Source organism: Manis javanica, chromosome 4, assembly GCF_040802235.1.
Source record: "Manis javanica isolate MJ-LG chromosome 4, MJ_LKY, whole genome shotgun sequence".
NCBI lineage: Eukaryota > Metazoa > Chordata > Mammalia > Pholidota > Manidae > Manis > Manis javanica.
Window position 1 is genome coordinate 133,698,229 of NC_133159.1, and position 543,715 is coordinate 134,241,943.

Consider the following 543,715-nt stretch of genomic DNA (forward strand, 5'->3'; position numbering starts at 1 on the left):
ATGTTATCTTTTAAGAGTTTTATGGTTTCATGACTTACATTCAGGTCTTTGATCCATTTGGAGTTTCCTTTGTGTATGGAGTTATACAATAACCCAGTTTCATTCCCTTACATGTAGCTGTCCAGTGTTGCCAACACCATTTGTTGAAGAGGCTGTCATTTCCCCATTGCATATCCATGGCTCCTTTATTGTATATTAATTGGCCATATGTGTTCAGGTTTATATCAGGGCTCCCATTTCTGTTCCATTGATCTATGGGTCTATTCTTGTGCCAGTACCAAATTGTTTTGATAACTGTGGCTTTGTAGTAGAGCTTGAAGTTGGGGAGCATAATCCCCCCTGCTTTATTCTTCCTTCTCAGGATTGCTTTGGCTATTTGGGGTCTTTTGTGGTTCCATATAAATTTTAGAACTATTTGTTCTAGTTCATTGAAGAATGCTGTTGGAAATTTGATAGGAATTGCATGGAATCTGTAGATTGCTTTAGACAGGATGGCCATTCTGATTATATTAATTCTTCCTATCCATGAGCATGGGATGTACTTCCATTTATTGGTGTCTTCTTTAATTTCTCTCATCAGTGTCCTGTAGTTTTTAGGATATAGGTCTTTCACCTCCTTGGTTAGGTTTATTCCTAGGTATTTTGTTTTTTTGGTGCAATTGTAAATGGAATTGTTTTCCTGATTTCTTTCTTCTAGTTCATTGTTAATATATAAGAATGCCACAGATTTCTGTGTATTGATTTTGTATCCTGAAAATTTGCTGAATTCAGCTATTAGTTCTAGTAGTTTTGGGTTGGATTCTTTAGAGTTTTTTACATATATCATGTCATCTGCAAACAGTGACAGTTTAACTTTTTACTTACCAATCAGGATGCCTTTTATTTCTTTGTGTTGTCTGATTGATATGGCTAAGACCTCCAGTAATAAGTTGAATAAAAGTGAGGAGCATGGGAATCCTTGTTTTGTTCCTGATCTTAGAGGAAAAGCTTTCAGCTTTTCACTGTTAAGTATGATGTTGGCTGTGGGTTTGTCATATATGGTCTTTATTATTTGAGGTACTTGCCCTCTATAACCATTTTGTTGAGAGTTTTTATCATGAATGGATGTTGAATTTTGTCCAATGCTTTTTCTATGGAGATGATCATGTGATTTTTGTTCTTCTTTTTATAGATGTGGTATATGATGTTGATGGATTTTCGAATATTGTACGTTCTTGCATCCCTGGAATAAATCCTACTTTATCATGGATGATCTTTTTTATGTATTTTTGAATTTGGTTTGCTAATATTTTGTTGAGTGTTTTTGCATCTATGTTCATCAGGGATATTTGTCTGCAATTTTCTTTTTTTGTGGTGTCTTTGCCTGGTTTTGGTATTAGAGTGATGGTGGCCTCATAGAATGCATTTGGAAGTATTCCCTCCTCTTCTACTTTTTGTAAAACTTTAAGGAGGATAGGTATTAGGTCTTCTCTAAATGTGTGAAAAAATTCAGGGGGGAAGTCCAGATATTAACACAAGCATACATGGTAAATTAATATATGATAAAGAGCCATGGATCTACAGTGGGGAAATGACAGCCTCTTCAACAACTGCTGTTGGCAAAACTGGACAGCTACATGTAAGCGAATGAAACTGGACTACTGTCTAACTCTATACACAAGAGAGTAAACGCGAAATGGATCAGACCTGAATGTAAGTCATGAAACCATAAAACTCTAAAGAGGAAAATATAGGCAAAACTCTCTTGAATAAACATGAACAACTTCTTCATGAACATATCTCCATGGGCAAGGAAAACAAAAGCAAAAATGAACAGGTGGGACTATATCAAACTAAAAAGCTTCTGTACAGCAAAGGACACCATCAGTAGAACAAAAAGACATCTTACAGTATGGGAGAATATATTCATAAATGACATATCCGATAAGGGGTTGACATCCAAAATATATGAAGAGCTCACACACCTCAACAAAAAGCAAATAATCCAATTAAAAAATGGGCAGAGGAGCTGAACAGACACTTCTCCAAAGAAGAAATTCAGATGGCCAACAGGCATATGGAAAGATACTTCACATCACTAATCATCAGAGAAATGCAAATTAAAACCACAATGAGATATCACCTCACACAGGTTTGGTTGGTCAACATCCAAAAGACAAACAACAGCAAATGTTGGCGAGGATGTGGAGAAAGGGAGACCCTCCTACACTGCTGTTGGGAATGTAAATTAGTTCAATCATTGTGGAAAGCAGTATGGAGGTTCCTCAAAATACTAAAAATAGAAATACCATTTGATTCAGGAATTCCACTCCTAGGAATTTACCCTAAGAATGCAGGAACCCAGTTTGAAAAAGACATATGCACTCCTATGTTTATCGCAGCACTATTTACAATAGCCAAGAAATGGAAGCAACCTAACTGTCCATCAGTAGATAAATGGATAAAGAAGAGGTGGTACATATACACAATGGAATATTATTTATCCATAAGAAGAAAAGAAATCCTACCATTTGCAACAACATGGATGGAGTTAGAGGCTATTATGTTCAGTGAAATAAGCCAGGCAGAGAAAGACAAGTATCAAATGATTTCACTCATCTATGGAGTATAAGAACAAAGCAAAAACTGAAGGAATAAAACAGCAGCAGAATCACAGAACCCCAGAATGGACTAACAGTTACCAAAGGGAAAGGGACTGGGAAGGATGGGTGGGAAGGGTGGGATAAGTGGAAAAAGGGGCATTACGATTAGCACACATAATGTGGGGGGGGACAACAGGGAGGCAGTAATGATTCTATAGCATCTTACTATGCTGATGGACAGTGACTCTAATGGGATATGTGGTGGGAACTTGATAATGGGGGTAATCTAGTAACCACAGTGTTGCTCATGTAGTTGTACATAAATGATACCAAAAAAAAAAAAATTCAGTGGTGAAGCTATCTGGTCCAGGGATTTCATTCTTAGGTATTTTTTTTGATTACCAGTTCAGTTTCATTGCTGGTAATTGGTCTGTTCAGATTTTGTTTCTTCCTAGGTCAGCCTTGGAAGGTTGTATTTTTCTAGAAAGTTGTCTGTTTCTTCTAGGTCATCTAATTTGTTAGCATATAGTTTTTCATACTAGTCTCTAATAATTCTTTGTATTTCTGTGGTGTCCATAGTGACTTTTCCTTTCTCATTTCTGATTCTGTTTATGTATGTACACTCTTCTTTTCTTGGTAGTTTGGGTAAGGGTTTATCTATTCTGTTAATTTTCTAGAAGAACCAACTCCTGGTTTTATTGATTCTTTCTATTGTTTTATTCTTCTCAATTTTATTTATTTCTGCTCTAATCTTTATTATGATCTTCCTCCTACTGATTTTGGGCCTCATTTGTTCTTTTTCTAGTTTCATTAATTGTGAGTTTGGGACTCTTCATTTGAGAATGTTTTTCTTTCTTGAGGTAAGCCTGTATTGCTATGTACTTTCCTTTTAGAACTGCCTTCACTGTGTCCCACAGATTTTGGGGTGTTGAGTTGTTGTTTTCATTTGTCTCCCTATATTGCTTCATTTTGGTTTTTATTTGGTCATTGACCCATTGATTATTTAGGAGCATGTTGTTATGCCTCTGTGTGTTTGTGGGCCTTTTTGTTTTCTTTGCATAATTAATTTCTAGTTTCATGCCTTTGTGGTTTGAGAAGCTGCTTGGTACAATTTCAATCCTTCTGAATGTACCGAGGCTCTTTTTGTGGCCTAGTATGTGATCTATCCTGTAAAATATTCCATGTGCACTTGAGAAGAATGTGTATCCTGCTGCTTCTGGGTGGAGTGTATTGTAGATGTCTGTTAGGTCCATCTGTTCTAATGTGTTGTTCCATGCCTCTGTCTGCTTTTCTGTCTGGTTGATCTGTCATTTGAAGTGAGTGGTGTGTTGAAGTTTCCTAAAATGAGTGCATTGCATTCTATTTTCCGCTTTAATTCTGTTAGTATTTGTTTCACATTTGTAGGTGCTCCTATGTTGGGTGCATAGATATTTATAATGGTTATATCCTCTTCTTGGACTGACTGACCCCTTTATCATTATGTAATGTCCTTCTTTGTCTCTCGTTACTTTTTGTTTTGAAGTCTATTTTGTGTAATACAAGTACTGCAACTCCTGCTTTTTTCTCCCTATTATTTGCATGAAACATCTTTTTCCATCCCTTCACTTTTAGTTTGTATATGTTTTTGGGTTTGAAGTGAGTCTATTGTACACAGCATATAGATGCGTCTTCTTTTTTTATACATTCTGTAACTCTATATCTTTTGATTGGTGCATTCAGTCCATTTATTTTTATAGTGATTATCGACAGACATGTACTTATTGTCAGTGCAGGCTTTAGATTCATGGTTACCAAAGGTTCAAGGCAGCTTCTTTGCTATCTAACAGTCTAACTTAACTTGCTTATTATGCTATTTCAAATAGAATCTAAAGGATCTTTTTTTATTTCCTCCCTTCTTTTTCTTCCTCCACCACTCTTTATATATTAGGTGTCATATTCTGTACTATTTGTTTATTCCTTGACTGACTTTGTGGGTATTTAATTTTGTGTTTACTTAGTAATTAGTCTCCTTCCTTTACTGTGGTTTTATTTTCTCTGGTGACATCTATTTAGTCTTAGGAACACTTCTATCTATAGCAGTCCCTCCACAATACACTGTTGAGATGGTTTGTGGGGGTAAATTCTCTCAGCTTTTGCTTATCTGGAAATTGTTTAATCCCTTCTTCAAATTTAAATGATAATCTTTCTGAGTAGAGTATTCTTGGTTCGAGGCTCTTGTTTCATTACATTAAATATCTCATGCCACTCCTTTCTGGCCTGTAAGGTTTCTGCTCAGAAGTCTGATGGCAGCCAAATGGAATTTCCTTTGTATGTCATCTTTTTCTCTCTCTGGATGCTTTTAGTACCATGTCCTTGTCCTTGATCTTTGCGATTTTAAGTATTATATGTCTTGGTGTTGTCTTCCTTGGGTCCCTTATTTTGGGAGATGGATCGTTTGGATTTTAATACATATATTGCCAAATGATCCTTCAAAAAAGGTATTTTTACTCACTTTGGTAAATTGCAATTGGTCACAGATTCTTTGCTGTTTCTCCCATCCAGAAATGAAGGCTATTTTTCTACTCCTTGCATTTGGGTAGACCAAGGCCTTGAGAGCTATTTGTAGATTACTTTTTCTTTCTCTTGGGATATTGCTGCCATGTGAAAAAAACCCAGTCTATCTTACTGGAGGGTGAGAAACTATGTGAAGGAGAGACAGAACTATTTCAGTTTATGTTCCCTAGACTAGGGATTGGCAAACTTCCCTGTAAAGAGCTAAAGAGTAAATACTTTTCAGCTTTGTGGGGTATATGGTCTCTTTTGCAACTACTGAACTCTGCTGTTGTATAGAAAGCAGCCATAAAAAATATGTAAATAAATAGGTATGACCAGAATTAGCCTACCAGCAGTAGTTTTCTAACCCATACTCTAATCACCCTGCCAACTACCAGCCATGTGAGTAAGGTCACCTTACACAATTCAAGACCCAGGTAACTCCAGCAAACTTAAGGGGTCAGCTGAACCAGCCCAGATAGACCAGAACACCTGCCCAGCTGATGTACTGCATTTTGAGGGATAATTATAATATGTGTCATAGTAATAATTATAATTATAGTAAATAATGTTTTAGGGTGGTTATGCAGCAAAAGCTAACACAGTTAAGCTTTGCCATCATCAGATGCTATCAATGTTTTATTTTTATTAATCTGACATGTTTAAAATGGCATATTTAAATTATTTTACTATGTCTTTCCATGATTACTAAGGCATATGAGCATTTTTTCATATATGTTCATTCATCAACTGTATATGCTCTTTTATGAGCTTCCTCTTTATATCCATTGCTTATTTTAATATTCAATTCTCATTGTTTATAAATATCTTATTAATCCTGTTATATTGAAAATATTTTCTCCATGTTTGTCTATTATAGTATCTTTTATTAAATTTTTAAAATTTTTATATAATCAAATTTAGCAATCATTCCTTTATGGATTTTTTTGTCTTTAGATGTCCCTTCCTACTCTAAATTTATCACAACATTCTTCTAATACTTCTATAGCTGATTTTGGTTATAATTGTTTTGTTTATTATCCACATATTCATTTATACTGTAATTTTAATTTTTTCCACTTAGAAAACATTCTTATTAGCTATCCTTGAACATTTTGATTTTCACATAAATTTCAAAATCAAATGTGGTTTTGCATAAAAACTTCTTGGTATTTTAATTGTTATTTCTATTTGTGTCCTATTTTAGAGTACCCTCAAATTTTCTGGTCTCTCAATGGCACTATTTCTGGGTTTCTAGTCCTAGATGAATTTATTATCTGCTGTTTTATGGGAACAGGAGAGAGGGTAGTCAGATGTACATTTATATACAGTTCTTCCATGAGTTATATTAAGTTTCTGAAATTTACTTTTCAAGTTTTTGAAAGAATTCAGCATTGCTTATAAAGAAAAATACGGTGTGTTAAGTGTAAAACATTGCTTGAATAGCTCTCTCAGTTGTGTAAATGTAGGCTGAGGAACAACCATTATTCTGAAACTAGGGAATAGCTTTTGTGATTTCATTAAGGTAGCCATTAGATCTCTGACATAACTTGGTCCCTAAGCAGGTGATAGATAAATTTACATAAGAAATCCAGGCTCCTCTGGGCTAGAAGGAATCGATACTTAATCATTGCTCCCTGAGACATTGTTAGAGGAACCTGTGGATGTTGACTGGCTGGCCCTGGCCAAAGCTCAGTGGCAGGGATGAGTAAAAGGTCTTTGAAATGATTAACTTCAGTAAAGTGGGAGTCTAGGCTGATGTCCTAAAGGGTTGATTTCAGCCCAGGTGGCGTCTGATGCTCTGAAAGCAGTTCTGGTATCAGTTACACAATATGTCAGAACTAGCAGATGAGAGGGAAAGCTAAAGGTCATCCAGACTGTACACGTCAGAGTTTGGTACCCCCCACTCTGCCTGGCCCCTGACTCTGGGAGCATGGGATGGAGGCTCATTCAATTACTCATTGAATGTGCAGAATCAGTTTCCTACGTCAAAAAGGCAGGAAGAAACAAAGGATGTAATTGACTAATTGGACTCCTAGACCATTTTTGTTGAGGCACAAAAGTTGGTCAGTCTTCTATGAAATTAAATTCTTAGGGATTTGAGGGCAAATCAGAAAGAAAACCCTAAGAGACAGATATTATATCTTATTAATCTATTTTGTAGAGTCTCTAGACAGTTTTCATTTTATGTGAAAAAAAAGTATTATCATTGTATTTATCAATTTTAGGAGCAGACCAACCTATGTCCACCTATAGCAAAATTAATTTAAAAAATTGTGGCATATCCATACAATGGAATACTATGCACTGGTCACAAAAGATACTATAGAACTATATTAACTGAAGTAGGAGAACCTCCAAGACTTAAATGTATGTGTGTGTGGGAAATATATATACACAGTATATAACACTATTTCTATAAAAATTATTTCATTTTATAGCTTTATGAATATTTAGGTCTAGAAGTAAGGTTACCAAAATTTGATGGTGATTGGCTCTAGGCAGTGAAATTTTAGATAATTTTTGCTTTATCATACTTTCCTGTATTATTTTTTTAAAACAAATTTTCTATAATGAATGTGTTTTATCTTTATGAAATAATTTTTAAAAGAGGGAAACTAAACAGAAAATTTATAATAGTAGAAAATAATAGCTTACAATGTGCCAGAAACTGCATTATGCATTGTCTGATTTAATTCTCACAACAACCCTATGTGATTAACTAATTCAGTTTTGCAATATTGCGCAAACCCAGGCTTGAATAATAGTCCACAGTCACAAAGTTAGTAAGTGGTGGGAGCAGGATTAAAGCACAAATTCCCTTGCTGTGGAGGTAGGGTCTTTTTTGCTTCTACCCACAGGAGAGTTAGACCTCTGTAGCTAACAGAGAAATTCACCAGCATCTTAAACACAATCTACTTTCAACCTTACCAGTCTTATCTCCAAGGCCATTTTCTCTTTGACCTTTCCAGAAGCAAGCACTAAATACTGTAAAAATAACTAGCACCAAAGTCACTACCTGCTAAAGACAGAAAACCTTCTGTGGTATTCTCTATATTAGACCCAGTGAACCATTGCTTCCAGTACTGGAGGATACTCTGGCATAGTTTCCTGCTTTTAAATCTTGGCTGGCCCTTTGAACAAACAGAGTATCATGAAAGCACCAGTTCTTGGTCTATGCCTTAAGGCTTAGAATTGTCCGCTTTTGTCCTTTTGGGAGTTCTGAGCCAACGTGTAAGTAGTATGGCTACTCTGCTGGAGAGATCATGTGGAAAGGTCACATGGAGAAAGAGGACAGGCCGAGAGGCCCAGTTATTCCAGCTGAACAAGAAGCCACCAGCTGATGCTACAACCAACAGCAAGGACAGCCGAAGAAATGGTCTGGCTTATTACAGCCCAGATTGCAGAACAGTAAGAAAAGAAAATGGTTCTTGTTTCAAGTTATACATTTTAGGGTGGTTTGTTACACAATAGGTAATGAAAATACTTCCTCATCTTTCCTTGGGTGATAGCTGGTACACTGGGTTCCGCTTAAAGCTGAAGTCTCCATTCCTTACTCCAATAGTATGCCAGAAGCTTTCACATTAATTACTAGACCTAGGCAAACTTTAATTGAAAGAGATACTAGATGGGGGTACAGAGGCTCACTTTAGCCCTAGTTTTGTTACCAGTTGCACGCCTTTTGAAAGTGATTTACCTTTTTCTCAGCTGTAAAATGGGGAGGCTGATGCCCACTCTACTTACCAGAGGATGAAAATTACTATAACAGAGTTGAAAAAAAATACGAACTGCACGTAATAGAGCTTCTAGCTCAAAAGGATGATGAGAAAATAAAAGAACTAGGACATGCTATCATCTGGGTGTAGGATCTTGAAGAAACGACTTAATATTTGTGATGCCCAGTTCTTCCTCTGTAAATTGGGCTACTCTTTCTCACCTCACAGGTTTATCGGTGACGACGAAATCATAAATCACAGGAGTCCTGTTCCACTATAAATGCTAATTGCCAACCGTCAAAAACAGAAGCCCCCTCCCTCCGCCACCCCCATATTCCCAGCCCAAAACCCCAAAGAGAATCATTTAGTACGCCTGTAGCGGGGACATACATAAAAAAAATTACATTAAAAGAACACAAGTTCCTAGCAGATTCTAACGCGGGGGCCTCCCTGCCCGAAAACAGTACCGCTGGCTTCCATACCCACTCCCTCTGTCAGACGAAACCGCCAAGTTCAGGTCTCGCGAGAGTTTCTTCTTTCTTCGGAATCCGCTACAGGTCGCGCGAGACTGACTCGTTCAATCACAAGGCTGGATGGCTGCCCAAGATGGCGGCGCGCTGGGAGCGTATCATCTGCGTTTCTAGGAGCTTCGCGCTGCGGGTGGCTTAAGATTTTGGGGCTTTAGAGCCCCATTGTAGCTCGGTCATCTGGCGGGAAGTTTGACCTCGGAGGTGCGTCACTTAATATCTCTTACGCGGGTTGCGAGGTCATTTAAGTCAGGTTTCTCCGAGGTGCTTTAATTCTCGGGTTCTGTGCCGGTGAGGTGCTGATTTAGGGGCCTGGGGAGAGAGACCCGACGGGGTGGGTGGGTGGCGTATGTGTGTATGTGTACTGGAGCTGTGGTGGGGTCGGTGGGAGGAGCTGGCGAATAGAATGGGGACTAGGATTGAAGTTGGAAGACACTCTGGCTCTGAGGAGGTTTTGAGAGATGCGAAATTGAGGCGGGAAGACAAACTGAGTGGGTTAGATGAGGTTGTGGAAGGAGTGGAAGAGATGGAGAACTAGCAGTGGCGAAATTGGAGGAAAGAATTCAGATTTATGAGGGAAGACGACAGGAGAAAACGGAGATTGGAGTGGTAGGAATCTGTGCAGAAGGAATTCGAAGTTCTGAAAGCAGAATTTAGACTATTTAGTGTTAAGATAAAGGGCAGTTGAGGTCAGGAGAAACCAAGGAAACAGCACAGAGGTGGGAAATATCAAAGAAAGTCGAAGACTCAGCCTTAAGGATCTACTGCTTTGGTTTTCTGGACAGACTAGGGTAACCCGGAAGAAAAAGCTCCAGCCCCAGGGCTGCTCTGTTTTGAGTCAAGATGAGGACTGTTTCCCGAGAATGAGAGTTCTGTGTTTCAGTGGCTTGGGCAGTGAAACGACTTGCATTTTGTTTTTAATCAATAAATATTTATTCAGTGGCTACTCTCCTGGGCCCTGTACTTAGGTGTTGGGATATCGCGTGAGCAAGAAATATTTCGCCTCAGGAGCTTACTGGCAGGGCAGATTAAAAAAAATAAGTAACATACATGGAATGTCAGATGAGAAAGTTATGTGTAGAAGAAAGACTAAAGCTATTAAAGGAGATGAGAGTGTTCACTTACTGAACATTTAAGTGGAGGTACTCATGGAAGGCATCAAGGAGAAGGTGACATTTGGTCAAAAATTTGAACAAGGACAGGGTACCATGTATGTTTGTAGTTCTGGGGAAAGAGCAGTCCATGCATACCAAACAGCAAGTACAAAAGCCCAGGGGCAGTAGTGTACCAAACTTGATAGAGAAACAGGAAGCCAATTTGGCTAGAACAGAATGAGCCAGGAAGAAAAAAGTAGATTAAAGAGAAGCAGGGAGTGACAATGCTGATGCCAGGTAAGAGCTGACCCTCAGTTAAATTTTGAGGAATGAAATAGATTTAGCTAAGAGCACCATTTCCTGTATTAGAGCTTGGTTTCCTAAGAAATGGCTGTATTGACTCATTCTGCATCTGTTTCTGTCCAGAGAGGTTGATTAATGTAGGAAATGAATCTGCCATATCTGTAATTTAATGAGTTCCGTTATGTTCAGAGTGTTATGTGTGCATACTGATGTCAGCTATGTAGTCTGAACCTTAATGTGTTGCAGAGCCCTAACATACCAGTGTGTCTTGAAGTTACTGTTAGAGTGCCTTTCTTTTTTTGTTGCTTGCTGGAATCACAAGATAGGCAAGCATTTTCCTTTTCAACTTTTTCTGGGGGATTGGTTCCTGTCCTAGTTTTATGCTCCCCTCTTTCCTGATAGTCTGTAACAGGTATGTTAATGTTAGGAAATTAAAACTTGTATGTGGCGAGTTTCTGTGATAATGTGAGGAGCAAAAGGTGATAACTTAATGTGCTGAAAAACTTCCAAGTTATTGTTAATTCTCCCAAATCTGAATTATTCATTTATTCAACAAATATTGTATGCCAGTTGTTAGGGGGTGTAGTGAAGAATAAGATGGACGTGGTTGCAGTGCAGACAGAGAGAGAGAGAGAAATGTAAATTAAAGTGCTCTGAGGGAAAAGCACAGAGTACTTTGAAAGCATGTAGAGTGGGTATGTGATTGGATGTGTGATGTCAGAGAAAGCCTGCCTGAGAAAATGATGCTCAGGGTGTGATTTGAAGGACAAGTGGGCCTTCAGAGGTGAAGGGATGATGGGAGGGTGAGGAGAATCTTTTAGGCAGTAAGAATAATAGATGGTGGGGCAGATCATGATGTAGCAGAGGAAGTGAAAGAAGATGAGTAGGTCTCAAGCATAGTGCAAGAAGAGGAAAGTGGCAATGAATGAGATTGGAGGGATAAGCAAGGCCTAAGTTATGTATTCCTTGTTAATGATTGTGGATTTATTAGTCTAATAGCTTTAGGAAACCACTGAAGGGATTTCACGAGGAATGCTCAGATTTGCAGGGGGTAGGGAAGACGTGTCTTCCAAGTGAAAAGTGAATTGCAGGGGCAAGAGTGGATATAGAGAGATCAGTTAGAGGCTGTTACAGTAATCCCAAAGAGATACGATAATGATCTGGGCTAAAGATGTGGAGTTGTGACAGGTGAAAATTAGGTAGGGTCAAGAAATAGTTAGGAGATAGAGAATATTCAGGACATGGTGTGTTTGGAATGGAGAACACAGGGTGTAGAAGGTGCTGAAGATTTCTGGTTTGTGTGCCACAAGAAAGATAGTGGTGTTATTCAGCAACTTAGGGAAGATTAAAAGAAGACCATTTTGGGATGGGTCGAAATAATTTAATTTTCGACATGTCATGCATGAAGTACTTTTGAGTCATTCAAGTGAGAAGTCAGGTAGGGAGTTGGATGTATGATTTGGAGAGGTCTAGGGTGAAGATGACAATTCTTTGTGGAAAATGGTTGTTAAATTTCCGGTGTAGAAAGCTGTCAGAAAACCTGAAACAGAGTGTTGACAGATTCATTATTATGTCAAATTACATCTCTAACAAAGCCTGCAAAGGAAAGGTGCTTGTTGTCAGGAGACTTTATGATAGTCTTAACTTGGGAGATGAGGGAAAGAAGACCTTCCTGAATGAAGAAGAGGTGCTTGAACTGTGATAGAGAGAATGAGTAGGAATTCTTTAGATGAAGAGAGAGGGAAGAACGTTATAGACAAAGGGGTAAGGTGTGTAAAAACCCTACTGCAAGAGTACAAGGACAGGCAGAAGAGCAAGTGGGGTATGATATAAGCTGATGGTGAAAAAACAGGTATGGCTCCGCCCTGTTGGGCCTACATGTATGCTGAAGGGACAGTTTCTGTTTTTATCCTAAGAGTGAGGTTTTTGAACAAGTAGGCCTAGGAGTAGAACTTATGAAATTTATGTTTAGAAATTATCATTGCAAGGTGGGAAAAGGAATTGAAAGAATAAGGTGGATTCAGGGAGACCAATTAAGAGGCTCTTGTAGCAGTCTATGTAAGTTGTACTGGGCTGATAATAGTAGAGATAGGGAAGAATAGGTGGATATGAGAGGTATTTTTAGCAGGTAGAATCCACATGACTGGATTTCTTGAGATATAAAAGGGATAGAGGATTATCAGGTGACCCCTAGGATTCTGGCTTACATAATACAGTTAAGATGAATGTCCCTATTTAAAAAAGGGGAAAATACAGAATGATATCAAGAAGAGAGTAAAAATCGTTTACCACCCAAAGATATACACTAAAATATTTTACAACTACTTAATTTTCTAAACCACTACAATGCCTTTTTGTCCAGTTTTTGTTTTTGTTATAACTGTGTTAACTTTTTTCCTCTCTGTAGTCTGGAAGAAGACAATATTTGTTTTCATTTGGTTTTAGCTGCCTAGGAGTGATAAGATTGAAGTTTATAAAAGAAATGGGAACAGAAATAATTTTTTGAAACTTCATTGACTTTATCATGCTCTACCAATTACACAAGATCACTGTAAAAATCAACCTCTGACTATAATCATGTTGGCTATGGATTATACTGCTTTCTGCCACTTCAATCCTTTTGAAGGAATAGTTTTCAGTTTCCCTCCCTTGGTTTAAAACAAAAATTCATCATACGTTGTGTATGTTTTTAAACTGTGATAAAATATACAAAACATAAAATTTACCATTGTAACCATTATTTTATTTTATTTTTATTTTCTATACAATTTTTTTTTATTAAGGTATTATTGATAAACACTCTTAAGAAGGTTTCACATGAAAAACAACATGGTTCCATTGTAACCATTTTTAAGTGTACCATTCCCGGGCATTAAATATATTCACAGTGTTGTGCAACCATCACCACTATCTATTTTGGAAATTTTTAATTATCCTAAACAGAAACTATGTTCTCATTAAATAATTCACTATTCCTCCCTCCCTCCATCCCAGGGAGCCTCTGTTCTCTCTGTGTGATTTGTCTATTCTTGGTATCTCATATAAGCGGGACAGTACAATATTTGCCCATTTCTATGTGGCTTATTTCCTGTATCACAATATTTTTAAGATTCTTCCATGTTGTGGCATGTATCAGAATTCCCATTCTTCTTAAGGACTTAATAATATTTTGTATGTATATACTACATCATCTTATTTGTTTATCTGATTATGGACATTTGGTGATTTCTACTTTTTTTTTTTGGCTGTTGTGAATAATGCTTCTGTGAGCATTGGTGTGCAAGTATGTGTTTGAATAATCCCCGCGCTCAATTCTTGTGGGTATATACCTAGGAGTGGAATTGCTGGAACATGTGGTAATTCTATGTTTAACTTTTCAAAGAATTGACAAACTTTCCCACAGTAGTTGTACTGTTTCACATTCCCACCTGCAATGCATGAGTGCTTCAGTTTCCTTACAGCCTCACTGACAGTGTTTATCTTCGTTTTTAATTTTAGCTATCCTAGTGAGTATGAAGTGATATCTTATTGTGGTTTTGTTTTGCATTACCCTAATGACCAATGACGTTGAGCATCTTTTCATGTGCTTATTTGTTGGGGACGTTTTAAAAATATAGCTTCTACTTTCTCACTTCTTTGGCAAAGATGTATCATCTGTAACTCTTGACTTGGCGGCCACAGTTTTTCCCCATTAATGTGTTTTTAAGTAAATATGCTAATTTTTTTCTTTGTTTCTTTTTAAAGATGGCTCTGAGTAAATCAATGCATGCAAGAAATAGATACAAGGACAAACCTCCTGACTTTGCATATCTGGCATCCAAATATCCAGATTTTAAGCAGCATGTTCAGATAAATCTGAATGGAAGAGTGAGGTAGGTAACAGATGAAGAATTCTTGATACTATATTATTCTAGTGTAATATGAATAGACATAATGTAGTAGAAAGTGTACTGGACTGATAGTAGACCTAAATACTAATCCTAACTTTTCATCTGACCTTGGGCAAATGACTTAACTTCTCCAGGTTTCAGCTTTTTAATCTATAAAAGGAGAGGATTGGACCAGATACTTTTAAATTTATTTCTGATTTTTAAAAAACTGCTGATGTCCAAATTGTTTGCTTACCCAACAGAGCTCAGAGTAATTGCAGAAACCTCAGGACTGTGCTTTAAAACTTGGTGCTGCTGAGGGTCTAAAGTCCTTATTTTAAGTGTGTGTTTATATTGACATGAGGTAGAAAAGTAATAATCAGGACATCAGACTAACTACACAGATACTATTTAGGGTGTCACTAAATTTAATTTAAAAATTTGTTTAAAAAAAATTAGAATAATAGTGTGAGAGCTTCAGGAAATGGCAAAAACTGTGATAATGGTGTGGGAATAACTTGTGTGTGTGTTATACCCTTAAGATGGAAATCTTTAACTGTATTCCTAAACTCTGTGAAAATTACAGAGGAGACTGAAAATTCCAAACCTGTCTAGGGAAAGTTGTGATTCAACAATGGGAAGGAGGAGCAGGGTGTATGGAGAAGAGAGAAAATAAAGATAATAGGATCAAAGGGCTTGAGGCATTTTGCTAACCTTTTCCTTCTTCCTAGCAGTCTCTTTTTGGCTTTAGAAATGGGAGTCCCAGGGCAGGATTTAACCTGAGGTCCAAAATACTCTAGAAATAATATAAAAGTCTTTTAAAAACACATTTATATTCACTTTTCTGGGAGATTATCCTTAGATTTCATCAGATTCATCATCTCTGGTCACCCCCTCTCCCTCACCTGTACTGAATACACGGAAGTTAAGATTAAATGTCTTTTTTGTTTATTCCTCTCAGTAAAAAGGTGAGCACAGCCCCTCATATGAATACTTGTACTATACCATGTTGTTATATTAAGCACATTAGAAAACATTCTTCAAAACAAATTAAATATATATTTAAATAAGAGTTCTAGTATTTCCTTTGTATACTCTAAATATTTTGACCCCTTATCTTGGTGATCATTCCTAAGAGATTGATATATCATCCCATCACTACCCATAAGAGATCAAATTCGTTTTTCTCTTTGTTTAGATCATCCCTACCATTGTTCTTAAATCTTTATTTCATAGTTATATATGTGGGTATTTGTTTATCCAAATCACTTTAGGGCAGATACTGTTTTGTTCTTAATTGTTTCTTCTCTGTACCTATTATTGTACATAATTATTTAACACATATCTATTGATTAACCGTTTTGTGCTAAGTCCTAGGAAAGCCATAATAAACAAGAAAGACATAGTAACTGCCATATTTGGAATTTCATGCACTAATGGAGGAAGTGGAAAAATAAACAAGCAGTTAACCTGTCAGTGTGACAGGATCAGTGGGGTGAATAATGGAATCACTTAGAAGGGGGAGCCAATCCTGACTTTGTGGTTTAGAGAATAATTGAAACAGAAATGGTGTCTTGGTTGTGTTCTGAAGAATGAGTGGGTGTTAGCCAGGTAGAAAGAAGAACATTACAGGCAGAGGGAGCGGCATATGCAAAGAGCACTGAGTAGTAAGGGAGCTGGAAAAGTTGAGTGTGCCTAGGATGTGGTGGACAAATGATGGGAGATGAGGCTGGGGAGGATTGTGCTTGCAGTACTTTATAAAACTCACTTAGGAATTTGGAATTTATTTTAAGGACATGGTGTGGAAGGTTCTTGTGTCTTCAAGTTACCCTCATCCTTGTCTACTACATTTTAAAACGGGAATACATGTTCACAATTATGTTTACACAGATGTATTCTAGTAGCCTGTGGAGGATGGATTGCAGAAGAAATTAAGACTGAAGGTATAGGGAGGTATGTAGGAAGTAGGTAGGAAGTTAGTATCTGCATTAGACATATAGGTGGCCTAAGTAGGTAGAGGCAGGAAGGATAAAGATCACTGCATGAATGTGAGAGAAATTCATAAATAGAATTAGCAGGACAAGGTGACAAAATGTATGAGCCAAGTATGGTGCTTGGGATTCTAACTTAGCAAGAGGAAAAGTGGTAGTGGTATTTGCTGAGGTAGGTAACAAGCAGGGATGAGTTGGTTTGTGGGGAGATGATATTTTCAGTTTTGGGCATGTGAGAAGGCTATGGGATAGTCAGGTAGGATATTTTGTAGGCAATTGAAATGAGTGTCTAAAAAGAGGAATAAAGCAGTGATGTGTGGGGATGGTGTCAGTGAAGGTCCTGGGTCTTTCAACTGAATCCTGAAGGATGAATAGAGAAGGGGAAAGAATTCCGGGTGTAGAGAAACAAAATTTTGTGAAAGGCCTGATGGTAAGTGGAGAACTGCATGTAGAGGGGGCTGAAGTGGATATAGGATAGCAGGTTAGAGAATAACAGAAGACAAGACTGAAAGGAAATCAGAACACATCACAAGAGCCTTTCATAGCACGCAAATTAGAATGAACTTGATTGTTCAGACATTGAGAAGCCACAGGAAGTTTTAAGATGGTTAAAAAAATTTTTTTTTGTATCATTAATCTACAATTACATGAGAAATATTATGTTTACTAGACTCCCCCCATCACCAAGTCCCCTTCACATACCCCATTACAGTCACTGCCCATCATGGTGGTTAGAATTTTGTAGATGGTTTAAGATTTCTATTTTTGAAATTCCTTAGCAGACCAAACAGATCTGTTCTTACAGTGTATCTGAATGGACTAAAGGTGTCTGGCAAGTAATACACATTCAGTAAATGTTTGTTGAACCATGTGAGAATTCCTCTATAAAATCTAAGTATGTGCTGCTAAGTAAGTAAATGGCATACCTAACACAGAGTTACAGATAAATGAAAAACAGATGGGCAAAAATCCATTAGGCATATGAGAAGTCCCTCCAAATAAGAATAAGTATAAAATAATCAAATTGGAAAAAAAGGCCTAGTATATATTGACAAAAGTAGTAATTTTCAGTGAAGATTTAAAAAATGAAGACTTTTCAGCATTTTGAAAAATATAACATAGAAAAGTCTCTTTAAAAGTGTTTGATATAATTTGAGACACTTTCCCTTGTATTTCTAATCAAGTAGATTAGTGGCCTTTGGGACGTCCAGAGGATTCATGAATGCCTCATAGATAATTAGATAAAAATATTTGTTGTATGTATCCTTTTTCTTGAGGAGATAGGATTCAAAGCTCTAACCTGTAATTTAGAATTTCACTTTTAAAAGAGTCACTGACCCAAAAAAGGTCAAGTAGTGTTGATAGAGGGTCTAAATAATATAATCAATGAGTTTGATTTAATGATGTGTTTTGAACTTTTTAATCTACAAATATGAATGCACATTCTTTTCAAATAATTTGTCCAGGCTTATACCTCTAAGAAATTACTAAGCTGGAATTCTCTCTAGCTCAGAGTCTATTGCTTTCCTTATTTAAGATTATAAATATTAGAAAGAAAAAGAATATTACATTTTATATGGTTTGATTATGATCTACCTGAAAAAAAATTGAGAATCACTTAAAAAATATTCAAACAAGAGGTTGCTGAATAAAATATACACATAAAATACTTTTTAAGTATAAAACATAAAAATAAATAGAAGAACAGAGAAGACAAGTAATGGCTCTATAGCATCTTACTATGCTATTGGACAGTGACTATAATGGGTATGTGGTGGGGACTTGATAATGAGGGGAATCTAGTAACCACAATGTTGCTCATGTGATTGTATATTAATGATACCATAGTAACAAACAAACAAATAAATAATACATACATACAAACATACAATTAAATTTTTAAAAAAAGAACTAAATAAAATTGATAGTTTTCCAAATACTAGTTGGAAAATTGCAAGAAAAGACCCCATCCAAAATAGCAAAGTGTAAGAGGCAGAAACTTGGCAAGAAATATGTAAGATCTATGAGGGTTAAAAAACAGCATTTCCTTCAGGGGCCTAGAAGACATGAATAAATAAATTTAGGGACATACTGTATTTCTGAGTGGGGAGACTCAATGTATTTTATGCTTGATTCTTCCCCTAATCAAAATCCCTGTAAGATTTTTGAGAGAAAAAATGGCATGTTGCCAAAGTTCAAAAACAAGATGCTCAAAGAGAGAGAGGGGGAAAAAAGATGGCAGAGTAGGAAGACAAAATGAAAATCCCTCCCCGCCACACACACACCAAGGAAACAACTACAGCAAATAAAACAAACCCTGAAAGTGACCTGAAGACCACAGAACAGCCCACCAACACCTGGTAAAGAAGAGAAGACTACACAGAGAAAGATAAAAGTGGTAGAGCCATCATCAGTTGGAACCCAAGCCCTTTCCCCATTCCAGCCCACAAGTGGGAGGAAGAGGAACAGAGAGGGGAGGGGATGAGCACTCAGGAACTCTGCACACCTGGTCCTGGAGATCTGTTCTGGGAACATGAGTCCACATTGCATTGGGCTTTGGTGATTAGCAGGGCTGGACACCACAAAGAGTTGGAGCACTCTGGGAGACTGAGATCCTGCTGCTGATAGAAGACAGGCATGCTCAGGTGGCCCCTCTGGGACTCAACACAGAGGTGGTAGTTTGAAAGCAGCAGGAAGGGTACCAGAGGGGTGAGGATTGGACAGAGCTTTCTCCACAGGAGAGGGCAGGTGAATGACACTTCCCTAGCCCTCCCTTAGCCCAACTGGTTGGGTGCTTGCGGGAGCCCCGCATACTCCATCCCCCTCGCTGGTGGCTGAGTTCCAAGATGCTTCTCTGCTCACTCCCTGGCCACCCACCTGGCAGTGCTTAGCCCAGCAGTGGTCAGACTTTGCTGCCTGGCAGGTCGAGGGAGACTTTCCCAACATTTTTGGCTCTTTCCCAGCCCAATTGGGGAGGTACCTGTGGGAGTTAGCTCCTAGCACTCCTTCTCTTTGCTGGTGGCCCAGCCCAGTGCCATGTACCTGCCTTGCCTGCCCCATTAGCCTAGCAGCACTGCCATTGCTGCAGAGCAGGCAGAGGGCAGCCCTGCCCACAACACACATGCACATACCTGTGCACCTTTGATCGGCTCACAAAGGCCTGGCTGCCTCAAGCTGCCACCCGCAGCTGACTGAGATAAGCAGACAGGTATAAAGGCAGCTAGGAGAGCCCCTAACAAAAGGAACCCCAGGAAGACAACACCAAAATATACAATAACTAAAATGACAAAGATGGCCCCACCCATAACCCGCCAACAGGAACTAGGGCTCCACCACAAAGGAGAACCAGGCACTGGTGAATAAAAAGTCTTGAGCTTCTGGGCCTCACAGGATGCCTTCTTCATAAAGTTATTACTCTCTAGACCAGGAAGCATAGCAGATCCATATAATATAAAGGAAGAAAAACAGAAACACTGACAACATGAGGGGTTAGGGAAATACGTCCCAAACAAAAGTACAGGATAAGACACCAGAAAGAGGGCTAAATGAAATAGATTTCCAGTATTCATTAGATAAATATTTCAAAGTAACAGTCATAAATGTGCTGATTTGTGGAAAAATATTGACAATCTCAAGAAGGATTTCAAAGAGATAGGGGAATTGAAAAAGCCACTCCGAGCTCAGAATACAGTAGTTGAAGAATACAGTAACAAATGAAAAATACAGTAGAGGGAATGAATAATAGATTGTTGCATGTAGAAGAGACAATCAATGAAGTAGAAATTAGAGAACAAGAAAGCAGCGGAGTTGAGGAACAGAGAAAAAAGAATCTCTAGAAATGAGAGGCTACTAAGAGACCTGTGTGACATCTCTAAATGAAACTATTCACATAATAGGGGTACTAGAAGGAGAAGCAAGAGATAAAAGAGTAGAAAGTCTCTTTGAAGAAATATTTGCTGAAAACTTCCCCTTTCTGGAGAAGGAAGTAGACACCCAGGTCCTTGAAGCAAAGAGAGCCCCTAACAAAAGGAACCCAAGGAAGACAACACCAAAATATACAATAACTAAAATGACAAAGATTAAGAATAAAGAGAGGGTATTGAAAGCAGCCAGAGAGAAAAAGATTACTTATAAGGGAAAACCCATCAGGATGTCAGCAGATTTCTTAACAGAAACTTTACAGGCCAGAAGGGAGTAGTAGCATGAAATATTTAATGTATTGAAACAGAAGGACCTTCAACCAAGAATCCTCCACCCAGTTATCATTCAGAATTGAAGGAGAGATTAAACATTTCCCAGATAAACAAATGCTGAAGGAATTCACCACCTTTAAACTGGCATTACAGGATATGATAAAGCAACTTATGTAGGTGGAAATGCTCTTAAGCCTAAATAATTTTCACCAGTGAAAATAAACCCACAGCAAATGTAGCAGACCAATACTTACCAAGCAAGTGTGAAATTAAAATAAAACAGAACAAATAGTAAAGTCAACTATATACAAAATCAGTCAAAGGATACACAAAAACATGCAGATTATAACATTAATACATAAAGTGTGGAGGAGGAAGAAGGATAAAAAAAGTACATTCAGATTGTGTTTGAAATAGTGCAGTCCTTAACTTAATATATACTGTCGTATATTTAGGAAGCTATCCATGAAACTTACGGTAACCACAAACCTAAAGCCTGTAATAGATACAAAAACAAAAACCAGAAATCTAACCACAACACCAAAGAAAACCATCAAATAACAAGAGACAGGTATTAGAGGAAGAAAGGAACAGAGAGGAACTACAGAAACAGCCAGAGTAAGTACATAACTATCAATAATTACCTTAAATGTAAATGGGCTGAATGCACCAATCAAAAGACATAGGGTGGCAAAATGGTTAAAGAAACAAGACCCATCTCTGTGCTCCCTACAAGAGACTCATTTAAGCCATAAAGACATATCTAGACTGAAAATGAAGGGATGGAAAAAGAAATTCATGTAAATAAAAGGGAGAAAAAATCAGGAGTAGCAGTACTTATATCAGACAAAATAGACTTCAAAACAATGAAAAGTAATGACAGACAGAGCATTACATAATGATAAAGGGATCAGTCCAATAAGAGGATAAAACCATTCTAATGTCTATGTACCCAACATATGAGTACCTAAATATGTAATACAAATACTAACTGAACAAAAGGGGGAGGTAGACTGTAATTCATTCATATTAGGGACCTTTAACATGCCATTTACATCAATGAACAGATCAACCAGACAGAAAATAAATAAGGAAACAGAGGAACTGAACAAGACATTAGATTAGATGGACTTACCAGATATCTACACAAGCAGCAGGATACACATTTTTCTCAAGTATACATAGAACGTTCTCTAGAATAGATTATATATAAGGCCACAGAAAACCTTAATAAATTTAAAGATTGTGATTATATCAGGCAACTTATCAGACCACAATGGTATGAAACTAGAAATAAATTACACAAAGAAAACAAAAAAGCCTATAAATACATGGTGGCTAAACAACATGCTTCTAAATAATGGATCAGTGAACAAATCAAAATAGAAGTCAACCAGTATGTGAAGACAAACGAAAACAAAAATACAACAGTCTAAAATTTGTGGGATGCCACAAAAGCATTTCTCAGAGTGAAGTACATAGCAATACAGGTCTACCACAAGAAACGAGAACAATTTCAAATAAATAGTCTAAGGTCACAATTAAAGAAACTAGGAAAAGAACAAATGAAACCCAAAGTTATAGTAGGAGGGACATAATAAAGATCAGAACAGAAATAAATAGAGAAGAATAAAACTATAAAAAAAATCAGTGAAACCAAGAGCTGGTTCTTCGAGAAGATAAAATAGGCAAACCCTAGCCAGAATTATGAAGAAGAAAAGAGGTCACAAAATCAGAAATGAATAAGAAATAGTCACAACAGATACCATAGAAATACAATAATCTATTAGAGAATTCTATGAAAAATTACATGGCAATAAATTTGACAACCTAGAAAAAGCGGACAAATCCCTGGAAAAGTACAACCTTCCAAGATTGACCCAGGAAGAAACAAAATCTGAACAGACCAGTTATCAGGAACAAAATTGAATTGGAAATCAAAAAAACTCCCAACAAACAAAAGTTCAGGACCAGATGGCTTCAAGCCAAATCCTACCAAACATTTGAAGAGGAGCTAATACCCAGCCTTCTTAAAGTATTCCAAAAAGTAGAAGAGGAAGGAATACTTCCAGACTCATTCTGTGGGCCAGCAATACTCTGATACCAAAACCAGACAAAAACACTACAAAAATAGAAAATTATAGATCAATGTCTCTGAGGAACATAGATGCAAAAATCTTCAACAAAATATCAGCAAACCAAATTCAGAAATACATGAAAAGGATCATCCATCACAACCAAGTGACATTCATTCCAAGGATATAAGGATGGTACAATATTCATAAGTCAATCAGTGTCATATACCACATTAACAAAAAGAAAGATAAAAACCACATGATCACCTCAATAGATGTTGAAAAAACACTTGACAAAATTCAATATCCATTCATGATAAAAAACTCTCAAAATGGGTGTAGCGGGTATGTACCTCACCATGATAAAGGCCATATATGACAAACCCACAGCTAACATCTCAATGGCAAAAATGTTAAACGCTTTCCCTCTAAGATAAGGATGTCCACTCTCACCACTTTTATTCAACATAGTACTGGAGGTTCTAGCCACAGCAGTCAGATGATATGAGACATAAAAGGCATCCAAATGGTAAGGAAGAAGTAAAACTCACTGTTTGCAGATGACATGATCCTATATATAGAAAACCCTAAAAAATCCACCAAAAAGTTACTAAAACTAGTAACCAGATTCAGCAAAGTTTCAGGATACAAAATTAATACTCAGAAATCTGTTGCGTTTCCTATATACTAACAATGAAGTAGCAGAGAGAGAGAAATCAGGACAACTCCATTTACATTTGCATCAAAAGGGATAAATATAACCAAGGAATAAAATACGGGCTGAAAGAACTGTACTCTGAAAACTGTAAGAGACTTATGAGAGAAATTAAGGAAGACATGAATAAATGGAAATTATCCCATGCTCATGGACAAGAATAATAAACATTGCCAAAATGGCCATCCTGCCCAAAGCAATTTACAGACTCAAAGCAATTCCTATAAAGATACCATGGCATTTTTCAATGAACTAGAGCAAATACTCCTAAAATTCATATGGAACCACAAAGACCCTGAATAGCCAAAGCAGTCTGACTGGGCTATACTACAAAGCTACAGAAATCAAAACAGTATGGTACTGGCACCAGAACGGACCCATGGATCAATGGAACAGACTAGAGAGCCCAGTTATAAACCCATGCATATATGGTCAATATATGATAAAGCAGCTATGAATATACAATGGGGAGAAGACAGTTTCTTCAATAATAGGTGTTAGGAAAACCGGGCAGGTATGTGGAAGAGAATGAACTGGATTACTGTCTAATTCCAGACACAAAAGTAAACTTGAAATTAATTAAAGACCTAAATCTAAGACTTGAAACCATGAAACTCTTAGAAGAAAACATAGGCAATAATCTCTCTTGAACATAAGCATGGGCAATTTTTTTCTAGACACATCTCCTCAGGCAAGGGAAACAAAATATACAATAACTAAAATGACAAAGAAAAACAAATAACCCAATTAAAAAATGGGCAGAGGACCTGCACAGACATTTTTCCAAAGAAGACATACAGATGGCAAAAACCCACTCCACAAATGCATATCAAAACCACAATGATACTACCTCACACCAGTTAAAATAGCCACTATTCAAAAGTCAAGAAATAACGAGTGTTGGTGAGGATATGGAGAAAAGGGAATCCTCCTACACTGTTGGTGGGAATGTCAATTGGTGCACCCACTGTGAAAAGCAGTATGGAGGTTCCTCAACAAACTAAAACTAGAAATACCATTCAAAACAGCAATTCCACTTCTGGAAATTTCCCTGAAGAAAACAAAATCCGTGAACCAAAAAGATATATGCACCCCTGTGTTTATTGCCACATTACTTAAAGTAGCTAAGATATGGAAGGAACCTAAGGGCCCATCAGTAGATGAATGGATAAAGAGGTAATACATCTATACAATGGAATATTACTCAGCCATAAAAAAGAAAAATCCTGCCATTTGTGACAGCATAGATCATTCTAGAAGGTATTATGCTAAGTGAACTAAGCCAGGTGGAGAAAGACAGATACTGTATAATTTCACTTATTTATGAAATCTAAAAACAAAGCAAAACAAAATGAAGAAAATGATAGTAGATTCGTAGACACTGAGAAGTGATTGGTGATTACCATGGAGGAGGGTTTGGCAGGGGTAGGTGGGGAGGGTAACAGGGCTAAGGAGGCACCAAAATTCACAATCATAATATAGGTTGGTCTTGGGGATGGTAGTACAGCATGGAGAATGTAGCCAGTGATTCTGTAACATCTTCCTATGTTGACACATAGAAACTGCATTAGTGGGGGTGAGGATTTAATGCTATTGGTAACTGGTGAACCACTCTGTTGTATACTTGAAACTAATATAAAATTGAATATCGAACTGTACTTCAACTAAAGAATAAGAGTTATAAAAATGCTGAAGGCAAATGTTACAAAAGAGTAATGGGTGGTGGAAAGGTGTATGGGTGGAAACTTTTCCAGATAGATATTTGAATACGTTGTGAAGTTAAAATGATTAAAATATTAGTGTGGTATTGGAGCAAGAATGGGCCATCACTTGTCTGGCACAGAGTGACATTCGGAAACACACCTAAGCCTAAAGAGCAGAACCATTGCATATGCACATTAAGTAGTGGGATAATTCCTGTCTGTTCTACTCAGTAGTGTACCTTCCAGAGCAAGTACATAGTGACAGGGTGAAACTTCCTTTCTTTATCAGTCTAAGCTTATTTGTGCCTTTCATGATTTGAAGATCTCACAGTGTTATGAATGATCTGGGATAATTGCAGTGTAATTTTGACTGTACTGAATATTCATTTTACATATGTACATAGAACCTGACTCCTAAGTAAGATATCACAACACTGTGTAAATACTTCAGTGTATTGTAAGGAGCATTTCAGGTCACTGGGGAAAGGCAGACAGTAATGGAATTTTTTTTTCAGTAATGGATTTTTTTTTCTTTTGGTATCATTAATCTACAATTACATGAGCAATGTTAACGTTTACTAGACTCCCCCCCATCATCAAGTCCCCCCACATACCCCATTACATTCAGTGCCCATCAGCGTAGTAAGACGCCATAGAATCACTACTTGTCTTCTCTGGGTTGTACAGCCTTCGCCGTGCCACACCCCTACATTATGTCTGCTAATCATAATGCCCCTTTTTTCCCCTTGTAGCTCCTTTCCCACCCGTTCTCCACAATCCCTTTCCCTTTGGTAACTGTTAGTCCATTCTGGGGTTCTGTGAGTCTACTGCTGTTTTGTTCCTTCAGTTTTTTCTTTGTTCTTATACTCCACAGATGAGTGAAATCGTTTGATACTTGTCTTTTTCTGCCTGACGTATTTCACTGAGCATAAAAGCCTCTAACTCCATCCATGTTGTTGCAAATGGTAGGATTTGCTTTCTTCTTATGGCTGAATAATATTCCATTGTGTATATATACCACATTTTCTTTATCCATTCATCTACTGATGGACCCTTAGGTTGCTTCCATTTCTTGGCTATTGTAAATACTGCTGCAATAAACATAGGGGTGCATATGTCTTTTTCAAACTGGGTTCCTGCATTCTTAGGGTAAATTCCTAGAAGTGCAATTTTCCTGGGTCAAATGGTATTTCTATTTTGAGTTTTTTGAGGAACCTCCATACTGCTTTCCACAATGGTTGAACTAATTTACATTCCCACCAGCAGTGTAGGAGGGTTCCCCTTTCTCCACAACCTCTCCAACATTTGCTGTTGTTGGTCTTTTGGATGGTGGCCATCCTTACTGGTGTGAGGTAATATCTCATTGTGGTTTTAATTTACATTCCACTGATGATTAGCTATGTGGAGCATCTTTTCATGTGGCTGTTGGCCATCTGAATTTCTTTGAAGAAGTGTTTGTTCAGATCCTGTGCCTATTTTTTAATTGGATTATTTGCTTTTTGTTTGTTGACATGTATGAGCTCTTTATATATTTTGGATGTCAACCCTTTATCGGATCTGTCATTTATGAATATATTCTCCCATAATGTAGGATGCCTTTTTGTTCTGTTGATGGTGTCCTTTGCTGTACAGAAGCTTTTCAGCTTGATATAGTCCCACTTGTTCATTTTTTATTTTGTTTCCCTTGCCCGGGGAGATATGTTCATGAAGAAGTTGCTGATGTTTATGTCCAAAACATTTTTGCCTATGTTTTTTTCTAAGAGTTTTATGGTTTCATAACTTACATTCAGGTCTTTGATCCATTTTGAATTTACTTTTATGTATGGAGTTAGACAATGATCCAGTTTCATTCTCTTACATGTGGCTGTCCAGTTTTGCTAACACCAGCTGTTGAAGAGACTGTCATTTCCCCATTGTATATCCATATCTCCTTTATCGTATATTTCTTGACCGTGTATAGTTTGGGTTAATATCTGGACTCTCTATTCTGTTCCACTGGTTTGTGGGTCTGTTCTTGTGCCAGTACCAAATTGTCTTGATTACTGTGGCTTTGTAGTAGAGCTTGAAGTTGGGAAGCAAGATCCCCCCTGCTTTATTCTTCCTTCTCAGGATTGCTTTGGCTATTCAGGGTCTTTGGTGTTTCCATTTGAATTTTTGAACTATTTGTTTTAGTTCGTTGAAGAATATTATTGGTAATTTGATAGGGATTGCATCGAATCTGTATATTGCTTTGGGCAGGATGGCCATTTTGACGCTATTAATTCTTCCCAACCAGGAGAATGGGATGAGTTTCCATTTGTTAGTGTCCTCTTTAACTTCTCTTAAGAGTGTCTTGTAGTTTTCAGGGTATAGGTCTTTCACTTCCTTGCTTAGGTTTATTCCTAGGTATTTTATTCTTTTGGATACAGTTGTGAATGAAATTGTTCTCCTGATTTCTCTTTCTGCTAGTTTATTGTTAGTGTATAGGAAAGCCACAGATTTCTTTGTGTTAATTTTGTGTCCTGCAACTTTGCTGAATTCAGATACTAGTTCTGGTAGTTTTTGAGTGGAGTCTTTAGGGTTTTTTATGTACAATATCATGTCATCTGCAAACATGGACAGTTTGACTTTGTCCTTACCAGTCTGGATTCCTTGTATTTCTTTGTGTTGTCTGATTGCCGTGGCTACAACCTCCAGTACTATGTTGAATAACAGTGGGGAGAGTGGGCATCCTTGTCTTGTTTCCAATCTTAGGTGAAAAGCTTTCAGCTTCTCACTGTTAAGTGTGATGTTGGCTGTGGGTTTGTCATATATGGCCTTTATTATGTTGAGGTACTTGCCATCTATACCCATTTTGTTGAGAGTTTTTATCATGAATGGATGTTGAATTTTGTTGAATGCTTTTTCAGCATGGATGGAGATGATCATGTGCTTTTTGTCTTTGTTTTTGTTGATGTGGTGGATGATGTTGATGGATTTTTGAATGTTGTACCATCCTTGCATCCCTGAGATGAATCCCACTTGATCATGGTGTATGATCATCTTAATATATTTTTTGAATTTGGTTTGCTAATATTTTGTTGAGTATTTTTGCATCTCTGTTCATCAGGAATATTGGTCTGTAATTTTCTTTTTTGGTAGGGTCTTTGCGTGGTTTTGGTATTAGAGTCATGCTGCCTCCATGGAATGAGTTTGGAAGTAATCCCTCCTCTTCTGTTTTTTGGAACACTTTAAGGAGAATGGGTATTATGTCTTCTCTATATGTCTGATAAAATTCAACAGTGACTCCATCTGGTCCGGAGATTTTGTTATTGGGTAGTTTTTAATTACTGCTTCAATTTTGTTGCTGGTAATTGGTCTGTTTAGATTTTCTGTTTCTTCCTTTGTCAGTCTTGGAAGGTCGTACTTTTCTAGGAAGTTGTCAATTTCTTTTATGTTTTGCAGCTTTTTAGCATATAGATTTTCATAGTATTCTCTAATAATTATTTGTTTTTCTGTGGAGTCCGTCATTATTTTTCCATTCTCATTTTTTATTCTGTTGATGTTTGTAGATTCTCTTTTTCTCTTAATAAGTCTGACTATTTTGTTTAATTTCTCAGAGAAACAGCTCTTGGTTTCATTGGTTTTTTTCTATTGTTTTATTCTTCTCAATTTTATTTATTTCTGCTCAGATCTTTATTATGTCCCTCGTACTGCTGACATTGGGCCTCATTTGTTCTTCTTTTTTCAGTTTCAATAATTGTAAATTTAGACTATTCATTTGGGATTGTTCTTCCTTCTTTAAATAGGCTTGGGTGCCTATATACTTTCCTCTTAGAACTGCCTTCGTTGCATCCCACAGAAGTTGGGGCTTTGTGCTGTTGTTGTCATTATTCTCCATATATTGCTTGATCTCGTTTTTACTTTGGTCGTTGGTCCATTGATTATATAGGAGCATGTTGTTAAGCCTCCATGTGTTTGTGGGCCTTTTTGTTTTCTTTTTACAATTTATTTCTAGTTTTATGCCTTTGTGATCTGAGAAGTTGGTTGGTAGAATTTCAGTCTTTTTAAATTTACTGAGGCTCTTTTTGTGGCCTAGTATGTGGTCTATTCTGGAAAATGTTCCATGTGCACTTGAGAAGAATGTGTATCCTGCTCCTTTTGGGTGTAGAGTTCTGTGGATGTCTGTTAGTTCCATCTGTTCTAGTGTGTTGTTCAGTGCATCTGTGTCCTTATTTTCTGTCTGGTGGATCTGTCCTTTGGAGTGAATAGTGTGTTGAAGTCTTCTAGAATGAATGCATTGCCTTCTATTTCCTCCTTTAATTCTGTTAGTATTTGTTTCACATATGCTGGTGCTCCTGTATTGGGTGTATATATATTTATAATGGTTATATCCTCTTGTTGGACTGACCCCTTTTATCATTATGTAATGTCCTTCTTTATCTCTTGTTACGTTCTTTGTTTTGAAGTGTATTTTGTGTGATACAAGTACTGCAACACCTGCTTTTTTCTACCTGCTGTTTGCATGAAATATCTTTTTCTATCCCTTGACTTTTAGTTTGTGTATGTCTTTGGGTTTGAGGTGAGTCTCTTGTAAGGAGCATATAGATGGGTCTTGTGTTTTTATCCATTCTTTTGATTGGTGCATTCAGTCCATTTACATTTAGGGTGATTATTGAAAGATACGTACTTACTGCCATTGCAGGCTTTATATTTGTGGTTACCAAAGGTTCAAGGGTCGCTTCTTTACTATCTAACCATCTAACTTAACTTGCTTATTGAGCTATTATAAACAGAGTGTGGTGAGTCTTTATTTCTCTCCCTTCTTATTGTTCCTCCTCCATTCTTTATATGTTAGGTGTTTTACTCTGTACTCTTTTGTGTTTCCTTTGACTGCTTTTGTGGATAGTTGATTTTATTTTTTACCTTTAGTTAGTATTTGGTTGGTGTGCTTTCTTTGGTGGTGTTTTTATTTTCTCTGGTGACATCTGTTTACCCTGAGGAGTGCTTCCTTCTAGAGCATTCCCTTTAAAATATCCTTTAGAGAGGGCATAGAAGCCACAGGGCATAAATCTGCAAAGTAAAAAGCTAACCTTTTCAAAGAATATTGCTTCTCTCTCACTTACCAACTTTACATTTCCCTGTATGGCCCCGGAAGATGACTGGTTAGCCAGAGACGGGTAAGATTCCTCAAGGGAGGAACAACCTAAGGCAGGCACAGTCGCAGGGGGGCCATCAGGAGAGAAATTGTGGATCAACAGACGGGAGGCTTAGAACCTCACCACCCCCTGTTTTGAGATAAATCTTCTGCATCTGTGGATGTTTTGTTGCCCTTGTCTAGCTTGGATTAATACTTAGTTTATAGGCACAGACCTGATCATCTACATTTGCCCTCTTACAGCACTAAATTATGTTTTCTACCTTTATCTTCCATCTACCTACCGCTTCAGCATTTTATTAAAAAAATAATAATAATAAGGGACAAATATGGGATTCACATATAAATCAAGTATAAAAATCAAACAAATAATCATATCTGACTTGATTGTTTATAGTTCATGATGCATGATCAAAACCGAAAGTTTCTGTGATATGACTGCCCTTGCACTGTTCACCATGTAAGAACTTATTCACTATTTAAGAATTTGTTCACCATGTAAGAACTTGTTCATTATGCTTCAGAAGATTGGAGACTGTTGAGAAATAGGCTTGGGGTTGATTAATGACTGTGCATTGAGTCCCCTATACAGAATTTTATTGTTGTTAACAACCATTTGATCAATAAATATGAGAGATGCCCTCTCAAAAAAAAAATATCCTGTAGAGTTGGTTTGTGGGAGGCAAATTCTCTCAACTTTTTCTCATCTGGGAATTGTTTAATCCCTCCTTCAAATTTAAATGATAATCGTACTGGATACAGTATTCTTGGTTCAAGGCCCTTCTGTTTCATTGCATTAAGTATATCATGCCATTCTCTTCTGGCCTGTAAGATTTCTTTTGAGAAGTCTGATCATATTCTGATGTGTTTTCCTTTGTAGGTGATCTCTTTTCACTTTCTGGCTGCCTTTAATACTCTGTCCTTGTCTTTGATATTTGCCATTTTTATTATATGTCTTGTTGTTGTCCTCCTTCTGTTCCTTGTGTTGGGAGATCTGTAGGCTTCCATTGTCTGAGAGACTATTTCCTCTCCCAATTTGGGGAAGTTTTCAGCAATTCTTTCTTCAAAGACACTTTCTATCCCTTTTTCTCTCTCTTCTTCTTCTGGTACCCCCATAATGTGAATATTGATCTATTTGGATCAGTCACACAGTTCTCTTAATATTCTTTAATTCCTGGAGATCCTTTTATCTCTCTCTGCCTCAGGTTCTGTGTATTCCTGTTCTCTGATTTCTATTCCATTAACAGTCTCTTGCACCTCATCCAGTCTGCTCTTAAGTCCTTCCAGAGATTGTTTCATTTCTGTTATCTCCATCCGGACTTCATCCCTTAGCTCTTACATATTTCTCTGCAGGTCCATCAGTGTGCTTATGACTTTTATTTTAAATTCTTTTTCAGGAAGAATGGTTATATCTATTTCACCAGGCCTTCTCTCTGGGGTTGTCTGAGTGATTTTTGACTGGACCATATTCTTCTGCCTTTCCATGGCAATAGAAGTGTTCTTAGGCATGTGACGTGTGTATCAACTGGGAGAGCAAAGTCTTTTCATACTTGCTGTGTACCTTGGCTTTCTGCGCTGCCTGTGTCGGTTACAGGGAGCAGTGTCTGGGATAATCTCCTGAGCTGCCATGGGCTGTGCAGCCCTTGGGATGGCCTAGAGCCCTGCAGGGGGTGGCAGATGCGTAGGGTGTGTTCTCCTGTGCGAACGGTGCCCCTTCATGACTTCCAGACCTTGCTCTGGCTTCCTCTGTGCTAGGCAGCTATGTCCCAGTGGCAGCCTCTGGATGTGTCACGGTTAGCTGCACGCTGGGAGGAGACTCTGGTTGCTATAGGTGGGGCTGCTCTCTGGCTTCTCCGCCACTGTGGTAGGTCAGCCAGTTTCCTTACAGTGCTGTCCAGGGGGAATGAATGGCAGGCTGCTTATCACCGTGGGTGGCTTCAGGACTGGGTCACGCCCAGGGGTTTGGGGCACCTGAAGTTCCTTAGGATTCCCAGCCTGCTGGGCTGAGTATGCCGGGACGATTTTGTCCAGCTGTTAAGCCCTTGTCCAGTTAAGACTTTTAAAAAAGCACCTGTTTTTCTTTTATCCCAGGGGAGCCAGCTGTGGGGACTTGCTCTCAGTCTCTGTCTTCGATTTTGCTTTTCCCTTTCTCTAATATCCAGTGCACCATGCAATGTGTGTCTGTGCTCCCAGTGTCGATAACTAGGGCTGGTTAGTTACTGTCCTGTGCTCCCACTCCCTCCCCACTTTGATTCTTTTTCTCCCACCAGTGAGCTTGGGTAGGGGGAGTGCTCGGGTCCCGCTGGGTAACGGCTTTGTATCTTAGCCTCTTTGTGAGATGCTGAGTTCTCTCAGATGTAGATGTAGCCTGGCTGTTGTACTGTATCTTTAGTCTCTCTTTTAGGCATAGTTGTATTTGTTGTATTTTCAAAAATATATATGGTTTTGGGAGGAGATTTCCGCCGCCCTTCTCATGCCGCCATCTTGAGCCTCCCCCAGTAATGGGTTTATAATAGTGGTTGTTGGGACAGCCTTGGTGAGGATGCATTAGATTCCCTTTCCTATCTGTTATACATACTAAATTCCTGATGGTTTAATGATTTCAATATATACATGTATTTTAACTATTGGAAAAAGAATGGTGAATGCATAATTTTGGATATAGGAATGTCTTTCTAAGCATACTTCAGGGGTAGAATTCATATAAGAAAAAATAGATGGATTCAAATACACAAGAAGTAAAAACTTGGATATCAGGAATTACTGAAAGTAAAAAGTGATGAAACTAGTATTTGCAGCATATGGCAAAGAATTAGTTTCTTTGATGTGAAGAACTCAAAAGATCATAAGATAAAGGGGAAAACCTTAATAGATAAAGTTCAGGATAAAAATGGGCAATTCACAAAAGAGAAAGACAGATTAGCAGAAAAAATGTTACAGTATCCATCAATGCCAAAAATGTAGTCAAGTGGCTTTGTGATAAAATGCTGGTAGAATTTGCAGCCTTGAAAGTTCTGGGAAACATACTTAAATAGTATATATTCAAGGATATTTATCCCAAAGCTGTTTATAACAACAAAAGTTGGAAATAATCTAAATATCTAGTATGTAGGTTCTTAAAATGCATTTCCATGGAATACCATGTAACCTATAGAATGAATGTTACAGATTATAAAACAGGATACTTTTGTTTCAAATTAAAACCCAAAATACCTGCTGATACATCTGCATAGAAAGAGACTTTGTGTTGTGATGTTAAAAATGGTTGTTTTTATAATAGGCAAAAATGATTGTAAAATTTTTTGCAGGGAAGAACAAATTTGTCTACGAAGGAATGGGAAGAGGGTGAGACAGGCTGAGGAGAATCTCCTCTTTTTCTTTAAAAATTGTTGCAATATGAGCTATTTTATAGTTGGTAATATTGCATATTTAGAAGGTATCTATAATAGATGGGAGAGAGAGGAGATGTATTTGTTTTTAGTGTAAGTGGCCTAACTGCTCCTAGACATCATCTCCCTTTCTGCTTACTTAGGTAAGAGTTGTTGATGATTGTCTGCATTGATAGAATGATTTTTATTTTTATATTGGCCTTTTATTTAACTCCATGAGATGAAAAAGAATGACCAAAATATAAACCAGCTAATGAATGAAAAAGAATATCAGACAAAATGTTAGGCCTGAGAGGGATTAAAGTTTCATTTGTTCAGCTCTTATGTGTTCTCTTAAGGAAAGCAGGTGTGTGGTATGGAAAGTGGGGGCATTTCTGAGTCAGTTATCATAAGGACCAGTTTTGGGTACCTTTTGCCAGCTGTGAGATGGTAGATAATATTCTTAGCTTTACTGAAACAATTTCCTCATCTATAAAAGAGGGATAAAAGGATGTACTTAGGGTGTTTGTCATAAAGGTTAGCAGTAATGTATATGAAGTGACTGGTACTTTGTAGACACTAACTGATTGGTATTCATTTTGTTATGCCTGGTATAATTGATGAGGTGACAAGGAATGCTAGTATGGTGTCTCTCTCTTTTCTCTGCACCCATCACTGCTTTGTTATAATCATATCTGACCATTAAAATTAGATTTTAGTTTGTGCTTTTTCACAATAACCAGCCTCATAGGGGTAACCTGCAATTTACTTGTGCCTTGTCAGTTGGATTTGAATAGTTTGATGGTTAACTGATTTGTTTTTAAACCAAAGTCCCAGCATTGAAGAGCTTTGTCATACTTTGTGACTATATCATTTTTAGCCCCTCAGGGAAGATTTAATGAATAGAAACCAATGTTGGAATAAGGTTGGGAGACTTCAGCCTTTGTTGTTACATGAGGTTCAGCCTCTACAGTGTTAGAATGATTGTTATTTCAACCATGGGTCACTGAATATGTCCTTCCAAACTCCCATGTACTGTGGTAATACTGTATTCATTAGTATCAGAGGAGGAGCATTCTGGGCAAATCTGACATGAACCTGTTGACAATAGGCTTTTTTGTGAAGTTGGTAGTGTTGAGCAGAAACTAATGGAATAAATTGCTAATTTCCACATGAGAGCTAATTTTAGTGCCTGTGCCTCTCTGTGATCTCAGAAATGAGAATGAAAAAAAATCATGTCTGTGTTCAGGAATTTTTCAATGTCCCAGGGTGATTAAAGTGACCTAGATACTTAGTGAAGTCAGATGACTAGACTGTCCTACAAAAGGATTTCCAACCCTCAGATCAGTGTCTATATTTTCTTAGAAGTAAGAAAATGAACACTTATTTTGCTAACAAAAGCTAAGCATCAGCCCTTTGATTTTTCATCTTTCTTCAATTAGACTAGCCTTTACTTGATGTCTTGTACTTTTGGTGATTATGATGCAGTTCCTTATTAATAATTTGTATGTCCTAATCTATCAAAGTGTATACACACACACACACATATAGTTGAATAATTAGATTTTATATAAACAACTCTGAAGGCACTAAGAAAACATTAATTATGTTGCTGTTTCTCTTGCTCCAAATGTTTCCTGAAGCTGTGTAATTAATGCTCAAGCTTCAGTACTATCTTTTGGTGTTTGCTGTCAACATGGGAAATATCCTGGTTTAGTTTCCAATAGAATTGACCCTCTTTCATGGAAAACAAGTATTCTGGAACCAAGAACTTGTGTCCCTTTTTTGGAAAAAGAATTTAAAGAACATTATTATACAGACATTATAGAGCCCTTAATGGGAAAATTACAGAAATATATCTTTCCTAACGTCGCATATATAAAAGAAAAATGTCACAATCCTTCCATCCCAAAAGATCAAATTACTTTGTGTTCTTTCTAAGCTCTTTTCCTTATGCATATATAGTAATTTTTGTGATTGTAATTTTGATATAATATAGTAATAGTGCTTTTTTTTACCCCTACTTAACATAGTAAGCATTTTCTCTATAGTTACAAGGCACTGTTATGAAGATGATATTGTGTACGATGTGCTCAGAAAATTAAAAACATCAGAAGAATGGAAGTCTGCACCCCTACTCATTCACTCATCCATTCCCCTATCCAGAGGTGAATTTTACCCTTCCAGGCATTTTTCTTATGAATAACACATACAGGATCATTTTGGTTTTATTTTTATAAGAATGTGATCATAATGTATATACATGCTTCTTGCTCAAACTTGTGTTTTTGTTGTTTTCCTTTTTAAAAAATATATATATATCAAGGAACCCTCCTCATACAAGAATATCTGGGTCAATGACAAGTAATGACTATAGCATCTTACTACACTGAGAGTGACTGCATTGGGGGGACTTAATATGGGTGAATGTTGAAACCACAGTGTTGTTTCATGTGAAACCTTCATAAGACTGTGTATCAGTGGTACCTTAATTAAAAAAAAAGTATATGTGGATCTGTTCAGTTTTATTCCTTTTAATGACTACAGAGTATTCTCATGTATTGATTTATTATAGTTTACTAACTCCCTATTGATTACTTTCAGGTTGTTCCTAAATTTTCTGTAATTCAAAACTTAAATTTAAGTTTTTCTTACTGTTGAATTTTTCTTAAGTTTCACTGAAGTTAGGGTAAGTCATTTGAAATTATAATACTTTTAACTGCACTTGGAAAGGGTAAAGAGGTGTTTCGATGATGAAGTTTTTCTTTCCTGTCATTTGCTCTTTAGCTAGCAGAGGGATCTGCATTGAAGATATCAAATTGATTGATTAAGATAGTTTTCTTACTATCTAGCAAGTAGGATTTTGAATTCTTTGGCTACTTTAGGATCATTATCTATAATGGTCATTTCTACTGTTCCAGAATTTTTGTTTTTTGTATAATATTACTATTTAATTGCTTGTTTGACCCATGGGGGTCTTACAGTTAAAAAATTTAAGAAATTTTTTCAACTCAATCATGGATAGGTTTGAGTTGGTGAAAAACACAACAGAAGACCATGGGTTTGGCTTTTGGTGCTTTTCAACAACCAGTTCTTCTCACTGTTAGTACTACTATTACTATCTTCTAATTAAATTAAACACTCATGTATTTTGGATCTCATACCCACCTTCTCATCTCAGGAACCGTACATAGTCCAGTATTCCTTCTCTTAAATATTTAATCTCTCTGTCAACTAACGTAAGCCCTTTGACTTTTTTTAAAAATGGAGATATAATTCATATACCATAAGATAACCACTTTAAAGTGTTCAATTCAGTTGTTCACAGGTTGTGCAACTGTCACCTCTGTCTAATTCCAGAACATTTTCATCACCCCGAAAGAGAACCGTGTACCCTTTCAGCAGTCGCTCCTCCCTCTTTCTTCATACCTTGGCAATCACTAATCTGCTGTCTCTACATATTTGCATGTTTTGGACATTTCATATAAAGGGAATCATGATGTATGGCCTTTCTGACTTTCCATGGACATATTTTTTAATTTTTTTATTAAGGTATCATTGCTGTACACTCTTATGAAGCTTTCACGTGAAAAAAATTATGGTTACTACATTCACCCATATTATCAAGTCCCCCCCACACCCCACTGCATTATTTTTTTGGTGCAATTGTAAATTGAATTGTTTTCCTGATTTCTCTTTTTCTAGTTCATCATTAATGTAAAGGAATGCCACAGATTTCTGTGTATTAATTTTGTATCCTGCCACTTTGTTGAATTCAGTTATTAGTTCTCATAGTTTTGGGGCGATTCAGGGTTTTTTATGTACAACATCATGTCATCTGCAAACAGTGACAGTTTGACTTCTTCTTTACCAGTCTGGATGTCTTTTATTTCTTTGTGTTGTCTGATTGCTGTGGCTAGGACCTACAGTACTATGTCGAATAAAAATGGGGAGAGTGGGCATCCTTGTCTTGTTCCTGATCTTGGAGGAAAACCTTTCAGCTTTTCACTGTTAAGTATGCTGTTGGCTGTGGATTTGTCATATACGGCCTTTATTATGTTGAGGTACCTGCCCTCTATACCCATTTTTTTGAGAGTTTTTATCATGAATGGATGTTGAATTTTGTCCAGTGCTTTTTCTATGGAGATGATCATGTATTTCTGTCCTTCATTTTGTTGATGTGGTATATGATGTTGATGGATTTTCAAATATTGTACATCCTTGCATCCCTGGAATAAATCCTACTTGATTATCATGGATGATCTTTTTGATGTATTTTCTAATTCGGTTTGCTAATATTTTGTTGAGTGTTTTTGCATCTATGTTCATCAGGGATATTGGTCTGTAATTTTTTGTGTTGGTGTCTTTGCCTGGTTTTGGTATTAGAGTGATGGTGGCCTCATAGAATGAGTTTGGACGTATTCCCTTCTCTTCTACTTTTTGGAAAACTTTAAGGAGGATGGGTATTAGGTCTTATCTAAATGTGTGATAAAATTCAGCGGTGAAGTCATCTGGTTCAGGGATTTCATTTTTAGGTAGTTTTTTGATTACCAGTTGAATTTCATTGCTGGTAATTGGTCTGTTCAGATTTTCTGTTTCTTCCTGGGCCAACCTTTGAAGGCTGTATTTTTCTAGAAAGTTGTCCGTTTCTTCTAGGTCATCTAATTTGTTAGCATATAGTTTTTCATAGTACTCTCTAATAATTGTTTGTATTTCTGTGGTGTCCATAGTGATTTTTCCTTTCTCATTTCTGATTCTGTTTTTGTATGTACACTCTTTTTTTCCTTGGTAGTTTGGGTAAGGGTTTATCTATTCTGTTAATTTTCTTGAAGAACCAGCTCCTGGTTTTATTGATTCTTTCTATTGTTTTATTCTTCTCAATTTTATTTATTTCTGCTCTAATCTTTACTACAATCCTCCTACTGATTTTGGGCCTCATTTGTTCTTCTTTTTCTAGTTTCATTAATTGTGAGTTTGGGACTCTTCATTTGAGATTGTTTTTCTTTCTTGAGGTAAGCCTGTATTGCTATGTACTTTCCTCTTAGAACTGCCTTCACTGTGTCCCACAGATTTTGGGGTGTTGAGCTGTTGTTTTCATTTGTCTCCATATATTGCTTCATTTTGGTTTTTATTTGGTCATTGACCCATTGATTATTTAGGAGCATGTTGTTAAGCCTCTGTGTGTTTGTGGGCCTTTTTGTTTTCTTTGCATAATTAATTTCCAGTTTCATGCCTTTGTGGTTTGAGAAGCTGCTTGGTACAATTTCAATCCTTCTGAATTTACTGAGGCTCTTTTTGTGGCCTAGTATGTGATCTATCCTGTAAAATATTCCATGTGCACTTGAGAAGAATGTGTATCCTGCTGCTTCTGGGTGGAGTGTATGGTAGATGTCTGTTAGGTCCATCTGTTCTAATGTGTTGTTCAGTGCCTCTGTGTCCTTACTTATTTTCTGTCTGATTGATCTGTCGTTTGGAGTGAGTGGTGTGTTGAAGTCTCCTAAAATGAATGCATTGCATTCTGTTTCCCCCTTTAATTCTGTTAGTATTTGTTTCACATATGTAGGTGTTCCTATGTTGGATGCATAGATATTTATAATAGTTATATCCTCTTGTTGGAGTGACCCTTTTATCATTATGTAATGTCCTTCTTTATCTCTTGTTACTTTCTTTGTTTTGAAGTCTATTTTGTGTGATACAAGTACTGCAACTCCTGCTTTTCTCTCCCTATTATTTGTTCAAAATATCTTTTTTCCATACCTACACTTTTAATCTGTGTATGTTTTTGGGTTTGAAGTGAGTCTCTTGTAGGCTGCATACAGATGGGTCTTGTTTTTTTATCCATTCAGTAGTTCTATGTCTTTTGATTGGTGCATTCAGACCATTTACATTTAGCGTGATTATCAATAGATATGTACTTATTGCTATTGCAGGTTTTAGATTCATGGCTACCAAAGGTTCAAGGATAACTTCTTTACTATCTAACAGTCTAACTTAACTCACTCAGTACACTATGTCACACACAATCTGAAGGTTCTTTTTTTTCCCTCTCTTTCTTTTTCTTCCTCCTCCATTCTTTATATATTAGGAGTCATATTCTATACTCTGTATATCCCTTGACTGACTTTGTGGGTAGTTGATTTAATTTTGCATTTGCTTAGTAATTAATTGGTCTACTTCTTTTACTGTGGTTTTATTTTCTCTTGTGACATCTGTTTAGCCTCAGGAACACTTCCATCTATAGCAGTCCCTCCAAAATACACTGTAGAGATGGTTTGTGGGAGGTAAATTCTCTCAACTTTTGCTTATCTGGGAATTGTTTAATGCTTCCTTCAAATTTAAATGATAATATTGCCAGATAGAGTATTCTTGGTTTGAGGCCCTTCTGTTTCATTGCATTGAATATATCATGCCACTCCCTTCTGGCCTGTGAGGTTTCTGCTGAGAAGTCCGATGATAGCCTGATGGGTTTTCCTTTATATGTGATTTTTTTTTGGTCTCTGGCTGCTTTTAATATTCTGTCCTTGTCCTTTATCTTTGCCATTTTAATTATTATATGTCTTGGTGTTGTCTTCCTTTGGGTCTCTTGTGTTGGGAGATCTTTGCACCTCCATGGCCTGAGAGACTATCTCCTTCCCCAGATTGGGGAAGTTTTCAGCAATACCTCCTCAAAGACACTTTCTATCCATTTTTCTCTGCCTTCTTTTTCTGGCACCCCTATAATGCAAATGTTGTTCCATTTGGATTGGTCACACAGTTCTCTCAGTATTCTTTCATCCTAGAGATCTTTTTTCTCTGTGTTTCTCAGCTTCTTTGTATTCCTGTTCTCTAGTTTCTGTTTCATTTACCAACTCCTCTACTTCATCTAATCTGCTTTTATATCCCTCCATTGTATATTTCATTTTGGATACTGTATTTTTCAAAGTTTCCGTCTCTTTCTTGAACTCCTCCCTGAGGTCTTAAACATTTTTCTGTAGCTCAATGAGCATGTTTATAATTTTTATTTTGAAATGTGTTTCAGTTTCACTTGGCCCTCTTTCTGGTGTTTGTGGGATTTTGGTTTGAACCAGGTTGCTTTGACGTTTCATATTTGTGGTTGGCACCCTCTAGTGCCCAGAAGCTCTACTCTCTGGAGCTGCTCAGCCCCTAGAGCAATGGCGCAGGTCGCAGGTGAGCGGTGCTGGTGCCTGCCAGGAAGGAAGAGCTGTTTCCTGCTTCCCTGCTGCAGTGTCTGCCTCCACTGCCAGGGACAGTGGGCTGAGTGCACAGGGAGGAGCCTCTGTGCTTTGCACTTACAGGTGCTGTATGTGGGGCCGCCCTCTGGCTGGCCTGGCGCAGTGGCGGGAGCAACATGTTTGCGAGCCAGTGCTGGCTGGGAGGAAGGCGCTGCAGGCTGTGTATCACTGTGGGGGGCCTTGGAGATCAGCCAGGGGGATGGAGCACCTGAAGCTCCTGAAAGTTTCTAACCTGCTGGGCTGAGTGTGCCAGGACAATTTTGTCCACCTGCCATCCTGAGCAGCAAGCTCTGCAACCCTTGCCCCTTTAGCAGCCCTCTCACTGTTGGGAGTTCTCTTAGAGTGCCTGCCTTTGTTTTGTCCCAGAGCAGCCGGTTATGGGTGTCTATTCTCCGCAGGTGGCTGGAATCTCAGTCTCTCCTGGTGTTCCACCTGTCTTAGCTTTTCAACCCCACTAATCTCCAAAGCACCATGTAATATAGGTTCTTGCTCCCAGAGTACATCTCCAGGGCTGGGTGTTCAGCTGTCCTACGCTTCTAGCCCATCCCTGCTCCATTTTTCTTCCTCTTGCCAGTGAACTGGGGTGGGAGAAGGGCTTGGGAACCACTGGATCACGGTTTTGGTAATTTACCCTTTTCCGTGAGGTCTCCTCATTTCCCCAGATGTAGGCAGTCTGTCACAGTGTTCTTTGCTGTTGTTCTTTCAGGAGTAGTTGTATTTGCTATGTTTTCATAATATATGTGGTTTTGGGAGGATGTTTCTGTCTCACCTCTCACGCCACCATCTTTAAGCCAATCTCCATTGAATTTTAAGTGTTTGTCTTCAAAGTTTTTAAAAATCCTCTCCATCAACCCTACCACCTACACTACCCCATCTCAGTTTTCCCTTGCACAGCCCAACTTCTTGAAGAATTGTCTGTTTTTACTGTCTCCATTTTTTCACAAAATGCTTAACCTTTAGCTCATTCCAGGGTATTTTCTAATTCTACCACTATAAAAGGAGCTCTTGAAAAGGTCTCCAGTGATCTCATATCACTAAATACAATTTCAGTTTTCAGTTGACTTCTGAGAAACAGGTTACTCTGCTGACACAGTTCTCCTTCATGGACACCCTGTCCCTTGGCTCCCTTGGCACCACATCACACTCTTCTGGTTTTCTTTCTTCCACCCTTTTTGTCTCATGGGGTAGCTTCCTGTCTAATGATTATATCTACAACATTTAAAGGATTCTTCAAGGCTTAATGCTAAGCTCCCTTTTCTTCTGATTTCGTATTTTCTCCTTAAGTAATCTCATCTGTGCCAAGGTCTCATTTGTTTGCAGATCACTTAAACATTTATTTCTCCAGAATAATTTTCTGGGCTCTATTCCTAGAGATCTCTGCTTACTCAATAGCTCCACTTGGATGTCTCAAATACAGTTCAAATTTATGTTTCTCCTTGAAAATAGCTCTGCTAGAGTTCCCAGTTTCAGCAAATGACACTGTCCTATCAAACAAGGCAGAACCCTAGGAGATGCCTGTGAACTTCCCTCACCTCACATAACAATGCATCACCAAATCTTGTAAATTTTCTCTCCTAAATATCCCTTAATGCCTTTCACTTGTCCCTGTCTATGCCACTGCCACCTTTATCCAGTTTTGTAACTCAGATACAGCAATTGCTTTCTAATTGGCATCTCTGATTATGCTCTGATCTTTCTTTATTCTGTACCAGACCTAAATCCTTAACATAGATTATAATTACTGTGGTGTGATTACTAATAGCTTTTCCTTCCACTTTCAGTAGTCCTGGATTAGATGATAAAAATCATATAATTGCCCAAATTATAAGGCCTTACACAGTCTGGCCTCTATCTTTAGACTCATCTTGAACTGTGCATGCTTACCTGCCCTCTGCATTTTAGATACAGTGGCCATCCCTCAGTACCTGGAATGCCCCATCAGTTCTCATCTGCCTGCTGTTTTTTATCTTCTCTTCTCTTTACCTGAGACCCTGGAGGGTCTTTTGTACCTGCTGTTCTCTATACTTAGGTCCCTAAAATGCCATGTTCCCTCCCCTTCTTTTCCTTTGTTAATTTTATTCTGCTCTCAGTTCTTACCTCAGTTACCTCCTGAGGAAAGCCTGCTCTGGGGCTTTTTTGTAAGGCAGTTCCACTTATGTAGGTTTCACTGGACCTTGTGTTTATATTTTACAGCATTCATTACAGGTACTTGGGTGATTCTTGGATTAATACTTACCTTCTACCAAACTGCCGGCTTCGTGAATGGGAAGGTTATGTTTGTATTTGCTTACTGCAACAACTCCAGCATTTTGCACAATGTTTTGCACATAACTTACATAGCAAATAGTTGTTGGATGAACACAGAAATGAATGCCAGCTATCCCAACTTAAAAATCCTAGCCTATTCCATATAACTCACTTGAGCAAAGGAGTACTCAAAGAAAATGAAACATTTTTGTACTTCATTTTTAAAAGCATGGAGTAGCCAAGGACCCCAACCTCATTTATAATTTCACTATTTATAATGTAAGATATAAGAGATTAACTCTGGGACTATACTAAAAACTATTGAATTGTATACTTACAGATGAATTTTGTGGTATATTATACTTCAGTAGAGCTGCTAAGAAATACATTGATGTCTGTAATATTTGTTATGTTTAAGCATCTTATCCTATTTTCATTATTAAACATTTTATATTGCTTTCTTTCCACTTTTAGGTATTATTTTCAAAGAATGTTCGTGTCAAATGATGTTAATTATGATAATTATTACTACTTAGAAATAGTTACTGTGTTCTAGGCATTATGCTAAATACTTATCTCACAGCAGCATTATGATATAGCTATTATTATCTTCATTTAAAAGCTGAGGAAACAGTCTCATAGAGGTTAAATAACTTGTCTGAAGTTACATAAATAAGGAGACAATCAGGCAGGAATTGGAAAGAGAGCGTCTTCTTGTACTCTGTGTTTCATATATGAAAAAGCAATGTTTTTGGTGGAGATTTATACTGCCTTTCATATTCTGAGACTGTGTTAAACTTCCATGTGTGTATACCACTGCTCTGATTGCTCTACAGTTATTTATGTGTGATCTCCTAGGAAATTCAGTGGATGTTTGGATTTGCTTGGCTGCTATTGAGCATGTACAGCACAGTGAATCATACTAACCAGTTTTTCTTTTTCTCCACCCTTCAGTCTTAATTTTAAAGACCCTGAAGCAGTCAGAGCTCTGACTTGTACTCTCCTAAGGGAAGATTTTGGACTTTCTATTGATATTCCATTAGAGAGACTAATTCCCACAGTTCCCTTAAGACTCAACTATATTCATTGGGTTGAAGATCTGATTGGTCATCAGGACTCTGACAAAAGTACTCTCCGAAGAGGAATTGACATAGGTATACGGTTTTTAATTTTTTTATGGCTAAATGTAAGTTTCATAAATTTTCCAAGGTCAGATTCTTTGTAAACTTCTCTTCTGGATATTTGTTGTATGAAAAAAGGTGGCTACAAATATTACTATTCTTAATTGCTACACTGGGCTTTTCTGCCATTGATTTCTCTTGAGAACGGATTGTCAGCACCAGACCTGGACCAGGGAGGAAGAGAGGTGCAGAATGAAATTGAGGCTCTTGTTTTCTTAGCTTTTCAGATTACCATCTTGGTGTTTGTGTCTGTTGAGCCTTATTTTAAATCTGAACTATTTGGTGTTAGTGTAGTAGTTCCCATAATGGGACTTTATGGTGATGGCCATTTAATAAAAGAGCATGTGATCCTGAATACTGGCAGAAAAGTTTTAGATGATTATTTGTAGGGGGTATTTAATCCAAAATTAAAGGGAGGAAAAAGTTCATTTAAAGTAAGATGTTCTCTTATCTGTAAACTTTTACAATGGAGAAGACTAGCCAGTTTGATTCATATGGGAGAGTAACTTGAGATACAGAAGGAAATGAAGCCAGACTGTATTTTGGGATTATAAATGTACTGTATGTTTATCATACCCAATGTTTTGTTTTGTTTTTATTTTGGTATCATTAATATACAGTTACATGAACAACACTATAGTTACTAGATTCCCCCCATTATCAAGTCCCCACCACATACCCCATTATAATCACTGTCCATTAATGTAGTAAGATATATCATAGCCATTGTTTTGATTTGCTAGATAAAAAAATTTTTTTAATCCTTTGGCCTTTACTAGTCTTTTAGGGGGAAAAAATGACTTAAAAGTTTGGTGGCTGTATTGCTAAATATAATAGGAAACAGTTTCTAGATAGTAGTAAATGTTTTACCTTAACACTTGCCTGCATATTCAGCAGGTATTTTCAGTCCTCATCATATATGACTTTTCAGCAGTGTTTACTGACCCCTCCTTTTTCCTTTATGCACTCTTCTCCATTAGTGTCTAAGACACCAGACTCCTCTGGTTATTCTCTTTCATTTCTAGTCACTCTTCTCCCCTTTTCAGGCTTACTTTTCTGTATCTGGACATTAAATGTTCAGAATCCTTAAAAGTCAGTCTTTAACCCTTTTCTTATTCAGCATCCTACCTCTAGGCAATTTCATGCACATCTATGACTTCATTTTCCACCTTGTAAATAACCTACAACTTTATATATTCCTTTTCTTGAGTCCTAGTCACATAGTGAGAAACTAGATTAATTCAAAAACCTCTCAGACATTGCTACATCTATGACCAGACTCATTTTTTTTCTTCCTAAAATTAGTCCTCTTCCTTTGTTCCTTATTTCAGTGAATCCACAATAATCCATCCTCCTGTCATCCCTGATATTTACTGTTCCCATTTTCACTGAAAATGTCTGTCATGTTTTCTGTTGATGTTCTTTCTTAGATACTTCTTAAATCATCTACTCCTCTCCATCTCCACTGCCACCATCTTAGTCCAAGTCACATCATCTCTCTTGGTCTACAGAATAGCTTCTTAACTATGTTCTCATCCACTCTGTTACCTCCCCGTTCCATTCTCCAGAAAGTATGTATAAGATCATATCTTTACGAGAATAAAGAGCCCAGATATAGACTCACACATATATAGCTAATTAATCTACAATAAAGGAGCCATGGATATACAATGGGGAAATGACAGCCTCTTCAACAACTGGTGTTGGCAAAACTGGACAGCTACATGTAAGAGAATGCAATTGGATTACTGTCTAACTCCATACACAAAAGTTAAACTCAAAATGGATCAAAGACCTGAATGTAAGTGATGAGACCATACAACTTAGAAGAAAACACAGGCAAAAATCTCTTGAATATGAGCATGAGTAACTTTTTCCTGAATACATCTCCTTGGGCAAGAGAAACAAAATAAAAAATGAACAGAATAAAAAAGTGGGACTATATCAAACTAAAAAGCTTCTTACAGCAAAGGACACTATCAGCAGCACAAAAAGTCATCCTACAGTATGGGAGAAAATATTCATAAATAACTTATCTGATAAGGGGTTAACATCCAAAATATATAAAGAACTCACACACCTTAACACACACAAAAACAAATAACCTGATTTAAAAAATGGGCAGAGGAGCTGAACAGACACTTCTCCAAAGAAGAAAGTCAGATGGCTAACAGGCACATGAAAAGATGCTCCATGTCACTAATCATCAGGAAAATGCAAATTAAAACCACAATGAGATACCACCTCACACCAGTTAGGATGACCAACATCCAAAAGAGAAGAAACAACAAATGCTGGCGAGGATGGGGAGAAAGAGGAACCCTCCTACACTGCTGGTGGGAATGTAAATTAGTTCAACCATTTTGGAAAGCAATATGGAGGTTCCTCAAAATACTAAAAATAGAAATACCACTTGACTCAGTAATTCCACTCCTCAGGAATTTACCCGAAGAAAACAAGATCCCAGATTCAAAAAGATGTATTCACCCCTATGTTTATCACAGCACTGTTTACTTCAATAGCCAATATGTGGAAGCAACCTAAGTGTCCACCAGTAGATGAATGGATAAAGAAGAGGTGGTACATATACACAATGGAGTATTATTTGACCATAAAAAGAAAAGTACTAGTTGCAACTACATGGATGGAACTAGAGGGTAGTATGCTCAGTGAAATAAGGCAGGTGAAGGAAGACAAGTACCAAAAAATTTCACTCATTTGTGAAGTATAACAACAAAGCAAAACTGAAGGAACAAAACAGCAAAAGACTCACAAACTCCAAGAAGGGACTAGTAGTTACCAAAGAGAAGAGGTTGGGGAAGGTGGGTGGGGAGGGAGGGAGAAGGGGATTAAGGCACACTAGTAATTTGCGATCACAATATAGGTAGGTCACAGGGAAGGCAGTACAGCACAGAGAAGACAAGTAAAGACTCAATAGCATCTTACTGTGCTGATAGACAGTGACTGCAGTGGGGTTGGGGGGCACTTGATAATATGGGTGAATGTTGAAACCACCATGTTGCTCATGTGAAACCTTCATAAGATTGTAGATGAGTGATACCTTAATTTAAAAAAAATGAAATCTCATCTTTACCACTTCAGTGACTTTCTGTTGCCTCTGTGGTAAACACCTAGAAATTTGATTTGCCCTATTAGAATTTCCATTATCTGATCCCTGCCCTCTTTTCTAGGCCGCTCTAACTAAGCCTAATCTGTTCTTTTGCTTGTTTTCTGTATTTGTCTTTAGTTCTTCTAATAAGAAATCATGATTCCAGGCCTTTGTATATGTTGTTCCCTCTGCCTGGACCTTCCCCACCTTCTCCTTGTTAACTCTTATTTATACTGTTGTTGTCAACTCAAGCCTTATTTTCTCTAGAAAGCCTTCTCTTACCTTCCAGCATAAGACAAGTTCCTTGATGATTTTAGAAAACCATGTTTCTTTTCATGGTATTTTTTTAGTTTTTAACCACACACTTACCTGGTTGATGTCTTTCTCTGCCGTGAGTTTGCAAAGTGCAGAGCTAGTTATTTGTTTGCTTACTCAATATTCCCAGGCCTAGCAAACTTTCTGGCACATACAAGGTATGTATGTGGACACCTTGTATGTCCAGTAAATGGTTTGAATGTTGATAAATAAGTACATCATTCTTTCGACATTCAAAATTCTCAACACACCATATGAGATGAGCTAAGCACTATGTCAAAGTGATGGCATTTAACAAACTTCTGCTCTTTTAAGTTCATGGCAGAAGGTTGGCTGATGGATTATAGAAAGCTTTAAAAGCTTGAGAGACTATTTGGTGCTAATTTATTTTAATTATTCCCCAAACTGTCTGAAATAACACTTGGGGAGATAGGAGGTTAATGGATTTTAGCTCTTCACAAGGGGCACTCTTGCTGAAATCACATTTATTCTAATTAGGGTTTTATATAAATTCTTCCCCCAGACTCCATCATCAGTTTGCTCTAATTCTATGATTATACACTCTCCATTTTTATTTATCACTGCAAGATTATTACCTACTTAAAAATGTCATTCAGCTTTCTGAGGGTATTAGGATGTTAGAATTCAAGTCTTTTGGTCTTCAGAACTGAGAAACTTGATGTGTTTGGCAGAAGACAGGTCTTTTATCTGCACGTATTAGCCTAAAGGTACCTCATATTTGGGCATTTGAAGGAAAGTGTACCTTTTTCTCTTTTCTCTTTGCTTTTAAGAGAAATTGCAGTATAAAGAGAAAGGCAGTTGTGTGAGAATCAAGGGCCTGGATCAGGTCTAAATTTTTTTTTTTCCTACAGAATTGAAAGTAGTTCTTAAAATTCCTTATTTTGAATGACTGACTTCTCAGAATGGCTAGCATGGGCTAAATGTGGATTCTGAGAGGGGCTTGAGTTCCCTCTACCACCCCTTTCCTCACCACCTCACATATCCCCAAGGAAGTTGTTTGCCCAGTAGTATCAGGGCCAGGATGCTATTAGGTAAACATGATGGGATGAGTAGCAGTCACCACATCTGCCAGAACTTAAATGTTCTGGCTGTCAGTTGTGTCTTTTACTAGCCTCTTCAGAATAGTCAATGAGGAAGCTCTAAGATGAGCCTGGGTTTCCTCTGGGTTAGGAGTATTTCCAGCCCTCACCTCTTCCTGACAAATCCTTAGAAGTCTAGACAGGCCCCAAAATGTGGCAGGGAAATCAGACCTGGAGTGGCTGACTGCTGTAGGCCTGTGGGAGAAACACCAGCTTTTTCTCTTGAATATTTTCTTCAATTTATTGGCCAAGGATTTTATTGGCCAACATTAGTCAGTGGTTGTAAGAGCAGTATTTGTGGTTAGTATCTAGTTCGGTATGGTTGGGGGTCTACGTATAAGTAGAGAACCAAACCCTAGTTCTCAAAGAGTGTTTTGCTTGGAGCCTCTAAGTATCTCCCTTGAAACTGCGGTGGGGCAAGCGAGTTGATTGATGTTTTTGAATCTGGATCAAATATCTTCCATGTCTCCACATCTAAGAAATGAATTCTCTCTTGAGTTTTCAGTTTACTTTTTTAGTTTACAGGTATGTGGGGAATTGGATGGTTTAATGTCATAAAAATTTTATATCCTGTGTATTTTTTTTTCTGCTTTTGGAGAATGGGATGTACATTGGTTTAAGGTATTACTATGGTGTTTTCAGAAATAGCCTTAATTTTTTAAAGAAAATTGAGTTTTGTGTGAAATTTAAATGAAGGCTTTTTATAAATAAATTGGTTTCGCAGTTTCTGGCTGATCAGTCTTGTATTCCTTGATCACCAGCCCATTATGCACACTTCATTTTGTATAGAACATACAGAATAAGAGGATAGCAAGATTTCTATCTTTTAGGAAACTTGAATCTAGTTATGAGGTAAGATTAACATATGAAACAACTAGAGAACCCAGAAGCCACAGTACCAGCTTATGGTTTAAACTGTTAAGGCTAGAAGAATTGTGAGAGAAGATGGTTTTGCTTATTATCCTTCCCTCTCCCTCAGGTGTGCACAATGTATTTTGAATTTTCATTTTACTAGGTACTGGGGCATCCTGCATCTATCCTTTACTTGGAACAACTTTAAATGGCTGGTATTTCCTTGCAACAGAAGTAGATGATATGTGTTTCAACTATGCAAAGAAAAATGTGGAGCAGAATAATTTATCTGATCTTATAAAAGGTTAGTTCTGCAGAATAAATATCCCTTTCATGCTTTTTTATTAACCTATCTTTCTAATTTAACACATCTCATTTTATCTTTTGCTTGAATATACAAAATTTGGTAATTTTAAAGAATTATGGCACATTGTAAATTGGGTTTGCTATTTCAGAATTAACTCAGGAGGAAATAGAGTAAATACAGCTGATCTTGATAATTCATGTATTCTGTATTTGTCAGCTTGACTACTTGCTATAATTTACCCCCTGGACTCTTGTAGTCATTTACAGACATGTACAAATATTTGAGTGGCAGAAAATTTGAGTCACCCAGCATGTGTGTTCCCACCTGAAGTTGAACAAGGCAATGCTCTACCTTCTTGTTCCAGCTCTCATACTGTAAACAAGTGTCCTTTTGTGGTCTATTTAGCGCCACATGTTTTTTGTTTGTTTTGCATTTTTATGCATTTTCTTGGTGATTTTGCTGTTTAAAATGACCCTTAAACTTAGTAGTTAAGTGCTGTCTAGTGTTCCTAGGTATGAGACTGTGATGTGCCTTACAGGGAAAACATGGTTAGATAACCTTCATTCAGATATGAGCTACAGTGCTGTTGCCCATGAGTTCAGTGTTAATGAATTAGCAGCGCATATTAAATAAGGTATCTTTATACAGAAACATACATAAAACAAGATTATATATTAATTGATTGATGGAAATGTGGTGATCAGAGGCACAGTTATCTAACCCTGTTTCTCCTAGGAGCCAGGGTTCAGTGCTCATTAATTCAGTGTTCGTGGTGACTTTATAGAACATAACTACCATGAATAATGAGAATCAACTGTGTGTGAAGTAACCTAGTCACGAAGATTATAAAAGGAAGAAAATCCTACTTATAGTTTAGCTGGGTGATTCTGATTTATCATCTTTTATGAGGTTGTAGCCATGTGAAGGATTGATTGGGGATAGAGATTTGCTTCTTTCCAAGATGGCTCACTTTTATGACTGTTGGCAGGAAGTCTTAGTTAATTGCCATGTGATCTCTCTTCAGGACTACCTAAGCATCCGTACAGCATGTCATCTGGCTTTTCCTAGAGCAAGTAATTCAAGAGATAGGACAAAGGGAGAGCCATACTATTTTTTATGACCTAGCCTCAGAGGTGACACCCTGTCACTTGCATCATATTTTATTCAATAAATGAGAGTCACTCAAGGAGAGGGAGATTAAACTCCACTACTTGAAGAGACTAGTGTCAAAGAGTTTGTAGGCATGTTTGAAAATTACCGCAGCATTAATAGTAGTTAACAGCTCCTGTTTTTCCTCCTAGTGGTAAAAGTACCACAGAAGACACTCCTGATGGATGCTCTTAAAGAAGAATCTGAGATAATCTATGACTTTTGCATGTGCAACCCTCCTTTTTTTGCCAATCAGTTGGAAGCCAAGGTAAAATATCTACTGCTTTTAAGTAATTAAACACTTAAATAAGTTTTCCTTATTTACAAAGATAAAAGAACAACTTTTTTTTTTGAAGCTGTATGAGTTAGGATACTCTGGTATCAGGCATCTGAAAATCCAATTCAGACTGACTGAACAACAAAGGAATTTATTGGCTGACATATCTGAGAAATCTTGCAGCAGTGTGGACTTCAGAAACAATTTGAACAAGGAGTTCATAGTAATATAAAGGCTCTATGTTTTTCCAAATTTCTCTTGGCTCTGTCCTGGCCCTTGGTTGTTTTTTGTCTTTTGTTTTTAAGGTATTATTGATATACACTCTTATGAATGTTTCACATGAAAAACAATGTGGTTACTACATTCACCCATATTATCAAGTCCCCACCCATACCCCATTGCAGTCACTGCCCATCAGTTTAGTAAGATGACACAGATTCACTATTTGCCTTCTCTGTGCTACACTGTCTTCCCCGTGACCCCCCCACACACCATGTGTACTAAACATAATACCCCTCAATACCCTTTTCCCTCCCTCCCCACCCACCCTCCCACACCCCTCCCTTTTTGTAACCACTAGTCCCTTCTTGGAGTCTGAGTCTGCTGCTGTTTTGTTCCATCAGTTTTGCTTCATTGTTATACTCCCTTGGTTCTTTTTTCTCAGGTTAGTTTACTTGTGGAAGAGTAATATTTGGGGTGAGGAGAGAGCTCTTTTCTTCCCCAAACCATTAAACATTTGGGTTTCTTCTGATTGGACTAACTTAGGTCACAGTCCACTCCTGCCATGGGTTTATTGGCTTAGGGAGGGAGGTTACTGTTTTTATAGCCATCTATCATTTAATAGTAATAAATTCCAGTTTAGTCTTTTCAACTTCAAATGAACAGTGTATTTCCTTATGAATATGGAAAGAAATACATTGGAGAAAAACAACTAACATATTTAAAAACTCAGCTATAATATATTATTGATTTAACTTGAGTTTTCTTTCATCCAGTAATACCTTATTAATAGTGAGTATTAATCAGAAGGAAATGAGGGGAATATATGTATATTTAAAATTTCGAGAGAATAATTCAGATATTATTTTTAGTATATTCATGGAGTTGGGCAGCCATCCCACAACCGATTTCAGAACATTTTCATCACTCCCCAACCCCAAAGACAAAACTCTGTACCCACTAGCAGTTACTCCTGGTTTTCCACAGCCTCCTTTGTCCTAGACACCACCAATCTACTTTCTGTTTTAATGAATTTGCCTATTTTAGACTTTTCTTATAAATAGAATTATATAGTATGTGGTCTTTTGTAACTTTCTTCACAAAGCATATATTTTTAAGGTCCATCCATATTGTAGCATGTATCAGTACTTCATTTATTTTTATTGCTGAATAGTATTTCATTGTATGGAAATAACACATTTTACTTATCCATTCATCACTTGATAGACGTTTGGGTTGTTTCTCCTTTTTGTTTATTTTACAAATAATGCTGCTGAGAGCGTTTGTGTACAAGTGTGTAGACATACATCTTCATTTCTCTTGGGTGTATACCTAAGAGAATTACTGGTCATAAAGAAACTCTATGTTTAATTGTTTGAGGAACTGCCAGACTGTTTTCCAAAGAGCTACACCATACACCATTTTCATTCCACCAACAGCAGTGCATGAGGATTCCGATTGCTCCACATCTTGTTAACACTTGTTATCTGTCTCCTTGAGTATAGCTACCTTAGTGAGTGTGAAGTGGTATCTCATTGTAGTTTTGATGTGCATTTTCCTGATAGCTAATGATGTTGAACATCTTTTCATGTGCTAATTGGCGATTTGTATATCTTCTTTAGAGAAATGCCTATTCAGACCCTTTGCCCATTTAAAAATCGGTTTATTTTTCTTTTTATTAGATACATTATTTGCAAACATTTCCTCCCAATCTGTGGGTTGCCTTTTCACTTTCTTGATGGGATCTTCAAAAGTTCAACAGTTCTTAATTTTGAAGAAGTCCAGTTTATTTTTTATTCTGTTGTTTATACTTTTGATGTCATATCTAAGAAACCATTGCTTAATCCAAGGTCTAAGAGTTTTAGTTTTAGCTTTTATATTCAGGTCTTGATCCATTTGAATTAATTCTTTAATATGGTATGAGGCAGGAATGTATTAACATTTAATTTTTTTTTAAACCCATAAAAGTACTGGAAGAAAGCACAAGGAAATATTTATATATTCTTTGGGTGGAATATTTTCTGTGCACAATACCAAGAGAGAAAACAAAGAAAAAGTGGCAGATTAGGCTACATAAAAGGGTAAAATTTTATTCAACCTTTGTGGAAAGCAGTATGAAGGTTCCTCAAAAAACTCAAAATAGAAATACCATTTGACCCAGGAATTCCACTCCTAGGAATTTACCCTAAGAATGCAGGAGCCCAGTTTGAAAGACAGATGCACCCCTATGTTTATCGCAGCGCTATTTACAATAGCCAAGAAATGGAAGCAACCTAAGTGTCCAGTAGATGAATGAATAAAGAAGATGTGGTACATATACACAATGGAATATTATTCAGCCATAAGAAGAAAAGAAATCCTACCATTTGCAACAACATGGATGGAGTTAGAGGCTATTATGCTAAATGAAATAAGCCAGGTGGAAAAAGACAAGTATCAAATGATTTCACTCATCTGGGAGTATAAGAACAAAGAAAAAACTGAAGGAACAAAACAGCAGCAGACTCACAGAACCCCAGAATGGACTAACAGTTACCAAAGGGAAAGGGACTGGGGATGATGGGTGGGAAGGAAGGGACAAGGGGGAAAAAGGGGCATTACAATTGGCAGACATAATGTAGGGGTGTGGCATGGGGAGGTCTGTACAACACAGAGAAGACAAGTAGTGATTCTATAGCATCTTACTACACTGATGGACACTGACTATAATGGGGTATGTGGTGGGGACTTGATGATGGGAGGAGTTTGGGAACCATAATGTTGCTCATGTAATTGTAGATTAATGATACCAAATATAAAGGGGGGTAAAATTTTTTTATGTTTAGTTACGAAGACCCTGGGAAGAAATATTTGCTTGAATGGAGTTGTTTAAAGTGTAAATGAGCAACATAATGTTGCTCATGTAATTGTAGATTAATGATACCAAATATAAAGGGGGGTAAAATTTTTTTATGTTTAGTTACGAAGACCCTGGGAAGAAATATTTGCTTGAATGGAGTTGTTTAAATTGTAATATTTTAAAGACTGTATGATTTTTAAATCCTAAATTCAGCATGATATTTGGACACTAAAATTACATCTAAGCATTTTTGCTTAGAAATAGATTACAGCCAAATACTTGGTAAGAATTTTTCACTGAGGTGTTCTGTTGTTGTTCAGGGAGTAAACTCTCGAAATGCTCGAAGACCTCCACCTAGTTCTGTAAATACAGGAGGTATCACAGAAATCATGGCAGAAGGAGGTGAATTAGAGTTTGTTAAAAGGATCATCCATGACAGTTTACAACTTAAAAAAAGACTAAGGTAAGTTGATTATTATAACAAGGTTATATATACTCCCCTGTGTAGTTTCAAAAGAAACCATGTCACTAACAGGAAATGGAACAACTAGTTGCCTGAAGAATAAACAAACAAAAATCAGAAAGGTAGATCATACAATCTGCAAAAACCCTGTTTCTGAGAATCCTCTCATGCCTTTTAACTGATTTGTATTTCTCGTAATCATCTATACTACATGGAGAGAAAGGAGGAAAGTACCATATGATTTTATTGCTCCTATTAATATGGTAGTGTGATGGAACAAAACTGATTCAAATATGGCTTTTGATTAGAAAACAGATGGTTCGGATCTGTCTCATGAACCAGAATAAATTTGTCATCTACTCCTTGAAGCAGTTTATGTTCTTGGAGTCAGTCTCCCAAACAATGACAGCTGTGAGGACATTGAGCTGTCGAGAACTTCATGAAGGGAAACAGATCGCTAACCAGTTTCCAAGGAGAGTTAAGGTTCTTCCTTTTTAAAGCTAATTATTTTGGACAACACACCTGTCATTAACACAGCATAAGGTGCTCAAAAATTGCTATTTGTCCTGCCTGACTTGTCACCCTGCCAAGTATTGTTGAAATTATGGAACCAGGGCTTTTAACTCTAGGTGTTAGCTTCAGGACATAGAAAAGATTTTTTAAATTGTGGTCAAATACACATAATATAAAATTTGCTGTCTTAATCATTTTAAATTGTACAGTTTAGTATTGTTAAATACCTTCATTTTGTTGTGCAGCTCATCTCCAGAACTCTATCTTCTTACAAAACTAAGACTATACTCATTAAACAGCAACTCCCCATTCCCCATGTACCCACAGACTCTGGCAGCCACCATTCTACTTTCTGTCCCTATGAATTTGACTATTCCAGATACCTTATGTAAGTGGAATCATACACTATTTGTCCTTTTGTGACTGGCTTCCTTCACTTAGCATTATATCCTCAATGTTCATCCCTGTGCAAGAATTTCTGTCCTTTTTAAGGCTGTGTATTATTAATATTCCATTGTATTTACATACAACATTTTGTTTATTCATTCATCTCTTAATGGTTACGTGGGATGTTTCTACCATTTGGCTATTGTGAATAATGCTATGGACATGGGTGTGCAGGTATCTCTTAAAACCCTGCTTTCAGTTCTTTTTGGTATATACTCAGAAGTAGGATTGCTGGGTAGGGAAGACTTTTTTTCTTTTTCTTTTGAATTTATAGGTGTTTAAAGCTGCTTACTTTATTAAAAGGCCAATTCCAAAATCAACAAATATCCTGGTTTGTTGTGAGTTTGTATGTTTTTTTTGGCTTTCAGAAAATAGTTTATAGTCTATTAGTAAACTTACCTCTTGAAATAATATCACAGTGCATTTTTTTAATTTTGGTATCATTAATATACAATTACATGAGCAACATTGTGCTTACTAGATTCCCCCCATTATCAAGTCCTCACCACATACCCCATTACAGTCACTGTCCATCAGCATAGTAATATGCTATAGAATCTTTACTTGTCTTCTCTGTGCTATACTGCTTTTTTTGTGCCCCCTCCTCCACATTATGTGTGCTAATGCTAATGCCCCTTCTTCCCCTTCTCCCTCCCTTCCCACCGACCCACCCCTAGTCCCTTTCCCTTTGGCAACTATTAGTCCATTCTTGGGTTTGTGAGTCTGCTGCTGTTTTGTTCCTTCACTTTTTGTTTTGTTCTTAGGCTCCACAGATGAGTGAAATTATTTGGTACTTCTCTTTCTCCACCTGGCTTATTTCACTGAGCATAATACCCTCTAGCTCCATCCATGTTGCAAATGGTAGGGTTTGTTTTCTTCTTATGGCTGAGTAATACTGTATTGTGTATATGTACCACATCTCCTTTATCCATTCATCTACTGCTGGACACTTAGGTTGCTTCCATTTCTTGGCTATTGTAAATAGTGCTGCGATAAACACAGGGGTGCATCTCTCTTTTTCAAACTGGGCTGCTGCATTCTTAGGGTAAATTCCTAGAAATGGGATTCCTGGTTCAAATGTTATTTCTATTTTGAGTTTTTTGAGGAACCTCCATACTGCTTTCCACAATGGTTGAACTAATTTACATTCCCATGAGCAGTGTAGGAGGGTTCCCCTTTCTCCACATCCTCACCAGCATTTGTTGTTCCTATTCTTTTCTATGTTGGGCATCCTAACTGGCGTGAGGTGGTGTCTCATTCTGGTTTTAATTTGCATTTCCCTGATAATTAGCAGTGTGGAGCATCCTTTTATGTGCCTGTTGGCCATCTGAATTTATCCTTTGGAGAACTGTCTGTTTATATCCTCTGTCCATTTTTTTTTTTGAGAGGGCATCTCTCATATTTATCTATCAAATGGTTGTTAACAACAATAAAATTCTGTAGAGGGGAGTCAATGCTCAATGTTCATTAATCCACCCCAAGACTAATTCTCATCAGTCTCCAATCTTCTGAAGCATAACGAACAAGTTCTTACATGGTGAACAAATTCTTACATAGTGAATGAGTTCTTACATGGTGAACAGTACAAGGGCAGTCATCATAGAAACTTTCAGTTTTGATCACACATTATGAACTATAAACAATCAGGTCAAATATGAATATTCGTTTGATTTTTATACTTGATTTATATGTGAATCCCACATTTCTCCCTTTATTATTATTATTATTATTATTTTTTAATAAAATGCTGAAGTGGTAGGTAGATGCAAGATAAAGGTAGAAAACATAGTTTAGTGTTGTAAGAGAGCAAATGTAGATGATCAGGTGTGTGCCTGTAGACTATGTGTTAATCCAAGCTAGACAAGGGCAATAAAACAACCACGAATGCAGAAGATTTCTCTCAAAACAGGGGGGTGAGGTTCTAAGACTCACCTCTGTTGATCCACAATTTCTCACTTGATGGTCCCCCTGCGACTGTGCCTGTCTTAGGTTGTTCCTCCCTTGAGGAATCTTACCCGTCTCTGGCTAAGCAGTCATCTTCTGGGGCCATACAGGGAAAGGTGAAGTTGGTAAGTGAGAGAGAGGCAATATTGTTTGAAAAGGTTAGCTTTTTACTTCTTTGCAAATTTATGCCCTGTGGCTTTTATGCCCAGTATTTGTCTTGAGGTATCTTTACCACTTGGAAGAATTATGATACTCAGTAAATTCGATATGAGGCACGAATTCTATTTAAGGGTTGTAATTAGGAAGGAAGAAGAAAAGCTATAGGAGTAGCAGACGGAAGATAACATAGGAAGATTGATTATTTCTTTGACATATCTTCTTGTAGAGTAACTTAAGTATGTATAGGTTTTAAACTACTAATTAAATTGTGTACACACATTAACATAATAGGAATACAGTTACATAACCAAACCAGACCTATAATTACCAGCCATCTCCAGTGAAACCAAGAAAACCAGTTAGACACCCTGGCATTTGTGAAAACATCTATGATAGGGTGGATATTGTCCAACTGAACTTGAACAGTCTGAGAGAAATCAGACAAGTTAAAACAACCCATTCCTGGGGACTGTTCTCATCCCATATGTTCTTTTAACAGTAGATAGTCTGTAGTCGTAAGATTTTGGAGCGCTACAACTTGCACTTCTCCTAATTCTTGGTTGAGTTCCAACAGTATAGATCCAGTCAAATTTGCTGTTTTACTGTATGCACAGGCCAGCTTAGATATCTCCTTCTTCATTCCCATGGTAAATCCAGGAACCGGTGGGATGAATGCAGCTACAACTGCAGCATCGCCTGGATATTTGTTGAGGTTTTTTTGATGATCATCTTCTGGTATGACTCTTCCAGAGAGTGCTGATGTTGGAAGTTCTTCTTCATATCGTATCTTAGTTCATTTTCTGGGTAGCCAAATTAGGCTTTGATCCTCTGTATAAACACAAACCAGACCCTTTGCCCACACTTTGATATGCCCTTTATACCATTGTGTAGAACTCATTGGAGGTCACCACACAGGAACTGCTTTTTTTTTTTAAGAGAAAGGAATATTATCAGAAAAATGTACCTCCATAGCTGATCATCTGACACCCTTTAAGTGATCAAAATTAAGGATATTTAAAGCATGCATTAATCGTTGATTTACAGTTAGTTTTATCCTATCAGGGAGTAATCCCCCTTTTCTTTCTTTTTTTTTTTTATCATTAATCTACACTTACATGAAGAATATACTAGGCTCTCCCCTATACCAGGTCCCCCCTATAAACCACTTTACAGTCACTGTCCATCAGCATAGCAAAATCTTGTAGAATCACTACTTGTCTTCTCTGTGTTGTACAGCCCTCCCCTTTCTCCCTCCCCCCTGTGCATGTTAATCTTATTACCCGCCTTCTTCTTCCACCCCCCTTATCCCTCCCTACCCACCCATCCTCCCCAGTCCCTTTCCCTTTGGTACCTGTTAGTCCATTCTTGGGTTCTGTGATTCCTCTGCTGTTTTCTTCCTTCAGTTTTCCTTTGTTCTTATACTCCACAGATGAGTGAAATCATTTGGTATTTCTCTTTCTCCGCTTGGCTTATTTCACTGAGCATAATACCCTCCAGCTCCATCCATGTTGCTGCAAATGGTAGGATTTGCCCTCTTCTTATGGCTGAGTAGTATTCCATTGTGTATATGTACCACATCTTCTTTATCCATTCATCTACCGATGGACATTTAGGTTGCTTCCAATTCTTGGCTATTGTAAATAGTGCTGCGATAAACATGGGGGTGCATCTGTCTTTCTCAAACTTGATTGCTGTGTTCTTAGGGTAAATTCCTAGGAGTGGAATTCCTGGGTCAAATGGTAAGTCTGTTTTGAGCATTTTGATGAACCTCCATACTGCTTTTCACAATGGTTGAACTAATTTACATTCCCACCAGCAGTGTAGGAGGGTTCCCCTTTCTCCACAGCCTCGCCAACATTTGTTGTTGTTTGTCTTCTGGATGGTGGCCATCCTTACTGGTGTGAGGTGATACCTCATTGTAGTTTTAATTTGCATTTCTCTGATAATTAGTGATGTGGAGCATCTTTTCATGTGTCTGTTGGCCATCTGTATTTCTTTTTTGGAGAACTGTCTGTTCAGTTCCTCTGCCCATTTTTTAATTGGATTATTTGTTTTTTGTTTGTTGAGGCATGTGAGCTCTTTATATATTTTGAATGTCAAGCCTTTATCGGATCTGTCATTGACAAATACATTCTCCCATACTGTAGGGTTCCTTTTTGTTCTATTGATGGTGTCTTTTGCTGTACAGAAGCTTTTCAGCTTAATATAGTCCCACTTGTTCATTTTTGCTGTTGTTTTCCTTGCCCAGGGAGATATGTTCAAGAAGAGGTCACTCATGTTTATGTCTAAGAGGTTTTTGCCTATGTTTTTTTCCACGAGTTTAATGGTTTCATGACTTACATTCAGGTCTTTAATCCATTTTGAATTTACTTTTGTGTATGGGGTTAGACAATGGTCCAGTTTCATTCTCCTACATGTAGCTGTCCAGTTTTGCCAGCACCATCTGTTGAAGAGACTGTCATTTCACCATTGTATGTCCATGGCTCGTTTATCAAATATTAATTGACCATATATGTTTGGGTTAATGTCTGGAGTCTCTAGTCTGTTCCACCGGTCTGTGGCTCTGTTCTTGTGCCAGTACCAAATTGTCTTGATTACTATGGCTTTATAGTAGAGCTTGAATTTGGGGAGTGAGATCCCCCCTACTTTATTCTTCTCTCTCAGGATTGCTTTGGCTATTTGGGGTCTTTGGTGTTTCCATATGAATTTTTGAATTATTTGTTCCAGTTCGTTGAAGAATGTTGCTGGTAATTTGATAGGGATTGCATCAAATCTGTATATTGCTTCGGGCAGGATGGCCATTTTGACGATAGTGATTCTTCCTAGACACGAGCATGGGATGAGTTTCCATTTGTTAGTGTCCCCTTTAATTCCTCTTAAGAGTGACTTGTAGTTTTCAGAGTATAGGTCATTCACTTCTTTGATTAGATTTATTCCTAGGTATTTTTTTTTTCTTGATGCTATTGTGAATGGAATTGTTTTCCTGATTTCTCTTTCTATTGGTTCATTGTTAGTGTATAGGAAAGCAACAGATTTCTGTGTGTTAATTTTGTATCCTGCAAATTTGCTGTATTCCAATATCAGTTCTAGTACTTTTGGAGTGGAGTCTTTTGGGTTTTTTATGTACAGTATCATATCATCTGCAAATAGTGACAGTTTAACTTCTTCTTTACCAATCTGGATTCCTTGTATTTCTTTTTTTTGTCTGATTGCCATGGGTAGGACCTCCAGTACTATGTTAAATAACAATGGGGAGAGTGGGCATCCCTATCTAGTTCCCGATCTCAGAGGAAAAGTTTTCAGCTTCTTGATGTTCAGTATAATGTTGGCTGTGGGTTTATCATATATGGCCTTTATTATGTTGAGGTACTTGCCCTCTATTCCCATTTTGCCGAGAGTTTTTTATCATGAATGGATGTTGAATTTTGTCAAATGCTTTTTCAGCATCTATGGAGATGATCATGTGGTTTTTGTCTTTTTGTTGATGTGGTGGATTATGTTGATGGATTTTGGAATGTTGTACCATCCTCGCATTCCTGGGATGAATCCCACTTGGTCATGGTGTATGATCCTTTTGATATACTGTTGAATTCTGTTTGCTAATATTTTATTGAGTATTTTTGCATCTACATTCATCAGGGATATTGGTTTGTAATTTTCTTTTTTCGTGGGTTCTTTGCCTGGTTTTGGTATTAGGGTGATGTTGGCTTCATAGAATGAGTTTGGGAGTATTCCCTCCTCTTCTACTTTTTGGAAAACTTTAAGGAGAATGGGTATTATGTCTTCTCTGTGTGTCTGATAAAATTCCGAGGTAAATCCGTCCGGCCCAGGGGTTTTGTTCTTGGGTAGTTTTTTGATTACCCATTCAATTTTGGTGGTAATTTGTTTGTTTAGATTTTTTTTTTCTTCCTTGGTCAATCTTGGAAGGTTGTGTTTTTCTAGGAAGTTGTCCATTTCTTCTAGGTTATGCAGCTTTTTAGCATATAGATTCTCATAGTATTCTCTAATTAGTTTTTGTATTTCTGTGGGATCATCGTGATTTTTCCTTTCTCATTTCTGATTCTGTTGATGTGTGTAGTAGATTCTCTTTTTCTCTTAATAAGTCTGGCCAGGGGTTTATCTATTTTGTTAATTTTCTCAAAGAAACAGCTCTTGGTTTCATTGTTTTTTTTCTATTGTTTTATTCTTCTCAACTTTATTTATTTATGCTCAGATCTTTATTATCTCTTTCCTTCTGCTGACTTTGGGCCTCATTTGTTCATCTTTTTTCCAGTTTCAGTAATTGTGACTTTAAACTACTCATTTGGGACTGTTCTTCCTTCTTTAAATAGGCCTGGATTCCTATATGCTTTTCCTCTTAGAACTGCCTTTGCTGCATCCCACAGAAGTTGGGGCTTTGTGCTTTTGTCATTTTTCTCCATATATTGCTTGATCTCTGTTTTACTTTGGTCATTGATACAGTGATTATTTAGGAGCATGTTGTTAGCTTCCATGTGTTTGTGGGCCTTTTTGTTTTCTTTGTACAATTTATTTCTAGTTTTATGCCTTTGTGATCTGAGAAGTTGGTTGGTAGAATTTCAATCATTTTGAATTTACTGAGGCTCTTTTTGTGGCCTAGTATGTGGACTATTCTGGAAAGTGTTCCATGTGCACTTGAGAAGAATGTGTATCCTGCTGCTTTTGGGTGTAGAGTTCTGTGGATGTCTGTTAGTTCCATCTGTTCTAGTGTGTTGTTCAGTGCATGTGTGTCCTTACTTATTTTCTATCTGGTGGATCTGTCCTTTGGAGTGAGTGGTGTGTTGAAGTCTCCTGAATGAATGCAGTGCCTTCTATTTCCTCCTTTAATTCTGTTAGTATTTGTTTCACATATGTCGGTGCTCCGGTATTGGGTGCATATATATTTATAGTGGTTATATCCTCTTGTTTGACTGCCCCCTTTATCATTATGTAATGTCCTTCTTTATCTCTTGTTACTTTCTTTGTTTTGAAGTCTATTTTGTGTGATACAAGTACTGCAACACCTGCTTTTTTCTACCTATTGTTTGCATGAAATATCTTTTTCCATCCCTTGACTTCTAATTTGTGTATGTCTTTGGGTTTGAGGTGAGTCTTTTGTAAGGAGCATATAGATGGGTCTTGCATTTTTATCCATTTGTTTGATTGGTGTATTCAGTCCATTTACATTTAGGGTGATTATTAAAAGATATGTACTTATTGCTATTGCAGGGTTTAGATTCGTGGTTACCAAAGGTTCAAGGGTTGCTTCTTTATTATCTATCCATCTAACTTAATTTGCTTATTAAGCTATTATAAACGGGGTGTGATGAGTATTTCTCTCCCTTCTTATTGTTCCTCCTCCATTCTTTATATGTTAGTCGTTTTATTCTGTACTCTTTTGTGTTTCCTTTGACTGCTTTTGTGAATAGTTGATTTTATTTTTTGCCTTTAGTTAGTATTTGGTTGGTCTGCTTTCTTTGCTGTGATTTTATTTTCTCTGGTGACATCTGTTTAGCCTTAGAAGTGCTTCCATCTAGAGCTTTCCATTTAAAGTATCCTGTAGAAGTGGTTTGTGGGAGGCAAATTCCCTCAACTTTTGCTTGTGTGGGAATTATTTAATCCCTCCTTCAAATTTAAATGATAATCGTGTTGGATACAGTATTCTTGGTTCAAGGCCCTTCTGTTTCATTGCATTTTATATATCATGTCATTCTCTTCTGGCCTGTAAGGTTTCTGTTGAGAAGTCTGATGATAGCCTGATGGGTTTTCCTTTGTAGGTGATCTTTTTTCTCTCTCTGGCTGCCTTTAATTCTCTGTCCTTATCTTTGATCTTTGCCATTTTAATTATTGTATGTCTTGTTGTTGTCCTCCTTCGGTCCCTTGTGTTGGGAGATCTGTTGGCTTCCATTGTCTGAGAGTATTTCCTCTCCCAATTTAGGGAAGTTTTCAGCAATTATTTCTTCAAAGACACTTTCTCTTTTTCTCTCTCTTCTTCTTCTGGTACCTCTATAATGCAAATATTGTTCCTTTTGGATTGGTCACACTGTCCTTTTAATATTCCTTCATTCCTGGATTCCTTTTGCCTCTCTCTGCCTCAGCTTCTCTGTATCCTGTTCTCTGATTTCTATTCTATTAACAGTCTCTTGCACCTCATCTAGTCTGCTCTTAAGTCCTTCCAGATATTGTTTCATTTCTGTAATCTCCCTCCTAACTTCATCCCTTAGCTCTTGCATATTTTTCTGCAGGTCCATCAGCATGGTTATGACCTTTATTTTGAATTCTTTTTCGGGAAATTGGTTATGTCTATCTCCCCAGGTCCTCTCTCTGGGGTTGTCTGGGTGATTCTAGACTGCACCAGATTCTTCTGCCTTTTCATGGCAATAGACTTGATTGTAGGCAGGAGGCGCATGTATCAGCTGGGAGAACAAAGCCCCTTCCTGCTTGCTGGCCACCTTGCCCTTCTCTGCTGCCTGTGTCAGCTAACCGCACACTGGGATCAGTCTCTGTGTTAATTTCCTGAGCTGCAGTGGGTGGGGCAGACCTCGGGGTTGCCCAGAGGCCTGCAGGGAGTGACAGGCATGCCGGGTATGTTCTCCTGTGAGAGCAGCGGCCCTTCACGCCTTGCCCCGGCTTCCCGTGCCTGTGCTGGGCAGCTGCACGCCGGAGGCAGCCTCTGGATCCAGCCTGGGTAGCTGCAGGCTGGGAGGGGACTCTGGGCAGTTGCTGTGGGCGGGGCCAGTCTTTGGCTACTCAGCTTCTGTGGTCGGGCATCACCGGCCGGGGGAATGAATGTCAGGCTGCTTATCAGCTGTGAGGGGCTTCAACGCTGCACTGCCACCCAGGGGGTTAGGGCGCCTGAAGTTCTTCAGTATTCCCAGCCTGCTGGGCTGAGTGTGCCGGGACAATTCCATTGAGCTGTTAAGCCCCTGTCCCTTTAAGACTTTCAAAAAGCACCCTCTTTTCTTTTGTCCCAGGGGAGCCAGCTGTGGGGTCCATTTCTCTCATATCCAGCACACCGTGCAATGTGTGTCTGCGCTCCCTGTGCAGATTACTAGGGCTGGCTATTAGCAGTCCTGGGATTCCACTTCCTCCCCACTCTGACTCCTTTCCTGTCAGCTGTGAGTTGGGGTGGGGGGAATGCTCACATCCCGCCGGGTCGCGGCTTTGTATCTTACCCCCCTCGTGAAATTCTGAGTTCTCGCAGATGTAGATGTAGTGTGGCTGTTGTACTGTATCTTCTGGTCTCTCTGTTAGGCATAGTTGTATTTGTTGTATTTTCAAAAATATATATGGTTTTGGGAGGAGATTGCTGCGCCCTACTCACGCCATCTTGGCTACTGGCTAATTCCTTATTATTGGATGTTATATGTCGTTTTTTTCAGTGTAACAAAGAACATACCATTTCTCGTTTGTTACTGAACTGCAAGAGATAAATCTATTTAGACTATTATTATGGATGGCCGTCTTTCACCTCTGGTTTCATTCTTTGATTGGAACCCAAACTAGGGTTGCAAATCAATAATAGTATTTTTTGGCTATAATTGCAGAAAAAGTACCCCTTGCTACAGTATATGAACTCAGTACACAGATATAGAAGGTAGAGATTTATTGGGGGACCAATAGTGTACCAGCTTGTTCTGTAGGCAGAGCAGCATTTTTTAATTAAATCCTGAAGGAGCATTTCTCAGCTGTGAACTCCACAGGAGGCAGATGCTGATTTTTTTTATTTTTTCTTCCTACTCGGGTAGGAAGAAGAAAATATGAGCAGTCTGAAAGGTACAGAGCTACTTTATTTACTTTTTAAAATGAATTAGTAGCCTGTATGCTTTTCAGTTCAGGTATGCATAGTTTAATTCCCTTAAGGACTGATGTGGTAGAGCCTCCTTGGTTGGTGACTGCTCTGAGGTCTTAGGTCTCATGCCATGACAAACTAGTGTCATCTTGTATGGCATTTCCACCTATAATAGGTAGTCAGTGGTTGGTTCTGCTTTAGGTCGTCAAAGAGAAGAGTTGTTGCAATCAACAAACATGTATTTTTAGCACATTAGGCAGTATGAAAAGGAATACCCAGGAATAAAAAGCCTTGGTCCCATTGCCTTGGAGAAGCTTTTTGCAGTGTTAGTTCAATATGCTAAAATGTGTTTGAATAAGTGTGAACTACTTATTAATAAGAACATAGGATACAGGTTTATTTTTAACGATATAGATTTGGAATTTATGGCAGTTTACATGGCAGATTTTGAGATCAGGTGGACCTTATGGCTGCTCTGGTGCATATCTAGGGGCATTTACTCTAGTAGTTTATTACAGGCAGCAAAGTGTCAAGTGCTACTACTTAGAGAAGTTTTTAGACTGTGCTCATAGCAGTACACCCCAAGCATCTGCTTTTATCTGTTTTTCTTTATTACATGTCAGGTTTGGTTTTTTTTTTTTTAGTTTCTAAATAGCCAGTCCCCACTAAAAAGACATAGGGTTAGTGGAGAAATGGGTGATTCTGGTACTGGGTAAGGATAAGTTAGGAAGAGCCTGGAATGTCTTAAAATACCAAAAAGTAAGGAAGTGCTCAAAAGTGCTCAAAAATGACATGCCAAAGGGACAAAGAAACTAGCTTAAGCGAAATCTGGGACAGTATGAGTTTCAGAGTAAATAATGTCAATAATATACTTTAACCCACTAAATAAAATAAGCAAATGAAATATGTAGGGGGGATAGAGGGAAAATTCTTCATTATAGTTGAATGCCAACTTGTGAATGCAGGAGGAATAATGAAGTTAGAAAATTCACTCTTTTGCAGTCATAATAGCAGTAATTGGTTCATGGATGAGTCAACAATGGAGCATTTGAAGAGGAACAGGATAGTAACATTTTCAGAGTATCTTCCCAAACATTACTTACAAGAGAAATAGGGTAACTTTACAGTAGAGAAACAAGGGGATACCACTGTGACCAGGTAATTATCTCCTAATATGATGCACCTAGAAGGACACAATAGCACCTCTGTGCTCTTCATGACCAAAATGTATAACCTGCTTCTAAGTATGAGGAAGCTCAGACAAACCAACATGAAGAACTTTGTAAAACTTCCTCAGAAATATTAAGGTCATGAAAGTAAAAAAAAGAGACTGAAAAACTGTTCCAGATTCAAAGAGACTAAAGACACTTGATATGTAAATGAAATGTGTGATCTTAGATTAGATCTTGCATCAGGGGAGAAAATAACTGTGAGGACATTATTGGGATAATAGGTGAAATTTGAATGTGTATTACAGATAATAGTATTCTAAGAGTGTTAATTCTCAATTTAGTGTTTTGTGGTTATGAAGAGAGTGTTTTTGTTTTTAAAATGTACATGTCAAAATATTTAGGGTAAAGGGGCATGATGATGTCTGTGGCTAACTCAAATGGTTTAGAAAAAGCATACATGGCAAACAAGTGGCGGAGAATGTTAACTGGTGAATCTGGGCAAAGAGTATACTGGAATCATTTGTACTAATCTTGCAACTCTTCTGTACATTTGAAGTTATTTCAAAATAATTTTTCTTGAAACCTTTTGTCCTAGAGAAATTACTAAATGCTATAATGAGTAGAGTGCTACTTTTCATCATTAAAATAGTATAATGGGTTTAAAGTCCCTTGGGGAACTAGATCTTCCTTTTGTTCTTTTTTTTTTCTATTTGCATTTTGATTAGTTGTCACAAGATGCCTGATGAGATTACCTAGGATGTAATGGGTATGCATTTTTGTGTGTGTGTGTGAGAGGGCATCTCTCATATTTATTGATCAAATGGTTGTTAACAGTTAACAACAATAAAATTCTGTACAGGGGACTGAATGCACAATCATTAATCCACCCCAAGCCTAATTCTCATCAGTCTCCGATCTTCTGAAGCACAATGAACAAGTTCTTACATGGTGAACAAATTCTTACATAGTGAATAAGTTCTTACATGGTGAACAGTACAAGGGCAGTCATCACAGAAACTTTTGGTTTTGATCACGCATTATGAACTATAAACAATCAGGTCAGATATGAATATTCGTTTGATTTTTATACTTGATTTATATGTGAATCCCACATTTCTCCCTTATTATTATTATTTTTAATAAAATGTTGAAGTGGTAGGTAGATGCAAGATAAAGGTAGAAAACATAGTTTAGTGCTGTAAGAAAGCAAATGTAGATGATCAGGTGTGTGCCTGTAGGCTATGTGTTAATCCAAGCTAGACAAGGGCAACAAAACATCCATGGATGCAGAGGATTTCTCTCAAAACGGGGGTGGGGTGAGGTTCTAAGCCTCACCTCTGTTGATCCCCAATTTCTCACCTGATGGCCCCTCTGCGACTGTGCCTGTCTTAGGTTGTTCCTCCCTTGAGGAATCTTTGGGTATGCATTTTTTAAAGCTGAAGTTAACACAAAATTTTTGGTTCCCACTCCTAGTTCTGCTTTTTTTGTAAGAAATATAACTTGCCGAAAACAATCAACAACAATAGTAGATGAGATTAAAATAACAGTCAAACGGTGAGATTAAATCTTAAAAGCATGATACAATATTTAGTTTACAGCAAGGGTTAAAAAAAATACAAACTCTCCCAAGCCTATACTAAGGGCTAGTATACAAGCTTTGCTTATCTAAATATTTGCTTTCCTTCATCTCCTGAGGAACTTCATAGTTTATTTCTTTTGTGTCTGTACTGGGTCATTTCCTGGCTTCTGGTGACTCTGATATAATCTGTTCAGGAATACTAATTTTAAAGGAAAGGTGTTAATTGACCTATTTTTATACTGTTAACGTTGTGAGCACTAATTGCTCTTCACTTCTTTTCCTTCATATTGTTCCTAACATATCAGAGGCTTTTAATTCCTGATTAATGACTTCTCCATTTATACAATGTCTTCTTAAAGGAAGCATATTATTTGTCTTCCAAAAATCCTAAAACCACCAAATAAAACTGATTATGCCCTAAATAAATTTACCCAAGTTTATTTAATGTAGTTCAGGTAAAACAGTTATTTCTTTGTATTTTCAAAGGGAAGGATGACCTAGAAAACAGGCAGTTTCCTGTTGTTGAACCCACAAATGAAAGCAAAATACTGGTTCATATACATTATTTCTAAAGCAGTATGGTATTTGTCATACTTTCATAATTAATAAGATTTTCATTTGTATTAATGTATTAGGTTGAGCCCTATGAAATAGCTAATCTTCAACAGTTTCAACCCTATAAAAACTGCAATTTTATATAATTTTAACGTAGTGAGTGATATTAGAGGCAGTTAAATTCACTTGGAATTTTAGTCACTTAAATATTCACCTTCAGAAGAGGAGCCTAGTAAACATAATGTTCTTCATGTAATTGTAGATTAATGATACCAAAAAAAAATTCACCTTCATAGTAGCATATTGAATGCATATCACCTTAATTTGAAATTTCTCTTTAAATATGCGGTTAGATAAATTTCAAATGACATAGGAGTAATTATGCTGCTTGGTGGAAGAATGTTACAGAATATGTATGGCCAACGTAACTAAGCTATGTTAAAAAACAAGAAAAATATGCAAAGCAGTGCTGTACTGTTACTATTCTTTATGTGTACTTGAAGGTATAAGATCACATTTAGAAGGTTTTATATTTAAACCAGTTTTATTGAAATTTAACTTCAATACAGTAGAATTCTCCAATTTCAACTCTGCAGTTTGATGAGTTTTGATAAATGTGTACATTACCACCACCACCGCAATCAAGATATAGACGGTTCCATTGCTGTAAAAAATTCCCTAGTGCCGCCTTGCAGTCTGTGCCCACCCTTTCCCAGCCTCTAGTGACCGCCAAGAGTTGTCACACAATATTTTTGCCTGTTCTGTTTCATATAAATGGAATCATACAGAATGTAGTTTGTGTCTGGCTTTTTAAAATGTTTTATTAAAGTATTGTTAATAGGTAATCTTAACGTTGCTTTCAAATGTATATCACAGTGGTTCAACAGTCCCCATGATCAACTTATATTGTGCTTGTGAATTATTGTATCCTTTTATCTCCCTCCTCTTCCTCTCCCCCACCCATTCCCCTTGGTAACGACAAACTTCTCAGTGCCTATGAGTCTACAGATGTTTTGTTCCTTCTGTTTTGCTTGTTTTTATATTCCACAAATAAGTGAAATCATACAGTATTTGTCTTTCTCCTCCTGGCTTATTTCACTGAGCTTAATAACATCTAGATCCATCCAAGTTGTTGCAAATGGCAGGATTTCTTTATATGGCTGACTAATATTCCATTGTTTATATATGTACCACATCTTTTTATTTAGTTAAGTATCATTGATATACAATCTTGTTAAACTTTTTAAAATTAAGGTATCATTGATATATAATCTTATGAAAGTTTTGCATGAGCAACATTGTGGTTTTAACATTCACTCATATTATCAAGTCCTCACTGACCCCATTGCAATCACTTGTCTATCAGTGTAGTAAGATGCTATCGAGTCATTGCTTGTCTTCTGTGTTGTACTGCCTTCCCCGTGACCTACCTATATTGTGATTGCAAATTATAGTGTCCCTTAATTCCCTTCTCCATCCCTCCCCATCCACCCTCCCAAACCCCTTACCTTTGATAACCCGCTAATCCCTTCTCAGAGTCTGTTAGTCTGCTGCTGTTTTTTTTCTTCAGTTTTGCTTTGTTTATATATTCCACAAATGAGTGAAGTCATTTGTGTACCACACCTTCTTTATCTATTCATCTATTGATGGATACTTAGGTTGCTTGTATATCTTGGCTGTTGCAAACAGTGGAGCGATAAGCGGGTACATACGTTTTTTTGAATCGGGATCTTGTTTTCTTCAGGTAAATTCCTAGGTGTGGAATTACTAGGTCAAATGGCATTTCTGTTTTTAATTTTTTGAGGAACCTCCATATTGCTTTCCACAGTGGTTGAACTAATTTACATTCCCACCAACAGTGTAGGAGGGTTCTCATTTCCCCACATCTTCACCTGCATTTGTTGTTTCATGTCTTTTGGATAGTGGTCATTCTAACTGGTGTGAGGTGATACCTCATTGTGGTTTTAATTTGCATTTCCCTGATGATTAGTGATGTGAACCATTTGTATTTCTTTTTTGGAGAAGTGTCTGTTGAAGTCCTCCATCCATTTTTTGATTGGGTTGTTTTTTGGGTGTGAGGCATATGAGTTCTTTATATATTTTGGATGTTAACCCTCTTTAGCCCCTTATCAGATGAGTCATTTATGAATATATTCTCCCATACTGTAGGATGTCTTTTTTGTTCTACTTATGGAGTCCTTTGCTGTACAGAAGCTTTTTAGTTTGATATAGTCCCACTTGTTCATTTTTGCTTTTGTTTCCCTTGCCTGGGGAGATATGTTCATGAAGAAGTTGCTCATGTTTATGTCCAAGAGATTTTTTCCTATGTTTTTTTCTTAGAGTTTCATGGTTTCATAACTTACATTCAGGTCTTTGATCCATTTTGAATTTACTTTTGTGTATGGGGTTAGACAATATCCAGTTTCATTCTCTTACATGTAGCTGTCCAGTTTTGCCAACACCAGCTGTTGAAAAGGCTTTCATTTCCCCATTGTATACCATAGCTCCTTTATCATATATTAGTTGACTGTATATGTTTCGGTTAATATTTGGACTCTATTCTGTTCCACTGGTCTGTGAGTCTGTTCTTGTGCGAGTACCAAATTGTCTTGATTACCGTGGCTTTGTAGTAGAGCTTAAAGTTGGGAAGCGAGATCCCCCCTGCTTTATTCTTCCTTCTCAGTATTGCTTTGGCTATTCTGGGTCTTTTGTGGTTCCATATGAATTTTAGAATTATTTGTTCCAGTTCGTTGAAGAATGCTGTTGGTATTTTGATAGGGATTGCATTGAATCTGTAGATTGCTTTAGGTAGGATGGCCTTTTTTTTTTTTTTTTTTTTTTAGGATGGCCATTTTGACAATATTAATTCTTCCTAGCCAAGTGCATGGGATGAGTTTCCATTTGTTAGTGTCCTCTTTAATTTCTCTTAGGAGTGTCTTGTAGTTTTCAGGGTATAGGTCTTTCACTTCCTTGGTTAGGTTTTGTTCCTAGGTATTTTATTCTTTTTGATGCAATTGTAAATGGAATTGTTTTCCTGATTTCTCTTTTTGCTAGTTCATTGTTAGTGTATAGGAAAGCAACAGATTTCTGTGTATTAATTTTCTATCGTGCAACTTTGCTGAATTCAAATATTAGTTCTAGTAGTTTTGGAGTGGTCTTTAGGGTTTTTTATGTACAATATCATGTCATCTGCAAATAGTGACAGTTTAACTTCTTCTTTACCAATCTGGATGCCTTGTATTTCTTTGTTTTGTCTGATTGCCTTGGCTAGGACCTCGAGTACTGTATTGAATAACTAGAGGCTTATTGATTTTATCAATCTGTTCAAAGAACGAACTTTTTGGAATTTTCCTCCCATACTCACTGTGAGAATCCGGTCAAGCTCTTGATGGTAAAATTCACAAAAGAGGACCCTGATGACTGAGTCCTCCTTGCATTTTTGTCTCTCAGGCTTGTCAATGCTGAGTCTCCAGCAATTTGTCCGTTACAGTTGAGGTTTCCATACCTCAGCACTGGTTCCCATGGAGGACTTTGCTTGTGGTTTTCTGATCTGGTAAGTTATGATTCTTTGTATTCAACTGTTGGTCTCTTCAATTTTAAAAGCAGTGGTTTGCCCTGTGAGTTGCTTCTGTGATGGATCTAAGAAGAGTTGTTAATTTTTCTGTTCAGCTTTTTTACTCACTGTTAGCACAGAGTAGCAACTTGTAGCTTACTACATGTTGGAATAGAAACCAGAAGTTTCCCTTTATCTCTTTTTATCTGTTTATTAATCTGGGAATTATATATGCTGAATACAAGTCCATCCTTTGATGTGTTTTGCAAGTATTTCCTCCTAGTCTGCTTTGCCTGTTTATTTTTATAACAGTGTCTTTTGAAGAGCAAACCTTTGGTACCATTGTTTAAAAATTAACTGATGATATAAGCCTATTTCTGGACTGTATTCTATTCTTTTGATCTGTATGTCTTTATTTATGTCATTACCATACTGTCTTGGTTATTGTAGCTTTATAATAAGTCTTGAGTTTAGTAAGCTCCAATTTGGGGATTCTTTTTCAAAACAGTTTTAGCTATTTGAGATCTTTTGCATTTCCATATAAATTTTAGAATCAATTTATTAGTTTCTGTGAAAAAGCCTACTAAGATTTTGGTTTGGGATTGTGTTCTGTCTATATATGTCTTTCCAGTGGGTTTCAGCCCCAGGCAAGTTCACTATGGAGTTAGTGTGACCAAAGAAATGACAGTAGAACATTGGGGTGAAAGGGTTATATGCCACTTTATTTCTACGGTGGCAGGTCAATCACTAAAATCCCGTTCACTCAGAGCGAGTCTGCATGCAGCAAGCCAGTCTCTGCCTCTGGGCCTCTTGGCCCACACAGCTGCCCTCTGGACCTCTGTCCTTGGCGCTGCCACCACTCCAGCCTCTGCTCTGCTCTCCTGCACCCTTGCAGCCCTGCCACCGTGTCACCCAGAGCACTGGTTAGAGCTCTTTTTATAGAGTCATTGACGATGTATTGCCCACACCTGTGTAGTGAACTAGCCAGCCAGGGCCAGATGAGAAGCCTGGCCACAGGAACTTTCATTTTATCCACAATATATCAAATTGGAGAGAATTGATACCTTAATAATGTTGAATCTTCCATTCCAATGTGATGTATCTATTTATTTAGATCTTAAAATTCTTGTACAGTGTTTCATGGTTTTCTTATACATACTAACTTTATTCCAAAGTATTTTGTGTATTTTGACACTATTGTAAGTTGTATTTTTTAAATTTTAATTTCTTAGTTGTACATTGTTACTATAAGGAAATACTGTTGATTTTATGTTGAGCTCTTGTCCTGCAACATTGTTCAATTCATTTAATTCTAACAGCTTTTTCTGAGATGACATAGAACTTTCTACATTGATGATCATATCTTCTGTGAATATAATTTTATTTCTTTTTGATCTTTGTCTTGCCAATGGGTTTCAGCCCTGGGTAAGTTCACTATGAACTCAGTGAGACTGAGGGATGACAATGGATGTTCTTGGGGTTAAAAGGGCTTATTACCCTTGTTCTCCCAGTGACAGGTCCAGCACTGGAATTACGTCTGCATCCAACAGTCTGCAGGTCTGTAATCCTCCTTTGTTTCTGCCTCAGCCCAGAGTACTGGGCAGAGCTCTTTATATAGTGACTCAGTCAATAATAGCTTATTGCCTGTCGGTGTGGAAGCAGTAGCCTAGCAGCAGGCCAGTTACATCATCAAGTAGTTTAGGTTCAGTTGAAGATACTGACATTAGGAACTTTAATTTTCCCCACATTCTGTATGCACTTATTTTTTTTCTCACCTTACTATATTAAATAGACTCTTCAGTACAATTTTGAAAAGAAGTGGAGAGTGGACATCCCTGCTTCATTTACCACTGTCAGGGGAATCTCTTTGTATTTTCAACATTTTAAATAAGGTTTAAATATTTTAAGAACTGTTTCTCTTACTGTTTTCTAGTTCTGATTATTTTACTTCGAGAACATATTTTGTATGATTTTAATCCTTTAATGTCTTTTAAGGCTTATTTTACAGCCCAAAAAGAATATGGTGTGTCTGGGTGAATGTGCCATATGTGTCTGGGGGGCGGGGTGGAGTGTTTTCTTCTGTTTTTTTGGTTAGAATGCTGCCTGAAGAACTTTCTTTAGCATTCCTTTTAGTACAGCTCAGCTGGTGATGAAATATTTTAATTTATATTTGAAAATGTATTTTGCCTTCATTTTTAAAAAGAATTCCAGGGTGAGAGCTTTTTCTTTCCATACTTTAAAAATATCCTGTTTTCTTCTGGCTTGCTTTATTTCTGATGAGAGGTCTGGTATTATTTATCCTTGTTTTTTGAACAAAGAGTATCTCTACCCCTGTCCTACTTTTAAGGTTTCTCTTTATCTCTAATTTTCAGTATTTAATTGTGAGGTGCCTTGCTTGGTTTTACGTTTCCTCTGTGTGGAGTTTATTGAAATTCTTTATATTTTTTACCAATTTTGGAAAAACTTTGTACTTTTATTCAAATGTTTTTGTCTTCCTTTCTTGCCAGTGGGTTTCAGCCCTGGGCAAGTTCACTATGGATTCAATGTGACCAAAGAAATTGACAGCAAAACGTTCTTTGGGGTGAGAGGGTTTATTACCTGGCTTGTTCTCCCGGCGGTAGGTTGAGCACTAGCATCTCTGCCTCTGCCCAGAGCACTGGGCCAAGCTCTCTATAGAGTGCAATAATAGCTTATTGCCTAAAGGTGTGGAAGCAGTAGCCTAGCAACAGGCCAGTGACATCATCAGGTTGTTTTAAGTTCAGTGAGGATCCTGGCCATAGGAACCCCAACTTCCCCACACTCCACCCCTCCAGGATTCTCACCTTACAATCTACATGCTTTCAATCTTCCATAATGGTCCCTGTGCGAGAAAGCTGGAGCACTGTAACTAGATTCCACAATAGCAACAGAAGGTAACAACAACTTAGAGATAATAAAAATTAAGATGCAGGAAGATTTTGATATAGATAACAAAAATTATAATAATCCTCAAGCCAACCTCCTAATAACAAAAAATTTATAATAATTCTCAAGCCAGAGGAAGTTCCCAATCCTCAAAGACTTTAGGGGCGATAAGACCCATATTTTAATGACACCAACATAGGCAAATCTTGTCCATCAGATAGGATGTGTGCAAGAGAATGGTCCTGTGATAGGACTGTAGCAGGAAGGGGGTCCCTTCCAGGTCTAGTATACCATACTTTTACTCTTTTCCCTATGGGGGTTACTGAAAGGTATATATATAGTGCTACTGGAGGTACATGCACTGGCCATAATGATAAAACAAAACTCCCTGGTAAGATGCTCCTACCTTCTGGCCATTCAGGATATACTACTGTGACCTTTGGTAGTCACTCTGCTGTTATTCTAGGAATACACAGGAGGCCAGCTTTCAGGCCTTGTTCCCACGGTGCCGAGAGCCAGCCATCATTGGTCCATGTGTCAAAAGGTCCAAGGCCACGTCCACTCAGTGGAGTCTCTGGGGTTCAGTGCAGTTGGTGCTGGCAGCAAGATGTTATTCTGGTGGCCAAACCTTGGCTTCAGTGATTCTTCCTTGGTTTGTACTTGCAGTTTTACAGGGGAGGCAGCCATATGTGTTAACATGTCTGCGGGACTCAGGGCTCCCTTTCAGGGTCTCTCATTCAAACACTGTAGCACAGTCCATAAGCGGACTGACTATTCCTGCAGACTATTGGTATCTGACTTTAGTCCGGATTTTAATAAGCCATTGTGCCTCTTTGTCATGCCTGTTGCGGTAGGATTGTATGGCACATGAAACTTCCATTTGATTCCCAGCTGTCGCACCCATTCTTACAGTGTATGTCCAGTAAAATGGGTGCCCTGATCACTCTCAATACCTGTGGTCAGCCATAGGCAGCAAAGAGATGCTCCAGGCCTCTTTTAGTTGTCTGCTGGTCTGCACAACGGGTAGGAAAAGCAACCAGAAGTCCAGTAGCTGTGTCCACACAAGTCGTCACATACCAATATCCTTCTGACACAGGTAGAGGCCCAATATAGTCTATCTGCCACCTGATGAAGGCTTTAGGCCCCTTAGCTATTGTCCCATGTTGCTGTGGACCTCGGTGTAAGTCCCTTTTGAAACACAGGACACATTCCTGCCAGGCTCTACTAACTTCTACAAAGGTCAAAGGTAAGCCCCACCAATGGGCTACAACCCACATTGTCTTGTGCCCCACATGCAACAAACACTGATGTAACCATTGGGCCAATTTATCTGCTTCATCATTTCCTGGGGATGCCAGTAGCAAATGACCTGTCACATGGTATACTATAATTATTTTAGTCTGACCACAGGCCCATAAGTCTTGTCACAATTTGACAGACATACCAGGTCCCTGAACCTTGGTACTGTTCACAGCCCAGCCTTTCTTCTGTAGATGTTGCAGCAGTCTAGGTGCTGCACCTTCTAGATCTGAAAGAGAATCGGACGTGAGCATGACATCGTCCGTATAATGGTGTAGCCTCACCATTGGTAGTTTCTCCCATGTAGCCAAGTCCTGGGCTGCAAGTCCATGACAGATGATGGGGCTGTGGAGGTATCCCTATGGAAGGATGGTGAAAGTCCATTGCCATCCTTCCCATGTGAAGGCAAACTGTTCCTGACTTTCCTGCTCAATGTCAGTGGGAAAGAAGGCATTAGCAAGATCTACCACATAATGGTATGTTCCTAGTTCATGACTGAGGGTATCCATCAGGCCTGCAATAGAGGGGACAGCAGCATCCATAGGGGGTATGACTTTGTTCAGTTCTCTGTAATCCAAAGTCATACGCCAGGAGCCATCTGGCTTTTTTACTGGCCACACTGGGGAATTGAAAGGACTATGGGTGGGCTTTATAATACCCACTTTTCCAGGTCCTGGAGAGTTTCTCCAATCTCTTTATGCCCTCCAAGCAGTTTGTATTGTTTGGTATTAGTCACCCGCCGAGGCACAGGCAAAGCTATGGACTGGTGCCTAGCATGTCCCCTCAAAACTTCAGAACTGCCTTCACCACATGTACTCTCAGTCTGAACTGACCTGCAGTGGTCTGCAACCACAGACCCTGCAGGATATCAATCCCCAAAGTATACTCAGGAATAGGAGATATATACACAGTATACTCTTTTGGGGGTAGACGCCCTATTCCCAAAGGGATTTGGGCTTTTTTCACTCTGATAGCCTTACCCCTGTATCAATCTATGATAGTAGGGGTCCCAGGGAACTGCTCAAGGTTACCATGAATCAGTGAACATTCAGCCTCTCTGTCCACCAGAGGCAGGATACATTGTATGTTCACTGGGGACCAGTGGATAGCTATTTCAACATGTGGCCTCCAGTACCCCCCCTGGTCCCTCAGGGCAGATACCTTGACCTTCCTCTCAATCATACCGTGTTCCCCAATCACCTTCCTGTGTGGGCTCAAGTGATGTTGGCTCACTCTCCAGCAGGAAGTCTTGCAAACACACAGGCCAGACTCGTGGCTCGGTCTCTGACCTCTGCTTCGTTGGTCTTAATGGCTAGAACTGCTGCTCTGGTTTCAGCTGTTGCCATAGCTCTAATAAGATCCTATTTGACTTCCCGTCTAATTTCCCTCCATCTGCTCCTGCCCGTATTAAATCAACCCACATCATGGGGCCCTGTAAATTCTGCTTGTGAGTAACAGGTCTTATTTCTTTCCAGATTCTCATTGCTTCAGCCTCTCCTAAATCTGCTGCTGTACGTGTCACCTCACTTATGGGATGCCCAAAGTGAGGGGAAAGAATGGCCACCAGAGACCCAAAGAGGGATGTAGGAGCCATGTGAAGTACAGTATTTCTCATCCCAGTAGTGAAAATCTCTTCAACTGGGCCATAATTCTCTGGACTACAGATGGCATTTCTTATGCCTAGCTCTTGTAGCACCTGTTGGAGCTCAGCATATGCCTGCCATCTAACAGGAGAGGATGGTAGATCACCCGGATTGGGCCACACAGCACAAAGTGCAGCCATCAGCCAATTGAGGAGGGAGTGACTCCCTGGGGTCTGATGTGCATTTTGTAATCGTTTCCTCAAGGCGGGCTGCACTGTCAGGGAAGACAGCTTTCCCATCTCTGATCCCAACAGAACAATTCCATCCACCCCTAAGTCCCACAGACGCAGGAGCCAAGCTAATACTGACTCCTAGTGCTTCTGCCTAAACCAAGAGCCCAAATCCTCCAGCTCAGCCTGAGTATAGGGGTGGAGCATAGAGTGCTCCACGCCTTGGGGAGAAGGCTGCTCCTCTCCTTGGGGAAGTTTCAGCTGCTGGGTCTTTATAATTTCTTTATAACCACTGGGCATGCCTTCATCCTTCCCCAGCTCCTCCATTTCTGGGGGCTGATGGCACCTCTCTTCCCCCTCCCCTGAGTGCCTCCTCTGCTACAACCTTTACCTTTTCTACAGTGCCTCGGAGCAATGCTACCTTACTCTTCAGAAGCTCTCTTACCTTCACCTCAGTGCTTCGCAGCTGACGTTCTTGGGCCATCTCCACCTGTGCTTCCCTCAGGAGTTCTTTTTTCTTGATGGCCTCTTCCTCCTTAAGAACACCTGGCAGCGCTGCCGTCTCATCCAGTATGGAATTGTTTACCTCTCCGATGGCACCTTGCTCTTGCATCAAGGCCATTTCCTTCTTCAGGGAATCCACAGAAGTTTGCAGCTTGCATTCTTGTGCTGCCATTTCTTGGGTCTCCTTTGTAGACCTTTTTAAGACTGTGAGAAGCAGCCAACCCACAGTCCCCGCTGCCTCATGGGCACTCTGCTGCTCAAAGGATCCGCTTACTATATCAAGAGCCACCCCTACTGCTTCAAATGTCACCTCCACTTGCCTCCAGTCCTGGGGTGGGGCCCAGTCCTCTAGGAGGCAAGCCACCTCAGACCACATACCCATTTGGGGGACAATCCACTGTCTCCCCATTCACAAGGGCAGCCCGCTGAAGCACCCCTCCCATAAGGGCAGCCTGTCTTTTTCCTTGGTCAACAGTGAACCCTGCCAACTTTCGCCAATTGTCTTGCCAATGGGTTTCAGCCCCGGGCAAGTTCGCTGTGGATTCAATGTGACCAGAGAAATTGACAGCAAAACGTTCTTTGGGGTAAAAGGTTTTATTACCCGGTTTCTTCTCCCAGCAGTAGGTTGAGCACTAGCGTCTCTACCTCCACCCAGAGCACTGGGTTGAGCTCTCTATATAGTGGAATAATAGCTTATTGCCTAAAGGTGTGGAAGCAGTAGCCTAGCAACAGGCCAGTTACATCTTCAGGTGGTTTAAGTTCAGTGGGTGTCCTGGCCATAGGAACCCCAACTTCCCCACACTTCCCTTCTCCCTTTTTCTGAAACCCTTGCTGTGTGTACTGTTATAGTGTCCCATAGGTTACTGTGTATTTTTTTCAGTCTTTGTCTTTTCCCTTTGTGCTTTATTTTGGATAGTTTCCATTGCTTTGTCTCCAAGTTTAAAAGATCTTTTCTTTTGCAGAGTCTAATATGCTGTTAACCCTACCCAGTGCTTTTTCCATTTTAGATATTGTAATTTTCATCTCTAGAAATTTCATTTGGTTAGTTTTTATGTCTTCCTTTTGCTCCTTACCATGTCCATGTTTATTATGGAGCATGTTTCTGATAGCTGTTTTAATATCTTCATCTGCTAATTCCCATCATCTCCCTTATTTCTTGGTCTGTTCCAGATGACTGATTTTTTTTTTTTTATCCTGGTTGTGAGTCATTCTCCTGCTGCTTTTAATGTCTGGCAATTTTTGATTGGAGGCTAGACATTGCACATCTTAATTTTGTGGTGCTGTGTTTTATGTTCCTTTAAAGAATGTTGGACTTTGTTCTGATACTTATTTAAGTTATTTGATCATTTTGAGTCTTGCTTTTAATAAGCTTCATTAGGGTAGATATAAAACAGCCTCTAGCCCCATTATGAAGTATTATTCTTTCCAGGATTTTACTGGTTCCCCTTTTAATTAATAAAGTCTTACTCTTCTGGCTAGTAGAACTGCAAACTAGTCCCAGCTCTGTCTGGACTCCAGGAATTGTTCAGCTTACTGCTTTCTGGGAGTTCTTTGCCTACCCTCACAGTGTTACATCCAACACATGCAGATCATTATTCTGCAAATTATTCCAGCGGAACTCCTCTGCAGATGCCCAGAGTTCTCTGTATATACAGCTCCTTTCTTGTGTTTTGCTCTTCAAAACTTTACTGCTTCAGCCTCTGAACTCTAATCTCTATCTCATCAATTCAGCAAGATTATTGGGCTCTGTTTGAGTTTCCTTTCCCTGCATTGCAGCTTGGAAATTTCCTTAAGGCAGTAAGCTCTGGCAGTTACAGGGCCCACCTTGCTTCTCTCTCTGAGATCATAGGTCTTCACTGCAGCTGTGTAATGTCTGAAAAAAAATGGTTTCATATGTTTTGTCCAGTTTCCTAGTTGATTACGGTGGAAGGGCAATTTCCATACTGGTTAGTCCTTCATAGGCTGAAGCAGAAGTTGTATATAAATTTATGCTTAGAAACTTTTTAGAATAATTGGAAGAAATAAATTCTATCCTTTTACTGTTTAACCAGTTAATTCTGTTTCTCCATACTCCCTGTTCTGAATTTGTATTTACTGTAGAAGAAACTGATTTCATGTTCTGTTGAAATTCTAATGTAAATATACATCCTTAAATTAGTTGCAGATAAGGGTATCTCAAAATGCAGGTTCATGCTAGATTTTACCATTTCTTTTAACAAGGGGTGTTTATGTATTTCTTAAATTGAGATCAGAAATACAACACTGTTTCTGTATACATATTTTGACTGTTATTAACAAATTTCTGACCTAGAGGTGAATGGCCTTCATTCTGAGCATCACAGGTGAAGACCTCTTTTTCTCTTCCCAAATACGTATAGCCCTGAATCATTGGAGAGACTAAGTGGGTTTTGTTTTTTTAAGTTGTTTTGGGCTTGTTTTCTTTCCCTAGATTTGTTCTTTGTCTAAATGCATTATATACAATTTTGTTATTATCACTTGTAACTTTATTTGTTTGCTACTGTTCTCACCTTGTTTTCTTCAGTAATGCTTAATTTACAAATGTAACCACATAAACAAGTGTTTTACTTGTTTGATAATTTTTTTTTTGTAGGTGGTATAGCTGTATGCTGGGAAAGAAATGCAGCCTGGCTCCTCTGAAGGAAGAACTTCGCGTACAAGGGGTAAGGCTCATTACTATTCTGGGTGTCTACTTTTGGTGGTGCTTGGATTATAGAATTTTTCTTGATATTTAAAAAGTCAAAATGGTGGGTGATGGGGGTTGTTTTTTCTTGTTTATTTTATAATTTTAGAGTTAAAAGGGACTTCTTATAAATTATTTAAGGCCGCCTTTGACAATTACAGTAGATTAAAGTTGGGGAAAATGGGGTGAGTTTTAATGTCACAGAGAAACCAGAAATAAAAAAACCTGGTGTCTACCTACTACTGACCCCACATCGGACTCCTTTATAATTGCAGAAACTAAAGGCTACATATATTTTAAGGGGCTTGTTCTGGGTCATATGTCTGGTTATCAAAGAACAACTAGAACCAGAACAGTCCTCAGCCCAGTGTGCTTCCCACTATAGTACAGTCCATACAGGTTCACCCCCTCGCTTCTGTTTTGAAATGCAGATGGCAAATAAATACCACCCCTGACCTCTCTCCCAGTTTATGGTGTTTTGGCCTGAGTAAGTATGAGCAGGATGACTTTTCAGAGAAAGGGGTCAGATATGAGGTTAGTGGTAGGAACAAGTTTATTTCTGGTTTCTCTCTGACAATCTGGTCATCCTATTCTCCCTACCATACCTGTTCTTTATTTAAATTATAACTGCTCAAAGTTCCATTTTCTTTCCTAAAATCTAATAGACAAAAGGGAGACTACATAGCTATGTCTAGGTTTTAGTGGTCCTCTCTTAAAAAAGAAAACAAAACACCATTTGAATTATTTTATCAATGATTCTCTGAAGAGCTGTGTTTTGGGTGTTTCATATATTTGGATCTCCAAGCCAGAACTGTAAATTGTTTTATTGTAGGAAAAAAATACAACTTTGTTGAGAGGTAATTTATTCATTGATCATTAGGCAGCTATGCATGACTGGTTTTAGACGATAGTAGTTTGTTAACTGGTAAAAAGGAAGACCAACACATAATTTAACATGAAGCAGCCACCAGAAACATACTGGTAGAATGACTTCAATTTGATGAGATGCTGTGTTTGTTGGTTTCAGGTTCCTAAAGTCACCTACACTGAATTCTGTCAAGGTCGGACAATGAGATGGGCTTTAGCTTGGAGTTTTTATGATGATGTAACAGTACCAGTAAGTAGAGACCTTGCTTCAGCTTTTCCAAATGCCAGAACATGATGGGTTTAGTATGTCATAAAAGAGTTAAATCTCAATGCTGTTCTGTTCCCTTGAAGTTCACCCCAAATGCTCAAGTCAGAATGGAAAGTGGTTGTAAATAAGACACAGTCCTGGACTGCTGACTGTGGTGACTGTGGAGCCTTTCTCTGTAGGTGCAACACAGTGATTATTGCTCAACAAACAAATGAATTGGAAATGCATTAAAAATTAATTCAGCCAGTGTAACCTGTAGGAACATCTTGTGGCCATGATTATTCTGTTGGACATTCTTTAAGAATTGGAATTGAAGTCTGTTTATTTTCCTTTAACACTGCTGCTTTCCTAGAGTAGCAGTCTCCCAGGGTTTCTGGTGAACAGAGACGTTCCCATTTTCGGTTGCAGGCTTTTGATGTGTTAACACTTAGGGATCATTCTAATGAATGGTTCTATCTTGGCTTTAAGATTACCGCTAGAATATTGATGAGTTTTGAAGCTAGGTGATAGGTCATTATCCTATGCTCTCTACTTGGCATATGCTTGAGCTTGAGCATTTTCAGAATAGAAAGTTTTAATAAATGATTTGTTCCAGAAATTTCTGTCTCCTTTGCTGTTATATATATGTAAACGAAAAATGCTTCCCAACTGGCTAGACTGAATAATTGTTCTGGGCTGTACTAAAAGGTGGTACTAGAATAGCTTCTGTTTGTTCTCATGGTTCCCTCACAAGAGTGATTGACTTGTGTTGCCTGGAGCCTCCTGCCTTATGTTTATGCACACATTGCTCAGCCTGTGCTCCTTCTTCCTTCTTCCCATAGTACTTATGGAGGCCTAGTACCTGGTCCTTCAGGTCTTTGTTCATATGATAGGCTTGTTTGGTGTGCTCCTTTCCCAAGGTCTTCACTGCTGTTAGTCTCTAAAGTCATCTTAAATGCTGCTGTGTCTATAAGCCTCTCTCACTTGTCTCAGAACAGAGTAGAGACATGTGCAAGGAGATAGTTTGCAGATGTTTCTGAATATGAGCCCAGAGTTAAACTGATCCTGTTCTTCCTGTACTCTTCAACTGACTGTGCTACTTGAAATAAGTATCCCAGTCAAGTTTGAATGCTGTGTCCTGTGGAAGCCTACATTCACCTCTACACCTCATGCAATAGGGTAATCTAGAGGTTAGTGTTTGAAATAGTCACTGGTTAAATACTCACTCTGCTTTTTGGAACTCCCTGAAGGATTATCCTTCCTGTTACTTTCTGTCAAATAGCAAGGCTTTCACACCAGATGGTTAAAGTCATTAGTAATGCCCTGGGTTATCCCTGTGCAGTCAGTGCCAGCTGTGGGAGAGTGGTACTGCACTGGTTCCAAATGCTTTCTGTTTAACCTGCTTCCCACATTTGTTGGCACCACAGGTGGGAAGAGCTGATAACGTGCTCTGGCACCTCCAGGCCATCTCAGAGACCAGAGTTGCCCTTGCCCTCTTGGATTGGTAGCTGTTTGAGATCAGAATATCAAGGGGCACTATGTTTCTGTGTTAGCAAAATCAGCTTATTTTGAAAAGGAAACTCCTAAGCCTTCCTCCATCCCTCTTCCCTGTTCATAGTTTCAGCCGTCAAAGAATGCCTCTTGCTAAGGGCTTCACGTTTCCCCATGCCAGAGTACTCACCCCTTCCATCAGTGCCCCCAACCCAAAGTTGTTAATAATGCATTCCCCAGTGTTGCATTAGGTGCACTTAAAACTGCTACAGGGGAAATGGCAATTTCTGATTTGTGGTAACCCAGCAACAGTTTCTTAGCACTGGTGCCCTTGTTCAGCAACTGCTTTCCCAGGGGTAGTCCCAGGGCACTCATGAGGTTCTCAGTGGGCTGTCCTCTTAGTTCTCTTTCCTACCTGGGCCTCTCCGTACCCCTCACTTTTTGAAATGCTCACCTGGATTTTCCTCTTTTGCTCCTGTTAGGGGGTGGGGAGGGAGGAGAATTCTGCTTTGGATGAGGAGAGGAAGCCAAGGACTAGAACTAGTTAAGCAGAAATATTGACCTACTTCCTCACCCGACCCCCACTCCTGTCTTTTTATGGCAAATGTGCAAGTTACTATAGCAACTGTTTTCACTTATCTCAGGCCTACTGACTTGTTTCTGTTGATGCCGAAAGCTGAAAATTTCTAATTTGCTGCTAATGCAAGTGCCTGCACTAAGCCCATTGCTCTTGTCTTGATTTATTGTAGCACCAAAAAGACGAGTCCTAGTGTTGATAGAATGTTTGTACAATCATTTCTGATGATGAATGTAAGGAAGCATATTGTAAGGACTGTTCTTTACAGAATTTTAACAAGCCTCTTAGAATGCCTCCTTGTCCCAGCTTCTCTTCTGATTGCTCAAGGTGTCATTTTAGCTTTGCTTTCAGAAGTTTGACACTTGTTAAGAGAATAAGGAGAAATAATGTGACTCTAATGAGTTGTGCACTCTTGGTGTGAGCATTGCCCAGGAACTCTGGTTTTAAAATATTATCCCCCAGCATTCAAGACACTTTTTTGAAGCCTGGGGATTTTTCTGGTCAGGGAGTAATAACTCGAGGGCTTTTGGAGAGGAGATGGAGGGCAGGAATCAAATTCATTCGGTCATCTTGTTAGTGTCAGAGCTGGGGTCTCTGACAGCGCTCTGCTTACTTACATAGGTTTCATACTAGTACCAGATAGATGCAGGGTTCCATGTGGGTGCCCCGGAGGATGGCAGTTAGAGGCAGACATCAGGTTTGTGCTTCAGGCATCACTCTCATTTCAACCACAGCTGATCTGCTTTTATTAATATTATGTATTGATTTTATTTGTTTAAAAGATTCTGCTGTTAAGAAATGTTTTGAAAAGCAGTAGGATGCCAGGCTATATACATCAGGCTATAAATCAGATGTGATGGTTAAGGAGCTGAGCTTTTGAGCAAAGCCAAAGCTAAAGACTCTCTTCTTAGTTGTCTTATTAAGTAGGATCTTCATTGTGATAATACTAAAGAAAGGAGACATAATTTTCTATCCCTTATGATGATCAATTTTACAAGGGAGAAAAACAGATGAAGCATTGGTACATAATGGTATGTGACTAAGTGCCGAAGTGAATGGTAGGGGTTCAGAATGGTCAGGAGTGAGGGAGTTCAGACAAGCTGTTCAGGCTGGGCATTTCACAAAATGACTTGTGAAAATAGCTGTTTTTTTCTTTTTTCATTTGTCTCTGGGATGGGGCCTATCTTATGACGAATTTTAAAGTTACTTGGAATGTTTCCTCTTTGTAGGTTTATGCCACCAAGTCTATACACAGATCCATTTGTTTATTTTCATATTTTTAGGGATTGCCTTTTTTGTGTTAATTTTGTTTTGTAATTGTAAAAGATACATGGTTTCAAACTCAAATCTAAAAAACAAAAACAGAAGTCTAGCTTTTTTCTCTTATCTTTCACCCTAGCCCCTCTTCTCCATGTTAAACAATTTTATAAGTTATCCTTCGTTTTTTTTTTTAATGTAAGGAAATACACATAGAGTCATAGCCACCCCTTCTTAGATAGAATTCTACACATTCTCCTCAGTGTTGCTTTTTTACTTTTTACATATGTCCTGGGGATGATTTTAGGATATTTTAAACAGTGATCTGTCAGATTAAGAATAGAAATGCCTACTGGGCTATTAATAAGGAAGCTACACTCTTAGATAACAAAATATTCAGTCCACTTCATGGCAGCAGAGCTGATCTAAGTTTGAATGAGGCATAGTCAGTGAGGTGATCTGGCTGTCCTTCCCAGCATACCTCCTGTCTATATTCCAGCCAGGTGTCAGCATTGGCCCCTTGGCTCTGTTTCCCCAAATAATGGTAGCCTGTGCTGAGTTAACAGCTCATAGGCATTCTGCTTGTTCCTGGAGGATCTAGGGCAGTAGCCATTCAGCATGTGGAGGAGCAGTGAAGACCCCACTCCAGTGGCCAAGGGCAGTCCCCTCAAATCAATTCCAGAGGCTGCTTTGTCAACATAAGGAAGCTATGGCTTCGTGCTCAGTAGATCTCTAGTGAGTGATGGACTCCCTTCTTTTTCCTGTAGATGCTAGGGAGAACTTGATTTCATGCTTCTCATAGCCTCATTGGGAGTTTTTGCATTTGCTGTAGTTGACAGCAAAGCTCTGGCAGCATAGCAGATGCTATACAGACTTATGTCAAGTTACATCTCATTTGAAAGTCTCTTGAGTGGTTGCACCACAGATCTGGAAATTAAAGTAAGAGTGAGGATTTAAGAAATTTACAGGCAGCCCTATTAGGAAGGTATTTTAAAATTAAGAACTGTTTTTGTCTAGTTCATGGTTGCAGTCTATTGTGTTTTTAACAATGCAACAAAATTACACTTGAAGCTCCTCTCCCTATTGATTATTATTCAGTGAATCCTTGCAATTCAGAGAATACAAAAGCAGTATCCTCTATGAGATTTACCAGTCTCCACTAAACTTCTTTCACACTGTAATTTCAGTTTGGTAATAGAGTAGTGCATTTTCTTATCTGGAATCAGTTGTAAATACATCTTCTGATTTCTTAAACTGAATTAACCATTGTAAATAACTGATTTTTTTTTACACTTTAAATTACTGAATTATTTATATCAGCTTGCCTGCTCAACTAGATTATGACAGTTTGAGTGTAGCACTCTTCATTTAAAATATTTGTGGTTTGTGATTACAAGCATTAGCTTCTATTTACTAGTGTTGTGTCAGAGTATAAAATTACCTACTACCAGGGACCTGTGGAGTTGAATTTAACTGTTTATGTCTCAAAACCTGTTCCTGTATTTTACCCTGGGCTTGCCTATGAAGAATTGCCAGTACAAAAGAGGTGGGGAGAGGAATGATAGCTATAAGCCAGGCTTAAGTTAATCTTTGCTCATTTAAGAAATTTTGCTTGAGAATTTCTACAGTATAAGTTATCTTTCTCTTGAGTGCCTAGTTTCTGTAATAGAGTAAAACTAAAACAATCCTGGGACTATATATGTGTGTATTAAAATAATTCATTGGGAATATTCAGAAATATCAGATTCGTCAATTGACTATTGTATATGGAAAACAGGGGCCAACAGTGCGAGATAAAGGAGCCACATTTGAGATGGAGAAGTTTTCATTTTCATCCTGGGATAACAGGGTAATAAATTGTCTATTTTGTTGTTTCTGACTCCCTCAGAAATTGGAAAATGGATCCTTGATAGAGAGCTCTTATTGGTTTTGTGAGGATGCCTTTCTTTCCTTTAAGTTGTAGAAATAGTGAGTCCATTTTAGCTTTAGGAAAGAGTACCATAGGCCAGACCTAGCATAACATATGAGAAACGCAGCAGTAAAAACTTCACTTGCTTGTTGCAGTTTGTGAGCACAAATGATTACCATCTCTGTTGGAAGAGATATGAGGTGTATCCTTTTGGCTCTGTTGGCAGATGACAGCTGGGTGGGCTGTCAGGGATGGCCTTGTTATAGATCTTTCCCTGGAAGCAGCCTTGGATGTTGGAAAATGGCACAGGGAATCTGATTCTTGCCCCCTATCCTCCTGCACATGCCCTTTCTTCCACCAGCTTAATAATCATGGAATCACCTTAGTGCAAAGTGCTAGGTTCTTAGTAAACTGTAGAAATTACGTTTCTTATGCTGGGTGATTGAGTAATAACAAAACTACTCTCTTAATACCAGTATGAATTTGCCTCATCTTGTCTGAAACATTAATTGAACAAGTTCAAATTCATACAGGGCTTAGAGTCCATTGTTCATTTCTCAAGAGCAGGTTCTTACTCATACACACACCCTTTTGCTTTTGGTCCTTTCCTCTAAGCTTGTTTTCTAGTATTCTTTAATTTCCATTTTTTATTAGTTAATATCTGATATAGAAAAAAATGTAGATTCTTTCTTTAGAAATACTGTCTAAAAGTTTCGTAGCATAGAATAAACTGGCTATTTTGTCATGTCTATATGGGGCATAGGGTTGCTGGTTAGTTTTTATAAGGCCTCACCCAGAATTGGCCCTTACTGTGTGTGTATATGCATGTGCCCTGTCATTGTTTCCAGGTAGAATTATAGTTAATGGCAACGTAGTTATCAGAAACTTTTTTTTTAAATAGGAAAAGAGCTTCAGGAAAAGAGCTTCAAAACTAGGTGGGGTTTTTTTTTCAGCCTTTTTCCTTTATTATCTTTACCTCATTTTGAACCTAACCTTGGAATTATTTTAATTGCTTCAAGTTTTGATAAATTGTGTCACAAGACCAAGTCTGCCTCCCAAAACAACGTGTCCATAATATATCTATCTGGTCTTACCTAAGAGTCATTAAAAAAAAAGGTTTGAAGAAATACATTTTAAATATAGTGTCCTTTGGTTTTTTAAATGGAACTTGAGTCCCTCTAGTGGGTTGAGTATAATTCACTTTCCAATTGAAATAGGAAGAAAAAAGACAATCTTCCATTGTGCGGAAGCAGCTTTCAGCTCCACTGTTCTCATCAGTACTGTTATCTCCTCTTCCCCAGATGAACAGCCAGCAGTGCTTGGCTAGCTGTGGGCTTGGCCCCACCATTAGTGAAGACTCAGCAGTCCTATTCTGCCCATGTGGCTCCTGGTCATTCCTAGTGTGTGATCCCACAAGCTGTGGTTAACTAGCTGCTTGCTTTCAAGTCTCAGCAAGTAGAAACCCAGACTACAAGTTGGTGATTTTAAGCCATGCAGTACACAGTGCACCCAGGATCCTTGAGTTGCCATGAAATAAATACTTGTACCGGCTTATTTTGGGCACAGCAGGTAGAATGAGAACATTTAATAAGTTGAGGTGCTATATACTGATAGCCAGAACACAGGCAGTGTGGTATGGAGAAAGAACCTGGGTTTTGGTTCAAATCCCAACTTTGCAGTTACTAGCTGTGTGACTAAAGCTGGTTCCATAGCCTCTCTGTATCTTATCTAGCCCTTTGTAAAATGGGGGGATGGTAAACCTATTTTGCAAGGTTGTTTTAACTGTTAAAAATAAACATGCAAAGGCCTTTGTGTTTTTAGTGCTCTGCAGTTGTTAGCAGAAGTCAGAAATTTCCCTAGCTGAGTTCACTATAATGCAGGGGATTTAATTATTTGATAACTTTCCCTTCTTCTCCCATGCCTTATTTTTCTTTTAGTCACCACCAAGCAAGCGAAGAAAATTAGAGAAGCCACGGAAACCCATTACATTTGTAGTTTTGGAGTCTGTGATAAAAGAATTGTCCCTTAAAGCGTCATCTTTGGGCTCTGAGACAGTGGAAGGCATAGTAGTTGTGACAACGTGGATTGAAAAAATTCTCACCGATCTGAAGGTACCTGATAAAAGCACATTAAAGAAGTACTTATAACAATCATTTTTTTCTTTTCTTCTTGTATTTTTTTTAAGGAATTTTGAGAGGAGAAAAGTGACTTCCTGTAAAATTCTGTTTTTCCTCCAAATAGGTTCAGCATAAACGAGTACCATGTGGAAAGGAGGAAATTAGCCTTTTCCTAACAGCCATAGAAAACTCCTGGATTCATTTAAGGAGAAAAAAAAGAGAACGAGTGAGACAACTGAGAGAGGTTCCCCGAGCTCCTGAGGATGTCATCCAGGCCTTGGAAGAGAAAAAGTTCACCCCCAAAGAGTCTGGTGGTGACCAAGATTTGGCCCAGGGCCCCCAGGAGAGTGGCTTGTGTGGGCCTGCTCTACCGGAAAGCAAGTCTACCACTGCTGAGGGCCACTGCCCAAACCAGGATTCACTTTCCCGGCAAGAGGAACCCATGGAGGAGGAAGGGAGTGAGGAAAAGGGAGGGATGAAGGTTTTGGAAAGTTGTAAAGGCTCAAGCAATGGGGCCCAGAACCAAGAGGCTTCTGATCAGTTCAGCAGCCCAGTGTCTGAAAAAGGGAACCATCTCCAAGGAGTGGCTGGACATTACCTATTCAAGTGTTTGGTAAATGTAAAGAAGGAGGTAGATGACACCTTAGTTGAAATGCATTGGGTTGAGGGCCAGAACAGGGATTTAATGAACCAGCTTTGTACCTATATACGTAACCAAATTTTTAGGCTTGTTGCTAGTTAACCCCAAACTTGATGCAGTTGGGAACATCTCTCTAAATTAGCTTGCTTTGGAGTAGCCTGTGGGTGGCAAGAGGAATTCCACTATTGGCCCATGGGTAACATACCAAATCATCTTCAAAAAAAAAGAAAAGGAAACAAATTAATCCAGTTTTAAATCCTCCCCCCCCACCCCACCCCTTTTTTAAACTTCACAAGGCATTAGTATGGTAGTTCAAGATAATGAATTGTGGTTATCAGCATCAATACGGAGCCATCAGTAGACTCATGAGGGATTTAAACATGACTTAGGCTGATCACCTTAGCTTTAGGCCAGTTCCCTGAGGCCAAAGGGTTATTTTTGTCTAGTTGGGTCAGAACTGCACAGAGTATCATGCTCTCTGTCACCCTGAGTTGCTCTTGAGGAGGGATGGCTCTCCTTTCCTCCGAATGGAGGCAGTGCCCCTGTGTCCTCCTCTAAAGTCACCTTCAAGACTGAAGACATTCTCGTGGGAATGTATGATTTATTACTGCTGCATCAACCCTGAAAAAGGCACTGGCCTAATAGTAGGTGGCAGGAGAGTCAGGGAGAGAGAGCTTAGTAGTGCCCATAAGACAGGCTGATGTGGGGAATGCCTGGAAACATCACATCCTGACTCATGTCTGTTTCGATGTTGCTTATTTCAGAAACAGAATTAGGTAAGCAAAACTCCCAGATGTGACCAAGGCACTGCAGAATGAAGCCATATCCCTACCTCCAACCTGTTTTTTAGCAGTTTTACTGGTATTTGCTTTTTGTTTCAACATTTGAAGTGGAGCTTTGGTTTGTTTTTAATATAGGAATATTCAGAATTAAAAAGTGTCAGTCCTGTTTGAATCCTGGGATTGGGGGAAATATTTTCTTGACTTTGAGTGGGTAAATGATCGGAATAAGAAACAAAGCAAGGAAGTTAATGTAGGTTGCTTAAGAAAGTGTCATCTGTTGACAGATAAGTTGTGGCTGATCAGATAGTGCTTTTTGTGGGTTCCCTTGTAACTCCCTCTGTGCTCACCTGGTTGCACTGGAGAATTCTTGAGTCTGGGCTAACCATGTTCTTAAAACATGTTTCTAATTGGAATGTCAGGGCTCTGCAGAAATGTGTCTCTCTGGAAAAGGAGTCTCTTCTTTTGTTCTTTTGGTTTCTCAGTTACCCTCTGCTTGACTTTCACAGCCTAATTTTACCCCAGCAACATAAGGTTCTGTTTACACTGAGATTTTTGAGGATGGTTTCAGAGCTGCTTGCCATCTTCAAAGAAGACTGGGACTGGGTAGTTAAGCCACTCTTCTGAAAGGTGGCTGCTGGTTAGGGCAGAAAACTGATGGCTTTAGCATATCTTGGCAGTACCTAGACCAGGCCCTCAGCATAGGAAATGAAAATAGGACCCTATTACACGCAGAGCTGCGGAAGAGAAAATATTAACCAGTGTTAACTTGCCCCATCCATAGAGGCTCTAGAGAATGCATAAACTCCCTGGGTTATTTCCAGAAGCTCTGTAAACATACCGTATTGTGTCTTTTGTCTTTGCTTTTGTTTTTTCTGGACAGAAGGGTCCATGACTTAGGAAAGAGGGGTCAGTGACCTGCAGAGGATCAGGAATTGCTCTTCTAGCCCAGCCTCTCATTTGACAGAATGAGGAAACCAATGCCCAGAGTTACAGAGAGCCGAGATCCAGTCCAGGGCCTTGGGTTCCCCCAGCCCACGGTTCCTGTCCTGTGCCCACCCACACTGTCCTGCTGTACTTATTTCTGATGACATTTGAATCATATGCTAGACCCAAACCTAGTTTCTGTCTTGATAGAATTTTAGGATAATTGAGTTAAATGGCAACTATTCATTTGATGAGTGGTCACTAAGTATATATTATTTTCTTGTTTGTTTGATCATTGAAGAATAGACATTATGCATTAAAGATTTGGAATAAATGAAAGTAGAAAAGAGCCACAAAGTCACCGCCAGTGTCAGTCTTCTTAAACACATCCACTTGTCGGTGTTCCATGTTTCCTTCTAGCCGCTTTCTGTCAGTCAGGTGGGCGAGTGTGGGTTCGACTTGGATTGTTCTCATGCTGGATATTCAGTTTCATGTTGTGCTACATCTTAACATCTTGTATTTTGCCGTGTTACACAGTAGTACTTAAACTCCTTGTCTGTGCACAGTGTATTTCAGGCACAGTATTAGCCTTTGTTTAAGTTCTAGTACTTAGAGATCCCCAGAGAATACTCTGTAACTGGAGGCACAAAAGATGTGTCTTGTGGCTGTGTGTGTTTCGGTGCCCCACCTTTAAATTAAGGCCTGGTGTCCTGGAGAGGTTGTAGGTGTTAAGCTGATGCTCTTAGAATTTAAAAGCTGTTTGATGAGGGAAGCTTCTGCTGCTAGAGTTGCGAGTGCCTGCTTTGCACTTGGATGCCTGCCTTTTCTTCTCCAAGAATAGTTTATTTCTATCTAGTGAGAGAACATTGAGAACATTTTTAAAAGACATCTAAAAATTATTTTAGTTATATCATACTTTATATTTGTGTGATGTGTGCTAATATATACCTGTGATATGGGGAAAAAGGGATTTTTTTCTTTAAAGAAATAGGTTCCTGACCCATGAATCATATGTTGAGTGCTACTGGCCTTAGGTGTCTAAAGGTCAGGTTCATGTTACTGGATTGATACAGAATTAAATCTTTGTGTTATTATCTTTAATTCTATTCTAGTCCCTGGCATTGGCTTCTGATTGCTTGATAAAGTGGGAACAGAAGCTGAACTTGTTTCCTAAAAGCCACTAAAGCTGCTTTTGTTCTCTGGAATCTGCTTTTCTTCCAGCAGTTGAGTTCCTTCACCCCACATCCTTGCCCAGCTATTCACACACCAAAGCAGTGCTGTGAGTCCCAGCAGGGTGGGCACCTCTTTTGTGGAGTTGCAGCTAATCATAAGGGTTCAAATTGATGACTTAAATTTTTAGTTTATGTTCTTTGAGGCACGAAACCTCTCTCCTCTTAATGGAAATGATGTCAGCACACCAACTTCTAAGCTCTGACAAGTAATAGCACTGCAGAATGTGGGAAAGATGCAAAATCCTGTAGAAAATCTTAAGGGAGGAAGTCCCTCAATCTTACTTAAACCACAGCACTTTTCTCTCACGCCACACGGGGGCATCATTGGCCCTTTCATCAAGCTCTGTAACTTCACTGTGGGAGCAGATAAAATTCTGTCCTTGGTATTTTCTTGAAATATCCAGTTGCTACCCAGATATTTTTATGTAAACAAGTAGATTTTCATATAAATATAAAAAAGAAAAGTAGAAAGGGGGGAACCACCCCCCCCCCTTTTTTTTTTATCTGGGCAAATCTTTCAACCCTTTAATGGGTATTATGGTCCCAGTTGACTGTTTTTTCTTTTCTTTTCATCTACTCAGTCCTCCTACTATAGAAGATATCTGGGTTGGGTCAACTTTTTATTGGTATCTAGTTAATGGAGGTATTAGACGGGATGTTAGTGATCTTAAACAGTAACTTTCAGATGTCTTCTGTTCCCAGAAGTCTAGAGAGCTCGAAGAAAGAAATTGTTTTCATTGTTCTTTTAATTCTTATTTTGGTTTATCTGGCCAGCTGACTAACTTGCATGAAATATGTTGTTTATGTCAAAAGTTGGTACAGTTGGTTCTGTGTTACATCTATTATGTGGGTTAGCTGAGCCTTGTTTCCCATAAAGGGTGTTTCTGTATTGAACATGTATATTTCTAACCCTGGAATCTGTGTGGGTTCAAGGAGAAGTTCCACCTTCCCTTGTTTTTATGACACCCAGTCAGATGTAACGGGGCCAACCCAAAAGATCTACACATTAGGAAGAAGAAGGTCCATTTTGGAAAACTAAGGAACCCACTGGGAGAAGGGAAGTCTCAGAGGTGCAGCATTTTTACAGCCATCTAGGAGGTGCCCCTATGAGAGGGATGGGACCACATCATTTTTAGGGAAGTTGGTGCTCAGGAGATTTGGTTTGCTGAATAAGCACTACTAACCCCAGGAAACCCCAGAAGAGGCTTATAGTGGGAGTGAATTGATTTCTGCCTCTGGGAGCAGGGCATTGATAGTCTTGAATGCTTCTGAGTCCAAACCTCCTGGTGCCAGTGCCAGCACAGTAGTAGAAAGCCCTGCATGGGCTCATGCCACTAGCAACAGGGCCTCACACTCATACCAGAGGGCTCCCACTCTGCTCCATAAAGAAATTCAGATCCTCTTCTGTGACTCACCAAATGACTAAAACAGCAGTTTATTTTTTTAATTGCTGGTTGGAACAACTAATACTCCCTTTTAGAACAACTAATGCTGCCTTTTGGAGGCTGTGCTTTTACTCCAGGGGACTATGTTGTGACTGAGTGAAGGCCTTACACCTCTGAATGCCCTTTGAGGTGTAGCCCATCTGCCTCTCGCAGCCCAAGCGGGCACATCGGGGACTCCAGGTGCTCCCCAGGGAAGTGGAGGATTATGGGTGCTTGTTATGAGCTGGAACACAGAGATGAGATGTGTGCCAGAAAATGCAGGTGGACTTGGTGGAATTGGCTTGTCTGTGATGCCCCCAAGAGGGCAAAGGATGCTTTTTGACCACCCTGTGGGGGAAGGAGAACCAGAAAAGAACATAGATTTTGCAGTTCATCAGACCTGGGTTTACATTCCAGTTCTATTTACAGGGTAAGTCAGTTTCACTAAGCCTTGGCTTCCTCATACAAAAGATGCAGATGTCTTCACAGAGTTGTAGCAGCAGTTAAGCGAGGAGAGTGCAGAAACACCCAAAAGAGTTTAGAATCAAAGAGGAGGCCTCTCAGCTTGCTCATCTTGTCTTGAGTTTTCAATTTCTGGTCAGAAAATCTTCTGCCAGGAGATTCAAGTAAAAAAGTTAACGATCTCAAGTGTATGCTGGCAGGTGTAGAGTGCCATTACTGACCAAAAACAAAACCAGGCTTCCATGTCCTGGAGGGAGAACAGGGAACCAGTATTGATTGGTCATCTTCTACATGGTTTGCCTCATTTAGTAACTCTGCAAAGGGGTGTGGTTTCCCTGTGTGAGAGCTGAAAGAAATGGAAGTTTGGAGAGACCTCAAGTGACTTGGTCTAAGGTTATTCACAGAGCAAAGTCAGAAATGGGATTTGATCTTGAGTCCAGAGATCCAAGATGGGTATCTTGTACCAAATCTCAAAATTCCTAGCAAGAGCTACCCTTAGGCACACATGGACTTGCAGACTCATTTGACTTAGCTCTGGAGAAAGGAGACTCCAATTACATGACACAGGGAAGAGTGTCTCTTAACCAACTCACAGTTAAGCACTTTAGGGTAATGTTATTTTCCAGCCTATGATCAATGAGCAAGATTTAATAAGTGAAATTGCTTATAATTAGTTCTTAATGTATGTTACCAAATCTTAACAGAATTTTGTATTTGGCAGTAATGCAGATAATTAAGTAGTGAAACCACATAAATGAATAGTGCAAGCACATGCTGGATCAGAATCAATGTAAAATAACTGATGATTAGGTAATGATTCTTTGACAATACATATTGTATAATAATGCAAGATGGGGTTTATTTTTTTTACATTTTAGTAGACAGCTTCAAATATTTCACTTACAGAACACACAACAGGTGCTTTTGATGTTGATGGAAAAGGTAGCAGTTGTCCGAAAGGCAGCAAGTCGTGGCTCCCAGGTAGGGTGAGGGAACTCCTGTACATCAGAGGGAACAAAAAGCGCCCTGCCGTCTGGCGGAACCGTTCAGGGAGTGTGGCTCCGAGAGGCCAGAAGCTCGAGCCAGGAAATTCCCAGCTGGGGGACTTGGTTGGCTTCAGCAGCCCCCCAGGAAAATGGCAGCTTGTGTTACCACTGTCCAAAAAGAGAAGGCTATGCAGACAACAGTGCTGACTGACCCCTGCTGGGACAGAGGGTCAGGTGGGGTCCTGTGCCCATAGATTGGCTATTCCAGAGGCTTGATCTTGATGTCTTTTGCTGGGAAAGGGGATTCCCAGGCTGGTCTGACGGAGGCTCCTTAATTGAGATATGTTTGTGCCAAGATTCTTGCCTTCAGGGCCACATATGGACCAAACTCTGGCCTGTATTTCAGTGAACCTTAGATGAGTGCTAATAAGGGCTTTTTCATTCACAAAGAGAAGTATTTCCTCATCTTCTGCAGCAGGGGCCAGCCAAGAAGGAATAGAACTTGTGCTCTGGCTGAAAGGAAGTAGCTTTTATTCCGTTACTGTTGGTTATCGCCATGCAGAGTACCGATGAGTACCCAGTGATGTAGGATCTTCTGATTTTTTGAGGGAAACCAAAAATCCAGATTTATAAGACATTTACTTAATTGTAAATCCTGACAACTAATTATATGTTTTATAAAAACTCTGAGGCTATCAGTTTATGACCTCTTCTACCATCAGGTGGGAGAACTGTCTAAATATTTGCCATCTCCATTTTCCTAACTTCGGCTACTGAAGTCTGGTTGCTGCCTGCCTTCCTCTTTTAGAGTTTCTTACCTCTTAAAGGAGAATCCCAAAGATTGTGTCCATGGGCCTTTTCTGCTCTTTGCTCCCACTTCTGGCTGACCACCTACTCCAGTGACTTCAACTGTTGCTCACCCCCCTTTCCTCATGCCCAAATCTAGACCTTTCCTGAACTTTGAACATCATATACCTAACCACCTGTATTGGACATCCTCCCTGCCAACTGTGGCTGTGTAAAATTCAACTTATTTTTTATACCTGTTTCTCTCCTATATTCTTTTTTTTTTTTAAGAGTTCAGGAATTTATTATCCATAATATATAGGGTAAACTAATATAGTTATCTGTGTATTTTAATGGACTTTTTTGTTTCTTTTTTTATTTTTTATTAAGGTATCATTGATATACACTCTTATGAAGGTTTTACAAGAAAAACAATGGTTATTACATTCACCCTTATTATCAAGTCCCCCCGCCCCATACCCCATTGCAGTCACTGTCCATCCATGTAGTAAGATGCCAGAGTCCCTATTTGTCTTCTCTGAGCAACACTGTCTTCCCCGCGACCCCACACACACCATGTGCACCAGTCATGACACCCCACAATCCCCTTCTTCCACCCCTCCCCTTTGGTAACCACTAGTCCCTTCTTGGAGTCTGTAAGTCTGTTGCTATTTTGTTCCTTCAGTTTTGCTTCATTGTTATACTCCACAAATGAGGGAAATCATTTGGTATTTGTCTTTCTCTGCCTGACTTATTTCACTGAGCATAATGTCCTCCAGCTCCATCCATGTTACAAATGTTAGGATTTGTTTCTTTCTTATGGCTGAATAGTATTCCATTGTGTATATGTGCCACCTCTTCTTTATCCATTCATCTACTGATGGACACTTTGATTGCTTCCATATCTTGGCTATTGTAAATATGCTGCAATAAACAGGGGTGCATATGTCTTTTTGAATTCTGATAAGTTGTTTTCTTTGGGTACATTCCTAGGAGTGGAGTTCCCGCGTCAAATAGTATTTCTATTTTTAGTTTTTTGAGGAACCTCCATATTGCTTTCCACACTGGTTGAACTAGCTTACATTCCCACCAGCAGTGTACTAGGATTCCCCTTTCTCTGCATCCTTGCCAGCATTTGTTGTTCCTATTCTTTTCTATGTTGGCCATCCTAACGGGCGTGAGGTGATATCTCATTGTGGTTTTAATTTGCATTTCCCTGATAATGAGCGATGTGGAGCATCTTTTCAGGTGCCTGTTGGCCATCTTCTCCTATATTCTTGATCACCACCTACCCAGCCGTCCTGATTAGAAATCTCTGCTCCTCTCTCTTCTTCACCATCAGGCACTAAAATCTTTCACCTGGAAATATCTCCCAAATCCAGTCCAACTCTCCAAGCTTAGTGCCACTGTCTTAGTGCTGTTCCTCACCTCTCACCTTGACCATTTCTAGAGAGCGTCAGAGCTGAGCAGAAGAAATATTTTAGATAGGTTGGGAGATGGGGGTGGGGTATGAAGAAACCTGCTTTGGGTGACAAAACAACTTTCAGAAGTACTAAGATGGAAAGTAGACCCATAGTAACAGGTTAATTCGTTGAGATAGAAGTCTGAGGCCCTTCCTGATAAGGCACAGGAAAACTGCTCCCCTCTTTCACTGCTTCATTTTACAGAAGTAATGAACTTTCATTATAAGAAATTTAGAAAATGATGAATAAAAATTTACAATTCTACTCAAATGGAGTTATTTTACATTTCGTTAATCTTAGTATTTTTATATGCATATATATTTTTAAACAGTAAATGTGGGGTCATTGTTTATTTCAGTTTTATAACCTTTCATTTAGCAATATATTGTGATAACCCTTTTCTGATTATAAAACTAATCTGTGTGTCAAAATGTATAACAATAAAAATTACTAATAACACACTGCCCAAAGACAACCACTGTTAATATTTTGGTTTATTAACAACTCTGTGTTCTTCAGCATGCCATATTGTGAATGTGACTTCACTACACTAATTGTTCGTGTTAGAAATTTAGGTTTTCTTGTTTTCACTATTATAAAAAATGCTTTAGTGAATATCTTTGTATGAAAATCTTTGTGTTTTCTTACTGCTTTAGGATAAGTTTATATATGAATTACTGAAGCAGAGGATATGACTCTTAATGACTCTTCATGTATACAGTTGACCCTTGAACAGTGTGGGGTTATTGTGCCGGCCCCCTAATAGGCTGTTAACCAGAAGCCTTACTGGTAAACATTTGGTTAACATATATTCTATATGTTATATGTGTTAAATACTGTATTCTAACAGTAAATTAGCTGGAAAAAATAAAATGTTTTTTCAGACTGTTTGGCAAATCTCAAATTTTCCAATTCAGTTACTGAAAAACTAAGTGGATCTGCACAGTTCAAAGCCATGTTGTTCAGGGTCACCTCTGTTGCCAAACTGCTCATTAAAAAGGTTGTGCTAGTTTACATTTCCATGAGTACCATTTTTAACACACCTTTGATAGCACTACAAAGCTAATTTTTAAAAATCCTTTATCAATTGATAAGAATATTCTCATTGTCTTAATTTTTTTTTGGTATTGGCAGTGTCAGACATTTTCATGTATTATACATACTTATGATATGTATTTCATACATTGTTTTATAAAATTTAAATTGTGTTCTATGTTCATTTTTCTCTCCAAGTGTTCTTTTTGTTACTGAACTGCAAGGGCACATCTTGCCAGTGTTTTCTTCGATTTTGTCATTTTCCTTTTATTTATGGTGATTTTGTTTTGTACAGTCAGGAGCTTTTAGAGGGTTTCTGTAATCAAATCTGTCATGCTGTCTTTATATTTTGTTTGCCTTTAAGGGTAGAAACCTTCACCACCCTTAGCACAGAAAGATGTTTGCCTGTATTTTATTATTATTCTTTTTGGCATTATTTTTTTGTATTTACTGCTTGAATTTATGTTGGTATATGGTATGAGGTCTAAGGACCTGTTTAACAAATGGTTCAGAGGTGTCACACTAACTCTTTAGAGAGATGACTGGTCATTCTAGTACTGCCATCTGAGGTGTTTGTGATGGGAACAGGGACTCAAGCAGGCTGTGGGTTGGGGTATGTACTGTCTCAGGCCCCAGTCTGGAAATAGGCTGGTTGGAACATGGCTCCTAGAGTGTCCCCAGCACTGCCCAGGATAAACTCTCCCAGTGGGCCCTGGGGCCTTGCTAAGAAATCCAGTTACGAGATTGAAGCTGAGCCCTTGGGAGTCCCAGTTCAGCCAGTGACAGGCCACTGCACCTCCAAGCCTTACACATTCTTCTGAGGGCATCATTTATTAGCACAGGTACCTTATTTCTTATGTTTTAAGACAATCCCACAGCCACCCTTTTACGTGTGAGCTTGGGTTGCTGGGATCATAGAACTTCATCCTTTCCCCAGGGCTCTGGTTACATTCCAGCCCCTCTGCCCTGCGAGGGACCTTCCCTATCACAGCAGTCCTCTACCCCCACAGGATCCAGCTGCCCCTTGCCTCACATTGCAAGACTCCGCCTCTCTCTATTCCTAATTCCCCTGACCTGAATTAACTTGCTTCTGTAAAGCTACCTCATTTTTTCTTCAAAAGAATAAAATCATCCTTTCCCTTGTGCCTTCCACTTTGATCAGCTTCCCCCTACCTAAGTCATCCATAGACCCCATCTCTAGCTGCACAGCTTGGCTAGGCTCTTTGATTTCTCAGAAAAACTCAGCAAGTGACTCCTCCCTTTTTGCTTCTGAACTGCCTTTCTTTCCTTATTACTCAGTGTCCACACCCAGGGTGGTTGCTGGATAAAAATCTGCCCCTTTCCCCAGTCACCTGTTCAGGCTGGACATAAGCGCCAGTGAGGAATGGCTGTCTAACTGAGACCCAGTTAGCAGCTCTTAATTTCTGAGTGGCCTGAGGCACTGTGGTGTACCCTGCGGTCGCCTAAGCCCTAGGATCCTCAGTCTGATTCTCCCTCCTTGTCTTCTCACATAGCTGCTAAGCTTGTTTACTGGATACCACTATGCAGAGTTAATTATTCCTTTAGCCAGGAGGGGAGAAGTTATCCATTGCTGTGAGGTTCCCAAGGACACTGAACCCACTTCTTATGCACTGGAAGGAGAACCAGGCCACTTCTCATCCCAGCTGACACTAAAGCAGCTTTGTGGCCTTGGATAAGATTCCTCTTGGGAGGTTGAAAACTCTTCCAGCTATGACATCATGTGAGGCAGTGAAGAGGGGAAAGTACTTAGCTGGAAAGGTGGAACTTGATTGTACCTGTTCTGTAGATTCAGGAGAGGTACTTTGACAACTCACTGGGAGTGGAGGAAGGTAGGTGAGGACTTTGGTAGAAACTTCCAGCTCTGCGGAGCCCATCTCACTGATGATTGAATGAGTACCCTAGGGGATACATCTCTAGGTAATTTAAAATCCGTCTCATCATGGGCTTGGCAGGAGTTGAGTTCAGATGACTAACCCAGCTTTAAAATCCACTTTCTTCTTACCCCTTAGAAAAGTATGATTATCTGGGATAATCTAAATAGAGCAAGCTAACCTTTTCCAGGCATTACTATGGAGTTGAGTCTGCTTTGTGACCTTTTACTCTACTTTGGCTTTCCAAAGGTCACCTGGCCTTATCTACAGGGATACCTAGTCCAGTGCCTGGCACATAATAGGCACACAGTAAATATTTGTTAAATGAATGTCACCTGATAGGTTCCTGGGTGTCCTAGTCTGTCCCTCTTGATCTCATAGCTGACTTTATGCTTTTGGTCGTGTTTTAATTATGATAGATTGAAAGCTCCCTAAAACCAACTGCAAAATTTGATAAGTCAGTCCTAAAGGCTTAGAACATCATCTGCTGTGATTAGTGTGAATACCTGTACTTTGGGCTTCACACCCCCTCTGCCTTCTCATTATTTATGTTTTGTAGGGATCAGGGAACTAATCTTCATAGCTCTTAGAGTTGTATATATATGTATAATACTTTGTTGGGATGAGTGGTGGAGGGGATGGAAGACAGCATCATTAAAGGACTGTCTATTTAAAAACTGCATATTTTAAATATGCTCAGCATATTTAAAAACTGAGGGATTTGAACTGACATTGGGGTGCACAAGACTGGAGGAGGAAGGCAGAAAACAAATCCTCTCCTGAGAAAGTAAGTACACAATGATGCATGGCCCAGGTTTCCTCTGCCACCTTGGAGCCATAAAGAAGTTGTAGAAACAACTTTCTGAAGGTGATTGGGCTTTGGATCGTTCCCCAGATGTACTAATCATTCTGCTGAGACATCAAAAAGACTGCTCTTACCTTTCCCTTGAATGACGACAATTGCCAGCCTCTACCTCAGTTCCACCTGCTTGGAACAGGAAGCTGGGGGTAAAATGTTGACAGCGGCCCTCTTATTCATTCCCCTCTCCTCTTATTGCCCACCTCACCCCATAGATATTTCTCACCCCACTTTCCATTCCGCACCTGGGAAACCTTGGTTGATGAGAAATTCTGTTTGGCCACTTTCAGGTTCCTGTAGTTAACAACAGGCCCAGAAAAAGCCTTTCTAAACCCTTGCTTTTGCCTAACATCTCCTGGCAGCTGACCCCACATGACCCAAATGAACAGATTACAATGTGAAGCCAGTGAGGCTATTTGTTTTAAATAGCAAGCATCTCCACTATGCACTGGAGCAGATGGGGTACTGGGGGCAAGGGAGAGACTGGCATCTCAATCTTTGTCACCCCACTATTATCTCCTGCTTTCCCACCCCTGCTAGGAAAAGGTGTCTTCAGAATACTACTTTTCAGAGGGGTAACTTGTTAATGTGGTACAGCTGGTCCCTGATACAAAGAATCAGGGAAATTGGACTTAAGCCTCTAGAAGAGACTATAGGGCTGTATGAATGCTGTGACCACTTGAAGGCAGAAGGGTAAGTAAGGCTGGATGTAGTTTTCTGAGCATCCTGAGCCACTGGGCAGAATGATGTAGTGCTGACCTCAAACAAAATGACAACATTATTTCAGGTCACTACTATATATATATATATAATGTCTAGCACCCCTGCCCCACATCTATACATAGCCTTTAAATTTCCCACTTCTTTGGTTGTGCAGTGGGTAGGCCCAAGGACACTAGTAGTAGGTGGCAGACCTTAAAAGTAGCAATGTCAAAACCAGCACAGATCTAGCCCTCCCAGGAAAAGGACACTCATCCCATGGAGAACTGGGCTGTTGTGCTCTACTCCCCTGTTGCTTTCCAGCTGTAACATAAACAAAGCCAGTGGTGGTAGCTGGGCGTTTGTGTGAGTAATGGTCTCTCCATGCTCAGCTGCAGGTGCCTGGGCATTAAATGTGCAAAGATCAGAGCCCTCTGTAGACTCGTGCTGGCAAACAACCCCCTTCCTCCTGTTGTTCACTAGGTGTTTGATTTCCAAGATATGTGCAGATTTTACTTAGGATGCATTAAGCCCTCAAAGGAAAGGAGCAAAGCCAGCAAGCATGCATTTGTACCAGCTTTCTGAGTCTAGCTCCCCTCTAGCTAGTTGCCAAAATAGGAACCTACCCTTCTGAGAGTGCAGTGGGGTTGGGGTGGGATGGAATGGGAGATGGGATGGCAGGGCACACCTTGACACTCAACCATCTTCATAAAGGTTTGATTTCTGGCTTTGTATGATGGATTCTGACTCCCAACTAGCACTGTCCCACTCGTTTGAACTGGTTACCAAAGGGATCTGGGGCCAGTATCAAAGGGCCTGAGGCCTGCTGGCATTGGGGCAGCAGAGCTGCACATGCTCCAGGGTGTACCAAATGTGCCTTCAAGCCTGTGTCTGTCACTACCACCTGTACGAGTGGGGTTTGTGCAGCCTCCACCAAAGCGGAACAGCATGGCTTCAGGTGAAAATTTTGGTGGCCCCAATCACTGTGAAATGGTGAGCCTCCTTCCCATGGTAATACTCCATGACATTTTTCTAACTGGGGCCCTGTCCCAGAACTCTTTTCAAAAGGATCGTCCGTGGGGTCAAGGTTAAATGCCCTTTGTACTCCGTAAGGCGCAATTGACTACTGAGTGACCTTAGACAAGCCCTTTCCTTCTCTGGGCCTTAGCTTATCTGTTAAATGAGGATTGAGGCAAGCTGACTTCAAAGGTCTAACTTCCTGATTGTACCCCAGGTGCCCCCAAACAAGCGACGGAAAGGGCGCCACCCGGGAGTCTCTGCCAGTCATAGGAACCCGGTTGAGGCCGAGGGGAGCGGCCCCGCCGCTGCGCCCTGCCGGCGGCCTCAGACGCCTAGCCGCTCCGCGGGCCGGGCTTCCGCCCTCCACGTTGTTGTTCCCGATTTGGGCCACGCCCCCTAGGTCAGGGCTGTGGATGCCTCGCCTTAGCCCCCGCCCCGGCCCCAGAGCATAGGGTGGCCTCTGGGGTGGCACAGTTGGAGTCTCCACCCACATCAGACACGCGTGGACAGAGCTTAGGGGAAGGAAAGGGAGAGACTCGGTTTTAAAGGGAGGGTGGTGAAAAGGTAGAGCAGGGCATAACCGCAGAATTTCCCTCTCGGCATCCTACCCTCCGTTCTCACAGTGGCCCCTTCGCACCCGCGAATGTGACACTGGTGGACACTGGCCCTTTAAACAGAAGGCTGGCGGCGCGGGGTGTCCATGTGGAGCTGCTCCATGCCGTGTTGTCCTGCCCGCCCATTGGCCCGTGGCCCGGTGACGTCGCCTAATAGGATGCGAACGCACTGCGGGGGGAGGAACGGAGACAAAATGCGGAATCGGATCGCCACTCCACTTCCTCTGCCGTAACTCTGGCAGCTTTCTGGCGTCAGCTCCGCCCAGAGGCGGATCCCGGGGGAATTGCGAGAGCCGGGTGGTTGCAGAAATTAGGTCACGTGCGGGTAGGGAGCGGAGACCCAGGGTCATGCCAGTATTTTCCATCCTAAGGTTTCCCTGACCTGGAATATCCTTATTTGAGCTGACTTTCTCTTGAATTACCCATCCACCCTTCCCTCCAGCTGGTCAGATTTCGTTGTGAATGACCCCAGCATGCAGCCCTTGCTCAACTCTTGGCTCGCAATCGGGGCGGGGCGAGGCGGGAAAGCGGAAATGCAGGGCGCGAAGCGGTCTAGAGTTTCTCCCACCCCCGTCTTAGCCACGTGTGCTCGCGCCGTCTATAGTGGGTGGGGCCAACCCTCAGGACCCCGCCCCTCTCTTCGTGAGAAGCCGCGGCCCTGCGGGCGGGGGCTCCGGTCCGGGCTTTGGCTGCGGCCCCCGTGTAGTAGCGGGGGCGGCGGCCGGGGGCAGCGCGGCTCCTTCCCTTGTTGTGTGTGTCGGTGCCTCCTCGCCATCTTGTTGCAAAGCCTTTTCTTGTCGGCGGGACTCCCGGGGGCCGCGGGGAGGGAGGCATCAGAAGGAGGAAGAGAGGGAGGGGAAGGAGGGAGGCAGTGCCACCTTTTTTTTTTGCATCAATTTCTTTTTAATTTGCAAATAATATTTTGCAAATATTTTGGGAAACATTGATTTTTCTGCCGGCGCTCCCCCGTTCTTCTTTGCGGAGTGCGCCGCGCCGCCCAGCCCTGTCGCCCCCCCGGAGGTGATCCCTCCCTCCTGCCTGCCCGCCAGCCTGACCTGTGCCGGGCTCGCGGGCCGCAGTCTCGGCCCCGGCGCGCCCCCGGCAGCTCTCGGCGCAATGAGCATAGAGACGCTCCTGGAGGCGGCCCGCTTCCTGGAATGGCAAGCGCAGCAACAACAGAGAGCACGTGGTGAGCGGCCGGGCTGGGCCCCCGGGGCGCGGGACAGGGGGGCGAGCGACCCCGGTCCCCGCGCCGCGCGGAACCGCAGGCAGTACCCCTCTGGGTAGCCCCTGAAGCCTGGCAGCGCAGGGCTCCGCGCCAGAGCCGCCGCCCGGGGAGGAGTGTTGTTGGGCAGTGTAATTAATTAATGAATTCATTAATATGCAGCGAGGGACCCGGCTCCCGTGGGCGCACAGAAGCTGCCACCCCTTGTGCACCTTTTGTGGGGGCTCCTTTCTCGTGGGCCAGCGGCACCCTCGGTAGCACTAAAGGTGTGAGCTGCGGGTGGGGGTGGCAGACCCGCGTTTGCGTGCTTGTGTGCACGGGGTTGTGTGATGTGAGCCTCGGGGAGAGCGGATGGATAGACGGATGGATGAACGCTCGTGTACACGGGCGAGTGTATAGTGCACACGAGTGGGCGTGTGTGTAACGGAGTGGGGGGTAGAATTACTCTACGCCGAGCAGCTCCCCGGCTTCCCTGGCCCTATGGGGAGGGTGCGGGGGGCGCTCCCGGCCGATCTACGCGCTGCTTGGGGCGGAGGCGGCCTTTGCAGAATGAAATGACATCGCGTGTCTTATGATCCTGGGCAGCCCCGCCTGACCCCGCCTCCCAGAGCTGGGCTGGGTCGCGCGTCAGGGGTTTGGGAGAGAGTCGGGCAGACTAGGTGTCGAAGAATTGCCGGCAGGTCGCTAGGGGCAGCTCCCAGGCCCTTGCTGCGCCCCACTTTAGCCGGTTTGGAATGTGGCGTGTCTGCGCGTTCCAAACCCGCTCTTGGCTGGAATGTTGCGTGTGCCTGCGTTCCAAGCCAGTTGGTTACACCAGATGGTGACGTGGACGGGCCCCGCCCCCGACCACGTGCACGGGGGACACTCCCGCTGGGGACGACGGGGCCGAGCCCCTCCTCGCTGCCTCGCGCTCGGCCGGGGGCGGGGCCTGGGCGGGGCTGGCGAGGGGCCTTTTGCCGGGTTGGGCCTTGGCTGTGGGCCGCTGGGCATCTCCCAGTAAGAGCCTTTGCCCTGCGGAGGAGGAGCCGAGTTCACCTGTAGGTTCTCGCCCTAACCTACTGTTTTAGATCCTAGGGCGAAGGAAACCCCCCGAATTGCAGGGCAGCCGGATATTTGGAGTTCGCATATTCCCACTGACGTTTCGGGAAATATTCTCACCAGGACCTCCTTCCTGGCAACACCCCTGGCGCATTGTGTAATGCATCAGGCTGAGAAGACGCAAACTTTGGCGCTCCCTCGACAGGGGCAGAGACGAAGATTTCAGATGCTTTCTATCCCTGTGCACTCTGGGTTGTCCCCAGCTTCAGGGTACTGCAGAAATAGGGGCTTGGGTAAAGACCTGTTTTCCGGACCGCTGCGAGGGCCTCAGTTCTGGATCGGTGTGTGTGCAGTATACGGGGACCCCTGTCCCCTCCAGCTTCCCGCACCCCAAACCCTCAGCCGAATTGGTTGAGGTGGAGAATGCTTCGCCCTCCTTTCCTTTCTCTCTGCCTATTGTTGCTTCAGTGATGAGTCATGCAGGAGGTAGTAGTGTGTGTTGTGTGCGCGCGCGCCTGCAGCGTGTGCCGCGGCGGCAGGCGGGGGGAACGGCAGAGGGCCAGGGGCGGGGGAGCGGCGTGTCCGCGAACCTACTCGGGTCGACCGGCCTCTCAAGGTCAAGAGTCACTCTTAGATGCTTGGGTTTTGCGGAACTGATGGGCTGAGACATCAGCCCACGTACTCCTCCCTCTTGTCTTAAGGGTCCAGCGCAGGGTCAGGCCATGGATAAAGCTGGTGGTGACCAAGAATGTCCTGCGTGCGAGCCCAGCGGCAGGTTGCGGGTAGGGAGACATGCACAAATTTGGAGAGACTGAATCACCTGCCCCTGTCATCAATACAGTGCAGTTCAGGAGTACCAATTGTGTCCCTACTGTGTACCATCCACTGTGCTAGAGGTGTACAGGATTGACCTTGCTGTTGCCCCAAGAGAACATTCACTTCACGTTTACTTCGCCTGCAGGCTGGTTGGCAGTATAGGGAAGGGGAGAAGACCCCCACTGTAATCTCTCACATCTCCCAATAATAAGTAAGTCCAGGCTGACAGTAAGAAGTATGGGGATGCAGAGAGTGACACTGAAGGAACCTTGAAGTGATTCTCTCCAAAGAAGTTGCAGAGTCCCTGCCTTATCCCCAGGTAGTGAAACCAGGGAGCAGAGTCAGGCCTAGTTTAGCTGCCCAGTCATAGCTTCTCGTTGGTAGAGCAAGGATCATAGGGGATGGATGAATGGATGCTAGAAAGCCAGCTCCATTCCAGAAACTCACATACAGATGGCTAGACCCAGCTGCAGCAGTTTAATCTCTAGAATTCATTTTCTTCCTTGAGGTTCTGTTTCCTTACTTGGGGTGGGAAGAAGAGCAGAAAAGAAGGTGACCAGAACTGCTTTCCTGGGGTAGGTATCTGATGAGCAGTTCTGAACAGGGATCCTCCAGTCCATGCCGCCATTCAACCTCAAGGAGCAGCTTCCTGACCTAGACCAGTCAGCACATTCATATGAACCTGAGGATGTGTATGCGCAGGCGTCTGTGTGAGAGGGAAGAGGAGAAAGGGCAAGGCCTGGTAGTCAGCAGGAGGGCCTGTTCGTTTCCAGCATTCATGGAGATGGCTGGAATGGGACCCTCTCCTACCTAATCAGGAGCACCCTGGGCCTGGCTTACATGCTGTGCTCCCTGATAGCATGAAGAAGGGAAGAATTCTCTGGAACGATCGGGGCCGCCTAGTATAGACTCCTCAAACCCCACTGTCTGCTGAGCCCCTGGGTCACAGTGGCTTGGGATAGATGAAGACAGCACCGTGCCCACTCTCTCCACTGTGGTCCCTGGGTCACTCCAGAGGAGTCATGCTAAACTGTTTGGGGGCATTTTCAGGACAGAGCCCAGGGAAAGTGCCAGAGTGTGTGTATGTGTGCACGGTAGTGAGAGAGGGAGTTGTACCCATGGGTGCAGCAGAGCAGTATTTTTTTAGTTTGAACCCATATTGCTCCTGAGGTAGGTCCCTGAATGGCTGCCAGTGCCTGCCCTCCACACACACAGTTTCTGCGTCTCCGGTGCATAGGGAGAGGATCACTGCTGTGTGTGGAAGAGGCAGGAATTTTTGGTGCACTGGCCTTGGGCACCTGCTCTCTTTCACCACCAGGCAAGCTTTTTCCTGCTGATCCAGGTGTGATAGAGCTTGGCTGTTCACCTGGGTCCTTCCTAGCACCTTGTGGGGCATACCTGCCTGGCTCTGGAACTGAGAGGGTAGGTGAGAACGAGGAAGTTTCTATCTCCTGGGTGATCTTTTAGAGTTGCTTTAATATATGGGAAATATGAAGTTTGCTTTCACTCTGGGTTCCCAGGGCACCTGTCCTTGGGGCTCTGTCTGTTCCCCTGCATATGGAAAAATGGAACCTTTGTCCCAAAGCCAGTGAAAGTTTGGGTCCTGGCTCAAAGGAATCAAAGTGAGCTTGTGTTGGCCCTGAGCTCCAGGACATTGTCTTGGGGATGGGGTGGAGGGAGGGTCAGATTGGGGATGTCCCAGGGTGGGCCAGAAGGTTCCTGGCTGGAACTCTACCAGCTTTTTTGGCAGTGTGGTCTCCGGGAAGCCCGAGCGCAGAGAGATGGTTTTCTCAGGGTTGTAACATAAGCCAGTGCTGGCTGGAAAGACCTGGGAGAGCAAGGCCTCCCCATTGGAGCGCGCTGGCACTAGTCTGGCAGCTCCCCTTCCTGAAGGGCAGGGGAGATACGGAAGAGGCCCAGGCTGCTGGGAAACCACCGAGTCTCCGGAACACTTCCCCTCTACTTCCTCCTTCGCCTCTTCTCCTCTGTGGGAGGGAGGGGCTGAGAGCTGGCCTGTCTCACACTCAAGCTGTTGATTGGTTTTTTTTGGGTCCCTGAGCCCGAAAGACACGTGAGGGCTGATACCCTCCTCTGCAGGGGGTACTTAGTCAACCTTGTCCCCCCCAGCCCCACCCCTTTGTGGGGTGGGGAGTTTGGGGTGTGTCTGCTGGGCCACTGCCGTCATCTTGGTTAGTCAGTTGTGTGGCGAATCAGAATCCAGGGCAAGAGGGAGGGCTGGTGGACCAGCCTACTCCCTGGCCTGGGGGCTGCAGCTGCTCCCCAGGGCCCTGGCCCACCCAGCCCTGGAGCTAGGGAACCAGACTGGTGGGGCCTGGGAGGAGGGGACAGGGTAAAGATGGAGAGGGGCCTCTGGACCAGGAGGAGCCCACTTTCCTTCTGTTCTCAGCCATCTCCAGAACAGACCTCACCTTACGCTGAAGAGCGCAAGGTTGCTTGAGCTTGCTGCCTGTTCCAACCCTGTGAAAAAGCCTGGCTTTCCTTTCTACCTGCCTCTTACTACTTTCTAGTTTGTGCTGCTGCTGCTGCTGAGAGAAGGACCTAGTGTGTTTTGTATGGTCCCTTGGGAAGCCAGAGGCATTGGTACCTAACTTGGGAGCTCTGGGCCTGCTTCATGTGTGAACTGAAGGTGATGTTTCTGTCCTGCCCGTGGCATGGGGCTCTTGTGAGGATTCAGGTGTGTGTGTATGTAGACACCTAGCTTGTGTTGGCACAGCAAGTATGGGCATCCTCCAGAGTCAGGAGACCTGGGTGGACCTAGCCCATTTTACCTGTGACTTGCTGTGTGACCCTTCACAAATCACTTTGTCTCTCTGAGCTGAATTAGATCATCTGTGAGATGAAGGTCCTGCCTGACCTCTAGAAGGTACTTGGTAAATACTGTTGTTGAGGGTTTTCCCCAGAAGCTACATTCTGTGCGCCCCACTCCATTCTCCTGTGGTGGCCTGTGAAGTCTTTTGTGGACTGGCCCCTGCCCACCTTATCTATCACCCCACACCTCTCAGTCTTCCTGAGCCTCCCTGCTATCACCTGTGTAACCCTTTAACCTTCAGAATCCTGACAGCTCCTGCTCTGCCTTGCCACAGGCCCTGTTCTCCCCAAGCCTGGGTTGTTATCCTGTTACTTGTCTCTCCCCTCACCTCCCAGGGCAGAAGCTCCCCAAAGGGAGGGACCAAGTCTATTCTGTTTGTTCACAGCTGTGCCCCCAGCTGTTAGCCCAGCGCCTAGCTGGATGTGGATGGGTATTTGTGGTGTCTCAGACTGAGCAGGGGTGTCACTGAGCACTGACTGGGACAGGGTCAGAGGATGGGTTACAGCTAGGGGACAGGTAAAGCTGGGGCCCAGGACGGTTGGTCCTGCTGAGACACCCCTTGTGTTCTCTCTGCATAGAGGAGCAGGAGCGGCTTCACTTGGAGCGGGAACGGGAGCAGGAGCAGAAGAAGGCCAGCAGCCTAGCCAGACTGGCCCATGCCCTGCCTGTGGAGGAACCCTGCATGGAGGCACCACCTCTGCCTCTGTCCCCACCGGCACCCCCGCCGGCACCCCCACCACCACTTGCCACCCACACCCCACTTACCGTCATTCCTATTCCAGTAATGACCAATTCCCCTCAGCCTCTGCCCCCGCCACTGGCCCCCACACCCCAGCCTCTGCCCCTGGCACCTCGCCAGCCCACCCTGGTTAGCACTCCTGGACTTGGCATTAAGGAGTCTGCCCCCTTGCCTACCAGACCACAGGTGCCCACCCCTGCTCCCCTACTGCCAGACTCCAAGACCGCTATTCCACCCACTGGCAGCCCCAAGCCTCTGCAGCCCCTCCCCACGCCCATCCTGACCATAGCACCACACCCTGGAGTCCAGCCCCAGTTGGCCCCCCAGCAGCCACCCCCACCCACTCTTGGGACCCTGAAGTTGGCACCAGCTGAAGAAATCAAATCCAGCGAACAGAAGAAGAGGCCTGGGGGGTGAGTGAGGTGTGGGCAGTCCAGGCTGGTCGGGATGGAGAGAACTGCCCACTCCCGGGCTGTGTGTGCAAGAGAAAGTACCCTCCCGAGCTAGCCCTGCAGAGCCATGTCCTACCTCCCCAATCTAGAAGTGCCCTCATATATTTGGATGCATTATCTCTGTGCCCATGCCCATCCCTACTGTGGGAGGGGGAATGGCCACTGGCTTCTGTTGTTGCTAGGCTTCTGTGTACCCTGACCCGCTCCAAGATTGGGCCGATGGCATTTGCAAGCCTTTAGACAGAGTATTGGATTATGGGCCTCCTGGGTGAGGGCTGGGGTCAACTGGCTGTTTCTCTATCTTCTCACAGGTAGCAGCATGGTGGAGGGTGTTTAATGGGGTTTTTGAGCATACTGTGCCCTCCAGGGGGTGTACGCCTATGGCACAGGGTGAACCTCTCCCATTGCTGCTTTTGTAGAGAGAGAATGTCGGCGGTAGGAAGCCTGTGGCCATTTGTGAGTAGAGGCAGGGAGCCGGAAGGCCGCCTAATTGGGCCCTCCTCCCTGAGCCTCCTGTCTGTCTGGGTTTCAGGATCGGAACCAGAGAAGTCCACAACAAATTGGAGAAGAACAGGTGTGTGAGCGTGCGTGTGTGACTTTGGGCCCACCCCGCCTGCTACCGGGACTGCTCACCCTTGGTCCCCAAGCTCTCCTGGGTTCTTCCCTCCCAGCCCTGGCCCCTGGCGCTGGCTGACCACTGCTGCTCCCTTTCCCCAGGAGGGCCCATCTGAAGGAATGCTTTGAGACCCTGAAACGCAACATCCCTAATGTGGACGACAAGAAGACATCAAATCTGAGCGTGCTGCGGACGGCGCTGCGGTATATCCAGGTATGGGGTAGGGAAGCACGCCGAAAGGGGGGCGGGCAGCCGCCGCCGCAGCAGCGAGAGCTCCCCTCCTCCCCCCTCCCCCCTCCTCCCCCCTCCTCCCCTCCTCCCCTCCTCCCCTCGCCGCGGCCCCGCCCCGAGCTCTCTCCCTCGCCGGCTCCCCCGCCCTCCTCCACGCGGGCGCTGAGCACATGGCCCGGCTGACGTCAGCGGGGCTCCCCGCCCGGGAGGGGACCGGAGGACTGGCGCGCTTGCGCGAGGCAGGGCGACGACGAAGCTCCCTCCCCCCCGCCCCGTCGGGTCCACCCGTGGGCAAGGCCCCCGCTACTCAGTGTCAAACCCGGTGCCCGGTCTTGCTTTAGCGCCTGACTCTCTGTTAGTGTCCGTGGATGAGAAGGGCGCAGAGCGGCGACCTCTCCGCGCCTCCACCCTGCCTGCCCGCGGTGCCTGGGTGGGAATAGGATTGGGCCCGAGTCTGTTGCTCGTCGGAGGGGGGGAATGTCCCTCGGGCTTTGCTCCTAGCACACGGCGGCGCGCCGGTGGAACCCCCCACTTTTACCCCAGAAGGATTAAGATCTTTCCAGTGATCCCATTGAGGTGCCATGACCCGAGTCAGGGGGTGAAACCTGGGGTTGGAGAAATGCCGCGGTCTCACCGGGTGACAGCCCCGGGGTCACCGAACCTTTCAAAATTACGCTCTCCTGTCTGGGTTTGAAAAAAAAAAGAAAACCTTTTCCAGGAGCCCTCCTGGCCGTGCGTCCCTCCCTGGGAGCTTTGGCTCCCCTCTGCGGTACGGGAAGGGGGGCAACCGCCTGATAAGACAGTTGCCATGACGGCCCGAGTTTCGGTTTCCTTGGCAACCGGCCGAAGGTTCCGCGTGCCGGGAAGGAGGCTGTGGGGGTGGGGCGGACGGCCTCGGTCGGCTGCAGCGGAGACAGAATCGGAACGGAGACTTTGGGGAGTAGGAGGGACTTAGGGCTCCCTGTCCGCGCGGGCTGGGGGCGGGGGACCCTGAGGTCTCCCTGTCGGTGCGCTTGGGAGACCTGGGGGCTGGACGGCCTCACGAGGTGATAGCAAAGAGGGTCCGCCAAGGCGAGGAGCCAGCGGTGGGGCGCCGTCCCTCCCCCGGCCCCAACTGCGGGTCACAGCCCTAAGGTAACTAGAGCCTGACTCGAGGGGCGGAGGCGCTGTTTCGCGGCGGCTTCCACCCGGCTGCTCCCTTCTCGCCTCCCTTGAGTCCGCGCCCTTCCGCCCTCCCTCCGGACCAGAGGGAGGAGCTGGCGCGCGTCCAGGCGGCTTCCTGGCACCCGGGAGGGGTGGGGCCGGGCTCACGGATTGGCCAGGCCGGGCAGGGCGGGGCTCCTGCGCGCGCGGATTGAGGGTGCGTCTGGCGAGGAGTGACGCAGCAAAGCCGGGGCCGCGTGGGTGCGCGCGTGCTCTGGGAGGGGCGGGGCCTCAGCCGTAAGGGGCGGAGGGTTTCAGAGAATCTCAGGGAGCTTTATTTCTGGGATGTTTTTTGCAAATACTTGGGCTTGAGTGTAAGTTACTGGTCCTTTAGTTATACTCAGACACGGCCTGGGAGCAAGTCCCTAACCAAATGCTGTGACATTTTGTGTGATAATCACTTTTCTCTTCTGTATTGTGGTAACACCAGACAGGGAAAAATAGTAGTATCTTTGTCATAGAGATGTTAGAATTGGGCCTCTACAAATACTACCTTAACAATTATGTAGTAGTAGTAAGGACAGAATGTAAAGTTCCCCTTAGCAGATATATACTTAGGGTGGGGAGCCTTGTTCTCATGAGGTGTGGATTTGAAAATAAATCAGAAATAGACACTCAGTAGGGCGAGCCGACTGAGCGCGTGGGTTTGGTGGACCTGGGTTGTCCTGGGGCTAGCAGTGGAAGCAGAAATAGAAGAAAACTTTTAAGACTGTCTATAAATCCTCAACTTCACTCATTTATTCATTCAGGTGCTTTTGGACAGCCCTGTGTCTGATTCTGAGAAAGCTGGAGCAAGGAGAAAAGCGGGGTCTCTGTCCTTAGGTTTTGTCTTAAGAGTAGCTTATAAACAAAACAGGACTATGCCATGAGGATGTAGTAGGGACAGGGATCACAGGATCAATTCTGGGGAGTTGGGGAAGTTGTTGCTGAGGAAGAGGCCTTTGAGCTGAGACCTAAAAGTCTCAGGGTAACCTAGGAAAGAGGTGGGCAGAGAGCCCAGCACAGGGCAGAGTTTTTCGGGAGGGAACAGGATGCATTTTTGGAAGTTGAATATGGCTGGGTCACCATGCAGAGATGGGGCAGGCAGGACACTAGATGGGAGTTGAAAGGAAGTAGTTGAGAGACCACATAGGATGTGCTCTGGCTTTAGTGTGCTGAGGTGGGAAGCTGTGGGAGGCTATAGCCCCCAACATGATCCAGACTGGCTTGGAGGTGGCAAAGAATTTGAAAAAAGCTGCAATGAAATGGACAGAAACAGAATGAGGAGTAGGCTGTTGCCAAACCACGCATCCAGACAATCTTAGAAAGGAAATGAGTTTAGGGATAGAAAAAAATATTTCATACAATAGGGAGAAAAAAGCAGGTGTTGCAGTACTTGTATCAGACAAAATAGACTTCAAAACAAAGAATGTCGCAAGAGACAAAGAAGGACATTACATATGATAAAGGGGTCAGTCCAACAAGAGGACACAACCATTGTAAATATCTATGCACCCAACACAGGAGCACCTACATATGTGAAACAAACACTAACAGAATTAAAGGAGGAAATAGATGCAATGCATATTTTAGGAGAATTCAACACACCACTCACTCCAAAGGACAGATCAACCAGACAGAAAATAAGGACATAGAGGCACTGAACAACACATTAGAACAGATGGACCTACCAGACATCTACAGAACTATACACCCAAAAGCAGCAGGCTACACATTCTTCTCAAGTGCACATGGACCATTTTCCAGAATAGACCACATACTAGGCCACAGAAACCTCAGTGAATTCAAAAAGATTGAAAGGAAATGGGTTTAAAATGAAGCAGTGTGGACTAAAGCTAGACCCTGGGATAACTCTCCAGGGGCCTCTGGTCCTGTAGAGAACTGTGCTAGTGAGAAGAGGAGGTTTTGGCAACTAACATTATCTTCTCTCTGAGCCAGAAAGCTACCCACCCTGTCAGCACCCAGGTTTGAGTGAGGGCTGACACACCACACACCCCATCATTGGTGTAGCCTCTCATCTGATGTCATGTCCTGCATTGGCCTCTCAGGGTAGAGCCAGCTGAGAAGCCAGCCAGGTGTGTGTATGTATATGTTAAGGGGAGGGATCTTTATGGCAGAAATGTGAGGAGAAGCCGGTTAATCCCAAAGCCAGGATAATAGAGGTGGCTGTGTGTGGCCTGGCACTGGTGTAACAGAAGGGTAGAACTCGCAGGTTTCAGGCCAATATAGAGCTCAGCTGTATCTGGGTTATGTGTCATGGGCACTAACAGTTTGAGGTGCCCCAGGGAAATGGAATCGGGAAACTCAGGCCTAATGGGTACTGTGACTCTCTGGGGATGAGAGACAGGATAGAGGTAGGAACTAACATGCTTACGTCCTCACGATCCTGGGGCTACTGGCTCCCTGGCCTCTGGCAGGGTCAGAGGATAAAAGCTAACTATAGAAGAGCCCTTGCCCTCACTTACAGGGTTGGACTGGGATGGCGTGTGCTGAAGTGGAAGGGCAAACCGTGAAACACACAGGGAGTTGAATGAACCAGTTTCTGATTAAGTACTTCCTAGCAGTCTTGTTAAATGCTCAAGTGTGTGGAGGGCAGGAGGGGGTACTGGTGAGGGCGTGGGGTGGGGAAGGAAGTGGAGGAGGTAGGGACTCAGGTATGGTCTTGGAGCACGAGCAGATAAGACCTTGGGGATAGGATCCGCGAGTGTCTGGGAAGAGTGTTCAGAGAGTAAAACTAAGACAAGCTGTATGGTTTGGTGTGTGAAGGGCCAGTGAGCCCTCTACCTGGCTGGGACTGGCAAACTTTGTGTGCTAAGAACTCAGGAGCAGGTCAGGTGAGGGACTCAGGATGCAGCAGGCCAGGGTTGTCCATGTTGCCTGGTAGATCCAGTAGTCAAGACACAGTAGGTCCAAGGGGAAGCTGGCAGCAGGGAGGCCTGCAAGACTTGGATGAGTTGGTCTAATAAAGTGTCAGAATCAGGAAGTCATGGGGAATGAGAGAGACCTGGTATGGAAAGGAGTGAGAAGTATGACCCAAGCTGGTCTTGTGGATACTGAAGACCCTGCTGACGGGAGCAGTAGACAGGCTGGGAGGCTCGGTCCCCAGCACCTAGCTGGGGGGTCAGCCCAAGGGGCGCCAGGCTGCCTGTGGGCCTGGAGTTGAGGGGGAGGGTGTTGTGTGGTGGATAAGGGAGCTCCCACCTACTGTTCTTAGTGACATGGGTGGCGTCAGCTTCCTGGGGACCTGGATGAGGGATGGAGTCGCCTCCCAGGGGTGCTTTGAGTCAGTGCTGTTAAGTATGCCAAGAGCCATTTCTTACTGATCTCTGCAACTCCAGGACAGATGTGAAGGGTCAGGGCATGTTCTGGGGCCTGGGGGTTGTTCAGCAGCTTGGGGAGTTTGAAGGGCTGTGGTAAAAATAGGGCACTGTCAAGAGATAGCACAGGCAGGCACTGTGGGGACTAGCCCAGGAGGTCGGAGCAGAGGTGCCAAGCCAGCAGCTGCGGGGGACAAGGTGGAGGCAGGTCAAGAAGAAATACGGGGGATGTGGTGGGGGTCACAAAGTCCAGCAGTCACCCTCCAAGGACACTGACGTTCAGGAGACCAGTGCATGATGTGGTGGGGAGAAGAAAAGGGACCATTCGGGGTTCTGTAGGGAATGGGTTCCAGGAGGGTGGCTTGTGGCACCAGTGGCTGGTGTAGGATGGTGGTGGCAGAGGCCTGAGCACACCTGAGTCTGTTACCCTTTCTGTCCTTCCTACAGAAGTGGAGGGAGAGGCTGCCAGGAGGGTGTATGGGGCAAGAGTGAGGTAAAGCCCCTCAGGACAGGGTTGATGTGGGGATAGGACTGACCCTGGCCCCAGGCTCCAGGGTCTGTACTTCCTTTCAGTGGTGCCTGCTGGAGAGCCTGCAGTCCCCTGGACGCTAGGCCTCACAGGGTAGAGCCACAGCCAGGAGGCTGGTGTGATCTTTCCCAGCCCCTGTCAGCCTGGGCACCTGCTCCTGCAGATCGCCCACCCTGGTGGCACGGTGGTGGCTATGGGGAGATGTCTGTGGTACAGTGGGCCTCTTGGTTGCTGCTCAGAGTATCCTGCTGCCCCTTGCCCTGTTCTCCAGTCCCTGAAGAGGAAGGAGAAAGAATATGAGCATGAGATGGAGCGGCTGGCACGGGAGAAGATTGCCACGCAGCAGCGGCTGGCAGAGCTCAAGCACGAGCTGAGCCAGTGGATGGATGTGCTGGAGATCGACCGCATGCTCCGGCAGACAGGCCAGCCTGAGGACGACCAGGCCTCCACCTCTACTGCCTCCGGTGAGCTCCACTTGCCACCTGTTCAGTGTTACCTCTGCCCCTCAAATGCCAGCCTCTGTCCTTTTCTTTGCCTGCTAGAAAAGATGCCCCATCCCTTATTCCCCAGACCCCCGGGGCATCTACTCCTCCAGCTTCTTATTTCCCAAGCCCTTCTGACCTGTCCTTGTCCCTGTGGCCCCCCACAGAGGGTGAGGACAACATAGACGAGGATATGGAGGAGGACCAGGCTGGTCTGGGCCCACCTAAACTGAGCCATCGCCCCCACCCGGAGCTGCCGAAGCCACCACCCAGCACTGCCCCTGCACCTCTGCCTGCCCACCCACGCCCCCCTTCCCAGCCTGTGACCCTGTCTCCTGCCCACCTGCCCGGGCAGCAGCCACCACCACATCAGAAGACACCGCTGCCGGCACCTCCTCCCCCACCAGCTGCCCCTGCCCAAACGCTGGTTCCCGCTCAAGCCCATTTGGTGGCCACGGCTGGCGGAGGCTCCACGGTCATCGCCCACACAGCCACCACCCATGCCTCAGTCATCCAGACTGTGAACCACGTTCTACAGGGGCCGGGTGGCAAGCACATTGCCCACATTGCCCCCTCAGCCCCCAGCCCTGCTGTGCAGCTGGCACCTGCTACACCCCCCATTGGCCACATCACAGTGCACCCTGCCACCCTCAACCATGTGGCCCATCTCGGCTCCCAGCTGCCCCTGTACCCACAGCCTGTGGCAGTGAGCCAGCCTGTGGCAGTGAGCCACATTGCCCACACCCTCTCGCACCAGCAAGTGAATGGCACAGCTGGGCTGGGGCCCCCAGCCACAGTCATGGCAAAGCCAGCCGTAGGGGCTCAGGTGGTGCATCACCCCCAGCTGGTGGGCCAGACAGTGCTGAACCCTGTGACCATGGTCACCATGCCCTCCTTCCCTGTCAGCACACTCAAGCTGGCTTGAGCATGTGGTCACTCAGAGGCCCCCCAGTGGGGGCAGGGAGGGGGACCTAGCCCCGACTCTCCCACCCACCAGCTCCACACATTCCAGCCAGGCCCAGGCCTACCCCACCCATACACACCCCCAGGCCTCCTAGCGGAAGGGGGTGCAGAGACTCTGAGCCAGGGGAGGGAGAGGCCAGCCCTGGGAGCTGGGCAGAGGGCCGAGGGTCACCCCACTGCACTAGGACTTGATAAAGTGATGAATGACACCCTGGTGAATGTGCCACCCATCCTGGTGTCAGCTCCAGTGCTGTTCCTGCCTCCCCACCCGTCCCCTGAAACCAGTGCGATGTGGACGTTGTGTTCTCTGCCTCCCCCACCCTGTCTCCTGCTGCTGCTATTGCTCTGCCTGGCGAGGTGAATGCGTGTCCCGGCCCTCCTGTCCCAAGCTCCAGCCTTCTCTTCCCAGGCCTTTGGAGGGGAAAGGGGGTAAGCAGAACTGAAGCAACTTGGCCCAGAAAACTGGGGACTATGGGAGGCCCTGCCCTGAGTACAGGTGACAGGTCTTGGGAAGCAGCTGGTCTGGAATTCCACCCAGATCGGTGGGCACCCCAGCCCGGGACTCTCCAACCCAGTGGCAGTCACTGTGATTTGTTAAACAGAAGCTAGTGAAAACGATTCTCCCACCAACCAACCAAACCCAAGCTGTTGCCAAGTTCCTTGAGCTCCCCCAATCCTTGCCATTGGCCCTGGGAGGGAAGGCGGATGGTTGGGTGAGGAAGGAAGGGCTTGGCTACCTTCCCCACCATTGGTCCCAGGGGAGCTCCTCTGGACCCCGGTTCCTACCCCGGGCGTAGCTGTTGGCTCCCAGGAGGAAGGTGCTGCCTGGCCTTGGCTGCCCTGGCTCCCTGGGCTCTGCTCAGCGCTGTGCACTTCCCTGAGGGCTGGGTGGGCCTGGGTGCTTCCTGTAGCCTGCGAGACATGGACCTGCCTCTGGTCTGGGTTCCAGAGCCTGAAGCTACACAGAAGGTTAAAATCCGGGGGCTCCCCGAATCCCTTCCTAAACGCCCTGGGGACCTACAGGGAAGGGAGCAGGCCCAGACTCGAGGACAGCTGCTGCTTCTACCCCAACTTCTCGTCTCTGGTCTCTTCCCAACCTCTCTTTCCGCTAAACATCCCCTTCTCCAGGGGCTCTTCTGAGTGGACCCTCCCTCGTGGGGGCTGCTGTGTGCCACCACCTTCCTGAGGAAAGGTCCTTGGTTGGGCTAAGGGCAGGGCCGAGCTGGGGTGGGGTGGCGTGAGGGGGCCTGGGTTTAGGGGATGCTCGTTTCCCTGTCTCTGCCTTGGCAGACTGCTTTGGCTTCTCTTTTTATGTGGGTATTTATTACAAGTGGCCTTGTGTCCAATACTCAGTTACACACACGTGCACACTCGACTCCCCACCTGGACACACACCAATGGCCTTTCAGTGTGGGGCAGGAAGCGAGTGTCTCTAGGTGTGAAGCTTGCATTGGCAGGCAGGTCAGGGCAGTGCCCTTTGGGACACTGAGGAGGCCAGCAACAGTCTTGAATGAATTTAGACACCTAAGAACCTTTCAGTTCCTTCCTGGTCTAGGAGACCAAAGGCCTATTGCCTCCTTAGAGGCCTCTAGGAGTAAGCCCCATACCCACCTCAACACAGTGCCCCCACTTAACAAGCTTGCTGCCTTCCTGCTCCTGTAGCCACCTGCTACCCATGTTCTGGGGTCAGCGGGCAGGATTGCTCTCCCCTGTGTGATCACAATGGAAAGAGCAGAGGAACAGGGGCAGGTTTGGTGCCCAGGGAAGTCGGTGAAGCACGGTGGACCTGCCCCTCCTCTCGGCTCTGTTCACCTCCTGCATTCTGAGGCCGGTTCAGAGTTAAAACTCATGCCAGCCAGCTGTCCCTTGGCCTGCAGATACCTCACCTGCCCCCAGCAGTGGGGCCCCTGAATCTAGTGCCGAATGACTATGTCCAGATTGGTGACGGTGGGTGGTGTTGCTGTTTGTGTCGTTAGTGAAGCTGTGATGCTGTGTGCCCTCGGGCAGCCACCGCCCAGCCCTTCCTGGGCACACCCCTCTGAGTTGTCAGGACCACATCTGTCCTCATCCTGTGGGACCTCCTGCCCCTCCCCTCCCTAGCCCTTCCAGCCTAGAGGACATGCATGTGCACGCATGCGTGCACACACACACACACACACACACACACACACACACACACACACACACACACATCTTACCTCTCATGCGTGTTTTACTTATTGATGTTCAGAGTGGCTCACTGGCTGGGAGTCTTTACCTCGGGGAGAGGGAAGGTTGGTTCCTTGGGAGGCCAAAGAAGGGCAGGGAGTGCCTGGTGGGGAGTCAGGGGTCACCATAACCTCTGCTCTCCAGGAATAGTTCTCCATCCCAGGTTCTCACCCCCGTCCCCCAAAGAGGTGACCCTTGTTTACAGTGAGAACTCGGTCACTGTGTCTCCGTTTCCTGAAATATAAACTGTAGCGACCCCAGACTGTAGAAATTTTTATGTGTTTGGATACATCTGCTGTGTGGGAAAAAAATACAAAAACCCTAATTTTGTACATATTGTATTTTTACTATTGAACTGTATTCTAGTGGCTGTTCATGCTCCAAGACTTTAGGTATTGAGACATGAATACTATCCATGTAATAAGCACTTGCCTGGAATAAAATATAAAACTGAAATAAACCTGCACTGAAACCTGAGCTGGAGCCACCAGCCTGCACCATCTGGGTCATTTTGTTGCAACAAGAGGCAGAGACCTTCAGGAAAGGCCTCCAGCTAGAAGCATCAGGGCCCTTACCCTGTTGATGTTTGGGGGATGCTATTTCTCACACCACTTGCATGCATGTCAGTTTTAGAAAAAGATTTGGGACCCTCCAGTTCTTACCCTAAAGCTCAATCCTCAGCAGGCTCTGAGAACTGCAGTTCTGGTCATCCTTATACTTTTGCAATACTTTATACTTCCTCAAACCATTTTCACAAACATTATCTTGTTTCATCTCTTAACAGCATGGTGAAGTAAATAAGCCAAGAACCAGCCCCATCTGGCAGATTAGAAACAGGTCTGAGGTGGCTGAGAGACTTATAAGGCCATGCATCTTAGTCTGGGACCTTGTGGAGCTGCAGTCAGGTCTCAACTCGTGTGGGGTTCCCCCAAGCATGTGACGCCCTGCCCCTGAGGCCTGGCGTAGCACTGGGGATCCTGAACTCAAGGAAGTCCCAGTGGGAAATGGTGAAGGGGAGTAGCCCCAGGATCCGCGCACAGAAGGGTCAGAGGCTTCCTGAGGGGATGCACTTGTGGGGTTAGAACAGGTCATCTGAGTAGTCTGTAAGGCCGGCCCCTCAGGAAAAGGAACAAGAAGAGGAAGTAGTTGGTCAGGCGTCAAAAGAACCGTGTTCTAACCTGGGCCTGGAGGACCTTTGTCCCTATGACATCTTCGCTCCCCAGTTTGGGGGACAGTAGCCCTTTGGCAGGCTGTCTCAAGTGGGGAGGTGAGGAAGACTGAGGCCAAGGAGCAGTAAGCCGGGACTGGCTGTAGACCAGCACCTACCTCATCTCACTCCCATCTCACCTACCCCACTCCAGCCCCAGGGCACTGACTTAAATTCTCTTCTCAGGGTGGATCTGGGGATATGGGGGTTATCCTTAGGGAAGAGAGTGGTGGCTGTGAGGGTCTTGGGGTCCCATTCCCAAGAATTACCAGCCTCAACAAAGGCCGGCCCCTTTCTCTTGTGAGGTGCTGGCTCCCTCTGCTGGTAACTCCAGTAAGCTGGGCCGCTCCACCCCAGGGACAGCCAACGGTTAGGATTAGTATTTCCTAAATACCCATTCAGTGTCAGTCAGACACTGCCCAGCCCTGAGGACAGAGAGGAAGACTGCCCCTGGAAGTGATGACCCGGAATCCTGAGGGCTACCACTGTATCTTAAGGGGTAAGCAGAAACTCCCCTCCTGCACTCCAAGGACAGCCCCCCACTGAGAGAGGGACTTACGGTCAGAGAACTGGAAAACAAAAACGCCCAAACTGAAATCCAGGTGCTTCCACTTAAACTAGCCCTGCTCTGTAAGAGAGACAACTTACTTCCAGGGTTGGAGGAATCTGAGGTAGTGTTTATAGTGTCCTGCAGCTGTCCTGCTCTTATCTATACACACATTGCCCTTGGCAGGTTCATCACTTCAGCTGTGGGATTCTTGCTGGTCCTGGAAGCCCAGCCAGGGGCCTCCAGCACCTCTGCGTGGCGTAGGGAAGGGGTAGGAGCGTGTGAAGGGACCAGGCCACTCCCAGGTAGTTTATTGGGAGCCTTTGGTGAACACCTTTCAGGTGGAGTCACAGCAGGGGAAATTCTGATTTTTCCAGGCAACAGGATGAGCTGGGGGTGGGGGAGGTGTTCCCTGGAGGGGCTTATAAGGTACCCCAGCCTGAAGCATCCCGTGTCAACTAGCTTCCTTTCGTCACAGCTCAAGTGAGTTAACAGACCCTAATGCCCAGAAAGCCAGTGTTCTCTAGATCAGACCACAAGCTGGTGACTAGAGCTACTAGGATCCATGTATGATTGAAACAGGGTCCTCTGAGGCAGGGGAAGGCAGGTACTTTTCCATGTTGGGCTGCCTCAGTTGGGCTTTTCCATGCCTTGGCAGGTTTGCCCCCTCCTGACACTCCCCCCATGCTCCAGCCTAAAGCAGGCATCTCTAAGACTGCTTAGTGGGCAGGATCCTAGGCCAGAGGGCCAGGGTCCTTCCCCACTGGCTGCAGAGAAAGGCAGGGTTCCTGCAGATTCCCAGTCAAGCACCAGCTCATCACTGCAGCCAGTCAGGAGGGCAGGCAGGCTGGGGAAGGGATGGGACAGGGACCTGTGCTCATCCAGAGGTTGAACAGGCCGTTGCCTCTTACACAAGATCACTGGCTCTGAGGCAAGGTCCTCCCAAGGGCTTTCTCTGAGTATTTGGGATCTGTCTATCACCCCTGCCCCTGACCAGCCCATAGCCAACACTCCTCTCTCCGAGACACTTTAGTTCTCTCTTTTTGCCACCCTTGCCTTGTGGGACTAGTCCACTTTATCATTCAGTTGTGCAGCTTACAGAATTCCCCAACACACAAAGTCACTCACTGTCCAGTGCCAGGCCACAGGCAGCCCCCAGAGCCTTAAGCATTGCCAAATGCTGTGTTTATTGGTCTGTTACACTGAAAATTATAGTTTCTGAGCCAAAAAACATACACACTGTGCTTCTCACAAAACCACTGAGTCACTAAGGCAGGCACACAATGGCCACCGTGCTTGGTGGAGGCCAAGGACTCACAGATGATTGGGGCGGGCTGGCCCACAAGAGGCCATGTGTTGCCCAGGGTAGGGGTGGTCTGGGGAGACTGCTGGATGCAGAGGGGCTGCTGGGGCCTTTTACATGTTTCTCAAATGCAGGTTTCCAGACCTTAGCGACTGCTGGGCAGGCCCCAGCCCCTGTGGCAGTACAAGGCCTAGCTTGCATGTGTTCAGTGGTGGAAGGGAAATAGGAATGACAGAGCAAGCAATGTGCCTAGGCCTGGTGTCAAGAACTGGGCCCTTTCTAGCACCCCAGTGAGCAAGGCTCCTCCAAGGGGGGTTCTGGGTCTCTAGGCCCCTCAGCATGCTGGGAAGCATGTGGTAGGCAAAGCTGGCCCCGCTTCTCATCAGGGACAAACGGGAGACCCATGCACTGTCCTCACCCCAGCCTCAGGGACTCAGGAGATGCCTGGGATAGGTGGTGGGCTGCCCCACAGCTCTGGGGCCCGTTCCTGAGGGGGGCTGTGACAGGACTGCCTCCCTAAAAAATCAGCATGGGACTGATTCTCCCATGAAGAACAAATGCTCCCACCACATTCTAGACCACCCAGTTGGCAAAGCGCCATTTATACAGTTTTCAGGGCTGCATTTAATGCATAAAGCAAGAGCAGGATGGTGAGAGAGACTGTGCAGATGCATGTGGGTGTGCTGTATAGGCTGGGGCAGGGCACAGGGTCACCTCAGGTGGCCAAGGCGGTAGCAGTGTTCCTACCCAGTGAGCTGCTCCTGCCCAGGGCCCACATCTTACGACTGCCTCACAGTCTCAGTGGAGGGCCTGGAAGGCAGCCCGGGCCTCCTGCACCCAGGACACACACCCAATCCAGCAGCTGTTCTGGCTGCTCCAGCTGAGGCTGGGTATACCAGCAAAAGGACTCACAGAAGAGGGACAGCACAGAATCTCCTTGCCCGCATGACCCTCGCCAGGGCTGTAGTCGCCTGGGCCCCAGACTGACCCGGGAGAGGCCAAAGGGAGCAGGCCAGGCTGAGGCTGCAGGTGGCAGTGGGATTATTCCTAAGTGTTAGAGAGGGGAGCACAACAGGTGTCCCCCAAGGCAGCTGCTCCCTGAGGCCTGAGGGCATCCTGGTCCCTGACCTGCCCTGTGGGGCCATCACTGCCCGGAGTCAGATCCCAGGCTCACAAGCACTTCGTCGACAACACAGTGGGGCAGGCAGGGCCACTGGGGCCAGGGCAGTCTTGGCTGAACTGCCTCTGCACTTCTCCCTGCGGTGGCCCCACTGGGCTCTGGCCGGCTGCTGCCTCTGGCCACAGCCCTCACTTGTTCTCTATGAGCATCTGCACCTTGTGGACGAGGTCCCGGGCAATCCGCAGGATATCCTGGGCGTCATGATGCTCAGCCCGTTCTGGGAGAAGCATAGATAACTGTGGGGATGCTGGAATGGGTTAGTAGTCTGTGAGGAGCCCTGTGGCTGCCCACCCTGCTCTGTCTCTGCCTGCTGGACTCCTGACATCTGCTGATGGGGAGTATTTCTGAGAGCCCCTCTATCCCTGACCCAGCCAGGAGTGGGGACCCCCATGCCCCTGCTGGGGGCAGCCAGGATGGCTGGACCAGCTCCTACCATTGAAGAACTTGATAATATCGGTGAAGTCCATGTTGTTGTCACGGATAATCTCACGGTAGGCCTCCACCAGAGCCAGGGCAATGAACAGGACAAAGTGCTCCGATGAGATGTGCCGGGCCGCCCAGATCACCTCCCACACAGCAAACACATCCTCATAGAGTAGCTCTGGGGACGGGAGAGGGCTAAGGCTAAGCCTGGCTGCCCAGGGGGCTCTAGATGGAGCCACATTCAGACACAGAGCTCCAGGGGCCAGAGCCCTGGCATTCTCCCCATACACAGAGCATGGTCCAAGAGGGGACTTCCATGCCCCAGGCCAAGACCCTGTCCTTCTCCTTAGTAATTCCTGCACACTGGGCTCTGACAGACACCACATCCACACTGTCACCTAGAACAGCTCTACTTTTATAGGCCTTGGGGCCTGGGAAGATTTGGTTTGAAAGCAGTGATTTTCAACCCTGGTGGCACTTTGGAATCACCAAGGAGCTCTGGCAACTGTGGATGCCTAAGCAGCCACACTTAGTAAGTTGGAGGTTCAGTGGGGCCCAGGGCACTGGTGCATCTAAAAAGCTCCCCAGTGGTTTCAGAGTGCAGGTAGGGTTGAGAACCACTGGCTTTGGGCAAGAGGGATCTCCTACTGCCTGGACCTCTGCCCTCTCATCCAACCCACCTCTTACCTCTCTTAAAATCCAGCAGGAACCAGCGGTAACAGAAATAGAAGTGGGTGTAGTCTCCATTCTGATGCATCAGTTCAAACAGCTCTGAGTCCAGGATCTTGTGTGTGGAGAAAGGGAGACAGACTGAGTGGATGCTACCTCTCTGGGCCTCCCCCACCTTCTGCAGGGTCTCGCACAGTGCCTGGTAGCTGCACTCACGCCCCCTCCAGTCTCCGTGGGTGGACGCTGCACTCTGCTGCCCTACCCGTCTCCCTGGGAGAAACTCTTTTTGGATTTAATATTGTTTTCTGAGTGTTTGATTTCATCATCAACCACACTGCTCGCCAGGACTTCCTGGCCTCCCCGCGGATGGACAAGCCCAGCAGCCACAGTCACTTGCCTGGGGGCAGCTGCAGACCTCACCTGAATGAGGGAGCGCATGTTGGCGAAGTGGATGTCCATAGCGCCCCCATTGGGGAAATTCTGGCTCATCCTCTTCATGAGGAGGCTGAAACAGCTGTAGGCCAGCTGATCTGAGGGGAGAGGGAGTGAGGCTGGCAGGCAGGAGACCCCTGCCTGCTTCACTTCACCGGGGGTGTCCTGGGGCCCAGAGAACAGGGCTGACACAGTACTGCCCTTCCAGACCGAGAGGTCTTTTCCCTTTTCTAGTTTATATCAGCTCAATCCTAATACCATTTTGGGAACACCTTCTGCCCCCATTGCCAGTAGTAGCCCTCACCATTGTCGAGGATGACCAGAAGAGGTGCCAGCAGGTCACACATGCCCTGCACATAACCAATGTCCAGGTGTTCCCACACGTAGCTGAAATGCCAGGGACAGAACCACTGAGTATGCACCATCTGCCCCTCCCCCTGGGGAGACGGCCCCTGAGAGCACCCTGTCCCCAAGCCGTCAACCTTTCTGTGACCTAAAGCACTGGGAGTACGATGGTGAACTTCCCACAAGCCCTCTCCTCAAGGCACTTGGGGCTCAGGGAAGAGACGAACAGGCCGTCACTGCTTGGTATGTGGGGGTGGGGAAGTCAGCTAAGGTTTCCTGAAGAGGTGTGGCTGGAGCTGAGCTCTAAAAGACCTCTAAGAAAAGGAGGGTGGGGTGGGGGTGTGGCAGGTAAAGGGTACAGACAGAGGGAGCCCGGAGTGATGCAGTGCTGGGGAGAGGAGCAGGGGGGCTGCCTAGCCCCCATGGAGCAGGGCCCCTGCTTCCACCCTGAACCCTGCCCCTCACTGGCACCTGCACATGATGTCTCTGAGCCTCTCGAGGTTGGGGGACGTGAAGTACCAGTAATTACGGTCACATCGCTGCACATCTTTGTCTATACGGTGTAGATTTAAGGCCACAGTGTCCAGTAATTCTATCTGAAAGAGTGGAGGCCCTGCAGGCATGAGTGGGGGCCCTGCAGGCATGAGTGGGGGCCGAGGTGATGCCTACATAAAGGAACACAGCAAAGGCAGGAACCAAGGGACTGAGAGGACAGAGTCCTCTGGGGATGCTGTGAGATGAGCTCAGTGCCCCCTCCAGGACAGTCAGGGCACCCCCACCTGCCACCCACCAGCCCATCCCCAAGCACCAGGATGCTAGGAGGACCTCTGGGGCCAGCTGATAACAGTGCCCAGGGAACATCCACATACAGTATAGGCAGCTGCAAGCTCCTCTCTGGCTTCCAGCTCGCTGGCCTGTGAGGCCTTCTCCTGGCTGGGATCTTGGGGCTCAGAGAAAGTGTGGGGCACAGGGACTGGCCTGTCGGAGTCTTCCTCCCCACCGCCGTCTTCCTCCTCGAAGCCCAAGCTCTGTCCCTCATCTATGCTTGACTGGATGCCCGAGGCCACAGAGTAATTGCGAGAGGAAGGCAGTCCTGAGTCTGGAGAGTCAAACTCTACTGACTGCTGCTGCTCCACTATGGTGGTGTCCGCAGGCCCTGCTCCCAGTTCCTGCTCAGCCTCTGGCCTGGCATCCTCAGGGCCCGGGAGCCTTGGGGGCTCTAGGTCATCCACAGAGACAAATACCTGGTGGCGGGGAAGAGACGGCAGGGCTCACACCTGTGCTCACACCTTCCCTCTGCTTGTCATCTCCCTGGGTTAAACGAGAGGGCTGGAGAACTTTCTCCACTCCCTCTGCTGCCGCCCCAGGGCCTCTGAGTGGGTGCCAAGTCTCCCCTTCAGATAATCAGGCTCGGGGCAAACATGAAGATACTGTCTTTAGCCCTGTCGGGCCTCCACTCCTCAGACCTCTTCCTGGAGCCTGAGAAAAAGTGGGAAGCCCTCCAGGACTACCTGTGGCTGCTACAGGAAAGCAGGGGAACCAGAGGCCTAGACACTTGATAGCCAGTGTGAGCTAAGTGTAATTCTACAAATACGTGAAGTCAGGAGGCTGCCTCTGGTCAGGAGAGCTTTGTTAGTGTCTGGGGCAGCCTGCCTGGGGGACAGCAAGCTGGAGGTGTTAGGAAAACAAGTTCTTCATATTCAGTACTGACTGTTCAGCAGAACAAGGCAGGAAACTTCTCTAGCAAGTGCCTAATCACTTAGATTAGCTTCAGACAAGCTGAGGAGCGGTAAGAAGCAAAAGGAGGTTAAGAATGTGTCATACTGATTGGAAACAGTCCTTCACTCACCGTGGACAAACTAGATGGAAAGCTAGAGACATATACAGACTCTTTTCTTTTCCTTTGCCTAGTAGACTGTACGGAAAGGGATCCTAAGAGTAGTTTTCACTTTGGGCAGAGTGCATACATGCTGCTGGGTTGGTGGCAGGTAAGGCCCTGATCCTAAGGCAATCCAAAGCCGCAGAATAGTGCCAGCAAGGAAGGCTACTGCTGCCAGCGGGCCAGGCAGCTGGGACACTGGCACAGACTCAGGATTTTACAAACCCAAAGCCAGACAGAAAGAGAGTATGTTCACAACTAGGGGACTGAGAACAAAGCACATGGAAAGAAAACTGTGGCTTGGTAGTTTTAATTCTTTATGTCTTGCTCCAGCTTGAGTTTTCTGTTAATGTCAGTAAGGATTTAGTAAAGTGATAAAAATATATATTATCTAGAGAAAATTTTAAAGAAAAAACGTAAGTTAGGAAGAAAAGCATCCTTAAAACTGAAACTTCTTCTCAGTTCTGGTTAGGCCCAGCAGCCATGGCTTGGGACTTGCTGTTCAACCAAAGGAGGGATGATGTCAGAACTGTGTGGGCCCTGAGCTGGCTTTGCCTAGTCAGTTCTATGAAGGGATGGGCACACCATGGTGGGAGGGGAGGGCTTGCCAGCAGACGCCACTAAGTGCTCCCCTGGGCTCTGACCAGTAGCTCCCGGGGAAGCCCCCACAATCAGAGGCCAGCAGAGCTGAGAGGGGCACTGAGTCCCAGAGATGGGAAGAGAATTTACTCATCTTGTCAGTAGTGGACCAGGGACTAAAACCCAGGGCTGCCTACGTCTAGCCTCGAGGTCTCTCTACAAGGAAGGTGGGCTTTCCTAAATGTTGATAAATCCATCTTCCCCTGCTAGTCCATGAAAACAAAACACAGTGTGCACTATCTCATTTTATTCCTGTAACACCCAGAGAAGTGGGCAGCAGGGGGACGTTATCCCATTTTTCAGTGGAAGGAAATGAGACACAGACATACTGAGCCATTCTCCCAGGGCTCCACTGACAGTTTGTCCTAGAGGTTGGGCTGGGGCTCAGGACTCCTGTGCATTAATGGTGGTGGCCCCTGTCACCCGGCCCCCCAGGTCCCATCTGGCTCACATCGTTGCTGATGGTGGAATCTCGGTGGAGGAGGCGCTGCACGTGGCTGTCGATGCTGCTGCCGGAGGAGAACTTGGCAAGCGTGGCTGGGTGAGCGTCCCGCTCCCGCTGCCTCACCACCTCCTCGCAGGCCTTCCACTCTGCCAACACCTGCTGGAACCTCGCTGCCACTGCGGAGTCCACCTGTACTCAGACCACACCGTGACCATGGAGGGTGCACCAGGCCCTCTGCAGCTGTCCTGCTGGGACAGCTGGACACTAGGGTCAGGCCAAGGGGTGAGGACCGTGGGGCTGCTCTGTTAACATCCTCCTTCTGGGGTCTCTTGCCCAGCTCCTTATCACCCTGTCCCTGTGGGAACAGGCTCCCCCTTACCTGCTCCATCTCCTTCTTGCTCATGCCAAACTTGTAGTGGCCAAGCAGAAAGGGCCAGACATCCTTACGAATCTCATGCTCCACACCTCCATAGTAAACTTGCCTCAGCAGCTCCAGCTCCTTGTAGTTCTGAGAAACCCAAGGAGTAAAGGTCACTGCAGCCCAGCTGGGTGACCCCGGCCCGTGGACAGCTGGGGCTGGGGACCATGACTCAGTAACTCAGCCGCAGCCCAGGCAAACCCTGCTTTGGGGCCGTCACATCCTCCCCGCCCCAGATGGGAGCTGGATGAGGTCTCCTTCAACCCCGCTCCCTCCACGGTAGACAACAGAGCCCAGAGAGATTCAGAGATTTGTCCTAGGTTTCAGAGTAACGTGGAAGCAGAATGAGATCGGTCTAGTCTCCTTTCCGTGGAAACCCAGACCCAGCTGTGTGAGATTCTACCATGACCCGGGGTACTCCAAGGCCCTCCGTCTCGGCCTGTCAACCCCAACCCCACTCCACTTTACCTGCAGGCCACTTTGGTCTGAAAACTGCTCCCAGAGAAGGCTGGGCTGCACCCACTGCTGCTTTCCCAGCCCCTGACCCAGGCCTCCGGCCCTGGCACCAGCCTGTGCACCTTTTCATCCTTCTGGTACTTGCTCCACACGTCCTTGTTGAGGCCCCTTGAGGCCCCCGGGGGCCGGGCAGGTGGAATGATGTTGTGATGTACCAGTGCTGACAGGTGGGTCCGCACCGTGGATAGGTGGCGGCAGTAGGCCAGCCCTGAGGGGCGGGGGAGCAGCACGCATGCCTGTGGTGCCTTGTGCTGCCCAGCCCAGTCCAGCCCCGACCTCTCCTCACCCCATACTCACAGCCGTAGAAGGCCCGGGACACGATCTGCCTCTTCATGCTCTCACACAGTAGCCTGAGGGGCAACCTATGGAAACAGCCTGGCTCAGAGGGGAGGGGGCTATGGCCCCTCTGGTGGGAGAAGGTTGAGAAAGGAGGATATTCTGGTTTGGGGGGCAGGTCAAGATTGGTGCAGGGACCAGGAACTGCAGCCCGACTCCATGTCAGCAGGCTCCCTGTTCCTGTCAGCTCCCCTGGACAGAGCTGCAGGAGACCCAGCCTGGCCCCTAGTCACCCAGGGGGCCTCAGGTGGCTAACTGCATGTCATATTAGTGGATCTTAGTTTCCTCATGTGAAATGGACAGAACCATCTCAGGGTCATCAAGAGGAACAGATAAAATTGAAGTTAAAGGTAAAAGACAGCAGCCGGCAAAAGCATCAAGTACTGGCACACAGCAGATGCTTAGCTATCTGTTGCATGCCCTCAGATGTACAACCTGACGGCAGGGTCTATGTCCAAATTCAGAAGGGGAGCTTACAAGTATGAGCACCTACTATGTGCCATGTACAGCTCTGGGCACTCACATGGGTTATATGCCTGATTTGGTCCTCACAAGGACCTTACGAAGAAGGTGGTATTATCTCCATATTACAGTTGAGGAAACTAAGGCTCAGAAACAGAGGCTCATAGATTCGGCAACTTGCCAAAGTTACATGGGTAACACAAGTGACATTTGAACCCATATCTGTCCAACTCAGGGCCACCGTGCCAAACAAGTGACACAGCCCCTAGGACAGACTTGACAACACAAACATGGATGGACATGCCCACAGGGAGCTGGAGTTCCAGGTCCTGCCCACTCACCGGTCAGGGACACAGTTGCAATGGCAGGGGGTTGTATATGGGGAGCTGTTGGTAGAACAGGAAAGGCAGAAGGATCCCTGGCTGCACACAGGTTCCAGGTGCCAGGCTGGCAGGCTGGACCCAAAGCCCTGCATCTCAATCACGTCACCAGCATCTGAGGGCAGGAAGGGGGCCATGGTCAAGGCCTGGCAGCTCTCTTCCCCCAAGCACCCCACAGCATGCCCACCTCTGCCCAGAGCTGCAGGATGAAGTCATCCGTTGGTGGAAAACCACAGGGGTGGTGCCTGCCTCGTTCAGAGCTGAGATGGAAATGGTGGACAGAAAGGTGCCTGACACTTCCCAGCCTCCACCTAGTCTTCTGCATGTGATAAAAAATGCTTTGTGTCATGAATGGTTGTGTCTGTTCTCTCCATCTTGCCATCAGCAATGGAATAAACACTTGTTTTTCTAGATGAAAGAAGAAAAAGAAGGAACAACAAAAACCTGAGTTCTCTGAAGTGCCTCCAGCTAGCTTGGCCTTGGAGGATTCACCCTGATCCTCTTGGGCGAACTCAGACATGCAGGAAGGTGCCTGGAACACTGAAAACTTTGAACCTTCCCATACCTGGAGTCTCCACTGACTGAAGCCCCTGATGATCCCTGAGCCACTGGCTGTGGCCCATAGACCCTGCCCCTCTGAGGGCTCCAGGCCTGGTGGCCAGAGGCTGAGGAGGAGCAGGGCTGCCCATTCATGTGGGTCCATCTTGAGTTCTCCATTTCCACCTAGCCTGACTGCACTCAACACAGTGGCATCCTACAAACACACTGGTGAGCTGAGCAAGGACACAATGCCTGGGGCTGCCAGGCCACTGTGGGGCTGGGGGTGATGGTTGGGCATACAGTTCTACCACCCAGAAGAATATGTCAGGCGTAGCCTCAGAATATGGCTCTTTGGACGTGTCTACACCACCAGCAGACGAAGCCTTCTTACCAGCCCAGCTGGTCTGAATCAGAACCCAAGACCCTTGAGAGCTTCTAGGGCCCAAGTAGGGCAGGCCACTGCTCATGGAGGCCTCTGGCAGGTCCAGTGAGCCACAAAGACAAAACAGAGTGAGGGCAGGAAGTAAAAGGACTGGGAGATGATGCCAGGAGGGAGGGAGAAAGCAGGGAAGAGCGAAGACGAATAAGGAAAGAGAGAGCTGTGTGTGTGAGACAAAGACTTCTTTCCAGCAGTATTTTTTCCTGCAAATCAAGGCCTGGGCCCTAGCCTGCCATGAGTTTAGAGCAGACACACGCCTAGTTTTTGTGAGAGCCAGACTGCAGCCTGGGCGTGCCTTGCTGGGGAGGGCTGAGCTGAGCCCCCTTAGTCCCCACAGGGGCTACCCTGTCTTGACCCTGGGACTTCTCCCAGACCCACTGCTGGGAATTCTGTAGATATCTGGCCCTTCAGCTCCACTAAGAGGCAAATTAAGGGACCATACTTGGTGTGGAGGGGCTGTGGCCCTGGAAGTGAGGAGTTGCAAGCCATGCCTGAGACTAGGGGCAAGGGGGTGGGGTGGGGTGGGGAGAGGGAAGGGACAGATGCAGGTGGGGTGGGGCAGGAGCCCAGCTCATGGCCCTGCAGCAGGCAGAAGAGAGGCAAGTGGTGGGAGGAGCCAGGGCAGGAGCAAGCCCAGGCAGGCAGGTAGCAGGTGGCAGACGGGCAGGTAGGGGGCAACAGGTGCAGAGGGCAGAGGGTGGGCACACAGGGAAACAAGCTCATTCCCAGAAAGCAGGGCCCAACCAAGGCAAGTCTCCTGGGTCAATGCTCTTCACCTTAATTCTCCAGGAAGGAGCTGAACCAGCCAGTACTGAACACTGCATCTCTGAATTAACCCAGTGCAGATAGCTGGAGCTCTGGAGTGACTGGGTGAGGGGCAGCAGGCTGGACGGGGGGTGCTTCTGGGCCAGCTTTGACTCTGACTCTCTCCTCTGAGCATGAGGAAAGTCTGAAGCAAAACAATCAGGGTGGTTGAACCCCACAGCCCCTAAGACTCCGAGTGAAAGGTGCCTGGCCTGGAGCAGAATTAGAGTGAACAGCATCTCTGTCTGCTCTGTGGGGAGGCAGCAGGAAAAGGAGGGGGGAGGATGGGAGAGGGAGAGGAGAGTCTGGGCACCCGCCACTTGATTCACATGCACAAGTCAAGCATGTTCCAGGCCTGAAAAGCAACGCTAGCAGGACGGACTCAACAGTGTTGTCATTACGGACTAGAGTAGAGGTAGGTGCTCCCACACCGTCCCCACAGCCACCTGCTGATTCTGCTCACTCCTCCCCTTTCCCAAGCACGCTGGGTTGCTGTGGCCTCTGCGCTCCCCAAGAGGATGCCCAGATCAGCCCTTAGGCCTCTGGGCCCCTAGGCCCCTTGGGCCTGGAGGTTTTTCTCTGACCCTGGAGGCCTCAGCCCTGAGACTAGTCAGGGATGGGCTTCCCATCACCAAGTCTGCCAAGACTAGGAATCTGCTGGGATGCCCCAGCCTCCAGCCTACCAGTTTGTGGGGTAAGAAAGGGCTCTCTGGCCCTCCTGACTCAGCCATCCCATACCGCTCAAAGGCACTTAACCTGCAAATGAGCATCAGCCCTGGGACCAGGTTTGCAAGGAACCAGATGTTAGGCCACGAGCAGGCTATAAACATCAGAAGTGAGGTTCCCCCATGTTTCCATGGGGCTGTCCTACTGTGAGGGCTGGGAGGGAGGGTCGGCATGAGGACGGGCATGTGGCGGGTAAGGGGTCAGCTAGCGGGGCTGTGCTGAGGCTGTACTTGGTGTGTTCTAGGCCATGGACTTGATTGTCCAGGGATGTGCAGATTCATTACTGGCTTGGTGGCTGGGCTAAAGAACTGGGCTCTTTGGCTGGGCTCTGCGGAGACGTAAGGAAAGTGTCACATCATCTTAGACACTCTCTGCAGGGGCAAGGGAAGAGAAGAAGACATTAACTCTGTGGCGTGGGAATGGATGGGGATGAAGAGGGCTGGTTTCAGCCCCTTCATAGCCAATCTCCCCTTGGATGCCCTGGTCTAGCCCTCACAGGGCCCCTGGCTGATCACTCTCTAAGAAAAGAGCGGGATCCCTCTCCACCAACCTAGCTCTGTGAGAAGAAAGTTGGGTGATGAACAGAACAAGTGCTGAGGGCCTACTGGCACTGTGCTGTGTGGTTTACAATGAAGGGAATTCTGCAACTGTGGACTCAGGTCTGTGAGGGCAGGAATGCACCTGTCTCATCCCCAGCACAGACACTTCTAGATTTCATGCTCAAGTGCCCAGCAATTCCCACTGGAGCCCACAAGCCATCTGGGTAAACTCAGCCCTGGGTGTCTTTCCACTGGTGGCCCCAACCCCTCGCCAGACCCAGGACTAGTATGCAGAGCTGTCCAGCCACTGTCCCTGCCCAGGAGGGGCCTGTTACCTCTGTCCCATTTCTATTAAGTCAGGACTCAGAGGCTAGTCTTCCCAACCAGCAGGAGAGAGAGAAAGAGACAGTCTCGGATTTGCCAGCATGACCCCCAAGAGTGGGAACAGGGCTCAGAGAGCCATTCAGGGTTCCCAAGAGGCAACCAGATAATCAGACCTTCTTATTTGTGGATCTTCCCTCTTGGGTCGGGGGGAAGCCCTCTCCTTACAGAATCAGTGGGGAGCTCAGAGTCACCTGCTGCTCTTTGCACTATCTCCTCTTCCTGCCAGCACCTCCTTCCACCCTCTTTCATCTGCCTCCTGATGGAAGAAATCACCCTGGGTGCAAGTCCCATAATGCCAACACTGCCAATTGAACCCCTGCGGTGCGTGGCAGGTAGGCCCAGGGGGTGGGGCGGGAGGTGGGGAGGGTCAAGGGGAGGAGGAGGGATAAAAACCTTTCATCGGGTTGGGAGCTGTGAGGTTCCGCGAGCAGATCATTGAGAGCATCGCGTGTAGTCTATCCTCCTCTTCCTCCTCATCGTCCACCGAGGCCGCGCGGCTGGCCGCCAGGTGGTGGTAGTTAATAGTGACTGCTCAAAGAGAATAGAGAGGCAGAGGCGTGAGGCCCGGCTGGAAGCCCCTCCTGACGGGGAGTGGAACGGATTCTGGGTCACCTTGAACCTGCAGGGCATGGAAAAGGGAAGGGGGGACAGAGAGCTCTCTTGATGATTTTTGAGGAGGGTATGGAAGAAACAGGGATGGCAGCAGCTGCAGAGCTCCACCCGGGAGGAGCCCCTCTCCAGGAAGAACAGAAGAGAGGATGGTAGGGGAGCAAGGATGGTGAAAGACAGGGACCAGTCAGGACAAGACAGTGGCTCAGGAGCTCCCAGGCCTCGCCAAGGTGGGCATGACTGTTGGCAGATGGGTCCTGCTCATCGTCAGCTCACATCCTGGTCAGCTGGACCAACCCTGAAGAGGACCCCAAATCCCCCTCTTCAGACTGTAAATCCAACCTTCTCCTCCAAGGTATTCCCAGAACTGTGCTCAAGGACCCCCAATCACCCCCCTGAGCTTCAGCTTCTTAGTACCCTGGCTCGCCCTTCAGGGAAGTGGCCCTTGAAATGAAATGACCAGAACTGGGAAATGCCGAGGCTTAAAAAGGTAAGTGGGGACTAAACAGTCCAAGTCAAGCAACAGGCCGAGATTAAATGCCAGACTGCAAACATGTTCTGGCACAAGGTGTGTCTCGTGAAGCATATATGGGGCGGTGGCAGGAGGGGCAGTATGGACCCTCACGTCTGTGCCCTCCATAGCTGCTGGGGCTACTTGTACAGTGGCTATGTGTTTGCAGTCTGAGTAAGCTCTGAGTAATCTGTCTGTCTGCTAATACAGAGATAACTTGTTGACAACATACTGGCCCAAGTCAGGAAATTTAGGGAGCAGGTAGTCTGGCTGGCAATAAATGCTCTGAGCTGAACTTATCCCCAAGATCAGTGAATTTGGCCTAGAGAAACCTACGGGGAGCAGCTGCCCTGAACAGACAAGGAAATCTGGTGTTGACAGACAGGCCTTTTGGGCCCAGAAGTGTGTGTCCAGGTTGGGCAGGATCTACAAGGGTCACGCCACCTTTTAAGCCCCAGTCCCCAAGGTCTCCAGGCAGCTCCAACTCTCACCCTCTTTGGAGGCACCCTGTACTCCAGCTAAAGCCCCTCTCCTCAGTAGCTGGGTTCTGGCTCTAGCAGAGTCAGTGAACAATTTGCACCATCCAAAAAGGAGTGCTGATCCTATACCCAGGCTGCTTTGGGGAGGTCAGGCGGCAGGCCAAAGAGAAATGGAGAGCTCTCCACCTTCTATTTCTAGTCTCACCACATTTTATTTTCCTGGGTAGGGCATGAAAAGATGATTAAGAGAATAAGGTACAGTGATGCCTGGATTGGCTGAGCAAGAGTCTTGGGGTGATGAGGTGGGGGAAGACAGCTGGGTAGAAGAGGCAAGTTCTCCAAGGGATGATTTGTGGGAAAAAGGTCCAGGAGAGGCTAAGTACTGACCCACTCGACTCTACCTGGCCTGGCCAGTGGCCCCTGCCTGCTGCCTCTCCTGGGTGATGCTGTGCTCCCCCACCACCCCGAGTATCTTTCTCTCCTCCATGGATGAACATCTGGACACTCACTGTGCTCATGTCTGTGGCCGGGGTAAATGATTCGGAACACATAGTCTGCAGCCCGCCCTGTGCCCATCTCTTCCACATCCATGGAGCGCATGCTGGTGCGTTTCCGTAGCTTTGGGAACACCTTGCCCTGTGGAGGAAGTGGGTGGTCAGCCTGTCCAGGGCACAGTCTGATCCAGGGTCCACCCAAGGCTGCTCCTAAGAATGCATGTGGGGAAAGGAAGGCAGGTGGGCAGAGAATCCACCACACACATCCCTTCACCCAGAGCCTCCCAGGCCCTGAGGTACCTTCCCCTGTTGGGCCCAGAGTGGGGGCTCCAGCTGTCCTTGAGGTAGAAGCCCATTCTCCAGGCAGGACAGAAAAGACAGCAGGTGTCCTCCCTGTGGGAAGTGCAGTGGTGGCTTCTGGATGCCATCCTGGCTCACAAGCACGAGTGTGCCTCCGCTCTCTGCAGGGTGAACGTGGGCAAGTGAGGCAGGCCTGAGACCCCTGGGCTACCAACTCCAGCCCACATGGACAGGACCCCTGCTGGGTAGGACAGTGGGGCTGGAGCACCGGGATGGCAGAAGGAGAAGACATCCGACGGACCATGCGTGGCACATGCCGGTGGAAGACAGTCTCTCTCCCCTGACCCGTGCTGAGGACAAGGGAGGCTCACTTTGCTGGTGGCAGTGGATGCAGACGATCTGACTGAAGGGCACCACCAGGGCATAGTCCCAGTAAACGCTGGAAAAGAACCAGATTGGTGTCACAGTGTCCCAAGCCCTGCCATCCTACCTTCCGCATCTCCTGGCCTCAGTACCCATGGAAATGCCCTTAAGACAGGATGACTTTAGCCGAGAAGTGACCTCAGCCAGCCATCTCCCTCTGGGCCCCATGCTGTCCTCATGACACCAAGCCTGGCAATCTCAGCTGCCTAGAGCTTGGCTCGGTCAAATTTCTTCATGCCCAGGCCTGGCTTGATCTTAGAGAGCTTGGGACTCTTTCCAGGCAGCCTCTCTTTGTAATTCTTGGCATCGGGATAAGGAGTGAGGCTGCCTCCTGGAGCAGACTGGGTCTTTCCATCCCCCTGCCTGCAAGGCAAACCCCCACTCCCTTCCCTGGCTCCTGGGAGCAAGTCCCAAAGCCCCCACCTCTTTTCCAGCTCAGAGTCCCCCAGAGTTCCATTCATGAGCTGGTTGGGAGTCCACTTCAGAGTCAGACTCTCTGCAGACTGGTGCAGGGAGAGGTAGCCAGGGACAGCCTCCATGTCCTCCTTCTGCAGGGAGGAGACACACCAGAGGATAGAGACAGTAAGGGGCCAGCTGAAAGGCTCCCAGGGACAGCCTGTGGAAGACGAGCTCCGGGTGGAAGCAGCAGTGGCCATGCTAAGACAGTCACAGTGTTCTTGAATGGGGGCTGGGTGGAAGCAGGGGAAAACACAAGCCACACGCAGATGTGGGCATCTCCTCTCCCTGGTTGGCCTGGTGCCACTGGCTCTGTCCTGTCAGCCTGAGGGATGCCAGGTATGTCCTGGGCCAGCCATATCCAAGCTGAGCAGTCACCCTGCCTGCTGGCTGCCATTCCTACCCCTGGACAGCCTGGTTCTCAGTTAGCCAGAGCAGATGTCATTCCTGGCTCCCGCCAGCTCAAGGCTGGGCAAGAGGCGTATGAAGCAGAAAAGCATGAGGGAGGGGCCCTTCTGCCTTCTCTCTGGTCAAGCCCTTGAAGAAAAGGATGAATGTGGCTGGAAGGTTCCAGTCCTGGGACCTCTGGAAGGATTGGAAGGGTGGCATTGGTCTTTCCTACCGGCTGCACCAGCACATTGTTCTTGCCATAGAGCAGCCGCGTCTTCGAGTTCTGGTGCAGGGACTCCACATACTCACGGGCACAGGCGGCTAGCCTGTCCTCTGATGCACTTCCGCTCGAGTGCCGCTTTCGAATCTGCACAGAAAGTCAACACTCAGCCCCCAGACCCAGGAAATCAGCTCCAGGGGCTGAGAACTTTAGGCTTCCACGTAGACCTCCTCTAGCTGACCCTGAGGGTCCATCCTGCCCCTAGTTTGCTCTAAGCTATCCTCTGCTCTCCAGCCATGGGACAGCTGTGTTTCTGGTGTTTATGTGCCAGTGTGAGGAACAGGCTCTCCTGGGACATCTCCAAGGCCCAGCCTCTGTCTGCAAGGAGAATGGAGGTCAGCTGCCCTCCCTCTAGGCCCATGTGCATAGCCTGGGTGAGCACAGGGGTTGGGGAGATGGACACCTACACCTAGAGCTGGGCGTTTTGCAGGGGAGTCCGGGCGATTAGGGGGACCCCGGATACGGTGCCTCTGGACCAGCTCATCAGCAGAGGGGTCAGTCCAGTAGTGATCGGCTGTCTTGAGCTTGGTGTACTCCAAGGCACAGGGTCCCACTGTGGAAACAGGGACAGCCAGCTCAGATGGTGTCCCTCAGCACCTGTCCCTCAGTGCCGCTGGCCCAGCCTAGGCCTCTTTGCTTTTAGGCTCACCTAAAAGAGAGGCCAAGATGGGGCCAAACACACGGTCTGCCAGTAACGCCTCTTTCTCGTAGTATTTGCTGCCAGGGAAAGAGACAAGGGGCTCATTCCAGGATAGTTAAACTCACCAAGTAGGGATGTCCTCACAAAGGTCAAATTCATATCAGTCACCAAGAAGAAATGGGTCCACAAGGACTGAGCTTTGTGGGGTGTCTGGTGTGGTCTATGCTTTCAGGGTGCAGCACGGGGAGATGCAGCATGCCAATAGGTTGTTACGGACAGTCAAGCATGCTGAGAGGCAGGGCTGAAGGACTGTTCAGGAGGTGGGCCCCAAGGAGGGGCTGCCTGAGGGATGGGGCAGTCACCTGCAATTCTCCACCAGGTACTGCACGATCCTGTCCAGCACTTTCTCAATCAGTGCTGTGCGTACCCATATGTGTTTCAAGGCCTGCAGGCTGAGGGCTGGGGCCTTCCCGCTGGCAGAGCCCTGTCTCCACAGGGCCTCTTGGTTGCCCGCTGAGGGTTTTCTGTAAAGAGGGGGTGGGCTTCAGTTGTGCAATGGCCTGGGTGTAAGCCCCAGACTGGTGGCACCGGGAGTGGAGTTTGGTGCCACAAGAGAGAACCCAGAAGACTGACCGGGATGGGAGTTGGGGGTGGGGGATGGGGCCTTGTGCTCAAAAGCAGCCAACCTCCGCCTTTAGGCTGGTCCCTCACCCAAGAGGCCCTGCCATAAATGAGGAAGTGCAAATAGCAGAAGGCAGTGGTGGGAGGTTTGGCCCAGGGCTCACCTGCCCTCTACTTGCTGCTGCAGCTCCTGTACCTTGTGGCAAATCTCCCCAGCCACTGGGCAAGTCTTTCCCACCTTGGTGAAGAGGGCTGCCATCTTGTCACTGCGCAGAAAACCGGCGGCACGGCGTCTCAGCTGATGTAGGAGGCAAGCCTCCACTGCACCTGGGCCACAAAGGGAACTAGCACCTGAGCCTGGGCAAGAGGGAGAAAGGGACAAACCCTCCTCTTCCTCCTACCTTTGGAGAGCAAAGGAGCCAGGCGGGCCCTGACTCATGCTGGCACTAGGGGGATGGGTTTCAGTCTCAGGCTGGCCAGGCAGACATACCCGGCCTCCTTCCAAAACTCCTCTTCCTGTCTCTCTGCCCCTGCCCAGGTGACCTGCATGGGTGGACGTTCGCCCTGTATGCAGCATTACTCCTAGGGCTGTGGGGACCAAAGCTGCCAGTTAAGTGGCTTCACCCATGAGGGCAAGCTCAGACAGCACCTACAGGATGGGGACACAGGGAGCAGCAGCCCAGCAGCCCTCCTGGAAAGCATGGACGATGTGGTTGCTAAGGAACAGAGCTCTGGAGAAGCTGAAATATTGATGAAGCTGCTACAGAGATCAGACCTGACAGTGGTTGCTGAATTATTGATGAGCCCTGTAGTTTGAGAGAGAGATATTTCTATTTCCTATGCTGGGAGGGCTTCCCTTAACTCATTCATGTTTTTAGGGGCTAGGCTGGCTATTCTCTCTGTCTGGATCCTGCAGGAAGGAAAGAAGGGCTTGGTGGGGGAGGATGGGGAGTTGCTCTTGGCATGTATAGACTCTAAAAAATTAGTGTATATGTGTGGGGAGGATGGGCTTGGCCATTACTGAGATGAAGCTGATGGTTTTACAAGTGGGGAAGGAAAGGACGAATAAGGGGTTGGGATTGGATCTTAGTCACATAGTGGCAGAGCCAGGGACTAGGACCCAGGGCTGCAAACCTGGCCCAGGCCTTTTCACTTCCTCCAGGTGTACTGGGGGTGGAGCTCACGGGTGGGGGGAAGCATGTCCCTCACTTCACAGGTGCTCTGTTCACACAGATTGAAAACAGTGCTGGTCTGGAGGCAGGAGTCAGAACAGACTCTGAAGCTTGGTGTGGCCATTTGCTCTCTCTGAGAGACTTGGGTAAGTGACTTAATGCTCTGAGACTCAGTTTTATCATCTGTGAAATGGAGAATATTTTTTAAGACGGGTGTGAAATGTTACAAGAGATGAAGTATGCTCCTAAAACCCCTCATGGAAGGTCTGGTACTCAGGACACACTTGATGCATGTCAGTTCCTGACTCCTCACCCATTTTTTGTTGAGATCCTGTTCTACAGCTAAACTGTAAGGACTAGGTATTTGCACGACCTCTCCCTGCCAGGGACAGGAGAGGACACATTGGAGAGAGGATCACTCCTGGGTGGAGCTGGCTGTTTTCTTCGAAACAGGGGACTCCAGGCCCTATCAAGTTCACTGTGACTGGTGTCATTACAGACCTGGACGAAGGAAGCAATCACTGAAAACACTCTCACCTGCTTTTTGCCTTCATTTTTAGTAACTGACAGGCAGTCACTGCTGTCCTATAAAAGTTTTGTTTGGCCCTCTCCCGTACTGAAGTCAAGAAGTTGGAGAGAGTCACTGGGGGGGCCAACCTGAGTTGGGGGGCCACTGAGCCAGCTCTGTGAAAGCACCCCAGGGGACTGGAAACAAAGGACCCCTCCCTTTCCTGGGAGCTTCCTGCTGGGGCTCTGCCTTGCCCCTGCTCAGACCTCAGGAGGACTTTATTTTACAAGGTGCAGCCTTCCTTCATGGTGTGTTCATGGATCTGCAAGTGTGTGTGTATGCAGACAGATATATCTGCATGTTTCAGGTGCGTACGGGGCCCTTGGGAGAATTTCTGCTTAAGTGTTCACACATTCCCCTCCATAGCTGTCTCCTTGGTCCTCGGAGGTCCCATGTGGCCCTGGGGTTGCTGAAGTTGCAAGTGCACACCTGTAGGAAGGTGGTGACCATTCCCTGGGGTGGTACTCCCTACTCAGAGCAAGAAAGAAGCAGTACCGAACAGGGCCAGAGTGGCAGCAGGTGGCACCAGTCCTGCAGGGAATCATGTGCCTTGGTGATGTGACTAATTGCTGGCATAATGAGTCATTAGCCTTCCCACCTTCCCCAGATGATTATAAACGCAGCCAGGCTGGGAAGCCTGGGAATGGCAGGCAGTGGCACTCCCATCCTGCTCACCCCAGAGAACCTTGATGTCTGTGCTCAGAGGCCTCAGTCAACCTCCCAGGCAGCCTCTGAGCACAGGCATCGGGGTTCTCTGGGGTGAGCAGAGGCACTCCTCAGCAATTACTACAAGTAGAGAATACTGAGAGCAGCCCACTGTCACACCCAGTACCCCTGCTCACCCCATGGTCCCTACGTTCCTTTTGTAAACCCAGGCAAGGTGCCAGGCAGTGTTCGGGGAAGGAGAAATCCTTCTCAACTCTCCACTTTCCAAGCAAAGTAAACAACTCCATGCCAGGTATTCTTAACACCATTTCCATGGGCAACTTGGCCAGTGATTGTTGAAACCACATTTGTCTTTTCCCATTCCCACAGAGCTGTCCCCGACAGAGAATTAGCACCTGCAATGAAAATGTTGTAGTATGAAGCATATAGGCAAAATAGTAATCATAATAAATAAGTGATAACAATTGGGAACTACTATCCTAAGAGGGTTTGTGGCTGAGCTTTTCAGACCTTCCAAAGACCCCCTAAAACTGCATACAAATTGTTGGTGTGCTCCAGCAAGCTTAGGTGAGTTCGTTCTTTCTGGATAAAGGGTCCATGGCTTTTAGCTTGTGAAAGAGGTACCTGACCCCAGAAAGTTTTAGAATCCCTGCTCTAAAACTTTTAGATTGAGCAGAACCACAGATATTTCTACTGATTGAAACTCAGAGATGAAAATATAAAGACTCCCCCCCATAATACAGTGAACACCAAACTCAAAACTGTAGGTATAAAGCCACCAGCAACAATGTCCTACTCTCCTGCTGTCCTTGCTCTCCAAGAGGGCCTCTCACAGATCATCAAGCACCCTTCCCCAGGGAGAAGTCCACAGAGGCCCGTGCCTCTCTTCTGACTGAAGGCCAGAGCACCAAGCAGGAGATCTTTAGTGCCTTATTCTTTCTGCCCTGGACCACCACCATGACCCTTCCCCAGGGAAGAGGGCTGTGGCAGGAGATGCCCAACACGGCTAATGCACCAAGTCAGCAGAACCTAGCCCCCTTTCAACTGAGTTGTCTGGGCCCTGGACCCCCAGCATGAAGGCTTTAGGACCCCCTGTCCCAGTGGGTCCCAGCACCACCTATAGCCACTTAGGATGCACCAGAAGATGGGTGAGGCAGCCCTGGCATCATTTGGCTCATTTCATTTGGGAAGAATGCATACTGATAAAAATCAACAGTGTTTCTGGTCAGTGGTTGGGCAGAAAGGTTTGGGTGCATGAATTGAAACACAGAAACAGACACATCTCAGCAAGCATTATCTTCTCCCTCCTTACCTTGGTCTTTCGGTGCCTGCTGGAGTTACAGTACCAGATGAACCCTGGGTACTCTCTACTCTGACATCCCGTCCCACTGACAGGAAAGCTCAGGGAACTGCAGCTCTGCGTGGGCAGGACTGGAACTAATCTGAATTCTAACACCTTGCTGTGGACACCTCTCCTCCCCCAAAAGGCCTGGCACCATCTTCTGAGGGAAAAGCTGGGAACTACAGGGCCAGATTAGCCCTGGGATGCTCCTTCACCTGCCTCTGTTATGCCTCCACCACCATAAAAACTATTAAGTTATGGGGCTTAAGAAATGCTAAATGGGCTGGAGAAAGCAAATGCTAATGGAATGGGAGTCTATAAGGTCTCTTCCCACAAACCCCTTATGTACTGATTTAACCATTCCAAAGAGTCCAATTTGGAATGGAAGGAGACACAGTAGAGATGGAGGGGATTTGGGAAATTACTGAATCTTCTCGAACCTTGCTGTAGGGAGGGCTCATTGGTATCACCCTTCTGGAGGCAATGTGGCCTATTGGTCAGCCCTGCAAGAAACCTCTGACCCTATAACCCCTCTTCTTAGAATCTAGCCTACAGATAAAGCTGCAAGGTTATTTAGTTGTAACAGCAAAAGATTGGAAACCATCCTCAGGTCCATCAAGAGGAGACAGGTTAAGTAAATATGTCATATTTTACTTTATTATTTTATTATATTTTATTATTTTATTTTATTTATTATTATTTTTAAATTTTTATTAAGGTACGATTGATATACACTCTTATGAAGGTTTCACATGAAAAAACAATGTGGTTACTACATTTACGACCCATATTCTCAAGTCCCCACCCATACCCCAATGCAGTCACTGTCCATCAGTGCAGCAAAATGCCACAGATCCACTATGTGCCTTCTCTGTGCTGCACTGTTCTCCCTGTGATCCCCTACGCCATGTGTACTAAACATAATACCCATCAGTCCCCTTCTCCCTCCCTCCCCATCCGCCCTCCCTCACCCCTCCCCTTAGGTAACCACTAGTCCCTTCTTGGAGTCTCTGAGTCTGCTGCCATTTTGTTCCTTCAGTTTTGCTTCATTGTTATACTCCACAACTGAGGGAAATCATTTGGCACTTGTCTTTCTCCTCCTGGCTTATTTCACTGAGCATAATACCCTCCAACTCCAGGGTAGGATTTCTTTCTTTCTTATGGCTGAATAGTATTCCATTGTGTATATGTACCACATCTTCTTTATCCATTCATCTACTGATGGACACTTAGGTTGCTTCCATATCTTGGCTATTGTAAAAAGTGCTGCGATAAATATAGGGGTGCATGTGTCTTTTTGAATCTGAGAAGTTGTATTCTTTGGGTAAATTCCAAGGAGTGGGATTCCCGGGTCAAATGGTATTTCTATTTTTAGTTTTTTAAGGAACCTCCATATTGCTTTGCACAATGGTTGAACTAGCTCACATTCCCACCAGCAGTGTAGAAGGGTTCCCCAAAATATGTCATTCTTACAGCTCAATATTGTACAACCCTGAAAAAGAATGAGGATGTTCTCTGGGAACTAATAATGGAAAGGTCTCCAAATGCAAGATGCTGAGCAGGATGATTGCATAATACCTTTTGATTACAAAAAAGGTGAGGTAAGAAAATAACAAAATTTTAAAAAATTAGGATAAATTCTGTAAGGATGCACAAGAAACAAAAGTGGTGGTGGTTACCTGTGCAGGAATTGGCAAGAGGAGGGGAAGTGGGTAAATGAGGTGAGGAAAGGAGCAAGACTTTTCACTACATATCCCTTGTACAGTTTTGATTTTTGAACCAGGCAATATAATACCAATTCAAAATAATAATAATTAAGCAGATGCCTATCCAACCCAGATACCACTATTCCATTATGAGATGATACTAGAGATTCTCTCCAACTTGGAGGTGAATCCAAACTCACAAAACCCAGGAAGGCTGGGTCTGAATGAAAATGCGCTCTGGTTAACACAGAAATGCTTGTTCTGAGAGGAAGCAGCCATTGTAAGGCCCTAGGTGGAAGTGTCCTCAAAACCTTCTCCTGCTGGTGAAGGAGGTAGTACCCACTCCTTCACCAACTTCCTCAGCAAATAGGGGCTCAAATTGGTTCTCCAGCCTCACAGGAACATCTGGGCTCTGCTTAGAGTAGCCACAGATGATCTGAGCTGGGCAGAGGCCAGAGAAATAATTCAGAAGGCTGGGACAAGTCTCAGGAACCCACCGAGTGGACCAAAGCAGCAGTGGTTGAGAAGGACCCTCAATCAGCCCAGGGGCCTCTAAAACAACCCTGGCTCTCACATGCATATCTATGTTTAAAGCTATGTTCAGTAGCCAAGAGACCTAGACAAGCCCAGCCTGGGAATAGGGAGACCCGCCAAATGGCCTTCACAGAACTAGGCCAATTGGTTGAGGTACAGGGACATAGCAGCCAAGAGTTAGCACAGCCTGACATAAAGGCTGGGCCCAAGGCTCTGAGCCAGGAGGCGCTGGTAATAGGAGGAGAAGCAATTGTGACAAGTGTCCCCTGCTCCCCCACCTCCAACAGCTGCCATCTGTTCAACGAGGGAGTTCACTTGTAGTTGCCATAGAGAACCCGAGTGAGGAAAGCACTGGGTGGGGCAGCCAGACACAGGTGGCCGGTTTTAATCCTGGAGTTTTTAAGGACACTACTCAGAGCAGAATTTTTAAAAGCTGAATGCTTGGGGTGGTGGAAATGAGACTGCCAGGAGAGAAGCAGCCTCCCTGGAGGTAAAGGAACAGGTGGGATGGGCGGCCTCCTTTTAAGCAGGGACTTCCTCCAACAGGCAATGAGGGAGCCAGTGTTTCATCCTTAGTGGAGGAAGCGTGAGGAGCAAAGTGGAGAGGCCAGGCATCATCCACCTCACCTCTCTCCGCCCCACTTCCCTGGCGGTTATTTCCATCCAGGGCCTTACAATGGCCGCTTCTCCCAGAATAAGCATTTCTGTGATAACAGGGGCCCATTTTCTCTCAGCCTGCACTGGTGATGCTGGCTATCTGCTTCAGCTTTTGGAGGGGAGACATGCAGCCCTAAGAAAGCAACTCTCTCATCCAGGCTTTCACTGGGAGAAAGCACTACTGGCTATCCCAGAACTGAGCAGGTGAGGGAAATGGGACTCATACCACACACGCCTATCTTCCTTGCCCTACTGGGGCTCCAAGGCAGAATCTGCATGTGCAGCACTCACAACGGCTTCCCAGGGAACCAGGCCAGTGAGGGCTTCACCCACTGTGGCAGGGGACCCACTGTCTCCCAGAGGATCTCTGGACACCATGAATCTACTATTTAGTGACCCAAGCTATGTCTCCACAGGGCCAACTCCTCCTCAATGCCCCACACACCTCCAGGTTCCACTCCTAGGTGGGCCTCATGGGTAGACCCATCTCCAGGTCGCACAGGCTTTGGAGCAAGATAGATGCGGGTTCAAACCCTGGCTCCTTTCCTTACTAGCTATTTGTGCAAACCACTAAATCTCTCTGAGGTTCAGTTGCAGTTAGGGAGAACAACTGATCTCACCTCAATGGGTGCTGAGTGAGTAAAAGCAACAGTGTATGCAGAGGGGCAAAAGGCACTTCAAAAAACACACTGAAGGTGATCATGAACACTCATGCCTTTCCTTCCTACTTCATGCCTCTCCCCTGCCTTCTGACCTGTACCTACAGATGGTCTGTCTGTGCTCCTCTCTAAGGCCACCCCTCCACCTGCACACTGGATTCCAGCCCCTCGCACCTCTCAAGGACATCACTCTTAACAAATATCCCTTCTCTTTCCTGTATCTTTAATGTTTCACTATTAGATGCTTTCCATTTTTACATAAAATTCTGTAATTTCTCCAACTTAAATACCACCACCACCACCACCACCTCCTCCTTTTCCCTTGGCCCTACATCCTCATTTGGATATTGAACCATTTAGTTGCTCCCCTTACTGTGAAATTTCTAAAGAGAGTCTTCTATACTTCCTATCTCTATCTCTTCCTCCACCCGTCCTCTCCATTTCCTCCTTTTTAAAAAAAATTTCATTGTGGAAAGTTCCAAACATGTAGAAAAGAGGATGATATACAAACCTCCATGTACCCACCACCCAACTTAAGCAATGATCAAGTCATGATCCATCTTGTTTCAGCTATACTAAGCCACTTACAACCACGTTTTTGCTTATCCCCAGATTATTTTGAAGCATATTTCTGACATCATATATTTTTATCTATAAATATTTCAGTATGTATTTCTAAAAAAATACAGTACCTTTATTGTACCCCTAAAATTAATAAAATTTCTTTGTATTAAATGTGCTGACTGAGTTCCTGGAGTTCAAATTTCTGATTGTCCTAATGCTTCAAACTCCCAGAAACATGGATTTCCAAATGGCGTCCAGTTCCAGGAGGCATTTGACGGGGAAAGCTGTAAGATTAACTTTCAAGAACAAAGCTGACTGGTGGTGGTGATGACAGCAACAGTTACGGAACACCACCTGCATAACTGGCCCCACGCTGTGTGCTCTACCTGCACCACTTCTTTAATCCTCACATCAACCTTCTGGGGTAGGTTCAGAGTTAATGAGTAACTGGCCACATTTAGTGACTGGGCCAGGATGTGGACCCATGTCTGTCAACCCAAAAGTCTCAGCTACAGAACACCACCATATGCCCTGAGCCATGCCCCACAGCAGGGCAAGGGGAGCCAGTTCCCCAAAGCGCCTTCCTTCCTATTCTATCATTTCCGGATATAAGGCAGAAGCCAGATATCCAGAGAATATGCTGTTCATTCAGTGTGGGTGGGAAGAAGAGAGAAGGAATCCCTTTCACTGAAAAGAGACAGACTAAAAATTGCCTGGAGTCTGAATTGGAGAATATGCTCAAATATCTCTGGCTGCAATATCCCAGGTGGGATGCAATCCTTCCATAGCACCTGCTTCCCTCCTAGCTTATTAGCATCTCCTTGCCGTTTCCCGGAGGAGTTCACGGGAGCGGACCTTCCAGGCTAATGAAAGCTGCTTAGCAACAGGGAGCGGGTTAATAAAGCCCTGACGTTGTTCCCAGCTCCACAGACTCCACCCCTGTCTCCCATTGCAGCTCATCCTCAGCCTGAAGCAACCTTCAGGATGATAGATGTGTGCAGGGAGGGCCCGGAACCTAGTGACTGAGGGTTAGGGCTGGCCCAATCTGGCCTGAGCCCCGCCCCCAGTGCCTCCAGGGGAGAGGAGACATTTAAGAGACTGAGAACCTGCTGAGCCAGGCCAGGAAACTCTCCCTGGGCCACGTAAACCACTATACCTACCAAAGGTTGAAATCCAACCTCAGCGTCCATTAAGAATAGAGCAAACAAATACTGTAGAGGCAGACACTCCCAGACCTGAGCCAGAGGGCAGAGTAGGTCCAGGGGAAGGGTGGTTTCTCCAGTGCTCAAGGTTGATGTCTAAGTTACCTCCGACCCTTTCATGGAAAGAGAGCAAATGTGCCCTCTGTAAGCATATATATTATCATTACATTTGCAGATTTCAAAGGTGCAACTTGGGATAATTTGCTGTTTAACCCTGACCTGGAGTTGCCCACAAGCAAAAGTCAAAAGCACCTTGTCCTCCAAGGGACAGGAAATGATGGCAGGAAATGATCAGCCTACACCTGAAGAATCAAGAAGCACAGGGACAACAAGCTGCATAATTTGATTAAACTTTAAGTCTATATTAAAAGTTTTAAAGACCATATTATGGAACAAAATGCAAATCTGACATGGCTTTTTAAGATAAAGAGGAGATATCAGAGAACCCTCTCCCACAGTGGGGTTTGCTCCAGGCTTCAGGCTGACAGAGGGGGCCATCACACAGGTCTTGATCCTCTGGCCTGCGGGTTCGGAGGCGGCTGCCCAGAGCAGCACTGCAGCTGCGTGCTGTGGTTGAAAACAGCACATAGAGAACCCCTCCCTGCCAGCAGTGTTTGCCAGCAAAGCTTCCTCACAAGGCTTCTACCTGGACAGACAGGTTTAGGAACCACTGCAAACATACAACAAGAACACATTTCTCACCAGTCCTGGAAGTCTTACTCCTCCCCATGGATAAGAGGAATGGGGGAATGGTGCAACTTTTCTGGGTTTGCCCCAGGTCTTGACTTGGAGATTCTTAACTCTCCAGGAAGGACCTGTTCGTTTCAAATGTCTCTGTTCTAAAGAAGCTACAAGAAGCTCATCTTGGCCAGGCCCTGCTGCCCTCAGTTGCTCCACAACCCTCCCCTGCCAAGAACAGAGGGGTCAGAGCAGAGCAGAAGGGCTGAGGGCCCCAGTGCTCCCCAAAGCTCTTGGGAATGTGGTCATTCTTCAGTTAGTCCCATCTCCAGAGCCTGTACTCAGCTCCTGATCTTTCAGTACCTTCTCTGTGCTCCCATTTCCCCCAAAACAAAGCTGAATTCTGGACGTGGCTAGGAAAACACCAAGACCCAGTACAAGAATGCATCTTCTTAGACTAAAAATGCATTTCTGAGCATTTTTTCTGGGGGTGAAGGAAACTGGCATATCAGAATCTCCAAAAAAGCCAGAGAGGGTGAGTTTTTCATCAATACATGTCTGTTTTTCCTTCTGCCTCCTCCCAAGATTCCCTGATTATGATTCTACTGAGTGATGCATGTAAATGCTTGCAGGCAGGAAAAAAGGTTCATAATCACCATTTTAATCCAATCTTTTTTTGAGTTCAAATTAGGATTCACCTTACGACTGAATACCACTGTGGACAAAGTGTAAGGATTCCATTTCCCATGGATCTGAGATGCCCTAACTCAGCTCAGCTTTCTACTGCTGGCAGCCCCTGCCACTGACATTCCCTTCAGTGACTGCGGGAGCTCAAGGCAGAGGCAGAAGACTGGCAGAGGCCTACAGATGCCTTTTGTTTGGTCCACGCCATTTTTTTAAAATGGGTATCAGTTATTGGCACTTAAAAATTGGAAAATTTCATACAAAAACCCAGACCTCTGGCTTCTCTTAAAATAAAACAAAGGCCATGGCAAGCCTGGGCTGGCATTCCTACAGGAGCTGAGTGGTGGCCACCCCAGTCAAATAGGACAAGTATTAACTGACTCACCCCAGTCCCCACCACTGCTTCCTGTTCACACCCAGACAGCTTCCCACAGGGACCTGTCCTATCTGGCCCTGTAGGCATTTAACTTTGTCCTCATGGACCTAAGGCACTCCCAAGATCCAACAACAAGGTCTACGTTAACCTTAGAATCCTGAGGACTTGGGTCTGTGTCACAGACCCTTGTTCTATTTTAGCAACTGAAACTGGCTGAAAGTAAAATAATCATTCTTTTTGAGGGTGACCCCTCTGCATGGTGGAGAGAGCCTGGGCTTCCAGGCAGCTGACATAAGCAAAAGCCCCACTGCTTCCTGGCAGTCCCTGGACTGATCAGAGGAGAACTGACAGTTTCTTCTCACCCAAACTGGCCCAAGTGTGGGATGCCCACAGCTTTTCTCCCTGCTTCTCTTCCCCACTTCCCTCATGACACCCACGTGTGGCACCCCTGCACAAGCTATTTGTGCCATTCTATTCTGTGTTTGCCATGTATTTTGGATGAAGCCTAGCACCAAGCATAGCCCTTCTGATGACAATGAGAGACAAGAGGCTGATATCAGGGGAATACAGTACAGGTGGAAAGGAGAAGAGTTCTAGTACTCTTCAAAGCCACTTACTACAAGACTAGCATGCTTTTTCCCTAGCATAGGTTCTGCCTGAGAAAAGATCAGATTGTTCCTTATAGACCTGGAAATCATTATATCATCTCAAAGAACTGGGAAGACTTACCCAAAAGGGAGATGGTGGGAATTCTATTCCTGCAAACCTAGCTTCAGCCTCAAAATCGATAGCAAAAGGAAAGACAGACATTTCCTGAGCTCTTAAAATGTTAGGAGCATTCACACACATCATCTCAATCCCCACAAAAATTGCTTGAGGTGGGAATAACCATCCTGTTCTTAAAGGAGCAAACTGAGGGTAAGAGAAGTTTAGAAACTTGTCCAAGAGATCCAAAAAGTACGCAGAGCACCAGGATTCACCTGAATCCTCAGCCTGTCTCTCAGGCCCTAATCACAGGCCGCCTGTCCCCAACCGCCCTCTATCATCTCTCTGTTTTATTTTTCTTCGTAGCTGTTCTTGTACCTGTTATTACAGGACATATTTATGTGTGCATTTGTTTTCTGTGTCCCCACTGCTGTGACTACTGTTTCCCTACCTGGAGAAACAGTACCCAGCACCTGGTGGACCCTTACTTAGTATTTGTTGCTGGGCCCTTGGGAAGGGCAGCTCTATCTGCCTCACCATGCTGCTGTCAAAAAGCACCCCTTCCCTACCTGCTCCTTTCATTCTTCCCCCTCAGAGGTATACAACCTCCCTGCCACAAATCCCAAACACCAGTCTCAGAGGCCAAGGAAAACAACATAAAGATGGAAACAAGTCTTTGTCCCTTCAAAAAGGGAGTTGAAAGGAAGTTCAAATTCCTGGATATCCAAGAAAATTATGCTGTGTGTAGAGATAGGCTTGTTCCCACAAAGGAGAGGAAGTGATGGTTTATCACAGATTTTCCCCTTTCGAAGGCAGGAGGGTTTGGCTATGCCTCCTATCCTACACTCATGTTGTTGTGCATCCAATCAAGTGCTTGGTAAGTTGGGGGTGCTGGAGCAACACAGGTGGGATTCATTAGAAAGTAGCTGTGGCACAGAAAGCACCTCAAATGTACAAGCCCTTCCCCAAAGTTAAAATAAGGATAAACCAGAGCAGAGGTTCTCTAAGCCAAATTACCTAGGGCAGAGGTTCTCAAGTGTGGTTCCTGAGTAGTAGCAGCATTATCATTTGTGAACTTGTCAGAAATGCAAATTCTCATCTCATCTCAGACCTAATAGAATAAAAAATTCCAGGGCTGTTCTAAGGAGCCCTTCAATTGACTCTGATGCACTCTAAAATTTGAAGACTACTGACCAGGGGAACTAAACATACATAAATTCTTAGGTCCTGGAGATCCTGGGTCTCTCAGGTGGGGGCCCAAGGAGATTTCAAAGACTTCTGAGTTGATTTTATTTTGTAGCCAGATTTGAGAACTACTCAACCTGAGAACTCATCTTTCCCTGGCCCTAAGACAGTGTCCTCAGTTCTAAACCCACTTCCCACTAACCCCCAGGCACTCACTCACCACACAGAGCAATGATGTGGCTGCTATCTTCATGCACAAATTTCCTGGTGACAGCCTCCTCCATGATTTGCTTTACCTGTGGATAAATGGGTAGCATCATTATTTATTTACTTTTCTGATCAAAGGCCTGTGGACAAGTAAATAGCTTGGCTCTGCTCTCCTGGACTGGGTTCAGACACATGCAGAGTGAATGACAGTGAACGGAAGGGTAGGGAAGCAAAGTGTCTTCAGCACAGACAAGTATCTTGGAAAGGCCACCAGGAAGGGATGCCATAGACCCACCAACCGACAACCCAGGAGGAAGCGCCCTGCCCTGGAGAACAGGGACAGGATGCTGTTTGTTTATCTGTCCTTAGCTGGAGAAGGGCTTCTGGGAAGACACACTGTCCTCTGGGGACAAACTTTCAGGGTTCAGCTGTAGGCAAATGACCTGCCCTTCCTTTTCTTCTTCTTGAAGGTTGGGGGTAGGTTCATCCAGGCCTCAGGGAAACTCTCCACATGCTTGCAAGCCCAGCTTTCTTTCTGTCTAGGTAAAATCCTAATGTTTTGGGTTCCTACTTGGATGTGAAAGTTACCAAATACCTTGTAAGGTAAGCAGTCACATCTCTGTTTCTTTAAGAAAGTATTTTAAAACAAAACTTTTCTTACTGATATACAGCAAACATATAGAAAGGGGTGTATATCATAATTATACAGCTCAATGAATTTCTACAAACTGAACACACCTTTGAGACAAGCATCCAGATAAGGAAACAAAATATGTGACAAGTACCCTAAAGCACCCCTCACTCTGTCATGTTTCCTTCCAGTCACTATTTAGACTATCAGCTATCCTGACTTCTAACATCGTAAGGGTAGTCTTACAGGTTTTTGTATTTTTATAGATGGGATCACTCAGTGTGTGGTGTTTTGTGACTTTCTTTTCCTCCCAGTGTGATTGTGAGATTTGCTCATGTTGTGTGTAATTGTGGACTGTTCATTCTCCATTGTGTGAACATACTGCAACTTGCTGGGATTTGGGTTGTTTAAAATTTGGGGCTGTTAAAAATAGTGCTGCTATGAACATTCTAAACGTGGCTTTTGGTGAACAGAGGTGTTCATTTCTTTGGATTATATTTCTACACAAAGAATTTCTAATGGATATACTCTGCTTTGCTATATTTCACCAAATTGTTCTCCGAAGTATAACAATTTATACTCCCATCAACAGTGTATGAAGTTCTACTTGCTCTGAACACTTAAGCCAAACACTTTTGATGTCTTGAGGGGAACTGCCAAGAAATTAGAGGGATGGATTACATCAACTACAGCATAAAGTCTTACAGATAAAGTAAACTCTGGACACAGCATGCTTTTGCCATTCTTTGGGCAGGACATGCAGTGTCCTATGTTGTTCTTGTTCCCATGGCCCTCTCCTAGAACTGCACAGTTTGGCGGGTGGTAAAGCTTCTGAAGTCTGCAGAGGAGTGAGGAAGGACCTGGAGACTCCTGCTTGCTGGAAACTGCTCATGGTTAGTGGTTAGGTAAAGGGGAATTGGATCAACATCGCACTCTCAACTGTTAAAAGCTTCCTAGATTACTTCCCAAGGGATGTTTGCATTAAACAGAGCATATATAACTTTACAACTCAAAGCATCTTAAACAGGCTGGGGGGAGATTTTGAAGTTAGGAGGACCTACAGATGCTTCTAGAATTATACTAGAGGTCCTTTGTGAAAGGCCAAAGTTGCCTACAATTATCCTCACCATTTCTACTTGTAGGAGAGGAAAGCGTATGCTTCTCTCTAAATCAACCGCTTAAGAGGAGAGGGAACTAAGATTTCAGAGCAGGTCAACCTTTGTCAGGTAATATACATAGCTATGGCATATTGTGGACATTTCTCATAATTGTTTAGGAAGCATTTTTTTAGTACTACAGACAACCTTCTAATTACCGAAAAAAAAATCACTGTCTTCTCAAAAATCTTTCCTATTATGACCACCCCCAAATTTGGATCACACCAACAATCCTAGCACATCTGTCCATAGGTTGGGTATGGCTACATTTTTGCTCTTGTTTATACTGTTAATATAAGTTTCTGTCACTAGACTGCTTGTTTATAGAGGATAATCACTGAGATTTGAGATTTCTTAGGTTTAAAGCCTTATTTGATAGATTCCTGGCCTAAAAAACTCTTTCATGGCCACTTCATAGGAAAGGCATGATGAAGCCTCTCACACATAACTGGGAAGGTGATGATGTTAATCACATCTTTGCCAACCAGGGGGAAGGGAACAAATTAGGGCACAGTAGCCAGGCCAGTTAATGCAGATGAACCATCTAAGCCTTCCAGGATTTTATGAGAACCCAGAATCTTCTCAATTCCTGAAATTCTAGAAAGGGACAAAGAACCAATATGGTCAACTTTTATATATGACCTATTGAATAGATTTAGAAATTGAGACTCAGAGAGATTAAGTTACTCAAGGTCACACGGAGCTAAATCCAGACTTCCAAAGTTTATGCATTCCCGCTGGACCTTGAAGTCTCCAGGATCTGTAGATTTATTTATCAAATAGTCTTTGAGTGTCCACTGTGTGCCAAGCACTGGATGCAGAATAGTGGACAAAACAGACCAGCTTCCTGCCCTCATGGAGTTTACACATCTGGCAGAGGCCAGCCACAAAGATAGGTGGGAGTTCATGACTCCAGAGGCCTAATCCATTCTAATGCACTCTGCAGTTTGAGCTGTCCAGCTCTCACATGGGAGTGAGTCATTCATATGGGCACCCCCCACCTCCAATAATAAAATGGAAATGGGCTTTAGGGCAAGATCAAGGTAAAGGACTCAGTAGAGAGGACTCTTTTTTCTTTCTGACATTGGGGTGGGGGGGACTCCACAAATGGGAAAAAAAAAATCTGAGTCTTAAAGTCACTTTCAGAAACAACCTTAGTTTCGGTAGGGAGGTGGGCGTGGAGTGAAAAGCAATGAGGTGTGCTGCGAACCCTCCCGCAGCCACGACTTATTTCCCAGAGGAATACCGGAGTGGCTGTAGCGGAAACCGGAGCTAACCCCCAAATCGCCCTTTTAGCACCGTAGGAGGTACGCGCGGAGCCCCTCCCCTCCCCAGGAGGCGCGGGCAATCTATGGGCAACTCCAGTTCTCCAGAAAATCGCTGCCACCCCTCCCCCGACCTCCGTGTTCCAGGGCTACTTGCTGCCGTCACTGGGCGGGGAGCTGCGGGATCGCAGAGCAAACAAGCGCCCAAGATCCGGCCCGGCCCCTCGGCCCGAGGGGTGCTGCTCATGATCCGGGAGAGGGGCGGGAGGCGCAGCCAGTTCAGGACCCTGCCTCCGCCGGGCCCAGGCCCTCTACCAGCGAGCGCCCGCGCGGAGAATGGGTGCGGACTTTTCCGCCCCCTGGGCCGCACGGGCAGGGACGCGAGCCCCCAGGGGGTCCTTGCCCGACTTTACCTCCTTTTTCACGTTCCACAGCAGTTTCTCTTTGACTGCGTCCTCCGCGCTGCCCATGGTGCGGCGGCAGGATAGGAGACGGTGCCCAGCAGCCCCCGAAGCCCCCCGCGCGCCCTCGCCTCCTCGGTGCCTCCCGGATCAGCGCCCCACGCGCAAGGCGGAGCCCCCGGCTGCCGCGCTCCCCGCCTGCAGCCGCCGCCGCAACCACTGCCCGGTGCTCGGCTCCGCAGCCATCTTCCGAGCCCCGCACAGACGTCAGGCGGCTGGCCCGGCCCCTTCCCACAGCTGGGTGCGTGGGGGAGTGCGCTCAGCAACGGGGGGGTCGGGGCGGGGAGGAGGCTGCGCGTGCCTGGGGGCGGCTGGCCGGGGCGCACGCCACGCCGACCGCTGTCATGGCAGCACGCATGCTCCCGACCCGAGGGCGCGAACCGGCGTTGTGAGAACTCGCTGCCTGTCCAGCACAGGCGGAGCCTGAAGGCGGGGTGCACCGGGTACCCCGCGACTGAGGGGAAAGTCGGTCGCTCCAGAGCTGGCCTCAACCCAACTAGACGCCCCCTAATTTCTACTCGCTCGTTTTGCCGATGGGAAGGATAGGGATTCCCTGTGTTTAGAGGCTGGCCGCAGGGAAGCCAGCGTTAATCCCTGGTTGAGAGAAAGGCCAGAGCTCCGTGGTTTCTCTAAAACTCCCTGCTAGGCGGTCGCCCTCAGTTGCAAAGCTTGTAGATAAAGGAGTGGGAGTGTAGCCGCCTCGAGCCTAAAGAGGCTCGGCTGGCCTGGGGGCGTGTGTCAAGGCCAGACCTCCCCTTCCCGCAGGGGTCGCCACCTCCCGTCCGTTCTTTCTAGCTAAGTGGGAAGTAGGGGTACGGGTTGGAATAACGGGAACCAACGGGAATTCCTACGGAGCCGGTGAGGCTGAGAGAAGCGCCTTCCACGCGGTTTAGCCTAGAGAGAAAAGGTCGCTCAAAGTGATAAATAACACCTGCTGCTGCAAACTGAACAGCGGCATACACAAGTCTAGGTGAGAGGGGATTGCTTGTATCTTCCCCAGGAAAGGAAAACCTTCCATTCAGCATCTTCCTAAGTTATGCAACTTAACAGCGCAAAAAATGAAAATACAGGAAAGCAGAACAGCTCTCCGGGACTGAGAGCCCAGACTTCGAGTCTACATAGGGCGCCTTAAGGTCCCCAACCGCAGACCGCTGCGTGGGAAAAGTTTGAAACGATGTTTCGCAGAGACGCGGGCACCACACTGCCGCAGACTGGTGGGAAGGACCCTCGCGATATACGCGAGGAACACCGCCCCGCCCCGGGGAGGGCACGCCCGCCCCCAAGGAGAGGACCGGAAGCGCCCAGCCAGCCCGGAAGTGGTGTTGACTGGTACACGTGAGCTGCGGCATGGCGGCCCACCGGTCTGGCCCGCTCAAGCAGAAGAATAAAGCTCACAAAGGCGGGCGGCATCGGGGTCGGGGATCCGCGCAGCGGGACGGCCAGAGTGAGAATATAGGGTTGGAGAAAGAAGGGCTATTTAGTTAGTATTAACGGCTGTTCTCCAGGCCCAGACTGAGCTATCTCCGGCCTAGAACCCCCGCAAAGGCTCGAAGGTGGGTGGAAAGGGGACCCTTTTCTTGACTATCTGGTGCCCTGCGCAAGAGCCCTTTCTGATCTTCCTCCAGGCCGCCTAGCATTGAAGACCCTAAGCAAGAAGGTGAGAAAAGAACTCAGTCGAGTGGACCAGAGGCATCGCTCCAGCCAGCTCCGAAAGCAGAAGAAGGAGGCGGTGAGAGAAGCGGGGATTGGGGGATGGTGTGTCTTCACAACCGTCTAGACCGGTAATATCTCGAACTAGAAAATGTGACATTGGGAAGGGGTCGGGGATGGAGAATAAATCCTAGAGCACATTGGCAGTCGTGCAGGTCTAGACTAGTGCCAGAGTGTATCTGTGCTTTGGTCCGAGCTCATGCTCACCCCCTGGCATACATAACGCCTTTTAAAAGGGAAATGCTGGTTGGAATTGGGGAGGCATCTATACTTTAGAAATGCAATACTAGAACGAAGTACTGAAATAGATGTTCTCTGATCCTTTCTATCCTGAGGTTCTGGCAGAGAAGAGACAGCTAGGCAGCAAGGATGGCCCTCCTCACCAGGTATTGGTGGTGCCCCTGCACAGCAGTATTTCCCTGCCAGAGGCCTTTCAGCTGCTTCAAGATAAGGACATCGGAACAGTACACTTGAAGAAATGGGGAAGCCCACATACCTTTATGCTATTATGCCCCCACTTGAAACATCGGTGGTGTTTCACATCTGCAAAGCCAGGTTAGATTATACAAGAAAATAATTCTATCACTATGTTTTGAGTAGTAGTAATTTTTCATAGTATAATGTGCTCGTGCCATCCATCTCTTCTACTGTCTTTGTTTTCTATCTCCAGGGGATCTGCACATCGTGTTAGACATGGCTAAAGTGGCTGATACCATCCTTTTCCTCCTTGATCCACTGGAAGGCTGGGACAGCACTGGGGATTACTGCCTTTCCTGCCTCTTTGCTCAGGGTCTTCCCACCTACAGTGAGTGAGTTGGGAATATTGGAAGCTGAGGAAGAAAGTGAATTAATGTTTATTATGCATTTATAATTTGTCAGGCACTATTTGATACAGGAATACAACTGGTAAGTTATAGCCAGCTAATGGTGGGTTGTACACGTGTGGCCTAAATTTTCTCTGTTACCAGGGTGCCTTTTTAATTCTGCGCTGCCCTTTGCTCAGCAGAAGAAGAATATGAAATTTGGTTTTACTGTAATCTCTGGGCCCACAACTGAACTGTTAGCTTGTTTGTGAACCGCAGGGGGGATTTTTATGTAGTAAAGCAACAGGTCACAAAGCCCTTTTCTTTGCTCACAGCGCTAGCTGTCCAGGGGGTTTCTGGCCTCCCACCGAAGAAACAAGTAGATGCCAGAAAGAAGCTTAGTAAAGCAGTGGAGAAGCGCTTTCCCAATGATAAACTCCTCCTGTTAGATACTCAGCAGGAGGCAGGGATGCTGCTCAGGCAGTTGGCTAACCAAAAGCAACGGCATCTTGCCTTTCGAGATCGGCGGACCTATCTGTTTGCTCATGCTGCTGACTTTGTGCCTAATGAAGAGAGTAACTTGGTGGGCACCTTGAAAATCTCTGGCTATCTTCGTGGGCAGACTCTGAATGTAAACAGCTTGCTGCATATCATTGGACATGGTGATTTCCAGATGAAACAGATAGATGCTCCTGTGGACCCTTTCCCTTTAAATTCTAGTGTGATCAAATCCCAAAAGGACCCAGGCATGGCAATGGAGGTAAGATTGATATTCTTAAAAGATTGTATTGTAGAGTCATGTGTAAGCTGGCCTAGGATGGGAATTAACTTCAGAAAAGGTAGTCTGTATGCTTAGACTACTAGTCCCTGGAGGTGACTGCTAGTTCAAAGTAAGGGAATGGTCAACTACAAATTTGTTAATACATCACATGTTCATCCAGTACTTTGTAGGTGCCTTTCACACCAATTGGCTCTGGGTTTATAGAAGACACAGATTTGGTCTCTTAACTTGGACAACTTTAGTAGGTTTTAAAAAAAATAAAAGTAGACACTGAAATAAAGATCGACAAAGTGGTTGAGTTATAGACCTGCTGTGGAAGTTGAAAAGTAGTAAGCTTCACACAAGAGTTCAGACTTGAGCCAGGTATTGAGAACGATGAAGGGTGATTTATGAGTTGAAGAGAGATGAAACTATCCCGGAAGACAAGACAGCATGAACCCAGGCACAGTGATGGATCAGAGGGTTTCTTTGAACTCTGAAGAAATCAGCTTGATGGGAATAATATGTAATAAATAGGTAGGAGTGGGACTAGATTATGAAAGACCAAGAACCAAGCAGAAGTATAGACTTAAAATTCTAGGAAATAGAATCATTGGAAAAACTTGACAAGTTTTGACTTTGTTTCATTCTATTTCCTTCTATTTAAGGACTATGTTATTTCTGGATTTTTCTGGTTATTATGTTATATTTAGGTTTTTAGATAATGTTTGACCATCAACTGTTTTGATTTTTAGACTGGTGCTATGGATGCTGTTGCTGAAATGGAGGAAGACCTTAAGGTCTTAGTGAAGGCAGACCCTGATAGACAAGAATCTTTGCAAAGAGAGGTTATCCCAGATCCAATGGAGGGGGAGCAAACCTGGCCCACTGAAGAAGAGCTTAGTGAGGCAAATGGTAGGTATTGGTAAACTTGTTTGTAATTCATCCAGCCAGGAATTGTGGATTTTGTCTAGCTCCTCGCAGAGAGGACCCTATACAGTAGAGTGGGATAAGAATGTCTGGAGGTCTGTTCTCCCTCTTACCTACAAAAGCTGTATGTTTGTATTAAGCCAATATTGGACACAGTTTTGCTCCGTTTTTCAAAATTACTTGTGTGACTATTTTCTCATGAACAGATAAATAACTTTTGGTTCATTGCAAGGTGTATCTAGCTGTGTAAGTATCACTAGTTCTGAGGCAGCTGAATTAAATTTGGATGTAATGTATTCTACCCAGTGTCTGCTGAAGTTTTCAGTGTTGATAGCAGTATCTAATGGCTAACTGAGAATACCCAGAGTAATAGAGAAAAGGAAGTATATCATTTACTGAATGTGTTTGGGCTCTTACAGACTTCTTGAAGGACAGTTCCAAGGTGGTAAAGAAGGTTCCCAAAGGAACATCCAGTTACCAAGCTGAATGGATTTTGGATGAAGATGACCAAAGTGGTGGGAAAGGAGATGAAAATGATGATACAGAATATGAGGATTTTATGGAAGAGGAATCTCAGGTAAGGAAATGGGCCCTTAGGCCTGTTCTGTGTATAGCCCCAAATATAAGGCAGAGTACAATCCTGACCTTAGAGATGGGTGTGGTCAGTTTCTTTAGGAATGATTTATAGTTGCCAGGAATGAGACTTTGTTTTATAACTTAGTCTCTATTAGAATTGTGATACTGGTTTGAACTAGGTATCTAGTAAAACTATTCTTAGCTTAATGGTCTTTAGGGTAAGGACAGGTGTGGGTTTCTTCTAAAATGGTAATCCTTTATTCTACAGGATGAGGGTAGTGAAGAGGAAGAGGAGGAATGTGAAAGTATGACTGTAGGAGAATCTGTGCCTGACGATCTGTATGATGAGAAAGTGGGTGAAGAGGCTGAGGAGGAAATGTTGGAGAAATATAAACGAGAAAGACTGGAAGAGATGTTTCCAGATGAAGTAGATACCCCCCGTGACGTGGCTGCTAGAATTCGGTTAGTCAACAAGTCTAAAATCATTAGTGTATTTTTATTTAAAACGTAAGTGGTTTGGAACTATGACAGTGTGATGCAGAAGAAGAAATCTCTCCTCCTGAAGAGGTAACATTTATATAGATAGGAAGATAAGATCACATATAGGGAACAGAAATATACAATCAAATGCTAGATTGTGTTGTACAGACTAAAAATGCTACAGTACTTTAATTAGGGAGAAATACTAAGTTAATCAGCAAATCCTTCCTTTAGGAGCTAATAAGCAACTAAAGTATATAATATTTGGAGATTTGGGGGAGTTTGGGTAGAGCAGTCAGAGTGAAAGGCTGAAGATGTAAATGATGATGTCTACTCTGGAGCTGAGTCAGAATAAAACCAGAGTTTATGTTGGGTATGAAAGAGGTAAGACTTTTATCTAAGACCTTGTTTGTCAAGTTAAAGAACCATTCCCTGATAGGCACGAAGGAGCCACTGTAAATAATTTGTCCTTTGCACTGAGAAGCTGGGCTTTGGTTCTGAAATATTTGTTGTATGCTATTTGGAGTGTGGTCCTGACTTAGGCTGTTAGGTTATTTTAAGAGATAGTGGTAAGAGTTCTTTTAAGCTAGAACCTTGGTCATTTTAGAAGTTATTTGAGTGAAAGAGTAAATAGCACCATATAAATTTGACTTAATTTCCTTAAAATCTTTTGTGTTCTAGATTTCAGAAATACCGAGGCCTCAAGAGCTTCCGCACATCTCCATGGGATCCTAAGGAAAACCTTCCTCGAGATTATGCTCGGATTTTTCAGTTTCAGAACTTTACTAACACTAGGAAACGCATCTTTAAAGAGGTTGAAGAAGAAGTTGAAGGAGCTGAGGTATCTGCCTTCCTTTGTACACCCTATGATTTGCTTTTGCTTGCCCCCTCTACTACTCCTCTTGGCATTGTTTTGTGCTGCCCATACCTGAATTAGAGGAGCACTGAATCATTGATAAGACTGATATTGGGAACAGAGATATCAAAGATGTTAACTGAAAGAGTTTAAAATGGGTAGAAGAGGCATCTGTGAATAATAACTTTGAAGGTTGAGGGTGGGCTTTCAGGTGCTCTGAGAGACTTCTAACATATTTAGGGAAATGTTTCATCATTTTTGAGACCTTAAGGGTAATTGCGTGATTGTTTTCTGGTTTCTTCTGGCAGGTTGGCTGGTATGTCACACTTCATGTCTCTGAGGTCCCTGTCTCAGTGGTTGAGTTCTTCAGGCAAGGAGCACCCTTGATTGCATTTTCTTTACTACCTCATGAACAGAAGGTAGGTTAAGTGTCTTGTGGGAAATAGGGAGTTAAGAAACTTGACAGCCAGTTTTGCCTGACTGAAAATTTTATGTGACTGACATTTTGTTCTTTGGGGTGTGAAAAATCTGCTTTTTAGGATTGATTAGGGATCAGAGAGGATGATAGAGAAGTCAATGATGGTTTTACCCAGTATGTCTGAACCTGTCTGAAGCATCTCTGATGAAATGTCTGTGCATTCTGAGACTTCTCTGAGATTAGCTGTTTGTCAGATCAGATTATAACCACGGGTTAGCAGCCTTAAGAATATAAATGTATGCCAAGGCATAGATCTCTCTCTCTTGGTGACCGGCAGTCCTGTAGGTTGGGGTGTATGTGAGAGCTCTGGCCTTTTGATCAGTGTAGGAGCTGAGGAAAGAAGTGTCTTGAATGAGTACGATTTTGAGATGTGTGGTGAGTGAGTGACTTCAGGGCCTTCGTTTTGTGGTAGAAGTTGAACTGTCTTTATGTTAGACACAGGAAGGTCAGCTGGTGTAGAAGACTACATGAAAACTCTGAAAAACCAGCCTAAGTTTGGCTTGAATGCCAGTTGTTGGCAAAGGTAAAAGATGAATCTGTGTCTCAACATCTGTACTCCATAAATTAGTATTAGAGTGAATCTGAATCTGCTAGTTTGGTTTGCCTTCTTTCAGGTTACGCTGTTCTATTCCTAGGTAGGAAGTTTTGTTTTTCTTACTTGGTCCCCAGATGTCAGTACTGAATATGGTGGTGAGCCGGCACATTGGCAACACTGAACCTGTCGAAGCTAAAGGAGAGCTGATCTTTCACTGTGGGTTCAGGCGCTTTCGAGCCTCACCTTTATTCTCTCAGCACACTGTGGGTAAGCCGTGGGGAAGTTTCTGCGTTCTTGTCCATATTAGTGTGTTTTGGGGGACTGTGGCTTTTGGTGGGGTGCAGAATATACTATTTCAAACTCTGGCTCTGTGGGCTAGACGTATTTTCAGTAGTCTGGTTTAGGAGCCAGTGATGTTTTTATTAAAAATGTCTGAACCTGTCTGAAGCATCCCAGTGATGCAACCTCTGGGTGGTGCTGAGGCTCCTCTGACATGAGTATTTGTTCCAGAGAAGGTTTTGAATAGAAGAAGTTGGTGCCTTAATCAAAACTGTGTGTCAAAGTATGGAACCCCTTGGCATCTGATGTGCCAGTGGCAGTGTGGGTGAAGGCTGGGGTAGCCCACAGTTGGGTAGAACAGAGGGGTGTGGCTTCTCAGATGTTGAGATTGGATGAGGGTTTAGAGAATGGTGACCAGGAATACTACTTCTATGGCAGAAATTATTGTACTCCTACACATTAGGACTGGGAAAATGTTTTGCACTAGCTTGGGGGCTCCTGAACATCAGCTACACACACTGAGCTCTCAGCAATGGTCAGAGGAAGATGATAAAGGCAATATTAATGGGTGTTCTGGATAATTTATATTCTCACTAGCCATGTAGAAAACTGGGAGGGCTTCATTGAAGGTAGAAATAGAAGTTCCATATAGTTCTCAAGGTCAAGAGGTCAGCGAAGTATGGCCCATGGGCCAGTCTGTCCCACTACTTGTTTTTGTTAAAGTTTTGTTGAAATACAGTCATGCTTTTTAAAAATGTATGGTGTGTGACTATCTTTGTGCTACAGTGAAAGAGTACTTGGAACAGAGACTGTATGGCCGGCCACAAAGCCTAAAATATTTACTTACTCTGTAGCCCTCTATAGAAAATGTTTGCCAATTCTTGCTCAAGACTAAGATCTGTTGATTTAGTGGAGGTATTTTCTATATAGTTCTGATTCTCAAATGAGGTAGGGGTAATGGGTATCAGAATCACCTGGAGAACTTTTTCAAACCCCAAATATAGTCAAAGTTCCAAGATTCTGCCTCCAGTTGAAAAATCACTGTGATAGAATTGGGTTTTATTTTTTAGTTGTCTTGAGACAGGAAAATGTTTTGAGATTTACTGAAGTAAAGAAACAGAAGTTGCCTTAAGTTTAAGAGTTATAGTGGGACAGCTTTTGACAGGCCTCTGAATTACTTACGGTTTCTCAAAATTTTCTTGGTTTTTATTTTTTAACTCTTATGGCAGCGGATAAACATAAATTTCAGAGATTCCTGACTGCTGATGTGGCCCTGGTGGTGACAGTATATGCCCCAATCACTTTTCCTCCTGCATCCGTGCTGCTTTTCAAACAGAATAGCAATGGTAAGTTGAGTTCAGAGGTGAACAGGCCTGTAGGTCTATAATAGGCTTAGCACTTTACTGTTTTTAGATTTGGGGCTAGTTGGTATGAAGAATGTAATGATGGTTTTCAAAATATCCCAAACTCAGCCTCACAGCGGGTCTAAGGCAGGGTTTTGCCTTGCTTGCAAACCTTAGCTAATTGGTAGAAACTGCTCTGAGTGCTGTACTTAGGATAGGTTCTGGGGACAGGCTCAGCAGGGCTGTCATTTAGTGAGCTTTTCCATGGACCCAGGAGGGCAGCATAGTATGTTCCTACTTAAAGGTTTCTCTTAGAAGTTCTTATGTAGGTCTTCAAATGGACTGGAGGAATAAATGAAGGCTTTGACTTGTAGACTTCTGCTCTGCTTTTGCCCTGTAGGAATGCACAGCCTCATTGCCACAGGCCATCTTCAGTCAGTGGATCCAAACAGAATGGTTATCAAGAGAGTGGTTCTAAGTGGTCATCCTTTCAAAATTTTTACTAAGATGGCAGTAGTGCGTTACATGTTCTTCAATAGAGGTAGGTATGAAAAATTGGATCTGATTGCCTTTGTGGGATAAAGATTGGGTCTACATTTTGTGGGTAAATGTTTTATCTTGGTTTAATGTGTTTCATTCTAGAGGATGTGTTATGGTTTAAACCGGTAGAACTGAGAACAAAGTGGGGCCGCAGGGGACACATCAAGGAGCCTTTGGGTAAGAGAATGTGAGATTTGGGACCTTGTCTAGATTTCCTTGGTGCTACAAAATGACTGTTGGGTTAGAAGACTGCTGCTTTAAAATTCTCTATTTTAATTTGGCCAACTTGTGTTTCCTTTGTTAGGTACTCATGGCCACATGAAGTGCAGTTTTGACGGGAAGCTAAAATCTCAGGACACAGTACTGATGAACCTCTATAAACGAGTTTTCCCCAAATGGACTTATGATCCATATGTACCTGAACCAGTTCCTTGGGTGAAAAGTGAAATTTCTTCAACAGTGTCAGAAATGGAAATGGAATAGTGGATTCAATGGGATTCTGTCTTAGGCTGCTAGTTAGCCCTCTAGGGATGAGAGCCTACAGGTTGTGTTTGGGCGAAGTTTTTATTTTCTACTTTAGCCTAGAGTTCTGCTGCAAGAGTGGCCTTGACAAGGTGTCTCAATTATGCATGGATGTTCTTCTATTCCTATTTAATCCAAAAAACTATTAAATCTTACTGAAATATCCACTCTGTTAGGATTTTGACAGCTGTTTAAGAGGGTTAGATGGGAGTTGACAGTGACTAGGAGACAAAATTTCCAAGTGTCTGCAGACACTGAATCCTATCACTCCTTTTGCATAAATTAAACAGAAACAGCTTCATAAGGAGTTGGCCTTTCAGCTTGCTTCACCCAAGTTAAGGAGGTTAAGTCTACATTTCCACCACTGAGCACTATACAAATGTTCTTTACTTCTGAGCAAACTGTTTGAAACTGCTGAGACAGCACAGCAGCCACTCCAACACCAGCTGTCGGTTCAATAAGCAGTTTCATCCTCTCCCACACCAGCTGGGTTGCACACTGTGTATGGAAGAGGGTAAGAATTAGTGTAATGGGGAAGGGGAAGGAGCCCACCTGGTTGGCTTTTATAGTTAAAAGCCAGATGAAGACATATGCCCAATCTGGATTTTCTTACTACTGTGTGTATGTGCCTACCAATGAAGAGCAGGGTATTTTTTTCTTTAATATTAACTCTGTTTCTATGTTGAGAGGGTGTGTTAATGTATCTAAGGGCATCCTTGTTACAAATGAAGTCACCTAGTGAAATTCCCAGTGGGTGAGTTGCTACTTAAAACAGGAAATATTTTTTTTGCCTAAGAAATTGCTCTGTTCTTTTGTTACTTCCTTTGCTGTTGGAGCCTCACCTTAATTTCATCCTCTGTGACAGTGAAGACTTCATCCACGAGGTCCCTTATAATAGGCCAGGTATTTAAGCCAATGCTGGATTTGACACCATCTGCTATGGTTTCTGGAGGATAGGGATTAGGGGTCAATTCCCCTTTCAGTTTGGACTGGTAGCAGTCATCTGCATTCAAGGGTTCAGCAGCATACACCTTCACACTAGGTCTCAGAGCCTGGGAAGAGGAATATTAGATATCTTACAACTAGCCACAGCACATTTTGCCTGTTTGCCTGCAGTTAAATAGAAAGTACAGGTAACATATTTCTGCCCAAGTAAGAGTTCCCTTTGACAGATGTAATGAAAATACGACTTTTAAGCACTTTAAATTGTATGCCTCGTACAGATCTTCAGTTGCTTAGATAACATCTGGTTCTACTGGCAACTTGGGGAAAAGAGTAGCCCCTGGCTTGGATAGTAGGTTAGTGAGATGGAATTCAGTGAAAAGACTATGAGGATGCCACTCCTTGCAACTGTCTTTGTGCTGTAAAGTCATGGATTTAAAAAAGACTAGTACTCATTTGTGGAGAATAACAGTGAAGCAAAACTGAAGGAACAAAATAGCAGACTCAGACTCCAAGAAGGGACTAGTGGTTACCAAAGGGGAGGGGTGGAGGAGGGTGGGAGGGGAGGGAGGGAGAAGGGGATTGTGGGGTATCATGATTGGTGCACATGATGTGTGTGGGGTCACCGGGAAGACAGTGTAGCTCAGAGAAGACAAGTAGGGACTCTGTGACATCTTACTACACTGATGGATAGTGACTGCAATGGGGGTATTGGGGGGGACTCGGTAATAAGGGTGAATATAAAAACCACATTGTTCTGTGAAACCTTCATAAGTGTATATCAATGATACCTTAATAAAATTAGAAAACATGATGGGAATGAACTGAGCATTTTGGGGGGTAATGTTGAATCAGTATCTGCAGTGTACCGTGATGTAAAATAAAATCCTCTAGGCCTGAAATGGGGGAGTCCTCCAGAAGCTGTTTTCTCACCTTAACTGTAATTGCTATTCCAGCAACCATTCCTCCTCCTCCGACAGGTACCACCAGTGCATCTACCAAGGGAACCTTTAGTGAAAAGAATATGAAGTATAAATAAGCCTTTTAATAACCAGTTTTATATATATACATAAAATAATTGGTTCTACAACCATACATTAGCATTACCAGGAGCTAAACAAGAGCTAAGGAGGCTTTTACCTGGTTCAGCACTTCCATGGCAATTGTCCCTTGCCCAGCTATCACTGCAGGTTCCTGGTTGGGGTGTACCAGGATGCCTTTGGTTTCTTCCATAATTCTTTTTGTAACATTTTCTCTGGACTGAAAGAGTATATTCATTTAGCAATAATTAATATGACAGAGTTCCCAACAAGTTAGATTCAGTCATTTAACACTTTATTAGTTACCTACTTTCTTCAGACCTTGGGCACTAGTGGTGATACAATCGTGAAGAAAACAGCCCTTGTACTCAGCAGAGTTATGTTCTAATACGTGGAGGGGGTGGGGTATAAGTAAGTAACTGGTATGTTTAAGGGCTATGGAGGAAAACTAATGTTATAAAGATGCTCAGAAAGGGTCTCTGGTAAAGTGACATTTTACTAGGTTTGAACAAGTCCTGTGCATCTCCAGAATATTCTATGAAGAGAGTAACAGCAAGTACAAGGACCACAAAGTAGGCATAATTGACCTTTGTGAGAAATGCTAAGTTCCTGCAGTTGGCATGGAAGGGTTGGGGGAGAGTATTAGTGGGAGATGATCTCAGAAAGATGGGAATGGGCCAGTTCATTTGGTGTTAGGTGATTGCAAGAACTTAGATTTTCACTGTGTATGAGATTGGAAACTTAAAGGATGTTGAGTGATGAGACAAGTTCTAAGTGGATAGCTCTGGTTGCTCTTCTGAAAACAGACATGGGGCAAAGGTTGAGACAAAGACACCAGTAAGGCTACTGAATCTAGGAACTGATGGTTCGAATCGGTGGTGATGGTAAAGGCTACTGGAAGTAATTGGATTTTCAAAATGTTTTGAAAGTAGAACTAAGATTTGGATGTGGAGTATGAAAGAATTGTCAAAGATGATTCCCAACTTATTTTTGAGCAACTAGAATGGTGAAAGTTGTCGTCTGCTGAGATGGGAAGACTGGAAGAGGTACAGTATTGGGGAATAAGATCAGGAGTTTGGTTTTAGACAGGAAGTTAGAAATGCCATCTCCATATGAATATCAGGTGGCTGTTGGGTATACAAGTTGGAAGGGAAAAGGTCGGGGCTGGAGTATAGGTGATATTTTAAACAGATCATTTGAGTGAGTGAAGATAGAGAAAAGGTTGGGAATGTTAATGTTAGAGATGAAGAGGAAACACGACTGAGAAGGAGCAGTCACTATGGAAGAGAAATTTGATTTTGACAGTGAAAGCTGTTACGTGATACTGAATATCGCTCTCTTCCTTACCTCATCACTCTGTTCACTATATACTACAGAGGCTCCGTAGGCTTGTATTGCCAATTTTTTACAGCTGGGAGCTGTTTGGGGCACCACAATATAAGCAGGAATCCCTGGGAGGGAGAAACATGTTTACTTAGTACAAATCAGGGAAGTTTAGGATAGAAACTTCAGTTTGCTTGTAAAAAGATAAGGACTCAGAAATTTACTTCCCAAGGCTACTACCAATCTTACTGAAAGAAAGGATCATTTAACACTCTGATCCTTCCCCATATCCCGAAAAAATAATCAAGTACCTTCTAATTGGGCAGCATAAGCAAGAGCCTGGCCATGGTTTCCACTGCTGTGAGTAACAAAAGCTTTGGGCTTCTCTTCTGAAGTGGGAGTAATCAAGCCTCTAATTGCATTAAGGGCACCACGAATCTGGAAAAGAGGAACAGTAAATTCATGTATTTGATTAAAAAGTTGCTTTTCAAAAAACTAAAGGAGCTTTTCTAGATTTTTCTCTTCCTAAGACAGCACATACAGTCTATCACTAAATCTTACCAGTTCTGCTTCCTAAATAGCTCATGCATCTTTGCCACTATGTTGGTGAGGCCACATTTTTCAACCTGTGTGTTACCAAACCTCAATTGATCCTGCCTCAAGGATCATCCTCATCCAATATTTCCATTAGATTATGAAACCAGGTTTTTTTGTATCTTTTAGAAACCAGTATTTTTCATTCCCTGTTTTTGTAAGAAAATTCCTTACAAGTTGGGAGCCTTTTGAAAATATATCCACTACTTCAATCACTGCTGTAGCCATCCTAAATTGCTTCTAGTTTCCCTACTAGGTTAGGTCGCACCCTGAACTCTGAGCATACTCATGTCTGTACCTGTAGTTCTTCCCTTCCCAACTTCCTCATCTGACTAAAAGTATTCATTCCATAAAACTTGGATCAAGCATCACATGGTTCAACTTCCCTGATTTCCCAGGCAAAATCAAGCACTTCATTCTCTGTTCTTCCACGGTAATTTGTATCACTCTTAATAGATATAACCTATTGTTGTATTTTCATCAACCTATTTGTTGACCAGGCTGTCTTTTGTAAGTGTGGATATAGGGTAAGGCCTATTGCATATGTGCCTGGTATGGTTAGCAAAAATAGTGCTTGACATGCTGAATAAAGAATGAACCATGGCAAATCAAAGGATAAAAGAACAGAAAGTGTTTTGTTTAAAATCTCTCAGTTAATGGCCAGAGGAAATTAGACCCTTGAAGTCCTAAAACTACCACTTAACAGGTACTAATATCTATCACAGTGCTAAGTGCAGCTTTTAGATTTTTACCTGTAAAGGACCTTAAAGTTCAACTAATGGTCAGAAATCTCTGGTAATGAATCAATACACAGACGTCTTCGCATAGGAAAGGCACTGACATGTTTTGTAAAAAAAGATCTTACATGAGGGTTTAGCTAGGTTTAGATCTTTCACATTCATAAGGTATCAGTGAGTAGCATATTGACAAAGTGAATGATTAAACTTGACTATATATAGGATGTTCACACTTTCCATGACAGGTTGATGGCTATTGTCTCGGTTTTATCACAGAGTTCCCCCTTTCATTATCAAGCATGTGTCTGGACAGTTAATTATATGATCACGTAATTAAAAGGAATTTTGAGATTGTGTAAAAGTGGCTCATCACACCATGATGCTAAGTAGCCAGGACTTGATCAAATGAAAATTTCTACAACCTTTAAGCCATAAAAATAGGATCAAATAAGTGTGTATGTGAAAAGGGCTTGAAAAGATAACATGATACAATATCAAAAGGAATTGTTACCTTGAAAGATCCAGTTTTCTGGAAGAGTTCACATTTGAAGAAAAGATTACGACCTGTTACTTTATTCAAAATGGAGCTGCTTAGCACTGGTGTGAGATGGATAAAATCTCGAATGTTGATATGAGCTTTTTCAACATCAGCAAAGGAAATGCAGTACTGAGGACACATGGTTCTGAAACCCAGGAATAAGAAAGGGGTTAAAGCAAAGCCTGAGACAACGTGCTTAATGAAAAGATACTGAAAATGCCTATTGCAGACCCATAAAATGTACACCAAGACTGAACCATAATGTGAGCTATGGACCGTGGGTCTATCAATGTGTTGTAACAAACATACTACTTTGGTGGGGAGTGTTGATAATGGGGAGTCTATGCATGTGTGGGGTCAGGGGGCATATGGGAAATCTATCTTCACATTAATTTTGCTGTGAATCTTAAAGTGCTCTAAAAAAATAAAATCTAAAAAAAGAAAAATGCATACTAGGAAGAGATCTACGGCCTGTGGTAATACAGGAACTGTCTCTACTATGGGGCTCCAGAAACTCTGTATAGAAGGGAAGTTGTCTTGAAGCTGAGTTTCTTAGTAAATACAAGGCTTTTTTCCTGGTGAAGCTTTACTGGAAGTAACTGGTGGTGATTATGGAAGGCTTAAAGCCCACCCTTTCACCGATACCATCCATCTCTTGGCACTGTCACTGGCCTCTTAGCTTTTTACCATTGTGAAACTTAAACGAATTGGGTTCAAAATCTGTAAATTTTTATTTTAAAAAAATCACTTAAAAAATTTAACTAGGGAACAAATCCACAATCCTATCATCTTAATAGATTCATTTTCTATGTTTCCTTTGGTTTTCTAAATATGCATTTATTATATGAGTTAAAAATGAAAGGTAATATTTTGTTTATTCCAATTCCATTTGGTTGTTTCTTCAAAGTTTTCATAATTAAAATTTTCAAAATCACATTATGCTTATTTTTTGTAGCATTTAAACATGAAGTTTCTCTAGTTTTCCTTATTAACAAAAGCAAAGCATGTTCAATAAAAAAAAATAATTTAGTCTGCTTGCTCTCCAAAGACAAGCTCTACCTAAGCTCTGGTGTTTATCTTTTCAAGCTCACATATATATATGCAGACAGAACTTTTTCGACAAGTTGGTAACTTGCTTTTTTTCAGGCAATATTATGACTATCTATGAATCTTTGCTTATCGGTAGATGTATTTATGCAACTTTTAAAATGGCTTAATGATACTTTTTTACAAAAATATCAGTTCTACATAGTTCTATTGAACATGTAGATTTGTTTTCTTGGAGGGGGAGGGCCATAAAATAATGTAATGAACAGCCTTCTTGCAAGATCTTTGTAAATCTCCATACATGTGGGCAGACTCCGAATGTCATTTTGCATCAAAAGATATGACCCTTCTAAGACATCTGATACCCACTACCAAAATGATTCCTACAAATTGAATAGCAGTTTCTAAGGAATGCCCATTTCCTTCACCCTTGCTGTATCATTTTTCTGACAATTTAATGGAAATGTCTGGTATTTTGAATTCACATCTCTTTAATTACTAGTGATTAAACATTTTTTTCTGTATTGGTCACTTTTTTGTGAATTCTTAACATGCCATCTACTAAGTCATTTTTTTCCTCTGAAATGCCACATTTAGAAAAAAATGTTTGCTAATGCTTGGGGCTTTTCTGGCCTTCATATTTTGTTTGATAGATCAGACTGCCAATTCCTTTTCCACTTCTTCATATATTAATATATTCTTCCCTGATTACTCTTTCATTGGCTTTTCTCATACATCAGTTCTCCCAAATGAATGTTAGAAATCCTTTATCAAGGTTGCCAGATATTCCACTGTAAAATGTAGAAATGAACTGGGGGCATAATTAACACTTACAAATACTGAGTAGCCCCACCCATCAACATGGGTGTCTTTCAATTTAGTAAAGTCTTTTTAAGTTTCTCAGTAAAGTTTTCAGAGTTTGTATTCTGTATAGACCTGATTAAATTCATACCTAAGTGCAATATATCTTTTGATGTATTTTTTTAAAGATTTTTAAATTGCTTACTGATATGAAAGCTAGTAATTTTTGTGTATCATGTTTATATTTTACTGTATTATCTTGTTAGATCTAATTTTATAGTTCATTCTCCAAATAATAATGTTATCTGCCAATACTTCACCTTATAAATGTATTTCTGGTAACTTTTGCAGTGACTTCAGTTATTGGTTTATGTGAATTTGCCACCTCCTCCTGAATTAATTTCATTAATTTATATTTTTTGGCAAAATCATCTAATTTAAAATTGAAATTTATTAGTATAAAGCTGTACATATTAATATTTCTAAGTATTCTTCATATGTGGTTTTCATTTAATCAACAAATATTGAGCCCTTTCTATGTGTCAGATGCTATACAGTCTGGAGACAGACTTGTCCCTGCTCTCATAAAGCTTATAATCTAGTGGAGAGATATGTAATAAATCATCCAAAAATAAGTACTTACAAATATTGACAGATACTAGAAAATTGTGTTATGATACAATACTAAATGGGAGGCCTTATTTAGATCAGGAAAGGAGGTTAAGAAAGGCCTATGGAAAAGTGAAATTTAAGTTATGACCCATAATATGAATGGGCAGAGTAGAGGGGAAAATGTTTCAAGTAGAGGGAATAATATGTATGAAAGCTTTAAGGAGGAAAAGAGTTTGGCATATTCCAGGAACTAAAAGGCAGCTAATGTGTTTGAAAATAGTGATCAAAGGGAAGTGGGATGAGATAAGTTTGGCATGGTGTAGATCATAAGGAACCATGACTCATCGATTTTTTTCTTAAGAGCAACTGAATGCCACGGGAGAATGTTAGAATTAATATTTTCAGAAAATTACTCTGGCTACACTGTGGTTAATGAAAAGGATGAGGAAAGAGGTAAGAGTGGACAGGGAATCCTGTTAAGAAGTATTACAGTTGTCCACATGAAAGACAACAGGGGCTTGGATGGTGAAAGTGGGGGTAGAAAAAACAATCATTCAAGATATATTTTGGAAAAACCTGATTAAAAAATTGGCAGAGGGCCTGAATAGACATTTCTCCAAAGAAGATACACAAATGGCCAACAGGCACATGAAAAGATGTTCAACATCACTATCATTAGGGAAATGCAAATCAAAACCAAGATAACACCTTACAACTGCTAGGATGGCTACTATTAAAAAAAACAAGAAAAAGAAAATAAGTTTCGGCAGGTATGTGGAAAACTGGAGCCCTTGTGCACTGTTGATGGAAATGTAAAATGGTGCACTGCTACAGAAACAGTATAGTAGTTCCTCAAAATACTGACAGTAGAATTGCTATATGATGCAGCAACTCCACTTATGGCATATACCCAAAGAATTCAAAGATGTATTTGTACACCTATATTAATAGCAGCATTATTCATAACAGCCAAAAGGTGGAAGCAACCCAAGTTGCTATCGGCAGATGAATAAACAAAATGTAGTATATACATACAATGGCATATTACCCAGCCTTGAAGAGGAAAATTCTGACACATGCTAACATGGATGAATCTTGGGGATATTGCCCAGTGAAACAAGCCAAGTCACAAAAAGTCAACAAAAAATGTAGGTACCATTTGTGAGGTACCTAGTCAGATTCATAGACAAAATAGAATGGTAGTTGCCAGAGGGTGGAGTGAGAGGGAATGGCAGTTGTTTCATGGATATAGTTTCAGTTGTGTAAGATGAATAAAGTTCTGGAGATTGGTTGTACAGCGTGAATGTACTTGACACCACTGAACTGTACACTAAAGATGATTACAATGGTATGTTTCATGTGAAATATATTTTACCACAATTAAAAAAAAAACCACACACACAAAGAGATGCATTTTGGAAACTGTAATTAGGCCTCTTGGTTGCAAGTGATAGAATCCCAGTTCTACAGAACTGGCTTAGGCTCAAGATAGAGGTGATGAGATTTACTAGTTAATGGAATCCCAGCAAGAGCTGAACCATGGGAAGGGCAGGAATATGGAGCTTCAGGTACACTTGGAACCAAGGACTTGAGGTTTTCTGGGACTTTCTCATTGTTTCTCACCTCTGCTGCTTTCTGCACGTTGGCTTCATTCTTTTTCATTTCACACCAGCTGGTTCCACGTGGCAGGACACATGGCTGCTGACAACTCCTGTGTTTTACATTTTGTGGCTTCCACAGTGGAGAGGGATTTTCTTTCATTTTCAATTCAAAAAATTCTGAGTAAGGATTCTGTCTGGCCCATCTTGGCCCAGGACCAGTGGCCAAGGGTGTGAGGTCACTTAAGACAGTACTATACAATAGTCAGAAGTACTTACAGAAACATGGAAAAGAAACAGAATGAGTCTATAACACAGTATCAATTATGTACATTTAAAACACATACAAAAACAATACTATATATTATTCAAAGATACACATATATCTTAGGACATACATCAAACACATTAGAGTGACTACCTAAGAGAGGAGGGAAGGAAACTGAGTGGGAATTGGGATGAAGGGAAAAAAGATAAAATGTGAAAAGCCTTGTTGATAATGTGAACCAAATAACATGATTGCTTCAATCTCTGTACCTGAGGGGAAAATGGGAGCAAATGAAATGAATGAAAGAGGAAATGAAAGAAAAAAAGGAAAGAGAAAGAAAAGTACTGAGAGGGGCAGTTTTCAAGAGAAAAGGAAAGGGAGATTATTGAGATGATGAGTTCCAGATGCCCATTAGAGATAGAATTAGATTGATATTGGATTCAGTATCCAATGATACTGGACTCATGTGGGGATTTAATGTGTGGAGTGAGGCAGATAGAGGTCTCAGGGATAATTCCTGGATTTTGACTTACATGGTGGTATAATTTATTGAGATATAACAAGCAAAGAAACAAGTAAAATATTTTAGGGAAAATCAGAGATATGATGAGCTAAGTTTGAATTACTTATGAGATATACAAGAGGATATCCTTTGTTTTTTCCCCATTATTTTTTGCCAGAAATGTTTCTATTTTAATGTCTATTTTATTTCTGAAAAATGAGTTCATTTATCAAGTGCTGTTCTTTTTCCCTTAATTTCTGATTTTTTTTCCATTTTCCTTTTTTCTACTCTTTTGAATGCTTATCTTAATTTTCATTCTTTTAAAATTAATAAAAGCACTTACGGTTACAAATTTTCCTGAGTACTGCTTAATGATATTCCATAGGTCTTATTATCCAATATTTGCATTAATCTAAATTTCTAAAGAATCCATAATCTTAGTTTTACTTTTTGACCTTGAGTTATTTAAAATTGTTCTAAAAAAAATTTCCAGTTAGAATTTTTCAACTTGTGGTTATTCATTTCTAGTTTTCCCAGTTTGTGCTCAGCAAACATGACTTGTACAATTTTTGTTTTTTTTTAGAAATTGAATTCCTCCTCCCTCATTACCCAAATTTGCTTTGTTGTTTATTGGGTTATCTACATAATATGTGACCAAATCCCTACTCTAAGAATTTAAAACATTATAGAAAATATATAGTCCTTTCACTCTCTACCATTAAATCTACTCTCTTCCACAGAGATAACCACTTTAAAAAGTTTGGTTTGTATTCTTCCACAACTTTTTTGATGTATTTATATAGATAAATTTACATACCTAATAAGTGGTTTTGCTACACCCAGAACCATACTTTATATATTGTTCTGCAACTGGCTTGTTAAAAAAAATTAACAATACATCTTGAAGACTATTCCATATCAATACATATTTTAATTTTTTAAATTCAAAGCTTTCATAATGTATAAATACATTTTTTTCATTTTCCACCTGGTATTTAATGAACCCTTTAAATGTGAGGGTTGAATTTGTTTTAAATTCAAAATTTTCCATCAACTTAGTAAATTTTCCTCTATTTCTTTGTTGCTCCTCCTATCAGTTCTGTTATCATTTTCTGGAACTTGTATTTGATTATCAATTTTCTAGATCCATTCTCTATGTCTTCTATCCTTACCTCTCATAGTTTTTATTATTACATTTTCCCTCTGAGCTCTGGTAAATTTTCTTGTGCTGGTTTAATTTTGGCATCTCATCTGCAAGTTCACAGACACTGCATTAATTTGAAAATCGTGTTTTTCCTAATAAAGTTTTGTTCAAATTATTTTTCTGTCTTTTGAAAAGAGGTTGATGCAATGTCCTCTCCAATTTCAATGTGAAAACGAATTAGTTTTTAACATTTCTTCCTATTTCATATCTGTTTTCAAGATTGTCATTTGCTCTGACATTACTTCCTTTCTGTGGAACCACTGAATCTTTTCACATACCTATTGACTTTCTCCATCTGCTTAACCTTCTGGAGGCAAAGTGCCTGTCACATAATAGGAACTGATTAAGTTCTGTCATGTTGTTCATGTCTTTTAGGCTCAGTCTGAAATAATTGGTAACTATTCTTTGATGGTGTAGAGGTCCAATAGACTACGTGGGGTTGGGAAGGAGCAACAGGTGGAGGGAAACAGCCTTTTCTGTTTCATCACAGTTCTAACAGGGAATCATGAACAAGAAATTAAAGTGTCAGTCTTCTGATCCAGTTACATTTAAAGATGGGGAAAAAAAAAGAAAAACCAACCTGAGACCTAGGGAAGTCAAATATTTTTTCCAAGAATCCACAGTGATAGACATTCCCAAATCAATTTCTAATATCTCCTGATCTATTTCCATACAACCCCTTCTCTCAGCAAGAGCCAAACATACTGTTTTTTTTTTTTTTCTTCCAAGGCCAGGATACTTGGGGATATAGTTTGCCATAAAGAAAAAGACTTCTGGTATTTATCAAGTGTGTCACCCTGGGCAATTTGCTACGGTTCTCTGGGATTCCGTTTCCTCATCTTAAAAAAAAGGAAAAGAAAAAAGAAAAATGGGGATAGTAACAACAAAATCTTTAACGTCCCAAAGTAAAAGCCTGAGGCACTAGTCCGGGTCTTGAGATCCCGGCCTACGATGACCGGAGGAGGCCGACTTGTGGGTGCCTACGTCAACCCAAGCCCCAGACAAGCAGCGGTGTCCTCGATGGTCACCACAGAAGCAGCAATAGCCACGGCCGCGAACGCCCGCCTGGCCTGGCTTCGCCTAGCCAGGCCTCACCTCACCTCACCTCACCGCTCCGCGCCTCCAACTCCAGCCTCTGCTCACCTTCCCCGAACACGCCTCTGCGCACGCGCGGCGCACGCCTTCCCAGCCAGGCTCGAGCTGGGGCTCTTCGCTTCGGGAGCGGCCAAAGTGCGTTCAGCGCTTTTCCTCCCAGTGCGGCCACCGTCGTTTGGGGTAGGCGGGCGGAGGGGGAGAGGCGGGGAAAGGGTGGGAGGTGGGTGAGCGCGCGCACCGCCCGTCCGTCGTGGTTTCCTGGCTGCGCGCGGCGGTGGCGGCGTAGCTGCAGCTGTAGTAGCAGCCGCGAAGATGGCGGATGGGTTGGAGCGTGTCCGGATCTCCGCGTCGGAGCTGCGAGGGATCCTGGCCACTCTGGCTCCGCAGGCCGGGAGCAGAGGTGAGTCGCGCCGCCCAGCTCCTGGGCTGGGCCTGCCCGCCCCGCCTCCCTCTCCTCCTCTGCCTCCTCCCGCTCAGTGCGCGGCGCTCCGGAGCCCCCGCCCCTTCCCCCAACAGTGGGGGCGGGGGCCGCGGGCTGTACCCTCGTCGCCCTACCGGCCCGAGGGTCGGCCTCAGCCCGCTCTTCCTCTTTCTGGGGAGCGCATCCCGAGTTCCTACCTCCGCCCCCTTCCTCAACCCCGAAGGTGGTGTCCCCCCTTCCCCCCGCTCTCAGACCAGCCCGTGGACTCCTAGCCATTGAGAGACGCGGAAAGGAGTGGGCGCTGGGGTCTGGTGGGGGCCCCCGGACAGTGTCGTTCCCAGAGGAATCTTCCCGTAAGCCTGCCCCTCATTTCTTCAGCTTTAGAGAGAAGGAACTGGGGAAACTGAGGAGAAAGGTTTAACAGCTTGGGACTTCCTTGCTGAACTTTTCCCCCAAGGCAGGCTTCTGAAGGCTGTGCCACCGGCGGGATCCAGGACCTCGGAGAACTGACTCTGCTCTGGTTTGGCCTTGGCTGTGTGTAGGAGCTGTTTTTATCAGCGAGAACCTTCCTCTGAAAAGTTAAAAGTCTCCAGCCACACCAGGAAAGCTCCAAGGAAGAGTCTAGAGCCTCACCTTTTCTTTGTTAGACAGTGGAGTTGTGTAGAATGGTAGCTATGTTCCTGCAGGCTTGAGGCCAAAGTCTGTGAAATTGGTTTTCGTCGGTCAACTGAATTGGGTTATTCAGGTTTTTTCTCCCTCTGCTCTGGAAAGTAGTGGTCTCCTCCCTCCTCCCTCCTCCCTCCCCTTCACCTAAATTACAAAGGCTGCTGAGGGTGGGCTTTTCTGGAGTCAAACTGCTTTCCCTTTGTTCATACTTGATGAAGCAGTCTTTTAAGCTTCTGAAAATACTGAAGTAGTGTTTAAAATTCAGGGTTTTTTTTTTTCTGTTTTGATGCACTCGTGTGTAAATGCTGGAGCATATGACCCTGTTAGGGGTTTGTTTGCATTGGTGTTTATAGAATAGTACTAGGATTTTAGTTAACATTCTATGTTTTTTTAAAAAATTTTATTGAAGTATAATTGATGTAGCATTCTGTTGAGTACTCTGTAATCTCACTAATTTCTGTTACTTTCCCACTGAAAAGTTTAGTGGCTATCTGTATTAGCCTCTCCCCTTTAATAGAAGGTAAAATACAAAAGACAGATACTTGCTTATCTGTCATTTTGTAAGTTCCTGGAGCCTGGAAAGTGGTTTCTGAAGCCCTGTATCTTATTCTTGACTGCCCCTGTCCTTGGTACGTTGAGAGCATGTCACAGTACTTTGATCATCCTCCAGGGAAAGCTCCCTTATGGAACTTTTCCTTCTCATATTCCATCATCATAGTAGCAGTTAGTCCCAGTATTCTAATGATGATAGTCTGAGCAGTATTTCCTTGGAATGGCTCTGCTGGCTGCTGTTAGAGACTTGGTGAGCATCAGTGGAGTTGAATATAAAGGAGACTAGTTCCTGTTTGCTGCAGCAGGAGGTATGTGATTGGGTAATTAGTATCCTAAAGAAGAGGATTGTCCTGGCCAAGTTCAGAGACTAGAGTTGCAAATTTTTTCTTCAGAGATGTTCAGAATTATGGATTCTTATGCATATCCCTCTCACCCAAGGACTTAGCCACACTGGAAAAATATTACAGGCTGAAGAAGAAAGGACTAAGATGGCTCCAAAGGCTGTATAGCAAAGAACAGTCTAATGTTGACATGGTCAGGTATTTTTTATTTTAACAGTGATGAAGTGTTTGGGGTTTTGGGGATCTGAATATGACTTGGGTAACACAAGAGAGTATGTTTTTTCTCCATTTCCCAAACTTGGGTGTAGGTAGTCCCAATACAGTTACATTCTTAGCCTTGCTGGTTGCTGAACAAATATTACAAACAGAATTTCTGCTTCTGTAGAAATTTCCTTCCTTGTCCACCAATGTTAACATTTTAATGTATAATTCTTGTTTGACTTTTCTGTTACTTATAACTAGAATGACATTTTTTTTTCCTTCCTTCATCCTTTGTCCTTTTCTTCTATCCTTTCCTCCCCAACACACTCTCCAACATCGCAGAAAACATGAAGGAGCCTAGGCAGCGCAAGGATAACAGGCGCCCCGATCTGGAAATCTATAAGCCCGGTCTTTCTCGACTAAGGAACAAATCTAAAATCAAGGAACCCTCTGGGAGTGACGAATTTAAGGATGATATTATTAATGACAGAGATTCTTCTGCTGTTGGAAATGGTACACAACTCATTAAAGATGTGTGCAAGGAAGTGGACAACCAACAGCAAAATGGTCCTGTAGACTCAGAAAATATTCTGGCACAGGAATCCTTTCCTAGGACTGCTGGACAAGAGGATCGAAGTCTAAGAATTATCAAGAGAACAAAGAAACCTGACATGCAGATCTATCAGCCTGGAAGGCGCTTGCAGACTGTTACCAAAGAATCAACTAGCCGGGTGGATGAAGAAGAAATGCTCAACCAGGTGGAACAACTGAGAGTAGAGGAAAATGAGAATAGGGGAAATGTGAAAGAGGAGGTTGTGAATAAAATGGCCAAAGATGAGGTAGAAAAGAGCCTAAATGGTGACAGAGTAAGGGCTGTAAAGGGAGAAAAAGGAAAGAGGAACGAAAAAGGGGAGGGGATGAAGAAAGTGAGTGAAGACCTGGCACAGGGGAAGCTGGGTTCTGCAAAGCGCTACTCCCGCTCAGACAAACGAAGGAACCGCTATCGCACTTGCAGTACCAGCTCAGCTGGTAGCAACAACAGTGCCGAGGGGGCTGGCCTGACTGATAATGGGTGTCGTCGCCGACGACAGGATCGGACCAAGGAGAGGCCGCGACTGAAGAAGCAAGTTTCTATGTCCTCAACGGACTCCTTAGATGAGGACAGAATCGATGAACCTGATGGGTCCAGGAGGAGCTCAGAAAGGAAGAAACATTTAGAAAGAAGCTCATCTGGCCGTGGGGAGGGACAGCAGAAAAGCAATGGTAAAGAAAATCGAGGCACCCTTCATGTCACTTTCGATGCAGAAACCATGAACAAAGTTTCCCCTATGGTGAGGTCAGCAGAGGAGGATGGGGATAGGATAAAGCCTGACAAAGGCTTGAGCAGTCAGGGCAAAGGTTCTGAGAAGCAGGAGTCCAAAAACCTGAAACAGGAACTTCGGGGTCAGGGCCGTGGCATACTGATTCTCCCTGCCCATACCACCCTATCTGTCAATTCTGGCTCTTCAGAGTGTACACCCTTGGGACCTCGGCTTTTATTTGGATCTGGTAGTAAGGGATCTCGGAGTTGGGGCCGAGGAGGTACCACTCGCCGGTTGTGGGACCCAAACAATCCTGATCAGAAACCGGCTCTAAAGAGCCAGACACCCCAGCTACATTTCTTGGACACTGATGATGAAGTCAGTCCTACATCTTGGGGTGAGTCACGTCAGGCCCAACCATCTTACTATAAGTTTCAAAACTCTGACAACCCTTATTATTACCCCCGGGCACCAGGCCCCGCCTCCCAGTATCCTTATACAGGCTATAGCCCCCTGCAGTATCCAGTGGGCCCTACGAATGGTGTGTACCCTGGCCCTTACTACCCAGGCTACCCAACTCCATCAGGACAGTATATTTGTAGCCCTATCCCTGCCAGCACTGTGAGCCCTGAGGAGATGGAGCAGCACATGAGAAACATGCAGCAACAGGAGCTACACAGGCTTCTCCGGGTGGCTGACAACCAGGAACTACAGCTCAGCAACCTGCTTTCCAGGGACCGCATCAGTCCGGAGGGCCTGGAGAAGATGGCTCAGCTCAGGTATGGTGTGTTTATCCTGGTCAGAAGGAAATGGGGATAAGCTGGAGGCGTATAGACTCTCATGGCTGAGGAAGGTAGAAACCATTTAGGCAAGCTACTTTATCTCCTTTTCACATAAATTTTAGCAAGGAAGGGGAAGTTGGAAAAAGGAATAATAGAGAAAATTTTGTTTTGATCCTAAAAATGATTATCCTTCCTACATTTTCTTTAAAAAAAATTATCTTTAAGAGAGCTTGGAATCTGGAAATGGAAAAGGAAAGACTTTCCAGAATGGTAGTAAATGAACAGCATATAACTTGTGAAGATCTTATTTCAGCTGTTAAATTTAGGTGGAGGCATATGGAGAAAAACTACTTTCCTAGACATAACTCTTTAGAATGACATTCTGCTATGCAGAATGGAAACTAGAGTCAGTGTTGTACCTGGTGGCATTTTGGGTTTCCTGCCAAGGAAGGTGTTTAATTTGCAGGAAGCTTGAATCTTGTGTCTAGCCTTTCCTATGATGTATTTGGAGCTAGAAGTTGCATGTATTTTATTCCAGAGCTGAACTTCTGCAACTGTATGAGCGCTGTATTCTATTAGATATTGAGTTCTCTGATAATCAGAGTGTGGATCAGATCCTGTGGAAGAATGCTTTCTATCAGGTTATTGAGAAGTTCAGGCAGCTTCTCAAGGATCCGAATGTTGAGAACCCAGAACAGATTCGGAACAGACTTTTGGAGCTCCTAGATGAGGTAAAGTATCATCTTTTTGTCCTCAGGATAAAGGCTTTGGCATCCTGTAGTTTCAGTGGGTTTTTACCACATAACTACTATGTTGTAAATGAGAACATGGACAAAAAACTGTATGTTCTTTTCATGGGTTTAGGCCTCCTGTGCTCCTCTTGCTTCCTTGGGACCATAATTTACTGGCAATTAGATTTAGTTCTGAATTTGGAAGCTTGCTGAATGTCTTGGAGGGGAGGGTTGGTTGGGAGGAAGAGAGAGAGTGCGTGTATGTTCATATCTTTAAAACCATGGAAAGGCTTATGCTATGAATTCATCTTCTGCTTAATTGGTGGCTGACAAATGCTGTATATGCATCTCTTTATATTGGGCAGTCGAGCATTCGCAGAACTGTGAAAAGGTCACTTGTCCCAGTTTCTGGCAGGTAGATTGGATCAGAACAGGCTGATCAGCTGTTTCTTATTTTTTGTCTTTAGGGTAGTGACTTCTTTGATAGTTTGCTTCAGAAGCTGGAGGTTACTTACAAGTTCAAACTGGAGGACTACATGGACGGTCTTGCCATTCGCAGCAAACCATTACGCAAGACAGTAAGCCAGCTTTTTTATCCTAAATTTATTCATTTGGTAAGCATTTGTCTAGTGTTAGTTATGTGTTGGGCACTGTGCTGGGTGTTGAGGATACAAGAGTAGGAACAGACCAATTAAAACACTATAATTATAACGTCCTAAGAACCATGGTAGTTGTATATATAAAATGTTGAAGGGTCATAGAAGGAAGTGGCTCTAATTTAGGCTGGTGGGGTCAAGGAAGGCTTCTCAGAGACTGTCAGGTTGTCTTGAAACATGACTAAAAGTGGGAGGGGAAATTTTGATATAGGGCCTAGAGAAAGAGAACAAGGCCTTGTTGGAAAAGTTTAAGAAGTTCAGTACACTGGTGTCTGTAATGTGGAGTTGGGCATTTGTAGGAGGTAGAGCTGATAAAGTATGAAGGGAAAGATCATAAATTTCTGCATGCTATGCTGAAGAGTTTGAACTTTATTCTGAAAGCAGTGAGGAGCTGTTAGTTGATTTTCAGTAAATGGGTAGCATAGATTTGTTCTTCGAATTAGTCACTCTGGAAAATGGATGAGTTTGGGCAAGAATGGAGGTAGGAGAATCAGGTTGTAGGCCTGAACTGAAGTAGAGTTACTGGAGGTGGAAAATAGGAGACAGATTGGAAAGATAAAAGGGAAATAGAATTGAATTGCTGGTTGATTTGATGTGAATAATCAGTTTGGAAGCATGAGAAGTTGAGATCATCACCTAGTTTGTAGCCTAGGAAGAACTACTGGGGAGGAAGAGGTTTGTTCAGTTTTGGATATGCTTAGGTGAAGGCACTTGAAAATTAACAAGTGAATATTCTGGTCTGTCTGAAAGTCAGGAGAAAGAGCTGGGCTTATAATAGAGATTCAGGAATCGTCAATTATTAGGTGATACTTGAAGCAGAAGTTGAGATACTGGGGTACTGGCAGGCTGACCAGAGGAGGCTGGGGATCAAATTTCAAGGTTGTGGTGGGTAAAATTGTCAAGTGCTATAGAGCCATCAAATGTTAAGGTTATTAAATGTACTCATTGGATTGGATGACCTTCTCACAAGTTATTTTTGGCTAGAGAGGATGGAAGCCAGATTATAGTGAATGAGAAGTGGAGCAGTAGATAATGGGAGAGTAATATAGATCATTCTTTTAAGAATTTTGCCCCTGAAAAGGCAAGGAGGGAAGATAGCATTAAAAAAAAACATAGTGTCAAGAGAAGTTAGTTTGTTTTTAAGCTTGGAGAGACTTGAGCATTATATGTTCAGAGGAAAGAACCAAGGGAAAGGAAAAGGTTAAAGATTCATTGGAGAAAGCAATGTCGTTTATGGAGCAGAAACTTCCTTTTGCCTTTCTACTCCTTTTGATGAATGCCCAAGCTCTATTACTAATCAGTAGGTATTATTTATTGAGTCCCTCCTACATGCCAGGTGCCATTATAGGCTCACGTAATTCATTGTGGCAAAAGAAAGCCATTCATCCCAGCTCTCACTAACTCCAAAGCTCTCAGAGTCGAGTTCAGAGGTAAGTGCAGATTTTGGGTTAGTAATTACAGATGCAGTGACTTCTACAGTGGGTGTTATGGGGTTATATGGAAGACTAAGTCACAGTTAAGCTGGGGCTGAAGACCTGAGACACTAGCCAAGTGAAAGTGTACATGAAGATGCGGAAACTATGATGCTCTAGGAGAGGGAACAGTATATGTGAAGGTTCTGGAGTGGGAAAAGGCATGGTGTGTTAGGGAACAGAAAAGTCTGGTCTGCCTGAGGCACAGAGAGAAGGGGGCAGTGGTGCTTAAGAGGTGAGCAGAGGCTTGACCATCTAGGACTTCATTTTAAGGATAGTGGAGAGCCTTGGGCAGAACTTGGGTTTTTTCTTCCCCTTACAGGGATGCCAAAGTGCTGTAGTATGAAACAACCAGTTTTCTTTGTGTTTTATCAGGTGATACCAAGGGTTCTTGGTGTTCATTCATAGAATGTGTGGAATAGTTCAGATTCTGAAGGTATACAACATGTAGTCATACATAATTTTGTTGAGGCACACATTTGAATTATGTTTGGAGGCTGATATACATGCAGTAGCTAGTTACTTAGCTAGTGAATGAGTCTTCCTGAGAGCTCAGTATTCCCTGGCACATTGTAGGTGTTTGGTACAAGGTAACTGTTGTTGTTTTAGAGAATTGTTATTGTTTTGCAAAGGGAATGTAATGCAGAAACACAACGCAGTGATTTAAGTTTAAGGAGAGAAAGACTATAATGATGGCAAAAGTAAACGATTACCTTAATATTTATATATCACTTCATAATTTGTTAAGTATTTTTATACTTTATACCTCCAGTTACCCTATGCAATAGGTATTTTTACATTCATATGAAGAAACTGAGTCCTGAAGAGTCCCAGTTTGGGATCACACAACTCTGAAATGGGGAGTCAGGTCTCCTGACTCTTAGTTTCATATTTTCTTCTATTTGCCTGGGATTCACAGTAAGAATGACCCCCCTCCCTTCTGCCATTTTTCCTCAGTAAATTGTGTATCACATTATTGCGAGTTTTTGCTAGTCAGGGTTAGACTCAAAACTTTTAATTTTGTTGAAAACTACTAATGCTTTGTTAATGTTGCTCCCTTATTTTGACCCCATCCCTGTCCTTTGGGGTTTAAGTTAAATATTCTTGGGTATGCTACTAACTGATCTTTCTCTTAAAGGTAAAATATGCTTTGATCAGTGCCCAGCGATGTATGATTTGCCAAGGAGATATTGCTAGGTATCGGGAGCAAGCCAATGACACAACAAACTACGGCAAAGCTCGCAGGTACTTTGGCCTCTCGTTCATTGCTTCTCTTCTCTGTGTGGCTTCAAGCTAAGCTCTGTAAAGAGCAGTGAGCCACTTGTGCTGCCTGCCATCTAGATGTCCTACAGGTATCCCATGTTGGTCTCTGTAGTTAGGCTTTACCACTCCACGATTGCACCTAACACTCCAGCTTTTCTCTTAGGTAGTAGAGCTACCAGGTGATGAAATGGGAAAGAGTTGATATGGAGCTAGTGTTTTGTTCGTTGGTTTGTTTGTTTGTTTACTGTTTTTCTATTCCAGTTGGTACCTGAAGGCCCAGCACATTGCTCCCAAGAATGGGCGCCCCTACAACCAGCTGGCTTTATTGGCAGTATATACGGTAAGAAATCTTGTGGACAGGGGAAGTTTTATAGGCAGTGTCTTAGAAATACAGATTTTGATAGCATCAGCTCCTGGAATTAGATTTCATCTGAACACTAACTCAAAGAATATTGTTTCCTGCCTTCCAACCTCAGACTCCTTTTGTTATTGTTACTTTCACAGGTAAATTGTTAGGGATCCCTCATTTCAGGGATCTGTAGTTCATCCACTCCCACCCACTGCTCTTAAATTCCTAGGGGAATGCTCATGTTCCAGCCAAATACCACTCTGTGTTTGACCAAGGCTTCTGCTCTCAGTCTTATCTTACTTTCCTTCCCTGTCCTATTCAACTGGGTTACTCATTTCTAGAAGGAAAATGAGGCTTCTTTACCTCTTTCCTTTAAAGTCTTCAACTAGCCCTCAGTAGCCATACCCTTGCCTCCTTTCCCCACATCATCCCCTTACTCCTCTTAGCTTTTCATCTAGGAGCCCTCCTAGCAGAAGCACAGTAAGTGTAGGATTGTACCTGTCTAGATCTTACTGAACTCCTCTCAATGTGGCTGTAACAGAGCCTTGAGAGCTGACAGAGCCCCTTATGAGGAAACTGCATTGAAGGGGAAAGGGTGGGAACCAATGGTAGTTATCAAAGATTTAAGTATAAGAAGCAGCTAACATGCTCATTAGCAGGGAGTTTTCTTAATGTTATAAAATTCATTGCCCAAATGAACAGTGTTTGAATTAATATTTTTATTCCCCTTTGTTCCACAAGAGATTCAAGGAAATTCCTGATATTTAATTATGGATTAAAATTGTTGAATAAATGTAGTTTACTTAGTGTAAACTAAGTAATCTTTTGCTCTTTCTGTGATATGTGCTTGAGATTTTTTTTTACCCCTCTCTCAGGCTTTATTTTTTTCTCTCCTTTTTCTTTATTCATTTTCTCCTCTTCCTTCTTTCTAATTTCTTGTCTCCTTTTCTAGTTTTTCTTCTTCATAACTATTGAATGAGGTATGCTTCTTGTTAATTAGAAAATATATTTTCTTTAAATTTTTTTTCCCTCAGTGGCTTTAAAAAAAAAAGGGATAAAATTCACATAACATAAAATTAACCATTTTGTACAATTCGGTATCATTTAGTATATTAGCAGTGTTGTGCAACCATCAACTTTGTCTAGTCCAAGACATTTTCATCACCCCAGAGGGAGACCCCATGTCCATTACTCCCCATACCTCCTTCCTCCCATCCCCAGGCAACCACTAATATGCTTTCTATTGCTGCATTCACCTGTTCTGGATTTTTTCTGTAAATGGAACCATACAGTATGTGACCTTTTCTGTCTGGCTTCTTTCATTTAGCATGAAGTTGTTGAGGTTCATCCATGTTGTAGCATCTATCAGTACTTCATTTTTATGTCTGAATAATATTCAATTGTACAGATGTATCATTTATTCATTCCTCAGCCGATGGATATATCAGTTATTTCCACCTTTTAGCTATTGTGAATATGGGAAGTACAAGTATTTGTTTGAATATCTGTTTTCACATATTTTTGAGTCTATACCCAGGAGTGGAATTGCTGGGTCATATGGTAATTCTGTATTTAATTTTTTGAGGAACCACCAAACAGTTTTGCACAGTGGCTACACCATTTTCATTCCCATTAGCAATGTATGAGGGTTCCAGTCTCCACAGTTTTACCAACATTTGTTACTTTTCATTTTTTAAAATTCTGATCAAACTAGTGGGTATTAAGTGATACCTCATTTTGGATTTTTTTTTTATGCCATATAGAGACAGTTTTTTTCTTTAACATTTTTTCTTTTTACTACTTTGGTCAGTTTTAGGTTTGCAGAAAAGTTGAGCAGAAGGTACAGAGTTCCCATATATTCCCTCAACTCTCCATCTCCTGTCAATTTTCCCTGTTATTAACATACTCCATTAATGTAGTACGTATGTTATGATTGATGAGCCAGTATTGATACATCACTATTAACTAAAGGCCATAGCTTACATTAGGGTTCACTTTTTTTGTATATTCTATGGGATTTGAACAAATATATATATAATGTATGATAATATACATTAATATATAATAATATAATATGTAATAATGTAAATACAATAATGAAATCTAGTATAATGTATCCACCATTAAAGTGTCATACCGATTTTTTTTAACACCCTAAAAATACCATGTGCTTCACTCTCCACTCTACTCTCGCCCCTGAATCTCTAGCAATCCATTTTTAATATATCTGTAATTTTGCCTTTTCCAGAATGTCATATAGTTGGAAACCATAGAGTATGTAGGCTTTTCAGATTGTCTTCGTTCATTTAGCAATATGTATTTTGGATTATGTTTTGTGGCGTAATAGCTCTTTTCTTTTTTATTATTTTTCTTTTTTTATTTTGGGATCATCAATGTACAATTACATAAGCAACATTATGGTTACTAGACTCCCCTTATTATCATGTCCCGACCACAGACCCCATTACGTCACTGTCCATCAGCGTAGTAAGATGCTACAGAATCACTACTTGTCTTCTCTGTGCTACACTGCCCTCCCTATGCCCCTCACCCCACATTATGTGTGCTAATCGTAATGCCCCCTTTTCCCCCTTCTCCCTCCCATTCCCACCCATCCTCCACAGTCCCTTTCCCTTTTGTAACTGTTAGTCCATTCTTGGGTTCTATGAGTCTGCTGCTGTTTTGTTCCTTCAGTTTTTGCTTTGTTCTTATACTCCACAGATAAGTGAAATCATACTTGTCTTTCTCCACCTGGCTTACTTCACTGAGCATAATAACCTCTAGCTCCATCCATGTTATTGCAAATACTATGATTTGTTTTCTTCTTATAGCTGAATGATATTCCATTGTGTGATGTACCACATCTTCTTTATCCATTCATCTACTGATGGACACTAAGGTTGCTTCCATGTCTTGGCTATTGTAAATAGTGCTGCGATAAACATAAGGGTGCATGTGTCTTTTTCAAATTGGGCTCCTGCATTCTTAGGGTAAATTCCTAGGAGTGGATTTCCTGGGTCAAATGGCATTTCTATTTTGAGTTTTTTGAGGAACTTCCATACTGCTTTCCACAATGGTTGACGTAATTTTTTTTTTTTGGTATCATTAATCTACAATTACATGAAGAACATTATGTTTACTAGGCTCCCCCCTTCACCAAGTCCAGCCCACATACCCCTTCACAGTCACTGTCCATCAGCATAGTAAGATGCTGTAAAATCACTACTTGTCTTCTCTGTGTTGTAGAGCCTGCCGCGTACCCCCTCCACATTATACATGCTAATTGTAACGCCCCCTTTCTTTTTCCCCCCCTTATTGCTCCCTGCCCACCCATCCTCCCCAGTCCCTTTCCCTTTGGTAACTGTTAGTCCATTCATGAGTTCTGTGATTCTACTGCTGTTTTGTTCCTTCAGTTTTTCTTTGCTCTTATACTCCACATATGAGTGAAATCATTTGGTATTTGTCTTTCTCCGCCTGGCTTATTTCACTGAGCATAATACCCTCTAGCTCCATCCATTTTGTTGCAAATGGTAGGATTTGTTTTCTTCTTATGGCTGAATAATATTCCATTGTGTATGTGTACCACATCTTCTTTATCCATTCATCTACTGATGGACATTTAGGTTGCTTCCATTTCTTGGCTATTGTAAATAGTGCTGCGATAAACATAGGGGTGCATCTGTCTTTTTCAAACTGGGCTTCTGCATTCTTAGGGTAAATTCCTAGAGGTGGAATTCCTGGGTCAAATGGTATTTCTATTTTAAGCATTTTGAGGAACCTCCATACTGCTTTCCACAATGGTTGAACTAATTTGCATTCCCTCCAGCAGTGTAGGAGGGTTTCCCTTTCTCCACATCTTCACCAACATTTTTTTTGTTTGTCTTTTGGATGGTGGCGATCCTTACTGGTGTGAGGTGATATCTCATTGTGGTTTTAATTTGTATTTCTCTGATGATTAGCAATGTGGAGCATCTTTTCATGTGCCTGTTGGCCATCTGAATTTCTTCTTTGGAGAAGTGTCTGTTCAGCTCCTCTGCCAATTTTTTAATAGGATTATTTGCTTTTTGTGTGTTGAGGTGCATGAGCTCTTTATATATTTTGGATGTCAGTCCTTTATCGGATATGTCATTTATGAAATATATTCTCCCATACTGTAGGATGCCTTTTTGTTCTACTGATGGTGTCCTTTGCTGTACAGAAGCTTTTTAGTTTGATATAGTCCAACTTGTTCATTTTTGCTTTTGTTTCCCTTGTCCGGGGAGATATGTTCATGAAGAAGTTGCTTGTGTTTATGCCCAAGAGACTTTTGCCTTTACATATATATTTATTATTTTTATTTTGTTATCATTAATCTACAATTACATGAAGAAAATTATGTTTACTAGGCTCCCCCCTTTACCAAGTCCCTCCCCCACACCCCATTACAGTCACTGTCCATCAGCGTAGTAAGATGCTATAGAATCACTACTTGTCTTCTCTGTGTTGCACAGCCCTCCCCATTCCCCCCCAACATTATACATGCTAATCGTAATGCCCCCTTTCTTTTTCTCTGCCCTTATCCCTCCCTTCAAACCCATCCTCCCTAGTCCCTTTCCCTTTGGTAACTGTTAGTCCATTCTTGTGTTCTGTGAGTCTTCTGCTGTTTTGCTCCTTCAGTTTTTCTTTGTTCTTATACTCCACAGATGAGTGAAATAATTGGTACTTGTCTTTCTCCGCCTGGCTTATTTCACTGAGCATAATACCCTCTAGCTGCATCCATGTTGTTGCAAATGGTAGGATTTGTTTTCTTCTTATGGCTGAATAATATTCCATTGTGTACATGTACCACCTCTTCTTTATCCATTCATCTACTGATGGACACTTAGGTTGCTTCCATTTCTTGTTTTGCCTATATTTTTTCTAAGAGTTTTATGCTTTCATGACTTACATTCAGGTCTTTGATCCATTCTGAGTTTACTTTTGTTTATGGGGTTAGACAGTAATCCAGTTTTGTTCTCTTACATGTAGCTGTCCAGTTTTGCCAACACCAGCTGTTGACGAGGCTGTCATTTTCCCAGTGTATATCCATGGCTCCTCTATCATATATTAATTGACCATGTACCATTGGGTTAATATCTGGAGTTTCTATTCTGTTCCACTGGTCTAGGGGTCAGTTCTTGTGCCAGTACCAAATTGTCTTGATTACTGTGGCTTTGTAGTAGAGCTTGAAGTTGGGAAACAAGATCCCCCCTTTTATTCTTCCTTCTCAGGATTGCTATGGCTATTTGAGGTCTTTTGTGCTTCCATATGAATTTTAGAACTATTTGTTCCAGTTCATTGAAGAATGCTGTTGGTATTTTGATGGGGATTGCATTGAATCTGTAGATTGCTTTAGGCAGGATGGCCATTTTGACAATGTTAATTCTTCCTAGCCAAGAGCATGGAATGAGTTTCCATTTGTTAGTGTCCTCTTTAATTTCTCTTAATAGTGTCTTGTAGTTTTCAGGTTATAGGTCTTTCACTTTCTTGGTTAGGTTTATTCCTAGGTATTTTTTCTTTTTGATGCAATTGTGAATAGAGTTGTTTTCCTGATTTCTCTCTCTGCTAGTTCATTGTTAGTGTATAGGAATGCCACAGATTCCTGTGTATTAATTTTGTATCCTGCACCTTTGGTGAATTCAGATATTAGGTCTAGTAGTTTTGGAGTAGATTCTTTAGGGTTTTTTATGTACAATATCATGTCATCTGCAAACTGAGACAGTTTAACTTTTTCCTTGCCAATCTGGATGCCTTGTATTTCTTTGTGTTGTCTGATTGCCTTGGCTAGGACCTCCAGTACTGTATTGAATAAAAGTGGGGAGAGTGGGCATCCTTTTCTTGTTCCCGATCTTAAAGGAAAAGCTTTCAGCTTCTCGCTGTTAAGTATGATGTTGGCTGTTGGTTTGTCATATATGACCTTTATTATGTTGAGGTACTTGCCCTCCATACCCATTTTGTTGAGTTTTTATCATGAATGGATGTTGAATTTTGTCTAATGCTTTTTCAGCATTTATGGAGATTATCATATGGTTTTTGTCCTTCTTTTTGTTGATGTGGTGGATTATGTTAATGGATTTTCAAATGTTGTACCATCCTTGTATCCTTGGAATAAATCCTTGATCATGATGGAATGTCTTTTTGATGTATTTTTGAATTCTGTTTGCTAATATTTTGTTAAGTATTTTTGCATGTGTGTTCATCGGGGATATTGGTGTGTAATTTTCTTTTTTTGTGGTGTCTTTTCCTGGTTTTGGTATAAGATTGATGCTGGCCTCATGGAATGAGTTTGAAAGTATTCCCTCCTCTTCTACTCTTTGGAAAACTTTAAGGAGGATGGGTATTAGGTCCTCCTAAATGTTTGATAAAATTCAGCAGTGAAGCCATGTGGTCCAGGGATTTTGGTCTTAGCAGTTTTTTTGATTACCAGTTCAATTTCGTTGCTGGTAATTGGTCTGTTCAGATTTTCTGTTTCTTCCTTGGTCAGCCTTGTAAGGTTGTATTTTTCTGAAAAGTTGTCCATTCTTCTAGGTTATCCAGTTTGTTAGCATATGATTTTTCACAATAGTCTCTAATAATCCTTTGTATTTCTGTGGTGTCCATAGTGATTTTTCCTTGCTCATGTCTGATTCTGTTTATGTGTGTAGACTCTCTTTTTTCTTGATAAGTCTGACTAGGGGTTTATCTATTTTGTTTATTTTCTTGAAGAACTAGCTCTTGCTTTCATTGATTCTATTGTTTTATTCTTCTCGATTTTATTTATTTCTGTTTTAATCTTTATTATGTCCCTCCTTCTACTGACTTTGGGCCTCATTTGTTATTCTTTTTCTAGTTTCATTAGTTGTGAGTTTAGACTACTTATATAGGATTGTTCTTCTTTCCTGTGGTAGCCCTGTATTGCAATATACTTTCCTCTTAGCACAGCCTTGGCTTTGTACCACAGTTTTGCAGTGTTGAATTATTGTTGTCATTTGTCTCCATATATTGCTTGATCTCTGTTTCTATTTGGTCATTGACCCATTGGTTATTTAGGAGCATGTTGTGAAGCCTCCATGTGTTTGTGGGATTTTTCATTTTCTTTGTATAATTTATTTCTTATTTCATACCTTTGTGGTTTGAGAATGTAGTTGGTAGAATTTCAATCTTTTTTAATTTACTTAGGCTCTTTTTGTGGCCTAATATATGGTCTATTCTTGAAAATGTTCCACATGCACTTAAGAAGAATGTGTACTCTGCTGCTTTTGGGTGTAGAGTTCTATAGATATGTGTTAGGTCTAATGTGTTGTTCAGTGCCTCTGTGTCCTTACTTATTTTCTGTCCGGTTGATCTGTCCTTCAGAGTGAGTGGAGTGTTGAAGTGTCCTAGAATGAATGCATTGCATTCTATTTCTCCCTTTAATTCTGTTAATATTTGTTTCACATATGTAGGTGCCCCTGTGTTGGGCACAGATATTTATAATGGTTATGTCTTCTTGTTGGATTGACCCCTTTATCATTATGTAATGTCCTTCTTTGTCTCTTGTGACTTTCTTTGTTTTGAAGTCTATTTTGTCTGATACAAGTACTGCAACTCCTGCTTTTTTCTCTCTGTTAGTTGCATGAAAAATCTTTTTTCCATCCCTTCACTTTTAGTCTGTATATGTCTTTGGGTTTAAAGTGAGTTTCTTGTGGACAGCATTATTTATCCATTCAGTGACTCTTTGTCTTTTGATTGGTGCATTCAGTCCATTTACATTTAGGGTGATTATCGATGTACTTATTGCCATGCAGGCTTTAGACTCATGGTTACCAAAGTTTGAAGGTTAACTTTGTTACTATCTAAGAGTCTAACTTAACTCACTTAATATGCTATTACAAACACAATCTAAAGTTTCTTTTCTTTTTCTCCTCCTCTTTCTTCCTCCTCCATTCTTTATATATTAGGTATCATATTCTGTATTCTTTGTCTATTCCTTGATTGACTTTGGAAATAATTAATTTAATTTTCCATTTGCTTAATAATTAGCTGTTCTATTTTCTTTACTGTGGTTTTATTACCTCTGATGACAGCTATTAAACCTTAGGAACACCTCCATCTAATGCAGTCCCTCCAAAATAGACTGTTGACATGGTTTGTGGGAGGTAAATTCTCTCAGCTTTTGCTTATTTGGAAATTGTTTAATCCCTCCTTCAAATTTAAATGATAATCTTGTCGGATAAAGTATTCTTGGTTTGAGGCCCTTCTTCATTGCATCAAATACATCATGCCACTCCCTTCTGGCCTGTAAGGTTTCTGTTGAGAAGTCTGATGATAGCCTGATGGGCTTTCTTTTGTATGTGATCTTATTTCTCTCTCTGGCTGCTTTTAGTAATCTGTCCTTATCCTTAATCTTTGCCATTTTAATTATTATATGTCTTGGTGTTTTTTATTCCTTGGGTCCCTTGTGTTGGGAGATCTTTGTACCTCCATGGCTTGAAAAACTGTCTCCTTCCCCAGATTGGGAAAGTTTTCAGCAGTTACCTCCTTAAAGACAATTTCTATCCCTTTTTCTCTCTCCCCTTCTTCTGTTACCCCTATAATATGAATATTGTTCCATTTGGTTTGGTCACACTGTTCTCACACTGTTCTTTCATTTTTAGAGATCCTTTTTTCTCTCTGTGCCTCAGCGTCTTTGTATTCCTCTTCTCTATTTTCTATTGCATTTATCTTCTCCTCCACCATAACTAATCTGCTTTTAATACCCTCCATGTGCTCTTCAATGATTGGGTCTCCAAACCGGAATCCATTCCTGAGTTCCTGAATATTTTTCCGTACCTCCATGAGCATGTTAATGATGTTTATTTTGAACTCCCTTTCAGGAAGATTCATGAGGGTTGTGTCATCTTTCTCAGGAGTTATATTAATTTTACTCTGAACCAGGTTCCTTTGGCATTTCATATTTGTATATGGCACCCTCTACTGTCCAGAAGCTCTACTCTCTGGAGCTGCTCAGCCGCTGAAGCATTGTTGGGTGTCTCAGGGGAGTGGTATTGGTGTCTTGGGGGAGGAAAGAGCTGTTTCCTGCTTCCCAGCTGCTATGCCTGTCTCCACTGCCTGAACCAGAGGGCCGAGCACACAGGTACAAGCCTCTAATCTTTGTGTTTGTAGTTGCTGTAGACAGGTCTTCCCCCTGGCTTGCCTAATGCCAGGGTAGGGTTTGCCGATTTGTGAGGCAGGTGGGGCTGGCCGGGAGAAAGGCGCATTAGGCTGTGCATCATGGGGGGTGTCCTTGGAGCTGTGTAGCCAGCCAGGGAGCTGCAGCACCTGAAAACTGTGAAAGCTCCCAAACTGCTGGGCAGAGTGCTCCTGGACAATTTTGTCTACCTGTCCTTTCTCCTGAGCAGTAAGCTCTGTGCAGTCCTCACCCCTTTAGCAGCCCTCTTGCTAAAGGCTTCCTTGTTAGGAAGTGTCTCAGACTGCCCACCTTTCTTTTGTCCCAGAGCATCTGGATATGGATCCCTGCTTTCCACAAGTGGCTGGAATTTCAGTCTCTCCAGGAATTCTGCCTGTCTTAGCTTTCCAATCCCCTAATCATGAGAATATCATGAAAGCACCATGAAATGTAGGTTTGTGCTCCCAGAGCAGATCTCCGGAGTTAGGTGTTCAGCAGTCCCAGGCCTCCATTCCCTCCCACCTCCGTTTCTCTTCCTCCTGCCGTTGATCAGGTGGGGGAAGGGCTTGGGTCCCGCTGGGCCGGCCACAGCTTTGGTATGTTTCGCTGTTCTGTGAAGTCTGCTGTTTTCTCCAGGTATATGCAGTCTGGCGCAGTCCTCTTTCCTGTTGCTCTTTCAGGATTAGTTGTATTAATTATATTTTTGTATTATATGCAGTTTCAGGAGGAAGCCTCTGTCTCACCTGTCGCGCCTGCATCTTTAATCCTCTTCAGCAATTATTTCTTCAAAGACATTTTCTGTCCCTTTTTCTCTCTCTTCTTCTTCTGGTACCCCATAATGTGAATATTGTTCCGTTTGGATTGGTTACACAGTTCTCTAATATTCTTTCATTTCTGAAGGTACTTTTATCTCTCTCTGCCTCAGCTTCTCTGTATTCCTGTTCTCTGATTTCTAGTCCATTAACAGTCTGTTCCACCTCATCCAGTCTGCTCTTAAATCCTTCTATTGTTTGTTTCATTTCTGTTATCTCCCTCTGAAATTCATCCCTTAGCTGTTGCATATTTCTCTGTATATCCATCAGCATGCTTATGACTTATTTTGAATTCTTTTTCAGGAAGATTGGTGATTTCAGTCTCTCCAGGCCCTCTCTCCGGTGTTTGAGGGATTTTTGTACTGAACAAGGTTCTTTTGCCTTTTCATGGTGATGGAAGTGATGGCTGGCAGGTGGCATGTGTGTCAGCTGGGAGAATAAGGTCCCTTTCTGCTTGTTAGTCTCCTTGGCTGTCTCTGCTGCTTGTGCTGGTTAGCCCCACACAGGGAGCAGCCTCTGGGTTAATCCCCGAGCTGCCTTGGGTGGGGTGGCCCTCGGGGTAGCCTAGGGCACTGGCGGTGGTTGCAGGCGATTAGCATGTGTTCACGATGAGAACAGTGCTCCTACATGCTTTCTGGACTCCACGCTGGCTTCCTCTGCCTGTGCCGGTCTGCCATGCACTGGGGGCAGCCTCTGGGTTAATCCCCTGAGCTGCCGTGGGCGGGGTGGTCCTCAGGATGGCCTAGGGCATTGGTGGGAATTGTAGGCAAGCAGTGCGTGTTCACTGCGAGAATAAAGCCCCTTTGTGCCTCCCAGGCTCTGCCCCAATCTCTGCTGTCTGTGTTGGTCGACTGCAGGGAGGGGGCAGCCTCTGGTCTGGTCCGGTTAGCTGTGCGCTGGGAGAGTCCTCTGTGTGGTCTCTGTGGCCGGGGCTGCTCCCCAGTTGCTCCGCAGCAATGGTGGATCAGCTGGTTCATTTCCAGTGCCGGCAGCAGGGAATGAATGGCAGCCTGCTTATTGCTGTGAGGGGCTGTGGTGCTGTGTTGCCACCCAGAGGGTTACGGCGCCTGAAGTTCTGGTTATTTGGCAGTCCTGTGCTTCCACTCCCTCCCCACTCTGATTCTTTTCCTCCTGCCGGTGAGCTGGGGTGGGGGGAGTGCTCAGGTCCCGCTGCATAACGGCTTTGTATCTTACCCTTTTTGTGAGATGTTGAGTTCTCACAGATGTAGATGTAGCCTGGTTGGTGTACTGTGTCTTCTGGTCAGTCTTTTAGGAATAGTTGGATTCGCTGTATTTTCAAAGTATATATGGTTTTGGGAGGAGATTTCCGCCACCTTACTTGCGCTGCCATCTTGAGAATCTCCCCAGCTCTTTTCTTTTTATTGTGTAATATTTAATTGTATAGATGTACCACAGTTTATCCATTCCCTTATTGAAAGGCATATTGTTTTTTTCCAAGTTTTGTCAACTATGAGTAAAAGTGCTGTAACCATCTGTGTGCAGTTTTTTGTGTGGACAAAAGTTTTCAGCTCATTTGTATAAATGCCAAGGAATGTGATTGCTGAATAGTAGCTTAAGAGTATATGTAGTTTTGGAGGAAACTAGCAAACTCTTACCCAAAGCAGCTGCACCATTTTGCATTCCCATCAGCAGCTCCTCTTCCATGTTAGCATTTGGTATTGCCAGTGTTCTGGATTTTGTTTATCCTAATAGGTGTGTAGTGGTATCTCATTTTAATTTGTAATTCCTAATGACATGATGTGGAGCATCTTTTCATATGCTTATTTGCCTTCTCTGTGTCTTCTTCAGTGAGATGTCTTTAGATCTTACATCCATTTTTAAGTTGGGTTGTTTGTTTTCTTATTTTGGATTCATTGTATATTTTGGATACCAGTCTTTTATCAGATATATGTTTTGCATATATTTTCTATCAGTTTGTGGCTTTTTTTTTTCATTTTCTTTGCAGTGTCTTTCACAGAGCAGAAGTTTTTAATTTTAAAGAAATCCAATGTATCAGCTTTTTCTTATATGGATTTTATTGTTGGTGTTGTGTCTAAAAACTTATCACCAAACCCAAGGTTACCTAGATCTTCTCCTATATTATCTTCTAGGATTTGTATAGTTTTGTATTTACATTTAGGTCTATCATCTATTTTGAGTTAATTTTTGTAAGAGGTCTGTGTATAGTGTCATTGTTTTGCATATGGATGTCCAGTTCTAGCACCATTTGTTGAAAAGACTGTCCTTTATCCATAATTGCCTTTGCTCCTTTGTTCAAGGCCAGAGGATGTTTTGTGTGGTTCTATTTCTGGGCTCTATTCTGTTCCATTGATCTGTTCTTTGTCTGTTCTTTGTCTGTTCTTTGGGCGCTACCACACTATATTGATTACTGTAGTCTTGAAGTTGGGTAGTGTCAGTCTTTTGACCTTGTTCTTCTTCAATATTGCATAAACTATTCTGGATCTTTTGCCTTCCCATATAAACTTTAGAATCTGTTGATGTCTACAAAGTGTAAAGTAATATTTTCTTGTGGTTTTAATTTTCCTTTCCCTAATGACTAATGATATTGAACATCTTTTCATGTGCTTATTGGCCATTTGGAGAAATGTCTATTCAAGTCCTTTGCCCATTAAAAAAATATTTAAGAATCAAAAATATTTTTCATTGTAAAATACACATAAAATGAAATTTACCATCTTACTTGTTGTTAAGTGTATTTCAACAGTGTTAAGTACCTTCACACTGTTGCATAAGCAATCTCTGGAACTCTCTTTATCTTGTAAAACTGAAATTCTGTAGCTGTTAAAAAACTGGCTATTCTCCCCTCCTTCCAGCCACTGGCAACCACCCTTGTACTTTCAGTCTGTGAATCTGCCTACTCTAGCTGTCTTACATAAGTGGAATCATACACTATTTGTCTCCTTGTGCCTGGCTTATTTCATTTAGTATTATATCCTCAAGGTATCCATATTACAGCTGTGTCAGAATTTCTTCCTTCTTAAGGCTGAAAAATACTAATGTATACACCATGTTTTTTAAATCCATTCCTCTCTTGATAGACGTTTCCACCTATTGGCATTGTGCTGTGAACGTGAATGTACAAATATCTTTTCAAGACCTGTTTTCAGTTCTTTTAGATATATACCCAGAAGTGGAATTGTTGGATCATATGGTAATTCTGTTTTCAGTTTTTTGAGGAACCACTCTACTGCAACTGTACCATTTTACATTCCCACCAATACTGCATAATTTCTCCACATCCTTGCCAACACTTGTGATTTTCTGGGGTGGTTTTTTTTTTGTATAGTAGCTAACCTAATTGGTGTGAAGTGTTAGGGCATTGTGGTTTTGACTTGCATTTCTCTAATGAGTAGTAATCTTTTCATGTGCTTGTTGGCTATCTGTATATCTTTGGAGAAGTGTCTATTCAAGTCCTTTGCATATTTTTTAATTGGGTTGTTTTTTGTTGATTGTAGGAGTTGTTTATATGTTCTAATCCTTATCAGATACATGATTTACAAATATTTTCTCCCATTCTGTGGTTTTCACCCTCTTGGTAGTGTTCTTTGATGCACGAAAATTTTTAATTTTATTAAAGTCCAATCTATCTGTCTTTTTCTTTGTTGCTTGTTTTTTGGTGTCAGCTATGAAACTGTTACAAAATTCAAAGTTAAGACTTTTTTCCTCCTAGATATCTGTAAGAGTTTTTGTAGTTTTTCAGTCTTCCATTTAGTCCTTTGATCCATTTCTGGTTAATTTTTGTATATTGTGTGAAGTAAGGTCCATTATCATTCTTTTCCATGCAGATATCTAGGTCTTCCAGCACCATTTGTTGGAGACTGTTCTTTCTCCATTGAATAGACGGTTCTTTCCATCCTTGTGAAAACTCAGTTGATGTATACATAGGTTTATTTCTGTCCTCTTAGTTCTCTCCCATTGAGCCATATGTTTACCATTATGCCAGTACCACACTGTTTTAATTACTGTAGCTTTGCAGTAAGCTTTGAAATCAGGATAGGTGACTCTTCCAACTTTGTTCATCTTTTTACAGATTGTTTTGGCTATTTGGTATTCTTTACAATTCCATATGGATTTTGGGATTGGCTTTTTCATTTCTGCAGAAATAGTCATTGGGATTTTGAAGATAGCCTTGACTGTGTAGATTCCTTTAGGGAGTGTATACATCTTTACACTATTAAGTCTTTCTGTTCTACAAACACAGGATGTTTTCTATTTATTTAGGTCTTTAATTTCTTTCAAAAGCATTTTGTAGTTCTTAGTGTATAAATTTTATACTTCCTCAGTTAAATTTATTCCTAAATATGTTATTCTTCTTGATGCTATTATAAAGAGTTTTTTTAAAATTTATCTTTCAGATTGTTCATTACTAATTATATAGAGATATAACTGATTTTTGAGTATTGATCTTGTGTGTCATAACTTTACTGAGTTCCCTCAGTGGCTTTTTTCCGTCTAATTGAATTGGTATCTTTTTCTTTCATGGACCTCTGATTTAAAGCAGTACTCCTTTCAAGTTCTTTTCCTCTGTCTCTTTTTCTGCCTCCCTCTTATCTTTTTTGTCTTCGAACATCACCTTTTCCATGTCCTCCAATCATTCAGTGACTATGAGGTATTTACTGAGAACATGCTTGTGTATAGCTTTGCTGGGTGCTGTGAGTGATAAATATGTGATATGGTTTCTGCCCAGAAAAAAAAACTATTGAAAAAACAAATGAGATATATAGACAATGGTATAAATTAGACTTGGTGCAATACAATGCAACTGATGGTTAGATGCACCATTATTTTCTGTACCACTAAAAGAAAAATGTAAATTATTATAAATAAGACATACTGGTAGACATTGATTATAAGTTGTATCTCAATTTCAGAGATGTTAAAATATGAAAAAAATAATTGTAGGCTCAATCAAATACAGTCTAAAATCAAGTGAGTGATATAGGCAGAGATTAGTATGAATTGAAATAATATTAAAAATAGCCCCATTTGACTGTAACAGTATGCCAGATAGTCTGTTAAAGTGTATGCATTATATAAATTAAAAAAATTTTTTTTTATTAAGGTATGATTGATATACACTCTTATGAAGGTTTCACATGAAAAAACAATGTGGTTACTGCATTTACCCATATTATCAAGTCCCCACCCATCCCCAATGCAGTCACTGTCCATCAGTGTAGCAAGTTGCCAGAGATCCACTATGTCCCTTCTCTGTGATATACTGTTCTACCCGTGATTCCCCCATACCATGTGTACTAAACATAATACTCCTCAGTCCCCTTCTCCCACCCTCCCCACTTGCCCTCCCACACCCCTCCCCTTTGGTAACCACTAGTTCATTCTTGGAGTCTCTGAGTCTGCTGTCATTTTGTTCCTTCAATTCTGATTCATTGTTGTACTCCACAAATGAAGGAAATCATTTGGTATTTGTCTTTCTCCACCTGGCTTGTTTCACTGAGCATAATATCTTCCAGCTCCATCCATGTTGTTGCAAATGGTAGGATTTGTTTCTTTCTTATGGCTGAATAGTATTCCATTGTATATATGTACCACATCTTCTTTATCCATTCATCTACAGATGGATACTTAGGTTGCTTCCATATCTTGGCTATTGTAAAAAGTGTTGTGATGAACATAGGGGTGCATATGTCTTTTTGAATCTGAGGAGTTGTATTCTTTGAGTATATTCCAAGAAGTGGGATTCCAGGGTCAAATGGTATTTCTATTTTTAGTTTTTTAAGGAACCTCCATATTGCTTTCCACAATGGTTGAACTAGCTTACATTCCCACCAGCAGTGTAGGAGGGTTCCTTTTTCTCCGCATCCTCACCAACATTTGTTGTTCTTAGTCTTTTCTGTGCTGGCCATCCTTACTGGTGTGAGGTGATATCTCATTGTGGTTTCAATTTGCATTTCCCTGATGATTAGTGATGTGGAGCATCTTTTCATGTGTCTGTTGGCTATCTGAATTTCTTCTGTGGAGAACCGTCTCTTCATATCCTCTGCCCATTTGTTAATCAGGTTATTTGCTTTTTGGGCGTTGAGGTATGTAAGTTCTTTATATATTTTGGATGTTAACCCCTTGTCGGATATGTCATTTACAAATATATTCTCCCATACTGTAGGATGCCTTTTTGTTTTGTTGATCATGTCCTTTGCATTATATGAATTTTAATCTTTTCAGGACCCATATATATGAAAACAACCTCCATTTTGTGAATAAGGAAACCTTTTGAGGTTGACTTCCTTAGGTTTATACTTTTACTAATAAATGACAGGACCAGATTTAGACTCAGGTAATTGACTTTAGAACATGCAGATTTATGCAAGTTTTGAGGAATTGAATACATACTGGAGGGACAGAGAGAGAGAAGTTGGTGTTCCAGATACATTTGAGACAGTTAGAAAAAAAGGTAAAAATATTACGAAGTTGAAGAGCCAGAAAGGATTTTTGGAATTATTTCCCACTTATTTCAGTGTTTTTGTTTTTTCCTTCTTTCTGACTCCCCTTTACTTCTTTTCCCTGTTAATTGGTTGTGAGGTGGACTTGCAGTATGTATTTGCTGAATTCACTGGAAAATAGTTCATATTTCTTTTTCCTAGCAGAGTCAGTACGGTGTAGTGAAAACATGAACGTAGGAGCCAGACAGACTTAGGTTCAAATATTGGCTTATCTAGAATTTGACTTTGAAACTTTGTTGGACAAGTTATATAATAACGTTACTGATCTCCCATTTTCTCATCTTTAAAAGAGGAATGACACCACCCACGGGGCAGTGTCCTTAGGTTTAGAGACAGTATCTATGAAGTGCTGGTCACTTGCCTCCCATTTATGCTTAATGATGTTACCATTGTTATTTATAATTTTTAAAAATAATAATTTGAAGGTGAGTTTTTTTCTTTCTCTAAAAATAAAATATAACTGGTTTCTATGTTTTCATGAGACTATTCTCTTCTCCCATTAAGAGTACTTGGCTTTTAAAATACTTCTGCATATAAGAGAAGTTACTGTGCAAGAAAAGATCTCGTATGTAATTGGTATGGCTTCTTCTGTGGGTACTTTCTGATTTCCTTATTGGAATTCCTTATAACATGGGAACACATGTGGGAGAGATAGTAGGGTTTCCTGGGTCAGCTGACTGAGGCTAGAGTCAGGAAGGGAAATGGTTGACTCAGTATCTCTGGCCTCTTTCCACAGAGGAGGAAGCTTGATGCTGTGTATTACTATATGCGCAGTTTAGCTGCCAGCAACCCTATCCTGACTGCCAAGGAGAGTCTCATGAGCTTATTCGAAGAGACCAAACGAAAGGTGAGTGGGGATACAGGCAGAATCATTTCTTCAAGGGAATGACTAAAATGTCCTCAAGGGGTTCCTTCAGGTTGTGTTGATGGGGAGTTGATCAGCCCCTATGCACAACCAAACTCATCTGTAGGCAAGCTTTCCAGGGCCCTCTGGTGTGCATGTTCCACTGCATCTAGTTTGCAGAATTAATAACTTTTATGAGACAAAACAGATGATACTCTTTGGAATACATACTTTGGAATTATGACAATGTCTTCATTTTTTATAGTCATTGGGCAACAAACTCAGATGAGGTGAGTGCTTCTTTTTATTAGCTGAATCCCAGGAGAGTCTGACTTGTGTGTGTATGTGTTTTGTTCAGGCAGAACAGATGGAAAGGAAGCAACATGAGGAATTGGAGCTGAGCCCTGACCAGTGGCGGAAAGGAAAGAAGTCTACTTTCCATCATGTTGGAGATGACACCACTCGCCTGGAGATCTGGATCCATCCGTCCCATCCCCGGTCCTCCCAGGGCACTGAGTCTGGGAAGGATTCTGAGCAGGAGAATGGTCTGGGCAACCTGAGCCCCAGTGATGTAAGTTCCTGAGGGTGTTGAGCAAGACTAACCAAGTAAGCATGGGTGTCCCCAGTGCATGCAACTAGGAGGCACTGTGCAGACATTTCCCGTTAATCACAGGGAAGGCAAATCACTTCAGGCTTGCTGATATCCTTGTCCATCTCCTCCACCTACACTTCCTTCATCTTTCTTATGTGCTACCCTCTCTCACCACTATGTGGCACTGAAGATTTACTCAGTTTAAGGCAAAAATTTTTTGCTGCTTTGGGTTTGGAGTTAAATATGATGCTTTTAGGATTCTGGTGGGATTTTGTGAAGCGAGGGAGAGAGCACAGTACTTAGAAAACTGCAAAGGGTTGATTCACTGTGCCTTCAGAGTAAAATTCATAGTGGAGTGGATAGTGGGTTGAGCCTGGACCACATCTTGACAGGTCATGCAATAACCTTTATCCTGAAGGTGGTAAGGAGCTATTGAATGCTTATAGTAGGGAAATGCATGTCAGGTATGCATTTTAGAAATATAACTTTGGTGGCTTTGTGAGAAATTTGAAACTAGAAATAAGAAGAGTAGGAGGGCCTACAGTAATTCAAGTGAGATGTCAGAAGGACCTGAATTGGGAAATGGCTTTGGAGATGGGGAGAAGTGAGTGGATATGAGGTATGTTTATGAGGTAGAATCCAAAGGACTTGATTGAACAGGGGGAGCTGAGAGAGAAGAGAGGGACTGAAAAGCAGCACCTACCTAGGTGTTTCTGCCTTGGAAACTGGGTGGATGATGGTCCATTACTTGAGATAGGAAATAAAGGTGGAGTTGGTGTTAGGAGACAGAAGGTGCATTTGTTTTTGGACATGTTGGAATTTCCATAGGTTATTGAAGTGGAGATACTTAGAGGTAGACAGATAACTGAAGCTGAGGAGAGTTGTCTAAGCCAGAGGTGAAGGTATTTGAAGATATATATGCTTTTATAGATGGTAATGAAGTCATGAGAATTGATTTAGTTACTGGAGGAAAAATCACAGAATAATACGTAGGTTAAAGATCTAAGAAAGAAAGGAGGTAGACGGCAGTATGGTAAGGGAGTAGGATCTGGAGCACAAGTGACAGGATTAGCCTGAAAGAGGGTAAGAGCTGCCTCTTTCTTATGCTGGAAGGAAAGGAAGAATGTAACTGGGGATGGGATGCTGATAGGTTTGTTGATGGTTTAGGAGGAAGATGAGGGAGGGCCTTTTGATGTTTTCTCTCTTAAGAAGTTGGAGGCATGGTTGTCTGTTAAGAAGCTGAGTCAGAGGTGGTAAGATAGGAGAATTTGTCCTTTGGGATTTAATTAAAATTTTCCATTTATCCTCCTGTATCCTTCTTAGTCTTCAGCTGTTTTCTGTATGACTTGGAATCATTGCTTATAAATGAAACTACCAATTTCCTATGTGCCATGGTGTACATGGGGTCACAGTATGTCAGGGTGCTTCAGAGGAGTTGCTGCTGTGGTAGAATCCCTCATGGCTGCCCTCTTCTAGTTTAGATATTACAGCCCTGAAGTGGAAGCCCATTTGAATAAGAGATAAATTGTTCTATTATATTAGCTCCACTGTCTGACTATCTTTAAAATGAAAGCAATGACAATTTGAGAATGCATTTTATGGCATTCTTCAACCTTGGCCTCAAAGTTGGGGAGTATCCCTTATAAAAGTTATTACTGATCTTCTGTAGAGCTCACTCTTCTATGAGATTTTTTTTTAAGTAATATGTTTATAAACTTGTATTTTTATTATGTGTATCTCAAAGGCATTTTCAGCATGTAGGCTGTCTCTGGATCCATTAAATTTTATTTTTAATCATACAAATAATATATGTGTATGGTTTTTGTAAAAATTTCAAATAATTACACATGTATGTAGAGTAAAATGTGGTAATTTGTTTTCAAAACTGTTTGTGAAGTTGTTAATATATATTCAGCTTATACATCATTCTTGGGTAATTACTTTCCTTAATATTTATATCTGTGAGTTGGGCTTTTGTTTACTACCAGCACTTGAGGAAGTCGTCTGCTGTATGATAGCTTTTCATTATTTGGGTCAGGAAAACACACTGCCTGTTTTACCTGCTTTCTCAAACCCAAGTCAGCTTCCCATTCTTTTCTTTCGTACAGCAGACCCCAAGAACTCAGTTTGCTTCCTCTATTCCTTGGAACACACAGATGATAAGTAGGATTTATTCACAAATGCAATTAGGCATTAGGGATACAGAGAATAAAACAACTAAAAGTGGTCTTTAACCTCAGGGAGCACTCAGTCGTGGGGAAGATAAAAACAAATACATAGTTATAATGTAGTGTGCCAAGTACAGTGGTAAGGGTAAGCATGAGTGGCTGTGGTAGCACGTGCTTAGAGCATCTAATATGGGCATGGTTAGGGAAGGCTAGGATGAGGAGGCATTTTGCAGCTGAGGATGATGTAAGGGTATTTGCACTCTGAGGCATGAAAGCTTGAGTGGGCCTGCAGGTTTAGGGCACTTCAGGTGGTTCAGTTGCTGGAGGTAGTTCAGATGGCTAGGATGTGAGAAGTACTCTTGGCTAGAGACTTGAGTCAACCTTTACTTACCCTTTCCTTTCCTTTACCCTCACATCTAGGCAATACCAAGAGCTGCTGAATCCACCACCTGAGCATAATTTGAATCCATTTACTTTTCTCTATTTCCACTACCACCACCCTAGTGTAATCTATCATCAGTTCAGTAATCTACAGACAATTGAAAGAAGTTCCTAATGGTCTTTCCACATTTATTCCTCATCCTCCTTAGGCCTTTCTTTTTAGGTAGTAACCAAATGAGCTTTCAGATACACATGTCTGATCATGTTGCTTCCCTACTTGAAAGTCTTCAGTTGTTTTTCTTTGCTCTTAGAATCATGTCCAAAATCCCTAATGCAGTCTGCTGGGCCCCATGTGATTTGGCCCCTGCTCTTTCTGCCCTTACACCTCTCTTCCCCCCTTTGTTGGTGTTCTCCAGCCATACTGGCTTCTTCCTTGAGGGGCCAGCGCTCTTTTCTGGCCTTTGGCTATTGCACATTCTGTCTTTGCCCACAATGCGTGTCTCTCTTTACCAGCCCCTTTCTTACTTATCCTTAAATTATCAGCCTAAATATCACTTCCCTTTTTCAGGGAAGTTTTTCCTGACCCCTTAGCCTGGCTATTTGCCTTTTGCAATATCACATTTCTAATGCAGTAATTTTAGGTGCAGTTTTGTGGTTGGTTAAGGTCCTGTCTTGCCAGATTGAAGGCTGTGTGAGAATGGGGTGTATCTAGTTGCTCACTGCTTTATCCCTCCTGCCTGCATGTAGAACATTCTAAGTAAATCTTGAGTATATAAATGAGGGAATTAACAGTGAAGGATGAGGCTGGAGAAGATAGGAGGAGCCAGACCTTTCATAAATATGAACAAATTTGGGTATCAAGTATTAAGGATTTTAAGCAGGGGGATAACATAATCAGATTATATAATCACTCTTTTCATACTTCTTGTATTGAAACAGATCTGTCTTTTAAAGGAAAATTTTAAAATTGCAGAGTAATACCAGTTCATTGTATTTAAATAAAAAATGTACATGCAATTTAAAGTGAGAGTTACTTGCACTCTTGCCTTCAGAGACATCACTATTAACAATTTGATGGAGGTCTTTTAGACCTTTTTCTAAACATTCATACATATATACACATACCTGTAGACATGAAAAAAATTTTTTTAACAAAAATGGGATTACACTATGCAGGATTTTCCCCATTATCTGAAAATAGAGTGTTCCTGTGAAACCTTTTGTAAGCCAAATTGATGTAAAGAGAAGAAGCAATTATCATTCATTTATATGGAAAAATTCTTTAGCATTCCCAGGCCCCAAAAATGATCTCTCTCAGGCTTTTCAGATACTTCAGGACCTCATCTTGCTAATGGACACACAAAATCGAGATAAAGGACAGATACTCACAGACCCAGCTCAGAGTTATAGTGGCCTGATACAGAGATGCTGAATGTGGTTCCCAGGGAAGGAACTTGGCCTGGCCACTCTCACTGCTTGGGGTGTGCAGTTTCTCTCTCTGCAAAACAAATGCCAATCACTGTATCTGTTTTTCACTTTGGGTTTCTTTCAGTTAGCAAAAACGGTACTAGTGTAGGTTTTTTGTAAAAGTAAAGTGGCCTACTGCTAATTTTTGTAAAGTAGGGGTACCTGTATATAATAATCTGCAGCTTTTTAAAATTATCAATTGGACATAAATATTTCTGCTATAAACAAACACATACATCTCTAAAAATCACTGTGCTATGCAAATGTGCACAATAAGAACCACAGAGTTTATGGGGAAAGTGGGGTTAGGGAAACAAAATCCAAAAACTTCCTTGGTGACATATTAAAAAATAAGATATGAACCTAACAAAACAGTTGTACAATTTTATATGTGTTCATTGGTTAAAAAATATGTAAATACTAATTTGAAAAAAGATACAAGGTTTGCCTGTAGAAATGGGCTTCACAAGGATTTCAGCTTTTGAGTTTCTGTGACATGGCGGAAGGAGGGTTATCTGAAATTGGACAGGCAGGTGTAACACCAGATGTAGATAGGCGTGGCTTATAACATGAATTCATATGGTGAACTGTTGTAGTTGGTAGGTGTTTGGGATAGGAGAGGTGTGTTTTATATTCCTGTGCAGGTTGGTTCAGCTGGGTGCAGTACTCTGTGTTCACCTGGTATTTTTTGTGAACAGAATCATACATAATGAGACAAACTTTGTGTATGTTCAAATTGCTCCCTATTATACTGATCATGATAGAACAAATTCACATTTTCCAAACGAGTTATAGCAGTACTGACTGATTTTCCACTTGTCTAAGAATATCTTTTCTTAGTATGTTCTTATGGCCACGTAATATTTCATTATAAAGATCTATGTCAGTTATTTAACCTATCTGTGGAATTTAATTATTTGCTGTGCATTGCGTTTTCATCTTAGGTGTCCTTTTGGATGATTAGCTTTAATAGAAATTGCTCCTTTGATGACAACTCAAGAGTTTCTAGCACACTGTTGACATTCGGATCCATGAATAAGAAACAGAAAGTTTGGCTTCAGGTGGTTGTTAGTAATGATAGTAAAGTCCCAACTAGTTTGTTCTCTTTCTCTGAAGCGTGGACTTAGGGTCTCTCTTTGTATGGCTGCAGGAGGTTAGCTTGTGGGTTGTTGGTTTTTAGCCTTGAGATGTGGTTTGGGTTGAACATGCGGCCTGGGAAGGGACGGCGAACCTCAACTGTAAGTGGCATCCTCTTAAACTAATTGAGACTCACATTTAGACCTTCCCCCTGCCACCTAGGCCACTCACATTCACTGTCATCGGAGTTCCAGGCACTCTCTAGTGGATGTGCCTTCTGCTGTGCCTCAGCTCCTTTTGGAAATCAGAAAAGGGTTTTGCTTAGCAAATGAGTTATGGCTGATAGTTGAATTAATTAAGGATATTAAATTACTGTATCAGATATAATTTTCACACTGAAAGCTACGGTCTCTGATGGAACTGGTGAGGTTTTTTCTCAGACCTGATTTCTCATAAGTATCTCGAATAGAATGTAACACATGTCTATCTACTGGAGAAAAATGAACAAATGAGAATGGGAGCCCTTGATACAGATGTTTGTCTCTCAAGTTTCAGGGAGTTCTCCTGCTTTGGTATGACTTGGCTTACTGTTCCTAGCATTTTCCCCTGCCAACACTGATTATTGTATTACAACATTCTTGGTACTGTGTTTAGAAAATATGTCTTTAGACAAGTGATATGTCATTGTATATTTGGCCAGCTTCTTAGCAAACCTTCTTTCTTTGGCCCTTCTGAATGCATTTTGTGGTTCAGATTGGACTGTACCTCTGGGTCTCCTAATTCCTATTATTTAGCTTTTTCTTTAATTGACTCTCATCTTATTTCCCCCACCAAATGCTATTGTTTGCCACTCTCTTTCCTTTTTGCTCTTCCTCCTTTTGTCACATTCCATTATTTATTTCATTTCTTTGCATAGTATGTTTTTTTTTAATTCTGATATCATTAATCCACAGTTACATAAGCAACATTATCATTAGTAGACTCCCCACATCATCAAGTCCCCCCCCACATACCCCATTACAGTCACTCTCCATCAGTGTAGTAAGATGCTATAGAATCACTACTTGTCTTCTCTATGCTATACTGCCTTCCCTGTGCCTCCCACTTTATTATGTCTGCTAATTATAATGCCCCCTTTTCCCCCTTCTCCCTCCCTTCCCACACAGCCTTCCCAGTCCCTTTCCCATTGGTAACTGTTAGTCCATTCTTGGGTTCTGTGAGTCTGCTGCTGTTTTGTTCCTTCAAGTTTTGCTTTGTTCGTATACTCCACATATGAGTGAAATCATTTGGTACTTGTCTTTTTCCACCTAGCTTATTTCACTGAGCATAATACCCTCCAACTCCATCCACATTGTTGCAAATGGTAGGATTTGTTTTCTTCTTATGGCTGAATAATACTCCATTGTGTATATGTACCACATCTTCTTTATCCATTCAACTATTGATGGACACTTGGGTTGCTTCCTTATCTTGGCTGTTGTAAATAGTGCTGTGAAAAACATAGTGGTGCGTATATCTTTTTCAAAGTGGGCTGCTGCATTCTTAGGGTAAATTCCTAGGAGTGGAATTCCTGGGTCAAATGGTATTTCTATTCTGAGTTTTTTGAGGAACTTCCATACTGCTTTCCACAATGTTTAAACTAGTTTACATTCCCACTAGCAGTGTAGTAGAGTTACCCTCTTTCTCCACAATGTCGCCAACATTTGTTGTTGTTTGTCTTTTGGATGGTAACCAACCTTACTGGTGTGAGGTGATATCTCATTGTGGCTTTAATTTGCATTTCTCTGATGATCAGCGATGTGGAGCGTCTTTTCATGTGCCTGTTGGCTATCTGAATTTCTTCTTGGAGAAGTGTCTGTTAGATCCTCTGCTCTTCTTTTTTTTTTTTTTTTTTGCTATCATTAATCTACAATTACATGAGCAACAGACTCCCCCCGTCATCAAGTCCCCCCGACATAACCCATTACAGTCACTGTCCATCAGCACAGTAAGATGCTATAGAATCACTACTTGTCTTCACTGTGTTGTACAGCCCTCCCTGTGCACTCACCCTACATTATGTCTGCTTAGTAATGCCCATTTTTTCCCCTTATCCCTCCCTTCCCCCCCATCCTCCCCAGTCCCTTTCCCTTTGGTAACTGTTAGTCCATTCTTGGGTTCTGTGAGTCCACTGCTGTTTTGATCCTTCAGTTTTTTTTTCTTTATTCTTATACTCCACAGATGAGTGAAATCATTTGGTACTTGTCTTTCTCCACCTGGCTTATTTCACTGAGCATAATACCCTCTAGCTCCATCCATGTTGTTGCAAATGGTAGGATTTGTTTTCTTCTTATGGCTGAATAATCTTCCATTGTGTATATGTACCACTTCTTCTTTATCCATTCATCTACTGATGGACACTTAGGTTGCTTCCATTTCTTGGCTATTGTAAATAGTGCTGCGATAAACTTAGGGGTGCATTTGTCTTTTTCAAACTGGGCTGCTGCATTCTTAGGGTAAATTCCTAGAAGTGGAATTCCTGGGTCAAATGGTATTTCTATTTTGAGCTTTTCGAGGAACCTCCATACTGCTTTCCACATTGGTTGAACTAATTTACATTCACACCAGTAGTGTAGGAGGGTTCCTGTTTCTCCGCAACCTCGCCAACATTTTTCGTTGTTTGTCTTTTGGATGGTGACGATCCTTACTGGTGTGAGGTGATATCTCATTGTGGTTTTAATTTGCATTTCTCTGATGACTAGTGATGTGGAGCATCTTTTCATGTGTCTGTTGGCCATTTGAATTTCATTGGAGAACTGTCTGTTCAGCTCCTCTGCCCATTTTTTAATTGGATTATTTGCTTTTTCTTTGTTGAGGTGTGTGAGCTCTTTATATATTTTGGACGTCAACCCTTCATCGGATCTGTCATTTATGAATATATCCTCCCATACTTTTTGTTCTACTGATGGTGTCCTTTGCTGTACAGAAGCTTTTCAGCTTGATATAGTCCCACTTGTTCATTTTTGCTTTTGTTTCCCTTGCCTGGGGAGATATGTTCATGAAGAAGTCACTCATGTTTATGTCCAAGAGATTTTTGTCTATGTTTTTGTCTAGGAGTTTTATGGTTTCATTACTTACATTCAGGTCTTTGATCCATTTCAAGTTTACTTTTGTGTATGGGGTTAGACAGTAATCCAGTTTCATTCTCTTTACATGTAGCTGTCCAGTTTTGCCAGCGCCATCTGTTGAAGAGACTGTCATTTCCCCATTGTATGTCCATGGCTCTTTTATCGTATATTAATTGACTGTATATGTTTGGGTTAATGTCTGGAGTCTCTATTCTGTTCCACTGGTCTGTGGGTCTGTTCTTATGCCAGTACCAAATTGTCTTGATTACTGTGGCTTTGTAGTAGAGCTTGAAGTTGGGGAGTGAGATTCCCCCACACTTTATTCTTCCTTCTCAGGATTGCTTTGGCTATTCGGGGTCTTTGGTGTTTCCATATGTATTTTTGAACTATTTGTTCCAGGTCGCTGAAGAATGCTGTTGATAATTTGATGGGGATTGCATCAAATCTGTATATTGCTTTGGGCAGGATGGCCATTTTGACGATATTAATTCTTCCTAGCCAAGAGCATGGGATGAGTTTCCATCTGTTAGTGTCCTCTTTAATTTCTCTTAAGAGTGTCTTATAGTTTTCAGGGTATAGGTCTTTCACTTCCTTGGTTATGTTTATGCCTAGGAATTTTATTGTTTTGAATGCAATTGTGAATGGAATTATTTTCCTGGTTTCTCTTTATATTAGTTCATTGTTAGTGTATAGGAAAGCCACAGATTTCTGTGTGTTAATTTTGTATCCTGCAACTTTGTGAGTTCCAATATTAGTTCTAGTAGTTTTGGAGTGGAGTCTTTAGGGTTTTTATGTACAATATCATGTCATCTGCAAATAGGGACAGTTTAACTTCTTCTTTACCAATCTAGATTCCTTGTATTTCTTTGTTTTGTCTAATTGCCGTGGCTAGGACCTCCAGTACTATGTTGAATAACAGTGGGGAGAGTGGGCATCCCTGTCTTGTACCTGATCTCAGAGGAAAAGCTTTCAGCTTCTCGCTGTTCAGTATGATGTTGGCTGTGGGTTTATCATATCTGGCCTTTATTTTGTTGAGGTACTTGCCCTCTATGCCCATTTTGTTGAGAATTTTTATCATGAATGGATGTTGAATTTTGTTGAATGCTTTTTCAGCATCTATGGAGATGATCATGTGGTTTTTGTCCTTTTTATTTATGTGGTGGATGGTGTTGATGGATTTTGGAATGTTATACCATCCTTGCATCCCTGGGATGAATCCCACTTGATCATGGTGTATGATCCTTTTGATGTATTTTTGCATTTGGTTTGCTAATATTTTGTTGAGTATTTTTGCATGTATGTTCATTAGGAATATTGGTGTGTAATTTGCTTTTTTTGTGGTGTCTTTGCTGGTTTTGGTATTAGAGTGATGCTGGCTTCATAGAATGAGTTCAGAAGTATTCCCTCCTCTTCTATTTTTTGGAAAACTTTAAGGAGAATGAGTATTATGTCTTTTCTATATGTCTGATAAAATTCAGTGGTGAATCCATCTGGCCTGGAATTTTTGTTCTTCGGTAGTTTTTGATTACTGATTCAATTTCGTTGTTGTTAATTGGTCTGTTTAGATTTTGTTTCTTCCTTGGTTAGTCTTAGTCTTGGATGATTGTGTTTTTCTAGGAAGTTGTCCATTTCTTCTAGGTTTCCCAACTTGTTAGTATATAGATTTTCATACTATTCTCTAATAATTCTTTGTATTTCTGTAGGGTCCTTCGTGATTTTTCGTTTCTCATTTCTGATTCTGTTTATGTGTGTGGATTCTCTTTTTCTCTTAATAAGTCTGGCTAGGGGCTTATCTATTTTGTTTATTTTTTCAAAGAAAAAGCTCTTGGTTATGTTGATTTTTTCTATTGTTTTATTCGTCTCAATTTTATTTATTTCTTCTCTGATCTTTATTATGTCCCTCCTTCTGCTGACTTTGGGCCTCATTTGTTCTTCTTTTTCCAGTTTCAATAATTGTGACTTTACACTATTCATTTTGGATTGTTCTTCCTTCTTTAAATAGGACTGGATTGCTATATACTCTCCTCTTAGATCTGCCTTCTCTGCAGATCTCCACAGAAGTTGGGGCTTTGTACTGTTGTTGTCATTTGTCGGAATGTATTGCTTGATCCCTCTTTTAATTTGGTCATTGATCCATTGATTCTTTAGGAGCATGTTGTTAAGCCTCCATGTGTTTGTCAGCCTTTTTGTCTTCTTTGTACAATTTATTTCTAGTTTTATGCCTTTGTGGTCTGAGAAGTTGGTTGGTAAAATTTCAATCTTTCTGAATTTACTGATACTCTGTTTGTGGCCTAGTATGTGGTCTATTCTGGAAAATGTTTCATGTGCACTTGAGAAGAATGTGTATCCTGCTGCTTTTGGGTGCAGAATTCTGTAGATTCTGTTAGGTCCATCTGTTCTAGTGTGTTATTCAGTGCATCTGTGTCCTTACTTATTTTCTGTCTGGTGGATCTGTCCTTTGGAGTGAGTGGTGTGCTGAAGTCTCCTAGAATGAATGCATTGCATTCTATTTCCTCCTTTAATTCTGTTAGTATTTGTTTCACATATGTTGGTGCTCCTGTGTTGGGTGCATACGTATTTATGGTGGTTATATCCTCTTGTTGGACTGCCCCCTTTCTCATTATGTAATGTTCTTCTTTATCTCTTGTTACTTTCTTTGTTTTGAAGTCTATTTTGTGTGATACAAGTACTGCAACACCTGCTTTCTTCTCCCTATTGTTTGCATGAAATATCTTTTTCTGTCCCTTCACTTTTAGTCTGTGTATGTCTTTGGGTTTGAGGTGTGTCTCTTGTAAGCAGCATATAGATGGGTCTTGCTTTTTTATCCATTCCATTACTCTGTGTCTTTTGATTGGTGCATTCTGTCCATTTACATTAGGGTGATTATTGATAGATACGTACTTATTGCCATTGCAGTGTTTGGATTTGTGGTTACCAAAGGTTCAAGGGTAGCTTCTTTACTATCTCACCATCTAACTTAACTCTCTTATGCTATAATAAACACAGTCTGATGATTCTTTATTTCTCATGCTTTTTATTCTTCCTCCTCCATTCATTATGTTAGGTGTTGTATTCTGTACTCTTGTGTTTCCTTTGACTGCTTTTTTGAATAGTTGATTTTATTTGTTGTCTTTAGTTAATATTTGGTTGTCTACTTTCTTTGCTGTGATTTTATTCTCTCTGGTGACATCTATTGAGCCTTAGGAGTGCTTCCATCTAGAGCAGGCCCTTGAAATACCCTATTGAGGTGATTTGTGGGAGGCAAATTCCCTCAACTTTTGCTTGTCTGGAAATTGTTTATCCTTCCTTCAAGTTTAAATGATAATTGTGCTGCATACCATATTCTTGGTTCAAGGCCATTCTGTTTCATTGCATTAAATATATCATGCCATTGTTTTCTGGCTTGTAAGGTTTCTGTTGAGAAGTGTGATGATAGTCTGATGGGTTTTCCTTTGTAGGTGATCTCTTTTCCCTCTCTGGCTGCCTTTAATATCTGTGCTTGTCTTTGATCTTTGCCATTTTAATTTTTATGTCTTGGTGTTGTTCTCCTTGGGTCCCTTGTGTTGGGAGTTCTGTGGGCTTCCATGGTCTGAGAGGCTATTTCCTTTCCCAGCTTGGGAAAGTTTTCAGCAATTATTTCTTCAAAGACATTTTCTATCCCTTTTTCTCTCTTCTTCTTCTTCTGGTACCCCTATATGTGAATATTGTTCCATTTCGATTGGTCACACAGTTCTCTTAATATTCTTTCATTCCTAGAAGTTTTTCTCTGCTTCAGCTTCTCTGTATTCCTATTCTCTGATTTCTATTCCATTAACAGTCTCTTGCATCTCTTGATTGTGTCATTTCTGTTATCTCCCTCTGGACTTCATCTCTTAGTTCTTGCATATTTCTCTGCAGGTCTGTCAGCATGGTTATGACTTTTATTTTGAATTCTTTTTCAGTAAGATTGGTTATATGTATCTCACCAGCCCCTCTCTCTCTAGTTGTCTGAGTGGTTTTTGACTGGACCAGTTTCTTCTGCCTTTTCATGGCAATAGAAGTGGTCGCAGGCAGGTGGCATGTGTGTCATCTGGGAGAACAAAGTCCCTTCCTGCTTTCTGGTTGCCTTGCCCTTCTCTGCTGCCTGTGTCAATTACCGACACACAGGGAGCAGTCTCTGGGTTAATCTCCTGAGCTGCCGTTTGCGGGATGGCCCTCGGGATAGCCTGGAGCCCTGTGGGGCATCTCAGACGCACTAGGTGTGTTCCGCGACAACTGTGCCCCTTTGTGCCTTCCGGACCTTGCTTCAGCTTCTTCTTCCTATGCTGATTACCCGCACACCGGGAGCAGTCTCTGGGATTATCTCTTGAGCTACCATGAGCGGTGTGGCCTTCAGTATAGCCTATCACACTGTGGGGGGTGGCAGATGAGCCATGTTTGTTCTCCTGCGAGAACGACGCCCCTTCCTGCCTTCCGGACCTTTCTACAGCTTCCGCTGCCTGTGCTGGTTACCCACACACCAGGAGCAGTCTCTGGAATAATCTCCTGGGCTGCCATGGGCTGGGCGGCCCTTGGGATAGTCTGGGGCCCTGTAGGGGGATGGTGGTGGTGAACACGCTGAGTGTGTTTTTCTGTGAGCACGGTGCCCCTTCATGCCTTCTGGACCTTGCTCCAGTCTCCTCTGTCTCTACTGGGATGTTATGCCCTGGTGGCAGCCTCTAGGTCATTCCTGGTTAGCTGCGCACTGGAAAAAGATTCTGTGTGGTTGCTGTGGGTGGGGCCACAGCTGTGGTGAGTCCACCGGTTTTCTTGTAGCGCCGCCCAGGGGAAATGAATGGCAGGCTGCTTTTCGCTGTGAGTAGCTTCAGGGCTGCGTTACCCCATAGGGGTTGGGGTGCCTCAAGTTCCTTAAGATTCTCAGCCTCCATGACGATTTTGTCCAGCTGTTAAGCCCTTGTCCCTTTAAGACTTTTAAAAAGTGTCCGCTTTTCTTTTGTCCCCGGGGAGCCGTCTGTGGGGACCTGCTCGCAGTCTCCATCTCAGATTTTACTTTTGTCTTTCTCTAATATCCAGTACACCATGCAGTGTGTGTCTGTGCTCCCAGTGCAGATTACTTGGGCTTGTTGTTTAGTAGTCCTGTGCATCCACTCCCTCCCCACTCTGATTCTTTTTCTCCCACTGGTGATCTGGGGTAGGGGGAGTGCTTGGGTCCTGCTGGGTCACGACTTTGTATCTTACCCTTTTTGTGAGATGCTGAGTTCTCTCAGATGTAGATGTAGCCTGTCTGTTGTACTGTATCTTCTGGTCTCTCTTTTAGGAATAGTTGTATTTGTTGTATTTTCAAAAATATATATGGTTTTGGGAGGAGATTTCTACCACCCTACTCATGCCGCCATCTTGAGCCCCTCTCCTGCATAGTGTCTTATTTTCATGACTTGTTCAGGTCCAGAATTTTATCCACTTTCTTCTCAATTTTTGGAGTGAAAGGCTGTGTTTTGGGACAAGTGCTTACCCAGACTAAAATTTAGTTTACCTGTCCAGTTGTACCAGCTTTGTGCTCAGATTATAAAGATGAATATGACATTGTTATTTCCTCAAAGAGCTTAGAGTGTAGTCCATGGGTCAGCAAGTTTTTCTGTAAAAGGCTAGATATTAAATATTTTAGGCTTTGCAGACCATACGGTCTCTGTTAAAAGTACTCAACTCTGCTGTTTTGGCACTGAAGTAGGCATAGACAATATTTAAATGAGTGAGCATGACTGTGTTCCAGTAAAACTTTATTTATGCAGACAGACAGTAGACTACATTTGGCCCATGGGCCTAGCTTGCCAACCTCTGGGTCTAGTGGAAGGAATGGCTACATAAACAGAATGTTTCAGTATATGGTTGATTATTATTATGTGCAGTAGTTAACGTTCTGTAAAGTCACTGCAGACCCTGAATTAATGAATACTGAACCATTGCTCCTAAGGGAAATACAGGGTTGGATTTTTGTGAGCCAGATGAAATTTTGAGAATTTCATCAACTGATGAACATGTAACCTTGTTTTATGTGTGATTCTGCTTAAACACACCTCGTTAAATATATTTTGTTGATTCATTAACATTGAACTCATGGCTAATAACACTACAACTCGTGCCTGAATAAAACTTACCTAACAGACATGTTTTCTCTGTGAGGCACATCACAGTCTCCTTGTGCTTTGGGACAGTAGACAGCACTTCAGTGCTGTGCTTGGGGGCCATTTTGAACAGTACAAAAATGTAAAAAATGTGGCACTAAATAGACTGCAAACAGAGCACTTGTTTACAGTATGAGAGCTGGAGCAATAAGGCAGAGAGTCACCTTGTTCGACTGAAGCTGGGAACGTAGGTAATGGTCATCTTGAATTTTTTGACACTTCATACTTGTCCACAAATACTGAAAGTACCAAGAATATTGATTTTGGTGTTACTAAGTTTTAGTGAATTCACAAATATGAAATCCACGGTATTTTTGTTGCAGTCACAGATACGAAACCACAAGTAATGAGGACCAACTGTATTGTGCTAAGTGTCGTGAGGGAAGTATGCCTTGGGTTTTGTGGAAGCACAGAGAAGGGTACCTGGTCTGGTTGTGGTGGAGGCAGGCCTTGGTTGTGGTGAGGGAAAGGAGAGCAAATTTGGAAGGCTTCTTGGAGAAGTTAATGTTCCAGACAGAAGAGGTATGAGTCAGCAGAGGATCTGCAATGGTATCTAAATCTGTGGTAATTTGGGGGATAGTGTGAGAGACTGTGCCTTGTGCAGGAACTGTGTTCTTGTTTGGTGCTGTGGTGTGTGTGGGTGGTGGTCAATGGACTGGTCCCATGTAATATGCTTCTGGATTCTGGAAGTAATGATATGTTTTTTAATTTCTCATTGTTTACTTGTCATGTCTGCATTGTTAATTCAACAAAAACAGTATTATTCCATTCATTAACTTTGGTCAGGTAGAAGTTGACCAAATTTTCTGTTCCATAGTCTGCTGATTAACATTTGAGGGCTACTTTTTTGGGCAGTGATTTAGGCAATCTGAACTCAAACATGAGGAAGATACTAGTGTCCCTTTGTGTCTTGATCATTGAAGGAAATTTCCAATGGCTTTGATTAAATAAGGCTAAGCTTTTTTCTTTTCATTGTATTTTTATTGCTTTTAAAAATTTACAAATCCAACACATGCTTATTGTAAAAATTTGAAAATGCAGATAAACGAAATGTTTTTACCACCTAGAGTTAACCAGTATTAATATCTTAAGGTATGTGCTTCCTGCGTGTTGATGTAGGGCACAGTATTTAGGTTGGAAATGTCTGATGCCCAGTAACCTGGGAAATCAGGAGAGAAAAATCCATGCCTAATTGTTTACCCAGAATTTGATTGGGAAGGTGGGATTATAATTTATTAGATTAGCACAGATATCTACGTCTTGCTATTTGTATCAAAGTAGTACAGTTCGAGTGATACCACAGTGTCCTTCCTCTTGTGCATAAAGAGGAACTTCTCAAGCTACATGAATAAGGAAGAGTGAGTTCAAGGTTGTCAATCTAATAGGAATGATTATTGTTTTGAAAGACTGTCTGAAAGGGCCCATTTCATGAGGAAATATCTTGAACTAGTGGTGATGAATTGCGATGTGAAGGATTAATTTGAGGCCCCCTGGACATAAAAAGTTTGTAACTTTGTAAAACTGGGTTCTAGTTGGGGAAGTTTCTAGGCAGTAATGTTGGCATTGGCTTCTAGGTCATTGGGAAATGAGATTGAAAGATCTAGTAAAGGAGTGTTGCCTTTTAAAATATTTTAAAGAAATATTTTTGAATAGGTAATATATTAGGTATATATATGTATATGATTATCTTCCTTTTCTTACATTATTATTGGCACATCATACACACTATTATTCACTTTGCTTTTTTTTTCCTCATGTTTTTATTGGACTTGGGAAATCTTTCTTGGAGTCAGTGCTTTTAAGTCCACCATTGATCTCTGGAGGCTGGCAGCTTGATAGCTTTCATGAATTTTGTCTAGCATCTTGTATGTCAAAGCTTTGGAAAGTCCTATGTTCAAGTCCTAATTTTACAAGTTATCAGCTATGATACTTTGGGCGTGAGCTTCAAAGTCTTTATCCTGGCTGAGCTTCAGGATAAAGCTCATTACAGATGAGGAAAATACATGGTGATAAGTAGACTAAATGAGATAATGCATGTAAAGAACAATGAGTGGCATATTGTAACTTCTCATATATTGGTGGTGGTAGTTGTTATTATGTATGTATATTTTTGTTATACTGATCTTTTAAGCAATTATCTTTATTTTTGCATTTTTCACCATCTGTAACCAAAGTGAACAGTGAGGCTTGATAATTCACAAAGTGGCAGCCTGCTCTCTAAATGTATACCTGTTCTGTTTGACCTGAAGAGTTTTAATAATGAAAATTTTCAAATACACACAGGGGAAAATAATATAACGAACCCCCTATACTTGGCACCCATATTCAGCAGTTATCAAGATTTGTCCACATTTGTTTCAGCTTACCTTCTTACCTTCTTGCTCCCCCTTGAAGTATTTTATTACAAACCCTGGATATCACATCACTGCATCCCTACATATTTCACTTCCACACACACCTTTTAAAAAATAATGGACATTTTCTTACCACAATACCATTGCCATGCCTACCCATGGTGTAATTCAGTATCTTGATCCATAATTTCATTTCCCAGATTATCTAACAAGTGTCTCCTTAGAGTTGGCTTGTTCAAATCAAAATCTACATGGTATGTTTGGTTGCTTTGTCTCCTAAGTCTCTTAAGAGAATCTGAAGGTATCTTTTGTGTTTCCTAATGGAATTTGTACCTCTTGGAGTTGAGGCCTGCATACGTATATCTGGGACAGCTTCTCTGCTCAGCATCCTGTTGCAGCCAGGCTACATGAAAAGTGAGAAGTTAAATTGCCTAGGTGTGTGAACTGAAAAGCTTTAGGCTCCGTTCTAGTAAAGTGTGAATGCCATCCCCCAAACCAGTTGGTTAGAAATAAGCCTTTCTTGTGTCACGTAGTTTTCCCTATCCCCAGGCTTCTTAGTAGTTAACCTGAAATCTTTGGCAGAGTGAAAACCTTGTTTTGCTAAGTCTGTAAATTATAAAATTCCCATAGTTTCTACCTGAAACTTTGCATGTTGCCACTGCCTGAATCTGTTCTGTCCATGTTTCCATAGTTATTTTCTCCTTAGAGGCACTATTGTAAGTTCAGAATGATGGTTTTCTTTCTGATTCTGGCTCTAGGAGGCTGCGTAGTGTTGTGAGTATATTTTTTTCTTGCATTTAATCAAGAGTCCAGCAAGGTAAACATTGGCCAAAAAAGAAGCATGGCTTTGCTGTAGGAAACCCAGGTCAGGTGGCCTGTAGCACAGAGCTTTTACATGCTCAACTTGTTACATTTGTTTGAAGGCTTTTTTTTAAGTGTGTTGTGCAGGTGGCATTTTCTTCAGACCCATCATGTGTCTGGTTTTTCAGTGCCTCTTGCTGCACAGTCAGTGCATCTGTGCTGCCGCCACCACCACCACTGAGCTGACAGGAAAGCTGTGATGTGTGTTGGTGGTACCTATCTAATACTTCCACCTTCCCCTCCCTGCCCACCTCTGCCCCAGGAACATGACTGTAGGTCAGAGCATGGCTCTGGAAGGCTGGCTTCCTTAGGCAAGATGACTTGCCTTGTAGTGGAGTGAGTTTCAATTCCTAGACTTGTATCATGCTTGACAAGCCCACAACTAGTGCCATTATGGAGCTCAAAAAAGTGTTTGGACTGATTTTCTCTGCATAGTGTAAGCATTGATTTAACATACAATGAGACAAGAGTTGAGTCTTTATGCTAGTAAGTAAATGTTTTATCTGTAGTAACTCAACTATTTCATTGCACCATAATCATACCATAATAGTAGAGAAGTAGGCTTAGTTATTTGGTTTCGTGAATAGGAAGGTTCCATATTTGTAAGGTGGGTACCATGTCATTGTTTAGAGTTGTTGGGATGATATTAACTTCATATTATTTATATAGCCCTTGACTTTTGTAAAGTAGTTAGCAATATACCTCCTATCATAGTTTTCACCCTGGAAACTATTTGGAAGTATTCAGTTCCGTGACCTGAGATTTGGCAACATGTGGTGAAAGGAATTCATAAAAGCTTCTTTCTATAGGAAGAGGCCACAGGTTGGCTGTCTTTTTCTTAAGCTGTAAGAAACAGCTTGGTGAGATTATTCCCAAAGGTTGTCAGAACCAGGACTGAGTTTTTCAGATACTGATAATGTCAAGTGTGCTATGAGAAACAGCTCCTAACAGGCGAGGCTGGGGCTGCTTGCCAGGGTCACTGCTGGACTCCCAGGCTGATGTCTGTCTTTGTCTCTTTGTGGTTGGCAGTGAGTGGAAGTTTCTCAAAGTGCATTGGCCCTACCTACAAACCCTTAGCACCCCATATGACCTCGGTCACCAAACCACTTCAGGGCTTTATTTTTATCCTAGCCGTTTCGTTTCAAGATGTGAGGTTGGTTTCTTTCCTCTAACAGAGCAAAGTTCTCTGGGGGAAGAAACAGAGTGCCAGGGTGCAGTTGAGGCTGGTTAAACACCAAAACCACACTCTTCATCTTTCTGGGCTTGAGACGTGACATAAGCCATGCTGCAAACACCAGCTTCCATACTGTAAAGAAACCTTGTCAGATGCTCACTTCATTTATTTTTGTGTCTGTTTTGTTTGTATTTTTAGACAAGTAAAATGTGGAGGAAGAAGAAGTGTATCTCTCCATTCTGCATTAGACAGAAACCTAAGAATGGACGCTTTATAAAAGTCCATTATGTCCCAGCTTTAGGCTTTTCTTCTTCCCCAAGGGTGTTGATGAGAACTCTCACAACTCACCAGGTCTCAGGAAACCGGATTACCAACATATCCTGTTCGCGTGCATGTGTGTATTCTGTTACCCACAGGCCACTTTCCACCCCACGTGACCTTTAGTTACCATCCGGAAAGTCAGGACCCAGATACCAGTCAGAATTTCCAGGCTTTGGTTTGGTTTAGACATTTTAGAAAATGTTAACAGTAGTAATTTTAAAGAGACTTTTGAATGGCACACATAGTAAATAGGAAGTAATATATCCTGAAGACAGGGGGAAAGGCAGGGCCTGTGCTCTTTCCAGTAATGTATTTGAAAATGACCATTCAGAAGAAAACTTGCAACTGAAATGCACAGGGAATAAGTAGAGGAGATGAGAGAATTATTTAATTGATTAGAAGCCACATAGATGCCCCAATTCTTAGGTTTTAAAGCTAAATTCTAAAGCTCTTATTTCATTCTTTAAAATTGTAGTATGTGTTATTGAAGTTTTTTATTATGCACTCCATCACATTTTATTTTAATCAGCATCTTTCAGTGTAAACAGACTGTAGTGAGTCAAGTAATGCTCTAGAACAGGGGCAGATAAAAGACTGTCAGGGGCCTGGAAGCTGAGAATGGTTTATTACATCCCTACATAAGGAGCTGTTCAAAAAGAAGAACATGTGACAGAGATGTGTTGTCCACAAGGCCTAAACTATTTACTGTCCAACCTTTTACAGAAAAAGTTTGGCTACCACTGATCTGGAATCTGCCCTCCAGATTGTTGCTTGGCCAACACATCTACCTGCAGAGCCCAGCCTCAGCAATTCCTGGGCTTCTGCCCCTGTGCTCCGGGGCCTAGAGGACATTGGATTCCCAGGTTGTGTCCATCAGGAACTCTGAGTTCACAGCCAGCCTTAATGGCACTAACTGTGTCCAGGCTGCAGTGTATTCTGCTTTGAAAGCATATGGGGGGAGGCTTCCTATAAAACCAAGATCCAGCTCTTTGTGCTTCGTGGGAAGGGTGAACGCAGTTAATGCAGAGCCCCTTCATTGAGGACATTAAATTTTAATGAGGGTGCTACTACCTTTTGAGGGGACAGTTCTTCATTTTGTGGGCCTGTCACTGCAAGATGTTTAGTGTTCCTGGCGTGCTCACTAGGTGCCAATAGCAGCCCCCACCAGGAATGGTAGGTACTGTTCTGGGTGAGAACGACCAATATAGGAACTTGATGAGATTATAAAAAAACGCCTTTTAAGGTTTCTTCCTTCATTTTCTCTCAGTCAGAAAAACACACTTAGGATTTGGCTCTTCACGGCATAGTGCCAACCATAGTGAGAGACTGTTCAAGGATCCAGTGGAATAGGGAGCGTTTCAGTAGGGTAGAATAGAAAGGTTCTAAGGAAACCATTTACTGAGTGTGTTTGTTGCTTGTTCACCCTTCAAGAATTGTTGAGATTGATGTATGATTTATGAAAGGTCTGTTTTGATGTTGCCCATGCTCTGAAAAGCATGTTCCTCTCTATGTGAGAGGAAGAGTGGTCATCTTTGGCCTTAATGCCCAGATGATTTTGAGATCTCTGGGAATCTGAACGGTATACTTGAGAGACTTGTTCAAAGCCAACGTAAAGATGTAGTTTTGGCATCTCGTGAATAATCTGATATCCAGACTTAAGCCAGAACTCTGGGGTTAGAGAATTTTCCAGCCTGGGAGAGTTGACTGAGAAAAGTCCTCCTTTGGCTCCTTACCAAGTTAGACAAGGGAGCAATCAGCTGCTGAGTTCCAGCCAGCTGGAATGTATGTGCGGGTGTACTGTGAATCATCCCCGAGGATCCAGCTCCTAGTCTGTGAAGAGCCTTCCAAGTAAGAATGAGACCCTTACACTGGATCCTTGTCAATGTTTAGGATCCAAGCTGCTTAGGAAGGAGTGGAGTAGTGAGGTGGTGTTACTGTGGGAACAACTCACATTATATAGTAATAGACTGCCTTTTGTGTCGGGTACGAGACTGCACCGACCTTTACGTTTTCCCCATGTTGCCTTTCTCACCAATTTCCTATGTTGGATTTTATTTCTGACCATACTCTTGTAGAGAGATATCTGTAGTTTTGTCATTCTGCAATCCCTCTCTACTCTTAAAGTTTCCAGAATTTCATCTGTCTACTCTATTTTCATTGTGTTGGATGTGGTGTTTGGGCTAAGATAGAGAATATGAGATAGCTGTTGTCTGGTTATCTTCCCTCAATCGGCAGACTGTTTGTTTGGCTCCAGGGGGAACCTCTGGGTTTTCCCCCTCCTGGAAGCCTTTCACTTTCCTCATAAATATTTAATACTGAAGTTTTTACTCAGTGTTATTTTCCCAAGTATTATATAGACTTATAGACCAGAAGGAATTTAAAATACTTTCGAGACTTTTTTTGGTTGCTTGAGTCCCTATAAAATATATTCACCATACATTTTTAAGCACTTCGGTTTGTCTTCCACAAAAATTTTTGATCCAAAAATTTATTGTATATCTACTATGGGAATCACTAGGCATCTGTCCTGTTGTTGTTCTTTTTGTGTCATTCATGCCTAGAATAATCAACTGTGTACCTCGGTAACATGTTGGTCCTTAGTAGTACTGCTTTGACTGAATTGTACTTTGGTGTAAGGTCATCAGCCTATAAGGACAGGTAATAATAAAGAAGCCTAGGGTATCGTTGCTGTGGGCATATGGTGTCTTCTTTGTGGACACCTATCAGAGAAATTTCTACATTTAGTACCAGAGATAGTAGTGCTCTGTGGGGTTTTTATTTTTAACTCCATGCACATTTACGAATTTGTTATTTAGAATAATTCTCTATTTTAATTGATTCAGAGATTAGAGCTGAACTTGTACCTTCCTTTCATAAGTGTGAAGGACTTCTGGCATGCATTTTGTGTTGTGTCCTTACTACTAGTGACCTCTAACGTTTTTCTTGTTTTTTATTTTTATTTATTTATTTGTTTAAAGTATCATTGATACACAGTCTTATAAAGGTTAATTAATTTTATCTGGCAGTTTATATACCTTTGCCCACTGCCTTAAATAACTGGCTCCACAGTTTTACATGGGCATTGTTCTCTTTTTTCTTGCTTATTCAGTTGAAAAACATCTTTCAGGCCAGTTGATCATCTCTGAGGGGATCAGGATTTTCCCTGTCTGCATTCAAGTCATGAGTACCTTTATACGTTAATCATTGCTATAGGCATTGCACATAGAAAGGTACATGACATAGATCCTTCCCTCTAAGGTATAGTCCAGTAGGAAAAAATGAACATGTAAATAAATACTTGAAATAAAGTATGGCAAGTGTAATAATAGGAATATGTACACTGTGCAGACATAATGCTGAGGAGAAAGAGTTTAATTCATGATGATCAGCAAAAGCTACCTTAAAAGGTGATGTTTTTAATTTTGAAGAATGAAAGAAGTTCTTTAGATATATGTGGGTAGCAAACTTTTCTGGCAGAAGGAACAACATGAATAAAAATATGGGGTAGTTAGAAACTGCAGTGGTTGCTTCTGAGATTTCTAGCCAAGAGTCTATCATTAGAATATCTTAGGCCATGGTACAGACATCCACATTGATGCTGTCTAATCAGTTAGCTGGAACTGAAGATTCATTGCAAAGTAGATACTTCTGGGCTTTTGATTTCTCCCAAGGTTAGAAGTGAATCCTTCAGATAGTTCTTCTCTGCTTTATTTTATGCATTAGCAAATGTTGAGTCATCCTAAAGTCATGCCTTCCATCATTCTGGGAAGTTTTCTGAGCCAAGCTTAGCTTGGCTTAGGAGTAAGTTATGCTTTGTGTTGTAACCATTGGCAATAAAATTCAATTCTTGCTCTTCACATGCACAGTAGGACTGCAACTACTGAGGCATATGGGAAAGGGAGTTTGGATAATACACACATTTGCATTTTTCTGGGGTGTTTCTTGGTAAGGATACTAAAATAGATATTGGGTAGATATTACCCTATCTAATAAGATTTTGAGCTGATTTATTCTGTGAATCTCTTTGAGAAGTTAGATCCTAATTTGTAAAGCAAGCTGTGCGTAAGTCAGTTTGCATTCTCTCTGAGGAATTTGTTTGGCAGATTTTCCTTCAGACTTCTGGACATATCTGTAAAATAGTGTGGCTTTTTAAAATACTTCCAAGAAACATACATCGAAAGGTTGAGTTAAGACACTAAGATGCCCTTGGTGCCCCTGAGCAGCTGTCCCGTGTGGCTAATGCAGACTAGGATTCAGATCCTCTGGATTACATTCCTAAATCTCTTTTCATTTTCATGAACACATTTCCTAATCTTCCTTGTCTCTACATCTGTAAAATAGGGATATGGTCTACAGCATCAACAGATATGACATTTAACACAAGTATAGCTTTCCACACCTAGGTGGAGCCCCAAATTTTTAGCAGTGTCACAAATTTCTACCACCTCAGAGGTAGAATCTTGGTGGGGGTTAGGACATGCAGGGTAAAGGGCACTGGCTATAGAATAAAGGGGTTTTTTTTTTGAACAGCAGAAGAGGTTGTGGTAATTAAAAAAAAACCTTTTATTATAATATAACATACATACAGAAAAGTGCACATGTCAAAGCCACACAGGTTGGTAAATTGTCACATACTAAGCATACTTGTTTAACCAGCAGAGTAGTTGGTTTTGGACTTAGGTCACTTTCAGGGTTTTTTCTTCCCTTTTATCTCTAATCTAAACTTAATATTGTCCTATACATTTAGTAGTAACAGTGACAGGGAAGTGCAGTCCCTGTAAATAAGTTAGGAAGAAAGTAATGCTCATGATTTCCCTGCTTTCTGGTATGCCTAAGATTGATTTTCATTGTTGAGTGAGAATAAGGAGAACAAAGAGGAGAATTGGATCAAAGGTAAGAGGTTTCAAGGTGTTTGCTATGTCTTTTGAACTAGATATCTTGGGTCTGGGAACCAGCACAGAAAAGATATGACTGACCAAAAACTACCTGGAAGCACGCTTTGCCTCCAGTCACAGTGAAACTGAGTCTCTCACCAAAAGTGCTGTGGTTTTCCGCCTAAATGTAAAGCTTTTTGGCTTTTAGGGGAGAAGTGACAACATGGCCTGCCTGCCTCTAGAGATGCTTTGGTCCAGTTGGGATATGGGATTCCAGAAGTTCGGCATTGCCGTGCATAGTCTTGTCTTTGGTGTCCAGGTAAATGCCAGGCTGTACCACATCATGTCGTCTGTGTGTAACCCAATGTCATTCTGTTTTCTTCTTTCTGCTGCTAGCTGCCAATGAGGTAGAGGTGCCTCTGTTGATAAAGAACAGATATAGAAGTTCACATCCAAACGTGAATAACCATTTTTAACTTGAAACACTTTTCCTAGGAGTTGATGCACCAGAAGCCTTGCCTTATTTGGTGACTTGCTTAAATCTGAAGCTCGCGTGAGGTTGCCAGAGCTCCTTGTTGCTGGTTATTTGCTTTTTGGTGCCCACAGAAGAGTGGTTTCTGAAACCTTCTTTGTGACCACATCTTTGTTAAACTGATCTTCATTCTTCTTAGGGTTCTTAGATTAGTTCTTGCTCCTCCCTTTCCTAAGATTGAGGGGTTTTCCTATATTGTGGTAGGTGGGTAGGCAGTAGGGTCTGTTTTTAGATATTTTTTCTGGACTATGCACAGTTCCTTGATGATAGTATATGAGTGCACATATATTCTTTGACTCGTGAAGAACTGTTTCCTCATTAATCAGGTAGATTGTGGATTTATCTAGAACAATGTGAAGATTTTTATTTTTTTAGTTTTTTTACTACTGTTTTACTGTTGTGGAAAACAAGCTTGTATTCATTTTTTTCTGTCTTCTGGCTGGCATTATTCTTGGGTGCCACTGTTAAATGCTTCCACTGACTTGGCATATGATCTGATCTGGACTTGAAGTATCTACTTCCCTTAATCTGCAAGAGTTCTCAGTTGGTTTGACCTAGTGGTCTCTCAGTGAATGATGGTTGGAACCACCGGTGGGTTTTTGCTTGGGTTGCTTTACCTTTTGGCCTTTATAAATATACTCAGTGTCTAACTTGGTTCTGCCAAGAAGGTTGCCTTTTTTAAAGGTACAAGATTAGGAGCTCAAACTCTGGAGCCAGATTGCCTGCATTGACCTTGGGCAAGTCATGTAACCTCTCTGGGCTCAGTGTCCTTATCTGTAACTTAGAAATACTGGTGTTACCCCAAGGGATTATTGTAAGTTTAAATCAGTGAATAGACATAAGATGCTTAGAATAGTGCCTTATACATAGAAGATGCTGTAGAAGTTTTGACTATGATTATTAAGGTGGTTGAGAATGAGATACTTGTTCAGCTGGAAAAACTTGAGCTCATAATCTCTGAATTGTGTCTGAGTAGCTTGGGGTACTTTTTATTTTTTATTTTTATTTTTTTTAGGGTCTTTTTTTTTTGGTATCATTAATGTACAATGACATGAGCAACATTATCGTTACTAGACTCCTCCCATCACCAACTCCCCCCAACAAACCCCATTAGTCACTGTCCATCAGTGTAGTAAGATGCTCTAGAATCACTGCTTGTCTTCTCTGTGCTAAACTGCCTTCTCCGTGCTGCCCCACTCCTACATTATGTGTGCTAATCATAATGCCCCTTTTTCCCCCTTATCCCTCCCTTCCCACACACCCTCCCCAGTCCCTTTCCCTTTGGTAACTTAGTCCTTTCTTGGGTTCTGTGAGTCTGCTGCTGTTTTGTTCCTTCAATTTTTTTCTTTGTTCGTATACTCCACATATGAGTGAAATCATTTGATACTTGTCTTTCTCTGCCCGACTTATTTCACTGAGCATAAAACCCTCTAGCTCCATCCAGGTTGTTGCAAATGTAGGATTTGTTTTCTTCTTATGGCTGAATAATATTCCATTGTGTATATGTACCACGTCTTCTTTATCTATTCATCTACTGATGGACACTTAGGTTGCTTCCATTTCTTGGCTATTGTAAGTAGTACTGCGATAAACATAGGGGTGCATATGTCTTTTTCAAACTGGGCTGCTGCATTCTTAGGGTAAATTCCTAGGAGTGGAATTCCTGGGTCAAATGGTATTTCTATTTTGAGTTTTTTGAGGAACCTCCATACTGCCTTCCACAATGGTTGAACTAATTTACATTCCCACCAGCAGTGTAGGAGGGTTCCCCTTTCTCCACATCCTTGCCAGCATTTGTTGTTGTTTGTCTTTTGGATGTTGGCCATCCTAACTGGTGTGAAATGATACCTCAATGTGGTTTTAATTTGCATTTCTCTGATAACTAGCGATGTGGAGCATCTTTTCATGTGCCTGTTGGCTATCTGAATTTCTTCTTTGGAGAAGTGTCTGTTCAGATCCTCTGCCCGCTTGGGGTCCTTTTGACTCCTAAAGCACAGAGCCAGTTCTATAAATTCAACCTGTCCTTAGTTGGGGGCTGCCCCTGAACTTCTGAAAGGTGCAGTTAAAGTCAAGTGTTAATGGCCATGCTTCCCACACAGTGTGGATTATAAGCAGGGCTGAAGAGGAGAATACTGAATAGGTTCTTCCAGCCCTTTGCTCTCATTAGCTGAGTCTTATTTGTGTTTCAGAGTGTGTCTTTTGCTCCTACCATATGGCAAGCCAGAAATTGTTAAAGTATGGGTCTTGTACTCTTTTGGGGCCAACTCTCTCATATCCATCCATTTTTTCATCCACACATCCATCACCATGGATGATTCCTATGTCCTGGAATATAGGAATGAATCATTTAATAAAATGTCTGGAGTTGTTTTGACTAATATGATGGCCACTGGTTCTATGTGGATATTAAAATTAATAAAAAATTTAAATTTAGTTCCTCTATCATTCTAGCCACCTTTAAAATACTCATTACCTACTTGTGGCTAGTGGCTACTCTATTAGTCAGTGAATATAAGGAACATTTCCATAGGCAAGTTCTATGGACAGAGCTGGTCTATAGACAGACATGTATGTATGTAAATAAAATGTACTATGATACCCAGTATCACAGAGATACATGAAATATTCTCTGAGCCTGGAAGATAAGATGTCAGGCTCAGCCTGAAGGTAGAGGGTTTAGGAAATTTTAAGTAAGGAAAAATAGGACTTAACAAGATATGGAAAGGAGTGCATGAGAAGGCATTAGATAGAGATTGGGCATAGCAGTGTAAAGAACATGGTGAATTTAAGGCACCATGAATAATTCTTTGTTGCTGAAGGGTTGGCTGTATCAGCAAGAGTGGAAGCAAGAGGATTAGCCAAAGATCAGACTGGAAAGGCAATTTATTCACCAAGTATTTATTGATTAGTGTCGATAAGCCCATGGTGATAAGCAAAATACACAAGCAGAAAAAGTCCCTGCTCTGTGTGTAAAAATTGATGGTAAGTGCTGTGAAAATAGGACAAACTAGAGCAGTGGTTCTCAAACTTCGTTGCATAGCACAATCACCTGGGGAGCTTTTAAAAATTCTGTTGCCCAGGTCTCACCCCAAATCAGCTAAATCAGGATAACTGGGGATGGAAGCCAGGCATATGTTTCATTTACTTGGAGTCTTTTTAAAGACTCACACCTGGTTCTGGGCCAATGCTGGACTCTATAATTTGAGTTACTTAGAACTAGAACCACTGGGAGTTAGAATAGGATCATGACTGAGTGTGGAATGATCATTTCTCTTATTTATCATTCCTCTGTTCTCTGTCTCCATTGCCACTGGATGATTACAACAGCTTCTTAACTGGTCTCCTGATCGCCATACATTTGACCCTGTCTTTCCCCTCCCCTGCCCTGAAAAGAAAAACAACCGAAAACTAAAACTTCTAGACAGTAGTCAGGATGTCCTTTTAAAAATGGAGGTTTGCTCATGTCACTTCCCTGTTCAGAACCCTTCAAAAGCTTTGATTAAGACCAAACTCTTTATCAACTTGGCCCAGCCTGTATCTCCAGCCTCCCTTTTGCAGAATTGCTCACCTGGGCATGCCAATCTATAATGTATCACTCTTTGTGAACATTGCACATGCTGTTCCCTTTGCGTATGGCACATAAGCATGATTTCCTACCCTCTCCAAAACCACCTGATTTTTACTCAACTTTCAGGTTTAGCTCAAGGGTCTTTTCCTCTGAGATCTCTGATGTTGCTGCTGTGGAAGTACAGAGCATCCTCTTCTCTTCACTTTGTGCAGTGCAGACACAGGGTATCCCAGCTCCTCTACTTTTTGGGTGGGTGGGTATGAGAGTTCCCAGGCACTGAGAGAGATGAGTCAAAAAGAAGAGTCATTCAGAAAGTAAGCCAGTCAGAGCAACAGTGTTGCCCTTTGGCTGAACTTTCTTTCTTTCTGTGTATACCTTGAGATGCTAAGCTGGCAGCACTTTCAGGCTGATTGCTATAGATTGTCAGATCACAGCACAGAGGTTTATATACTTTAATCTGGCACTTCACCTAGATTAGGGATGTTTGGGGAATTGAAGGAGCTCTTTGCCCTAAGTGACATCTTTATTTTCACTTGGGTGGGTATGTTCTACTTCTACCTGGTCACTTAGTGGCCTTGAAGGTAGACACGTGAAGAATGCCATTTATATTTCTCTGTAGCCTTTGGGGGTGTTTTAGTTCAAAAGCTTTGAGAACAGCAGTCACTTGGCATTTCTTTTGCTGTCATAGAATAGGATGGTGCTTGCTCAGAAGCTGGCAAAAAAAAGTTAGATTTAGTTAAAATTGTATGTTTGTGGGCTTTTAGAATTGGAAGGAATACTGTAGATTGGTGATTTTCCTAAAGTGGCTGGAGATAGGTAGGTAGGTATCAGAATATCCTGGGAGGTGGTGTTTTTTTAAACCATGCTTCTCTTCACCTCACAGCCCATGAGAATCACTGCTGTTTTCAGCAGATGTGTGCAGTAGCCCTCAAATATTGTGCAGATAGAAAAATGTTTTGAGACCCTGGTGTTATAGGTTATCTAGTCCAGGGATCCCCAAACTTTTTCTGTAAAGGGCCAGATAGTAAATATTTTACACTTTTGGGCTATATGCCCCCTGCTGTAGCTGTTCAGGTCTGCCTTTGCAGGGGGAAAGCTTTTACAGATAACATGTAAACAAACAAGTGTGGCAGTATGTTTCAATAGAACTTTATTTATGGACATTAAAGCATAAATTTCATGTAACTTTCATGTGTCATGAAATAATTCTTTTGATTTTTTTCTCAAACATTAAAAAACATAAAAAACATTATTAGCTCATGGATCATACAAAGAACAGGTTTCAGGCTGGATTGACCCTTGGGCTGTAGTTTGTCAACCCCATAATCTTGCACAGCAGTTCCCAAATCTGGCTGTCTTTCACAATTACCTGGAGACCTTCGGAAAATCCCAATGAATAGTACCCTCCACCCCCTCTCTGGGAATTCGGATTCTGTATGACTGGGAATCTGTATTTCTTTTTTTTTACAAAAGCTCATCTTGTGATGCATGCACAGTCAGGGTTATGGAATTAGTAGTACTGATCTCACTCAACCTTCTCATTTTATAGTTGAAGAAGCAGCCTTAGAAAGTTGGTGTGACTTGCTGAGAGTTGTATAGCAAATAAAAGGGCACAACCATAGCAAATAAAAGGGCACAACTGATATTTGAACCCAGGTCTTCAAATGTAAGATCAGCAGTCTTTGTTCATACCATTCTGTACTACCTCCCCCCACTAAACAAACAAGCTGTAAATACAGAATAGTCACAGATTTATGGGTCCTTCTTTTCTTTATACCTAGTGCCAGTTTCCCTCCTGAGAGCCAGCTGGGTACTCTAAGCTCAGCTGTCCCTGTGCTTGCTGGCTGGGTTTTCTGGGGCTGACTGCTGATTTGACATTTAGTCCAATTTCCCTCTGGTCTGCTGGCTTTAAATAGGAAAGATAATGAAGTAATAGCAAGTAAATTGCTTTAATGTAAGACTTTGTTGAGGCAGCACTAAGCTGCAGTGTGAGGGTGAGAGCCGTTTCAAGGGGTGCATTACTTGGAAGAGATGGTTTTAAGACGCACATTTTATACTTGAATTCACATGGCTCAGATCCAGCCATCCAAGTAGGACATCTCTACATGGAACTTGTGCTTAATTAGAGCTAATTGAGCTGTCATCTTGCCCAGTCTAGGGGTGGAGAAACTAAAGGTGAGGAGTAATCACCATCTACCTCAGCCTTGGCTCTTTGGGCCAAGTAAGGGGTTTGAGGATTGATTCTGATTTGCTCTGTCTTCCTGCAGGCATTTGAGTCATGCTGCTAGGCTTTCCTGTACTTCTTTATCCGTATCCTGGAAAGAGGACTACTGAAAGTCCTCATGAACTGTTTTTATCTCTACTAAATGATGATTGCATTACTGACTTACTGATGGGTTTTCACATTTTGTGTGCCAGGCCCCTTCCTCACTTTCTTTGTCATCTCCTTAGTCTCATCTCTCACAGAGACTTTCCCTGGGCTGAGGGAGAGTGACAGTAAGAGAAACAGTGCCTCTTGGCACTTTTGGAGTCAGCAGGCCTTATCTTGGGTTTTGGAGCATAAATGGAGAGTTGGTAAGTTAGTATTTTATTTGTTCATCTTTTGTTCTTGGACTACAAGTTCCTTGGAATTGGGGACCCTGTCTTGCTGGTTTGCTGTTGATTTTGCCTGGCATAGAAGTCCAGCAATGAAGGTGGACAGCATTACTCTGTGCTTACATTCTCCTCTACCCTGAGGAGACAACCCCTGTCTGCTTTGTTGAGACAATAAATGGGCTTTGATTGCATGCTCTAAAAGTCCTGGACTTTCCCTAACAGTTACCATTGAAATTGATCTCCACCAATATTGTCTCATATCTAAAAGGATAGAGCCCTCTTTTTAGAACACAGCAAAGGTTTTTTTTTTAATATGAAGTATATAAAAGTGGAGACATTCCAAATGAATAAATTAGGGAATAATTTATGCTCCCCAAAACACTTAAAAATGTACATTGGATTCCTCTTAATACAGAGTACTCAAACTATCCTTAAAATGATTCACTTCTCAGAAACTCAGTTTTCCACATAACTATATAGAAGCAGGAGCAACTATTTGGAATTAGAATTGGCATATTTAAGAATCCTCTCCTCTCGTTATATTGCTGCCTCTGAACAACTTTCTCTCTCCTTACTCCTCAGTTAACAAAGCATGTAAGCAATTTTGAGTGATAATAACCATAGCTTGCATAAAACATTTACTTCTCAAAATGCTTTCATTTGTATTATTTCATTTTATCCTTTTCAAACTTGAGTTAAGTGATGTCAGTGGTGGAAATTCCATTTTATAGTTAAGGAACAACCCAAACCTCTTTACTCATAATCCATTGTTAAAGGCAAGGCAGACTTCATTGTGAGTGTTTGGAGACCTACCACCCAACTACTGCCGTTAGTGTCTTTTTGGATCATTGCTTTTGATGGTATAAAACACCTATGAGTCCATAGTGAATTGGTTTTGTACTTCAGATAAAAAGCCAGGAGCTCTTTAATAATTCTAACACTGTCTTTCAGGGCTACACCCAGGAAGCATTTTTAGTTTCTGGTGAACAGTGTGTAAATGTGTGAGGAAGATCTGGAGGTAGATAGTCTCACCATTTGAGAAGTAACGTTTCTTTCTATACCTGAGTGAGGCCATGTGTGTTACTGTTAAGAATCAAAAAGTGAAGTGGAAGCCAGTCCATAGTGATGTGTTGGAAAGAGAGTAAGCTCAGACTAAGACTTTCTTTACTGTGGTCTTGCTATCAGTTACATTTTTCAAAAGTTCAGCCTCTGTGCTACTGGCTTCGTATGGCTACATGCACTGTGGCTTAGTCCCATTTTGATCAACATGTAACAAATCTGCTTTCTCAGTATGGCCTGCCTTACCTCTCTAGAATGCATCTACTTTTTTAGCTCCTTTCCTACTTGAAGTGTTGGTGACAATAAAGAGAGACTATGTTTAGGGTGATATAATTTCAAACTAAAAGTAAAGCAGTATTTCTCATCAACCAAGGTCAAAAAAGTTCCCTAAGATTCCCTTCCCCCTCAGTAATTGAAAATGATGATGCATTGCAATCCACTTTCTACTAGGTGCAGTTAAAATACTGTAATTGGCAAGTGTCAATTCAGGTAGTTAAGTGAGCTTTATCTACTATCCTAAGGGAAGGATCTTTGGGAACTGTAGACAGAACCACAATATTAACCTCTGGGTGTTCTCATTTTACTTCAGGAGGCATTGTAGGTCACATGGTATGAGTTTCCTACCTGAGTAAGAAAACTTAAAAGTAAAACTGAGCTGCTTTTTAGTTGCTCTTTGTCCCTCACCAGCCTTTCATGAATAAGCTTCCTGAAACAGATGCAGTATAAGGGAAGGAGAACTATTTTGGAATCAGAAGACCTAGGTTCAAGTTCTAATTCTAACTCTACTATGGTTTAAGTTGCTTAAATTTCTGAGCTGCCTTGGGGCTTGGGGGTTGGTAATCGGCTTGAATGGGATGGGTTAGTATTATTTGATATCATATCTGTATGTTAGCATACCAAAGTATCTTGTGTGTATAAATAAAATTAGCTATAAAGGAGTCTTGGTTATGGGGAGTTAACTAGTTTATAATTGACAGCTGTGGAAAAAGGGATAATTGAGTTAAAATAGGAATAGAGACAGAATATATATATATATATTTTTTATTTTGAAATAATTTCATATCTGTACAAAAGTTGTGAGAATAATACAAATAACCCCCAATGCCCTTGGCCTGGATTCTCCAGTTAACATTTCATCATATGTTGCTCACTCTTCAGGAGAGAATGCTGACAATTGAGTGTTTACAACATGTCAGGCATGGTTTTACTTGCTGTAATCTCATGCACCAACCCATTAACATATAGATACTGTTATCTCCATTGTGTGGAGAAGGAAAAACTTAGGGAGGTTAGATCAGTTGTCTGAGATCCCGCAACAGGTAAATGGCAGATGTTTGACAGGGAAGCCCATGTTTTTCACTATCTTCCTCTACTTGTAGATCTGGAGACTTGCCTTCTAGCCCAGGTTTTACTGCCAACAGTGGTATAAACCATTGACAATTTGTCTTGCGGCAGTTCTTCATCTTTCCCTTTTGTTCATGGAACCCAAGTGAACTTGGCCCTGACTCACTTCACAGTAGAGACAGGTTACCTTCAATGAAGTATCGTGAGCTTTTTAACTATATAAGTCAATGTTAGATCTAGTACAGCTGATTAAATATTCGTTTGAGCAAAAATAAAGACTGAAGCTTGTATGAAATTTGCTTTTGGAATCACTGATGAGATGGGAATGCACTCCTTTGCCCATACCTAGCTTCCATGTAAAATAGGTGGAACTGCCATAAATTGACTGGTATTCTGTTTTGCAGGGAGATAAACCAGAAGAGTTTTCCCTCTTGGGCAAAGTATCCAGGGCTGCTGGACTATTCCTTGCCCTAACCACCCCCTTGAGGTCAAGAATCATGACCCCTCTCCCTGTCTCACTACAGGGCCCTGGGCATATTGCTTCTAGGAGACCAGGGAAGATAATAAGGTTTGGTCTTTGGGTTATCTCCACTTTTTTTGGAGTTTTTTTAGCTGACCTTGTTTTTCTCAGAGGAATCTCTCCTTTCAGTTTTGACAGAAGTAGATTTTCTAGAACCTTGAACTGAGATTGTAAATTTGGTAGTTCATGGGCCAGATGTGACTGGCAAATGGTGTGTTTTGGCTTACATAATGTTTAAATTTTTTTTCATTAGTAGCTGACATCTAAAGCCAGAGAATTTCATACAAAAACTTAGCTTTCAGCTTTTCTTTTAAAGAGAAAGAAAGAAATGATAATACTAGACCCACAAAGAGCTGAACTGAGAGGAACAGCCATAGATTGGTACTCTTCCCACCAGCCTATTTCATACCTGGCCCACGTAACACTTGAATTTCCAGCTCCAGACTTAGAACTTGAACTTTAGTTTTAAAAGCTGGAGAAGTACAATTGGATGAGCTAGTTAGTGGGTAGGTTACGTTACCTTGGTTACCAAAGAAGAGTCCTTTCTTGGGTGGGTAAAATATAGTTTATAAATAAGATTAGGGACTTATTCAAAATCAGTATTATCCCTATCCTTGTTAGTATTTATTTCCATCATTATGGGGCAACAGTGGCTTTTAGATCTCTAGAGAGGTGAAGAAGGCATCTTCCTTTCTACCCAGCTTCGTTCCGATTCAACGCTTCATTCCCTGCACACAGGCACCATTTCCAGCAGAGGGTGCTGTCTGCTCACTGAGCCTGCTGTCACTTTGGCTCAGCGGAGCCACAGCTGTTGGGCATGTGCCCTGGGTCTGTGTGAGATTGGGCATGTTCATTCTGTTCCTATCCCTAGTGCCCAACCCTTAGACCCTGGCCAGGTTATTGTGTCACTAGGGACTCTGTTCAGTAACAGGAAACTGGGGAAAGTTTAATTGTTTTCTCCTCTCTCTTTTTCCCATGCAGCTGAACAAAAGGTTCATCCTCAGTTTTCTCCATGCCCATGGGAAGCTGTTTACCCGGATTGGGTAAGTGTGCAGGATGTTTATTTTATTTTCCTACATTACAAGTCATTTTGGAATTTAATATTGTTAGCAACTAGACTGTGTTTGTAACTGAGGGCACAGGGTGTGAATTCTTAGAGGCCTCCACCTTCTCTTCCCTTCACTCACTATCCTACTGTGCTCATGAAGTTTGGGAAATATTACTCTATCCCTTTGTCTCTTCTGTCCCTACCTTCACTATAATCCCCTTTTAAACACAGTCTTTTCCCAACCCCCACCCCTTAATCTCTCTGGTTTTCTCTTTCCTCTGCCTTCCGTCTCAGCCCCTAGTGAGCTCCTCAAGGAAGTCATGTTCAGTCCCTGGTACAGCTGCCAGGGGTCCTCCTTGAAGAGAATACTATCCACTGATGTTCCCTTGAAGAGAAGAGTAACACTTTTTCTCCAACAATTCTCTTCCTTCTGAACTATGACCCCTTACTTCTGTGTTCAGGTTCCTGTGCCTTATTGCTGATCTCAGTAAATGCTAAGACCTTTCTATGGTTTCATCATCCACCATGGATTTACATATAAATCTCAAGGAAGGTGGTTTGTGCAAAACCCTGTTACTTCACCCATTAAATCCCTGAAAAGAGATCAAGTTTTGAGTATTTCTTTGGTGGATCAGTTTTTCATCACTGTGTAAAACTAGTGATTTTAAAGCCTGACTAATTCCTGTACCCCAGAGCAGATGTGTTATGATTGCCTCTTTCGTCTAAGAGAGGAATAGGTGGCAGTGTTCTCAGACAGGTCTTCTACTACATTTTAATATTTGAAAGAGTTAAAGCTTTTATTGTGAGCTACCCTTTGAGGTGATTTGTTTTGGCTTAGAGATCTCCCAGTTGTCAGTGTTCCTCTTCACTTTATCATAATCTTGTAGGTTTATCTGTAATTCTCCAGAAGCTTTCTTTAGTGGGAGAAGGCTTCGTTCTGCTTGAAGAAACACTGTAACATGGATGGCTTAGTAGAAAGTGTGCTTATTTTCTATTCATTTTTCATCTACCTGGACAAGAGTAACAGTGATGTGGTCACAAGTATAGTCTTGATTTTGAAATGACTTGGGGAAACTTGGGAGTAGTGCCAATAGTTACATCTATATTAGTAGAAATAAGTGTAAAATAATTCATTTAGGAAAAGTAAACTAGATGCATCAGCAGCTCTGCTCTCACCTCCTGGCCTGCTCCTATATAAGCTGTAGTTTGGCAGGAGTTCTTGCCTAACATTGTTGTATCCTTAATGCCTGGGCAAATGGTAAGTGTTCAGTGAATTTTTGTTGTATGAATGAGTGAGTTATTACAAGAAATGGATAGATAGTGAGAGACTGGAGAGAATGATCTTAGTATTCTAGTAGGTTTTGTGCACTCAGGCCAGTCACTAGTCAGTAATGTAAAGTTGCAGTTACAAGGTTGGCAAGGTGATACTAATACCATTTCATAAAATAACACATCATAGCCGGAAATACCATTTCCTACACATAAAATAGGTACTAGGGTTCCATCCCTCTTTATTACCTTTTGTAGTTCTCATTTTGAAAATCTTTCTTTCCCTTACTTCCTTTCTACTCATTTTTTCCTTGTTCTATGTTTATTCTTTAAATTTTAATGTATCATGTTGCTGTTAAGTCAGGATTTCTCAACCTCTGTACTATTGATATGTTGAGCCTTATAGTTTCTTGTTGTAGGGGGACTGTCCTGTGCATTGTAGGAGGCTTAACAGCATACCATGCTTCTACCCACTACATGCCAGTAGCATCCCTTCCCTTCCCCACCAGTCACGACAATTAAAAAAGTCTCTAGACATTGTGAAATGTTCCCTGGGGAGCAGAATTGCTCTTGGTTGAGAACCACTGCTCTAGGTATTTCTTAGCTCTGTTAGAGACTTTTGGGACTAAAGAAATTATAAATTTTGGTCCAGAATGTAGGGATGTTTAGGATGTATTTTTGTCCAGTTAATATTAGTTAGAAGCTTTTTTTTCCCTTTTTCTCCCTTTTAAAACTCTCATATTTAGATACATTTTGGAGAAGCTTGGGAATAAACTGTAATAATGATTAAATAGCTAGAAAATGTTTCCTGAGAGAAAAAATAAATCTTAAAGGAAAATTAAGGTGAAAAAGGTTTATTTAGAGACAGCTGTGGAGTACCCTGTGTTTAAATATAAATGAGTCATAACCAGATAGTTTTGATTTCTATGGTAGGACAGCAAGAGAAGATAGTCTTATGTTGCAGCTGGAGATATGTGGGTTAGGTGTAAGAAAATTTCACAGAGGGAAAGATGTTTGGGAATTTTCTTCTCTGGAAGCCTTTAAAAAAGAATAGATTATGTCATTTGTCAGACATGGTTTGCTGTGGTTGAGATTATTTTTCAGGATCTCTTCCATTCTTGAAGATAACATACTTTGTTGGCAAAAAGGCCAGTCCAGTTTCACCTTCGTAAAAAATGAGTTATAGTAGTGTTCACATGAGGAAATGTATGTAAATTCGAGGCATTCCAGCCCCTTGATGGGTATTCCTCTTGTGCTCTCCTGGAGGCATATGAGAGTTGAGCCCCATATTTATTCTGGAAGGCAGAAATAGCAATAAGTTTTCTGTTGGAAACAAAAAAGTATAGACGTCTGAAAGACTAGAAAAGCAGTGAGCCGAAGCCACACACAACAACATGGACTGTTGCCTAATTACCAAGAAGATGTGAAATGTGGGAGGTGTTGAAAATGAATCAAGAGTGAGGAGGTTGTGATGGGGAGCAGCTGAAGGTACATCCACTGTCCTCCCTGCCTTGTGAGAAAACCCCACTCTTGCTCTCCCAGTCTTTGTCTTCTCTGTGCCCACTGTTCCAAATTGCATCAGTATATGCTTGAATACCTACTGTGTGCACAAGTTACCTTACTCTCAGTAGCCAGTGACAAAGAGGTTTGAAGTTTTAGATGGAGTCAGGTGCTAAAAGGGGTTTGTTTTTCACCACTGACTAATTAGAAGACCTCAAGAGTGAACAAGCCAGAGCCTCTGGTGGGCTTCGGTTTTCTTATCAGCAGTTTAAATAGATGATCTCTAAGGTCCATTCCAGTCCGTATGTTTTCTAGCACTCTGATTTTCCTCTCATTTCTATCTTGTCACACAACCTAATCTGTTTTGTTTTTGTTTTTGCTTTCTACTGGCTTGCTCCTATCTTATAGTTTAGATTTGAAAAGTAAGAAGTTAAGAAAACTTAGGAAGCCTGATTCTTTCCTATAGAGAATGTTGTCTAGCCTAGCTGTGTTCCTCAGCATCTGAGAGATTGGGTCCTGCCCTGTTAGTCACTGTCTGAGTCACTCCTGGGTTTAGGTCCCAGTGTTGTCTGAAAGATTGGTTTCTTGAAACTGCCATTCAAATGAGACAGGGTATCTCTAGAGATCACTTCAGAAAGCAGTCACTTAGTTGGCGAAACATATCCTGAAAATGATTGTCTTTTCTGCAGTTTTAAAGGATAGGGAAAGAATCCTTTTGGGCTCAGTAAGAGGAATCAGTCAGGGCTGCCGTATGGCTCCTGACAGATAATCGCTTCCCTGAAGAGAGGTAGATCAGACCTGCATTTGAACCACTGAGAGAGGCGGGGAAGCAGCCAGCGTGTAGATTTTTGATTTGTCATAAATAGGATAATTTTGCTTCCCATTATTGCCACTTTAGTATTTACTTGCTTGCCTAGTCATGTAATACGCACAGCTTCAAGGTCTCTTGGAATTCAAGGATTGATATATTTATTTTGGACTTTGAATTGTTGAAAGTATGTTTTGTGTTGTCTTGATTTATTTTTAAAATTATGAATGATTTATAAACAAAAGCCAGAAGTATTATAGGAGAAATTTTTACTGTGTACAGTGCTTATTGTAAAATATTTAGAAAATCCAGCAGAAAGAAGAAAAAATTACCCATATTTGCACTATCCAGAGAGTATTGTCTACTGTTAATACTTATTGTGTATTTTATCTTTTTTTCTGTATATCACACACACACTTATTTTTTGCACATATGTATAAAGAGATAATATTAAACTACTTTAAAACTGTTTTCACTTAATATATTCTGAACTTCCCCCTCATGATGAAAAAAAGTCTCATATAACTTTCAAAAAATAGAATTTGGTTGTCCACATGTGCTGTCTTGATCATCTGCTCCTGCTGAGTATCTTAGCTGCCCCATTTTCTGCTGTCGTGAACGACCTTCTCTTATGCTTCTCCTCCTCCTCCTCCTCTGCTACTGCTGCAGCTGCTGCTTGGCTAAAACTTTTATAATTGTTATATAAGCAATTTACAAATCTTACTATAAAAACAAAATTACAGCTAAGGCTAAAATTTCTTTCAACTCTTCCTCAACCCCTGGGCTCTCCAAAGAGATAACAGTAGACATCAGGATATGTATTCTTCCAGAACCTTTTTACTGCATTACCATACTTACATATGTGTCCATAAAAACAATGATTTTATATTGTGGGCTTTTTACAAACATAAAGTTTATACTGTCATTATTTTAATTTTAGTATATTTTTTGTTCTATAATATGGGGTGGAACAGAGAGAAGGACATAAAATTATTTTATAGGTAATTTGAGGCCAAAATCATACAGCATTTTAGTCATAAAATTGGGAACCAGAAACCCCATTATTAAACTCTGAGGAAGAATCTTTTATCTATGCATCCCTCAATTATTGCCTGACAAAGCTGATTTTGTCTGAGTAGATCATCTTCCCTCATATTTCAGAATAGAAATTACTTGAGCATATATTTATGCATTTAACTCTTTTATGTTTTAATCATGTTGAACCCATTGAAAGGTAAAGGGAGAATTTTTTGACAAACATAAAAATAAGATGTGGACATTTATTTGGCTTGGTGCTTGTTTGAGACTTCAGTCTGACTTAGGGAGTGTTAATGGATCTGTTTCAATTCCCATCCCAGGGAACAGGCTTCCGCAGACACAGTTTCGAAGCAAGACTGTCCCACGTGACATTTCTGTCATGTCGTTCTGTACTGGCTCTCTACCACCTTTCAACACGGAGACACATGGCTCTGAAACTTGCCCATTGTAGCTGCTTTTCAAGCAGAGTGAACTCTGCTATTCTTGTAATGAGAAGTGCTAGCCCCCTCCCCACCTCCGACCAGAAAGAGTGCTGCACAGTGTCAGGATTTAAAATGAAATCTTTGTTATAATCCATGGGGAAAAATGGATCCAGTCCAGCACCAAACATATTCTCTGCCATTCTAAGCCTACCAAGAGTTTTAATAGTTCTGAAACTCTTCAGAGGGGGTTAAAAAAAGGAGAGGGTTGTATTTTTTTGGGGGGCATGGAGGGGGCTTTAAATGGCATGTGCAGGAAAAAAGCAAGTGCATGGCATGTTTTATGCCAATGAAAATGAGGACAGTCAGCAGAAAAGGAAACTGGAATATAAACTATAATTGACCCATAGCTGTGGCATGACTTCTGGGTACTAGAAGGTCAGTGATAGGACTTGACATCCTAGGACAAGGAATGAAGGTTGACAAAATGCCAGAAAGCTCTGTAGTTTTCTAATTGGGGGAGAGTACTACTACTCAGCATGAAAAGGCCAAGGTTCAGGTGAAACTAGAAGCACCTTTCTGTAGGATTTGAAACTGTTCTAAATCTTTTGCTAAGGATTCCATTCCCTGTGCTTTCCAGAAGCTATTTATTAATGAAACCTAGAACTATTCCTCACCCCACCCCACAGTGTACCAAAAGGCAGTTTGTTTGTTTGGGGGTAGGGTGGAGTTGAAGATGGATAAAAGATACTTTGCTGACCACGAATTGTTCAGCATTGTCCTAAGGCCCATGTGCCTGGTTTCTTTCTCTAGCACCAAGTTTGAATTTGCTTTTTATTTCTGAGGACTTCAGCTGTGGTTTCTTCCTGTTTCCAGGGGAGCTCCAGGCGTGCATCACTGTTTGGGATCCAGTGGCCACATTTGGCAAGCAATGGTTTGAATGACCTCTCTTTAGGAGCCCTAGGTCACTGGCTGGATTTCTGCCTCCCTACATGACAGGCTCTTCCTGTATTGGGAGTGGCAGTTGGCCAGGGCATTATATTTCCACTGGCCTGAAAACATACAGACCCTGATGAGCAGAGGCTTATGAAAGGGAGGAGGACAGCAACACAGGAAAAGCTGAAACAGCTCATTGGGGCCCTAGGTTTAGGGATTCTTCAAGGGGAAATCGGGGATCTTTAGGTGGAGTAATTGGTGTGATTTGTGCCCAAGAAGACAGCAGCAGAACTGTGCCTGGTTTCCTGAAGTAAAGCCTTGAGTAAAGAATCTTTAGATTTATGAACCTCTTTTTATCAATACAGTTTACATACCAGAGAGTTTGGGGTATATGTAGGTCTTAGAGCTTAAAGGAAATTTGTTCACAATTTAGAAAAACTGATTGTTTCAGAGAGAAACTTTGATTTTAGCTTGAATCCAGTTATTGCCAGGGGTTAGGAAATAACATACCAAAGCATAATTCATAGTGATTATCCAAAAATTGAGTTGTTTCCATCTCCAAACCCTGAATACTTCTTTCTGTTAAGTTTGTTCACAACCTTAGGATACCAGGAAGATTTGTGAACATAGCAAAGTTCTAGGCTTTAATTATCTACTTTCAGAGAGAGAGAAAGTTTGTGTGTATGTATGTACACAGGTATCAGGTTCTCTTGGGACTGTGCCTCACTGATCGGCTGGCTGTATTTTTAGGATGGAGACATTCCCTGCAGTGGCTGAGAAGGTCCTCAGGGAGTTCCAGGTGTTGCTGCAGCACAGTCCCTCTCCTGTTGGAAGTACACGTATGCTGCAACTTATGACCATCAACATGTTTGCTGTACACAACTCCCAGCTGAAAGGTAAGGAATGTCCAGTTTCTTTATCTAGACAGATAACCATTAATCTCGCTTCTTTGCTATGCTACCATACCACTACACGCCCCCCAACACACATACCCTCCCCTACCACTGCCTCTCAGATCTTTAATTTACTCTCTGAAATCTGTATGACTCTCTAGTACTTGGGTGGGTTGGAATGAGGGAATCATGAGTATAGAGCTTTATTTGCAAGCCGAGAGATGGTGTCGCACATCTGGCCGTGCTAAAGGCAGCAGCAAGTCCTCTTGGAGGCTGCAGACCTAGAGCCCCTCCCAGGGGAGAGGCATTGCTGAAATGTTTCACTGCAGAGACCATACGCTTGGCAGGGATTGGGAAGAGCTGTTTCTGGACTCATGTACCCTGTTTGTTCAATATGGAAAAGTCTAGTTCCCTATGGGATATCCCTTGTGGGAGCCTGCCAGTGAGTAAGAACAGAGAATTGATGAGCGTTGTTGACTCAAAGCTGGAAGCACAAAAATCACCAGGCCCAGAATTTGGCTAATGTACTGGTATGCCTTCTGAAATGCTTTCTGAACAGTGGGTGTTTTTGATGTGGAAGGTAGGGGAAAGGGGCTGATTGGCAAGATTTTTTAATGTTCTGAAGACCAGGCCACAGTCAAAGAATGTTACCAGGATCCTTTCCCTTCCCTCCATCCCATTTCGGTAAGGATGATGTGATTTGACTTGATGATAATATGTAGTATGGGGGTAATATAATTTTGTGTGTGTGTTTGCAAGGAGGACTTGGTCCATACCAAAGAATTGTTTCAGAGCACTTACAGAGTGTTTGGTCTCAGCGCTTGGAAGGTAATTGTCTGAAATACCAGGAAGTGGGAACTGCTCCATGGAGATGCTGTTGTAAAATAAACCTGGCCTTTTTGGACAGAGTATCGCTACTTCTCTTACTGTATCTTTTCTTAGGCTTTCTCTCTGAAGTGATTTAGTTCCCTTCCCATTTGTATTTGGAGGTTATGCTCCTGCTTGCTGGTAGGGTGGGGAGTTTCTCCTCTGATGAGTGCGTATGCCACTCTTTGCCCTGAAACTTGACTCCTCCTGGGACTCTGCAAGGTTCTCTGCTAGTCTGCCTGGATTTTCAGTCACATCTGAATCCTAGAAGATTTTCTCCTCACATGCTGCTTACTACAGTATTGAGAATTCTAGCAAAAGGTGAGATGCAGAGGCTTAGGTGCTATTTTGAACTTGGCTAATTATTCTTGAGGACAGCTCTGAGGAAGCATGCAATCCTGAGGGGCAATGGTGGTTTTCAGGAAGGAGGAAATAAAGTTTATAAAGAGCTGTGGAGGTGAGGCTGTGAAGTCCAAGGGGAGGGAAATTGGTTCCTTCATCATTGCTCTGCTCATTCTGTTATCAAGTGGGTAACAGGAAATGGAGCCTCCTGGAGTGCCCTCTTATTCATTTTCTTGCCTCCTCCTAACAACAACATACAGACAGATGTCAGTAAGCTGCCTGTCACAGAGCTGTAGCCTCTGCCTGGATTCTTCTAGCATCAAGTGCCTTGTGGTCTCAGGAGGTGTGAATGTGAAGGACCTGTAGCTCTTGGCCTGGGAAGCATCTGTTGTCAGCAGCTTCTGCTCCATGAAAAGGAATACGTTGGCCTTTCCATAGGCCGCCAGTGAGTCCTTATCTTATAGGTGTAGCTAAGTAAAGGTTAAGAAAATACAGGTGAAAGGAAGGTGAAATGGTGAGGAGAGAAAAAAGGAAATAGGTGGTTCCACCATTTTAGGCCAAGGTACTTTTTCTAGACTCTTTTCTACAGTTGGTCATAAGGAGGACTCACTAGCCAGGATGGACATGTCAAAGCCTGCACTTGGGACCCTACTACTCATTTCTGGCCTTGTCCTGATGCTCACCTCCATGAGGCAGCTGGGGCCAAGAAGAGTATGACGTGGTCAAAAGCTCCAAGGGTGTTTCAGGGAAAAACAGCCTGGGCCACAGGATATACCAATCAACTAGGACAGAGAGCTCTGTGGACGTGCTGCCAAGTACCCGGTGTGCAGCTGAGGCAGCCGTCCAGACCCCACTGTGTGGGCTGCCATTGGGAAAGCGGTGAGCAGAGCACTCAGCAGGGCTGGCTGGTGGGAAGATGCACTTTTCCATTTCCCAGCACATGAGTCATCTTCTCTGGGCCCCTGTGCTGTGCTTGCACGGACAGTGGCAAGAAGGGAGTGTTGGGACTGAGTAGCAGCATCTGTGCTGGGGGTGGAGAGGGACGGGGGTTGGGGAGAGGGTAAAGATTTAAATCCTTCACTAATCAGCAGCAGTTTGAATCACATTTTTATGAGTAAGGAAGTGATAAATCAGCCCTGGGTGTTGAGCCCCAAGCCAGCCAGTGCCCTTCTAAAAGGCTTCTCTCCAGGCCAGTCTGCTTGCTGTCGGAGTCACCACCCAGCCATGAGACCCTGGCTGTCTGAAACTGGGAAGGCAGGGCCTGACGTTGCCTGGCTCTCCCAGGTGCTTGGGGTCTGTGGTGATTTGGCAGTCACTGCAAGTTAACAGGACATCTGGGCCATCATTTTTCCTTCCATTCTTTTTTGGACATGTCCTTCTGGGTGGGTGTTTGCATATGTCAGTTTGTGGAGTCTCTGGAGAAGGAGCAGTCTAGCCTGAAGCATAGGTGATCTGTGGCCCCCAAGCAGTTGGGAGCCTCTCAGTCTGTGTCGGGGCAGCCTTCCCTGTAGATGTGGTACCTAAAGAGTGGAAGAGCAACTTGAATGTCCTTATTGAAAGTGTGTCCTTTACTAACGCCTTTAATTCATTGTTTTGTGTTCAATGCTACCCTTGTATGACTGTCTTCTTTTTGAAATACCAGTAGTCCAGAGATAAAAATTATACTGTTACTAACATTTTACTATGATTACTTTTCAAATGTGCTTTCCTTGTGGTCCGAAGAGACAGAACTGTTTAAAAGCTTTGGGTACCTCTCAAAGCAAAATGGAGGGAAAAAAAATTAGATGGTGGTGAGAGAAAGACATCTTCTCGCTTTTCCTAGGTTATGGTTTTCACTGGAGCTCAGGGAAGCAGAGGTTGTGAGGTCAGATTTGCCCCCATTCCCATAGGGAAAAACAAGTTGAGTTTTGCCATATCATGTAACCAGACTAAACTTTCAGGTCTCTGGTGATCTTAAAACTTATGGAAGCAGGCCAGTTAGCAGAGAGACCTTTATCTCCTCCTCTCATGTGGCCCCTATGCAAAAATATAACTTCAGTGATGCTACAGAGAGTCTAGAATCCTAACATTCTGTACTGAAGTGGTTGGGGACAGATTGACTAAGGGGTGTTTGGGAGCCCTCAGCATAGTTCCTGGTATGTATTAGACACTCAGTATTTGTTGAATGCATGGATGAAGAAGGCCACAGTTCTGGGCAAGCCAGCTCTCATTGAACAGTGTGTTCTGACATGGCTGGTGTCCAGAATTTTCCTTTGGTGAGTGATGGGTGGTGGTGAGATAGGTGGTTCCCAGAGTGATGTCACAGTTGGTAATTCCTCTACAACATTCCTGAGCCTGAAGGGAGAAATGGGGCCTCCTCCACGTGCTTCAGCATTTAACACTTCGGTAGCTGTCTGATTGGCTGACATGGTGCTGGAGGACGAATGAACTGTTGATCTAAACCACAAGCATTCCAAGAATTTTAATTTTTTAGAAATTCTTAAGAAAGTAAAACTAGTTTCTTGAAGAGGAATAATTGAAGCAACATTTGTAGTAGGGCATCATTGAAACCCTATTGCATCCCCCATCTGTGCCCAATTTGCTCTAATCTGGCCTTTTTCTCTTTTTTTCCCCCCCTTCTTACCCTCTTTGCACTCCCTCTTTTTTAAAAAATATGTTTTATAATTCCTGGAATCAAAACCATCTCAAGCACACACTGTTTTATTTTACTGTATTATTGGATTATACTTCCTATAAATCGTTGGATGTTATTCATTGGCCACCACTGGAATAACTTCCCTTTTCTGTGTCCTGGCCCCGTCTTTTTCCTCTTCTACCAGTTCGTAGTCAGAGGAGGCCTCCATTTCAGCCTTGTAGAAAAGCCCTGTCGGCAGCAAGAGGGCACCCAAGAGACACTTCTTGTGTGTGCCATTGGTGCTCCCTGCTCTTAAGGAACATGTAGGGGCTGCGATTGAGGTGGGGCTAGGCTGGTGTGGCTTTGTCATTGCTTATGCTTGCTTTTATGGTTTGTTAGGAATATTGAATTTCAGGAGGTGGAGGGGGTGCACGTTTGCCTCCAGAGAGAGAGAGAAACGCAGGTGTCTCTATGGGACCAATAGAGCTTAATGCCAATGTGTGAGATGCTGGAGATGGGGACCTCACAACTTCATGCCTTTGTTGTGTATGCAGGTTGACTCTAGTTGAGCAGTTCAGTTCACAATGAAACTTTTTGTGTTCCAGCATACAGCCACCCAAGAGACCCTTCAGTAAAGCAGTTTGCTCCTCTGTGGCAATTCACTTCTGTCCATGTCTTTTACCAAAGCAGAATGTATGAAGTGCTTAATCCTCTGCTTGACAGAACAGTTGTACAGGAAATCCACCTTTCATAAGTGGTTAGGCTTGAGTTTAGCTTTAGGAACTGTCCCTCTCATTCCTCCTTTTATATTTCTGGGGTAGAAACCCTTGGGCTTTTTCTCCTCAAGGATCCATGGGTAGATTCCTGCAGGTAATCAGCACTGCCTGACCTTCATTTTCAGGACTGCTTAGTTTAGAGTAAATAAGCAAAGAAAGAGCCAGCCTGACCAACAGATTTTGTGAGAAATAGATTCAAAGGTCAGAAGAGGCTAGTCTTTAGAAGGTAGGCCAGAGGAAGATGCATCCTTCAGCTATGCCCCCTGTCCCTCTGAGGGAGATACAGCTATCAATAGGCTGCTTAGCACAGACTTCTTCCCTCAGAATTCCCTGGAAAAGAAGAAGTTAAAGAAGTGAATGTCAAGAGACCTTCCTTTCTTTTCTGATTCTTCATGACAGAGTTCTTGTTTTCAGATTGAATCTTTTACTTTAGACTGGCAGGGGAGGAGCAGTTATAAAAAGCTAAAGAAATGAGAAAATTCAGTCCTATCAATAAAATTAAGCCTCTTATCATGTCAGTTGAAGAAGTGATTTCTGTTTTTACCTCCAGGTGACAGTGTGGTTTGGTGTCCATGGCTGCTTTTGTGTGGAATGCATAAATGCAGTATCCCATCATTGCCTGGTAGTTAATATGGCTAGATACTTCATCTCTATGCCATCTTATAGCCAAGTTGACTTTTTTGCTCCAGGATGGACTTACTCTGAAAGGGAAAAATTATTAAGGGGAATGTTGGCAGCAGGACTCTCAGGTGCCTTTTCACAGCTCTCTTTAAGCTTTTACTGAAGAGTACAATTCTAAATGTGTAGCCTACAGTGGGTGCTCAGGCCAGATACATATTGGTTTTTTTTTTTTTGGTACCATTAATCTACAATTACACAGGAATATTATGTTTACTAGACTCCCCCCATCAACAAGTACCCCCCACAAACCCCATTACAGTCACTGTCCATCAGCGTGGTAAGATGCTGTAGAATCACTACTTGTCTTCTCTGTGTTGCACAGCCCTCCCCGTGCACCCCACACACATTATGCATGCTATTCGTAATGCCCCCTTTCTTTTTCCCTCCTTATCACTCCCTTCCCACCCATCCTCCCCAGTCCCTTTCCCTTTGGTAACTGTTAACTCCATTCTGGGATTCCGTGTTTCTGCTTTTGTTTTCTTCCTTTGTTCTTTCTTTGTTCTTATACTCCACATATGAGTGAAATCATTTGGCACTTGTCTTTCTCTGCCTGGCTTATTTCACTGAGCATAATACCCTCTAGCTCCATCCATGTTGTTGCAAATGGTAGGATTTGTTTTCTTCTTATGGCTGAATAATCTTCCATTGTGTATATGTACCACATCTTCTTTATCCATTCATCTACTGATTGATGGACACATAGGTTGCTTCCATTTCTTGGCTATTGTAAATAGTGCTGCGATAAACATAGGGGTGCATATGTCTTTTTCAAACTGGGTTGCTGCATTCTTAGGGTGAATTCCTAGAAGTGGAATTCCTGGGTCAAATGGTATTTCTGTTTTGAGTTTTTTTGAGGAACCTCCATACTGCTTTCCACAATGGTTGAACTAGTTTACATTCCCACCAGCAGTGTAGGAGGGTTACCCTTTCTCCACAACCTCACCAACATTTGTTGTTGTTTGTCTTTTGGATGGTGACCATCCTTACTGGTGTGAGGTGATATCTCATTGTAGTTTTAATTTGCATTTCTCTGATGACTAGCGATGTGGACCATCTTTTCATGTGCCTGTTGGGCATCTGAATTTCTTCTTTGGAGAACTGTCTGTTCAGCTCCTCTGCCCATTTTTTAATTGGATTATTTGCTTTTTGCGTGTTGAGGTGCGTGAGCTCTTTATGTATTTTGGGTGTCAACCCTTTATCGGATCTGTCATTTATGAATATATTCTCCCATACTGTAGGATGCCTTTTTGTTCTCTTGGTGGTGTCCTTTGCTGCAGAAGCTTTTTAGTTTGATATAGTCCCACTTGTTCATTTTTGCTTTTGTTTCCCTTGCCTGGGGAAATTTATTCATGAAGAAGTCACTCATGTTTATGTCCAAGAGATTTTTGCCTATGTCTTTTTCTAGGAGTTTTATGGTTTCATGATGTACATTCAGGTCTTTGATCCATTTTGAATTTATTTTCGTATATGGAGTTAGACAGTGATCTAGTTTCATTCTCTTACATGTAGCTGTCCAGTTTTGCCAACACCAGCTGTAGATGAGGCTGTCATTTCCCCATTGTATGTCCATGGCTCCTTTATCATATATTAATTGACCGTATATGTTTGGGTTAATATCTGGACTCTCTGTTCTGTTCCACTGGCTTGTGGCTCTGTTCTTTTGCCAGTACCAAATTGTCTTGATTACTGTGGCTTTGTAGTACAGCTTGAAGTTGGGAAGCGAGATGCCCCCTGCTTTATTCTTCCTTCTCAGGATTGCTTTGGCTATTCGGGGTCTTTTGTTGTCCCATATGAATTTTAAAACTATTTGTTCCAGTTCATTGAAGAATGTTGTTGGTATTTTGATAGGGATTGCAATGAATCTGTAGATTGCTTTAGGCAGGATGGCCATTTTGACAATATAAATTCTTACTAGCCAAGCCAAGAGCATAGAATTAGTTTCCATCTGTTAGTGTCCTCTTTAATTTCTCTTAAGAGTGTCATAGTTTTCAGAGTATAGGTCTTTCACTTCCTTGGTTAGGTTTATTCCTAGGTATTTTATTGTTTTTGATGCAATTATAAATGGAATTATTTTCCTGATTTCTCTTTCTGTTAATTCATCATTAGTGTATAGGAAAGCCACAGATCTCTGTGTATTAATTTTGTATCCTGCAACTTTGCTGAATTCAGATATTAGTTCTAGTAGTTGTGGAATGGAGTCTTTAGGGTTTTTTATGTACAATATCATGTCATCTGCAAATAGTGACAGTTTTTCTTCCTCTTTACCAATCTGGATGCCTTGTATTTCTTTGTTTTGTTTGATTGCCATGACTAGGACCTCTAGTACTATGTTGAATAACAGTGGGGAGAGTGGGCATCCCTGTCTTGTTCCCAACCTTAGAGGAAAAGCTTTCAGTTTCTTGCTGTTAAGTAAGATGTTGGCTGTGGGTTTGTTATATATGGCCTTTATTATGTTGAGGTACTTGCCCTCTATACCCATTTTGTTGAGAGTTTTTATCATGAATGGATGATGATTTTGTCAAATGCTTTTTCAGCATTTATGGAGATGATCATGTGGTTTCTGTCTTTTTTGTTGATGTGGTGGATGATGTTGATGGATTTTTTGAATGTTGTACCATCCTTGCATCCCTGAGATGAATCCCCCTTGATCATGGTGTATGATCCTCTTGATGTATTTCTTTTTTGGTATCATTAATCTACAGTTACATGAAGAATACTAAGTTTACTAGGCTCCCCGCTTCACCTAGTCCCCCCCACAAACCCTATTACAGTCACTGTCCTTCAGTGTAGTAAGATTCTGTAGAATCACTACTTGTCTTCTCTGTGTTGCACAGCCCTCCCTGTGGCCCCGCCACACATTATGCATGCTAATCATAATGCCCCCATTCTTTTTCTTTTTTTTTTTTTTTGCTATCATTAATCTACAATTACATGAAGAACATTATGTTTACCAGGCTCCTCCCCTCACCAAGTCCCCCACACACACCCCACTACAGTCACTACCCATTAGCGTAGCAAGATGCTGTATAATCACCACCTGTCTTCTCTGTGTTGCACAGCCCTCCCCGTGCACCCTCCCACACATTATACATGCTATTCGTAATGCCCCTTTTCTTTTTCCCCCCCTTATCCCTCCCTTCCCACCCATGCTCCCCAGTCCCTTTCCCTTTGGTAACTGTTACTGCATTCGTGGGTTCTGTGATTCGGCTGCTGTTTTGTTCCTTCAGTTTTTCTTTGTTCTTATACTCCAGATATGAGTGAAAACATTTGGTACTTGTCTTTCTCTGCCTGGCTCATTTCACTGAGCACAGTACCCTCTAGCTCCATCCATGCTGTTGCAAATGGTAGGATTTGTTTTCTTCTTATGGCTGAATAATACTCCATTTTGTATATGTGCCACATCTTCTTTATCTATTCATCTACTGATTGATGGACACTTAGGTTGCTTCCATTTCTTGGCTATTGTAAATAGTGCTGCGATAAACATAGGAATGCATCTTTCTTTTTCAATCTCTTGATGTATTTTTGAATTCAGTTTGCTAATGTTTTGTTGAGTATTTTTGCATCTATGTTCATCAGGGATATTGGTCTGTAGTTTTCTTTTTTTGTGGTGTCTTTGCCTGGTTTTGGTATTAGAGTGATGCTGGCTTCATAGAATGAGTTTGGAAGTATTCCCTCCTCTTCTATTTTTTGAGAAACTTTAAGGAGAATGGGTATTATGTCTTCTCTATATGTCTGATAAAATTCAGCATTGAATCCATCTGGCCCAGGGGTTTTGTTCTTGGTTAGTTTTTTGATTACTGATTCAAATTCCTTGCTGGTAATTGGTCTGTTTAGATTTTCTGTTTCTTCCTTGGTCAGTCTTGGAAGGTTGTGTTTTTCTAGGAGGTTGTCCATTTCTTCTAGGTTTTGCAACTTGTTAGCATATAGATTTTCATAGTATTCTCTAATAATTTTTTGTATTTCTTTGGGGTCTGTCATGATTTTTCCTTTCTCATTTCTGATTCTGTTTATGTGTGTGCATTCTCTTTTTCTCTTAAGAAGTCTGGCTAGGGGCTTATCTATTTTGTTTATTTTTTCAAAGAACCAGCTCTTGGTTTCATTGATTTTTTTCTATTATTTTATTGTTCTCAATTTTATTTATTTCTTCTCTGATCTTTATTATTTCCCTCCTTCTGCTGACTTTGGGCCTCATTTGTTCTTCTTTTTCCACTTTCAATAATTGTGACTTTAGACTATTCATTTGGGAATGTTCTTCCTTCTTTAGATAGGCCTGGAATGTTATATACTTTACTCTTAGAACTGCCTATGCTGTGTCCCACAGAATTGGGGCTTTATGCTGTTGGTGTCATTTGTCTCCATATATTGCTTGATCTCTGTTTTAATTTGGTCATTGATCCATTGATTATTTAGAAGCATGTTGCTAAGCCTCCATGTGTTTGTGAGCCTTTTTGTTTTCTTTGTACAATTTATTTCTAGTTTTATGCCTTTGTGGTCTGAGATGTTGGTTGGTAGGATTTCAATGTTTTTGAATTTACTGAGGCTCTTTTTGTGGCCTACTATGTGGTCTATTCTGGAGAATGTTCCATGTGCACTTGAGAAGAATGTGTATCCTGCTGCTTTTGGGTGTAGAGTTCTGTAGATGTCTGTTAAGTCCATCTGTTCTAGTGTGTTGTTCAGTGCCTCTGTGTCCTTAGTTATTTTCTGTCTGGTGAATCTGTCCTTTGGAGTGAGTGGTGTGTTGATTTCTCCTAAAATGAATGCATGCATTTCATTCTATTTCCTCCTTTAATTCTGCTAGTAGTTGTTTCACATATGTTGGTACTCCTGTATTGTGTGCATGTATATTTATAATGGTTATATCCACTTGTTGGACTGTCCCCTTTCTCATTATATAATGTCCTTCTTTATCTCTTGTTACTTTCTTTATTTTGAAGTCTATTTTATCCTGTACCAGTACTGCTACACCTGCTTTTTTCTCCCTATTGTTTGCAGGAAATGTCTTTTTCCATCCCTTGACTTTTAGTTTGTGTATGTCTTTTGGTTTGAGGTGAGTCTCTTGTTAGCAGCATATAGTTGGGTCTTGCTTTTTTAATCCATTCTGTTACTCTATGTCTTTTGATTGGTTTATTCAGTCCGTTTACATTTAGGGTGATTATTGAAAGAGATGTACTTATTGCCATTGCAGGCTTCATATTTGTGGTTACCAGAGGTTCAAGATTAGCTTCTTTACTATCTGTCTAACTTAACTTGCTTATTAAGCTATTATAACCACAGTCTGATGATTCTTTATTTCTCTCCCTTCTTATACCTCCTTCTCCATGCTTTATATGTTAGGTGTTTTATTCTGTGTTCTTTTGTGTTTCCTTTGACTGCTTTTGTGAGTAGTTGATTTTATTTTTTGCCTTTAGTTAGTATTTGGTTGGTCTGCTTTCTTTGCTGTGATTTTATTTTCTCTGGTGACATCTATTGAGTGTTAGGAGTGTTTCCATCTAGAGCAGTCCTTCTAAAATACCCTGTAGAGGTGGTTTGTGGGAGGCAAATTCCCTCAACTTTTGCTTCTCTGGGAATTGTTTAATCCCTCCTTCAAATTTAAATGATAATCATGCTGGATACAGTATTCTTGGTTCAAGGCCCTTCTGTTATCATTGCATTAAATATATCATGCCATTCTCTTCTCGCCTGTAAGGTTTCTCTTGAGAAGTCTGATGATAGTCTAATGGATTTTCCTTTGTAGGTGACCTTTTTTCTCTCTCTGGCTGCCTTTAATACTCTGTCCTTGTCTTTGATCTTTGCCATTTTAATTATTATATGTCTTGGTGTTGTCGTCCTTGGGTCCCTTATGTTGGGAGTTCTGTGGGCTTCCATGGTCTGAGAGACTGTTTCCTCTCCCAGTTTGGGGAAGTTTTCAGCAATTATTTCTTCAAAGACACTTTCTATCCCTTTTTCTCTCTCTTCTTCTTCTGGTACCCCTCTAATGCAAATATTGTTCCATTTGGATTGGTCACAGTTTCTTAATATTCTTTCATTCCTGGAGATCCTTTTATCTCTCTCTGCCTCAGCTTCTCTGTGTTCCTGTTCTCTGATTTCTATTCCATTAACGGCCTCTTGCACCTCATCCAGTCTGCTCTTAAGTCCTTCCTGAGATTGTTTTATTTCTGTATTCTCCCTCCGAACTTTATCCTTTACCTCTTGCGTATTTCTCTGCAGATCCGTCAGCATGGTTATGACCTTTATTTTTACTTCTTTTTCGGGGAGATTGGTGAAGTCTATCTCCCTAGGCCCTCTGTCAGGGGTTGTCTGGGTAATTCTGGACTGGACCAAATTCCGCTTTTTCATGGTGATAGAGGTAGCTTTAGGCAGGTAGCGCGTGTGTCAGCTGGGAGAACCAAGTCCTTTCCTGCTTGCTGGTTGCCTTGCCATTCTCCGTTGCCTGTGTCGGTTGCCCACACTCCCAGAGCGGCCTCTGGGTTAATCCCCTAAGCTGCTGTGTGCGGGGAATCCGTCTGGGTAGCACAGAGCCCTGCAGGGAGTGGCAGGTGCACTGAGTGTGCTCTCCTGTGAGAGTGGTGCCCCTGCCAGGCAGCTGCGCACTGTCAGTGGCCTTTGGGTCTGACGTGGGTAGCTGTGCACTGGAAGGGGATTCTGTTCTGCTGCTGGGGGTGTGGCTGCTCCTGGGCTGCTGTGCCGCCACCGCCGCCATGGGCTCATGTGGGCTGCTTCTGGTCTGCTTGGCTGCCGCCAGCTCGCATGGGCCGCCCCCGGGCCACTTGGCCGCCGCCAGCTCACGTGGGCCACTGCTGCCACTAGCTCCCACAGGCCTCTCCCCAGCCCATCTGGCGCCGCTGCCAGCGCATGTGGCTGCTCTCCCACTCCTGGGCCAGTATGTCAGGGTCTGCGCCACCCGGGGGAACAACTGGCAGGCTCCTTATCGCCTTGAGGAGCTTCAGAGCTGCACTGCTGCCCAGGGGGTTAGGTCACCTAGAGTTCCCCAGGATTCCCAGCTGCTGGGCTGTGTGTGCCAGGTGGACTTCGTCCAGCTGTGAGGTCTCTGTCCCTTTAAGACTTTCAAAAAGCACTCGCTTTTCTTTTGTCCCAGGGGAGCCGGTTGTGGGGACCCACTCCAGGTTTTGCTTTTCCGTTTTTTTAATATCCAGCACACCATGAACAGTGTGTCCGTGCTACCAGTGCGGATTACTAGAGCTGGTTGTTTAGCAGTCCTGGGCTTTCACTCCCTCCCTGCTCTGACTCCTTTCTTTCCGCCGGGGAGCTGGGGTCGGGGGGGTGCTTGGGTCCCGCCGGCTGCGGCTTGTATCTTATCCCCTTCGTGTGATGCTGAATTCTTGCAGATGTAAATGTAGCCTGCCTGTTTTACTGTATCCACTGGTCTCTCTTTTAGGAATAGTTGTATTTGTTGTATTTTCAAAAATATATTTTTGGGAGGAGATTTCTGCTGAACTACTCATGCCGCCATCTTGGCTCTTCCCTCCCATACTGTTTTTTGAATACATAGGGTAATTGGGTATGTTCTGGGCTTTGGACACTAAGCAACTAAATGTTGGTCTGGGGAAGAACTGTAGTTTTCAAAAGTACTCGCCAATAACGACAGCAACAGTACAACACTGTGATAATACCTGATGACATTTCGTAGTTGCTCTGTGCATATTCTCATTTGATTTCTGTCAGCCCTCTAAGGGACAGACATTTTTTATCCTATTTTATAGATGAAGAGGAACATATCAGAAAGGTTAAGTAATTTAAACAAGGTTGTATGGCTATTAAATCATACCCAGGTGTCTAGTTTCCAGCCTTTTATATCAGAAGATACAAAAACTTATGTATACTTAATTGAGATGGCTAAATAGTGCAGGCAGTCCCCTCCTCTCCAAATCTGAGCAGCTGCTGTTTTTTGAAGAAGAAAATGATTCTTGAATGTGACTTGTGACTAGAAGAGGAACAGAAATAGAGATGAGAGAGTTGGGGGAGTCAGAATTCTCTGACTGCCACCCAGGTTGTCAGTACCTCAGAAACTCCCCATGCATTTCCTCCCCATCTAGCTCTCACTTGCCCTGACAGGTAATTGTCATCCTGACCTGTGGAATTAATTTCTGTGCTGTGCTTTATACGGTTGTCATCTGAGGATGCAACCTTAAACAAAATATAGTTTGAGTTTTGCTTGCGTGTAAGTGGAATCATGCTACTCATATTATTTATATTCTTTTCTCTCTGGCTATGTAATGTTTGTGAGTTCTGTCTGTGTCAGTGTGTGCAGTTGTAGTTTATTCATTTTCATTGTACAATACTACATTTTATTAACTTATTGCAGTTTATCCATTCTTGTGTTCATGAACATTTGAGTTGTTTTCTCTTTGGGACTATTATGAGCACTGAGTCCATTGGTGGTTATTGTAATTATTGTTCTATTTGGATTTATATATACCATCCTGTTTTTTAAAAATCCATTTTATTGAAGTAAAGTTTGCATGCAGTGAAATGTACCCATTTTAATTGTCCATTTCAATGAGATTGACCAATTTACATACCTACGTAACTAATCATTATCATTGTCAAGATACAGAACATTTCCCAGAAAGCTATGTGTCCATCCTAGTTGACCTCCATATTCCTACACTTGGCTTTCTATCACCATACATTAGATGTGTCTTTAGATTCTAGAGTTTCATGTGAATGGAATTATACAGTGTGTACTTTTATGTTTGCCTTCTTTTGCTCAGCATAGTATTCCTGAGATTTATTCATGTTGTTGCAGTATTTCATTCTTTTGTATTACCGAATAGTATTCTATTGTGTGGATATATTACAGTTTTGCTTATCTAGTTATCTACTGATGAACATTTGGGTTGTTTCTAGTTTTGGGCTATTATGAATAAAACTGCCGTGAATGTTTGTAAGAAAGTATTTCTGTGAACATGTTTTAATCTCTTGGGTAAATACCTACGAGTGTATTTCCTGGGTCATATGTTAAGTGTATGTTTAACTGTATAAGAGACTGTTAAAACTATTTTTCAGAGTGGTTGAACTATTTTACATTCCCTCTAGCAGTGTGAGTGAGCTGCCAATTTCTTTGCATCCTTGTCAGCATTTAGTATTGTCAGTTTTTTTTTTTACTGTAGCTTTTCTACTGGATATGCCATGCTATTTCATTTTGCAAATATTTTCCCTCAGTGCTTTCCCATTCTCCCACCTATTCTATTTTTTCTCCTTTCTTACTTTCTTTTGGATTTATTTTACTATTCTTTCTCCCCTTCCCCAAATAGGATGCTTTTCTCTTAGTGGTTACCCCAGGAATTAGGACATGCATACTTACCTTGCCAAAAGTCAGAAGTTATTCAGCCTTTTCATTCTCCTCCTAAATAATACAGGGACCATAGAACACATAAATTCTATTCATTCCTTCCAAGTTTATCTTCCCAGTGTATATTCTAGGATGTTGTCAGATATTTTAAATTCTCCCTTTAATCCTTCAAGACAAATTACTATTTTCATTTCTGTTTTGTATTATTTTATTGATGTTTGTTTAGACTCACCCATATATTTACTACTTTTTTTTCATTCCTTTTTGCATTTCAGACCCTCTGCCTGGGATCATTTTCTTTCTGCCTGAAATATATATATATTTAAAGTCTTTTTTTAAAAATTGAAGTATAGTTGCCATTATAATAGTTTCAAGTATGGAAGTATAATCTTTAGAATTTATTTAGTGAAGTTCTTTTGATGACAAGCTTTTAAAATTTTTATTTGTCAGAAAAAGGCTTTATTTTCCCTAGTCCTAAAAGATCTATGTTCACTGGTCATAGAACTCTAAGTTAACAGTTATTTCCTTTAGCCTGTTTAAGATATTTTACTGTCTCTGGGCTTTCCTTGTTGCTAATTAAAAGTCAGCTATTAGCCTAGATATGTCCCTTTTGAAAGTAATCTATCTTTCCTCTCTGGGTGCTTTCCAGGTCTTTTTTTTCTTTTTAACTCTTTGATGTTCTTCAGCTTTAATGATTTGTTTAGATTTGGATTTATTTTTTATTGTTCCTGCTAAGTATTTAATGGGCTTCATGTATCTGTGACTTGATTTCAGGAGTTTTGGAAATTCCTTAGCTGCTTTTTAAAAACATTTTTTTTCTCTTTTTCTGTGATTCTGATTGGACATATATTAGACCTTACTCTGTCTTTAAGGTCTCTTAAACCTCTCTCTCACTTTTCTGGCTCTCTTTTTTGTGCTACATTCCAGATAACTTCCTTAACTCTGTCTTTCAGTTTACTGAATCTTTCCTTAGCTATATCTAATCTGCTAAATATGCCCCACTGAGTTTTGTATTTCAATTATATATTTTTATTTCTATATTTTTTTCAAGTCTGCTTTTTCTTTATAGTTTCTTGTTTCTGAACATACTTGTAAGCTTGTCTTTTATTTCTTTACAATATATTAAATACAGTTATTTTAGAGACTCTATGATAAAGAGGTCTTTTTAGATGAGTTTCTGCTGCTTGTTGCTCATGTGCCTTGTTTGTGCCATTTTCTGTAATTTGCTTATTTTCTGTGGGACTTCATTAGTAGGAATTCTTGGAGATTTTGGATTGAGAATGGGGAGAGGATTTGAGTTTGCTTTCATCCACAGCTTGGTATGGGCAGTCTGAAGTAATCACCGTGAATTAAAATATCTGCTGGAGTGTTTTCAGACCACCCAGGTAACGTGAAATCAGGCTGCACACCCCTGAGAAGGCTACTGCATAGTCCTTATTTTCTGTGCAATATTTTAGTCAGACCCAGGGTTTTCTAGTCAGTCCCAGGGTTTGACATAGTCAATCTCCAACCGTCTTCTCAAAGGGTTGAGGGTTATTTTTGATTCACCCTTATACTTTGGATGTTGCTCTGTAGGATCCCAGCTTTATGGCAGAGACCTTGGGTATCCTCTTATGTTTGCTGTACCCATGAGTACTTAGAAGCCACAGCTCAAGTTCACCAGGTAGCAAATGTTCAGTGTAAAGGCTGGCTATAGTCCTCACTTACATTTGCCCAATCTCTGACCAGAGGATTCCTTCTTAATTTTCTAATTCATGGATGCCTTCTAAAAGGACTTTTGAAATACTTATCCGAAGATAATTAGTTGTTTCATTGAGAGAGTAGATCTAGGTACCTAGTTTGCCTGCTGTATAACTAGAGGAAATGCTGTGATTCCTTTTTTCTTTTTACTGTCAGACTCTAGCTTTTTTTTTAAGCTCTGTTTCTGAGCAGTGTGTCTGGGGCACCCCATATCTAGGGTGGCAAGGACATTAGGCTGCTCTTACTAAGAGTAGCTCCTTTTCCAGCAACTACGGTCTAGTTTTATGGCAAATGGTGCTACTGGGCTTACATTTTAAAATTTTTCCAAGAGGTGTTTTTAAGGTATAGATTACTTAGAGAACTAATTGGGTGGGGAAGAAAGGTAAAGCATTGGGGAGGGAAGCTGCAGCTGAAATGATAGAAGCCATTTATTACCAAAAGGGTTTGAGCTGCAGATCTGGAAAAGAATGCTCTCTAGTTTCAGCCACATTGCATTACATTGCATATCTGGTGAACCCTGTTGGCCCATAAAATCCTTTCCATTAGTCAGGGTGCTCTGTGCTTTTGTTCTTAAGTACTGTTGTTCTTAGAGATGTTTGGTTCACTTATATGTCTCAGCTTTTTAGAAGGCAGATTGTCATATTTAGGAATTTATTTATTGTAATTGGAGTTTTCTGGCTTCTTTAGTCCCCTCTTCAGATGTAAGACTCCCAACTTGAAGCTTATTTCAGAAAATGCCCGTGTGATCCCTTGCCCCAAGTGCCAACAGCAGATGCAGCAGTTGACACGCTACAGGGAATTTTCAACTGCTGGGCAGGTTTCTGAAATCCAGACACGTGCTGTTCACACTTTGGATTCTGAAGCAAGGATCAGCGGTTGAAAGGGGAGGGGCTGGCAGGGGACTGGAGGGAGAAAAATCTTCTAATGCCTGCTCAGGGCTTAAGGCTGTGTCAGCTCTCTTCATCCCTTCTCCAGCTGGCGCTGGAAGGGTAGAGTAAATCACTGTAGAGTAGTTATGAGCTGAATTCACTGGGGGCTTCTTTGAGGCACACTTGTGATGTCATCCTGTTATCACTGCTTGTTCTGCATAACCTCTTTTCACCTCTCCCCTGAGAGAGGGTGATGCCCAGAACTTGTGTCAGGGCAATGAGCAGAGAGAAATGTTTGGTAATCATTATTTGGAGATGCCTGCTAAGGACACAATTGCAGGCCATTGACACATTCTTCAAGATTGCACACTGGATGAGAAAACTTTCTTTGCAAACATGGCTTGAACACCCCTTGTGGATAAAACTTCCTATTAAACACAAAGAGAAAAACAATCCAGAGAGACTTAAAATTCCTAAATGATGGTCTCCCTCTTTCCTCCTTTGTCCCCCTCCAAACACATACACTACACACATACACACAGACACACTTTGTTCTCTATACAGCAGTGAGTGATTCTATTAAAAACATCAGATCGGGTCACTCTGTTCAGATCCTCCATTGGCTTCTCACTTTACTCAGGGTAAAAGCCGTAGTCTTAACAAGGCCTTCCGATATATAACTCTCCCTTCTCCCTAATTCCATATTGCCTTTCTCTGACCTCATTCAAGTTGTTCTCCCCCTTGACTTACTTTGTTTCAGCCACACTAGCCTTCTTTCAGGTCCTCTGATAAGCCAGTGATTCTCTCACCTTTGGGCCTTTGCATTAGCAGTTTACTTGCAGTACTCTGCTTTCAGCTATCTGTATGGCAAATCCCTCACCTCCTATATATATAGATCTTCGTTTAATGTTACTTCCATAAGGCCTACCCTGACTATCCTCTTAACACTGCTACCCTCCTGCCCTGTAGTCCTGATCTCCCCTGTCCTGCTCTTTCTTTTCTCATAACACTTATTTTCTAAATCCTAGATAACTTATTTTTTATGAGTATGTTTATTACTTATTTTACCCTGCAAGAATGTAAGCTCTCTACAGGTTGTAAGCTCTAAAAATAAGTTTATTGCTTATTTATCCTCTGCAAGAATGTAAGCTCTCTACAGGTAGTGATGCTTGACCTGTTTTATTCACTGATGTATTGTGAGATCTAGAACAGTGCCTAGTGTGCTGTAAGTTCTCAGTAAATGTTTTGAATTGGATTCAAGTCAAGAATAAAGTTTGTCAGCAAGTCAATCTGGGTAATGAAGATTGAACGGCAGGGCCAGGAACATCTGTTATCTGGGTCATTGTTCATAATCTTACTGTCTTTGCTTGTTTTTGTTAAGGTCATGTTTTTGAAAATGTAATTTCCAAATATATGTTTTGTACCCTGACATTAAATTAAAATTAAAATTAAAATACATTATATGTGCCTTGGTATTTACTGTTAATCCTGGAGTCAGTGTGTTCAGGGCTCTGGAAAGCAAAATTCATTTGAGAATAGCATAAGTTCTGTCCTTTCTGGTCTAAATGTTTCATTATTTATTCTCTGTCCTTTCTTCCTGCCCATAAATATTCTCTTATTTCTCTTTCTCTACTCATTTACCATATTTTTACTCTCACCTTACTGGAGCAACTGTGTCCTGTTTATGTAAGCTAAACAATTTCTTTTTTAAGTTTTAGCATTTTCAGTTTTATTGGGAGTACTAAAAAAAGAGAAGAGAAAAGAAAAGAAAAAAGGTGGAAACCACCTGTAAACCAACTTCCCAGCAATGGCATTCCTTCCTATATGTATGTATGATTATTTAAGGGTTTTTTTTTACACAGTTGAAAGGATACTGAGTATAAAATGTTTGATTCTACTGTTTTCACTTATTGTAAGTATTCAGAGATATAAAAGTCTTATATAAACGTGTTTAATGGCTGAATGTTCTCATAATAATGTTAATATTCACTTAATCATTACTGCTTTCAGACTCTTTTCCCACTTTTCTAATATTATAAGTAAGCTATAATTGACATCTTTGTACATAAAACCTTTGTATTTCATATTGTTTTATTAGAATATATTTTTAGAAGCTCAGCTTTGGGGTTAAAGTTTGAAATCTTTTAATGCATTTGATACATGATGCTGGATTACTTTCTTAAGCAGTTGTGCCAGCTTACACTGTTAGCAGCAGTGTTTGAGAATGCCCAGCTACCACCTCTTGCTAGTGTTAAGTATTTTTAATGTTCTATACACTGTGGCACAACATAAGTGTTCATATTATTTGTTGAATAAATGATAGAAGAAAACCTATATTTTTCTTTTTTAAGTAGACTTTGTTTTTTAGAGAAGTTTTAGATTGATAGCAAAATTGAGTAGAAAGTACAGAGACTTCCCTTGTATCTCCTGCCCCCAAACATGCACAACCCTCCCCCACTATTAACATCAGGAACCAGAGTGGTACATTTGCTACAGTTGATGAGCCTACAATGATCATTTTCACCTAAAGTCCATAGTTTACATTGAGGTTCACTTTTGGTGTTAATATATTATATGGATTTTGACAAATGTATAATTACATGTATCTATCATTATAGTATCATACAGAATAGTTTCATTGCCCTAAATATCCTCTGTGCTCTGCCTAGTGATCCTCCCTCCCTTTGACACCTGGCAACCACTGATCTTTTTACTGTGTCCATAGTTTTGCCTTTTCCAGAATGTTACATAGTTAGAATCATAAAGTATAGCCTTTTTCATTGGTTTCTTTCACTTAGCAAATGCATTTAAGGTTCCTCCAATCATTTCAGGGCTTGATAGCTCATTTCTTTTCAGTGCAGAATAATATCCATTGTCTGAATGTACCACAGTTTGTTTATGCATTGACCTTCTAAAGGACATCTTGGTTCCTTCTAAGTTTTGGCAATTGTGAGTAAAGCTCCTGCAGACATCTGTTTGCAGGTTTTTGTGTGGACTTAATTTTCAACTCATTTGGGTAAATATCAAGGAGTGCAATTGCTAGATCATATGGTAAGAATGTTTAATATTGTAGGAAACCTCCAAACTGTCTTCCAACCTATCCTGATTTAAATTGCATTCCTTTGATAATTGGTGAGAATGGATGTCTTTTCCTATTTTTTATTAACCATTTATACTTCTGTGTAGTCTTGTTCTCTGCTCATTTTTCCATTCCAGCCTAGGATCTTTCATATCAATTCATTTGAGCTTTATAGATCATAAATATAGTAAGCCATGTCTATATTCATTAACAATTTTCTTACTTGTATTTGATTTTTAATTATGTTTATGGTCAATGTACAAAAGTTTAAAAATATTACATAGTTAAAAACATCATAAACAAATGAATGAAAAAATAAAAAACAAATAGAGGACAAACACGTGGTTGCCAGAGGGGAGGGCGGAGGGAGAATGGGTGAATCGGTAATGGGGATAAAGAGGTTCAAACTTCGCATTACGAAACAAGTCAAGGAGATGAAAAGTACAGCATGGGGAATATAGTCAATAATACTGTAATAACTTTGTATGGTGACAGATGGTAAAAAAAAGTCACGTTTTTTCCTTTGTGATTTATTCCTCTGCTCTTAAACTTTAAAGGGTCTTTCCACTGGAGAAGTTCTTAACTGGCTCTGCAAATATATTTTCATTTCCATTAGCTGGAGGTAATTCTAGCACCATTTGTTAGATAATTTCATTCCATTGGTAAGAGATGTGAGGAAACCTACATGCTTAATTAAATAATGTGACAACATTGTGAAAGGTCTTTTCTGTGTCAGATATAAAAATTCCTAACCAGCAGACTAGCCCATTTTTTAAAATTAAGGTATCATTGATATGCAGTCTTATGAAGGTTTCACATGAGCAGCATTGTGGTTTCAACATTCACCCATACTATCAAGTCCCCATGCCCAGCCCCACTGCAGTCGCTGTCCATGGGCATAGTAAGATGCTATAAAGTCACTACTTGTCTTCTCCGTGCTGTACTGCCTTCCCCATGACCAACCTATATTGTGGGTGCTAATTATAGTGCCCCTTAATCCCCTTCCCCCTCCCTCCCTACCCACCCTCCCCAGCTCCTTCCCTTTGGTAACTGCTAGTCCTTTCTCAGAGCCTGTGAGACTGTTGCTGTTTCGTTCCTTCAGTTTTGAGACCAGCCCATTTTTATACCTTAGGATAAGGTTGGAGTCATCATGTACTGCATTAGCAGTGTCAGACTTTTCACCTCACTCACCTCAAGTGAGAACTTTCCCATCAGGAATAACTCAAACTTGGAAAGTTAGTGTGGGGTCTGTAGCTGAGTAGTTGTGTTATCTTGTCATTTTGGGGAGGAAAGAATATGGTTGCCTTTCATGGCTATCCTACTTTGCAGTAATGAATGAATCATCTGTGCGTTAACATATTATGTTAGCACATCTTCATTATGGAGTAAAAGCTCTTGGAGTAAAACCTTCTGTTGAGCTCAACAGCAAGGGAGTAAAGCTGTGCCAATGGGGCCCATGAGCCTCCAGAGCATGAGATCATATTCAGCCAGAGACATTTGGATACAGTTTCCCATAATCTCTAATGGCTCTTTTCATTGATTAGTGTTGGCTTTGGAAGCACTGTGGAAGGTGTTCTGAGGGCAGCATTTCTGCTGAGTGAGCCAGTGTGCCGGATTCTCTTGGGCTCAGAGATGTGTATAGTAGGAGGTGATGAGGAGGAAATGAGATACCTTTGAAATTTCTTTGCTCTAAGGCAGGCAGGGAAAGGTATAAGGATGAATAGATGTATGCTGTCCAGTATGGAGAGTCAGGTCATGACATTTCTGTTTTCTGGGTCAGTGGGGTCATCTGTCAAAAATGTTCTCTCTCCTTACCTTGAAGGCCATGTGGTCTCATGGTTATGAACTTTGCAATTGATCACATTTTTGTAAAATAATATGAATTATACATGTATTCATAAAAAATGACTGATGGCTGTACATCAGAACTTAATCATGATTTCTAGGATGATCGAATTATGGGTGTTTTAAGTTTTCTTTGGTTTTCTCTGTATTTTTTTTTTGGTATCATTAATCTACAATTACATGAGGAACATTATGTTTACTAGACTCCCCCCATCACCAAGTCCCCTGCACAAACCCCATTACAGTCACTGCCCATCAGCGTAGTAAGATGCTGTAGAATCACTACTTGTCTTCTCTGTGTTGCACAGTCCTCCTCGTGCCCTTCCCACATTATACATGCTATTCATAATGCCCCCTTTCTTTTCCCTGCCCTTATCCCTCCCTTCCCACCCATTCTCCCCAGTCCCTTTCCCTTTGGTAACTGTAACTCCATTTTGGGGTTCCGTGTTTCTGCTGTTGTTTTCTTCCTTCAGTTTTTTCTTTGTTCTTATACTCCACATATGAGTGTAATCATTTGGCACTTGTCTTTCTCTGCCTGGCTTATTTCACTGAGCATAATACCCTCTAGCTCCATCCATGTTGTTGCAAATGGTAGGATTTGTTTTCTTCTTATGGCTGAATAATCTTCCATTGGGTATATGTACCACATCTTCTTTATCCATTCATCTACTGATGGACACTTAGGTTGCTTCCATTTCTTGGCTATTGTAATTAGTGCTGCGATAAACATAGGAGTGCATATGTCTTTTTCAAACTGGGCTGTTGCATTCTTAGGGTAAATTCCTAGAAGTGGAATTCCTGGGTCAAATGGTATTTCTGTTTTGAGTTTTTTGAGGAACCTCCATACTGCTTTCCACAATGGTTGAACTAGTTTACATTCCCACCAGCAATGTAGGAGGGGTCCCCTTTCTCCAGAACCTCACCAACATTTGTTGTTGTTTGTCTTTTGGATTTTGGCCACCCTCACTGGTGTGAGGTAATATCTCATTGTGGTTTTAATTTGCGTTTCTCTGATGACTAGCGATGTGGAGCATCTTTTCATGTGTCTGTTGGCCATCTGAATTTCTTCTTTGGAGAACTGTCTGTTCAGATCCTCTGCCCATTTTTTAAATTGGATTATTTGCTTTTTGTTTGTTGAGGTGTGTGAGCTCTTTATATAATTTGGATTCAACTCCCTATTGGATATGTCATTTATGAATATATTCTCCCATACTGTAGGATGTCTTTTTGTTCTACTGATGGTATCCTTTGCTGTACAGAAGCTTTTTAGTTTGATATAGTCCCACTTGTTCAATTTTGCTTTTGTTTCCCTTGCCCAGGAGATGTGTTCATAAAGAAGTTGCACATATTTATGTCCAAGAGATTTTTGCCTATATTTTTTTCTAAGAGTTTTATGGTTTCATGACTTACATTCAGGTCTTTGATCCATTTTGAGTTGACTTTTGTGTATGGAGTTAGACAGTAATCCAGTTTCATTCTCTTACATGTATCTGTCCAGTTTTGCCAACACCAGTTGTTGAAGAGACTGTCATTTCCCCACTGTGTATCCATGGCTCCTTTATTGTATATTAATTGACCATATATGCTTGAGTTTATATCTGGACTCTCTATTCTGTTCCATTGGTCTACGGCTCTGTTCTTGTGCCAGTACCAAATTGCCTTGATTACTGTGGCTTGGTAGTAGAGCTTGAAGTCAGGGAGAGTAATCCCCTCCACTTTATTCTTCCTTCTCAGGATTGCTTTGGCTCTTCGGGGTCTTCTGTCATTCCATATGAATTTTAAAACTATTTTCTCTAGTTCATTGAAGAATGCTATAGGTATTTTGATAGGCATTGCATTGAATCTGTAGATTGCTTTAGGCAGGATGGCCATTTTGACTATTAATTCTTCTAGCCAAGAGCAGGGGATGAATTTCCATTTATTAGTGTCTTCTTTAATTTCTCTTTAGAGTGTCCCATAGTTTTCAAGGTATAGGTCTTTCACTTCCTTGGTTAGGTTTATTCCTAAGTATTTTATTCTTTTTGATGCAATTGTGAATGGAATTGTTTTTCTGATTTCTCTTTCTGCTAGTTCATCATTAGTGAATAGGAATGCCACAGATTTCTGTGTATTAATTTTGTATCCCGCACCTTTGCTGAGTTCAGATATTCAATCTAGGAGTTTTGGAGTGGATTCTTTAGGGTTTTTTTATGTACAATATCATGTCATCTACAAACAGGGTCAGTTTGACTTCTTCCTTGCCTATCTGGATGCCTTTTATTTCTTTGTGTTGTCTGATTGCTGTGGCTAGGACCTCCAGAAATATATTGAATAACAGTGGGGAAAGTGGGCATCCTTGTCTTGTTCCCAATCTTAAAGGTATAGCTTTCAGCGTCTCACTGTTAAGTTTGATGTTGGCTGTGGGTTTGTCATATATGGCCTTTATTATGTTGAGGTACTTTCCCTCTATGCCCATTTTTTTGAGAGTTTTTATCATGAATGGATGTTGAATTTTGTCAAATGCTTTTTCAGCATCTATGGAGATGATCATGTGGTTTTTGTCCTTTTTGTTGCTGTAGTGGATGATGTTGATGGATTTTCACATGTTGTACCATCCTTGCATCCCTGGAATGAATCCCACTTGGTCATGATGGATGATCATCTTGATGTATTTTTGAATTGGATTTCCTAATATTTTGTTTAGTATTTTTGCATCTATGCTCATCAGGGATATTGGTGTGTAATTTTCTTTTTTGTGGTGTCTTTGCCTGGTTTTGGTATTAGAGTGATGTTGGCCTTGTAGAATGAGTTTGGGAGTATTCCCTCCTCTTCTACTTTTTGGAAAACTGTATGGAGGATGGGTATTAGGTCTTCACTAAATGTTTGGTAAAATTCAGCAGTGAAACCATCTCATCCAGGGGTTTTGTTCTTAGGTAGTTTTTCATTACCAGTTCAATTTCTTTGCTGGTAATTGGTCTATTTAGGTTTTCTCTTTCTTTCTGGGTCAGCCTTGGAAGGTTGTATTTTTCTAGAAAGTTGTCCCTTTCTTCTAGGTTATCCAGTTTGTCAGCATATAATTTTTCATAGTATTCTCTCATATTCTTTGTATTTCTATGATGTCTGTAGTGATTTTTCCTTTCTCATTTCTGATTCTGTTTATGTGTGTAGACTGTCTTTTTTTCTTGATAAGTCTGGCTAGGGGTTTATCTATTTTGTTTATTTTCTTGAAGAACCACCTTCTGCTTTCATTAATTCTTTCTATTGTTTTATTTTTCTCAATTTTATTTATTTCTGCTTTAATCTTTATTATGTGCCTCCTACTGACTTTGAGCTTCATTTGTTCTTCCTTTTCTAGTTTCATTAATTGTGAGTCTGGACTGTTCATTTGGGATTGTTCTTCTTTCCTGAGGTAGGCCTGTATTGCAGTATATTTCCCTCTTAGCACGGCCTTCGCTGTGTCCCACAGATTTTGTGTTGTTGAATCATTGTTGTCATTTGTCTCCATATATTGGTTGTTCTCTTTTTATTTGGTCATTGATCCATTGATTATTTAGGAGCACGTTATTAAGCCTCCAATGTGTTTGTGGGCTTTTTCATTTTCTTTGTGTAATTTACTTCTAGTTTCATACCTTTGTGATCTGAGAAGCTGGTTTGTACGATTTCTGTCTTTTTGAATTTACTGAGATTCTTTTTGTGGCCTAGTATATGATCTGTTCTTGAAAATGTTCCATGTGCACTTGAGAAAAATGTGTATCCTGTTGCTTTTGGGTGGAGTGTTCTGTAGATGTCCGTTAGGTCCATCTGTTCTAATACATTGTTCAATGCCACTGTCTCTTTACTTATTTTCTGTCTGGTTGATCTGTCCTTTGGAGTGAGTGGTGTGTTAAAGTCTCCTAAAATGAATGCATTGCATTCTATTTCCCCCTTTAATTCTGTTAGTATTTGTTTCACATATGTAGGTGATCCTGTGTTGGGTGCATAGATACTTTTAACAGTTATATCCTCTTGTTGGACTCACCCCTTTATCATTATGTAATGTCCTTCTCTGTCTCTTTTTACTTTCTTTGTTTTGAAGTCTATTTTGTCTGATACAAGTACTGCAACTCCTGCTTTTTTTCTCCTGGTTAGTTGCATGAAATGTCTTTTTCCATCCCTTGACTTTTAGTCTGTGTATGTCTTTGGGTTTGAAGTGAGTCCCTTGTAGTCAGCATATAGATGGGTCTTGTTTTTTAATCCATTCAGTGACTCATTATCTTTTGATCGGTGCATTCAGACCATTTACTTTTAGGGTGGTTGTTGATAGGTATGTACTTATTGCCATTGCAGGCTTTAGATTCGTCATTACCAGAGGTTCAGGGGTAATTCCCTTACTATCTAACAGTCTAATTTAACTCAGTTTGTGTGTTATTACAAACATAACCTAAAGGTTCTTTTTTCTTTTCCTCCTTTTTCTTCTTCCTCCATTCTTCGTATGTTATGAATCATATTGTGTACTCTGTCTATCCCTTGGGTGACATCTATTTAGCCTTAGGAGACTATATGATATTTTATCAAATCCCTAATAGTTTTGAAGGCTGACTTCAGGTACTTAATAATGATTCATTAACTTTTCAGAGCCTTTGTTTATATAAAATGAATTTAGACACCTAAGTTTAACAAACATAATTTTTTAAAAAATTAGTGTCTTCTTTGCAGTCAGGTAATCATGCCTACCTGGTAAAACATTAATGTTTTTTTTTTTTTAATTCTTTTAAACCCACCTTATATAAGCGCCACAAATGGTTAAGCCATCAGAACCCCTTTGAGGTAGTAATGTATGGTGGACTGCTTTGAGAAACCTGGATTAAAGTCTTTGACATAGTTTTCCGCCTTTTTACTCGGCCCCAAACTATAGAGACTTCTTCCTCTGAAGATAATAGGAAGCCACTTTTATAAATTCCCATTTCTTAATGAATGCTCTTTAGCCAATGAATGCTCCTTTCCAGGGGAGACTGAAGCAGCTCATCTAGCCATTGTGGTACCTGCCATCAGAGTTTTGCCTTTATTTTGAGTCCCTTAAAGGTAAAGAGCTCCCTGTTGGGAAGAAATGGAAATGCCTCAACATATGTGTGCTACTTCTTTAAAAGAAAGTCTAGCGGAAGTGATGCTGTAGGGAACATCTGCACTTGGGGCTGAGTGGAGAGAGCGAGATGCGCTGCAGCTGGTGTAAGGCCCTGGCAGGCTGAGGCGCTGCTGTCTATTGGGGTTTACTTCTGTCTACATTGAAACATGGCTTGGGAGGGGGTGGTGGCCTGCCGCCAGCCTCAGTTAGCCTGCCCTTCTCTTTCCTCTTCCCTCTTCACTGCTCCCCACCCCCACCAACTCCCTCCCTCATGCTTTAAAGTCACATTTCCAGGCCAGACATAGAATTAATCTCTGGGCACTTCACATTGCTGGCAGCTGAAAGCAGGATGTGGGATCTTTTTTTTTTTCTTTTTCTCTCTCTCTGCGTCTTGGCTGACTTTTTTACCTCTCGAAGAATTTGGAAGGCCGTGAGATCCCCCCCCACCACAAGTACTGTGGAGTTTTTCAGCATGCTGATCACCCTGCTGCGGCTTCACCCTAATAGACTTCATATGTTGATGCAGTTGACATCAGTATCAAACTATTTTACATGTGATCTGGTGTATTTCCTGAGGAAATCTGCAAGATATTTATTAAGAACTAATAAAATAAACTTCTCCATGAGTTTTTAGGTAGTTTTCAATTTTTCATGTCTCTCTTGTTTCCTCTTATCAATGAGTAGCTATTTTCTCTCTCTTCTCTGACCATCACAAAAGGAAACAAAAATAAATGTTTTAAATTGTTCCTGAAGGGACAGAGAGAGAATAGCTCTGCCATGATGTATCAGCCGGGGCTGTATTTTTAGTGCAGCATTGTAGAAACTAAAAATATCCTGTTATAGTGGATCCTTTTTATAGGTCTGTGTGTGTGTGTGTGTGTGTGTGTGTGTGCGCGCGTGTGCGTGTGTATGTGTGTGTTTATAATGTTGTACGCACAAGTGCCTTTGTGCATCAGCAGCCGCTCTTCCCATTACAGCTGGACTCCATTAGTCCTTGAAAATTAATGTAATCCCAGTCAAGAAAAAAATTAATTACTCTACCAGAGCTGCATTTTATCCAAAGCTAGTGTTAGCTCCCTAGCTGGCAGCTCAGTTTGAGAGGCTCCAGGGGCCCTGGAGTTGTGGCTTCGATGTCACAGCATTTGCTGCTGTATTTTTCCTGCTGAGAGCATTCCTCAGTTCTTTAGAGTTAGACATGTGGCATGCAGAGAGTAATGGCAGACCCTTCTGCCTCAGTGAAATGCCATCTCCAAAAGAGGTGTCTGCCACCAGTTTTAAGTCACCTGCCACAGCAGGTTTTTTAATCGAGATTCTTTTAAAAAGATTCTTGGCTAGTGGTTGGTTTTTAGTGTGCTCTGGAGGAGAATACAGTTTATCAAAATCCGAAAGGTACATGGGGTTTGCTGAGGAGGGTTCTTTGTGGACAATTAAAGGTGATAGTTATGTTTTATCCTAACTTTTTGTCTAAGGTTGAACTAGTTTGTTTAGTACACACCTTTTATTATAAATGAGTGTGCCAGAGTTGACTGCTGGTATCTAGTCAGATTTCTTAGCACCAGCCCTGGCTGATTGGCTCAGCATGTGAGTAACACTTCCAGCTTCATAATCAGTGTTCTGGGATGAGGTGCAGGGCATGGCCCAAACCTGCAGTCCGCCTGCACTTCATGATAAAGCTCTTGTGTAATTGCCTGCATTTGTTGTTGTTGTTTTGTTTGTTTTTTCCTCTTGTGGGGAAAGGATAGAGTGGGCTGGGTGGCAAGGATAGTTGTTTCCTTACTGGTCAGATTCTCCAGGCTCTGTGCTGAGAGTCCAACCAAGATCCATCTGTCTTGGACTGCAGTTCTCTTTTGCTGCTGAGCTGGGGCGTGGGCAGCATAGGCCTGTGTAACTCGTGACAGGCCTCCCTAGATGCCAGGGTGGCATGGATCCTCACTGTGCTGTTCAGAACAAAACAGGGTTAGTGCCCTTTTGTTTCTTTTTAGGCATGTGGTCTAAGGCTCTTCTGTGGACCTCATTTTCTCTCCTGCTAATGATGCTAGGTCCTCCTCCACCCCCTCCCTGTCATCCCCTACCTGACAACTGGTTGAGCCTTCTGCTTCGTGTACTTGATCCCCAGGCAGCGTAGTTCAGTAAAAGTAGTAATTAGGACTTTTATAAATTTATTTTATTAGTGAAGAGAGTTGGTAGGTAATGGGCTGTAACTCTAACACAGCCAGTTTGGAGATTAATAAAAAATTTAAAAAGAGCAGTTTTTACCAGAGGCAGTGGGCCTGTTATTTCCAGTTCTCAGTTGAGCCGAAATCAGAGCAGCGTGGGACCCACGGCAGCCTGTGCTGCTGGGAGGACGCAGAGCCATGTTCCTTGTTGTTACAGTCTGTGCAGTGCCCGTCCTTGAGGGTGTTTCACGCTGGCATTGGAAAAAAGGAAACCTTGTTTTCCAAGAACTCTGCTCTCTCTCAGCTTGATAAGCATTTAAAAATAAAAGCTGCACAATTGAAATTGGCAGTGCATCCTCATTCTTTTGTCTCTCTGTTTATTTTTTTCCCTCATCCCTCAACATGTGTGCTACAGCCCATGGTTATTACACCCTCAAGAATGATGGCCTGGAACTCAGCAAACTTGCACCAAGGTCTGCCCGCCCTCCACTGGGCTGTTTGAAGCTGGCTGAAGCATCAGGGCCTAGCACCAACAGGCCTGGTGGATCAGCCTCAGCAGCTCCATCTGTGGCATATTTCCCTTTTCCCCTGAAGCTGCTGCCTGGAATTTTTAGCTTCTCCAGAATCCTGATTGTCAGCTCAGTCTTTCTTGTTAGTTTTTGCAGTTAACTTAATTGATTTGTTTACCTCTCCATTGGAGGAGCTCAAAAAGAGAGTGCTTTGGCACAAATGAGGAGCAGCCCTGGCTTTTCAAAAAGATTCTCTAAGCTAAACTTTTATAATACTGATCCACACAGAAGAAAAGCAGCAATGGCTTAGGCTTGAGTGATGGTGAGTCTTGGTTTGCCCAGGGATAGATCCTGTTCATGAATTACTAATAGCACACTCTTTTCACTCTCATAAGTATCCCAGTTTAGGAGATAAGTTTTAGCATCACTTTAGCTTAGATGAATTTAGCAAAAAAGAAAAAAAGAAAAAAAACCTCACTCACTACAAACTGTTAATTCTTTGTCTAGAAATGTAATGGCTTCTAAGTCAGTGCCAAGCCCTGCCCTAAGCATTGCATGCAGATTCCACTGGAGTCATGCACATGTGACCTCAGAAAGAATTGCTGTATATCTGGCTTTGTTGAGTGAGGACTGGCCTTCCTGCTTGAATAGGACCTGGTAGAGCCAACTTTGAAACACCATGTCACTTGTTTTACATTCCTGGTTATCATTGCCTACTTGGTTGAGTCAGAACCTGGAGTTAGTTTTTGGTGGGGTGTGGTTTCAGGTTTGCAGACTTCTTGGGTGATGTCTACAAAGCGCTGGTGCCTGATGTAACTGAACAGGGTGTTACTTCAGGTTAGTAGTCCTTGTTTTTGCTTGGCTAGTTGGGCTGAACCTGGTATTACTGTTTCACAAAGAATATTTTTGGTTTGAAAACTGAAGGTCAGCAGTTCACAAGTGCCGAACTTAAAGCCAACTCTGTGGTTTGTCTTGTGCCACTGGGCCAGCAGCAGCACTGCAGCCCTGATCGATTGATCTGCAACAATATGAGACCACGAACAGCAACTGCCAGACAAAACTCCATCTCACCCCATTTCCCTGTCCAACCTGTCTCTCTGCCCCTTTCTTTTTCCTGGTGTGTCCATCTCACTCCTGGTTATGTATTCTGCTTTTTTGGGTCTATCTTTTTCCATCTCCCTGTCTCTTTCCGTAACAGTTTTTAATAATGTTTTAGTTAGTTCCAGCCTTTTCCCTGAATGGATCCCATTGGAAAATGCATTTGAAAGGAAACAGTTATACACTTCCCTTCCTTTGAAACTCTGTTGGCACCTTTTCCAGTGCAGTAAACCATACAACATGTATTTTCAAAGTTTCCAAACAAAGACACACTGGCGTTAAATTTATGAAAAAATATTTTATTCAGCTGTATGGTAACTGTGACTTTCAGAGATGCTGATCAGATTTGAAATTGGTGCTGACTTTTGGAACTCCAACAGGTTTTCAAATCTCTGCAGGATATAGCTGCACTGGTTCTTGGGGAGTCTATGATGCTTGTGTCTTGGCCTTTGCAGGTTGGGCAGGGGGAGTTGCAGCAAGAAATGTAAACATGGGGATCCCCCTGCCATACCCAGAGGAAAACAGAGAAAGTCAGTGAGCTTATTGAAGAATATTACATAGCTGTGTTGTGTACAGGAGCAGAAAGTAAATTCCTTCTGTTCACGGAAGATAAATTCTTTCTGTTTACTCCAGCCAAGGATCAGAGGTCAAATAACACCTGTTTGTTAGGTATGTTATTTACTTTAGGATGCTGTGGTTAAGAAGAGTTCATGTATTCATATTCAAAGCAATGACAGTGTTGCTAATGTCTATAAGTGATAACCTCATTCCTCCCTTTCTGTGCCTATGGTCTGATGCCAAAAATATATATATGTAAGATTCAGTTCTATCTATTTAAGTATCTGTGGGTTTTGACTAAGGTTCAAATTTGATCCTTGAGAAGGACAGTGATCCTTTTCAAGGATCCCAGCTGTTTGTTCAGAAGGTCCCTAGGAATGCTCTTGTAAGAAGCCTTTCAGAAGGAGGTTTCTTCCAAATTGCTCAAGCAGTTCAACTTTGTCTTGGCTCACTTAAGTTTGTGTACTACACTTTCTGCTTTTCTTTGCTTACCAGCCTAACAGTGGGTCTGCTTTAGGGCATTTACATAGATCCTATGCCTGCCACCATCGGACAGAAGCTGCCAAAGACAACCCAACAAAAGCTGAGCATCCTGCAGACCATGTGTCCTACTCAATTCAATTAAGAAGGGCTGTTAAACATTTATCATATGTCTCATTCTTGTTAATTATTTTGTTAGCATTTGTCTTTGTTGACTGCAGACTTTTCCAGAAATGCTCTCTGTGATCATAACTCTATATTCTCTGTGTTCTCCCCTTCCTCTCTGCGTGTTGCTTAGGTCTTCCCTTTCTCATCCAGCAACCTAAATATCAACACTTACTACAGATATTATCTAGGCCTTCCTCTGTTCAGTCTTTCCCCATTGGTGTATTGAAGATCTCAGCCGTAAGTGTCACCTTTGTGTGGAATTGCTCCCAAATGTTTTTCCTGCCCAGATCTTTTTCCTGAGCTTTAGCCCATATTTCTAACTTGCTGTATGTTTTCACCTGGAATCTCAAGCTTATTAAAAATTGATTCATCTTGTATGTTGGAAGTCAGGTTCCCCAGGAAGCAAACTCTTAAGATGGAGATTTGCATCTCCCAGGAAGTTGTTTGGGGAATGCTCTTCTGGTCAATACCTGAAGGGACATCAGGGAAACAGGATGGAACACAGGGAGAAGTTGAACTGCATTGCAGCTGTAACAGAGGCTGTAGACAGTTTTGTAAGGAGCTCTGGAGCTGGTCTAATCCTACAGAGTAGTCCCAAATTGGGTCAAAGGGGCTGAATCTTTATATCCCCACCTCCCCTCTGTCAACCAGTGAATAGATGTGAGTTACTGCTGGAAAGATGGAGAGACATTGGGGAAATGTTTTTCTTCAGCTGAGAGCGACCCTAGGAGAGGAATCAGCTGCTGCCAACCCTCCTGGCAGTTGGGAAAATGAGGGCTCTAGTCCTGGAGGGGATCTGGGCAGTGTAACAAATCATCTACTGCCCCACCAGAACCTTTCCTCCTATGTACATACCGTATTTCTGTTATTGGTACCAGTGTCCTCCATATAATCAGACTGTCTCTGCCTCACTGTTTTTATTTGTAAATTGAGGTATAATTTACATAAAACAATATACACAAACTTTAGGTGTGTATATTGGTGAGTTTTGACAAATGCTAACCTCACTTTTTATTCCTTTTTCCTTCTTTACTCTGTATGTTAAGAGTGTTTGAAAATAACAGGAACCATCTTGAAATAGCTTAAACAAGAAAGGAAATATATTGCAAGGAACTTGAGGACAAAGATACTGCCAGGCCTACAGAGGGACTGGAACCAGGAAAGCATTTCTGTTCTCCACTTCTGCCTGTATATCGCTTGCCCCTCTGCTCCCTCCCCTTCCTGGCAAATAGTAAAGGTTCAATAAATAGTAGGTTTAACTATTATATCATTTTTGTATACATGTATTTTTACAAGTAGAGTTATCTCACCCTTTTTCATGGCTATCTATTCTGTTATGTGTATGTGGATATTTAGGTTGTTTGTAGGCTTTTCCTATCCATAGTATGTAGCAGTGAATTTCTTCATTCACATATCATCTTTAACCTTTTAAGATATTTTTCATTTTCTTCTTTGATTTATAGTTAACTACATGTGCAAATCCTATTAAACTTTAACTCCTTGAGGTTCCAGTTCATGCCTGATTCATCTTTGAAAGCAAAAGGCCTGGAACAAAGGCCTTACATGTGGTAGCTACTTATAGTAAATGCCGACTGTGTGAATAAGGGAATGAATTGATCCAGCACTTACGAGGTTCTGCTCAGAACAGATCTCTGATGAACAGGCGCTGCGGTAAGTCCTTGGGTTTACTGGAGCCTGCCCTGTAGGTCCTGCCCTAGTGGGGTTCCAGCCTCGCGGGGGAAGCTCAATGTGCTGCAGATACTGTGCTAGGGTAGCTTTGAGTCCCGAGCCTAGGCTTATTATTAAGTCCGGATAAAGGCCTTTTAGGCAGCAAGGTACAGGTTTAGTTTCTGTTGGGTCTTGAAGGAAGGATTTAGATAATGGAGAGGGAAAAAGGTGGGCTTTGGAATGGGAGAATAGTCATTCAGGGCCACAGAGATAGATTTGCTATTTTATTAATTCTTGGCTATTGTCATTCACTATATTTTGGTGCTGGCCCTTTTTTTAAAATAGTTTTTTCCCTCAGTTTTATTGAGAAATGATTGACTATGTAAGTTTAAAGTGTACTGCATGATGGTTTGACTTATATATGTTGTGAAATGCTTTCCATGGTAGGTTCAGCTAATACCACCTTGGCATGTAGAAAAATAAAAAGAAGAAAGGAAGATAATTTTTTTATCCTTGTGATGAGAACTCTTAGGATTTACTTTCTTAACAACTTTGCAATGTATAATTGATCAGTGTTGACTATTGTCATCGTGTTGTACATTACCTCCCCAGTACTTGTTTATCTTATAACTGGAAGTTTGTACTTTTCGACCACCTTTCTCCTCTCCACCTTTGGTAACCACACTTCTGATCTTTTTCTGTGAATTTATTGCTGTTGTCGTTTTAGATTCTACATAAAAATGAGATTATACGGTATTTGTCTCTGTCTGATTTATTTTACTTAGCATAATGCGTTTGAGGTCTGTCCATGTTGTCACAAATGGTAGGACTTCCTCATTTTTTTACAGCTGAATAATACTCCATTGTGTGTGTGTGTGTGTGTGTGTGTGTGTGTGTGTGTGTGTGTGTGTGTGTGTGTGTGAAAGCACACCTCCTTTATCTGTTCATCTGTTGATGGGCACTTAGGTTGTTTCCATGTCTTAGCTATTGTAAGTAGTGCTGCTTTGAACATGTAGGTGCAGGTGTCTTTTCGAGTTAGTGTTTTCATTACCTTTGGATATATTCCAGATATGGAATTGCTGAATCATATCTTACTTACATTTTTTTTATTTTTTGAGGATCCCTTCGTATTGTTTCTGTGGTGGCTATATCAGTTTACAGTCCCATCAACTGTGCACAAGGATTCCCTTTGCTCCACATCCATACTACCATGTTATCTCTTGTCTTTTTGATGACAGCCATTCTAATAGGCATGAGGTGATATCTCATTGTAGCTTTAATTTGCATTTCCCTAATGACTAGTGATATTGAGCATCTTTTCATGTGCCTGTTGGCTTTTTCATATATCTTTATTGGAGAAATGTCTGTTCAGGTCCTCTGCCCATATTTTAATTGGGTTACTTGTTTTTATACTGTTGGGTTGAATGATTTATTTATATGTTTTGGCTATTAACCCATTATCAGATATCTGGTTTGCAAATATTTTTTCCCAGTCTGTAGGTTATCTTTTCATTTTGTTGATGATTTCTTTTGCTGTGCAAACGCTTTTTAGTTCGATGTGGTCTCACTTATCTTTTGTTTTGTTGCTTGTGCTTTTTAGGTGTTGTGTCCAAAAAATCTAGACCCACCTCAGGAGTTTTGCTCCTGTGTTTTCTTCTAGGAGTTTCATGGTTTCAGGTTTTTACATTAAGCCTTTAATACATTTTGAGTTAATTTTTGTGAGTGGTATAAGACACAGGTCCAATTTCATTCTTTACAGGTGAATATCCTGTTATCCCAGCACCATTTATTGAAGAGACTATCTTTCCTCCATTGATTATTCTTGGCTCCCTTGTCAAATACTAGTTTAACTAATTTATTGAAGAGATTATTTTTCCTCCATTGATTATTCTTGGCTTCCTTGTCAACTATTAGTTAATCTATGTTTGGATTTCTGGGCTTTTGCTTCTATTCCTTGATCTGTTTGTTTTCATACTAGCATCATACTGTTTTGAAGATATAACAGTTTTATAGTATATCTTAAAATTAGGAAGTGTGATACCTCCTCCTTTGTTCTTTTTGCTCAGGATTTCTTTGGCTATTTGGGGTCTTTTGTAGTCCCATATAAATTTTAGTGGTGTTTTTCCTACTTTTGTAAAAAATGCCCTTGGAATCTTGATTAGATTGCTTTGAATCAATAGATGGCTTTAATAGTGTTGACATTTTAACAGTATTCTTCCAGTCCATGAATATAGGATGTATTTTCATTTATTTCATCAGTGTCTTATAGTTTTCTGTGTAGAGAGCTTTCACTGCCTTAGTTAAATTTATTCCTAAGTATTTTATTGTTTTCGATGCTATTGCAAATGTATCTCTCTTTCAGAGATTTTATTGTTAGTGTATAGAAATGTTACTGACTTTTATATGTTAATTTTATATCCTGCAACTTTACTGTGTTCATTGATTAGATCAAACAGTTTTTTGGTTGAGTCTTTAGGATTTTCTATGTATAAAATAATGTGGCCTGCTAAAGATAGTTTTACTTCTTCCTTTCTAATTTTCATACCTTTTCTTTCTCTTTTTTTTTTTTGACTGATTGCTCTACTTAGACTTAACAGTACTGTGTTGAATAGGCAGTACTGTGTTAAAGGAGTAGTGAGAGTGGGCACTAGTGAGACTGAGCACCCTTGTCTTGTTCCTGATCTTACAGGAACATCTTTCATCCTTGCACCATTGAGTACAGTAGCTGTGAGCCTACCATATATGGCCTTTATTATGTTGTGATGTGTTACCTCTGTTCCTAATATGCTAATAGTTTTTATCATGAAAGGGTACTGAATTTTGTTGGATTTTTTCTGCATCTATTGAAATAATCATGTGGTTCTTTTCTTTCATTCTGTTGATGTGATGTATCAAAAATGCTGATTTGCATATATTGAACCACTCTTGCATACCAGGGATAAATCCCACTTAATCATGGTAAATGATCATTTTAATGTGCTGCTGAATTTGGTTTGCTAGTATTTTATTGATAGTTTTTGTATCTGTACTCATCAGGGATATTGGCCTCTAGTTTGCTTTTCTAGTAGTGTCCTTTTCTGGTTTTGGTATTAGTATAATAATGGCCTCATAAAGTGAGTCTGGGAGTATTTCTTTCTCTTAAATTTTTTAGAGGAGCTTGAGATAGTTGGTGTTAATTCTTCTTTAAATGTTTGGCAAATTTAAACCAGTGAAACCCGTCTGGTCCTGAGCTTTTCTTCATTGGGAGATTTTTGAACGCTGATTCAATCTCCTTAGTAGTAATTGGACTATTCAGATTTTCTATTTTTCCTGATTCAGTCTTGGTAAGTTGTATGTCTCTAAGACTTTCTTCATTTCTTCGAGGTTGTCCAGTTTGTTTGGTGTATAGTCTCTCTTTTTTTAATTTTGGTGTCATTAATGTACAATTACATGAGCAACATTATGGTTACTAGACTCCCCCCCATTATCAAGTCCCATCACATACAGCATTACAGTCACTGTCCATCAGCATAGTAAGATGCTGGAGAATCACTACTTGTCTTCTCTGTGTTGCACAGCCCTCCCCGTGCCCCCCCTTACATTATGTGTGCCAATTGTGATGCCTCTTTTTGCTCCCCCACCCATCCTCCCCAGTCCCTTTCCCTTTGGTAACTGTTAGTCCATTCTTGGGTTCTGTGCGTCTGCTGCTGTTTTGTTCCTTCAATTTTTTTCTTTGTTCTTATACTCCACATGTGAGTGAAATCATTTGATACTTGTCTTTCTCCGCCTGGCTTATTTCACTGAGCATAATACCCTCCAGCTCCATCCATGCTGTTGCAAATGGTAGGATTTGTTTTCTTCTTATGGCTGAATAATATTCCATTGTGTATATGTACCACATCTTCTTTATCCATTCATCTACTGATGGACACTTAGGTTGCTTCCATTTCTTGGCTATTGTAAATACTGCTGTGATAAACATAGGGGTGCGTATGTCTTTTTCAAACTGGGTTGCTGCATTCTTAGGGTAAATTCCTAGGAGTGGAATTCCTGGGTCAAATGATATTTCTATTTTAAGTTTTTTGAGGAACCTCCATACTGCTTTCTACAATGTTGAACTAGTTTACATCCCCACCAGCAGTGTAGGAGGGTTCCCCTTTCTCCACATCTTCACCAACATTTGTTGTTGTTTTTCTTTTGGATGGTGTCCATCCTAACTGGTGTGAAGTGATATCTTATTGTGGTTTTAATTTGCATTTCTCTGATGATTAGCGATGTGGAGCATCTTTTCATGTGTCTGTTGGCCATCTGAATTTCTTCTTTGGAGAACTGTCTGTTCAGCTCCTCTACCCATTTTTTAATTGGATTATTTGCTTTCTGTTTGTTGAGGTGTCTCTCTATATATTTTGGATGTCAACCCTTTATCAGTTATGTCATTTATTATTCTCCCATACAGTAGGATGCCTTTTTGTTCTATTGATGGTGTCCTTTGCTGTACAGAAGCTTTTCAGCTTGATAGAGCCCCACTTGTTCATTTTTGCTTTTTCCCTTGCCTGGGGAGATATGTTTAGGAAGAAGTTGCTCATGTTTATGTCTAAGAGATTTTTTTGCCTATATTTTTTTCTAAGAGTTTTATGGTTTCATGACTTACATTCAGGTCTTTGACCATTTTGAGTTTACTTTTGTGTATGGGGTTAGACAGTAATCCAGTTTCATTCTCTTATATGTAGCTGTCCAGTTTTGCCAACACCAGCTGTTGAAGAAGCTGTCATTTCCCCATTGTATATCCATGGCTCCTTTATCATATACTAATTGACCATATATGTTTGGGTTAATATCTGGACACTCTATTCTATTCCACTGGTCTGTGGCTCTGTTCTTGTGCCAGCACCAAATTGTCTTGATTACTGTGGCTTTGTAGTAGAGCTGAAGTTGGGAAACAAGATGCCCCCTGCTTTATTCTCCCTTCTCAGGATTGCTTTAGCTATTTGGGGTCTTTTGTGGTCCCATATGAATTTTAAAACTATTTGTTCCAGTTCGTTGAAGTATGCTGTCAGTATTTTGATAGGCATTGCATTGAATCTGTAGATTGCTTTAGGCAGGATGGTCATTTTAACAATATTAATTCTTCCTAGCCAAGAGCATGGGATGAGTTTCCATTTGTTAGTGTCCTCTTTAATTTCTCTTAAAAGTGTGTTCTAGTTTTCAGGGTATAGGTCTTTTACTTCCTTGGTTAAGTTTAGTTCTAGGTATTTTATTCTTTTTGATGTAATTGTGAATGGAATTGTTTTCCTGATTTCTCTTTCTGCTAGTTCATCATTAGTGTATAGGAATGCAACAGGGTTCTGTGTATTCATTTTGTATCCTGTAACTTTGCTGAATTCAGATATTAGTTCTAATAGCCTTGGAGTGGATTCTTTAGGGTTTTATGTGTACAATATCATGTCATCTGCAAATGGTGACAGTTTGACTTCCTCTTTACCAATCTGTATGCCTTGTATTTCTTTGTTTTGTCTGATTGCCGTGGCTAGGACCTCCAGTATTGTGTTAAATAACAGTGGGGAGAGTGGGCATCCCTGTTTTGTCACTGATCTTAGGGGAAAAGCCTTCAGCATCTTGCTGTTAAATATGATATTGGTTGTAGGTTTATCATATATGGCCTTTTTTATGTTGAGGTACTTGCCCTCTATACCCATTTTCTGAGAGTTTTTATCATGAATGGATGTTTAATTTTGTCGAATGCTTTTTCAGCGTCTATGGAGATGATCATGTGGTTTTTGTCTTTCTTTTTATAGATGTGGTGGATGTTGATGGATTTTTGAATGTTGTACCATCCTTGCATTCCTGAGATGAATCCCAGTTGATAATGGTGTATGATCCTCTTGATGTATTTTTGAATTCAGTTTGCTAATATTTTGTTTATTATTTTTGCATCTATGTTCATCAGGGATATTGGTCTGTAATTTTCTTTGTGGTGTCTTTGCTTGGTTTTGATATTAGAGTGATGCTGTCTTCATAGAATGAGTTTGGAAGTATTCCCTCCTCTTCTATTTTTTGGAAAACTTTAAGGAGAATGGGTATTATGTCTTCTCTAAATGTCTGATAAAATTCGGCAGTGAATCCATGTGGCCCTGAAGTTTTGTTCTTGGGTAGTTTTTTTATTACTGATTCAATTTCATTGCTGGTAATTGGTCTGTTTAGATTTTCTGTTTCTTTCTGGGTCAGCCTTGGAAGGTTGTATTTTTCTAGAAAGCTGTCCATTTCTTCTTGGTTATCCAGTTTGTTAGCATATAGATTTTCCTAGTATTCTCTAATAATTCTTTGTATTTCTGTGGTGTCCGTTGTGATTTTTTCTTTCTCATTTCTGATTCTGTTTATGTGTGTAGATTCTCTTTTTCTCTTAATAAGTCTGGCTAAGGGTTCATCTATTTTATTTTCTCAAAGAACCAGCTCTTGATTTCATTGACTTTTTCTATTGTTTTATTCTTCTCAATTTTATTTATTTCTTCTCTGATCTTTATTATGTCCCTCCTTCTGCTGACCTTGGGCCTCATTTGTTCTTCTTTTTTCCAGTTTCAATAATTGTGACTTTAGACTTCGTTTGGGATTGTTCTTCCTTCTTTAAATTGGCCTGGATTGCTATATATTTTCCTCTTAGAACTGCCTTCGCTGCATCCCACAGAAGTTGGGGCATTGTCCTGTTGTTGTCATTTGTTTCCATATATTGCTTGATCTCTGTTTTAATTTTGTCATTGATTCACTGATTATTTAGGATCATGTTGTTAAGTCTCCATGTGTTTGTGAGCCTTTTTTTTTCTTTGTACAATTTATTTCTAGTTTTATACATTTGCAATCTGAAAAGTTGGTTGGTGGAATTTTAATCTTTTTGAATTGACTAAGTATCTTTTTGTGGCCTAGTATGTGGTCTATTTCTGGAAAGTGTTCCATGTGTATCCTGCTGCTTTTGGGTGTAGAGCTCTGTAGATGTTTGTTAGGTTCATCTGTCCTAGTGTGTTGTGCAGTGCCTCTGTGTCCTTAGTAATTTTCTGTCTGGTGGATCTGTCCTTTGGAGTGAGTGGTTTGTTGAAGTCTTCTAAAATGAATGCATTGCTTCCAATTTCCCCCTTTAATTCTGTTAGTAGTTGTTTCACATATGTCGGTGCTTCTGTATTGGATGCATAGATATTTATAATAGTTATTTCCTCTTGTTGGACTGCCCTCTTTCTCATTATGTAATGTCCTTCTTTATCTCTTGCGACTTCCTTTGTTTTGAAGTCTATTTTGTCTGATACCAGTACTGCAACACCTGCTTTTTTCTCCCTACTGTTTGCATGAAATATCTTTTTCCATCCCTTCACTTTTAGTCTGTGTATGTCTTTGGTTTTGAGGTAAGTCTCTTGTAAGCAGTGTATAGATGGGTCTTGCTTTTTTATCCATTCTATTATCTGTGTCTTTTTATTGGTGCATTCAGTCCATTTACATTTAGGGTGATTATTGATAGATATGTACTTATTGCCATTGCAGGCTTTGGATTTGTGGTTACCAAAGGTTCAAGGGTAGCTTCTTTACTATCTAATCGTCTAACGTTAACTCACTTATTATGCTATTATAAACACAGTCTGATGACTCTTTATTTCTCACCCTTCTTATTCTTCCTCCTCCACTCTTTATCTGTTAGGTGTTTTATTCTGTACTCTTTTATGACTGCTTTTGTGGATAGCTGATTGTATTTTTTGTCTAATTAGTATTTGGTTGGTCAGCTTTCTTTGCTGTGATTTTATTTTCTCTGGTGACATCTGTTGAGCCTTAGGAGTACTTCCATCTAGAGCAGTCCCTTTAAAATACCCTGTAGAGGTGGTTTGTGGGTGGTAAATTCCCTCAACTTTTGCTTATCTGGAAAATGTTTAATCCCTCCTTCAAATTTAAATGATTATCTTGCTGGATACAGTATTCTTGATTCAATGCCCTTCTGTTTCATTGCATTAAATATATCATGCCATTGTCTTCTGGCCTGTAAGGTTTCTGTTGAGAAATCTGATGATAACTTGTTGGGTTTTCCTTTGTAGGTGATCTTTTTTCTCTCTCTGGCTGCTTTTAATACCCTATCTTTGTCTTTAATCTTTGCCATTTTAATAATTATATGTCTTGGTGTTGTCCCCCTTGGGTCCCTTTTGTTGGAAGATCTGTGGGCTTCCATGGTCTAAGAGACTATTTCCTCCCCCAGTTTGGGAAGTTTTCTGCAATTATTTCTTCAGGGACACTTGCTATCCTTTTTCTCTCTCTTCTTCTGGTACCCCTATAATGCAAATATTGTTATGTTTGGATAGGTCACACAGGTCTCTTAATATTGTTTCATTCCTGAAGATCCTTTTATCTCTCTCTGCCTCAGCTTCTCTGTATTTCTGTTCTCTGATTTCTGTTCAATTAACAGTCTCTTCCGCCTCATCCCATCTGCTCTTAAGTCCTTCCATTGTTTGTTTCATTTCTGATATCTCTGTCCAGACTTCATCCTTTAGCTCTTGCATATTTTTCTGCAGGTCCATCAGCATGGTTATGACTTTTATTTAGAATTATTTTTCAGGAAGATTAGTTATATTATCTCACCAGGCCCTCTCTCAGGAGTTTCAGTGATTTGGGGCTGCACCAGGTTCTTCTGCCTTTTCATTTCAATAGAAGTGATCGCCAGTGAGTGGCGTGTGTGTCAGCTGGGAGAACAAAGTCCCTTCCTGCTTGCTGGTCACCTTGCCCTTCTCCACTGCCTGTGTCAGTTAACTGCACACAGGGAGCAGTATCTGCATTAATCCCCTGAGCTGCTGTGGGCAGGTGGCCCTTGGAATAGCCTAGGGCACTCGCAGAGGTTGCAGGCACGCAAAGTGTGTTCTCCTGTGAGAATTGCGCCCCTTCGTGCCTTCCAGACTTTGTGCCGGCTTCCTCTGTCTGTGCTGGGCAGCTGTGCGCAGGGGGCATCCTCTGGGTCTGGCCCAGTTAGGTGCACTCTGGGAGAAGACTCTGTGTGGTTGCTGTGGGTGGAGCTGCTCCCAAGCTGGTCTGCAGCAATGGCAGGTCAGCCAGTTTGCTTGCAGTGCCAGCAAGGTGGGGTATGAACAACAGGCTGCTTATCGCCATTAGGGGCTTCAGAGCTGTGTTGCCACCCAGGGGGTTAGGGTGCCTGAAGTTCCTTAAAATTCCCAGCCTGCTGGGCTGATTGTGCCAGGATGATTTTTTCCACCTGTTAAGCCCTTGTCCGTTTAAGACTTTTAAAGTGCCCACTTTTCTTTTGTCCCAGAGGAGCCAGCTGTGGGGACCTGTTCACAGTCTCAGTCTTGGATTTTACTTTTACATTTCTCTAATTTCCAGTACACCATGCAATGTGTGTCTGTGCTCCCAGTGCAGATTACTATGGTTGGTTATTTAGCAGTCCTGTGCTTCCACTCCTTCCCCACTCTTATTCTTTTCCTCCCACTGGTGAGCTGGGGTTGGGGGAGTGCTTGGGTCCCTTCAGGTCTCAGCTTTGTATCTTACCCTTTTCGTGAGATGCTGAGTTCTTTCAGATGCAGATGTAGTCTGGCTATTGTACTGTATTGTCTGGTCTCTCTTTTGGGAATAGTTGTATTGCTGTATTTTTAAAATATATATGGTTTTGGGAGGAGATTTTCACTGCCCTACTCATGCACCATCTTGAGAAAACCTCTACTTATACTTTATTTTATTGTAGGTGATTTTGCCCTAAGTTGTCAAAGATTTTTTGTGGAACGAGGTATAAAAGAATAAATATGAACAAAAGTTTAAGTCTATTTTAAAACAATGTATGTGGGTTTCAGTTATTATTGTTGACAAACTTACAAACAGCCAACTGAATACAAATTTGGAAGGGCCGTTTCTAAAAGGATTGTCGTTTCTAGAGCTTTCAAGTCAGGGTACTGTCTGGTGCCTCAGTGGGTTTCACCTTCATTGAATTCTAACTTTCTCACTTTCTTCTTTGGCTTAATTGCTTTTAGCTATTACTCAGGTGACCCCCTTTTCTACTTTAAAACTACATGCTCTCCTGTGGGTGGAGTTGGATGAAGTCATTACTTACCCCATCTACTATGAGCATTGATCTTAGATTGTAAGGCTTTGAGGAACTTCTTAGGGTGAGGTGCTGGAGCAAAGCGGAATGTGTGCAGATCTGGGTATTCACAAGGACTCTACTCAAGAATTATTTTCTATCATTGGCCTCATATTTTTAGTACTGACTCCTCAAGATTTGTTTGATGGCTCTAATCTTTGCATTCTGGAAACTTCTCAGAAGGAGTCCAAGAGATCCTTCTTTTCCTGGTATCTCTTGCTGTACCTATTTTAGGATTGTTTTATTTTTGGCATTGTTTGCAAAGTGTGTCATAATCTTTTCAAAACCCTTCAGGAAGCCATAAAATGAAAAGAAATTGAGTTAATGTATTAAAATGGAAGCTGAGCACTTCTCTGTCCTTCTGCCTGCCATATCAAAGGAGCTTTCTTTAAATCAGATATCTGCAGACATTCTCTCTCACTAGCTTTTACTTTAGGCCCAAAGTGCTCCTGAACTATTTGTACCAACAAAGATGGGTTTCAAGCTGTTTGTCTGAATCAGCTGCCAAATCTTTGCTTGCTCTTAGCAGAAGGGATGTAACTGTATTAATTACTTCTCACCATTGCAGCAAAAAGTTCCTTCTAGGTTGGCTAATGGGCATGGAAGACTCTGACTTCTCCTCTCCACAATCTTAAAATAAATTCTGACACAAGATACTCCAGATCTCTGGATGGAATTCCATAGGGCTTTACCTGTCTGATGTAATGAAGAAGACTGCCACTCTTTTCTACTCCTTTGCTTCCCCCAATATTGGGAGAGCAGCAAGCTTCCCAAAACCCCTGGCAAGCCAGTGTAAAAGCAGAAACTGTGTCCTACAAGGTCTACTTGTAACTCTTCCAAATGAGATGCTGGAATGACAGGCCCTCTTGTGCTGGACTGCATTCTTGAGCTCTGCTTGCCCAAGAAGAGAGGTGTATTTAAATAGCCCTGAAATATGCAGGAAAATCAGAGTGACAAAATACCAATCCAGAAACACAGCTGAGGTAGAAATGGCAAGTGTGTGTTTTGACTGATGCATTTTCTTTTTTTTTCTTTCCCTTTATTTTTATTTTATTTTATTTTTTGGCTATAGGAATCTTTATTAAGAAAGAACAATCAAAAACAAATTAATAATCCAAGGGAAAGCCAAGGGAGGAGGAGAAGAGATAAAAGAGTAGCTGTGTAGCAGCAGGGAAGCTGGGAGAAGTGTCTGCCTCATTCATCTGTGGCCTCCTGTGCATTCCTTTTTTCTTTTTTTTTAAGCTCTCTTAATTTATTTTATTTTTATTTTGGTATCATTAATCTACAATTACAGAAAGAACATTATGTTTACTAGGTTCCCCCCTTCACCAAGTCCCCCCCACGTACCCCTTCACAGTCACTGTCCATCTGTGTAGTAAGATGCTGTAAAATCACTACTCGTCTTCTCTGTGTTGCACAGCCCTCCCCGTGCCCCCCACACACTATACATGCTAATTGTAATGCCCTTTTTCTTTTTCCCTGCCCTTATCCCTCCCTTCCCACCCATCGTCCCCAGTCCCTTTCCCTTTGGTAACTATTAGTCCATTCTTGGGTTCTGTGATTCTGCTGCTGTTTTGTTCCTTCAGTTTTCCTCTTTCCCTTTATTTTTCTTTCCTCTCCTCCTCTCCCCTCCTCTCAGATAATCTATAGGAGTACTGTTTCTAAAATTGCGTGAGTATTTACTGGAAAAAGCTAAGCACTCATTTAGAGGTGTTTTCATTTTTTCTTATAGAGAGTAGAAATGTCTTGCTGCCTGTCTTGCCAAGATATATTGATAGGACTCCCCGCCCCAGGACATTTCTTGGCCCTCGAGTTCCATGTAAAGGAGGAGAGAAAACCAACCAGTCTTCTGGAAGGGGCCTAGCACTTTTGGAGGTTGTTTTCTCACCTTCAGAGGGTAGCAGTTTTATTGTAATACAATAAAGAGCCTTGGAGGCAACCAGATCAAAGATTTGAATTTTCCATGCAGCCATTTATCAACCTGTGACCTTGATGAACAAAGTTATTCTCGCTGAGGCTTAGTTTACTTGACTATAAAGTGGGGATATTGGTGCCAGTGTGCAGGGAGTTTTTTTGAGTGTTAAATTAGGTAACATATTTAAAACACCTTGCCTAGGGTCTTGGTATATATTAGGCATTTAGCAGGTGTCCAGCTTTCTTTATCAAATCAACCTCTGAGTTATGAACTCTTATTTGAAATGATGAGTCAGACTAATGTTTTTCAAATGTCTTTGCTCCTTTTAAAAATAAAATATTTTAATAGTTTTATTGAGATATAATTGATGTATTTTAGACCATACATATTTAAAGTGTACAGTTTGATGAATTTTGACATAGGTAGGCATTTGTGAAATCATCACCATAATCAAGATAGTGAACATGCCCTTCACCCACCCCCAAGGTTCTTCATGCCTTTTTGTAATCCACTGATCCCTAACCTTTCCTTTCCAATCCCGAGGCAACCACTGATCAGTTTTCTGTAGATAAGTTTGCATTTTCTAGAATTCGACAGTATGTTCTTTCTCTCATTCTCTCTCCCCCTCCCCCTCTCTTTTGGCCTGTCTCCTTTACTCCCCACAAGTGGTTTTTACGTTCATCCATGTTGTTGAGGAACTCAGTAATTTCTTTTCCTTTTTGTTGTTAAGTAGTCTAATGTTGTATGGGTATACCACAGTTTTTGTTTATTCATTTCCTCGTTGATGGACATTTAGGTTTTTTCCAGTTTTTAGCTGTTAGGAATAAAGCTGCTATGAATATTCAAATGTCAGTCTTTGCATGGACTTACACTTTCATTTCTCTTAGGTAAATACCTAGGTTACTTGATAAATGTGTGTTTTAACTTTTTAAGAAACTTCCAACTGTTTTCCGAAGTGGTTATATCATTTTATATTCTCAAAGCAGTGTATAGAAGTTCCAGTTTACTCCACATCCTCACCAACACTTGTTATTCTCTGTCTTTTTTATTACAGCCATCCTAGTGGGTGTGGAGTTGTATCTGTGGTTTTGGTTTCTCTAGTGTTAATAGTGTTGAGTTTCTTATCCAAGTGCATGTTGAGCATGTCTTTATTTGCCATCTGTATTTCTTCTTTTGTTCATTTGTTTTAAGTTGAAATAATTCTTTTATGTATTCTAGATATGAGTCCATTGTCAGATATATGTTTTACAAATATTTTCTCCCAATGAGAAAATTTTCTCTGTAGCTTCTCTGTTCAGTTTTGGTTTTTTTTTGAGAATGTTGTTTTTGGTGAAATCCGTTTTGTTTTTTTTTAAGTTTCATCTTTACAGATGTATTGTCAGAGGGGCAGTTTCACATAGTATTGCAGCTGATGCTGCCAATTAAAAAAACTTCTTAATATCCATTTGATTAATGGTCCAGGGGAGTGCAGCACTGAAAATGTATAAGCAATTTCATTTATGAAGAAAACAGTGTTGGCCCATGTTCTAAGCAACTTTTTTCTCCTGGCCTCCCTTGGTTGAAGAACGTACATACCATTAGTTTGAGATTTATACGTTTACTTATTTTTTGAGCAGCAACATGTTTAAACAGCTCACTTAGCTTCTGCAATTCGTTTTTCTTGTCTTTCTTCACTTTCTCATCACCTTCACTTCGTGTTGCTTGACATGGATTTTACTGATCCGATGAGTCATGGCCTTGTTGATGAATTTCTCTTGCTTTTTTATTCCTTATTCTTTAGACAGAAGTTCTGTCTTTAGTGAACTTTCCCTTCTTTTTTTCTTATTTTCCTTTTGATTGCCCCAGGCAATTTCTTGCTTAGTCCAGATAAGGAGCCATACAGCTGGGCACCTTCAGCAGCTTCCGTCAGGCAGCATAGATGAGAACAAGTGGCTGAAGCATCTGTGCAATGAACTGAGAAAATGCCCCCAGAATACCAAGTAGTCCTTTTCTGTGTAAAAGAGAAGTTTCTGGAATTGTATGTCAGATATTTTGGGGCTGTTTACTTTTATTTGTTAATTTGTTTTAAACTTTATATTGTGAAATAATTAGAGTCATAGGAAGTTGTAAAAAAAAATGTACAGAGAAGTCCTCTTTGCACCTTTGATCCCTCCTTCCCTAATGTTAGTGTCTTGCAATATCAACACCATGAAATTGACATTGGTGCAGTCCACAGACATTCAGAGTTCACCAGTTACACATGCACTCGTTTGTGTGTAGGTGTATATAGTTTTGTGCAGTTGTATCACACAGATAACTTCATCTCAATACTACCAACAATCAAGATGCAGACCTGTTCAGTCACTACAAAGCTCCCTCATGCTACCTCTGTAGAACCATTCTTGCCTCCTTCCATCCCCAAATCCTAACCCATTTTCCTGTTTGACAGTTGACATTATTTCAAGAATATTATATAAATAGGATCATAGAGTGTGTGACCTCTTGAAATTAGCTTTTTTCACTCAGTATAATGCCCTGATGGTCTATCCAAGTTATTCAGGTGTCAGTAGTTCTTTTCTTCTTATGGCTGAGTAGTAGTCTGTGGTGTGGATGTTCTACAGTTTGTTTAACCATTCACCCACCGAAGGACATTTGGGCTATTTCCAGTTTTAGGCTATTATGAATAAAGCTGCTATGAACATTTATGTACAGGTCTTTGTGCAAACATAAGTTTTCAGTTTTTGGGGACAAATGCCTGAGAGTATACCTGCTGTGTCATATCATAAGTGCATTTTTAGTTTTAAAAGGAACTGCCAAACTATCTTCCAGAGTGGCTGTACCATTTTACATTCCATCAGTTATGTATGTGTGATCCACTTTCTCTGCATGCTCATCAGCTTTTGGGTGGTGTTAATAACTATTCTTTATTTTAGTCATTCTGACTAGCTGTTTAGTGTTATCTCAGTGTAGTTTAACTTTCATTTCCCTAATGGCTAATGACATTGAACATCTTTTCACGTGCCCGTGTCTCATCTGTGTATCTTTTTTGGTGAAATGTCTATTGATATCTCTTGCTCATTTTCTAATTGGATTGTTTGCTTTCTTGCTGTTGAGTTTTTTTTTTTTTAGTGTCATTAATGTACATTTATATTGAGTTTTAAGAGTTCTTTATATAGTCTAGATACTAGTCCTTTGTAAGGTATGTAGTTTGTAGTCTGTAGTTTGTAATTTGCCTTTTCATCTCCTTACAGTGTATTTTGCAGAGCAACAGGTTTTAATTTTTATGAGATGCAGCATATCAATTTTCTTTTGATAGATTATACTTTTGGCATCAAGTCCAAGAATTCTTCACGAGGCCCTTTAGTTCCAGGTCCTAAAAGATTTTCTTCTATTTCTTTCTAGAAGTTTAATGGTCTTATGTTTACATATAAAATATTTGATCCATATTCATTTCAGTTAATTTTTGTATAAAGTGTGAGGCTTAGGTCAAGGTTCATTTTTTTGCCTGTGGATGTCTGATTGCTCCAGCACCATTTGTTGAAAAGGCTGTCTGTCCTTCTTTGACTTAACATCAGGAAGAATGATTTCTCCTCCTTTTTCTTTTTCAAAATTGTTTAAACAAACTATTATCCTTTGCCTTTCCATATAAACTTCACAAAAAGCTCATCTTTATCTACAGAAAGACTGCTGAAACTTTGATAGTAATTGGTTTAAACTGGATCTATTGTGGGGAGAACTGGTACCTTTACAATGTCATGTCTTCTAATCCATGAACGTGGTAAAAGTCCCTCCAGTTATTTAGGCCATCTGTAATTTCCTTCATCAGTAATTTTCAGCATAGAGATTCTATACATATTCTGTTAGATTTCTACCCAAATATTTCATTTTCTTTGACATGTAAACGGTATTGTGTTTTTAATTTCAGTTTCCATGTAATTGTTATCTCAGAGCTTTCTGTGCAGAACTCTGGAGTAGCAAAGGAGAGAGGAGGAGGAGTTGGAATTTGATGCTTGAATCATAGGCATATGAAAACCAAGTATAGGAACAGTATAAGAGCAGACAGATTAGGATTCAGATCCCAGCTCTGATACTTAAATTGTCTTTGTGACCTTGGGCAAGTCATTTAAATCTCTGAGCCTGTTTTCTCAACTGTCAGAAAGGGAGAATAATATCTCCTGTGCAGATCTTCGGTAAAGTTTTGAGATAATACATATATAAATGCTTTGTGCCTAACACAGGTCTCAGTATATCTTATTTTTTCTGGCCACAGTGCAAAAATCTAATTTTTTCATGTCATTTATGTTTAGGATTCACAAAGTGAGAGGGGCAAGTGTACCTACTGTTACGAGCAGCAAACGTTTCTCGAACCCCTTCATGGTGCTTATTTTCAAGGATGTGTGAAGTCTTGACATAGGTCTTGTCCTCCAGGAGCTTATGATTTTGTTGGGGAAACATGCTATATGTATAAAAATTCCGGGACAAGCTATCACGTGTTAAGTTCCAAATACATGAAGCAGACAGTGGGTGCATCAAAGAACTTTGTCTTCCTGGGTTTTGTTTGCCCTTTTGTACCCTATCCAGTGAGGTGACTTCTGGATGTTTGTTTATGAGGGGGTAGGAGGGAGTGTGTACAGATTTAGGGGAAGGGAGTCATGTGGGAATATGTAATTAATTTTTATACTTTCCCCAGTAAACCATCGACCCTTTTTATGATGTCATGAGGGATTCCTTAATTTTGCAGCTGCTTCCTGATTACGTCAGAGAGGAGCCTCTCACCCCACAGCCTGGAGCTGTGCTCGTACAAGAATTGGAAACAAATGAAGTGCTGAATATCTAATGGCTTCCACAGGGAGAGCCAGTTCAGACTTCCCAGGCCTCCTTATGCAAGGTCTTCCTCAAGTATTTTTGACCCCCTGATGTGTCTTTGTTCTGGAAAGACAGGACTGGCCAAGAGCCAGGTGGGTGGGAGCCTGGGGACTTCTTGTTGCATACCTCCCTCCTTCCAGGTGTTCTTCAGTCCCACATTTCTGCCCCTTCCTGGATCTCCTTTGGTGGATATTACCCTTTTTGAGGTCTCAAAATCCTCTGGAACCTGCGGGATTATCAGAGTCCTTGACCTATTCCAGTTCATCCCTTCCCTCCTCAACATCTCCACTGTCTCTTGATTTTCTTTCTGCAGCATTTCTCACATCTGTGCTCTCCTTTCCATTCCCTCTTCCACCTCTCCTATAAGAAAGATGTTACATTTATTTGACATGCAAATTTGTATGTTCCATATTTAATAAATTTATCTTAATTCAAACAAGTTCATGCCCTTTTAGCTTCCCAGCTGGTCTTCCTCCTTGTTAACCTTTTTCCAGCTACCTTAATCTGTCCTAAATGCTATAACTAGATTAATCTTCATAAAATACTCACCTCTGCTTCATTTCAGAAACCTGGAGTGATTGCCCTCACTGCTCACTGCCTGTCGAGTCAAGTCTGTGTTCCTTGCTGGGGCATTGCAGGCCCTTTGCTTTGTGGTCCCCATTATATGGCACACCGAGTACAGTGCTTGCCTTGTGGGAACAAGCCTGGTGTGCCCCTCCCACCATGTCTTCCTCACAGGCTCAGTCCCTCCTTCATCCTGCCAATTCCATCTTTGTTCATCTTTTGCAGCCTTGCTCAGAAGTGCTGTCTTCCATGAAATGTTCTCTGATAGACACTCCTGAAAATGATTTTCTTCCCCTCCGGTGAGAGAAAACATCTTACTTCTTCCTTGAATTACAGTTATTTGGGTATCTATATATTCTTCCTGTCTTCTTCATTAGATTATCATTTCACAGGCAGGATCCTCTTTTCCTCTATATTCTCCACAATTGGGCTAAATAAATAACTTTTGGAATTAATGGCAGAAGTCACATTGTTTAGAGGTTGAGATTTCCTTTGCCTCCAAATCTACCCACAAAAAGAAGGTAAGAGTTTTACAGTCTTAGAACATTGGAAAGGAGTAGCAGGGCTGACAGTAGGGGCTCTCAGGGAGGAAACATGACCTTTCATATTCCTCTCTTGTCTTGGCTATACCCTGTGCAGAGTGGCTTGCCTTCCATCCTGTCATCCTATGTTCTGCTATTGTGCCTGAATAATTTGCTTGGGTTTATTTTGGTGCCTGATTTTTCTGACTCATTCATTCTGCTCCTCAGGGAATAAAATGATGCCCTGATGTCATGGACATCTCTGCTTTTGTGCTGAGATTTTATCTAGCTTCTATACAATGACTGCCTCCTCCACCTCCCCTTTAGCCAGCAACTGCCACAGGGAACTCTAGCTCAAACAGCAGCAGTCGAAAGATGCTCTTACTGCCCACTTCCTGTAGACAGGGAGGTTTTGGTGGGCTGCTGAGGAACTGTGCCAGCCCTGTGTCTGAGTGGTGACTGACTCATGAGAAAATCAGCTTTATGTCTGAAAGATAAGAGCCAACAGATCGCCTCCAGGTGGTGTTAGTTTGGAGGTGACTGACCATTCATTTCCTCTCTTTGGAAGGAGCCAGTGGGGAGGGAATCAGTGAAAAGTGGTCTTGCCTGCAGTTTTCTCCGGCTGTTAGTGAAGCAGCCAGGCAAATAGTTGGTTCTCTCTGCTGGAATGTCGAGTGGACCCCAGTGCCCTCTGAGTCTCTCTGCTGCTGTCAGGGAATCAGACTTCTGTGTCATCCATCCTGTGTCTTCTCTTCATTACTCTTCTCATGCTCTTGCCAGGAAGCTGGCTGTGTACATCAGGGGAACTCTGCTTGTTCCATTGCTGCCAGATTTTTCAGTGACTAGCCAAACCTCATCCTTATTGATACTGGTTTCCTCCAGATCTCTCCCTGACCCAAGAGTTGATGAGAAGCAGTAGTTCTGAACCACTGTCCCTTGGCTAGGCTTAGAGGGTCTAGGCAGGTGGGCCTGCCTCTCCTGCCCTCCTCTTCCCTCTCCACCCCTCCTGCCTTGCTCCCATTTCCTGCAGGAGGATGCTTTGCCATCCTGGAGCCGTCAAGCACAGCTTTGCTTTGGCAGCACCGTCGCACACGCACTGGTGGGAGAAGGGACGTGTTTATCACTTTTCCTGGAGATTATCTGTTTAAGCACTTCTCTGACAGTTACAATAACAAGGGCAGTGTGTTGTGTTTCCCAGCAGAAGGACACTTGCTGTTGAAAGATGTATAGCACTAATTAGAAATACATAACATCCGGCCACATGGCAGCCTTCTCCCGGCCGCTCCATTTCCTGATTTCATACAACTTTGACGACAGTTGGTTTATGTTTTCCATGAATATGTTCTCAGAAAAATAAGAATGTCTCCCTATTACATAGGAGCAAGAAGAATATTTCTGCCTGAGCAGGTATTTGGCCACAGAAGTTGTGGGAGCTCCAGTCACTTGCCCATCTTAGAGCATGTGGGAAGGGGCAGAACCAAGTTTAGACCTCAGGTGACTTTCTGGGTAAGAAATATTTCTGTCTGACTTTCTTAGCCAAAACCATCCCCCTAAGCCCTTGAGCAAGCCTGCTTTTGGAAAGAAGGGGAAAGGCTGTTTCACAATGTTAATGAGTTCCTCAGCTCATGTCTCCTGCTACCTGACACAAAGCCAGAGGAACCCAGGCAAATACCAAGGCAAACAATGCTTTTTCCTTCCCCACCCTACATCACTTGTTGGCCTGGCCCAGCCCAGCTCTACAGATATATGTGGACCTTAGTCTGACTGGGGCTTGTTTCCTAGGTTTAGCTCCAAAGTGGGTGGACTCTGGGAATCTTGATGCTGTTTTCCTATATATTTGCATAAGAACAAATAATTCTCAAGGAGTGACATCTTACAGCTTTTAGCCCACAGAAGCCTAGGTGAGGTAGCATCTCCTGACGATCATAGCATTTAATGTATTTCTCATTGGAGGTACTAGGTCTGAATTGCCACAGCTACTTGGGTAAATAACTTTTTTTTTTTTACATAGTTGAAAGGTCCAAAGGTTTATTTGTAGCTGTGTTCTCCACAAAACCCAGCACGGGGTCAAATATCATAGATGTTCAGTCTGTGCTTATACCACTGAGCCGTGGAGGGCAGGCATTCCAGAAAGTGCTCTATATGACATGGTCAGTCAGAAGGCTGACTGAGACCCAGACATTCTGAACGCCAGATCGTTGTGATATCACCACCTGCATGGTGAGAGCAGAATGGCTTGCTGGTTTATACTTCCCCATCAGTTGGACTGTAACACAGCAGGGAATGCTGTCAGGCCCTTCACAGGAAGGCAAGAAGGGGGAGAAAGGTAGAGGTGACATAACCATGGCCAAAAACATAACAGTCATGAAGCTGCCTTTCAGCTGCTCTTCTGAGAGGTGGTTGATCCCTTGCCAGACCAACAGCAAAAAGAGGCTACAATTGTTCCTATCCCACCTAGTCCCCAGACCTTATTACAGGAGGCTTTAAAAAAAAAAAACAGTTAAACTCCCAGAGCCCACAAGTGTCATCGTTCTTAAGCAGTTTATTCTCCTTCCCCTTGAGCCCTAGCACCAACTTTGCACTCTGAGGAATAGGCTAGCCTGAGATTGCCGTTTGTCATAAAAATAGAAATAGACGTGATGAATGTAATCTCCCTCTGTGCCATCTTATCCTTATTTATGCTGAGAGTGTCCTTTGGTCATCTTGTACTTCTCAAATGCCAGTCTCTTGGAGCTAAGACATCCCCTTCTTCCCTTCTAAACGCCTTCTGTATTCAGGTAACTTCTGCCCAACATGCCCAGCTGATGAGGGGACACTGGTGTCAGCTACCAGGATGTTGCCTCCATTCATCCTGTCTTAGCTTCCTCTGTTGTTCTGGACTTATTCTCCCACTCTGCGCTTTGTTGCTAACTAGAGGCAGACTGCTGGCAGGGCATGGCAGGAGTCTGGGCTGAGCTGGTACAGAGTGCTGCTGACTATAGTATGGGGTGGAGGGGAGCAGTTGGCAACTTTTCTTGGGATGGCTTACACATTCCCTCTCTACTTTCCACCCTCCTTCCTTTTGGTTCTTGGATGCTTGTTTTCTTGCAGAGGTTTAAGGCCTTATCAATAAGAAGAAGAATGAGAGTAGTGATCTGTTTGAATCCCATGGGTTGTTACCACTTCCTTACTGCCTGCCACAGTTGAGGTGGAAAGTTAGAGGGTGTCATTTAAGACCAGTGGGTATCTGGAAGGATGGCAGGAAAGCCACATAGAAGAATTGCTACACTGATGCTATTCATATGTTGTGACCTTCTGAGCAGCAGCCTGTTCCTTCTCACTCCGAGGGCTTTCTAAAGTGGTTTGGGGCTGGCTTTGTATACACCAATTGTGTTTTCTCCTGTGGTCAAGGCAGTTAGGAATAACTGTGGTTATATATCATTTCCTGGAGTAAAGACTTCATTTAGGCCCCATTGACAAGACTAGTGTCAATGAGGAGAGAGGCGAGAGGGCTCCCCCTTGGCTATTGAGGTTCACATGCAGGCAGGGCCTGAGATCAGACTTGTGGCTAATTATCCTTTTAATACTTAGAGATTCTGAGTGTTCTCTTATGTTACAGAGGGAATTAACAGATTAGCTGCTCCCAGAGTGAATGAACCTGGCCCCAGATTCCATCTCTTATGCCTCCTGGGTGTCTGCTTCTCTGAGGCTCAGACTGGACTGCTGCCTTCTGTTTGTCACTGAGTCCCTCTCAAGTCTGGATGAAGTGGCTGTCAGGGAGGGCCACTGACAAGGAGTAGGAGTAGGTACAGGCAGGGATTTGAGAGTGTATATGTAGCTCCTGCTGAAGCATAGCCCTGGCCGCCACCGAGGTGGTTCCTTTCACTGACCTGCAGCCAGAAGGAAGTCAGCCTGAGAGAGTGAGGCAGAGAAGTGCTATCACTGGGAGCCAGGTTTATATTTTAGCCCTAGGGAAAAATTTGTGAAAATAAAAGCTAACTCTGATTACATGCTTATTATGTGCCGTGCTTTGTTCTATATAAAATGAACTCATTCAGTGAAAATAGGTTACTTGTAAGTCAGGAGTAAGAAGAGGTAATGATAGAGCCAGAAGTTGGTAATTCAAGAAGATAAACTTTTTTTTTCAATTTATATATATATATATATATATTTTTTTTTTTTGAGAGGGCATCTCTCATATTTATTGATCAAATGGTTGTTAACAACAATAAAATTCTGTATAGGAGAGTCAATGCTCAATGCACAATCATTAATCCATCTCAAGCCTAATTCTCGTCAGTCTCCAATCTTCTGAAGCATAACGAACAAGTTCTTACAGGGTGAACAAATTCTTACATAGTGAATAAGTTCTTACATGGTGAACAGTACAAGGGCAGTCATCACAGAAACTTTTGGTTTTGATCACGCATTATGAACTATAAACAATCAGGTCAAATATGAATATTCATTTGATTTTTATACTTGATTTATATGTGGATCCCACATAAGAAGATAAACTTAAATTTGTATTTTTCTGATCTTAATTGCTGATTGTAGTCCTACTGTATATACATTAGAGAGAATGAGTTGATTAAATGTGATTTCTTGTTACTGTAACTTCACTTATAGTAGCCAGCTAAAAGCAGAGAGCCTGCAGCCCCAGCTCAGAGCACTCCCTTGGGGTAGATAACTGGTCCTGGGGAGGTGAGGTGATGCAGTACTTAGACACTTGATCCCTCTTATAACAGTGTTGAGTGCTTACCTATATGCCAGGCATCATGGCAAGTGCCACTGTGCTTTATTTCACTTAGCCTTACATGACCAAGGATGTGCACCTAGTAAGGTAGGGAAGAGTGGCCCTTGGCTCCTGGGGTCCTGATGGAGTTTCATTTGCTTTTCCTCAGACTGCTTCTTGGAGAAGTGTCGCTCTGTGATCCAGGAGCAAGCCACAGTCCTAGGCTTGGCCATGTTTTCGATCCTGGTGCGGCGCTGCACCCATTTACTTAAGGAGTCTGCCAAAGGTAAGCAGACAGGGTCCTGACGGGTGGGCTTTCCGGCTATGTGGGCCCTGTCCAGACAAGCTGAGGATGCCGCACTGCTTTCTCAGTGGCTTCTCCCTCTACTGTGCAGTTTTCCTCTTCCTAAGGTCCCCTCTTCCTTTTGCCCACTTAACTAGTCCCATCTCCTTTGGCAGTCTGATTACCTCTGTGGCCCTCTTGCCTCTTTGCAGAACTATTCTCTCCCTGTCTCCTTTAGTGGTTAGGAATTTCACTGTACCTGTTAAGCTGCTGCATGTTCCTATAACCTTAATAAATCAGTAAAATGAGTCTCCCCTTTTGTTCATGATTGACGTTCAATTTTCTCCCTCTATCGTACGTTCCTTTTGTCTGATACCTAGTGGGTGCTATAACCACTGTGGACCAGCCATCTGGGAGACTTACTGAACCAGAGTAGTTACTTTTTAGCTCCTGAATTGAGTTGTGTCCCCACATCCTTTAAGGCTGCCCATAGAATTCTAAGCCCAGTTGCTGAGCCGAGTAAAGTAGGGCTGAAGGTTGCACCTTTCTTCCAGCTACTGGATCAGTATTAGTGAGTAGTGAGGCTGCTCTGTTGTCCCTATCACACCAACTCTGTGAATGCCTCTAGCCTCTGGAGGTGCCTTTTTTTGATGGGAGAGTAGGGGTAACTTTTTATTTTAAAACAATTTCAAATTTATAGAAAAGTTGCACAAATGATACTTAGAACTCCTACATACCCTTCCTCCAGATTCCGCAGTTAACGTTACCACATTTACTTTAAGTTGTCTCTCCATACACACACATATACTTATGCTTATTATTATTTTTTCATCTGAACCCTTTGATTGTAAGTTGCAGACATGGTAGCCCTTTACTCCCAAATACTTGACTGTGTATTTCCTCTTAACAAGGACATTCTCTGACAGGACAGTACTATTATCAGAATCAGGAAGCCAACACTTGATATAGTACTATAATTGAATCTACAGATTCTGAGTTTGTACCAGTTGTCCTTAAAAAAAAGTGTTTTTCTGGACTAAGATCCACTCCAGGATCATACATTGAATTTAGATGTCATGTCTCTTTAGTGTCCTTCAGTCTGGATTGGTTTCTCAGTCTTTCTTTGTCCTTCATGACCTTGACATTTTTGAAGTATAAGGCCACATATTTTGTAGAACGTACTGCTATTTGGGTCCTCATGATCCAGTTCAGGTCATGCAGTTTTGGCAGGGACTCTGGTGCCATCTTAGTACTGTGCTGAAGGAGTACTAAATGGGGTCACGCGCGGAGGCTCAAGGCTCCAGGCCAGAGTAGCACCTTCAGCCAGGCCACAGGTAGAACAGAAACAGCTTCTACAGGGGCAGACGAGTGCACTGGTTCTCTCTTTGTCCTGCTTTTCAGAATCCTCTTAGGTGCTGGCACTTGTGCTTCACCTCTGGGCCCAGCTTTCCTGTGGACTTGGTCTCCCTCCCCTAAGAATTTGCTGCCATCCCAGCGCCCCAGGCCTTACTCGGGGGCCACAGCAGACATAGGCCCAGCTCTCACCCTTTGCCTCTGCAGCTCAGCTGTCCTCCCCTGAGGACGAGGATGACCAAGATGACATCAAGGTGTCTGCCTTCGTCCCGGACCTGAAGGAACTGCTCCCCAGTGTGAAAGTCTGGTCAGACTGGATGCTTGGCCACCCAGATACCTGGAATCCTCCACCCACGTCCCTGGATCTGCCCTCACAGTGAGTCCACCTGCTCATTCCTTCAGCACTGCTGGCCTGGGCCCACCTGTGTTCCCATAGCTCCCTTCTTAGTCCTCTTTGTTTCCTCCCACCACCCCTCCATCTGCTTGTTTCTCTCTTCCCTCCTCATTTGAACTTCAGTTTTTCCCTCCCTGAACATCTTCTTTGACCCCTGATGTTGTAGGTTATCATTGCCCATTCCGTAGTCTGTTCCTCCTCATTTGTCATTTTCCTTTTCTCTCACTCCATAGCCTGCTGTATTTTAGTCTTTGTCCTTGCACCTGCTTGCCCATTCTCACTTCATATTGTTCATATTCACCACCTCTGCAGCTGCCTCTTGAGTCTGGGCATGTGTCAGCATGTGTGAGAGACTTGTGTCTTTCTCTCCCTTTTAGTTTATCTTTTATCTCCCTGTATCTTTCAGGCTATCTCTCACTGCTTCTTGTGCTGTCTTATGCACTCTGTCTCCTTGCCTTCCTCTCATGATATTGTAGTATGTGGGGAGGACGCGTATGCCGTGTTCTCTTCCATTCACTTCAATCTCTATCTCCTCAGCATTCCCCACCCCCATCTGTGTGTCTGTGTGTCAGTGTGGTATCTGTCAGAGCATCTGTTAGTTTGGGATGTGTTGGTCTGGCTGGTATTTGTGTCTGCCTGCATGTGTCTATGTAGATCTGTTCATGTGTTCTTATGACTTTTTTCTTTCTTTTTTAAAATTGTGGTAAGATATATATGTTTGCCATCTTAACCATTTTTAAGTATACACTTCAGTGGCATGTTACATTCACGTTGTACAACCATGTGTAGCTGTGTTTGTGTTCATATCTGTGTGTGGGTTGTAGCTCTCTGTGCTTCTTTGGGTCTGGTTGTCTGTGTGTGTCTGAGTGTATTTGTCTCGGGATTTATCTATCTAAGAGTCTTTTGGTGTGCCTGTCCACATCTGTCTGTGTATCTGTGTCCATGTATTCCTGTGTGCTGTGTCTGTATCTGCGTCTGTGTCTGTCTATCCTTCAGTGTGTAGGTCTCTTTGTGGGGGTTCATGTGTACCCCTGAGAGGACTGTTTGTGTGTGTGTGTGTCAGTGTGTCTGTGTGTCTCCAAGTCTCTGTGTCCACATGCATGTCTGTGTGTGTCTGATTCAGGGTCCATGTCAGTCCATGTCTGCTTTGGTCCTGTCTGTTTCTCTTTGTGTGAGTATCCTATGGGAAGGTGTGTCCATGTCCGTGTTTGTCTGTGACTGTGTCTGGTGTCAGTCTGGGTCTTTCTGTTGGGGTCCAGGGGTGGATTTCTCAGTATGTGGCTCTGCCTATATCCACCTGCCACTGCCTGTCTATGCCTGTGTTGCCCTGCCTGCCTCACCTGTTGCCTGCCTGACACAGCTTGTCCCGGCCTGTCTGCCTCTGTTTGCCTCTGCTGTTTGTGTGTGTCTTTATCGGGGCCATCAAGCTATGGCCAATGAGCTAAGAACAGTTTAGATTTTTAAATGGTTGGGAAGACATCAAATGAATAACATTTTAGGACTTGTGAAAATTGTATGTAAGTCAGATTTCAGTGTCCATAAAGTTATATTGGAACTGGCCATGCTTACTTGTTTACACTTGTCTATGACCGCTTTCATACTGCAGCAGTGGAACGCATGAGTTGCGATGGAAACCGTATGGTCTACGAAGCCTAAGATATTTGCTCTCTGACCCATTACAGAAAAAGTTTGCCAACTCCAGACCTATATCCATGTTCCCATGTCTCCCATTCTTCTCTGTTAGTGTCACTGTGTGCTTGTGCCTGCACAAACATGTCTTAATATATGTGCTTATCGGTGCCTGTCTCTGGTCAACTCCATTGACTCTCCATCTCTCGCTCTCCCTCTTCCTGTCTGTTCCTCTCTTGGATTCTCTTGTCTCTCTGTCTCTGCTTCTCTCTACTTCTCCTGTCCCTTTCCCTCTCTCTCCTCCCTTCCTCCCCATTCTCTTTTGTGGTCTCTGGCAGGTGTAGTACACTCGGAGCTCCTTCAGGCTTTATGTTAGGTGTATATACATGTGTTTGGGAACTAGCTCCCATACCCAACATTTCATCATTTTTCTCCAGTGCTCTTTTTTGGGATGGGGAATATTCTGGAGGATAGCGTATGGAGACCTAAGCTGCTGCCAATGGCAGTTTTAGAGAGTGGGTAGAGGTGTTTCTCTGGGCTGAGGCCATGTGAGTCTCCTGAACACATGGGTGACCCAGAGGGAAGGCTGCAACAGAGATTTCTGGATAGCCAGAAACTGATCTTTCTTTATGAACTGTATAGTCTCTTTCCCCCTTTCTTCCTATTTTTTCCTTATTTTTCACCCAAAAAAGCACCCCTGGATTACTAAGCCCTTTATCTGCATCCTCTCTCCCCAGCCCCAGCCCCCAGGTTGAGCTCTGTAACCATGTGGGTGATGCTCACAGCATCAAATCATTCTCTGCAACCTTCATGTGAACCTTTGTAGATTTTCAAGTATACTCCAGGCTAAGGCCTGATGAGCCAGGGGTGAGCCCTAAGCTGAGCATCTAGGGCCACACAAAGGATTGGACTGATGTGCTGGCTAGAGGGCAGCTGTTTCCCAGCAGTGTTCCCCAAAGAGTTAACATGTACTGCCTCAAATTTTTCAGGCCTTTAATCTATAATGCTAACTAGGCAGTTTGTAGTTTTGGAAAGAAACTGTGGCAAGGAAGGACTCAGCTCTCCAAATATCTGACGCCACTGCTTCTCGGCATATGCAGGGGTCACAGAGTGTTCCTCCCTTCTTCTCAGCAGGTATGGAGGCAGACCATCTGTCCCTGAAGCTTGGGCCTTCCCTGGGTCACCTCACAACCACAAGTCCCTTAGATACTGTCCACCCAGCCCATTTACTCATATCCTGACCATCAGTCCTGTTAACTCTCCTGTGAGCCATCTCCTTTCATCCCTCTTTCCTCTCTCACTCTCTTTGGCTTTTGTTTAGCTGAGGAGATGGAAAGCTCACATAGGAAGTGCTGGGCCTCATTTGCTTGAGGTGCTGAGTCTGTTTTCTCTTTGGATGCTGGAGCAAATGGCCTGTTGCCGGCTTATACAAGCTGCTGCCCATCTTTGGGCAAGGGCTCAATCTGCAGCTGGGCACGTGGTCCCAGCTACAGCCATCCCCAGCTGCACTTCACTTCCAAGGCTCAGAGAGACATAGAGGGTTGGGAACTTGAATCAGATTTGATTGTTCTTTTCAGACTCTTCTTCACAAGGAGACCAAGTCTGACCAAATAATATATAAAGGCTGGTCACCTAGTAAACAAGTCCCTGTAGCTGTGGGCACCACTACTCTCTGATGAATACAATCTAGGCTAGAGAAGTCAGTGTGGTAGAGAAGGGAGTTAGTCCTCTTCTGCTCTGTCTCTCTCTGCCATCAGGATCAGCAGCTGATTATCTCTAGAATGCAAGTTTAAGCATAAAGGAGGGACTTTGCTGTGTCAGGGCCTGACCACAAGGCATGGTGGTTTAAAAGGGCTGGTGCCACTGTTGGACAGAGCAAATGGCCTGACCACTACTGAGGGTAGTCCCACCTCATAGCCTGCTGATCCAAGTACTGGAAAAGTGGAATCAGAATTCACCTTCCTCCTTTCTAGTTTCTCACATAGCTGCCTAACACTCACTGAGTAAATACTGTGGTTAAGAGGTAAGGTATGGTGGTTCTGTGGGTTTCTAAGTTCCGTTTTATGCTCACTGATCTTCCATGCTGCAGAGCTTTTTCTTTTAAGGCCATAGGGAATAACATGTTCCAGATAGTTCTATAGATGTCAGAACAGTAATCCCTCTGATACTCCTAAGGTCCTTGTGCTGCTCTTCATTTTGGAGGGTTTAGGAGTGCTCTCAAGAGAGTAGGAAGGAATTGGCTTCCACTTGACGCCTCTCCTTTGCATGTTTTCATTGGTCTTTGCCTACGGTTATTCTCTGCAAAGACAAATTCTTTATTGATCCCAAGATAGCCTCCATTTCAGTTTGCCTCTCCTCCAGAAACCCCCATTCCCAAATAGTCTCCCTGACACATTTGGACCCTCATTTAACCTTGCTCCCTTCAGTTGTTCCCCATCTTTCCTTGTACAGTTAGAGAATTGTTCAGAAGCATCCTCCACTTTCCTGGGGGAGTTCCAAAGCTCATCTCTTTAGTTCTCCCGTCTCCCATATTCCTCTTCTTTCTGGTCAGATCTCCTTTTCTTAGGCATGTAGAGGCACTGATGATGATGACAGAACATTGTTGACTCTGCATGGTTATAACGACAGGCTTTCAGAGCCATGTGTGCCTTCCCACACAGTGGCACTTAACTTAGTGGGCTGGAGTCATGTGTGCTGGAGTCAGCATGTAAGTAGGTTGACTTTCCATTTGTACCCATTAGGAGTTGTGATAGGATGGCTTTGTATCTTAGGAGATTTTTGTACAGAGGATTATAGTAGGGTGTGGAAAGTTGCCTTGGGCCACTGTAAAAGATAGTGTAGAATGCTTTGGTCTATTTAGAACAGACCACAGTGTTTGGAGGGACCATCTACTTGCGGGTGGGGTGAGAAGTAGGGAGCTCAATTTCTGAACCAGGCCTCTTTTTAGAAGGGAAAGGCAGCTACTTTCTACTTTACCAAGTGAGCATGAGACAAGTTGTGAATGTCAGGTGATGGAGAGGAACCAAGCAACAGACTTCCATGCGCCTAAGCATAGTGACCCCTTGTGTCCCAGGACCTTTGGCAAGGCTAGGGCAGTGGGACAATCCACTTCATTTCATAGTCTCTGCTAAAGCCAAATCTTCTCTCATCTTGATCTCTAGTTCTCAGTAAGTGAAAGAGTCAGGGGACTTTGAGAACATCCAAACCTAGCCCAGCTGTGGCAGTTGGTTTATTGCTTTCAGCTGGTACTTGAACCCAGGTCCTGGTCTTGGAGGCTTTCCCAGGTTTAATCCCCAGAGCTTTCTCTGCAGCTGTATGACACTGCGCTGACCCCGAATGAGGATAGGAAAATAGAACCAGTGCCAAGCCAGAGTCTCTTTTTCATTTGGAGTCTGGCTGTCTGCCCATGACCAGGGTTACATAATGGGAAACATAGCTGGGGCTCTGGAGAGCCCACGTTTCACCAGGCTGCCCAGACCTTCGCATTCTGATGCTATATATCTTCCTAATTGTAGCTCGGATGCATTTATCACACTGTTGGATTGGAGTACTATAAAAAAAAACCTCCAGAAATTCCTAGACTTGCTGCTTTTCCATGGCTTGTCTTGTATAGTCTACAGAGCACACTGGGAAAGGCTTGTAGGGAGCCCTCTGAGGTGCTGTCACCCAGATAGACATAGGGATATGTAGGGAGTGTGCAGTAGGCTGATTTCCTTAGGGAACCTACATGTGCTGACCCTGTAAACAAGATAGAATTCTTGAGTTAAAAAAATGCTAGTTCACTCACCCTCATAGATCAACTTTGAAATAAGAATCCCAAGTCTAATCGGCACCCCTTCAAGGACGCTTAATACGTCTTCCCAAAAGGGCATTTTAGGAGGTCACTAAGTAATAGTCCATCAGCACTTCCCTGAAGGAAGTGGTGGTGACTGTGGGAAGCCCCTTTGCTACCCTGGCTCTCCACCCAGTCTCCCTGGCTCCGGGTTGGGGCGTCAGCACTATAGCCTGGCACCAGGGGGTTCCTCTTCCTCCAAGTGCTGAGTTTGGGGCACACGTGATCTCTCCCATAGCAGGAGCCTCTGTCCTCCCTACTCCTCCCACAGGACTTCTTGTGAGAGGAAGGGGTGTTGGCCTAAGGCCCCAGTCTGACCCCAGCAGGGTACAACAGCTGACCCCAGGGAGCATGCTTTCCAGCTCTGGGCTGAGGTTATTTGGGTCCAGTGTATGCTAAACTAAGTAAAGACGTGTTGGAGTGGTTACAGCTAGAAATTTTAGAGAGGCAGGAACCGTGAGAATCCGCACCAGGGAGGCCGCCAAAGGCTCCACTCATGCCGTGGAGATGTCGAGGTCTCTGGGGGCTGCTTTTTCCCAAACACACAGTGGTGATGGGTTTAACACACCATAGGGATGTGACAGAGGCTATGCATATGCATGTAGCTTGGGAAAATGCAATCAAATAAGGCACTGACCTACATAGAGGATGAGGGAGGCACAGTAAAGGTACTTGAGAAATCCTGCAATGAGGTTACTGTGACCTCTTATTGGTCATAAGGGTCCAGCTGCACTGCTTAGAACATGGAGAAGTTTATGTTCTTGAAGTAGTGTAGGATGACTGGGCTTCAGAATTTGATTTGCCCTGTTGGGCAGAATTAATTGAAGTTGGGCACTCTCCCAAGGGCCCAAGATGGCTTGTTTGTATAAACTAGAAAAGCAGAAGGGATCATCTTTTACTGAGTCTTATATTCTTTAGTGGTCACCTAATAAACAGCTGTTATTCTTGGACAGTAGTATCTTGCTGCCTATGCTTAACTCCTAGAACAATGATCTGTAACACCTGTCTCCTTTTTATATCATGGTGCCATCAGGAAAAAACACGTAGTTCCTTAATCTATGCAGGGAGAGCTGCATAGATTCCCCACCCCACTGCATCTCTGTCCCATCCCAGGGCCTGTTGAGGTATCAGAACCAGATCCTCATCCCACTGAAAACAGAGCTGGCATGACATCTTGTCTTTCCAAGGGGTTTGCTAAGCTATTTTAAGCCCAGGTACTAGGCTTTTGACTCCACCAGACTTGCTGGATTCAGTTCCATTTGTACTGTTAGCTACTTACCTTCTGCAAGTTTTCTCTGGTTAAATGGGAAGCCCTCCAGGGCTACAGTGGTTTTATGTTGGCCATTGAACCTCAAATGGAGTCATGGGCTGGAATATACGGTCATAGGCAAACGAGTTATAAAAAGAGAATAGTGCATATCCTAAGACTATTTCTCTTGTTATGACCTTTCTCCTTGTGTCCATGGGCTTGCCCTTTTTCAGCCTCCTTTTGCCTAGTTTCTGTGCCATCCTAGCTGTATTTCCAGAGCTCCTCACCCCAGGAACCCAAAGACCCAACTCATTTCCCATCTGTACTGCCACTCTGATCTTCCATAGCTCTGAAACACAATCAGGGCTTCTTCTCACTCAGCTCTTTCCGGGTTTGTTCTGCAGCTGTGGAGTTTGAATCTTAGTGTTTAAACAAGCTGGTATTACACAGGAAATGGCCACCTCCACAGGCCCCTGCAGGCTTGTAACATGGGGTCATTGTACTTGATATTAATCACCAGTCAGCCTGTTCCCCCAGTAAAAATATGAAGGGGTGTGTGAGGGCCCAGTTGTCTTTAGACTTGCCAGAAGGATGGCCTGAGTCCTGGTCAGACCTTCCCACTCCACTCTCCAAACTGTCTCCCTCTCTTGGTCCCATCCCAGATGGAACTTAGAGAAAAGATCCCACCTGGCCTCTTCCCTATAAAGCTGGCAGATCTGTCTTACATTCTGAGTTCTAGGAAGGAGATAGATTATTGTGCAATACCTTGCCTCACATATGTCATACCTTAATTTTTCAGAGCATGTTGTAATTGAGTAACATATGAGAAAACTCCAAAAGTGTAGGCACACAGAAACCCACCAATCTACCTAACATCAGGGCTTCTCAGTTCTTTGGACTGAAGCTGCTTTCTAGCACTATTTTTCAGAACTAACCCCATCCTGAAGGGTTAATCTGATTACCTAAGTCCATATCCCCCAAACAACCAGCCAAGAGTGTGTGTTGGTTCATTTCTGTGAAATGTGTTTCCCTGGTCACCTGGGCCTGCCTGGGCTGCATTGTATCGGCTAGCAGCTGCACTGCACTCAAACTGACAGCTACATTAAACCTTGGAATTCTGAGGCAATAAAAATTAAATTAACTCTTATTTTTTTCCTTTCCTTGTAGAGTAAGTAAATGTATGTCTGTGGGGAAGTGAGTGAGCCTTGGTCCTGAGTGCATACCTCTAACTAGCCACTGCTGGTCTGTCCCAAGCTAGGATCTGGTATTCAGACCCCCACTAGGGGTCTGCTTTCCTGGTGTGTGTTATGTGCTGTGGGATTGGGCCACTGGGTCACCCTGCAACTGCTGATCTCTGCTCACTAATCACATCACAGCTGTTGGAGAGGCTCCCTTCCACCATTTTGAGAGCCATAAACGGACTCATTGGATGCAGTTTCATATTCTCTGGCTGCTTTGGGTCTGCTTGGTGAAGAATGCACCCGAACTTTCGTTGGATTTTGTGGGCTCTGGGAGCTTTCCCCAAAATATATGAGTTGTGACCAGAACAAGCCAGAGGGACTTGCCACACCCACAGCACTACAGGGTCCACTTAGAACCAAAGGTGGTTTGAGAGTGTCTGAAAAACCACTTGGGGAATCATTTCCCAAGCATGTCTAGAAGATTGGGAGCTGTATAAAGCTCCTCAAAGCCACCAAAATTTAACTTTGGGTTCTTTAGCCCAGCCAACCTTGAATCCTTAGAATCTAAGGACTGCTGTGTGGTGAAGGTTGGAAGGCTCTCCTAGCTTGGATAAGGAACTAGAGCAGCAGAAAGCTAAGCTTTTCCCCTTCTACTCAGACAGGAAACCCTGTGTTCACCACGGGACTGACCTCTCTGCCTAGAGGCCTAGTTCGGGTAAGCCGAGGTGGTATTGCCCGGGTTCCAGGAATTACCTCATCCTTTTGCATATATCTTAACTTTCAAGTTCAGGCATCTCACCTAGTTTTTGGAAATACCTGATTCTTTTAATAATAATTTCCTGACACTCTCCTCTTCCCCACCCTTTGTGGAAAATCACTGCATTGCCCATGTGCCTAGGGAGTTGTGTTCATGTCTGTGGTGCTCAGTGAGAGAGAGAAGATAACTGATGATTTAATTTATGAAATATGAAGTGATCTTAAAAGGCAATCCCACTGAGATACCAGAAGAAAGCAGGTATTCAGAATCAAATGTTCAAATACAAGACCAGTCTGAGTGGATCAGGGCAGAAATGACCTTCCATTGAAGCATTTTGTATTTTCTTTTGTTTCTGCTCAGTCTGGCTTAGCTCTTGGGCCACTTTGTATTTCTGAGTTGGGAACTCAGGATACTTCCTATGTCTTTTGGCACCAGCTGCTGTCTTACAAATCAACACTGGAATAGGAACTCTCATCCATTTCATGTCTGCAGTGAGTCCTAGGGTTTTGGCACAAGGTGGGTGGTAATGGGCAAAAGGCAGATGTGGGCCGGGGTCCCTAGTGGTGGCTAGCAGTCTCTGGGAGGAGTCAGTTTTGGTTTATGCCTTAGGGGACAGGGGAGCATGGTAATGAGAACCACATGGTACCACATATTTCTTCGTCTTGGATCCAAGATGGTAGGGGTGGGAGGATGAGAGAGGGATGTAGGGCCTCCCACTGTGGCAGCCGTGGGTAATTTTCTGCCTCCTCTCCCTGGCTGGGCATGCTGCTACCCACACCTTCCCACCCCCAACTACGTCCTGAAGCAGCCTTGACCTGCGCAGCACCAACCAAGGCTCCCAAGCCAAGAATTCAGCTGGGAGACTTTTCACCTTCTTCCTTCTCACTGTTGTCTTTCCTGTTTATTTTCCAAATTGCTGCTCTGCAGTCGAGCAGTGCCTGTTGGCCAGAACTCACCAGCGCTGTGGGATCAGACTCAGGCAGTGGGCTCAAGTGGCCAGCAGGGCACTGGGGGAGGAAGTGGGGAGCTGGAAGAGCCTCTCTGTGCGTCTCCCATGGGCAGCACTAACCTCGGAGGCGGCCCTGAGCAGCCCTATCACATCCGGTGCTTGTCTCTGCAGCCGGGACCAGAGGATAAACTATCAGAGCTGTGGGGCAGTGCATCATTCCTCTTATTATTTTCTTCTCTGCAGATGGGGTCGTGGAAAGTTCAGTTCCTTTTAACCCTCGAAGTTCTGTTTATTCTACAGCTGGTAGCCTGAGTGCTGCATTTCCCATTACATCACAAAGGGGCTCAGGCAGATCTCTGCACAGAAACGTGTTGCAACTGTTTATTTTTTTCCATATTTAAACATTTCTGACAGCCAAACTTGGCTGAGCCAAAAGATGGAGCTTTGTGAATGAGTCTGGTTGTTGGTGTCTGTGCAAAGAGACTTTAGAAAACTCTTGTCCCTCTGGTGATTCTTCCCAAACATATTCTTTTTCCTGGGCAAAGCCTCTGAAGCAAGTTACTTCTGCAGTACACGTGTGTTGATTATGTGCCGTTGTGTGATTAATGGGGCTATGTTCCGCCTGGTTCCCAGGACGCTCTTGAAAACAAGATGTTTCATTTCATTGCCTTTTCCTAGTGCAGTGATTACAGTAAATAAACCAGTGCAGGCTCCTTCCACCTGGAATCAGTCAGGGAGTCCCCACACTTCTACTCCACTTTCTCCCCCAGCATCACCTTCAGTGGCACATCCCTTGAATGCCCTCTGTTCTGCCATCTACCAAAGGTTCCAAACCTCCAGGAGAAACAAACTGCTTAAGTCTAAGGCCCCTCCCTAGCAGATTTGGCTCATGCGCAGTAACTCCTCTGGGAAGATTCCAGGATGTAGCTCATTCGTATAGCTCCCTTTGCTCCTTGCCTCTTGCCACTCCACCTCTTGAACCTAATTGTAAAGCTTTCTTTTTTAATTCTCCAATGCAGCTCACTCCTTCTGGAGTACCATTTAGCATTCATAGGGTGCTAAATGTACCAGACTTCTTGGTTAAGTGATCCTCTGGAGAAGAAAGCCATGTCTGTGGATATGGCAGGCCCTGGATTGGACCACAATTTAGCTATTTGAGCTATGTCCTGAGTAGGCAGAAAGAAAGCTGTAAGGATCCTTAGCACCCACCAAAGCAGGGATCCGAACCACAGATTTTTGACAAATGGTGGTGACAGAGAAATTAACCTTCTTTTTCTAATTCTGCCCTAGAGTTTGAACCAGGGAGAGCCAGACTTTGCATTTTCAGAGTTTCTTCCCATGTTCAACCAGGACCTAGGAAATATGTACTTAGGACTGAGGTTTGCCCAGGATTGAGGGGTTTCTGGGGATATGGGACTTTCAGTGCTCAAACTGGGCAGTACCAGGCAAATCAGAGCAGTTGGTCACCATATATTTAAGCTTTGCTTAAGTGAGAAAAAAGAGAGGCAGTGGGATGGCCAAGTTGGCACTGATACTGGTTCAACTGCTATGAAATACATGGGAAGCTTTACCTTCCCAGGAGGGTCTTGGCAAGCCAGGAGTGAAGTTTTTGCTGGGTGTATATGTGATTATTTGCTTTCCCACTTATGGATAGGAAGAGATTTCTAAAGCATTGCAAGGGGCAAAAAACCATATGACTCTTTCCATGGTGTGACTGGCCCCTCTGGCTGTGTGGGAGGAGGGGAGACTGGCGCTCTGTTGCTGTCTATGTGGCATATACTTGGCTGGACAGGAGTGGGGGAATTATGGGAGCTGCCTCAGGCACTGAGTGTCTAGAGCTTTTGAGTAAGTGTCTCAGGCACACTGTCTGGAAAGGTGACAGGACCTGCATTAGGCAGCTGAATCTCTCAATTCTTTTTCCTCTCTGGTTAGGATTAAAGCCTCCCTCTAATCAGTTTCAACTTTGCATAGATTGACACACACTCACAGGATTGCTGCCATGGATGCAATTTTGTATCCTACCTTTTTGGGTAAGATTTCCTGGCACATGCCAGCTGTATACCACATTTGCCACAAATGCCTCCCTGCTCACAGGTGCTTAGACTACTTTAACTGGTCCCTTTTTAGAGCTGCTCATCTTTTCTTACCTTATTTCTCCCAGGGTTGCTGTGGATGTATGGTCGATGCTGGCTGATTTCTGTAACATATTGACTGCAGTCAATCAGTCTGAAGTGCCACTATACAAGGACCCAGATGATGACCTCACCCTTCTTATCCTGGAAGAGGATCGGCTTCTCTCAGGCTTTGTCCCCTTGCTGGCTGCCCCTCAGGACCCCTGCTACGTGGAGAAAACCTCGGATAAGGTCAGCCCCAGGCCAAGCATCCCTCCCCATTCACCCCTCCTCTTAATTCTCCAGACTTTTTTATTCTTGGGAAGTTTTCTGTGCAAACGGAACATGATTAAGTCATTGAGAAGGGTGTTAAGGGAAAATATCGACCTTTTAGCCGCTGACATCCAGCTCTGTGTCCTGAAAAAAAAAGCCCTCTTAACTTCCTTTGGTGTGTGTGTGTGTGCGCTCGCTGGCATGTTGTATATACGATCATTTCCTCACTTGTTTAAATAGTGCAGCTTGTGTTGGCAGTGCTCTCACTCAGCTCCAAATGGTTTGCATCATGCTTAAAGCACCCTCCTTCCTCCCCCCTTTCCTTCTTCCCCCCAGCCACAAAACTCTGCACTAGGAAAATAGCCAAGGCTTTTTCCCTTCTCTAGGAGGAGAGTGATAAATAGGTGACTAGAGAGAAGCAGACACCATGTGTTAACTTACAAAAAAAAGCCTTTAGGAATATGAAGCGTTCCCGCTGCCTGGTTTCTATTTTTCTTCCTCTGAGGACTTTGTTTTAACCTGAACTTTCTTCTTGTCTGTTTATAGAAAACAAAGCCTATTGCCTGTTGCTCTGATGGGGACTGTGAAACGCTTAGTCTCTGCTCAACAGTTGGGTCCTCAGCCAGGTGTGGAGAGTAGGGCAGTCTGTTCTGCTTCATATTCCTATGTAGTCGTTGTTGGCTGGGGAAGTAGCACCCAGAGACCCTGGGAGCAGAGTCTCCTGTGCTGAGCGAGAGAACCCTGTGACTGACCTCTTTGCAGAGTTAACATCACACTCCTTTGGGGAGAGGTCTTTGGGGAAGAGTCCAGAAATGGCTTCCATCTCCAGGAAGAAGTCTTTTGACCTACATGAAGTACACATAGAGATGTAGTAGATTAAAAAATGTCAGATAATAAAAACTAAATTCTAAATGTAAATACAAATATGAGAGATTTTATACTGACTATAAAATTTTAAAACTTGTTATTAGCAGAAAAGAATATATGTTCATTGTGAACAAGTAAAAAGAAAAACTTACAATCCCTCTATCCATTGGCAACATCACTATTATTTTTGCTGATCACATATAATCACATTTAACTTCTAGTGTACACCCACTTTGTTTTGTTTGTTATAAAACTGGAGATCATATTATACATACTATTTGTAATCTGCCTTTTTTACTTAATATATGTTCTTACATGGAATTAATTTATTTTTATGTGGAATATACTATTCTTACATGGGATATTCTTATATGGAATATATACCTAATATATTCTTATATGGAATAATTTTTGATAATCACTTAGTATTCTTTATATGCCAAGATTTCTTTAACTAGTCTTTGCTTTGTTGAACCAAGGGACTGTTCCCAGTTTTTGCACTATTATAAACCATGAAGTGATTCCTTATAGCATATGTTCTTTTGGTTAAGTTTCTGTAAGTAGGTAAAGGTTCCAGACATTGAAATATCAAAAACCCATACATTCTGGATGCATTTAATAACTAATGGAGCTTAGGAATATAAGAACCTCTCTCTCCTAAGATGTATACTCATTTTATGCTTTTTCCAGTGAAAAGTTGGAATGAAATCCTGCTCTTCTAGTCTCAGAAGGGGATAACCGTGGGAGTTGTAGTATGTGAGACTGAGGACAACTAACATAAAAAGTATGCTTTGTGGAAGATGTTCAGTTACGAGAGTTAGAAGAGAAATTGGAGAACCATGATTTGGGCCAGGGGATCCTAGTACTGTTCTACTGTGATCACAAGGTAGTCTTGACTCTGCAGGGTACTTTTGGGAGTTGGCTATTGGGTTAGCTATCTTTTACTGCAGAACAAGGAAGGAGCCCTAACCAGTTTCAGACTTTGTAGCTCTATGGTCTTATCAGCAATCCCAGCTTTAATGTCAGCATATAATAGAGTACATGTATATGATACAGCATATGATATAGTATAGCATATGATCTGGCCAGAGAAGAATGCAGAGCCAGCAGCCCATGCCCTCAGCCTGTTGTAGTGATTCACAGACTACCTGGAGCAGTTGCAACTCATTGAGACTAAGGTAGGTCTCTGCTTCAAGGATTGTGAAATAGGTATGTCAGATATAACATCTCCAGATCCAAACTTCTGAATTTCTTTCCCCCAGACCTAGTCTTTCTTCAGTCTCCCCATCTTGGTAAATGGCACCTTTGACTTTTGGGTAGCTCGTGTCAAAATTCTTGTGGTTATTCTTGGCTCCTTGCTTTTTCTTACACCTCCATATCTAATTCATCATCCGTTCATGTCTTCTTTACCTTCAAAATAAATGCAGATACAACTCTTTCGTACCACTGCACCCTAGTTCACTTCATCAAAATGCCTTTTAACTGGTTTCTCTAGTTCTTCTCTCCTATTCCCCAGTCTATTTTCAGCACAGCAACTGAAACTATTTCTTTAAAACATCAATAAGATCGTGTCATTTCTCTGTTAAAAATCTTCTGATACTGTTCCTCTCACTTAGAGTAAAAGCCAAAGTTGTAACAACAGCTTACAGTGCCCTCAGTGATCTGATGCCACCTCCACCCTCGGCTCTCTGACCTCAGCTCCTCCTGGTCTCCTCACACCCAGGATGCCCTGGTCACATCAGTGTCCTTGCTCTTCCTCAAACAAGCTGATCACTAATGCCTAAGGATCTTTGCAGTTGCTTTCCTCTTAACCTAGAACACTGTGTCCCCACAGAGCTGTGTGGCTCTCTCACTCCCTTCTAAAGGTCACCTTGGTCGAGAGGTCTTCCTTAGCTGTCCTCTCTAAGATGTTACCTGTCTTCCTTTTTCTTTTCCTCTGCTTTATTGACCATGGCAGAGAAAAATAACAGCTCTTGAATACCTAGCATGAATCAGTCCCTGGACTAGGTAGTTTCATATAGTGCTTCATTGAGTCCTCACAGTAAGCCTGCCAAGTAGATATTAGTACCTTTGTGTATTAAAACAGGTGACTTAGGCTCAAGAGAAAAGTGAAAAATGATGATAAACACATACAGGTCATCTCCATGGCTGACCGAGAAGATTAGTACAGGTGTGTCAGAGGGAATCTTTAGGAACTTGTAATCTTTCAGAAAGCTGAAAAAGATAGACATTTTTTCCAGCTTCTAGTGTTCACTGCTAAAAAATGTAACATATCTCACGGATTTTGTCAGTAGCAACAACATGAGCAATTTCTTTGCTGGTCCAAATTAATCACATGCTTGGTCCAGCCTTGATGCTCATTGAACAGCTATTTACTGAGCATGTCTACATTATACTGTCTATGCACACAACATGAGAGATCCAGACAGATAAGGCAAACATCCTCCTAGTTTGGGAGGCAGTTTGTGGCATATACAAAGATGTGAGAAGCAACAAGTTAATTTGAACCTGAAATTGAGGAACTCTGGAAATTTCTATTGATCTGGTAGTATCCCAGTGAAGGCACTTCTTAAGGAACACTAATTTGATAATAACATATCATTGCATTTCCCAGGCATGTTCTGTGGAACTCTAGTTTTATAGATTCTTAATTGTGAGGTGAAAAAAACAGTTTCATAATCATGTAGATAAAGATAATCTTAGATAGAACCCATTACCTCAAGACTTCTTGCAGCTTATAATGTAGTATATATTGCAAGGAGGATAGCCTTTGCAGTCTTCCCCAAACTTGCTTCATTTACCTTTGATCTTTTTGATTCAATAAACATTTTGTAGGATTAGTATTCTGCCTAAAATAAACCACAGTAGGCAACCGAGGAATGGGATAAGCAAGAGGTGAGAAAACAGGTTGCTCCTGGGATTAGCCACAAGTAAAATAAAGAGTACACATTAGGGTAAAAGCAGTAGAGTGGAGCTGATTACATTTTGGGAGAAACATCACAGATGTTGAAACTCAGTAGAGCCAAACAAAGGACAGAAAGTGATCTTAGATGCTTTGAATGGCTGATAGGCACCTAAATTCAGAGGGCTAAGTAGCTTACTTACCCAGGATCTTGTAGCTGGTAAGGAAGTGTAGGATGTAAAACCCTTGTCTGCATGACTTCAAAATCTCATGTTCTAATGGATGATTTGATGTGTAGGATTTGCTTCAAAACAATTTGAGGTTGTAGGTGGATAGGAGTAAAAATTGGGGGGAAGGCCAAATATTGATGATTATTAAATCTGAACACTGGGTACATTGAGTTCTGTATAGTATTCTACTTTTGTATATGTGTGACATTTTCCATAATAATCATGTTCCAGGCACTGTGCTAAGCATTTTACATGCATTTTCTTATTGAAAACCCAACATTTCTATAGGCAGATAGGAGAAGTGAAGAAAAAGAAACTGTTTTAGGAGATAGATGCTAAGTTCATGTTGTGCTTTAGTCAATATCAAAAAAAGCTTATTACTATCTTCAAAATATATGCATGTGACTATATAGCTGCAGGTGGTACTAAAAAAGGATCTATTTTTAGTGACAGGCACTGTCTTTCCTTAGGCTCTATAGCTCTAGTTACTTAATGGTACCAAAACATTTATGTCACAAATAAATGTGAACAGTCCTCATTCTAGCACCCCCAGTAGATTAATCTGTGTGATCATTGTTTTCTTCCCCTTACTTTCCAACAGGCTAATGTTGGGGACACTCTTAGGCTTGATTAGGGAATAAATTTTAAGTCACACATCACATCACATTCATCCTTACAGTCATCTTTGCTTTCTTTCTGGATGTAGGATCCCAGGAAACTGGGTCGTTGATAAAATATTTAGATAAAGATAAAGATGAGTCTTAAATTGTCCAACTTTTGAAACTACTGGCTTACTTCTTGTTTATTTGTTAAATGACACTTTTGGAGTGTTGTTTGTTGTACACATACTTACCCCAAAATGTTTGAAAGAGAAAATACAGAAAAACACAAGAAAATAAAAATCACCTACAAAGTACCACCTAAAATCAATCAGTGTTAATAGTTTAGTATATGTCCTTCCAGTCTTTTTTTCTCCCCTGTGCATGTATGTATGTTCTTATTCTTTTCATAAAATTGAGACTATATAGTGTATCAGTATAAGGTTTGTTCTTTTATGATTTTTACATATTTTGATGTTTGGTGTGTGTGTGTGTGTGTGTGTGTGTGTGTGTGTGTGTGTGTGTGTGTGTGAAATATTGCTTTTGTTGTTTTGTGGTATGGAAAATATTTAAGTGCTACCAGTGACTAAGTTTTTGAAATGTATATTTGTTCTATTCTCAAAGTATCAATATCAAGAATGAAAAAAAACCCAACTGTTGACTATTCCACATTTGAGATGTATAATTTGGACTGCTTACAATACATACTTTCTTTTTCACACAGTTGCATTTTGTTTCTAAACTTATAATAATTATTTAGAATGAGTTCTATGTTAAGTGTTTTTAATACTCTCCTTCAGTCTTTGTTCTGTAGCTTCCCCATTCTTATTATGTTCTTTACCTTGATTCATCTGTTATTCAGATGCAACATTGAGGAATTTTCTTCATCAACAACAACATGGATGGATGCTTTTTAAAAATTGAAGTGACTCATAAAATACAGTACTAATACACAGTCATGCAAAAGAATCAAACAGTTCACAAAGTCATATAAATTAAAAGCCATTCTTGAGAGCAACTGCTTTTAACAATTTGATACTTATCTTTTTAAACCACTGCTATGCCACTGAAACATAGTTACACATATATACATATATATGATCAAAATAGTATAGTATACATTCTCTTCTTTGCTCTTTTCATTAAGCAGTATATCAAGGACATTCTTCATGACTACTTTCTAAATATTTGGCATTTGGAATTTGCCCTTGTACATGAATGGCAACTTAGCCTAGGTCAACATTTTTTCCCCCTTGAAACTATAGATATTATTCCATTGTGTTAATGGTTAGGGAAAATTGAAGAAAAGTCTGATTTTTCTTCCTTGGTAGGTAAACTTTTTTTTTTGTCTTGAATTTCAAATTATTTGAGAATTTGTTTAGATGTTGGGCTCTGTACTTTAATTTTTCATGGTACATAATGGACTTTTTAATAAGCAGATCCAGTTTTATTTGGACCAAAAAGTTTTTGTCTCATGTCCTTGATTGCTAATATTCTTATTTTCAATACTTTGTGTTCTCCTGATATACTGGATTTCCATTCTTTACCCTGTACATCTCTTTTTCTGTCATGATTAGTTTAATCCCCTTTTGCTTTGCCTCTGCATTCTGGAGGATTTCTCAAGTTTGTCCTCTCTCTAATTGATTCAGATTTTTATAGTGCTGATTTTACTCTTTACTTCTTCTAATTCAGTTTTTAAGTTTGCTATTGCATTATTTGTTCTCTTATGTTATTTCCCTATCTTACCCTGGAACCTTTATATTTTTGCCTGCCTTTTATCCAGGTCCTTTTTATCTTTGTTTTATCATTCATCTTTTAGGATACCTCACAGAGTCTATGATTTAAAAATCTCAATTATAAGAATAAAGTAGGCAATCTTCTTCAGCTAACATCCCCCCCACATACACAAATACACTTTGTTTTTCTATCTCTGTGCTGTGTTCTCCCTTTTGTATGTTGGATACTCTTCAAAGACCCCAACTTCAATTTCTACAATTTATTCTGGCCATTTATATTTCTTCAAACAAGGAAAGGTTTACTCAGGTCTGATATTTGCCCTAAAATAGGTTAGGTAGATTGTCACTGGATTTCCATCTTTGTCTACAAATACTACTTACAGTCTCCTTCTCAAATCTAAAGTTGGTTAATACAAGTTTGTATTACAAAGTCACCACTCTTTATAGAGAATGGGGAGGAGGCCAGGTGGTTTACTGTCTCATTAAATGAATATATTTTCTACATTTTCTCATCTATATATAGTAGAGCTACTATACCACACCTAGTTTTCCGTGTCCAGTCTCTGTTTCATTTAAACAATCTGGCAATTTCTGATTTTCTTCCCATAGCCATGGCCTACCATATCAAGAAGAAATTCCACCCTCTGGCACTTCCCATTTAGTATGGTAGCAGTTCATAGAGGCCCAGAGTAAACTGATTGTGAGGGTATTGATTTCAAATTATTTGAGGATTTCCACATTTGAGATGTAGAAATTAGGACTGCTTACAATATGTATTTTCTTTTTCACGCAATTGCAGGTGCTGTTAATCGTCTAGGTTCCACACTTTGAGAACTACTGTTTTAGGAATTTGATGGCTGCCAGGATTTCAGTCATCAAGCAAATATTTTGGCCAAAGTAAAAATAGTAAAGATTTTTTGGTATAAGTAGTCTTCCTAATTCTGTCTTTAACTTTGGAATGTAGAACACATTACCTGAGAGTTTATATACTTTGCTTCCAAGTTGCCAGACAGTTGCTGAGCTCTTCAGAAAGAAGTTACATTTTTGAATATATATGAATATGTTTGAATGAATATATATGAACATGTCTGGGTCTCCTTTCCCAAGAAGATCCTGAACAAAAGAAAACTGACATTCAGTGAGTGCTTATCATGTGCTAGACACTGTTGTAATACTTTACATTATCTCCTTCAAATTTCACAAAAGTCCTAATGAAATTTGAACTGTAGGGAAGAACATGCCCAGAATGACACTGCTAAGAGTGAAGGAATCAAATCCAAGCAATCCAAGTCTAGAGCACACACTCTTAATTATATATATAAATACAGTAGTTGAGTGGTTGAACAAACATATTGCTTAGTGTTTCCAGTTCTCTTCCCAAATTTGACAGTTCTTGTATTTTTAGTGGGAGCTTCGTTTCTCACCAGGAGCTTGGGAACTATTGACCTGGTTTGGAGAGATTATCTGATCTCCTGTAATAGTTCTTGAGGATGAACAAAGTAAAAAGTTCATATGAGGTTCGCAAATTGAAATTACCTGCTGTTTTCTCTCTGGGTTGGATGTTTTTCAAATCTTGGAATGCCCTGGGGTCCAAAGATACCTGAGTGTCTAGAATATGAACTTTTGGAGAGAGAACTTGATTTATTTTTGACAAACCCTTAAGAGTTCTCTAAAAAGGACTGAATATATATATAGGATTATCTGCACTGTTTTGGAAGTATGTCCAAGGACAAAAAAAAAATCTAGGAGTGGTTATGGTAATGCACCTTCTGAGGACCAGAAGCTCAGGACAATGTCCTGTTCTCCTAACATTGCAGGCAGGATTTCTTACAGATTAGCAACTCTTGGAGGTAGCTGATGTAGATAACTGATGAATAAAAATCTGAAGGTCAGTGATGTAAGCAGGCCTGTCCAACTACATACACATACACATAAAACAGTGTTTGGCTCAGGACTTAGTAAATATGGGCTGTAATAATAAAATTGAAATTGGTAAGAGAACTTGTATGAGGCTAAGAGAAAAGTATTGATGTAAACTTCTGCCTCAGTACTTCCTTTTCTATCCTTTTCTATTTTCTCTAGTAATATAATCCCTCATATATGTAAAAGAATAGTATATTTTTATTTCATAATTTTACATACCTGAAAAAATTAAATTTTATTTACAATTAATACCTTTACTTTTATTAGCCAACCTATTGACATATAATTTAAATATAATAAAATTATACATTTGGGTTTATGGGTGTATACACCTGTGTAAGGACCACCCCTATCAAGATGGAAATAGAGTATTCCCATCTCCCCAAAATGTTCCTGAGTGACCCTTTGCAGTTAATTTCCCTAATCACACTTCCTGCCCCAGACAACCACCTATCTAATTATTCTCATTATAGATTAGTTTTGCCTGTTCTAGGATTTCATATAAATGGAATCATGCAGTATGTACTTCTGTGTGTTTGTTCTTTCATTATAATGTCTATGAGATTCATCCATGTTGTTCATGCTCTTTTTTTTGATGAGCAGTATTCCATTGTATGGCTATTCCATTGTCTGATTCACTCGATGATGGATATTTTGGTTGTTTCATTTTTTGGCTGTAATGAAGAGTGCTGTGAACATTAAAACACAAGTCTTTCTGTAGATATTTGTTTTCATGTCTTGGGAGTAAATAGCTAGAAGTAGAATTGCTCAGTCATATAACTTTCTAATTTAAAAAAAAAACTACCAAACTATTTTCTGAAGTGATTGCATTGTGTTATCGTCCCACTATCAATGTATGAGAGTTCCAGTTGCTTTCCATTCTTGCCAACACGTGGTACTTCTAGTCTTTATAATTTTAGCCATTCTAGGTTAGTGTGAGGTGGTATTTTATTTTAGTTTTAACTGGTATTTTCCTAATCATGGATGAGCAACTTTTCATGTATTTATTGGCAATTCATATATCCTCATTTGGGACATGTCCAAATTGTTGCCTGTTTTTTAAAATTGGGATATTAATGTTTTCTTATTGAGTTGTAAGAGTTCTTTATGTACCCTGGACACAAATCCTTGTCAAATGTATGTTCTGTGTGTATTTTCTCATGGTGTATGGCTGGCTTTTTTTTTTTAAACAGTTTTTACTTTTGATAAAGTTTATTCAAAAATTTCCCTTATGATTGGTGATTTTTCTATTTTAAGAAATTTTTGCTTTTGTCTTCTTAACTATATCCTTAAAATTTTTATCCCCTAGTTGTTTTAGGACTAACAGTTTGCATCCTTACTTTTTTGGAATATATTTAGGGTCAATATTGTACCTCATACACTTCACACCTTATACTTATACTTTGTGCTTCCTGTTTCCTGCATCGCACCTCACAAATGTAATAACCATAAAACAATATAATTCTATTTACCTCTTCCCTCTTGTTTAGTGCACTTGTCTTTTCTTTTATTTTTATATGTTATAAACGTTACCATACCTTGTTATCATTTCTACTTAAAAGTTGTCTTTTAAGTAAATTATAAACAAATGGACTTTTATATTTATCCACTTATTTAGTAGTGCTCTTCATTCTTTTAAGTAGGTCCAAGTTTCCATCCTTTCTGTAAATGCAAGTTTTCATTTACATACATACAGACATAAGCAGCAGGTTGGCTTTTGAAAAATTTCTATAGCCTTTGTTTATCTGATATGTCTCTTGTTTTTTTTTTTTTCTTTCTTTGGTTTTAAAAGATTTTTTTTTAACTTGATATAGATTCTGGATTGAAGTTTTTTTCTTTCAGCATCTTCAAGATGTGGTTCTGTTACTACACTGGCACCTACTGTTTTCTCCTGAGAAATTAGCATTCTTGTGCCTCTCTATGCTCTGTGTAATGTATCTTTGAGAATGCTGTTTTGAATATTTTCCTTTTATTTTTATTTCTCGTAAGTTTGATTGAGATATACATAGGTGTAGTTCTTTTTATATTACTCTGATGTCCACTGTTGTTCTTGGATCTGTTAAGTTGGCGGTTTTAATCAAACTTGGGGACCCTCACTCTGGTTTCATCAAACTCTAGAATTCCAATTTTTGTTATTACATATGTGCGTTAGACATTTTGACATAGTCCCACACATTTATCTTCAGTGTTTTTTTTTTCTAGTCTTCAGATTACTTTGTTTCTATTGATCTGTCCTCAAGTTCACTGACTCTTTTGACATTTCTAAAATACTGTTAAACTTATCCAGTGAACTTTTTATTTCATATTATGCTTTCAATTCAAGAATTTTGACTTGGTTCTTTTTTGTAATTTATTTTTCTCTGCTGACAGTAATTTGTTTATTCATCAAGATCGTATTTTCTTTTAGTTCTTTAAACATTTTTCCCATTCATATTTTGGATATATTTATAATAGTTGCTTTAAAGTTTTTACCTGCCAGTTCCAACATCTGGGCCATCTCATATCTGATTTTTGTTGAATATGGATTGCAGTTTCCTGTTTCTTTGTATCTGGTGATTTTTGTTTAAAATCCCTTGACATTGTGGGATTTTTTGAGACACTTCTGGATCTTGTTACCTTCCTCTGAAGAGTATTGTTTTTTTTAATTTAATAGGCAGTTAAATTACTGCTTGATTATCTTGGATTTATATAAGCTCAGATCATTTTATAAATGATCCCCATGATAAGTCTAGTTACCATCTCACTATACAAAGTAATTACAATATTATTGACTATATTCCCCATGCTATCTATACACTACATCCCCATGGCTTAGTTATTTTATAACTGGAAGTTTGCACCTCTTAATCCCCTTCACCTATTTGCCTATGCCCCCAACCCTCCCTTCTCTTGTAACCAACAATTTGTTTTGTGTGTCTGTGAGTCTGTTTCATTTTGTTTGTTAATTTGTTTTTTAGATTCCACATATAAGTGAAATCATATGGTATTCATCTTTCTCTGACTTATGTATTTAGCATAATACCCTCTTGGTCTATCCATGGTGTCAAAAATGGCAAGATTTCATTCTTTTCTATGGCTGAGCAATATTCCACTCTGTGTGTGTGTGTGTGTGTGATCGTGTGTGTGTGATCGATCTTCTTTATCCATTCATCATATTCCACTCTCTGTGTGTGTGTGTGTGTGTGTGTGTGTGTGTGTGAGTGTGAGAGATCGTGTGTGTGATCGTGTGTGTGTGTGTGTGTGTGTGTGTGTGTGATCGATCTTCTTCCTTCATCTATTGCCGGGCACATAGATGTCTTCTGTATCTTTGTTATTGTAAATAATGCTGCAGTTAACATAGGGGTGCTTTTATCTCTTCAAATTGTGTTTTTATTTCCTTCAAATAATTACCCAGAAGTAGAGTTGCTGGATCATATGGTAGTTCTACTTTTAAGTTTCTGAGGAAACTATTGTTTTTCATAGTGGCTGCACCAATTTACATTCCCAGCCAGTGTCTTTTAGGTGGTACTTAGTTATGTCCAGTTTTTATTATGATGAAAAGTGCTAAAATGAACTTCTGTGTACTTAAACCTTTGTATATTTATAGGACTGTCTCATAAAATACATTCCTATAAGTGGGATTGCTTTGTCAAAAGATAGACATGTTTACTATTTTAATTGATTGCCCTTCAAAATGATACCAGTTTACACCCCCATTAACAGTATACAGGTGTCTGTTTCTTCATACTGTCCCCACTATTGTGTTTTATTTTCAGTGTTTTCAATTTATGCTAATCTTCTGGGTTAAAAAATGTATCTCACTTTAACTTGCATTTGTTTACTAGTGGAATAAAGGACCTGTCTTTCTTTTTGCTGCCTGTTTGTATTTCTTCCTCTCTGACTTGGGTATTTATGGCCTTGCTTACTTTTATATTGTTACTTATTATTGATATGTAGAAGTTCTTTATACACTGCAGATAGTTATATCTAGTTTTATTTTATGTGTTTTGTAGCTTGTTTTATAATCTTGTTTATATTTTTTACAATGTACAACTTATAATTTTTATAGAGTCAAGTTTGTCTTTTCCTGTATGACCTCTGGGTTTTCTTGTCATGTGCTCCTCATCTCTGTATACACCATTATTGTTCTTGCTGATTGTTTAACTTGTTTTCTCTAAAAAGAGAGGTTTGTGATTAACAAAACACACGTTGACTTACCCAGGCTTCCATTGGAATTTTGTCTATAAAGTAGGGACTGCCGCTTTTAAGTGCTCCAAATATTCTAGACTTGCAGTTATTTGGAACAAAGACTTTTGAAGGGTTGATGTTTTCATGTACAATTTTTTGTGATATCATTATTGTCAGTGACAAAAATGAATCTTTAGCTGCCTAAGAGTAAATCCAAATGTTTCTTAACTACCAGTAAACTCAGAAATAACCAGATGAACTAATGTAAAACCTCATTTGTAGTGAATTCTTATCTAGCAATATATATATATTTTTTTAATGCTCATGCACACAGCTGCCTTTAAAGTGAAGGAGAGAAAAATGAGAAACTGTTCTTAATTCTAGAGTGCAGTGGAAAACGTGCTTTGCATATGTGCAGCAAAAAGCTTTGGAAAGTTGGAATTGCACAATGAGTGTAAGTTGAGCAATTGCTTAACAAGGCATACACATGGGTTGGGGGAGGTGTCCTTTGCCCTTGTGCAATTAGGGAACTCTAGAACTGCCTGAACAGGGGATTTCCTTTTGTTTTTTACATGGCACTTTAAAAATTCACTTTTTCCCCTCTTTTCAGTGTTCATTCTTTTTTTTTTCCTGTGTTCATTCAGTTCTTATTTGTGGTTTTCTTTTTTTAAGGGAAGAGATTAATTAACTGTACATCCACATGTCCCCACCTCTGTGACCATGATTAGAAATGAACCTGGGCCAGGTTCTACAGATGGTAGGAGGATGGTTGCTGATGGTTTAAAGATTTCTAGTTCAGCTTCTTCTCATAATTGCAATACTCAGCTGATTCTGAGTGTTTGAAATATGGGTTACTGATCAGCCGGCACTCCCTGATTTCTTAGTACTAGAATTTTGCAGACTTCGTAATGAGTTTTCTGAGGCTTTTGCCCATTTTGCTTTTAATGGAGACCAACACCTCCTGATGAAGATCAGCTGTAGATTTTACTAGGCAGTAAAGCCAAACTTTAAGCTGAAAGCATAGGAGCCAACCAGTAAGAGCCAGAGCTTTACAGTACTTGTTTCTCTCCTTATTTTCTCCCTTCCTCCCTTTGGCCTTTCAGTTATTAACATTCAGTTAGGTGGTACTTAGTAAGCATGCTTCTTATTCTGATTCTCTTCCCCTTACCTTTGTGCAGGTGGTACTGGAATCTCTTTGCTCTCAACTTTGCTGTGCCCCAGAAGTACAGGAGAGGTAGTTAGGTCAGAGTGCCAGAAAAGCATAAGTTAAGTATGTGGATTTCATAGCTGCATGTATGAGTGTTTGTGGGGCAGGGAACTTCTAATGGAAAACATTTGTGTTGCATTGAAAACAGAGCAAGGCCTGGTTAGAGTCTGTCTGCTCTGTCAGTCTGCTCCCTACCAGCACTAGTCATTGTTCTCGTTTGAGTCTCAGGGGTATCGTGGTTTCTTCTGCTCTTGCTATCCCCTAATCTTGCCAGAGTTTTTGTGTCATGGGTGGCCCTATTCACTGTTTCGGGTGAGACTGCAAGGGTGGTGACTAATGGCTTTGAAGACATTCAAACCCCCATATTGGCTGAAAGACCCTTTTTAGGGTGAGCCTGAGGAGAGGGAAGGGTCTTCAGCACAGACAGTGAGAGAAGCATGCTTAGACTCATTCAGATGCCTTTTTAGTCCCTGCTTTTACTGCTAGCAAAGCACAAACCAGAAGAATGGAGACCAGAGGCAAAGGCTTGCTGTTTGGGCTTGCCATTTGATTTGTAAATGCTTGTAAGGGATGCACCTGGGTGCCCAAGCTTGTCTCTGACAGGCTGATATCAATCAGGTTGTGTGGCTGGATCCCCTTTGGGAAATACAGAAGAGAAAGTGCTAATTTCCCTGAGGATAATGTCAGTCCAAGATATGAGGGACCTGAAACTTGAGCTGTTTCTTTTTTTCCCCTCCAGACCCTCTGAAATTCACATTTTTTCATCATTTTTAAAAGAAGAAAACAATAAAAAAAAACAGCAGTTCAGAATTTTCTGGGTCCCTAAGAAGGCACTTCACCAATGTGGTTTTCACATTTTCAGGTTTTTGGCTGGTGAATAAGATTGAGCAGAAATGCTCCTTCCCCTGATAACAATACATTCAGATGCAGGATCAGTAGCATGTGGATTAAAACCAGACGGTGGATGATTAATATTTTTGCTTATAGAGGTAGACATGGCAGCTTCCTCCATTTAAATGGAAAAAAAAACAACAAACCCTTTCTCTGTATTTGTATGTGTGCCTATGCTTACATGCTTGTGTTCTTTGGAGGTGGGAGCTAAGAGCTTCTAGCTTAGTTATAGTTTCCAAGCACCATTTCCTTCCTTTCCCTTGAAGCACCCAAGAACTACTAGAAGGATTAAGCTGTGAAGCAGAGGTGTGAAGACAAACCACTAAATGAGAGTGGGAATATGTTCTCTTTTTCAAGTTAACTGCTTTCACAGCTCTCCAGGTACTGCTGTAACACACATCTTAATCGACGTGGCTTCACTCCCTATGGTCCTGGACTGCATTATAAGAGGTATATATAATTTTTCTTTCAAAATATTGCTCCTTTGGAGATACCCAACCCCATCATTCCATTATTAAATAATAATGATATTAAAAGAAACATTATTATTACAGGTATGCTTTGTTTTTTGAACTCAATGACAACATGGCAGAGATATCTTGTTGAATACTTTTAATTAGAGCTTGGCAGGTGTTTATTATTTTTTTTAATGTATCAAGATATATTTTTTTAGGTTAATGTACATTAACCCTTTTAGGCCAACACACCTCCAGGTAGCTTAAACCTCTAATTTCCCCCATAAGTTTTAAACTTGCACATGCTTTGTAGAAACAGCCCTCTGCCCAAATGAAACAAGAAATAAGAGGGGAGGAGGAAAACCAAACTGGGACTTGGTAGCTTTTTATCTGTGTAAAAAGATTGCATTGTCTCTTCAACAGTGAAAGTTTTGGGGACAAAGAGTATAAAGTTACTTTTTATTTATATATATATATAAATTTGTTTGTTTTGTTATCATTAATCTATAATTACATGCAGAACATTATGTTGACTAGGCTTCCCCCTTCACCAAGTACCCCCCACATACCCCATTACAGTCATTGTCCATCAGCATAGTAAGATGCTGTAGAATCACTACTTGTCTTCTCTGTGTTGTACAGCCCTCCCCATGTCCCCCCCACACATTATACATGCTAATCATAATGCCCCCTTTCTTTTTCCCTGCCCTTATCCCTCCCTTCCCACCCATCCTTCCCAGTCCCTTTTCCTTTGGTAACTGTTAGTCCATTCGTGGGTTCTGAGAGTCTGCTGCTGTTTTGTTCCTTCAGTTTTTCTTTGTTCTTATACTCCACATAGGAGTGAAATCATTTGGTACGTGTCTTTCTCCGCCTGGCTTATTTCACTGAGCATAATACCCTCTAGCTCCATCCATGTTGTTGCAAATGGTAGGGTTTGTTTTCTTCTTATGGCTGAATAATATTCCATTGTGTGTATGTACCACATCTTCTTTATCCATTCATCTACTGATGGACACTTAGGTTGCTTCCATTTCTTGGCTATTGTAAATAGTGCTGCGATAAACATAGGGGTGCATATGTCTTTTTCAGAGTGGGCTGCTGCATTCTTAGGGCAAATTCCTAAGTGTGGAATTCCTGGGTCAAATGATATTTCTATTTTGAGCTTTTTGAGGAACCTCTATACTGCTTTCCACAATGGTTGAACTGGTTTACATTCCCACCAGCAGTGTAGGAGGGTTCCCCTTTCTCCACAACCTCGCCAACATGTGTTGTTGTTTGTCTTTTGGATGGTGGTGATCCTTACTAGTGTGAGGTGATATCTCCTTGTGGTTTTAATTTGCATTTCTCTGATGACAAGTGATGTGGAGCATCTTTTCATGTATCTGTTCACCATCTGAATTTCTAAAGTTACTTTTATTTCAACAAAAATCTGGGTATGTTTTAATGTTTTCAATTTCATGGTAAAAGTGGGCTCTGTGTCAGCCCTGTGCCACTCTAGCTGTATGCATTCCCAGTTATCCTCAGTCACAGAATGGAGTGTGTTTCTCCAGTTCATCCCCTTTCCCAGAGACCAAGATTTGTTTGTTTCTTTGTCTGTTTGCATACATTAAAATTCACTCTTTGTTATACAGTTTTGACTTAACAGTCATGTAACCATTACCACAATTAAGATACAGAGCATTTACATCACCAAAAAAAAAAAAATCCCCACTCCCAGTCTCTGACAACCTCTGATCTGTTTTCTGTTTCTATGACTTTGCCTTTTCCAGAATGTTACACAAACCCATATAATAATTAGCTTTTTGAGTCTGGTTTTGTTCACATAGCATAATACATTTGCAATTCATCGAGGTTGTTCCCGATATCAGTACTTCGTTCTTTTTTGTTGCACAGTAGTAGTTCATTGTATGGATATGCCAGAATTTGTTATTCATTTACCAGTTGATGAACATTTGGGTTATTTGCAGTTTTGGGTGATTGTGGTTAGAACTACTATAAATATTCATGTTTAGATTTTTATGTAAACTTGCTTTCATTTCTCTTGGGTAAATACCTCGGAATGAATGAGTGAGTCATTTGGTAAGTGTATGTTTAACTTTGTTAGAAATTTTCAAACTGTTTTCCAAAGTGGCAGTACCATTTTGCATTCCCACCAGCAGTGTACAAGAATTCCAGTTCTTCTGTATCCTTGTCAGCACTTGGTACCACAGTTGCTTTTTTTTTTTAAGCCATTGTAATAGGTATCTTGTTACAGTTTTAATTTGCATTTCTCTAATGGCTAAAGATGTTGAGTGTCTTTTAATGTGTTTATTTGGCATTTGTGTATCTTTGATGAAATGTCTTCAAATCCTTTGCTATTTTTTTTTTTTGGTATCATTAATCTACAATTATATGAGGTTCATTATGTTTACTAGACTCCCTCCATCACAAAGTCCCCCACACATACCCCATTACAGTCACTGTCCATCAGCGTACTAAGATGCTGTAGAATTATTACTTGTCTTCTCTGTGTTGCTTTGCTATTTTTTAATGGGATTGCTTGTTCTCTTACTGAGTTTTAAGAGGCCTTTTATATATTTTGAATGCAAGTCCTTTGTCAGATATATATATGTGTTGCAAGTATTTACTCTCAGTCTGGCTTGTCTTTTCACTTCAGAGACTAAGTTTTGACTGAACTGCTGAGAGCCAGAGGTTTCTAAAGTAAAGGAAAGGAAAGGAAGGCAACTGAGATCTTAGTCAGCAAAAAAATGTGAGGACCACCCCTTTTGAAGCTGTTTATTTAAAATAAAAGAGGGGGAAGAAGGGTGGGCCAAGACCGATTTGTGCAGACAGATGTCTGAAGCTCCTTTTAATTTCTTCTCTCTCTCCTCTCACCATCTATGATGTGGATTCTGGGCTCTTACCTTCAGCTGGGTTCTTCAGTTTCTGTCATCATTCCAAACCCACTGAGGCCTCTCCAGCTCTGCAAACTCCAATGGATTACCCAAGAGGGCAGGCCAACTTCTTGTCCAGAGTATATTCCAGACTGAAGTTGTTTGTGATAAGTAATCATTCCCAAGCCCTAAAATGATAGCCTCTAAGGAGTCACCCACTTTGAAGAGCTCTTTCATCTCCAGCTGGACTCTTTTCCAGCAAGCATCGGCAGAGCCTAGTCAGGGCTCTGCCATACAGGCTTCTGCCATGAGAAGCAAAGTGGCAACAACAGGCAGCCCCCTGAGGCAATGGAATTCAGTTCTCAGAACATACATTAAATGTGGATGAGATATTTATTTATCATGGGACTCTTTCATGTTGCATGGAATTCTTTTCACAGGGGAGCCCACTTAAACACAGGAGAGAAAATACATCCTGTCCCGTTGGACAAAAGTCAAGAAAAGGTAGTATGTGGAATCTTGTCACTTTGTAATTGTTGTGTTTTTCCTTAAACAGCATTTGCCACTGACTAGACACTAGCAGAGTTTCTTTTCTTTCTGCACATGACGTGGATCACTAACTCTGCATGTGGTGGTTGGAGGAGGCCTACTTTAGTCCTCAAGGTCTGTCCATTTCTCCAGGATGATGCATTCTAGTCAAGACTCTCTGGCTTTGACCCCAGTAAGAGTGATATGTACAGAGAAGAATTTCTGACTTTACTAAGCTCAGTTATTTGGGTGCCTGTTTGTAAATAATGCATCTTTTAGTCAAGTTTTAGGCTTAAAACTTTGCTCTTTCTGTTCCTGTAGGTACAAATTTCTCCCTTTACTAAGGACAAATAAATTCAATTAAAGATAAAACTGTAATATGGAATAATAGTTCAGCCTTCAAAAACAAAGGGAGGGGTTAAAAAACAAGTTCTGCAATAAATCTGCAAATGTGGAATCTAAGGGAAATGATCCCATCTGGAAAACTCTACCACTGGTGCTGCGGTTGGTTTGTGGAGCAGTGCAGATTGCGGGGTGAAAAAAGACCTTGCAGTCTTGAAAGATGACAGGCTTCTTAATTGATGTCCATTTCAGCTGGTGCTGTGCCAGCTTATGTTGGCCCCAGTCCAGCGTTCCTGTAATTTGGGAGCCAGGTGTGAAGCATTTTTGTTCCATCTTGTTTCCCAGCATCTACAGAAGCCTCACGCATCTCACTTGAAGCAGCAGCACTCTGTAGGAAACAGATGTACAGGTAGAGGTAAAAGGAAGTGTTACAGCTGGGTTATGGATATTAAAAAACAAAAACAAAACTCCACACTCAGGTGAGATTTGGGCTTCAGAGTTGGGGAAAGAGTATTTCACAACTTCGGTATAAGGTATGACTACCAAGTACCCTAATAACCCTGATACCAATTTGTGATTTTTTTTAATGTCCTACACTTTAGAGGTCTGTAGGGATTTGCCTTTGGGAACAGCAAGTGCAATATAAAGAACATCTCAAGATAACCATGTCTGTTGGGTCTGATTACTTCATAGTACCTAGGACTCAAGGGAACATAACCTTCTGAGATACCACTTACCTCTGACTTTGGTGGGGACATAGCCATATTTTTTGGGGGGACCTTGATGAACACAGTTGAAAACACTAGTTGGCCCAAGAAGACATTCTCCTCAAATCCAGCCTGTTCTTTCTAGCCCACAGGCTAAACTGAACATTAAAGAACAGGCAGTTCTGCCTTTCAAGATTACACAACATAAGGAGAATCCTCCCTGTGGGAACATTAAAGTCCTGTAGACATAGAGCTTAAATGTTGGAATTGGTGCTTTGCCACTGGCTTACATTTTGATATAAGGCACGTTTTAGCCTTCTAGAACTAAGGGTCCACTCTGTTTTCTGGAGGGCCCAATGCATAAGCAGACAACTGAAGGAATACTTCATTGTTCCCTCCTTCAACTCAGAATCTCACAGACAGAGCTGAGGACAGTTTTTGGCCTTGAGAATCAAACCTTGAAGTCTAGGAGTAACTACAAGTCTGCCTAGGTTGCTTTTTGCTCCAAATATGCCAGAGTCCCAGGGTAGCCATTGGTTCACTGATAACTTTAATCTGTTCTTCCTTATGTTGTCAATATCAGAAGCTGGACAATGCTTATAGCAATCATTTTAAGAAGGTGAGCAGCTAGGAAATGAGGTATTCTCTAGTTAAAGTCTATTCTTTAATACAGACTCATTACATTTTTAAAATTAAAATTGTTAAAATGTTCATAATATAAAATTTACCATTTGTAAGTATACAGCTTTATGGCATTAAATATATTCACATGGTTTACATTCATAACCACCATCCATCTCCAGGACTTTTTCATCTTCCCTAGCTGAAACTCTGTACCCATTAAATACTTGCTTCCCATTTTCTCCCTCCCGCTTAGCTTCTTGCAACTACCATTTTACTTTCTCTGAATTTGACTGTTCTACAAATCTCAACTGCTCTACAAATCTCATATAAATGGAATCATTCAATATGTATCCTTTTGTGACTCATCTATTTTACATAGCATAATGTCTTCAAGGGTCATCTTGTTGTAGTACATGTCAAAATGTTCTTCCTTTTTAAGACTGAACAGTATTCCATACATGTACCCCACATTTTGGTTATCCATTCATCCGTGGATAGACACTTGGGTCTCTTCCACCTTTTGGCTATTGTGAATAATGCTGCTATGAACATTGATCTACAAATATCTGTTTGAGTCCCTCTTTTCACTTCTTTAGATATATACTCAGAAGTGCAATTACTGAGTCATATGGGGTAATACTGTGTTTAACTTTTTGAGGAATTGCCATACTGCTTTCCATAATGGCTGCACTATTTTACATTCTCACCAGCAATGCACAGGGTTCCAGTCTCTCCACATATTTACCAACACTTACTATTTTCATTTTTTTAATATATATATTTATATATAATAGCCATTGTGGTTTTGATGACTAGTGATGTTCATTATCTTTTCCCATGCTTATTTATTGTGTATATTTAAAAAATATCATTTCTCCTTTCTCACTTGATTGGCTTTGGTATGTCCAAGCATTGACTTTTTACTTTTGAGGCGAAGGAAGGCAAGTGGAATAAAGAGAGTGTCAGATATGGGCTCTGGTCCTGACTCTGCTGTAGGCTGGTTTTGTGGCCTTGAACAATCATATAACCTCTTTGGGCTTCTGTCTCTTTTTCAATAAGACTAGAAAACCTAAAACTGCCTTATCCAACTCAAGAACTGCTGTGAGGATAAAAGGAAATCAGTTCTGTGAAAGTTCTTTGTAGAGATTTTATGAAAGTGGAGAAATGTGTATTAAAATGGTTTGCCTTTTTAAAAAAATTGAATTGTCTTATTGAGCTGTTGAAGTTCTTTATATGTTCTGGATAAACAACCATTATCAAATATGTGATTTGCAAAAGTTTTGTTTATCTCTTTTGAATTTTAAATTTTGAAAAAATCCAATGTATTTTTTCTTTTGTTATTCTTTGGTAGTGTAAAGACATTTTTAAATAGTAAAAACTGGGTAAGTTTATCACTGAAACACCCATGTAAAGGAAGTTCCTTCTGTCAAGTTACATGCTTTAGGAAACTATCCCAGATAGTTTGCCATGATAGTGATTATAAAACTGGATCCGACTGATTACAAAAGAATCAGGGAGTTGGGAGGCCCCTTAGAAGACATCACAGTCCATCTTCAAACTAATTTAGTAGTCTCCCAGTGTCCTTATCGTAGCTTCTGCTCAGATACTTCTCAGAGTTTATTGTATCATGAGACAGTCACTATAAAAAAGTTCTTTCTCAAACTGAACACAGTCTGCCTTTCTGTAATTCCCACTTACTGGTTTTAGACAGATTCCCTAGAGTCACAAAATTGGTTTTCTCTATATTAGACACATTTTAGTATACTTGAAATCCTCCTTAAGTTTTCTTTTCTCTAGGCTAAAAATTCTCCGGTGGAATCAAATAGTTTCTTGACCAGCACTGTAAGATAGAACTTTCTGTGGTGATGGCAATGTTGTATTTCTACATCATCCTGTATAGTAACCACTAGATACATATGACTGTTGAATACTTGAAATGTGAGTAGTGCAACTGAGAAATTGTAATTAAATTGATATGTCCACATGTGGCTACTGGCTGCTATAATTGATACTCCAATTCTAGATCATTCTCCTGGCCAGATTTCTCTATACTGCTGGTTCTCAAATTGTGGTACTGGGACCAGCAGCATAAGATTCACCTGGGATCATTTTAGATACGTAGTATTTTAGGCCTGCCTTCATTCCTGTGAATCAGAAAGTCTTGAGGATGGGGCTCAGCAATCACTTTTACAAGCTCTCCTGGTGATTCTAGTGCATTGATACTTGAAAGCCAGTTCAAGTTTTTCAAGGTTCCTGCTAAAAACAGTGCTCATACATGGTCATGTGCAGGGATTTCACCTAAAGAGAGTTTCAGTGGCTCTAAAAAAAGTTTGAATACTGTTACCTAGATAACACATTACCAGTTATATTATAAAATAAATAAAATGTGGTTATGAAGAATTTTTTTTTAATAAAGCGCCAGCCTCAGTCAAAAGAAAAAGAGTTAATGAAAACTCCCCTAAGTCTCACACTGTCTTCTAGTACTGGAATTAGAATCCTGGGCTTTTGATTCTCACTCAGCCTGGTATGTTTTCCATTTATCGGGGTGTTTCATGAAATAGGCCCTACTATTTGTTTGGTTTGGTGTCTCCCAGAAGAGGAAAATCTGGTTCCTTGGCATGTGTTTCATCCTACCTCCTTTTTTGGGGCATTCCTGCCTGCTCTTGTAGCACTTTCTACTTGTTAGGATGCCTCTGTAGTTGCATCCAATGCCCTGGAAATGTCTCCTCTTTTTAGAGTTTAACAGATTTCACCTACATAGTTATTTTCTTTTAATATGATTTTTATCCTCTTATGCTTGAAACCTAGAAGAGGAGCTTGCTTGTTCTTTTGCTGGCCTGGAGCCAGATGTCATAACTTCAGGCAGTGCCACGCTAAGTATCTCCAACAGTTTGAAATGGAGAATGGAGTTAGAGATAAGATCAGCAGCTTTAGGTGATGGCATTGTTTCAAATAAACCATGCATGACCCAAAGCTTCCACTTCAAATGGGGAATTAAATTGCTTCATCCTTTGACAGCCTGCTCCATGAAAGAAATTTATCTTCATTTAATTGCTTTAAATCCCAAGAGGCTGCATACAGTAATTTCTAGGAGATAATTATATAAAAAATTTTAAATATGTGGCTGTGAACGTGAATATGCAACTGCAACGGTCAGGGAGGGAGAGTGGTGGGAGACCAAAAGTCCTGCTGAACTTGCTCTTAGGTTCTATTCTCATGCTTGGAGTCCCCTTGGTCCTGGACCACTTACTCTCTGAATTTGCTGATTGAGTTGCAGGGTGTTGGTATAGCCCTGTGCTGCTAGGGTTAAACCATCTTGTCTACTACTCACTGCTGGGTAATATTTGTCTTGAAGTCCTCCTGAATCTGGGAGGGGTCAGGCTGGCTGGCTGACTTCCGGCTGCATGTCTTCATCTTGTCCGGCTGGGCACACTCTGTCTACACTGTGGGCCAGAGCCACTGGGGGTTTTGGTCAGTGGCAGCTGAAAACCAGCAACTTGTTGATTTTAAAACATGACTATTTAGATGTAAGAGATAAACTTCCTGTAGATGGGGACAGGCTCCTTAATCTAGGCATGTTCGAATTTCCAGGCCTCCTTGCCCTGGTCTTTATATTTGAAAGAGTCTAAAGCTTCCACTTTGTCATTTTCCCTAATTCCCAACTACTACCTGACTTTACCCCACATTTTTTTCTCTCATTCCTGAAATTCCAGAGGTTTTTTTCCCCCTTACCCCCTGCTAAATAACTGTATTTCCGTGATGTAGTATAACAATGCCTAGAAAGACCAGAGGTATTTTCTGAGTGTGGACACAGTTTTCCTGTGTCGATTATCTCTTACCCTTTCTGCCTGCATATGCGTTTAAGACTACACACTGAACATTAAATTGTGAACTCTTTGAAACTACTCTCATAGACATCCCCAAGGATCTAGTGTAGTGCTGCAGATCTCATGAGGAATACAAGCCTATGGGGCTTACCTGCATGACATGGTTTATGGGCACTCCTGCCCTAAAGACAAGGGAGATCTGACTTGGAAGTCTAGGGGGCTTCTGGATTCTATACAAAGATCAGTGAATACCTGAGCCAATATAGGAGGAGGGGGCTGCCAAAGTCAAGGTGGTCCAACTCAACCACAAATCCATTTCTTATCAAGTTCTATCCAGGCCTGTCTTTGGAGCCTTATGCTCACAAGGGTCAATCTCCAGGTATCATTTGCCCTTTCCCATTTAATCAGGGATGGCCATACTTCTCAGATCAGTCAGAGCATAACATTGCCTTTTCTTTTAAACTCCTCCCCAGGAAACATGACAGCTGTAATGAGTAAGCCAATTTGCATTTGAAAAAGGTCATACGGATATGCCTCAGAGGGAAATCTGCAGCAAGTGCTGTCACATCATTTCTTGGATTCACATCAAGGAGTTTTTGAAGGAATTACACTTTGGTCACATCTAAAACATGAACACCTGAGTAGCAGCCTGGACGGGTCATCAAGGTCAGGGTGTTTGTTCTAGTGGTGTCTTTGAAGCTTGGAAAACATTTGTCTGTATTATCACTATTCTTCTGAAGCTGCTTCTCTGTCTTGCCTGTCAGCCTGATAGTAGACACCTAAGAGAACTTGCCCAGTCCTGAGCTGAAATACATAGATCCTAGTCAGAAGTGGGTAGGGTTGTCCAAGCACATGGAACAGGCCAGTAAATTGTTGAACCCTTGTCCTTTGTGGGATTGAGTTAGCATTGTTGAGAGTTATCAGTCGTTCGTTAGGAATTAAATCACCTGCAGTATTATTTTAACCAACCTCCCATGCCTCATCATGAAGATACCAATTCCTCAAGTTGACAAATTACTTACTTTGACAGCCTTATGTACCATACCAAGCTTTCCATGGTCAGTAACCTTGCTTCAGGCCATTTCTTTTAGTTTGATCTTCTCCTAGGAGCAAAACTCACCTGTTTGTCCTTATGTTTTACTTAATTAAAAGAACATACTAGACATATTGGATACATATTATCATGAAGGATAATTGAATTTCTGATGTCTTTAGACAAAATGCCAAATAAGAAGTTAGTCTTTTCAGTATAGCACAGAGAAGGCAAATAGTGACTATGTGGCATCTTACTACACTGATGAGCAGTGACTGCAATGGGGTGTGTGGAGGGGACACGATAATATCAGCGAATGTAGTAACCACATTGTTTTTTCATGTGAAACCTTCATAAGAGTATATATCAATAATACCTTAATTAAAAATAAGTTTTTTCAGGGAATTAACCATCTTCTGTGCATTTATTTGGTAGAGTCCTTGAATCCAGTTATTCTCATGTGTTCAATAAGTTTTGCCCTAAGGATGTCTGTGTCACTCAGAATGTGTGTGTCTGTGTTTCGAACAAATTTGTCTATTCCTCTGGAAAGAAGATAATCCAAATGCCAAATGGGGAAATGGAGACTCCCCGAACATTTAAGGCCATATCAAAAGCATAGGTATTGAGAAGAAATGAGGTATCAAATAGGAATGAGGAAGTGATGTGTCATTTGCTTCTCTTTCCTAGAGCTCACTCTGTAGGCTGCTGGTAGTAGCCTCTCCAGTAATGGTAGCCACTAGCCACGTGTGTCTATTTAAATTTAAATTACTTAAATAAAATTTAAAATTCAGTTCTTCATTCACACTAGCCACATTTCAAATGGTTAACCAGCAACGTGTGACCAATGGCTACCATATCGCCAAAAGTAGGTATAGAAAATTTCTGTCACTGCTGAAAGTTCTGTTGGATGGCTCTCTTTGTGGTAAAGTCAAGAACTGTGATTCGATTACTGAGGTTGGGGGTAATGACAGGAAGGATGTAGAGAAGAAGACATTGGGATTTGAAAAGCAGAAATCATCTAATTAGAAATGAATTCAGATCAGAGATTGTAGACTTGAAATAGTAGAAAATTACAAGATTTCCATTGAGATAATTTAGTAGTATATTAGCAGTATTATTTCTAAGTGATCAATTTTCATGATTTTTTGTAAGAAATTTTTCTACTCTGATAAGCACAATGCTTTCTAAACTCTTTTTTTTCTAATTTTCCTTAGTCTTTATCTTTGTGCCCCCCCCATCATTATCACCTGCACTTCCTTTCTGTGTCTCTTGTTTTCACTGACAAAAACTACATCAGCATTCTATATAGTATTATTATGATGTGTTGTATCACTTGATTTTTAAAACAACTCTTATCAGGTATTATCCACATTTTATAGGTGAGAAAACTAAGATTTAGAAAGACCAACTTATTTGAGATAATATAATAATAGGCCAGGACCCAGAGAAAGGTGAATATCATATGATTTCACTTATTTGTAGAATATAAAAACAAAGCAAAACAGAGGGAACAAAACAGCAGTAGACTCATAGTCACTGAGAAGTGACTATTGGTTACCAAGGGGTAGGGGTTGAGGCGAGTTGAGGGAGATGGCGAGGGGGATAAAGGGGCACAATAATTCACAATCACAGTATAAGTTGGTCATAGGGACAGTACAGTAGTACAGCATGGAGAATATAGTCAGTGATTCTGTAACATCTTTCTATGTTGATAGTAATTGCACTGGGAGGAGTGAAGATTTGATAACGTGGGTAACTGTTGAACCACTGTATTGTACATTTGAAACCAATATAAAATCGTATATCAATGATACTTCAATTAAAAAATAGTAATAGGCCAGGACCCAGATAGATCATTAAGTATTGAGTGAATATGAACTCCAACTACAGAGGCCTCAACACATCAGGTTTTATTCTCTCACATCAGAGTCCAGAAGTAGGCAATTCAAGGCTAGTGTGAGAGCACCACAAAGTTGGCAAATGCTGAGGCCTCTTCCAGCTCACTACAACTTCCTAGGACATGGCTCCATCCCAGGATGGCTGCTAGAGCATCAGCAGACAGTGTAATGGAGGAAGAGGATAGAAAGGTTTCTCTCACACTTATAAAAAGACTTCTTTGAGGTTTTACATAGAACTTACATTTACATTTCAGTCACATGGCTACCCTAGCTGCCGAGAAGGCTGGAAATATAGTCACCTACTTGGACAGAAATGTACCCAGGTATATCAAAGTTCTTTTACACATAAAGAGGAGGTGACCTGGTATTGAAAGGTAACTGACAATCTTTGACTCAATGGGCATTTTGATTTTTGGTCTAGTGCTTTCCACTGTTTCATGTCGTCTGTTTCATTAGCTAATTATTTAGTCACCCAAACCTCCAGGGCTAGTATGTTTTCCAAAGAATTAAACGTTAAATTCTCTCTCTCCCAGATGAATAATCACAATAAAAGGTGCCATTTATTGAGGACTTGCTATGTCTTAGGTACTATTCTGAGAGCTTTACATGTATTAAAACATTTAATCCTCACTACAACCCTTATTCAGTAGGGTTAATTGTTAGTGTCCATTTTATATTTCAGAAAACTGAGGTATATAACTGTTAAGTGAGTTGCCTAAGGTTACACAGGTGGTAAATGGCAGGGTTAGAATTCAAGCCCAAGAGATCTAGCTTGAGAGCCCCTATCCAAACCACTGCTACTCTACATGGCATCTTGAGGAAGTACTGTCATTGCCTAAAGGTTGATGGAGCCATCACCATGGAGCAGGGGAAGAGCCTTTCCATACAACTTCTTACGGCATGACTTGCTTTATATCAGGATTATTCAAAAGCTATGTTCAAAGCAATGTATTTAATGTGTCTTCCTGTTTTTCTATTTCTCCTTTCTTCCCTTTCTTCTGTTCTTCCAAACCTGAGGCTGGGAAAAGTTACAGTGACAAGCTTTAGGCTTTTAGATAGTTCATATCCCCAGATTCATGTTGGAACTTGCATGAGAAATACAAGCTAGGTAATTAATTAGGTGTCTATAGAGGACCCAGAGGTTCAAAATGTTTGTATCTTGGTAATAGAAATTTTGTTTCCAAATACAATTTTTTATTTTCTCTTCATTCCTGTTCCACCAGCTGCAGTGTTCTAGTTCTAGCAGTGGCTGGTAAGAGCACCACCCATTTATCATTCGACTTCTGTGTTCCCATGGACACCTCACAGAGATTGGTGCTTGAACTTAACAGTCTATATGTAGCCTGGGCTTCTCTGCAAGGATCAGGCATCTTCCCTTAACTTAACGCTAGTAGGCTTCACTTCTGGCATTCATTTAACATTAGATAACCATTGAGCACTTACTGTTTGCTAGCCACTCTTTGCGGTATTAGGAATTCTGTGGTGAGTGAGGACAGAAGCAGTTTCTTACCTCATAACCTCATGTTCTAGTTAAAGGGAGACAGGCAGTAAACAAGGAATAAATAAGCAAAATAAACTGAGCTTTTGTTAAATACAATGAAGGAAATAAAACAGGACAATTTGATAAGAGACTGTAGGCATTAATTTAGTCAATTTCATAACCTTGTTCCAGCATCTACTTCTTTGAGCTACAATTTTACCTCCCTTAAAGTAGCACTGACAGTGAATGATGGTCATAAACAGAGGCTGAACTCTACCCTTGTGCAAATTAGAGCTGTCTTGGTAACTGATCCTAATCTCTACCCAATTGTTTGGGTTTTTTTTTTTTTAATAAATGATTCTTATAAAGAAAAACAGAAGAGTTAACAAACATTTGGGTACATCCCACCCAGCTTTAAAAGAAATAATACATTAGAGGTAGGGTTGAAATTCGTTCCTTATCCATGTTGGATCCCACTTATATTTCTCCTTCCCTAACTGTAATCTTTCCCTAGTGAATCTCCTTTCCCTAGATTAATTCATTCATATAGTTCATTATATGTATCTTTTTAACATGTACCTATCTATAAACAGTATAGTATTATTTTGCATGTTTAGACTTCATAAACATAGCATTCTGTCATTATCATCTGCTTTTCTTTTCTTATTCAACATTATAGTTTTTAGGTTTACCCATGGTAATGCATATAGTTCTGTTTCTTTCATTTTAATTGATGTATAATAGTCCATTATGTGAATACAATGCAATTTTTCTTTTATTGAAGTGTCATTGATATACAGTGTTATATTGGTTTTAAGTTTATCAACACAGTGGTTGACCAGTTACCCACATTATTAAATCCTTACCCCCACTAGTGTGGTTTTACGATCTGTCAACATAGGAATATATTACAGAATCATTGGCTATGTTCTCCATGCTACCATCCCCACGATTAACTTATATTATGATTGAGAATTTTCTCAATACCTTTCCCCAACACCTCCCCCATGGTAACCACCAGTCCTTTCTCAGTGTCTGTAAGTCTACTGCTATTTGTTTTGTTACAACACAGTGTATTGAGACTTGTCTTACAGATGCACAATTTTTTATCACTACCAACAATACTTCAGTCACTTTGTACTAATACTGAGCTTCTTTAAGAAATATATCTAGAAGCAAAATTGCTACATTATAAGGTATGTTCACCATCAGCTTTGCTAGCTAGTGTCAAATTGCTTCCCAAGGAGATCAAGCTAGTTTACTGATAAGAGTATGAGTTCCAATTTTTCCACATTCTCACCAATACTAGGCATTTCCAAGCTTTAATTTTTGCCAGTTTGATGTCTCTTAAATTATACCTTGTTTTATTTTTCATTTTCCTTATTGCTAGAAGGGTTAAGCATTTCTTCATATATTTATTAGCCATCTGAGTTTCCTCTGCTTCAAATTCCATGTTCATATTCTCTGCCTCTTTTCTGTCCGTATTTCTTCTGATTGGTTCTTACTTCTAGGTCTAGGTATGCATCTTTTATCAATTGTGTACAGTGCAAATCTCCCATGCTATAGCTTTTCTTTTGAATTTTGGCTCCTAGCAGCATGTATTTTTTTTTTTGAGAGGGCAACTCTCATATTTATTGATCAAATGGTTGTTAACAACAATAAAATTCTGTATAGGGGACTCAATGCACAATCATTAATCAACTCCAAGTCTAATTCTCAAGTCTCCAATCTTCTGAAGCATAACGAACAAGTTCTTACATAGTGAATAAGTTCTTACATGGTGAACAGTGCAAGGGCAGTCATATCACAGAAACTTTCAGTTTTGATTACGTATTATGAACTATAAACAATCAAGTCAGATATGATTATTCGTTTGATTTTTATACTTGATTTATATGTGAATCCCACATTTCTCCCTTATTATTATTATTATTTTTTTAAATAAAATGCTGAAGTGGTAGGTAGATGCAAGATAAAGGTAGAAAACATAATTTAGTGCTGCAAGAGGGCAAATGTAGTTGATCAGGTATGTGCCTATAGACTAAGTATTAATCCAAGCTAGACAAGGGCAACAAAACATCCACGGATGCAGAAGATTTCTCTCAAAACAGGGGGGGTGAGGTTCTAAGCCTCACCTCTGTTGATCCCCAGTTTCTCACCTGATGGCCCGCCTGTGACTGTGCCTGTCTTAGGTTGTTCCTCCCTTGAGGAATCTTACCCGTCTCTGGCTAACCAGTCATCTTCCGGGGCCATACAGGGAAATGTGAAGTTGGTAAGTGAGAGAGAAGCAATATTCTTTGAAAAGGTTAGCTTTTTACTTCTTTGCAGATTTATGGCAGCATGTATTTTTATTTTTATAGAAATTATTTTTCTGACAAATTTATCAACTATTTCCTTTATACTTTATATCTTATTTAAGAAATTCTTCCTGGATGTGAGTACAGTATTGACTGTGTATTGCTAATTGTTGAAGTTGGTGATGGCAATCAGATTTATTTATTGTACTACTCCCTCTTTTGTGTATGTTTGAAATTTTCTATAATAAAAATTTTAATTAAAACAGGCCCACTGAAATGCAATAAGTAGCAAATGTGCTTAAAATTTTATTATATAGACAAAACAATTACCCTAATAATACCTATATTTTGGTGGGGTTAAAAGGTTATTATATTACTTTTATCTCTCTATAAGACTTGTCATTTGGCCTTTTTAAAGAACCACCTTGTTAAGTTAAAGTGTTTCCAAGAAGAATTGCACTTCTACAGGGGAAGGGGGATGCTTATACAAGGTAAGGGTGAGCTTATCTACCCTGAGGTCAAAAGGAATATATACCTGCATTTTTTTTATTCTAAAAGTTTTATTTTACTTAATACATTTACATCTTTGATCCATCTGGAATTTATTTTTGTAAATCACATTTCCCTATATGTGCATCAGTTTTTTAGTTCTGTCCCCTTGATCCAGTGGGCCAATCAGTACCACCATCCTAGTTTAATAAATCTTTAAAACTAGTTGGGCAAGTCTCCCCACCTTAATGTTTTATGGAAATGTCTTGACTCTTCCTAGTCCTTTATTCAGATGGATCAACTTTCAAATTCCACCAAAAACTCTGTAGGGGTTTTATTTGTAATTGTACTAAACTCAAAGATTAATTTGGGGAGAATGGCCATATTTACAATATTTAATCTTCCTACCCATGAACGTGATATACTGTTTATTCAGGTTTTAAAAAATATTACTATTGTTTTATGCCCTCTGAGGATATTTTGTAATCTTTTCCATAAAACCCTTGAACAGCTTTTATTAATAATTTGAATATTGTATTTTCTAGTTTGACTATTAATGGTATAAATATGAGGTTAATTTTTTCTGTTGATCTTCTACCAACCCTACTGTAAGTAGTTCTAACAATAGTGGTCAGAATAACAAATCCTTACTTTGTTTCTGACTTTAATAATAATACTTTGAAGTTGTATTATTAAATCTATCTGCTGTAGATTTCTGATAGATATCTTTTATCAGGTTAAGTATGTTCCCTTCTATTTCTGGTTTGCTGAAGTTGTTTTGGATCATAAATGAATGAGGGCTAGATTTTATTAAATATTTTTTCTTCATCTGTTGAAGCTCCTGTGTCTTCCTTTTTTGACCTGTTAATATGGGGATATACATTATAAATTTCTAGTATAGACCTATCATTTCCTTCCTAAAATAGCTCAGTATGTTCTTATCCTTACTCTCCCACCCCAAAATTCTTGACCGTTCTTGTTTCATGGGAGATAGGTCTTAATTTTCATTTACTTTCATTTACTATCTGCATGCCATTTATTCTTTCTGTACGTATTATTTGAGCAACAACTATGTGTTATGTACTATTTGTTGTGCTAGGGGAATATAGAAGAAGAAACTTAGAATCAAATCTGAGTATGTTACACTTGAAGGTAGGTGGAGAGTTGTGGAAAATAGATGTTAAATGTGTAAAAAAATGCTCTATGCTTTTAAAAAAATATTTTTATATAAAAATGAAATGTTAAGGAATAACATGACAGGATTGGAGATACAGAGGGCAAATCTGGTGGCAGTGTTTAAAAAGGGAGAAATGGAGAAATGGTAAAAGCAAGAGACCAGTTAGAACAGTGTAGTATCTAAGATTGTGGGTTGGGAATCTAGCCCAGACTAGCAGCACCAGTAACAAAAAGGAAAGGATGGATGTGAGAGCAGCATTACAGTATGATTCCTTATTTGTTTAAATATAAATAGGATAAAGGAGGGAAGAAGTGAAGATTTTTATAAAATTTTGAGGCTAAGTAACTAGAAAATTTGAGCTACTGTTGATTAAAATGGAAAAGTTAGAAAAGGAAGCCTTGAGGTTGGACACTCCTAAGGAGATGATGACCTTCAGCCTCTAGCCTCCAGAACATTATGTGCAGCTCAGTGAATGCTTTTCGGTGATGTCAGTGCCAGTGAAAAGGACAAATCTCTCTGTGAGGCAGTGTTATGTAGAGATAGAAAGGACGTAAACTTCAAAATGAAGAGTTTGAATCCCAGCACCACTTAAAAAATTATAGGCCTTAGTTTTTACATCTAAGAAAAAGAAAGAACACTACCACCCCAATCATTAGGAATATTAAATGAAACAGCACTTGTGAAAAATTATGAACTTTCAAATTTACAATATTAATGGGTTTACAATGGTTAGAGAGGCTGTTAGAATAAATGCATGGGTAGGATAGTGGTGCACTGGAATAAGGGATGAGACAGCTAGGGGCAGCATGTAGAATGGCTCTGTGGCAAACAGGATCAGGGGGTTTCTTCAATATAGTTCTAGAGCAGGACTTCTGGAAAGTTCAATAGGATTTTCTGTCCTGATGAAAATGTTCCATTTTGTACTCTATATGGTAACCACTAGCCACATACATGTAGCTGTTGAGTCCTTGAAATGTAGCTGGTGCACCTGAGGAAATATAAAAAAAATTTTTTTATTATGAAGCGCTAAAGTATTATATAACATAAAATTTACCACTTTAACCATTATAAATGTGCAATTTAGTAGTATTAAGTACATTCACAATGTTGTACAGTCATCAGCACTCTCCCTTCCAAGAACTTTTTCATCATGCCAAACAGAAACTATGTCCATTAAACAAAAACTCCCCATTCTGCCCATTCCCCAGCCTCTGATTACCTCTAGTCTACTTTCTGTCTTTATAAATTTACCTATTAGGGTACTTCTTGTAAGTGGAATCAAACAAAATTTGTCCTTTTGTGTCTGTCTTATTGCACTTAGCATGTTTTCAAGGTTTATCCATGTTGTGACCTATATAAGAATTTAGTCTCTTTTTATGGCTGAATAATTTTGTTTCTTCATTTATCTGTTGATGGACAGTTGAGTTGCTTCCACCTTTGGCTACTGTGAATAGTGCTGCTATGAATATTATGTTGTACAGATGGTGTACATAATTGTGTACAAGTATCTGTTTGAATTCCTGCTTTCAATTTTGGGGGGATATATACCTAAAGAATAGAATTGCTGAATTATATGGTAATCCTATGTCTAAGTTTTTGAGGAATCACCAAACTATTTTCCACAGCATCTAAACCATTTTACATTCCCACCAGTAAGAGTTCCTCAACAAAACTTACTGCTTTCTGGTTTTCTTGATAATAGACATTCTAATAGGTATGAAGTGGTATCTCGTTGTGGTTTGGGTTTGCACTTCCATAATGACTTATGATGTTGAACGTATTTTTATGTGTTTATGCAATTTGCCTGTTTTCTTTAGAGAAATGTCTTCTCTAGTCATTTGTCCATTTTTTAATCAGGTTGTTTTATTTTTGTTGAATTGTAGGAGTTCTTTATGTGCTCTGCATGTCAATCCCTTGCAGATACATGATTTACAAATATTTTCTCCCATTCAGTGTGTTATCTTTTCACTCTGTTGATAGTGTCCTTTGATATACAAATGTTTTAATTTTGACAAATCCATTTTACTAATTTTTTATTTTGCTGCCTTTATTTTTGGTATCAGATCCAAGAAATAATTGCCAAATCCAATGTCATGAAGATTTCCTCCTACATTTTCTTCTAAGAGTTTTCTAGTTTTTAGCTCTTACTATTTAGGCCTTTCATCTATTTTGAGTTAATTTTTTAATGTGACATAAGGTAAGGTTGCAACTTTAATTCTTTTGCATGAGGATATCCAGCTTTACCGTTTGTTGAAGACTGTACTTTCCCCATTGAATGGTCTTGGCACCCTTGTCAAAAATTGACTGACCATATATGTGAAGGCCTATTTCTGGGCTGTCTATTCTACTAGTCTGTATGTCCTTATGCCAGTACCACATTGTTGATGACTGTACTTTTGTGTTAGGTTTTGAAATTGAGAAATCTGAGTCCTGTCATTTTTGTTCTTTTTCAAAGTTGTTTGGCTATCTGGGGTCCTTTGAGTTTCCATTTCCAATTTAAGATCTGCTTCTATGTTTATACAAACAATGCCATTGAGATTTTGATGGTATTGCATTGAATCTGTAGATCACTTTGGGAAGTATTATCATCTTAATAGTATTAAGTCTTCCAGTCCATGAGCATGGGAAGTCTTTCTTTAATTGGAACTGAATTTTTAATTATATTTAATTTTAGATAATTTAAATAGCCACTTGTGGCTAATGGCTACCACTTGGACAGCATGACCCTAGAGAATCATCCTCAAATTTATTTTACTTTCTAAAACAGTAGACTATGGTAACATCAACAGAGGCATCAAAGTACTTAAAACATCATTGGTATCTCAGCTCAGCATGATTGTACCACATGGAAAGCCTGCATACAGGAGTGTTTAGGTCCCTCCAGATGTGAGATGGCCAGAAGTCATGCAGCACCAGACCCTGTCTCCTGTTTTTCTTTCAGAGATGGGTGGCTTCCTCCAGAACCAAAGAGAACCTATTTCTTTTAAAAATTAGCTGAAGAGAGACTGTCTCTGGCAGAAATGGAACTCCTTCTGCTCATTCCTATTTCCACGTAAGCAGAGACCATGGTACCCCAAATGGAGCAAGTATTTTAAAAAGAAATTCCCGAAGGGGAGCCAAGATGGCGGCGTGAGTAGAGCAGTGGAAATCTCCTCCCAAAAACACATAGAGCTATGAAAATATAACAAAGAAAAATCTTCCTAAAATAGAGACCACAGGACACAGGACAACATCCAGACCACATCCACACCTGCAAGAACCCAGCGCCTTGTGAAGGGGGTAAGATACAAGCCCCAGCCCGGCGGGACCCGAGCGCCCCTCCCCCCGGCTCCCGGCGGGTGGAGAGAAACCGGAGCAGTTTTTTTTTTTGGCGAGCGCTTTTTGGAAGCCTTAGAGGGACGGGCCCCCGTTGCTGGGGAGGCAGGGTGGCGGGACCGGTGAGGAGGTGCCTGGGAACGGCGCCGGAGGACAAAGAATATCCCGCGTTTCTCCCTGCGAGACCTGGGGGCGGGTGCCTGAGACTGGTGCCTGAGGACGGAGGAGGTCGCGCGTTTTTCCCCTTTTTTTTTTTTTTTCTCTTTTTGGCAAGCGCTTTTTGGAAGCCTGGAAGGGACGGGGACCCCAGTGCTAGGGAGGCACGGTGGCGGGACTGGTGAGCGGGTGGCTGGGACCGGTGCCTGAGGACAAAGAATATCCCCCGTTTTTCCCTGCGGGACCGGTGGGCGGGTGCCTGAGACCGGCACTTGAGGACAGAGGAAATCGCGCGTTTTTCCCCTTTTTTTTTCTCTTTTCTGCGAGTGCTTTTTGGAAGCCTAAAAGGGACAGGGACCCCGGTGCTAGGGAGGCAGGGCGGCGGGACTGGTGAGCGAGTGCCTGGGACCGGCACCTGAGGACAAAGAATATCCCGCATTTTTCCCTGTGGGACCGGTGGGTGGGTGCCTGAGACCAGCACCTGAGGACGGAAGAAATCGCGCGTTGTTCCCCTTTTTTTTCTCTCTTTTTGCCAAGTGCTTTTTGGAAGCCTTGAAGGGACAGGGACCCCGGTGCTAGGGAGGCAGGGCGGCGGGACTGGTGAGCGGGTGCGTGGGACCAGTGCCTGAGGACCAAGAATATTGAGCGTTCCTTCCCTGCGGGACCGGTGGGTGGGTGCTTTTTGGAAGCCTTGAAAGGACAGGGACCCTGGTGCTAGGGAGACAGGGCAGCAGGACCAGTGCGCGGGTGCCTGGGACCGGCACCTGAGGAAAAAAAAAAAAAAAATCGCGTGTTTTTTCTTTTTTTTTTCCTTTCTGTTCCCTCTCTCATTGTTGCTGTTGTTGTTTTGGTTTGGAGAGTGCTTTTTGGAAATCTTAAAGGGGCAGGACAGGTCACTTAGACCAGAAGCAGGGAATCTGGGGATCTCTGGGCACTCTAACCCCCTGGGCAGCAGGGAGCACAGAGGCCCCTTACGGAGATAAATAGTCTCCTGGCTGCTCCCCCTCTAACGGGGCTCCACCATTTTGGAGGAACAGCCCCAGCCAGGCCAAGCCCACAGCAACAGTGGAGATAAACCCCAAAGCAACTGGGCAGGAAGCAGAAGCCCTGTCTGCGCACAGCTGCCCAGCACAAGCCACTAGAGGTCGCTATTCTCCCAGGAAAAGGCTACAAACCAACAAGAAGGGAAGCTCTTCCAGCGGTCACTTGTACCAGCTCTGCAGACTATCTCTATCACCATGAAAAGGCAAAACTACAGGCAGACAAAGATCACAGAGACAACACCTGAGAAGGAGACAGACCTAACTAGTCCTCCTGAAAAAGAATTCAAAATAAAAATCATGAACATGCTGACAGAGATGCAGAAAAAAATGCAAGAGCAATGGGATGAGATGCAGAGAAAAATGCAAGAGCAGTGGGATGAGATGCAGAGAAAAATGCAAGAGCAGTGGGATGAAGTCCGGAAGGAGATCACAGATGTCAGGAAAGAGATCACAGAAGTGAAACAATCCCTGGAAGGATTTATAAGCAGAATGGATAAGATGCAAGAGGCCATTGAAGGAATAGAAGCCAGAGAACAGGAACGTATAGAAGCTGACATAGAGAGAGATAAAAGGATCTCCAGGAATGAAACAACACTAAGAGAAATATGTGACCAATACAAAAGGAAAAACATTCGTATTATAGGGATACCAGAAGAGGAAGAAAGAGGAAAAGGGATAGAAAGTGTCTTTGAAGAAATAATTGCTGAAAACTTCCCCAAACTGGGGGAGGAAATAATCGAACAGACCATGGAATTATACAGAACCCCCAACAGAAAGGATCCAAGGAGGACAACACCAAGACACATAATAATTAAAATGGCAAGGATCAAGGACAAGGAAAGAGTTTTAAAGGCAGCTAGAGAGAAAAAGGTCACCTATAAAGGAAAACCAATCAGGCTAACATCAGACTTCTCAACAGAAACCCTACAGGCCAGAAGAGAATGGCATGATATACTTAATGCAATGAAACAGAAGGGCCTTGAACCAAGGATACTGTATCCAGCACGACTATCATTTAAATATGATGGTGGGATCAAACAATTCCCAGACAAGCAAAAGCTGAGGGAATTTGCTTCCCACAAACCACCTCTACAGGGCATCCTACAGGGACTGCTCTAGATGGGAGCACCCCTAAAAAGAGCACAGAACAAAACACACAACATATGAAGAATGGAGGAGGAGGAATAAGAAGGGAGAGAAGAAAAGACTCTCCAGACAGTGTATATAACAGCTCAATAAGCGAGCTAAGTTAGGCAGTAAGATACTAAAGAAGCTAACCTTGAACCTTTGGTAACCACGAATCTAAAGCCTGCAATGGCAATAAGTACATATCTTTCAATAGTCACCCTAAATGTAAATGGACTTAATGCACCAATCAAAAGACATAGAGTAATAGAATGGATAAAAAAGCAAGACCCATCTATATGCTGCTTACAAGAAACTCACCTTAAACCCAAAGATAAGCATAGACTAAAAGTCAAGGGATGGAAAAACATATTTCAGGCAAACAACAGTGAGAAGAAAGCAGGGGTTGCAGTACTAATATCAGACAAAATAGACTTCAAAACAAAGAAAGTAACAAGAGATAAAGAAGGCCACTACATAATGATAAAGGGCTTAGTCCAACAAGAGGATATAACCATTCTAAATATATATGCACCCAATACAGGAGCACCAGCATATGTGAAGCAAATACTAACAGAACTAAAGAGGGAAATAGACTGCAATGCATTCATTGTAGGAGACTTCAACACACCACTCACCCCAAAGGATAGATCCACCGGGCAGAAAATAAGTAAAGACACACAGGCACTGAACAACACACTAGAACAGATGGACCTAATAGACATCTATAGAACTTTACATCCAAAAGCAACAGGATATACATTCTTCTCAAGTGCACATGGAACATTCTCCAGAATAGACCACATACTAGCTCACAAAAAGAGCCTCAGTAAATTCCACAATATTGAAATTCTACCAACCAATTTTTCAGACCACAAAGGTATGAAAGTAGAAATAAATTCTACAAAGAAAACAAAAAGGCTCACAAACACATGGAGGCTTAACAACATGCTACTAAATAATCAATGGATCAATGAACAAATCAAAATAGAGATCAAGGAATATATAGAAACAAATGACAACAACAACACTAAGCCCCAACTTCTGTGGGATGCAGCGAAAGCAGTCTTAAGAGGAAAGTATATAGCAATCCAGGCACACTTGAAGAAGGAAGAACAATCCCAAATGAATAGTCTAACATCACAATTATTAAAACTGGAAAAAGAAGAACAAATGAGGCCTAAAGTCAGCAGAAGGAGGGACATAATAAAGATCAGAGAAGAAATAAACAAAATTGAGAAGAATAAAACAATAGCAAAAATCAACGAAACCAAGAGCTGGTTCTTTGAGAAAATAAACAAAATAGATAAGCCTCTAGCCCAACTTATTAAGAGAAAAAGAGAGTCAACACAAATCAACATAATCAGAAATGAGAATGGAAAAATCACGACAGACTCCACAGAAATACAAAGAATTATTAAAGACTACTATGAAAACCTATATGCCAACAAGCTGGAAAACCTAGAAGAAATGGACAACTTCCTAGAAAAATACAACCTCCCAAGACTGACCAAGGAAGAAACACAAAAGTTAAACAAACCAATTACAAGCAAAGAAATTGAAACAGTAATCAAAAAACTACCCAAGAACAAAACCCCGGGGCCGGACGGATTTACCTCGGAATTTTATCAGACACACAGAGAAGACATAATACCCATTCTCCTTAAAGTATTCCACAAAATAGAAGAAGAGGGAATACTCCCAAACTCATTCTATGAAGCCAACATCACCCTAATACCAAAACCAGGCAAAGACCCCACCAAAAAAGAAAATTACAGACCAATATCCCTGATGAACGTAGATGCAAAAATACTCAATAAAATATTAGCAAACAGAATTCAACAGTATATCAAAAGGATCATACACCATGACCAAGTGGGGTTCATCCCAGGGATGCAAGGATGGTACAACATTCGAAAATCCATCAACATCATCCACCACATCAACAAAAAGAAAGACAAAAACCACATGATCATCTCCATAGATGCTGAAAAAGCATTTGACAAAATTCAACATCCATTCATGATAAAAACTCTCAGCAAAATGGGAATAGAGGGCAAGTACCTCAACATAATAAAGGCCATATATGATAAACCCACAGCCAGCATTATACTGAACAGCGAGAAGCTGAAAGCATTTCCACTGAGATCGGGAACCAGACAGGGATGCCCACTCTCCCCACTGTTATTTAACATAGTACTGGAGGTCCTAGCCACGGCAATCAGACAAAACAAAGAAATACAAGGAATCCAGATTGGTAAAGAAGAAGTTAAACTGTCACTATTTGCAGATGATATGATACTGTACATAAAAAACCCTAAAGACTCCACTCCAAAACTACTAGAACTGATATCGGAATACAGCAAAGTTGCAGGATACAAAATCAACACACAGAAATCTGTAGCTTTCCTATACACTAACAACGAATCAATAGAAAGAGAAATCAGGAAAACAATTCCATTCACCATTGCATCAAAAAGAATAAAATACCTAGGAATAAACCTAACCAAGGAAGTGAAAGACTTATACTCTGAAAACTACAAGTCACTCTTAAGAGAAATTAAAGGGGACACTAATAAATGGAAACTCATCCCATGCTCATGGCTAGGAAGAATTAATATCGTCAAAATGGCCATCCTGCCGAAAGCAATATACAAATTTGATGCAATCCCTCTCAAATTACCAGCAACATTCTTCAATGAATTGGAACAAATAATTCAAAAATTCATATGGAAACACCAAAGACCCCGAATAGCCAAAGCAATCCTGAAAAAGAAGAATAAAGTAGGGGGGATCTCACTCCCCAACTTCAAGCTCTACTACAAAGCCATAGTAATCAAGACAATTTGGTACTGGCACAAGAACAGAGCCACAGACCAGTGGAACAGATTAGAGACCCCAGAAATTAACCCAAACATATATGGTCAATTAATATTTGATAAAGGAGCCATGGACATACAATGGCAAAATGACAGTCTCTTCAACAGATGGTGCTGGCAAAACTGGACAGCTACATGTAGGAGAATGAAACTGGACCATTGTCTAACCCCATATACAAAGGTAAACTCAAAATGGATCAAAGACCTGAATGTAAGTCACGAAACCATTAAACTCTTGGAAAAAAACATAGGCAAAAACCTCTTAGACATAAACATGAGTGATCTCTTCTTGAACATATCTCCCCGGGCAAGGAAAACAACAGCAAAAATGAGCAAGTGGGACTACATTAAGCTGAAAAGCTTCTGTACAGCGAAAGACACCATCAATAGAACAAAAAGGAACCCTACAGTATGGGAGAATATATTTGAAAATGACAGATCTGATAAAGGCTTGACGTCCAGAATATATAAAGAGCTCACACGCCTCAACAAACAAAAAACAAATAACCCAATTAAAAAATGGGCAGAGGAACTGAACAGACAGTTCTCCAAAAAAGAAATACAGATGGCCAAGAGACACATGAAAAGATGCTCCACATCGCTAATTATCAGAGAAATGCAAATTAAAACTACAATGAGGTATCACCTCACACCAGTAAGGATAGCTGCCATCCAAAAGACAAACAACAACAAATGTTGGCGAGGCTGTGGAGAAAGGGGAACCCTCCTACACTGCTGGTGGGAATGTAAATTAGTTCAACCATTGTGGAAAGCAGTATGGAGGTGCATCAAAATGCTCAAAACAGACCTACCATTTGACCCAGGAATTCCACTCCTAGGAATTTACCCTAAGAACGCAGCAATCAAGTTTGAGAAAGACAGATGCACTCCTATGTTTATCGCAGCACTATTTACAATAGCCAAGAATTGGAAGCAACCTAAATGTCCATCTGTAGATGAATGGATAAAGAAGATGTGGTACATATACACAATGGAATACTACTCAGCCATAAGAAGTGGAAAAATCCAACCATTTGCAGCAACATGGATGGAGCTGGAGAGTATTATGCTCAGTGAAATAAGCCAAGCGGAGAAAGAGAAATACCAAATGATTTCACTCATCTGAGGAGTATAGGAACAAAGGAAAAACTGAAGGAACAAAACAGCAGCAGAATTACAGAACCCAAAAATGGACTAACAGGTACCAAAGGGAAAGGAACTGGGGAGGATGGGTGGGCAGGGAGGGATAAGGGGGGGGAAGAAGAAGGGGGGTATTAAGATTAGCATGCATGGGGGGGAGGGAGAAAGGGGAGGGTGGGCTGCACAACACAGAGAGGACAAGTAGTGACTCTACAACATTTTGCTAAGCTGATGGACAGTAACCGTAATGTGGTTGTTAGGGGGGACCTGATATAGGGGAGAGCATAGTAAACATAGTATTCTTCAGGTAAGTGTAGATTAAAAATTTAAAAAAAAAAAAAAAAGAAAGAAAGAAAAGGGGGATTACTCCTTAACAGGATAAAACTATTGGTAAATCAAAGATCAACGCATGCTTTAAATATCCTTAATGTTGATCACTTAAAGGGTGTCAGATGATCAGCTATGGAGGTACTCTTTTCTGATAATATTCCTTTCTCTTAATTAAAAAAAAAAAAAAAAGCAAAAGCAGTTACTGTGTGCTGACCTCCAATGAGTTCTGCACAGTGGTATAGAGGGCATGTCAAAGTGTGGGCAAAGGTTCTGTTTGTTTCTACGCAGAAGATCAAGGCCTAGCTTGGATACCCAGAAAATGAACTAAGATACGATATGAGGAGGAGCTTCCGGCATCAGCACTCTCTGGAGGACTCGTGCCGGGGGATGATCATCAAAAAGCCTCCACAGGGATCCGGACGATGCTGCGGTTGTGGCTGCATCCAGCCCACCATCTCCTGGACTTGCCATAAGAAGGAGGAGGGAGATGTCTAGGCTGGCATGTGCATACAGTGAGACAACGAATTTGACTGGATCTGTACTGTTGGAACTCAACCAGGAGTTGGGAGGGGTGCAAGTTGTAGCACCCCAAAATCTCATGACTATAGACTATCTATGGTTAAAAGAACATATGGGATGTGAACAGATCCCAGAAATGGGCTGCTTTAATTTGTCTGATGGTTCAAGTACAGTTGGAAAATATCCATCATATCATAGATAAATTTTCACAAATGCCTAGGGTGCCTAAATGGTTTTCTTGGCTTCACTGGAGATGGCTGGTAATTATAGATTTGCTTTGTTTATGTCACCGTATTCCTATTATGTCAATATGTGTGTGCAAATTAGTTAGTAGTTTAAAACCTATACATACTTAAGGTACTATACAAGAAGATATGTCAAAGAAATGATCAATCCTCCCAAGTTTCCTTCATATGCTACATCTATAGCTTTTCTTCTTCCTTCCTAATTACAAACTTTAAATAGAATTCGTGCCTCATATCGAATTTACCGAGTATCATAATTCCTCCAGGTGGTAAAGATACCTCGAGACAAGTGCTGGGCATAGAAGCCACAGGGCATAAATCTGCAAAGAAGTAAAAAGCTAACCTTTGCAAACAATATGGCTTCTCTCTCACTTACCAACTTTACATTTCCCTGTATGGCCCCGGAAGATGACTGGTTAGCCAGAGACGGGTAAGATTCCTCAAGGGAGGAACAACCTAAGACAGGCACAGTCGCAGGGGGGCCATCAGGTGAGAATTTGGGGATCAACAGAGGTGAGGCTCAGAACCTCACCCCCCCTGCTTTGAGAGAAATCTTCTGCATCCGTGGATGTCTTGCTGCCCTTGTCTAGCCTGGATTAATACTTAGTCCATAGGCACACACCTGATCATCTGATCATCTACATTTGCCTTCTTACAGCACTAAACTATGTTTTCTACCTTTATCTTGCATCTACCTACCACTTCAGCATTTTATTAAAAATAAAAATAATAATAATAATAGGAGAAATGTGGGATCAACATATAAATCAAGTACAAAAATCAAATGAATATTCATATTTGACCTGATGGTTTATAGGTCATATTGCATGATCAAAACCGAAAGTTTCTGTGATGACTGCCCTTGTACTGTTCACCATGTAAGAATTTATTCACTCTGTAAGAATTCGTTCACCATGTAAGAACTTGTTCGTTATGCTTCAGAAGATTGGAGACTGACGAGAATTAGGCTTGAGATGGATTAATGATTGTACATTGAGCATTGACCCCCCTATACTGAATTTTATTGTTGTTAACAACCATTTGATCAATAAATATGAGAGATGCCCTCTCAAAAAAAAAAAAAAAAAAAAAAAAAAAAAAAAGAAATTCCCTCTCTGAAGAAACATCGTGATTATTTTAAAGCATTTACACTCTATTTATCACTCTGATGCTGTTCTCAAAGAAGTAAAAAGTGCCTTTATGTGACAATAATTGTTGTACTCCCAGTTCCATTTTCCTTAAGGGTCAAGAGTCTGAGAGATCCCTGTACATCAAAAACAAAAAATAAAGGATGAACATTAATCAATCAATTAATTGATTGATTAATTAATTAATTAAACTAGGAAACTCCCTTTCCATGTCCATTCTCTTTTTTTGCCAGGTAATAAGCATTGTTAGGATGTAGAAGAGCTGTGTCTTTAGTATTGATCACAACAGTCTTTGTGCTGTCCCCTCTCTAGCATCTCTTTAAAGACTGTCTAGGGAGATCTGCAGATTTTCTTGTAAACAGGAAAACTCAGTAAATAAAATTGAGAATTTTAGAGCCTATAGGCTATCAGGCCCTGCTCTCCAGGAGAAAAATGTCTTTTGCCTTGGACAACCAAGAGCAGTAGGTTTGTAGAGTTTTCTTTAAACATTCTGATATGACTGTCCTACAGAGGAGCCCTCCAGTTAAGTTCTAGACCAGAAATGGAACTCTTATGTCCTGGCCTGCCCATAACCAGTCTACATCAGCCACTCCCAATAAGAGAACATCTTTTGTGTATTCAAAATTGGACTAGCCCAGCAGCTACCCAGTTCTCTAAAACTGGTTTCTCCACCTTACTGCCCTGTAGCCCGCACCCTACCCTCATTCTCACCCCTCTCCTTGTATAGAGAAAACTTCTTAATTACAGCATTTGGGTTTTCCCACACTAGAGTTGATCTATCACCACTCTATAAGAATGCCTATGCTAACCACTTGGGTGTTCTGGTGTCAGAACTTAGAAGTGTCCCAACTGTCCCACCCAGCATACTCAGCTCTCCTCCTGGGTTGTTATGCTGGAATGATATTCCTGTTGGATTTCAGTGTGTGCAGTCTGATTTGGGTGGAGCCTTGAGTTGTTCACAGGAGTGCTGGTAATGTCTGACCTTAGTGCTGCCAAAGGCAAGAAGCTGGCCTCTTCTCAGTTTAAAACTCATAACTAGATTGCTGGGGCAGTGTTAGATGGAGGGTGGGGTGAGCAAATACCGGTCTCTTGTGTTTATATCTACTGTGTTGTCAGGAAGTGATTATAAAGCAAGCTATAAGTGTGAATGAAGTCGAAAGAATGGATTGGCTTCTCCCCCCCAAAAAAACCCACACAGATGAATACACACACAGAGATGCACACATACACACACACTCTCTCTCTCTCTCACATATACTCCTTTAGGCTCCATCCCAAATACACACCCTTATTGTTCTGCTGCACTTAACTTTGGTACTATTTCAGAGCAAAGAACCTTTGTTAAACTATCTCTGTTCTCTTCCCTCGAAGAGAACCTACCCATAGTCTGCTGAACAAGAGCTGAACTGTGCCTTTAGGCAAACTGGGGCTTCCACTTTCCTCTCCTTTTCCCTCCCAAGAAGACTGTGGGCAGGGGCATATAGATGGGAGGAATAACCTGTGCCAAGATTTAATCCCTCAGTTAGGGAGTGGGGTTTTCAGCATTAGTAGTAAAATTGTTTGCAGCAACAGTTGTCAATGAAAGGGGTCTCTATCTCATCAACTCACCTCCATTCCTTTCTTCCAGCTGCTGTTTACCCTTGTTACAGCCCTTCCACCTGGTACTTTCATGGGGTTTGAACCATATGGCTCATATGAATCTTGTCTGGAGTGTCCTAAAGTGACAGATTTTGCTGTGCAGAGCACTGTACCTGTGGGTCTGCCTCTCCTCTTTCAGCAGCTGTTTGCCACTGACCAAGGTGGCAGCTGTGCCTGTGTGTGTGGCTGGAGTTAGTGACAAGCTTCCACCCAGGCATGGGGAAACCCTCAGCCAGTGTGGTTCCTGTAGTAGCAGCCAAATACTCCAGAGCTGTTCATACCTTCAGGGCTATGGTGTAACAGCCAGCTTTATTTGGTGGCATTGTTTAGCACTGGTTGACTTGACTTCTTTATCCCCACACTCTGTGTTTAAGGGAATCTGGCCATGACCCAGTAGAGAAGAAGCTGGCACTTGCAGAGTGGCTTCTGCTCCCTCCCTACAGTAGGAACCAGGACCACCTTCCATCTCTGCCTTCCTACCTGTGTGGCAAAGGCAAAGGGCCCCTCTATGCTCAGCCTCCTGTTGTGGGGTTTCAAGTTGCCTAAGATCAGGACGTGGCTGTCTGCCAGGTTATCTGCCCAGATAAACATTTATTGTTTACAGGGACGTGTTTCAACTGCTTTGGCTGATCCCACTGGTGAGATCCTCTTGTTTCTTGAGGTTTTAAGCCAGTATGTGGGGCTGACATCCAAACACAGAACTGCTGGAGCTTGAGAGGCTGTATGTGACAGGCCACTTCTAACTTTTAGCTTAGCCGTCGCCTCTCCCCCACCCAGTGCCAGAGCCAAATTTATATTTCTCAGTTCCCAGTCCTGCCTCTTGGGTATTGAAACTGCCTCTACATTTTCAACATTTCTAGCCTTTAGAATTCAGAGATTGATATAAAGGCCATTGTTATGACACAGCAGCTAAAGACTTCTTTTAGGTACTCTCTGACACCATGTTTTCCTTGATAGTTATTGAGACAGGCATTTAGTGAAAGCAGCAGGGATAAAGACAGGTTTTTTTTAATCCAAAAAATTATGTCCACTGCATCCAAATGTACTTTTTTTTTTTTTGAGAGGGCATCTCTCATATTTATTGATCAAATGGTTGTTAACAACAATAAAATTCAGTATAGGGGGGTCAATGCTCAATGTACAATCATTAATCCATCTCAAGCCTAATTCTCGTCAGTCTCCAATCTTCTGAAGCATAACGAACAAGTTCTTACATGGTGAACGAATTCTTACATAGTGAATAAATTCTTACATGGTGAACAGTACAAGGGCATTCATCACAGAAACTTTCGGTTTTGATCATGCATTATGACCTATAAACAATCAGGTCAAATATGAATATTCGTTTGATTTTTGTACTTGATTTATATGTTGATCCCACATTTCTCCTATTATTATTATTATTTTTATTTTTAATAAAATGCTGACGTGGTAGGTAGATGCAAGATAAAGGTAGAAAACATAGTTTAGTGCTGTAAGAAGGCAAACGTAGATGATCAGATGATCAGGTGTGTGCCTATGGACTAAGTATTAATCTAGGCTAGACAAGGGCAGCAAGACATCCACGGATGCAGAAGATTTCTCTCAAAGTAGGGGGGGTGAGGTTCTGAGCCTCACCTCTGTTGATCCCCAAATTCTCACCTGATGGCCCCCCTGCGACTGTGCCTGTCTTAGGTTGTTCCTCCCTTGAGGAATCTTACCCGTCTCTGGCTAACCAGTCATCTTCCGGGGCCATACAGGGAAATGTAAAGTTGGTAAGTGAGAGAGAAGCCATATTGTTTGCAAAGGTTAGCTTTTTACTTCTTTGCAGATTTATGCCCTGTGGCTTCTATGCCCAGCACTTGTCTCGAGGTATCTTTACCACCTGGAGGAATTATGATACTCGGTAAATTCGATATGAGGCACGAATTCTATTTAAGGGTTGTAATTAGGAAGGAAGAAGAAAAGCTATAGATGTAGCATATGAAGGAAACATGGGAGGATTGATTATTTCTTTGACATATCTTCTTGTATAGTACCTGAAGTATGTATAGGTTTTAAACTACTAACTAATTTGCACACACATATTAACATAATAGGAATACGGTGACATAAACAAAGCAAATCTATAATTACCATCCATCTCCAGTGAAGCCAAGAAAACCATTTAGGCACCCTAGGCATTTGTGAAAATTTATCTATGATATGATGGATATTGTCCAACTGTACTTGAACCATCAGACAAATTAAAGCAGCCCATTTCTGGGATCTGTTCACATCCCATATGTTCTTTTAACCATAGATAGTCTATAGTCATGAGATTTTGGAGTGCTACAACTTGCACCCCTCCCAACTCCTGGTTGAGTTCCAACAGTACAGATCCGGTCAAATTTGTTGTCTCACTGTATGCACATGCCAGCCTAGACATCTCCCTCCTCATTCCTATGGCAAGTCCAGGAGACGGTGGGCTGGATGCAGCCACAACCGCAGCATCGTCCGGATCCCTCTGGAGGCTTTTTGATGATCATCCCCCGGCACAAGTCCTCCAGAGAGTGCTGATGCCGGAAGCTCCTCCTCATATCGTATCTTAGTTCATTTTCTGGGTATCCAAGCTAGGCCTTGATCTTCTGCATAGAAACAAACAGACCCTTTGCCCACACTTTGACATGCCCTCTATCCAAATGTACATTTTTTAGTGATATAATTGATTTCCAACATTTTATTATATTGCAAAATTGAAATAATTTAATAGTGAGTTCACTTATCCTCAGCATCTAATTCTCTCATTTACTGTATATACTGTATCATGTATCTATCCATTTCTCCATCTAGCATCAATTTTTTAAATGTACATCATAAATGCATTTTCTCTAAATTCTAAAACATGCATATATATATATGTATCGTGAGCTAGAGTTCAATATTTGTTTTTGGCTTTTTCTTTTGATATAAAATTCACAATGGACAAATATTAAGTACCTTTCCTAGGTTTTGTGTAACTCAGAACCTATCAAAATATAGAATCTGTTTATCATGCTCCCTTATATCTATCTATACCCACAGAGGCACCCTCTGTTCTGTTTTTTTTCCACCATAGACTATATTTGCCTTTTTTACAACTTCGTGTAAATGGAATCATACAGCATATACTCTTTTGAGAAAGGCTTCTTTCATTTAACATGAAGTTTTTAGATTCTTCCATATCCTTAAATTTATCTTTAGTTTGTTCCTTTGTGTTGCTGAGTAATGTTCCATTTTCTGGATATGGTACAGTTATCCATTCTCCAACTGATAGACATTTAGACTATGTCCAGTTTGGGACTACAATGAATAAAGTCACTGTGAATGGTTGCATACAAATCTTTTTGTGAACATATGTTTTCTCTTGGGTAAATGCTAGGGTTGGAACTGCTGAGTAATAAGGCAGATGTATGCTTTTTATTGGAGACTGCTAGACCTTTTTCCAAAGGCAATTGCACCATATTGCACTCCAGCAATGTATGAGAGTTCTAGTTGCTCCACATTCTCATTTGGGGAGAGGGGATGATATATCATTTTTATTTAATTTGCATTTCCCTGATGACTAATTTAGAAGGTACATACTTTTTTATGTCTTTTCTGGATATTTGTTTATCTCTGTGAAGGGTCTGTGCAGATCTTTTGCCCATTTTCTTTAATTGAGTTGTTTTCTTATTTACTGAGTTAGATCTTTATGTATTCTGGGTACACGTACTTTGTCAGATATATGTTTTGCGAATATTTTTACTCAGCCCATGGCTTGCTTATTTATTTTCTTAACAGTGTCTTGGTGAACAGAAGTTTTTAATTTTAATGAAATTAATTGATTTCTCTTTGGTGGCTATTACTACTCCATGAGAGCTAAAAGACCCATACATGCTCTGCCCCTCTACAACAGTTTCTCCTATTACTAGTATCTTGCATTAGTGTGGTACATTTGTTACAACTGATGAATGAATACTGATACATTAGCATTAACTGAAGTCATAGTTTACATCAGGGTTCATTCTTTGTGTTTTTCTAGTTCTTTGAGTTTTGACAAGTGTATAATGACTTGTATACACCGTTATAGTATCATACAGGATAGTTTCACTGCCCTAAGAATACCTCCTGCTCTACCTATTCATCCTTCTCTCCATCTTCTCTAGACCCTGGCAACCATTGATTTTATTGTACTGTTTCTGTAGTTTTGTCTTTGCCAGAATATCGCATAGTTAGAATCATACAGTATGTAGCCTTTTCAAATTGGCTTCTCTCACTGAGCAATATACATTAAAGGTTACTTTTGTGGCTTGATAGCTCCTTTCTTTTTATTCCTGAATAATTATATACCACAGTTTGTTTATCCATTCTCCTACTGAAGGATGTCTTGGTTGCTTCCAAGTTTGGCAATTATGAATAAAGCTATTATAAACATGTTTGTGTACAGATTTTTGTGTGGACATAAGTTTCCAACTCATTTGGGTAAAAACCAAGAACTGTGATTACTATATCTGTGGTTAAAACTGGCTTTAGCTTTGTAAGAAACTGCCAAAATGCCTTCAAAGTAGCTGTACAATTTTAGATTCAACCAGCAATGAATCAAAGTTCCTGTTCCTCACTAGCATTTGGTGTTGTCTGTGTTTTGGATTTTAGCTATTCTAATATACTTGTAGTGGTATCTCATTGTTTTAATTGCAACCCATAATGACTTATGTTGAACACCTTTTCATATGCTTATTTGCCATCCATATATCTAGTTCAGTAAGGTGTCTGTTTAGATTTTTTGCCCATTTATTAATTGGGTTGTTTTCTTACTGTTAAGTTTTAAGGGTCACTGATTAATTTTTGTATGTTTACACAACCTTACATTACTTGAATAAACTCTGTTTGATATGTTGGATTTGCCAATATTTTGGTGAAGATCTTTGTGTCTGTGTTCATGAGTGATATTTATATTTTGTTGTTGTCATTACACCTTTCAGGTTTTGGCATTAGAGCAGTGCTTGCCTCACTAAATGATTTGGGGAAGTGCAACATCCTCTTCCTCCATGTCCTGAAAAAGTTTATGTAATATTGGTGTTAATGTTTCCTTAAAAGTTTGATAGGACGAAAACATTTGCTGGTAAAACACCTTGGCTTAGAATTTCTGTGGGAAACTTTTTGATAATGAATTTGATTATTTAATATACATGGTTATTCATATATTCTGTTTTGTCTTGTATTGATTTAGGTAAGAGTAGGTTTCAAGGAATTTGTCCATTTCGTCTTAGTTGTCGAATTTGTTAGCATAAAGTGATTCATAATAATTCCCTACTGTTATTTTTATGTCTGTAGTGACATGGATTATTTAAAAGTGTTGTTTAATTTCCAAATATTGGGGTTTTCCTTGGTGTCTTATTATTATAGATTCTAAATAGCATACTGTGCATTATTTCAATCCTTTTAAATTTATTGAGACTTGTTTTGTGGCTTAGCACATCTCTGTCTTGAAGAATATACTGTATATACTTGAAAAGAATGTGTTCTGTAGTTGCTGGGTGTAATGTTTTCTAAATATCCATTGGGTCAAGGTGATTCATAGTATTCAGATACTCTATTCTGTGTTTTCTAATTTTATTTAGGTACTTTATTGATTTCTGAGAGGAATGTTAAAATCTCCAAATATAATTGTAGATTTTCTGTTCTTCCCTTTAATTCTGTCAATTTCTGCTGCTTGTATTTTGGAGCTTTGTTATTAAGCATATACACAGTTGTGATTTTTATGTCTTCCTGACAAATTGACCATTTTATCATTATGAAATGTTCCTCTTTGATCTCTGATAGTACTTCACCTTGAAATCTATTTTTTCTGATACTAATATAGCCCCTCCAGCCTTCTTATGTTTATTGTTTGCGTGGTATATCTTTTCCTATCCATTTGTTTTTGTTTTGTTTTGTTTTTATTTTGGTATCATTAATGTACAATTACATGAGGAACATTATGTTTACTAGACTCCCCCCATCACCAAGACCCCCCCACATACCCCATTACAGTCACTGTCCATCAGTGTAGTAAGATGCTATAGAATCACTACTTGTCTTCTCTGTGTTGTACTGCCTTCCCCATGCCCACCCCCTACATTATGTGTGCTAATAGTAATGCCCCTTTTCCCCCCCTTCTCCCTCCTTTTCCACCCATCCTCCCCAGTCCCTTTCCCTTTGGTAACTGTTAGTCCATTCTTGGGTTCTGAGAGTCCACTGCTGTTTTGTTCCTTCAGCATCCATTTGTTTTTAACCAATCTGTGTCTTTATATATAGAATGTATCTCTTACTGACAGTGTCTAGCTGGGTCTTGCTTTTTAATCCATACTGACTATCTCCTTTTAATTGAAGAATTTAGTTTAATTAATGTTTAATGTAATTATCTTATGATTGGATTTAGACTTACAATTTGGTTGTTTTCTGTTTGTCCCTTCTGATTTTTGTTCTTCCTTTTTGTACCTTCCTTTTACACCTCTTGTACCTCCTTTCCTGGCTTCTTTTAGATTATTTGAATTGTTTGAGTATTTAGTTTTAACTTGTTATTGGCTTATTAGCTATATCTGTTACAGATTTTTCATGGTGGATCTGTAAATTATAGTAGATAACTTTTCAGTCTACTTAGAGTTACCATTGTACCACTTTACACAAAATGTAGAAACCTTGTAACCATACAGTTCATTACCATTGCTGTCTTTTATTATTATAGTTGTTATGTAATATATGCCATGTATGATAACATACTATATACATTATAAATCCCACATGACAGTGTTATAGGGTTGTTTTTTGTTGTTTTTGCTTTACAGATATGCACATTTTATTCCTACTAATTTAATTTAATATTAGCAAACATTTTACAATAATGCTAAAGCCCATGATGACGAGTTTGTTTTTGTTTGTGTGGTAAAATACACATGACCTAAACTTTGCTGTGTTATCTATTTTTTCTTTTGTGTCATATGTATAAAATCACTGTCAGATCCAATGTCATGAAGATTTTCCCTGGTTTTATTCTATGAGTTTTATGTTTTAGCTCATAAGTTTAGCTCTTTGATCCATATTGAGTTAATTTTTATATATGGTGTAATAAAGATCCAATTTCATTACTCAGATATTCATTTTTCCCAACACCATTATAAAATGTTATAATTTTTGCTTTGAACAGATTTATATATCTTTTTTAATTCAAGAGGATAGAAAAAATTTTGTTTAGATTTACCCAGATATTTACCATTTCTTTGTGAAAAGCCAGTAAATATCCAAGTGGTATCATTCTCCTCTGGCTTGAATTGCTGTTAGCTTTTCTTGCAGGGCAGAGCTACAGCCAGCAAATTCCCTTAGCCTTCTTTCACCAGCAAATTCCTTCTTTAAAGATGTCTTCACTGGATGTAGAAAATTTTCAGTACTTTAAATATGTTCATCCATTGTCTTATGGCCTATAGAGTTTCTGCTAAGACATCATTCAAATTGTTGTTCTCTGTATGTACAGTGTCAGTTTTCTCTGGCTGCTTTCAAGATGTTCTCTATATCTGATTTTCAGTATTTCCACTATGATATGTCCAGGAGTGATTTTCTTTGTTAGTTCTACTGCTTGGGTTTTGTCAAGTTCTTGAATCTACAAGTTGTCTTTCACCAAATTTGGAAACCTAAACATTATTGCTAAAATTACTTTTTCTATTCCAATCACTCTCTTCCTTCTGGGATTCAATTACACATATGTTAGGCCTTTTGCTGTTATATCCCAAACCTCAGAGGCTTTCTGAATTTTTTTTTCTCTTTTCTTCAGACTGAATGAATTCTGTTGTTCTGAATTGAGGTTTACTCACTTCTTTGACATTTCCATTTTCTTTTAAGTCCATCCAGTGGCTTTGTTATTTCAGATATTGGTGGGTTTTTTGTTTTGTTGTTTTTTTTTTTTCAGTTCTAGAATTTCCATTTGGTTCTTTTTCATAGTTACTATCTCTCTGCTGAGATTTCCTATCCATTTATTTCAGTCATTTTTTTTTATCTTACTGAACACATTTTGGTAACTTTTTTGATGATCTTTCTTTTAATTCTAACATTTGTATAATTTCCAAGTTTGTTTCTATGTACTGTTTTTTCTCTTGAGAATAGGTCACATTTTCTCGTTTCTTTGTATACTGAGTAATTTTGGATTTTATCCTTGAATTGTAATTGTCATGTAGATTTTGTTTTATTTCTCCAGAGATGGCTAATGCATTCTTTTAGCTGGCAGTCCAGTTGGTTGGACTCAAACTGCACTAGGTCAAACATCCATTCCATTTGTCTGGTTTTTTGGTTTGTATTTTACATTCAGTCTGCACATGCACAATTCAGAAGCCACCAGAAACTTGGGCATTGTGTATACACAGAATACGGGATTTCCTGTCTCTGGCTACCTCCTTTATAGGATTTCCTCTGTTGCTTACAAGCAGCTGTGATTGTCCTGAACTTTGTCCTCTGTTTCTTCAGGCTTTTAAAGACTGTGGATTTTCCAGCAGAGTTTTAACTGTCCTGTATGGTACCACCAACTCTGGCCTGCCCTCAACCTGTAAGTTGGAAGGAAGGGGGATAGTAACTGTCCCAGCTTCTTCTTCTGAGTGTCAGTACCCCTCTCTGACCTGCCTGCCTTGGTTCACTCTCTCGTACCTTCGGGTATTTGTTTTTATAATTTTACCCCAAATTTAGCATTGTTATCCACAGAAAATTTGATCCAGTAGGAACTTACTTAGTCATATTGGAAGCATAACTTCTGTACTGGCCAACTTAGAAATTTATACACATGATTATGAGTGCTATTTCTATCACTTAGAGTTTTGGGACCTCTGCTTTCTGGACCCATGACACATTCTTTTGAATGACTTTAAGAATGGCAAATGTTTAGACTTTAAGTCTAGCTTTGATTTTTTTTTTTAATAACTGGAACAACACTCAGAGTCAAGAATAATATATTTTCCAGGGAACAAATGCAGTGAACAAGTTGTTATTTTTAATATCAAAAATAAAATTGGATCTTTGAAATAAAGAAAATAACCACTATAACTAGTAATCTGATTTTGAAAATGTCTAAAATAATATTTGACATTTGTATATATTCTTAGAGACTCACCTTCTCATGTCCTTTGCCCATTTTTTATTGGAATATTTTTCACTTAGTGATTTTTAAAAAGGCTTTCAAACAAGGGTTATAGCCCTTTTTCAGTCATTTATATTGAAAATATTTTATACAGTTGTCACTTACCTTCCATTGTATGTGGAATTTTCTCAAATGCAAAGGATTTAAAATTTTGTTCAGTCAAATGTTTCCATTTTACCTTGGTGAAATTTGTATTTGTGCTTTAAGAAACCTCAAATCAAATGAATAATCGTATTTTCTTCTCATTATTTTACTTTTTGAAAAATATTACTATTAAAACTTTATCTGGAATATATTTTGCTGAATAACGTAAGGTACAGATCTAACATAATTTTTCAAATAGTTTAAAAATGTCTTAGCATCATTTAATAATTTGTTCTGACCCTGTTCAACTAAAAGTTGAACTTCATCATATACTAGATATATATACATGCTATACTAGAATCCAGTATGTACAGATAGATATAGATGCATACTAGCATCTGTTTCTGAGCTTTATATATTTTTTAATGTTTGTCCATTATGGAAATATAACTTGTTTCAGTTACTGTAGCTTTGTAGTATGTCTTAATACTGGTGATGTGATTTACACACATCCCTCTTTATTTTATTGCAATATACCTTTGGCTTTTCCTCCTAGTTTTTTGCTTTATTCAAACTTCAGAGTGATTTCTTAAGTTCTTTAGTGGTGTTCCCCAGAAGTCCCATTGTATTTTTTTCATTGAGATGTAATTGACATATAACGTCGTATTAATTTCAGGTGTGCAGCGTAATAATTGATACATGTATATATTGTGAAGTGATCACAGTAAGTCTAGTTAACATCCATCACCATTCATAGTTCAAATTAGTGTGTGTGTGATAACTTTTAAGACTCTCACAGCAACTTTCCAACATACGATAGAAAAAACAGAACACTTCATGAATTTGTGTGTCGTCCTTGCACAAGGGCCATGCTAATCTTCTCTGAATCATACCACCTTTAGTATATGTGTGGCCAAAATGAGCACTCCTCATGGTATTTTGATCAGAATTGCATTCACTTTAAAAATTTATTTGGAAAAAAATTGACATTGTTATAACTTTTCTTATTAGAACACAGTATTTGTGCATATTAGTTCTTTTATGTCTCATTTTTTTCATTAATTTTCTTGTGATAATGAAGGGGTATTTTTTTCCCATTACACCTTATAAATAGTACTTGGGAAAAGCTAATTTATTTATATCCATCTATGACATCAAACTCTTACTCTATTTTTTATATCTGATCACTTTGGATTTTCCAAGTATATTCACTTTAAATAAAGATAATGTTATCTCTTTTTTAATAGTCACATATATTATTTTCTAATTTCTACCTCATTGCCTAGACTGAAACTTTCATAAGCATTAAATAATAATGTTAATAGTAAGAATTCTTCTGTTTTTTATTTTAATGGAATGCTTTAGTATTTTAAATGTCTGCATAATGTTTCTGTTGTTTTAAAAGACATAGTACTTAGCATATTGAGGAATTTTTTTTCAATTTTTAAATTATTGAGTATTAACTTGGGAAAAAGGCATGCTGAAGTTTTAACAGATGCCTTTTCAGCAACTATTAAAATAATCACTTTGATTTATGTGATGTGTTAAATTAATATTGAAAGGGTATCTCGCTGCGACCCTCCTTACCCCAGAACAACTCAGGAGACATGGGCTCATGCAAGAGATTTTGTTATGTGAAAGAGAAAATGGCTGCCCCCAGAGAGAGGGAGCAGCAACTCTGGGTGAGGAAGCATGTTTTTAAGGAGTAGGGGTAGAGTGTGTTCTGCGTTGGTGATTGGATCTTAAGGGGTACGCGACTATCTGGTGGGTGGTGATTGGATCTTAAGGGGTGGGGGTCTTAGCGCACCAGAATTTGCCTTCATTCCCATATTTTTCTTTTTTTAATTGGGCCTCTGGGGAACTGGGCATAGAATCTCATTCTTTAGCTACTTCCTGCTGGAAGGGGGCGCAGATCCTGGGGTTAGCGAGGCCATTGCTGTAGAGTTGGGGAAGGGCGGGCATCCTGAGATGATTCATGATGTCATCTAGCTGGTTTCATTATTCTTCGTGAGAAGGCCTTGATAGCCCTGGAGGAGTAACTGGTTGACAGTATGGTTAGAATTTTTCAAAATCTGATTTGAATGAATTTTTGAAATAGGTTAATGAAGCAGGGAAGGAAAAGGAGAAGAAGAAGAAGAAAAGTAATAGGGGTTAGGAGGGGCAGGAACCAATTGAAGGGTAAGGGAATGGATTGTTAGGGGAGTTTTCTAGGAGTTTGAATACTTGTTCACAGAGGTGTTTTGCGCCATCCCGGACGAGACCGGATTTATTGGTGTAGAAGCAGCATTGTTCTCGGAGTAGGGCACATATACCGCCTTATGCAGCTGTAAGGAGGTCCTGTTTGGTTTGTAGAGTCGATTACTGGAGGATTTGTAGTCTGCGGAGTTGAAGGTGTAAGTGGTCCCATTGGGATGGAGGAGAATCGTGAAGAATGCATTTTTGAGGTCAAGGATGGAAAAGTGAGTGGTGGAAGCAGGAAGGATGGACAATAAAGTATAGGGGTTAGGGACTACTGGATGGACTGGAATAACAACTGCACTGATAATTCTTAAATCTTGAACTAGCCTATAAGAGCCATTAGATTTTTTGATAGCCAGTATCAGGGTGTTGTAAGGGGAATTGGCTGGTCTCAAAAGGCCCTTTCGTAGAAGGGGTATTGAGATTGTGAGGGGAAGGAGGTAGGGTCTTTGAGTTAGATGGTTACAGGTGGGCAGGTGGCGATGGAGGAGGCAGAGGTATCCCTGACTATGGGGTTAACTTGACAAAGGGTAAGGGAAAGGGGGAGGGAGGTGGGTCTGGAATGGTTTGGAGAGCAAGTAGAAAAGAGATCAAAGGCGAGTCGGGGTTGAGGCGTGGGCTAAAGGTAAAGGTGATGGAGGTCCCTAGCTTGGATAAAATGTCTCTTCCCATAAGGGGAACCGGACAACAGGGAATCACTAAAAAGGAATGAGAGAGAGCAACGCCCTTAAAGAGGCAGTGAAGCATGGGAGTTTGTAAAGGTTGATAAGCTGTGCCCTCTACCCTGACTATAGAGGACTGTGAGAGGGAGGGAGGTCCCCAAAACTCCTTCAGAACTGAGTAGGTGGCCCCAGTGTCCAAAAGGAAAGAGATGGGCCTACCCGCTACCACAGTGGTTACCCTGGGCTCCTGTACAGTGATGGTGGTGGTCGGGTGGAGGAGTCCCGGTCCCCCTCAGTCATCAGTTGCCAGACCCAGAAGGTCTATGTGTGCTGTGTTAGAGCTGGATGGCCTGGCATCTCTTGGTGTGCGAGGACAGTCAACAGCCCAGTGTCCCTCCTGATGGCACTTAGGGCATGGACCGGGGGGCTTCCGGAGATTTGGGCAGTCTCTAGCCCAATGACCTGTTTGACCACATTTGAAGCATGGACCAGTAGGTCCTCCTGGCTGCTTCTTAGGAAGTGAGGATACCCGAGCACCAGTGGTTGGGGTAGGTTGAAAGGCCTTAACCGGCATTTGATATTTTTGTTTACAGGCCTTTTCATCTCTTCCATTATATACTTTGAAGGCCACTGCCAGGACTTCTGCCTGAGGAGTTAAGGGTCCCTTCTCTAAATATTTAAGTTTAGCCTTAATTAATGTCAGGGAAACTCTGGGTGAAGAGGTAGGTCATTAATAATTATCTCCCATCTGCCGTCTCAGGGTCTAGGTTTGTAGATTGTAAAAGAGCTTTGGTGAGGTGGTCTAGGAACATAGAGGGTTTCTCATTTTTATCCTGAATAACCTCTTGGAGTTTTTCATAGTTAATGGCTTAATTGGCTGACTTCCTGAGACCCACCACAAGGCAGGTGATAAATTGATCTCTACTGGTGACTCCCCCTGCCGTATATATATAGTCGCAGTTAGGGTCTCGGTCAGGAACCACCTCAGTACCAATTGGATGAGCTAGAGTAGTTTGGTGAACCTCATTGGCATGAGTTCTAGCCTGTTCCCAGACTTGCCTACGCTCCTCCGGCAAAAGTGTGTTGGGTAGGATCATGTGAATATCATGAAAGGTAAGATCATATGACTGAGTTAGGTACTGGAACTCTTTTATGTAAGTAGCTGGGTTGGAGGTGAAAGAGCCTAATCTTTTCTCAATTTGAGATAGGTCGGAGAGAGAGAAAGGGACATGGACCCAGAGAACACCCTCTGTACCAGCTACTTCCCATAGTGGGGCTAGGATCTGGGTTCAAGAGCAAGTGACTGGAGGGCTTGGCGCGGGACTGGGTGAGGGAAGGGGAACTGGTTGTGGAGGAGGAGGAGGTGCTGCGGCTCCTGCAACAGCACTAGGGGAGCTGGGAGGATTGGGATTTTGATCTTGCAGAGAAGGAGGTTGTGGTGGGAGAGGAACTGGTGGTTGAGGGGGAGCTATGGGGTTTGAGATCAGTAGGGAGGAGGTTCATCTGCAGGGTCAAAGTCAGAGGACGTGGTGGGAATTGGTGGGTGATGGGGTGAAGTTTTTTAGAGTGAGGAGAAGATGTGTAGGATTGCAAGGGAGACAGAGAGCGGGCTTGGTTCACAAGTAGGAGAAAGCCTGAATATATGAGATCTCTTTCCATTTGCCCATGTGCTCACAGAAGTTGTATAAGTAGTGGAGAATTTTAGGATCGAAAGAGCCATTGGGAGGTCATTTAGACTGATTGTCCAAGGAATATTGTGGCCAGATCTCATTACAATAGCAAATAAGCTTAAAAGGTTTGAGGTCTGGAGTGAGATGGAGGGGTTTTAGATTATTGAGTAAGCACCCTAGCAGTGAGTCTGCGGGAATGGAGGGGCCAGATCCCTTGGTGAGAAGGAGACCATTCACAAGTCGCTGAGGCATCCCAGGGCGATTGAGAAGGTTGCCGAGAAGACCAGACACAGTTAGGGGGTCATCACCACACCCCCTCTAACCAAGTGGTCGAGGCAAAAACGCCGAGGAGGCTCAGTACCTGGTACCAGGAGAGTTTACGAGTAGATAAAGGGAGACCAGGCCTCAATGAATGAGGATTCTCACCATGGGGAGGCAGAGAAGGGTCGACTATGGGGATCAACTGTGACTCTGAAAGTCGTTGTTGGAGGTGCTCCTGTCCCAGAGGAGCCTTTGGGGGTGCCAGACACTCAGTGGTCACTTCCCAGGGACATTTAAGGCAACCATGAAGGGGAGACTTACCAAATTGAAGGCCAGTGTTGGGCGAGAAGATGAGCGACCGGGAAAATGGACGGTGAGCCCGTGGAGGAGGATCGGGCAGTGAGGGTTCCCAAAGCAGCTCAGGTTCCCGGAGGAAGAGCAAAGTCAATGGGAGAGCCTCATCCGAAGTCACGGCACCAATGAAAGGGTATCTCGCCGCAACCTTCCTTACCCCAGAACAACTCAGGAGACACAGGCCCACGCAAGAGATTTTATTATCTGAAAGAGAAAATGGCTGCCCCCAGAGAGAGGGAGCAGCAGCTCGTGAGTGAGGAAGGGCGTTTAAGGAGTAGGGGTACGGTGTGTTCTGCATTGGTGATTGGATCCTAAGGGGTGGGCGACCATCTGGTCAGTGGTGACTGGATCTTAAGGGGTGGGCAACCATCTGGTCAGTGGTGACTGGATCTTAAGGGGTGCGTGACCATCTGGTCAGTGGTGACTGGATCTTAAGGGGTGCACGACCATCTGGTCAGTGGTGACTGGATCTTAAGGAGTGGATGACCATCTGGTTGGTGGTGATTGGATCTTAAGGGGTGGGGGTCTTAGCACGCCAGAATTTGCCTTCAAATATATTTTCTAAGCTTGACTTGTCTTTTTCTTAGTGGAGTAAACTCTGCTTGGACTCATTATAGTTGTACTTTAATGGTCTGCTAAACTTAATTTGCTGAGTTGCTCTTATTTTACTTAGGATATTTACATCCATTTCCATAGGGCCTGGCCTCCTCTTTCTGTCTTTGCTGTTTTTTCTTTGGGGTATTTGAGTATTAGGGTGTGCCGGATTTATAAAAAGAAATGGAAAGCAGCTTTTCTTTTCCTGTGACCTGCAAAGTATATACTACTTGAAGAGTCATTCTCCACTCTTTCTCTCATACTCTATCTCCAGTCTCTCTGCAACCCTATCACTCTACCTTTGAAATATGGACAGCATCCAGCCATTTAATTATTTCCATTAGTACTACCTAGTCTAAAATGTTGCTTTCTCTTGCTTAGATTATTACACTAAGTTTGTTCTGACCTTTACCCCACTTCAGTCTAGTTTCAGAACAGCAGCCAGAGTGATCTTTTAAGAACTAAGTTGGGTTATATAACACCACTGCTCCAAGCTCCTCCAGAGGATTCCTGTCTCGTTCAGAAAAAAATATTAAGCCCTGATTAAGGCTTACTTCCTCTCTAACCTCATCTTATACCACTCTCCACTTACTCTTCACTGACTAAAATGGCCTACGAATTAGTCATGCCAAGCAAGTCATGACTGTGGTGTTTTGCCCTTCTGTTCTGCCTCATTTGCCACTACCCCACTGCACAGTTTACTTTCTGTCCTTCAGATCCCAATTCAGGAGTTAAAGACTTATCACGAAGTCTTTACCCATAATCCGTAGAAATGAAGGTATCCCTGCCACACTCTGTCCCCTTACTGGACTTTATTTTTTTCTTCTTAGTACTTACCAACACCTGGAAATTGGTTTTTGTTTTGCTTTGCTTATTTGTTGTCCCCACACTAGTGTGTAAAAACTTTGTTTTTATTTACTGTATTAATCCTTAGTGCTTAGTTAGAACAGTTCCTGGAGCATAGACACTTCCTCATAACACTAATAAATATTTATTGATACAATACATGATGTGGGTAAAATTGTACATTTCCAGAATATCTCGCCTGGCTTTAGTACATCTGCATATCAATAGGTGTTCAAAGGTGGAAAGAAGTATGTATGGCTTTAGTGCATTTGTATCATTCCTCAGGGGTGGAAAGAAGTTCATCTCCATATCAATGGGTAATTACCTGGGCAAGGAGGGCTTATCTGTACCTGAGAGGTGAGCAGGGGGCCGGTTTTCCTTCTACTAGAGCAGGAAAGAGAGAAGGTCCCAGACTGCAGTGTGTGAGCAATAAACAGATTTTAAATTTTATTTCTCCCTTTGACTGATTTCGGTTTTTAGAGGTATTTTGCCCCAGGATTTGCTTTCCCTGGACTTAACACTTGAACTGAAGGAACTCACCTATAAGTAGTTTGGGGGGAAAATTTTAACACCTCCTTTTTTTGTTTTTCCCCTTATTATTGGTTTTTACAGATTTTTTAGGTCTTTTGTCAAACTTTTAGGCAGAATTATTGTGACATAAATTACATAAGATAAGCGACTCACCAATTTTAAGTGTTCAATTGGATGAGTTTTGACAAAAATGTACAGTAATGTTAACACCACCACAGTCATGCTGTGGAACATTTCCATCACTTCTTGTGTCAATTTTGCTAAGCTACATTATCCAGAAAAATATCGACCAACTTTCCTAAAGGAAAGAGAAAATATTAGCTATGTATCCCAGTAGAACAAGATACTAGTAGAAAAATCCAGAACATGGATAGCTTCAAGAGGTGAATGGCTTTTAAAAAGAAAAGTAGCAAAACTGTTCCACATTGAGTCTGTAAGGTAAATTCTAGCCGGAATAAGCAGGCAAAGAGAGGCAACAAAGGGCCAGGTAATTTATTTAAATACCTCCGGGTAAGGTTCTGTGGCCTTCTTGTCAGAGGCCAGAGAAGTCACACCTGGTTGGGGAGGTGGGGCGCTTATAAGGGATTAGGAGGGGAGGAGTGGGCAAACTATCTTAGGGGGGTGTTGAGAGGTATGATTGGCTAAAGGTGACATAATAGTTAACTAGAAACTTTTTTCTTTCCAAGAGGGAGGAGGCTGACATCCGGGTCTTAGTTGGCACATCAGGATGGAATTCAGGGAGAGCTGTCCCCTTTCCATATATGGCACGGACTTTGGGGTCTGGTCTGTTCTCCCCCTATGGCATCTCTCTGTTCTGTTTGCATGTCCTTGTTTTTCCTTTCTTCAGCCTAACAGAGTCCTAAGAGACATATCAACCAAATACAAAATACAGAGCTTGCCTATTAGATCTTAATTCTGATGACCCCGTTGTGAAATGGCATTTTTGAGATAATCTGGAGAATTTGAAAGTGGACTATATGATGCTAATAAATTATTAATTTTGATTTGTATAACATGATGGAGAATATGCTAGGGGAAAAAAAGACTTATGAGTTAGAAATATCTACAGATTTTCAGTATGGTGAATGGGGTTCGATTTAAAATTTTCAAGAACAAAGATTTGGCAGGGGTACAAGGAAAATTATTGAAAAAAGTATTGGTAAGATGTTGGTAAGTGCTCAAGCTACATGGTAAATCATTAAACTGTTCTCTTGTGTGTTTGAAAATTTCAACAGTAAAGAATGTTTTTATGTATGTCTTTTGATGGACATATGCTCTTTTTTCTCTTTAATATATACCTAGGAATGGGATTGTTAGGTCATAAGGTAAGGTGTGTGTTACTTCAGTAGATACTGCCAAACAGATTTCCAACCTGGTTGTACCAATACCGACCACCTGCTGCGTATGAGAGTTTCAGTTGTTCCATATCTTTGGCAACACTTAGTTTTGATTTTGGTCTTGGTTTGCATTTTAGCCAATCTGGTGGATGTGTAGAAGTATTTCATTGTCATTTTAATTTGCATTTCCCTGATGAATAATGTTGTTGAGTACTTTTTCTTCTGCTATTGGTCTTTTGGGATAGCCTCTTCTGTGCAGTTTCTTTTCCTGATTTTTGCCTATTTTTACCTTGGGTAGTTTTGTCTTTTTCTTACTGATTTATACAATCTTTTTTTAATATGCTGAATATAAGTCCCATGTTGGATATATATATAGAGAGAGAAAATGTCTTATCTCAGTCTGTGACTAATGTTTCACTCATAATGGTGTCTTGATGAACACAAGTTCTTAATTTTAAGGAAATCAAATTTTTTGCAGATAGTGCTTTTGTGGTCCTGTTTAAGACATGTTTACCTACTCCAAGATCATGAAGATATTCTTACACATTTTCTCTAGAAGTTACATTATTTTGCCGTCCACATTTATATCTATAGTCCATCTCAAATTAATTTTCATTCATGGCATGTGGTACAGAGGCAAGGTTAATTTTTTTCCATAATGATGTCCAGGTGATCCAGCACCATTTCTTGAAAGTTCCATTTTCCTCACTGAACTGCAGTTGTGTGTTGTCAGGTGATTATATATATTTGTGTCTATTTCTAACTTCCTATTTTACTCTAATGCTCTATTTATCTGTCCTTCTGCCATCACTGTTAAATCTTACTAAGTATTAAAACCTTAGCTTTTTAAAAGTTAAGTTTCCAGAGTTTTCACAATGACTCTCCTAGAGACATATTTACTTACTCCTTAGATCAGTATCCTTCTGTTCAATTGTAATACCTTTTCATATGTTAGGTGATTTTTTTTTCATCTTGATTGAGGCAGTCTCTTGTTCATAAGAGCTTAGATGGGTCCCTGTTAAAATTTTCAGTAGGATAAAGGAAAAAGAGGAACATTTGATATTGTCCTCAGGAACATTTGCTAGTGTTAAACTCTCCTAGAGGAGTTCAAAAAGAACACTAGAGCGATGTAGTTACAGCAGTGAGCTAAATCTTCTGCTATGGTAGACCAAGTTTCTCAATTTACTCTTCTTATTCTGGGATTTCTGTCTTTTTAGAAGCCAGCCTCAGTTTTGTCTTCCTTCTGTCTCAAGAAGCCAATACCAGTTGTAAGGCAGCATCTGCTGAGTTTCTTTTGATACCCTAGTGGAATCCAGTTGTGCCATTCTAAGTGTGTCACAACCCACCTTGGCTCTTGTCCTAGTTGCTCCAAGATAAGGGCATTAGTGGGGTACCACTGCTAATCTGCGTACTCATTAAGCAGGCAAAGGATTGAACATCAGTCGTCTTTTTCTTCATTCCAGTCCCATCTGTAGTTTATCTTGCAGAAAATTCCTCATGGTTTCTGATATGTGGTTGCCTAATACTGATACATGCTTTCTTCAGTTTTTCAGTCATTTCAGTGGAAAACTGGAAGGGTGAACAAAATAGAAGCATGTACTTAGTGCCAATGTAATTGCAAGTCAGTGCTAGTTTTTAAAAAATGAGTTTCTAGCCTCCCAAGTTGAAATCTTTGAAAGTCACTGTTCATTTTATTAAGGCGAGTGTTGTTCTTAAAATGTGCTTACATGGATTTATATGTGCATGACTTGATACTCCATAACAAGTAACCCTGCTACTCTCCTGTAAAGCTCAGGAAGGAACAATCCATTGATTCATGAAGATGCCCCTTAAGTCCTTCTGTGCTGGGTCTCAATTCTGTGGCTTGGTATCTCCCCCACCTCCCACAACTGGAATATGAGTAAGCTGGGCTGAGAAAGATGAAGACAATTGCAGATACTCAGAATGGGGTAGGAGTGACTATTTTGAAATTGAGTAGTTTCAAACAATCTACCTGTATGCCTTTATTTGATGATAATGCCACACGGCTCTCTTGCCAACTGGGTAAGAGAAACTGTGGAGCCAGAGTCCTTTCTCAAGCCAGTTTATTAAAGATCCAGCCAAGTAGCAAGGACTGTTTCCTACATTCTTTGTTACTTTAATGCTGGTCATAATTCTCAGGAATTGGTAAGTAAATAAGAGTACATATTTAGAAGTTTAGGGCTCAATTACACCTAGCTTTTTTGTTTGTTTTGCTTTTTAATATAGCTGAAGTATATACTTGGTTTTTATTCTTTATTTAGTGGGGGAAAAAAGCACAGAAATGTTTCAACTTCTACATTGTAATTCAAAAACAAGAACTTGCAACTGACCCTCAAGTGATATTTTTTTGAAGAGGAAAGCAGTAATAGGAAATTTAACTAGGAAGACCCTAAACTTCAATTGTGAAGTATCTCCTTTCTCCAAGAACTGGGCCTGATCAGAGTTCAGACCCACTAATGTGGAGTAAGAAGGGGTAAATCACAAGTAAAGACCTTGGCACTTCTATAAGAAATTTAAATAATAGGCAGACATACAGAGATTCATAAATATGTACGTGGTACCAGCTAAACCACAGAGAAGATACTGCATTTGTGGTTCAGGGATAGTAAATATTTGTGGTCAAATTAAAATTCAACATTAAACTCTTCATCTGTGATGGAAACTCTCTAGAAACTGCATGGAGGGCCTGCAAACTGCATAAACTCTCAAAGGCCTCTCCTCTCACCCACTGGGCTAGAAGAGCCTATTCTCCTTCATTCACACTGCATCGCTGGCAATCCCTTCTGAGGAGAGAAGGGGCTCTCTGGTGCTCTAGTTATCTGCCCAGGAAGCCCACTACAAGGCTCCCCCTTCTTGTGGCTTACTCCTTCACATCTGATCCAGTGATACTTTACCTAGGAGCCCCTGTCCATCTTATATAAAGGACCAGTCCTATATAAAATCCCAACCCTGCTGCTCTCAGTCCCTCTTACTCTTATTAAGTTTTTTTTTCAATCTGTTTTTCTTTCCTCCTGCAATTTAAGGTTAGCCATTACTTTGACCAAATATTTTGTTTGGTCTTCTTTAGTATTCAGATATCTCTGAATATTAAAACAAATTTTTGCAATAATCCAGCCAAATTTTCTCTTCTTTTTTTTTTAACGCTTTTACTCTATGTTTGTATGGTATCTCCTATGGCTTGACATTTATTTGCTTTTCTCACCAGAATATTAAACTCCATAACCAGTAGGACCACTGAATATACCTAGTGCCTTGAATAAGGCCTGCCACACATAGCAGGTGCTTAGTACATATTTATTGAGTGAATTCAGTGGAATCCCTTAAAGTGTTTCAGGAGATGCAGTCTAGGAAGCAGAGTTATACATGCCCCCAGGAGTAGGGTGCTGTTCCACAGTAGTACTTCAGACTGTGATATCAGCCTGAAACACCTCCAATGTCCCATTTTCTGTTCAGTGGTAGGTACATAGGGTCTCTGACAAGAAGACTGGACTCACAAATGATGCCTAAGGCTTCAGATGTAGAAGGCCTTACAACTGGGCTACACATGGTATGGAATTTATGTAGTTTAGTTTTCACAGTAAAAAATGTTGCAATGTTTGTCTCTGGCCTTCAGCTTTGTTGAAGATCCTCCTTATGTTGAGTGGGAGCTCTTCCAGGGAAATATGAAGACTAGAGTACATAGATGTACTTTTTATATTATTTTCTGACATATAAATATATTCCCTCTTGCCCAGCCTTTTGTCATTTGAGACCCTGGTTGAGGGGTCTTTTGTTACTGACTACTCCCAGTCCTCTTGGACTGGATGATGACTGATGAACAGGGTTTTTTCCTATCTGCTTTTCTTTGCTTCCTTTTCTAGGTTTCTCAGTCCTCTCAACACAGAGAAACTCTGTTGTGATAAATACATAAGGTTTTCTGGATCAGTTCCAGAAACTTGTTAATGATCTTTAGTGTTTGGTATGAAATGTGTTTCACAAATGATGTTGATGATTTCTAAGATATGCTGTTCAGTTTTTTAAAAGTAGCAAAAAAAAATGGCCAAGTATATAACCATTTATGTGATATATATTTATACAAGGTATAGGGAGAGCCAACAGTTAATGATATATGGCAGTATATGCATAATATCTCTCTGAAGGACATACCAGAAACTGGTAACAGGGCTGAGGAACCAGAGGGTCTAGAAACCAGAGGTGGGAAATTTTTGTTTCAAAATTTGGCCCTTCACAGGCAGAGAAAGACAAATACCAAATGATTTCACTCATATGTGGAGTATAAGAACAAAGAAAAAACTGAAGGAACAAAACAACAGCAGAAACACAGAACCCAAGAATGGACTAACAGTTACCAAAGGGAAACGGACTGAAGAGGATGGGTGGGAAGGGAGGGATACGGAGGGGTGGGAAGAAAGGGGGCATTATGAATAGCATGTATAATGTGGGGGTGGTGCACAAGGAGGGCTGTGCAACACAGAGAAGACAAGTAGTGATTCTACAGCATCTTACTACGCTGATGGACAGTGACTGTAATGGGGTTTGTAGGGGGGGACTTGGTGATGGGGGGAGTCTAGTAAACATAATGTTCCTCATGTAATTGTAAATTAATTATACCAAAAAATAAAAAATTTAGCCCTTTGTACATTTGTTTTTACCATGTGCCGTGTGTTTAAACTACATATTACTAAGCAGCTTCAGTTTGGCCTGGTACTTGAAGCCAATGTGCCACCATGTCTCCAGTGCCTCCTACAATACATACTCTCACTGAACTTCTTTTCTAGTTTGTCAGCAGCAAAAATGGCTTTAATCTAAGTAGTAAGAAGTAAGTGACAGCTCTGTGTTCTCTATTCAAAAAAAGTTCAGGCTGTGTGTAGGTTTCCCTAGTACAGGCTGGTACAGAAATTTTGTTCCTCTTTCTGTCTTATCAGTATGAAGCTCTGAAACTATACTTCAAAGTAGTTTATAACTGTTTGCTTGTCTTTCTATGTGTGTGCTTCAGAAGTATAGTAAGCAACATTCATAGTTACTGGCTTGCTCTCTCTAAGCCTATTCTTAGCCTGATGACTTGGAAAGATACAATAAAGAATCGGAAATACATTCTAAAACAGCTTTTTGGTCTTTCAAATCCTGTGAAGCTATACCACACCACATAGGCTTGGTGATCAGGAATGCATCAGATGAGATACCATCAACTCCAATGTCATTTTGCCAGAATGTCCTGCAGAAATATACATCTCCCTGATTTAGATAAAAAATCATAATCTTCATTGTGCTCTGTTCTGGTCATAAGAGAACTCCATGTAAGTTTTTTATTCTGTCTAGAATTGAGTTTACTTTCTGTAAAAATGGGGTGACAGTAGTCCCTTCATAAGATTTCAGTAAGGATTACAAGAGATAACGTAAGCAAAAATGCCTAGATATTAAAATAAAAGTCTCTTTCAATGCATATGTTATTCATAGTGAGTGGAGGGGAAAGTTGACTTCAAAAAAACGACCTGTTACAACCCAGTCCTATAACAGATTCCCATGTATCTCTTCAGATCATCCTGTAGTTTCTGTTGCTGTTTTCTGTAATTCTTAAGGATTCCCTCAAATCCTCCACCATCTCCATTTTCTACCCTTTCAGCTCTTGCCATTATCCTGTGGCTTTAGATATGGAAAACCTGTTATATTTACCTTTCAAACTAAGATTCAGGCCCAGCAAAAAATAAAACAGGATTCAAATAATTTTTCAGAAGGCCAGGCAGGTGTGCTTGCAGTTACATTACCCCAGTATCTCCTGTAATGGAAACCCTAACGTGAGGGTTTGTGAGCCCTTGGAGGAAAACAACAAAACACCACTTTGGAAATAAAATCATGCTGTCCTGGGAGTTCCAGTGCTTCCCATGCTGGCCTCCTTTCAGCACCATTCCTTTCTGCAATCCCACCCCACTCTCGGCCCTGGCACATAGTCCCACGAACATGCTACCTGCCTTCTCTCTGTTTCTGGCCCCATCCTTTGGCTGCTCGGTTTATTTTTTCCACATCCTCACCTTCTTCAAGTTCCAAGCTAAATAACCCTCACAGATGGCTTGTTCCATCAGAGCTGTTTAAGAACAGGACAGTGAACTGGGGTCCAGAAGGAGCTGCCAAAGCCCAAGGCTGCCCTTCCTACAGACTTTGTCGTCAGCTCCCTGGAAGTCCACAGACAGTGAGCAGAAAGGCTGGCAGGCTGGGTGGTGGAATGTCTTTTTAACACTATAATCCTCTAGCAGCTAACAACTAGTTCTCACTTAGATTTACAAGTCAGGATCTGGAGCCGGCTACACTGCATACTCCATTTTCCTCAGAAGACCAAGCATTTTGCAGTTGGTATTTCTCCCCCATGTTTTTATAGCATGGAAACCCAACAGGAAATGGCAGTCCCACTTATGTTTTGGATCATGGTTTGAGTCCTTACTGAACCCTCTTTATGAACTCCTGGAGAGGTCTGGACCCCTGTCTTACCTGACCTGATGGGCAGTATTCCCAGCTGTCAGCACATCCTTGAGAAGAGGGTGAACTTCAGACACCTATTCAAAATCGTGCAGAAAATAGAAGACCTAGAATTTCACTTTCTTTCCTGTAAGCATGGACATGTAAGTTTCCTGTCTGCCTTGTCATCAGCTTTGGGACTCTTCTCTCCTACATCCCTCATGTATTGCAGTGGACTCTAAGCTTCTGTCCCCATCCGTTATCCCAGCATCCCCTCCTTCTGTCATAACCAGATGGGTCTGGTTAATTTTGCCCTCATGATGAGACAGCCCTTCCTTCATCTCCACAGTTATTCCTGTGGACTTAAGACCTCTCTGGTCATGATCTTCCTCTCTTTCCCTTCCTTTTCTCTCTTCTCTTTCTAACTGTTGCCTTTGTAAGTAGATTCCTCTGCAGTGGCTGTGGAAGGGCATTATGTGCCATTTGCCACTGTAGAAGTCTCTTTTCCCTCAGTAAGCAGAGTTTCCTTGAGAGACCCCTCCCTTTCTCCATTAAAAGCCATGTTTGTAGATTATCTGCTTGAACTCTGGCATAACAGGGCAAGGAACAATGGCATGTGTGGAGTGGTCTGTCCAGACAAAGGGAAGTTAACTCTCAGCTAGAGAGAACACAGTTGAAGAAGCTTTCCCTGGAAAGAACAGAGAAGGAAAGAGAAAATTTTGTAGTGGGGAAATACTCGCTGAGAACTCAATCAGAAATCAGCATCTCCCCCCTAAGCCTGGTCTCTCTGTTGAGAAGTAAACTACTGTTCTTTTTCTTCTCTGCTTTCATATATTACTCCAGGATCAAGGGTTGCCAGGTGAACAACACACCCCGTTGCTTGTACAGTGATAGTTTCTTGGATTAACAGATTTGTGCAGCCTTTGGGTGCCAGGTGGAAGGAGGAAACTTTGATTTCCTTTGTCTTGTCTCCATGTTCTCTGGTAGATTTTCCTCTTTACAATACATCCAAAGTTCAAGACTGTGTAGTGCTTCTGTGTAGAAATTCTGGGGACACTCATATATAGATCTTTACTTGTCATCCAGCAGTGACTGACTTCCCATATTCATGTGGCTCATCAGCTGAGGTTTTGCCCATACTGTGTCCAGGGAAATGAAGTTAACCTTATGATAAAGCTCCTTTTAGGGCAGGTACGCTGAGAAATTTTTAATTTCAGTATCTCTGTTCTTGCCTGTGGCTTGGCTAAGTACCCATTTGGTTTGTGTTCATCTAAATGCAGGTTCATTAGAACAGTTTATCTTGTCCTGGGGGTGGGTGGGCCTTTGGGCTGCTGCTGAGCCAGGGGATGTGTATCTGCTAGTGAAAAGCGCTTGAAGTAGGCTCTTTCTCCAAAAGTACCATTACCTTCCTAAGAGGCTACAAAGCCTAACAGACTGAGTACAGACTGGAGTAGGACAAATCTGGGTTCACATTCCTACTTCACCACTTACTAGCTGTTTGTTTCCTTCGAGCCTCAATTTCCTCTTCCTCCTTCTGTCTCAAGGGATTACTGTGATAATCAAATGAAATAACACAGTGCTTAGCAACCATCAGTCACCATTTCACCACCACCACAGCTTTCCCAGTACAATAGGATGTTTCAGCCACCGAGAAGCTGTGACCAGTAAAAACAGCAGAGGAAGTAAGATGCTGGCTTGTTCTATGTGCCAGTGCTCTGCATCTCCTTAATGGTCTCATTGCATGCTGATATGAGTTTTTATTTCTAGAATATGCCCTTCCTTGAGTTTGTTCAGTATTCTTTTTCACTTGTGAGGACTTCCTTCATGATCAGTACGCAAGAGCTTTCGACTGGCCAGATGGTGATTCTCCTAGAAGGTAAGCCAGTTACCTCTGTGCCACCACAGAAACATTGCTGGCACAATGGCCTCCAGAGACCACTCCTTACTTCTTTGCACCTTGGCTTTTCTTAAGGAACCTTTCCTGGCTTTAGTTCTGGTGACAAGTTAGCCAGAAAGCTTGTCCTCAGCCTCCTACAGGGCATAAAGGTTTGGCCCGTACCCTCCAAGTGGCCTGGGGGGAGCTACAGGGTACCAGAAGTGGCCATGGGAAAGAAATGGCTGACAGAAAGATCAGTGTGTGAGCCAGCAGCTCCCCATTGCCTGCTGGAGCAAGCTCAGTGAGGCCGCTGACAAGAGTCTTCAGAACACTAAACAGGTGATTAAAACATCAGTATAAGTCTTTCCAAACCTCACAGAAAGCCAAAAACTTAGTTTGGATACCAACAGAAATTTTCCGCTCTGGAGCTTTATAAACTGGTCTGCTGTTTCTTCCTCTGCTCTGTGGCCAAAGGGGAGCACTGTGCTAATGATTCTATAAAATTCTCCAAGCCTTCCTCAACAGCTTATCATATGTGAAGAACCTATACCAGCTTTTTCCATCAGGAATTATCTGCAGCCTCTCAATGTTAGTTCAGATTCTGAATCTTAGCCCTTCTAAAAAGGCCAAGCCCAGCTCTTGGCACTGTTCCCTGTGACAGAGCTGAGCTCCAGCATCAAGGCCAGTGGCAGAACTGTCTTTTCTCTCCTCCTTTCCAAAATGACTGCCCAGAATCATGGAAAGAGACCTTCTGCATCATCTGCACAAACAAGGTTTAGTAACTTGTCCAAAATCACACACGTTAGGGGAAGATGAGGTGAACTTTTCTTTCAACCCTGCTCTCCCCAGACCCGTGGTATGTCAGCTGCCCAGGAGGAGTACACCAAGCCCAGAAGGAGTTCAGTCTTCAGGAAACTAGCAACAAGGGGCTGCCCCTTTGTATTCTATACTAGGCGAGGTCTTCCGCTTGTGGGGATTGTGAGAGTCTCTGCCTGAAGCACAGGTGAATGCTCTGGATCCACTGAGAGCCTAGGGAAGTTGGAACACTAAATAAAAGCAGAGACACATTCCAGCTCCTCCACTTACTAGCTGCCGAACCTTGAGCAAGTTACTTCTCTGTGCCTTGATTTTATCTTCTGTACTACTTCATGGGGCTGTGGTGGGGATTAGATGAGTTGGTACATGTAAATAATTTCACACAATGCCTGACATGAAGCAGCCCTTCGCTGAATGTTGGCTGAAACTAGTAACCGTGAGCGGAGCACACAGCAGGTTTTGTCGTTCGGCCTTCAAAGACCCTATTGTGGTCTCCCAAGACTCTGGTGAGGTGGCAAGAACAGTGGACTGGGAAGTCATTGTGTCTGGCTTCAAATCTTATTTAGTTTACTCCAGTATCAGTTTCCTCATCTCTGTTATCATTCTCTGAATGTAATAGTCACTGTGTCATAGGTGCTGAGGTTTTCTAGATCCTAAAAGTAAAAATGAAAAATGTAATGTAATTTTTTTGTACCTTAGCTAAGGTAGAGTTGCATTTTGAAGAGTGGACTAAGATTGTGACCACCTTGCAGCCTTTTAAAGCTGTGATTCTCAAATATCAGGATTCACAGTTACCTGGTACTCTTGTTCAAGGTACACATTCCAAGGCTCTACCCCCAAAAATACTCATTTAGTACAAAATGGAGTCCTGGAATCCATGTTTTTAACTAGCTTACCATGTGATTCTGATGCAAGTGGGTTTTTTTTTTTTATTCTTTTTAGTGTTTATAGATGAAGAAAAATGAACTAATATTTCTTGGACTTCTGTGTGCAGGCATTTGCTTTACTATACTTTTTCCTAGTTAGCAAAGCCTGTGTAAAGTCCCAACTATGAGGTGTGGGCCACCTTTCAGATATAGGACTTTAAATGTAGGACCTGAAAATGCCACTTAAAGTGGCCTTCTACCTCAGCCCTAATCTTAGAGAATTTCTGTATGCCATATTTTTAATATGCTGTGCCCCCACAGGTTTTGAGGTACGGGGTAATTATTTCTCAGATGACATCAGTGCTCTGAAGAGCATGCCTCTCAGCTCTTGCTGAGATGTGTGACACCTTACCCTGGGGCAACAGCCTCCAGTTAGACAAGGGGAAACATGCCAAAGCTTGGCTTCTTGTGGTGTCTTATTTCAGACTAGAAACTCTGTAGGCAGCCTGACAAAAGAGAGCACCTATCCTTTACTGAGCCTGAGCCTCCGTGGGGAACACCACCCAAAGCAGAAAGACCTTCTCAGTCTGCCCAGGGCATCTGTGTTGCAGAATGCAAGGAGCATGGTTCACATAGTGTACAATGTGGCTGGCACCCCTCTGTGATGTAATCCATGTTGTTCAAGTACCCATAGTCTATAGTAGGTGCTGCGGATATATTTTTCTATAAATATCACACACACACATCTGTGTGTGTGTGTGTGTGTGTGTACAAATTACAGTGCCTGCCCTCAGAAATCTTACTTAGGAGAGAAAACAGGATAGATTAATGGGAGAAAGATAAGCATAAACAAATCAACAGATCAAATTTATGGATGTCGTGAACTTGAGAGGGAATACATACTCAGATGACAAATTTAGGATCCAAGGATAACCTAATAGGCTACAATGAAAGAAGTAAATAACAAGATGAATTCAAACAAGAATAAATGTAAAAGTCCTACCTTATCCAAAAAGTCTGCTACACATAGCTAATAACATGTGGTACAGTACCACATAGTAGGGTTTTTTAATGCATAGGGAGACCTCAGTGAAGGAATGTTATAAAGGGAATAGTAGAGGGTTTCCAAGTAATGGGGGGTGGAGGAGCTATTCTTTAGCCACATATGTGAAAACAATTTGGGGATTTGTTGATTAAAGGCTCACAGTGTGTCATTAGCAGAGGTGGTGAATCAGACCAGTGCCATTTTGGCCTCTTCATAGTATTGAGGTATCCAGACAGAACAAGGAGGGTCACTGCGCTCTGTGCTCTGCTGCCAGACCACACATGGGCACTCATTCTAGGAGGCACATGTCTTAGTGAAGGTCTTAGTAAAAGAATAAGCAGGATGTTGAGGAGACAGCTGAAATGAGGACCAGTTGAAGGGAGTGGGACTGTTTAAGCTAAAGAACATAGCTGACTTTGAATAATTGGAGGCCAGTCAGGTAGAAGCAAAATTCGAGTTTTTTTATGTGGCCACAGAGAACAGAATTAGAAGTACTGGGAAACAGATTTGAGCTTAAAAGGTATAGATATTTCTACCAGTTAGAAATGTCGAAAAATGGAATGGATTCTCTCCTAGGAGATGAACCCCCTTGTAGATTTAGGACAGTAACAGACCTCTCATACAGCCTGGTCAAGACTGGAAGCTAACAGGAAAAAAAAAAGTAGGTAATAACAAGTATTACTTCTGTGTGTCTTAAACATTAAGGAATAATGGTTTTTAAAGCTTCCCCAGGATCTTGAATCCTCTCCACCTGAAATATTCAAGAAAGCGTTGGTTCACTAGGCAGTGACAGAGAGGGGCCTAGTGTGATTCTGATCAGTAACTCACTTTGTGGCATGTAAGTAATACAGATGTTAAGGGCTGCTGATCAGGTCAGAGAAGATGGGTGCAGTGTGGGTCTAACCCACAGGTGCTGAAGGAACACCTGTGGACCTGGAAGTGGTCAATATAGGTTACTGTGGAATCACCCTCTGGATTGAAAGTCCTGTGCAGGGCTGCATTGCCTTGTTCTCTTTTGTGTGCCTAGAATGTCTAGCATAGCCCCTGTCACATAGCAGAGCCTTTGGAAAAATTTGTAGGCAGTGAACTGGCAAGCCAGAAAAAGGCCTTCTTGAAAAGACAAGGCTAAGACTTTTTGTCAATCTTAAAAGTGAGAGAATGAATTGATTGCATAAAGGTATAGGTTGGTGGAATAACCTGTACAGTCTCAGAGGTACTAAAGGGAGCAAATCATATGCAGGGAAGTATCAAACAGGGTTGCTGGGGCCTAGAGTTAAGGATTAAGTTATAAGCAAGTGCCAGTGGTAACATAACAGTGGGGGGGTTGGGGGGGGGTGAACAGATCATGGAAAGCCTTAAGAGAGATTGGGGTTTCATCTTGTAGCAAGGCTGATCCCAAGGGAATTAATTCTCCATCTGGACTTCCTCAAGACCTATCTGCCTAAAAGAGATAAAGGAGCAGTGTGCCAGGTCTCTGCAAGGAGCTTTTCTTCTCTTCAGGCTGCCTCTTCCTCCTCTCTTGAGGGAAGAAGAGTAAGAATTCTGCCCTCCTGAGTGCTGTAGGTAATGGGAGAGGAGTAGGGGGAAGATGTATTTCTCCCTTGATCCAGGGAGTCTTTGATGTACCTAATCTGAATGTGACCAACCTTCCACTGGAGCACTGAGTTTACTTTGTTCTCAGCTGAATCCTCAGGGTCTAGAACAGTGCCTTGTGCACACAGTAAACACTTAGTAAATATTTGGTGAATTGAATGTTGACTAAATGTATTGAATGCTGCAGATGTCTCAGAAAGGGCACTCCCCCCACACACACAAAATAAATAAAACTAGGAATAAATTTGAAGAAGGAGCCTGAACACAAACCTAAAGGGTAGTCTCCTGATCCCAGCTCTCTAAAAGGCAAATAAAAATGCAGCTCAGGGTGACTAGAGCCTAAGATACAGTGCTGCTGGCACAGAACTAAGTGGCAGTGTAGAAACAGACTGCGTGTGGATATTTGCAGACTGAGACAGACTCGAGAACTTTCATCCCCAGGGGCTGAGCTTGTAGCCTCCCCTGCTGGTTCAGTAAGTGAGGGCCCCAACGCCTGTGTTCAGGTTTCAGACCAGCTGAAGCCAGCTAGACCTGAAAGGCTTGTGTTGGCAGTGCCAGTATCCACCCCTAACCCGTGCCAATGTGGGTGGCTGCTCTCAGAGCACTCCACAGGGGGAAGCGGATTGGACTGCAGTCTGAGCTACTGCTGCCTATAGTTTGCTCTGTGCGACACGCTCACTGTTGAGAAGCCACCTTGCTCATAAAGCCAAAGCTCAGAGCTCTAGAAGAGAATAGTTTATCTACATCAGGGAGCAGTTCAAGAAGAGCAAACTGTACTCTACCCAGGAGAGCCCAGGCTCTTATCTGGCTTTGTTCAGAATTCCATGCTCAGGAAGTTCAGGTAAGTAGAAAATGTTACATTGGGCATTTTCTCATCATTTCTCTTGTATTGAGAGACCTGGAGCAAGGATCCAGCTGCATCTCATTTAAGGATGGTACCATTAACAAAGGCAAAGCCACCGCCCACACCCCAACATGAAGGGACCAGATGGGCAAGACAGTCATGATGTTTACTACAGGATTTTATTTCTGATACGTGCATTAGTGGCATGCTTGTCCCAGAGCCCAGACCCGTGGGGCCTCTCTAGACTCAGTAGAATGCCTGCATGCCTATGGTAGGTCCAAGAATCTGTTTGGAGAGTAAGAGGAGGGACAGCTAGAGAGAGGCCAGGCCTTCCCTTCACCAGTGACCTGCCCAACAGCCTGGATCTAGCACCTTATCTCTGAATAAAATATTTCAGCAACTTCAACAGCTAGGTGAGCATTCCAGGGCCACTCCACTCAGCCCTAGGCTGTGTGCCAGCCCCATACTTCCTTCCTTACCCCTGTGTCTGGCTTCCACACAGCTCAGTGGTGTTAGGCAGTGTGTCCCTCCCACCTCTGAGCAAGGCAGCAAGGAAAAAAAGGAACAACCACTCATTTACTGAGCATTTACTGGGCCCAGGCACCTTACTAAATATTTGGTATGTGTTATCTTTTTTAAACCTCACAAACTACTTCAGCAAACAAAGGCTCAGAGATGTTGAGTAACTTGTCTGAGGGCACGTAGTTAGAAAGTGGCAGTTAAGACTTGAACTCAGATCTCTCTGACTAGGAAGCCCAGGCACTTGACCAACCCCCTGTACTGCCTCAACTTGCCTCTTCCCTGAATGGACCCATTTTTCCTACTGTACTTACCTTTTCACCACCAGTATGTACTCCACAACTCTTCTGTTCTCCTGACGCTCCTCCAGTGCTAACATAGCCAAGTATCGTACCTTTTGGAATCTTCAATAAAACTATTGAAATAGCCTCTTCCCCTGTCATGAAGTCTTCCTATCTAACCATTTGCCAGTCCCACCCACTCCTGTCTGGGAGACTTAGGAGCAGCGCCTGTACTCTCACAGTGCATATGGGTGGGGCAGGCGGGCTGCCACACCACTCTGAACAGCCGTCTGTGCACTGCCAGCTGATTGGTAACTGCCACGCTGCTCACACTGCCGCCATTAAGAAGAAAATGCAGCCATTGGAACCAGACACAAAATTATTCTGCTGTTGGTTGGCTAGATACAAGCATTTCATCTTGTGACCCACTGACCCCTCAGCTAGCACAGACCAACCATAGGACTAGGGAGGGTGGGGTCTGGATATTGGGATCACAAGTGACAGGACAGGCCTTTGCTTAGCTACCCTGCATAGAAATGAGATCCTGTTGCAGTGGCAATAGGGAAAGAGTGAAGTGCTGATTGAGTGGATCACTTTGAACAGTCTGCCCAGAGGTGGTCAGGACAGGCGCTTGGCACAAGGACTCATGCTTTTTTTCCCACTGTCCCCTCTGTCATTCAGCACCTACAGGTTCTTCCTTTCTTCTGTGACCCATGACCCTCTCTCACAGTTCAGTGCCAGTTTGTTCTGATTCGGATAGGCTGTGAATGTCTGTCTTCTCATAAGCTGCTGCCTCTGACTTCAGAATGATTGTGCATCCTTGTGGCCAGCTTCCCTCCTGTCCCTGGAGTCCATCCCTGCCTGGAAGCTCCTCCCACTAAGAATGTGAATAAACCATTTCCTCTGTCCTCCCAGCTCCAGAGGATTCCTGTGTCTGAACTTTCACTGGCAGACCTCTTCTCAGGCTGACCCATCCTTGGCCACTACAGAATTGTCCTACCCACCCTGTGAGGGTGAGTCTCCTGTGAGGGTGAGTCGTGCATAACTAGAGATACCCAGTTTATGAAAACACTTTAGTGTGAGTTCAGTTTCCTGTATAGCCAATGCTGTAGGCTTGGCTCAGTAAAGATGATAATTAACCCATTGCTAATTGACCTTAGAAGCCAGCCTAGCAGCCTGTATTTTACCAGCTTGTGGAATTGTAGGCTATTTTAAGCTTTCTTAATAATCTCAGCAAGACTTCACTTTCCTGTCTGCATCTTATTTGCTCTAAGGACATTTGTAAAATTAACAAGCTATAAAGTTTGATTGAAGGTTTCAACAAATGTGAGAATAATTGGCTCCATTTAGAGAAACAAGGAAAACAACCTGTAAACTTGAGTTTGTAGGGGAAACCCGTGAGATTTTTCTCTTTAACCAGAGGAGCAGTAGCAAGCAGGACTTTTTAAAACCAAGAAAAATATAACTGGCTGATAGTGCAAGTTTAAATTCTGTTTCTCCCAAACCAGAAGTTCAGAAAAGGAAATTTTGCAAAACCTAACCAGCCACTGTAATGTTCATGCCTCCCAAGAGGCCTGTTTGGAGAAAACGGACCCAGTAAAGATGGAGTGAGTCCCTCATTCTTTAGAGCTCAAGAGGCCTGGTTCAGCCCTCTCACCGTCCCTCCTTTTTTCCTGGCTGGATCAGGGATTTTCTCCCTCCCTCCGGGGCTGCACTGGGCTGTTAAGTCTTGCAATGCAGAGTATATCAGTCTGTGGTGCCTGGTGCTCATTTCCTTTTCTCTCTCTCTTGCCCTTCCCTATCTTCCATAAGACGGCTTAGCTCTCTTTTTTCTGTTCCTTCCTGGGCATCTCTACCCAGGCTGCCATCTCCTGCTGAGTGGCTTTAGTTTTCAGAGAATTCCATTCTTTGCTCATCCCCCTCCAAGGTTACCCTGACTGGTAGCTCAGTCTGCCTTCCCTCTTCTCTCTTGACCTACAGGTTTCTTTCTGCTTTCCTCAAAACTTAACCTTCCGCTTAGCTCCAGCCTTCTACTTACCCTGTGCATACCCACATTATCTCTCTAAGGAACTGAGCCTGGGACAGGACAGGCTCCTGTAATCGCCTTGCCACATCTCACTTTCAGTTTTCCTTTCTGCTTTGTTCTTTGCGTGTGGACCTGATCTGGGTGATAACTGGAGCCCTGAAGCTAGAGGTTTCAGTTCCCACTGATGGGCTGCCTCAGATGGTCTTCAGGGGAAGGGAAAGGGGCTTTCTCTGGGTACCTTTCTTTCATTCAGCTCTTGCCTAACCTAAAGCACCACTTTCTTTTCTGGAGTATTTATGTGAGACATTTTGTCTATTAACTTTGGAATTTCTGATAATGTCCTGTGCAATGAGTCTCCTTCTAGAAAGGCCATGACTGCCACGAGAAGATTCTGGGTCCCTGTTCCCTGGGATATCCCCACCTCTAGTTTCAGTCCTGCCCAACCTGTTAACAGCCCAGGAAGGAGGCCTCTCTCACCCAGCTCTTTCTCCCCTAGAGAATCTACAATTTGCCCAGAGCTACAATGAACATACCACTTATATTCTCTGTTTTTCATTGATAATAGAATGGAAAAATGTGCTCATGAACAAAGCTGTTGTGGGGATTATGTCATAGACTTCATCTGGACTCCTTCCTCTCCAAGCAGGGAGCCTAGATTTAACCCCTGTCCTACCAGGAAGTCCTCCTTGCCCAAACATCATCTCGGAGTTGGCTGGTTTGAAGGGCTTCTTCTGTCATGATGTCCCTTATTAACCATATTTAAACTTTTTTTTCACAACTCATGAAAAGAAAGGGTCAAGAGAACTATGGTCCTTACTGAGCTGGGCTCATTCTTCCTGCCGTACAGCAAAATGCTTTAGCAGGCAGGCCAGAGGGCTGGAGACAACCATTTTCTCTGTACACCTGGGCAAGCCCTAGGCTTTCTACCTCTCAGTTCTCCCATCTACTAAATAGCTAGAACTCCCATTTCTCATATACAGAGTGCACTTTGAAAACTTTAGGAGACTGTGTACAAACCTGGGCTGTTCTCCCTAGTTGGATTGCAAGGAGAGAGGACACTCTTCCAAAGGCTGGGTGATTTCTCTCTCCCAACAGGAAGAATCCCTTTCAGGCCTTTTAGTACTGGCTCAGAGACCCACTGGCTCAAATCCCTCTTGAGAATCAACCAGGAGTTCTCTTGCCCTAGGGGAGGGAGTAAGTGGCCAAAGCAGACAAAATCCCCAAGGAAACCAGGTTCCTTCTCAACAGGGTGAAAATTAAAATGGGATAGGAGGGACACTCCTTTTTCCTTTTGTGTCCATGCAAATGACAATTCCCCCTGACTCTCTAAGGATGTACTCCAGGCAGGCTCAGGATGTCTGTGTCCCTGGGTCCTGCTGTGTTCTGGAAATCCCCATCTCCAGGAGTCCCACGTCCACACAGATGGCCTTTCTCCCTCTTGGCCAGGAATCATACTTTTTCCTGAGCCATTCAGCATGCCACCCAGCCTGTGCTCACACAGCAGGAATTCTGCTGCCTGCCTGTCAGCACATGTGTGCCCATGCACACACACTCCTCTTTGAGGCAGATTGCTGTGCACACTCAGCAGGGATGCTAGCATACTTCTTATGCCCATCCCTAGGCATGGCAAGCTTAGGACCTTGACAAACTTTTTATCTGTCTTCCTCTTACCCTGTAACTCCCACCTCCTCTCCATTCAGTGGTAGCAGGCTCACACCAAAAAGGAAAGTCCTGGACCCATTACATAATTATCCATGGTGCAAGCAGTAGCTGGGGCATAAGGTCAGAGGTCATAGTGGGGTCAGGTGGCTGACACACTGTAACGACAAGGTGGTTAAAATTAGACCACAGAGAGGAAACTGGCAGTCTTGTGGAAATGCAGAAGTTTCCTCTGCAAGTGAGAGGCTGGGGATGCAGGGAGGCCACTGTGCGTGCTGCCTGCCAGGCTATTACTCATTTCAGCTCTGTTCTTTAATGCCTTTTAGCCCCTGCTTCTGTATTTCTAGCCTTCCTCATCACAAGTTTGAATACACGCGATGGAACCCATGGTTACCTGTCCTGGCCAAAGGAGAGCTTCCTCCTTCAAGGAGGCAAGTCCGGGACTGGGCACCCTAGCTCAAGACGGCCATCCTTTCCTAAGCCTTTTCTGGGTAGCTGAACACCTTTTAGGTCAGCCTCTCAGATGGAGGCAGTCAAGGTACTTAGCCTGATGTTCAGACCGTATAATGCTACCAGAGCCAGTGGTAAGGGTGATCAGGGGCCACTCCTAGGCAGGGAGAAGAGCAGGTTTGGCTGAAAATAGCCAAGGGTGGAGTCACAGAGCACACAGTGGACTGGTGTGCGCTGCACTCACCCTGGCCAGCCAGCAGGCAGAGTGGTATTCCTTCCCACAGTGTCCCATTTCCACAGGACATGGCTCATACCTGCCTCATCTGTTCTTGTGGTACCCAGCTGAGCTCCCTGTGCCTGTCAGTCCTTACTATGAGCCTCCTGTGTGCCCTGCTTGTCCTTAGCACCCTTACCAGGGAAGTAAGAAAAGTATGAAATGTAGTCTTTGCTGACAGAGGGACTTTGTCCAGGTAAGGGAGATAACGTGCACCTGTAAAACAATGAGCAGACACTCAAAGGCAGTCTTTCCAAGTGAGTACTTTACCTTTCACATTATGGAATGGGGAAGCATGTGGAAGGGGATACTCAGTGTGGGCTAGAGTCAGTGATGAAGAAGCTGCCACCCTGTGACATGGTTAGCCACATAAGTGTTTCCCTATGTGAAATAGCCATTAACAGCTTCCAAGCCACAGATCAAGCAGGGCTCCCCTCCCTTGGTGAGTGCCCTGTCAGTCAGGAGGAGAGAACTCCAAAGACCAGAGATGGATAGCAGAGGGCATGAGCAAGGCAGATGGATTTGTGGGTGAGGGCATGCGTGTGCGGTCTCGCCGGAGAAAGATCCCACAAAGTTTCTTGCAGGAAACTTCATCTGAGACACTTAACAAGTTCGACGATTGCTCAAGATATTGAATTTCATTTCAGCTAAATCAGCGAAATCAGCCCTAGCTTCTCTGACAGCACTGGCTTATGTGCTGATGTGGCCACATGGGGACAGGATGGCGTGAACCCCTGGAGGAGCAGAGCTTTGGTGAAACGCTCCCCTACCCCAACCCTGCCACCTGTTTTGGCTGTCTCCCTTCTCCTGACAACAATTTCCTGCCTGACCCCAGTCTCTTGAGCATGAGAAGCTCTTAGGTGGGGCAGGAACCTGTCAGGGGAAGCCCAGAGTGATCTGGCTGAAATGAAACAGCCAAGAAAAGTCCTCATCATTCATTCTGTACTCAGGCTAAAAGTTCTCCTTCTGGGAGTCTGGAGAGAGGTGAGCTGGGAGAGGAATGGAGAGTGGCAGTGAGAGCTACCAGAAAGCTGTGTTCTGTGAAAGCCAGTGTTCTACATGCCACCCTTCCTTCTATCAATTAGATACCAAACTGAGAAAAATTTAATTCATTCTTTTTTTATACCAGGACTTCAGTGAAAGAATGGCAAAACCCCAGAGGTCGCCTTTCATTGGTCCTGGGGTTGTCTGCTACTCCAGAAATGACCTAAGGGGAGACAGTGGTGACTTTCTTCCTTCAGAAGATCTTGGTCCTCAACCCTCACTTGGCCCTTGCCCACCATCTCACACATGCACACCCTGTGCTCACTCACTCCACCTCCCTTACCCAGTAACTTTGACACATTTCTCATGTGCCCCTTAGCCAACAAACAGTCTCTCTCATTTTCATCTTCCCTCAGAAAATGCTGTTTTTCTTCTCTCCGTCTCTCCCTGTAGGTTATTGCAGCCGACTGCAAAAGGGTCACAGTGCTGAAGTATTTTCTGGAAGCCCTTTGTGGACAAGAAGAGCCTCTGCTGGCATTCAAGGGTGGAAAATATGTGTCAGTGGCACCCGTCCCAGACACCATGGGAAAGGAAATGGGAAGCCAAGAGGGAAAACAACTGGAAGATGAGGTACTATGCGGGAAGAGCCCGCTGTGGCAGAGAGAAGGCACCCCTCCTCCCCAGCGCTGCTCTGCCTGGGGCTTCAGCTCGTACCCCTGGTTATTTATAACCACTCAGAGCAGTGTCCCTGTTAACAGGACCAACCAGCTTCTCAAGAGTGCACTCTGCTGGTGCCCCTTCCTGCCAGTCCCACCCTAGTGCCTCCACCTCACTCTCCTACGAGTTCCAGATGCTTCTTTTTAATGTTGCACTGGAGGAGAAGGGAGGGAAAGAAAGAGTTTAATAATGTGCAGCTCTGGAGGCTTAGGAAAGGGACTGGGGGGGTGTTAGGGCTGAGGATCAAGTTTATAGATGTGTGGAGCCCAGTGCAGCACAGGCCTGAACTCCAGCCTCTAGCACACATACAGGAAGAGCTGACATTGCTGGCTCCGTGTGGAAAATCACCCCCTCCCCTGGCCTACTCTCTCTCCCTCCCTCCCTCCCTCCCTCCTGCACATCCTGATGTGATTAAGGAATTCTCCTCTTGTTTGTTTGCCCTTGGTTGTTCCTGTAGCCCTCGCTTCACTCCAGACCCTGTGCGCGCACACACACAGGCGTGTGCCACCCTGTTAAGCCCCACTGGCAGTGGCCCTGCCGTACAAATGTGTATCTCTCTGGGGTTATTGTTGTCATGGGTCTGTATATGCTGGGTTTGTGTGTCAGTTTAACACTGCTGCCAGCCACCCTGCTGGCTGTGGGTTCTGAGTAAATGTGAGTATGTGTCAGTATCGGCTCATGTATGCGTTTAATATCACTGCCAGCTGCCCTGCTGTGTGTCTCAGTGTGGGTAACTCTGTCTGGCTGCGTGCACACACAGCTCACTTTTGCCTGAAGGTTGATTCCTCCTGTATACTCTACAGTGTTAAAGAATGGGGGTGGGTGCGGGGTAGGTGGGAAGGAACAGAGGACTTCAGGAAGGGACGGAAGCGATTCTAGCCCGAGGCCAGGTCACCCGTAGGCCAACACAGTCATTTGGCCCACAGCAGTCTCAAGTGCCTGCTGGAGCAGGGCGGGGTGTAGGGATGAAATCAGCAACAGGCCAGGAGAGCCAGATGTCAGCTGGGAGCTGTCATTTATGATCTGAAGCCGTGATAGAGTGGCCACCTTTGGTTCAGAGTCTTGTGAGCAGCAAAGTTTTGGACTGGCTTCATTAGAATAGCTGGAGAACCCCACCCCACCCCTGATGACACAGAGCTCAGCTTCCAGGACAGTGGTTCCAGGGATAAAGCTGAGCCCATGATTCCAGACGCTCCAGATGAAACCTCGGCAAGGAATAACAGGAGAGGATGAGCTGTCAGTATGGAAGGAGACAGTGGGGCTGCTAAAGCCATTGGGGTGTCCAGGCTGCAGGCAGGACTGAGCAGGGCCACCCAAGCCCTGGGCATCACACAGGGAAGCATGGGTGGGGTAGCCTTCAGTCAGCTGTCCCACCCTCACTATAAGACCTAGGCAGGCAGTAGAAGGTAAGCAAGGCCAGCTCTCCAGGGCTGCTGTAAGAGATGTGCCCTGGACAGTGGAGCCTGAAGTACCAAATCCAGTCAGGCAGGTGAGGCCCAGAGAGGGGCACAGGGTAAAAGCCAAGGAGGGTCTCCTCCACTCTTAGAAGGAAGAGCAGCTCTCCAGTCCTAGATCCATACTCTCTCCCTTCTTCAAAGGTTTACTGACCAGACAAAGGTTGTGACCCACTCCATGCTGCCCACTTCTTCCTTTTCCCACGAGTCTCCTGGGTTCCTTTATGTTAGTGGCCCCTGGGAAACCCTACTTCGCCTGGTCTGTGTAATTTCATAACTCTACACTTCCTCGTTTGCTATGAGAGCTAAACGAACCTCAGACAAGCCTTGCTGACCCTCTTTTGACCTCAGTCAAGCTTACCCCAAGCCCCATGATAGCCCTGTTTGTCCCTGATCAGCACAGGCAGGGACAGTGTTCCCCCATGGGCCAGCCAGGCATTCTATTCCACTCACTCCCATCCAGGTTAATCCCACAAACAAGGAAGTAAATGTGTAGTCTTCCTCCTCCCCACGGCCTGGGCCTCTCTGGAAGTGAACTCTGTGACACTATAGCCTGCAGGTTGTCAGATGAGTGTGACTGTGGACAGCACCCCAGGCCCCTGAGACCTTAGGATAATGGCAGTTCTGGCCCCATTCTGAGATCTGCTCTCTCCAGAACTGCAGGGCTGAGTCACTTAAGCTGATTGGGAGAGGAAGGGGAAGATGTTTCTTCAGACGTGATTCTTCATGAACATAACAGAGTTCCTTAAGGATGCTACCAAAACACCTATCTTCCCACCCCTGGATTCTGCTCCAAGACAAAGCACCACCTACCACCCATATACTTTACCAACCACTTTAAGCTAAGAGAATCCACTGGAGTATTATCTTCGGGTGGAGAGCAGTCTGTGCTCAGCAGGTTACGGGGTAGGACTATGAGAGGCCTGGCGAAGCTGAGCCACTAAGGGCTGTGTCTGGGCCTACCATCTAGATTCAGGACCCCAACCCTGTGCTGCTTGCCCATTATTTTTGGTAAGAGCACAGACTTAGGAATCGGATTTTCTGGGGTTTGAATCCCTGCTCTGCCACTTACTAACTTTGTGACCTTGAGCAAATTGTTTAACTTTCTAAACCTCAGTTTGTTGATTAATAAGGATGGTAGTAGCACCTATTTACTGGCCATTGTATTAAACGAGTTAATACATGCAAAACAGCCCAGGATCTGGCCAATAATAAGCACTCAGTAAATGGTAGCTGTTATTGTCATAATCATTTTCATTATCATCATCCAATTAGAAACATAGGAATCTTCTAACTAAATGACTCCTGTTACCCATGTCCCTCAAAGGAAGCTCTCTTGGGCAGCTGCATGTTCTCTACGGACCACAGCCAAAAGTAAGAGTGAGGAATGGAGCCTGGGACCACCCGGGGAGTGGGGGCTTTTGAGAGCTGAGGCTGCAGGCAGGGAGGGGCCATCCCTAGGGAAGGCTTCATCAGCCTGGCAGGAGGCTCCTAAAGCTAGCCAGCCACATCCTTGCCTGCCCAGGCCCTGGGAGGGCAGCTGAGCAAGGTCATGTCATGTGAATTCCTTTAACGGGGCCCAGTAGCCCCCACACCACCAGGCTGTGGTTCTAAAAAGAAACCAGGGCAAGGTCTGCTGAGATAGAGATAAGAGTGTCTGCTCCTTGAAACCGTCCGGAGCAAGATAGCTTCTGTGCCTAACTCCCAGATGTTGGCCAGAATTGATTCCTGTCAGATCATTAGCAGAAATCAGATTTAAGTTGGGTAGTTTGACTTTCTCTGTTGTTTCCCCTTCAGTGATTTCAAACTGAAAATAGGCCCAAATTTTGACTGTGTGCACAAAGAACAAAGAGCCATATGTGTAAGCATGGAAGTGCATGTGTACATACCTTGTGGTGTGGACCTGTGACTCTGTGTGAGGAAAGAGTTCTGGAGTGTAGAAGGGGACAATTGGCAAGGGGAGTGACACGCTTTTTCTAACCCCCTGCCTGAACTGAAGGAGGCATACACCTTGAGGCCTTTTGCAAGGAATGATCCCAGTAAGCGTGGAAGGACAGAGGGTGGGTATGGTAAGTGTTGTGGGCTCACAGTCTCCTCTCTCCCCTGCCCTGCTCTGCCACCCACAGGAGGAGGATGTGGTGATTGAAGACTTTGAGGAAGATTCAGAGGCTGAAGGCAGCGGGGGCGAGGATGACATCAGGGAACTTCGGGCCAAGAAGCTGGCTCTGGCCAGGAAGATAGCTGAGCAGCAGCGTCGCCAAGAAAAGATCCAGGTGGGGTTTGCATGAGGAAGGTGGTTCCCATCAAGGTGGTAGCTGCATAGAGCACAAGGGGGGTGTGAGCAGAGAATAGAGATGAACAAGACTCTTAGGAAGAGTCTCACAGTGAAGGAGGAACTAGACAGGACACCTCCCTGCCCCGTTTTCTTCTCCGTCAATAATTCTGGTAGCATTTTTCATGCCTAGAGTCTCCCACCTTCTGGACTCCAAGGCAAGAGCAGGTTCTTCTCAGAATCTGATGAAAGCTTCTCCCCTCATGATGATCTGTGTGTACATACCACACACACACAGTCTTTCACATAATTTCAGGGGTTTCAAAGTTCCCCTGAACTTTATCCAGACACCTCTGGAGAGGCCATGAATTCTTTGTTGAGAACAGCTATTCTCAGGGGAGAGGATGTCCTGGCCAGTCGGCTTATCTGGATTCCCAGCCTAATGGCCAAGCCCCTCTGGACAGAACACTGTAAGCCCTCCCAGAGAGAAACTACTCCATCTCCATGCAAAGACTTGTCCTCCATCAACCCTCCCAGGACCTGCACCTTCATTTCCCCAAGTTTTTCTAATTTATAGCTCTCGCAGGTCTGTCTTCTTGAACCGTAAGCTCACTTCCTCTTATCTAGGCTCCAGGCAGACAAGGAAGAGCTGGTCGTGTGCCCCCCTCTGAAACTGTGCATGGGGAAGTATCAGATCTCTTGAGGGATGTCTGTTTTCAGCCCTGTCTTCAGCCACCCCTTGCCTTTGGCATAGGGCATAGTGCCTTCAGTCAGGCAGACTCAAGCACAGTCTGGGCTCCACCACTTTACCAGCTTTGTGACTCTGGGCAAATTGTTTAACTTCTCAGAGCCTATTTCCTCATCTGTAAAATGCAAGTGGAAACAGCACCTACCTCTTAGAATTGCTGCAAGGCCTACAGGAGCCAATGAGTGCAAAATACTTAGCACAATGAATGGCACACAGTATACACTCCATAAAGGGTCCTTGTGTTCTGTGTCTAACCACTCATCAGACAGAGAACCTTGCCCTGAGAAAGGGAATGACCACCAGCTGGGATTGTTCTTTAGATATATTCATGTCCCCTGCCTGGAACCCAGCATGCGATACCTCTGCCAGCATCACCTGTCATGGGATGGCTGCCTCCTCAGCCCTTCTGTGGTCAGTGTGTAACCGTCTATCATAGACCTCAAAGCAGCTTCGTCCTCAAGCTGTCTTTTCCTGATCTGTGGCTCATTTCTTCATCACTGTCAGTCTTCCCAAAAGTTCTGTCTACACCTTCACTTCTTGATTCTCAACCCAGCAGCTATAGAAGCTGTTGTGTCAGAAGTCACCTAGTACCTGTCTTTATCAAGTCTCGGTCCCCATCGTAGTTGCCTTCTCTGCGGCTTTGAGCCCTGAAGCCACCTTCTTCCAGCTATACTTTAGCACATGTGAGCCCTCATCTCCCCTCTCTCTGTTGACCACACCACCCTCCCAGGCTTCGTCACCACCATTCTTTCTTGGTCTCTTCCTTTCTGTTACTTCTCAGTCTCAGCATGCAGAATTGGCACCCAGCAAATAATCTGTACAGTGACTACATAATAGGCAGGAATAACTAGAGAATCGTCTTAAATTCCTCAGTGGCTTTTAATGCCTCATGTCTGATTTCTTATCAAATCCTACCTAGTCACTCATTTATTCCCTTTTCTCCTCTCTATTCCCATTGCCCCTACTACTGTTCTAATTCAAGTACCAACTTGGATTGTAGCAACCTGCTTTGCACACAACTCCAGGGTATGCTATTTACCTAATAGTCTGTGAAGAGCTCCTCCTGCTGTTACTTAGTACACAGTCTGCATACCAGGCTCCTTTTTCACCTCACTGCTTCCATCGCATCTCACATATTTTCTTCATTCTCATCCCAAAATAGCCACTCCCTTGCTCAGAAATCATCAGTGCCTTTGCTTGTCTAATGAAAGAAAGTCTAATTTCTTACTATGGCTTTTAAGGCTTTCTTGTTTTTTCCAGCCTCTCCTCATATCCCCCAGGAGCCCTTAGTAGCTATACGACATTGGACAAATTATTAACTTCTCTGAGCCTGCTTCTTCACCTCTAAATGAAAGTGGTAACAAGCACCTCCCTCAGATGGTACACAGAAAGTGCCTGTCCAGACACTGAGGCCCTCCTGCCCAGGCAGCAACACTAGCCTTCCTCCTTGTTCCTATGCCCAAGCGTGCTCTGCCCTTTCCAACTCTCTGGTCTTTGTTCATGCTGTTCCCCTCAAACCAGAGTACCCTTTTTCCGCTCCACATTTCCTGTTACCTGTTGAAATTCTATTCCAGTGTCAATCCCCAGATGAAACTCCATCTCCCCAGTGAAGCCTTCCCTAGTTGCCCCCCAGGAGAAATTCATCTCTCTCTGCTCAGTGTTCCTGTGGCACTGATTTATACTTCATTTGTGAAACTTCTATCCTGTCTCATATTACAGTTATTTCTGGACTTGTTTCTCCCACTGTACTCCTTGGGATCAAGTACCACGTCTTAAGCTCAGTTTAGTAAGGCGTGGTGAGCATCTGCTATGCTAATGGTCAGGAGACACAGGAGTGAACCAAAAGTCCTAACCCAGAGTCTACAGTGGAGTGACGAAGCCAGTGCTTTGAGGTTTGAGCGAGCATTGTACAGGATGCTGTGGGAGCACATGCCTCAGGGACGTGGTCTTGTCTAGAGTGCCCTTGTTCAGCTCAGTCTCTGCAGTGATAAGCAGTACCTTACAAATAGGAGGTCTCAGGTGAGACTTGATTTCCGGTGCCCATGGCTGCCCCAATCCAGGAAGCCTCTTTTCCCTGTCACCTCCTTCAGAGCAGACTACTCAGGCCCAAGCACCGAGGGCTGCTGTGGGCCAGCTGGGGTTTGGCTTGCTGTGGCCCCTTTAAGAATAGGCCCCACATGCACTGCTGCTGGCGGCGCTGCCTCCTGTCAGCCTTCTTCCTCCAGCCTCACAGCCACAGGAGGATTTCTCAGCAGAGGAAAAATTCCCCCCTTCCTTTCTCTGCCCCCCCCCCCTCTTTTTAATGCCCGGGGCCCTTCACTTCCATAATTCTTCATTTTCCAGCCTTGAACGTAAGCCAGACACATCTGTCTGGCCATATGCGTGAACCCTGGAGTCTGTGCCGAGGTGGCTGTAAAACAGGGCCGGTGAAGGCCCTTCTGGGAGAGCACACACATGTGTGTGCCCTCAGGCCATTGGCTCCCTGCCCAGAACCACGGGGCTGCAGTGCTCCAAACCCATGTTAACCTTTTCTTATTTTTCCTCTTTTTGTTTAATTTAAGGGGGGAAAATCCCAAGGAAAAGGTATAAATTGTCCTGGGAGTGCAGGAGAGGCTTCTAACTGGAGAGGCCATTATTGTTGGCAGGCACCTGGGTCACACTAATACAATAAGGAAGAGAGGAGCATCGAGTGAATTAAGATCGGAGAGATGGGCTATAAATTACACTGCTCTGAACCCCATCAGTCTCTAGGGGTGTTAGCCGAGAGGTGTAAGGCAAGTCCCCAGCTCCCAGCGCCTTTTACAGATGCAGCAGAACAGGAACCACACATGTTTGGGGAAGGGGATATGAAGATGGAGTTGAAAAAACTGGCCCCCATGATGGCTGTAAAGTCCAACTGAGATCTGGGGCTGCAGCCACACCCCCACTTCCTTGCTCCCACCTAGACCCCTGGGTCTAAGCTCATCTGTGAGGGTGGGGGAGGTGAGGCTTGGCCTCCCTCTTCAGCTTGTCCTCCCTGCTTCCGGCGTTGCACAGAGGATGGTGAGTGGGACCGACAGGAGGTCAGAAAAGGGGTGTGGGCAGTTTTCAGGGCTTGTGCAGCTGGAGCTGCGGTGCCCAGGCAGGCCCCTGGATTCTGGGGGTCAAGTCTGCCCACCTGGGGATTTGAAGTCCTGCTTCCTCAGCTCAGCCCAGGCTTTGCCTTTTGCCTGAGAAAGTTCATATCGGTTTCGTTCTCCCACCTTACTGCTTCCTTTTCCTTACTGCCGAAGTTCTTTTTGGTCCCATTGCCATTTTGGGGAGGTGTCTAGAGACCAGAGCGCAGAGTACATGGTTGTGTCTGAGAACTTGGTTAGAAGTGTTTCATTCCTAACCAGGCCCCCATGGCAAAGCAGTCACTGAAAATCCTCCTCTAGGAATGAGGCATGGCCACTTGGCACCTCATACTGGCCCTGGCCCTGTGAATACCCCGCCTCCTCTCTGCCTTCACAAGGCTGTGCTGTGATTTGTGCTGCTGTCGGGCGGGGTCAGGTTTCCTGAGCAGTTGCAAACATCCCACCTGAAACATAACAGGCTCTTCCTCTGGCCACAGCTATTGTTTCCCTCAGCATTATGGCCACAGTCTTGCTCTCTAGCCAGCAATGACATGTTTTCTGAAAATAGCTTTGCTCCCCTGTCCCCTTCCCGCCCACCCACCCTCCTGAAGATGCAGTCACTCCTTTGTGGTGGCCCCAGGAGTTTTACTCTAAATATAGCTGCAGCCCATTCACATTGCCACCCAGCTGGGGGTGGGGGGGCTCTGTGGAACAATGGGGCATGCACAGAGCCCCCCACACCTGTATGGAAGCTAGCGGAAGACAGACACTCAGCCCTGGCTCCTAGCTGTCGGATGCAGGGTGGGAGCCAGTGCGCTACCAGGCCAGGGGCACGTTCACGCCAGGGCAGGAAAGCACATCAGCCTGTGGAGCCAGGCAACTGCCCTCCCTTTTCAAGCCTGTTCTACAGCCCATTCATGCTTCCCCACAGACTGGTGCTGGGCCTCCAGTTTGCTCCAGCCACTCTCACCAACCTGGTTCTGGCAGCATCCACAGGGTCCTGTCCCACAGAATGATCAGGCCATTGGCTGAACACCTTAGGCTGCTGCTAGGAGCAAGCTCAGAGGTGTCCTGTTTATTAGCCCTGCCACTCCCTCTCCATCAAGTGAGGGCACACTTCTTGGGCGTTCTCAGGACAGAGTTAACAGAGACAATTTGGTCAGATTGCCTTTAAAGTGCCCTTTAACTCTGAGATTCTGTGATTTAATTCATTGAGCTCCTATGATATATCAAACTCTACTCTAGGTATTGTCAAAGAAAAGAAAGTGGTTTCCTTGAGCTCCTTACAGTCTAGTTTGAAAGTAAGATTGGTCCTCAGAACAGTAAGATGTAGTAAGCAGGTCATCATATTTATAACTTTAAAAAAAGAAAGCAGACTCTGTGGTACTGACTTTGGACATCCAGGGAAGGACTCCTAGGCAGAAGTTTTCCCATGAGCATCCCATCCCAAAGGAAGATGCTAACCAGGCTGCTCCTGGGGGAGGCTGGCAGCCCTGCCTGCTTTAGGGAGCAAATGCAGGGTCTGCTCCCCTTTGATATCTGCGACTCGAAGGAACCGCCTGCCTGAACTGTCGGTGGTTATCTCATTAACAATTCCTATTTTCAAATTTCATTTCCATTTTCCATTTTTCATTTTTTTTTAATTCGTTCAAATAATTAAAGGGAAAACAAGAGTACCATGAGTTTATGAGAGAAATTGGTGGAAGTCCTCTCCATCACCCCTTCCCATTTCTAGCTCTACTCCCTCCTGGTTTGCCCCAGATATTCGCCCTTGTTGGATATGTGGGAGAGGAAACATGGGCTTGGTCAGGAAGAAAGGAAACTGACATTTGTTCAGTTACTAACACACGTACCAGGCATTTTGCTCAGTACTTTCATGCACGGTGCTCATGGAAGTTTGCTTTGTTACAAGACTTCTCATTTCTGGTGAAAACATTGCTCTGGCCAGAGAGGCCCAGGGAAAAATGAGTCCATCAACCTGTGGAAGAAAGGAGGCAGCCACACTGTATGTGGAGCCCTAAGCAGAAGGAAGACTTAAGAAGGCCTTCTCTTTATCTGACTCTGCCTCATGACCCAGGTTCTTCAATTTCCACAGCTCCTGTGTAAGCTAATTGAGTTACCTTTTGTAATTCTCAGTGTCTCAATTTTCCCCAAATCATCCCCTCTGTCTCAAAGAAGGAACTTTACCTGTAACCATGCCCTTCCTGGGGACCCGTTGCCTCTTAGTTCCTCATCAGCTGGTACTGTGGATTCTCTCTTTCCCAGCCCCCCACCCACTTGCCCCAGGATACTCCCATACTTCAGAGAGCGTTGGTTACTTAGCACTTCCCAGAAACAAAATGAAGTTCTTTTTCTCTTCCACACTTGATGACAGCCTGATCCTTATTGCCATTGGTCTGATTCAGAGTGTTGTGCTTTCCATGGGTTCCCAGGTCACTGTCCAAGGACCACTGTGGACCAGCCTTAGCTGCAGTGGGAAGGGCTCCTATGGAGCTCTCCTTCCGGGTCAGCACACTTGACTCCAGGCCAGGGCCAGTCTGTCTGAATCACAGCATTCCAACTGCGCCCCCCTCACCCTCTCCAGAGGCTTCTGCAGCTTTTTACTCATACAAACAAAAATAAATCTCACTACCGGCCTCTGAACTCCACAGCAGCATGCTTCCCCTTCTCCCCAAGTGTCCCATGGATGTGAGTGGGGACTTGGCACTCTCCCCACCGACATCACTTTTTCACTCCCTGCGCATCCTGTGTCCTTCTCTCACCGTGCGACCCAGAGATCAGAATGGGACGTGACAGCCGGCACAGGCGCCGTACACAGCTGCCAGGAATCTGACGGGTAAAATCTGGAAAAGTTGGGAGGGCAAATGCTAAAGACACACACACGCGCACACACACATGTACAGCGCCACAGAGAGGGCCGGAAACACAGACACCCACAGAAGAGGGCCTGCAGATTCTGGGTCCTTCCTCTGTCTGCCATTCTTTTGAAGGGGACTGGGTCAGTCTTGTGACCCAGGTATGACTCCACCCCCACTCTGAAGAGGCCCATTGGTACCCCAGAAGAAGAGAGAGCAGCTTCATTAAACCTCCTGAGACTTTGTGAGGGCATGTGGGGAACAGGAAGCAGTTGTGCGGTGACTCACTGGGCAGAGCCAGGTTAAGGGAAGTTGTCTGCGGGCGTCCCTGGGACCGGATGATGGCAGCACAGCTCTGACCACCCTCATACAGCTTGATCCACCCCACGGGAACCGAGAAGTCTGCCACCTCCGTAAGAGGCTGTGGCCTCTGTTTACCTTCCTGGCTTTGAGCCAGAGCTCAAAGAACTCAGAACTTCCCTGGATGAATGCTGCTCCTAGATTTTTCCTCCATCCTGTCATCAGAACACACAAGTAGGCCCAGTTAGGCCCCAGCGTCCCTTGTCCACCTGGTTGAAAGGCCCTCCTGCCTACTGCCCGCTCTAAAGGTAGGATGGCACAAGGTCTTAGGGGCTTATTACTCACTCGGTGAAAAATGGCAGCCAGTTCTACTTCCTTAGATTCAAACCAGGGATGGAATATCATTTTTGGAGACAGGAAAACTAAAACAGGAAAGGCGTCTCAGTGAGGTGGTGGCAGAGATTCAGTCTGTTAGGACCCTGGGGCCCTGTCACTGCAGGTGCCAGTGCCCCCTGTCCTCCTCCAGCCACGGTCAGTGCTTATTCTGTTCATTCTTGCCCAGAAAGACAGAAATATGGGGGCCTGTCATACCAAGAAAAACATTCCTGTCAGGGGAAAAGCTGAATAGAGAGCACCAGGATCTGGGAAAATGAGGGACAGGAACTCATGCACCCTCTGTGCTTGTGAGGAGAGAGGAGAGTTAACGAAACATGGGGAGACTATTCCTGTTCATACAAAATGCCCAAAAAAAAAATAATAATAACCCCAGTTATCTTGTTAATGGAAACTGTGTGATTGTTGGGCACTGTACAACTTCCCAAACCTTAGAATTAAATTGACCTGCCAGTCTCAAAAAAAAAAAAAAAAATGCCCACGCCTTACACAGTGTTACATGTCAATTTTATCTCAATAGAAAGTAAACTTAACAAAATGTCTCAGCCTGGTTTGGTGGAATGTTTGTCACCCTTTAGTGGGCAGCCCCCTGGCAGGGGCAGTGACCCAAGTACCCTGGGAAGGTGGCCAGCAGCAGGGGTGCTTTCCCGCCATGGGGTGAGAGCAGTAGGAAGGTGGCGGCAAACTGGGCCTCTCAGCTGCATTTCTCATGCCTGCCAGTTCCCCATGGCCTATGCCTGCCACCAGCTGTGGTGTACTTACTCATAGGGAGAGGTCCCCAGCAGGTCACAGAGAAGCCACCCCCAGCATTCAGAGGCATGCCCTTTCAGTTTTACTGTCATTGCCAGTGAAACCTGAGCGCCTTCCTCACTGACTGTTGGTGGCCAGGTCTCAGCACTGAGGCCCCATCCCAGTTGGCACGCACATCCACGTCCCCTGTCCCATGCCTGTATCTGTGGCCTTGCAGTTGCCGTGTAGCCAAAGGCCATGAGAGGGTGTGGCAGGGCTGGGATCTGCTTGCTTGCCTCTGCCAGGTTTGTGTCGGCTTCATACACAGGGAGCACACTGGGCAGATGCCAGCAAATCAGTTTGCTTCTTGGCCATGGTTGCCAGAAGAGGAAGCCACACAGTAATGGCAATGTTCTATAGTGACAGATATACCCAGAGAGAGCCTATCTTAGAGGGCCGCTGCCACACAAGACTCTGTCAGACTTGAGAAAATCAGGTGTTCACAGATGTGCATGGAACTTCTCTGAAGGATGTGAGCATCCGTAAGCTTGACAAACTCTGGGCCACGTGCTCTCCTAGCTGTGGTGCCCAGACCACTGGTGCTCCACAAGGTGGATTTTTAGTGGGGAGATAGTGGGACTTTGTTATGGAAGTGTAGCTTCTACTAGGCTGTCAAACCCTTGGTACCATGGATATCATTGCTTAAGAAGAAGCTAAGCAAAAAATTGAGTTGACTTAAAGTCAACTTAATGACAAACATCAAGTAAATAGTACAACAAATAAATTACACAGAGTTTTGGCAAAGGAACGCAAGTAGAACACAAGACACTAACGTTTAGGGGGCACTGCTGGTGGGTTGAGGGTTGGTGAAGGCGGTGGCAGTTCTCACCAATCTGGGTGTTGGTCTTTTCAAACATGTGAGTTGGGTCCTAAGTCATCCCACCCTATGGACTCCTGCTGCTATGGGAGACTGGTATTATTACTTGTCAGCATCATTTTTGGGGGGACAGCCTTCGAATTTAACTTTTTTTTTTAACTACACAGTGAAGTAAATTGAAGTAACAAATTCTATTTGGGAAACACACACACACACACAGTGTTTGGATTGAGAAGTACACACACGTACACACACACAGTGTTTGAATTGAGAAGTACCCCCCATATGCTGAGTAGATAATGTGTGTGAAACCACTTTCATATCCAATGATCCTAACTCTCCCTTGTTGATTTTTAGCCCAAGGCCTGTCTTACTTAGAGACCTGTTATTTTTAATACCTTCAGGGTCCTTTCTCAGGACCTTAGCAGGGTTTTAGTCACGCCCAATTCCCTGGACCATTTGGTCTGTGTTGGTTTTTACTGCCGTGCTTTACCCAGCCCTTGGCCTGTTCCTCGGGCCTGACAGGGGGCTGGTTATTTCTCTCCAAGGGGAAGAGGTTGCGGGACAGGATGCTGACACGCTATGGAATCAGGGCTCTGGCTCACCCTCCCACTTGCCTGCTCACTCTCTGGCTCACTCACCATTTTGTGTCCCTGTAGGCTGTCCTGGAGGACCAGAGTCAGATGAGGCAGATGGAGCTCGAGATCAGACCTTTGTTCCTCATACCAGACACCAATGGCTTCATTGACCACCTGGCCAGTCTGGCACAGCTGCTAGAGAGCAGGAAGTACATCCTGGTGGTGCCCCTCATCGGTGAGTCAGGCCAGAGCAGCTGTGCACATGCACCACAGCCCCCTCTACATACATGCCCCACAGCCCCTAGGCCAGGAAGGCAGAACCCTGCTGTGTGTATAGGACAGGATTTGCAGGGAAGCAGGGTATGCATGGGGCAAGGAAACTTGTTTAATAATCAAAGCAGTTCAAATTATTATGGTTGATCCATGGCTTAAACTGCTTGAGCAAATGGACTCCTGTGTCCCAGCAACCAGAGGCTGCATGAGCCCAGCCCTTGTTTTTATCCTTATAAAGCTTGCAGTAAAACAGAAAGCTGGTTCCCGTTATTGGTAAACACTCAGCCCTGGCAGATAACGGCAGCGCTGCTGGGTGGTCTGGCAGGGAGGCTGGGAGGATTTTGAAGTGGTTAGATGCCTTTGGTCTGATTGTCTTGTAGCTTTTCATGATCATCTGTTGGTTCGAGGTAGCATTCTTCTGGCCAATGTCACCCTAAGGCCAGGCCGACAGAGCAAGCCCTTGGCTCATGCCTGTAGATTTCTGCCACTTGGGCCCTGGTCATTTGGTGCTGGTGCAGGGTCAGCATCTCAGGGCCCAGCTAGCTTGCCGGAGGAACCCAGCTGGGCTGTCACCAGGAGCCTGTCTAGGCACCCTTAGTTCTTGGGTTTCTGTGGTGGTTCAGCCTCAGGATAGGCTTTGGACTCCGGGCCCCTGTGTAGTATAACTGATACAGTTGATACAGCTGATGACTGTCCTGTGGAGGGAGAGGATCTGGAATGATTGGGAAGTTCAGGCATTTTTTAATGTCCCCTTCTCAGCAGCCACTTGGAGTAAGTTTGGGAGCCCTGTCCTCTGGAAAAGTTGCCAGACTGGCAGTCTGCCTGCCAAGCCACCTCTGACATGGATGCCAAGATCTTCCATTGGGCCTTCCCTCCCAGTCCCAAGTGTCTTAGTGCCAGACAAGGGTGGAAACAAAGGGCAGGAAACATCCGCCCTTGCAGAGGCTGTAGAACCCTGGGGGGTTGTGGGAAACACGTTAGCACCACCTGAGAATGTTGGCACTGAAGCAGCCCTCCTCCCGCCTCCACCCTCCCTTGTCTTCCTTCCCCCTCCCCATGTGGCCTGGCCAGAGCCTCTTAAACCCAGGACCTTAGACCTAAGGGAAGGTTTTTGCTCTTCAAAAGTAGGGCAGCTTTCTCTCCCCAAGGCAGAGCAGTGAGGCCATCAGTTAGTCGTTAGCTTCCCCCCTCTCTCTTCTCTGGATCCTGGGGCAGGCCAGATTTCAGGATAATACATCTCTGTGCTTTCCCACCCAGGAAATTTTCAGGGGGAAGAAAGTGAATTGGTCATTTTTGTACTAGATGGAGGAAATGGTATAACCAGGAGAGGATGCTGACAGTCAGGAGCCCCCTAACATTTAGAAGGAGCCTCCCTCAGACACTGTCCCAGGCTAGCAGGGCAATTGGTCACCAGCATTGATTGTGGCTTTACCATCTGTTCAGTCTTCTTGTCTCTGGGGGTTAAAGGTAGAGCTGCAGCCCTTGGCCTTCAGGAATTTACAGTTCCATGGAAAAGCCAGATTTGGTGGGGAGGGAGCAAATATGCGAGAAAACCCAGAGGACAGAATACATGCAGAATAAGTAGATGCCCCCAAGGGTGTTGGGAAATGACACCACTGTTACAGGAGCCCCTGGCCAGCCTCTGTGAACCTTCCTCAGCTGAACAGAGTCCTGGACTCCCAGGGGCTGTAGAGGGACTCCTCTTCAGTGAAGCTCCCTCAGCAGACTCCTGCCCTGTGCCCAGAACACACAGGGTTAAGCTGTCTGCCTGTTTCTTGTGCTCTTTAACCTGCTCCTGCTCATTAGGCCTGACCCTAGCATCAAGAAGTCCAGCCTGATGCAGAAGCACAAACAAGTTTCCCCTTTGAAGCCTGTTTAGTTTGGAAGCAGGAAAGCAGTTTTGGGGATGGAATACCAGTTTTTTGTGTTTGATGTTGTTTGCCATACCATACACTCATCCAGCACTATTCCCCACTCCCAGCCATACATTGTGTGGACACTGCGTCCTCTGCAGCCTCCGGTTGTTGAAAGTATGGGTGTCGTGTGTGTGTGTGTGTGTGTGTGTGTGCGCGTGCGGTGTGTGTGTGTGTGTGGTGTGTGTGTGTGTGTGTGTGTGTGGTGTGTGTGTGTGTGTGTGTGTGTGTGTGTGTGTGTTCCCACATGGGGCCTTTCCAGAAAGTATCTCTGAATACCCAGACAGTGAGTGCCAGGCTCACCATGGGACAGCATGCTCATGCCGACTCCCCAAGCCATGAATCATTGCACTGAACAGAGGCCTCAGACCCCAAACTCTCCCGGAGCCCCCAAGGAGCGCATATTTCCCACTTGACCTCAGGCTTTTGGCTGGAATTTTGGAAAGAATCTTCACCAGAAAATGAAGCCATGTCCCAGACACATAGGCAGGCAGGCAGACACACACACACACGCATCATCAGAGGAGGTAGATGTGCCAAGGGCATGGTTCACACACACACACACACACACACGCACCATCAGAGGAGGTAGATGTGCCAAGGGCATGGTTCTCTCACACACACACACACGCATCATCAGAGGAGGTAGATGTGCCAAGGGCATGATTCCGGGGAATACCAGGGTTCTTGCAAGTGAGGCTGTGATTACCACTTCCCACATAGTGACCCCCTGCATTCTGCCAGGGTTGGGATGCTGCTGTGGTTGGGGGCTGAAGTGGATGAGGGAGAGTGCCTCTTCCCTTTCACTGCTACATAGCCTTGCCCCTCCTGAGGGACCCTTTCAATTTGATCCTGTAATTAAGGAATGCAATGAAGGGGCCAGTTTTCTTCCTCTGAATACGGCAGCTCCAGAAAAACCCCTGTGGGTTCCTCCCATGAGGAGGATGGGCACCAGGGGAGCAGGCAGAAAGAGGATAGAGCAGTGTGCAGAATCTGGGACACTTCCTGCCTCAAGGTCCCTTGATTTCCCTGGAAGATTCCTGTGGTGTAGGGTAGATTCTGTGGGGCGGGGTCAGCTGGGAAAACAAGGCATAGGGTGAAGGTAGTACTGATTGTTGAGACTGACACCTTGTGGGACTGTGTCTCATCAGTGATCAATGAACTGGATGGCCTGGCCAAGGGGCAGGAGACAGATCACCGGGCTGGGGGCTATGCTCGTGTGGTGCAGGAAAAGGCCCGGAAGTCCATAGAGTTCCTCGAGCAGAGATTTGAGAGTCGGGACTCTTGCCTTCGGGCCCTGACCAGCCGTGGCAATGAACTCGAATCCATCGCCTTCCGCAGTGAAGACATCTCTGGCCAGATGGTAAGACCTGTGGCAGAAAGAAAGGGAGAGCCCACAGCCAGCCTTCAGAGCAGGGTCTCCAGGAGGGAGGAGCTGCCGGAAGCTCATTCAGCCCAGGTGGCTGAGGGAGCAGCCTCTATCGAGGCCTAGGATGGGGGGGTTCCTTGTCCCCTGGATCACTCTTGGCCCAGTTGGCTCTGGCCGAGCAGGGCAGGGCCTGTATGGGAGAGATGCGATGTGATCCTCCCCAGCACCCCAGAGGCAGAGTATGCCTGGCCTCCCCATGGCGCCCTCTCCTGCTCAGCAACATTTCTAACACTGTTCCTCCAGGGTAACAACGATGACCTGATCCTCTCCTGCTGCCTCCACTATTGCAAAGACAAGGCTAAGGACTTCATGCCTACCAACAAAGGTACAGCTTTGCCTCTACCTCGACATCACCCATCTCCCCACCTACCTCAGCCTGCCACCCTCAGCCCTTGGGAAGGGTCCCTCCACTGATACCAGCGTGGGAAGTTTAAAGAATCAAGGGTCAAGCCAGAGGCCAGCCCAGTTTCCTGCCCTCCTGGAAGTCAGACCTCCCTGTCACAGCTCCCCCACCCCCAGGTAGACCCTGGGCCAACTAGGGATGGGCCTACCCCAGAAAGCCAGGCTCTAGGCTGTGAGCCTTTCCACTCAGCATGCGTCCATTTCCTGTCTTGGGTCCTCAGTGAATTCTTTGACAGCAAGAATGTCTTTATGATGCAGCGTAGCTTATTCTGGCCATGGTCTCCTGGGCTTAGCCCTCTGCAGTTCCGAGGATAATCCCCAATAGTCCCTTGGGCTCACCTCCCCTTCCTTGTCAGTGTTACCCTCTCAGTCCACCCCTGATCAGCTTACCCTTCTGTCAGACTAGGGGTAAAGGCACTTCCCCAGCAAGTCTCTGTGTCAGGTTCTGTAGCACCTTGGAGACTGGTGAGAGCTTGAGGACTGAGCCCTCTGCCCAGTGGTCAAGACCTTTTTGGTGAGCAGAATCCTGCCCGCCCAGGGGCTCTCTTCCAGGTGCTTAAAGCACCTCACCCTTAACCTAGAACCGTCTTTCATGCACAGGCCCTCAGAGTCAGTGAGGCACAGTTCTCTGCTTCTGGCTCCCAGGACTCTGACATTTCTCCTTTTGGAAGGTATTCCTAGGACCTCTAGCTCAGTGTCTTTTGCAGAGCTGATCCTTCCCACGGTTTGGTTTCTGTCTGCATATATGCAGTCTCTTGTCATTTTCTTCTGGGAAGTGCCACCCATCACTCTTCTCCTAGCCCCAGCTTCCAGGGTGCTCTAGGGATTAGCCTCTCTCCCATTGCTCCTCCAGTTACATTAACACAGCCCCCCCACTCCTACCTGAGTCTGTATCCGCTTACAATTGCTTTTCTTCAAAGGGGTCCTGCCACGTGGCTTGCACATACTGTCCCTTAGGCCAGATCTGGAGCATTCAGGTGGTAAAAACAGAGTCATGGTGAGCTTAGGCTGTGCTCCCAGGCAGCTTCCCAGAGGGGCACCTTCTGAGGGAGAGGTAGCCAGGACTGCAGAGGGCCTTGTTGGGAAGTATGGTTCAGATATTGCTGTGGCCCCACCCCGCCGCAGCGCTGTTTCTTTCTTAGTGGAGACACAGTTTGGCTTTGGCCCTACTAGCTGCCCCACACCCCACTCCACCCCAAACAGCCTGCAGGAACCCATTGCCATCCTGGGGACCGCCCCTATCAGAATTACATCAGCAACGGCTGGTGTAATCAAACCCCATTTGTCAGTGTGAATTCTTAGCAGATTAACTTGTCAGATTCACAGAGAAACCGTCACCAAATGTTTATGTGTAAACGATGTTGAATTTTAAAATCATGTGGATTATGGCGGATGGGGCCTGACAAGATGACAGTCTCTGGTTTCTAACAAAGTGAAGTTACCAGTGTCAAAACAGAGGATGTTTATTGTTAGAAATGTCTCAAAGTATCCACAGAAACCCCTGCAGACCCCTGCCAACAAGGCCGGGACATGGTTGGCTGCCCTAAGGCCTGAGACCTTCCTGGTCTGAGTCCCAGGGCAGGAATGGTGGGGCTCTAAACAGCTTTGGGCAGCCACTGGGAGCCCCACACAGCACCACACAACACTACCCCATCCCACCCACACCCAGGCCCATGCAGCTGAGTGGTCACAGAGTCTCTCTACCTGTGGCCTGCCGCCTTCCTCTCCCTTCTTGCCCACTGTAGGCCCCCAGCTCCCATAATACCTCCTTCCACCTCTCCCCTTTTCTCACCACCATCAACCCCATGAGCCCCTCCCTCTCTCTTCCCCCAGACTCTTTCTGAGGCCAACAGCCAGTTCTCAGCCTCCCAGCCTGGAGCTGGCAAGTCTGGAGCTGCTCAGGTCTCACTGGGATGTTTGCAGCCCCAGCCCCGCCAGTCCCCGCAGGTTGTAGGCCTACAGGGTTTTTCCTGTGCCTCACTGCCTCCCTGACCTCTGTTGGGAAGTATGCAGCCCAGGTCTGAGCAGTGAACCTCCTACCCAAGCAGCCTTCCCAGAGACAGGGATGTCACTTGTGTGAGTACTTGACCCAGTTTAAATTGTCCCCAATATATTAAAGACTAAGAAATTAGGGGAAGAAAAGCGGTGGCAGACATCCCAATAAAAAAGTCATCTCAAAAGAATGAAGACTATCTGTGCTGAAATAGATCTTTAAAATACACATTTGAATAAAGTTTAGTGGGATCATAAAGTTGTGAGGGAAAAAGGCTTATATAACATGTGCTTGTGCATGTGCATAAAGAAATCTGGACACATGCACAGATCTACCTGGGGGTAGACACATGGAGAATAAGAACCGGGAGGATGATCCTGGCTTCCCCTTTCCTTTTTCCTTTTCTGTGTTGTTACATGTATTACTTCTATTTAGAGGAAATCATTTGGCTGTCGCCTCAGGTCTACCTTGCCCTCCTCTCCTCAGAGTTCCCTTGAACTAACCCTTACCCTTCTCTTCACATCTGGGAGCCCTAGAGACAGTTTGTTTTCCATTTTGAGCTTTCTACCTCTTAATACGTATAGGGTGGCCCTGCTGGCCTTGGAAGGAGAGGATGTGCAAAATAGAGTAGTGATCTGAGTCCGGGACCAACCGTGCAGTAATAGAAGGAAAGGGGCTTCTCCCTCAGTTCAGAGTCCTGAGAGAGGGGTCTGCAGGGGCCGGCAGTTGAGCAGCTCTCAGGGCACGAGGCAGCACAGTCCAGTGCCAGAGGCAGGGGTCTAAAGCCGGAGGCCAGCCCCGGGCCAGCACGGCCCTCTCTAAGCCAGCAGGGAGGGAACACCCTCAGCTGATTGCGTGATGGCAAGAACTTTGGAACAGCCAAAAAATGGCTGGCCTTGACCCTCCAGAATCAGGCTCCCCTCAGAGAGAGGAGAGGCATCCAGTGCCTGGTCTTCCTGCCCTCAGTGGAGCCCTTCTCTCTCATGTCAACAGAGGAGCCAATTCGGCTGCTACGGGAGGTGGTGCTGTTGACAGATGACCGGAACCTGCGTGTGAAGGCGCTGACAAGGAATGTGCCTGTACGGGACATCCCGGCCTTCCTCACATGGGCCCAGGTGGGCTGAAGGGACCGCACTGGGGCCCACCCCCACAGAACCATTCCTGAGAGGCCATCAGGCACCCAGTGTAACACGGAAGATGCCCGGGTACCTGAGCCACCAATCCACCCAGACAATAAACCATCCTCTTCCAACCCACTGTGGTCATGCTCTGGGGGAGCTGCTCCTCACAGAGCCCTTCCCAAGGGTTGGGCAGAAGCTGCTGGGACTCTCCTGGGCTGCAAGATTTAGCAGGGAGGTGGCTGGCTACAGTGACAGCAGGTGGTGAGCCAGACAGTGCCCATGCTCTCAGCCTTTCTCCCTCCCCATTCTAGGTCAAGGGCAGGAGGGAAGGCCCTTTTAATTCCAGGGACTCAGTCACTTTCTCAGCTGGAGATGGGGCAGGGGGTTGAGTTTCCATCAAATATAGGTGAAATCACAGGTCCTGTTAATCTTCAGAACTCCTGTACTGAATGTGTCCAAGAGCCTCTGATGCTACCATGAAGAGAGTGTCCAGGGTGTCTCCCCCTGAGGCCTGGATTCCCCCAGGGACCCAGGTTGGGTTCTCGACACCATGTCCCAAACAGCAGCCCTAGGCCCCCACCTCGTCTACCCCACTACCACCTGCCACACACACCCATCTTGCTTCTCTTCTTCCTGCCCTTCTCCATCTCGGTCAATTGCACTTTGCCCCTTGTTTTTCCCTGAGGTGGCCATGGGTCTAGAGGAACGGGACATCTGGTCTCAGGCCCGTGCTTCCTGGGTGGCCTTTGCCTGCTCCCTCTCCCCTCCTTGGCCTTCCTTTGCTCTGGTTCCCACTTCACAAAATTTCCTCAGACTCTTCTCAGTTCTCCCCTCCCTTTCCCTGTCCTCTCCCGCTCCAAAGTCGTCCCTCTCACCTTCCTCCCCTTTCTAGGTGATCCCTCTCACCTCCCTGGTCCCTCAGTTTTTTCACCTCAGTTCTATCACAGGGCTTTCTCACTCTGAATCTTCTCCTCCACTTCCTGTGGCAGGAATTTAATTAACCTTTTATCGCTCATAACTTTCTTTTCCAGGCCCCTGTGCTCAAGAAACTTCCAAGCCTATATAGCCCATCCTGAGGGTAGTGTGTTGCAGAGCCTAGGAGGAGCAGTGCCTAGCCTGGAGTTGACACCCTGTTTCTAGCTTTGCCCCAGAACTGGGGCCCTTTGGCCTTTTGAGTTTTTGTTGCCTTTTTAGCTGGCACCTGTGTACAAAGTCTCACTCAGGAGGCTTCCTCCTGGGAATGCAATTCTCCCAGCCCAGGGACAGGGATGAGAGGGACTCAGGGGGAGACAGGTTTTTGAGGACCCAAGAGTAAATTTTGATGGGACCAGCAGGGAAAAACCCAGAACACCCTGACTGTACAGCCCACCCAAAGAGCAAGGCTGTGCCCTCCCTCAAGACCCAAGATTATGCCAGGAGGTGGGAAAGGGGGTGCTGTTCAGGAAAGCAGTGGCCAATAGTTTCGGGGTATGAATACCCCAGGAATTCAGAAGACTGGGCTTTTTGGGCTACAAGGTCCCCCCCGTCTCTCCTTGGAGATCCTCTCCCCTGGATGAAGGTTAATGACTGGGTGGGTAGGTGGGTGGGAGACCCATCTCTCCTTTCTGTCCCATTTGCAGCACTGGTTTGGTTTCCTTAATAAATGTTTAGTTATGAAACATACATTATCTCTTGCTCTTCTGTCTCTGGGACTGGGGAGAGAAGAAGGCCCAAGCCTCTGCGCCTGCACCTGTGTGAGAGTGCCGTATTTAGCCCCTCCACCCACCCTGGTGTGGCTTTCCCAGGTCCTTGTGCAGGTTGGAAGAGAGCAGTGGGGCCGGGATCCTTGGTTACTGCTTTATTGCTGTTTGGATAGACTATAGAAAATGGAAGCGGCTCTGGAAGAGCCTGTGTACAAGGAAGGAAATATACAAACGAGAAGGGAGCTAAAGAGACCACGTTCCAGCCCAGCCTAGCCTGGGCTCGGGGTGGGGGACCACCCGGGGCGCATGCAATAAATATGGTCCGGGGGGCCCCAGGGAAGGGAGCGGGGACACGGCGGGAGTGGGAGACCTGTAGGCCAGGGCTTTCAGCCCTCAGACTCCAGAGGGAGAGAAGGATTGGCCCTGGGGCTAGTGCCACTTGTGCAAAATGAGGAACTTCACATTATCAGTCCCGGGGCGGGCAGGAGCAGGGGAAGGGGCCCTCCGGCCGGCTCAGTCCCCTCCCTGCTCCCTAACTCTGCCCAACGCTCCGACCCCAGCAGGGAGATTCACAGTGAGAATGGGTGTGGTCGCAAGGGCCGGAGGTAGGGCTGGGAGTGCCCCATCAGTGACACCCCTCCCCCCAAGAGCAGCACGGAGCCGGGGAGGGGGCCAACGAACCACAGGAAGAGGCGGAGAAGGGCCGGGGGTCTCCTTTGGTCAAAGCTGATATCAAAAATATAAATCTCCCTTCCCCCATCCCACCCCCGTCCCGGGGTTTTACCCCTACCCCCACCCCCGGGCTAAGGCACAAAGCAGTGAGGCCAGGTGAGGCCGCAGGGTGGTGGAGCCGCCGCCGCTGCTACTAGTTGTCTGGGCGCTGTGTGCCTGCTCGCTGCCGCCGCCGCCGCCCCTCCCTGGTGGCGCGGGCTGGGGCCACGCGTCGGCGACGAGGCTGGCTGCCAAGAGGCGCTCTAGGTCGGGGAGAAACGGTCGATGGTCCGGCCGTCCGGCCCGGCGGCCAGGTGCGCGCCCTGGCTCAGCACCTCCGCCGCCTTGTCCGGGCTGAGGCCCAGCTCCGCTGTGAACTTAGCCAGCGGGTAGAGGCTCTCGAGCGCCACCTTGGGGTCGTGCAGGAAGTGCGTGGTCTGCGCCAGCAGCTCGGCCGCAGCCGCCTTGTCCTGCTGCTTCAGGCTCAGCTGTTCAGCTGTGAGGCGGGCCACAGCAAAGACGCCCTCGGGAAAGTCGAGTTTGCCCTTGCCGTCGGGGCCGGCGACGCCGGGCAGCCCACCAAGGCCGGCCAGCGCCCCCGCTGCGCCGGCCGCGCCACCCACGGCGTGCATCTTCATGTGGCTGATGAGGTTGCGTTGCTGTGCGAACTTGCCACCACACACCTGGCACTCGTAGGGCTTCTCGCCTGAGTGGATGCGCATGTGCTCGGTGAGGCGGTACTGGCGCGTGAAGCGCATGCCGCACGCGTCGCAAGCGAAGGGCTTGAGACCCAGATGGCTGCGCATGTGGCGCGTCATAGTCCCACGCTGCGTAAACTTCTTCCCGCAGATGGTGCATGGATAGGGCCGGGTCAGCCAGTGCGTCTTCTCGTGCTGCCGCAGCGTGGCCGGGTCCTTGTAGCTCTTGTCGCACGACGCGCAACGGTACGGCCTCAGCAGCTCTCCCAGGCCGCCCGGAGCCCCAGAGACCTTGTCCCCACCGCTCCCAAAAGGGGGCCCCAGGCCTGCAGCCCCGGCAGCTACCTCAGCCGCCTCGGCCCTGCCATACAGCGCCTCCTCCTCCTCCACGTGAGCCTCCACGTGCGCATTCAGCTGCTCAGAGCTGGGAAAGCCCTTGCCGCACGGAATACACACATACAGGTTGTCACCGAAGCTCTCAGGCTCGCCATAAGCCAGGTGCGGGCATGGGTAGCCCTCCAGGTGACCGCCGGGTGGGCTTGGGTCCTCGCTGCTGCCGGTCTCCTCGCTACTGCTCTTGTAGTCGTCGCCGTCGCCGCCCGCTCCAGGCCCGTCCAGGCTGCCCGGATAGCGCGGCGGAGCCAGGCCAAGCGGGGGACCCCCGGGCGAGGCGGCTGTGTCCCCGCCACGGTCCTCGCAGCGCTCGCCTGGGGAGCCGCGTTCCCGGCCCAGCTCATCGCCGTAGCTGCCCAGGCCTGGCTCGTGCTTCATCCAGCGGTAAAGGAGGCTGGGCCCGTCGGGGCGGCCGGGGGGCTCGGGTCCCGGACTGCTGCTACTACCACGAAACGGGTCCGGAGGCGGTATGGCCTCCTCCAGCTTCTGGAAAGGCAGCGGCGGCAGCGGCGGCAAGGCGAGCGGTGGCTCCTTGTAAGCTGCGGGACCGACGCCGGGGGTGCTGTCTGGGCGCGGGGGCAGTTCGCGCTCACCCGGCGGTCGCTCCGGAGGCGCGGAGCCCGTCGGGCTTTTCTTGGACAGGTCCAGGCCGCAGAGCGGGGAGCATCGCCGCTCCGAAGCGCAGAGTGCGGCGGCAGGGCCAGGGCCTGAGGCGTAGAGCTCCGCACAGTGCGTGTTCACTGAGGCCTCGGGGCCCGACGGCGGCTCGGCGGTGGGCGGCGGCGGAGGCCCGGCTGGGGAAGAGTAGCAGGCCTGGATGACGGGCGTGGCGGCCCGCAGGCCCCGGCCCGGCCGCCCGTAGGGTGCATAGCCGCCGCCGCCGCCGCCGCCGCCCCGCAGGTGGCAGTACTTGCCGTGGCGCTTGAGGCGCTTCTTGCACAACGCCACGAGGTCGGGGATCTGCAGGTAGCTGGCGGCAGCCAGCACTGCGCCCAGGCTCGGCTCGGCCCCCGGAGCCACAGCTGCCGCCGCCGCCGCCTCTGCTCCATCAGCCAAGCGGCCGGTGTAGATGAAGTCCAGCACCAGGCGGAATACGGCCGGGCTCACCATGTCATGATCCAGGTTGAGCAGGTTGTCATGCACCACCAGGGACTTGAGGTAGGCGCTGCTGGCCGCAAGCACATTCTTGTGCGCGCGGAAGAGGGCGTTCTGCACCACGATTATCACGTCGCACAAGAAGCCCTTGGTGCGCTGGTTGTTGAGCTGCAGCAGCAGCTGCCTCGAGTGGCCCGGCGCCTCCATCGTGTCCAGCATCGTCTGCCCAGCACAGTCTCCTGGGGGGGACACACAGCAGCCGGGTCAGAGCCGTACGCAGACCAGTGCTTCTGCCCTCCACTTCCCCTTCCCCTCAGCTAGGCAGGGGCATCGAGCACTCGAGCACCGGGGCCTGGGCACTGGTGGCGGATGGGAGGCCCCCGAGTGTGGGAGCCTGGGCCGGTGGGCCCAGACCAAAAGGAGCAGGAGAGTGGCTGATGGAGAAGACGCCAGGCTGGCCTGCACCCCCAGGCCTGGATGCCTCCAGGCACACAGGCTGGTTTGGGGCAGGGGAGCGTCTGAGGAGAAAACTGTTCAGGCGAAGTGACCCTTTTGGAGACAGTTACCCGGTTTGAGGAAAATGTCCGCTTCAGGAAAAGTCATTCAGGGCCTAGAGGTTTGTTCATGTGGGATATAAGGGAGCCGAGTAAAAAGCGCCTCCCGCCTCGGGAGAAGTTGCCCCAGTTGGCGGAATTGATCCGAAGGAGGGGAGCGCGATGCCCGCCGTTGTGCCGCCCTGGCCAGGGGCTGTCAGGCCTTCAGTTAGGGCCCGGGCGGCGGCAGCGGCGCGGGGAGCGGAGGCAACGGCTGCCGTGGCGGGCAGAGCTTGAAGGCCAGCCCCGGCGTGGGGAGGGCGTTATATCGGGGCAGGAGGCTGAGGCAGGAAGCAGGTGGGGGGGAGGGGGGAGCCACGCAGCTCCCAGGGGAGGGAGGGGGCAGCGCCCCGGGCGGGCACGGCGCACAGCCGGCCGAGGCCCTGACCCCGGCCTGCGCCCCACCCGCGTCCCGGCCCCGGCCTCGGCCTCGGCCTCAGCTCTGCATTCGCGGGCCCGGTTCCTCCTCCCCAGCTCCCCTCGGCCGCATATCCACGGCAACTCCGCCGCCCCAAACTTAGGGAAAAGTTTCCCAACTTCAGACAGGCCGGGAGGAGCGCTCCAGACCCAGTCCCTCAGCTCCCAGCTTTTCCCCTAGGCCCCCAATTTCGGCAACGAGGCGGCGCAAGGCCTGAGCCGAACCCTGAACTCCCCTGCCTGCCAGCTCGCCCGCCCGACCCTGTTCCCCGCCTGGCCCGCAGGGCCTCGCGGCCCGTTACCTGCGGCCGCAGTCCAGCCGGGCTTCCCTCCCTGCGGTGGTGGCAGCTCGTAGCCGGCGGCCCACCCGCCCCGCTGCCAGGCGCCGAGCTGTGCCAGGGCAGCGCCCCTGCCAGCCCCGCCCGCCAGCTCCCCTTCCCTTCCCCTCGCCTCTCCAGCCCATGTGCGGGCAGAGTCGGCCTCGGCCACTGACCCCGCGGTGAACTCGACGCGGAGGACCGGACCGGCGGTCCTGGGTTCTCCGGGGGGACACCCAAAGCCCTGAACGTCAGCTGCGTTAGGGCGCCAGCGCGGGAGGATGCGCCTGAGGCCGCCAGCGCGCGAGGACCGGTCTGTCCGGGTCCCCTGTCCCTCCCGGTCCCCAGCCCAAGGACCCACCTGGGGGGCATGTCGGAAGCCCCGGGCCCGGCTGCCTGCGGATCCAGGGGGGACGTGGCTGCGCTGCGCTGCCCTCCTCCCGCCGGGCCCCCGGTCGGTCTGTCCTGCTGGTCCGTCCTCCCCGCGTCCTGGTCGCGTCTCAGCCCCGCCGCGCTTTCCGCACACTCTTATCTGGAGCGGCCCAGGCCAGCGGGCAAGGCTGCAGCTATGGCTCCACCTCGCGGTCGCGAGGAGCTTTGCGCGTTACAGCCGCGATCTCCCTCAAGCGCACCTGGACTGGAGGCTCGAAGATGCGGAGCCGGATGGGACCGAGGAGGGGGCCCTATTTACAGGTTCACCCTTCCAGATGTGCCCACCTTGGGACCAGGCCCAGGACCTGAGAGCCACACAAACCCCGGGGTTTGGGGCTGAACGCTTCCATATATATATTTCTAGATTCTCACACTGCCCCAATTTGAAGTTCTGCCCACACGGAGGGGACTCTGGTGACAGTAAATAGTGGGAGGGAAGTTACAGAAATTCTGAGAAAGAAGGGAGACAAGATCTTGGGGGGACTTTCCTTAGACATCCCTATTGTACCCCCCAACACACCCACCATCACTCAGCCATATGGGTTAGGTATGCAAACGGGTTTGCACCCAGACCCTCTGCAGGCAGTGACACCCGCAGGCGCGCTTGTTTGCACACACACCTGGCCCCTTCCGGAGTCCAAGTCCTGGCTGTCTGGGAAAGTCAGGTTGCCAAGAAGGGCACTCTGTGAACGTGGGCAGAGATGTTACCCGCCCAGAAGCCCACCCTAAACTTGCAGCTCTCTGGAATGATTCCAGGATATACGACTGAGAATAGCTGGACAACGCCTCTATGAGAGTCCCACAGAAGTGACCCCAGCCCCAGATTCCCCGTGTGACCTGTTCTGGGGACCCACTTGGACGACTCGTCTCCAACCCACAAACCCGAGAGAAAAGTGACAGGGAGGCCTGCAGCCCAAGAACCCCCGCAAGGTCCTGAACACCAAGGGAAGGAGAGGTTCTAGCTGGCGACGCCCCTTCAGGGAGGAGACCCGCACTAGCGCGCCTGCACTCTGCACCGCTACTCCGGAAGTGTCCCCGCGCGGCCCCGCCGCGGCATCGGGCCGGTGCCTAGCTCTGGGTACCCCCGGCCCACGCTACGCCTCCTCCTGGCACCTCCTGACTCGCGCCCACATGTGCGGGGTAGGAGTGGGTCCCCGAGAATGCCTGCAGCTTCTGATTGGCTGCGCCTCCCTTGGCTGCCGCGCGCGAGAGGCTGGGGCGCAGAGTTACCATAGTAACTGAGGAGGTTCGCCCAGAACGCGTCTCTCCACGGCCTTAGAGAGCTTAGCAACCACGCAGGGCCGCTGGGCGGGTGGGGGCCGCGTTCGCCGTCCCCCGCGTAGTTCTTGGCCCCCACGCTCCCGCCAGGGGTAGTGGCTGAGTCACTACGTGAGGGGCCACGGGCGCGGCCACTCGCGGTTCCTGACAGACACCAAGGTCTCCGGCGCCCCCTAGAGGCTCCCTTTCCTCCCTACGCGACTTGATGGCCTCGAGGCCAGACTTCAAGCACTCCTGAGTCCGCCCTCACCGTTCCCACTCCGTGTTCTGGATCCATCTTATGTCAGTCGTCTTCTCCGTCTCCCCACGGTGTCCTAACTAGAGAAGTAGTGAGGTTCCAAGGATGAAAGTTGTGGGTTCCGAAGCTGTGGCCTCTACAGGAGATGGATGCCGACATCTTGGCCCGTGGATGTGCTGTGCCCTGGGGTGGAAAAAAAAAACAGTGAATGAATGCAGAGGTGGGGCAAGGCTCCTCAGAAGAAGTGCTCTCAGAGGTGGGTTTTGATAGATGAATAGGAGTTCTCCGTCCAGGGGGGAAGACATTCCTCGAAAAGAGACCTCCTGGGACAAAGGCTGGAGGAAAAGAAAGATGGAAACTCTAGGAGGTCAGATCCCAAAATGTGTGCAGGACCTCTCTGACCCCATTTTGGCTGTAATTTTTTATCCTCTTCATGGGGCCAGGATCTAGCCCCACAAGGAGCCCCTCAGTCCCATGTCTCTTTAGTGCAGTGGACGACTTTTTTTGTAGTGTCTGTTATGCCCACTGTTTTTGCTTTCAACTCTCTTCCCACATCCCCGCTCCCCAAGTCAACTCACTGCCCCAGACCCTACCCTCAAGCTTCCTTACATCTGTATGACAGTGGGGTCTCACAGACCTGCCCCCAGCCTAGCTGCCCTCCTGCAAACTTCACTCTTCTTCCATCTTTGATCTCCCCACCCCCCCAGTACCTGTTCCCCCTGTCCACCCCAATCCAGCTGCCCTCTCAGAACACACCTTCCTCCATTGATGGAGCTAGGCTGGGACAGGATCATTCATATTCCTGCTTCTGTTCAGAGAAACTTTGCCCCACATGGCATGGGACCTTCCTGCCAATTCTTACTTCCAGGAATTCTAACTCCTCCAGGAAGTGATCTCTGCCCCATCACCTTCTAGAGACCCCTATCTGCCAAGTTTCTGAGCCCTTAGTCTTCTTTACTCTTTATCAGCCTTATAGGAGCTCTGTCCATGCCCAGCATTCTACAAATGGGTCCTAAAAGCATTCTGCTGGTACCAGGTTCTGAAACTGGCACTGCCGACCCATCCTCCCCTCTACTTGCTGAGGCTCACTCTTACTCTTACTCCCTTCTCTTGCTCTTTCCCCCAAAATTAAGCATAGAGGGCCCCCTTGCACATTTCCAGGGAGTTCAAGCCACCCTCCCCAACTTTTCTACCTTTCCTCCAGTCTCCAGCTCCCTACTGGTACACAGACCCTCCACTGGGCATTCCCTTCCAGGCCCAGCCTCCCTCTACAAAGCGTGCCAAGACCCTTCTTCCCCATCCCCCTGACGCCACAATTCTAGATGCTGCTCTAGGCCCCTCCAGGGGTCCAGCTTCCTCTCCTGCCAGCGCCCGCACCCAGCGGTGACGACACCCCAGTGCCCTGCGGAGTATAACGCAGCCGCGGGGCATCTTGTGACGTCACAGAGCCGTCGGGTCCAGCAGCAGGGGAATAGGAGTGGGGGCCACCGGGTGAGGTCCTCGGAAGGCCGGGCGGAGCGGGGTTACGCCCTCAGGTGTTCCCGAGTGAATAAACATGCAATGGACCCTTCCGCCCTCCCTGTACTGTCCTCCCGCGGGCCCCCCAGCCGCAGTTCCGGAAAGTTAACCCTTTGTCGACCGGTACAGGGGGCGCAGACTCCCCTCCCCGTTCCTGCTTCCGTGCGCCCTCCTCCCGCTGCCAGCTCCCCGCTGCCTCGGTACCCCCCCCTCCTGCCTCGCCGCTATAAATAGCCCCTCTTCCAGTTTCCTAAATTCCCTGCTGACGTCTGCAACGCGTCAGTGTGTAGGAGCCGCGGCCGCATGAATGAGCTGCCGCACGAGTACTACGCGCGCCTATAAAAGCCGCCGCGCCAGCCCGGCTGAGCTAGGCGAACAGGCGCGGGCGCGGGCTCTACGAGGCCCGACAGGTAAGGGAGACGAATCGACAGACGAGCGCCAGCCAGATGGACCGATGCACGGACACGGACGGGAGGGCAAGGGAGAGACAGGTAGACGACAGGTTGGAAGACCCCTACGGGATGGGTTTGCGACAGGGTGGGGGTCGAGGGTCCCCTCGCAGTTTGTGGAGCCGAGGCCGGAGGCGTACACAGAACCCCGTGCAGCACCTGCCCTCGCACCCGGATGGAGACGCAGCCACTTAGGAACATCGAGCAGAAGACGGACCCCAGAGTACCCGCGGCTTTTCCTGGGGCCCCTGCGCCATCATCCCAAGAAAGTGGAGCGAGGGTGCTGGCGCCCCAGATGTGCCCCTCCTCCTACTCCCCGCAGCAGTGGTGACTCAGCCTCGCTGCCCCTGGCCTGCTGAGCGGGGGTCGCCGGCGAGAGACAGACACTTGTCCCTGCTGCGGCTGTCTCGCGACCCCAGCCCCTCATTCAACCGGGGCGCCCCCTCCCTGTCCTGTCACGTGGGGCCGGTCCCTCTATTCTCCTGTCTGGAGGAACTGTCCTCTCAGGACCAGGCGGGGGCGGGGCTTCGGCCGGACTGCCCCGCCCTACCCCACCCACCCCTTCCCCCACAGCCGGAAGTGCCTCTCCGAGGGGACATCTTTGACATCACAGGACTTTGACGTCAAGGGCTGCGTGCCCATCCGCGAGCACTGGGACCAAGAAAGGCGGGAGACGCTGGGGAGACACCCCCGCCCGGGCAGCGTGCCGGCACCTTGGCTCTAGACTGCTTACTGCCCGGGCCGCCCTCAGTAACAGTCTCTAGTCACGGCCACCGACGCCTGGCCCCGCCCCAGGACCGCGGCCACCTGCCGCGCCCCCAGCCTTTCGGTCTCCCAGGGTCCCTCAACCCCACTCTTGCTGCCCGCGCCGCCGCTGTCCGCGGTGCTGATCGAGCACAGGCGCGGGCATCAGCCGTCCTGTCCCTGGTCCCCAGAGGCTGCGAGGGACGGCTGGCCCACACGCACATCGCACAGCTCCGGGGAAGTGCCGCGCACCGCCCCCGCCCCCCTAGCCCAGCGGTCCTGACGTCAGCCTGACAGGAGCTGCCGCGGTGCCATCAGCAGCGCGCGCCCCGCCCCCGCGTCTCCAGGGCAACCGTGGCTTTCGATTGTTACTGTGGGAACCGGAGGTAACAGTCTACAGCCATGGTCGCCCCGCAGCACGCCCACGCGCGCGTCACGCCGCGCACTGTCAGCCCGGGATGGGGGAGACCGCGACCAGGAGGAAGCGCGGAGCAGCCGAGTCAAGTTCAGATGCGTCTGCCGGGGAGGCGGGAGGTGCTGCTCAGGGAGGTGGGCTGCTCCGGGCTCTGACTGCAACGCAGCCACCCAGGCAAAGAAGGAAGCACGGTCTGACCGTCTGCCTCAGTGACCGTCCTGTCCTCCTAGCCGAGGTATTGCAGCCAGGGGATGGCGAGAGAAGGGGTAGTTCTGGGATTTGGGTTCTTTTTATTTCCTCAATGGGAGGGAGGCTTTTGGGCCCTGGAGGCAAGAGAAAAAGTTTTGTGTTCTGGGGACTGAAGGGGGTAGGCAAAGTTTTGTTAAATACGCCACATTCTCCAAGAACCCCTAGCTGAGTCAGCAGAGGGGAAGAGTAACACGCGGACCCATTTTTGATGCGCGGACCCATTTTTGATGAAGTCACAGCCTGCCCTCACGCCTCACCCGACTTTCTTCCTCTGAGCCATGCAGGATCATAAGAAGGGTCCCCAACCCTCAGGAAGCCAGTGGGCCTGTAAAGTTAACACAGTCCCTAAAGCATTGTCTCAAGTATCAGCATCCCCGCCTCAAGTCTATCTCTAGGTACTGGATTTCAATTTGAGGCAGTGTGTCAAATTAGCCCTAAAGGCGGGTGGGGGGTGAGTATCAGAGGGCTGACGTCCTGTTGTGCCAGTGAAGTGTGAGCAATGACCTTCAAATACATAGTGTATGTCACCTGTCACTGCCAACATCACCCACCGCAGGGGATGACAGATGGATATTGGGTGAGGACTTCCCTAAGGACAGTGTAGGTAATGGTTAATGCAACCCAGCCCTGCCACCCATTAACCCAATTTTTCTTTACTGCTCTATATCCCCTCTTCTAAACAACTACTAAGACAGTTGGAGCTGGTTTTACAGCCAATCAACACCCACATGCTGCCTTCCTCCCACCCATGGACCCTGAGGTCTTAAGATTAAAATGCACTTGATTCTGGAATCTAATAGACCCATTCACGCACAGACCATAGTGTGTGCAGGTGGGAGTAGTGCACTGGGAAGCAGGAGGTCCAACCTGGCTTCATAATCAACTGGTTGTTACTTATGGACCATGTTGTTTCTGAGCCTTCTTTAAAGTGAGAGGATAACTCCTCCTTTTGACAGGCCTGTTGTGAGGATCAAATAGGATCATGTAAGCAAAGACCTTGGAAAACTGCAGAATGCTGTTTTAAGTATATATTAAGCTATCATGTCTTTGTTGGGGGAGCGGTTGTTGGGGAGACTCCAGCTCTGGGCACTTAGGCAGAATAAATGTGGGTGGGTGGCACATCTTTCTGAGCATAAGTTCTTGGACTGGTCTGCTGAGGGTCCTTTGCTAAGGAACTCTTTACCCCCAAGAGATTTGGGAATCTAAGGTGCACTAAGAAGTTAAAAAAAAAATGGTAAGAGATGATTATGAAAAGAGACCAAGTCATTTGCAGTTTGAACCCATCTGGAAACAGTGGTCAGGGGGGTAAAAAAAGAGGACAAATGTAATTTTCTGGTATCTTGAAAATCATCTGATGCATCCCACCCCCAACTATTTTATGGATTAGGAAGGTGAGACCCAGATGGGACATACAGCTAACAGTAGTGGGTGGTAGCCTTTCCATTCATCTTCTCTGGTACAGCAGAGGACAATGACTAGTCAAAGTGAAGAATGTGAATTATTGGATCTGAATCCAACTTCGGGTAAGTTACTTGGCCTCTCTGTGCCTGTTTCCTCAGTTATAAAATTAGGTTAATAGTATCTACCAGATAGTTATGAAGCACAGTTAGGCAACTCTCAAGCTTCTGCTTATGTCTGGCATAGTTAGCACTCAAAAATGGTATTCCTCTATCCTCTTGACCTCATTTTCCTTATATATTGAAAATACTATTAATTACTCTTAATTGGAAAACTTGCTCCCGTTCCCTAGTGGAGTGCATGAGATTCACATGGGGGTTTTCAAATAACTCATATTTACGAGACCTATATTCCCCTCTTTAAGACAGTGTTTCTCAAATATTGTTGCATGGGAATAACCAGTTTGTCAATATGCAGATCACCGGGTCCCAGTGGTCTGGAGTTGGCCCCAGGAATCCAAGTGTTAACTCCATCCTTGTGTAAATAGCCTACTAGACTCTGTGGGGGATGAGGGCAGAAAACCTAAGATTCTCCATTGTTACTGGAGGGCATGACAGGAGGTGACATCATCACTTATTGGGAACCAGTGAACCATATAACCTGCTTCCTTCTTGTCTGGACATTTTGATTCTCCAGAATTCTCACCTGAGCATGAGCACTTCTGCTCCACCTTATACTGCCCTGCTCTACCCTCACCCCTCTAACTTGAAGCCCTGGCTTAAATTTCATTCCCCATGTATCTCCTCTCTCCTGTAGTCTTCACAATAATCCCAAGTAGCAGCAGCTGTGGTATGCAAGTAGTCACCAATTTCACTTGTTGGGACCTTGCTACAGGGGAAAGACCGATTGCCACAAGGGCATATGATCCCTGAATTGCAGGTCCACTGCATTTCATTTTGAACTTATTTCCAGAGAAGCCAGCAGTCCAAATTTTTGTGTCAAATTCCTGAACTTTTAACTACCATAAAATCCAATTTTTTCTAAAATTCTATGGGCCAAATCTACAGGTCTGTAGGAGTAATTCATTCCATTTCAGAGCCTCTGCGTTTAGCCAAGGTGGGGGGGAGGGTCCCCTTAAAATACCAAAGCAAAGCAGAGGTAAATTGAAGCAGGGGATCACTTGCCCCCACCCTCACCTTCTGCTGTAAAGGTCCTAAATCCAGTGAACTGGTCTGTCTGGGCAGGTAACTCAAGCTTTTTTTTAATCTTGGACAGTAGCTATCTGTAATGAAGAACTCAGAATTTCAGGCAATTTAAGGGATATTAGTCTGTTGTCTCAGGATGGGCTGGAGTATTTGTGCTATAACCCCTAATTCTAATTTATACTCAATTACTAAACTTCCTGGGGGCAAAAATGCTTGAGGGCTATGAAGGTCTGGTGTGATCTTCCAGAGAAGGCAGCAGTGGGTGGCAGGTGGGAGAACTGGAAGTAGGGGAAATGGCTAAAGCAGGCAGTCTTCAGAGTGACTAGGAGCAAGTGCACCTTCAAATCAGATGGGCTACTTAACCTTGGCTGTGATCACTATAGAGTAGCATCAATCTCAGAATGCTGCAAATGGGGTCAACTTTGGAAAAGGATTTCTTCTGTGCGCTTTGGTCTCCATCCAAACTCTAGCACCATCCCACCCTTCAAGCTCACAGCCCAGAGTGGGTTAAAGCAGAGAACACAAGAAGCCAGCGTTTGACAGAAGGCCAGCACACAACTCTCGGGAATCAGAATAGAAGCCTAAACTCAGTGTGGCCCAGGCAGAGCCTTGTCAGGTGATCTCTTCCCAAAACTTCTCAGAAGTAAATACTTCCCTGATTCAGCCACCGAGGCCTCCTTTCCTTTAGCCTGGGACTTTTAAAACTTCCACCAAAAATGTGAGCGTATATATGCACATATGCATGAACTTGTCCTGGGAGCTCCTAACTGGTTCTGTGGATGGCCAGGAATCCATATTTCCATTATAAAATGTTTTTTTTCTGTGTATCAGGAAAAAGATGCTCAAAATCCAACTCACACTTTATTGTGTGGCAGTCACAGTGGTGCCAGCCCCAACTTTTCCCATGTCACCCTCCATTCATCTAGGGCTCCACCGGCCTTTTTCATGTGTGTCACATGTTAAGATGAAAGTCCATTAAGATCTTCTGCTCCCTTTTTTCTTGAGTGCACAGCCGGGCTTGTAAAATTTGAATCTAAAGAATTCATATTTGTCTCTTAATTGGTGATGGTGAGGAACACTAACAGCGTGGAGGTTCCAGGGTAGAGAAAAGGGGAGGGAAGAGACTACAGAAGCTGCCCAAAGGTCATGTAGGGGATGTAAGGGATCTTTCACTTTGCAAACTGGTCCAAGAAAGTGAGGTAGGCCTGGCGTTGGGGTGCAGCTGCTGGAATGAAGTGGCCACCAGAATGGGTGAGGGTGATGGCTCCAGCAAATCGGCCAGCCAGTTGCATACTTGCCTGAGAGGGGATGATGCGGTCAGTGTCACCAAAAACATGGAGTGAAGGCAGTGACAAGGGGCTCTGCAGGATGGATTCCTTGAAGCCAAGGCCTCGGGGACAGAAACCAGATACCAGGATGATAAACCGTGGCAAAGGGAAGCGGGAATCCCCAGCCTGGCCAAGCGCACACACCTGGGCTGCTAGCGCGGCCCCCTGGCTGAAACCAAGGATCCCATCAAAAGGCCCCAGCTTGGTCAGCGCCTGTGCCACCGTCCCCAGGGCTTCCTCCAGACCTCTGCACACCGCGGGCTCTTTCAGTGCAGAGAAAACATCTGTCTCCTGTTCTGAAAACCACCAGCCTCGAGGCTGCTCCTCCGGAAGGCAGGGCCCTACGGCGATATGATGGGGAAGATAAGGTTAGGGAAAGAGGGAATCCAGGGGGAAAGAAATAATGAAAGGGTGGGTTTGGGAACGGCAGAGAGGCAAAGACGCGACAGAGAGACTGGGGGAAATAAGCGGGGGAACAGATTGGTATGGAGGGGGAAGGGAGATCTAGGTGGAAGCCTGGGGTGCAAGAAATTGAGGGTATGGGCAGAAAGAAGTGGGATGGTGGGAAGAATAAACTGAAAATAAAGGGGTGGAAGAAGCTGAAACGTGTTATGGGGACGAGGCACGATAAGACTCGGCGTGCATTTCCGGGGCAAGGCTATAGTCTCACCGGAATCTGGCCCGACGCTCTCGGGGCCCGCTGCGTCCGCGACCAGGTGCGGGCCGCTAAGACACACGAGCTCGGCACGGCCCCGCAGCGCCTTCCTAAGAGCTCCGGTCTTTTCGCGGAAGCCCCGCTCGCTCTGACGGAAGCCCGCCAGGCACAACAGCCGGAGCGACTGCTTCTCGGCCATGGCACCGCGCAGGGCGCTAAAGAGCCCGGAAGCCACTTCCCCCGAGCGGAAGTTGATTTGAGGGGCGTGACGAAACGCCGGCTCCACCTTGAAGGAGGGCCTCAGAGCGCGCCTGACAAGTTCCCCGGACATCCGCTAGGGGTGAGGCGCGGCCAGAGCAGAGGCGGATACCTGGGAACCAGCAGTGTCTTAGGGAGCAGGGGGCGTCACCTTCTCGGCTCTGCAGCTGCAACCCTCGCAAGCCGTGTCTGGCAAGGGACGCGTGGACTCCTGGACCTGACATCGCAGAGTTCGGTCAGGGTCCCGCTTCTGCGACTTCCTGCACCCCGCTCCCTTGTAATTTTCAAAGCTGCCGCAAGGCGGCGGCCTCGGCTAGCGTCGCCAGGGAGGCGGCCTCTCTTCTTTCCTCCTTCGAGCCCCTGCCTACCTTCCCCCGCGCCCGCCGGCCGTGGGCATGGGCGGTCAGGTCCCGTCCGTGGTTCACGGTCCACGGCCCCAGTGAGCTGCCGGCGTAGAAGTCCATGGGGTAGGGCTGCTGCCAGGAAATGTCCCGTAGGGCCACCGCCGCCTAGGGGAGAAAAATTGGACAATATTTGCCAACATTTTTCTGTGCATGATTATTTAACTCTACAACATCCTACGAAGATCCTATTATACCACAGAAAGGAAATGTGAGGCTTGTAGAGGATAAGGGACTTGCCCAAGGTCACATAACTAAGAAGTGGCTCAGCGCTGCCCTCCCACCCCACTCTACTTCAGATCCCTCCCCTGAAAGAGCCAGGTACAAAGGCCACTCTCTCCCAGGATTTTCAAAACTTGGTGTTACCTCATAGGGTGTCAGCAGTGGCTTAGGGAAGGCTGTGCCCCAGTCAATGGAGAGGCGTGGACATGCCACCTGCACCCACCTGGGAAGAGAAGTCAGGTCAGACCCAAGGGTGGCGGGGTCTTCCCTCTCTCCTAGGCAGCATGCTGAAGAACATGACTATGTCCCCAGCACAACAAATGAATGCTTGCTGCTAATTCTAAAGTAAAGATTGTCACCTACCACTGTTTAGAATAATTACACTGTAGTGTTACTTGTTTTCTCTGGTTTTCTCCACTATGAGCTTTCTGAGGTCAGGGCCTGGGCAGCTCATTTGTGATAGTATCTGCAGAATTAAATTTACTGCCAGGTACAGAGCAGGTGCCAACCACCCCTCAAACTCATCTCACATGGAACCACTGTGCTGTTGCAGTTGTAGTGAGCCCTGCTGGATGGGTGCTCTGAAAACATGAAAATGTCATGACCTTGGAAGCAATTCCCGTTGACTTCAGCTTTCAGTATGTGCTGGGCAGGACTCAGCTTCTAAGCTTCTTTAGCCAGTCATAGCAAGGTAGGTGAGGTGGGGAAACACTCGTGCTATACACATGGCTCCCTGACTCAGCCTCCATGCAGGTACTTAGGAACTGAGACAAGAGCAGAGAATGTCATTGGCAAGATCAGCCCCACAGCTGAAGCAAGCAAAAGTGGGAGAGGATTTTAGGATCTTGGTGTGATTTCTAGAGCATAGGTGGGTGCCCTGCAGCAACGACCCTGGGTCTGATACATACACATCCACCTCAGGAAGTAGGCTAAGCTTGCTGGGAAAGATCTCAGAGAGCAGCAGCCTTACAAAGGGAAGTCCCAAGGCTTGGAGCCGAGATTCCAGGTGCTGTTGGAAGAGGGAAGGAGAGCTGGGGTCACCAAGATCAAACAGTCAAGTCTAAATCCCTTAGTCTACTGATTTTCTCAGCTGGGTTTCCAATCAGTAGCCCTCCCAAGGCCAACCCAAGCCCTCTGACCTCCAGAATCTTGGGGCTGCCCTGGCGGCCCAAAGTACCCAAGATAAGGCCCCAGGATTTAGCTAAGTGGGCAGTGGCGATGGCTTCCTGGCGGCTGGCCTGCATCCGTTGATGGTCATAATGCTCTCTGGACAGGACTTTGCTATATGGGTCATATCTGAAAAAGAAGAAGCTATTAGGCTTGTGGTAATGGCCACTCACAGGACATGTGCTATACACATGGCTCCCTGACTTAGTCCCTCAGTCTCCTGAAACTTCAGGCTCCACGTAGGTAATTGGGAACTTAGGCAAGAGCAGAGACTGTCGTTGGTAAGATCAGTCTCACAGCTGGAGCAGGCAAAAGAGGGAGTGGGCTTTAGGATCTTGGTGTGAATCCTACAGGACAGGTAGGGAAAGCCAGGGCTAGAGGACCAGCCTGAGGCACCCTGGGTCTGATACTGATTCAGGACCCAAGCTCTTCAGATCCTTAGGGCTGGGGGCTGTTAAGTGGTCAGGGAATGAAGATGTTGAGGCTGACTCTCAGTGGCAGGAAATCCCACCCTTCCCCAAGCTGGTCAGCCCAGTTCAGCCCATACCGGTAAGCAGGGACACTGGGGTTGGCAATCATGACAGATTCCAGATGGAAGCGGCCATCTCCAAGGTATCTGCAAGGGAAAGAAGGGGTTAAGTGTGGGGTAGGGCAGCAGAAGCAGAGGCCCTAGCTTTGGAGATCCAAGGGACTGAGTTCTTGGCCAGCTGTGGTGCTATGTGTGTGAACTGGGACAAGTCATCCTATCACCTTAGTTTTCTATGTGAGGCCTTATAAGGAGTTTGAATTGGGTAACGGGAAGGCCTCTCTAGTTATGTAATACAGAATCTAAGAACTGCCCCCTGCCCCACACACTCTTCTGGGTGAAAAGTAAAGGGGGCAGCCAAGGCCATGGTAAAACCATTTGGGGCTCTAGAGATTTCTAACTCAGAAGCTAGGGGAACAGATTCTCCCTCCTCTAGCTCAATATAGACATGAGAAACACTGTTTAGAGTGTCATCTATGCTGTAAATGAGGTATCAGGAAATACAGCAGGTACCCTCTACTCACACTAGCTCTTGGGTCCAGTTACTGAGTTATAACAACAGATACTATCTACTGGGACTTGTGCAGTGTTTCTGGGATTTGACTCTACACTTAACCACCACACTGCTGCAAGCATGCCCTGGGAGATGCTGTCCCTACCATCCCAGGCCATGCAGAGGCCAAAGCATGGAAGACAATCTGACATGGCAGCTCCTTGTCTCTTGGTGACCATACTGAATGGTTAGGAATGGACAATACTCAGGCTGTCTTTCTCTCAACACATATGTTGAAGCCCCCAAGCTAGGCATCTATGAACTCAGAAGCATGCAGGCCCAGGCCCAGGGGAATGCCCCTCAGGGATGGGGCTGCCAGGTCTGGGCTTGGGAAGGCCCCAGTGGGGGTCTGTCCAGGGGCAGGGGCATTCTGTGTGGGTGCAGCAAGGCCTGTGGGACCAGCATCCGCAGCCCCAGAGGTGAGGCTGAGTCAGGGGAGTGGTCCTCCCTATTTCCCTGCCATTAGCAGGGAACGGGGCTCCCCTCTCCAGTCCCAGCCAGGGGAGCTATTGGCTCTGAGGCTGGCTGCATTCACACAACATTAAGCATTTCCATTACCTAAAATAATTAGGCGGCAGGAGACACGCTGCTCCTGCTTGTTAGCTGTCCGAATGCTAAATTAATGGGGCTGCAGCCTGGGCGTGCCCATCCATCTTTTCCAATTATATCCCCACTATTTCTAGCCCACCCTCAGCCCCCCATTAGGCCCTCTGATTCCTGTCCCATTCTGGGCATAGCCTTCTGGATGGTGGACAGAGCACTGGAAAGACAGGAAACCTGAAACCTTCTTTGGTCTCCATTTTGCAGGGTGACCTTGAGCAAATGGTTAAGGAGCTTTAGACTATTTCCTTTCCTGTAAAGTGAACCTCAGGGCACCCTCCTAGTGCACATTTCTTATGTCTTTATGACTGCCCCCCCCATTTTTCACTTACACAACAGCCTCCACCTCTTTGGGCAGGCAGGGGGACGTGCAGCCCAGAATCTCCCCAGGGGACAAGGGCTTGCACTGTGGGACACTCACACGATACTCAGCTTTCAGCTCCTGGGCAGCTGCCTGTAGGGATAATGAGGGCAGGGAAACAAGTGGTTGGGGAGAGAGAGCCGGGACTAGAGGACCAGCCTGAGGCACCCGACCAGGAGAGCCAGGAACAGCCCGGAGACTGGCTGCTGTCTGTCCACTTACCTGCAAGGTCGACACAAACTGAATGGTGCTGACCAGGGCCAGGGCACTGGCTGGGGGGAAGGTGAGGCGGACAGAGTCCAGCAGGTGGGCAGTGTCTATCTGGATGTCCACAAAGACATACAGCACCTGGAAGTCTTGGGCTGAAGTGTCCATGGGAACTGGGAGGAGGGAAGAGTTTAGGACTTTGTTCTGGAAGGCAGGGGAGAGAGCCTAGCCCAGCCAAGGTCTCTGAACAGGCAGGACCAGTGGCTTCATCCTGCGGGTAGAAGGAGGGGTGGGGAGTGCGGGCTTACAGGTCCCTGAGAAGCTCCTTCTCTGTCCCTCAGCTGGTGGCTCAGCCTAGTCTACTACCAACAGCTTTTCAAACACCCACATCTGGGACAACAGAATGGTTTCCAAGGTAATTAAATCCAAAGGATGCAGAGCAGGAAGGCCAAGGCCATCCCAGAAACCAGGAGGGACCTCATGCCCATAAGCAGAGCAAGAAGGCACTGTGATGGAGACTGACATGCAGTCCTGCCTCCCCACCAGCCCTGCCAGGGTCCAGGTGTGTCCTGGCCTGCCATACCCAGGCAGCTGTGGCCATAGTGCACCAGGAAGTCAGCTCCCAGGGCCCTTGCAGTAAAATCATCCACACAGCAAGCCCCATAGGTCACGTCCCCCATCACCATCACTTCTGCCTCTGTGAACCTGTGGGGATGGAGGGTGGGGAAACAAGAGTAAGTGACACAAAGTGAGGTGGGAGGGAGATTTAACCCTGTGAAGGGCTGTCAGGGCAGAGCTCCTCTCTGCCTCTCCCAATCCCTTGGGTTGGCAGCTGCCACTTCTGCCAACAAAGAGTAGGAGGGGCCCAGCTGCCACCTCCCCCAGCCCTGGCAGCAGCTCCTGGAACTGCAGCTGTATGAGGATGGTCTCTGCAGCACCCTGATTCCTCTACCCAGGCTCAGACTGCAAAGGGGACCCCCAGCCTTCAGCCTAGCATACATGGGGTCAAACATAGCCCTCCAATGCCCTGACTCATCCCACCTGGAGCAGTGTGCATGTACAGATGCAAAGACACCCGCTCCCATGCCCTGACACTGCGCTGTGCGTGGGCACCCGTGCGTGGGTGCACACAGCCTCCCTGCTGCCCAGACCCCCTGCTACCTCCCCATCCTTAGTCAGGGCCCTCTATGCCCAGGATGGGGGTACCCATGCAAAGCTCTCCCACAGCACATGGCACCACCCACTCTCTCCATGCGTCAGGAAGAGTGGGCTGTGGCCAGCACATTGCCATGGGATCTGCTGCCAGGCCTGAATCACTGGGAGCTGGGGATGGGTGGGGAAGACCCTGCACCCCCTGAACTTACCACAGGAATGAACCAGAGGACCAGGTCTTCCCTGAGAGACACGCTCCTGGGGCATGGAGCCTGGCTCAGTGTCTGGGATCTTTCCATTCCTCTCCCAGGGATGTGGTGGGGAAAGCTGGGTTGCTGCCAGTCAGTGGCCCCTCCCTCCCCTTCCCCAAATCAGGCTGTGCACAGAAGATTATTAAACTCCTTAGAATGCAACCCAGGCATCTGAGTCAGTCAGAGCACTTAATTTTTTATAGATTAAAATGTATGCAAATTGGCCTGAGCCCCAGAGAGCATCTCCAAGAGGCAAGAGGGTGGCAGTAGGGAAGTGAATCTGGCTGTGGATAAGAAGCAAGGTGGGGGGAGGGCAGCAGCAGGGAAATGGGGGGGTCCCGTCACGAGACGACCTCCCTTTCTCCATTCCGCCTCCCTGTTCCTGTGCCGGTTCCAGATGGCTGAGCACTCATCTCCCTCCTAAGGATGGCTCACTGTATTGAAGAAACTTAGAATCCTGTTTCCTAGCACTTCTCTCCCTGCCAACCCCCTTCTCCCCCTATTCCCCCAACTGTAACAGTGAAAAAAGGCTCCCCCTTACTAGACTCTGTGCTGACCATTCAGCCCATTCCAGGGTCAGTTTTGAGGATTCAGAGATTCCTCCTCAGGCCCCACCACCTGCTCTGGGCCCAGCTTTGAAGATCCTGGAATTGACTCGCTCCTCCTTCCCAAGTATTTTAGGGGAGGGGAGATTTACAGAGGTCAGGATCTCAGAAGCTGGCAGTTTAGTTTGGGGATTTTCCCTTTTATGTATGGTTGGGAGGGGCAGGATAAGGCAGAGTTCCAGAAGGAAAAAGTGATTCAGACAGGCAGAGCTGTAACGGGCACAGGGGAGATCTGGGCTCAGCTTCCTCTCTGGTGCCCCAAGCCTCACCTCTCCAAGATATCCACAAGGGTGCAGGCAAAGAGGAGGAGGCCTTCAGGCATCTGCAAGGCCACTGTAAGACATAGCAGAAATGAGACAAAAGGGATGGCAAGAGGCTGGGATGAGGACACTGCCCCAGGCTGGACCAGGCAACCTCTTCTCCCTTACCCCAACCCAAAAGCTTGGAGGCTCACCCTTCTTGGCCTGGGCTTGCTGGATCCTCCAGATGGTCTTGGGGATCTCAAAGTTATAGTTGGAAGGCAGGACTTGAATGGCTGCCTGCAGGTGGGGATTGTTCAGGATCTCAGGGGGGATCTGATTGGCAAAGCGGCCCCGAGGGGTTCGACCTAGGACGAATGCAAGGCCTGAGTCATTAACTGGCCTAAACCACAGTCAGACCCAGCTAAACTGTAACTCCATCCAAGCTTCAGGCCCAGATCACAGATGCCAAGGGGGTTGGCCCAGACTTCTTCCACACTGAGTTCATCCTGAAGCTAGAAAGACAGCTCATTAAACCAAGAGGAAATCTGCATAATCTCCATGTTGTGAGATTATTAGGAACCAAAGACTTGAGCCCACAAATGGAGTACAGTTCACCCCTTATCTCAGGATAACAGAGATGACACCAGGGGGCTGAGCCAAGGGGCCAATCAGTGGAAGCCCACACATTGCTCCTTGTTAGAGAACAACTCTGAGGAAAACCCAAGAACCTACCAGCCTAAGAAGTCTGGGAAAACGTCCCTCATTCCCCAACCCCTGAGAACAGTTTGAAGTTCTGAGGTCCTAGATATGAGAATCTATAAGCAAACTATTGTACTAATTTAAAAGACTGCCCTCCTTACCTGAGTCCCACTAACTGTGTACACACTAATTCCTGCACCCTTCCCTCTCATCATTTAAAAGAGCAATAAATAAACACCTCACATTTAACTGACTCAACACATTCGTTAGTCCCATTATTCCACCTACCTCCCACCCCCTTATCTCTTCAGGAGCCAGTTTGGTAATGTGACAAGGCAAGAAATTAACTTATTAAACAAATATTTATTGAACTTGTACTATGTGCCTGAACTTGTACTAAGTCCCCTTACTAGGATATTAGGGATACTCCAATATCTGATACTTCACCCTCTATGTATGTGGGGGTGGGTGGGGGTGGTGGTGATGGTGCAGTGGAGAACTGGCATGGCTGGCTGGGATGCTGAGACCATATTTGAATGTTACCATTGCTGTCCTTTCTGTTGAGTTTCTTCAAAGGCCTTGGAACAACCAGCGCAGACTCCCTGGGACCCTCACAGAAACTCCTCTGACAGGCCCAAGTTCCTTGTATTCCTTGGGGTGTGGGAGCTGCTAGTCTTAGTAGCTCAATTTACCCCAAGGACCAGTAGGCGGCTCCTCCTCTATCACGTGGCTGTGATCTTCTGTTTACATCAGTATTCCCAGTAGACTGCGATCCCAGAGGGCAAGGCTGTAGTCTAGTCCCTGCACCTAGCAGGCGCCTGGCATTCAGTGGGTGCTCAATAGGGGCCTGGAGAATGAAACCATGCGCCTCTTTCCTGAAAGCATTCCCTGAGGGCCCACTTGTGGAATGACCGCGGCAAAGCTCGTGGCTCCTTCCCTCCTCCCCATCCGGTCATCTTATCCGTGACTTTTCCTGCATCTGTCTGCTAGCAAGGCAGAGGGGCAGTTTTCTGGCTGGAGGACTACAAGCTCCTAGGAGGGGCTACTCCCGATCACGCCCTAAGGCTGCAACTGGAAGACCGTTCCCCCTGGGCTCCAGTGACAGCCGCCCGGAGCGGGTGACCGCAGGGCTTTCCGGGTCTGGCGGAGAGAAGCGCCGCCGCTGGGAAGGGAGCTAGTCTTGTTCCTGACTTGGCGGCTCTACCCTGAGAAGCGAGGTCCGCAGGCCTCAGCGTTGTAGCACCCACCTCTGCCAGGGCCGCTTCGACCGCCCGGCTCCGTAGCCTCGGACTTAACCAGCGCCGCCATTACCGGCCTACCCACGTGGAGACCAAAAAGGCAGCACCATAAGAACGCGGAGAGCGCAGACATTGCGGTCGATCTCCGATCGGCCAGCGAGGGGCGGGGACTTGCCGGGCGGGGACCGTGAAAGAGAAGATAGGGGCGAGGCTATCGTGGGTTCCTCCTCAAGTCTCGAGGGTCGAGGCTCTTGGGAGCCCCTAGAGGTCCCTGATCACCGCGGCTGTGCTCTCGGTGACCCAGTCCTCTTCTCCCGTCCTGGGGGGCCTTACCTGGCACTCTTAGACCAATGCTCCCATTTGCTTACTCCTTGCCCGAGTTGTGCGGGCCGAATGTTGTGAACGGGGACAACACCATGTCTTTCTTCTGCTCCCCTCCCTGTCTCCGCTCCTGGTAAGCAGTGGCAGCCATGAGTGGGGCCACATTCCCTACCTCAGGGGATCCCACTGCGCCAAGAGGACAGAACTCAGCTCTCACCAGCCCAGCTCCAAGTTGTGTCTTGGAGCTGTTTTCCGGAGTGCTTGGGTGCCATTGACATCTTTAGAACAGACTGTGTAAAAGGTTCACATGTGAAAAACTGCGACCATAGGAAGGCCCCAAGCCTGAGGGATGCTTTCCTAGGAGAGTGGTGCATACCAAGAACTCAGATTACCTAAACTTCCTGGATTCTGGCCAGCATTTGCCCTGCTTAGCTGCCCCTTTGGCCTAGACAGCTTTTCTCCTGCTCAGTGGCCTGAGCTCCTGGCATCCTAAACAGAAGGCAGAGCAGCCAATGAGACAGCCTGGACTTTTGAAGAGCAGTGTTCCAGCAGGATAGGCCTTCAGCAAGGTCTGCCCCACAGAGCAATGTTCCCCCCAACCCGGGGCCGTTTGCCCACCCAGCCCTCTGGCACCATCTTGCTCTCTGTGATGGTGATGTGAGCACAGCTGGCCCTTTAAGTCAGCTCTGTGACCTCGGGCTCCCCTGGAGGCCCTCCCTGCTTGGAAACTCCTAATTAAGGTGTAGGGAGAAGTGAAAAACAAGCAGCCAGGGACAGACCGTGCCTGGGAGGCTGCCCAGAGAGGAGGGATGGCTAGGCAGGCTGGAAGCGGGCAGCCAAAGAGAGAACCAGAAAGGGGCAGTGCTCTGCCCCTCGATCCATGGACCAATCTTCTTAGGATGATCACAACTCTGGACAGGACTGTGACCAATGTTAGTCTCAGAAACACACCTCTCTCCTTGATAAGAGTCCAGCCTAGACTTTCCCATCCCTTCCAGGTTCTCTGCACCCTGAGGGTGCAGGATCTCAATTCAGGAATCCCCTGAGTCCAGGCCCTCTCCCTTCAGGACACAAAGACCCAGCCTGTAAGCAGCTTTAGCTCTGGCTGCAGCTGTGAGTTTCAAGAGGGAAAGATTGGCTCCAGAACAGTGGCTTCACCATAGCAGGCACCCCTTAGGGTCTTTCCCTAGGCAGAGGTGGGGTCCATTGGTGATGGAAGGCCCCCATCCTCTTGTAACATTGCCTCGCAGTCTCTGTGCTGAATGAGCCGCCCTGACCCCCATTAGGAAACCAGATATTGTCCAGGAGAACTAGGCAGCAAGGACAAAATGTGGACATGTCTCCCAAGACCCTGAAGGGTAGGACATTGGGAGCTGCCATTCAACTTGGGCTGAGAACACCTCCATCTGTTTGTGGGGTTCTCCCTCCCTGAGTTAGTCAGCAGTCTGAGTAATTACTGCCTGACAAGAAGGCGGGCACAGTGCACCCCCATATTATACCACAACACCCGCCTACAGTCGCCCCCACCCCCTCCCTGGCTGGACTCCAAAGCAGCATCCAGCCCTCCTGAGGCCTGAAATAACTGTGCTTTTCACACTCACACCCAACCCCTGCCAACTTTGCCTAGGATGCTGGAGTTTGTGGGGCAGCAGGTCATGGAGAGGCAGTTTGGGGAGGTGGAAGGAGGATTAGCATACCCTGATTCAGGCCCACAATTTGGCAATGTTCTGCTGTGTGACATTGAGCAAGTTGTTCAATCTCCCTAGGCCTCAGTTTACTTGTGGAGGGGCCTCTACAGCTCTCCATGCCATCGAATTCAGCTTTAGTGTCTGCCTGGCAGGGTATAGGGTCAGTTGCAGCTGGGTAAGGCTAAGAGAAAAAAATGCCTCGCTTTCCATTCCTACCCACCCCTCCCATGGACCAATCTACTTTATCTTCAGAACAATGTTACTTTCTTGCCTCCAAGCATTTGCACATTCCCTCCTGCCTAGAATGGCCCTTCCCCTTCTCAGGTGATGAACTCAGCTCTCAACACCTAACCTAAATGGCACTTCTTCATCAGGAAGGTGAAGCCTTCCCTGATGGTCTTCACCTTCTTACAGAGCTAGCCCCTCCCACATATTGTATCTCTTTCTGTCACATTCTAAGATGGCTTGTGTCTTTCTTCCCCAACTATGCCTTAAATTTCTGGAATTCCAAGCCTGTAGCTAGCTTAAACCGGAGCTTCAGGGTCACTGAATGCATGTGTGAGTGAATGAATGATACTGGTCTTTTCTGACCTCCTATCATGCTAAGTTTTTCTCCAAGGAATCATACAGCTTATTTTCTCACTTCGATTAGATCTGTGCTTAGATGTTACCTGCTCAGAGCAGCTTTCTCTGGTCCCCTCCCTCATATCAGCTCCAGAACAATACCCTGCTTGCTTTTCTATCAAGCACCATCTCATCTAGACTTTCCACATCTGGTCCCTATTAGCTATAAACTCCACAAAGGCAGGGACTTTGTCTTCTTTGTTGGCTGAATCCCCAGTAACAGTAGTGCCACACACATGATAGACCCTCATGATTGACCTGCACATATTTAGCCCACTTTTTCCTCTCCCAGGGCCCCTCTTAGCCCAGGCCAGTAGGGGGTGCTGGCCTCCACCCAGAATACCGTCGGGCCTGAACCTCTACTCAGCCTAATGGGCCCCCTTCAGGGCCTGCTTTCTAGGCGGTGCATCATCCATTTTCCCCCAAACCCCGGGCGGGGTCTGTAGACTGAGGGACATCAAAGACCCCTCTTAGGTGGAGACAGCCCGCCTGAGCCTCGCAATGGCCCTTCTCTCGCTCTAGGATTTGCGACTTTGTCCTCCCTGAATGCTTGCGGCAAGACTAGACCAGCCCGGGGTACGCTACCCTGAAAAGAATAGTGCCCTGGGCTACCGGATGGGAGGCGGCTTGGTCCTGGGCAGGGAGGAGCCGTCGAGCCTCCGAGGAAGCCTAGCTGACTAGAGAGGAGACCGGGAGGAGTGCGGACTTGTGAGCGCGGGCTTTGGGCGGCGGTCCTCCGTCCCAGCCGGGCGGCTGAGCGCACGCTTCCAGCAGCCTCTCTCCGTGACCTCCAGCCGCGAAGGGCGAGCGGGCGGGGGTTGGGCTGCGGGTGCGAGCCTCGGGAAGCCCAGGGGGTCCGGGAGGGGCTTTCGCGTGGCCCGTTGACCAGTCCGCGGGCTGGGGCAGATACCTGGACGGACACGGGCGGAGGATCGTCCCCGGGGGCGGGCGCAGCGAAAACACCTTGGGAGGCGGCGACGCGCGGCTGAGGGCTGCTGCCCTGGGAATAGGACGGCGCTCGGCTCCGCGAGCTGAGAGCACTTTCATAAATTTTGTATGGGAGGCGCTCCGTGAGCGGGGGCGGGGAGCGGAGCGAGAAGGAGGGAGCTAGCTAGGGAGGGAGGGACGGAGGGAGGAGGCGAGCTGGGGGAAGCCGGGGGGGGCGGAAGGGAGGCGCCCCGCTCCGCCGATCTCTCGGTCTTGCAAACGCGCGCCGGGCGCTTTCCCCGGAGCTCCGCGGTGCGTGCGAGTGCCCTTTTGCAGCAGCCGCGGCGGCGGCGGCCCGAGGGGGCGGAGAGGAGGGGGTTGCGGCCGGGCTACTGGGGGGCGGCGTCCCCACTCAAAACCGCCTGCAAAGAGCTCCGGGCTGCAGAAGCAGGCCGCTGGCTCCGCGGAGCAAGCTGATAGTCCCAGAGCTAAGCGGGCGCGCAGGGCTGCCGGGCAGTGCCACGGTTGCTGGTGGGCGCCGTTGCCCTCGGCGAGGGACCCGGGCTCACCATGCCCCTGCGGGACGGGGCCGCCGGGCGCAAGCGGATCCCCGGCTTGCCCCCGCCTCAACGCGCTCGGATTAGCTGCAGCCGGCGCCCAAGGATTTGAATCCGGACCCCGGGAGGGAACGCGCCTAGGCCGACCTCAGAGTGGTGGCCCCGCGGCCAACATGCTTCGCAAAGGTGAGTTGGAGCCTCAGGGGCAAGTTGGAGTTGGATGCGCACGGGGCAGAGCTGCGAGCCCGGGAACTGCCAAGAGTTGCCCAGCGCCCAGGCTCCGGGCGGGGGGAGAGCCCCTGGCTTGCTGGTAGGCTTGGCGGGGATGTACCCGCCCAGGACTTGCAACTAGAGCTCAGCCCCCGTCTGTGGCCGGTGAGAGACTAGGGGTTTGCTCTGTGGATTAAGCGGCCAGGCCTAGGGATCTGGCTCGACGAGGTCATTTCGAGACCACAGTGAGCTGCCCGTGATGAAAGGGGATCTAGCCTCTTGGGACCTTTGCTTTGCCGTTATAAAGTTTTGCACTTGCAGGCTCCATTCCTTGCTCTGGCACAAGTCGCTAGCTTCTGCCGCTTTGGCGGGGCCGGATCCAACCCGCGCTCCAGTGCAGCCAGACGTCAATCACCGCGCGGACGGGGCGCTCACCGCGCGCCCTTAGCTTCACAGGCAGAGCCTGGATGCCGGCATCGTCCCTGCATCCCTGCTTTGATCCTAAGGGATGGGTTCTGGGCCCCCAGCAGCCGAGGGCAGTTGATAAAGGCCAATTGTCCAGTTCTTTAAACTTTCCTTATGCCCGAAGCGGAGAGATACAAAGGCGCGGGCCGTGTGGGCAGCGTGTGGGGCCGGTGCGAGGTTCAACTTGCTGAGGGCCGGTCCCCCACCCTGACCACCTCACCCCGACGGACCGGCAGCCCGGATCATTGCCAAGACCTGCAAAGTTGGCGCGGGAGCTGGGGAAGTCCCGCCGCGCCCCCACGTGGCTGCGCGCGGGGAGCGGTCCCCAGGGCCCCCGGAGGGCAGGTGACCACGCCGTGAGCCCGAGGACCCCGCCACCCGCTGTCCCGGCCTCTGCTTCTGCCCTTCTCCCCTACCAGGTCTGGGGGTTGGGGTAGTGGGGGGCTGCGGCGCCCCCCCGGGACCCGTTCATTCCTGGCCGGAGCCGGGTGGCGGGCAAGCTGCGGCGCCTGCGGCTGGCTGCCGGGCCCTGCGGGAGCCTGCTGAGGCGAAAGCTCAGGTAGCCGAGGGGCCTGATCCCCGCGCTCCGCACTCCAGCCTTAATCCGCCCCTGTTTCCATGGCAACAGACCGATGTGGCGTAAGCACAGGATTCTGACCTCACAGTAGGATGGGGAAGGAGAAAAACGGCAGGGAGACGTGGCAGAGGAGCGGGAAGGGAAGACCCAAGATGGGCGGAGAGGAGCAGATGTAGGGGCGATAGGATGAGACTCCAGAAGCAGGTCGGACAGGTGGGTGAAGAAACCACGCCTTCGCTTGGGGCTGCATGGTGCTCCCGGGGCAGCTCAGACAATCGAGGAGACACGATTGCCCCGCCATGTTAATAATTATAAACTTGTATGTGACTTGTGCCCTCCACGTGGGCTGGGGCAGTGCCCAGGGAACCGCCGACTGCCTTTTACTGTGGTGTGGGAAAAGTCTCTGCAGTTGGTTGGAGAAACCACTTAACAGATACACCTTAGTTCTTTTTCCCTGTGGAAAGGGACCAGAAATGCTTTTAGTAACCAGCAGTGCTGGCCAGAGTGCCTCTGCACAGAGGGTGCTTTTTACCCAGCTGTGCAGAGGCCGGGGTTGAGGAGCTTGGGTCTGGAGCATGCAAACTTGCCCCAGTGGGGAAGGCTTCCCAGGCAGTTTTAAAGGACCACCACGTCTGGGCTGCAGGTCTGTGATGGAGATAATAGAGGAACTGACATCTCATTTCCCTTTTGGTCTTTTGGCAGTTTACAGTTAAAAATGAGCCACGAGGCAGCCCACATACTTTATTTATATGGTTTAGGTGCCCAGGGAGGCTTGGGCAGCCTCCAGGAGCCTTTCTCTCCCTTTCTTGCTAGCCAGAGGCCCAGCTTGGGATGCGCCCAGTGCATTCTGGGGGCTGCTCCCAGGGGAGAGGCTCACTTACCCTGCTCAAGAGGTGGCCACTGGAGGCTTGGCAGTCACATGTGTTTGCCACTCGGGCTATTTTTCCCATCCTGCATGGCTTGGTGGCAGGAGAGGTTCTACCAATAAAGAGGTCCCCCCACCTGGGTTGGCCAGAGGAAAACAGCAGAGAAGTCTTTTGCTGGGCTGGTCTCAGCTCTAGTGGCTTGGAGCCTGCTGCTGGGACATGTGTGGGCAAAGGAATTTTGTTTTGGTCCTTTCCTGAGCAATTTTCTCCCTTGGCCCCTGATCCTGATTCACTAGGACTTGTTTCCTTGGCACACACATGCAACACATTCATATTCTCTGTGTGGATTCTGAGTATGTGCCCAAAGCCAAAGATATGCCTGAGGCTAATGCCAAAGGAGGTGGCCATTGACCTTTCTGCTTCTCAAATTGTTCCCAAAGGCTCCAAGCAAAAAACATCATAGAATTGGGCTCAGGTAGTTGTCGCAATTTCCCTGACTATAAAACACAGAGCCCTGCATGGGGTCCTGGACTTGAGGGAGTTCCATAGCTATGGTTTGGAAAAGGGTTTGAAGGATGTAGAAAGAGTAGCCTCCTAGTTCCTGTAGGAAGCAAGTAAGAGAAAAAAAAAACCTTCCCTTTCTGCAAAGGGTGGGGCTCATGATCTTGACAAAGGAGTGGAGTTTAGGAGGCGCAGTGGCCTGACACCCTTGAGGAAGGAGGCAAGAGCAGACATTGGACCAGGAGGGTCATCGCTCTGATTCTGTTTGTCCTACGATAGCAAGCTGCATGCTGTCCCCTGGCAGGACATTTTAGGAATTGGGGGTGCTGTCTTGCATCTTTTAATGTACAGACTCTACTGGCTACAGCCACACCTCTGTGAACCAGAATAGCCCCAAGTCCTCAGTGGATCTTGCTACTGACGGTGTGGCACCTGAAGGCTTCAGCAGCTGCCCTGTCTGCTTTTCTGTCTCCTGGCCTAACTTGGCAGAGTCAGGGATATAAAAAGCAAGCCTCTGGTCAGAGATGAGAGGCTGGCAGGGCAAGTGAGGCTCTGAGCCACTCAGTACAATCCAGGAAGGAAGGGCAGTCTGCTGGGGGTTTTGCTTTGCCAGAAATGGCTTGCATAAGGTCAGAATCTATGGTTTTCATTATTAGAGCTATAAAAACAGAATGCAAATCAACAGCCTCTGGGCTAATACAGAACCTATCCTTAAAGTTTTTGTCTTGTTAAGCAAGGAAATAGAGTGCCAAATAGGCTTTGTTAAGTGGCAGTCTAATTAATAATTTAAAATCTTGTAGCTGTCTTTCATTAGAATTATCTGTACATCAACCACAAAATCAGTCAAACACACTCATTTATAAGTTAATGCCATCGTTGAATAATTCAGCAAGAAGTAGATTAAGGCCTGCAACACAGTAAGATGGATTTTGTTCTTTAGGTTTCCATAGCCAGATGGGCTGGTCTGGTGGCTGGATTGGGTCTCCTTTGTGGGAAGAAGGGAAAGCAGTGGGGGAAGGGACCATGGGGTTGTCAGGTGCCTGGTTGACTTGAATCCAGAGGTTCCCTAGGTGCTCTGAGAGTCTCCATGTGGCCAGGTGTGAGCAGGCTCCATCTCTCAGAGCTATTGTCAACATGGCCCTTTTCAGCCCCAAGGGAGAGGGGCTAAAGTGTTCCATGGATACCTAAGGCACTCTTCATTCTGCTGCAGAGGCAGTATAGAAGGGAAGTACAAGGGCCCTGCTCAAGAGGGATGAACTATGATGGGTTTTAGCCCAAATCCAAGTGCAGAAGTGGAATTTCCATCTTCCCAGACCATGCTGACCCGCTCAAGGAATGTAACCTGTTTGCATTCACCAAAACAGCTTCTTTAGCTGGGAGCTTCTGGACTGCTTTTTTCTGCAAAGCTCCTGGTCCTTATGCCAGAAAAGAAAAGCCAAGAAGAGGAATTTTAGGGGAATACCTGGACACCCTAACAGAGAAGAGAGGCAGAGTGAGTTGCTAAGTAAGCCCATGGATGTATTGCCTCACAAGCAGCCAGAATAAAAGCAAGGAAAGCAGTGCGGTGTTCTCGTTGTGGGCTCAGACCATGTAGAAAATGTGGTCTGGTTCAGTTCCTTTCATGCCTACATGGGGCCAATTCCTCATGGCAGTTCGCAGGTCCATTTTCTACAGAGAAACTCTTCAGGATCCAAACACCCTATGTGGGCACACGGGCTCCCCTGCTGCAGGTATGGATTCCAAAGTTGCTGGTCTCTGTCTCAGGCCACCAGTCTTAAGCTGTCTGGAAGGTTACACGGCACTGTTTATGGGGAACAGGTAGATAACCAGAGCAGAAAGTGGATAGGAGAGGTTCTTGGTCAAGTTTGAAAAGAGGAAGTCTGATTAGGAAAAGGAAAAGGCAGGCAAAAGAGTAGGTGTTTGCCCCCTGACCTGTGGTAGAGTTGACAGCAGATGGGACTGAGGAGGAAGGCTTGTGGGGTGAGTCCAACTCCAAGCTTTGGAGTCAGGGCCTGAAAAAGGGCAGAGCAGAAGTTCATTTGCTGGAGAGGAGAAGGAGGGGGCAGGCATCTTGAAGGATGTCAAGAACGGATCTGTTTGGTACCATCTGCAGCGAAGTAGTGGTTAAGGTTAAAGCAGAGAGGAGATGACAGGGAGGGAACAGATGGCTGAAGAAACAAAATAGCTGGCGAAACAGGAACAGAGCCTCCAGGGACAGCAGAAGGCAGGACCTCTGTGCAGAGTGCTGGAAGCCAGCCTTTCCTTGGGGTGTGCTGGCCAGGCCACACTGGGTGGAAGGGAGTCAGAGAGAATTGGGACAAGGACCCCAGGGTGAGGGCTTCCTCAAGGCCTGGGAGAAGACTTAGGGAGACCCCAGCCCAAGTCTCGGGGGCCTGGGAGCAGGGACCTCCTTAGGTATGTTTGGATTGGAGAAAGAGGCACAGCTGACTTCATGTCCATTCCTAAAGCAAGGTGGACCACCTTGGATCTCAGAGCATGCCTGGTCAAGCCTGCCAGGAAGAGGTATAGATGCCAGCTGGAAACGGGCAGCAGGGAATGGGCTGTTGTTCCCTACCTGCCTTGGACCCACTTATGCCAATCCTTGTCCATATGCTGACAGTAGCTGCTTATAACTGATGGGCCGAGCTAAGTGTGCTTTGTGCCTTATCTCATGCAATCTCCACAGTCTGAGCTCAGTCTGTTTGCACTCACTCTTGCTACAGATGCAGAAACTGAGGCTCAGACAAAGGAAGTCCCATGCCCTGGGTCACCCACCTGGCACACTGTTGCATCAGAATGCAAGCCCAGGTTTAGCTGCCACCCCACTCTTTCCCTTGCTTTTTTGACCTCTAAGCTCCACTGTCTTGTGTGCCCATCTGCCTTGATTTATGTGACATTTGTTTGCAGGGTGCTCGGCACTGCTGAATCATTTGTATCTTGTTACAGAGCTCCCTGGTTGTTCCCATGAACACCCCTTCTGGTGTTCCTCCAGGAGTGCTGGCTTGGACCTGGGGCTTCTAGGACCCTGAGCCACTGTCTCACATGTCCTCTTCTACCCTTGCCCCACTTTGTGTCTGAACAGACACACGCCTCACCTCATGTCTCCTACTCTGGTTTCTTCATTGCAGAGATGGGGCAATGGGCCAGCACCATCCCTTCTGCTTTCATGCCCTGGAGGGGCCATAGTTTATTTGGGATCTGGGCTCTCCCCATAGATTGCTCTCCCTGGCTCCCCTTCCAGGATGAACTGGTGGCCCCAGAACATGCCAACTCAGGTGCGTGGCAGGTGGCAGGCAACCCTCTCCTCCTCTGGAGTGCTCCCTCCCTCCTTGGGGGTATTCCCACAGCCAGCCCTAGCCAGAGGGTAACTGCAGAGCTGTCCGCCAAATGGGACTTCCTCCAACCCCTTCCTGCCGCAGCTGAGTTCCAGAGGGGTCAGTTCTCCTTTTGGTTTGGAAAAGATGATGAGGGTGGAGAGTATGGATGATGTTGGGGTATAGAAAGGCACTCTCCCACCTCTGAGTGAGGAGCTCCCCTCTACCCTGGTGAGGCAGGGTGTCTGATCTAACACATGTGCTGGATGCTTCCGAGCCTGTGATTACTGTCAAACCCGTCAGCGAAGTTGGGATCCTAAACTGCAAACAGCCCCGGCTATCTGATTAAGGAGACACTCTGGAGGCCTCTGTGCTGGCACAGCAAGAGGGTTGGCACAATTCAGTGTGTGTGTGTGTATATGTGTGTGTGTCTGTCTGCAGGCAGAAACACACCTGGGGTGCATGCAGCAGCCTTCAGGAGTGTGCATGCCAGAGGTCCACTGGTGCAGAGTGGTGCACCCTGAGTGCAGGTACGTGACCTGCCAACCCTGGAGCCTGTGTTGGCACCCACGCCCTGGGCCCACTGACATGGCATTGGTGAGCCACTCAGTGGGTGCCCCCAGGAGAGGGCAGGCCAGCTCTATGTGCATCACACATCAGGAACAAAGCTTAGTGAGCAGGCCTGTGTCTCACCCGCACAGGGATGGGTGGGCACAACTTGTCACATGTCTGCCAGGGGACAGACCACTGCAGCTCCCAGAGATGGGGCCTCTTGGCGGCTTCCTGGGCTCATTTCAGAGGGCATTGGCACCTCAGTCAGGGTAGATCTGCAATCTGAAATTGAGCAAAAGTCTCCAAATCAGGAGAAAAGCTGGGCCTCCAATTCAGCCCACTGAGGTGGTGTGAAAGTTTGCTCTGCCTCTAAAATTGTTCTCTGGGCACCTGGGCCAACACATAGTGAAGGGGGCCTTTACCTGTGCTTGTATAGAGATTCATGAGGCCCAAGGAAGGGAAATTGGCATTCTTCTTACGATGATTTATTTATAGGGCGATTGGATGATGGGGATATGGAGGCTCAGATGCCTCCATTAGTAAGAAGCACACAAGGCAGGAAGCCTTGCTCTGTATTTGACATTTAGTGGGGCGGCTCCTACCAGGGAGCTGCTTTTTCTTTTAGAAGGTTTTGCCTTTAATGTTCTATTCATGGGTTTGTCTGAGCAGGCTGGGAAAAGGAAGGAGCATGGGGTGCAGTGGGCTTCTGGGCTGAAGCCAGCCAGCCTCAGGGGAGGCAGGGCCCGAGTAGGTCACTCAGTGGGGCAGCCTGGGCAGGCCAAACGCTGGGGGGAGGTGACTCTGCTCCTGCACCAGCACGCCTGTGGCCTCTTGGGCGTGAGCTACATGCCTCATGCCTCATGCCTCCTGGTGTTTACTCTCCTGTCTGTCTCTGTCTTCACTGGCCTCTGGGCTTTGCCTCTAACAGAGGCCTTGTGTGACCTTGGCTTTGGGCCTGGCAATGGCCCTTTTTTTCTTGGGGACTGGGGTATTGCGGAAAGAACACCAAATCTGATTTCCTACTTTGGTTCCATCCCTGTGGCTGACTCACTAAGACCCTGGGCACATTTTCGCCTCTGTGGGCCTCAGTTTCCCCATCTGTAATATGACTAGACTGGTGGGTTTTCATATGTTTTCCAGCAGAACAGTTTCTTCAAATAATATCTGATGTCAGAGCTCAGAATATAAAACAGATAAGCACAGGTGGCCCTGGTCAGAGCTGGGGTAAGAGGTCTCCTCCTTTGGCCTCATGGCCACCCAGGCAGTCCCCCCAAGTTTGGAGATGAGGGAGTCTCCCTGTAGTCTCTCCAGCAATACAGGGAACACAGGAAGGCCATTGGGTGTGCTGTGTGCTATGTGCTAATGAAGGTACATTGCCCAGACCACAGGCCTGAGGTTTAAGCGCTCTCTCCTGCTGGGGGAGTGGCTTGTTTCCACCTCCCCTTTTGGGCCCCTGTGACCACATACCTCCCTGGGACAAACTGTCTGCACTCAGAGTCTCCTTGCCCTCACCTCCCTCGTACTTCTCAACCAGGCCTCTGGGTGTCTCCTCCATCACTCAACTGTCACCCTCTCACTTGCTGCTGACCCTAACCAGACACTTCCCTTGTTTCACCTGATCTTCTGGTGGCATTTGACTCTGCTGGCCATGGTTTCCCCTTGGCTCCCTGGCAGTGGCTCCTCTGGTCTTTCTTCTCCTCCTGCGGCTGGTCCTTCTCAGCCTTCCCTGCCAGCCTCACCACCTCTTGCCACCCTCAAATGCATGCCTCCCTGAGCACTTCCTGGGCCTGTCTTACTCCATGCTTGGCTTGGAGGGTTCAGCATGCCCATGGCTGTAGCACCCATATACTGACCCTGCCACAGCCCAGCTCCAGCCGAGATGTTTTTTCTGAGGCCCAGAGACACTGTCACGCTGAACCCCCCATCCTGCCCCACACAGGCCCCGCCAGGCTCTGCACATCTGAAACTGCTCAGACTTATGCAGCAAACCCACTTCCTCCCCATGTCCCCCCAGATCTGTCCCCGTCATCCTCCCAAGTACCCTCAGCTCAGGAGCTGGACCCATGGACGGCCCCCCTCAGCCCACCCCTTCCCGTTAGTCCACTGTGAAGCACCGCCGTTCTCCCTGGGTGTCCTTCACCCCTCCTCTCCTGCCTCCAGCCAGCCCAGCCCACCATCTTCTCCCTGCCCAAGGGGAGCCTCCCGCCCCTACTCTTGCCTTCTCCCATCCAGGCTTTACCTTGTGTTCAGATTCTGTAAGGCCATGGGATCCCATCCCTCCATTACCTCAAAACCCTTCAGGGAGTCCTTGCTCTTCAGACGACAGTCCAGACTCCCAGCTTGGCTGTCCAGTCCTTGCGCCTTCCCTCGCCCCACTGCAACTCCACCCTCCCCTCCCAGCCCCCCACGTTGGACTCTGAGGTCCAGGCTAATGAAGTTCTTGCAGTTCCTCCCCTGAATCGTGCTGTCTCCTCACTGAGGATTTGTACATGCCGCTTACTCCATCTAGAACACCCTCTGCTTCCTCTTGCCCTGCAGTCCTATCCTTCAGGACCCAGCTTGCATATTACTTCCTCTGGGAAATCTTCCCACACTCCTTGGACTAGGGGAGGGGTCCTGGATATTCCATAATACTCTGTATTTCCTGGTCATTGTCCTCAACCTATTTTTATTGCACTGGATGGCAAGTTCCATGGAGAGACCAGGTACCCTTTACTCCTTGCCCCTCCAGATCCGCTGTCTGCGCTTCTCCACTTGCTGTCTGTCCCTGGAGGTTGGCCTGTCCCACTCAGCAATGGGCTCCACAGACTCTCACTTCCTGGGTTTAGTCAATGGTGAGTCACTATGGGCTTTTTGTGTCCCCTGCCATCACACAAAGATTCCCCTGAGACAAGGATTCAAGTGCACATCTTTTATTTGGGAGGCATCCTGGGAAATGCCAGTAGGCAAGTGGGAAGTGAGAGAGGGAAGGGAAGAAGCCACTAACGGGTGTGTTGTCCAGCAAGCTGCCACTGTGGGCAACCAGAACTTAATCCCACTGGGTAACTTCAGGAGACAGCCTAGAAGGGGAGCCTCAATGTTAACTCCCCTGAAGGGAGGGAGCTGGGGTGTTTATTTCAGTGCTAGAGAAAGTCCTCAGGCACAGAAATGCAGGGTCTGGCAGCTAGAAGTCCAGGCCAGCTGGTGTGTGCTGAAATGGTGAAAGCCAGGATATGGGCAGGCCCTCCCTGGATCTGCTGCCCAGCTCCTGCCAGCGGGTCACCAGGTTCAGGAAGAGTTCCCTCCCCTTGCTAAGTCCTGGGGGTCGAGTGGGGGTGTAAATGAGATTATCTCTTGGGTATCCTTATTCCCTGTTCTCAGCTTTATCTTGTACTTGTGAAATTTCTCGATCGGAAAGTGATCGGTTTTTCTTACTAGGACCCTCTAAAACATCATCATACATAAAATAAAATTTAAAACATGGTGACATTGGGTAAATTGTGTTGAATCAATAACTAATGTCATATCTTTATGAGTTGATTGGATGATTGTACATGTAAGTTGGAACCCAAAAAACTTAGTACCAAAACCTACTTTTTAAGTTGTTCTGTAGCCATAAGAAAAATGAAATCACGCTAACCTAAGGCTTTAAAAGAAAGAGTCCCAGGAACCAGGAGGAAACAGATTTTTTTTTTTTGTAGTCTCACCGTTTTCCCTGTGCAATGCCTCATTAAAAGCAGAAAGGCAGATCTCGTCAGCCCCATGTTGCAGATGAGGAAGGACCCTGAGGTCCAGAGAGGCTACATAGCTTGACTAGGGCCCAGGACTGCTGCCACCTCATGCAGCCCAGCTGTGCTCCTCTGCAGACCCAGGAAGCTAGCAGGCATGGAAGGACTGGTTGACTAGGCCACAGAGGATGTCCACCAGCAGGGCAGGAGCTGTGTTGGGAAAATAAATAGCACTCTCACTCAGAAAAGTTTAGGGTTGTACTTAGTAGCTTTTTATGGAACAAAATTTGCACTATTGATCCTGTGGCAAGTGAAAACCTTTTGTGGACACTCTGGGCTTCAGAGAGCTGAAGTGTTCAAGCGAGGCTGGACCAAATACGAGGAGATCCGATTGCCAGGCAAAGCTGAGCCCAGGCGGTGCCTGGGCTGAGGATTCTCTGCGTTATTTGTCTTTTCTCCTGTCTGTAAAAATGACTTGTCAGACTGAATTGCTTGCCCTCCTTGTGGGGAAGGCTCCCAGTTTGTTGCCCAGGCCTGTGGCTAAAATGGAATCTCTGAGCAGAGGCAGAGAGACAGGGGCAGCTCACAGGGCCACGCTCGGATAATGCACCAGCCAAGGGGGATATTTTGCCACCAAATCGCAGGGCTGCCATTGGCCCTGGGGCTGCCTAAGGCAGCAGTGGTTATCACCCTCCTGTAATTGGCCCATGCCCCTGGTTAGCTGGTATTTCTGCCGCCCATGGACAAATCTGATTGCAGGGATTCAGGGTAGCTCGTTGGAAATGGGGGATTATTGTAAGAAGATGGGTCACCTGCTCTCTGAAGCCTCCAAGACAGGAAGTAGCAGCCTCTCTGTGGTGCGCCTCTCTGGCCTCTCCCCCAACCCAGCGCAGCTGCTCCTGATTCTGTACCCATGACTTGTCACCTTGCATTAGGCCCAATGTGACCACCCAGGGCTGCTTACTCTTTAAGATGGCCTTTCACCTCCTCTCACTGCCAAGTGTCTCATGTTCTTAGTATTTCTAGCGTTATTTCTGGAAGGAAGACCCTAGTTGAGCCAGCCATGTTTTTCCATGTCAGACCATGTTACACATCAGTTACCGATGTACTGTCTGTCCATGGCTGAGCTCGATGCTTTAATCCTGTCAGCCAAGAGGGGTATGGAAGGGCTCTCTCCATTTGACAGACATTTAACAACTACTGAACATATGCTACTGTTGACTTAGCACTGAGGACAAAGCAATGAATAAACTCCAAGTTCCCCGTTTTTATGAGCTTACATTCTAGTGTAGGGAGATAGACAATGAACAACTAACTGTATTCTGTCAGGTGGGGGTAAGTACTTAGAATAAAATTACCAGAGGGTTAATTAAGGAACAGAGTGACCAGAGAGCTGTTATTTTAGAGAGACTGGCTGAGAAGTCTTTCAGATAAGGTGATGATTCACCAAAGGCCTAAGTAAAGTGAGAGAGGGCTCTCTGTGGCTATCAGAGCTGCTTCTACTTGGGAAGAGCTCTCCAGGCAGAGGGAACAGCATGTGCAAGGGCTCCGAGACAGGACTGTGCTTGGTACAATACCTGGTGGGGCTGGGGCTGTAGGCAGGGCAGGTCCTCAGAGGTATAGCCCATGTACTTTCAAGTTCCTTCAGAGAGGACCAGAGCTTGGGGTCAACCCCAAGTCCATCAGCCACTTGACCAGGGGAAGAGCCAAAGCACAAATCAAAGCAACATTGTGGATGGAGGAGAAGTGGTGGGTCTGGGGATCCCCACTGGGGTCAGACATCTGTCTTCCTGGGCTGCTGATGTGGCCCAGGCCACAGCCAGAGTACAAGGTCAGGGAACTTAGTTCTGTATGCATTCTTTCTCATCTGCTGCCTCATTTATACATGATCCTTTTCACTCCATCCACTCCAAGCAGACCTGAGCCCCTGTGCATGGTAGTTGTTTCCTAAATAGCTGAACTCTCCCTCTGGACCGCGGACTATGGAGAATGAGCGGTAGGCTGAGGATCCATCCACACTCAGGAAATTTACCATCTGACGGGAGAGAGAAGCTACACACCAGGAGAAGTGAAAGGCCAGTGTAGGGTGACAAGGAAGACAGTTTCACTGCACCAGTAGGGCCGGTGGCAGGAGGGGAGGTCCCTGCTCACCAGGCTCACCAGGGAAGGCTTCCTGGGAGGAGGGCCTGGAAGGAAAAGGCAGGTCAGAAATGCTGGAGAACAAGGGATGAGCAGGATGTGGGCTGTGATGGCTGCTCGTGGCATGGGGTGGTGGCATGTCAGCTGAAAGGCAGCGTGGCCAGAGCCCCATTGCTGCAGAGCTCAGCATACCAGGCAGGAGACGGGTTGCTTATCTCAGTAGCCACCAAATCAAAATTTTGAACTTCCCAAATAATGCAAACACGTGGCAAAAAAACATCAGAAAACCACAGTCTGACAAAAAGAAGACAGTCACTATAATCCCACAACCCACAGAGGGATGTGTGGGAAAGCTTGTCCCTCCCAGGGCATTTCATACATCCTTCTCTGTTTTCCTACTTTCAGACAAATGTGTCCCATCTGGCTCAATTAACAGTACCTCTCAAACGCCTTTCTAGGTTGATAATTCTAAACCTGTTGTAATGGCTACAAAATGCCCCGTTCTATGACTGCCAGTGTCCAGGTCGTGCACAGAGGCTGCTTCTAGCTTTTTTCTGTTAGAGACCACACCATAACCAACACCTGCAGGCATGCCTTAGCTCCTGTGCTGTGTGCACTTCTGAGCAGGGGAGGGAGGAAAATGTGAGAGGTCAAGGCCTTCACAGAAAACCAAGTGGGGAGTGGTGGAGGTCAGCGATGCCCTCTGGGTGGACAGGCTTGACACTGCCCCAAGCAGCAGCCAGCCAGACCCCGTAGCCTTTCCTTTATTGGAGAGGAGGAGGGTCGCTGTGCATGCTGGGGCTGTGAACATGGCCTAGGTCTCCTGTGAAGCAGGCTGTGGGTGAGCCAGACGGAGAAGATGTACAGAGGCATTAGTTTTCCTTGGGGTTGGGATGGCTGGTGGCACCAAAAACTCCTGAGGATGGAATCTGAGGAAGAGCATGCCCCTCACTTCTGGTATGGACCAGAAGGGGATTTGTGTGATTTTGACAGATTTGTAGGCTCTTTCAAATTTGATGCTGAAAGGGACCTTACAGTTTAGCTGAGAAAACCGAAGCCCAGAGAGCTGAGGTGGCTTGTCCAATATCACACAGCATTAGGAGTGGTCAACTGATGTGTTCCACAGAATGTCTCAGGCACGCTGGCTGGTAACATTGGTAGCATGGCCCTTATCCCAGGACCCAAGTCCCAGCTTCCCCTTCCCCTTTGCCCCAGCAGAGCCCACACTGAGGGTCTTTCTGGCTATGCTAGTGGCTCTCCTTGCTCAGTGGAGGCTGGTAGGAAGGGCTCATTCCCAGGGTCAGTGGCCAAGCCTTTTACCTCCAAGTGCATTGATTAAGCATGTGGGATCTGGCCAGGCCCAAAGTTTCAGATCTTAGGATTGACTTTATTTCTCTGAACTTGAGTTTCTCTACCTTTAAAATGGGGTTAATTAAAGTACCTGTTTTGCAGAGTATTGTCTTGTGAAGATTAAATGTGACAATGCTATAAAGTTCTTGGCACTTTACTGTGACCCAGGACCGGAGATCAGTGAATGCTATCTTCAGTATTAGTAGTAGTGGTGATAACTTCCTGCACCATCCTTCCTGCAGGCAGATGTGACTGCCCTTTGAAGTGTTGCATCTCTGTGTCCAGGGCTGAGTCAGGGAGAATGGTCAGACTAACATAGACCAGCCTTGGCCAGGGGCAGGAGTCTCAGGACCAGCAAGGATGGGTCACCTTGGGCAGAGGTGGCCACCCTGTCTGGGGAGGATGGACTGTGTCCTGTGCTCTCTGCCCTGTCTGCCCAGGGCCAGGAACAAGTCCCCATGCCTCCGGAGGGAGCAATGGAAAGCATCCCCCAGTGGTTTTCACTGGGTTAGAAAAGTGGGAAGTGGTTGAAGGCTGTCCTGGAAAAAACGTCATCCACCAAGCACTAGCCCATAGCCCTGACCTCTACTCAGCTGTCTCTTCCTTCTCTCCAAAACAGGTCTCCCTGATCAGAAAGGAGAACCCAGCCCCAGCCCAGTGCCTTGGTCTCTTGACCTGTGAGGTGGTTACTGCTTCTTGCCTAGTTCTTCTTGAACTCAGTTCTGGTCTGCCTGGGTTTTCTGGCGGCTTCTGTGTATCGAGCCAAGCAACCAGAGCAAGGCTGTGGGGCCAGACAGGAAGGAATCAGGGCCCTTCTTTGCCACTTCCCAGCTGCCTGACCTCAGGCAAATGCTTTTAATTCTTTGGGCCTCAGTTTCATCATCTGAAAAGTGGGGGCTAATGCCACCTACCTCTTGGGGTTCTGAGAATTTGTGAAAAAATGGGTATAAAGTGCCTTCTCGGCATGTAGCAAGGCCTCCATGAGACATTTCTGCTGTTTGTCCTCATCGTCCTTATCTATTATTCAGCACCACATACTGAGGCCTACTGTGTGCCAGGATCTGTGGGGACTTTGAGTACCAAAATAAACTCAGTGGCCTGCCTCCCCAGCCCTTTTCCTCACTGTAGATCCCTCTCTTCTTTATCTAGGCCCCACCTGACCCTGTTACAGGATCCACAAGGGGAGACTGGGCTGTTGCCTGCCTGTGGGGTCAGGCCTCAGGGCCCTTGCAGAATGCTTCAGCATTTTTGTACCAGGCTGAGGACTTGACCCTTTTCAGCAGGCTGATAAAATCCTGGGAGAAGGGTGTATCCAGGGAGCTGGCAGTGCCCTTGGGTGAAGCCCTCAGAAGCCTGGGGCAAGAGCTGTCACTCCTCTATGAAGGAAGCTAGAATCGATTTCCCTCTCACCACTCCCTTGGAAAGAGCAGCAACATGGGTTATGACCGAAGGTTTGTCCTGGGAGAGCAGTTGGGGGGAGAGAGAGAAACAGCTGAGGCTGCAGGCTGGTCCTGCCCTGCCCACCCCAGCCCCTCTCCTCCAGTGAGGTGAGGTGTGGGCTTCTCCCTGGGCCTGGAATGTGGAGCTCCCTGCTCTAGCCTTTCTCCTCCCCGGCACCTCCGCCCACTGGGAACTGGCCAGGGTGATTTTACTAACAAGCTAGGCACATTACATGCTCAACAGAATTAACCTAAAAAAGAGAAAGAGAGAGAGAAAGAGAAAGAAAAAGGAAAGAAAAGAAAATAGTCCTTGCATAAATGCGGCTGCAGCGGCTGCCAGGACCTAAGATCTGGTACTATCTATTTTTTAATAATTGAAGGTAATAAATATGTATTTCTTTCTCTTCACCCCCACCCCATCCCCCGCAGCTTGTCAGCTCCTTGCGTCTCTCCTCTGATCAGACCAAGTCTTCCCCAAGCAAAAAAAAAATCCTTTAAGCAAAAAGGATTAAAGCCTTGAAAAGTAGGTCTGTCTGAGCCTCTCCCATCCCCTCCCTTTCCCTTCCCCAGGTAGGCAGATAGACGCCCCTCAGGGGAGCCAGGGACAGGCTGGGTGGGGGTGCTGCTGCTCCAAGGCGTCTGTGGGTCCCTCAGGAATGGAGGCCCAGGCCACCCTCCCTCCCTTGCAGCCCATCCAGTTCCAGTCCTGGGCTAGCCTGGGGGGGGCGGTGCAGCCCTCCCCTGGCCCCTGAGGAGCTGCTAATCTGAGAAGCAGAGTCCCCCAGTCCCCCAGAGAACAGGATATAGGAAAGAGGGCTTTGGTCCCAGACAGTCCCAGCTTGGCTTTGCGACCTGTCTTTGTGTTACAGGGACCCATGTGACTTTGGAGCAAGCGACCTGAGCCTCAGTTTCTCTATCTATAAAATGGGAATATAAACTACCTATCTCACACAGGGTCAAATAAGCCAAAAAATAACTCAGTGCCTAGCACACAGTAAATATAAACAGTGAAACATTACTGTTGTTTCATTCCAGTTCTTCTCAGGCACAGAGGGCAGTCAGTAATCTCCCCCATTCCATGGCCCTCCAGAGTTCCCAAGCACCTGCTAAGCTCACCTGTTTTTCTTGCAGCATTCTCAGCACCTGGTGAAGAGAGGGCTGAACGTGAGGCTGGGTGGTGTGCTTAGGGCCCCCCAGGCTGGTGGATACAACTGGAATTCAAAGTGGGACTTGTAGCCCCTCCCCATTCCCTCTCCCAATACCCGAAATTTCCTCCATCTCATGAGGCTTCCTGACAGAGCACCCAGTATCCCCAGCCCCAGGCCCAGGAACCAGCCCAGGGCAGGCCTGGCCAGAAGGCAGTGCCTTGGGCAGTGATGGCTGCTGCCTGGCGGACCAGCCTTCCCACCCTCCCACTCCCACCCCCAGCAGCTGCCAGCCTTTGCAGTTCTGCTGAGGCAGCAGCCCTGGTCCAAGTGGGCCTCCCTCTGAGCTGGGCACATGCACACAGGCTTAGTTGCAGATGAGAGCCCCTGTGCCCCTGAGCCAATCAGGCCCAGAGTCCCTGGTCTGCTCCTGTGGCCAGTGTTTTGCCACAGGGCTCTGTCGCTGGCCCCCAGGAACAGCCCTGCCCTGGCTGCTCTGGCAGGAGTAGGGAGATAAGATGCAAGGCCTAGAGGCCGGAGGGCAGGGAAAGCAGGGAGGGAGGCTGCTATTTATAGGCCGGCTTTGCTTTTGTTCCTTTTCCAGCAATGCTACTCTTTAAATAGGAGCAGGGCTGGAGGCTGCAGCTCTTCCCCAGTAGCCTGTAGTCAGTGTGCGCACATGCACCTCTTTGTGTGTGTGTGTGTGTGTGTGTGTGGACACACATGTATAGGGGTGGGGTGGGGTGGACACTCCCGTGCATGTGGGTGCAGGGATGGGATGAGGGGATGGTCAGCTCTGTGTGTGCACACAACATGCATGGAGAGGGACATGGGTGTTCTTTGTGTCTGGATGCCAGCATATACACATTCATGTATAGGGAGGGGTGGTGTGTGTGTGTGTGTGTGCATGTTTATGTGAGTGGGCACCTGTGGCAGTGGGGCAGGCCCTCCTTCGTTGATATGTGCATGTCTGTGGCATAAGTACATATATGCAGAGATAAAGTCAGCAGAACAAAAGTTGTATCTCCATGTGTAGGTTGTACTGTGACCAGCTCTTTAGGCTGATGCACCTCCATGTAATGGGGCTCTTGGAGTGTAGGTGCTAGTGGGACTGAAGGGGATGGCGCCTCTTGTCCTGTGGCTAGCCGACCGTGTGCTCGGTGAGGGCAGGGGTCCTGTCTGCCTGTTAAGTGGAAAACTGGGAATTGCGTCTTTGCCCCTGTAAAGGGACTCCAGGACCCTATCTGGCTGCCAAGGAGGGTTCGCCTGCCCTTGAGCACTTTCAGAGCACTCCCAGAGCCCCACCCTCGGGTCGCCACCAGCAGAGACCATTCTCTGTTCCCTCTCCTGCTGGGTAGGGCCCCTGGCCGGGGGCGGGGGAGCGGGTAAGGGGGGCTGGAAGTTCCCCAAGACTTGGGCGTCCCGCTGTCTCAGGCAGAAAAGTGCGGCCAGGTGAGAAGCACCTGGGCTTTGGGGATGGGCCTGGAGGCCCCATCACCCCGCATCTACCCTTCCCTGGCGTGATTTCACATCTGTAAAGTGGGAAAGTGAAGCCCTCGGGCCTGCTGTTGGGATCAGCGATGGCACCGGTGATGCAGCTCAGCAGAGCCGGGCTGGGGTCGGGTTCCCGAGGCCGCAGCGGGCCCGACGGTCGGGAAGAGCAGAGGGCGCGGGCCCGAGGCGCGCGGCCTTGGCGTCGCCCGCAGTCTCCTGCCCGGCCTTGGCCCTCGCGAGGTGGGAATCGGTTCCAGGGCGGGCAGCGGCTCCCCGCGCGGCGGCAGCGCGGCAGCCCAGATATGTCAGCGCCGCCCCGGCTCGCCAGCGAGCAGCCCCGCCCAGGGAGGGGTCGGGGCCGGGGGTGTTCTCGGCCGGCCCGCCGCGGGGAGGCTGGGGGGCACCCGGGCTAGGCCCTGTCCTCGCCCCTGAGCCCCGCCCGGTCTGGCTGGCAGCTCCAGATCGATGCTACAGCCCTCCCGCCCCGCCCCCAAAGGCCAAACAAGACATAGTAAATATTTAATCCGGGCCAGGGAGCCAAGGAGGCCTCCCTGCCCCCTCCGCAGTCGTCTGGCCCCTTTGCCAGCCCCAGCAGCTCTCCTCGGTAATGAGGCCGGGGCAGCAGGAATCGATCGCGCCCGGACAGGGTGGGGGGTTGAGGGGCTGTGCCCTCGGGTGGCATCGCGGTCCACCGCCCTGCTCTCTGCCCCAGACCCAGGAGGCCCGAGCAGACAGACCAGCACCCGCGCTTTTCCAAGAAGGCCTTCGGGGAGGGCAGGGACCCACTCCCCACTGCCTGGCCCCTGCCCACCCCATCTTAGAGGTCTTGGGTGAGCTGGTGGGTGGGGGGAGGCAGAAGAGGCAGCCCTGGGGAGACAGCAGTGAAAGTCTGAGGATAGCCCAGTACCCTCTGGTGCCTGAACTCCTGCTCCCAGGCTAGACCTGACCTCCAAGGCCTGATGGCCCAAAGCCTGCAAGAGGCCTTGGGTGAGGCCTGGGTAGGGCAGGGGCAGCCAGGGAGGCCAATAGAGAGGCTGGCAAAATACTATAGGACTCCCAGGGGATACCTAGAGGGGTGATGACACCCTTATTGTTCATTCATGCGTGCAGGAAAGATTACTGAGCACCTCCTATGTGCCAGTCATAGGCTGCCAGCAAGGAGACACAAATCTGGGCTTGCAGAGCTTACATTCCCAAGGAGGAAACAGTAAAGAAATGCAAAAGGTGAATTCAGACAGTGGTTGAATTTAGTTTAGAGAATACAGTGTAATGTGATACTGTGCATGGCTGGGGAGAGCAGCAGCGCTAGCTAGGGTGGTCAGGGAGCTGAGCTGAACCATGACAATGGGTTAGGGCAAAAGCATTCCAGGCAGTTTAGGGCAAGTGCAAAGGCCCAGAGGCAGGAAAGGGATTAGTTTCCCAAGACTAGAAAGAAGGCCTGGGAGGCTGAAGTGTCATGAGTAGGGGAGAAGTAGTGGCAGATCCCATAGGGCTTTGTAGAACACTGGAGTAGTTCAGGTCTAACTGTAGTGCGATGGCATTAGAGGTTTTAGGCAAAGGAATGGCACAATCCTATTTATATTTTTAAAAGCTTCCACTGGCTGCAGTATGGAGAATAGAAGGTGGGGAGTTAAGGGTGGAGGCAGGGAGGCCAGGCTGGGTGTGGGGGTGTACAGTGGCTTATGAGAGGGAGACTGGTTCCCTGCCTAGCCAGGGCAATGACTGTGAAGTGGCCATATAGGCTTCTACAATTGACAGGGCCTCCCGCAACTGGAGCAGCTTGCTCCTGGGCTCCGGAACTCCTGGCTCACCAAGTCCCACCCATAGGGCCTAGGCAGAGGCTAAGACTCGGGGGTGCCCCTGTCCTATCTCCCCAACAGGCTCCACAGTGGACAGCCCAGGAATTTTTTTTAGGAGCATTAGAAAATGTTGACATATTTTTTGAAACAATTTCAGATCTGATATCTCCACCAGATTGAGTTTGTAACCAGCTTTATTGTTTAAGCCTGCTGGGATTTCATCAAAGGCGTCTGCTGTTTACCCAGAACCATTTCATTGGAGAAAACAGCAAACAGACCTGCATTTCTATCTGATTTCGCTTTTCCCCTTTTCTCATGAATTTAAGTGCTTGTGAAAAGCAAGGTTGATAAGGCAAAGCAGCAAGGATCAAACCCCAAGAAGCGGGCTCAGGAGGATCTCAGCTGAGATCTATTAATAGAGCTGAGGCAGGTTAGGGGGGCTGGCCTCCCGCTCTGGGGGGCTGAGGCACTGGAGGCCAGCAGCCAGCCTCCACAGGGGGTGCCCGGGTGTGAGGGGCAGTGGGGAGGCTGCTCCCCACCCCCAGCCTGACTAGGATTTCTAGGTCGCCTCCTGGTGCCTTATTATCTTTACCAGCTTCCAGACCATTTCAGACACTGGCGACAATAAGAGATGGGCTCCTACTTAGAAAGTAGGAATGACCTAACCTTGGAGACAGGTTCAGTGAGACAGACCCGAGCTTTTCTGGGGAAAGGCTGAGTGAGGAAACAGCTCAAACTGCAATGGAAGCCAGATCATCAGAGGGTCAGGAAAGGCACCGTCCTCTGCCAAGGCTGGGGTCGCAGCCCCTTCTCCCGCCAGGCAGCCTGAGCCAGGGCGGGGCAGGGCCCAAGGACTTTTGTCACAGGCTCAGTGCTTGCTCTCCCTCCCCAGGCAATCTACACTAGTGTCACCACCACTTCCTAATTGGATCCAGTGCCTTTAAGCAGGCCTGCTGACCCAGCGAATGTTTTAGTGCAGTGGGGAAAACGCTGGCTCTCCAGCCTATCAGGAGAAGGGGCTCTGAGAAATTTGGGTTAATGTGCCTTGTTCAGTTGCTTGAACGACAGCTAGTTGAGTGCACAGGTTGCTTGGCATACAGGCCATCTTTTACCAGTTGTACATTAGACCCACTTACAAGGTCAATGGATTTGAACCAATTAGCAAGAGGATGTGGACTTGGTTATCTTTAACTGACTGAAGATCTTGCAGCAAGATCTGAGAGGGATGATACAAATACAGAAGTATTATTTTCAGCACTGAGTCCCAGGCACAACCATTGTGCTCTGCTGCCTTCCAGCAGATGGTGCTTCTGTCGACAGCAAGTCAGCCTCCCTGTTTCTGAGATGAAACCACAAGGCAAAGAAGGAGGGGAGGCCAAAGTGAGCCAGTATGTCCTCACAGAGCCAGCTCTAGGCCCTCCTGCCTGCGGAGTCCCCCTCCCCTGCTCCTTTGAGGCACACAGTGAGAGCTGAATAGGCTGCTGGGGACTCAGTGGCTCCTTCCCTCCCTATGGGCTCAGAACGAGATCCCAGGCTTCCTGGGCGAGTAGAGGAGCCAGGCGCTCCAGATCTAGGGATGGTACCCGAGGGCCTTGGGCTTATTTGCTGCTATCTGTGGAGGGCCTATGTCATCTCATTTAATCTTTATAAGCTCCCTTCTTGATTGCCACCCCCCAACCAAGTAGGTATTATTCCCTTTCCTAGATAAGGCAAGGGAGGCTTGGGGGTGAGGCAGCAGAGCCTACGTGTGCTGTCCAAGCTGTGTGAGCACAGGCCTAGCTGCTGTGGAGTCTGGGGTCTTTTCGCTTGGCCATACTGCCTGCAGCATTCTAGTTAGGGGGTGGGGGCTTTTCCTAGTTGCGGATTTGGGAGGAATAAGCTCTCAAGCTGGCAGGGAGAGTGTGGAGTGGGCCCGTTGGCATTTCCTGTCCTGAGAATATTTGGCAGCGAGGCTGAGAAAGTTCAGAGCAGGGGCCTGCTGACCCTGCTTTTGCCCTAGGAGGGGCCAAGTGGGTCTCCAGCTGGGAGTTGCTGGGTCCCTTGTAACAAAGTGAGGGTGGGTATAGGGGAGCTGCTGCTTGCTGCTCCCTGGGGCACCCCATCTCCAGCCCAGAGTCCCTGGGCTCCTTTCTCAGGACCCCCATAAACGATAAAGGAAGGCCACTCCATCCTTTCAAACGCCTGCCCACCGCTTTCCTCTCACTACCTTATCCTCACACCCAGGGTCGATGACTCCCCTGAAGTGCACACTTCTCAGAAGCAGCAAAATCTCTTTTACCTCAGAGACTGGGCAATACGATCCACAGAGAGGAACCAGGCAGCTGTAAGGTAGATTTTCCTGTAGCAAGGTTTTGAAAGTAAAGGTCCCAAGGTCCAGGCCAGTTCATGTAGTTTGGGGGCTGCTTGGGCTTTCTCTTATGCCAGGTCTGGTGTGCTAGCTCAAAACAGGGGAGGAGTTCTCTGGAAACTGCTTCAGATGTCACAGCATTTTCTTCCTGATAGCCTTGGTGTGGTGAGTCTTTGACCTTTGAGGGTGGGTTTGATTTTTTTGGAAAAGGTCAACAGTAATTTGAAGCTGTGCATTGTGAAGAACAGTGATGAGTGATTTTGCAGCATGTAGTTTCTCTTGGTGTGAATTTTTTTAGGTTAAAAACAAGCTGGGACTCAAGAACTGAGCCAGTTTTTCCACAAGTTCCACCATGTTTTCAAGTGATGATGGCACCCTGAAAAGACGGGCTTGGGTGCCAAGGTGATCACTTTGACAGAAGGGCAGGGGAAGGGAATTGATGCCTTATTGAGCTGCTACTATGTGCCAGACACTTTACATACATTATCTCAGCTGCCTGAAATCATCTTTGGAATAAGGCCAGTCTATAAAAAAATTCATAAATAATCCATTATCTTGCTTACTCCTCACAGTAATCCTATTAGAACAAGCTCTTAGCCCATTTTGCAGGTATGAAATGAAGGCTCATGGAAGTTAAATAACTTCTGAAGGCCACAGAGCTTGTAAATGTCAGGGCTGGGATTTCATCTCAGGTCTATTTAGCTCCAGATTCAAGGCTAATTCTTTTTTTGGGTGTGTAGGTTCTGGTGTACCCACTGCACTCCTCCTTGCCCCCAGTAACACACAAATTTAGTGTCATTCTGTCATAGTGACATCATTCAGGCTGCATTCACCTCTTAAAAAAGAAAACAGGTCATAAAGGAGTCACGTGCCAGGGCGAAATGCTGACTGTGTGCAGTGGGAGGCATCATCAGCAGGCGTCAGGGGATGCGTGGGTGACAATGGCAAGATATGAAGTATGGTGTTTATTAGGTACTGGCAAAGGCCCCGGAGTTCTAGATGCCAAGTGGTGATAAGTGGGAACTGCCTGTCTTAGCTCTCACCCAGCCCCAGATGCTGAGCAGGCACCCAGTTCCATGCCTCTCAATTAACTGGACTCTTGGACAGACTGACCCTGGGAGCTCTGGCCACTGGCAAGACACAGCTTCCTCTAGACGGTAATAACAATAATAATACCAATAATAGCTCCTGCTGATGGGACACTCACTATGTGCCAGGCATTGTGCTAAATGCCTTCCTGTTAAGCTTTGATACCTGTACATTCTCTTAGCCCTAACCGGGTCCCCAGCCACAAGGGTTGGCTCTCTCTGAATCCAGGGAGGGACTCTGCCCTAAATGCAGAGTAAGGCAGCGTCTCTTGCTCTGATGTGGCTGCATGTCAGTGAAGGGAATGGGGCCTTGTGTGCACAAGGAAGGGTGATTGGTTCAAAGCTCTGAACACACCATCTCCTCTCTTGGGGACACAGCTCCTACTGGAATTCTCAGCCACAGTCCCAGTCAGAGCTATCTAAATATAGCAATTCTGCTTCCAGGAATTTATCTTACTGATGCATTTTGCACCTGTGGGCAGAACTGCACATATAGGAGCAGGCATGTTATCATTGTTTGTAATAGTGGAAACTGAAAACAACCTAAGTGTCCATCAGTAGGGGAGCAATTGGGAAGAGTACAGCACCCCCATACAATGGGATTCTGTGTTCCCAGGAATGGATGGCTCTGTATGTGCTAATATGGGATGGATGCCAAGAAGTATTACTAAATGAAAAAGCAATGGTAATATACTGAACTACCATTTGGGTTTAAAAAAAATAGATATACTTGTACATGATAGAAATTTTCTGGAAAGACACAAAAGAAACTTAACAGTGGAATACCTCTGAAGAAAGATATTGGGAACTGTAGTTCTGGGAGAGGAAAGGAGACTTACTTTTCATAGTGTATCATTTTTTGTTCTTTGAAAAATCTTTTTTACCATGTGCATGCATTATTTTTTTGATTAAAACGAATGTTGGGGGTGGGTTAAAGGAAACAAGGCTTTATCTGGCTTCCCAGTTCACTTTTTCTTTCTTGTCTGCAGCCAGGTCCTGCCATCCTGACTCACAGGCCATTTCTCAGCCCCTCTCCCTCAGCCCCAGCCCAGGCCCATCCCTCCTCAAGGCATCCATTACTGCCTCTCACTGGTACTTAAAACCTATCTTTTTGCCTTGAAATACAAATAACTCTAATCTGGAGAGAAGGCTGAGCTTCATTGCACTTACAGAACAGGCAAAATTGGTTGGCGCTGAGATGCTCAATAAATGTTTGCTGAATCGAGTTGAATCTGTGACTCGGTTGGTTACATCAAGCAAGGTACAAATCGGCCAAGGTCAGACATCCAAATCCCACACAGGTTGGTTCCTGATTCCAAACAGGGACTCTTTCCCTGCACACAGTCCGAACCACATGCTCTGATGTCATGAGGGAGTAGGGGACCTCCATGTGCAGGGAAGGAAGGTGACCTCAGTGCCCACCATCTTACCTCCTGGAAACACAACTCAGAGGGTTAAGAGAGGGACAGAATAACGGTGTGATGGACAGGAAGGCTCAGGTCTGGAAAGATTCTGACTCAGAGGAGCATCTGTAGTAGGGTCCAAAAACTCCATGATGACTTTTTTTTTTTTTTTAATATTAGCTGGTTTGATTTTATTCCAAGAACTTGCTAATAGGGATATAAAAGATGGAATCCTCTACTAAGCATGGTAGTAAACTGCCTGTTGTTGTTTGTGTTCAGCCATGGGCAGGAAGAGACAACCATTTAACAGGCATTTTGAAGGGGAAATTAAAGCAGGAAGCAGTTGGTTATTTTGATGAGCTGTAAGCTATCTTGATATAAAATATTATATTGGTTTCAAATGATGACCATTTTTAATGGTACCACCAGCATAGTTGTTAAGAGGCAGAGAAAATCCAAGAAATGCCTCTGCATGGTTGGTTGCTCAGACTAGGGCTGTGTTCCACTTAACATCTTCCAGAAACTAGCTGCTTGAGCTTCCTCTGAGGCAGATCCCTTTTCTGGTCTCTGAAGTCGTCCTGGCACTGGCAGTCCAGGAAAACATAGGGAGGGTGGTCATGGAAGTCTCTAGAAACAGAGGGGTAGGTCGTGTAGCATGGTGATATATCTCCTACTATTTTTCTTTTCTTGTCTCAAAAGTTCCCTAGCCTGGAGGAAGGAGACAGTATGTATGCCTTGCCCATGACCACTTGCTCATTCTCAAAATGAAATCCCCCAACAGTTCCCTGGTGTGTGATGTCCTGGCACCTCTCCTGAGGCTGCAGTCCAGCGGCTTGCCACGGGCTCTGGTACTCCTCCAGTGCTCACAGTAGAGACTTCTTGTCCCCATAATGGTTATTATGATGAGGAAGCATTTGCCTGCAAGCACAGTGAGTCAGAAAGTTTGATGTCCCTTCTAAAAAAAAAAAGGGCATATATAATCTTTGGCCACATTAATAGAAGTGTCCAAATCTAGGACAGTGAGGGACCTGCTTTTCTCTATGCTAAGCACTCACTGAGTCATCCTGTCTCTCGTCATCTCCCACCAATCCAGTCTGTTGCCTGCACTTTGCTGAAATTCATCCCCTCCTCTCCATTTTCCCTGCCTCTACCATCTAAAACCAGGGTCTCACATCTCTTGCTGGGACTATTGCAGTAGCCTCTTTACTGGTGCTCTATCTTCTCTTACTGTCTCCAGGCTCCACACTGCAGACAAGTGATGTTAGGGAACACTGTCTGTTCCTATCACTTTGATTGCTAAAATCCTTGAGTGGCTCCCCATCACTCTGAGAGAAGAGGCCCTGGTTTTTAACAGGGTTTTCAAGGCCTCCTTCGAGCTAGCCCCTGTCCCCCATGCTGACATCGCCTCACACCACTTACCCCTCATGCTGATGGATTGTTATTCCTTACCACCAGTCTCCCTCCACATAAGGGTCCCACATAAGCAGACTGTGCTGCCTACAATGCTGCCCCTGCCTCATCCCCCTCACCTGGATGATTCCTTCTCCTTTAGAGCTCAGCTCAAATGACACTTCCTCAGGAAGCAGTCCTGAGACCCCCAGCCCATGTCAGTCCTGCTTTACATGTTCCCACAGCATCCAGTACACATTTATTCATTCACTGAGCAAACACTGGATGTCACCAGCTGGGTACCAGGCACCTGGGTGATGAAGAGACATGTTCTCATGGAGTGTGCACTCGGGGGGTCACGGACAAGAGAACAATGGCAAGGCTGATGAAGACTGGGGATGTGAGCCTGAGCACAGAAAGTGAGGGGTGGTGGTTGGGGATAAGATGCTTGAGGAAGCCTCAGGAGGAGGTGACATTGATCGGAGACCTGGATGAGATGAGGGAGGGGGCATAGAGAGGAGGTGGCTGAGGACATAGCCAGTGACAGCCCCTGAGAGGGAGTGTGCTTGGCGTGTTCCAGGATGAGCAGGAGGAGGGCCGCAGGGGCCTGGCGCACAGCAATGGGGGCGGTCCAGTTACACAGGGCCTGGTAGGCCATGATGAGCTCACTTCATTTTATTCTCAGTGTGAAGGGAGCTATCGGAGGGACTGGCTTACATTTTTTTTTTGTTATTTTTTTTAAATTTTGGTATCATTAATATAAAATCACGTGGGCAACATTGTGGTTACTAGATTCCTCCCATTATCAAGTCCCCCCACATACCCCATTACAGTCACTGTCCATCAGCGTAGTAAGATGCTATAGAGTCACTACTTGTCTTCTCTGGGCTATACTGCCTTCCCCGTGCCCCCCCCCCAACTTTATGTGTGCTAATCGTAATGGGACTGGCTTACATTTTTAAAGGATTCACATTTTGGGAAGATCACCCAGATTGCTATGGGCTAAAGAGACTTTGGAGAGGAAGAGTGGAAGAAGACAGAGGTTAGGAGACATTGCAGTGCCCAGAGGAGAGTGGTACAGGAACTAGGGTTGTATCTAGAGGTTGAGTGGCCGTGTCAGTTAATTACTTAGTGCTGAAATGAGTCGTGTACGTCCCCGGACTGTGAGCTGCATGAGGACAGGGATTGTGTCCACTTATCTACTCTGAATCCCCAGCTCTCACCCTGTGCCTGGCACATGCTGAGTGCTCAGTAAGTACCTGTTGGATGGTTGTGGACTGTGAATAGTGAAGATGCTAAAAAAACTGGGTGGTGTTTGGAACTCTTGAAGAAACCGTGCAATTGCTTGCCCTGAAGAACAGACTGGAAGAATCACATTCAGATGCATAAAGGACTTGGATTCAGAGGCTCCAGCGTATTACCTGGAAGAATCCAGGAAGGCTTGGTGAGGCTCAGCCTGGACCCCCACTGGGCTAGTGGCTTCCTAAGGGAGGCATCAAGCAGTGGAGGCTTAACGATCTCTCGTCAGAGATGTTAGGGGGGATTCTGTGTGTAAAGCGTGGCTGTGCATGGGTGTCTGTGAACTCACACACAAAAGCATTGCGGGCAAATGCACACACTGTGAATTTCCTCGCCCTGAAATCACAATTCCTCTGGGCTGAGAGGCCCCTTAGAATGGGTGTGGCTGGTGACCTGAGGTTTGGGAGTCTCTGGTTACAAATGAAAGATCCTGAGCACAAAAGGAATCTTACAGGCTCATGAAATGAACAGGTTCATCTTCAGGTGCAGCTGGATCTCACAGGATCTCCAGGATGGCTTGTTCTCAGCTTCTTGGCATGGCTCCTCCTGGGCTGGCCTCAAGTTCGGAAGGCTCCAGTGACTCCGGGTTCCTGCCTCTTCTCCCCTCAGAAAGACAGAGCTTCTCTTCCCCCAACGCTTCAAACAAAAGTTGTGGGCCTGAAGTCATCGGCCCAGATTTGACCCTGAACCAGTCCCGAGGCCTGGGGGAATGTGCTGACTGGGTACAAGCCCACCCTGAAGGTGAGGCCTGGGTCACCTCTTTCAGAGCACATGGGTGGAGGGCTGGATGGGAACGTATCATGTGTATGGTGGATTGCCACAAACCCAAACAAATTGTAGCCTACAGGTGGCTGGCTGAGCCTCTTTTCTTGTTCGCCCCTGACTGTTGTTACTCAGAGCTCCATTTGACCTTCCCATTGCTGTGCAGCCCCAGAGGCCCCCAGCTGACTTTGTCCAGCCCCCTCGTTTTGCAGATGCATAGGCTGAGGCCTAGCAGCTTTCTCAAGGTCACACACAGCACAATTGCAGTGGAGGCAGGACTGGCACCAGGGCGGTGCCCCTGGTGGGCAGAGCCTGAGTCTGGGGTCAGCCTGCCAGATTTGAGTCCTGGCTCTGCCATTTGTCAGCTGTGGGACTGTATTCATTTCCTAGGGCTGCTGTAATAAGCTGCCACAAATTTAGAGATTAAAACCACAGAAATTTATTCTCACATTTCAGGAGGCCAGACATCCAAAATCCAGGTGTTGGCAGGGCCGTGCTCCCCCAGAAGGCTCCATTCCTGCTGCTCTCAGTTCTGGTGGTGGTCGGCATCCCTCCAATCTCTGCCTTTGTCTTCTTGAGGATTCTCTCTTCTGTTTCTTACAAGAACATTTGTCATTAAATTTAGGGCCCATCTGGGTAATCTGGGATGAATCTCATCTCAAGATCCTTAACTTAATTACATCTGCAGAGACCCTATTCCCATATAAGGTGACATTCACAGGTTCCGGGGATTTGGACAGGCCATATCTTTTGGAGGACCACCATTCAATCCATTCCAGGGACTTTGGGCAAGTCACTTAACCTCTTTGAACCTCAGCTGGCCATCATAAAGTGAGGATAAAAGTACCTACTTAGCAAGGTTGTCATGAGGATTCATGTGCAATAATCCCTGTTGAGTCTTGTGCAGAGTTCCAAGCAAGTGCTCAGTGAATGTTAGTAGTAGTATTATAATTCTGCCCTCAGATCAGCCTGGTTTTCCTGAGGCCTTCTCTGAGGTGGCTTTCTTCCCAGGAGGCGTAGATCCCCTCAGCAGTAGTAGTAGAGGCAAGACAGGCAGCTGGCATCTTGAAGAAAGAGTTGTCAGAATTAAGTGGGGCCTCAGCTGGGGCCTGTCCTGTTGTCCCGGGAAGTGCGGTTCCTGAGGCCTAGGGGTGACAGAAGGAGGTCTTCTGCCAATCAGCCTCTTGCCCTGGCTCTGGGATGCCTGCCCAGAACCCTTTGATTTAGAGTGATGAAATGTAAATCGCAGAAATTCCACATTTCCCGTTTCTTCAACTGAGGTGCCATCAGCATCTCTCCCCGCCTGTCTAGGAAATCTCATCCAGGCCTCATTTGGTGGATTCTGTCGGCTGTGCACTTCCTCAGCGACCACGACGGCTTGCTTACTACATCTATCACACCTGCACTGTGACAGTGTAATTTTTATCTCTAGCTGTTTATTCCTCAAATGGAACTGCTTGTAAATTCCAAGAAGAAAATACATCCCTGGGTGTGATAGAACCAGCCCAGGGCAGTTAATCTGGGCTTTTAAGCTGGGGATGCAGACATGGTTGATGCTGCTCCATGCCCAAGTGTCCAGTAATCAACTGTAGCTGATAACTGTCCCTCTGTTAAGCAGCGACTCCAGGAGGGGCTGGGCTCTGTGGGATGTGATCCTCCACTTCCTATCTGCCAGGCCACTAGTATGCCTGTGGACAGAAAGTGGGAGGCAGGTGGCTTCAGGCCAAGAGGTACAAGAGATGGAGGGAAACACCCATATTACAAGGCAGAGTTGACAGTGGGTGTGAGAAAAAGGGACCACAGTGAAGGCACAGGCTATGCAGTCCAACAAACCCAGGTTTGAACCTGAGCCCCACCACTTACCATGCACTTTCAGAGAGTCCCTTTACCCCTCATGTTGACCCAGAGGTTTCTTGATCTGTAAAATGGAGCAAAGAATATTTGCTCCACAGGACAGTTGAGATAATTAAATGAGCAATGTATGAAAAACGCTTGTTACAGATAAAGGGTTTTTCTCTCCTGAAGGCTGGTGGCAGTGCTCAGGCCTTCAGAAGATGGAAATCACAGAAATAATCAGAGTTCTCCAGGTGGAAACACTTTAGAGAACACCTAATGCAAAGCCCAGAGGAGGTGTGAGGAAGTAAAGAGACTGAGAAGTGGGGAGGGAACCCAGCCTCCCTACTGTAAACCTTTGCACATCGTCACATTGAGCTGCCTCTGCAGTAGGGGCCCGACCTGAGACTCTGACTCCTATGGGGCCAACCAATATGGGCCTCGGGCATCCATGACTCCCTGGAACATGTGCACTGTTCTGTGGGTGCATTTGCATCCAGGGCTTTCATCAGACTACCCCCCTCCCACCCGCCCCATTCAAAAAGATTAAAGACTGTTTTGGACTTTGTGATATTATAAGTGGAGGATTACGGGCAGGAATGATCCACCCCTTCCACCTCCACTTGGTGTATACATACACAGTCTCACTGTGATCAAGATCTGCTTGTGATTGGGCGTCTCCTTGGCCTTAGGACCCTCTTTTGTCCTTTTCATTCTAGTCTGGTTTTTGCTTTTCTTCCCCAAGAAAACCAGTATACACAGGACAGCCAGGAGCAGGGTATGGGCCTGGTTACAGATGGAAGGAGCCTCTGGGTTTGACTTACTGAGTCAGATTTAGATTTTGTGGAGCCCTCTTCTGTGAAAAGTGTAAGTCACAAACACAGAATTAGGCATAGGGCCTTGGGAGGAACTGTGGGTGCTGTTACCATCGCTGTAAGTCAGCCTCCACTGTCATTACTGGACAAGGGTTCTCAGGAGAACATGGGGTCCCAGCATAACTCACCCACCAAATGGCCATCCAGGGCCTGTTGCCCCCAGAGGCATTGCCCAGTTCTCTGGTTGCTGCTCCGCTGGGTGCTTGGGATAAAACTGTGAAAACTAGCCTGCCCTCAAGTAGCTGCCAGCAGAGACCCAGTTGACAGGTAAACAACAACTTGTCTGCCGCTGCCCCTCCCTGGCTTTCACTCCGCCACCTGCTGAGCCACCTCCCTCCACGTTCCCCCAGGTCAGCAAGTTGCTTAGACCCCCTTCGCTCCACTTACAGGGCTACCCAGCAGGCTGGAGATACGGGGGAGCCCTGGCATCCACCTCTACAGGAAGAGGCAAGAGTTTCTGCAGGGTTTCTGGGAGGGGCTGGTGTTGGTGGCACTGCCCCTTCCCTTGGTTTCTGTTAAGATGAGCAGACCTGATGTTTGCTCAAGCCCAGGCTTTGTGCAGGTCCATGGGAAGATGGAGGTTTGGGGGCATAAAAGCCTGGACTAATTCTACCCCACCTTATTCATTCAACTTGTATTCGTTGGGTATCTGCTGTGTGCTAGGCACTGTGCAGAGGATTTCATGGTGAGAAAGATGCTGTCATGAGTAAGAGGCTGACCACAGAGGACGTGGCTTTGGCTCAGCCACTTTCTACTTGTGGGTGTTGTGGCAGCCTCTGAAGCTCTTTGAGCTTCAAGTTTTTCTAGAGAATGGATAACAACACCTACCTTGCTGGGATGCTGAGAAAGTTAGGGCTATCACACATGTAGGGCTGAGCACAGTGCCTACCCCAGTGGTCAGCACCTGTAAATTCTCACCTACTGCTATTGTTTTAGAAGAACCAGCCCTACTGTTACTCTCTATCATCCTAGTCAGTCTCCTATTCTGCTGGGGTCCTGGAGCTTCCTAGGAGAAGAGTGAGACATGTCCAGGTCAAGGCTGAGACATGGACAGAGCTCCCAAGCAATGCCTTGGACAGCATCAGCCAAGTCAGACCTGGAGGCAGTCCAAGCTGGAATGGAGCAGTGACTCATGGGGGGTTGGGTCAGGATGGGCAGATGAGGCAGTGGCAGGGATGAGGGAGGGACAACCCCAAACCCCCTGCCCAGCCCATTTCCCTAACATCTCTGGAGAGACAGATCTGAGCAAAGGGGAATACCAGGTGGAGTCAGCTTCATTTGTAGGTCCCATGAAAGGGTACTTCCTGGCCGGTGCCCTGGGCAGGTGACTCCCAGGAAGCTTATGGCTTCTTGCTGCCCACTGTGACCAGAGTCATTCCCTGGGGGGGTCCCAAGGGTCTCATCAGGAGCACTTGGCCCCATCAGGGCTTCCCTGCCCTTCCTTCCCAGTGTGGCTCCAGGACGCACTCCAGAGCCAGAGTAAGGGGCCAGTTTAGGCCCCCTGGGAAGCCCTGCTACACTTCTGATAAGGATTTAAACAGGTTGCTGAGCAGGTCTACTAATTAATCTTGTGTTTTTGTTTATTTATTTATTTTTTTCTGTAAAAGTAATGCATGCCATCTGTGGAAAATTTGAAAAGTACAGAAAACTATAAAGAGACAGGGGGGAAGGCCCAAACACCAAAGCAGAGTCAAGCACAACTGTTAACATGTTAATAGGCTGCTTTCCACTGAAAAGCAGAAGCTTTTAAAACCCCACGTGAACATCAATGTCAAGGGCTGCCTGGGATTCTATGGAATTCATCTTTTTAAAAAACACATCTGAGCCAAGTGGATTGGGAGTGCAGGGATTTAGAGGTACCCTCAGGCCGGGGAGTGTGGGACAAAGTCTGAGTCTTCAGCCACTGGGGTTTATCAAGGCTTCCCGGGAGCCTCCCCAAGGACTGGGTGGGGTTGGCCTCAGTCACATTTCCATCCTCACATCCCTCCCAGCAGGAGCGCTTTCACACCTGGCCTGCCTGCTTCTTGCCTGCCTGTGGGCTAGTGGAAGGCAGTGAAGAGTGGAGGATTGAAGTGGGGAGAGGAGAATGCTACCTGAGGGGAGAGAGAAAAGGCAGGGCCAGGGGAGGGTGGGTGAGTCAGATGAAACCTTGGGTGCCCTCACCACCAGCCCCCTCACTCAGCGTTTCTTTAGGATGGTTGTAAATGGGACCAGGTTGCAGCAAAGCCAGGGGCCACGCCTTCTGCTGCCTGGGCGTGGCCACCACGGGGTGAGCACGGTAGCCCATCCACCTTCCCTGAGAGGCCACTTGCACAGGTTATTAGAATGGGGGGATTGGAACGTCATGTGCTCTGGGTGGGGGTCTCCCTAGCAACTCTGTGATTTGTGCTTGGTGGCAACAGCTTCCAGGCCCCAATGGAAAGGACTATTTATGTTTCTGAGATTGAGGCCTAAGAATTTGCCAAGAATTACGTTAAATGTTCTACGTGTACCACTTAATCTGCACGGTAGCCCTATAAAGTGGGTCTGCTTTTTTCCCATTTTACCGATAAGGAAACTGAGAGGTTATGTGATTCCAGTCAGTCACCAGCTGGAATCCAAATGTAAGCCTAATTCTAAGCCAGCCCTCCTCCCCATATTCCTGGATGCTTCCCACTTGGATGGTTATTGCGGAGTCCACCAGATCCTTTCTCTGAAGGCTTCTGCTCGATTAGCACCTTCGGACAGAAGAAAGTGTATTTATGTGCCAAAGGTGAGCCCAGATCCCAGAGAGGGAGGCGCCACCCGTCCGTATTCTTGGGTTTTTCTGAAATGACGAGTTTGGGCTGGATGCGAGGACCCGGGGGAGGCCGGCTTGCACTGGGTGGGGGCTCCTGGGCGCTGACGCCGAAGCCGTTAACCCAAAGATACCGGCTAAGGGCACCGTGGAGACAGAGCGTGGGTGCCAGGGCCTGGCAGCCGCCCACACCTGGACCCGGGGAGGCCAGGCGGCTCCTCCCTTTCGGAGGGGCCAGGAGGCGGGCGGCGGAGCGGGCGGCGGCAGCCCCCACCCCACGGGGGCGGGCCCGGCGGGCGCTGGTTGGCTCCCTGGGAGCGCTGCTCGCCCTATCACACACCTGCACGGTTGCCGGGCAACTGGATCTGAGTTGTAACACCTCGGCAGCGAGAGCCAGGATGCTGTTTTTCTTTCCTAGCTCCTCCAAGTCTCTCCCTAGAAGTTGTAGGAGGATAGCATTTGGTTTTCCGCCTCCAAGGGACCACACCCCACGCGCTCCCCTGACTCCCCTCTCCCGCCCCGCGGTCCCCGGCCAGCTCCGCCTCAGATGCGCGGTTCACTCCCGGGGCCCAGGCCCTCGAGGGAGGCAGGCAGGCAGGCAAGGGGCCTCGGGGGCTTTTTGCGGAGTCCACGTTTTTGGAAAGTCATTTGGGAATGTCATCCTCATGGGAACCGGGGACTTCCGCCTGAGACAAGATGGTGGATCCAGAGAGGATCCAGAAGGTGGGGAAGGGCGGGCAGCAAGGTCGTGGGCCTCCGAACAACCGTGGAGTGGCCCTGGGGTGGGTGTGGGGCATGGCCTGTGCCTGGCTTCTGGCTTTACTTACAGACTCTTATTTGGTGTTTCCCAAACTTTGGTCTCTACCTCACACCTTCCCAGTGTCTCACTCATCTGTGCGCCACCTGCACTATTTTTTCACTTCTCTTTTCTTCTGAATATTGACCTACTTTAGCTTAAATGAATGTATTTAAAAAGGGAATTTGATAACACTTCTGTAAATGGAGACTCAGTATCACTTGCCATAAATAGAAGGTAACTGCAGAAATGAATAAAAGGAAACAGAATGTTATTAAATTTTAGTACGTGGAGTGCCATAATAACAAATAACTGCTTATTAATCACTTCACTCTGTGCCAGGCATTAGCTAAGCACTTTTATGGATTAGCTCATTTGATCTGCTATTAAGCATTGGCATTCCCATTTCATGGATGGGGAAACTGAGGTTCAGCAAAGCTAAGGGCTTTGGCCAAGGGGCACAGAAACTAAATGATTAGCAAAGATTCAAAACTGAATCTCATCCAAAAGCTGGGCTTTCAGCCATGGCCTGTGCTGTTTCTCTGCATGTGGCACCAGTCCCTGCCCTGGTGACTGGGTAGTGGTCCTTTCCAGGACTGGGGCAGTGATTTGGACCCAAGATGTAATGGTTTTTGCCTGGCTTCAGCGAATATAATTCACTAGGTGCTCTTGCAGATAAGCCACACATTCTCCCAACGGCTATGAAGTGTCTCATTTTATAGCTCAGGGGACTGAGGCTGAGGGGTGCCAACCCCCTTGCCCAAAGTTTCACTGTTGCTGAGTGGCAGGACTGGAACATGTGTCCCCTGCCCTCTGCAGCGCTGATACTGCCTTCTATCTCTTTGTTGTTCATTCAACTTCATGCAGAAAGAGGAATCCTTCATTCTCAGCAGACTTGCAGCAGAACAAGCCTCCTGCTTGTCGCAGGGACCCTGACTTCCAGCTGGGGAAAGTGGGCATTGTCAAACCCAGCCTCACCTGTGGGTAGACATCTCCTCAGAGCTGAGTCTGATTTCTGGAACTGTGGCCTTCAATGAGTAGGTGAAGACCCCCCGGGCCAGCCCCTAGCCCCTGGACCACCCCACACCTCAAGACTCCTGCACCAGTGGGTAGGGAAACTGTTCCACTTGTTTATCTACCTCCCTGGAACTGTAGTCCATCATCCCCTATCAAAATGAATGACAACACTTCTCACTCCAGAGCTGGCTTGTTCTTACCTGCAAGAGAAAGAACAAGGGAGCCTTTGGAGAGGGAGGAAATCATATGTTATTTTAAAAAGGCATTTTGAATGAGTGCTGAATAGAGTTCAAGAAAATTGCCTTAAAGACCTGCTCTCCACAGGGATGGTGTTTCTCATGGCTCCCAAGTATTTGGAAGCTTAATTGCACATTTGTACAGGCTACTGTTTTTATTTCTTTATGGTCTCAGAGGTGGGCTTTGAAGACTGTGCTCTCTCTGTAATGGTTTTCTTTATCTCAGATACATTTTGCACACCTGCAAGGTAGAACTGCTTGAAATAAACTGTCAGAATTGGCTCTCTATTTAATAAATCTGCAAATGGAATAGGTTTGGTGAGGTGATGTAATGTAGCTCACCCTGAGCCTCCTATCTCAGGGGTACAGCCTAATCTTGTCCCCCAAAGGAGCTGTACTCTGCTAATGCCCTGGACTGCAGAGCCTCAGCCTGAACCTTTGCTGAAACCCTTTCTCTACTCCACATTGGAAACCAGTCAGTGTAGGAGAGACCCATTTCTCTGGGGGTGTTTGGGCCCTTTCAGGCCAAGATGCTAATAAGAGGCTAATTGTAAAACCATAGCTTCCCTCTGCTGGGGCTTCCTTGAACCTCCCACACCATATCATCTCAAAGAACTAGAAGGTCCACCTTGAGATCAGAACTGTGTAGTGAGCAAGGTAGGGGTTAGACCAAAATGCTTGGGGTTGGAGGTGTGCCAACACTCAGGGCAGTGGGGGACCCCAGACTTGTGTGCACACCCCTGAGCCTGTCTGGCTTCCATTCCACAGCAATATGGTAGTGGAAGGGCCAAGTGCTTGGCCTTTGGAAGCAGGCAAGCCTGAATGAAATGGCTGTATGTCACTTCAGCTGGTGAAGGTGCTAGGGAATTTCTCTTGTCCCTTCTCCGGCACCATGCTTGGAGGCTGGCCTGCTTGTCAACCCCTGTGGGCTCCTGTCCTCTGCCTTTAGGCTTGGGAGGCACTGGCAGGTGACCAGAGGAGGGAGGAGAGTGGTTGCTGGGCATTTATCCCCCTCCCTCCAGGCTCGCTCTGACCCTGACTGAAGGTCTCAGCTCTTGTCAGGGGGCCCTGCCCGCACAGCTTCTCTGGGTTCTGATTTCTAGTCCCTTCTCTTTCCACTTCAAGCCAAGGGGTGATGACACAGGTGGTTTCTTGCCTGTTATTTGTACCCTGTGGATTCCCTATGCTGTGCTCACACCTTTGTCAATTGTCTCTTAATTAAACTGTCTTCAGAATACGTAACGATGCCTGACTGGAACAGTAGTCTTGGGTAAGTCATTTACCTCTCTGAGCTTTGGTTCCCTCAGCTTAAAATGAATTTTACTATTAAAGAGTCTGCTCATGCGGTTGTAGTGACAGCAAAGTCCTTGACCCAGGGCCTGGAGGACAGTAACCTTAACCTTCAGACTGGCTGGAAGGGGTTAGGCCAGCCCTCAGGGACAGAAGTGGGTGGGGGGGACTGGTCAGTCACCTTTGCCCTTGGGCCTCTGGCAGTCTCACCCCCTGCTCCCTGCTTTTGTCCGGGAGTGGGGCACTGGTGCACAGTGGCCCGGTTTGCGTAGAGGGCACTTTGAGAGCAGAATCTCATGGAACTCAAGAAGCTGGTGTTTCCTTTGTCTTGTGAGCTCCCATGGAAGCCGTCTATCTGATCAGTATGTGTACATCCTTTTTAGTCTTTTCTTATTGTTATCAGGAAACAAAGCAGCCACAAATTTCATGCAACATGGTGTCCCCTGAGAATGCAAGAAAGAAACAGTCGGCTGACCCCAGATAGCCCCGCTGGAGCGGCCAGGTGGGTGGGCTCTGGCTTGTTCTTTGCATGAAGGAGGTGCACCCAGTTCTATCCAGCACCTCTCTGGCCTGGTCCACTCTGGAGTCTTATTCAGTCTTTGGGCTTGATGATCAAGGAACCCAAAGGAGAGCAGAGAAATGGGCCTGGCAGGAGTCTGTGAACAGTTAGTGTTTCTGCAAGTGCTTGTCTAGGAAGGTGAGAACCACACGGAGGTAGGTAGGGTCTCTGCTCCCAAGAGGCTCTCAGCTAAGTTGGTAAGCTAGCGCTTCCCCAAGAAATGAAGAGAGCCCCCCAGGAGGAGGAATAAGCAGGTGCTGGCCTGGGGTAGACCATCAGGGAATGCTCCGGGAGAGGAGAAGCCCTTCACCTTTGGGTAAAGATCAAGGGCAGAGAGGGCATTTCAAGGGAGGGACTGAGGTGAGAGGGGTCAGGGTGACTAGGCAGAAGGCTGCTAGCAGTAGGTGTGGTCTGGGAGTAGCCAGACATCCACTGGGGAGTACAGGCTGGGTCTGGGGAGTACAGGCTGGGTCTGGCTTATTTTATAGGAGGAGCCAGGAAGGGTACTTAGATCAGGAAGCAGGTTTTTGGGGCCAAGGAATTCTTAATCTGGGGTTCGCAGGCAGACTTCAGAGCAGCCTGGAACCTCCTGAAACAGTATAGTGCAATGGCTGGTAATATATGAGCTTTTGTGGGTAGTATCTACCTTGCAGGTAATGGAGATTGGCACAGTCACTGGCACATGGTAGAGATCTTGGTAAAGGGCAGCTGTCCTTAATATGCTGCAGAATTGTGAGTGATTATATGGAAGCGCACGTCTCCAGGGAGAGGGTCTCCTACAGCTTTCATGAGATTCCCTAAGGGGTCCCTGATTCAAAAAATGTTAAGCACCACTCACTGCCTGAGAGGTTTAAAAATAGAGGAGTGTTAAGCCGCAGAGAGCCATGTTTATGAGAATGTGACACTGTGGTGTGGGCCTAGGGGCAGGAAAGCCAGCATGGAGCCTTTCTGCCCATCTGTTGGACCCACCATCCTCTATTCCATTCACTAGATCATCAATCTAGCAATCCCCCTGCTAGATTCTGAGGGCCTGGAGACCAAGAACAGTGTTGGTGTGAAGGAAGATGTGTGGTAGCCAGTCTCCATAGACGGCCGCTGGGCCTCCTGCTCTCACGTCCTTGTGAAGGTCCCTTCCTGCTTGGACCCAGGCTGGCCTGTGATGACTTCACTTAACCAGTGGGCTGCAGTAGAAGAAGTCAGGGGTGCAGTAGAAGTACGGCTGTGCCACCTCCAGCCCCAAGCCTGAAGAAAGCCAGCACCTTGCTTTTGTGGTTTGGGTAGATCTGAGCCACCACGTAGGATTTCCACCCGCCCTGCTAGAGAGATGACAGGGAGAGACCACACCGAGAGAAGCCACAGGCCACACGGAGAGGGAGATGGGCCCAGGGGTTCTGGCACCTTGGGGCAGATGGCCCACCAGCTGACTGCCATCACAGGAGAAACCCCAGCCGAGGCCAACAGAACCATCCTACAGAGTCATGAGGTCACAAAATGGTTTTGTCGTTAAGCTGTCAGTTTTATTTATTTATTTATTTTGCTTCATATTCTATATTATTTCATTAACATGTTTCCATTCTTTTTTTATTAAGGGATTATCGATATACACTCTTATGAAGGTTTCACATGAAAAACAATGTGGTTACTACATTCACCCTTATTATTGAGTCCCCCCCAAGACCCCATGGAAGTTTCTGTCCATCAGTGTAGTAAGATGCCACAGAGTCACTACTTTTCTTCTCTGTGCTACAGTCTTCCCCATGATCCCCCACACACCATGTGTACTAATCATAATACCCCTCACTCCCCATCTCCCTCCCTCCCTACCCGCCCTCCCACACCCCTCCCCTTTGATAACCGCTAGTCCCTTCTTGGAGTCTGTGAGTCTGCTGCTATTTTGTTCCTTCAGTTTTGCTTCATTTTTATACGCTACAAATGAGGGAAATAATTTGGCACTTGTCTTTCTCCTCCTGGCTTATTTCACTGAGCATAATATCCTCCAGCTCCATCCATGTTGTTGCAAATGGTAGGATTTGTTTCTTTCTTATGGCTGAATAGTATTCCATTCTGTATATGTACCACATCTTCTTTATCTGTTCATCTACTGATGGACACTTAGGTTGCTTCCATATCTTAAGCCGTCAGTTTTAGAATGATTTGTAATACATATGCAAATTATTTAAATAGAGACCAACCAAAGGAGGACAGGTGAAGGCTATTTATTCAGAGCTTGCTACACCAAGGGAGTCATCCACTATCACTTAAATTTTGGCAGAAGCTCAAAGGCAGGCAGAGGAGTGGGAAGGTTTTATAGTAGAAAAAGGAAAGGCTTCACCACCTAAGTTTTTGTCAATAGATGAATGGATAAAGAAGATGTGGTATTATATACAATGGAATATTACTCATCCATAAAAAGGAATGAAATCTGCCATTTGCAACAACGTGGGTGGACCTAAAGGGTATTATACTCAGTGAAATGAGTCAGAGAGAGAAAGATAAATGCCATATAATTTCAATTATTTGTGGAACCTAAAAAACAAAACAAACAAAACAGAAAGACTCATAGACACAGAGAACAGACTGGTGGTAGCCACAGGGAAAAGGGGTAGGGGTGGGGGACAGGTGAAATAGATGAAGGGGATAAAGAGGTACAAACTTGTAACTGTAAAGTAAATAAGTCATAGCAATGAAAAGTACAGCATCGGGAATAGTCAATAATATTGTGATATCTTTGTATGGTAACTACACCTATTGTGGTGAGCAATTTGTAGTGTTTATAATTGCCAAATCACCTGTTTTACACCTGAAACCAAAGTAATATTGTATATCAACTATTCTTAAATTTAAAAAAAGAGGGAAGGCTTCAGGTATGCCCTGAGTGGAGGCTGCTGGCAGGCAGAAGCTGGAACCTCGCTAACTAGAAGCAGGACATCCTCTGTTACTGGTTAGGGGAGCATATTTGGTTCTCTCCAGTTGGTCCTAAGTTGGAAGTGGGGACAAAAAAATTAGAGAAACCTGGCCATTTGGGGCTGATTGTCACAGGGGTTAGTTTGGTACAGAAGTGCCCTGATTCCTACATGTCTGACTTCCACAAGAAGCAGGCTGGCTTCTTGGGCTGGTTACTGTAGATAATGGGATGGTTCTCTGGGAGGGTTACTGCAGACTGGAGGTCAGAGTTCTATTTTTATATGCAGTTGGCATTGCCAGTCTGTCTGTTCAGTCTCTCACATAACAATAGCTACGTGCAAACGGACACTCATGAGGCCATGTTGAAGAGTGGGCTAGGTCAGCCCAAAGTGGGGAGAATCCCCTGCAGCCTGTGCCAAGTTTGAAGAACAGTGAGCATTAGCAGGCCCATGAAGGAAGGAGGGGTGGAGGGGCCAGCATGACCTAAGAGCTGGAAAGGTTTGAGAACATGGCACGTACAAGAAACTGTAATGGGCTGACATGGCTGGGCTGGTGGTAGGATGCAAAAGTGGGCTTAGAACCCAGGGAACCAGACAGGGACATCCTCTGGAAAGAAGGATTTACAGACATTTGGAGTGATGTAATCAGAGCCAAGTTTAAGAAGACTCTTCAGATGGGGAAGATGGAGGGGGCCAGGTGAAGGCGGGAGATTTGCAAGGAGGCGGCTGTACCACCAGGAGAGAGTTCAGAGACAGAAGCTACAAGATGTGGTGAACTGGGCTCAAGGGAAGAGGAGAATCCAGAATCCAGGGTTTCTGCAGACCAAGGAGCTGGTGGTCACTGAGAAGGTGACCCAGGAAGATGAGAAGGGGATCTGAGGGGTGATGCTTGTTTTGGAAAAGCTGAGTAGGAAAAGTCCCGGGAATCCCAGGGGCCATGTGTAGGGAGTCATCGGAATCAGGATTTGGAGCGAGGAGAAAGGTAAGAGGAGGGTGAATTCGCAAGGAGGTGGCCGCAGACACCGTGGGGGAAGGAGGAAGAGGGACGGCTTAGAAGCAGTGTCCAGAGTGGGCCCAGGCAGGAGACACCCAGGAGAGCCGTGTCAGGGAGACCGGGGAGGGGGAGATTTCAAGGGGAACTCTGTCCCCCAGAGCAGCTGGGGCAAAATGGGATGTGGAAACTTGGACTAGGGCCCAAGCAAGGTGTTTGTGCTCAAGCAGAGGGGGGGATCCAGATGCAGGGGCTTGAAGGGGGATGGGTGCAGACAGAGCTTTCAAGCAGTTTGCCCCTGTCCGGAGGAGGGAGGCGGCAGCTGCAGGGAGTTGGGTTAGACGGGGTTTGTTGTTCAGTGGCAGAGACAAGCCGTCTGTGGGCAGAGGGAGGGAAGAGAACAAGGGCCAGACCTGAAGATGGAGAGGTCCACACCAGACAGGGAGGTGGCTGTCAGAAGCCACGGCCTCAGGCGGAACCTGGCTGCAGGTGGGGCTTGTTGGCCCACACAGTTTTGTTTTTTTGTTTTTTGTTGAATTTGTTGCCCACCAATTGCATATGAACATCCTGATTTCCAGTTTCTGACAAAATGAGAAGGCCTGGTAACCCAGGGCCCCCTGCCCTGCTCACCCTTCTGTTGCCAGCTTGGCCCCTATAGGCATTTGAATGGAAACCTGGTGTGAAGAGAAGTTCAAGGGCAGGACCAGAGCGGCCTCAGGGAGGATGGGTGAGGATGCTGGGAAGGTGAAAGGCCAAGCTTGGAGGCCAAGGGTGGGATTTAGGGAGAGAGGGGAAGGTTTGGAACGACCACTTAGGGAAAGGGAGAGGGAGATGTGGAGGCGGAACAGAGGAATGCCTGGGCAGCCCCAGCGCTGAGGCGAGAGAAGCCGAGAGCCGGGGAGCTGTGGCAGCTCCAGCGACATCACTGGGTGACAGGACAGAGGCTGAAGGGACGGGAGGGGATGAAGGAGCTAGTTGGTCGTCCAGGAGCTCCCACCTCGGCTCTGACAGAGAGTGCCGGTAGTCCCCGAGACTTGGGGCCACACAGACAGGACTCCGGAGACAGAGCGTTCCCTCCCAGCTGGGACTCTGCCAGGCGGGGCACCTGCTAAGGAGCTCTATTTGGCAGGGAGTGGTCAGCTCAGGGAGCCTGTGTGGAGGAGTGGGATGCCAGTTTCTGAAGGGAAAAGTTGATGGGAGATCAGGACCTCCCATCCCTGTGGCGGGCTCTTAGGGAGCACATTCCTCCACGCACCCCTTCCCAGCAGTCCTCCCTGTGGAGTTCCCTGCTTAGCTCTCTGTGGTGGCAGGACTACTTCAATCAGTCACCCAGGGTGGGGCTTGCTCTTGACAGGAGAGGGGGTCTCATCCTGGGGCCTCCCCATGTAACGCCTCCACATGCATCCCTCAAGGTGAAAACTTCCCCACCGTACCCTCTGGGAATGTTCTCCCCTCAACCTTGGGATTTGTGTGTGTGCCTTGGACACGTGTTACTGTATCATGTACAGTTGGAATGTAATTAGGCAATGTTGGAGAAAAATTCCATCTGTCTCTTGGGAATACTGGAATAACAAGCCATCACAGAGGACCGTGGAGGCTGGTGGGTCTGCTGACCTGGGCCGGAGGCTCTGATCATTCATTAGCTCTGGAGGTGCCCCTGATTTGTTCCTCTTCCTGGCTGCATAAACAGAGCTGGCCCTTTTCTTGAGCAGGAAGCAAGAGCTTTAGTGGAGAGCCTAAAGGGGTGCTCTGGGCTTTGAAGCAGAAAAACAAACAAGTTGTCCCTTTCTGGGGTTGAGGGGGACAGAAGCCACAGTCCTCCACAGTGGTATGTGTCCATGAGGCCTGGGGTTGGGGCAGAGAGTGGCCTGGAGTCTTCATCAGGAGAGGCCCCAGGCCAGCTCTGCCCTGAGGCCCTTGAGGGTCAGCCAGATCTGCTCAGGGGTGCTCCCAGCCCTCCTGCACAGTAAACATGGGAGCTTGCTGGGCATCATCCGGAGGGTTCCTGGGAGCTGTTGGGGCTGAGACACAGTGAGACCAGTTGTGGCCCCAGCCCGGCCTGCCCAGCTGTCCCTTTATAGCCCCTCATTCTCCATCAAGCTGCTGGCTTGTCCCCATGTAGTGCCACCCACGGCTCCATTTCAGCCAGAACACAGTGCCCCGGGTGTCCTCCTACTGCCCCATGCCCCTCCCGATTCCCAGGTGGAAACCTCCAACTGGCTTCTTCAGCCCCATTCTGCGCATCCTTTCTCCAGTGGCTCAGACCCTCTCCTGGTGGGACCTCCTCCGTGCTGGCACCGGAGCCCACACCCCCTGTAAGCACTTGCTTTCTTTGTGCTCTTGTGTTCTCTCTCTCTCTCTGTCAATTCTCTCCCTCCTTTCTTCTGTCTTCTTTTCTTTCTTCTCCCTCCTCTTTCTTCCTCTCCTCTTTCTTCTCAGCTCTGTGGCATTCCAGGTTGGGGATCTGCCAACTTTCCCAGGGGGTTCCCTGTCTACTCAGGGCCACCTTCTTGAATTTCTGGGCACACTCTTGCCACTGCCCCTCTTCCATGGGGCCAGAGAGCTGTGTGTGGGTCTGCCACCCCTATGAGCACATGAGTCACTCTGTGGCAGCCGCCAGGACTGTCCTGCCCACAGCCACACCTGCAGTGCCCTGGGCAGCCCTGGTGCCTGGCACGTGCTCTAGCTGGACTGTGCTGGAGGAAGAGTAAATGACAGCAAAGCCCTGCTTTCTGCTCCAGGCCGTGTCCCTGCCTTGGGGGGCTGTCCTCAGCATTTCAGGGAGCATCCTCCTATGGGGCAGTCACGCTTCTATCTCCCAGCTATGCTGGAAGAGCCTTTTGAGTGGATGTCAGGACTAGTTTCCACCAGGTAGCACCACCTTTGGGAGGGCTCTGCTCAGCTCTTTTCCTGTTGCTCTATCTCTAAAGGGCAAGGAGGAAGTCCATGGGGCCAAGAAGATGTGCCCACCTGGAGCCTGTTCCCATCGTGGAAGACCAATTCTGTCCAATAGAAGTGTGAGCCACATGTATGCTAAATTTTCTAGAAGCCATATCAGAAAAGTAAAAAGCAACAGAACTTCATTTTAAAATATTTTAAATTAACCCAATATATTCAAAATAGTATAATTTCAACATGTAATCAATATACCAAGCATTCATTTTCATACTGTCTTTGAAATAGCCACACTTCTAATGTTCAGAAGCCACAGTGTGGGTAGCTGCTTCTGCACTGGACAGAATTCTCTGTTCTGATGGACCCGCCTGCTTCCAGGGCCTCTTCCCCATTAGGACTCCTGAGGGCGATTGCACACAGATGCTTGAGGGTGGTACGGGCCAAGCGCCAGGCTTGCCTCCATGGAGGGGGAAGATTCCCCAAGGATTTGTTTTCCTTCTCAGCTCAAAATCTACTCTGATCCTAAGGCAGGAGGGATGGGAGCTCTAGGGCACCAAGGGACAGAGGAGGCTGGGCGCAGCCCAGGGGCAGCAGGGGCCCTTGAGTGGTGGGAAGCTGGGATCTGGCAGAGGCCAGCTGGACAGGCCTGGCTGGCAGAGGGGAGGGGAGTGGGGTGGGGGCCATGTCCACAGACAGGCTAATGGTTCCTGCCTTGCACACAATTGAATTTGCCCTGAGTCTCCCAGCTTTGGGGAAAGGCCTCTCCTGGGAGCTCAGCTGGACTCCCAGAGCCACAGGGCCTGGATCAGCCAAGCCTGATCACCAGAAATGAAGGCACTAGGCTCACAGTCAGTCCAGTGCCCATGGGGGCTGGTGGCTCAGCCCAGAAAGGACTCCATGGGCCCATTCCAGGTCTGCCCCTCCTGGGATCCTCAAACCACAGTTGACAATTGTCTGTAACATACACCATCCTGCCCTCCCTCCCACCTTCCCAGTCTCTTACAGGTGGTTGCAGGATGACTCAAAATCAAAAAACTTGGAACCAGTCTGTTTTCCTTTGTGTCTGGGGTGGGGGTGGAGGTGGGGTGTCCAGCACATGTTAGGACCAGGGTGGGGGGAGAAGAAACAAAACAGAAAAGATTGTATCCCTTCTTTCCTGTCAGTACCTTATATCTTGTATCAAACCCAAATGCCAATCCCAGACATATATTGCATCTCTTTTCCGTGAGAGTCTAGTGAGACAATCAGGGAACAAACTGAAACTTGGGAGAAGACGGCATACGACTTCAAACTGGACATGCTCTCTCCCTGCCTCCGACCCTTTGACCATGTGGTTTCTGCCACCCAAATGCTCTCCCTCTTGCCCCTTGAATGCCAGCAGAACCTCTGCTCCCCCTCAGAAGTTGCCCTCCTGCTGTGCCTCCTCCACCTTCCCGGCTGTACTGCTGATCCCCCTCACCCGCGCTGCCATGGCATTGTGGACGCTCCATCACAGAGCCGATGGTGCACTTGGGTCAATCCACAGGTAACTGCTGAGTGCCTCCTAGGTGCCTGGCACTGTCCTGGGGGCTGAGGACATCTCAGGGAGCAAGAAGACAAGGAGAAAGACAATAAACATGTCAACAAATAATTAGCTGACATACTCTCAGAGAGTGTGAAGTGCTAAGAGAGAAATAGAGCAGGGTACTTATGTAATCAAAAGCGACTGGGGTGGATGGGGGCATCTGCTTTAGAGAGGGAGGTGGTGCTTAAGCTGAGTCCTACACGCTAAGAAGGAGGTGTTCCTGCAAGGGCCTGGGGCAGAAGGGTTCATGCAGGAATAGTCGGTGCTAAACTCCAAGGCAAACATACTGTATGATCCTATTTGCATGAAATCTCCAGAATAGATAAATCCACAGAGACAGAAAGCAGATTAATGGTTGCCAGGGGCTGGGAGGGAGGAAGAATGGGGAGTGACTGCTAATGGGTATGGGGTTTCCCTTTGGGATGATCAGAATGTTCTAGAACTAAATATTGGTGATGGTGTATAACACCGAATGTACTAAATGCCATCAAATTGTATGCTTTAAAATGGTTAAAATGGTATATTTTATGTTATGTGCACTTTGCCATAAAACATAACAAAACTGCCAAGGTAAGAAAGAATAAGCTTGCTGTGGTCGAGGAACAGGAAGGCTAGTGCAGCTGGAGATGGGGAGAGGGCTGCAGGATGGGGCTGCAGAGGCAGTGGGGGCCGTCAGGAGGACGCTGTGGGTTGGTAAGGAGTTTGCATTTCATTCTGTTGCACTGGGAAACCACTGGCAGAGTTCAAGAGGAAAGTAAGGTGATAGCACTTACAGTCTGCAAGATCCTTGTGGCCGTGGTGGTGATGGGGCTGCCAGGAAAGCAAGGAGACCTGTTAGGGTGACAGTGGTCTGGGGGCGGCGGGCAGTGCAGATGGACTGATGTGGACAGATTTGGGGTTTGAAGATTTGGGATATATTTTGAAGGTAGAACCAATGGGACTTGGTGGATTAAAGAGAAAGACAACAAAGGAAAGGGAGGAGTATAGAATGGTGTCTACATTCTCAGCTGGAGCAGCTGGAAGGATGGAGTCCGTTACTGAGATGGGGAAGGTGGAGGGAACTCCGTCAGAACACGCTGACTTTGAGCCGCTTACCGGACATCCCTGTGGTGATGCCACCTGTGGGCGGTCCAGTGGGAGGGTCTGGAGCTCAGGACCAAGACACCCTTCTGGTCTTCAGCCCCGTGGAGACATGTTTAAAGCCCAGGCCTGGGTGAGTGCCCCTGGGCATAGGTGTGGCTGTGGAGGAGAAGGTGCGGGGACTGAGCCAGGGAGTCAGAATGTGCGGAGGAGGGGGAGCCTGACCCCCGAGAGCAGCCAGCCTGGCGGCAGAAGAAATGGCAGAGCCTAAGCTCTGGAGCGAAGAGAAGGAAGTGTTTCCAGAAGGGAGGGCCGACTGTGTCCACTGCTGCTAAGAGAGTGGGTAGATGAGGACAAAGAAGTCACTACTGGATTTAGCAGTGCAATTACAGACAGGCCTCCCCAGTGAGACTGCGAGCCCAGCACACAATAAATGCTTATTAAAGGCTGGACAACTTGAAATGGTGCTGTTGCGCACCGTGCGGCACAGCCTGCCCAGAGCAGAGGGGTTTGAACTAGAAATCTGGACGCAGGTGGGAATGGCCGCGGGCCTGGCCTCCCTGGGCACGTTCGGTCGTCGGGGGACTGCGGAGGGAGCCAAAGGCAGCGCGGGATTCCAGCTCGCCCACCAGCACATTTTGAGAAGGACTTCTCTCCGTTTCTTTTCCCTTTTTCCTCTCAGGAGGTGATTCATATTTCAATATATTCCAGCTGAAAAAGGATCAGATTTTGAGCAGGTGGTAAGTCAGTACACGGAGATTTGATGTATTTTGACTAATGCAGTTTGAAATTTGAAAACTGCAGACAATTTTATTCAAGATCCATTTTTATACTAACTCATTATTAGGGGAAAAAGGCACGATTTCAGGTTTCTGGGGGAGGATGCGTGAACCCAGGCCTGTCACCACCAAGCCCCTCCAAGCAGGCTTGACCGGCCGCTGCCTGCTGTCGCCTCAGCTGCCTGGCTTTCCTGCCGGAAACGCTTTCTTTAGCAACCTCTTTTAAATTTCCCCCTGGGGTTACTAGTCCAATTTAATCTGACCTTCAGCCCCACCTCTGTCGCACCAACTCCAGCAAATCCCTGGGGCTGGCACTTGAGACAAGTTTTGTGATACAGACCACGGTATTACACAGAATTTTCACTTCCTTTCCCATCTGCCTTGTCCATTTCCCCAGCCTCGTGAGTGTGAAGCTCCAGGAGAGGAAACAAATAATGAAGACAGGGAGGGATGAGGTTATTGGCAAGGGGGTGAGGACCCAGTTCATGGGAGGTGATGAGCTGCCTGTTGGGTGCTGGATGGGGAGAGACTGGGCAAGGGTCGCCAAGGCGGCAGTTGCCTCCAAGGAGAGATCTGATGCCAGGTCAGTCTTGGTTTGAATCCTGGCTCCAACTTGCGCAAATTGCCGCACTCTGTTGAGCTATATCTTTCTCAACTGTGAAATGGGGCTATTAATACTTTCATAATAATTTTGGGGAGAACATTCCCTGAGTGCATGTGGATGCCCCAGTGTGGGGCGGTCTGGCACACAGGAGGGATTCCACACACAGTCGTGTCCTTTGTGTCCCCACCCCAGAGATCTCCCCTTTGTGTGAGACACCCAGCTTTGTCTCTTCTGAGTAGCTCCTGGGGAAGGCAAATGGAGGAAGGGTCGAGTCTCTGAAAGCTCCCATGGCTGGTGATTTTCTGGGTGTAGAACTTAAAGCCCTGTGGGCCAAACTTTCTGGAAGGTGACTTATCATGCATCAAGGAGATGGACTCAATGAGTCTGATTTAGGGAAAGGATGAGAAATTTGGACACACCTTTATGCACAAAGATGTTCATTCCAACATTATTTTAAAAAACTGACTCTTAAAAGAATCGTAAGAACATTCACATAGTCATAAACCAAAGGTTCCTGACAGGTATATAGTGAACTGCTCTCCCCAGGCCTGGAGCTCTCAGTAGCTCTCCTGGGAGGCAACTAATGTTATCAATTTTGCCATGATAATTCATAATAGTGAAAATGAGCAACAATCTAAGTGTTCCACAGACAAATAAATTACAGTCTGACCATACAGTAGCTACTCTGCAGTCTATAAAAATCATGCCTGTCACCACCCTGTTCTTTTGTCACTTAACCGTGTGTTGCCTCTGGCCTCATCCCCCAGCATATGCTGTTCCCTCTGCCTGGAATCCCTACCCCTCAGTAGAGTCCTCAATCTTCAGACTCTCCCAGCCTTCCCACGCCCATCAACTGGGGAGGCCACGGTTCTCACAGCTACCTAGATCTCTCTGTACTCCTCCTTCCAGGGTGCGATTATACACAGACGTGACCGTTGATGAGCGTCTGTCTCCCCATCCAGGACTCTCCTGGAGGGTGCTCACTCTGCCCTGCTGGGCTCCTGGTGGCCACCTTAGTGTAGTGCCTCACAGACGAAGGCACCTGGAAACCTGCCGAAAGAATAAATGGTCTAAGTTAGGCAGAAAACACAGCACACACAGATCCATATATAACATGATCCCAATTTTATTGCTGTTAATAAAATTTTTATTTACATTTTATATATATCTACATAAATGAAGTATGGAAAGAAGGTAGAGCAAGGCACTGTTGATGGTTGTCAAGGGTAATGGGATGGTGGTGATTTTGCTTCCTATTTTACTTCTATACTTTTTCTCATTCTCTGCAATTGGCAACTATTATTTTTAAATTAAAGTAAATGATGACAAGTGACTTGAAAGAAAAACCTTATCAGGGAGGGTAGGGTTTGAGGACCACACACACCAGGAAGCCCGTGCTGCATGGGAGGTGATGCATGTGGGGAATGCATGTGGGGAAGACTGTCAGCCTGGGGTCAGAGGCTGACACGTGCTGTGCTGATGGCTGGCTGGAGGGGGACCCCCTGAGAAATGCAGGCCCCAGGCCAGCAGGGAGGAGGAGGGTGGTCAAGACCTGGGACCTGAGATTTTAGGTAGACACTGCAGTGCAGTTTTTTCTTTTTTTGTGTGTGATTTCTTTTATTAACTAGTACATGTATACTTTAAAATATAGTATGTATAAGGTATAAAGAATAAGAAAATTAACATCCCTGAGACCACTGCTCAGTTTAAGGCACAGAATACCGTGGATACATTTGAAGCTTGCCTGTAGGATGTCTTAAGTGAACAGTCAGGAGAGATTATGCAGAGGGGTCAACAGATAAAGGTCTGTAAGGTGAGCCCTGAAATGCCTGGTAACGTTAGTGTCTTAGGCATAAGGTATCTACCCTGGAGTCCTCTGGCTGCTAAAACTTACTGAACATCAACATTTAGCCACAAAAAAGGTCATTTCAGCTAACTAAAGTACCTGTTTTTTTTGCTTTAGGCCAGAATTATATCAGCTAAATCATTCGTTCATTCATTCATTCACTCACCAGACATGTATGGATGAGCTCCATGTCCCAGGAAACCCCAGCAGGGCTACTCCTCTGGGGATGGAGGCAGGTGACTTAAAGCCAGCAGGGAGTGTCCTGAGAGGAGGCAGCCCGAGCAGGATGGAGGGTCTAACCAGAGGGAAGGTTCCTGGAGCAGGTCCTGTCTGAGCGAGTCATGTGGTTACCAGGTACATAAGTCAGACTTCCTTGGTTGTAAGCAAAAGAAATCTAGTCTGGCTGACTAAGCAAAAGAGGAACTCACTGGAAGGCAAATTTTCAGCTGTAAGCAACTGAAAACCCAACTCAAAATGGCTAAAACAAGATTTATCATGTCCTATAACAAGAAGTTTGGGTAGCCCAGAACTCGTTGACTCATTGGCTCAATGTCTTTACGGATGCAGGCTTCTCCATCTTTTTGCTCTTTAGTCCTCGGGGAGCTGGCTCTGGCCTTTAGACTGGTCCTCTAGTGGCTGAAAGATGCACCCCATGATCTCATCCTCCCGCAACCACACTCAGGCAGGATAAGAGGACATCCATTCCTTGTGTCCCTTTTCAGGAGCACGCCCACTGGGTAGGAGCCCAGCCCCTCTGGAGCACATGGCTGCCTGACGGCTTACAGAGAGCCAGAGAGAAGGGTGCTGGGTGGACCTCCACAGAAAGAAAATGGGACCCAAAGGAGAAGCTGAAAAGCCCAGCTCTGGGGCAGAAAAGAACCAGGGTGGCTCTGGGGTCTTGGTAGAAGGAACTACTGGGCACTGTTCTCGGTCAGCTCCAGCAGAGTGAAAGGGCACCAGTGGAGTCCCTCTGCTTTGGGTTCAGGTTGAAATTCCCCGGGAGAGTCTTAACTAACCACTTTGATTGAAAGCCCTGCCCCGAATCACCTGCAGTGGGGAAGAGGTGGTCCCCCTACCCCTGCCCCTGGGAACATGGAAGAGCGGAAGCCGCTGAGCTGAGGTGGGTGGGGCAGAGCAGGAAGGGCAGGAGCAGGGCCAGCCACACTCAGCTGCGGGGGGCTCACCTCAGTCCCTTATTTGCAAGCAACAGACATACAGCCTTGACTAATTTAAATAAGCAGATTTATTTAAAGTCTATTGGGTAACTCACAAAATCTCCCAGAGGGTGGGGGGCTCCACCGGCAGATGAAGGGAAAGACACCCCCAGCTTGTCCTCCAGTGTTCCTGCCACAGCCACTGCCCCCGTTGGCTCTGCCCCTGCTGCCGGCCTTTCAAGCATGGACCTAGCTGGGCCCCTCTTATCTGCACCACTATCTCTCACTTCAGAGTATAGGGTACGGCCTTGCCCAATCTGAAAGGAAGGCTGGGGAACTGAGGGCTTGACCTTTCAGCTTCCACAGGGAGGGAAGTTTATGTAAATGTAAACTGAGATGTCGCAAACACAGGAAGAGGGTGGAGCAGCTGGTGGCCAAAAAGAGTGACAAATGCCTGCAGCACACTCCCCTGAATGCATGTGGGGAAGACTGTCAGCTCACAGAAGCCAAGAACTGGGTCTGTGGTCCCCAGAGCCCCCCTGGCATGGTGCCTGCCCAGAGGAGGGGTGGAGTCAGTATTTGCTGAGCTAATGCCCTGTCAGCAGGGGTTGGAATGAGCAGATGTCACTGGTGGGGGCTAAAGAGCCCCAACAGTCCAGTAAGAGATGAGTTTGGATGGAGGCTGGGCTGAGGGCATTGGAAACCTGTCTGCAAACGCCTTCTCCGCCCTTGTCCACCAAAGCTCCTCACGGGATTTGGCTAGCTTGATCTCCACCACACAGAATGCCTGTTTTCAGTCTGTCTGCTTTTTCCTCAAACTGTCCCCAGCTTCCCTAACTTCACTCTGAGCTGATGATCCCTCTTAACTTCATGGAGAAAATAGAAGTGCTCAGAGCCTAAGCCCATCCTCTCGCCTGCGCAGACCATGTTCCCTCGTTACGGCACAGCAGGTGTCCCCTACAGGAGCACTAGATTTCCGTCTCTTTGGTCCTCTCACTCCTGTATCCATTTCTCTCTCTCTCTCTCCACCTGAATCATGCTCATGAGCTCACAAACAGGCTCTAGTTTCTTCCATCTTAAAAAACAAACAACCTCTGTGGACTTGTTTCTGTGCCCCCTTTACAGCAAAGCTTCCTGACTGAGTGGTGCTCACAAATGCTGCTCCCTGATGCCCCCAGAAGTATTCTTCCCCATCCCACTGAGGACAGGCTGGGCCGTGCGACTTCCTCTGACCAGTGAAACGTGAGCAGGAGTGACGTGTGTTGCTTGAAACAAAACCCGTAAGTGCCAGTAGTTGGCCAGGTCCTCTGGTGCAACAGGCAGTGTTCTGAGTGGAGGATGCACCCTCCACCCCGTCCCTGAGCAGAGCCTCAGTTGTCCTGCCTGAGCGAGGAAACAGCCTCTGCTGTTGAGGGCCTCTGTGACTCTGGAGCCCCTTATGTCAGTATGCCCCTGCCTGCGCTGACGGATACGGTGCTGTCTCCCCTCCCTCCCTCCCTCCACTCTTCATCCCCCTCCAGCGTGCCTGCTGCTCCCACCTTTCTACCAGAAGTGAACTTTCTAGATCACCCATCACCTCCAAGTTGCCAAATCCACCGGACACTTCTGCATCCTCATGTAAACTGAGCAGTCCTCATCATGGCTGAGCCCTCCATCCTCCTGAAATACTCTCGGCTTCAGTCACACCACACTTCTTGGCTTTCCTCTGACCTCACCGGCCACTCTTTCTCCTTTACTCACCTTCCAGAGCCTCAGTCCTGTGTCTTCTTTCTGACTCTCCTAGGCGACCTCATCCAGTCCCACGGACTCACATACCATCTCCATCCCCACGACCCCCAACACGCTTCTCTCACTTCTGGGCTCCAGTTCTGTGCATCCAGCTGCCTCTAACTGAACATCTCTAAACGGCTTCCCAGACTGTGTCCTAAATTGAGCCTTTGGTGGCCCCTACGGCTGTTTTGTAGGCTCCTCCTGTCTCACTGCACCCTCATCCTCTTGGTGCCACCCCCTGGGCCTCCCACTCCCCACTCCAGGCTGGTCCACCTGTGTGTCCTGTCTGTTCCACACCCTGGCCATTTCTCATCTGCCCACTGCTCTCTGCCCCTATGGCCCTACCCTGCCAGGCACCCACGACTCTCCTGATGACGGCCGCAGGCCTACCTGCCTCTTCTCTAGCTCCCTGCAGTGTATGCTCCGGCAGCAGCCCCCCAAATCCAGTCATGCCACTCCTACTTCAGGCAACTGAGGCTTCTCACCAAACCCAGAATTCAATCCAAACTCTTCATGGAGGCTTTTAAGGCCGTACAAGGCCTGGCTCCTGCCTTCTGACTTCATCTCCTGCCCCTCTGCCTGGAAGGCTGCTCTCCGGCTCCTTCTTAGCCTGTAGGCTTCAACTCTGGGGATTCTGCTCAGGGAGGCTCTGCACAAGCGTACAGGCTAATGCTGGCCCCCCTTGCGCCTCACTCTTAATGCCCCTCCTGTGTCCCCAGTGCTTACCACCCTCTGGAATGTAGGCTCTGTGAGGGAAGAAGCCATTCGCTTACTGTTGCAGCTCCAAGCACAGAGATTTCCTTATGTGAATGAAGGAGTCAGGGAACGGATTCACAGTGGGGTGATCAGCACCCCAATGAGAGTTCTGAAAACCTTTCCTGATGGCAAGGAAGGAGCGCTGTTCTTGGGCTGGCAACGGGGGCTCTGGGTGGAGAGTTTTGTGCCTGCGTGTCAAAGGCTGGGTACTATCCCCTGCTCTATGTCACCCAGTGCCAGGGCCTTCTGGACTGGGGAGACCCCCACCCCACTCCCCGTCTTTCACACCCCGTCGGGGCCTCTCAACAGACACTTGCCCTGAGGTGTCACAGAGGTCGCTCTGCCCCCTGTAAACATACCTGAGACACCATCCTGGCTTCAGTAGGCCTGCTTGGGTGCAGGTGGCCCACAGTGTGCTGTGGTTTTCTCGGGGGACAGCTGGATCCACAGAGCTCAGAGGGAAGAAGCAGGAACCAGGGCCTTCTTAAACCCATCTGGGGAAAGACTGGCTTTCAGAGGCCCTTGGCCCTCAGACCTGGGGTGGGCTGCCGCAGCCTAGGTTCTGGGACCCCCAAACCGAGGAGCAAGTTTGAGTGACTTGGGACACATTTTATGAGCCCCAGGGGAGCTTCTAGAGGTAGAGATAGAACCCACGTGCCCTGGGCTTCCTGCAGAGAGCTGGCAGCTCCCGACGGGGGTGGGTGGATTGGGACAGAGGGCCAAGTAGTGATGTCAAGACCTCCTCCCCACCTGCTGTGCCCTGGGGGCTGCCAAGGCTTGGCAGGGAACTTGAACCCAGGCTTGAGCCCTGACCCAGTGTCTAATCTGTCAGGTCTTTCTGGGAGGCCTGTGGGGACTGGGGGCCCCAAGGTGGGTGGAGAGAGAGCTGGGGTCCTCTGCAGGTTGGGGAGAGTGAGCAGCAGCTCCTTTGGCAACATGAGTAGTAACAATCATCACCCTTGGGAGCACCTGCCCTGCAGCCTGCTCTTGCTACAGTTCCAAGGCACCCCTCACTGAGTCTTTGCACCCAGGCAGGGGCTCTGACTCCCAGTGACCAGACTAAAACATTGAGGCCTCAGATCTTTACTGCCCTGCCTGAGGTTGCCCAGCTGAAATGTGCTGCTACCAGTGTTGGTCCCCAGCCCAGGCAGGACCTGAGTACAGAGCCACTGTGCCAGCTCCAGCACCCCTGCCAGCACGCAGGGATCTTGCGCTGAGGGGTGGTAGACACAGACCAGCAGAGGGTAGGGGAGCCCAAAGTTGCTTCAACAAGGCGCCCTGAGAGCTCGGCAGCCCAAATAGCAGTGTCCCTGGGCAGGCCTGCTCAGGGGAGTAGCTGCAGCAGATGAAAGCTGAAAGGTTATTCCAATAAGGGGCCACCCACTTCCCAGCTGAGAGTGATCCTGGAGTGGGTGCATAATTCAGCGTGTCAGGAGGAGAGCAGGAGCTAAAGGCTAGGCCAGAGTGAGCACCGAGATAAGAGGGGACATCACAGGCTCAGGGCTGTGCAATCTCAAGAGCGCCCCGCCCCCTCTCAGAGATGGAATTCCGGGATGCTGCAGGATGAAGGGTCCTGGCTACCAGCCCCCTCACTGGTCTCGAGACAAACGTGTACTTACATATGCATGTGCATGTACTCAGATACATGCATGCATGTGTGCACGTGGCATGTACACACACAGATGAACACACAGGCTCTGCCTAGGCTCAGGCCTGCGTCTCAGACTGGTAGGGTGACTAACTTGTCCTGGTTTGTTTCAGGAACTTTCTGGTTTTAGCACTGAAAGTTCCACATCTGGGAAACCCAGGAAAAACCCCCTTGGCCACCCTGCCCCAGAGCCCTAGCAGGCCTGGTCTATATCCTCCCTCCCAGAGCTCTCCTCACCATCTGTCACCCTGTGATGGGCAAGGGGCCCCAGGAGACAGCCAAGGCTGCATCTCTGCTCTCACCCCAGAGGCCTCAGGACTAATAAGAACCACTATGTTTATTGAGCACTTACGATGAGCCTCGGGTTTTCTTCTTGAGCATCTCCTCTGTGCCAGGCACAGTTCTGGGCCCTGGAGGTGCAGCAGGGAACACACCAGACAAAACCACTGTTCTTATGGAGTTGACACTCAGCAGGGAGAGACAGAAAATAAACAAGATAAATAAATACTTTATAAGAAGTGGGTGAATGTTACGGAGAAAAGTCAAAGAAGGGATCCATTTAAAATAGGCTGCTGGACCTAAGCGTCCATCAGTAGATGAATGGATAAAGATGTGGTACATATATACAATGGAATACTATTCAGCCATAAGAAAGAAACAAATCCTACCATTTGCAACAACATGGATGGAGCTGGAGGGCATTATGCTCAGTGAAATAAGCCAGGCAGAGAAAGACAAGTGCCAAATAATTTCCCTCATTTGAGGAGTATAACAATGAAGAAAAACTGAAGGACCAAAATGGCAGCAGACTCACAGACTCCAAGAAGGGACTAGTGGTTACCTAAGGGGAGGGTTGTGGGAGAGTGGGTGGGTAAGGGAGGGAGAAGGGGACTGAGGGGTATTATGTTTAGTACACATGGTGTGGTAGGGGGGTCATGGGAAAGACAGTGTACCACAGAGAAGGGACATAGTGGATCTCTGGCAACTTGCTGCACTGATGGACAGTGACTGCATTGGGGTATGGGTGGGGACTTGATAATATGGGCAAATGTAGTAATCACATTTTTTTTGTGTGAAACCTTCATAAGAGTGTATATCAATCATACCTTAATAAAAAAAATTTTTTAAAAATAGGCTGCTGGGCACAGCCTCACTGAGAGGGGGACAAAGGGGGAGATCTGAATGGTGAGGAAGGCAAGAGCCCTGCGGGTATCCTAGAAAATGCTCCAGGCAGAGCCAGCAGCTCCTGCAAAAGGCTGGAAGCAGGACGTGCCCAGGCCTCGAGAGAGGAGCAGGGAGGAGTGAAGCTGGGGGTGGCGTGGGGAGGAGAGGGGCCCCCAGGGCTGGGTGAAGGCTGGAGGCTTTTACCGAGCTCAGGAGCCAGGAGGGTCTGGACAGAGGAGCTGCGGGCTGACTCAGATCTCTGCTGTGTTAGCAAAGACAAGGCAAAGGTGGGCGTGTGGGGACCCCCTGGCAAGCTGTGCGACAGTCCGGAGGTGACGGTGGCCCAGACTGGGGTGGTGGCTATGAGCGGTGGGTGTATTCTGGACAGTTCTGAAGTGGAGCCAACAGGACTTCCATCGGATTGGGTGTGAAGGGAGAGAGAGGGGAGCCAGTATGCCTCTGAGGTTTGGGGCCTGAGCAGAGGGGACGAAGGTGCTGCCTTCACCTGAGATGGAGGAGGTGCACATGGAGGAGGCTTAGGGGGGGAGGGCTGTGGGTCAGCTTTGGACAGATTTCATGTGACAGATGGAGATATGGGGGAGGCAGGTAGATACAGACATCTGCAGAGAGAGGGGGCCAGGCTGGAGCCCTTAAGGATTGTACCCATTTGACAGGTGAGGAAACGAGGCTCACACAAGCAGGGGGACTCACTGAAGTTGTAACCTGGGACCAAGGTCTATGACAGCAAAGCCTGTGCTGGTCCTGCTGTTGCATGCGGCGGGGACAGGGAGCCATGGCCATCCTGCCAATCCCCACGTCTGGCAATGGGGCTAAGGAGGGAAGCCCAGCTCTCTCCTGGCTGCCATCCTTGTTGGCAGGGTTGGGCCAGGCTGGGGTTGGGGGATGCCCAGCAGGAAGTGCCCTGAGCTTGGGCACAGCCTGGAGGGACATAGCCAAGTGGCCTGAGGCGCCAGTAGCTCCATGAGCACAGCCGCCTAGCCTGAGGCTGTTATCTGACCAGCAGACCCACTGGGTTAGCATCGACTGGCTTAAAGAGGAGCATCTGGCGAAGCCGAGCAGGGAGGAGGGGAGGAGCTCAGCCTTGTGCAGAAGGAGGACGGCCTGTGGAGCCAGAGGGATTGACCACATGGTGAACTAGTCTCTAAGCTTCAGAGAGTCCCAGAGGCCTGCCTGGGGGCCCCAGGGATGCCAGTCGGTAGGGCTGTCCCTGAGCAGGGTAGGGAAGGCAGCCCGTTTGGTGCCAGCAGGTGCCGGACTCATGTGGGGATGGGACCTGAGACCTTGGGGCCAGGGAGGGTTTGGATGAGGCTGCCCGGCTGCCCCATGCCATGTGGGGCTCCCAGATTAGGAGTCACTTGGGAGGCCCCTTCCACTGCTCTGCTCGCCAGCTGTGCAGCCTTGGCCAGCTATTTCTGTGTGCCTCCTTTCTTCCCCTACAAGATGAAGCAACACCCCCAGGGGTGCTGTGAGGATTCCATGTAGAGAACCTGGCCTGCTCTTTAGGATGGGGCCTCCTTGGTTAGCTAGTTTCCTGCTTCTAGGGGCAGGCAAGCTACAGAGCCCTGTCACATGGGCCATCTGGCCTAGAATTAGAGCAGGCACCCTCTCAGTGCCAGTCGCAGTGGGGAGCTCTCTAGCCTCCTCAGCCCTGGATTCTGCCAGCCCAGCTAAGCTGGTGTTACAGCCTCTTTAGGAGCTCTGGCTGTTTAGAGGCTGAGAGGGGGGATCAGGGGGCTGCTTCCCCACTGCAGTGTCTTTGCACATGCTATGCCCTCTATTTGACATGCCCTTCCCACCAATCCCACCAGGTCCAGCCCCACAGGACCATTCATAAGCACACCTGGGGCTGCTGAATGAACTGGGTGGCATGCCTGCCCATGCTCAGGCACCCCTGCCCCATAGAGCCCTGCCCACAGGTGATGGGTTTTGTGGTTTGCAGGAAGGAGGACATGTAAACCATACCAGCTCTTCTTCACTGTGCATCCTCTGTGCTGGCAGGGGACCAGAGGGGCTTTGTGGAGGAGGTGGCACAGGGGAGATAGGGTCCTTCCTGAGCTTCACCTATATGCACACACACCCCTAGGTGCCTACTCTGGGCCCTGGCCCCTGGAAGAACTGCCTGGTATTGTGAGCCCCCCTAATGTGTTAGTGAACCCATGAGGACCTGCCCAGTTCATCTCTGGGCCCTTCCCTTCCCTAGCATCTTGGACACTCCAGAACTCTGGTGGCAAGTGTTGAGTGGAGGAATGAACAAATGAGGCTGTGGAGATGCAGGTGAGCTCGGATGTGCGAGAGGCCAGGAGGTCTGGGAGTAGCAGAGCAGTCTGTTGGGTGCAAGGCCCTGGAGGAGGAGAGCCTCAGTGAGGTGGGTGCAGGGGAGGCCCAGCTTGCTATCTTCAGCCCCACCCCCACCCCAGGCAGAGCAACCCCAGGCCCCACCCAGGAGGGGACCGAGAAGGCTGCTGGGAGAGGGTGCAAGGCTCCTCCTCCTGAGACTTAGATTGCTGCTAATTTGCAATCTTAAAATGCACAGCAAAGGCACCAGCCTCATTGTTAGTACATTAATCAGGCAATCAGCCGGTTGGGCTCCCAGGGGCACACTGGGAGTGGATGCAGGAGGCGGAGCAGCAATGCAGGAAGAAACCCAGCACAGTGACAGTCCAGGGCTGGGCACCCACTGGCTCGGGCAGGGGTGCCAGAGGTGGTTAGGTTTGGCTGTGCGTGGGGGGGTTGGGGGTGGAGCTGATCAGGACCTTGGAGATAGAACCAGTTTCCAGCGTGGAGAAGCAGGTTTAGCTGAGACCCACCCACCACAATGCCCAGTGGAAAGGGACAGGGTAACTGCAAGGGCAGCTTCCGGGCTGAGTCCCCTGGCATCGGGGAAGTACTGAGGGATGGAGAGCTGAGGTCTCTCAGAGGAAGGGTGCAGTGGCTCCTGCCCTGGGTCCCGGCCTTCACTTCACCCCCTGCTCTCTGACCCCTCCCACCTGCCAAAATGTGTTCCTACACAGGCTACTAAGCCCACGCCTACATTTTTTGGCAAGTGACTTTTTCCCCCAAACCAGGGTTTTTGCCTGGTTTTCCTTGTGCCCCAGTACCTATTTATGAGAGGGGTGCAGCTCTCTGTGGAGCCCCCCAGCTTCTCTGGGGACCATTTTGGGGAACTCCATCTCAGAGCCACCTCAGCAGGCAGAAAGGCCATCTGCCCCCACCCCAGGGCCGGGGGCAGAAGAACCCCCACCACCACCACACAGAGTGGTTCTGGGGATCAGAGGAGCTCGAGCAGAAGCTCTTTGTAAGCTCTGTAAGCTGCACAAATGTCGAGGGGGATTAGCGTTGAGCCTGCCACAGCTCACCCCTGTCCCCCACAGTGAGCATCTGCCTGCTACCAGATTTAAGGGACAGAAAAGGCTTTTTCTTCGCAGGACCCCCAGTGGTCTCATGCAGCAGTGGCTGTCCCACAAGCACAGGTTTGTGGCCGTGGCCCTGTCCCCTTCAGCGCAGTGAGCACTGTGAATGCTCTTGAGCTAGAAGGGCACCCTGAGCAACTCAGGTGGCCAGGCAGGACCGCCTCCCTGGGGCAGGGTTCCTGAAAGACAGCACCTGGACAGCACCTCCTCAACTGAGAGAAGGGAAAGGGAGTGTGGGCTCTGAAGTGGGTGCAGCCAGTGTGGGTTGGGCCCTCCTCCCAGCCCTGGATGTTGGAGGCTCAAGGCAGAGGGCAGGTTCCCCGAGAAGCAGCTGGGGCTTGGGGTCCAGGGTCCTATTCCCTCACCCTGTGGATCTGGAACCCCTGGCCAGACAGGTCAGAGGCTCGAGGTCAGACCTGATTCTCCATGTGAGGAACACCGGCGCAGCAATCATCTCCTACACCTGTTACAGAGGGGGAGACTGAGGCTGAGAGGCACCAGCCTCGGGCCTGGCCTGCGTGCTGTCCAGTGGGCTTCATGACAGAAGGTACTGCAGGGGCTACACAGAGCATGGACCAGCCCAGAAAGGGTCCTCACAGCTGCACCGCCGCCACCACCACTGAGGTCATAATTGCTCTGAAATCGCAATCAACCCAATTATGCAAAAACCAAATCATGTGCGATAATTTTTACGTGTTGGAAATGTTCGGTCGAAGATGGGTGATTACAGGGGGACTGGAAGCAGCTGCCACTCTCCGGGAGCCCATAACTCCCAACAGCTGGGAGCTGTCACTTACAGTGCTGTTTCTGCCAGGAATGAGGGGGTGGCAGTGGAGGTGAGGCTGCCTGAGCCTGGCCAGGCGGCTGGGGCAGCAGTAGACCTGGAAGCCTGGCCGAGCAGCCAGGGTGAGGCTGGGAGCAGGGCCTGCCCAAGAGTGGCCAGGAAGGTTGATTCTGCAAGCTCTGGGCACAGCTGGCAGCAGAAAGCATCAGCTGGGCTGCCCAGGCCCCCAGCTCTCCCAAGAGGCCCTGCTTGCAGGAAAGGGGAGGCGGCCACCCGGCCAGGGATGAGATAGCCACCTGGCCCTGAGGGACGGGGGTCTACCGGCCTGGAGCCTGTCCCCTGAACACTGGCGCGACTGTCAGGCCGCCTGGGGCAGCTGCGACCCTGAAAAAGGCAGGTAATGATGATCGTCCATAATGAGGCTGCTCCGATAATGAGCATGGGGCTATTATCCAACCACAGGCTGGACACATCCGAAAATAAATTATTTTAAGGATCCATTAACAAATGCCTAATTAATGCCCAATTAGAGGAAAGCTACAGAGGAAATGCTCTGGACAGTCATGAGGCAAGGCCTGGTTTGCAGCCACAGCCTAGGAGCTTCAAGCCAGGCTGGGATTGGGGAAGAGCCAGACGGTGGAGAATGGGGGCAGCCTGTCAGCCCCAGTGCCCCTCAAGTCCTTCACACAGAGGTGGCCTCTCAGTACACCCTCATGGTACTGCGAGGGACAGCTAGTAATATTTAGAAATGAGGAAACTGAGGCACAGAGGGGCATCGCATATTTGAGGACTTGGAAGGCCCTGTAAATGAGACATCTTTTGAGATGAGCCTTGGTGTTTTGCATGCATGCTCTGCCAATTATTGGGAATAGTTTAAATAAAAAGAGGGCTCTGGCCTCCATATATTTACTTTGTTAGAACAGGAAACTGCACCACTCTCTTTCACACGGTTAACAGCTGGCTAAGTGGCAAAGCTGCGACGGGAACCAGAGGCTGGCTGCGGTGTCCACGGGTGTGACACCCGCCCCCACCCCTCGGCATGGCCCTGGAGGATGGGGCAGGTCCCTAGCTCACCCCGCGGCCCAGGCTAAGGGCAGAAGCCCCAGTAGAGGTGGGTGGGGGGCCAAGGCGTAGGGAGCGCTAGCTCACCCTAGAGGGGGCCTGACCCCTGCCTCCCTCCCCCGGGCCTGCCGCATCAGCAAGGACCCGCACGCCCGCCCGCGGCCCTGACCCGGCTGTGCTCTCTCCCTCCAGGGCGCTGCGTGGAGCTCCTCCTGCTGCTGCTGGCTGGGGAGCTGCCCCTGGGCGGCGGCTGCCCGCGGGACTGCGTGTGCTACCCGGCGCCCATGACCGTCAGCTGCCAGGCGCACGGCTTCGCTGCCATCCCCTCGGGCATCCCGGAGGACAGCGAGCGCGTCTTCCTGCAGAACAACCGCATCACCCTCCTCCAGCAGGGCCACTTCAGCCCCACTCTGGTCACCCTGTGGATCTACTCCAACAATATCACCTTCATCGACCCCAGCACCTTCGAGGGCTTCGTACACTTGGAGGAGCTGGACCTCGGCGACAACCGGCGGCTGCGGACGCTGGCGCCGGAGACCTTCCAGGGCCTGGTGAAGCTCCACGCCCTCTACCTCTATAAGTGTGGGCTTGGTGCCCTGCCAGCAGGCATCTTCAACGGCCTGCACAGCCTGCAGTATCTCTATCTGCAGGACAACTACATCGAGTACCTCCAGGACGACATCTTTGTGGACCTGGTCAACCTCAGCCACCTGTTTCTCCATGGCAACAAGCTGTGGAGCCTGGGCCAAAACACCTTCCGGGGGCTGGTGAACCTGGACCGGCTGCTGCTGCATGAAAACCAGCTGCAGTGGGTCCACCACAAGGCTTTCCATGATCTCCGCAGGCTGACCACCCTCTTTCTTTTCAATAACAGTCTCTCTGAGTTGCAGGGCGACTGCCTGGCACCCCTGGGGGCCCTGGAATTCCTCCGTCTCAACGGGAATGCCTGGGACTGTGGCTGCCGGGCGCGCTCCCTGTGGGAATGGCTGCGGAAGTTCCGAGGCTCCAGTTCTGCCGTCCCCTGCGTGTCCCCAGAGCTGCGGCAAGGTCAGGACCTGAAGATGCTGAGGGCCGAGGACTTCCGGAACTGCACGGGGCCAGCGTCCCCGCACCAGATCAAGTCACACACGCTCACCACCACAGACAGGGCTGCCCGAAAGGAACACCAGCCATCCCACAGCCCTGCCAGGAACAAGGGCCACCCCCACGGCCATCGGCCAGGCTACAGGAAGCCAGGCAAGAATTGCACCAGCCACAGGAACCGCAACCAGGTCTCCAAGGCAGGCACTGGGAAGCTGGCCCCCGAGCTGCAGGACTATGCCCCGGACTACCAGCACAAGTTTGGCTTTGACATCATGCCCACGGCACGGCCCAAAAGGAAGGGCAAATGTGCCCGCAGGACCCCCATTCGTGCCCCTAGCGGGGTGCAGCAGGCCTCCTCAGGCACTTCCCTGGGGGCCTCTCTCCTGGCCTGGATACTGGGGCTGGCGGTCACTCTCCGCTGAGGACCCAGGGTGCCAGCTCCCAGCACTGCCACATGTCCACCAAGGAACAGAATTTCTTTTCTTTTTTTTTACAAGTGGAGGAGCTGCTGGATTTCAGGCAAAGGCGGGTAAAGGCTTTGGCTGCTGTCTGGGCCCTGCCGGGTGGATTATAAACCCAAAGTGTACAGCCCCAAGCGGGAGGGGTTTAGCGCATCACACCCAGCTGCTCCAGCCAGCCCTGACCGAGCACCCACAGACAGCATCCATCCGGCAAGGCACGCAGAATGAATCCTTCATTAGCAGCAATGGGACAGTGCACGTGGGAGCTGGGCTGTGTGGAATCCTGGTCATTTGGAGAGGTCTGAAGGCCCTTGACATTCCTGGAGGAGGCAGGACTCAGAACAGACGAGGCTCATTCAAGAGGCTGGGTGGACCTGCTATCTGGGAGCACACAAGCAGCTGGCATCTGGGCTCTTGCCTGAGGTCACTTAGTCAACCTGCCCTGAATCCCACCTTGTGCCACCTTCAGTCCCTCCCTTGGGGGTAACTAACACCTCTCATTCCTGATGTCTCAGGCAACCCTGGCAGACCCAGGCCCAACTGCTGGGCTCCAAGAACCAATTACCAAAGGAAAGAATATCAGAGGCTGAAATTTAGAACTTCATCACATGCAATGAGGTTCTCACAGGAGGTGCAGTTTTATAACTATGTCCACTTATATATATACATACTCTCTACATATATATATATATTCACACACACAAATGCACAGGTCCCCTCCCACTTCCTTACCAAACTGTATGTCTTTTCATGTTTATAAACTATATGGAAAACCATACCTGCTCAACTGAGGATTGTATTGGTGGTTTCCAGCAAGAAAAGAGACAGGATTTTTGTATAGAGTCCCAACCTGATGACGATAGTCCATGTGTGATGTGGGATTGCCAGGCCCTGGGGCAAAGACTCAGTGGGGAGGGTCAGGGAAAAGGGGAGGTGACAGTCACTTCAGGGGACCAATATTCTTATTTAGAGCATCACCTTGTTTTTTAAATGCAAACAAGCCTGTCTGCCACCCCAGAGCACCCCATCACCCCCACGCTAGTAGCTGTTGGCAGCAGGAAGCCAGGCCCTGGAGACAGGCTGAATGGAGAAGGGGAAGGAAGGGACTTTAGGTCTTTTAAGCTGATGGGTGAGGCAGAATCCACAGTGTTAGTCCAACAGGCTGGGCAATGTTTTGCCAGTGATGGTCTGGAAAGGCCAGGGAGACTCTGGGCATGAGCCCAGGCCTCCAGCACGGCTCAGCTGCTGCATTTCTCCTGGAGGCCCTTTGATGGGCATCCCAGCAAGGGTCCTGTGTAGGGTGGCAGGAGGGAAAGCATCAGGTGGCCTTAGCAGAAAGGGAACAAAGAGGGCATTTCAAGAACCATCTCAGGCACTTCTGCGTTATAGAGGCCCCATCCCTCCTGGCCCTTCTGAAGATGCCTGGGGACAGCCAGCAGCTGGGGGCTGGACTCCGCTCAGGAGCAGGGACGTGCAGGGAATGGAGCAGGCCAGCCCAGACAGGGGACAGGGGCTCTGGTCAAGGTTGGCCATGATGCTGGCCAGGGCCTGGGCAAGCACCATCTCCTTTGCTCTTTGCACAAAACTGAATTCCCCATCAGAGAAGATGTATGTGAGAAGCAAGAAACACTGAATCCAATTGAGAGAGAAAAATAATAATAAAAAAAATTCTCTTGGACAAGAACCCTGTTTCTCATTTCCTAACCCTGCATTCCTGAAGGGGCGGCAGATCCCAGGCTTTTGTTGGGTGGGCGAGCCTGGCCAAGCACAGCTATGAGAACACGGCACATTCATTGGCAGGAAGAGTTGTATGGGGCAGGGGCACGCTGACTCACTGGGACACACATACGCACGTGCGCGTACACACACTCACGCATGAATGTGCACACATTTGCCATTCCATGGTTCTTCCCTCGCCTGCACAGAATGTGACTCATTTCCCAAACTCTGGCTGTGCTGGGCCAGTACAATCTCTGTGGCTGTCCCCAGAGCATGCTGGTGTCCTGGATCCTTCCCAGCCTGTTCCCAAAAGGCTCACTAGCAGCAGCTGAGCAGTTAATTCTTAGGGGATTTGGGAGTGGAAGGGATATGCCAGTTCCTGGGGTCTAAAGGGATCAGGAACTCAGATGGATCTGGAGGTTGCTCCTGCCTCTCTGACTTCAGAGGAAGGGAACAGTTCTTCAGACAGAGGGAGGAGGACTATGATTGTCCTGGCTGGGCAAATCCTCCTCCGTACAGGGCATGAAATGTGCACTAAAGGGAGTCTGGTGACAGTAGAACAAATCGTCTGTCCTGCAGTTGCTCCCCAAGCTCTTACCCAGGCCAGTGCCAGCCTCGCTGTCCCTTAGAACCTGATGATGTTGTTCTGTTGTTGACTTTATTTCCAACTTTAAATGGTAAAGCCCTCAGTGGGAAAACCAAGCACTTTATTAAATTTTTTTTAAAGTCTTAGTAAGTTCTGTACTATGGAAGCGAAACATTAGTATGAAAAATACTCATGTTTTACAGATGATTCAGCTTCCGTCAAGCACAGCACAGTCTCTGGTTGCCGACTGTTATTACAGGCAAGGCAGAGAGACCCAGGACACCAGGTGTATTTTTAGCAGCTTTCTCCTCTAAGAGTAGAGAGAATAAAAGTAGCTTTATTGTGGATGACATCACTTGTCACTCAGCAGCTCACATGCTATGTGCCACGATGACACCATTGCCTGAAGCATCAGACCAAGTTGGCAAGTCAGAGCAAGTGAAGACCTCTCTATTCACCAGACCCAGCCCACCTCTTGAGTGGTGCAGGGCAGGGAAGTGTGGGTACCTGCCCCTGGGAATCCTGTCCTCCTAGGGCTGAGTCCACCCCTCCTTTGTTCCTGATGGGGCCAGCACCTCTGCCATCTTTGCTCGGCACTTTCCCTGGGCCCCGGGGGAGAACCATCTTCTCTTCACCCTCTCTCCCCTCAAGCCACACAGCCCTCCACTTTAGCGACTATCCTGCAGGAGAGACTGGGTGGCCACTGGTGGTCTCAGAGTCTCCCCACACAAGCTCCTCTCACGAGCCCGGAGTGCAGCTGGCTCCCTACCCTTCATTCAACAAACACTGATCAAGGGCCTACGTGTGTCAGCCATTGGTCCAGGCTCTGGGGACATAACAGTGGGAAGATGTGGCTCTCCTTTAAGGAGTTTCGGATCTAAATGTGGAAACAAGTATGGGACTGGTGAAAGCAGTATAGGAGTGGTGCTTCTCTTAGCACTGTCCCCCATCCCCCATGAGAAACTTGGCTGGGGTAGGGGCAGTCAGGGAAGGCTTCCAAGAGGATGTGACACTCCATGGTTCTCAGAAAATGAGGAGTAGCAGAGAAAAGTGGCGAGTATTCCTGGCAGAGGGCTGGCGGCATGCCTTAGTACCATGCTTGGGGTATCAGCAAAGAACTGTCAGCTGAGGCCTGGAAATGCAGTCTGGGGAGGTGTGGGAGGCAAGCCTGGCAAGAGGAAGGCCCCAGGGGGATCCTCTCAGGGACTTGGAATCTATTCTGGAGGGGGAATGGGTGCCCCACCCAGGGGTCCTCCTCCCTGCCCCCACCCCCAACCTCTTTCCAAGCACGTGGCCCCCACTGGTGGCGCTCTTGCCAATGTTCCTCAACAGTGAGTTTTATCATCGCAACTTGCCTTTCTGCTCAGCCAGCTCCTTTCCTCGTGCCAGCAAGCGGGAGCACTCCCTGAAAATCTGCCTGGGCCGGAGTCCAGTTCCCAGACACCTGCTGCTTCCGGGCTCAGAGAACATCCCACAGCCGTTTTGTTTCCCTGGCTCCCTCCTTTCCTATCCACACGGGGCTCAGCCCTCAGCCCCATTCCTTGCTTCCGAGCATGGCTGCCCAGGAACCCCATAGGCCGCCTCTCCATGGGCCCACTCTGGCTGACTACTGGCAATCTACAGAGCCCCCCCAGACTGATCTGCCCCTTTTCTCTTGTGCTAGAGGCTGTTCATTACCAGGGAGTCAAGAATCTCGCATGGCAAATGTTTGTTCATCTCCTGACTCATTACCCAGCGTTCTGCCACCATGGCAAGTGGGTTTCCAGAAGGCCTGTTGGCAGGTTTGAGAGGGCTGTCGGTGGGGGGGCCGGGAGTCTTCTAGCAGGACGGGCTGCAGGTACCAGGGTCAGAGAACACGTTTGCTGAGAGAGCTCCCTGAACTGGCCGGGAGCCTCAGGGCCTTGAGAGCTGCTGCCAAGTCCTCCCTCGTGTTCTCACCGACCCCCTAGGCTATCCCCACCGGTCCCTGGCTGGACACCCTCACGTCCTCGGGACCCAGCCCCTCAGGGCCCTGCTCAACACTGACCCAGAGGACGCCGGCCCTTGTCTGTGCACATTCTTTGATTGACCAGGGCAGGTGTACATTTTGATGGAGTCTTGAGGCAGCATCTGTTGTTAAGCCTCATGACCTAGCTATCTCCGAATTCTGGTTCATCTTCCAGGCTGGCTCTCTGACCTCACCTTCCTCGAAGCAGGAGTTTAACCCATCAGCCATTACTCCATCCATGTCACCAATCCCCCACTATTCACTCATTACAGGTCAATTTTCTTTTACTTTCTGTCTTCTTGGAAACTATCTCAAGAACCTTTGATCGTGCGTTAAAATATCCTTTACAAGTCTATACCAATATTACTTTCTTCTCCTCTAATTGTCCCTTTTAACTCACTGTGCTTCCAGTATAAATCTGGTCTCTCCCCTTTGCAGTCTGTTAATAAATACTCACTCTTGAAAACTATACATAAACGTCTAGTGTTGGCTAAATAACTCACTATACCATCAAAAAGCCGGGAAGCAAAGGAGGCTTGGTGTGCTGCCTGCCCGCCAACGCTTCCCCACCCAGGTGGTCCGCGCCCATCTCCGTTCAAAGGGCCACTGGACTCAGGGTAGTTTATGACCTTAAAAAGCCCACTGGCTGAAGGGACTGAGGTGCCCCATGGGAGAGATAGAGGGGAGAGTGGTTATGGTACCATGTCGACAGGGCTGCCTTCAAGGCAATGAGGGAGGGTGAGGACAAAGGAGACCCCTGTGCAGAGAGCAGTGGCTAATTCACGTGGCATTTCAGTGGGCTGGTCCACAAGGCCCCTTGCTTCCAGCAGAAGTGGGTCAGCTTCTGAGATACAGCACCGGCCTGCACGGCTGTGGCCTGCCCCCCATCTCTTTCCTTTTAGCTCTCATTGCTCATTAGAGTGTTAGTTTCTAAGCACTGGGAGGGTGGGGAAGGCTGTGCCTTTTGTGTCACAGGTTTCTGTGCAGCAGTGTGCACACTAATGGCATGCCTGAGCAGCAGACTTGGACACTGCTGCTGCAAAAGGTGCTAGGGTCACAGTGGTTTCCAAACTGAGGCTCCACACCTCCCCCTCCTCCTGCACCCAGGCATCTCAGGGGGGCCCCACCAGCCCCACCTCCTGCTGCTCCCTCTCAGGGCCTCAGAAAAGAGAGAGGAAGCAGGAAATGTATGAAACCCTTCAATCTTTATTAAGTGCCATTTCCCGGGAGACAGACTCTGAGGAAGAAAGAAATTCAAGTACTCAGGACCTAAACAGGTGGGAGGCAGCCAGCTCCATGTCACACGTCCCCAGCCACCAGGGACAGTCATGAGCAAGACACTGATGCCCTCCAAAGGGCAGCTGACTGGAGACTGGGATGTGGCTGTGGCCAGGGGGTTGCTCACCGCTCCAGCCAGAGTCAGATGCAGGGGATGATCAAGTGCCTTTCTCAGTGACAAGGGGCAAGCAGGACAAACCCACGGAGGGAGTGGGGTCAGGAGTGGACTGGATGGGCAAGGGGAAGTGGATGGGCACTTGGAGAGGGGGTGCCTTTCACATCCTACGGGGCAGTCATGTAGCCAGAGTCAGAGGCACAGAGAGATGCAGACAGACAGAAGATGCAATAGGGAGAGAGAAGTTTTGCACACAGGCGCACACACTGTTCAGGCACCATGTCCAGTCACTGTCCTTCATGCAACTGAGAGTGGGACATTCACGCAGTCCACAGATTTGATTGCCAGCCATGTGCAAAGCCCAGCCAGGTCCTGGAATGTTATGGGGAACAAAAGAGCCATATCCATGGGGAGCTTACCTTCCAGCTGAGAGCAGTCCTTATTTAATTACCAAGGAGGTGGTCAGGAGAGGGGCGGAGGGGTCTGAGAGGGTGGGCCAGGACCTGCCCTCCCCACAGGCTGGTGACCATCTCTCAGAGATCCCCTGGGTGTACTATGAGGGGCACATCCTGGTCTGAGCACTGGGCCTCGGTGTCTTCTGCTGAGCCTTGGCCCTGGAGGGGTCTATCCAGCTCCCAGCACCGTGGAAGCTCTGCAGAGGCCCAGAGGCCTTCATCTCCTGACACCGTGGCTGCCCACGCCTTTCAGCGCTGAGCTCCCATGCAGCCGGGCTGCATTGACATTCTCCCCCCACACTGGGGATCAAAGGGTCTCCAAGGTGTTTTTATTCTTCATCTAGGCTCTGGGTCTTTGAGGCCCTGAGGTCTCTGACCCCTTGTCTCTTCTGCCACCTGGAGAGTCTCTCACTGTTTTATCTGTGGCATTTGAAGTGCCACCAGGCGTCTGGCACTTTTCAAGTCTGAGGTACAGGCTCCTCTGGATTTCCACACCAGCCCCCTTTCCAGGAACACCCCGGGCTTGCCTCCTTGCTGCTGTCTGCCAGCCGGGACAAGGGTTCATCAACAAAGAGGCTCAGACCCGCCCCGGGTGGGTGAGTGGGGTCTCGCTTTGCTCTCAGCCCATGCCCACCGAGGGGGAGGCAGGGCAGAGATGGGCATTCTGGTTGGAAGTTGCTGTAGGTGCAGCAGCTGTGAATGCCATGCCTCCAAGCTGACCCCCATCCCAGACCTGCCCTGCTGCTGCCCTTCCCATCCCTGTTCCCCACCCCTCTGGTGATAGCCCTGGGGAAGTTCTCCCAGCTGTCACTCCAGCTGCATCCTCTCTCCTTCCCCACCAGCCTCCACCCCAGCCTCCCCAGCAGCCACTGCTGGAACCAGCCCCTCTGGCCCGCCCCACCTTGGCTTTCTCGCTGAGAAGCAGCTTCATCTCTTGGAGCCACTGACCCAGGCTCCAGCCAGGCCACAGCCCTGTCTTCTTGCAGATCTTTCTCCCCGTCCATTTCCTATCCCAAGGTCAGCAACAAGTGAAAATAAAAAAGCCACTTAGGACTGGGTAGTAGCTCAGATTGTTAAGGCCCCCTCATAGACATGGCCTCATAACTAAGTGGGAGGATATCTGATTATAATCCCCACGTTACAGATGAAGAAAATGGCCCCCTGGTTATTCAAACCTGTGCTTCTGTCTCCAAGCCTGGAGTTCTTCCCCAACAGCTCTGCACTTCCTTCCCCAAGCGGAAGACCCCCATCTCACATGAGCCCTGGCCAAGAGCCAGACCACCCTGGGGTACCCAACTCTTCCTTCCCACCCCCAGGGATTTCAGGCTCAAAGAGCAGATCTGAAAAAGCCCTGGGAGAGGAAGGCAGATGCTTCTCCTAAGGGTTCTCCCTGGCTCTCTCTTCTCTCCTGAACCCTTGAACGTTCCCAAACTAGGTCCCTCGAGTCGCCAACCTGCTGACTGAGGCTGGGGGCAGAGCCCCTGTTCTCTGCCTTCCTCTCCACCAAGAGCAGGAGTACAGTGACAGAAAACTCTCCCTCGCCAGGTTGCTTCTCATTTCTTGACAGCTAGTGCTGAGTCCCCGTTTCTGAAAGGACCCCACATGAAGCACAGTAGACTCCAACAGTGAGGACAGAGAAGGGGGATCTGGCCCTGGGGGATCCTTCCCCCGACACTGCCCCCGCCCTTTGAAAGGAAGACAGTGGGCAGAGGGGGCCAAGAGCCATTGGAAGTGACCATCAGGCCTTCAAGAACCACTTGTGGGTCCCTATGTACAAACATAAAATGGAGACCTTCCTAGCTGTCCTCTTCAAGTGGCTGCATTTTTCACAATTCTTTGTTCTTCGAGCATTTTTGATAATCACATTTTGGCCTTGCTTCAGAGTTTTTTGGGAACCTTGGGACTGTTCTGGGAATTTGTGTTTTCTTTTCACTGTTTTCATTCATTTGGAAAATTAACTTAAAATCATCACAATAATTTTCAATCAAATATGTCCACTTAGCTTATTTGGAATATTTTCATGAATTTTTAAATTTTGTTTCCAATTTTATGTTGTCTAATGGCAAATTGGCTAAAAAAAATAAGTGGGCAATTGCTAGTTGATATATTAATCTGTCCTAGGTGATAACTTTTTACAATTTATCATAGTAAAATTTTTTTCCATTTTTGAAAAACTTTATTTGGAAATAGTTATAGGTTCACAGGAAATTGCCTCTCTCAACCCCTGGGAGGTCCTATATAAATTCACCCAGTTTTCCCCATTGGCAGCATATTCCAGAACTTCACATTATATTGCCTTTTCAATTCTAAATTTATTTTCAGTTAGTGATATTTGCTTTACTTATTTAGGTAGAGCTTACTTATATTTAAACAACTTTGATAAGGAAACAAAGAAGCTTCCAACAGGGACACAGATATAAATGGTCACATGTTTGCTTGGCTATTTCTGAATGAAATATTAGGATTTTAAGTGTAGATTCATCATTGGACTGAGAAACGAAAAGATGAGAAATGTTTGCCCAGATTTAGGGTTCTTAACCAAAGCCATGCCAGGGCTGGAGGGATGAAGGAGGACTGTGTCCATAAGCCTCATGGAATTTGATACAAGGCCTTCTGGGAATGTGTAGGTTTCTAGAGAGAGCTCCGACAGATCCTGGAAAAGGTTAAGAACTACCCGTGCAGCCTCTGATTAAATCAAACCTTCAGTTAATGCTGGCACTGTGGCAGCTGCCCCACCACCCACCCTCAGGCGAGGCTCTGTCTTTGGGGTGATGTCACTGGCTCTCAGGGCAACAGAGGTGGGGAGAGTTGCAAAGGCACTGGTGGAAAGAGTCTTTTCTTAACCAATTTGTCCTTTCAGCCCACCTGGCTCTGTCCTGATTGTCTTACTTCCCCGCTCTCTCTCACAGAAGGAGTGGAGGTGGGAAAAGGAAGAAGGAGACAGCAAGCGCGTCCACAACCCAGGCTCTCTGCTTCCTCTTCATTCCAAAAGCTGGGCCATGGCAGGAGCAAAGCTCCCCAGAAACAGTGGTTTCCAAACGCGAGTTTGAAGATGGGATTGGGGGGAGGCTGTGACTGGGATTTTACCCATTTGCAATGAAACATTAATGTAGTGAGCTTTTCATTAAGCCAAATTTATTCAATCTAAAGATAATACTTTACAGTGAAATTGCATCCCTGTTTTTGGTTGGGAAAGAGAGAAAGGAGTCTGAGAAAGATCAGCTAATGGTACTGGTGCATAGCAGCTGGTTCTCAATGTCTCTAGTTGGCCAGATAAAATGTTGGCCACCCCAGCTAGGCCTTCCAAATTCTTTCTGGAATGTCACTACTCTGGGGAATCATAAACTGTGGGCACGGTGAATTTGGAGGAGGGGGACAGTGCAGGCCCTGCCTTACACCCTCCTGGCCCCCACCCCACTTAGGCCGAGGAGCCCACTTACCTGCACCAGCCCCTTCCACACAATCTTCTTTCTCTTTATTACCTGACTCTCTGCTATTTGCAGACAATTATCTGCAATAATTAGCCAATTACCCTTAAAGACAATTATACTCTTCCATCAGCAAACATTGATGTTCTTTTCTTGGGTCTTTTAATGAAGCCAATATTAAGGAGACACTTCATTTACAGAAAACAAAATGGTTCCCTTTGAGGAGGGTTGGGGCTCAATGTTAAAGTTTTAAAATCTTAACTAGGGGCTGATGGTTAGGGTAGAAAAGGAGTTGGCAGGACTTCTCTCTTGAAACAAGAGAAGCTGCTTTTAAAGGTAAGATCCCCAGGGTACTTGGTACAGAATGTATCCGCCCTCCCCAAGCTAATGAGATCTAAAAGTATCAACGTGATGAGCTCAACCCTGCAAATAAAATCGTCCAGAGGTGCTGTGCTGTCTCTGTGCCTGCCTTTCACTGACCACAGCCTCAATCTCCCCCTAGCCACCTCTGGGGGCCTCCAGAGCTAATCGCTTCAGGAGCTGGACTGAAATGTGCTCCTCACTCTCAGCTGCTCACAAAAGCTTTATCCTGGGCAGAGTCTGACCCCAGGGTGAATGGAGGCCCTTCCCAAGTCACGAGGCCCGAGGTGTCGGCGGAAACAGAATCTAGGCTTACAGAGAAAAGTCTGTTATGGTGGTTGTATTAAAAAGGTGGGGGCAGGGCTGAGGGAGCTACAGTTTTCTCTCCTCTCAAGTGCCCCTCTCTTTATGGTTTAGGCCCTACCTGGTGGCTGCTTGTACTTGACTTGTCATGGGCTAACAACAGCAAGATGTCATCTCTTTCCAACTTAGAAAAAAACAACTACCTGAAAGTCTGTTCCTGCTGGGTTTCTAAAGAGCTGTTTTCTTCCTGAGCTCTGTGGCATGGTGGCTGTCATCTAAAATTCCTTTTAATCATAGCAGGAGTCCCAATTAGCATGTTGGGTAATCTTTCAAGGAGAATGGGAGTTCCAATGACCATAGAGAGCAGAGGAAATACTCTGTGTGAAGCCCCCGAGGAACACGGCTGAGAAGGCAGAGCCGTTGGGCCTGTGCACACCTGTGTGTGAATAAACGTGTATTTGCAGGCTGGCTTCCCATTCACAGGGCAAAGTGTGTGCACCTCGCTTCTCTGAATCCCAACACAGCACCAGGACCAGAGCAAACATGTGGAGTGTTGCCATGGGTGCAGGAACCCCAGGCGGGCCCCGTCTGGAAGCCAATGCACAGAGACGGGACGAGTGTGCACACCGACTCTTCCCTTAAGAACACGGGGGGACCAGGCTCCATTTGCAAGGCACGGGCACAGAGAGTGGCACGACCTCCTGTTCTCTGAGAGGTGGGCCGCATCCCCTGACTCAGCTGGCACCAGGACCCAGCTCCAACCTGGAAATGCCAGTGACCTACTTTCCTTTGTTGTTGTTTTTGGAAGTGCTGATGTCAATGCAGAATTCAGCAGAGAGGCTGAGTGAGAAAAAAAAAGAGAGAGAGAGGTGGGGAGATGAAGGGAGAGAATAAAAGGAAGGGATGGAGCCCGAGGGGGCCACATCAGGTAGCTGTAATGGTGGCAGGTACCTGCCACAGTGCTGAACACATACTCTTATGTCCGCACAGGGCCTGCCAAGTATAGCTGGGCTTGGTCTGGGCCCTGAGGCTCTGGGCTAAGTAAACAGGGACGAGGCTCCTACAGCTTCCTCTCACCATCGCAGACACCCAAGGGGCAGAAGTGATGCCCAGCCAAGCATGCCCAGATGTGCCTTCCTTTGGTGGAGGCACACACTCTCCCAGGTGCCTGGAGGTGCTGGATCTGCATCCATGTGCCATGCCATCCAAGACGCCATGCCACAGCCACCCTGACGTGTGGGACTTGGTGGAGGCTCTGCACACTTGCGGTCCTGGAGGAAATTGGCCTTTGGGGAGGCGGAAGGCAGTTTCCTCTGTTCACCTGCTCCTTGGTAACACACAGACAGAGCTCCACCAGCAACTGCCTGCTCTTGCCTCCCCTCCTTAGGGGCCCCAGAGAGCTGCAAGGTTTGGGGTGAGGAGTGCCCAGATGGTCCAGAGCTGCTGAGACTTATTCCAATGTGCTGCCCCTCAGCATCTGAATCTCATCACCTCTTCACTGCCTGGCTTTCCCTTCCTTGAGCCAGGGCTCAACTCCAGACCTGGGATGACCAAGACTCATACACTTTCTACCTGTTTGCAGACCTCAGCTCCTGGTCTACTGTAACAGCTCAGCTGCTGAGCAGAACCCATGGCTGGAGCGTCTCGCTGCCTCTCCTGGGCTGAGTCCTTCCTCCTGACACTTTGGTCAACAGATTCTTAGTGAGAAAACTATTTCAGAACCACATTTTCATGAAATCCAAGGCCATAAGTCCCATACTTCCCCTATATGATGCTTTTTCCCTCCCAAGTTTTCATCCATGTGCTGAAGGGACACCACTGAGATGAGGCTGGGGCTGGGGTGGGTCAGATCCTCCTGCGCTCTGTCCATTCAGCCCTTGGCCCCCAGATGAGCTTGGCGCATGATTAACTCATTCTTTCTTGCTTCATAAGCTCATACATTTTTCAGGTAAAGAAATATACAGAGGAGACAAAGCCCTCGTATGCTGAAATTATCCTCCAAAAAATAGGTTACCTGACAATTACTTGCTTCTAAGTGGAGCACAGTCTATGGAGGAAACACTAGAAGGGCTGCTGGGACTGCCGCCTTCTACTCCCAGCTACCAGCCTCTTAACCTCTCTCAGTCCCTTGGTTTAGAGAAGGGATAATAATTCTACTTCCCACCCTCAGTGGGCTGGGGGAAGGTGTAATGAATCACCGTCTGAAGCACTCTGCCGAGGCCACGTCCAGGACTCTGTGTAAGTACACAGCATCACTAGCCACTTCTCAAATCTACATTGAGCTGATTTATTTACTTCCCATGAAAGAGACAACAATCATCATATTTATACTTCAGGCTGCAGCCTCCGGCATCTCGCTCAGTTCCCCTCCCATTGCCACCGCTAAGGACTCTGTTACAGATACTGCCTTGCTTTGGAGCTCTCCCCCCACTCACAGTGTTGCTACGGAACGCACCACCCCACTGGATATGTGAGGCCACAGCATGTTTCCCAGGAGGGTGAGGAAATGGGTTCCATGGGCAAAAGAAGCTTCCTTGGAAGTCAGACCAGGCTGGTAATTAAGAAGTGAAGCAGAGATGCATGAAAGATAAATGGATGTGGTTAATACATTGCATCATTTAAAGAGAACCCAGGTGACCGAGTTCCCGGAGGCCGTGCAGGGCTGCAGACCGGCTCCATGCTGCTGAGGAGTGGTTGCTTCCGGGGCATAATGTTTGATTTTCCCTTCCTTTCTGACTTTTGACAGCTCCCTTCATTTTCTGCAGCTTTCAGCTCTTGGTACTCTCTCCCAGACAGAAAAAGAATATTAAAAGGAAAAAAAAAGAAGAAGGAAAAAAGAGAGGAAAGGTTTGAAAGGTTCTTATCAGTCCCGGGAAATAAGCTGCTGCTCTTCAGACATCCGAGCCTGGCTGGGAGAATCTAAGACTGCAGGAATGGTTGACATTCTGTAGCGACAGGGTCCAAGGCAAGAGCTCCGTGGATACCACCTGCCAGGAGACAGGATGAACGCATCCTCTCTCCTCAGAGCACAGCCCAGGGACTGATTCCCCAATACTGATGTGTGAGGCAGATGCCAACAGAGGTCCCATAAAGAATGATGTCTCTATTTCCATGCTAATCCTGGGCTGCACAGAGGAGAAACCCATCTTTCTGAGAAGCAGGATGGGCCAGCACAGCTCAAAGGAGTTCTGGTGCTCTCTCCCAGAAGGCAGGGGCCCTGGTGGGGCTGCAGTGGGTGGCACCCAATAACCCAGCCTCCCCAGCCCTCCTGCGTGGTCGGCCAGCAGGCCCCTGAGGCTGACCTGCAGCTCCTGGGAAACAGCACTGGTGCAGGCTCATCTCCAAAGGAACAGCACAGCCGGGCTTTCTAGCTCAGCTCCCTAGTGCTTTCAAGATCAAACACCCCAGACTCGTTAACTAAAAACTTTGCTGAGGGAACAAAACCCACCAAGGTGCAGAACATGGTGCCAGCTCTCTCATTAAAGTCTTTCAACATGAAAACTCACTGTTAATGACAATGGGCACTTGGCCACTGCCAGTTCAGAATAAGATGCTGAAGGAAGGACTGGAAAACAGCTGTGTCCAGGTCAAAACAGATTAAATTTACGGCTGGCAGACTGTGGTTGGAAGCTTGTTTATTGCTTGCTTGGTGCTACTTTTTGGGGGTTTTTTTTAGGTGCTTTTCGAAAGCATTCTTCTTGAAGGTGACATGCCTTTTTCACATGGGTCGTGGGCCTTGTGCCCACAGCTCTGTGTTCCTTCATGTTGCGCCTCAGATGTCACTAAGCAATAAAACCCCAGCCATTAAGAATACAACACAATTGTACCTGATGTGAAAGAAAGCAGATGCCAGGAAGCATTTAGGGACAAGGAAGACTGAGTACTGAGCTGAGGTGCCTAACAGGACAAGCCCAGGAGCGAGGGGCCCTAGTGGCTCACAGAATAGGATGGAAACTCGGGTCGCCCCATGGCTCCAGCACTGACCCAGCTGAAAGCATAAGAGAATTCAGGATGATGGAAGAGCTGTATCTGTTTCCAAGGGCTGCTGAAACAAATGACCATGGGTGACTAAAAACAACAGAAATGCATGCTCTCCAGCCTGGAGGCCAGGAGTCTGACACCAAGATGCCGACAGGGTCGGGTCCTTCTGCAGGCTCTGAGGGAGGGTCCGTTCCATGCTCTTTAGATTCTGGGGGCTGCCAGCAGTCCTTGGTGTCTCTTGGCCTGTAGAAGCATTACTCCACTCTCTGCTCTGTCTCCAGCTCACCTTCTCCTCTGTGTGTCCTTTCCTTCTTTTCTAAGGACACTTGTCATTGGCTTTAGGGTGCACCTTAATTCAGGGTGATCTCATCTCGGGATCTGTAACCTCAGTATATCTGCAAAGACCCTTTTTCTGAGTAAGGCCACTTTCACAGCTTCCCTTAGCCACATCTTTTGGGGGAGTCACCATTCAACCCAGCATGAAGCCAAAGCCACCTGGGGGAGAGCTGCTCCCCGGACAAGGCCTTCTCCCCTGACCAGTCCCCCTTGTAGGACCCTGTGTCTGCTCTTAGGGCCCCTGGGACTGGGGCTCTGAACAAAGCCACAGGGATGCTCAACCTTTCCTCAAAGGCAGGCCGCACCTTGCAAAACTGTTTCCCTGTCTCGGAGTGTCACTCTGCCCTGAGAATCTTCTCTCAGAGGTGGTTTCTAAGACGGCAGGCCACGGCACAACATCTTGCCCACCAGGCACCTTGGACCCCAAGAGGAAAGTGTTCCACTAACCCCACAGCCGGGATGCTCCTGCTCAGGTCCGTCCTCACTTGGAGTTCTAAGGGCCAAGGGCCAAGGGCCAAGCACAGGGCTTGTCTCCTTCGGGGGTTTTACAAATGTTTACCAGCCTTTTCTTACTGGAAAAGGGATGAAAGTTCATTATATACTCAAGTGACCTATTATGTCATTGGTTGGTTCTAATAAGCAGAAAACTGTTTCTTTAGGTGAGTCAAAGCTGACTTCCCTGTAATGCTGTCCACCCACTGTCCCAGATCGTCCTTCAGGAGCTCTAGAAATGAAGGTCACCATCAGGCTCCCAGAATCTGCCTCATGCTAATTGGTTGAGGGCATGAAAATCTCTTCCTCTCCCCAGAGGTCACAGGGTACTGGCAGCTGGGCTGGACTGACCAAAGGAATCCAGCAACCATCCCTGCACTCTTTGAATTTAGCTCCCTACATGCTAGGTGCTTTGTGTATTTGATTTCTAATCCTTAGGACAGGCTTGAAAGATGAGCATTGTTACCACCTGGGCTTTACACGTGAGGGAATGAATTATGAAGGCAGGTAAGTGGAAGATGTGGGATTTGCACCCAGATCTGTCTGACCACAGAGTCCTCATAGGGTCTCGCTGCCACACAGCCTCCTTCCAGTGTGAAGGAACAGTCTGCTTCCTATGCCTGGGGCTGGAAATGGGCAAAGAATGAAAGTCCTCAAAGGAGGGTGAGGATGAAGCAGAAGCTCTGGTAAACCATGAAGCACTAGTTTTATTTTGATTTCCCTGAACATATAGTTCAGTTACACTCGATTTAAAAAAACACAACTGGTGCCCAAGAAATGTCAAGTATTACATTTCAGCAGACATGTACAGAACAATCAAAATGCTGAACATCCCCAAGCAGATGTGAACCTGCACCAAAGTTTCTTCCAGAGGCACATCACCGAGGTTTGAAAAGAGCTACTCATGTTGTCAGCCCAGTTGATTTTTCCAGAGTATAAACTCCATACCTCTAAAGTCTGTGTCACTCAGAGGAGAAAATACAGCAATTATTAACCCTTGCACATTTATGGAATATTTTATGTACTCTCTTTTCCTCACTTCTGCCCTCTGAGAGGGATGGGGGTGGGGATGTTACCCTCACTGCAAAGGTAAAGACATCAGAAGTAGGCTGCCCGACGGGGAGTCCCCTGGGGAAAGCAGGATACCAATCAGGTCTCCTCTTGCTTAACTGTCCTCCTTGCAGGAGTCCCTCCATCCCCTTGCACGCATCAGTCCCAGGGAGGATGTGACGATTCAAGATCCCACCAAAGAGCTGGGGTGGGAGGAGGAAAGATGGGAGAGGGAGAGGCAGAACCCCGGCAAGACTGAGCAAGTGGGGCTGTGGTCACTGAAGCCATGCAGGCTCGGCTGAAGCTTCCCTCACCGACCTGGGAGATAAGCAAGAAGAGCCAAGCTCCTTTAGGAGATGGGACCAGATGTCTTTTGAAATTAAGTGTTCTCCCCACCTGTAAGACCTGTTCCTTGGACCACAAGCTTGCTTTCAGCAATGACGATGTCCGCCCAGAGAGATCTGGAAGGCTGGCAGCAATTTGTCCCCTCTGGTGGACAGAGGAGATCTTAGATGCAGGTGCTTCTCTGAGGTCAAAGAGTCTAATGAACTGAGGTTAACAGCTAAACAGTGAAAGGAGGGCACTGAACTTGACTCTGCTACCACTTTGCTGCTAATTAAATACTTTGGGGATTGCCTCACTCAGTCATCAAATGCCAGTAGTTTCCTGAACAAGTTGGCGGCAGCAAATAGGCCTTCAGAAGGGCAGACCCAAACTTCCTTTAAAGGGTCAGACTGGTCTTTGCCTTATGCAAAACCCCCAAGACACAGAAAAGCTGAACAGTCACACTTCAAAAAATTCTGTTAGCCAGAAAAGTGCTGGCTCCTGCAGCAATGGATTCCCAGAACTGGGCCCTTCCCCCCTTGGCCTGAGAGAGCCCTCCCTTGCAGAAGAAATCCTTGTAGCCCACACTTCTATTTTGGGGGTCACTCTGCTCCTATGCATGGAAAAAGGAAGAGTTGAGCTTTACATGGTCATTTTGTGTTACAGTAATGAAAGCCTTGAAATGATCACAAAAGGAAAAATAAGAAAATATGCCTCCTAAAAAGAGCTGAGGCAAATTATTATAGCAACGAATCCTAAAAGGAATTTCAAGTAAAAATATGGCTCATGTGAAGTTGTTATGGCAACTGACATTTAAAAGTAACTGGATTTGGGCAAGTTTCTTCCTCCACCCTCTCTGCAAAGTCTTGCAGGAACTTCATGCTAAAATTATGCTTTAATTTTAATTAGCCAAATAGGTCATAAATATAGCTTATTCCCAAATTCTTACAATTTCTACCCTGCAAGCAGCTGATCTACTAATGAGAAAATATTTCTACAAAAACCCACTTACCATTAAAAAATCCTATCCAATATTTTTCTAATATAGTTTATCAATTTAAACACATTGCATAATGTGATATTCTGTAGCATTCCATTAAAGTGATAAATAGCAGTGGGGGGTGGGGGAGAAAACCAAGAGATTGAACATACTGCAAGCAGTATAAATGTATTTAAATAACCGGAGACACTGCCGAGAAAAATACACTGTTCCCACCCCCAAATACAGTTTTTACTCAGCCAAGTATCCCCGAATGTAAGGGTATTAATGGGATGGAAGAAGAGAGGGGGCAATAAGAAATGGCAGGCAACTTCAGAAGAAATAAAATTTCTATTAGGCTTTGTTATAAGATTACATCAAAGCAATTCATATGTTTTAATCTGCGTAGAAAAAAATCAACTTCTTGGGGTTTATGCCTGGGGGCCGCTTCTGTATATTGAACCAGACAGTTTGCATAATGAACAATTTTTATTCAATCAGGATCTCAGCACAGATAGCGCCGCACTCGAAGGTCCTAGGCACTGGCTTATAGTTTTTATTCTCCTAGCTCCCCCTGCTGGAGAAACAGCATTTAGCAGGGAGAAAAGGATACGGGGCCGCGTTTCCAAACCACTACTGTAATCAGGTCCATAAAGTTAAAGAGACCTGACTACGCACCCCTCCCAGAGCTGAAAGCTCCTGGAAAAAGCTTCTGTAAAATACTACAGGGCACCTTTAACAATTCTTGAAGGAGGAGGTTGGCTCAAGGGGTTGTGGCATGAAAACGACTGTCCTTCCCATTGTTCCCTGAATTAGGGATTCAGAAATTGCTGTTTGCCTTCTGGGCAAAACATCGGGGAGAGTGAAGTTGCTAGAAAGAAGTTTGCCCTGAATGACTGGTGAACAAGGTCACCAGTTTAAAACACCCCATGTCGTTCCTGGCTGGCGAATTATCTTTCAAGTTTACCAGCTGTCCAGGTCTTCCTAAAATAAAACAGGGGTGTGTACGGGGGGGGAAAATCCTACCCAAATGGAATTGGATTTTCATGCACAGTGGAAAATTTAAAAGCTGAACAAACCGTTTTTGAAAACCTGGCACAGACGACACTGGCGTGGAGGAAGGAAAATCCTGGACGAGCTGGCTGCACCAGGCAGGCCCCGGGGTTTGGCCTAATCCCCCTTTATCCGAGGGTTTAGCGCGGCGCCCGCCGCTGCTCTCGGCGGAAGCCGCAGAACCGCCGAGCTCCACCTGGCTGAGGCCCCGCCCGGGCGCCTCCTCTCCCGAAGGGGGCCGTTCCAGGAGGGGCGCGACATGAAGCCGTGTGAAACTGTTTTCAAAAACCTGGGATGATCATTTAAATGTTTAAAATATGCACATGGTAATTCAAAACTAACTACCCTGAGCACATTTGAAACATTTATGCCATCATCTCTGGATCCTGTCTACTGGTTATGCGCCACAGCTCACTCTGGTGTTCCTATAAACTGCTTCAACGATTTTAAATTCCAGGTTAAATCAGGCAGCCGCGGGCCCTGCCTTCAGCCTGCCTGGTTGGTGGAGGGACCCCTGCCCCGACTTCCAGGAAAGGGGCTGCTTCCCGTTTCCCAGGAGAGCCATTTGTCATGGTCATGTAATTCTGGCTGCCGAATCAGGGCTCCCATTGCTGTTCATAATTGCCACTTCCATTGTTTAATTTAGGTTAAAGGCGACCTCTCTCCCCACCTATGCCTTTCCTCCTAGCCCTTTCACATTTCCCTCCCCTTGCCTCAGCCTGTCGCTTCCATTTCCGAAGTCATTCAGGGGCATCAAAAAGTTGCCTTGACATTCATATCCCGCCTGACTACTTCTCCATTTGGGGGTGGACAGGGGACATTTTCAGCAAGGCAGGGGTTTATAAGGTGGCCACATCCACCAGATCGCCTGCGGACAGGACTGGTGGGCCAACCTGAACGAAGAGCACCCATTGCTGACCACGTGTTATTGCGGCCAAGGGCACGTAGTGCACATGCCCCACGCACGTGCACACGAGCCTCATACATGGAGCAGACCCTACTTACCGATTGGACTAATTAGACCCAGGCAGGTCCTAAAGCAAATTCATTTCCCCATTTTCCAGAATAAAATGAGTTCTCCTCCTTTGGGGGCACTAAACCAGCATGCCAGCAGCTAAGAGGCTGAGAAGGGTGATGCTTGGCCAAAATAGCTTCAACTTCCCGTTTGTCCAAGGAGACTGGCCTTGGGTTGGGGGATGGGAACGGAAGGAGCACAATTCTAGAGTCAGGTAATCAGCACAGGCTTCTACGCGTGAGGAGTGATGGCCGGCTCCTTACCAGCTCTTTGGAGATGCAGTGGCGGGTTTCAGACGTTTTAGGAATCCGAATCTGGGTTAGATTCCCACAGTCGGCTGACGGCTGATAGAGTGATATTACTGGGTTTAACTAGAGCCATTAAGAGACTCTTCATTATCCCTACACTACCGCCACTGAAGTTATCACATGAGCCATAATGCAAGGGAGAATTTTCATTCCATCAACAAGAGGGGGAGCCAGTCTATCTTTGTCCAAAGAAAATGAGCAGCCCAGCATGAAGCTTGTGAGGAATTGAGTGTACAACACTCCAATAACATCCCCTGGAGGATTTTCTCAGCTATTTAGTTGGCTAAGCAGAGCAGGCTGCACTGAAGCAATCTTCCTGTGTACCTGGCTTACCAGAACACGGGTTCTAGGAGCAACCGAAAGGTCAAAGACAGAGGACACTTGCTGAGACCTGCATTCCAAAGGGCTTACGTATTAAGCTACAAGAAAATAAAGGGCCAGGCCGTTCTCCTGATGTTCAGCAATCAAAATTTATTATCTCTCTACAAAGATCTACCCCTCTGATCAAGGTAACTTTCTTGGTATCGCCTGCAGCTGAGTGAGTGACTTTCCTTTACTTCTGTGCCTGTGCTGGGTGCCGTTCCTTCAGCTGAAACACACTTCTCTTTGTTCCCTGCCAACCTACTTTCTCACCTTTACAACCGCAACTCACAAGTTTGTGTCTCCACCAGATTCTGTTCTTCCTTCTCCACCAGACTCGTTTCCAACAACACACAATCTTGCTTGTTTATAAAGTTCTTCCATTTGTGGGCCTTCCCTCACAGATTAAATTTAGAGAAAAGGGACCAAGTCTTCTATTTCCTTTGCATTTCTTGTGACGTCTCACATACGGGTCTTTCACATTAGAGACACCCACACTAGATACACTGACTGACTTGGTAGTTTTAGAGCTGGAGTTAGCAGACCCATGAGACGAACCAGCATCTCACACACACCCAGCAAAAACTGCACCCCTCCTTCAGATGTTCCTGGCATCCCATAACTTACTCAAAGCAAGATTTATTAATCCTGCTGTAAAGTACATCTTCTCTAAGCCTCACTTAAAAGCTACCACTTGGCAGAAGATCAAGTTAGAAGTGCAGGATAGCAGGTGATGGCGAGGGTAGGAGGGGTGCGGGGAGGGCAGGGAGGAGCAAGTAATTGAAGCTCTGAGAACTACTAGCTCAATATTTAACCTAACTGGTAATTTGCTGTGACAGTTATACCACAAACGGAGCACTACCACTATGCAAGAATGTCGCTCTCTAATTAAGAGGGCTCTGCTGCTCCTAGCCACCCGCACTTTAATAACACACACAAAATGAGACTGGGCTCCAGGAGCTAAAGGTTCTGTTAGGTGTGCAGCGTGCAGTGTGCAGCTGTGGCATGCATGTCCGCCTGTGATTCTGCCCAGTAAGCCTGCTAACACCTTTAATTCTCCCTCAGACGGAGAAGGGGAAGGAAGGGGAGAGAGCTGGTCAGGCCCCTCCTGACACAAGACCCATGTGACAGACAGGCATCTTTGCTGAAAGCCTGTGCGTGCCTCTAATGCAAATCAGTTCGCTTTCTCACAGCACAGCTCCCCAACCAGGAAGGCCAGGCATGGGTTTGATCCTTAAAGAGTTACTTTAATAAGGATTTTCATAAAAATACAAGTGCATGGAAAAGAATCTTCCTCTTGAAGATGGAGAGCAAAACAGGAACAGGGACACACACACACACAAACACCCTAACCACTGGCGAAAAGACAAGAATATTATTTAAATCATAGCTATAGAGGATGTTGCCACCTTCTAAACTGACTGTTAGATTCATGGAATGTGGCAAAGCAAGACAAACCATTTTCTGCTTAATTAGTGGCTCCTTTATGGAAGGTTCACTGCCTGGAGAGAACCCATCAGAGGTAAGTTAATTTACAGGCACGCACGTTCTAAAGTTACTTGAATTTTAAATAAGTAGCAAAGAAGGAAATTGTTGGTATGGTGAGAGTAGGGGTACAGGAGAGGGAGGGAAGCTATGAAAGACAAGCTTTGCATTCCAAACCTAAGTGCTGGGATCATCCTACCTAGGCAAACATACACGCCTCTAAAATTTTAGGCCAATAGAAATGACCTCCTCTGGACCATGGCTGACTGAAGATATAAATAAACTTCAACATGAACATCAGTGTCAACTGTGAGAGGAGAGATGAGAGTCCAATTGGGGCTTATTTTTAAGAAGTCCTGGCTGTTCTGTTTCAGGGCAGGGCATTCATGACCACAAGCTGCTGCTCCCGACAGCGAGCTCCCCTGCTTTACCGGGCACCAGCCCTGTTACTTAACCATGAAAGGAAGCTGCACCACACACAAGTTAAATATAGGCTGAGTTATCTGCATTTTACAAGCACCAAGAATGCTGAGGAAGCACAAACTTCCAATTACCAACTGGTAATACACTAGGGAGCAGGTACAATTTTATAAGAATGGCTCATAATTATTAAAAGTTTACATGATACCTTTGAATTGGATATAAATATTTCTCATAAGGCAGGGGGGATTTTTCATGTGGTCTATATTCAAGGCTGAAAAAAATATTTGTTTTCTTGAAAATTAAACATTTTGAGATTTATCAATAGCTAGGAAGAAGGGGGTTCAAGGTGACAGCCATTAAAAGCCTGGCAAAGCTGAAAGACTGTGAAAATGGCCAGGCGGTTGGTTCAAAGTCTCAGGTACACCCACAAGTTCACAAGCAAGTCACAAACTCATATATGGCAAGCCCAATGCACAAGTTAGGGGTCTGACAATAGATGATACAAAGAAATCCTCTTACACCCTCTGTGGTCAAACATTATTCACAGGGAACGGTTTCCTTTGGAGCTATCTACTGAACTTAACCTGCCAGTGACAGACACAGAATGAATGACTATTACAACGTGCTCTTCCATGTAGATCTGACAGCCCCTGACCTAAATAAAGACTACAATTTCTATGAGTCTCTAATCACCCAATTCTTTGTGAAATCTTTCCTGATGACTCCAGCCCCCAGTGATCTCTCCATTTACTAATTTTAATTTGACTTGTAATATTACTATTTAGCCCCAAGCCTTGTTTCCAATAGACCACAGTTTGGGAACAAGGTATCTTGATTTAAAACTACCTAGAAAGAGGGTCAATTGGTGGTCAATGGAGCCAAGTGCTACATACTTGATTCTCAACGACTTGAAACAAGCATTAAACATAATTAAAAGACTTAAAAATCATGAACCAATCCCTTTAAAGAAGCAGGTTGATTTAGAAATCAAATCCAATGTGTTCTTAAGAGAGCATTTCTGCTCCACTAGTGGTAAACAAGGGGATTTAGGCTTCTTCAAAGCCACAATCCCGTCTGGGTACTGTGAGGAGACACCTGGACTTCTTCCCCGCTCTCCTGCCTACATTCAGGTAGCTGCGTTTGCTCCAGAGGATTCTAGGGCCTGCTCAAATTACCTGCCAGCCCTTAATGACACATGGGGTTAGAGGAGTTATCCTGAACTAAGGTCAAGGAAAAACAATGAGAACCTGAAAGAACCAGAAAAGGCACATGTTTTCAGTGCCAGCAAGGATAAATGTTCCTGCTCATCAAAAGCTGAGTTTTTTAAATAACAATTACAAAGTATATGTACATCTCAAACTAATACGTTATATGCCAATTATATCTCAATAAAAATAAAAATTTAAAAATAATTAGAAGTATCAGAATCCAGCAAAAAAGAATCGATTCAACAAGTTTACACATCCACAGAATCAAATACCAGTTTAAGTTAGGAAGATCTTTTTTTTTTCTTTGAAATACGAAAAGTTGTCCATCTCTAGGATAAAGTGTTAGAGGATACTACTCTGTGGGTAAAATTGTAACATTTCCAGAGTATCTCGCCGGGCTTTAGTGTATTTGCATATCCTCAGGGGTGGAGAGAAGTTCATCTCCATGTCAATGGATAATTACCTGGGCAACCGAGGGCGTTTCTGAATCTAAGAGTCTAAAGGGAGGGGCTTGCTTGCTTGCTTACTTGCTTCCTCAGGAGCAGAGGAGAGAGACATCCCTGGACTGCAGTTTGTAAGCAATAAACAGGTTTTAAACTTTATTTCTCCCTTTGACTGATTTCGGTTTTTAGAGGTATTTTGCCCCGGGATTTCCTCTCCCTGGTCTTACAACTGGTGTAGTTGGCAGGATGCCTCTTAACCTGAAATCTGTCATAATGGGTGCGACCTTTGGGAGGGCTGCTCCTGTGGATGGTGGGGAGGCCCCAGTGGATGCAGCGGCAGAGGGTGCCGCTTCACCTATTATTATCCCCCCAGCTGTGGGAATAATACAAGCTGGGAACCCCTTGTTGGGATTTGGTCTAGGGTAAAGTACCTCTTTGAGGGATGGGGCCTTCCCCAGAACTGGAAGGGTGGAAACACGGGAAGCTGCAGAATTAGCCCTTCGTGAGTTGGAAGACTGCTTGGAGACCTTAGGGGGCCATGCAGCGCCTGGCATTGTAGGGTCTCATTTCATCGAGATAGTGGAAAATGCTATGCAGGAGAAAGAGGATTATCGAGGGACTTAGGCGGGAGAGAGACACACTTCAGCATCGCTTGGAGGAGCTGGATGATAACCTATGGGATGCTGTTAAAGAAGAGAGACAGTTACTGAAAAGGCAGGTCACGCTCCTGGAGGATTCCTTAGCAGCGGTGAAGGGGGAGACGGCAGGAAAAGCTGTGTTGCAGGAGGCCGTGGGGGAGGGGGAGAAGAGAGTAGTGCCTTCAGCTCCAGAAATGGTGGAGGAGGAGCCGTTGGTGGAGCCCGAGGGAGAATATGAGGAGGCAGGGCCATTGGTGGTTGTGCTACCCAGGCCACCGTCGAAGGTACCATCTTCTGTTTTAAAGGCCTGCCCAGCTGTAATAAAGAAAATAAAAACAAAACAACCACGGGCTCCTCAGGGGGAGGAGCAGCCCCCTCCCCAGGGTGTGGAGCACTCCATGCTCCGCCCCTATATCCAGGATGAGCTGGTGGACATGAGCGTCCAGTATAGGCAGAGGCCATCAGAATCTCTGCCTACATGGCTTTTATGTCTCTGGGATATGGGTGTGGAAAACATTGTTGTGTTGGGTACTGAGATTAGTAGAATGGCTTCCCTGACAATTCACCCTTCCCCTCCCCCTGGCAGCGGTTGCAAAATACCCATCGTGCCTCAGGGAATGGACACTCCTGGAATGGCTGACAGCTGCCATCAGGGTAGTTTGACCTAATCAGGGTGATTTACCATACTTTCCCAGTAGTTGGAAAACATATGCAGAGCTCCAACAGGTACTTCGGGAATTGGGTATGAAAAACATCATGTATAATATGGACCCCAGGGCCCTGATGAGGAGGTGTTCACTATAGGAATGAGAAACTTGGTCCTGCATACAGCTCCCACATCTCTCTTTGGGTCCCTAGTGAATACTCTTGCCCCCTACCTAGGGCAACCCATAACGGAGGCTGCTCATACTTCAGCAGATCTGGGGGAGGTTGAAACAAGAAGGGCACGGAGGAAAGTACGGGCCATGACTGAAAGGAGAGGTGCAAAAGGCCCCGTGCAGGTCTCAAGGACCCAAATATGGGTTGATTTGATAAAGGCCGAGGTAATGAAAGAAAAACTAGATGGGCAGCCCAATAGAATATTGTTAGAATTGTGGCACCAATTAAAATCAGAGCAGCAGTTTCAGCTCCTGAGGTCCAGGACATGGAAACCAGAATCATGCCCGGCCTGTGTCCCTGCAAAACTTCATGGGAGCCAGTACTCAGGATTCGCCTGAGCCCTCACCCCAACAGGAGGATGATTGGGCATCGCGATTCAACTGAGTGGGGTGCTCAAAGTCCCCACCTTGGGGGACATGGTGGGGACCAGAGACCACATGTAGAATTAGCAATTCATTGGTCCCTTGTGAATGTACATGTCCTAGTGTTGGTGGACACAAAAGCTGAGTGTTCTTTGGTTCATGGCAACCCTGAGCGGTTTCCTGGGAACCCTGCAGTGATAGACGGCTATGGGGGTAAGGCAATTAGAGTGAAGAAAGCCCAAATTTCATTCGGTATAGGGCGTTTACCCCCAAAGGAGTATACCGAGTACATTTCTCCCATCCCTGAATATATTTTGGGGGTAGATACCCTCCAGGGCCTGTGGTTACAGACCACCTGTGGTTACAGGTGAGTTCAGACTGAGGGTACATGTGGTAAAGGCAGTTCTGAGGTGACGTGCTAAGCACCCACCTATAGTTCTGCCTGTAACTTGGTGGGTGACAAATGCTAAGCAGTATAAATTGCCTGGGGGTGCACAAGGAAATTGGAGAAACTCTATGGGAGTTGGAGAAGGTGGACATCATAAAGCCCACTCACAGTCCTTTTAATTCCCCAGTGTGGCCAGTGAGAAAGCCAGACGGCTCCTGGCGTATGACCGTAGACTACAGGGAGTTGAATAAAGTCACACCCCCTTTGCATGCTGCTGTCCCCTCTAGAGCAGACATTCTGGACAGCCTCAGCCATGCACTGGGAATGTATCATTATGTAGTAGACCTTGCTAATGCTTTCTTCTCTATTGACATAGCACAGGAAAGCCAGGAACAGTTTGCCTTCACGTGAGAAGGCAGGCAGTGGACATTCACTGTCCTTCCACAGGGATATCTCCACAGTCCCACCATCTGTCATGGACTTGTAGCCCAGGACTTGGTCACATGAAGGAAACTGCAAACAGTGCAGTTGTATCACTACATTGATGATATTATGCTCACATCTGATTCTTTTTCAGATTCAGAAGGGGCAGTTCCTAGACTGTTGGAACATCTACAGGAAAAAAAATGGGCTGTGAACAGCACCAAGGTTCAGAGACCCGGTTTGTCTGTAAAATTCTTGGGGGTTGTCTGGTCAGGTAAAACTAAAGTTGTTACTGAAGCAGTCATAGACAAGGTCCAGGCTTTCCCCACCTCTACCACTGTGGCAGGATTACAAGAGTTTTTGGGTCTTTTGGGCTACTGGGGAGTGTTTATCCTGCACTTGGCACAAATTCTGAAGCCCTTATACCAGTTGGTACGAAAAGGCATCAGGTGGGACTGGGATGAGACATGTAGGGCTGCTTTTATTGCTGCCAAGCGGGCAGTCAAGGCCATACAGGCCTTGAATGTAATGACTCATCAAGACCCTGTGAACTAAATGTTTATGTAACCAAAGATGGTTATGGATGGGGTCTTTGGCAGTGGCTTGAATGGACAGGCCAACTTGTTGGATTCTGGTCACAACTATGGAAAGGGGCAGAGGTCCGGTACACCTTGATAGATAAGCAACTAGCTGCTGTGTGCCATGCCTTGCTGGCTACGGAGCCCATTGCTGGAACATCTCTGACCAAGGTAATAACCACCTATCCCATAGCAGGGTGGGTGCGAGACTGGACCCAAAGGCCAAGGAGTGGCGTGGCACAGACACCTACACTGGCCAAATGGGGCTCATATTACAGCAGCCCAGTGCCCTCTCTACTAGACCCTTAAGTGGAGAACTCCAACCCTTATTGGGACCAGTGACCTATACCAGTGGAAAGCAGCAACTTGCTTTTCAGCCCTTGGTAGCTGAGACTTCTTATCAGGAGGGAAAAGCCCCTATACCTGAAGATGCTTGATACACAGGCGGCTCCAGTTGTGGGCAACCCCCGAAGTGGAGGGCTGTGGCTTTCCATCCTAAGACTGAGACAACATGGATGGAGGATGGAGAGGGGAAGGAGAGCAGCCAATGGGCTGAGTTGTGGGCAGTATGGCTCATTATCACCCAGGAGCCTTCTCCCATAGTTGTCTGCACTGACAGCTGGGCTGTCTATCAGGGCTTGACCGTGTGGCTGCTGACATGGTATCATGTCAACTGGAGGCTGGTCACCAGCCCCTTTGGGGCATGAGTTGTGGCAAGACCTGTGGGCCTCTGGTCAGACTAAGACTGTTACTGTATATCATGTGACTGGCCATTTGCCTTTGGCATCCCCAGTGAATGATGAAGCAGACACACTGGCCCAGGTGCGCTGGCTAGAAGGAAAGCCTGCCTCTGAAGTGGCCCAATGGCTGTACCAGCATTTGTTGCACACAGGGCAAAAACAATGTGGGCTGTAGCCTGTTTGTGGGGTTTGCCACTGACCTTTGAAGAAGTCAGCAGAGCCGGAAGCAGTGCCTTATGTGCTCTAAGAGGGACTTACACCGAGTCCTGCAGCAACATGGGACAATAGTAAGGGGGCCAATACCCCTTATCAAGTGGCAAATAGACTCTATTGGGCCTCTGCCCATATTAGAAGGACATCGGTATGCCATGACTTGTGTGGACCTGGCTACTGGACTATTTAATGGTTTCTTTTCCTGCACGTCATGCAGATCAGCAAACCACCAAGAGGGGCCTGGAGCGTCTCTTTGCAGTCTATGGCCGGCCGCAGGAGACTGAGAGCAATCAAGGCACCCACTTCACAGGACATGCATTACAAGAATGGGTGCAGCAATTAGGAATAAAGTGGAAATATCATGTACCATATAATCCTACCAGGGCAGGCATGATAGAGAGGTACAACAGTTTGTTGAAATCTGGTGTGAAGTCAGACACCAATAGTCTACAGGGTTGGTCAGTTCGCCTATGGACAGTGCTGCAGCATTTGAATGAGAAGCCACGTAAAGGAGCTTTGAGCCCTGTGGATGTGCTCACACACCTTGCTGCCTCTCCTATACAATTGTACATCCAAACCAAAGAGCTACTGAAGCCAGGATATGGCCAGCAGAGCAACATCTTGCTGCCCACCCCAACTGCAGTAAGCCCTGGAGACAGTTGAATGGACCTGGCCCTGGACATTTTGACACATGGACCAGCAATGGCTGGCCCTTCTGGCACCTGGGGGAAAGGCCTGGAAGCTGGCCTCATGTGTATTCCTGGAGTAACAGCTGAATGGCTCCCAAAGGTCATGGAAGTGTACCCAAAACGTCCAGAAGGTAAGCATATCTTGCAGGGAAGTTTTGTTTTATCTTTACGGCCAAGCGCATGTACTGCCCATAGACCTATATATTGACCCATCTGTAACTCCCACAGGGAGGGGGGTGAAAGTCTGGTATACTAGACCAGGACGAGATCC

General features: G+C 44.7%; 10 protein-coding genes, 2 long non-coding RNA genes and 3 other non-coding genes across 47 annotated transcripts; 7 read left to right on the forward strand and 8 right to left on the reverse strand.

Annotated features, from left to right (window-relative positions):
- The first annotated feature begins 9,422 nt into the window (after positions 1 to 9,422).
- METTL16 (methyltransferase 16, RNA N6-adenosine) lies at positions 9,423 to 100,389 on the forward strand. 2 transcript variants are annotated; one of them, XM_073235025.1, is made up of 11 exons: positions 9,423 to 9,561; positions 14,499 to 14,626; positions 44,218 to 44,417; positions 49,984 to 50,124; positions 51,429 to 51,544; positions 54,932 to 55,074; positions 81,917 to 81,986; positions 83,034 to 83,123; positions 88,223 to 88,294; positions 90,292 to 90,465; positions 90,596 to 100,389. In XM_073235025.1, the coding sequence occupies exons 2-11, from the start codon at positions 14,499 to 14,501 to the stop codon at positions 91,211 to 91,213; spliced, it is 1,752 nt and encodes a 583-aa protein (XP_073091126.1). In that variant the 5' UTR covers positions 9,423 to 9,561; the 3' UTR covers positions 91,214 to 100,389. The 2 variants fall into 2 exon arrangements, with proteins under 2 accessions (XP_073091126.1, XP_036878710.2); XM_037022815.2 differs by lacking the exon at positions 88,223 to 88,294.
- A 5,585-nt stretch (positions 100,390 to 105,974) lies between these two features.
- On the forward strand, positions 105,975 to 122,415 carry MNT (MAX network transcriptional repressor). Of its 4 annotated transcripts, XM_073235035.1 has the most exons (7): positions 107,600 to 108,168; positions 108,254 to 108,334; positions 111,777 to 112,350; positions 112,922 to 112,963; positions 113,107 to 113,218; positions 118,557 to 118,749; positions 118,935 to 122,415. In XM_073235035.1, the coding sequence occupies exons 2-7, from the start codon at positions 108,301 to 108,303 to the stop codon at positions 119,690 to 119,692; spliced, it is 1,713 nt and encodes a 570-aa protein (XP_073091136.1). In that variant the 5' UTR covers positions 107,600 to 108,168; positions 108,254 to 108,300; the 3' UTR covers positions 119,693 to 122,415. The 4 variants fall into 4 exon arrangements, with proteins under 4 accessions (XP_036878722.2, XP_017507074.3, XP_073091136.1 ...); XM_017651585.3 differs by lacking the exons at positions 107,600 to 108,168; positions 108,254 to 108,334 and adding an exon at positions 105,980 to 106,478; XM_073235036.1 differs by having other exon boundaries at positions 108,144 to 108,334.
- A 2,445-nt stretch (positions 122,416 to 124,860) lies between these two features.
- SGSM2 (small G protein signaling modulator 2) lies at positions 124,861 to 158,278 on the reverse strand. 5 transcript variants are annotated; one of them, XM_017651579.3, is made up of 25 exons: positions 158,126 to 158,278; positions 154,673 to 154,748; positions 141,919 to 142,081; positions 141,496 to 141,657; positions 141,143 to 141,210; positions 140,901 to 141,046; positions 140,446 to 140,580; positions 139,791 to 139,915; positions 139,316 to 139,383; positions 138,945 to 139,105; positions 138,660 to 138,786; positions 136,945 to 137,079; positions 133,369 to 133,527; positions 133,081 to 133,234; positions 132,239 to 132,303; positions 132,004 to 132,149; positions 131,387 to 131,515; positions 131,014 to 131,196; positions 128,914 to 129,288; positions 128,516 to 128,640; positions 128,004 to 128,086; positions 127,688 to 127,797; positions 127,286 to 127,382; positions 126,609 to 126,776; positions 124,861 to 126,392 (listed from the first exon to the last, which is right to left on the reverse strand). In XM_017651579.3, exons 1-25 carry the CDS (start codon positions 158,180 to 158,182, stop codon positions 126,304 to 126,306), a joined length of 3,306 nt encoding a protein of 1,101 aa, XP_017507068.2. In that variant the 5' UTR covers positions 158,183 to 158,278; the 3' UTR covers positions 124,861 to 126,303. The 5 variants fall into 5 exon arrangements, with proteins under 5 accessions (XP_017507068.2, XP_017507069.2, XP_017507071.2 ...); XM_017651580.3 differs by having other exon boundaries at positions 124,861 to 126,411; XM_017651582.3 differs by lacking the exon at positions 136,945 to 137,079.
- Positions 158,226 to 169,747, forward strand: TSR1 (TSR1 ribosome maturation factor). 4 transcript variants are annotated; one of them, XM_073235034.1, is made up of 15 exons: positions 158,226 to 158,414; positions 159,799 to 159,902; positions 160,219 to 160,438; positions 160,554 to 160,688; positions 161,022 to 161,446; positions 162,202 to 162,361; positions 162,796 to 162,953; positions 163,221 to 163,414; positions 164,114 to 164,273; positions 164,597 to 164,707; positions 165,436 to 165,568; positions 166,810 to 166,926; positions 167,324 to 167,464; positions 167,566 to 167,640; positions 167,768 to 169,747. In XM_073235034.1, exons 3-15 carry the CDS (start codon positions 160,384 to 160,386, stop codon positions 167,944 to 167,946), a joined length of 2,043 nt encoding a protein of 680 aa, XP_073091135.1. In that variant the 5' UTR covers positions 158,226 to 158,414; positions 159,799 to 159,902; positions 160,219 to 160,383; the 3' UTR covers positions 167,947 to 169,747. The 4 variants fall into 4 exon arrangements, with proteins under 4 accessions (XP_073091135.1, XP_017507080.3, XP_017507082.3 ...); XM_017651591.3 differs by lacking the exon at positions 158,226 to 158,414 and adding an exon at positions 159,460 to 159,617; XM_017651593.3 differs by lacking the exon at positions 158,226 to 158,414 and having other exon boundaries at positions 160,229 to 160,438.
- On the forward strand, positions 164,854 to 164,945 carry LOC118973256 (small nucleolar RNA SNORD91 family). Its single transcript, XR_005062514.1, has one exon. It is a non-coding gene; the product is annotated as a small nucleolar RNA SNORD91 family (small nucleolar RNA).
- LOC118973261 (small nucleolar RNA SNORD91 family) lies at positions 165,701 to 165,795 on the forward strand. Its single transcript, XR_005062519.1, has one exon. It is a non-coding gene; the product is annotated as a small nucleolar RNA SNORD91 family (small nucleolar RNA).
- On the reverse strand, positions 167,529 to 180,474 carry SRR (serine racemase). Of its 10 annotated transcripts, none has more exons than XM_017651601.3 (9): positions 180,335 to 180,474; positions 177,243 to 177,491; positions 173,133 to 173,304; positions 171,602 to 171,728; positions 171,315 to 171,418; positions 170,068 to 170,187; positions 169,861 to 169,935; positions 168,828 to 169,037; positions 167,529 to 168,483 (listed from the first exon to the last, which is right to left on the reverse strand). In XM_017651601.3, exons 2-9 carry the CDS (start codon positions 177,269 to 177,271, stop codon positions 168,268 to 168,270), a joined length of 1,053 nt encoding a protein of 350 aa, XP_017507090.1. In that variant the 5' UTR covers positions 177,272 to 177,491; positions 180,335 to 180,474; the 3' UTR covers positions 167,529 to 168,267. The 10 variants fall into 10 exon arrangements, with proteins under 10 accessions (XP_017507090.1, XP_073091138.1, XP_017507087.1 ...); XM_073235037.1 differs by having other exon boundaries at positions 177,243 to 180,030; positions 180,335 to 180,464; XM_017651598.3 differs by having other exon boundaries at positions 180,292 to 180,424.
- A 79-nt stretch (positions 180,475 to 180,553) lies between these two features.
- Positions 180,554 to 424,891, forward strand: SMG6 (SMG6 nonsense mediated mRNA decay factor). 8 transcript variants are annotated; one of them, XM_073235026.1, is made up of 19 exons: positions 180,554 to 180,686; positions 182,810 to 184,547; positions 185,089 to 185,281; positions 185,749 to 185,859; positions 188,548 to 188,654; positions 188,934 to 189,012; positions 206,197 to 206,307; positions 206,663 to 206,875; positions 241,441 to 241,502; positions 248,228 to 248,373; positions 305,032 to 305,148; positions 306,706 to 306,874; positions 318,651 to 318,852; positions 402,534 to 402,710; positions 406,378 to 406,524; positions 416,180 to 416,333; positions 419,436 to 419,647; positions 419,957 to 420,038; positions 423,102 to 424,891. In XM_073235026.1, the coding sequence occupies exons 1-19, from the start codon at positions 180,599 to 180,601 to the stop codon at positions 423,230 to 423,232; spliced, it is 4,239 nt and encodes a 1,412-aa protein (XP_073091127.1). In that variant the 5' UTR covers positions 180,554 to 180,598; the 3' UTR covers positions 423,233 to 424,891. The 8 variants fall into 8 exon arrangements, with proteins under 8 accessions (XP_073091127.1, XP_073091129.1, XP_073091130.1 ...); XM_073235027.1 differs by lacking the exon at positions 180,554 to 180,686 and adding an exon at positions 180,706 to 181,060; XM_073235028.1 differs by lacking the exons at positions 416,180 to 416,333; positions 419,957 to 420,038; positions 423,102 to 424,891 and having other exon boundaries at positions 419,436 to 419,566.
- LOC118973258 (U6 spliceosomal RNA) lies at positions 374,703 to 374,811 on the reverse strand. Its single transcript, XR_005062516.1, has one exon. It is a non-coding gene; the product is annotated as a U6 spliceosomal RNA (small nuclear RNA).
- A 160-nt stretch (positions 424,892 to 425,051) lies between the features above and the next one.
- HIC1 (HIC ZBTB transcriptional repressor 1) lies at positions 425,052 to 429,664 on the reverse strand. Its single transcript, XM_017651608.3, has 2 exons — positions 429,497 to 429,664; positions 425,052 to 428,047 (listed from the first exon to the last, which is right to left on the reverse strand). The coding sequence occupies exon 2, from the start codon at positions 428,025 to 428,027 to the stop codon at positions 425,886 to 425,888; it is 2,142 nt and encodes a 713-aa protein (XP_017507097.2). The 5' UTR covers positions 428,028 to 428,047; positions 429,497 to 429,664; the 3' UTR covers positions 425,052 to 425,885.
- An 8,245-nt stretch (positions 429,665 to 437,909) lies between these two features.
- On the reverse strand, positions 437,910 to 439,367 carry OVCA2 (OVCA2 serine hydrolase domain containing). Its single transcript, XM_017651610.3, has 2 exons — positions 439,060 to 439,367; positions 437,910 to 438,730 (listed from the first exon to the last, which is right to left on the reverse strand). The coding sequence occupies exons 1-2, from the start codon at positions 439,241 to 439,243 to the stop codon at positions 438,231 to 438,233; spliced, it is 684 nt and encodes a 227-aa protein (XP_017507099.2). The 5' UTR covers positions 439,244 to 439,367; the 3' UTR covers positions 437,910 to 438,230.
- On the reverse strand, positions 438,584 to 447,693 carry DPH1 (diphthamide biosynthesis 1). The gene is made up of 13 exons (XM_017651609.3): positions 447,536 to 447,693; positions 445,802 to 445,954; positions 445,617 to 445,680; positions 443,923 to 444,044; positions 443,355 to 443,512; positions 443,104 to 443,225; positions 441,640 to 441,708; positions 441,065 to 441,221; positions 440,834 to 440,934; positions 440,070 to 440,148; positions 439,671 to 439,811; positions 439,415 to 439,519; positions 438,584 to 438,730 (listed from the first exon to the last, which is right to left on the reverse strand). Exons 1-12 carry the CDS (start codon positions 447,657 to 447,659, stop codon positions 439,433 to 439,435), a joined length of 1,377 nt encoding a protein of 458 aa, XP_017507098.1. The 5' UTR covers positions 447,660 to 447,693; the 3' UTR covers positions 438,584 to 438,730; positions 439,415 to 439,432.
- Positions 447,694 to 451,305: 3,612 nt separating this feature from the next.
- On the forward strand, positions 451,306 to 516,530 carry RTN4RL1 (reticulon 4 receptor like 1). 5 transcript variants are annotated; one of them, XM_073235041.1, is made up of 4 exons: positions 451,877 to 453,108; positions 498,987 to 499,044; positions 503,813 to 503,967; positions 513,495 to 516,530. In XM_073235041.1, exon 4 carries the CDS (start codon positions 513,587 to 513,589, stop codon positions 514,805 to 514,807), a length of 1,221 nt encoding a protein of 406 aa, XP_073091142.1. In that variant the 5' UTR covers positions 451,877 to 453,108; positions 498,987 to 499,044; positions 503,813 to 503,967; positions 513,495 to 513,586; the 3' UTR covers positions 514,808 to 516,530. The 5 variants fall into 5 exon arrangements, 4 of the variants coding, with proteins under 4 accessions (XP_017507101.3, XP_073091143.1, XP_073091142.1 ...); XM_073235042.1 differs by lacking the exons at positions 451,877 to 453,108; positions 498,987 to 499,044 and adding an exon at positions 451,311 to 451,829; XM_017651612.3 differs by lacking the exons at positions 451,877 to 453,108; positions 498,987 to 499,044; positions 503,813 to 503,967 and adding an exon at positions 451,306 to 451,829.
- LOC118973251 (uncharacterized) lies at positions 460,864 to 468,135 on the reverse strand. Its single transcript, XR_005062499.2, has 4 exons — positions 468,026 to 468,135; positions 467,880 to 467,906; positions 461,815 to 462,045; positions 460,864 to 461,187 (listed from the first exon to the last, which is right to left on the reverse strand). It is a non-coding gene; the product is annotated as an uncharacterized lncRNA (long non-coding RNA).
- LOC108391810 (uncharacterized) lies at positions 495,804 to 502,992 on the reverse strand. 2 transcript variants are annotated; one of them, XR_012130542.1, is made up of 6 exons: positions 502,804 to 502,992; positions 501,700 to 501,859; positions 500,569 to 500,737; positions 498,934 to 499,015; positions 498,320 to 498,463; positions 495,804 to 498,034 (listed from the first exon to the last, which is right to left on the reverse strand). It is a non-coding gene; the product is annotated as an uncharacterized lncRNA (long non-coding RNA). The 2 variants fall into 2 exon arrangements; XR_005062501.2 differs by having other exon boundaries at positions 495,804 to 498,463.
- Positions 516,531 to 543,715: the final 27,185 nt, after the last annotated feature.

Bases quoted from the DNA above. Each gene is read 5' to 3' on its own strand.
- HIC1 (XM_017651608.3), bottom strand. From the start codon at position 428,027: ATGCTGGACACGATGGAGGCGCCGGGCCACTCGAGGCAGCTGCTGCTG.
- TSR1 (XM_017651591.3), top strand. From the start codon at position 159,521: ATGGCGGCCCACCGGTCTGGCCCGCTCAAGCAGAAGAATAAAGCTCAC. The intron at 164,708-165,435 runs GTAGGTTAAGTG...CTTGGTCCCCAG, and splicing joins TACTACCTCATGAACAGAAG to ATGTCAGTACTGAATATGGT. The intron at 167,641-167,767 runs GTAAGAGAATGT...TTCCTTTGTTAG, and splicing joins ACACATCAAGGAGCCTTTGG to GTACTCATGGCCACATGAAG.
- OVCA2 (XM_017651610.3), bottom strand. From the start codon at position 439,243: ATGGCCGAGAAGCAGTCGCTCCGGCTGTTGTGCCTGGCGGGCTTCCGT. The intron at 438,731-439,059 runs GTGAGACTATAG...ATATCGCCGTAG, and splicing joins GAGCGTCGGGCCAGATTCCG to GGCCCTGCCTTCCGGAGGAG.
- MNT (XM_017651585.3), top strand. From the start codon at position 106,406: ATGAGCATAGAGACGCTCCTGGAGGCGGCCCGCTTCCTGGAATGGCAA. The intron at 106,479-111,776 runs GTGAGCGGCCGG...CTCTCTGCATAG, and splicing joins GCAACAACAGAGAGCACGTG to AGGAGCAGGAGCGGCTTCAC. The intron at 112,964-113,106 runs GTGTGTGAGCGT...CCCTTTCCCCAG, and splicing joins AACAAATTGGAGAAGAACAG to GAGGGCCCATCTGAAGGAAT.
- DPH1 (XM_017651609.3), bottom strand. From the start codon at position 447,659: ATGTCTGCGCTCTCCGCGTTCTTATGGTGCTGCCTTTTTGGTCTCCAC. The intron at 443,226-443,354 runs GTAAGTGGACAG...TTATCCCTACAG, and splicing joins AGTTTGTGTCGACCTTGCAG to GCAGCTGCCCAGGAGCTGAA. The intron at 439,520-439,670 runs GTAGGCAGGGGC...CTGCGATGTCAG, and splicing joins GCCGGCGGGCGCGGGGGAAG to GTCCAGGAGTCCACGCGTCC.
- METTL16 (XM_073235025.1), top strand. From the start codon at position 14,499: ATGGCTCTGAGTAAATCAATGCATGCAAGAAATAGATACAAGGACAAA. The intron at 14,627-44,217 runs GTAGGTAACAGA...TCCACCCTTCAG, and splicing joins AATCTGAATGGAAGAGTGAG to TCTTAATTTTAAAGACCCTG. The intron at 55,075-81,916 runs GTAAGTTGATTA...TTTTTTTTGTAG, and splicing joins CAACTTAAAAAAAGACTAAG to GTGGTATAGCTGTATGCTGG.
- SMG6 (XM_073235026.1), top strand. From the start codon at position 180,599: ATGGCGGATGGGTTGGAGCGTGTCCGGATCTCCGCGTCGGAGCTGCGA. The intron at 241,503-248,227 runs GTAAGTGTGCAG...CTGTATTTTTAG, and splicing joins AAGCTGTTTACCCGGATTGG to GATGGAGACATTCCCTGCAG. The intron at 305,149-306,705 runs GTAAGCAGACAG...TTGCCTCTGCAG, and splicing joins ACTTAAGGAGTCTGCCAAAG to CTCAGCTGTCCTCCCCTGAG.
- SRR (XM_017651601.3), bottom strand. From the start codon at position 177,271: ATGAAGCCAACGTGCAGAAAGCAGCAGAG. The intron at 171,419-171,601 runs GTACTTGATTAT...TCTCCCTCCCAG, and splicing joins TTATGCTGCCCAATTAGAAG to GGATTCCTGCTTATATTGTG. The intron at 169,038-169,860 runs GTGAGAAAACAG...TCCTCTTCCCAG, and splicing joins GAATAGCAATTACAGTTAAG to GCTCTGAGACCTAGTGTGAA.
- SGSM2 (XM_017651579.3), bottom strand. From the start codon at position 158,182: ATGGGCAGCGCGGAGGACGCAGTCAAAGAGAAACTGCTGTGGAACGTG. The intron at 141,658-141,918 runs GTGAGCCCTGGG...CCCTCTTTACAG, and splicing joins CAGCAGCAAGTAGAGGGCAG to AAAACCCTCAGCGGGCAACC. The intron at 141,047-141,142 runs GTGAGCCTAAAA...CTGTTTCCACAG, and splicing joins CATCTTGGCCTCTCTTTTAG to TGGGACCCTGTGCCTTGGAG.